The sequence below is a fragment of the Lineus longissimus genome, chromosome 18 (genome assembly GCF_910592395.1).
Source record: "Lineus longissimus chromosome 18, tnLinLong1.2, whole genome shotgun sequence".
Classification (NCBI taxonomy): domain Eukaryota; kingdom Metazoa; phylum Nemertea; class Pilidiophora; order Heteronemertea; family Lineidae; genus Lineus; species Lineus longissimus.
In genome coordinates this window covers 216,370-744,974 of record NC_088325.1, presented here as the reverse complement: position 1 = coordinate 744,974, position 528,605 = coordinate 216,370, and the positions used below count along the sequence as shown (strand labels likewise).

Below are 528,605 nucleotides of genomic sequence, written 5' to 3'. Positions count from 1 at the left end.
AACATCATGAAGGGGCCGTTTTATACATGTATACGGTTCATGGTGTAAAGTACATGTACATGTAGTATCAATCAGAAGCCTTCCTCTCCGGTCAGAATTATGTTGTACATGTATTTCACGGTTCAGCAATGGCAGAGACGAGAGGATGGAAGTTTCGGCCGGGTGAATTAACCGCTCCGAACCCTTCACATCTATCTAATTATCTTTACATTGATGAGGTCCAACGGTCTCGCGACCAACAGACGCCGACCAACGAGACATGGTGCCCGTGAGGTTAACACGATCTAAATTGTACACACACGGGTATAATATAATTATTCGTTTAGAATAAAGTATACCGGGTTTATTTAACATACATGGCTTTAGGCGGGGTCTCACGTGTCCTAGGCCATTGTTTCTCTTGAGAGAAGTGCTCGTATCGAATCCAAATTAAATGATCAAATAGTGTCGCGTGTCGCTAATGCATTTCGAAGTTATCATGTGTTCTCAATGAACACAGACCCCCTACTTGTAAAATTGAAATACGAAACCAAATTTGAAATTCTTGTTAAGTTAAGTTGTTTTCACAAGCGATGCTAAAATTCGTCGACCAATTACAAGTTTACCACATTTGTTGAGCTGTTCATTATGGTCTTTCATACAATGAGAAACTGTTTGAGGAGTCTAAATAATGTAAACAATGATTCTGTTCCTTTGACAAGGCTATTCAAGTCTCAAATGACCACGGCTAAATTGTTTCCTCGTTCAAGGGGACTTTGCATTGTTTAATATCTAATGAGAAGTGGTGAAGTTTCAAAGGTTGCGGCCACTCGACCCGCTGTGCCCGGGAACGGGATAACTCGACTCCCGGGCCAAACTCCCCGCGGGAGAGACGCGGGATTGGAGTAATGACATAAATATTGGATGAATATGACCTGGAGTCGAAAAAGACCAATCAATAAAATACAAAGACTTTTCAAGACCCTAATCATTCCTTTGAAACTGTCGCTTGAGTGAAGGATTTAAGTCATTCTTGGACAATGTCTTTTGGAAATGTAGCATTTGAGCTCAATGGGTGTTTGATAGACTTATTCTCCTGCTACATACAACCGTCCCACATACAAGTCCATCTGCCGCTAACAGGCCGAAGTGAGAGGCATTTTGGTTAAATCACACACAGGCCCATGCAGTATACCCGGTATACGATAAAAAAGGTACAGGAAAAAAAGGTACGGAAATGAAGGTACAGGAAATAAAAGTACTGGAAATAAAGGTACCGGAAAAAAAGGTAACGGAAAAAAAGGTACAAAAAATGGCATAAATAGGTAAAAAAGTACACAATTTTTTTACCCATCACATAACTAACCAAGGAGGTTCTAAAACTAAAGCAAACGATCTCTGGCAAGATATTGTCAAATAGTTGATTTTGCTTCCGAGTGCATTATGTCGTGAAATGTTCCAGTTGTGACATTCGCCTTGGGAATCAACCATTTGGATTTATTGACAATATCGATTAGCTATGACTTATAAACAGAGTCATCACAAAGGCATTGATTACTTCAATGGGAAACAACATTTGCGATCCCTGTATATGACGACACAACGATACAGGAGCATGAAAAGCGTTACACGAAGTCTTGTCTGCAAAGAATAGGCAAATGATGTATACTTTTATCAATGCCATCTACGCCAGCCAAGTGGTCAAAAAAGCAGCTCAGCGTGGTTTAATGGGAGGGTGGGGTGTAACTACCATCATCGCCATACCCAATTGACCCATTAGTCCCCATTTTATTGCAGCCCGCCAATCAATTCATAAATAAGTGTTTCACCATGTGAAATGAGCGCAACGTCGTCATTAAACACTTTCTTTTGAAACGTGTTGCACTTGTTCCGTTGGCCCAACCTTCTTTTTAAAAATTCGTTACTGCACAACAAAATAATTACCCAATGTCTTTGCTTATCGGAACAGGTGAGTTATCTCCCCAAGCTTTCAACAAAGGACTCAAGGAGGTGACATTACCACATATGTGACTAATTACTCATTATATGTGTATAGTAATTAGCGTGTGATTAATTAGTAAACATGCTGATTAACACAAGCTTAGTGGTGCTGTTGTGGGCGTTCGTTGCGGAACAAATGGCCAACATTACCCTGAATGTCAGAGATATTGGTCTCAAAACATGGACAACTATACTGTTTGTGTCATTTTTGCATCACACCAGAGGTATTCGTCATATAATGCTTTCAACAGTTAAACTGAATAAGTCATCACGATTTCACACCCTTCAAATAAACAACACGTTATGTCGAATCATGCATGTTTATTCTGCAATTTGAAAGTTGCAGAAAACGTGGTCAAAGTTCAAACAAAATGTTGGTGTAGCAGTCGGAAAATTCCCCCAGGGAGAGAGTGTCCGACCCTATTGTACTCTGACCAGAGTATTTTAATAAACCTTAAACTTTTTGAATGACTCTGCTCTGTCGTATCATGATATATGGTTGGGATAAAAACACGTAATGAATTCCACCGTTCCCTGAACATTCTATCCCTGGTTAGGACATTTAAACCTTTTACACCGGTTTGAAACATTTTGTTCAGTGTGTCCGAAGCTAAAAATGGCAATTTTGAATACTAACTTTAAAAAATAGAATGATATTGTATCATTACCTTATTTGTCCTTGTTTGCGACTAGATTAGTAATCCAATATAGATTGTTTATCCCGAATTGAATCTGAAGTAAGAAAGAGTAGAAAAACAATAAGACACGGCAGCAATAGATAACAGTAACAACTCATTGTTTGGTTGGTCTACAAAGGCGAGTGAAGAACAAGAAACAAAAGCGAAATGAAGTTGAAACGAAGTTGAAACGAAGTTGAAACGAAGTTGAAACGAAGTTGAAACGAAGTTGAAACGAAGTTGAAACGAAGTTGAAACGAAGTTGAAACGAAGTTGAAACGAAGTTGAAACGAAGTTGAAACGAAGTTGAAACGAAGTTGAAACGAAGTTGAATCGAAGTTGAAACGAAGTTGAAACGAAGTAAATCTGAAGTAAGAATGTGTTGTGTTAAAAAAGAAGTAAGCTTATTACTGACATAAATACAAACACACCTACATCCTTTGCCCACAAATTCGAAACCAGCACGTGTTTTTTTTCACATCACTGTCTCCTCCCGGAGAATAAGTACAAACAAATTAAAATGTTCCGCTGAATTAATGAAACCACAACTAAATATGAATAATTTGTGATGTTGAATAACACGGATTTAAACAAGCTTTTTAAACAACGCGCTGTAGCATGAATTGTTGTCAGTCAAAGGTACCAGAAATGTTAACAATTTCACCAAAACAAAAACACATAAACACGTATCGAACGGTAAATAATAAACTACTGTTTGGGTTTCCTTCATGGGTTAAAATTATGCGCACCTGACTTTTCTCCCAAATTTCCGAAATGCGAATCATGGTAAATCAACAAATCTCATTATATACATAAAACACGTGCTCATACTTTGACACGTACACTTGACAAGTTTTGAATGAGTTCGTAAATGACCAGCTGGCAGATTCAGATGTCGATTGGCTTGACTCAGTGTCACGTGCTCTTGTGACGTCATGGGTCATCCAAGTGTGGAGAGATCGAAACATATATCGAAATAGGGGCAATATCTTTTTTCCAGTCATTACTTTGTTTTGCCCTTCACCTCGCACTTAATAGAATTTAGGCCCAGCCCAATGCACAAAGCCCGCTCGAAGCTTGGCCTCATCAATTGGCTATCAGGGCAAATCTTGATAACATCGGCCCTACGAAATGGCTTTCATGGTGTTCGATAGGCTAAACCGGCCAGGGCAAAATACGTATTTATATTTGCAGAGACCAAGTGCCACTCCTTCAACAGCTCATCATGATCACCAAACTCTCGTCATGTTTGATGGGACTTCTATGAACTAGGTGGGCAGGTGCGATCAAAAGACGTTATTTTTGACTGTGGATGATTAGTTATTTGCGGATAGAGTTTAGGGACCAACAAAAAAGCGGCATTATTTTTAGGTTTATTGAAAGACTCCGGCTTAAGCCAGACACAGCAGGCCAGCTTTGTTGAGTTACCGTTGAGCTAGGGTATGTGTCGGGCTTTGCGAAGGGCTGGCGAGCGCGGCGTGGCAGGCATCTGCCCTAAACGGCGGGTTTGAGAAACATTCACGCAAATCGCAGATCTTAATTTCGCCCCCCCCCCCCCCCCCCCCGATAACGAAGTCGAACTAGGATGGGCGTTGACGTGGACGTCTCGAGGGATTTGCGAAAACTCCCTATTTGTATTAGTAGCGTTGACGAATTCCACGTACATATGCCTTGCTACCGTAGTCCGTGGTCTATATTCTCAGTCACAACAAAGTATATCCCAGGCCAAGCAATCCTACCGCCCACACCAACCCCCAACTGACTACGATTTATGAAAACAAAACCGCTGAATTAGCGCTGAAATAAGTTTTATTTATTTAGCTGTAATGCCTATGAACATAGTCATGCATTCCGTTGAGGTATATGAGTAATCCCTTCGTGACAGTAGGCCCGGGGGCGCTAAAAGGGTCATTTGGGTTCAAAGCATGCAAGGGTTTAAATTATAGTTAGTTATCAGCTTGCTAGGGGGCGATACCAAATCAAAAAATGCAAAATTGATTGGAGGACAGTGTTCTTCTTTTGCAAGAAAGAAAGGGATTAGGCGAAAATTCCGCAAAACTTTTGTCCATCAATATAAAATCAAACCGATTGGTAAACCTTGTGTTAAATTGATATCAAATCCTAAGACTCCACACCGGGAACCAGGACCGAGGAAGGGAGTTAGACGGGCCTGGCACCAACACTCTGTTCCTCGTCGTTCGATTTGTGATGGAGGTGTACTATTAAACATTACAAAACTTCCTAGGATTTGTTCAGGTCTGAATTGGGCTGTGCATGGCCTTCAGAACTTCCTCCACTGTAGTTTTGTCTCAACATTTTGGTCCTCTTGGCAGCTTGTTTCCCACTGACACGTTAAGATCAAAACTCCAGCCCAACTGACACCACACATAAAATAAAAGAGCCCATATCATGACGATGAGAGTTTACGAATCCAACACCGGACAAGGTACAAACTTGGGCAAGCACGCCACGAAAGTTCAAACTCATTCTGAACATCCAATGAGTAAAAGGAAGTTATTGTCAAAATGATGCCTTATCATGTCGACCTTACCTTGGATCGAAGATGACTTAAGTGAAATATTCCAGAGTAACTCCAAAATGTGAAAAACGTCAAACTATTCCTAAATTATTTCATGCGATCCAATCTGCAGAAGAAGAAGTCCAGTAAATGTTTAAGTATTCCAATATAACCAGTCACTGTGTTACCCTCGGCCATGTAGACCCCTCAAACCCTTTCCCTTAACTGATCCTATTAGCTCAAGCCGACGATAAGACCCTATGCCACAGCAAACCCTTGCTGGTCGGTAATTGGCCCCCTCCCCCTGGTCTTTTGTGATGCTTGTGTAAGCTCCTCCTTTTACGAGCTAGATGGAGAAGTGTGATGTACAGTTTAAGAACCTGTGATTGACCCCCGGATTGACCATGCTGGGAGAACGATTTTTCGCCAGTTGTGCAGGTACCACACCCTGTCTCCAGATGAGAGCATGGAGGTGTAATAAAAAGAGCGAGAGTAGAACTCTCACCTTCCCTTTGCTTACAAACTTGTTTCAAACACATACATGTACTATGAGAAGCCAGCCAATGGGCTTGAGATGAAAAGCGATGGCAGGCCATGCGCTGGAAATGGAAAGCAATCCTAGCCCTTGCACCGGAGATGAAAAGCGATGGCAGCCCAAGCGCTGGAAGGGAAAGCAATGCTAGCCCTTGCGCTGGAGATGACAATCAATGCCAGCCCATGCGCTGGAAATGGAAAGCAATGCTAGCCCTTGCGCTGGAGATGACAATCAATGCCAGCCCATGCGCTGGAAATGGAAAGCAATGCTAGCCCTTGCGCTGGAGATGACAATCAATGCCAGCCCATGCGCTGGAAATGGAAAGCAATCCTAGCCCTTGCACCGGAGATGACAATCAATGCCAGCCCATGCGCTGGAAATGGAAAGCAATGCTAGCCCTTGCACCGGAGATGACAATCAATGCCAGCCCATGCGCTGGAAATGGAAAGCAATGCTAGCCCTTGCACCGGAGATGACAATCAATGCCAGCCCATGCGCTGGAAATGGAAAGCAATGCTAGCCCTTGCGCTGGAGATGACAATCAATGCCAGCCCATGCACTGGAAATGGAAAGCAATGCTAGCCCTTGCACCGGAGATGACAATCAATGCCAGCCCATGCGCTGGGAATGGAAAGCAATGCTAGCCCTTGCACCGGAGATGACAATCAATGCCAGCCCATGCGCTGGGAATGGAAAGCAATGCTAGCCCTTGCACCGGAGATGACAATCAATGCCAGCCCATGCGCTGGGAATGGAAAGCAATGCTAGCCCTTGCGCTGGAGATGACAATCAATGCCAGCCCATGCGCTGGGAATGGAAAGCAATGCTAGCCCTTGCGCTGGAGATGACAATCAATGCCAGCCCATGCACTGGAAATGGAAAGCAATGCTAGCCCTTGCGCTGGAGATGACAATCAATGCCAGCCCATGCACTGGAAATGGAAAGCAATGCTAGCCCTTGCACCGGAGATGACAATCAATGCCAGCCCATGCACTGGAAATGGAAAGCAATCCTAGCCCTTGCACCGGAGATGACAATCAATGCCAGCCCATGCGCTGGAAATGGAAAGCAATGCTAGCCCTTGCGCTGGAGATGACAATCAATGCCAGCCCATGCGCTGGAAATGGAAAGCAATCCTAGCCCTTGCACCGGAGATGACAATCAATGCAAGCCCATGCGCTGGGAATGGAAAGCAATGCTAGCCCTTGCGCTGGAGATGACAATCAATGCCAGCCCATGCGCTGGGAATGGAAAGCAATCCTAGCCCTTGCACCGGAGATGAAAAGCGATGGCAGCCCATGCGCTGGAAATGGAAAGCAATCCTAGCCCTTGCACCGGAGATGACAATCAATGCCAGCCCATGCGCTGGGAATGGAAAGCAATCCTAGCCCTTGCACCGGAGATGAAAAGCAATGGCAGGCCATGCGCTGGGAATGGAAAGCAATGCTAGCCCTTGCGCTGGAGATGACATTCAATGCCAGCCCATGCGCTGGAAATGGAAAGCAATGCTAGCCCTTGCACCGGAGATGACAATCAATGGCAGGCCATGCGCTGGGAATGGAAAGCAATCCTAGCCCTTGCACCGGAGATGACAATCAATGCCAGCCCATGCGCTGGGAATGGAAAGCAATGCTAGCCCTTGCACCGGAGATGACAATCAATGCCAGCCCATGCGCTGGGAATGGAAAGCAATCCTAGCCCTTGCACCGGAGATGAAAAGCGATGGCAGCCCATGCGCTGGAAATGGAAAGCAATCCTAGCCCTTGCACCGGAGATGACAATCAATGCCAGCCCATGCGCTGGGAATGGAAAGCAATCCTAGCCCTTGCACCGGAGATGAAAAGCGATGGCAGCCCATGCGCTGGAAATGGAAAGCAATCCTAGCCCTTGCACCGGAGATGACAATCAATGCAAGCCCATGCGCTGGAAATGGAAAGCAATCCTAGCCCTTGCACCGGAGATGAAAAGCAATGGCAGGCCATGCGCTGGGAATGGAAAGCAATGCTAACCCTTGCGCTGGAGATGACAATCAATGCAAGCCCATGCGCTGGAAATGGAAAGCAATCCTAGCCCTTGCAGTGGAGATGAAAAGCAATGGCAGGCCATGCGCTGGAAATGGAAAGCGATGGGTATTACATATACACGAAGCAAATATGTCCCGATATTTCACAGTCCTTCAGCTGTTCAAAACTTTTCAATGAATTGAGACTCCCGCCGTACACATTGACATGATAACGACTTAGGTTCATTCAATACCAACGACACTATCACAACCACTGTATCATGGGCCAGGTCGGTCATGAGAGAGGTGTTCACTCACTCGAAGAAAGGACACTGACTTTGACTTGAAAGCACGTCCAGGGCGAACCATCCCGACACATCTGACCCTTCGAGGTAGAGCAGTGCATATGAGGGTGGACAAGGTCGAAAGAATTCGAACATAGGGCGGACAAGGTCTAAAGTTTTCAAACGTGGCCTAATTTAAAACCAATTAAACTCAAAGGCTTTTAATGACCCGAACATATGTTCTACTACATGTATATTTAAACTGACATGAAGATTGGGTCCATTCTGGTCCCTTCCTAAGTGCAGGAAACGACTGAAGGCTACAGAAAGGATGCCCTGGCACAGGCATACCGGTGTAAGGGTCGGGGCGGTGACTTGAAAGGACCAATCCTTTTAGGGACCAATTTTTAAGATGGTCAATTCAAAAGACACTTGCTGGAGATTAAATCTCTGTGATGAGTTCCTGAAAGGAATACTTGTAGTTTTAATTCGAGGTACTGGTGTGCATTGAATGAAACTCTATGGTGTACGTATTCAAGGAGGCACTTGAGATGTTTTTGGAGATTATGGACAAATGCTGAACTGGGTTTAATGGGCATTCAGCGCTGCGGGTTCATCTTGGTGTCGTGGATGCCCCAAAAGCCCAAAATCTTTGGCAGGCCCAGAAAACTGACTCAGCCCCTCCCGGGCCCCGACCCCCACTGGTCGCTACACACCTGTAAATTGTTTAATATTAGGACGTGCACTTTCTTGACGTTCTGTTCAATATCAGATACAGCGATAACACTGTAACAATGGGACCGGACACACTTTCCACGAGGCATCTGAAGCTGTTACACTGTTATTTAAATCGGATGTCTTACTTTTTGTAAACTGTATTCTTGTACGTTATAGGACTCAGAATGTATGTCGAGTATATTTTGGCAAATACTCGTCCCGTTTTTTCGCCTTTACATGTCCGCTCGTACACATTTGTTGACACCATTCAATGTCCATGTACCCGAAGAGTATACAAGGAGAGACTCATGCCTTCATTCCTGGATTTGAAGCCGAGCACTTTGCCCTGGCCTGGGGTTTGTTGATACCCTAATGCCAGTAACATGACGCCCTATCTCTCACCAGCGCCGAAATAACTTCTCATATTCTGATCCCCGAACCTACCCTCGGGATCCTGGCGAGGATTTCAACAAGAAAAACCGGGGGATATTTTTGTATGTGTTTTTGTAAAGTCCTGGACTTGAGTTTGTGTAAACAGAATCACAAGATGTGCGTCTAGGTTTTTCTTTCCTTCAAAGGGCAGGAGTAGGTGAACAAGAAAAAGGGTCATATTTTTTTCATTTCTAGAAGTTGTTTTGGAATACGAAGGGTTTTGTTTGGCCCTCAGGTCGTATCACAAACTAAAACGTTTGACACTGTTCTAGACTAATCGTTGTGTGTTTGTTTTCCTTTGCATGCTAGCTCATCCCACACCATGGCTCATATGAATAAAGTCTAGCAAATGCTTTTACTTCAATTTTGTACAGAAAGGCCTAGTGTAATTGTACATGGAGTTTTAGATAAAAGCATTTGCTGGTCTTTATTCATATCACCCATGAACTTTGAGGCAGGTCTACATCAAGAGGACCTCAGTGCCTACATCTTGAACCTCAATATGTATTCTAATCGTATTTCGGCTCGATTTTACTAGCTTCTTTTGTCCATTCGCTACCATGGTTCTTCCATTTCACTCTGAATGAAAGGACACACATTCGTTTGAGATACGCCTTCTTGAAATTTCTACTTCATCGGTTCATCAGTAAGAAGGATTAGCCGCCAAGATGATGGGGTTTGCAGTTGCATCAGTACCCTTCAGCTAGGCACTCTCCAGCCTGGGCGATTCTTCCTGCACCACTGACCATGCTATAGTTTGGGAATGACCACACCATTCCATCATAGCAACTGGATAAACCATCCCCTTAAAAGGTGCCGAACATTTCCTCAGAGGAATTGAATGCATTAGTTTTCTCAGCAATGAGGAAACGACCCTTTTTATCATAAACGCATTTATAATATTGCCATCCACCATCTTTGTTTTTCATGTCCAATATTCTTTCTGGTTGATTTCCCTGCGGGGCTGACCCAATCAGACGATTTCCGGTATGGCAGCCATGTTGACAAATTGTTGTTGGTATTGCATGCATTGTTTCCAAAGCTGTCTAAATTACCGTTGTTTGCTTTTACAAAGGATAAAGGCTACGGCCAATTTTCTCAAATGTATTTTTTAAACAATGTTTTGACAAGTTTTCAAAGTTTTACACCTTTTGGGAGTCTTTCTCACGGCTCTTGATTGAATATATTTTGTAATCTTCGGCTTTGCTCCCGTCGCTAAGCGTTTAGCGTTCGATGGAAAATATTATTTGAAATATGAACTTCTTGGTTTATAATTAAATAAGAAGTGTTGTAGCTAAGTTCACAGATCTGCCTTTTATTTCATAAGGAACTTTGAGGTGTTAATTAGTTAGGGTGCTGTTTGATTTGTTAGCCTTCTTCAAAGCTCACAGTCACCTATTTTTCTGATCGTTTTGGGTTCGATTTAAGAAAGACAAGTTGTCCTCTTGAGACCAATGGTGAATGTACAGTAATTGCCTATTTTTCAGAGAAAATCAACTCAGTGAAAGTCACTGGACCCAAATGGCACCGTGCTAGAACTCGACGTGTAACCAGGTCCGTAGGCCTAAAATACTAAGGCGAACCAGTAAGTTCATTCCTAGACTGAAACGCTGTGTTCCCATGAAGATAATGAAAATAACGACAAAGAAAAAGACGAAACGAAGAATTGAATTCGTAGAATTATGTCTGATTTCGATTTTAAGCTAGCCCAAGAAACCATTCAGTAGTGCTCAGTCATTGCAATAGCATATCATGCAACATGCTTGGCGGTAAAATGACCACGTACCTATTGGATTTTGTTTGACTGTTTCAAATGCGATTCATACCAGTAGGCCTTCTGATATTTTCATCGAAAAGGTGCGAATGCAGATGTGACCATCCGAAAAAGACACCGTTCTCACGAAACGATTCAGAAAAGACCAGGAGCTACCCGAAGGTGTTGTTACAGTTCTCACACAACCCCTTACTGATTCCAAACATCCCACACTCGGGATAAAACACAACTTAGAAAAAATGATTTGTATCTTCTAGATGAATTGGCCAGAAAAAAGACTAAAACGGATGACAACACGTAACATGTATTTATTTCTTCCGATCCGGTGCGCCCTTTAAGGGCTCAAGTGCGGCATTAAAGGAGATAAATGGATGAATTCCTCATCGTTTCCTCTCTAATTGCTTCAAGGACGCCTTGCAGGCAACTTGCTGGTAATGTCCGGCTAATGCTACAGTTTTCTTGGCATCTTTAAGTTAAACCTCCTCGTCAACAACCGAAACAAACATGGGATTTGGAGGTTTTTGCTCCGCTTTTTGCCTGGGGTCGGGCGGCGAATTTCACAACCCGAGCTGTTTTCCCAAGCGGTGTGGGAATCTAGTAAAAACGTTTAAATAGCAGTTATAACATTGTATTTGGTGTTTTGCCAGTTTTGGTGATGGCAGGCCAACGAACAACTTCAATTTGTATGATGACAGGGGTTAAGCTGATGTTGTACATACAGGCAGGCTCAGCAACAGCATGATCTGAGACCATATTTGTTTTAGTGTCGGAAGTTTAATTCAATTATGTAAACAAAGTAATGATATGACACATTTTTTTCAGCAGTTATTCAGCATGTTGGCATGCCAAAAAACAACTTCTTATGATGCAGTGATGACAGTATTTTAGGCGGCTTCGGCATAAACACACTGTCTTAGCAACAGAAAGTGTTATAGGCAATGTAACCAAAAATACCGCCAACCTTCTCTTAAGGGCCTACTGCGCTGGCTACCAGCAAAAGCAAGCTGCAGCAACTGTGATGTTCGAAATTACAACTGCAGTATCTGTATTGGATTCCAACATAAAACTGCAGTAACATCACTGTGAGCAATGCAATGCAGGAATGATGTATCTGCACTGATATACACAGCAATACTGTAGTATCTCTCAGTGTCTGCACTGCTTTCCAGAGCAAAACTGCAGTATCTGCACTGCTTTCAAAGCAGAACTGCAGTATCTGTCAGTGTCTGCGCTGCTTTCAAAGCAAAACTGCAGTAACTTAAGTGTTTTCAAAGCAAAACTGCAGTAACTTAAGTGTTTTCAAAGCAAAACTGCAGTAACTGCGTTGGGTTACAAGGCGATCTTTGCTGTCTTCCAAATCAAAACAACTACATGCAGCAGTCAGTCTGCTTTTATGCCTATACCGCAAGACTGTAATGACTTCAGTGACACCACAAGCAATGAATTGAGAGTTGTTGTCAACTTTCCACTGGGGGCCTATATACCTCCATTTTGAAGGCTTTGTGTTTCATTTAGATAGCGTGACATAGCTTCTAAATTCTACACGTCATGCTTTTCAATAATTAAGTATGGTCAAGTTTATCCATACCTAAGTCACCGAAACGCAAAATCAAACACAAATTTGTAGGGCTACAGCCATAGACCGTAATCATTTAGCTACAGTATGCATTAAACGATTCTTGCCCGAGGGTGCAACCCTTTAATTGACATTTAGAGATATCTTATTAATGGCTAGCTATTAATGTTAGCTTTGAGCTCGGGGTCTTAGTGCAATAGCCAATGCAGGGCTGGGGTAATAATTGATAGGTTTATTATTGCGGTTTGCATTTGATTTGCTTACCGCCTGTCGGATCTCATGGTCTGGCCCGAGGGGAGTGTAACCCAGGGTAGGAAGGCACCCTGTCAATAGGCTGGACTGTAAGGTGATCGATATGCAATCAGAAGAACTATAAACCACAATGTATTTGAAGATATTAGCGATGTTTAGCAACTTTCTGACTCCAACTCCGACTTGGACTACGAGATTATATCGCAGCCTTGATATAAACGATTTGGTCACTGTTAAAAGCGATTTTTTTGTGGAGAAAGAAGGCATCATACATCGGACATGCGCGTAACAGTCGGCTTTCATATCTGGAATAGAAGAAAACCTTTCGTAATGCAAGAAAAATGTAAGCGCCCAACGTGGGGCCCGAACCCACGACCCTGGGATTAAGAGTCCCATGCTCTACCGACTGAGCTAGCCGGGCAGATACAATCAGTGCCCAAATTGATTCGTAAAATCAAATTGATCTTGGCTATTGATTTTGAAAGAATGATGCTTTCTGGGGTATAGTTATTGGTATTGGTAAGGTCGCAGTGGCCCTGCGTGATCCTGGGGGAAATATCGACTCCAGAACTTTGTTAGACCGGGTGTGCATGCATTTTTGAAATCAATAAGCCTGAATAGGCCGTGATTAGCAGTGTTTAGATGACTTGTGCAAACTGACATTGTGCTCGGCAAACCTGCCATTGGCGTGACTGATTGGGCCGGAGCTGCCACGATCCCCGGGTAAAATATTGACTTTACAACCCGTGTGACTTCGGCGGCTTTACCGTTGTAGATTGCGTCATGGGAAGGAACAGTTGTTGAAGAACAACAGTAGGGGGTCGAGCCTGACAGTCTGGAGCCACAACAAGAAGCTAAGCCTTGCGAATACGATGATACTATATGAAGAAATGTGACATTATTGAAAACGTTTTTCGACATACTGTAGTTGCCATTAATATAATTCAGGATTTCTATGGCGCTCGTACTCGACTCACATTTGTTTCGTCTCACGAGTTGCCGCCATATTATCATCCTGGCTTTTGGCCTGTTAATTCTTATTCAAACTCAACTCCCTGCGGAATATACAGTCTAGCTGGTTTGAAATGAGCTCAACGCGACAGCAAAACAGAAGAACATACATAAATGTTGTTGACGAATAACCTTGTACATAACACACTGAAGTAAAACATGATCAGTTCCAATGATTGACTATATATCGCAAACGATAAACAAAGCTGTTGGGTTCTGGATCCAGATCCGCATTCAAATCTGTCTGTGTCATGTTAGTAAAAACAAAACATAATATCGTTGTTTTTGGGCATTGTCAAATTATATTGGCGGCTCGGGCCTAGATTGGGGAACAAAGGAAATTCGCGTTTCATGAAATTGGGAAATAACTAGCTTTCAAAAGATATCCATATTAAAATCAAACATGCCGTCTAACCTCACACTGTTGGTGGCTATCAGCGTTCTGTGGTTTTTTTCATGGTCATGTCATGTCGAGGTCGTTCTGCTGGCATTCTATGTGTTCATTATATGGTTCGTATTGGGTATGACATCCCATCCCTTTCACAGGACATATTTCAATATTCAAGACAGAGCCTGTTCTACTCGTGTGTCCGGTCGCACGCGTCCAAGCGCCAGGATGTGTCCCTAACCGACGCGGTCCACTCGCACGCAGCGGGAGAAGCATCCCCGACATAAAGGCGTCACCCACCAACGGTCGGGTAGGACAAATTTAGGACTAATAGGTCGCGCTGAAGAGGTGTAAGGTCGGAGAAGTTGTCCGTAATTTAATTGCCCTTGCTGATTGCATTGTGAGAACAGGACCCCTGGAGTTGGATGCAATCTGTCTGCAGTTGATCCACTTTGAGTCCCGTCATCGACGTTGTGTCAGAGCAATCACGAAGTCTAAAATCTAGCTGCTGATCTCTGTCCCGATGTGCAATGTTTTCAAGGGTGGCGTATATTAACGCCTGCCTTTCTTAGAAGGATTGTGGTAGATAATGATATAAATGACTATAATATGACGCTTGTCGTTCCTGCATTGGGATATTCTGGCCCGAGAGTAATGCAATGCAGGCTTCTCAAAAGGTGACGAGCACATTATTTCAAACGCGTTGACAAACTTTGGATGACAAATATTTGCATTCACTGCATTCTTCCTACTGAGTACTGGCATCTCCAGAAGGTAAAACATCAGCTGTATCCTATACCCCACAGTAAAGTGTTTTATTTACCAACAAAACATCATAAACCCGATTTTCTACACTACTATTTACAAACTAACGGTTCTCAACAAAACAGTTGTTAGCACAGTTGAGAAAAGCACCGGTCTTGAAGTGAGAGTCAAACAGACCTAGTTCATTTTAAGGTTTCTTTGGTATCGAAGTGTTGGCTTTACGTAATAACAACTGACACATTCCCCGGCTTAGCTACTTGACGAAGTGACTTTGGTGAAACTATTTGTTTTTGAATTGTCGTGTTGACTAGTTGCCATTTGTTGATTCTTCATCTGAACTGTCACACATTCATCAAGGTTTCATTATTCAAATGTCAATTATCAGTTACTTTTGTTTTGTAGAAGAGGGTCATTGTTGACACTTTTGATGCAAAGAAAAGGTGCTGTTGCGAAGATTGTCAATAAGAGCACAAGTTATTTCATGATGATGGTGGCATATCAGTCCAAAACATCCAACATTTGACATGTTTGAGAAGGTGTCGCATTCATCGTCACCCGCAATGGTGGAGATGCCGCACCGTGCGACAGAAAATGTACTGGATATGCTTGAATATATCAGTGTTTGCTTTTTAGCTCACCTCTTAGCAGAGGTGAGCTTATCCCATACCGTGGCGTCCGTCGTCCGTCGTCGTCGTCGTCGTCGTCGTCGTCGTCGTCGTCGTCGTCGTCGTCGTCGTCCGTCGTCGTCCGTCGTCCGTTAGCAGGGCACGTTTCGTAACTGTTAGAGCTATTGAGTTGAAACTTGGTACACATGTACCCTTATGTAATGACACCTTGGAGACCAAGTTTCGATCCGATTCGTTTCATGGTTTGGCCACCAGGGGGCCAAAGGTTAAAAGTGAAAATATGCAATATCTCCCTTAATAGTAGTCGGGAAATTTTGAAAAAAATATGGTAGGTACTTCTAGCAAAGGTGCATCATATATCCTCCGGGTTTTTGATTTGACCTCCTTTTCAAGGTCACAGAGGTCAAATGGTGTAAATTGGCCGATAGGATGTAACGATGGCACGTTTCTAAACTGCAATGACTATTGATACCAAATTTGGTACACATTTACCCCTTAGTCAGGTGATCTCAGGGACCGAAGTTTGGTCCAATATGATTCACCACTTGACCACCAGGGGGCAAAATCCAAAAACCTTAAAAATGTGATTATTCCTTAACTTCTTGCCCGATTGCCACCAATTTGATATCATGGGTACATCTAACCACCATACAGTATATGTCACACAGGTTTGTAATTTGACCTTCTTGTCAAGGTCACAGAGGTCAAATGGCGTAAATTCGCCGTCAGGCCGTAACTATGGCACGTTTCTTAACTGCAATGACTATTGATCACAAATTAAGTACACATGTACCCCTTGGTCAGGTGATCTTAGGTACCAAAGTTTGGTGCGATCTGATTTGCCGTTTGGCCTCCAGGGAGGGGGCCAAATCCTAAATTCTTCAAAATGCCATTATTCCTAGTAATGACTTGCCCGATTGGCACCAATTTTATATCATAGGTACATCTAATTCTAACAACCATTCAATGTGTCACCCGGGTCTTCTTTGATTTGACCTACTTTTCAAGGTCACAGAGGTCGAATGTACTGTAAATTGGCCATTTTGGGGAAATTGTAATTGCTTGGACCTACATCAAACCTAACACTACATGACACAATACCATGCTCTTTATCCATCTTTCCTCCACATGAGGTGAGCACAATGGCCCTGGCCATTTCATTTGATATTCCTGTCTCGTCGATGATGCCATTGCAATAGCATTCCGCGAAGATGAGGTCACTGCAGCTGCTGCCCTCTATTTCCCCATCGCTGAATTACAGGCAATGTCGGACAAACATGCGGTTTCGTAATGGATTCAGGCTTTCTAACTAGGGCAGTTAGATTCAATCTGGCACATGTCCGAGTGTTGGAAATACTACATAATTGTTGTGAATATTTCTCTCTCTGACTCTATGGTATCATTCATGCTAAAAACAATGCAGGGTCAAAGATAATTGACTTTGAAATAAGCTCAAATGCGTAGAAATAAGTTTCGATGTCCGACTGTCACGTGACTAAAACGTCATCAATATCTTATGCAAATGACCTTGTGAGCTATAAATAGTAACTTCGCGGAATGCTATTTGTTCGCAGAATGGTGCCTGCATTTTGACCACCAAGGTTTTTGCATCTTATCAAGATTTGAAATATACCCCGGAGTATAAGACTATGAGGTTCAGGATGCGATACCTGGAACTTCTGCAGAAGCGAGCCGGAATACGTTTCGCGTCTGCTGAGCATGTCTCCCACTTTTATTGTGTACTTCCGGTTAGCTGCCAACACGTGATGGATCACGGTGTAATTTTGCAGCATTGTGCGCAGCCGGAAGTGAACATGGGAAATGAAATGATAATTTCTCCCTCATGAGAAATGTCGGATATGAAAATGAGTGACAGTGAGTCCTGAATAATCTGTTGTTATTGGAAGTGCACGCGGTGGGTGGCAGTGTCGAACATGGGGACTTAACCCAAGGTCAAGACGAAGTCAGTAATTTGATTGGAAATTCTCGAATAAAATTAAACTTACACAATGAACTGTTCAGGAAAAGTCAATCAGTGACGTGTCGAGATTGTTTGATGAGCGAAATGTCTAGTTGTGCCGGCAGGTTCTGTGAATAGGCAATTATTTGCAAGCCTTCGAACATTGGCCTGTTTGTATCTGCCTGCTTGAATGCCCAATGGAACATTTGGGAGGCAAACTACAGTAGTATGGTTGATCTCATCATTAAATTAGACGTTTTGAAGCATGGTTTGCGTAGGATTCTTCGGTAGGGACAAATTGGATATTTCAGCTCTATTTGTCATCGCATTCGATTTGTTGCATAAGTGCAGTATCTTCGATCTTTGAGTAACCAGCCTGGTTACTCTAAGTTTCGATCAATTATCACACAATCCAATAATAAATCATTCTAATACCAAATCAGAGCGACGCAATCAATCAATGTAAAAATCAATATGGCCGCACCCAATGATACCCGGATGACGGTGCCGCCTTCTGGGTTAATTTGGTTCTGTTGGTCTCGATCTATTGATAAATTGATTACATGTCAAAATCTCTCGTGATATGTACGGTACATATAGATGAATATCGAGTTTGGAACATTGTGATTAACGAATTGACACGATCATCATCTTGAGGGAAGGAATTTGCGTCAATTTCGTGTGAGGAATATTTCATGTGCCATAGGGCCTAGTATTAAAGCAAATAGCATATTGGTTACGATATGTTTATAGCTTTTAACACTTTGAGTGCGAAAGTAAATAGAATAATTACTAAAGATAATATTCGATATATGATACTTTTGCCAGAGGGATGAATCATTTGTCTGCACTTTGAGTTATTTTGATAAGTCTGAGCAAATAATATGTATTATTTTGAGACATTGATTAGATCGTCTGCACTAGTACACTATGCAGAACAATGCATTTACACGTTAGGACTCTTCAGGGACATTGTCTCTCACAACATTCAGTGAAGTATGATTATCTCATGGGCTGACAGCTAGAACAACAAAAAACTAACCAAGCAAATCATGTTGAGATCTACTAAACCAGGCATATTATTCGCTCAGTTGGACGTACACACGCGTCCTGCTCTTGACAAAAACAATGTCTTTAATATGCCGGAAGAAAAAACAGCCGCTCCCGTTCATTCAAGTATCTACTTCATCGATATCGACTTGTCAATGTCTTTTTAATAATTTCCCAATATTTCTTCCACCAGACTTTGAACAAGGGTTAAAGTTTGGATATCAGCACCTGGTTACCAAAAAACATTTGCCGACCCTTCCTTCTGGGAATGTGCAACTCATAATCTTTAAAAACACACGTTTCGGCTCAAGAAAATAATAAAAAAGACCTACTAATTCTATTAAAACACACTTCAAGTGATTTAACTGAAATGATTGAAGAATGTTGAAGCACGTTTCCTTGTGAAAACACTGTGTATGTTGCCATTGTAATTGGGAATTCAAAGCATTTAGCAAAATGTAAAAGCTTGTAATTTGAACTTCAAATGTTTTAAGAGAAGCACTGTCGGGTTGGATTTCTCAAGAGAACTCTACAAGCTGTTCAGAGCCCTCAGCTAAAGTAAGGCTATGACATGACGCCAATCATGCATTGTACACTGAAAAAAACCTGATTGGACAGTGGCGGTATAAAGAGGGCTGGGGACCCCCATCTCCCTGTGTTACCCAAAACATTGGGTGTGATCTTTTTGGTACACTCTGTACATAGCTTCAGTAAATCCCATTGTTTTGCATTCCCTTAAATACCATTCTTCTGAATAAGGCAACCGAGCCCCAATTTAGCTAGCCCATCAGAATAGGAACCAACCAACCATTAGCAAGAGTCCCTTACCCTCTAATCAACATTTATCATTCCACGCGAATGATATTATCATAGCGCTTTATGGTATCAATATACGCACCTCTAATTGAATACTCCCAGGATCAGATTGCTAGAAGAGTCATCACCATCCCTATAATCTAAGGGACTTCAAATGGGTGGGTGTAATTAACACACATTCGATTGGTCAGCATCTTTGAAGGACAATCTCGCCCAGAGGAACAAAGGGGTGTCAATTTCAGAAAATTACGATGTGCTGATATGCGAAATGGATTTGGTGACAAAGAAGGTATTTAGTGATAGGTCTGCCTGAAGACCTCGTTAGGGTGGTTTATTACCCACGCCCTCCTGTCAATTTACTTTTGGAAAGATGACACTTATTTTGCTGACGAGAAAGATGAGATAAATAATTCACATGAGCAGTTAAAGGCATAAGTAATAAGTTAGGGCTGTTGACCGTAGTCAGAAGAAGTAAAAATTTGATCGCCCAACGTGGGGCTCGAACCCACGACCCTGGGATTAAGAGTCCCATGCTCTACCGACTGAGCTAGCCGGGCAGATGGTGACATAGCATCCGATTGCTATTTTGAAGATAAATGTTGTTTCGGAACCTATGTGGTTATTTTCTGTTTGAAAATGTAAAGTATCCGACAAAATGTAACGCAATTATATGTTGGAACAAGTGACCGTCACGGGAAATCATAAAATTCGAGACATTTCGATGGAACAACTCAACTTCGCCTACAAACTGGCCTTTTCTGCTTACTCACAGCGATAACTTATTCCAATCTCTACATTATATGACGCCCCTGATTTACAAGGAACGAGACGACCCAGTCAAGTAACTCGACTAAAAGGCTAAAAAGGTCTCGTGTTAAGAACATTGCCCATCATGATCATTGGGCAGAAATATCGTCCCTTCCCTTTCCGTTTCTGAACCAACGTTGTCAGATCGGACCCATCAAACTTGAAGACAACCCATGGATTTCGTAAAGTTCGTTCTCAACTTTAACATGACCATTGATAGGTCTTTGTGGTTCAATTGCTAAGAACAAAGTTTTTAAACGACTGAATGATTTAACCTGAAGAAAAAACGAGTTAGAAAGTCCCCCGGGTTGTTAAAATGACGACAAGCGCCTTGTCAATCCCTTTATCCGTTTGGAGATCAAGGCTAGATTGGTTTACCAACACAGTCCGCTGATTTGATTTTTAAGGAAGAAGTCAATTAGTGAGTTCACTTGATTGTGAAATTGTCTAGGAGTCATCATTTCCCACACTATTCTGCTTATCTAGGAAATCAAGGCGGTCATCACTAATGAAAGTCATCGCTTAGGAAATGGTAAATTAGATAGTCGACACGGTTGTGAAATTGCCACTTACTTTTCACACCCATCTTTGGGGATTGTGGTAAGAAGAGTAGCTTCCCTCGAATCGTCCAGCTGGGCGTAGGCCTACTTCGAATCGTCCAGCTGGGCGTAGGCCTACTTCGAATCGTCCAGCTGGACGTAGGCCTACTTCGAATCGTCCAGCTGAGCGTAGGCCTACTTGGTAGGTTATAGGATAAGCAGACTGAGGCGATCCGGTGTACCGTCTTAAGTAGCTAACCTGTCCACCATCACTCAGACAAAAAACAGCAGAGGAACATATCTTTGCATAGGTCCCATTTCTTGCATTTAGTGGCACTTAAAACAGTCATGACGGACAGGCACCATCTTGAAATCCTACAGCTATTAGAACTCTTCAAAACGAACGACGTGTATGGCAATTAGGTGGGTCTGTTCTTTTCTTTCCAGAGAACAGCCTCCCAGTTTCACTTTGGGCGATAACTTTGTTTTGAAGAGTTTTTATTGCTTTAGGTTTTCAAGTTCTAGCCGAAACGGTGGTGCCCATGGTCAACTCTTTATGAACTAGGTAATGTTGGGCTGATAAGGTAGAGCTTTCGTCCTAAAAAATGAATTCCTTCGACAGCTTGTCACGACTGAAAGTACGAAGAATTGCATTTTCGAGCTGTTTTTTACTAGTTTTGTTGGGCAATGCAACGCAAAATAGAAATAAACACTCGTAACAATCTATAATGGCGGGAGCACCCTTCACTCACAGTCAAATGAGGTCCAATTTCGTCTTCATTGATGCTCATCTACCATGTAGAAGTATGTTGTCAAATAGAAAGCAATGTTTTCTGGACAAATTGACCAATTAGACTGGAGAAAAAACACACCAGAAAATACATTCCTTGTTGAGTGTAAAGCCTATTTTGGAAAGTGGGCATGATTATGGTTGACACATCGGTAGAAAGGACATACACAACTCGGCAACGGGACGAACGTGACAAAAAATCCATGCGTACTCGCCTTATATATGTTTTGGCGTTACCCTCGTCTGATATCAGCTACACGATGATGCTAGGCTGACCAAAATATGCAGCTAACTCAAAACCTTCAAGGCATGGAATACATTTAGAGCAGATATGAACATAGACACCAGCAATATTCTTATAAAACCCGATGTAGTCATAGGTGTGTCATGTGTCTTAAGGCCGTATTGGCCTTCAAGGTCTGCAGACTAGATGTAGTCATAGGTGTTTCATGTGTCTTAAGGTCGTATTGGCCTTCAAGGTCTGCAGACTAAGAGATGTCAGGTCCTTTATCCAATGAAACATCAGACACGGTCCCAAGGGAGAGCAGAACAAGTCAGGGGCTTAGGTAGACTCCCACACCTCCTTGTGAAGGTTTTATCCGTAGGGAGATGCCCGAATAAAAGTAGAAGATTGACCCCACATTACTTAATTTCTCACACAATGCATAAAGCTAGCATAAGTGATAAGATATAACACTAAACAGGGCGTTTAGAGAGTCACAATGACACAAGGTGACATCAATGCAGCGCTTTGCACCTTCGAGGCGCCTAAAAGCCGCTTCAGACAGATCATGGATACTTTAGGGCAATTTGTGTCTCCTCATGTCGTCTCAGTCGGATCAGAACCCTATATTTAGAGCCCACGGACCCTCTCTCCGCCTCACTGAACCACAATTAGAAGCAGAAGTCATGCATTGCCTCTAATTGGCTAGATTTGTATGTCAAATGAAGGCCATATTGTTGGGCGTCAAAACAAGGTCTCCGACCTCGTTGTCGAAATAAGCCAATCAGAGTCAGTCAATAATCGTCTGCTTTGATGTTTGTAAACAGGTCCAAATATGTATACTTTGTTTTCCACTCAAGCGCCAACTGACGCTACTTTCGTTCTCACATTTATCATTCGGTTGAAAACAACAGTAGGCCTAGCTTTATGTTGATAGATATTTGATTCACGCGGCGCAGGCACGTTGTATGTCGTGTGTTCTCGACTTCCTGAACAACACACGTTCTTTGATCACCATTTTTTGAACAAACCCAAGCGGACCGCTGCCGTCAAAACGAGGCACACCAGCGGACGCATAGAGCATTATGCACTGCAACGTATGGTTTATTGTAATCAAGGTGGCTTAGTATTCCTGGCTTATTAAACGAGACTTTGATGTCTCTGTCAAGTAAGAATGCATTTTCTGTGTAACCAGTGTAAAATGAATAGACCTAGGAATGCAGGACCCCATACAATAGCCGTGTATTGTCAACGAATGTGGTAAATGGTTTGGTTAGGGTAAGCTACATAATCTTCAACAAAGGAACTCGGCGACTCTATTCACTTTCACAAAAGGACCGGACTTGGATTCCGGGGGACTTGCATTTCTTTTACACCGGTTCGAAGAATGTGTAACAAGAGTGCCTGTCATGTCTGTGCTTTGTCACTAAAAAGCTAAACAACGAGCTGTCTGTACAGCTATGAAGCTAACATAATGTTATGTTAGCTTCATGGTACAGCTAACCATATAATATTATACTGAAGGAAAAGGACTTCCTCCAACAGAAATTACTGGAATTCTTGTTTTTTCATGTGTAGTTGTATTTGTTTAGCCTGTGTTTACCCAATGTTTGCAGACAACCCAAGCCGAAAACATCGGCTTCAGGCTTAATTATCTCTCTGAATTTGGCGGGACAGTTTGAAGGCAGAAGAAGATGAAGTAGGTAGTTCTGAGGGACCCAGCATCTGTAAATCAGTGTCGGCGGTCGCGGCTTCGTACATCCCGTGTTTCCCCAATACAGCCGTGGGACATATCGGTAGACAGATACAGATTCAGATGAGACACGCCCTCAGCAGCACCCACTATTGTGCTATTACTCCCGGCGTCGTACCCAGCACGTTACCTCGAAGGTGTGGGAGGAATTAGGCTTGTTTCTGTTTGGACGCATCGAAAAATAATCAATTTGTCATTCAAAAAATGGATCAGAATTATCTGATCATCGAACCCCCAGGGTTAGTATTCTATGAACAAGCCTACACGTAATCCGCCAGAATCGACTGCACCAATCCTGTTGTATTTCGTTTCGTAAGAAAACATTTAAAGCATTAACCCACTGGCTTCCATACGACTGCAGGCGTGACATTCAACTACATGTATTGGCTGATCGACTGACTAAATCCTTTGTATCTGCAGGCCTCTACCTATACACCTTTCCAGAAATGGGGCGCTGAGTGTCCGAAATAGTGATGTCATAAGGGGAAACTAGGCCTTATGGTGGAGGGACAAAGGAGATAGTCATGGTTGACCAACACACTGAATGCCTTTAATGACGGACAAGGGGGAAAAAGTCTGTTCCAACGCTAGCCACCAATTTCGGGAAGCATGTATATGTAGTCGACTTCTCACCTCAAGATTCCGTTGGCAATCATGGTAATTTGTATACACAAGGAGCACAAACGTTTCAAGAACATCTCGCGATTTCCCCTGTCAGCATAGAATCATATACATGTATATCATCAACCTCATACAACCAATATTGCTGTTGTGTCACTGCCAGGATGAACTCTTCCATCCTCTTTCAAATCCATCTTCATCATTCACCGGAAATCGTCATCCCATAGGGCGCAGCCCTCATCTTGTTAATATCATGATATTTTTTCGCGGCGACTGATTATAGATCATCAGCCGATTATTTATTCATCATTTTGCCGAGGCAGCAACAACAACTAACTACTCACGACAATTGATGACATCTATAGGCCTACGTGGTTTCGTAGGCAATGGTATTATCAATGAAACATCGCCCACACAACTCAATATTTGATAGGTTCATTTCAGTGCAGATCTAACACGATTCATTTCGATAAGCAATTTACAAGTAAAGTAGTTTCGCTCGATACCTCATCGCAGCAGTTGATATGAGGGTGAATTCATCTGACCTATCACCCCACACATCTTTATGATGGTATGCGAACATTTACCATCTTCCCCTGGTTTCCTACACTTAATTATGTTGCTCTGCTTGGTACAAAACGTTGGTATTCCCGGAAAAAAACATGTTTCAGGGGGCTGTCTTCTTGAAACCTTTGACCCCGTAAAAAACATTGAATTTAATGAGACTGAAGAGCTTCCCGACACGGAAATAGTTATATATTAGGACACCTTCGGCAATTTCCGGCATGGCTCTACACATCTTCCGGTGCAGCATTCGGCCTGTTTCAGTTTAAATGGATTGCGGTGAAATACCCGAGAGGTTCCCAACAGTCGGCCTTTCAAAGGGGGTGGGGTCTCGTACCATCACAAGATGTGTCGCCATCCTCGCCAAAATAACGCCTGTGTATTTCTTTTTATCAAACGGAGCCGCAGTGTTGAACTTCGTTTTTATCTGCAACCCAACGGAAGAGGCGGCGCGGGAATTCGGCGCCTCACGTGCGAGTTCAGTGTCATGCAAACGTCTTTTCTCTTGCCTTTGAAATGATTGTCTATACAAAGAAATCTTCGATCCACGACCCAGCAGGCATAGCAGCCCGGCTAGCTCAGTCGGTAGAGCATGGGACTCTTAATCCCAGGGTCGTGGGTTCGAGCCCCACGTTGGGCGTATGATTTTAGTTAATTTTATTATAGGTTCTCTCTTAGACAGAAAATCACTTCCTTTGTGGGCATTTTTTTCGAACCTATCGCATGATTTTTTGATTCTTTAGTGGAGGGGCCACTTGTCTTACACAGCAAAATGCCATTTTGTCCAGACCTTTTTTTCGCACCTGTCCAAATATTTGAGCTGCTCAAACTCGGGCAAAATGATCTGGCATTCCTCGTCGGCGCCGAAACGCCTAAAAAAATGACACCGTCGGGTTTTGAATATCGTCGCTAGGCCTACATCCATTGTTATTCTTACGGCAGAAGTAGTGTCAAATTTCATTAATCGATTCTGTCAGGATTTGTTTGGATATATCCAGGTCTTTGAAATAAATTTATTCGAAAGACTCTGCATATATCAACGCACTCGTACGCTGACTTAGTCCCAAATGCAAATGGAACGTAGGAATTCCAGCTCATATGTGTATGCCTTTGTTGTGATGACGGTATCTGCTAGTAACTTGACTTTTAGGGCCAGGTAGGCCAGGTAAATTGGTGTATCAGGCATTTGTGTCACTCTGGAAAGTAGTGTCCTCTGTATACAATGAAGGATGGCTCATACATGTAGCTAACAAATTACCTTAGATCTTAGATACTGGTTACCAATGTATTTGTTTTTCTGCGCCTGCTCTTTCTAATGAATAGCATTTTTTCCACATTGGATAATCCGAACTAGAGCGAGGGCAGGTCTGACATCATGGAGATGGGGTCGAAACCTAAATGAAGGTTTGGTCTATTTCATTGCTTTATACCCCCACGCTTACCGCACTCAGTCCTCACAGCCTTTCACTCTAGTTATTTACATGCCTGCTCTGAAAATGTTATGATAGTTTTGATTCCAAGCAAAACGCCAATTAGCACGTATTTCCCGTAGATTTGACCCCGGAACCATTTTCACGAAAGCAAAACTCGCAAAGTATTGCATAAGTTTTTAGTATCAATGGTGAATTTTATCCTAGTTGCCTCATATGAGTTTTGATACCAAACAACCCTGGGGTACCTTGCGCGGCAAATGTTTTACCCTGTTAAGTCCTCCAGTCGAGTGAGAGAACCTTTTTTTCTTAGCTAATGAACCGCTATACTTTTGTATCGAAAGAGTTTTACAAGGCTTGCTGTCAATAGCACTATGCTTGAGCTACCTAAATTGTCATATTAAAAGGTTGCACCATTCTAGCGTTTGTCTACACTGGTTATTGATTGTCCTTACTATGAGGCGTTTACGTAATTGTCTCCTGTTATGGCCAGTGATAACTTTTGTAAGCTTACGTCACCTCTTCATGGCCAAGGGGCTGCATACCTATTGCCAATGCGACATTTTTGTTGAGAATTGTTTTGCTAAGGTTTTGCCCGGATTCGATATGTTCCCCCTATGCAATAAACTACCAAATTTATGCTTGGTAAGGAAGTACCTGCTACGGAAAATGACGGAGATGATGACGGGCCATCGGTACAGACTGACAGTGGCTGGTCTATATCACGTTTGAGGGGTTAGGTCGGTCCGGGTAAGAGGCAGGAATAAGATAGTTGGCCAGGGTCAGGTATAGCGCTACTGTCCGGGTCTGAGCGTCTTCCCAGCTCTCTCTCACCCCTGAATAGGTAGTGCATCAAAGTTTGTTGAAAAAGGTTTTCGAAGACCGAAACACTCCTTGGAACATTGGACCCGTGGCACGTTGGTACGCTCTTCTATTCATAGGATATCGATCTTGTTTTGAGGCCTGTCTATCATTTGGCCTCGTTAATTGTAACTCGAACCTCTTTTGGAGCAGAAAAACGTATATAATTGTCACTTGACGTCGAGTTCAAAAAGTCAAATGTCAGATTATGAAAGAGTTCCTCAAGAAATCAATTCTTTTGTAGAAAGAAAGATAGATATTGAATTTCAAGCGGTTGTCAGCCACTAATTGCATTTGTTCCGTGCCGTGCTATGGCATGCTAATCAAACTAAATAAAACAATACATGTCTGTAGATGGACATGTGCAGGCTGCTATGGAACGCATCTTGTAAGTACTTGACACACGCGTGTTGACTTTTTGCCCTGCAATTGTAGATTGTAACCCAACATCCTGGGGCTATCCCAGGGGGTCAGGCAGGGTTGAAATAGCCACACACGACAAGGGGCAGACGATTGAAGTGGATATCTACAACATCGCCACCCCTATTGTGTCCCTAATTGGGCAATTAGTGCCGCCTTATCGCGATATTGCACTGGATGTTGTTATTGTTGCGCTGTTGGGTCGATGGCGTCCAGACGCCAGGACCACTGGGAGATGCACGCGATAATGAAGGCCAACATCTCCAATTTGAATAGGCCCATGTCTTACTGTCTTCGGGCTTCAGCCTCCTGACTAAACATGCCCAGCGGCTCCCGCCGTAATGTCCCCAACTGCTTGATTGAGTAACGACGTTTCCCCCTCGTTTCTTCCATGTCTTTGATCACTATTCTCAGTTCTCAAGCAGACTTGAGTCTAAGCAAACAAGTTCTACCTGTCACATGGATAAGTTCAACCCCCAATCACTGCCGGTGGCTATGTGCTACTTATGAGAAGTACCCATCTATTAATGAAATCAAGACTATACCATGCCTTCGATCAACACTTTCTATTCTCAAGAAGGGCTCAGGAACAAGTTCTCTACCTGCTAATCTCAAGTTCAGCGCCCGTACTTTGCCTCTGGCTGTGTGCTTCTTATGAGGAAGTGTTCAGATTTGAAATTCAAAACGTTGTAGTTGCTCTTTACCATGTTGTTCAAGGCTGGGAGAAGGTTTTGCATGGGTAAGAGAGGAGCTTCAAGTCTGTGATGGCTTGATAGTTAACAATGACGGGAGAGGTTTTATCTCTTTTATGGCGTTGACAAGAACGTTACCAATTTCAACTCAGTTGATTTCTGTAGTGTTGTATGTACATTTGTCATTTTCATTTTACCAAAAAATCGGAATTTTGATTGCTAAGTTACAACCACCAAACGGAATTAGGTCATTTGAAAAGAACGTTATCAATACGTTCTAAAATAGCCAAAACAAGTCGCGGCAAGTATGTCCAGACTTGGTGATAGTTCATTGTCTCAAACAAAAAGCGTCTCAAATTACAAGTAGCGTCTGAAGGAGTCCTATTTGCAAAGTGATACAATAACACATAAGTAACATTACAACATCTCTCAAAATGATTGCCGCTTTGAAGAAAAAATCTAATCAAGAACCCTATTAGAGGTGACGTGATTTCTATTTGTAAACATTGTGAATGGACTTACAAAATGGTCATCCATCATTGTAAATGTTCTTTCATTATTGAAGCGAACATCATGAAACTGAAAAAGCTCTTCTTTGAATTTGACAAATATCTCGTCTTTACTCAAAACATGATCTCACCATGTCATTTAAATTTGCTGTAAGTTCGGAATGCATTCGTTCCTTTATAAATTATGCAACAGCCTGATACTTCAGACACCAATTGAACGAGCACGAGCGAACATGTATCGGCATGTTCTCAAGAGTAACTTTATAGGCCTACTTCGGTAGATGGGGGTTCGAGATCGCTTTTTTGTGAAGTCACGGCGGAAATTTGTGCTTGGCGCGTTTAGAGGTCCAGGCAAATAAGAAAGGGTATTAGGCTGCCATTGGGCCAGACTGCGACGAGAGGACACTTTATCCTCCCGGCCACGTAAATCACGCGCCCAACATGTGCGTTTAATAGTACAGGAACTAATACCATAAAAATGAAAACGTACCTTACCTTATCGAGACGAAACGTTCTATGACCTATTGTGGTAGCAAGGCGTTTCCAGTGTCATCTTCTGAGAGAGTAATCCTCATAAACACACAAGTAGAATTGCTATCCTGGTGACCTCGAGTACGAGTTCTACCCAATTGTTGTTGGTAACTCCACTTACCAGCCTGCGAAGTAAAATATCGATATAAGAAAAGGACTGGCATTAAGGATAAAGGATTATTATAATACCATACAATAATCAATGCAGTGTCATTAGATTTATGGAGAATATCAAATCGATCTCTCCTGCCTTCAAATCCGGAGACTCCTGGTACCGAAATCAAAAATTGCAGATGAGGAACAATCCTACTACCTCGTAAAACCTTGGTGAAAGCCATATGCTTTGCTCTGAAAGATCGCCTGGTGGCTTTCCAGTGATATTGGCGACCGTGCCACCTGTTGTATCGCGAGAGAAGTAGCTGAAAAATGAATGACTGAGGGTGGTCGCGTGTCCCGTGAAAGCTGATTCACTGGAACGTACCTCTTAAAATGTATTTTCTACCTTTGATCACACCATCATTGTCTTGCTTACTCCACGCATTCAGCTGACATTGCTGATGCGGTTGTATCATATATGCGTATCCTGCCGCATTCGGGAAATGAAATCCTACCTGACTGATCTCTCATATAGGTCGACAGCAAAGCGATACACCTGATGCAAAACTTAGACAGGATTTGTTGCTGTAATCCTCTCTCGCAGCTTCCAATGAGACAACCAGCCACCACACTAGTAAAATACGATCAGAAAGCCTCCCGACCCTTCAAGATCTATTCCCGTCGAGTATTTGAATATCAATTGCGATTATATCAAAACTTGTCACTGGGACTGGCGGTGCAGTATGGTCACAAAAGGGCTTAGGGTTCGCCGCACTCGCCATATATCACAGGTTGACAACATCTCACGTTATGGTCACTTGGAGGCCCGATTGGGCAGAGAAAGAATGGACGAGATTTTTGCTTTTATTGTTAGATAAGGTTGTGGAGGTTTGGACATTTGTCGGTTGAGTTCAAGCTCTGACTTGTTGATAGAGACACACTCTACATCGGCATGGCTACTTAGGAGTAAAGACGTTACAGCTTAGAGTAACTAGGTTGGTTACTCTAAGGTAACATCGACCTATCGTCTACGTCTTGGTTGGTTACTCTAAGGTAACATCGACCTATCGTCTACGTCTTGGTTGGTTACTCTAAGGTAACATCGACCTATCGTCTACGTGTTAGGACTCGTCACTGTGGCCCACGTGGGCACAGACAACGAATAGGAGTAAGAGGTACAGCAGAATGCCAGGCCGCAGTGCAGACACCAGTCCACGTCCTACAAGACTGTCCCCCGCATCAGGATTTACGACCGAAATTCTGGCCTGCTGACTCGAGGAAAAACTGGGGGAACACATTGAAGTTGAAATGGAACGGTTCATAAAACCGGTTGTATATGATAGAAAAAAAGCAGTACTTAAGATTAGGTTCCCGAACCCAACACGAGTTTTGGTCTTTAAAACCTTCTCAGCAATCTCTCATGTTTGGTCCTGGCAAGCAAGCATATAGCAACCGTCAACGAAACTCTTGAGGACGATGCATAAAAGCAAAATCACAAAGCCAAGTTTGCACAAGCTTGACCAAGAGGGCTTGAGCCAAGACTGATGAGGTTATAATCAGACATACCATGGACCATTCCAAGTCCGTTACATATCAATATTATCACACCAATTCATTTGATCAAGCAATACAAATTCCGACACGGTCTGTATTTTTAATTTTCACTTCCGTGGATTTTTTCAGATGAAACCAAGTTTACACATGCCCAGTCCTTTATGACTGCACTGTCTTGGTCAATTTGGCCTGGACTTCCCCTGAGCATAGTAACCGCCTGCATGTCTGGTCCAAAGTGGTCAAGAGGTGTATTGGTGGCGATAACAGGCCCTTGAGTCGGCACTTGTTTGGACAGCGTAAGGTTGATGTAATCAGGTGTGTGATGCGGCGGACATCCGTCTTCTCATGGTCCGGACGGAACCTGTTGCCAAGCGAATGTGATACTGGTGGCGGGGTACCTTTACTCGTTTAGTGGAATCAGGTGAATATTAAGACATATTAAGAAATATACACCTATCTCAATGTTTGATTTTGGTGATAGCTTTCTCCTAGCTAATAAGTCTAATCAATACATCCTGGCACCAGTGGTTTTCAATATACTCCGACTCGCGATATTTCCAACTTTAACTATATACAAGGTGTGTAAGTAATCGTAACAGCCGCCCTTCCCAGTGGATTTTACTGATTTTTCTCAGGGTTTGTATACGGGGTAGGAGTATCAAAAACCTGAATCTCAGGATGTATTGAAGGACGCTGCATTAAAGGCGATATCATTGCTTTTCCTTTACCATACCATACTTTTATCATACTAAAAAGCATTCTTTAAACCTTCGATTATCAAACATCTCAGTGATACAACAGTTCTTGCCATATATGTTCTAAAACTTGAAGGAAAACATACATTTATGGTAGAGAGAGTGCCATTATTTGTGCCAGTTACCTTGCTAATTCTCCGTTGAAACGAAAGGAGACACGACAGTTCACGTTGCGAATGACGATTCACCTATAGCAAGCTTAGAGCTGAAAATATGCTCAGAGCATAGAGATAGTAATCTTCGTATAATGACACGATTAATCACATGATACAATATAAAACAGTGTGCCTATGAATAAGTTGCCACGTTTAGTCCATCTCATTGTTATACTAACACAAGAGGTGTGAGCAAACATGTCCATATTGGCGGCCCTCTAGAACTTTTAGTTTCCAAGGGATCGCGGTCCCTTGTCGTTGAAGAGGCAGGGCTTGGATAAACCAAGTCCCGCCGATGCCCGATTGTGCGACCTCGGACGATTCGCTTTTGGGATCTGGCCTCAACTTGGCTACGTTGACGGTTGTTTGTATCCAGGGGGTTTTGGCCCATAACTCATTTGTGTGAGTGAGATCGGGAACGGGAACGGGATGACCAACTCGAGCCGTTGCCCTGTGGATTCTAAATATCATGGACAATTTCATCCTTTACTTGCTGGTTCATGGCTCGTTCATATCATTTCTTAAAGAGACAACGACGGTTCATTATATCAAGATGGCGGGCAACAATTGTCCGACACGATATTTTGCGTCCGAATACTTGGAGCGTCTAAAGCCAATCTCTATGACAACACGTTATGTCTAGTTAAAACGGTACGAAATATGATACCCACTCCATCAGAGAGACAAGACAGAAACGGCACAAGGGGATGACACCCTCTCCACATGATACTGGTAGCTAGTGGCCCGGGCGTGGTCGCTTGGCAGAGGGTGGGGTCCTTACAAAGGAGTCGTTTGTAGTTTCATGAATCGGGAGAGGAGAGAAGAGAATTTAAGTGCTTATTCTCACTCACGATGTCAAAGAACAATCACAACATACACCAGTATAACAAAATGTGAACCATTGTCTGCTGATGGTTTGACATTCAAAAGCAAATAGGGGCGTAAAGATATCGTAGGATGATTCAAAGATACTTCACATTGTGACAGGAATTATGCAGTCACAGCAACGAAAGGAGGGCCGAAACAGTGTCCCTCTCCATGTTCTAATTGTGATGACATGAGCTCGATTCGGCTGAGTACACCATATCAAGGGTTTGACATCTCTTCATTGATGGCTATTTTCAGATGCTGCGTTAGAAGTAGATAACATGCAGTTGCCTCGAAGGTTAGAATGGGATTATCAAGTTGGATGCCCACGGTAGCGTAACAGACAACGAAAGTGGGACTACTTCACGTGATTCTATGAAGTTACCACTCTCATATGTTACAGCGAGAATTATCTTTTACTACTTGTTGTCAGGTAGCTGTTTTGTCATGTTTGTAGGCCTTACGATAGTGGGAAACAAGAGGGAACATGGGAATCCCCCCCCCCCTTAATCAGAGCCGCGATGGCCTTATGGTTATCGCGTCCGCCTAACATGTTGCTGGTCCCGTGTTCGATCCAAGGCCATTTCTTGTTGTTTATCTGAGTGTCTACATGTTCAGCATGTCGAATCTAACTAATTGATCTGCACTGGAGTTTCGAACGGGAAATGAAACATGCATTTTCGTGGTCGGTGAAAAGGTTAAAGTAGGCTGATTGTGCGAGAGCCCCTTTTTACACATTTTTTCAAACAGTTTACTTTTCGCCTGTTGAAGACATTCTTGACAAAACCCATAAGATTTAGGTTGCTTTACAAAGAAAACGAACAAGATTTTTAGATTTTTATTACCTGTTTGAATTGGCAATAAGGACTGTGATTTGCTTAGAACCCCCATCGGGTTAATCAGGTTAAATTTATATCCAAGAAAAGAAACTGTCTTGAAAACTCAGGTTGAAATGAAATTATCTTTTGAATTGGAAAAATAACAAAAATTGGATCGAAATGGTTTACTTTAAGATGGCTGATTTGCCATTCATTTTGGATAGGTTACCGATGTTTTGATAGGGCCTATGGCACGCAGGGGGATTGGTGTACTCGTTTGTGTTAGGGATATTTCCCCTGGTCGACAGGTTTGGGGCCTGAGTGAGGGTTGAATGGATATTTAGGCCTCGTTTGTAGTAAACGTGAACAAAAGCACAGCGGGGAGGAGAAGTGCTTTGAGTAACAATACACTTCCAATAAAGTTCCCACCGTCTAATTTAGGTACCGTACATGTACGTGGGAATGTCGTTAACGAAATTTTGTTTTAGCAAAATATTAGGCAGGTTTTTGCAACACTCACGAAGGCGAAGTGCGATATACGAAATTCCTGTGCCAATTCATTTAACGCAGACTCGTTAATCGTCTTGTATACTTAGGTTTACGACAGCAGTTCGTCGATAATGTACATTTACGAGATGTACATGCATTGTACTTCCTACTTCGTCGTTAGTTAGTTCTTCTTCATTGATCTTTTGCGCCATAAGGAGAAGAGCGGGGGCGGGAAATTTGTCAAATAACGCAGCTAGCGCTGAAGGGGCTACCAAAATAAGCAGTAAGATGGCGGTCAATGTAATCGAACCTCGATACTCGAGGAGAAGCGATCCATTTTGTTGATAAGCAGGAGGCTCCACGAAGCGGTTGAAAGGCTAATTAGCGAAAACGACCATCTCTACCGACGCCATTCGCCAGACTTGGCCAGATCGATCGCTAATCATAACATTTGAATTATATATCAGTACGTTACAGATCTGACCACGTACAACGTAGTATTTATGCAGTATATTGACTTTATGATGCAAATGTGCACCTAAGGACCCATGAGCGAGATGAGGTGGTTGCTATTCTGGCTTAGCTGATCACCTTGTTTTTGACTGTAGAAGGGATGGAGATCTTACATTTTAATAGTCCTAACTAATTGTTCACTGAATTTAGCTTTCAGCAAGAGCGACTCTCGTTATATAGTGGAATCCCGGTAACACGACCACTCATGGGACCGAGTTTGAATGGTAGAAAAAAAACAAGTGAAAAAAAATACTTGGACTTGAAAAATGTTTTCATCTGTAGCATGACAAATTTGCCGCAATGAATTTCTTAACAGAAATCATGGCAGCATTCGTCTTTTCACGGCAATTAGGCCCTTGGTCGGGTTAGAGGGGGCCATGTAATGGTAATTAGAGAGGAAACCATTCGAGACCGGCGATTCCTGGTCGTCTTAGCAGGGTGGTCGTGTTACCGGGGTGGTCGCCAACCGGGGTTCCACTGTACCAGAAAGCCTCAGGTTATACTAAAATGGTAGAATAGGATGGTGTTATTGTTATGTAGGTTATCAATGCCCTCGAATCGCATAATATTGATATTGCAGATCACGAGGACAATCAAGCGGATGATTGGTTGAGGTTGCAGAACAAAATAATTTGGTCAATGGACTCTCCCTTCGGGATGTACAGCCGTGGTCGTTTGTAGACAGGACCTATAAATGTATGGGCCCAGATCAGAACTTGAACTTACCTCTAGGTACTGCAAGCCGATATTTTCACAGTGTTCCGTGCTACGTAATTTTTTTCTTCAAAAGGCGGGCCACCTTTTAGTGTGTAATCCAAAATGAACGTCGTTTTTTTCTGGTCAACGGTCTAATGCGTTGTTTCCTCAAATGTAATAGAAAATTGCCATCCTCATGATAATTTTGGTGATACGGATGTATATAAATATGGTGAGGTTACAGCGTAATTGATTACAATGTCTGCGTATTATGAATCGAATAGATCAAAGATATGCGGTGAAGTTAGTTTGTCGTCGAGATATGAATTGAAGACACTAGTAATCGCTATATTTGTCAGTTAATTATCCATCGTAAGAATCTGACCCCTCCAAGTCTATAGTGTTATCGTCCTTAGAATATATAAACGGATTCCTTCGTGTTAATCACAACATTGGTCTCCCAACTGTACCTAGATGCCGGTTAGATTCTCTGGAGCAGATGATCATAAGAACACAGCAGTTTATGTATTAATCCGGGCCGTGGACCCTTCGTTGAAATATCTAAATTATGATATGGAACTAATATAACACAAATCGTCGAAAAATGTCAAATGAAACTTCCGGTTATACAAATACTACTTCCGGTTCATCACACCTATCCGAGCGTCGATACCAGATGACTATCTGTACATCAGTCGCAGACTATGTTTAAGTTTGTTTTAGGTAGATGGGTTTGGTCGTAATCGACTGATAAAACAATAACTAGGCTACACAGCAATTTGTTGTCGAATGTCACTGACTCTACGATGTCACACGTTCACGATGATTTATTTTCCGGGAGGGTACGTCGATTCGTAAAGAAATATCAATGTCTTCGGTCCAACTGGACGTCGTTAGTTCTTTGTATAAATTTCGGAATGAGACATCAGGTTCACCATGGCCAAATCAAAAGAATACATCATACTAAAGAAATAGCAGTTAATGAGAAGGCAGACGATCCAAAAGCATTATAAGAAAAACGCCATAAGATGTGATGAAAATGTTCTCTTTTTAGAAAGTTTATCCGTTCCGAAGAACTTCGTCTATGAAATGAAACGTTGAACCAGTTGAAGCTCATTCAGGTAATTATGAAATGAAACGTTGAACCAGTTGAAGCTCATTCAGGTATAAACAGAGGAACAAAACTCTGAAGCATCCTGTATTTCCATTTATGAAACTACTATGTTCATGTACATCATAACGTACGTCTTCTGTTTTACTTTGCTCCGATCCTCGCCATGCCTTGAACGTTTTTAGCTTAATCAATTATTCACGCGGTTATCATGAATTATCAATGAAGAAATTCAATCATATCGTTAGTCCTATCAATCCTATTCAGCATCCTCTGTCATATTTCTGGCCAAATATCCTAAAATCCAATAATATAGTTTCCTCAAATCGTCAACAAATAATTTCAGTTTTCTTCCTATAACTATATATATCTCCGATCGTATCCGTCTTCCTCTGACATAGTTCGGTCCATATACATTTTATCCTTATAACCTAAATAAGATCGTTTCCTAAAATCGTCAAATTTCAAAGTTTACTTTCTATAATTTTCCTATACCTCCGTATCTGTCCTTCCGAACGTCGTCAACTTTCCGGGCGTCCTCCCTGGTCATACTTCCCACACTGATCCTACTCTTGTATCGTTCGGCTCTGCGTCTGCGGTATCGCCGGTGACCGCCCAGGCTTGTCACTCTCGATACCAATTACACGCTCTCAATACCCTCCAAGTAGGCCCGATATAAAAGTAAGTGGTTCCCGTTCAACTTTCACCTTGCTTGGAACTCCGATCCAAAAATAATACTTTTGATAATGCACTTAAATCTTGTGTTTAGTTCGGATTTCGCATTGAATAGCGAATAAAATGGCATTCACCCGTGATGATATTGGAAAGAACCGGGAAAAACATGAGCCCTGAAGAAGACACGGTAGCGTCACAAGCATAACCCCATGACATATACTTTGAAGAAATCATGATGGGTTTTCGATAGATGCAAGCGGCAAAGAGTTTCATTGAACAAGAGATGTCACACACAACATGATTAATGTGCGGCATTGAACTTCATATTTCCAACAAGATGACCTTCTATCCAGGTGAATTTGGAATGAGGAAAGGAAAAAGCTCCGTGTGTTTTCAGAATTTCTTGGACGGTGTTAAGATATTTACATTCGTGTGGCCTTACACCCGACCAAACACACTAATTGAAATTACTAGACAAATATTGACAGGAAGTGGACAAACAATGGCCGCCCTAAACCCCTCAGCTGGTTGTAACGACACTTTTGATTGGTTAATCGTGCCGTAATGTGTTCAGTGCATTTCAGTTTCACCTGCTTGGACTACCGAATACAGTTTTAGTAAGTAAATCGATGAATGTACTTGCAGTCTTGGGCTCTTAGGTGAAATGGATTAGGTACATTATCACTTGATGAGGAAACTAGACACACTAGCGTCGGAAATGATATTATCAAGTGTTACAGCAGAAAGGTTCCCTTTGAAGAAACATATATACGGCAACCAAAAAGAGGGTCTACAAAAATCGCAAAATAGGAGGAAAGTTGTATTGAAAGTGGGTTCCTTGTCCCGTTGTTTAACATTTCAGTAGTTTTTCGGAACCCAGTCAGGTCAAACGGGCACCAAGAGGTGTTCAGTGATGGGCCTATTCCTTATGTCACGAAAAATAGCACTGCACGCAAAACAAGCCTGAAATGACTGAGCATTTTTTTCAGAATTGCTCTTCAAATGACTCGTCTGGTACTTTCTCATGCTTTGAGCGATTTTGGAAAAGTCTGTATTTTTAGATACGCTTGACTTTGAAGTTTCAAGTGAAATTCAACATTGTGCTCGAATATTCATTTTCTGTGCGAAATCACAAAAAATCTGAGTGTCATTTTTTCATAATATGGAAGTAAAGGAAACACTTCCCCTATCGAAGAGTGATACGCTTCCTCGTGGAGCTTTCATGCACTTGAACTCATGCCAAGGCCTATGTACTTTGGCCCATTAGCCTTAAACCAATCTTCATTGTTCGCTCTTTATTTCCCACAACAAAACGGAAACCTTCATCGGTTATAAACAAAACTGTTTATATTGTTCTTGAAGTAGGCACTTTCCTATGTTTTGTTTTAGAATTATAGCCCTGTTTTAAGTGAATATCAACAAACCTGTCTTACAAGGCCTAGGCAATGTTGTCAGTAGCAAGGGATGACATAAAATGAGAACGGTCATTTTGATTGCATGACTTTCTTGGGGGTCAGACCGGTTTTTCTTTGAAGTTATGCAAATGTTTGTACGAAATGGCCAAATGGGTAATGAGTGAACATGTCCCGGATTCGGCGGGTCCTTGAAATGTTTGAATACACCTGAGAATGTTTGTAAAGTTATGGCAGGAAAATCTGACTTATGTACGAAAAGAATTGTCCCTACTCTTACTAGTGCGACGAAGGAAATGTAACTTTCGCTACAAGATGCCTCCTATGCATTATTGTAACAGGTGCAGTATTTCAGCGCACCTTGCTCAAAGCAAAAAGATCTATTAAACTGACCTCGTTGTATTCAAGAACCTATACAAACATGTAGAGGGGCTGAGAACAACCTTTCGGGTGTCATTTACTTCTATCTGACACCTTAGTCAGTCACTAGCCATAAGCTTCCCCTACCACCAAATGTAGAGGGGCCTGAGACCAACATTTCGGGTGTCATTTACTTCTCTCTGACACCTTAGTCAGTCACTGACCATAAGCTTCCCCTACCACCAATTGTAGAGGGGCCTGATACCAACATTTCGGGTGTCATTTACTTCTATCTGACACCTTAGTCAGTCACTGACCATAAGCTTCCCCTACCACCAATTGTAGAGGGGCCTGATACCAACATTTCGGGGTGTCATTTACTTCTCTCTGACACCTTAGTCAGTCACTGACCATAAGCTTCCCCTACCACCAAATGTAGAGGGGCCTGAGACCAACATTTCGGGTGTCATTTAGTCTATCTGACACCTTAGTCAGTCACTGACCATAAGCTTCCCCTACCACCAAATGTAGAGGGGCCTGAGACCAACATTTCGGGTGTCATTTAGTCTATCTGACACCTTAGTCAGTCACTGACCATAAGCTTCCCCTACCACCAAATGTAGAGGGGCCTGAGACCAACATTTCGGGTGTCATTTAGTCTATCTGACACCTTAGTCAGTCACTGACCATAAGCTTCCACTACCACCAAATCAAGGGTTTGAGATCAGTGGCTTTTCACGGTTCCTTGGATACCCATGTTCATATAATTCGTCCTTTTTCTTACATAGTTTTAACATTATACGAGTAAGGATCCCTGAGATGCCGCTGTTCTCAACCTCCCTACTGTCTGTCCGAGTGACTGAAGGTATTGCTCCAGGTCCATGAGTTACTAGGGCCACAAGAAAATTTCGAAAAAAATTGATCACGGCGTTCTAGAAATTCGTGGCCATCACGGGACTTAGAAATAAAAAAAAGGCCATCAACTAGATATCGAACGCTGAAGAAGAAGAAGAAGCTTCCTCCATCCGTTAAAAGTAGTGATATGGCTGCCCAATGCTCTTTCAAAGGAACTGTTGTTGTTTTTCTAAACTGTTCCAGGAAAGCGCCGACCTTGTCCCAAGCATTTCCTTTCGCACACTTCGGTTGACAATCTTCTCTCAATGTTTTCATTAGAAGACGCCAGAAATATGACTCAGACATTTGAAAGCCACATTTAGTTGGTAAATGTCCAATGTTTTTTGCTTTACATTTTGTTTATGAGTAGTGGGGCAGAACATATTCCTGTGTTACTTGGTGTTTCTAAAAACATGGTATTTGGTTTCTATCTTTATACTGAGCTGGGATTCATAGAAAGGACAGGCTTTTGTCAATAGATAAGTACGGAGCGGATTTGAGTGGAAATGATTTATTTACACTTTGTAGATTGAGATTTATATTTCTCTGCTCGATACAAACAGTATTCAAAGCGTTCAAGCAAACACGAGCTTCTAGATGGGAACAAACACCATTGGACCTCAGTCTGGCGGGCAAGTTCTCGTACTGAACTTTACTTACGCCTACACGAGCAAACGCCAGCCAACATTTGTTTGCTAGCATCTCCTCTTTGGGACATGCCGATCTACCGGCGTTGTGCGTATGTCCATTCTCCAGGAGGAGACTTTAGGACTGATGTTCACCGCCGGTAAGTCGTCGGGCATGGTTTAATTGGGTTGGACGTCCACACTATGAGCCAACTGCTTACTTTGCCAAGCAAATGACTCGTCATTTGGTCAAGATAGTCCATCACACGAGCAGCTCGTTTGCAAGCAAAAGCTTGGCCGAGTTCACCGCGTCCGAATGTAACTCACAACATCAACAAACCAATGCTTATACCCCAAATATCTTTGACTTAATACGATTTTAGACAAATCTTATTCCAATCTGTTCAATCAGTGCTTTAATCTTGTCAAGAACTGCTATTCTTGGACCCGGTAAATCATTTCTCTAACGAGGCATTGTTACTATTACAAATCGCATTTGCGGTAGGTCGGATTTGTCTCCAGACCTGTCGGAGGGTCCATTCTGGGGATAGGCGACACTTGATTGAGAGACGATCCCAGGGTCCTGCACCTGCCGTCAAACGCGTAATCCAGTTATAAATCCTTCCTAAAACACTGTGCAGCAACGTACCCTACCCTGCAGGTGTTCTCGCCATCATCGACAGTCTCAAACCCTTTGATTAAAAGTAAGAGACTGTGTGCAGGTTCCAGAAAGTGTGCTGGAACATACCGTTAGATTTCCGACAGAAATGACATTCCAGCGCACTGCGCCGGTAGAAGGTTCGTTGCAGACAGGGACGTGATATCCGGTCTAACAGTTTTCATCCGAGACCAGTAGGCCTTATCACACCCTAAATGTACAATGTATTCAATACAATAGTGGTCCAAAAGACATCTAGTACCAATTCTGGAACAAAGATGGCACTTGTGTTTAACTCTACTAGAAGCACCAAAGTAGTGAGTGCAAACTAGTCGGACAGGTTTGGGGTTCTGACGATGATTGCACTTCTATAGATCTGCTATTAACAACGTTTCTGGACTTGATCTATACAAATTGCCATATACAACATGTACCTGTTTTGATGCACATGCAGGCCTGGTCATTGTTTGTGTTATCTTTTCAACTGGTCGCCGCCAAACATACTCCATACTCCCGCACTGCGCACAACACAACACGGTGAGCTTCGACCATGGCCCCAGGGCTAAGATAACACAATGAATAGCATATTCCACCCGAAAAAATAATTTCACGAATTCGATTTGTGTCACGAATAATGAGGAATTAACCATAACAATATCTTCGGGGCATGGAATTCCGCAAATGATTTTAATTGTCGGTTCAGATTTTATGAATCCAGTTTTAATGAAAGTAGAGCGAATTTTTAAATTCTTTAAACGCATATTGTCTGTGATATGGGAGGATTTGGCGGTTAATTTAGCCTATGAAATGACACATTCGCTGCGGGCCTGAAATTAAGCCGCCATGTTTTTTTCCTGCAAATTGACGCACAATGAAGAAGAGCCGTGGGCTTGAAAACAAATTTACTGTTTTTATTTATTTGAAACTTGTGAGTTTGGTGGCTGGGTGATTCTCACGAGTATTTATGGATTTGTTTTACTGATAAAAGTAACACCAATTTAATGAAATATATCAATTTTAATTGAAAAAGTGGAATGGTTGTTTGAGTAAATCATAACATTTTTACCCGCCAACCATGCCGGGCTGAGAGCAGGGTTGCTTGAGGTGAAGGAAGACACTGAAAACCATATTTTTGCCTCAAAAGTACCAACATAGGGGATGGCTTCCCCTCCTCTACCAGAAAGCTAGCTACGGGCCTGCACTTGGATTACAGAAGTCTCTGCCTGCCCCCACGCACACACACCGTTAACACCCCACGACCACCTAATTTGTTTGACGGATAAATGGGCCGTAGAAACCAATGGCAATGTGTATGAAAACGTGTTGAAGAATCATTCCTGGTTATGTTTCTGGGAATGCATCACGAAGGCCAAGTCCCTCTGGGCTTGTCTATCGGGGTTCCCGGCAGTGACGCCAGTGCCTCGCAAGTCTCAAACCATTATCGTCCAAAGTCTCCTCCAGACATCATTAAGGGCGGCCCCAGGGTAGACCACCAAAGATCAACCATTTCATTGTCACCCATTAATGAGCGGGAAATTCGACTTTGATAAGACGAGGTCTTTGACTCGTATCTGGTTAGCCCGATGCGACACAAATGAGTTAGATAATAGGGTAGCACTTCAAAGGAGGCTGATCTGACAAGATGAACAACTTGTCTTCCCTGCGCTGGACTACACTCGGGACGCAGCAGTTTACCGGCCACGTCCCTCCCTTAGAGGAGGAACGAACAGGATGAGGAAATGCACTGGCCGGTAGTCTGCCCGCGACAGGCATTTCAAAGTCAACCCTCCTCGTGCCTTGGCTTACCCGCAGGTCATCGAGTACTCGCGTCACGGCCGCCGATCACACCGTGAGAAAACCACCTGTTGACGCAAGGTCTTAGCCAATCAGGCTTCACAATCTGTACCTACTTCAGCAGCTTATGGCCAATTGAATTACACGTTTGATAACTTGTGAAAATGTTCTGACCTTGTGGTGATTTGGGGATAAATCGAAGTTGTTGATTTGGGCCATTCCAACCGAAGTTTACTTGTTGATGTGTGTATTTTTCATTTGTTTTTGCCTTCGAAGCATAGAATGAGCTTTGTTTACAATAATATTCAGATAACAACGCAACAATTAGGATTAGTATATATCATTACTTATTTATTGGACGGAACGCTTACTGGTCAGAGCGCCGTCTTGCTGTAAAACCATGACAACAATCTCATATTATTTTGTGGACGAGTTGTGTAGTAAATATCGTTAGTTTCGTGATGACTGACCTCATTAATTACCATTAGCGTTTGGAAAGTATGCACGAACGGTTCGAAAGACATGTGTTTTCAAACGGGCTATGTACATGAGGACGACCCGCTATGCAGTCTAATGGTGAAAATGTACCACCGAAGTTGGTGTAAAAGTTGAAATTCACTCGAGTTGTTGCCATTAAAATGCTGGTGCAAAGCGGAGTCTCATCGAAGACGCACTGAATGAACTCACAATTAATAAGATTTACTTCAAAAGCGTACGGTATGACTCGAGGTCATGTACTGAGATATTTTGGAAAAGGGGTCTTTAACTTCATACTTTTCAAAAACATGTTTTCATAAACGAAATGACACTGCAGAAAGCAGGTGATAAATGTTAGGGATAAGCGGTGATTGAGGGGAAGAACACGCTCAACAGATTTAGAGTATAATCCAGTTCACGACCATCTTAATCTTTTATTCTGAAAATGGACTTAATTTTTGGAAAGAACTGCCACTAAATCTAAAATTAAGTCACCTCAAAAATGTACAGACCATATTGTGTACATTTTTGCATGCGGAATGTGCCCTTTAATCTGCCCACCTCTTCTGTAAGAGTACTAAACGGCTAGCCGCAGTTTAATAGGATTATCATCGCGCCATTGTGCGGAGGGATACTTTAAGTCGGGCAAAGTGGTATTGATGACGGCAGAATTTTGGAATTCAGTCTGTTACAATTGTTTGATATAAAGATGAGACGTATACCATTAGACCACCGCTTTAAGTTGATCTTCATATCGTATTGTTTCCATACAATATACAGCTAGAGCGGCCATCGCTTTTTAAAATGGTAAAAAAATGAATTCCCAAATGAGGGAAAACATTTCGCTTCGTGAATCGCTGGCGAGCGATCGAGGCGCCATCTGGTAACAGATAATGAAAAGAATTCACTCCATACACAGGATTTTTGAAGGGTGATTCTTGGTCTCGTCGTTTCTGAAGGAAGATTTTCATCCAAACGCCTTATTTGGGTCATCGGTGTTTGGGGGGGGGGGGGGGGGGGGGGCACTGGACATATGTGTAGGTAAGCCACTGCAAAGAAGTAACAACGACTCTTTAAGAAGCTATGAACGTTTAATAAGCAAAATAGGCCCTTGATGCTCTTTGTTAGTTCAAATGCACCATGGGTTTTTGGAAGTGACCTCGACACACACTTGAGCCGAAGCAATCAAATTTATAAGACGACTTACTCCCCAAATCGAAAGAGTAAACTTCGCTCATAAAGAACTTTATTTAAAGTGATCGCTCCTCTGAAGAGTGGAAACATCACACATGGAAGTATCCTACTTCAATGATGGTAATTATTCATTATCACCAAGGGGGAGATTGCTAGTATCTCATCCAAGCTTCGCCTATCATCTATACAGTCCGAGTCTCCCAAAGCGATCACCACTTATTTCTATACTCAGTATCGCATTGAGTAAACATATCAGCATCAGCCAATTTGATCCCCTAGTTCACACCAGCGTCCATTTACCTACAGTAGCCCTTTAATGTTTCATACAGGATACGTTTGTTATAGCCTATCGTTTACTCAAAGGTAGCCGCTGGCACCCAATTGAGCCACTTGAGAAATTCGGGGAACGAGATACGCCCGTTTCCATCACTATCAAGTGCCTTCAAAGCCTCTTCCACATTCACCGACTTGGCCTCCGTGCTCGCCAAGACTTGTCTGAACTCCTCGTGATCCAGCGTATGACTCCCGTCAGCATCAAATTTATTGAACAATTCCACAGCTTTCTTCAGGTAGAAATACCGGGTCTTGTCGTGTATTGTCTGAAATCTTTCTCCGCTACGTAACCAGGCTGCGAACTCATCAAATGTGACGTTTTTGTTGCCGTCCTTGTCGAGGACCAGGGCGTATGTTTTGGCCTGGTCCTCCGTGAGCCCAAAGTCGTCTTTCAGAAGGACTTTGAGCTCGTCAGCCCCGAGCCCTCCACTTCCATCCGTGTCGTACTTCATGAATAAGCTCTTCAGCACGATGTCTGGAGTGTTAGGATCAAAATACGACATACTTGGAGACTGAAAAGCGGAAAAATGATTAGCACAAGAGTGTATGGGGATGTGGACAGCAGTTTCTGTGCAAATACCAACTCTGAACGAAGTACATGACCTCCATGACGTAGCGTTGCCTACGACGTTAGATTTCAACACAGCGAATACGATGTCAGGCATTCACGTGAGGCATTCGCCTCGGCCTACAAAATGTGATTCTCGAACACCATAAGGGTCAGTTATCCCCTAGCATTAGCACAAAACCTCGCAATTTCCAGATGAAAGGCCCTAAAGCTCTGGGTGACCATCTTGACCATCAATGTATTGACATTGATCAGCTTCCAGACGACACAGGCGAGGGCTACGGAGGCAATGCCGCTGAAAGCCCGCTCAGTATGAGGATGGCATGAAGTAGACATGCAAAGGATTGACAGCGCAATTTACTTACCTTTACAAACTTGGTGAAGCCAAAAGCTCAACTAGTTTATATAGTGTAAGCCGACAACGCTGATTATATTCCCCAAACCACCAGCTATTTAAAGCTGTATGTAGTGTATGCTTCAACTCCTATCCGATCTGTGTTAATACTCGACAAGACAGGCCTGAATACTAAATAATTGACAATTGGAAAATCAATCAACGATCGCGATCAGGCAATGTAGTGGACGTGTGCATGGTCACACAGTGCAGGCCCACGTGCATACGATGCCCTGATTGTCAGTGGACGCAGACTGAGGCGAGAAACCTTTTGTATCAAGACAAGTCCGTCGACCTAGTTCCTCATTTCGACAACTCTCACTCTATTGAATAATGGTCTATTTAGGTCGCTGGTGTTTGCATCACAATGCCCGTCATAATCAGTAATAGAGAGTAGAATTGTGCCATATTATTTGCAATTCCTGTAATTGGCCTTCATTGATTGCCTAAGTGTTTGGGTCGACTGAAGTGTCTTTCACATCGACCGAAAGACAGTGGTGTTGCACAACGCCACATTATCCTTAGGGTAGGCCTAACCAATGCTCTCGTCATGATGTCTACTAAACACAGTCAACTATGACACCAGCAGCCCAGGGCGGCCAGTGTAACAATATACATGTATTACAGTTTATATTGGTGTGAAATTCATGTGGTGTGAAATAGCATTCCGCGAAGATGACGTCACTGCAGCTGCTGCCCTTTCCCCATCGCTGAATTACAGGCAATGTCGGACAAACATGCGGTTTCGTAATGGATTAAGGCTTTCTAACTAGGGCAGTTAGATTCAATCTGGCACATGTCCGAGTGTTGGAAATACTACATAATTGTTCTGAATATTTCTCTCTCTGACTCTATGGTATCATTCATGCTAAAAACAATGCAGGGTCAAAGATAATTGACTTTGAAATAAGCTCAAATGCGTAGAAATAAGTGTCGATGATGTCCGACTGTCACGTGACTAAAACGTCATCAATATCTTATGCAAATGACCTTGTGGGCTATAAATAGTAACTTCGCGGAATGCTATTCATACTTAATCGTGGCAAAAATAGCATGAAGTAGTCACCAAGTACCTTTGGCCAGATCTGTCAGAAAAACATTATCAGCACTCGAGTTGTACGTGAATGTCACGACTAGCAATCAAAGTGCAAAATCTACCCGGGTTTCCGAACTCAGCAAGCCGTAAAGCGGCACAGTTTAGTTACCATGGTGCTACCCCGCTCGACCAACCCTCACTGCTCCAACAAAGTCCGAGGGTTGGCCGGGTGGATTGCAAACCAATTCCAACTGAAGTGGATATCTCTACCAAAATAAGTTGCGAATTGTTTCTGGAAATGGTTGAGTTCTTTATGAACAATTTGATACGTATATAGTGGTTATGTTTAAGCACTTTTGTTGTGAGAACAACATAATATTGAAAATGCATGTCGGTACCCTTACGCTTCCCTTGATTCTCTCTTCGATTCAAAACCGTTAGAAGTGGGTGTGGGCGTTCAAACTTTGCGTCAACTTAATTGTGGCGTAACATCCCCGAGCCCTAGACTAAACACTTAGTACGTTGAAAAATGAAGTCAGGTCCACTTGCAGATAAATCCGCCCTTGCTACTCCTCGGGTGACCAATCGAAGTCGACCGAGGTGTCCAGTCGGCAAGTTGAATGACTACAATCGCTGCTGATCAATGACTAGGGTCGTGACCAGGATTCCCAACAGAGGAGGGGTTGACTGCACGAAAAGATTGAAGAATCTCTGCTGCTCTGCATCAACACGACGCAAAAATCGCATGTGGTGTGAAATTTATACTTAATCGCAACAAAAATAGCATGAAGTAGTCACCTACTTATAGAATTGGTCTGTTTTTAGTTGATACCCAACATTATAAAGTTAGAGTATCCTTGAAATTCATAGGGTTAGTTCGGGGGGAAATGTGAGACATTAAGTAAAAATGACAAAATTCGAGTTGTCAGACAGATTTATTTGGCTTCATGAAGAATACATAATTATCATAACCGGACGGTGTTGCGGAAGACTGGACCTCTGGTTTTCACTTCCACCACCCATCACTCATAATACCGAGAATTCTTAAAGAAGAATGAACAACTCGTTTTTTGGTGCACCTTGAAATTATGTATATTGACATTCCGTATATGTTGACCAATTACCTCACAACAATATAGTGTATGTTGACCAATTACCTCACAACAATATAGTGTATGTTGACCAATTACCTCACAACAATATAGTGTATGTTGACCAATTACCTCACAACAATATAGTGTATGTTGACCAATTACCTCACAACAATATAGTGTATGTTGACCAATTACCTCACAACAATATACAAGTATGTACATGTGTATTGATCACCCACCTCACAACAATAAAGTGTATGCTGACCCCATTATTAAAAAACTTAAATTTTTCGTAGGACAGTTTGGCAAATACTCATTAAATGTCACTTCAAAGTTGCAATTGTCAGTAGAAACTATTTAGAAATGTTTTGGTGAAAAAATACTTCTTATTTAAATTTTAACATCGAAACACTGGTACTTACAGACTGTTACCATTCGCTGGATAACCTGTCTTGCTGCAACTACAGCTTTCTTTTTCTCAGTGTATAAGGTTTTGAGACATGTTCCCTTTGCCGGGTGAGGTAAAATGGGTTCAATCACGAAATTATTAGTGATATTGACGGACAATGTGTCATCGTCTTTGCCTTTGGGTCTCATTGACATCGCTGACAAACTTTTCACGAAAGGAGTACTCGGTGTTTCATCAGGTGCATTCTTAGATTCATTCAGGACGCGGATCTGTTCTTCGACTTTGGACAGATCGTCCACTCTGTTCTTGTACTCTTGGTCGGCCCAATACTGTGCAACACAACAATGACAATGAACTGCGAGAATGTCCATGGATTGGCTGGGCGTCAGGCTCCTGTTACCACAACCTCCCGATGCCGTTGTCGAGAACGACGTAGAGTCGCTGCCGTTACCTGTGTGTGTAAAACGAATGTAGGTAATAAAGGCACTGGAAAAAAAGGCACTGGAAAAAAGGCACTGGAAAAAAAGGTACGGAAAAAAGGCACTGGAAAAAAAGGCACTAGGTAAAAAAGGCACTAGGAAAAAAAGGCACTAGGAAAAAAAGGCACTAGGAAAAAAAGGCACTAGGTAAAAAAGGCACTGGAAAAAAGGCACCAGGAAAAGCTTTGTTAATGGGCTACCAATCCACAAGGATACAAAGTCGTTATTTTGAAAGAAAAAAAGTCGTAATGACTAGAAACTTTATTTTTGGGTGGCACTTATAAATTGCTGCCAATGCACTCGCTGCAAAATCTTATCATTCAAAGATGGCACAGTCAGGGGAGAGCTCGATCGTATCATATCGTATTGATGTGTAATAAACAGCCTTACTTTCGACTTACCGGTCCGTCTGTAAGTGACGATAGGTGTTAATCGCCTTGTGTCGTTCCACAGCCTGCCTTGACAGTATTGTTGTGGTCTGGAGCTGACGAATGGAATGATCGTACAGTAGTATCCTCCACCCAACTCGGCGGGAATCTTATAATATTCAAAAGCGTTGCAGTTGTTTTCACCACAAAGTTTATAGCAGTCTTGAAAAGTGCAAACTGCTCTTGAGAATATGCCAGGAAAACGGAGGTAACAGTACGACGTCTCTTTGCATCTTCCTTGCCCGTGACTGAAACCAGGTATATCAACTGAAAAAGACGAGACGAACATGGCATCGTAATGTCTATTGTGACGTCATATCACGTGATCACGACCCATATTACTGCTCGCTATGGCCAATCAGAATCAGTCTACTGACAGCACCAGCGCTGAACACATCTCCACGTCTCACTGTCTGGTGCGCTCCTGTACACAAAAACACCAATAGACATGAAATATTGCAATACCTAGTATGGATTCTTCCTGTGTAGAATAAAATTTACAGAGCAGAACTTCCACAAATAAAAAAGACGTTTGGCGTGGCCAAAGTGCGGAAATAATGTCTCCGCTAAAATACACTACGAAATACACTAGGCAATGCACTACGCGATACACGGTAGAGATGCAGTTGAGTTTGTTATTGTTTTGACTTAGAAGCCCGCCCATATCATGATATATTCATGTATTCATGAAGTATGAACTCATTTCTGTCCCATACAACTCTAAGAACAGTCAATTTCTCCTTAAATCATCACCGAAACGGCGATATCCGCAGGAAGATTTCGTTCTAGTGTCCGAAAATGCATGATCTTACAGGGGCGCTAACTCGACAAATAGAGGGGATCTATGGGGATCTATGCGAGTTTTAGGTCCTACAGGTCTCGAACTTGTAAAATCTGTAAACATGCCTCCAAATCCCATTATGATAACTAGCATATACCCATGGAGCGGGCAAAGTTGAAATGTAATATACATTAGTTAAATGGGCACGATGATTTAGCTACATTAAATTTCTATTGGAGTACGCTATTTTGCACAATGCATTGAGACCAGTGACAGCAGGTCCTGTTCCAAATAAGGGCCTCACATATTAGGCATATCACCTACCCACTCCCGTACCCAATGCCACTGTCGGACCAAAGCCAGGCGCATGGAGAGATGCAGAACGCAATTCAAACTGACAACATCAATCAGTAAAGAATAAAACAAAGAGCAAGCGCTGGCCACTGTACATATTTTGTCCATCCTGGCATAACTGTTTATTGATACCCTGACTGCATGTTCCGGTAGGCCACTCTGCAGAATTTGCCTTATCACTCAGGTCAGTGATTCTCGAATAGAACTAAAATAGAACAGGCTAATCATTAATCTCCCTGCTAATACCCTGCACCATGAACCAGGTTGTATAGCACTACATACGTGCTGGAAGCTGATACTGATGTGGCAGGGAGAATATGCGTGAAGTTTGTGTATGCTTTTGAGAATGAGCGGAGCTCTCCAGTCGACGTGCTCTCTGAAAAGTTGTTATTTATTCTAAAACCACGAAGATATTCGAAGTTGTTATTTATTCTAAAACCACGAAGATATTCGACGTATGACACCCTCAGTGACACTCTTACGTATGATCCAGACCTCCGAAGCCAAAGGTTGCAAGAATTCGACGCATTTCCAAGGCCCAATTTTGAAACAAAAATTACCTCCTAAATAGCGGCCACAACGCGCATTATAGTATAGATGAAAAGATTGCCCCATATCTGGGAGACTGTTTTGAAACCATCGCTAATTTTGGAAGATCGGTGCCAGGTTATTTGGTTCTAAAAACCCTATTTTCCCCCATCAAAACAGCACTTTTCATTATTCAAATGATAACTTATTGTCTGAAGACTTATTTCATAGCAGAAAAGTACTAATAACTCTGATTTGATGCGAAAAATCTAACTTTATTTGATTTGGCCGTGGATCGAGTTTGTTTACAATATGCAGCGCCATCTTGGAAAAGCCGTGACGTCACCGCGGTATCCTCCTTGCGAGGCGCCGATAGACGAGACGAGGCAGAGTCCGGGGCGTCGGACTCGCGGCTTATCATCGCACCCTGCCCGGGCTGGGTCGTTTTCACATTTAATTTACTGCAGTCTTTTAGCAAATTGAGACAGCGTGATTACAGGCCGTACTAAGCTCCTAAACAGTGGTCGAAACACTGAAAACCGTGAAAAATTAAGTCATGACTGGATTTTGGTCGGGAATACAATCCCCAATTCTGTTATTCGATAACGGGAAAGGGAAAGGAAAGGTGAAAGGGAAATATCCTGGGCGAAAGGATCCTCCGACTGGGATTGCGTAAACTAGGCTTCAAATTTGGTTTCCGTCTGCATGGTAGTAATGGTTCAAACTTACCAACATTGCCACTTGACGTCGTCTGGTTTGCTGCTGGAATGCACAAGACACCTGATAAACCAAGAAGAATATTATTGGCATGCAGCATTTAGGCTGGTTTGTTTCACCGTTTGAGTCATAGAGAATTCTCACTCTCTATTCGCTGAGGACCTCTGGCAGAGGTTAAGGAGCGTTTGCCAGAGGTGTGCAAGGAGATTGTAAGGAATTGGTTGCCATATCCCTTTTGAATGGCGGGCCTTGTCTTCGTGAGAAGGTCATATAAATGGCAAACTTCGTGAAGATTTTCCTCTGACCAAATCAACAAAAAGTGGGATTTGGTTATGCATTGTATATGTAGCTTACCTATATTGAAAATGACGAAAGTTGAAAGCAATACAGACATTTTGACTGCCATGGTCGATCTGGATATCTCTGAGAACAAAATAGGACTCTCTTCGACTGGGGTTGGTTGGGATCGTCTTCTCTCAGCTGGTGACCAAGACAAAACAGAATGCTCATTTATACCAAATAAATGTATGCAATAAATACTTGTCAATACCAGTGGTTGTTATTGTAATAACTTTATCAAATCTTAATTAAAACTCATCCAATAAAATACGATTAATTTTTATGAAGTAAGGCAGCAGCTGGATTATATTGTTCTAAGTTTGAAATATTGTTTTTGTATCATATTTTGTCTATTTTTTACGGCTATGGTTATGGTTTTTACGGCTATGGTTGCGGACCCACTCATTCGAGATGTCAGAAATATCATGGATGGATTAAATCTAATCTATACCATAGACAGAATAAAATAATATGAGAGTCACACTTCCCAGTAGTATGCGCAGCAGATTCATCAAATCAGTTTGTAACATGATGAAGGGGGAAATCGGAGACCCCGGAGTATTCTTACGCTGTCAGAAAGGGTCACCCAGTCTTAAGAAGCCATCGGAAACGTCTTTCTTTCTTTACACAACGTAACTATAAAAGGTAAGGGGAGTTATCGAGAATGAGGACGTCCAGATATGAGGGGGGTCAGGCAATACGGTGTCTGCAGATTCCGACAGACTGTGGCTGTCCTCGTGAGTCCTTGGACCATGGATGTGCTATTGATCCAGATATGAGGGGTCAGACGACGGGTCCGGATATCAGAGGACAGACCCTTGCGAGGGGTATCGAGACGGAGGGGGGGGGGAGAATATCTTGAGAAACAAATTACATCCACCCGTTCTCTTCCCCATGGAATCATGAACACATCAAACGCACTCCTGCGTGCAACTTGACTTTGATTTAAAAAGAAGCAAGAACAATTGTTTTATTTACAGTTATATTATTTTGGAAGGTTTCATTTTATTACAAAAATGCATAGTGCCATGTCTCCACAAGCCACTTATTCACTTTGAGATATAGCTGACAGGTCTAAATCCTCCCAGGTGATCCCGAAGCTGTCACTCGAACTGAACCATGTACCTGCAGAGATGACCTCGTTTTCGGTTGTGCCCCGGGGATAGTGGCTGTATTCGGAAGAAGGTCATATTGCACGTTACGAACATTCCCGAGTGCTCGGCTTCGGCCTACGTGCGGGTATATATGACCTGTCAGCTTTACTACTATCAGTACAATACGGCGAACCGCCAAATTTGCGCGCGCTTGTTGTTTTGGCTAATTTCGCGAATAAGATCAATTTGGTAGTGCTTATAATGTCCAATTGGATTCTCAGCTCTAAACACAATACATGTACATGTACATGTACTTTGTTTTTGTAATCCCCCAAAATGAAGAAAAGTACTTTATTTTTTTTTTAAATTCGGCGAATCTCAAAAAAAGAGAGGTGCGAAAATGTGGTAGTTTACAGAATCAAATAATATCTTCAAAGGGACCGGTACTGCTATCCTTTTTTTATTATTTTGGTACCGCAAATGATGGAATTGATGCATTTATAACACATGGTCGAAGAAGGTCTTCATCGATACGTATGATGTAAAAAATGTTCGCAGACATACAAATATTACGACAGTGTAATTGACTTCCACAATGCGCCACCTTTTGTCAGGTCGACGGAACTAATTCAGCAAGTTACATCAACTCTTTGGCCTAGGCCGTTCATTTTAATAGAAATATTGATGTTGAGATTCATCAATTTTGTAAATTTCACCATTGCTGTATTGCACACCTATAAACACATACATAAGGATTAAGTCACGTTGACATGTTTTGTTAGTGTACGGCGGCGATGTTTATTTCTATTTGCTTGTGGCACATGGACGCGCAGTAAACACAAACGGCCCTTAAAGCTGAACTGGGCAGTAAATATGTCAGTCGCTCGGGGACTGGATCTGGATGTTCATCCGACACACTGACTTTCCTTGACGCAGTCGCCTCGGGCGGTTTTTCTCCGGCAGTTCAGCTTTAAGTCACGCTTACAAAGGATATGAGGTACTAGTCAACGCGAACGACCTAAGCTCTAGAAACAATGACATAAATTTTCATAAATTATGTACAATTTGTGAAGTGTCTCCACGCAAAGTTCATTGAACCTCGCTGTACATACACATCGTGCACGCTACTATAGGGTGTCACAAAAAAGATGGGGCAGGAAAGCTGAAAGTTCAAACTAGTGCTCGTGGAAGCAGTGAACATAGAGGAACAACATTGCAATACGTCCAAAGATTATGAATTTGATATGAAAACACTCATTTTTGAGACACCCTATAGTTTAAGGTATATTCTTGCAAACGAGTGTAAAATGTACTTTTATTACGTGTTCGCGCTACAAACGTAAGCAGTTTAAACAAATCTCTTGAATTTACACGAGTAATGGCACAACCGATGTTCTATTCGAGAAACATACGCCTACAGGGTGTCCCATTACTTCTTGTATAAAACCTGGCAAAGCTTTATGTCACTACTAGTATATGCAGCAGCTATTAACTAATCGATACCAGTCTTTCAATAAATTTATATTCCTTCTGTACAGAAGCACAGCTACTTTGCATTAGTTTCTCAAGCCGGTAAATATCGAGACCCCCCCCCCCCTAACACACACATAACAACGCTCCATTAAAAATAATTACGCCTTCCATTTTTTCTCTTTACCAGTACCTTCTTAACCCCCTTCCACTATACACACATCCCAAAGCAGGGCGATTTTGCCACTTCTACCGAATTAAGGTACATTTCCCATACCAGAAAATATTCCGGACATTGAAGGAGGAATTAGTCGCAGCAGATGATTTCTTGACAAAATGACTTCACGCCAACATGAAAATGTCATGACGTCACAACAAGAAATAATGATGAGTACATGGCCTCGTTGATCGAAACAAGTTTTGTTACAACTATGATGTTAACTTGACTTGGCATAAGGTCTAATGGACCTTACTGAGGGGGATAACGCCCAGTTCAGTTGACACCAGCGTTAGTGACTAAACCTGTTTTGAACAGCAATGCCCAGATGACGTCCAACGCAACTGTCATGATCGTCTGCCAGTGAGTTTGCAGCTTTGAACATAGCGCTGCTTAGAAAATAAAGCTCCGTTTATTTTGCTGCACGGGATATGAATGTTGATGGGGCGGAAAATAACCAGACACAAATATCTACAGAAGTTTACAAAGCTAACCAATTTTACTGTAAGTTGACAGCTCTTTGGAGTAAAAAACTCTAACGTTTATTGAAGTTTACTTAACAAGAAGATGTACAAAACCCCTAAAGAAATCTTCAAAGTTAATGCCCGTAGATTGAGCAATGTCCCGGTAATGATTCGCTCTCCCGTCCGAGAAACGCTCCACCGAGAATGGTTTCAGTTCCCATTCCCGTAATCGGAACTGTGAAAACGGGCATCAGCGACAGGGATCTTGTGCTTGCAACTGTCGGATGATTATGTTTCGAAGGCGCCTTTGACGTCGTCACCAAGTTATTTTGGTTTGCCAAACACCTATGTATTGTCTTAAGCTGACTTTACGTGAAAGAGTGAATTGAAAGCAATATTGTACTGAGGCCTGTTTAACGGATTCCTGTTCCGAGATCGAGAAAACATGCCCAAATACTGATGACGTTATACGCATAAGTGAGTCATTCTCAGTGGAGCGGTTCACAGATCGGGATAGCGGAAGCTCACTGTTGTGTTTTGTAACCGTCTAGTAGCACTAGCTTCGAAATACCCAGAATTATTGTTGACCGGTAAGGGTGTACAACCTTACTCAGATGTCTCGTCCAAAATAGCTCGTTAACCAGGCGCTATCTCCTTAAATTCAGCTCAGTAAACTGGACCCCATGTTAAAGATAACGCCAAGTTAGTTACCAAGTTGGTAAGAACAACTGTGGCCATGCCATACATCGAATACATGAATGAGTATGCAGGAACGGTGGACTTTCAAGAGAGTCGGCCATCTTGGTTGGATCGGGGGTATCCAACCTATCAAATCCCCAGCTACTAAGTACGTGTACTAACATCGCGAGGCATGTTTTACGTCGTGTATATTATCGCCGATATTTCATTGGAAATACGTCATGACATAAACGGCGGTGATACACGCACGACGTGGTGATATTATGTCTTCTAAATTTACATGCATCATGTATCTGAGTGAACATGATTCGCCTCTGTGGCAACTTCTTGGCAAGGCAATCCTCAATCAACCAATCGGAATTTTAAAAAGGTGCACGTGACAGTTTATGCAAATCAGGAAGAGTGCCATTGGTTATTGGTATGTACTAAGGCTAATACTGCTGCTATCGCAATTAATACCATAGAGGAACTAAATGTGGAGCCACTGTTTTTAATATGAACGCAGAGTTTAGCGTTGGAGCTGCATCCAGTCTTGGGAGTCGGTTTGTAGTTTTCACAACTCGGTCCCTGGCAGGTTTTCGTTTCTGAAAAGAAATGGAGGAGAATGAGGAAAACAGGCGAATGAGTTTTCAATTTCAGGTCTCTTGGCGCATTATCTAACCAGTATTCACTCCCCGAATACTCCGCATATTAGCTGTTGGAGGTATTCAATGCTAGTGGTCGGTTCCAATGCGTTTACAGTTCGTGATCCTCTGATTTTAAGCGCCATATTACCCAGCCTGGTTGTCTTGCCCTGACTGTGACCGAGAGGCGGGGGAAGGGATGAAATGAATTAGTGGGGGTCCAAGCTCAGATCAGTGTAAACAAATTCATCTCCTTTACATAGTCAGTGGGTTTAAATCTACAGATCTGTAGATGGACGTTGTTTTTGGACCACCCTTTATACTCACTCACCAAAAACAGTTATTCCATCGTCACCATTACCGAATCTATTTACAGCTTTGCAAGTATAATTTCCGTAATCCGAGTCCGATACATTGAGAATCTTCAGTATAAAATGTATTTGTTTTTCGCCTAGCAATGCCTCAATATTCGCTGTCGTAATCTCGTATTTTCCGGGAGTGTTTTTCACCTCCTTTAATCCGCTCTCCGTCTCGAAATGCCACGAGAGGACCGCTGCCGGATTGCCTGAAAATGGCAATAGAAAGGTTCGGATTGTGTTACGAGAACGAGAATGGTAGCATTTCAACGACACGAAAACGTTGCATTTCATATAAAACATGGATCTCGCAGGTATCTAAAACTACTCACTTTCCCAAGATCGGACATTATATCGCTGAAGAGCCCTTTGATACGAAATACTGGCCAATGTTCTCAGACATTTAACGTTTATTCAGTGCTGTGCCTTTTTCTCGTGAAATGGACTACAGGTCACGCTGACTGGTTATAGGAGTTCCCTCGCCAGTTGCTTTCAGCTTGGTCGAACGGCGAGAGGGATCTTTGAAAAATACAAAACGTACGTATGTATTCTATACATTTCAACTTACTTGCAACAGAACATCTGAGTTCTGACCATTTATTCTTCCCCGATACTTGGCCAACCTGAGAAGCTATGGCTTTAATTTCCGGTTTGAATAAGACTTTTACTGTCACCGTTGCCTGGGCGTTCGGTTTGACGCCATTTTGAGCGCTGCAGTAGTAGCCGCCGGCATCGGATCTGACGATGCCCATAATTGTATAAGGGTTTCCCTGAAAAGACAGCAGAGGTTAGGATCATTTGCAAAGAAAAAGGTATGTCTGTGCTGTCGGTAAAGCCAGGAAGTGGTGTTTTTTAACAATTAGTCAGTCACGCGATCAATGACAGACCTACTGTCTCTTGTTTCACTATTGGTCTTGAGCTATTAGGCATGTTTCGCCAGCCGATTAGTTCTTTGCATGCCGATTAATGTATAAGGTACTCCTAGTCAGAAGGTCCATTAAAATCACCCCTCACTTCGGAACTGAATAATAGAGGGACGTGTAATGTGATAATTTCTGTCGACATTCGTGAAAAGGCTACGAGTACCTCTGAATGACATTTGCATAACAACAGTGCAGCGTCACAGCCCACGTGCATGACCTCGTACCACGAACACCACATCAGTGGTTCCACCATGCTATAAAACATACCACGTAACCTATATACGAGGGTCGATAATGTGCAAAGCAAGAAGCGGACAAAAAGCGAACTAAAATGTCTAAAATATTATGTACAATAAAACTTAAATTTTTAAAATATTATATACAATTATTCTAAGAACTGAACGAAAAGAAAATACACCTTCAGCCATGTTGTTTTCGGGACCGTGCTGCATTCGTATTGGCCAATTGTGCACCGGAGACGCCACCATCACTCATAACCTGACCTCTACTGGCATTCACAGACACACAACATGCCCCGCGTCACTTTTGTTAAAACGAAAATCGGTCATGGCCGCCATTTAAATACATTGCATGCTTCCACTTCCTCCGCTTTCTAGGCGAAAAAGGAAGCACGCTTGTATGTTGAGCGGACTTCAAAATGGCGAACTGATCTTTCGTGCTGCCACCTTGTGGGTAGATGCAGTACTAATTATCAGGACTTCGGAGTTTCAGGTCAGATATCACTACCTTTACAACAAATCCAAATGCCACTTTGTCGTGAAAATGAACTGTAGACTTTGGCATTGTTGCCAATTTGTGAAGTATACTTCTGTGAGCGGGGTTTGCTGCTGTCACCATCGCAAGCAAAAATAGGATGCATGCAAAACGATTTAACGTAAATAAACGTATGTACAGGCACACCGAAAACAACAGCCGACCTCCGAGAGGTTTCATGTGACGAATATGTTTGACTCTATGAAACACAATCAAAAGAGATTTTCTTTGACTAGATGATCAACCCAGTTTTGATTTGAGAAAATGATGAAAAAAAGTTTGAGTGTGAATCTGATTATTGTGAGATAGCTTGTATATGCAGCAGGGTTAAGTCCTAACATCTAAAAAAAATTGTAAAAATATCCATTCCCGATTGCTACCTTATAAACTGCTGGTCGCTTTGGCTGTAAAAAATATCGACTATAATAAGTGTATGTCACAACAAATATTGGGCAAGTGAAAACACACGAGTCACTTTCCGTTAAGATAGAGTATATTATTATATATGTTTGATACATCGCTAACACATTGAAGCTCAATGAATACGGGCGACCGAATTGGCGCGATAGGTGGAGTGACTAGACTTTGCCATTGTCTGAAATTGGCGCCTTAAATGAGATTTGAGCCGCTCCGACTATCACCCGCGATTAAGTCGCCCGTGTGCACTGGGAGTACATCCCGACTGATACGATATATATGATTTCATCCAATGTTATCGAAATCGGTACAAATAGCTTTCTTATTTCCATCCCACAGGTGACTGGGAATGCAAAACGTGTTGTCTAGTTTTTTCGGTCATTCCAGCGCTGCAGTGTAATAGATCATGTGACAGAGTATGCATTGTAAGTCGTTCTGCCGCTGCGGAACACGTACAGTTGAATCCGGCCCTGTGAACTTGATTGCAGGGACTTCCAGTTGTCATTTCCCTCACTTTAACATCATCGTTACGCCTCTATAACAGGCACGGTCCAATTCCATGTGTTCCGACAGTACAGATCCAAGCGGAACAGCTTACAATGCGTAATATGTCAATGCATCACTACACTGGTTCTGCACACCTCATTTCCGCATACTCTAGCTTTCGGCATACTCTAGCTTTCGGCATACTCTAGCTTTCGGCATACTCTAGCTTTCGGATAGTGATTGAAAGGAACACTAGATGGAGTGACAACTGCTAAGCACAAACGTACAACACTTCATTCTGAAACACTTGTATCATCTAAGGTAGCCTAATCTAAGGGGAGGGGAGACTAGTTTCTACTACCTTTAGACTTAGCGGATCGAAGCTATTTTATGGCCTGCAGAGACGTTTCTCCGAACATTTGGCCACTACACCTAGCGGTCAACAAGAGAACTTCTGACCAGAGGAAATAACGCATAGCATCGGAAACGTCAATGTGCTAGGGTTGTACATGTGTGACAATAATTTTGGATATTTTGCATACAATGACCTTGAACTTTGTCTCTGTGATATTAAGGATTAGGGGGGCAAGATGACAATCCTACCTGAGAGACCATTGCTCCGGAATGTAGCGGTCTATATGTGTCATGTGACCACGTGATCTGCGGCCAGGGCGACCCCTGGATATTACAGTCCAAGGTCACGTTCTCGCCCTCCTCGGCTGTTACGATTGGGACGGTGGGAGTAACCTTGGGCGCCACTGGAATGGAAGTATTGGCAATGATGAAAACACTCGACATTGAGGCGCTCCCCGAAGAGACTGAACCATTCCCCGCCGTGACTGGGGCCTGACGACCATGATGACCCCTGAATCCATGGTATTTCAGCTGTTTATTTGCTATCAATCTGACTCCAGAGTTGCAAGACCTTGCTCAGTCCGTGACCCCTCATATCTGTACCCCAAGGTTTCTTCTACGAATTATGATTATAGCATTAGAAACACGAAGCAAAGGAACCCTCCCACAAATACCATCCAACACTTCATACATCATTCATTCCCAATATCATGATTGCGAGACTATGCCCGTGACCCCTTTCCCCCTGAAATCTCCTTATTCCCATAGCCGAAACTTTCTTATACGAATCATATGAGCATTAGAAACACAAAGTTACCATCTTGTTTATGTCTTCCGACACTTCATACCAATACAAATATCACGAATGCAACTGGAAACCATGTACGGGTTGTCTGGCCATCAGAGAAATAACCCTCGCGTTACATTCCAACCATACCGACCCCAGACTCCTAGTATTACCCACCCCACTACCCTTGATGGCACAGGAAATAGCATGGCCTTGGAACCCGTTGCCATGGATACCGTTTAATGCCTCAGTTTCAGCAACTCTGATCGACTATCTCTAATTTTTGGATGGTGTGTGTCGGATCATGGTTTCTCTGATATGGGTTTAGCGTGCAGCTGGACATCGTCTCGGGGAAGATATTGAGGAAAAATAACACAATTTGATATTGGAGAAATGTAAATGGGACTGCTGTGTATATTCAATTGAGCAATTATTGGGCATATTAGGATTTTGAAATGATAGGGTATATGCTCTCAATGGAATATCAAGGTAGTGTGCTTCTCGATGTCTTGGTGATAGAAATAGCAATACATCATACTCTTAAACAATTATTGTTGACCGGATGGGATATCTGTAAACCTTTCTAAAACATTAAAGACTCAGGATAACCGTTTTTGCGTGGCGCTACGGTTACGCCAACTGGGCCATTGACATCATACTTAAACCAGAGGAAACGCCCACCGAAAGCTACTGGCCAAGTGCATGATATGTAAAGTAAAGCGTCGAACCAAATCTATACTCACCTAAAACAAGCAACCGTCCACGGGCCCTGGGATATTCGAGGTGCGAAACATTTCGTACCATCAGCATACACTGGTACGAACCATTATCAAGCAGCTCAATATCCCTGATAACTAACGTATACGTCTCGAGATTTTTCGCCACGTCCTGTGTCGTCAGAATCTCGAACTTTTTTTGGTTGTTGCCTACATTCGGGTTTTTCCGTGTTGTGATTGTGCTGTCCATGCTGAGGGTTTTTGGTTGTGTTTTGTTATTGTTAGCGAGCTTCGACCAGACCAACTGGAAATGTAAAAAGCCGGATAATTATACAATAGATGGTTTGCAGGAAGCGTGAGTTTGCCATGACAGAAAAGTCATGTTTTGAATCAAATCATCACTGAAGGCATTCGAAATATCATGAACATTGGAAGACATGGGCAACTTCATGTACATTGCTTGAATAGGCTTGTCTGTTGTTACTTTTATGTCATGGTAAACATATACGTTGCCTGTGAAAGGCCTTTTCAAAATGGCCGAAATTTACTGAAAGTCGTTTCGTGGGGGTCGATACTGATAGAATTTGTTCTGATGACCCTCTGACTAGACTGTAGGACAATGGGAATTTAGGCCTAGGTGCGAACGGGGTTGGTGTAAGGACAATAGACCGAGTATTGGGCTAGGCCAGAACGCCTTTTACTACGAGGCAAGGGGCCAACTAACGGAGTACATGTATGTGCTTTTACTCACCCTTATTCCTGGTTCTTTGTTAGCTATTGTACAACTAAACTTGGCTGTCTGCTTCTTGTGCCTCATGGCCTCGGGGATATCAGTGTCTTTTGTTAATAAGGTCGAGGCTATGATACCTACAACGAGAACAGGAGAAGGTCCGTTACGGAAAATCCAATGAATATGTGTTCCCGGGCTTATTTTGGGGTCGGTTGGCAATATTTGCTACAGCCTGGACCGAGTTATCAAAAGCATGTTTTGTCACTACTTGGCGCAGAGCCTAAGCCCAGGGCTGAACTGAAAGAGATAACGCCATGTTAAGTTAACGCTAGCGTTAAGTGACCAAATTCGTTCTGAACAACCTGGATCTGGTCGACAGTAGCAAACACCTCCAAACATTTGATTGTAAGCATTACCAAACACTGCTATCGCTTATGATAAAGTTGGACGTCAACACTAAGAAACAAATGCTAACATATTTTGTGGCCTGACGTGAATATTCAGAAACTATCTTATATCGGCGAAGCTAGAGTGCATTGGCTATACTATAGATGTACTGTTCCCGTTATGCAAGACACTGCATGTACTCTTACCGTTACGAATTGTAATCTTAACAGTATCAGTGTCAGGAGTGCCTCCAGCAAAGTTATGAAATGAAATGGATAGCAAAACCACGACGAATCTTTGAAGATTTATGTGTAAACGCGTTTCCATGGCAATAGCCGTATACGCCATGTATGGGTAAATAGCGGAGTCTGTGTCGTGTGGGAAGATATAAAGCTTTGATGAGAAAATTGTGGGCGAACAATTCGCCAGAGACTTGACTTACGTTCAGAAACCTTTCAGTTCTAAGTCGATGCATTTTTTTGCTGGTGAACTTGGTTAAGTGATTGGCTTAGTTTTTATCGGAAGGATTCTGCTTTTTGGTCTCCGACAGAGGAATCTAAAATTGTTTAAATGTGGCGCATGGATTTATATAGGAAACATCGTCAAGGCATCTGACGAGAAAGATCACCGACATCGGCAACATCTCCCGTCTACGCTGCTTCGCATCCACCCTTTAGGAGCCGTTTTCCCCCGGGTCCAACTACTCCCTGGTTATGTGTTCCTCGGGTTGCCACGAGTTATATATTCCCCGGGTCCTCTCAGTATTCCCAGGTACCATGTTCCCCTAGTTCTATATTCCCCAGGTACTATCCCTGTGGTTCTATGTTCCCGATTATTGAAGGTGCTTTCCCCCGATTCTCTATTCCTCGGTTCCCTGGTTCTATGTTGCCCACGGGTACACATTCCCCGGGTGCTTTTTCCCGGGTTCCACATTCATCAGGTACTATTATAATGTTTCCCCGGTTCTGTCTTGCCACTATCTACCCGAGATGCTTTCCCCGGGTTTTGTGTTCCCAGGTCCTCAGTCTTTTCCCCATGTACTATCTTCCCCGAGTTCTATGTTCCCCGAGTTCTACGTTAACTGGGTTCTTCGTTTTCCAAATTCTAGGTTCTCACGGTCCAGTACCATCTCCACCCATTTGCATGGCTACTCTACTGCAGGTTATAGCGGCAAAACAGTCGCATCAGAATACGAATTGTCCACATTAACTCAGAGCAAGACTTCTATGTCTCCCTGAAGGATGATTCCCAGCATCTGATAGCTAGTTATGGAAACTACAAATTGGGCATCAGATGCGTTTTATAAGAGCTGATATTTCTTGTCGTGCCGTCTAACTTTGCGGTCGGACTATTCATCAAGAAAAAACTCTTATCTGTTCGACTTGCATCCATCCATCCTGATTGATGACGGCATGTATCCAGGGCAGTCTAAATAAGGTGGGGGACCAGAGGGTAGGATAACTCATCCGAAAGGTTTTCTCGTAATGTTCCATTAGATATCGTTGCTTTGAAAAGGTAAGCTTCTGACGTATGATTCGAACGTCGTTCAGTCACCCTCGCCCTCGCCCTTCGTAAACAAGCAAGGACTGGCGTCAACCGTTCTAAAACCAAGCTGCGAGAGAAAGATGTTAGCAAAAGTGCACCAGGGTGATATCCCTCAAAATCATAAAAAAACAACCAGTAGATGCCAGCAAGCTTTTTAAAGAATTGGCGCAAGATGATCGTCCTTCGGATAAAATCGACTCGTCTCGTCGTCGATGCAGTACCCAACCTTGGAATAATTGGGTAAAGTACAGTCAAAGGCGATTCCAAGACCGAATCAGCTAGACTGTGATAGCATCCAGTATCGATTGTACAATCCCACTGAAGTGATCTTCAAGAGGTTCGTCCTTGGATCGTGAGCGCTGCTCAATATCCGGACACCATGCTGATCGCCCTCGTGAATGTAACCGCGTCTGGCACTTGGCAATTGGCGCAAGATCATGGAACTGAAATGAAATCGACTCTTCACCTATAAGACATCTGAGTGGTATTGGTGTATTGGAGAAGGTACCGACGAATGCATGGTTCCGATTGAATTGGGATGTATCGGGAGTACCGATGATACAATCTTCGTGAAGTGCTCTTCAAGTGCTTTGTCCTTGGATCTTGTTGAATCTGGTTCCTTGTCGAGATAACTACAATCTGTTCCCTCGATTTTCTATTTGCTCTTGATCACGAGATGAAGTGTTTGGTTGTGATTGGTCTCTTTCCAGACTGTTGTTGACGTTGGTGTGACTAGACAATGGTCCAGAATGATGTGGTAATTGGCTATGCTTAGACCACGAACGGCATCCAATAGTGCAATCGTGGTGAGTTTATCTTCAAGAGGTTTATCCTTGGTGATACTGTTGCGTCTGCTACCGGAGTCTGGTTCATTGCTACGATTACTCAAATCTGTTACCTTGATTATCTCTTCGTTTTTGAGAGTCTTGGTCGGATTGGCCTCTATTCGGACCGTATCAGACGTTGATGTGATTCGACATCGGTATAGAATTTCGAGGTGCTTTGCTCTGTATACATGTACCATGAACGGCACCCAACGGCGCAGTCCAATTGAAGCGTATCCTCGAATACCAGAGTCAGTCGTATACTCCCATACTCGCACTCGGTCGTTGGTGCACTGAGGCTCAGGACGAGTGAAGGGTGCTTCAAGAGGTTCACCATTGGTTCCTGATAACACTTGTTCATCGCGAACAACACTGCTATCAGCTTCTGTGAGAAACAATTCTTCGGTGTACCAAGACAGTTTAATTATTAAACTTGAGACTATGTGTCCTTCAAGTAAGAGTATATTAAAAGAAAATCCTGATATTTTATTTTCATATTTAAGTTATTAATATGTATTAACTCGACATGATTAGTCAATGCTCGTGGCTTTTCCACAAGTCTTTCTCATCGATCTCTCTGTAGCTCAGTTGGTAGAGCGGAGGACTGTAGTGGGAAAAGCTTGCCATCCTTAGGTCACTGGTTCGAATCCGGTCGGAGAGAAACTTTTTTTTGTTTACTCGTACCAAAGATTCTTTTATTTCTGAAACCATGAGATAATGCGATGTTTGAGATTGAAAATCTGGGTTAAAATTTACAAACCTGATTCTTTATTTTAAAATATGTATCAATTAATCAATTTTTGTCAGCGCGATAAATTCAGTGAATGGTCTGGTCTTTTCCACTGGGATTGCTAACAAACTCTCTGTAGCTCAGTTGGTAGAGCGGAGGACTGTAGTGGGTAAAGCTGGCCATCCTTAGGTCACTGGTTCGAATCCGGTCGGAGAGACATTTTTTTAATATTTCATCTTTCTATAAGATTATAGTTGACCTGTTTCATGAAAGCGCGTCTGCTAGTAGAACCGAAGAAATGGCCTGATCTTTTATTTTTCAATTATTTTCATAGATTTTTTCAATTAGATACCTTACTTCGAAGTTGTACGCGAATTGTGTTGGGTCCCAAAATTAAATTGAAGATGATCCTAACTTGGAAAAAGTCAGTCCGATCTGTAATTCTCGTACAGCGGCCCAAAAGGACTGTGACATTTACTTATGAAGCCGACTGTCAGTATTTCTTATTCATATTACACATTACTTCTGTGTGTGTGTGTGGGGGGGGGGGGGCAATGTCGAAGACAGGGTAATATAAAACATGTTCAATGCCATGTCGGAACCCCCCCCCCCCCCCCAGATCAATACGATTTGGTGCCTGATGATATTGCATTTGTCCCTGACAGATGCCTTTAAGCTTGGAAGAGCTTATCATCCAATCTTATTCCGATCATCCAATATTGTTCGTTCTACAGAGTGATATCGCACTGAACGCATCAGTCCTGCTATATCGACTGTAAAGATGGACGAGGAAGTCTTGTGATAGACTGGTTCGCAATCGGTCGACTTGGTCTTATATCCTGTGGTTTCATCGGCAGATGATGAATGGAAACAACTGATTCGATTCATGCGCGCAAGGAGGTTTTATAGAACCTCCAAGATGCAAGCGGTTGTCCACAGTTTCAAGAACGAGTTTCTGGCCCTTGGCATGGGTGTAGCTAGCTTGGGTCTAGGAGGGGTGGCAGGGGGTTGAACCGCGGAGAGGGGGTTGACGTGACTTGCGCCGGAGGACAGAGCCCCTCTATTGTCATTCGTCGTCTACATATTGATTGTTTAATCAGCGCTTTTCAGTCCAGTAATAGTTTTCTTCCTGAAAACTCCGCAACCGCTGTGGTATTCCAAATGTCAGTTTGTTTACTTTGGTACAGGGAATCAGGATTGATCCGATGGCTGTAGGCCCCCGGTTGGATTGAATTTTTCGCGTCCTCGAATGAGGCATCTTTAAAGGAATAACGTTGGAGGATGTGATTACTCTGTCTTATTCCTGTGTCGCCACTGTCCGTCATAACAGCTGTCACAGTCATTTGATGGCAGCAAGCTGAAACGCAGCGCCATACCAAACAATGCATAAGCCAGGCCATCTCAAACATCCATGGCTCGTTGGTCTAGAGGTATGATTCTCGCTTCGGGTGCGAGAGGCCCCGGGTTCGATTCCCGGACGAGCCCTTTTTAATGTTGTTTTTATCACACCGTGGCTGCATTTTTATGTGAGGGCTGCAAATGATGAAGTATGAAGCATGATGATGCATTGAATCGACGTGTTTTTTTCCAATTTCCTCGATTCCTTATATAACCTCAAAGGTTTAAAAGATGACCTTTGAGTGTCACATAGATGAATAAAAACATGACTCAATGACACCACATCGCTGATCATTCTTCGTTGCTCGTAAGGGTTGCGAAACGTGCCTAGTATTTGATATACTACCGCCAAAATATGAGAAGCAGATCAGAGTCAATGTAGAATTATTCGGGTTATTAAATCACTCGTCTTCGGGATGCACTAATAAAACAATGAACTCGTTTCTCCACTGGGACGATGACAGGAAGGTCGTAATGGCATGAGTCAGCTCGGCGCCACTTGGTCGTCACGACCCCGCATGAACTCCTCATGGCCGCAATATGAAACTGGTCCTAACGAGGTTGAGCATTTTGCTGAACCTTATAGACAATGGATTAGCGAAAATAGAAATAGTCCAAACCGAGTGAGAGAGCCAATGATGGCCTCGACAAGACGCTGTCCACAGCCACTCAGGTTGAGCATTTTCCTTCGACTCGTTCAATTCCGTGTTTGCTAATCCTTGCTCAAGACAATGGTAGAACAAAGGATCAGGAAAATGTTGAAATGTCTAGCTACAATGACAGCAGGGACAGGTCACAATACATTGTACTTTCAGATCCATTGCTGTTGCAGTTCCCGTCGTAGTGTTTGCTGAGCTTAATCACTCTCATTGCGTGGGTTTGGGGGCTCACGCCTGCAAAGTTCAAGAGAGTTAATCTAAACAGACTGAGATGAAATATCAATAAGAACAGAACCTCCCCACAAGCTCATCGGGGACCGTGCAACCTGACATGCTTAATGAGACAATGTCCATCGACGCGACCGTCGTATCAGCTGTCAATGACAGCAAGCTGAAACGCAACCACACCCATCAATCCATGAACCATACGATCTCAGTCATCCAAGGCTCGTTGGTCTAGAGGTATGATTCTCGCTTCGGGTGCGAGAGGTCCCGGGTTCGATTCCCGGACGAGCCCTTTTTGCCGTGGAACGTCACCAGAATGAAATATGTATTTACAACACACATTTGTTTGGCAAAGTCATATCAAAAATTCATCGCTGGTCCTTTCCTTTTTGGTTATACATGTATCTTATCTAGATTCTACCGTACGGCAAATTCTTTGCCAATGTTTAACTCAGTACTTTCTTAAGTCCAAGTCCAAGATTTGTTCAAAAATCAAATCAATTTTTCGAGAGAAGAACAGGCCAGCTTCAACTGTTTCAGTATTCGTTTGAGAAGGTTGGGATGAATCATGAACCATTAATTAGAGGTATTTCATTGATGCCCCGACCCCGAACGTATTCGGTCTACATGTGAGTCATGGTATTAGGTTAACTATGGTACATATCCACTGACATGGTTTTCATATTTCCCTGTTGCCTTGTATAAATGTTGATGTTTGGTCAGGCATGTTGTTGATTATCTTCAATGTCTTCTCACCGGGTGCATCTCTATTAGCATTCATCACAGAAACGCATACCTTAGTAACCAGTTATTCCAGTGCTACAAGTTCTCAAGGTTGAATCCCACCTTTGGGCATTTAACTGGAATCTCTCAGGCGCCCATCGCGCGCGACTCCTCTCGATGGTCAAGGTTGCTGGTGAACGACACCCATGCAGTCCATTCTCGTGCGGCCAACCGCAGGAGTACCGCGGCCAAGTACTATCTCCGTCTTGAAATTTGATAAACCAGTCCTTGATTAGAGATGACAGATGGCTCTTGGCCACGCCATCTCCCTGGGGGCGCGTGGCGCGTCCGGGACAGGCCATAGGGACACCCTCACCTAACCTCATCATTAACTTCTGTCTGTGTTGATTGCAATGTGCATCCGGTGGAACATAGGTCACTTTCTAGTACCGATCTGATAGGCATTTCCGCACACTCCTAGTTTAAATGTCGGTTGCTTGTTGCAAGAATTCTCGGGTCTGTTACTGCTGATGTCATCTGTCACCATTGGCACACTCCTTTCACTGTTCACATTGACCTGTTAGACATACCGGTAAGATTCAAGTAGGTCATTTCGACACCAGCCTCTCAACCCTGCTAAATAGCGTTGACACATTGTCTTCTCATGTTTATTACCAAGTGTGGATTAATCTATACTTGTTATCACCAAGGTTATCCATGCGCTTTTATCGGCCATTGAACTGCAGCGCATGATTTATTCCCAGGTGACACTGTTCCTGTTTCACCAGTGTGTCAACACGAAGTCCCCTGAAATGGAAACGTTCAGCATGACTTGCTTATTACAAGAAGTCGTTCCATGAGGTGTACATACAATTGTAATGCATAAAGTGGACAAAGCATGCTTAGCGAGGTCCACTGACTGCATACAAAAGCTTGACTCACGCTACTGTGTCAATCCTAGGGGATAATGAACACTGACCACGTAAGGCCTGTGCAAGGATCGATGTTCTGTATAAAACTGCCTGGGCCTATTCCACTCTGAAAGATTTTAGTCTTGTAAACAAACATGGCGAATCCTTCAGAGGTGGACGGAAAAGTATCAACCGCAGTGGTCATATTTGGAATAGGGTTTCTGGTCGGGGCAGGCCTAGGTGTTGCATTGGGATACAGACTCGGTGGTCGCGAGCTGGACAAATCGAAGAGGGGACTTCACTACGGCATGGAGAAGAACAAACGAGACTGGCTAAAGAACGAACTCGAAAACTCGGAGAAAAAACTCGAATCAATGGATATTGGGATGTATGCCATATAACGCTTTCCACCATATTGACCACAAGTGCACGTTTTAAACAAAACCGTCGTTCCCGCACATTCCACCTCCGACTGCTTCCTGGCACTGCGATCAAAATGGCGAAGATTTCAGATCGCATGGCCATAGTTCTCGCCGGTCTCAGCTTTGCTGCCGGCGTGTTTGTCGGATATAAACTGTACGGATTACGGCTCAGATTCGGCAAGGGCAAGCGGGATCGATTAGCGAAGGAATATATGGCTGCACAAAAGAAGGTCGAGGCGATGTAAGAACCGATTTGACTCGAGATTTTGACCGAGAAACACTATAAAATGGTTCATCGATGTACTACATCATACACAGTGCTCAACCTAGTTAGTGATCCCGGTAACCAGCCTGCTTGCATTTCAATGACTGTTGACTGAAAGTATGTCATGAATGCATCAGGCTATACTATCCACTGTATCTACCGTGTGTTCCTTCGGTGTCTGGACCGGGGGCAATTCACATAGGAGGCCCAGTTCCAGTGACTAGGACCAGCTCAAAGTGCTCTTCTACAAGATGACAGGGACACACTTGGACTGAAACTAGCCAGCAGTTCAAGAAACATTAGCCCGGTGTGACAGCGGATATAGTCCCCCTGGAGTCATAGTCCGGTAACATTGTATTTGACCAATTAAGCAGCATGATCTATTGTACCGCTAACCCTAACCAAAACATTTGCAATGCGGGCTATTGTTACACGGACTATCAGCCCTAGGACTACTATCCCCGCCACACCGGCTTCTTCAATTCACTGGATTGCAATTCTAGTCAGTAGCTAGGTTTTGTTCCTAACGATTTTCTGTGTATTATGGATCTCTTGACTAAGAACTGATTGGGTCACCAAAGATATACTACGGTTCGTGTATTAGCTTGGAGAGATAAAGCATTGAGATCAGCCTATCGACATATTGACCGACCTGCACGCGTGTATGATGACATTTACACCACTCAGAGACACATTGGACTTTAGAGTATATGTTTCTTAAGTATTTTATGAACATGTTTGGTCCACCCAAACATTAGACCCCATTATACCAAGTTTGTTGTAGGTATCTACGATCCTTTGTGTTTGTTCGCCCTATTGTTAGAGCATATACTATCTCGGTCAACATGTGGCTTTGTTAGTATATGTAAAGTAGTGGTCGATCAACCGTCTCGTCTTTCGAATAATTGTTTGAAAGACTCTGGTGTAACATCAATAAAACATACTCGAAAAGAAGGTTCCTTTTTGTTGATTGTGTTTGACGCAGTCACAATTGGAAAAAATAACGTTAGCGGTGAAATAGCGTTCGTTTTCCTAACCTGAAATACGTTATTTCATACAATAACGTTAAAAAAGTGTTATCGTTATCGTGAGAGTGTTAGCGGAGCGATCGCTCATCTCTCGAATGGCGCATATTAGATTCCTTCGTTCCTACGTCAATTCGGTAAAAAATGACGTCACGAGAGGTTAATCGGCTACATATGCAACCCAGAAGGTTCATGCAAATTTCAAAATTCGATATGAAACCTCGCCTTTGATATTGAACCGTTAAGTTGCATTTCAAAGACTGAGTCATTTTCCAATAAGAATGCATCAAACGTATCAGACCAAGGTTGTTGTCGAATTGTGAATTTTTAATGAGCCTTGTGGGCTTTCGTACAGACCCGTTTGGGCCAACTACGTTGGCAAGGCGGTTGGGTCGGCATCGGCACGACGTTAGCTTTAAAAAGGACATGTACGATGACATGCTGATTTTGTTAGTGGATATTTATCTCATTCGTCACGCGATAGAAAAATACGCAAATGCACAAATGGGTATTATGATGTATGAGATCTATTATTTTCAAAATGTCGGAAGTTGAGAAAATAAAAACACGGTCCACTGCTGCCTGCATTTAGCCAATAAACGAGTCGTTTCAAACTGTCACAACGCATCTAGGCCAACCTATAAATAGACATGCGTCTGTGGCAACCGGGGCTGCCAGAACAAGCACAAGCAAGTGCTACCTGACATCGCATTAAACAACCGGAATAGTTGGCATCAGCGTTTTTATTTTTGCTGCATACCATTGCCAGTGCCTATGCCTGGGTGGTGTAGTTTTTGTGCCGATCAACATAACTTTAATTAGCACAGCATTAACCCTTCAAGTAAGGTACAAAGTCTAATGGACTTTGCTTTGACTTCGCATTTATAGCTTTTTGCTGGGACATCTGTACATCGGGATGTCCGAAAGTGTTTAAAACAAGACGGCACCTGGTTAGGGAAAGCAAGTTAACGATACTGACTATGCACTAATCATGATCATACCTCAACTAAAATGAGAGGAAAACACCAAATAACGCTGAAGTTAAGTCACGGATAAGTAGTTTCTGTGATCATCTAATGCACTCTTAAAAATAAGGGGTTTTGAGGTTTTGAAAAACTTTTATAGGTTTTTTCAGCCAACAAAAATATGCACCCCGTAACGGTTTTCCAAAGATGAAAAACCCACCTGGAGGTTTTTGAGCATGTCAAGATTCAAATCATTTCCCTGAAAGAGGTCTAAGGGGTGCATATTTCTAATGGCTGAAAAACCCTGAAAGTACTTTTGAACATCAAAATCCCTTATTTTCGCGAGTGTATTACGTTAGTAACGGCGTCTTGTTTTGACACCTCAGGCCATGGTGACCACCCTTGCCACTAGGTCAGAGAAGGGTCACGCTTTCTTTCTATCAGATTTTCTATGATCTACCATTTGTACAACTTGTATTATTTACTAGTTGCTTACAAAATTGTGTGTGCGACCTGTCTTTTCGATGGTCAAGGAACACCCTGTCGTTTATCCCCGACACGAAGTCCAAATAACTCAATAAAATAAGCTTTTAGGCATGCATTGATACTGTCACTCGACCACGCTATTTTCAACTCAAATACGTTTAGGTAAATCCCTGACACTTCTTCTTCAGCACGATCAAGTATTTTCAGAATTAAGTTTTAAAAAGACTCGAGAAACATGATTGTGTTGGTCCTATTCCTATAACTGCCCTTTACGAGGATAAAAACAGGATATTAAGCCAGCAGTCTGGTGAAGAGCTATTTACGGATTTAAAGATGGGGATTTTCACTATAAGTGGATATGCCATTTGATGTCAGAAGAATTGAGTTAATCTCGCACAGGCCCCCATGCATTGTGTGACTCTATATCTAATTAAGTTTATTATGTTCGGGTCTCGACGAAAAGTTATTGCAACTGTGGTGTAGATAAAATAAAGATCCTGGCGGGAAGAAGTCTTGATGACGTCAAAGATTTTAAAATGACGTCAGTCAAATCTGTTCAAATCTAATCACATTGCGGATGAGTTACAAATGTATATATATCTATATATATATAAATGATGCTTATATAGCGCAGTATCCAGACAATTGTCCGCTCAATGCGCTTTACAATGGAAACACCAACTCATCCAAAGGCCTCCCGAAAGAGGTGGGTTTTCAGAAGGACTCTGAATGAGCTAAGGTTGTCGCACAATCTCAGTCGTTCGGGTAGAGCATTCCAGAGCTGTAGGGCTGCGAGAGAGAAAGCCCGGTCACCGTATGATGGTACAACCGGCTTTGGACTCACCCGCAGCCTGACACACCCCCGCGATCGCAGGTCAAACGAGTGAGACTGCGCGACAATGAGCTCGGAAATATAAGATGGAACCAGTCCATAGATTGCTTTAAAAGCAAATATGAGAACCTTGTATTGAATTCGCTGTGTAGGTAGCTCTTCACAGTTTTCAATGATAAAATTAGATGATACACTCATAGGGTCTATAGTGGGTAGCCAGTTGATCTTAGGCTGGTTTTTCATTTGGAGAACGGAACAATCATTCTTTCATGACATATTTGCTATCCCAAGAACAGCAGTACAGTTCCCGAAGATTTAACACCTCCATGTTTGGTGTAAGAACTTATCGTATACTTCCACACGTGATCCCTACCTTTCTGGTTAACTGGTGCTATTTTGCTTACCTGGAACGAAAGACAAACGAAAATGTAGTATTATGTAGTTAGTATATGAGATCAATGCGGCAGCGGTAGCGCAGTGGAAGAGAGTCGGCCTCATGATCAGGAGGTCGTGGGTTCGACACTGGCCGAGTCACTGCTTAGTTCCCCTACTGGTTGAGTTCAAGTGAGCACCTTCTGGTTGCTCCTTGAAACCCCTGATTGATTTCTGTGGAGACCGGGGTAATAATATGATATCCCAAAGCGCTTTGAGCGAGAACTATAGTGTCACGGAATTGCGCTATATAAAAGACTCATTATTTTTATTATTATTATTATGGTTGCTTAAGTATTAAAGGACAAGTAGGTGATAAGATATGTTGTTTTTTTACCCGAAAATGGCTTCCAGCAGGACCGTGACTCTTCCAAACAGGATCATTGAAATACCGTCAATCTGTCAGTAACAGTCGACGTGCATACCCGGTAAAACAAATATAATTGGAGCTTCTGTCCTGTTAAGTTCTGATGACAATTACATGATTACCAAGCGTTAATACATTTAAAGGTTATTTTCATAATTCAATTTATTTCGTTGACAACTGGAATGGATGACCTCGAATTAACGAGTTAGTGTAATTACGCCACATTTGATCATAATTTTATTGTGTTCGATCATGGCCAGTTTGTTTTTAAATCTTCTGACACATATCTCTTAGCGAGGCTCTTAGTGAAAGCGTTTTAGCTGTGTAATTTCTATGCAACAAATGAATGTACATGTGTTAGTTTTATTATTGCCAAACGAACTGTGATGTATGTGTGTACTGTTTCTCCTGCAAAGGAGGTTTTAATAAATAAAAAGATTATCCATGTTTTGCCTTTGTGAATGCAAATGCCAAACGATCGCATAGGCAATACAGATACATATGTATTCTATGAGGCATAACGAAATGGAAATTGAATATTATAATCAAAATCATCACAAGTGGTGTCTCCTGAAGAAGAAAAAAAATTGATATGTCTCATCTTGAAGATGGAAGACATTTTCTCAAAAGACGCCCTTGTTCTTGGCCATATTTCACCTAAGACCCCCAAAAATGAATAACAAACGCCATTTTTTATTATTGAAAAATCGCCCATATTTGGAAAGCCCAAAAGCAGCTAATATCGGATGTTGTTCCAGACTGTCTGGTACCAAAATACACAAATAACTAAAAAGAGCACGCTTTATCAAGTCACTGATGTACGCCACTGCGTACATGAATGTAACGGGAGCTGCATCTCACACTCTAAGAACTAGCATTACGCAACATTGAAACATCGTTGCATAATTAGCGCTTATATAGCGATTTGTCACACTTAGATACTGATATCATCACGATTATGCAGAAAAACGCGACCCTGATGGTTTATCAGCCGCGTCTCGAAAACGTATTCCGTTCCACTAATTTCATTGCCTTACATCAGGGAGAAATAACGTTACTTCCTCTTTCTATATCCAACAGATAATATGATGACGCCGCAGCCTAATATTTCATTGTTATTGATGGTAATGTTTTTGTGAGCTATATATTATGACAGTTAGTTTTGTGTTGTTTCTCGCTATATTGGAATATTTGTCATAATGTATCGATGCAAGTAGCCCGATGTTAAGGTCTTGAAACCTGAATTTCAGTTTCGGATACTCTGGCTCGAGCAGTTCTCGGCAAATGCAAAGGATCCAAGTATAAATAACCTGGTTATACCGTTCATTTCAGGAGAGACTGACATGATTAATGACTTGAATTGCTACATCCGCCATTGGAAAGAAGAACGGCGTCTGCATACTTTTTAGGTAATATAAAAAGCAATGTCCATTTGACAGTATTGTACAATATTTTGACAGGTATAATGTACATATACATGCCATGCTCAATTATTAATAGTAACATTATTGCCACTAATTACATTGTATAGCATACACTAACAATAGTAACATAATATAATTGCACTGGTACAATAATGTAAACATCATTTCTTATTCATTAGCCCTGCCGCAATCAAATCAAGTAGAATTGTTTTGGTCCTCATATTGAAGCATTGACAGGGTGTAGCAAAGTTATTAGGCACAAATGGAAATTAGTTTGTTGCAACACGACAAGACAAGATACTGTTTCATCTCATTTAGATCCATCGGAAATACACTGCCATCATACATAGCACAGTTCATCATTCAAAGAAAGTCTCATTCAAAGGCCTGGTTTCAATTTTTATTATATTTTAAGTCGTTTAATCTGATATTATTAAGAATGTGGTCGGACATTTTATTCATACGATTCTGATGCAAGTCACGATTCAGCTGTTTTGGAAGGTGTTTTTTTAGGTCACGGCCGCTCCATGATTAAAAAGAGGAAATGGCGTAGTTTTATCTGCTCGTGCTTACATCGTTTGAACTTGCAACATTTCGAAATACTACACTGGCATATATCTTCGACCATAAATGCAACCCACCCACATTCAGACGCCATAAAATACCATAAAATTGAGCTATCATTTCATAAAACTAATTGAGTCTCCAGAGAAAATACCGTCTAGAACTATTAGAGATACGCTGGGTAATTTGAATGCTGTATCAGTATTTAGCCATAGCAATAAATCACTTGATCGATCGAAGTATTTCGTATTTCGTCGCCACGATTTACTGCCTCCGGATGCGGGCTATCATCACCTGTTATGTTTATGGTGCAGTGGGTGGATGTTATCCGCCTGATTATTGCGGGTTGTTCGATTGTATGTTGGATGAAGTTGAGATCGTAAATCTAGCAATGGTGACTTAGCGGAATCGGCGGAAACAGCCCATTGACAGTATGAGAATACCGATGTCAAATATGAAATATATCGCGATATTGGAACTTTTGCCACATTTGGTCTTCTCTCGACCACGGCAGATGGTCAAAGTGGTCCGAGAAGAACCAAGACCCGCCCCATCATATGTAGTTGTCCTGCCACCACAATTCGTTCCCAGCAGTTTCGTCCCTAAAGCACTATTTGTCACTCTTTTAGAGTATCGAGTATACAACCATGTACACGTGTAGTTTTGGAGCTTACTCCCACTTGACAACAATGCTTGATATTTAATCGTGCAGCCTGCATACAAATGAATTCTAAGCCATGCCGCGATCTACGTGGAAATTGAGGTTTGCAAACCCTTGACATTCCCCTTATTGGCAGCTGTCTGACTTTGAATACGTGTAAACGTGTTGTCTCCGTCTCGTACTATTAGACCGATACTCGAATACTATTTCAGTCGTAAGTAACTCCACTGACTGCTGCCCTACCCTGTCAATGGTCAATGACTCGATGCATCCATATAACAACTGATCACATTTATCAATGCCAGGACATTTTCTTCAGCGGACTGAATTCCCTTCTACACTGTACGTTGTAACGTCAGCTTGTGTGACTGACAACCTTCGACTTCTGAAGAAATGTCAGAAACACAATTTGTCACTGGATTGATATGAACCAGGCCGTTAGTCTCTTTATCCATGCACCTTAACACGCCACTGGACAATAGAGTGGGACTAATTCTCCTGCTGACTCAGTTTACGTTCACACTGACGTCCTGCCACGTGCCTGGGAACCGGCATATACTTGAATTGATAACCCTGATTCACACATACATAAGTACAATATGGCTTCCATTGTCGCGCATTGATCTGAGCAGGTGATGCGGTACGGATATGCTAAGTACCACCGGGAGTAAATATCAATGGGCACAATATACGACAGCATCACTTCAGGAAAATATCAATGAGGTACAACCTTTACAAACACTTCTGTATACGTGTACTCTAGTTTTGTTTCACATTATATACTATGGACATTTTGTACACCATACATGTGGCTTGGTGTGATTTGAGTAGTGTGAGGTGGTGTGATTTGAGTAGTGTGGGGTGCAGGTGTTGGGTATCAATAATTGATGAGTTTGATCAACATTTGGGGGCGGGGGAGATTCATGCATTCAGGTTGTGAAATGTTCACTGGGCGGTTTCTTAAACGCCACGTACTATTATGATAACTGGCTCGATAATACACCTTAATGCCAGCCTATCGGCGGTGAATATCAGTCCTAAAGTCGCCTCCTTTCGTGAAAGATGGATCGGCATGACCTTAAGCTTACAGGTTCGAGCTGTGATGGCCACTGACTCAACCAAGCTCCCTTCACTGGCAGTTTGACCACTGACCGACGAGAATATCCTGGCTTTGGCGAACCATGCAGGCCATTTTCACTACGTTTATTTGTCCTCGTCAGTTGAGACCTATACACCACCCTAAAAGACTTTTCGTGGCGGTCGATGTTGTTAAGATTGTCCTGTAGACCCTTTAACAAGGCTGTGGAACAATTGTAATGGCCTGGGAGCGAGTTGCCTTTGTTTGAAGACAATGATCGTGTACTGGGCTCAGCTCGAATTATCTTAACTGCGAGGTGAGGGGCAAAGTAACGTACATATACAGAACGATCATGTTGATCTGCCGGCGTTTGCGGATCATCATACAAGGACTGGTGTTCACCGCCAGAAAGCCGCCATGAGCTGGATCAAACCAAGCCTATATTCCTCCTAACGATTTTCGATTACTCGAGGATAACAATACATTGGCTGCTACACCGAGCCGCATATTCGTCACATCCCACGCAATGTCCCCAGGGATGCCGGCAGCCCGAGACATGCACACTGATCCTAATGAAACCATCAAGCCCCAGGCTCAATAGCGACGTCCTCAGCCGTCTGCGACCTACACGGAATCGCGATGACAGAATGAAGCACAAGACTTCAATATTGATCCGAGAAATCGCCTCATTGACTGACAGATGTTTATTGGGATTCCTTGTCTGCAGAAAAGATCCACTGGCTGCTATTGTCAGTGCAGAATCCAGAATACTCGTCATCTCAGTCGAGACAGAGATAGCAATGTAAATGGTGGATTAGCGTAGCTCGGGGCAGCACAGGAGGACCATGGATAGATTTCAACAAGGATTTCACCAGACAAAATCCTATCGCTAAGTTGATGTTATCAAGATTTGCCTTTGCTCTGACCACCCTCGGACAATACAGCAGAACATTGGAAATTCAGGCGGAGGTGCGAGCGGGCTTTGTCTGTAGAACAATGGTAATTCAGGCCGAGGTGCGAGCGGGCTTTGTCTGTAGAACAATGGTAATTCAGGCCGAGGTGCGAGCGGGCTTTGTCTGTAGAACAATGGTAATTCAGGCCGAGGTGCGAGCGGGCTTTGTCTGTAGAACAATGGTAATTCAGGCCGAGGTGCGAGCGGGCTTTGTCTGTAGAACAATGGGAATTCAGGCCGAGGTGCGAGCGGGCTTTGTCTAAAGAAAATATTGGGCTACGACTGAATTATTACAACTGCGAGGTAAAGGGGCAAATAAAACATAATGTTCTAGACTACCAACAATATTATTTTACACCCTGTACAGTTCACCGTAGCAAGGTTCGTCCCCAGGAGGTCATAGGCACCCATTGTATGTGTTGCCGCATACTATCATGCATTCAGTAACACTGACAAATCGATATCAGGTTAGGTATCTGGCATGTCTGGTCTTTCATTTTCTAGTCTGATAATCTGGTCATCAATCTCTCGCTGTTTGTTAAGGCTTCATGTCTGTCTGCCTACGGATTAGACACATTGGCTTGGCTCTAACGACCTGGCCACCATGACATCGGGTACCTTCGCATGTCCTAATTCATGCTCGGAAATTGTCGGGACGTAGGCAGAGTTGTAACCATGATAGGTGGTGCGTGATCTGCTTTCCCAGTCCATGTATATTGATCAGGTGATCTCACGATATCGGCAGTCTGCCCTGCCAGTTCTCGCCTGCTATGCATTCACTACTGCACGGATAAATCGATATATTTTGTTAGACAAGTTCTCGCCTGGCATCCTGTCTGCCTATGGATTATACCAAAAATTCATAAGGCGATCTGAACGGTACCCATTCAAGTACCATTCAGAGTACTAGCACACCGAGTTCATCATTATGGGCACAACATTAGCTCATCTCACTCTTCACGTCACTTCAATACATCAAGGACGCATTGACACATTTCACGTGTAGCAAATGCACAGCGAAAGAGCGTTGCCTTGGACTGAGTGCCAACACTCGAAAACATGGCAGTCATTATCAGCCTGGAGAACACTGTCAAAAACATGGCTGTCAACCTTTTTTCGAGAAAAAGTTATTCTCCAGTGGCTTCACCCAATTTCCAAAATGTTTATTCAATACAAACAGACGCATGCTTCTCGCAGTAATTAGCATTTGAATAGAACTAATGAGACAATTAGATCGTATGAAATATTGAAACACGTGGCTAAGACGCTATTTAGAGAGTTAGAATAATCCTGGTCGCGGCGTCCCCAGCTGCTCGATTTGTTATAAAGGTGCGGCGCGATGACTGCGATATTGTCACAATTAACCGTTCTCTGTCTGAGTGAGTGCGTAGCAAAGTATGAAATGCTCTCTTGGCAATGATATGCATTCGTGGTGCTGCTGACATTGATATGAGAATCAGGAGCCTTTCCTTTCGGTGCGCCGACAAAAGTGACGACACAAAAATCACACAGCCATATTTTGGAACCGCGATTGCACAACACGACAGATGAGTTCAACTCTCGTTTACGGTTCGACCGTGAATGAATGTGGAAACCGTTTCACCCCGGTTCCCCAAAATTAAACTCGGTCCTTGGTACATCAAGTCATTCAGGCCAGTAGATGCAGTGAGTTAATGCAAGAACCTCCTTGTTGATGGGAAGAAAGATCAGATTGCGGTTATGAGGCTGGCGCTGTATTTCATGTTTTTGCGGAATATAGTCAGAGAAAAGTATAGAGATGTAGCATATCTCGCGCATGAATATGCCCCTCCCCCCCCCCCCCCCCCGATATTCTCTTTCCGAATTATATGATAATGATGCCCCTTTGTTTCTCGCGTCTCATTTGCTGGACTGATGTGAATCCATAAAAACGTCTGTTTCCAAGAGCACAGTTGAGGCTTGTGTTTGATAAACTAATCATGATATTGCTCAGGGCAGGACAAGCGACGAGCAGATAAACCTTACAGAAACAAGAAAAACTTCCCCGACTCTTCGAATCGATGATCTTTGTCCGATGATTTGCAGGGTCTGGCGCCTGCACCAAAAAAGGACATCCACCGCCCATCGCGCAATGAATCAGAGAGCTTTTTACTTCCCCGACTCCTCGAAGCGATGACCTTTATCCGACGATTTGCAAGTCTGACGTCTGCATCACATGAAGGACTTGCCACGCGACCAAAGGATGGTGATTAGCCCGTCCCATTACGTCAGAGTAGGTTTGTCACATCCCTTTGTCTGTGTGCGGGTAACTGAGGACGCTTGCTGGACCTGGGAGTGCTGGTCGCCATCCAAGGACAAGAACTTATGGCTCTGGCACTCACATCCCGGAGAAGCAATGCCCCAGATGGCAGAGAATCAGGCAGGCCTTCCATTGCCAGTGCATATGATGTCATATTGTCCCTGTCACCAGATGGACACAGCTTCTGGAAAACGTACCAATGAGCACAAATTTTGGCTGGTTTTCTTGTGAGGCAACCATTCTCCAGGCCTCAAGAAGGACTATTCAGGGCAGGCTGCTCGGTAAGTTGGAAGGCCTGATGAGATTCTCGGGAGTCTTGGGAATGGATTTTCCAAGGTGACCCAGGGGACTTGTGTCGTATTTGGTATCACCAAGCTTGATCCAGCGCTTTGCGCGGATGGCTGTATTCTCCCACTTTGCCGGTCACCTCGTCCGCCATATTTCTGCACACCCTTGCTAAGCTGACTCCAGCATTTCGCAATACCGTGCCGGCGTTGGTGGACATCCCTTTGTTAGATGGAGAGTAACAATGAACACTTATCAAGATGATGCTGTAATTAATGAGAGTGTTTGATCCTGTATGAGCGGGGATTATTTGATGTAAAATGCCACAAATACACGCACATCTTAGTGTAGAAAGTCACCGTTAGAGTACACTTTTTCTTCTCAAAACTACATGGATACTTTGAAGCTAGTCATCACGATTCCCTAAGGAGAAATAAAAATGTCACAGCGCATCAACTCCAACCACCCTGCCACCTGCTACTTTCATCCTCCTGACCCGGTTTCTCCGTTTCCATGGTAACATCCTCAACATTGATTCAGCCGTGGTACATTAATATGTGTTCCGCGATTGTGTGCTTCCTAATGGCACTTCACCGGATTTATCTCACGTGGCTGTGCTTTACGATGTCGCAAAATGCAATCTTCATTGATACTCATTCGCGCTTTATCTTTCCGTTTAAAATGACATACAAGAAATAAATGGATTTCATCTTCAATTTAACATTCCTACCATTTCAACTTTTCATTACTCACAGCAGGGATGTTATAAAAATGACATTCAGCCCTTTGTCTACGAAATGCATATGACAAGGAAAGGTTCTGTATCCGTCACACCTGGCCCGGAATGCCTCTTGGTGGACTGTTCTGTTCAGCTCTGAACAAGGTCACACGTAAGGTCATTCAGTGCAATCTTTGTGGGCGTTTCAACAAGTAACGTATCGATATTGATAATCATAGGTCATATTGATGTCGACTGAATATACAGGGTATGTGCTGTGTCGGGTTGGCGTGATGATATTGAATGTTTCATCACAACAACAAAATTACCGTCAATCACATAGCAACCAGGAATATGATATGAAACTTGATGCATCTGCTTTTTAATATGCGGTATTTCTGAAGGAAGTGACTACTTGGCAAGCCCGGCTTACCAAACAGCGACTTTTTCTTGTCCTGAATGGAGAGCCGAACTCATTAATATTAAAGTAAAGTCTCCAGCTCGCCAAACAGGGTAGATTTGTTACCTGTTTGGCAAGCCCGGCTGGTCGAACAGGGTGGCTTTTTAGTCTGTTTGGCAAGCGGCTCTCCAAACAGGACAAAAAAAGATGCCTGTTCGGCGAGCGGCTTGCCAAATTGACCCGGCCATTTCTGAAACACTTTTATTTGTAATGAACTGCAGTTTACTGTCTGCAGTGTAAATGCACTGTGCGTCAACGAATCCTCATCTGAATTCAGCGCCCGTGACTGCTTGTATTGGGTTGGTGCACATGGAAGCCGTCAGAGAGCATTAAAAAACCATATCATTCGTTGTTTAAATTGAAATGTTTTAGAACAAAAATGTATCCTTCAGCAGTTTTATTATTTCACGGACTGGGAGGTTGATACGCCAAACTAGATACGTCAGGAACAGAAATAGGAAACAGAATTCTGATATAAATAGTAACATTCTGATAATGCTATTCAGACGTTTATTAATGCTTGTCAAACAGCGATATTGAAAGGGGAGCGTCGCCAATTCATAGCGTGATTATAATGGTTAGCGCGAAAACTGTGTCAGGCAACTGCATGTATTAATAATGCTTGGTTAGTTGATACCTCCCGGACAGTGGTCGCGTTCAGTCCGTCCGCGTATTTTTGCCATGATATACGAAATTGATTGGATAGGTAATGGATAACTCTTAGCCTTATACGACATAAAATACAAAAATAAGAGTAATTAGACATTTGTAGACTCATCTACCCAGGCTAGAAAACAGAAGGAATTGATAACTTTTATCAACATACTAATACGGAACACCTTTCTGAGAGAGTTTCAATGGAGACATTTATGCAGTTTACTCCTAACACTGCTCATATACGATCGACAAATACGGCTGACCGTTAAGGTTAAAGTTGACTGCATCAACAGAAACTTCAGAGCTCTATCGAATTCTATCTTTTTGTGAACTTAAAAGTTCATATTCCATTTTTTATTCACGTGTATCTAACATTTCGTCTTAATTCGCTCATAAACCTCTACTCCCCTCTCCCCGCCCGCATGTTAGTATCGAATTCTCTCTTTTCGATTACTTTAAGTTCATTTTCGCATCTATCATGTATTTCGCCTGTATTTACGCATACGCCCCTGTCTTAATGATGACTAGACGAGCACCAACCTCACACCAATAATCACTACTAACATTAATTTGAGTTTGAATGACTATTCAATATCTACCTGTCGCGTTCTGTCAAAGCTATGAAACAAATTAGTGCCGTGACAAACCATTAGACGCTCAAAGATGCAGGTCAAACAACACTAGGTACAGAAATAGTTTCGGGGCACAAGGGGAAGATTCACACACAGATACTTCGCGCACAATAGCAATTATTCCGAGCCATATAGGACATGTGAGGTGAGATCTGCTCAATATAGCAACCCCGAGGCAGAATAGGGGTCGAAATAGACCTTTGCTACATATTAGTGCCTCTGTGGAGACTTGAAGTGACTGTGTTCGTGAACTCGTAAGGACAAGTCAGAGTTTCATCGAGGGTAACGAACTCAGTGGAGCTCAAGCATGTTGGGGACGAACAGGGCAACTCACGAGTTTAAAGTGATCCTAACCCGGACTTTTAGTCGGGTTTTTCTCATCGGACGATTTGAATGAGTGGATATTTTTGTCAAACACAATCTTGGAATCTCTCCGCGTGCAACACTGTCACTGTCACTGTCATTTTATGTGTGTGTTTCCATCACAACGATATTTGCAAGGAACACTTGACATACGTCCAATGAAATGATTACATTCTTTAACCTTCCAGTCAAAACGATAACTCAGCTAAATTCAGCATCATTCGCGAGTGTGTCAGTGTTGCTAAGTTGTACCCGGGAGCTGTTTGGGGGCGAATGGAGTAACCTTTCGGTTAACATTATAAACAAACATTGCGGGGTGAAATGAAACTGTCAGGTTACATGTGCATGTATTTAACTCGGTGCCATCTCATCTTCCTGGTGCATCGAGTGGGTGATATGAATAAAGGCTAGCAAATGCTTTTACTTCAATTTTGTACAGAAAGACCAAGTGTAAATGTACATGGAGTTTTAGATAAAAGCATTTACTACTCTTTATTCATATCACCCAATGTCTCCAGCCAAAGCCATCACTCTCTACACGATGGGTGTCATGGTGATTTAGCAGCATGAGTCGGGTCTTGCATTCGACTTGCATTCCAGCAAATCCCATTTATTCGTACATGTTTAATTTCAATTACATTCATCTCACTTTTGATTAGCCCAATTTTCAGAACGTGCAGTCTAATTTTAAACAGTTAGCTCCATCATAACTTACTTTTATCTATCAATCAAAACATGAAATCATGAATTGCGAATCAACGGACTCTTTTAATACTGCTACAAGCATTTTTCGTTTTTACTCAGGTTTTGTTTCATTCGGCCTCGTTCAAGAGGCTTACGTTCGGTGTATTCTATTGCTGAAGACATGCAAAGACAATGCCTGGATCGAGGCTGGCTGCCCAGACAAGTAGGCCTACCAGACTGTTTCAGGGGTGTAATTTGAACAGCTCCGCCGCACTCGACCTGCGAGTTGATTTGTTGAAGACGGAACACAAGTAGATTATAGAGGTAAGTTATGCCGAAAACCATGTATCGTGACAAAACATACCACCAAACCTATTATCTATCAATTAGGCGTGTTTACCGTAGCTCTTAAGTGCAGACAGCTTGCCTGATAATTCAGTTCCTCACTGACAGATGATGAGCTATAAAGTATAACATCAACGTCTATCCCGGTTTGCATTCTAAAAGTGCTTTTCCTTGCTTGCAAATAAGCGAGAGTGATGCGGGGGGCCGACCTTTGAATCAATCTGTTCGCTTCCTGGAAAACATTATACTCCTCTGACCCCGCGAGACCGAAACGCTCCGATTGTTCTCAAGGCTTTCATAGTTTACTTTGACGCCAAACGAAAGCGAAGAGCACTTTCTACTCCTGTGCCTGGTTGTTCAAAGCAAGTCTGCCACTAACGCCGGCATTAACTTAACTGGGCGTAAGGTCTAAAGGACTTAGGAGATAACACCAAGCTATGTCAGAGTCTTTCAAATAAGTTATTTACTTGAAAGACTCTGGTTAAGTTAACGCCAGCGTTAGCGACGTGTTTCGGCCAACCAGACCCTTGACGTTTGGGCGGCTGCCCGCAAAGCACGGAGCACTAGCTCTTCACAGCTGCAACTCATCCGGAGTAAGTGTAGAAATGTCAAAAAACGCTTTAAGATTTCTTGTGTGTGTGTGTGGGGGGGGGGGGGGGGTTCAAATGCAGATTCCGTGGATGCCTGTGGGCGACCAAAAGCTGTTTTACCCTCAGGCCTGAGTGACAGGTTTATAAACTGTCTTCCATCAAGGCCAAGAATTCCACTCTCGTTGTTGACATCTAACTTTTTAGAGAATTGTTTGGACTCGCGAGAGGAAAGTGGTTTATACAGCTCCTGACCTGATAAACCATCTCTCATCGTGTCGAGGAGGCCATTAAAAGATCGGCTCCGTATATCAATGATTTCACACCACTTGCACAGCCGTGTGACGGTTTTTTTCTCGGCCTAGTTCTATAAATTACCAGTTTATGGATTAAACAGCATTGTAAGATTGAAAAAGGTTATAGATAGCAGTATAATAGGGCTCCAGTTCGCCTTGTAGTGCAGTGTGTGGGATGTGGGCGGACCGTTGAAATAGGGCGTTTACGTATTCTTGTACGTTCACATGCTTGTGTCCCAGTCAGTTGGGCCACCAAGGCACCATGGTTAACCCCGTGCCGATTCGCCAAGTCAGGTATCAGGCCCAATCAGAGGTTTTGATGGCTCGTGGTGGCCTTTCCTTGGACGAAGCCACTACGCATCTTTTCCCTTACCCGCAGTTAAAGGAATTCATGCAGGCCCAGCCCAATACACGGTCTGTTGTCTCTAAGCAAAGAGCGTACGCACCAAGGCCTTTATTTCCATCGTTCTACTGTTTTATCAAGGAGATATCCGGGGAAATCCTGATGACATCGACCCCCACGAAACGCGTTTTTATGGGAGTCGGTAGGCCCAAATCAACAATGGTAAATAATCGTAATGGCAATGGGTTTTTTTGTCTTCAATCAGAATCATGGCCAACAAGGAACATGCTAAGGCGCCGCGCAAACGAGTAATGTAAATCGCAACTACCTATGATTATAATCGCTGCTCTGTGCGACGATCTCTCGTCTGCGGGTGAAACCCTTTTATCACTCGGTTTGATACTGACCCGCAGATCGCTGCTATGACAACCACAAACGAGCGATTTTCGTCGCATGCGATTTAAATCGCAGGTCGGAGCGCTCTTGTTGCTTGTCTACGAGGCGTTTTAGTCTCCTGTTCAATGAGTACGCGTCTGTGTTAAGGCTTATTAAACGCCAATATCCATAAATGATGACAAATTATGAGATGAATTAGACAGAAAACTAATGGCGTTTTTCATAATTGCCTGAAGCTTGATGTGTAAAAATCAATCATGCTCCGCGCCTAATATGGCCGAAGTCGAGCTCACCTCATTCAACTATATAATTACAATGTATTATCGACAGAACGAAAAAGGAGAAAAAAAATCATAATTCTATGATATGTTAATGCTGTCTGGACGTCGCACCCGGGAACCTGGCTCCAGATGGTGTGATACAAAATATGAACGCAAGACGGAATAAAAACATATTGATTTTGTTTATCATGCGAATGGTCCCATTCTATGGTGATATAATGGTTTAACCCATCCATAGCATGTGGATAGTTTTGCTATGTGCTAGGCTATATTTACCCTCCCTGAACAAGTCCCAGCCCACCTTAGAGGGAGACTTAAGTCCGGAGCTAGGGGGTTCAAACTGGTCATCTTCTGGTGTCTAATATGCAGAGTTTCGAGACTTGGCGAGTTTCATTCGGCATCAAATAGCGAGTTTTCGCAAAACACCCGAAATGCAAACCTGAATGTCTACATGTATCACATTGTACGAGCTCGATGTTAAACAGAGTCTGGTGGACTGCTTTGAATCTGAAGAAGCCATGAAATGTTTGGACCAAGTGCCAAAGATACAGCGAGATACAGCACTCATTTGAAGTAATTCAGAGCGCTGCTCAAGGCCACAGCCTAAGTACTCTAACCCTGATAATAAGAATCTGGCATAATAAGAATCTGGCATCTTTCACCACTACCAGGATCATTTGAAGGCAGTACGAGATGGAAAATGTTTTGTGTTGCATTACGGAGGTAAACCGTTCGTGCACATTGATTTTATTGGTGGTACAGCAAAATAGGAAAAACTACTTTCGCTGTGCAGAAACGACGGTGGATAAAGGTACCAGTCTGCCAAAAATAAATACGTGCCAACATGTTTGGGAATGGGATTAAACTGGAGAATTCCTACGACGACCATTCCTGCGTCGTAAATAACTTACAAAATACGTTAATTTTTTATTAAACGGGATTTATTAGTGTTGGGGCCGTTCGATTATTTGAGTCTTAGTCATAGATTAGTATATTTTATGTAACAATGGTAACTGCATGCTGAGGAAAAAACGCTTCTTAGAGCTAACGCTGGCGTTCGTCTTTAACGCCGATTTGGCAACTGGGCCTGGCCTTGTCGTGAGCGCGGTGCATTAACTGAGGTTTATGGATCTCCGATCGCTTCTGGCGTGGTCCAAACTGAAGTGTGTTGACTCGTGACATCACTCGGCAGTGTTTTCTGCCTATCGTCTTTCGTGGCATCAAGTAATTTTGAGATGATCCCTTTGACACCTGGGCATATCATACAGTATACCAACAACTGTGAAAAGGCACCGCCAATTCAACTAGAACGTGTCTCTGAAAGAAGACGACTCGGCTGGCATATATCTGAGCCGCGCTGAAAAAAGTAACCTAAAACTATTGACACTTGGCAGTGGATTTGTCAGTTGAGGAATGCATGGGTTCTTTATGGAGTATTTTGACAAATATTCCATTATGAATATGAATAAGATAGGTCGTAACACGGACCTCCATGATCGTAAATACTAGTAGCCTGACGAGAGTAGGTCATGTCCTGATGTCAATGTATGTAGGGAAATGATTATTTCAAATAAAGCTGTTTTATGGCGTTTTCGTATACTAAAAGTATGAATACCTTTGGGGAGGATAGGCAATTTAGATATACATTACCACCAAATGATATGCTACGTGTGTAAAGGGGCGTGCATGTAGCTATAGCGAGGGGGGGGCAGGGGCTAATATCCACCAGAAGTCGCCAAAAATATTTTGGACCATGATGTTGGCCGAAAAATTGAAAAAGCGTAACCCCCCCCCCGAGCCTTGCTACGCTCCTGATGGGAGTTTGGGGGTTTGAGTTGAAGACACACACGTTCTCGTAAGGGCCGGAGACATCAGACGGCGGTTCTATTACACGATCATAATCTAAAGCATTCTCCACAAAGACGTGATACATTATAGGACCACACCACCACACTACTATTACGCGCGGAGTTCCATGAACAACGATTGAACAATAGGGTAGGACTTCTTCTCAAGGGAATTAAATGTTCTGTACACCGTCTCATGCAAACCATGCACAATCAGGCGCCGCACGTGCTATAGCGCTTCATTTTCACCTCTGCGTTCAAATTAACACGCATTGTATGTATATGAATATTTTGCCGCGAATTGTTGTGGCGCCAGGCTGGTGTGAAAAATGAGTTTGGATCAAGGTATAAAGCTTCATCATGTGAACGTGTACAGTGGGATTCAGACCACGTATTGACATATGAATAGCGATGTATACGCTGACATACGGTAACACAGCTTCGACAAATCGATTTTTTGAAGTTATTTACAGCAAACGTCAAGATAATATCGGGATATTGTTCGATTCCTGATGTTTTTCTCGCTGATATAATGATTCAAACAACAGCGATGATTTTACGTCTGTGAAAAGGTTGGATTTTTAGTCACCCTCCTCAAAAAACTGACCGAATGATTGCACTCACCAAATGAGGCTACTACGGTTTCACAGTGACCTTACCAATCCGTGTTGCCACTATCAATGCCATACCGTTTACCTTCCTCCATGTTAAACAATAGATTATAAGCAATCAAATTTTTAAAAAATGATATTTTTTGGAGACGGAGACAGATGTCAGTCAACCGCCTGGTTGACACCGACCGGCGTCTGCCAGCAGAGACGGGAGATGACGCGCCGATTCTGACAAGCAATGACAAGCTCGCCAAGAAAACGTGAATAAAGCACACAGCAGCAATTATAAAGCCTACTTACCTTCTATAGTTAAAGCCATGAACGCCAGCAAACATATCCAAAATATATTCCTCTCCATTTTAAGTGTCCATGGACTGATAATCCGAACTGGAATGATTTTACAAATAAATCCGCGCGTGTTTGCTCTCAGAACGCACCATGCGTCTTGCTCGACGGATTATACTGCGCATGTGTCGAGTTCCCGCGAAAACTCATCAATATTCCACCTCGCCGCCTGGTGCCATTTGCCACATCTATTTAGTAGAATGTGTATTTTCCAAAGCAATGTCACTGGTATTGATTTGTGCTGATGGTGAGGATGGTTATGCACCGCAGCTCCATCTCTGGTGAAAAACAATGACACACGGGGCGTCGGACATCTTCAACATGTTCGACTGTCGAACATGGCTGGAGTGTCTCTGTGCCCCGAAACTGACTACTCGGTGATCAGAGTCAACCTATGTACCGGTATCCGAAACATGATTATGCTAATAGACCACCGGTGGTATCCAAAACAATGCTTTGATTATCATGCACCTCACAAGAGCTAGCGGGTTGAGCGGCTGCGAAACACCGTTGTCGCCATCTGACGGGCAGAGGGGAACTGAACCTTCAACGGTTGAGACGATAACGCAGGTTGGCATAGGTCCCCGTGATTGATTGAGTAATTGATCGAATGATTGAATGATTAATTTGTTTATTTACTGATTGGTCTGACAACAGAAACAGGCTTGGCAGACCGAATGCGCGTGCGCATCACTGGTCTTGGGTCTCCCAGCCTGGAAGTGCGTTTTCAGTTCGTTGGGTCATGTCAAGAGGTGACACCTTCGCGTGCCCCTGCTTTACAATCCCCAGCCACGCTAACACCCGCTTGCTACAACTGTCTTGTACCCTACATGTATAAATCCGCAACGAAACGTGTATGGAAGCACAACCTTTAAGCACATCATTAAGTCGAAACGTTCGTCATACATGAAATAAGTGTGTGTCGTATCGTAGCGGGGTCTACACTCCAGCTATCTGTGAGATTTCAAACTTGTGAATGTAAAATTAGTCCAATAATTGTCCAACTGTTCTGTTGTCGGCTAAGTAACTGGCAGAAACTGGTGCTGTGGTTCAAATTCTGGCCATCGACTGAGCTGATCGACCACGAGTCGGAGCGTGTGACGGAAGCGGAAAGGCTCAACACACAACATGTCACTGCTTGGCTTGCAACATAACGTCATCCTGAGGAAATCAGAACGTAGGGCCCTTCATGTCCCTGTGATCCAGATAAATCAATTATACCAGGTGGAGCGTTGAGCTCAGTGTTTTCCCGCGCCTGTTATAAGCTGATAGCCATGACCTGCTGGTATGTAGACCTATTGGCCTACTGCATTACCATTCAGCACTTGATATGTCAGGGGTTATATAATTGGCATAGGCAAAGGTCTATACAATACACGTATGTACAGAACTTGGTGTTAGGCCTATACTCTCATGCCAGGTGTCTCGACCGCACATAGGCCAACACAGCCTTCGGCTGCCGTGATCTAAACCTGCGTTCCACTTCCACATACATCATCACCACGGATAGTTTGTCTTTGTTTCTCCTAGTGATTCCTACGTCAATCGAGATACCGGTATTGAAAACAACTGGTGCCAGGATGAGGATAGTCAGGTATGTCCCCATGCGTTTCAGTAGAGAGATAGCTAGGCTGCCTACTGGAACGTGGAAATGTGTGTTGTCAGTGGAAGGGATTGCTCTTCTTCTTACGTGCCTTTGAACCATGTCAGAGGGAGTTTTGGAAAAAGGAGAAGTACCAGTCTTCACTTGACTACGCGGCCGAGGGTTCACTCTCACTTCACGACAGGCACGTGTGACATTATTTTACGTTATGTTATTGTCAGCGGGGGAGGGGGGGGGGGGACGTGTGTGGGTGTGTGCCCGTGCGTGTGTTTGTCAGTCAATTGGGGGGGGGGGGGGTATTGAGCTCTTATTTCCACATGTCTGTGCCCTCACTACCCATCTGGACTCGGGTATGATTGACCAGATCTTACTGGGCGGGGGGGGGGGGGATCAGGCCTTCGATTGACAGATCATCTCTAGTGGAATGCGATCAATGATCTAGCAGACCCTGGCACACAATCGTCCCTCTAAAGTTCTATGGTCACAGGAGTGTAAATTAACAGACGGGGGTATGTAGGGTACCTGTGTGCACTCCCGCTCACCTAGTTTTTTAACTTGGTCCATGATGTCGGTCTATCTGGAATGAGGTCAATTTGACGACATCAACAACGTTTTTGCGGGTTTCACTCCAAAATGTTCCCAAACTTTATCGATTTTTAGGCGTAAGTGCTGAATTTATCGGCAAATTCATTGGGAAGTGTGATTAACGACCAATATTCATATAGTCGCCTCAATATTGCGCAGCAAGTCTACTACGTCTGGCTGTATTTTATGTTTCAATTGTGGTGGCATGTGAATGGGTACAGACAAAACGAGGAGTTCGCATGGGGCTGGCGAATGGCAACTTGCATATTTGGTGAAGGAGATGAATTTGCATTGTGTCTCCAGATCCGTGTCACGGGATTGTAACATCATGACATTACATCGAATGCTTGTGCCGTATTTGGTAGCATACCGTGTAGGATTCCAGCATAGATTGATAATGCGAGGTAAAACCGAAAGGAATTTCGGAGTTGATGAGTTTGTTCTGATTTATACGGTGGCCTGTTAGGAACACATGTATATTTGTATGTATTGTAGCCTACATTTGTAGTTGTGTTAGGGGAACTGCTCAAATGGACACTACGATGATTGACACTCTTTATTTTCCTTCTGCCTACTCTTCAGGGAGTTCCTAGGCTCACGTCCCAGGATCTACTGACTCTCTCTCTGAGGTTCTCTCTCAAGGGGAAAGAAATCCACTTTGATTTCTGGGTACGTTAGCTGGCCTGAATGCAATCACTGAATCAGTCAATCATGTCAGTGCTCTCCACAAGGCCATTTGTTGGGGCGTCGCATGACAACTTAGCACCCTACTTTGGAAGCAGTCACACTACCATGCTCTCAAATTTGGTAAAAAATGATTTCTAATGGCCACCTACCTTAAATTGCTGGCCACTCTACCTGTTGCACAGTGGCAAAGCTTCTTGAGTATCAAGGATACCACCCTACTTTGAGAAAATCCTGTGGAGAAAACTGCGTGTATGAATTTACACCTGTTGGTACAGTGTTCACTGAGTAAACACCAACATCCAGTGTGTAGGCCTAATGGCTGTTCTCTTTCTTCAGGTGCATCTCATGTTGAGAGTTACAGTAGGTCTTCATAGTGAATGATACTGGCCTGCCTCTCTTCCAAAATCAAGGTGAGTGACTCGTCTTTTCACCCACTCTTGTCATCGTGAGCTTCTACTGTGATCCTAAGACTGAGAGCAAAGTGTGTGACTGTCACATCTGCGTGTCTTATACATGTATATGCTTACAAATGTCACTAAGCTTAATGTTTATGATTTGGTCACCTGCACAGTCCTGGGAAACCTATGGCTACTCTACCAGGGGCATACGTTTTTGGTCGGGGGGGGGCAAGTCTCTCTCTGGTTGGGGGAGGCAAAATTACACTTTGTGAATTGTTTTCTTCCGGCCTGACAAATGCCGTCCTTAAAAGAGATGTGTCCTGATTACAGAGGTGAAATTGAATCAATGGAAACAACCAATATGGGAGCAAAACCAGTGTCCCTTATAGGGAGCTGTCCTGCTAATAGAGGTGTCCACTAAAGGAGGTTCTACTGTGCCTTACCCTCATAGCAGTTGTCTGCATAGTGCATGGCCCCATCGACATTGTGTGTGACCTGCCTGAAAGGTTCTGCAAATAAATCAACACTGACAAAGACTTAACTTGAAACTTTTAATCCTGTCTCAATAAAACTTCTTTATATGACTAAAATTTATTTAATTTACTTTTCCAAAATAACCCGCAGTTATTTTTATAGGCTTTTTAGCTCACCTTTCGGGAGCTTATACGATACCAGGGTGGTGTCGTCGTCCACCGTAATCTGTCCATGGAGCAGGCTTCTTTACCGCTGTGGCTAGATGGCTGAAACTAAGCATGATGGTATCTTACGGCAATATGCCCGGAGATACTTTTTGTTTCCACGATTTGACCTACTTCCTGCTCTCCAGGGACCATCTTGAAAATCAGTTTTTGTTCACAGCAAGTGACCCCTTTGAGTGACGGCATGCTCGTTTGAGTGACATCGCCTCAAAAAAGTCTATCTTTTACTTGCAGGGTTATTCTGACACAAGATGAATACCCGGGCGCTTCTCATCATTGCCAAGACGAATTGGGATGGAGCCCACTGCTACCTTAGCTACGATCCAATAGGTCACAGAATCCTCCGACCTGTCACCTTCGATCCTGGTGAGTCTCTCGCCAATGCAAGGACAAAGTCACTTCAGTGTGAAACGCCCTTGGAAATCGGACTTTGGTACAAATTCGCACTGAAGGAGTCTTTGCTTACCAGCGTCACAGATGCCGTCACTTTACTGCCGCACAAGAATGACGATAGATTTGTTGATACAAACATCGTGAGAGTAGATCGTCCGGACATATCCTGGATGCCGCAGAATTTCGATATCATGTATGAGACCCAGAATCGTTCGTCGCTTTTTACAATCCTGCTGACTCTGGCGAAATCGAGCATTGAGGAGATATTTCACCCGACCAAACTCATCGATTGTAAATACGTCAACAAAGGAACCGACTGTCCGTCTGTTGGTGTCCTTCAATGCTTCTTAGGGCAACTCGGAGCCTGTCCGGCGGTTTCGAAGGAAAGAAAACCCAAGATAGAAATCCATGACGAAATATCTGATAAGACTTACAGATTCCCATTCACTGCTCAGAACGCCGATGGATTTGCAAATTTTATAAATTCGAATAACCGCCCAGAGGAGCCCGTTTTGTTACTGTTCAGTACCGGTAGACCGTGGACGGGTTACAACGCTGATGAGCCTTATGATCCACCTCGTTGTTACGTCTTGTGTGTGGGTCTCGTTAGGAAGTATCTTCCACGTGCTTTCAATGCAGGAAGCGCTTCACAACCGCTGATGCATGGTGGGTATTCAGAGGATCCCGAGTTCCATCCTGGCTTGTTGCAACCGCTGCAGTATGGAGGGTTTGCCGATGACTTCCAATCTGGGGTTATGCAGCCTTTGCGGAGTGAAGGGTACCCTGAGGATTTCCAACCTGAAACGTTGCCACCACTACCGTCGGGAGGTTATCCTGGGGAATTTAACCCTGGCGCGTTGCAACCGCGACGAACCAGCGGATATCCTGGGGAGTTCAACCCTGGCGTGTTGCAATCTCTTCCCAGCGGAGGTTTTGAATATGATGTTGAGGAATTCTATCCGGATGTCCAGCCGAAACGTAAACCTACCCTACGTAGGACCTACCCCGGAGAGATGCCAGGTGATTTCCAGCCGAGACATAAACCTACCCTACGTAGGACCTACCCCGGAGAGATGCCAGGTGATTTCCAGGCGAAACATCAACATGAAGGGTCCATTCAGTTCAGTGTTCCCACAGAAACACCGGTGGGTAATGCCTTACAAGAGTTCCGCCGCCAACCCCGAGAACGTACCAAATCCATGCACGCACACAAATTCAGACGTGAATATCTGTCGCATCATTTTTACTCCGGTATGTCCATGCAAGAAAACCGACCAGGGCCTTTTATGCCGTCGTTTCGACATCACGAACGTCGGAACTCGATGCCTGAGCTTCATCCTTATCAAAGAAGGAGGGCCGAGTTCCATCAGCAGCAGTTTCTGCAAGATCGTGAGAGCGGCCAGTTCACGCAGCCATTTTATGACTATGATGATGAATGTTAGGACTTGCGAAAATTCTTGCAAAAATACTTGCGAAAAGTAACATTCCTGTAAACTTGGGATAGCTGCCATTTTTTTCGTTTTTTTGTATAATTTCACCTTGGTGTGCTTTTGATTTAACGACGACCTGTAACAGTCATTAGATTTATATCTTTTTTACTGCCAGATATTTTTGCATTTATAAATAAGGCCAAAACGTGAAAAAAAGGATGCAAACATCCCGGATTTTCACTCTGTTCTACTCAAAGCTGAATTAATCGCATTCATAAATAGCGCCCCCATTCTTGCAAGGACATACCCGGGCTTCAATAGAACAACATGTGAATTATTGTACCACCGGCTTTGATGTAATGGGTCTGATAATCCCAGGGATTATGCTGTGGTGAGTAGTCAATTCATATGCGACATGTCCATGGAGAGCTAATTAGTTCTAGGTCCATTTTATGAACAGTCAGTACTGCACGCCAACTTGCCAAAATTGGCAGTGTAAATTCTTTTGTGCTTTTTTTCAAATCATTTGTGCTTAGCCTTGCGCTGTCAAGTTTTGATTAAGCCAGTGTTTTAGATACTTCTGAGAGAACAGTGAGGTTTCGCAACCGCCCGGTTAGGCCCTTCGGCGACGTTTATCTATTGTTCAGGTAAACTCACACAACAGATGAACGTCGTCGTAGGGCCTAAACGGGTGGTTGCGAAACCTCACTAATATCTTTGTTCGACTGCGTTTTCTGTTTGAAATGGTCAAAATATTTAGCCGGTTGAAGGGCGTCTGTACAAAAGGCCTGTTTCACGTGTAATAGGCCTATGTGAAACAGACGCACCGAAACTGACTAAATACCGTCTACACAGTATATGTTTGTTGTGTCCTCGAATGGACTTATACAATGCATAGGTTAAAGTTTCATAAATATATATTTTAGATCAGAACGTACAAGATGAAGAGTACAATTTATGTTTTGATACTGGAATTTTACAGCTCCCAATAGGAGCCTCAGTGTTTCATCAAGTTTGAAAAATGGGTTTAAGTCTTTGCTTCCACTGTACTGTAGTTTCACTGATATAAGACCATTTCTGACATCTAATTCAAGCTTCATGTTCTATATGGTCGTTCAATGGTGTTCAGTATGTTCAGTTTGAATAGATAATGGGGTCGTCGACTTCCAGTTGTCGTATGGTTATGGTATCATCTTCTGGCTGGGCCCTTTGTTTCGATTTCGTTAGTATCAACTGGTCTTACATCAGTGAAGCTTGAGTATAAACGGTTCGAAGTTATTCAGAAGTATGTTTCGTTGGCGTATAGATTTACTGCTGAATTTTGATAATAAATACAATATAAATAATCGTTACTTTGCCTCCTTGTTTGATTTTGTTGATTTGAATGATAAAACTTGTGTTTATTTTAGTTCTTTGTTGTTGTCTCTTGTCCCCGAGGACGAGCGGGGTTCTGGTCAAGCGACAGATGTACCTCCTCCGAATGCGATGGGAAGACAATAGCCTGTAACGAAGTTCATGATGAAGCCATAATTCTAGTTCTATGACAAGACCATCATTCTGGTCCTATGACAAGACCATCATTCTAGTCCTATGACAAGACCATCATTCTGGTCCTATGACAAGACCATCATTCTAGTCTTATGACAAAACCATCATTCTGGTCCTATGACAAGACCATCATTCTAGTCCTATAACAAGACCATCATTCTGGTCCTATAACAAGACCATCATTCTGGTCCTATGACAAGACCATCATTCTGGTCCTATGACAAGACCATCATTCTAGTCCTATGACAAGACCATCATTCTAGTCCTATGACAAGACCATCATTCTAGTCCTAAGACAAGACCATCATTCTAGTCCTATGACAAGGCCGTCATTCTAGTCCTATGACAAGACCATCATTCTTGTCCTATGACAAGACCAAGTCGGTTCAGTTCTTTGATCGTCCTGAAGATGGCGATCGTGTCGTTTCTTGAATCAAGATTGCAAGTTCAGAGAAGCACTTACTACGCAACTCTTTTCCGGTTTCACTGTTTCCACTTCACCTTAAATGGGCTTCTGAGGACAAAGTCACAACCAAGGACGCCGGGAAGGGTCACTATCTGATCGAAAGATCAGCTGCACGAAGGTAGTGGGTGATATGAATAAAGACTAGTAAATGATTTTACTTCAGTTTTGTACAGAAAGGCCTAGTGTAAATGTACATGGAGTTTTCAGTAAAAGCAATTGCTAGTCTTTATTCCTATCACCCATTGTCTGTCAACCAGGCTTTGAACAACTGGTGTGATGTTTTTGAGTGTTTCCCCTCATTGTTTGGGAACGCTCATAAATAGATTGACGAGTTTTTCTGTGTATCCCCCCTATTGAAAAGTCATGGTCTCTCTAGCTGCCTATTGTTTGGAAACACTGAAACATGGGGTACAACCACAGATGTTACACCGGGCCTAGAAGGATAATGTGCCTATTCGCTTCCATGCACCTCCTCCTGTTGCAACAGCAGACTAATGTTGATCACTGATAATGTTGTGAGGTGGTTTGGGAAACGTCTTACAAGTTATACATAGGCTGACTAGGTATGGTTCTATAGAGATCTGTGAGATTGATAGCGCACCTTTCGTCTTCGGCGATTAAAGCGCATAATGGAGTCCTCTGTTCCCGGACATTCTGTATCCGAGGACATTTCAAACTTCTACACCGGTGTTGAAGTAGCAAATGCCCCTATGGAAAAGTGTCCGACCCTATTGTATTCTGACAGATGATGGTATCTGCTTCCTTGGAGGCCACATGGCCGTCAATGATTTAAGCCTGTTCGACATTTCAAAACTGTAAAAGGCGACGTTATCCATCACTAGTCCCATTAATTTTAACATTTCAATACCCATTTCACCAGCATATTGAATAAAAGATGCGGCCTCTCGATCAGGGAACTCATCTCCGCTTTATATCCAGACAAATAAGTCATTTTGTTGCAATACCGAAGTAATATGATTCCAGCATTATGTGCCGTCATCTCCTGTACATTTCACCAGTACCTTCTCTTTCAATGCATTGGCGAAAATCGCCAGGCGTGTGGGGCAGCCAGGCACGGAGACGGGCTAAAGTCATATTTCATTTTAAGTTGCATAATCGCTTCCTTGTACCAATGTACATTACACTTAATGCTAAAATATGCCAACTTAATTTGAATTAACCAGTGGTGTTGTCTTGAAAATTGTTTTTAGTCAGTTTTGTCATAGATGGTAATATGTCAATTCGTATGTTACCCTTGATGTTCATTTACATAACTCCGGGCGTTCCATTTGGGACCTGTCTCGCTCGGTATAACATTCGACTGGACGCTTGAGCGAGAACCACATAAACCGCTTGAAGATTTGATGCGTGCTCTGCTTGGCTTTACCAAGGTTGGCTTAGTCAAATTTGAGACGAGAAGGTAAGGTTTTTAGCTTTGTTTTCATTTCACATTACGCATACGGCATGTTAGTCTAGGATGTTCCCTATCAAAACACACTTACCACAACCCCCCCCCCCCCCCTCCCTCCCGATCTCGTTTATTCCCGGCCCGCCATTGCCATTTTTGAAACGAACAAATATGGCAAACTGGGTGCTTTCGGGGTGAGGTTGTTTATTGTAGCGACTGATGGTATGGCTTGTTAGTACAGGACCCTATCACCTCGCACAAACCACGACCCACCTGGATCGCGTTTTTTCCCGTCATGGTCATTTTAAAACGAACAAAGGCCAAACTGGGGTGTTTTCAGGGTGTGGCTGGGACTAAACGTCCTAGTTGTTTATTGTAGCGACTGGTATGGCATGCATATCACCTCGCACCAATCACGACTTCCCGGATCTCGCCACGGTCATTTTGAATGGGTAAGAAGTAGTCCGCGGATGAAGAGGTTGTAGTATCAGATTGTTTCATTCAACATCACCTGTGATTGGCCTACTCACAATTAAATTGACTAAGTGAGCCCCAAGGATGAGTTAGCGGAGCTTTGATCGCAGTTGTCCTCGATGTTGGTGATTTAATCATCTTTTATTGACTCATAATGTTTGGTTAATTAGATAACCTATGGGTGAATAAGCGTTTTTATGATCGTTTACCATCTAATGCGTATGTCGACATATGCCCTTTCTCTTAATTTAATGACATGCGCCTGGTAAACGGGTTTGAAACGTGTTTAATCAGTGTAAAGACCATCAACACTGGTCGGGTGAGGGGTAGGCAAGGATGGATGGGTTCAACCTAGTTTCTCCTACCCCGACTTTTTTTGGCTTTTTCGGCGTCCTGAATTTCAGACAAAAACATAATTTTCTCACTTGCTGCCAGGTTCCAGGATGTTTCCCCTTGCTCAAATGATGAGTCAGATAGTGCCCTTATCAAATATGAGGAGAAAGTTTGGGAGCACGATTTGCACACAGAACCCCCAGGACTATTCCGCAAAGCTCCGCAGGGCCGGCAATTCCATCTGCCCTCGTGAAAATAAGGGGTTTTGAGCTCTTGAAGACACAAATATTCACTGGTAGAGGGTTTTCAGGGATAGGAAAAACATTCGAGGTGATATATTGTGGTAGATTAGCATAGCGAGCCAACATAATTTGGCGTGTTTACCCGTTGAGCGCGACGGTAGTCGCCTAAAGGCCGCCTCACTGTCGGTAGGCGGAGCTATCATTTCGCACAAACTTCGGCCGGGCACCTCAGTTTCACCCGCCACTTGCCCTTCTCTATACATAATAATGATTTTCGCCGGTGTTGTGAATTTCAGGCAGGCCGATTGTTATGTCACATTGATCACTGCAGTTTGATTTTTTTCTGCTGTTCTGTTTGGAGAAGTCGCGGTCGTGCTGGAAGCCAATTCGGGATGAAACACCAACATATCTCATGCCCTATTCGTCCCTTTAATTGGCTCTTAGTTAATACAGAATCATTACAGGGTCGCCATCGGTATGACCTTGTCTAAAGTCACCTGGGATCCTAACTTATTTACTTCTCAGTACATTCCTAATAATACTGAATGGCATTACTCATTCTTCCACTAACTGCTTTTGCGAGCTTCATCATAATCAACTCTGGAGACTTACTGATGGAGCAAAGGGTTCCAATGACGAGTCCAGTGCTCTGAACTCGTCAGTCCAATTAAGCAATTATATATACATAAAGACTGACATCCATTTGCTGGTGATTGGCATGTACTAGGTGTCGCATAAAACACGATGCATTTATGGTTTTGAAAGGTGAGAAGCTATTGGCAACTTATACTCGCAGAACGGATTCCTGTCGGCGTTTGACTGAATGTGAGTGAGGCTTAAGAGCCTAAGTGGCCCACCTCCTTGTGACCCCCAGCGCCACCGACGGATCGACAGAAATCCAGGTCTATAAATCGCTCGGTATAACGTTTTTGAGCTTTTCCGTTTCTGAGTGTTTACTCTCATTATTTAGGGACGCTAAAATACACATTGACAAGTTTTCTGTGTTTCTTCCTATCAAAAGGTCATTGTCAGTCTGTATCTTGTATGAAAACCCTGAAATATTGGCCCGAAAACAACGGAAAAGCCGCTGTATACACCGTACCGAAATTGCTGAAACATGCTTCCGCTTTAACTCCCGAGAGCGATATGATTTACGCCTCTCAAAGTTGACACTGGCCTCTTCAAACCCACTCTCCACGCAAACAGGACACTCAAGCACTCTCTCTCTCTGCCAGTATCTGCTTCACTATTCACGACCTACTCGCAATGTCTGCTCAACAGGCGGCGCTGGTTTTTACGAAGGTATGCGTCAATATGACGCCAAAACTTGGTTGGGTGACGCCAGAGGCGGTGGGCACTTAAACTAAAATTGCCGAGGATCTGGTTCGTAAAAAACTTTGCTTCACACCGCCAACTTATTCTAGCAAGTGTCGAACTAGCTCCAACTCAGAATTTTGATACATGTATTCAAGTTAAGTGTTCTACCCTATCCACAATTCATCCATCACTGAGGCCTATTCCATTTGTTCAAAAATTTGAAAATAGACCTCGAATTTGAAAATGTCTAATGTGTAGATACGGACTGAATATGATTTTTAACGATGCCCGTTGAGAAGACAGACAGGCAAACACTATGAATACCAAATTTCATGGAATTTGCATGCATTATAACCATGATATTTGTACTTACAACAATGTGTACATAAACTTCTATTTTCACGATCCTCGAATAAACAAATGTACGACGGTGTACCCTTCATAATTCTCGGTAGGCTGCGAAGTGCTTTGCGCAATTAGTTAACAACTGAGCAGATAGGGAATTGCACTCAACTAATTCAAATAACATTGTGAAGAGTATTCTCAAATTAACGTAAGTGAGAAATATATCTATCGAATCATCCAAGGTCGTCGCCACTTTAATTACTGTTGAATCTGTGCTGTGACCTTGACATTTGATCTGCGCATGCGCAGAACTTACAATTCAAAGTACATGTACACGTGATGCTTCCATTGAAACGTGTAGTGTGCAATCGCCGGATGCCGAGTTGACCGAGCGTTCTGATTTGACATATGGAGTTCAATCCGTTCAAAGCTAAACAGTTTTCCGTTAAACTTCAAGTGGATTGTATATATCGCGTACACTTTGACATTTCAATGCATTAGATGTGTGTACACTCCATCAAGAGCAATGAACTCTGAAACAGTTACATGGGAATTCAGTTCGAGATGTTTTTGAGGAAGATGCTCCGATTATCTTCTCCGAACTGTTTTGATTTTTTGGAATTTATGTTTGTGAGATGATGAAGTCATGGGACCCAGTAAAGAAAGGTAGGTCACGTGATGTAAACACACCTCTGTATGGTGAATACTCCATTTTTTGCCAAATGAAATCTTGAAGGGTTTTTGATCAACTCAAATATGCACCCGGCAGAGGTTTTCCGGTTCGAAAACCCCATGATGGCTGTTGAGATTCTTATAAACCTACGGGGCGCTTATTTGTGTTGGTCAAAAACTATTTTTTTAAAATTCCAAACCTCAAAAACCTATACTTCTTAGAGTGTGATATTCCGATAGCTTCATCTCATTCGGCCAATCCAATATTTGTTAAAACCCGCCATTGATATATCCATTGAATGAAATGACAATTTCATGTCAAATGAAATGAAATTATAATCTTTATCCATTGGATATAAAATTAGCAAATATCCATTTGATGTAAAATAAGTAATCATCCATTTGATACACGAAAAATAGCCTGTAATGCATAGTTTATTCCGGTGTGACAGCGGATATAGTCCCCCTGGAGTCATAGTCCGGTAGCATTGTATTTGATCAATTAAGCAGCATGATCTATTGTACCGCTAACCCTAACCAAAACATTTAGCAATGCGGGCTGTTGTTACACGGACTATCAGCCCTAGGACTACTATCCCTTGCACACCGGTATGTACATGCTCTTCTTCTTCTTAAATAGTCACTTCTCTATACCTAAACACTCTTGAGGCTTTTGCACAACTTCCCACTGCAGTTCTTCTTAAAGGAATCATATCGCGAAATGTGTGGGGTCGGGGGGTGAACGGCCCGGTAAAAAACCTAAGGCGGGAATACTTTCAAGGGCAGTTTCAAGGACACCAGATGGTGACAGAGTAATCAGCAATTATATTTTTAGCACGGGAATTTCAACATCGTTTAGCATTATGCATGATGGATTGCATCGATGATGGGTTTTGACGGGGGAAGGATGCCGCCAAGATTCTGAAAAAGATGGAATGTTCCTGCAAAGCGCCTGCAGGTCTTAATTGCAGAGCATGCGATAAAATTACAGTTTGCCGTCGCAGCAGCGTAGGAGGGGGAGGTTTGCATTGAAAAATTGTAACAACATCTTCAGGTTATCTCCAAGTCCCTAAAAACCTCTGTTGCTGACACAAAACATAACGAAAACTTAGACTTTCGCAGGACACGCATCCTCATGTCGTAGTCACGGCAAAGACTCTTGACTAATAGAAATCGTCCCGAAAGATTTTTTCAAAGATATGTGCTTTGTAATTGACACTGACACCAAGGTCCTTCTTTCTAAGATGCAGTAATTGAAATCCCAATGGGTTCAAACACTTTTGATAAACCACATGCCTTATACCCTACAGCGGACCTACTCACTCAAATAATTTTATTAGAGAATAATGGAATCAACATGTTTAAAGTTTCGAGTTCTTTTTTGTGAATCATTCCATAGTGTCCTCTCTCTTGATGGATGATCAACAACTTTTTAGAAACAATTTCTTAACATAGTTAGAGGAATTATTGTGAATGGGAAACGACCTGGCTCAAGGAAAAACTCGGGGTATTAACCCTCTAGCTCCCAGTCTTGCGTATATGCACTAATTACTTTTATTTGTCCAGTCGATTTCGGCCCATCGACCACCACGAAAGTGTTTCGTGGGGGTCAGTGTTGTCAATATTTACACTGGTGACCCCTTGATAAGACTGTGGAACAATGGGAATTTAGGCCTAGGTGCGAGCGGGCTTTGTGTCGTGTATTGGTAGGCTGAATTCTAGGCCTGAATTCTTTTAACTCCAAGGTGTTGGGCGGAATAGCGTAATCCAGCGGCCGGCGGACCCGAATTAAGCGTTCCTATACTATTTTCAAGCGTCTTAAAGACAGCCTATAATTCTTTTGAGTCCGATTGGACTTAATAAGAGTGTGAGGAAAAACATCGCCGGCCATACTCTTGCGCTGACAACATCAGGTCACAAGGCATTGGTAGAAAACCTATTTTGATGTTTACCTTGGCGTGGTTTTGTAGCCTCAACTATTCTTTAACCGCCAGATCGCCTTTCGCCGTGCCATACCAAACCCAGTTACCTGCACGCTGCTTACGAACAGATCCCGCAGTTTCTTCCACTATGCATCGCATCGTCTTAGCGTACATTTATGCACTCCGGTCTCAGCTACACGCGCTCTGCTCCCGCAAGGCACTCTCCTTCTTTCTAAATTATACCAGCCTAGTGACATGTTCCCCTATGCTCGTCAACAGGTCTGAGAAACAGTTTGCCATGCCAATTTATCCGGCGTTATGCGTCAACGGGCCCTTAAGGGATACCTGTACCGACGGACAACGCCGACAGATATATATATAGGCATGCGGTCCGCTTTCAGTCCTTCCATCCGAGCGAAGTCATACACCCTCAACTACTCCACTCGCAGGGCTTCGTCCTCCGTGCCATACCTACCTGATCACACGCACTCCTCCTCTACCATGAGGTCAGTGAGAAGTCCTACCTGCTTGCCTGTCCTCCTATCGTTTTTAATCACATGAAAAAGCCTTCGTAATATAGGACTCATGGTTTGACCATAGGCACCACTATTTTGGCTAGAACTTGAAATCCCGAAGCAATTAAAACTCCTTCAATTGAAGCGAAAACGGAGAAGACGCCCACCCTTGAAATTGACATTCGCTTCGTTTTGAAGGAGTTCTAATTGTTGTAGGCTTTTAAGTTCCAACCAAAATGGTCGTGCCTGTGGTCAACCCTTAATTCTATGCTCAAATAACTGCAGGAGACAGTCCCGTCTTAGTAATTCAAGTATGTATCGGCATTTGTTTTGCTTCAAGTCGGTTACCTACCAAGACTGGCTAAAGTCAAAAAAGAGAACTACAACTGCTTGTACAACCACGACTGGCGTTGCCGCCAAGCCGGGATGTCGGGTCTTTGGGACCACACCTTAGAAGAAATGAAGATGAGGGGTTATCTCCAAAACGACGGCGTAGAATCGTCTGAAACGTATTATGATGAGGACTCTGGCTCATTCGTCTCGTATGAAGAAAGGGAACCGAGGGGTTTCGTCAATTATGTGGACTCGGAATCGACTATGACGTCAGACCAGCCGGAACGAGGCTGCAAAATAAACATCATTTCGCCAACAGCTTCGTCAGACTTCTCTGTGGAAAATGACTCCCCGCAGAGAGATCCACGCGTGGCGAGTGGGAAGCGATTGTTCAGACAAAACCCGGCGGCGAAGAAGTCTTACACATATTTTTACGGGGACATTAAAGGTACGGTAAATATATGTTTGTCCGTGAAAGCAGATTTTGATATGATATTCCGGACAGTCGGGCAAGTAAATGGTGAAAAGTAAACTGGTGGTTGACCACGGAATTTTTTTGGACAATCGACAAATTGGACAGACGTTGATATTTCCACTCTTTTCAGCCAACAGGCAGAAAAATCTCAAAACACGCCCCTATTGTCAAATTAGCAAAATTCATAATAAATTTTTTCATCAAATATTACCTTCTTCAAATATGCACTTGACAGTTATAAGCATACTCGCGTCTAATTGATAGGTCTTGAACCTCTAACCTATGAATATTCAATGGTGGTCTTGTTTCGGCGGTGAAACTGTTCTTGTTTCATGATCTATCAAGGCATTGCTCATCGTCTTTTATAAAAAGATATACTGTAGACTAGGTTGTTCTGTTTCCCACTAAAAAAGCCTTGCAACATAATCTTCCTGCATGGAGCAGTTGGCCATTCATTGGCGAAATTGCCAATTTAGTGGCAAAATACTTTCCCCGAAACCCATTAGGGCGAAACAATGTTGATAACGACATTAATCAAAGAAAATAAAAGAAATCGGAATTATCTCAGATGTGGCTTACTGAATTTTTAATGGACATCACATCAAAACTTCAGCGTTTTTGGCTTTCAGCTCTTAAATTCATTTGTTGCATAAAATAGTGGCGTAACTGCGATAGCTATGTATTCATACGCGCGGCGGATTACACTGTATTCATACGCGCGCGTGATTACACAGATATGAGGTTGCTTCCTCGATACACCCCCCCCCCCCCCCTCCACACACGCACACACACCAACCCCTCTCTCCAGCCCCGGCTCCCCCGGGGAGTTAGGGTGAGCAGGTTAGGGTTTGGGTTTGGGATAGCACTATATACTATAATGTAGGATGTAGATGATAAAACTGTGGCAGAGGCACTAGGGGAATTTCAGTAGGTGTGTATAAAAAGAGGCCCATTGCCAAAGACCGGGAGAGTGTATTTTGTCCGAACAAAACCTTTTCACCTGTGCCTGATCACAATTGCGTAGGGATGTGTAGAAAAATCCTAAAAAACGCGTAATAAAATGGCTAGAATAAAAATAAAATGAGTTGTCCCGATCATTTCCGAGCATAAATTAGGACACGCGAAGGTTGCCGAATGTCTCAGACTTTTGGCCTTTGGCTGAACTGAGTGCACCCTCCCCTCCCCTCTCTATATGGCTATGATGGCCCATAAGGGCGCTCGTCTCACCTCTTGAGAATGGGAAAGTTTAATGGTCACTTGTCGTGAAGATTGTTCGATAGTTAAACATCACGTGTCATTAATTTTTCAATGCATTGTTGTCACAATACATTTTGTACAGCGTGAAGCTTCAGTCAGTGTGAAACCGTGTGATGTATTGCACATGTACATAGTGTATACGTCGATGTGCATTCGTATGCATTCTGAACATGTCAAGCCTATTTCGTTCCAACGACTCGTATTTTAGATTATTTAGCAGTGCCGACTGTTTCATCGAACTAGTCTTCACTCTTAAAACGGTTATGGTGCTCATTAGCAGTCCATTGTAACTTGCATCTGATCAGCAGTGACATCGTTTTATCTTGGTCATCGGACATGCCTCATACTTCGTCAATGTACATGTAGTTAGGAAAATTGCTTTATTCGTAGGTGATTTATTGGATAGAAAAATCACACACCATGACTTGGGCGTACGGTAGGTCCGTTATATCTCACACTACATTAAACTTAGGGTCATTTTACCCGACATTTATAAGCCCCCCTCTTAGGAGGGGCTCTTAAGATACACGTGTGTGCGGGAGTATATAGTGAATGATTAGAAATAAAGAGAGTAACAATTGTATATCCTACAAACAATTTTTTTTGGTATTTTTCTGAATTAACTCCGTTGAGTTTACCGATTTCTCCGCGATCTTCCGGTGGTGGTTGCTATCCCATTGGTTGAAATTAAGTTAAATTAAATTTAAATCTTCATGGGAATTCGCTACATCATATGCCTAAGAAATATGCCAATTATATTAATATTTTTATTAGAGAAATATCCGTCCTAAATAATGACAGAAAAGGGTGGTTTATTTCAATTTTGTGTCGACATGGTCGAGGTCACGTGACATAAAAACAAAACAATCGCACACACCCGTCCAAAAAAGGCACTTTAAGAAAAATAAATACGTTTTTCCAGCTTAAAACCACACTGACGACTAAGTTATATTGGTCTACTGCCCAAATCTGAAGTATCAAAATGAATCACAAACTAGAACTAGCTCTATTTAGCTATAGTTGCGTGAAAATTTCGGGTGAGCGACGTACATTCTGTACCCTAGCGGCCAATAAATAAACTACTTTCAGCCGTCTGCTCCTGTCTCGTTAGGGAGTTTTTCCCAAATGTACGCGATGATGACGTGCCCCATTAACAGGACGTGACATCTATTTTAAAATGCGTTTCCAAAGTGATTGCATGAGGACAATCCATTTAAGTGTCGTATATCACTGGAAACGCCCGATTCCCGTGAATAAGGACAATCACAATGTATTACATTACCAAAACAAAAATGTGTCGGAAGGAACTATATGGATGGTCCCATCGCACCCCCCCCCCCCTCCAGCAGTATGACACAGAAGGGCTAGTTGACTGTCCACCGGGGGGGTTTGGGGGGAGCTTCCCCCCAACGCACTGGTAAAAACCTATGTCGACGGAGGGGGGTTTGGGGGGTGTCCCCCCATTGTAACAGATGTAGTTGTTAGAGCTTGCACTTAACATATGCTCGTAGGGGGGTTCGGGGGAGCTCCCCCGACCTAAAGGGGGGCTCACTAAGTCCTTGACTTTACATATTATGACAGTTATCATCGTACGCATTATGAAAGGAATGCCACGGCAGAGCAGGATGATATTAATTTGTTCATGTGCCTCGACCACGCCAACGCTTTAACCCTCCAGGGACCATCACAAAGTGCTGTCTGGGTAACAAATGAAAAAGTTGGTACTATTCCAAGAATGGAATAACATTATGTACTTTCAATCTGTTTGCTTACATCGTTCCCGGAATATCATGAGAACTTTAGCATTGTTTAGGTAAAAATACATCATGAAGTTCCATTTGTTTTCGTTATCACTTCTGTCTTCGAAGGGAAGAGGGCGATAGTTGTAACTGCAAGAAAACCATGACTTAAATGACAAAACTAAGTAGCGGTGTTAAAAAAATTGAAACACTTCTTGTCTGCCATCGACTGGCCCAGTTCATTGTTATTTTACCGGCCGTCGGAAACGTTTTAAAATGTTAATTTCAGACGATTCACTATCATTGCTTTTTCAAGTACCGCACTCGGTTCACGTACCGCGCATAAATTTGCCGCGAACCTGTCAAATTTGCTGCGAAACTGTCAAAATGGATGATTGTCGTAGATTTTTTCGCACAATAGTGAATCTAAACAATAGATAAACGTCGTCGAAGGGCCTAACCGGGCAATTGCGAAACCTCACTATTGTTTTTGTTGTATACGTTCATCTGTGTTGGTTCACGTGTTTCAAGCCCTTTCCTAAAATGACATACAAAGCTTCCATTGCATCGTTTTGTCAGAACAGAAGAACTCATCTAAAGTATTTGATTCTTCCTGAACGTAGAATTGGGTTTGGCTAACGGAAGTACGATGGTGCCAACATTGTCTTGATTTGATGAAGAGTTAGAACACGTCAGCTCTTTTCTGTAACTGCCAAAAATATATCTGTTATGTTGGCAAATTTCAATTCATCGAATGACTCCGCCCTTAGGTTCGATTCTCTTTCGCACGGACCTGTTTATGAATGAAGCAGCGTATTGTAAAATATTGGTCGGAGGTCTTCGTCATCGAGTAAAGCCATTGTCAATGATCTTTTTTGTGGCCCTGGAAAATTACGTCATCAAGGGGAATGCCGACTTATATGCTTTGGTGTCCTTTGCAGGGAGAATGACAACCTCGCTCCACCTGGGGACGTACCTCTAATATGGTGTCCTTTGCCGGTGGAATGGCAACCTGGCTCCACCTGGGGACGTACTTTTAATATGCTCTGGTGTCCTTTGCAGGGGGAATGGCGACTCGGCTTCACCAGGGGACCTTCTCCTGCCCCAACCTCAGGGAGGAGTCAAACGAGGAAAGCAATGATGGGCCATATGACCTTCCACCCAGCTACACCAGTCTGCCTCACCTTAGTGTAGAAAACCCACGGGGTAAGTAAGTTTTCATCTAGTACCGCCTTTTCTATATACAATTATAGTAGATCTCAATTAAGAACACCCGCGGGACTTACAAGTGCTGTCCCTATGAGAGAGGTGTCGTGATTAGAGAGGTCAAATTTAATGGAACTAACCACTTTGGGACGACAACTAAGTGTCCTTAATAGAGAGGTGTCCGCAAAGTGAGGCTCTACTGTAAAAAACACACGTCAGATTCCCCTCGGGGAACTATTTTCTGCCACCAGTGGGCATTTGGTACATTACGACTAAAGCTGACACGCATGCATAAAAACACGGCCAAGTTAGTAAACACAAACGCCTGATCACCAAACGACCAACTGCACTTGAAACATGATAGACACCCAGTGACTGGTCACACTTGACTGTACAAACAACGAGACGGGTCACAGAGACTCTCTGTGGAAGGAAAAAATGAAAAATATCTCCCGAGGGGCTTCGAACTCGGAGCCCTCCCCACATGATCCTTGCAGTCTTATCCACTATGCCACGAAGCCATTGTTGCAAATCGACAACCTATTCAGTATTTCCTTTTCACGTGCAAGCTTGACAGAATGGCGTCTTTTGTGCCATCTGTACCATTTTCAGTTTCAAAGTGGCCTTTAAAATTCGCCCTTTTACAATATTTGCAAAATGAATTCATAAGATACATAATCAGGAGATGAACATGACACCCTGTGATGATTATAGGAGCACGCAGCTATTTTCGAGTTTTAAAGGTGCAAAACAATTTCCCGCTTTGCTAGTATTAAAACCATGCATGTATTGAGGAACTGTCTGATGAGGTGGCATTCGATTTCAAACAATGGTCGCGCGAGGTCGCAATGGCCACCTATATAGAAAGATATATGAACTGATGCTCATATCTGTGCTCCACCTCCAGTGTTCTGTTGGTGAATACGGTAGCGCCACTGCGGCCTGTTGGTACTCTATCATCCCTGAAGCCTCTTTGAAACATGGCTGACCGGTCGTTCAAAACATGGCGGACGGGCGTTAGTGTTTTCCAACTTGGCCGTTAGGGTTTTTATGCATGTACATCAGCTTTAATTTGTCCCAGCCAGTTTCGACCTATCGACTGTCGTGGAAGCTGGTTCGTGGTGGTCGATGTTGTCAAGATCTGCCCTGAGAACTCTTTCATTAGATAGTAGAACAATGGCAATTTAGGCCTAGGAGCGAGCAGACAATAGACTGTGTTTTCGGCTGGGTCAGAATTCTTTTAAATGCGAGGTAAGAGCAAACAAAAACGTAATGTAATACCAAATTATCACATTTAATTTCCTTACATCATATGCCTTCTCTCTTATCATATCAGGAGATAAAGCCGAATTACTGTAAACACTAAATTTTTGGCGTGTTTTTTTCATTTTGCGGGATTTCGCAAATAACCTTTAACGCGAAATTAAAAACGAAATAAAAGTATAATCAAGAAATAAGAAAAGTGCTATGTGGAATTAGTGATTAATGTGAATAAAAAACAGTTATTCTGGCTTTATGGGAGATTTAATACATGACATCTGAAAAAAGTTTATTTCATAATGCGCCAAAAATAAATCCTGAAAAGTCATTTTTTCAGAAGTTTCCCGCGAATATTCACAGGTATACCTAAAGTAATTCGAGGATTTCTCATGATCTAATTGTATTTTCTGACACCAGGGGGAACTGCCCCGTGGATGGGACGGCGCCAGTCATATCTCTCGCAGAAGTTCATCCGAGAGCTCGAGATAAGAAAGCGCTCGAGCACCGGCAACGAGAACATGGCAGGTAGGCTTGGCCTACGAGGAGGTTGATTTCTCTTGTTCTTTTTACTTGTACAGGGTGGTCCAAAAAAAGGATGCAAATAGAAGTTGGCATAAATTACACTGAAATATTTTAATTTTGCCGGGATTTTTCTGCCAGGGGTTGTTGGGAAGTTTTACACCTTTTGGCTGAAAGAGCATTTTTTAAAGTCGGAATTACAGTATTCGTAGAAATAATGGCAAATTACACTTTTTTGTTGACCACTCTGTAATTTAACGGGATTACCTTTTTGATATTTGATAGCTAATTTTTCGTATTGAGCAAAAAATCATAACGTACATGGTGTGTGAAATTCGAAATCGATTACGGATCGCAGCATTTCTTCTTCAAAATGATGTATGTCCCTTTAAACTTATCATAATAAGCACATACTGTTATTTCAATGAGCACTTTTTTTGTTCCAGCCCTTCCACTTTTTTCTGACCATTTTTCAGTAATAACATAAGATATTATGCGTCATCAGCTTATTTTGCGCTGAATATTTTTTAAAGGGAGACTATAGGCAGGAGCAAGGTAGGTCAGATTAAGTCTAAAGTCGCCGATAGGGGTCTCTGCTATCTCATAGGACATCAAAACTAGTCACACTTGTATCATGATGAAAGCTCGCTGAATCAAACACTGCGAAGGCTCCTAACTGTGCGTAGTGGCCATCTAGAGACTAGCAATGTTACCCCTTGGCTCCTACCTATAGCCCCCTTTTAAACAACAATCTTATACTCTTTGATGAATTTTGTTTTATGAATTAATGCCTCTCATAATACATGTATATTATCTTAAATCAAACATTGATTTTTTCCTGACAAACTGATAGTCTTGCCGCATTGAATTTTCTATCGCGCTACAAGCATGACAAGTACCGCACATAACGAATGATGTTACTGCGGCATTTCTTTGGGTCACCCTGAATATATGTGAATCATTTTGCTCAACGAAACCACTTGAAAAGATACGAACTGACAAGAGCACTTACGTATACCTAATATCAGCAGCGTATTCACTTAACATTGTGCATGCTCACTGAAATAGACACCTACGTTCGTCGAATCTGACATTGAAATATCCATTGCTTCAACCGATCGTGGGAACGATGCTTAACTCTATTCCGGGGAAAGCAACATTGACTCACAGCAGGAAATCAGTTCGACATACATGCCATGAAACCTGTTCTTCAACCGAATTTAGCAGCTAACATGTGAGTCCGTCCGGTGCTTGAAGTGGTAAAGGCTTTGTCCAGACTGGGTGTGCCGTCATGATATGTTATTATCACCATTATGTTATGCCGTCTCTCACATCACCGGCAGATGAGTTCAGGCCTAGCCCAATACACGGTCTATTGTCTTTAGACAATTCAAAGTCCGTGCGCACCTCGGCCGCCTAAATTCCCATTCTTGTAACTGTCTTAAGCCCGCAGCACACTAGCCGCCAACTTTGGCGACAAGAAGCGTTCAGCTGACGCCTCTCGACGCCGAAGTTGGCGGCCAGTGGATCCCGGTCAGAGCACACCTGCCCAGAATCGGTCCAGTAGCGTCTTTTCCGCCACTTTAGGCTGCCATTTTGAAATCATGTGACATCAAGACGCATACTGATTGGCCATAGCCTCGTCGCCGACGCCAAGTCAGGCGGCCATCCGTAGCACACCTGACTTCTTCTTGCGTTCAAATGCGGCGACACGCGTAAAAAATCAAACATGTTAGATATTTGGCGTTTAGTTGCGGCAAGTGGCGGCAAGTCGCGTTCGCCGACGCCGTTCGTAGCAGACTAGGGATTTTTCAGGCGTTCAGGACTCTTGCGGCAAAAAACGCTTGTGAACGCCGAAGTTGGCGGCTAGTGTGCTACGGGCTTTATCAAAAAGTTATCAAGTCAAATCTTGACAGCGTCGACCCCACGATTCAGCTTTCATGATGGAGTGGCCTAAATCAGCAATGATAAATGAACGTACTGACCCCTTATTGAATGATGGTGTAACAAGCAATTAAAATCCGCCGATAAACAAATTTAAAAGGGTGTCATGTTGTTTTTAAAGTGCGTCCAAAACAATTGTTTCTGAATGTTTGACGTCAGACGGACGCATGTAACGTTACTCATGTCAAAATGATGAGCACACTCTACGATATCGACAGTTGCGTAATCTAATGCATTGTATGCAACAATACGCATTAAATGCTAACTGATCGATATGATGAGTGGCATTTGCAATTTTGATAGGCCTTATTAGTACTTGGTTGCCGGGAAAGTACTTTTAAAAACAATACCATGCCGTTGAAAGTCGGGAGTTGTAGTGTCAGATTCATATAAACATAATTACCAGCCACTCAACAGTTTTATTTTCTTCAGAGCATTGATAAACGTCCTTTTGAGAACACCAACTGGTTGTCAGGTGACTGTTTAGTTTCGAGCATGACATATGCATATTAGAAACACCATGAGGAATCGATCGAAACGGAAAGTGGAAAGATTTGAGTGGTTTAGTTTAGACCAGACGAGTTTTGAACGCATAACTGGTCACTGCCTGGCTCGACTGTAACATCAGACAGAAAGCTCATGAAACATTTACTGGAATCCTAAAACCTGTTTTGATCGCATTATACGGATTTCGATTCTGGCGTACGATGTTATGAGACGCTCTCTGAATTTTGAATGCGTTGAGGATTAATGGGGTTGTTTACTATTGGTGAGCATGGAGCCCCCGGGCGGTCATCAGTAGGGGGAAGAGGGAAGTACAGCATCGACATGAATGGTGGGCAGGATGCCTTGACGATGACGGGATGGAATCGACGCAATGACGACACCATTAAAGGTACATGTATAGGGTTGGTTTTCCTTAATCATTTCAGAAAGTGACTTTCTCCCGCAATGCAAATATCCATCAAGCGTACATTTTTAAGGGCTGTGCAATTGTACCTGCCGCTTCCTGTACAATAGGACTAGATGAGCATATTGTTACCCAATAGATTACCCTGACACAACTGCAATATACATGTACCACAGTTAATAGTTGATGATACACTATATGCGTCCATTGTGCCTCGTTTTCGCCGCAGTGGTTATGGTTAGGCACCATTGTGTTGGTTGTAAAATATAGAAAGAGATGAAATTGAATTTCTATGTTGAGTGTGTGGTGTTTTCGAAAAGAAATAGATTTTTAAATTTGCCAGTGACGTCATGATATTCAGAGCCATCTGTGTTCTGAACTAAAATGAGCGACAATAAATCTTTCGTGGAAAGTTTTTGAAATATATATTGATGGACGGTATCCGATCAATCTGTGGATGATCATCCGTTGGCCTAATTGGAACCAGCTGATTGGACCATCAGTCCTCACACTCACCTAAGTAATCATGTCTAACAAAATCAAAATAACGACATGTAAGTTCTTAAAAGTACATTGTATATAGCCCTTTTTAATGTACAACATTCTTAAAGCGATTTATATTTATTCAACGGTCTACCCGAATACTGGTAGATGTATGATGTAAGGCAATATGTGACGCGACCATACGTAAAATCGATACGGAAACGTTCTACGAGCGCGTAATACACCTCTACTGAAACTTCCTAACGATGTAACCAGTGACCTAAGGACTGATGATTATCAAAGAATAAAAGTCCCGACGACCGTTTTTGACACACTTTTTTCTCCCCACCATAAAATAGAGAGGAACGAAAAAGTATCGTTTTCCTGAGGACCAATTTCAACCATTTTGAAATTGTTTTGGGGTCCCCTTGTATGATCTGAGACTAGAATTGATAAAAAACAAGCATGTTTTTATTTTATTTCCCCTGCCCCACATAGATTTTCAGTCTGATTGAATTTTTTTTATTCTCGCCCCACGTAGGTTTTGAGATTGAAGAAAAAAATTTTTTTTTTAAATTCCCGTCCAACCCACATAGGTTTTGGATCTGAAGTTTCGTAATCCAACTTATTAAAAAAGTGTGGCCTGAGGTCGGTGAAAGAACCTTCGAACCAGCTGAAGGCAGGCCGATCCACTTCAGAGGGATATATATTTGTTCGATTATGATACAACCAACAGATTGATCCACCAATCAATGTCGAATCAATATAATATTTGAACAAACAAGTCTCTTCAGTGCATCCTTGGACAATGCATGCATGCCTGTGTATGCCTGTGTATGCCTGTGCATGCCTGTGCATGCCTGTGTACTGTGTGATGAGGCCAAGTCCAAACCCGCTTCTAGGATTACACATACCCATCAAATTTTCTTGGCAATCTATTTTTAAAATTGATTGTATTAGATAAAACTGAATAGAACCGATTCCGTTGGTTGAATCCGATCATGGAGTAAAGTTCAAAAGAATTGAAAAGCAAAAAAAATGGAAAGTTTGCGTTACATATGTTACTTCTAAATGTTCCTGCTTTTAACCTCTTTGAAATAATTTTTTCATATTATATTCATTCATCTTTTTCAAATCGCGCCCAAGCTTATCCCTAATATCGATTCTTTGTTCAAAGCAAAGTGACAGGGAGATGGAATCAATGAATTTGCAATTGGGGGTGTAAGGTTACCTTCCGATTTATTGTGAAGAGCTTATACAATGTTCTTGGTATTGATGTTGAATAATAGGCTCAAATACGCGTGGCTGATGGTGATATGCATAAAGAACACATGTGCAACAAGTAGGCCTACATAATGATTTTCACCCATTGAGATCAAGGACATCAACCAATATGTTAAGTTTTAGTGGCGAGTTCGACCCAATATTCCTTTTCGAAGAAATACCGTTTTTTCTCCGGCTTTAGGAAAGGCCAGGACCGCCGAAAACAGCGAGGAACTTTAGCCAAATACATAGACTGTAATGCATATTGGGTTGTAATTATCACCATATTGTTACAAGTATTTTAATTGTTACCATATTTCAATCCCTTCGAAGGGTCCTAAATAGAGAGAGTGTCCTTAATGGAGACGTCTCCGCTTAGGAAGGATCAAATTCATAAGCGTAGCACACTCGTAAGGTTGAACCACTCGCACGCAATGTTTGATTTTTAGAAGGATTTTGGCATCGTTTCAAACCATAAACTGTGCGATAAAAGTCAGAGAAATCACTTGAATAGTAGGGAAGTTAGAATATCGGATTTTATGACACCTAAGCGGTGAAGCGGGACATAAGGAGCACTAAGCGAAAGTGTGTTGTGCATTAACGTCTCCGTTGGGATCGGTGATGCTGGGAGTGCAATGGCACATGTCTAATCAATATGGAAGAGTACGGTAACAGATTTACATAATATCAAGATTGAAGGGAGACCAGGAACCAGGTAGGTTGGATTAAGTTACACAGCATCGCCGATACTGGTCTCTCCTGTCTTGGTCAAGACGTTTGTACAAGAAATATACATAGCGCGGAATCAAAAACAGGCCAGGTACCTCGATCTTCAGTGGGGGTTGATGTTATCGAGATTTATCCTGATTACCCTTTGATTAAACACAAGAACAGTAGGAATTTAGGCGAAGGTGTGAGCGGGCTTTGTTTGAAGACGCTTAAATAGACCGTGTATGGGGCAGACCTGCATTACTCGAGTTCCGCACGCCTAACGACCACTGTAGTAAGCCAGTGTATGTGTACATTTTGGTAGGCCCACGACGGGTGATTGACCAGCAGCGTCAATGGCAACAGTGGCTTGAATAGAAAGCCTAAAAATTATCCCATTACGGGCCTAGAAATGTGCACTACGTAAAGATCTGGCTGGACGTTAGAAATGAGAAACTGGAGCGTGTTGAGGGGCAAAATGTGTAATGTGTATAGATTCCTAGGTGCCATAGGCAAACGTGTATGAAAAATATTGATAAAATGTTGAGGGACACAGTGATTTAAGCGGCGTAAATACATGTAGCTTAGTGGTAAAACAGCTATTTCTCGCGTGAATTGATATTTTCCAGCAGTCGAATTATCAATCATGGCAAAAGAATGATTTGCAGAAGTCCTCAACGTTGAAGATGATTTGTCTTATTCCGCATCCGGACAGCAGAGGAAACACGAGAGGCATTAGCGTCGAGTATCTAACACTCAAGGGTGACATAAGGGTATAGATTGTCTTGATCACTTGTTCGTGTTAGCATCACTGAGCCCGCGTTTATGAGGAATCGCCGGCTAAAAGGCCATAAAGCCTAATTAAGTGCGGGATCAAACATTCAGTTATTCTTAGGATGAGCCCCAAAATGGAAAACTTGATTAATTTCTTTCCAAGAAATCTATACGTACATGCAAAGCAAGAAACCAAGCTGTGTCTTATGTCTTTCGCCCCAAGTCGCTCCTGCGATGCAGTTGCGGCTACAGCGGTATCAGAATCATTCGACCAGTTGCCTGGAGGTTCTAGATGTGACAATAAGATAAGCTCATGAAAAATGGATTCGAAATCTACGTGGTGCGGCGTGTTGCAGTTTTGAACATCATTGTCACTGGAATTCCAGAAGGCAGCAATTTGAAATATTTTCGTCTTGTCGGCCACGCTGAAGCCTTCAATCCAGATTCAGCTTGTCACGCAGTCTTTAGATTGGATGGATTAGAACGATGTACTCGTAAGACACCCTAGCTTTCCGGAGACGTGTGAATTACGCAGCTTGTGCATATTCAGACACCAGGCAGAAACAACGGATCTCGGAGACACTCACCGCCGCCAGAAACCTCATCTAAGACTCTCGCTAGGGGGCGCACGCGGACAGTTCTGTAGCGAGATTAGAGTGGGGTTGACCATAGGTATCACCATTTTGGCTAGAAATTGAAAAAGTAATTAGAACATTTTCAAGTGAATGCCAATTTGAAGCGTTGGAGGCTGTTCTTTGGATACCAAAGAACTGACCCCCACCCGTGAAATTAGCATACACTTCGTCTTGAAAGAGTTCTGGCACTGTTGCTTAAGGATTTTAAGTTCTATCCAAAATGGCGGTGCCAAAAGTCAACCATTAATTGGATTGAATGGATCGGAATCTGTCACGGTTAGATAAAGTCATTGGCAATGTTTTTATCTGATTTCGATAATTTCGATTGACGGGACTACTTGTCAATAAATACGCCAAAGAGTAAGTAGTTCTCGTTTTCATCGATTTTGGTGGCCTTTGAAGAGAGAAATATGAATCAACGAGGAAGTCGTTTGGACCTTCGAAAAGACAAGAATGATACGCTCAAACTTGAGGATTGCGAGCAAACTCTCGTGTTATTGCCACGTGATGCTGAGAAAGAGATCTCGCCATTGTCCCCCGGTAAGGAAATGGGGTCACATTTTGTTACGACGATCATTATTTACTTTCGTGTTTAAAGGGAAACTCCTACCATTGATTTCGTTATTTTTCTGCTTTGATATACTGTTCTGCACTTTTACACGTAAAACACGACTAGGTGTTTATATGATCAGTAACAGCAGATGGTGATCGTCGGCTGCGTCACTTACTCCGGCGTTTTCCCGTCCCCAGTTACGCTACCAATGTACGCATTTTACAAGACCACTTATTTTGAACACATAAGGATTTCTTTCGCTGGTCATATTATAATCATTTCTGTATCATTTATTCATGCGGAAATTCCACGTCTATGTCTCCTGAAGAAAGGCTGAAATCCACCGTGAAAGAAACTCCGCATTTAAAAATGTACAGAGGATTTTTTGCCACGACGATATCTCGTAACATCGAAAACTGATGTGACGTTGCCGACGGACACCACTTGCGGTAACTGAACCTCGTTGTTCAAAACAACGTGTGTCACTAACGCTGGCGTTATCCAAACTTGTCGTTATCTCCTTCAGTTAAGCCTTCGACTGAACACCAAGATAAGTTAACTCCAGCGTTAGTGACAAACCAAATTTTGAACAATCGGGCCATGTACTGTTGGCCCGAAAGCGTACCAAAGGGGTTTGCAAATTGAGGCAAGTGTTCTCGCGTGTTTTGGTGTGTGATGATCAAGGATAATTTGCACACACAGAAGCAGAGGTTTCCGTCATAGCGTGGCGGAGGATGATCATAGATAGATTATGATATCCGTCATAGATTCTGTGATGGAGAATGGAGCAACGTGGCCTTAACTACCATAAGCCCATCATAGATTCTCTAATGAATCCGTTATTGAATTTACGACTGGGCATCATGAATCCAGAATGATGTTAGAATACCGAAGGCCTTGCTCAGCTTCCAAACAACGCGCACAAACGGAGACTACATAAGCAATGTGTTCAGTAATACGTATTAATGCAATGATGTGATAACTGTTTTGAGCCGTCACCTATAATGATAACATTTTTGGCAATGAAAAGTGTGGGCCTGGTTTTTGAAAACAATTTTATCACTAGCGCTAACGTTAACTTTACTTAGCTTTATCTCCTTTAGTTAAGCCCTTAGACTTAACGTAAAGTTGAGTTAATGTCAACGTTAGTGACAAAAGTTGTTTTCAACAACCCGGGCCTGTTACTGTGTATCAAAGGGTGACGAGGATTGTCAATTTCCTATAGGCTTGTTGGTACATGAAACTTTTTTGTATGTGTGTCAACTCTTTTTCTGATGGTACTTGAGAAGCTATATTCAGATGGTACTTCAGAAGATATATTCAATACAAATTTGAACGCTATCGGCAACAGATGTGGTTCAACACCCGCATGTACTGAGTCGATATCATACCTATAGACGCGTACATTCAGAACCAGCAATCTGTTCAAAGCGCACAGACGCACATCAATCATAATGGGTTCGACTACTTTAGGAGGATTATATTACAATACCAGATTTTTGGATATTTTCCTGAGAAATCATTACTTATAAATCAGTGTCGGATTCAATCGTTAAATTCTTTGGGAGAATGTGTTACTTATTATCTTTATACAACGTAGAAAGGAGACCAGATGTTTTGACCATTTTCAGATAGCTTTTTGATGCGCCTAACACGCAGAGACATAAATAAATTGGACCAAAAGTTCGTTCGAAATTTGAATGAAGAGACTCCATGTATTTCTTCAACAGTGTGATTCTCGTGTTTGAGATTTTCTAAATTGTTGTGTGGTTACACGTGCGATCCTGTCCTATGAAATAAAACTGGATTTGTAATATCGCGACCTTCTGAAGGCATGAAAATGTCTACCGCGCCGTGGAATGACTACGCTTACATGAACGGGAACACTGCTGAAATGAATGGAGGTAGAGTGATCACATATTTGTGACTCGCTCTACCAAAACTAGGCGCTTGTCGCATCTGAACTTGACAGGTTGATACGGACTTGTTGTTCATTTCCCTATTGTAGACCTTTTGTGAAATCTATTACAAACTGATTTGGTCACATTTCACAAAAGGTCTACAATAGGGAAATGAACAACAAGTCCGTATCAACCTGTCAAGTTAAGATGCGACAAGCGCCTAGTTTTGGTAGAGCGAGTCATATTTGATGAAAAGCTTCACATGTTGTATTTCGATAAAAGTGAGAGGTTTCGGATCAACAAAAAGGTGGCTGTCATTTTTCGTGCTGGCTGTGAGGGAATAATGTGGACAATCAAAGGCTGCAGGGAATTACCTCCATTAGAGAAAAGTAACCTGCGCCTCTCATTATACGCTTAAGATTTTGTTTGACGGCTTGTGTGTCAAGAGGTTGAGTGTGTTTACCAATCGCATGGTGTAATGACGTCCACCACCTTGGTGCATATGTTGGGGTTGCCTGACAAAACTATTCTTGGCAATGAAAAAAAAAATTACATATCTTTTCATCTTATTTCAGCATAGGTTGACCTTTCTTTTCAGTTTAGATTTGAAAGCACAGTTTCGTTCCAAGGTGTATAATTTTCTATTAAACATTTGACATACTTGTACGCCGGATTGACCAATGTCTACATTACGTAAACACATGAAAATAATCATGATACCGTAAAGACATAATTATTTTATTTGCATAATCATTCCAGGCTACAAAAACCGGGCATTCGAAATCGAAAATGGAGATTGCGGAAAGGGTAATCGCGACAGCGTTGAGTACGGAAAGCGCCGGTCGTCGACCAGGACGGATGACACCAAGGCCGTGGAGACACCGGAAACCCTGGCGGAGAACTTCCTCGGATTTACACAGTATACGAGTTTCCATGGCGTACACTTCATGTGGGAACTCGGTACCACGTGGTTCCGAAGGTAGGGTTGTTCATTTATCCTGTTGGTTACCAAAACCTTTGCCTGCAAGGTCCTTTTCCAGACCTGTTGCAAACACAGTATATCTTGACGCTGGACCTCGCCCATTTGTCTTTCCATTGCTGGGCCTTTTTGACTGACTAACCTTCGATTCAATTCAGTCAAGTTTTCATTTCTGGGCTATTTTGACTTTCCATGTATTTGAAGTCAATAAATGTCCATTAACTCAATTTCCACTGCTTTAATTAGCCTAGTGGATTCACGTCAATTTCCATTAAACCTGCTTTCTCATTGCTTGTCCTTTTTACTTCCACTAAACCCACCACTTTCCATTAAAGCCATACATGTACATGTCCTTGTCGACCAGATAAATTTCAACTAAGGCCAGTTTTCTTTGCAGGGCCGTGTGGACTGAAGTACTCCATGAAGTCCACTTTTCTTTGCAGGGCCGTGCGCTCGTGGACTCACTCAATAAACCCACCTTCCATTGTTAGTCTTGTTGAAATCAGTACATTCCCATTAAACCAATTTTCCATGCAGGGCTTTTTGCCTCCAAAACCGACTGACGAAGTTGTTAGATATGAGACGAGTTATTCTTTTATTCAAATCTTTATAAGCCTTTTTGTGTCATGTGACCGTTCACTATATTCACCTTTAGTCAGGCGATATATCATCGCCACGTCGTGCATATTATCGCCATTTACGTCATGATTCTAATTCCAAATAAAAAAGTTACGATGATACGCACAACGATGAGGCGATGTGTCGATAAAACGTCGTCTGACGTCAGTATCTCTGGCAGGGTGATGTATTTCGACCCCTTTCGATACAAACTTGCTCTCTATTCCAGGGTCCTGTGGTTTCTTCTCTTCTTTGGTTCTCTGACCTTTCTGGTGATCCAGATTTGCAACCGCATCATCTACCTAGCATCAGCACCCGTCATGGCAAAGGTCGAGATCAACTTTAATAAAACCATCCGCTTCCCGTCCGTAGCCTTATGTAATCAAAATGCATACAGGTAAGCCCGTACCACTGCCAGTAAACCCGTACACTTCCTGTTTCAGAATGCTGTGGTGCCTTCTTTTCTTCGGCTCCTTGTCGTTCCTGCTGTTCCAAGTTAGTAATCGTATCGAGTTCTTGGCCTCTGCCCCAGTGATGGTCCAAGTCGAGGTGAACTTTAATAAAACCATCCGTTTTCCTGGTGTAGCGTTATGCAATCAGAACACCTATAGGTAGGTGCCCTAAAGGTTGGTTCTTACCTTTGACGCTAGGGCACGAAGTTTGGTGACGGTTGGCCATTTTGTAATTTTGATAAGGCAGAAGATGAATTAACTTTTTACCCAATTAAGTTTTCAAATTTTGCAGGTGTAATAAAACAATGGTGTGCGTCAGTTACCCAATTTTTCCTAAACTGATAATACCATTAGCGTTGATAAATTGCGCACCGTGTCCACAAAAATACCCTGCTATACAGACAGGATAACAGTCAAATGGTTACGACCTTTGTTATTTAGGGTGACCCTTTTTAATTGCCCATTTTGGTGCCACCGATGTCAAAAAAACCTGCCCGAATAGTATTGAATTACCCTAAATAACAATGAAGATGACCAATGGACTCTTCTCCTTGGGTGTATAGCGTGGTACGCTTCAACATGGCGATTAAGTTGAGGAATTAAGATCTCACCAGTGTTAAGACATGGCAAAACATTGATGACTGATCATGTTTTCGAAACAAGGCCCGAGCCAGGCATAGACGATACATTTCGTTTCATTATCATTCAGAGTTTTTCAATACAAATTTATTAAAAGTCTCTGATTTATTCTCGTTTTTACAAGCGTTTTATTGTTGGCGATGGTTTTGAAAAGTATTTGTCATGTTTAAATATTTTTAAACCCTTATCGCAAGCTGTTTTCTGCATCTGCATTCATTTAGGTGCAGCAACCAACTATTAATAGGTGGATACATTATTTGAGATTAGCCATCCTCCCCTCTGGTACGCTCGTGGTAAATTCATGTTATGAAAGATTTTCTATTGAATTCCTGGATTTCTAAGTATATAGAAGATGATTTACGAGTGTCGCCTAAATGAATTAGCGCAGGACTTGGTGGCATGACAGACCTCTTTGCTTAGTGCTTCATGTTACAGACGCCAAACCTGTCTAAAGATTAGTTCGCTCTGTTAGGCTTAGCGACCGCTAAGTTAGCGATACCGCAAGGGTTTTTCATGGGGTTTAGCCAAGTTAAGTAGCGGTCGCTAAAACTTAGCGGTTGCTAACTATTAACCAGGTTTTGGACAACCGGGCCCTGGTGTTTTCGGTGAAAGTTCACGCGAAGTTAGTGACATGATTTGTTTTGAACAATCGGGCCCGGATGCCAATCCAGGGAAAGGGTTTTTGTAGAAGCCACTTTCACTTCTGATTTCTGACACAGAAATGTTTGAAAAAATAGTGAAGGGAGAGAGCCGAGAATTTTCAATTGTCGGTCAAATTTGGCTGTACTCAAAGTGGATTCGGCGAATTTCACGGAAAATTCTATCTATTGTCAATAAAACCTTGTCTGGTCACGGGAAATACGGGAAATTCACGAACAATTTTTTTCAGCTGTCGGTAACACCTCGGCTAGTTACAGTGACTGTGAATTCGGAGAATTTCACGGTTAACTCATGGCCAATAGGGTGTTTTCGTAAAGCCCCCAAAACGTCCACGTGAACGCCTATTCCATTGTTCGACTCCGTTATCAGGAGGTCGAACAATGAGACAAACGTTCGTCTTGGCGACTCAAAGATTTGCGAAAAATCCCTATCGCCAAAATAATACGCAGGACGCGATGTCTTCTGACGTTATTAAGAGGTAGCTTCGCTATTCATTTTTCAGAAATATAACTGAATGACCTCATTCATTATATTTTTGATTCTGTTGGGTTTTTTTAGAATCACAAAAGCAGCGGCGGCGAAGAAGCTCGATCTAATAAAGGCTATTTATCAACCACACGAAGGGACGAAAGATGAATTAAATGTCACCTCCATTCTCAAGAACTTTAATGCGACCAATCTCACCGAGAAGGAATTATTAATAACAATGGGTCACACGAAGGAGGATATGATTGTGAGGTGAGTACGCATGCGTTGATGACGTCAGTGTTTTTTGTTATCATGTTAACGTGACACTTGAGGATGCAAATTACTACATGGCTATGTTTTACTAATATTTTACGGTGAGCCATTCGAAAGAATTCACATTTTCTGGTTGGAACGCATGTTTTGATGACGTCAGCTGTCGGCACTTGAATCGGAGAAACAAAAAGAGGAAATTGTAAATTTACAAACGATGTGATAAACGTGTGGAATGGGATGATACGACCATGTATGAATAACATCGAGTTTGAATAGAATATAGGACGGTGGTCGTATATCGGTGAAACTAGTGTATATTTCATATAACCAATCTTGTCTCTTTTCACTTTGGCAGCTGTAAATGGGAGGGTGTGGACTGTGGTCCACATAACTTCACTCTCGAGTTTACGGACCATGGCCTCTGTTATATTTTCAACATAAGAGCGAAAAATGCATTAGCAGATGCGCCGGATAATTCAAAAGTTACAAAAAATACGGGTGAGTACTACATTTTTGTCGTTTTTTATGTCGAGTATGTTTCAGCACTCTTCGAAATGAAGGTTTTTGAGCTCTTTGAAAAACATTTTGGGGGGTTTTCACTGGCAAAAATTTGCAGCCGAAGAGGTTATTCGGTAAAATGTCAAATCTGTAAATGGCTTTCGAGATTCGGAAAAACAGCGGAGGACTGCTGACACTAGACAAGCAGCCAACTTCTCTGCAGCAATTTTATCAACATCAGTTTAATTTTCAAACACACCGCTGCATTTCAGGGGGCGCTGCAGGCCTCAGCCTTCTAGTAAACGTCGAGTCGTATGAGTATATGGCAGGGCCCCACAAATCAGAGGGCGTCAAGTTCCTCTTGCACGACAACAGGGACATCCCGGCTATTGTTGAACTGGGGTCGGGGGTGAGTCCTGGGTATTACACTTTCATTGGCCTCAATCTGAAGACGGTGAGTCGGCCAATGATTTCAAGCCGGCCATACGAATCTTTAAATTTCTGATATCCAGGATTAATTATTTGCTTCAGCGGGTTGGTGATTTCAAATTTCGCCTTGTTATGCTTCGCTTAAAGCCACAATGGAGTTGATAATTGGTTAGGGTATATTCAAATCTATCCCCACTTGCGCCCGATAGACACCTGATTTTAAATTTTTTGATTTTTTTCCAGGTTTAAATGCTGGTCTTCGCCTGACATTAAATGCTGAGAATTACGAGGCTATGATAGGCCCTCACGATTCGGCTGGCTTAAAATTTCTCCTCTTCGATCGCAACGACATTGCCAGCGTCTTTGAAATGGGCCTCGGTATGCCAACCGGAAGTCATGCTTTTATTGGCCTCAGCGTCAACGTGGTAGGTGGATAAATACACTGTGTAGTAGTGACATGCACTATCCTGAAATTAGGCAAAAGAAAATAATTAGATGTTTCTTGTCCGCGCGCATGTATCGGGTTTTTCATTAAAAAGTCCTGAACCTGAAGGGATAATAACTTTCATTACTGGACAGCGATATTATGCACGTATTAAGATATGGATGATGATAACGCATGATAGAATCCTTTGTTCCCGGGACTTTCTCTTCTAGGACGTTTAAATCTGTTACACGGATCAAATAACGTGTCAATTCAGCTTATGGTTTTGTTGCAGCTTTTGGCCATTTTGTTAATTTTTTTGTATCATTTAAAATCACATGTACTTGATATTCGCAGTTTAAAAAAATGCAATATGTATATGCGTTAGTTGTTGTGATAAATTGGTCGCGGACATGCAATGAATATATTTATTGGTCGCGGACATGCAATGAATATATTTATTGGTCGCGGACATGTAATGAATATATTTATTGGTCGCGGACATGTAATGAATATATTCATTGGTCGCGGACATGTAATGAATATATTTATTGGTCGCGGACATGTGATGAATATATTTATTGGTCGCGGACCTGTAATGAATATATTTATTGGTCGCAGACATGTGATGAATATATTTATTGGTCGCGGACATGCAATGAATATATTTATTGGTCGCGGACCTGTAATGAATATATTTATTGGTCGCGGACCTGTAATGAATATATTTATTGGTCGCGGACATGTGATGAATATATTTATTGGTCGCGGACATGTGATGAATATATTTATTGGTCGCGGACATGTAATGAATATATTTATTGGTCGCGGACATGTAATGAATATATTTATTGGAAGGCACCAAAACTTCCGTTTTTGTTCCTTATAAATAATTCATATTTACTAAAAATGACACATTGTAACAAATGTGTTTTGGAACGAACGACGACGCACTGGTCGATGAAGAATATATAATTCAAGATTGATCAGAGGTAGAATACCGAGGGAATATAAACCAAACAAAACTTCATGTTATTATTTCTCATTCTGAATATAAATTCTGTAAATTCAAGGGGTTGGTTGGTACGAATTCATTTATTTATTTTATTCTATCCTTTGTTTATATTTTATTTCATTCTCCAAGCAGATCGAAGGATATTCTCTCTGCCAACACAGACTTTCATCACACCATGGCAACAGGCGCGTGAAGATACCAAAATCTAACAGTCAATTTTAACTAACGATCAGGTCCAATTAAACCTACAGAAAGCACACAATGACCTGGTCATGGAAGATGTAGGTTATTGTGCACCAGTCAATTCGGGGCTGATCGATTTGTACTCTGGTATCTTCACGCGCCTGTTGTTACTCCAAGATTCTCGGAGTAGAATTTCAGTCATGGCGGCCTGTGTTGACAGTGACAGTCACGGACGTCATCAATAAAGCCAGTTCCGGAGCTGCGCAGGAGTCTTCTTTCATTTCCTTTTGTTTAGCAGATGCTTTTTTGTTCTTCGTGTTTCACGGTAAATGTACTCGGAGTGCAGCACGATGTACATGTAAGTATCGATATGGTTGTAACATACACACGTTTAATTTTCAGTTCAGAGATTATTAAATCGTTTAAGAAAATGACATTTTGTGATTAAGTATCGGAAATAGCGTTGATGTAATGCGCACATGCATATAAAAACAATGCGTGCCAAGTTTCGTCACACTGCAGTGTTTAATTACTGCAATGATGCCACCTCTATATCTGATTAGCTGCGGGAATGTGCTGTGCTGTGCTGTGCTGACAATCGTATGTGAATTGTACATAATTATTGTTATCTACTCGATTGGAAATTTTCAAATTCAATAACAAATTTAAAAGGCCTTTAAAAGGCCTTTAAAAATGAATCTCTTCACATAATTCACTTATTGCTGTTATGTAGACAGCTATGAAAAGACTGTGGCTACCAAGTTTCAGCAAATTTGTATGCATAATACCTGCACTACGGCCTCGTGTATAACTGCATTCATAGCGAACCCCCAATCTCCCGGTCTTCGGTCCTAATGACGAATTTTACATACACCCGTTGAAATTCTCTCATAGTCCCTCTACAGCAGGTCGAGTGAGACTTGGCAGCGATGATCACCATTGACGACGCTTTCTTTATAGATGAAGCGAGTGGAGCCGCCTTACGGCAACTGCACGAAAACCAAAACGTTGAAGTACTTCACGTATTACACCCAGATGGCCTGTAGGAGAGAATGCTGGACCGATTTCTTCGTCAAGAATTGCGGCTGTACCCTTCCATATATGGAGGTGCCAGGTGAGTCGCGACCAATCAGATTGTTGCATTTAAGGTTATGAAAGAAGGGAACAACATTCTGCTGCGACGCCTTCGGGAATAAAATTAACTACTAAAATAAGTAGACAGTTCGCGTACAGATGTATTTGATAGCGACTTTTTTTATTTTAAAATTTGACTGAAAAATACTGTTTGACGACAGATTTGTATCACCTGTCGTCTTGTTTTTGACGTATGTCGATGTCCTTTGATTATTTGCCAGGCAAAGGCCTTTGGCCAGCGGATTATTCCAATAATATGTGACCCGTCACAGCAAAACCAGTCGCATGTCGCACATTAGATGAGCCTTAATGACACCAGGAGATAATAGAAGAAATTGATGTGCTCATATTTCACAAAAGGCAGACAACAGTGAAATGAACAAATAGTCCGTCTCGATCAACCTGTCAAGCTCAGAGCGATATGCGCCTGGTTTTGCTGTGACGGGTCACATATGCACGATTGATGTTCAGTTTAAGTCAGTAAAACATATGAGAAATTAGACTTGTATTCCTAAGGCCGCAGTTATATAAGGTTCACGCCGCACTCACTTGTCATGTTTCTGTTGTTACGAGTTGAAAATGGCTTGTTCGGTTTTTTTGTCACGCATGAAAAGTGAACAGTGACATGGGCACTCTGCCCAATCGCGGCCTCAAGGTGAAAAATATCATGAAAATGTTTAACTTTCGCCAAATTGATAGTGGTGTTTATGGCTCGTGATGTCACTTTGCATAAACAATAGGACTGGCGAACAAAATCGATTATCGGTTCCCTCATCAGTTTACCATTGTTTTGTTTTGTCAACAGGTGTCAAGGATTGCTTGAAAGACGTGGCCATGAGATGTGAGAATGAAACGAAGGGTTTGTAGAACTAATTCTGATACATTTTCCTCTGATTGTCGCCTGTCAGTGTTGCGGCCATTCGCCATTTCCTCAAGCAGAAATTGCGTAGGACTTCCTGTCAGGTGACAGGTTTTGACCAATCAAACATCCGTATCTGATCATAGCCGTGCTGTCTGAGCCCAACAAGAATGATAGCCGACAGCTGTGAAAGAGCGTTATTTTGCTAGGCCTATCCCAGAGTCTTTAATCTTGCCTATCCTACGGATAATCTGCACAACACCGCTATCTTTTGGTAATTATGATCTGGTTTGGCCAGCACGATATGAAAAAACCTATTAACATTTTTAAACACTGATATCAAAATTTCAATCCTATTCCAGGGGAATTCGAAAAGAATGTTGAGGCCTGTAGCTGCCAACCAGGTTGTGAAACATTCTTCTACCAGCCAAACCTGAGCTACTTAAAAAGTGCTAAAGCAGACGTCTACAAGCTGTTCCAAATTGCAAACAAGACGAAACTCCAAGAGAAGTTTAGCAAGGCTCGCGACACGGTCACTGCGACCAGGACGGAGCTCCTGGCCGAAGATGCGGGGATGATTAACAAGTTGGTCGGCAGGGCGGTTGAGCTGAGGAAGGTCCTGAATGACGAGCTGCCAAAGGCCTTGGACAGGATGCAGAAACACATCGAGGAACTCATCCGAGATGCGGAGGATGTCTTCAAGAAGATTAATGAGGTTTATGACTTTCAAAAGTGAGTACTATCTATTAAGATGGCTATCGCGGCCTACTATGCCCCCATCTTGTTATTTTCTTGTCCCAAACCGCCCAAGAATTGAAAACGGGCAGTATACCAGACAACGTATGAAAGGAATTGCCAGCTTTTTAGGGGTGAAAAATAACCTAGTGTCTTTTTCAATAACAGATTATGGTGTCTACTTCCGTAGCAACGGTCACCAGAATTAGCGACCGGTGTAGAAGTTTAAATGTCCTCGGATAGAATGCCCGGGAAACAAAGGATTCTATTATGCGCTTCAATCTCTGAGCTATTGACGGTCAGGGTCTCTATAGAACCATATTGCAGAATACAATAGGGCCGGACACATTTTCCAGGGGGGCATTTGTTACTGTTACACTGGCCTCTGGCTGAGCACAAGGACCATTGTTGTAAGGAAAGACATCAAAATCTTCGTTTTGTTGCACGTTCCTCGCAAACCGTCCTTAAGACAAAGCCACAACCAGAGTACAGTCGGATAGTTCACTTAAACCAGCATATTTTGCTTCAGGTTTGTCCTCGACTGGAACTTCTACCGACCAGTGGTCTCCAAATACACAAGCTACTTCAACCCTGTCACGCTCATGTACAGGGAACTCATCATCGACTCTTACAGAAAGTTTGAACGCATTACGGGCGAGAATGGCGCCGCGGCAGGGAAAGGAGACGTTGACCTGAAGCGGTCTCTCCAGGCCGTCTTGGACGACCGATTAGCTGCAAGAAGCACATTGAGCAGAGACGCAAAAGACGTGTTGCTACAAGTGAAATCTCACTACACCCAAGCTAAAGCGATGGATACGCAGAAATATAAGGCGGAGTACTCTGTCGAACAGCACGCTATGATCATTCCGAAGACCGTACTGAGTTCGGCCGTTACGCTGCCCAAGCAGGCGGCGCTGCTAAAGACCTGCGAGACCCTGTTGGTGTCGTTGAGGGATAGCTACACGAGAATGGGCAAGTTCCTTGTTGACGTCTTCTTCCACAAGGTGAGTGATCCTTTTCGCGCATGACAAGAACTGGAATTATCTGATGACGTCGTTCCATTCCTGCTTGTATGGGCTTTTAAAGGCCGGTACGCCACGTTTTACGCTGGGATCCCATCATAGATTCTATGAAGGCCAATGGTAGATCCATTGATGGGCCATGGACATTCAATTGATAGGAGTTCCATCATAGGCCCACTGACGTTTGGTCCCATAAGGATGAACGTATGCCTATGCAGCAGAGTACATACCGATTTGAGTAACATGATGGCCTGTCGAAAAAATTATAATGGATTCCATCCATTAATCAATGATGGGCTCATGATAGATACGACAATGGGTTCCATCGATGGATCTATGATAGAAATTTTCCATCACATATCCTCGGTGACCCATCGATGGAACGTTAATGATGATATCCCGTGATCGGTCCATGCATGGAGAGTTTCATCTCTGTTTACCGTTCATTTTAGGTGCCATATCGACGGGACCAGTTCCAGGCAAAATGGACGCTGCCTTATGAAAAGCAATGTACGAAATACGACACCAACCTCGGGATGGTGATGAGTGAGGTCTTCATGTATCCTCTGAACGAGGCTGCGAAAGTTATTTTGACCATCAAGTCGAATGAGATCGAAATAAGCAAAGTGAGTTTTCTTTTTCTTGATAAGTAATATTTTTAGTCTATATAATTCCACTTCAGCTGTTGACAACTCGAGCACGAGTAGGACTAATTCCACTTGCGCCGTGGATGGCCCGAACATGAGTCTACCATATAGGCCACTGAAACAAATGGGTTAAAACGTTATAAAATATTCATGAAGAGCTAAAGTTAAAGACGGAGAAAGAATCCACAAAGTACGCCCCCTGTATTCAAATGCACTGAACAATGTAAACGGACCCCTGTACATAAATGCACTGCACGATGTACAGGGAGCGAACGTCTGAAGTGGAACTTTGTTCTCTTTGAGACCTCTTTGATTTCTTGCTCCCTTTTCTACCTTAACCCTTTTGCAATTTTTTAACCCCTTACTGACACTTGATTTTGTAGATGGCCTGTTGCTCTACTCACATAATGAATAAATAACACATTGGGGGCGCTTTTGAAGATTTGTCACTGGCAGAAAGAGCGCCATTGCGCTGTTTGTTTATGTATTGTGTATGTGGATCGAAAACCGAGATTTCACCCGCATCATTCAACCTGCAAATGAGTGTTTTCAACACGTTCAGATTCAATGTCGGCCAAATCAAGCTATGACAGTACGACTGCTTCACCAAATATTACTGCGCAGAGTACTGAGTATGACCTACTTTCAGATTCTCAAAGAAATGAAAAGTACGGTCGCATCGGCCATGGTTGAACTCGAGGACATCCAACACATCTTTAAACTGGTCTTCACTACTGCGACTGGGGCCCTTGGCATAATCCAGGACGAGTCTCAAGGCAAGACTGCCGTCTCGAAAGCGTTCACGGCTCCAGACTTCGTGGTGAGGCTGAACAGGTAAGTGCGGTGGTGTGGCATCTCAGGAAGAAGTTTCCGTCTTAAGCTTGAAGAACACTGGACGCCAACTCCGTCGTCCGAGGGAGTTTTCGGCGGCAGTGCCTTAACGCTTTAGGCTACTCGCTGTCACTTAGGCTACCGCCAACTTTGGCTGGAAGCTGGAGGCCTTTTTGTATGAAAAACCAAGATATCTTTTTCCCAAGTTGTCCCTTTGTAAGGAGTAAAAACCAAAACTACACCTGAGCCGCATTTTTGTCAAATCATTACAGGTTACGCAACTTCTTCGAGAACACGAAGGGTAGAAATTCGGACATTCAGGATAAATACAATTCGTTGAAGACAGCTGAGCAGTCTCTTTCGAACCTGATTCTCTCGAATACGGATCTGAAACCGTATTTTACGAAATACGTCCCCGTGTTTAAGGATAAGGCGTCGCTAGACACAGCCCTCGGGTAAGTCAGGTCTATTTTCGTTCTCATATTTTCGTGAGAATTATGGCGTAGTTTTCTGTCAGAAGTTAGGAAAATGAGTTTCCGGAATTTCTGAAGTCTGATTGCAGAATTCCGAATACAGGGTGTTAAAACATCGCCTCATTGAAAGAGTTTGTTTACAAAACCATATGCTAATCAAAATGCTGGTCTGTCCTGGTTTAGTTTGGTCCCGTGTAAACGGCCCTATTGCCTCTCGTGCCAATATTTGGCGTCTTTCACTGTGAAGATATATTGTAGAGATGGTTTGTTTTCCCGACCCATGGTGGCAAAAGCGTTCCTGGCAAATGGCCTCTTATTCCTTTCTCCCATCCAGGTTCACAAAACTGGACGAGTACAAATCATTAGACGAGCTAAGCCCTGTTTATGGCAGGAATCACACCAGGTTTTTCGACGCCATGGACCTCGTCCAGACGGATATGAAAGCCTACTTAGACGGCAATAAGCTGGATGAAAAATACTATGCGTAAGTTGACGGCACCTGGTGGCAGAAAACGGAACCAACGTGGTAACGTTGATTTACAGGGTGACACAAAAAGATTAAACTTCTTTTAGTACTTGATAGTCACTCACTTACTCACAATGGCAACACGACTGTGCAAGGGTACGTCGCTAGTTTCTACGGTCGTTGGCAGCGGCTCAGTACGTCTTTCCCTGAATCTGCCGACTCGGAATCTCGCGTCACCACCTCCATCCATCTTGACCTGCGTCTTCCTTGAAATTCATCACATCGCTATATATTTCAGGGCAAACTTCATCAGCATGGACATCTTTTTCCGCGAATTGTATTACCAGGAGATCAGCCAACAACCGGCCTATACAGTCATTTCGTTACTCAGTAAGTTGATACAACACTCTGCCGCAAGAGTTGTGTGTTTGGTTGGAAAGTTTGACCATATTTCCCCTGTGCTGGTTCACCTGCACTGGCTACAAGACTGGTGCAGGATCCAGCACAAGATTCTGCTCTTGGTGTTCAAATGCCGGACTGGGGAGACTGATTGATTGATTGATAGAGTGAATTTATACCTGCATTCAGGGCCTGGTTGATGAAACAACTTTTGTCACTATTGCTGGTGTTCATTAAACATGACGTTATCTTTACTTTTCTCTGTTTACCTCATATCTTTTAAATTGCAATTCTGATTCGAAGGTTGTTCCTTCCTTCAGGTGACATCGGGGGCTCTATGGGCCTGTACATCGGCGCCAGTCTGCTTAGCATCTTCGAGATATTCGACATGCTCATCTTCTATTGTTATCGAAAAAATGCCATGAAGAAAGCCAAGAAAGCTGCAGAGGTAGAAAAGGCTGACAAGGAAAAGGCGAAGGAGATGGAGAGCTTTAATCCGCCGACGTATGACGGGCTAGTGGACAGGAGGCATCCCAAATCACACGAATCAACCTTAAGTCGCCCTCATCATCGGGACGACCGGTACTCTGAGCCGCCGCCGCTGGCACAGCGACCGAAACGGGACAGGGATTCGCCCAACCGCCATCACCGGCGAGACACGTCGCCCCGGGATAGAGACCGGGATCCCAGGGACGCGCATGACCGGCGCAAAAAGCATCGCCCGGATGGCCGCCGCAGCAAACCCCGGCGACCGGCTGACCAGCGGAAGTTGGTAGACGGGAGCTCTAGTTCGGCACATGTGCGGACCCCGACTCCAAAGAGCTCGAGGAGCCCGTTGGACCCTAGTGATATCGGCTTCGCTATTGATTCCCCATCACGCTCACCGTCTCGACACCGGTCCGTTTCTCCACCGCGGCGAGACTTTGACGAGTCGGACTCTCGGGATAGCTCTATACCAGACCCCTCCTCCAAACGGCCGGCGGGTCGGCGCGGTGGAGGGGAGCCCGACGGCCAGCCTGACAATACACCACACAGGCCGTACTATTCAAAAAGCAATAAAAACTCTCAGATTCATTCGCCTAATAATTCAGCTACAGACTCATTAGGAGGCGCCCAAGGACCTCCGCGGCATCACCGGACCCCAAGCGCGGCCAAACGATATCAAACGTATAATCCATTAGCATAACAGACGCTCTGTAATGACGTCATAAACTAATTCACATACTTTTTGACGCCAAGCAGGTTTCCATTAAGGCTTCAGGTGTGCCCGTCACTTGACTGCTATTGATATCAAAATCATTTTACTAAACCATAACAAAAGTGATGGGTTATTGCGCGACCCACGGCGGGATTAGAGACTTTTCGCAAAACCCCCCGAAACTTCAACGTAAACGCCTATCCCATTGTTCGACTTCGTCATCAGGAGGTATAACAATGTGGTACGTGTTCACGTTGGCGTTTCGGGGGGCTTTGTGAAAACTCTCCAATGATCCGCTGTTTCTTCACGTGATCTCCAACAATTTCAAACAGAATTTTGGGATGTGTACACTCTTCTATAACAATGTGCAGACCTTTAGCATTTCACCAAATAGGTTTGATGATGACGTCATGCGCTCATTGATATTGTTTACCTCATGCATGCTGAAAAAGTAGGTCCGCATCCCAAGCTCGTGGCGGCGAGGCGAATGTCATTAATTTAAGACCTGCCTGGTGTGATTTTATTATTGCCTGGTGATTATGAAGGATAATAACGTTAAAATACGGGAACTGTGAAAATGAGAAAGACTTCGAAAGGAATCCACTATAAACCGGTGTAGAAGTAAAACATGTCCCCCTGAAAAATTGTCCGGTCCTATATTCTGACGGATGATGGCATATGGTTCTGTAGAGGCCTCTACGCCAATAGCTCCGAGACTAAAGTGCACGATAGAATCCCCATTCATCCTATCCTTAGACATTTCAAACTTCCTCACCGGACTTTAAAAGTGTATTTAAGACATTGTGATTGTTCCTGTACCATTAACATACATGTATACTATAATATTTTTTGTGTGTGTGTAGGGTATAGCCTTATTCAAGGCCATGATGTATACGGGTATCACAGGTTCAACTTTGCATAACTTGGCCTGTTTGTCGTCTTTAGGTCACGCACCTGTATTATACCAGATCGCGGTTGTACGAAAATAGTTCAGTTTGAGCATGGAGGTATTAATGATACCTCCATGGTTTGAGACATATGCGTGGTGTTACCAGTTGAATGGTAATTTCCATTTTAAATACTGTTCTTCTTGAATTGTGAATTAAGTGACTGTGTTTGAAATTGGCTTACTTATGTGGTTGTGGGGCTCAAATTAACCCGTCGTGGTGAAAAAGCTGATTTGCGGATTAAAAGCCGTAAAAAAATCACCCCCCTTACTTCAGACCCCCCCCAAACCCTGAACTATTGCGTAACGGACAACGAAAATTACATGGTTTGGCAGGCTAGGATAGATCTGTTTGGCTGTGAAAGCGTTCCTCCCTGGGTACGTCTGGGAAAAAGTTATCAGCATATAGATTATATCGACTTAAGGGGAAAAAAACATTAAAACATTATTACAGGTGCTTGACCTAACTGATTCCTGTGAGACGTCGTAAAGTGGTCTAAATCTGGGCCAATATAACTTTACGACATCAATTTGGTGGTCATTTTCGACCAGTTTACCTCGAGAAGGGTTTCAGAAGTGGCTGTAGGCAGGGCCTAGTTTCACTGAGTAACTGAGCTGCGTCAGTGAGTTCATGTCCGAGCGTTTCCGTTAAACATTCGCGCAAATACTATCATCTGTATCAGAAGTACAAGTAGTGCAATTCAATGGTCTAAGAAAAGCAACTGCTAAAACATATATCTTGAAATCACCGAAAATCTAAACGTTGTCAAACATTCTACGAGGTGCTTTGGCAATGCATGTATTCTTACAACACTGTTCCACTTACTTTGCTATCGATTTCCATACTTTGTACTTCGGTATGGATTTCCAATCTGTAGTATATTAGTATTGGCCGGGTCTATTTGGCAAGCCGCTCGCCGAACAGGCATCTTTATTTGTCCTGTTTGGAGAGCCGCTTGCCAAACAGCACTAAAAAGCCACCCTGTTCGGCCAGCCGGGCTTGCCAAACAGGTAACAAATCTACCCTGTTTGGCTCTCCATTCAGGACAAGAAAAAGTCGCTGTTTGGTAAGCCGGGCTTGCCAAGTAGTCACTTCCATTAGTATTTCCCATAGTCTTTACATTTGCACCAGAGGGCACCTAATGTTATGCACCAATGTTTTGTTAAACTTATGTTTGCCCAGCGCCCAGTTGTTCAAAGCCTGGTTAGTTTAGCGACCGCTTAGTTTTAGTGACCGCTACTATACCTAGAGGAACCCTAAAGTGCCGCTAAAGCTTGACGGTTCCCCATGGCGGAGCCCTTGAGTATCCGCTAACTAACAGACGGCCAAACGGAGCAAACTTTGCGGCACGCTGAGATAACGGTGATTTAGCGCCCGCCAACCACCGTTAGCAGATAGCGGAGCTTCGAACAGCCGGTGTCAAAGTAAAAAGTGTCCCCCCTGGAAAAAGTGTCCGGCCCTATTGTATTCTGCAATATGGTTCTGTATTGGGTATAAATGTATATATTATCTAAATAAATACGATTATGTCTGAAACAAAGCCCTGGTTTGAAGTGGACAGCATCCCCAGGACAATATCAAGCCCATCTGCATCTCCGTGCTTTCCGCCGAAATAACCGACCTGGCAACTCAAGTGGCCTACTTGGAGTAGGGCCAGCTCATTACCTAGAACAACATCACGACCCGTCTCTCTTGTAGAGCGCACCATCTCCCTTGAATATAGACAAACCCTACCCAACCTTGGGTAGGGGTCCATACCCCAAAGGACAAATGAAACGAAGGCTAATAACATGGCAACTTTTATTTCGCAAGTCGTATATACAGGGTGGTCCAGAAAAACGCCACCGGATACTTCCACAACTAGGGGGGTTAACACCATTGACATAAGTGGATGGGGAATCTTTCTCTGAGAGGAATGATACCGATTGGTTCTAAGTTAAAGTTCTCCTTTAACGAATCCCTTTAGTCTCCATAAAAGTTGCGCCAACTATAGTTCACCTCTCAACCACTAGGGCTGCTAGACTCTTCCCGGATGTATATATAAAGCAGACTATGAATATATATAATTGACGGTGACCACCGCTTACGTCAGGAATCTCGACTACAATCATGACTATACCGTGCTAAAATGAACGAAATATATTACAAAATCACTCATTTGAAAAGACGTAAGGACGTTTTTGCTGCAATCATAATATAAGTATTTAGTTCACCCGTCATCTGTTCATCAAGGAAAATGTACTTATAGAAGAAAGGGATTAAATCCGTGAGAAAGAGATTATAAATGTACGGCGGAATGTTGTGGCCTTGACGGAGTCCTGTACCAATGAAAACCGGCGTGACGTAAACGACGGTCACAACCTTCCCTATATTATACCATACATCATGTATTACACAAGCGCTATGTACGTCGGTTTAGTCACAAAGCACATAAAATCACTTCGACATAGGTGTCCCTTTAACAGTTTTCTGATAGGGTAGCAGCAAAACCACCGCCGCCGCGACGAGGAATGCGTTAATAGGTCGATATTATAACCAGAACAAAGAAGTAAATGTTGTATCGGCTCGTGATCCCGACAACTATAAAGACAATCAATTAGGATTGAGTTATACCACTAAACATGCAGTTAAAAAAGACTACAAGAGAAAACTAGCTGTTGCTATAGATCAAGCGACACAAGGTTTGTGTCCATGACGTATCCCTTATTTGTGTTACACGACACTTATACATGTTCTGGGACTTTGGATAATTTAGGCAACGCATAGTGTATAGACTGTCGGAATGGTCGTGAACAAAGACAATGGGAACCAATGGGAACTGTCATCAAACTCAGACTGTAATTGAGCGACAAATCGGAAAAAGGCCTCGGCCCGGTTATTCAAAACAACATTTGTCACTAACGCTGGCGTTATCTCCTTCAGTTAAGTCCTTATCAATCCTCACCTAATTTTGTGTGTTAAGTATTGTAACCCTTTACCAATATCATGATAACATTTACAACATTCCAATACCAATTGCTATTTTCTTACATATATTCTCAAAAAGCATATTTCTGTGATAGCCTGACTCTGTAGATTTAGAATCAGCTATAGATTGAGAATCCACTTTGATCCCAGCCATGTATTTACCACAACTTGACCGTGATAAGCTCTATTTCACTGTGCAACTCTCCCCTTCTTTGATGAATACATGTCGCTGCCCAAAAATCATGACAGTTTTGTTAGTAATTCTTATTATACATGCATAACTAAATAAATGCGGTAAGCCTTCTAAACGATCCAACCTCGCCATCTCGGATACATGCAATCAACATACAAGTCCAAGCCTTCTATAAACAATCCAACCTCGCCATCTCGGATACATGCAATCCACATACAAGTCCGAGCCTTCTATAAACGATCCAACCTCGCCATCTCGGATACATGCAATCAACATACAAGTCCAAGCCTTCTATAAACGATCCAACCTTACCATCTCGGATACATGCAATCAACATACAAGTCCAAGCCTTCTATAAACGATCCAACCTTACCATCTCGGATACATGCAATCAACATACAAGTCCAAGCCTTCTATAAACGATCCAACCTCGTCATCTCGGATACATGCAATCAACATACAAGTCCGAGCCTTCTATAAACGATCCAACCATACCATCTCGGATACATGCAATCAACATACAAGTCCAAGCCTTCTATAAACGATCCAACCTTACCATCTCGGATACATGCAATCAACATACAAGTCCAAGCCTACTATAAACGATCCAACCTTACCATCTCGGATACATGCAATCAACATACAAGTCCAAGCCTTCTATAAACGATCCAACCTCGCCATCTAGGATACATGCAATCAACATACAAGTCCAAGCCTTCTATAAACGATCCAACCTCACCATCTCGGATACATGCAATCAACATACAAGTCCAAGCCTTCTATAAACGATCCAACCTTACCATCTCGGATACATGCAATCAACATACAAGTCCAAGCCTTCTATAAACGATCCAACCTTACCATCTCGGATACATGCAATCAACATACAAGTCCGAGCCTTCTATAAACGATCCAACCTCGCCATCTCGGATGCATGCAATCAACATACAAGTCTAAGTCTTCTTTAAACGATCCAACCTTACCATCTCGGATACATGCAATCAACATACAAGTCCCAATTGGTTGATCAAAAGTGGTCATCACCAAAATTTAAGGCAATGCCTAGCTTTTAACATCTTATTCTGAAACCGATATAGCATATTTACAAAGCTAATGAATAGAAGCTTATATTTTAGGAAGTGATACTTCACTGGAGGTATTGGTTCACATCCCCACCACTAGGGCTGCTAGACTCTTCCCGGGTGTATATATAATGCAGACTATGGATATATTTAACATCTACAACTGATAGGACCGAAGTGGTGGTGACCATCGCTTACGTCAGGAATCTCGACTACAATTATGACTATACCGTGTTAAAATGAACGAAATATATTACAAAATCACTCATTCGAAAAGAGTTAAGGACGTTTTTTCTGCAATCATAATATAAGAATTTAGTTCACCCGTCATCTGTTCATCAAGGAAAAGGTACTTATAGAAGAAAGGGATTAAATCCGTGAGAAAGAGATTATAAATGTAGGGCGGAATGTTGTGGCCTTGACGGAGTCCTGTACCAATGAAAACCGGCGTGACGTAAACGACGGTCACAACCTTCCCTACAGACTACGTTAACAATACAATGTATCATGTTATACACAGGCGCCACCTGTACGTCGGTTTTGTCACAAGCACATACAAACACCTCGACAGAGGTGTCCCTTTAAGAGTTTTCTGATCGGTCTTGATAGGGTACCAGCCATGGCCGCCGCGACGTGACTCTGACTGTCACTAGGGTATTTCGTTGGTGTGGCAGAGATGAGAATGTTGTCTGTTAGACGCACACAAAAGTTATAATCAGCGCCACCTATTGGGATGTTGATACCTATTATTCCGAACTTAGTTGTCTGAAGTCCAAGTACTCTCCATGCGTTACTGGCGCTACTGGATCTAAATGCGCGTATAGTGACCCTTGCTCGTTTCCCATATTGTCGTTCGAACGACTTGTAACCATCTCTTGGGCGCCATTCGAGCGACTAGGAGTCCGCTCATTAGACCCAATACCTTGTCTTGAACTGCTCTCTGCTGTACTTTGGTCAGGCTGCGCGTCCTTGTGGATTCTTAGTTCTTTCTGTGCGTCTGCTACGAGGATTGGTACGTCATTGTATGTATCTTCAGGCTCCTGTCCCTCCTGGTCGCTTATCGGATCGCTTAAGATATACTCCCCAGACTCATCGTCTGAGGAGCCATTAGCTTGTCTTGAACTGCTCTCTGCTGTACTTTGATCAGGCTGCGCGTCCTTGTGGATTCTTAGCTCTTTCTGTGCGTCTGTTACGAGGATTGGTAGGTCATTGTATGTACCTTCAGGCTCCTGTCCCTCCTGGTCGCTTATTGGATCGCTTAAGATATACTCCCCAGACTCATCGTCTGAGGAGCCATTAGCCTGTCTTGAACTGCTCTCTGCTGTACTTTGGTCAGGCGGCGCGTCCTTGTGGATTCTTAGCTCTTTCTGTGCGTCTGTTACGTGGATTGGTAGGTCATTGTATGTACCTTCAGGCTCCTGTCCCTCCTGGTCGCTTATTGGATCGCTTAAGATATACTCCCCAGACTCATCGTCTGAGGAGCCACACTCCGTTTGATTCTGCTGAGTTGCAGGAACTAGGCGTTGACCTGGAACACCCACGTCAGCGTCCACGTCATCGTCGGACTCCGCAGGCTCATTCCTACGGGCTCCGTGAACCGGAACGCGGTGCCCCGGAGGCAATGGCTGTGGGGTTTTTTGTCCATGCCAGCGTTCAGGGTCAAACACATCATTTACCTGATCTGTCTCAATGTTGGCGTAGGTGTGTACAGGGCGATTTCCGGCTGTTGTGAATTCAACCCTGGCATCATCATTTACGTGATCTGTCTCAATTTCGGCGTAAATCTGTTCCTGAGGATTTCCGGCTGTTGTGAATTCAACCCTGGTATCATCGTAATCAGCGTTGTCATTTGCCGGTTGATGACACTGCCTCTTTCTCCATCGCAGCAGACAACGTTTCCTACAGAAGTAAATACAATTTATTAGAGAGGCTAAGATCTGGAATTTGGGATTCTCGTCACTCTACGCGAATAGCGATCACTAGTGCATGGCAGGTTAATTTCAGATTGGTGGATGTATGTCAAATGACTTTCCTCAATGATTCATTACCCACCTCTATGAACCGTCAATGTTTGATAAAAATCTGAAAGATTATTTATCGAATATATATCATCAGCTAGCTTCATGTGTTGCTAGCTTCTGGGATATTAACTGTAGATCGTAATTATAGTGCGATCAAGAAACCAGTGTCGACAACTTTTTGCCCCCACCCCTCGCTTCAACTTCACCGAAATCTGTCGCCGTTTTACCAACAGACCTGCATCCGAAGTAGCTTACCTTAAAATAACAGCCAGAATGACGCCTGTTATCGCCACAATGCCGGCTCCAACAAGACCGCCAACAGCTGCTGTAAAGAAAAAACCTTTGGATGTTATCTTCATCAGACTCAGCCTTTTTAGCCAGACAGCGTGCAGTATATATGGATGAATAGATTATCAGGACATGTTGAAATAAGAATCGACGTTTCTATGTTCGATCCGTCGAGCTTTTATTTGTCCATATTCGGCTAAAGTCAACCTGACACACTTGGTCATCAACCTCATCATTGAAGACCCTGCTCCTGTATACAGCATCACCACCATCTTCGACCACCATATAATAATAATATTAATAATATGACTTATCGGCCTCTTGTTTAGGCACGGTGTGGGTCATGCAGTCGTCTGTGTCGGTCCGGCATTATCAGATCTTAAAGCTGAACTGCATGCACAAAACCAGAGCACCTCATGCGGCAATAGTAAGAAATTCAAACGACCGAAAGGCCCTTCTGAATACGGCCTGAAATATGATAGACCTCCAATGCGTCGATGCGCTTGATTTCACAAACCAGCAAGCCGTGGGACGATGCGGACCTTCGCAGAGAATTCTGGAAGGAAAAAAATAAAAAGGTCCTCTCAACGGGACTCGAACTTGAGACCTCTCGTTTTATTTGCCAACACTCTTATCCTCAAGGCCACTTGGCTGCTTGAAATGCCTGTCGTTTAATACGCCTTTATAGAATGTGCAAACATTTGTGTGTAATCTTTGTTCGACATCTTTGAGCGGCTTCCAGTGGGCAACTGAAGGGAGAAAGTCATTTTTTCTTTGCTGTGCGTGATTATGTATGCGGAGTCTACGTTTTCTCTTAGCAATGTTCACCTTTGTTTTGGTGTCTTCTTCTATTCCATGTACTTGAGAAAATTTCTGGTTCATCTCTCAAAAATAAAGCATAATCGCCATTCATATAAGATATATTTGCTGGCAGCAGTTCACAAGAAGGCCCCCTTGCTCAGACTGTTAGGGCGTTTGTATTCCGAGCCCTAGTTCCCGGGTTCGAATCCCTGCAGAAGATTTTGATTTTTTTCTCTTCAATAATTCTCCGAGACTGTCCGCATCGTCCTGTGGCTTGCTGGTTTGTGAAATCAAGCGCATCGAAGCATTGGAGTCTATCATGTTTCAGGCCGTATTCAGAAGGGCCTTTCGGTCGTTTGAATTTCTTACTATTGCCGCATGAGCTGCTCTGGTTTTGTGCATGCAGTTCAGCTTTAAGCCCTGTATATTTTCCAGTCACTCGTTCCCAGCCCACGGTTACTTTTTACCTATTCGATTCTTACCTATGAGGGACGTTTTGGGTTTCTCTGCAAATTTAAAAAACAAACATGTTTGAAGGAATGGTTTAAACATTGGCCATGCATATGATGAGGATATGGGCAGGTCTAACGGAGAAATGAAATTGCCTACTTGTGTGGTATGCCGCTGTTGACGGCATGTAACTTGGCGAAGTTGCGAAATCGAAATCAACCATACCCCTATCTCAATAGACGCCAAGGCGGTTGGACGCATCTCAGCTTCTTGTCCTATTCAAAGACCTGCCGTACTGCTGAGAGTAACGATTCATAGAAACCCATGACGTGCATCAGAGGTATTCCCCAAAAGGTAAATAACGCAGCTCAGGTGTGAACTAAACAACTGAAGAGATCGAATGTCTATAAAAGTCTCTAAAAGAGATCCACAAACCTAGTGTTTCCCAAGAAGCCACGTTGCTAAAGTTACTGGTGTGAGTCCCCGGGTGGGAGTTCCTGCTGCGCACCCGAAACATATACCAGACATTCGACTCAAGACCCATAATCTTATGATACACGGCTTTCTTGAGACCTGGATCAGTTATTCCTCCTTCGGGAACCTCGGGGGCAACATCCCAGTTGTCGGCAAACTTCTTGTATTGGACGTAAAATCTCTGCTCCAACCCGCCATTGATTTCTGAGATCCATTTGAGCGTCGCTGCTACGGCAGTTGAATTGACAACTTCGAGTTTGCTGGGTGCAGAAGGTGTACCTAAAATGAAGAAACAGTTGTGATATATAGTTATGAGATGAATGTGCAAATTTGGTCTTTCAACGTCTCAGTGTTGGAATCACGAACTACATGTACATAAGTTTGGAATTGACGTCACGATTTCCTGTGATGTCACTTTCTGACAGCATAGACACATATACAGCCTTAAAACACAACCACAGGTGAATGGTTCATGATGCGTTGTATTGACCTTCTAACATGTCCGAAGACCTTGGGGGGGGGGGGGGTTTTTACCCTAAAATGTCATTTGGCACCCAAACGGTTAACAGGGCAACGACCACGATTGTGTCGGATTTAAGGAATCAATACCGAGCTGGAGGTCCTTGGTTGTATAATTGCTTGTTTCATTCGAGTATCGAGTAGGTACTGAACGGTTGTGATTGATATTTAGTTGTTTGATACGCACTTCACTCGAAATTATGGATGGAATCAAAGAATTTTGCCCTCCGGTTTTTTTTATACACTACGAGATACATTATTACTGTAGACCTTCGTCTTCTGATTTTTTTATTGCCATTAACCTCTTCTGGGTCCTTAAATAAATCCTTCAGAGTTCCTAAAACCTCTCAGATTCCATATCTCGAAACATATTAAATAATCTTGTGTAATTGGTTTTGGGGGGTAATTTGACCTAAAAATGTTGGCTTCAAAATTAAAAGAATTCGGCGGAATTTTATACCTACTGTGGGAACCATTCGGACTCTGCAAGCACGTCTACACTGCTCCGCCCCCGAGCCGGACGCTCGTGTCACGCCTATCTGTACAATAGCTTGACCAATCATTACCTTTCTGACATCGTAATGTATTGTGATAGTTTTGTATCTGTCATGTTTTAGTTCAGTTCAAATAAAGTTATCTAGCACAGGGCAGATTGGCCTCGAACTCCTTCTCTCTCACTATTCGATACACGTAGTCACACTATTAGATTCTTCTGGAACCCCATTCCTACCAAGGGCTTCAGAATGTACTCTTGAGGTGGCCATTGAAATACACCCATCTCCGTAGGGAAACCACTAACAACAGATGATACAACTTACCTGGTTTGAAAAGCTTAAATTTGAAAACCTTCACTTGAAATCTGCTCGTTTTCACAGAGCACGAATAGTTCCCATAATCGGAGGATTTGACGTGTTCGATGACCAACTTGCTCGACGTCGGGCCGGATATGATTTCATATTCGGACGATGAGTTCGAAAGAATGTTGTCATCTTTGGACCAGGTGTAACCAGTTGTTGCCGGAGTCGGGTTGGCGATGATGAACAGTTCAAACGATGCCTCTTTGCCTATCTCACCCACCACGTCATACTTCATGTTGGCCTCTGGGTCTATTCTAGGAGAAACTGTGGGTGAAAAGGAAGTGTTCAGTGGCCAATGCATAATGCAGTGTGCACTGCATCGGGGAAAGATTTTGTAAACGGATAAAAACTGTTAAGTTCTTTTCAGTCCTTCGCCAGGACCTCTGTGAATTCCTTCTGCTCCTTCTCTGTAAACCCTTCACAGACATTATACTATGTTTCCACCTATTTAATTACAAAGCAATAATTTTAAATGATTTGTTGTCAGACAGATGAGCTAATGAATAGTTGTAACGGTATTCAAAGTGATCACAAATATATGGAAAGGAATTTCAGAAGGATTTTCAGTTTGGATTAGAAGATTCAGTTAAATATCTCAGTAGATATATCACAAAGAATGTAGAACCAAACTTACAATGCACAGTCAGGACTGCCGATGCCTGTCCCATCCCACCAAGATTCCAAGCCTTACACGAGTACGTCCCACTCCTGTCGTATGGTATGCGCACGAACTCGAAAAACTCCCCATTCTGCGTGCTGGTCTCGGAGTCTTGGATAACCTGTTCCACAGTGGAGCCGCTCTTCATCCAAAGCCACTGGTACCGCTCGATGCGCTTCGCGTAGCCTCCGCTGGTAGCACATTCAAACCGCACGGATTCATGTTCATTCACAGTTGTCTTACTGATTTTGACTTCAACATCAGGCGAAACTGAAAACAGAAGGTGTAACTGATTAATCTAAGGCAAAACCTAAGAGATTGGTGTAGCATGCTAAAACAAAGCTCTATAGAGTTGGTTTTAAATAGAAATCCAACCCATTTTGGCCAAATAATTAGGTATTCGAAGTTTGCATGGTGGAAGGCTATTTGGCAAAGATTGCACTTCAAAGAAGTGTTTATGAAACTGACCAGTGGTAATTACTACATGTATAGTCTGATATTTACAGGGAGATATTTGTAGTTGAAAATATGCCGGCTCATGATCGAGAGGTACACAGGCAGAATTGTCCATGCATGGATCATTGATGGGCCCATGGGTGGATGCACTGATGGCCCATGGACAACCTAATGTTGGAAATTCCATCATAGGCCCACTGCCGTTGGTTCCCCTAAAAATGACCATATGCAGTAAAGTATAAACCCATCGGAGTAGCAGTTCAGTCACCAAGTCTAACAGTGGATATATGATGGGGATTCTCCATCATCTATCCATGGTTGGGCCTATGGATGGAACCTAGATAATCAATCGCCATCATAGATCTATGGATGAACACTTTTTCCTGTGTAGTTGGTTTTCATTTGCAAAGTATCTGGTGCATCTAGAATTCAAGACAGATTACATTGTGTTTTGTATCACCCGATTCTTTTTCAACAAGTCGTGCCATATTAAACTTTAAACTCAACGACCCCCCCTGTAAATCTACAAGATCCCCCTCGAAATTAAAACTTGGATGGTGGCTTCTTTGAAGCTGTACCAACAGGCGCACCCTTGCTTCTTCCCACTGACAAGGCTTATTATAAACCGCGAGATGCGGAATGCGAAATCGCGAGATGCCAACCTCAGTTGGAGAACCACCCGCCACAGAATGTATTGCAAATATTAAACCTGAAAAGGCGAACATTCATGAGACCGAGGCTATAGCGGGGAGCTATCTCATCCATGGTAATCTGTCACAATCCAATTATGTTCTTGTCTGTTCTTTTCTGTTGATATTTAAGTGAGGTTCCATACTTGGCGTGAAGCTACTCTCTTAATTGAGTGCCTGAGATGTGTTTAGTCTGTCACGTGCAGACTCATGCATTACATTTGTGAGTTTGCCTCACGATTGGCTCATAGTGGCTACACACTGGCAACCAATCGGGAGCTAATTCGTAAGGGACAACGTATATTACAGAGTTAGTCGTCGATTTTTTATCATGAAATTTGTTATTGAAATAAGCAGCACGTGCATAACAAGAATCAAATTCGTGTAATTTATGAATGAAACAGAAAACTTATAGGACAAACTATTAACAGTTAGCATTTCTTTCGCATCGTATATAACATTTAAAACGTATGAATATATTCCTGTTGCGAATAACACAAATAAAATCGTTTAGAATTAGGCCCCCGGCATTGGCGCCACTGACGTTGGTTCCTAGTGGTATTAGACTAGGATGTGTTATGATTTTTACGGGTTTCAAAAAAAGGTGAACACATCGATTGAAAAAACATTGGAAATCCCGCGAGTGTGGCTTTACAAACAGCTTTTGGCCAATGTTCATACGATAAAGTAAAAAAACACCACTGAGTCATACCAAACAGCGTATGAAACAGCGTATGATTGTTATTAAGCTCTTGTACCAGCTCCTACTACATGCCATGCTCCCTCGCGGTAGAATGCAAGTGCAAGAAAATGATCCTAAATATGGCCTCTTCAAAATAGTTCAGGGATTATCACTAAATCCCCTGAAAGTCAGTCGTCTGCTTGGACATACATGTAGGTGCATGTAGCCTCTGTATTGTCTTCGGACACACTGCCATTGAATGTAGAATTTCATGGCACCAGACAAATGGTGATTGTTATGGTCCGGTGAAGTAGAAGATCTTGGGGCAGGCAGGAAAGTAATGATTACTCATCTCGCGATTTCTCAACAGATGTGGTCCTCCTGGTTTGACGTTAAAAATGTCTCGGCTTAATAAGGAACAATCCAAATTCCGAGATATTAACACTCTTCTCTTATAAGAGCGATTTTCAGTGCTGCATTGACTTTTTTAACATACTGAAAACATCAAACTGGTTAGTGGCCATCGCTCCATATAATAATAATAATAAAACGATATTTGTATGGCGCCGCTCATGTTTATATCGCGGCGCCTCACAGAGATGAAAATAAATAGGCCTAGATACATTACCTAAAAACGTTACGTAAAAGGTATTAATACATATCATAAAATGATTTGAAAAGCATCCAGCATCTTACCAAACATATAATCTCAACCTGGTTGCGGCCTTTCGTTACAACTTCCCTATTATATATTATATATCGTTCCGTCGTTTCACTATCTCCTTTAAGGAAGAATTGTGTTCTGCATTGATTTATGTATTTTTCAAACTTACCTAAAACATCCAAACTCAGCCTGCTTATGGCTACTTGTCCATCAGCCTCACACAACCAATTCCCCTGGTCCGAAAGTTGAACATTACTTAATTGAAAATTATAATTATTCGTATCACATTGAATGTTTGTTAATCTTGATTTTTTAGAGTTTGAAACAACAAAGCAATTGTCGGTAACAATTTCTTCATCCATGATAAAGTGCCACCACTTGACATCGCTGGCGGTTCCACTCGCAATGTTACAACTCAGCGTTATCGTTTCTTCGAGGCGTGGTCGTAAATTGCTGATGGTATTCGTTACCGCAGGATTAACTGAAACTGGAAAAGCAACACGATCTTTTGTCGAAGTATACACACGGGCCAACACAGTACAAAGTAGCTTTGAAACAACATGTTTACAAGGAGGAACTTTTAAGTGGAATAGAGGATTAATCCATCGAAAAAATGATGATACGAAGGCGATGTTTCGAGTGGCTTCGCAGCGCTCTGGTGATTTTGGTTGTACGTTTTTCTATTATGTCCTACACACGTCTGACCAGCACTCAACTGATGTGGTCCTCCTGGTTTGACGTCAGTAATCGCATAATAAGGAGCATTCCAAATTCCGAGATATTGACACTGTCTTCTCTTAGAAGGGCGATTATCAGTGCTGCATATCGAAAACATCAAACATGGTTTATGGCCATCACTCCAGCATCTCACCTACAAAAATCATCTCAACCTGGTTGCGGCCTTCTTAATGACAACTTCCCGTTATCGTTCTGTCGTTTCACTTTCCCTTTTAAGGATGAATTTGTGTTCTGCATTGATTTATGCGTTTTTTAAACTTACCTGAAACTAACAGGTAGCTTGGTTTCCAATGTATGTTAGCCTCACACCACCAAACCCCGCCGTCCAAAGGTTTAACATTACTTAATTGAAAATTATAATTATTCGTATCACATTGAATGTTTGTTACTCTTGATTTGTACCGCTTTGAAGCAACTAAGCAATCGTTGGTAACCTTTCCGATAGAAAAGAAGGAATTCGACCACCTTATATCGCTGGCGGTTCCACCCGCAATGTTACAACTCAGCGTTATCGTTTCTCCGATGCGTGGACTTGAATTGCTGGTGGTAGTCGTTATCTTTACCTCAGGAGTACCTAAGATTAGAAAATGAAGACACGATCTTTTGTCAATGCAAACAGACCAACACATTACGAAATAACATTGTAACAATGTTAACGAGGTGGATCAATAGTGGGAATAGAAGAATATTCGAATGAAAAAATTGTGATACGAAGCAAATGTTTTGAGTGACTTTTTTTTGAGTGAATTTTTTAATTTGAAGTTGGCCGCTGATTCCAGTTTTCTTGGTTTAGTTTTTAGGTTGGGACTGTTATGCTTATGGCTATTAGCTTTAGCTGTCGATTCGATTATAGTAAATTAGTGACTTCACAGGGCTGCCCAAGGGTAACCGACTTGATTAGCTTTACCCAAGGTTTTTTACCTTGCCCTTCCTTATAGTACCATAGCCGTGACAATCAGGAATGAATAGCCAACTCTGTTTTACTAATAACAATATTGCAGCAGTGAACAGCAATCACCGCAATAATAAAAATGTAAACTACGCAAAAATGACTTACCTCTGATCAAGAGTACTGAAAGTATCGAAAGTTGTAGAAGTTTCATCGCGATCAGAGTTGTAGTTGGCTGGGAAATTCGAGCATGGAGAGATTAGTTTACACTAATATCTAAAGTAACTCCATTTGAACGCGATAACTACTCTCGGCATCAAGAATGATGACTCAGGATCATGTGATGGTAAGGTATCAAATTTTGTGACCAGATGACGTTATGTTGGTCGATCTGACCTACTGGTCTGGTATTCCTTCCGATCGTTGACTTGGCAAACTATCAGATGTGTATATGGTCTCTAACTCAAACAACAGATTTTCCGTGACAAAAAAATAGCAAACAGAAGTTTGACAGGCGAATATAAAATATGATATAATTAGCAAAGAACAAAGAAGCATGATATACATTATACTCTCAACTCGTGGTCACTTATACCGTAAACTGATATCGGTCTGAAAATGTTAAGTCCATGAACTTTCCATTGATGACTGTCGCTACTTGGTCTAGATGAGCACATGGCGACTCTTGACCATGAGCAATATCGTCACTCAAGTGACTTGGAGCCAACTCTTGAGCGCCATCGGCTTGCCATGTGCAGCTCTCGGCCGTGTTTGACCGGGATGGTCGTGTTACAAGCAAACATGACAAAAGGTGACATCGCCCGATTAGGTCACCGTACTGAATAAGTGACAAAAATCAACTGATTAGGTGACATCGCCCGATTAAGTGACACAAATCAAAAAGTTATAGGTGACCGACGTACCAACGATTGAGGTGGATGACGAAACTAAGCATTGTAGTTTTAATCAATGACTTATCCAGTGACGAATTTAGGGGAATTATCCCAAAAGGTTGCATTTTCGAACGGTGCACACGAGAGTTACCAGTGTTAAAACCGCTTCCTCTCTGGTGTTCAGTTCGACTTCAGGCAAGTTTCAAACTATGGCCTTTGACAGACACCTCGAAAGATATTCTGGAGGTTCACATGACCTCAGGTAGATCACATGACCCAAATCCTATTTCTGATTGGCTGAAGAGTTTGCAACATTGTTACAACATGCAACAAAGAATTGCATTGCATTTAATTTGCAACATTTTTACAACAATTTTACAACATGTTGTAAGACGCGTTTTGCTCTGTACACACTATGCAACATTTTTGTAACATTTGTTGCAACCGCAAATGTTGTAAAAATGTTGCTAATATTTTGCTAGTGTTCACAGGCCTTAAAGTTCGATGGTTTGTTCATTAAATTGAAACAAAAGTTTTTGAAAGTATTTTTATTTTATTTGAAGACTACAGAAGTGTGCCATATGACCATCTCAAGAGAAATTCAAATAAATTGAGATGCCTTGCAAAATGGTCCTTGCAAAATATTTATAAATTTATTTCAACAAAATTTACTTCTGGCTGATCAAAACACAAGAAGACATGGAAGAAGGTTTGTGACATACGGCCATCATCGGGACATCATGCCCAACTGTGTTATTGACCTTGTGAGAGCGTGGTATCCCAATTCAGACAAGACCCCATACATGGGACACAAATGGGAATAATCTGTATCTATGTGTCAAATTGTTTTCGTAATGGAACTATCATTTAACTTTATGGGCAGGGTTTTTAATCCCCATTTTTTCTTAAAGCTGTATTGCTGTGCAAATTTACCAGAGGCTATGAAAGGGCTGTGATTTCAATGATTTCAATGTCAAAGGTTATAAACAATTAAAAAAATTATAAAACTTCGGAATATCAATTTATTTAGTATTTCAGACAGGATACACAAAATATATCTAAACCAATTCCCCAAAATCAAGAATTATCCTCCCCGAGGAAATCAACTGCTTGAGTTCACTAATTGATGCCGACAGCTTATCTAGCAAACTCAAGTACCCACTGTGATAACCTAAATAGCATGGCTTTGAAGTTTTCCTGGCAGCCAGCAAAATGTTGGAGTGCTCAGTGCAGCATCCTGATTCGTTCTAGGCTAGTGGAGGCGGGCTTATACGTTAGGCTAGTAGCTGTCACTCACATTCAAAATATTGAAAGGAAACCCCCTAATAATTGAATTTCCCTGCTATTGGCTGAAAGACAGGATTCGAGCTTTGAGTATGATGTTCATTAGATATTCATAGACATGACTGACACTTGTGAAGAGGTTCCACAGTCTATTGACAAAGTTATTTGGGATAATTTGATTATGACTGTTGGAGGCCTGGTAGCAACCTAGTTAGTTGGAGAACTGGGGTCGTGACAGATGATTAGCCTTTTATACCCAGACTCGGTCTTTAAGACATCACATAAAGTCTACGATCCAGACCAGGAAGATGTAATTGATATCAGTTCCCGCCTTATCTGATGGCGTCGGTTTGGTATCCTGAGTGGCATATCCGCTGCAAGCAGGTCAGACTCTAATTAGGACACGCTCAATATAGCCATAAACCATTTCCGGGATGGAGAGGCATCCGTGATTGACTGGATAGCAATCCAAAAGAAACAACCCCAAGCATGTTGTCTGTTGGACAACTATTAGTCTTTTAAGTTACTGTCGGGCGTCGGAGTTCAAAATTTAAAAAAAATTATTTTTTTTGTAAAATCGGTAATGTTCGAATCGGCGGATCCGAGACTGGCTAGATATAAAATTTTTATTTTTTTTCTTATTTCGGACATCGGGAGGTCGGCGGATCCGAGCACCAACAAATAAAAAAAGTCTCCCCTAACTAAACTTAGCTACTAGCTCATGCTGACCACATGGGCTCCATCCACCCATGGGTGAAAGATCGAAAAAATTCATAAATATTAAAAAACCTATGGGGCTATGCTAACTAATCTAAGTGGACATTTGGGATATATATATGATCAATATGGTATATGTAGTAGTTACTTCAAACTCTACAATGAACTAACTTAACAAATTGTGAAAATACCACTACGCCAACGCCTAACTGACGCATGCATTCTAGTGCAGGGTATACAGAATGTGCATCAAGGAAGTAGGTCATGTCCGGGATTTTTAACTCTGATTTGCAAAATGAGCACTAACAAAGTACTAACTTTGCATCATGTGTGGTATATTTCAGTTTAAGATGACTATATTTTGGTACCTTAGGACATTATGCACCCATGGATATCATACATCAACTGTCTTGAACTCTAAGCCTCACAGAACATGGCACCCAACATGTGTCTCTTAGCATGTTTGACCGCATCTATCAAGCCACTGTTCATTAGAAGATTTCTCAGAACTATTCATCAACAAGTCATCAGACCGCTTGCATCTGAAAGAAGGCATCATTATGTGCCAAAATGTGCATAGATACTGAGCTAATTGGCTGAGACCACGCTAAGACGACAGCTTTTTTCTGTTGATTGGCATTTTAGAACCCTGCCCCTCATGACTATAACCAATAATATAGCAGAGACCAGTTGAGATATGAAATCAACATTTTGCATACCATTAGTCAAGATATCAAGAGAGAGGCCTAGTGGATATTTCACCCTCAATGCCCTTTAAGCCTCCCAGAACACGCCCAAAAAGGGCAGCCACATCCTTCAGGATTATTTAGGATTATTAATCTGTCTACTGGAGCTAAATAGGATAATATGTTTGAGGATAAATATTATAAACAGTCAGTGAGTAACCTATTCTCCAATATCAGCAAGATTGAAACAGATGTGGGTAACTGTATGGTCACAGGGGACACTTTTAGTGGCACATAATCATTTGGCTACTCTCTATCAGACAGGTAGTACATTGCAGTACCAATGCACTATCATGCATTGGTACAAAAACGAGGCTGAGTTTTAGCAGATAAGGATATAATATGGCCTAGACTGCAGACTGATACCCGAGAAATCTTAGCGAGAAGTGGCTCGGATTCGTCTGTAACAACCCTGGTGAAAGCTCATTTGGTTTCGCTTTTAGGTGAACTGATTTGAAATCAAGTTGCACTTCAAGAACGGAAGAGCCTTCCGCCGTCCCTTTTATCACGATTTAGCCTTATTTATTTTGTACAAGTGATACTACTCACTCACACTCACCGCCCGCCCGTACCAGCTATGGCAGGCCTAGCACACTCTGTTTTGAATAGAGGGAGACTCCATCATTCCTATTGTTTGAGATTGGACAGGTGTGAATTAATCTGGCAATTAGCCTCCTGTGCATTGGTGCATGCAAACACTAAAATGTTTGGTTTTTGCTGATTTAGGGGCAAATTAATCAGCCAAAAGTTTTGAAAGCTTCACAAATGATTGTCGCAAGGATATACTTTATGATAGTTTGCGAAATTTTGATTAATTGTAGGTGGAAAGTAATATTTTTTGCATATTTGTTGGGAAAAAAATTGAAAATCCTCCAATTTTCAGCCCCCCTATGGACACTATGAATTTTTCTCCAATAAAGCTGAAATCTTGGGAATGTTATCCTAAGAGTTATATCAACCACGTCTGAAGTCGGGAGTTTGTATCAAATGTATAGTTTCGGAGCTAGCGCAGCTAGAAAAGCCCCCAAAACCCAATTTCTCAGGAATTTACACTACGGGCTACGAGTGAAGCATTACAGATTTACCAAAATTTTCAACCTATAGATGGACCCATCGAATTTCCATCCAAATCACTCCAAATTTTGCCAGTAAATACCTAGACATATATAGAATTGTGTCAGAAGTCGGGAGTTGGGATTATTTTAACAACCCGCCCAAAAAGCCAACTTTATTGATATTTCCTATGCATTTTCCATTAGGCTTGCCAGGACCAATTAAGCAGGTGCACCAATTGGCTTGATTGGCTAGGCCCGCAATAGCTGGTAATAGTAAGATATTATGACATGTAGTATGGCCAAATCGCTGTCCGCTGTTTAAGGTCCGATTCCACTGCGGCATTTCCTGCTGCGGCCTCTTAAGAAGCAAAACTACTTTTGGCCTCAGCGAATATTATTTTGATAAATCAGCTGCACAGCGCCGAAAAGGACAGTGACAATTACTTCGGAAGCCGACTATAGGTTTCGCTAAGGTCATTGCCTATCACCATCCGCACGTGACTGAGGGTTCTTCTTAATCCTCTGGGACAAGTCTATCAAATCCTAATCATCCACATCTCGTGTCGCGAGAATTTTTGATGGCATTTTCAAGGATAACACGATATTGGAACGTTTCCGCTTCCATACTCGCGCCAGGTGCAATTGGCATTGTTGCCTAGCCCTGATGACAGGTTACTATAGTCGGAATCTCGGGCTATCAATTTGCTTGAAACGAAAAATATGTCGGGGTAAACAACAATTATTCATGGCGTCCCACAGCCTTCGTTTCCTAATCAAATCGATTTATACCCGATGTACCGCATCCCTCGGTCACTAATCGATTTATTCAAAACAGGCCATGAATTTAAGACACAGGGTGCTGGACATTTCGGCAGCGGCTATCGATGGCTTCAAATCAAAATTGACCGTCTGGTTACTATGGCGACACGACGTTGCTTATTGCGGCCATTACGGTTCGCTCTGAGGAAGTGGCCCTCATGTGGGGCTAATCTAATTCAATGAGAGGAGGTATTAGGAGGGTCTGAGGCGCAATTGGTTCGTTTCCTCTGCTTCGGCTCGCTCTCTTTTGAGGCAAATCAATAGGTTACTTCCCGACGAAGCCGCAGACAAATAGTCCCTTAAGAATTCCTCGCTACTCATTGCATAGTTAGAAATGTAGCCATTCCCACGCTCAAAAGGTAACGCCAAAGCATACAGATGTCCTAATGACGTCACCGCACAGTGGCGGCTTCTTTTGATCGATTAATTACCTCGCAGATGAATAAGTCTGCTGAATTCCTTGCCACTAGTTTCATTCCGAAGTAGGATGGTTATCGTGGCAAATCTTAATAGTACCGACCCCCATGAAACAACTTTCTTGGAGGTCGATATACCTTAACCGGCATGGGAAAATAAACCAGAAGGAAAGAATCTGAGGAGAGAGACTGAGTCTATTGTGGTAAATATCAACAGGAGCTGATCAAAACACGGCTGCGAAAACGGTTTTCGATACTGTGCGTTGAAGCCGTTGGCGGTAATGGCATCGATCTCAATTCGCCAGAGACGATCATATATATACATCACTCCTTTATTTTCCCTATCATACCAGCGTCCTAATAAGCTACCAAAGTGTTACCACCGCGCTAATCTACTCTTGAGTACCTACTCTGTTATATTCATGGTGGTATAATGTGAGGACTGGACGTAATTTAGTCGACATCTCACAACCTAACGATATCAGATAATATGTGACCTTACAGACTGGTAGTTTTATCAAAGAAATATGTGGTAGATGTATTTTGGGCCAGAGAATGATTCCCCAATGGTCAACATATATAGTGGCGCCAAAACACCACGACTTATACGACTGATATTACGATATTCCGTTTTGTTTTGTGAAATGGCTTGATCAGGCAGGCCAACTGGTACCGTGCATTGTAGTCACGGTCCCGTTGAACTCGAACAATACAAACTGACATACACTGGTTCCAATCGAAGAGCGCTGGGTTCGAATCAACATATGGTCGTTGTCCTCTCGATCAACGGAGGTGTTGCAATAACTTAGACGTGTTGGGAGTCAGAGTTCCCCATTGGGGACCCATCATCTAAGAACCGCTTCGGGACATATCCATCCCAGTATGAATGATATAACTTTTGTAGTAAAGCAGTCATTATTATTAAAAGTGCACCATATTCTTCCAGTCCTACCGCAAATATCAAATCTTTCCGAGGCTAATTCACATCTCAGGAATGCCGCGTTGTCAATGGGTTTGATTAAGATTCCGAGTTTAAAAACAGCCTACTCTTTGATGCGTTTTTGTGTCACCTCGGCGTGCTAATCAGCGCCCGCGAGCTCTTGTCACTGTGGTAATTGCTCTCGACTAGCTACACCGTCACCCTAATGATAGTTTCTTGCTGGTGCTTATGCCGAAGAGCTAGCGACATCCAATTGGACTTCCAGCAGGTTACAAATGTGATGCTAGTTACGAATGACACTGAATAGGACTCACAGGAAGGTTTAAGTGAAGCGCTAGAACCGTATTGGATTTAATACGGACCAATTAGGCCCGTGGTTTCATGGTAACAAAGTTTTTAGTGAATAGCATGAGTACAACAACGACAGATAACTTCTACACTTCTAGAAATAAAGGTAGGTCTTTGAGCTTCTGAAAAGCCATTGAAGGTTATTCCCCCAAAGACGATATGCACCCCGTGGAGGTTTTTGAGTCGAATGAAAAACCACGTAAATATGTACGAAACAAATACGTACTAAATATTGCTTTGAAATCGCCCTTGTGTAGACATATACTATAAATACCAAGTTTCAGCAAATTCCTGTGCAACATACCTCCAGTACGGCATTGTGTATAACTGCATTTCTATTTTCCTGGACCACCAGTGAATACGAACGCCACGCCCCTTTAAACAGCGGGGGCCGATGGAGGCATCTATATGGCAGTATCCTTCACCGCTGGGTCATGTACCTCGATTAGCGGATGATACCGCAGAAGTACATCAAAGGATTAACTTGAGTGGGATGTAGAGTCTCCCGGCCTAAAATCACCGGGTTCATTTATGTCAGTTGTTTCGGCGAGGCGGATAGGCGCTGATAGTAAATGACAGACATGATACTGTTGTAAGAGGCGAGACATGTCGATAATGGTCAGATAACAAGCATATCTATATGAAGAGCTTAGATGCAAAACCCACCCCATTTCGGCAAAAATGAAGCCGAAATACGGACTTCATAGCTCCAGGTTTGAGTCATGGTCCTTCTTTCAGCACGCATTTACCTGCGCTATAGGCAACCACCTTCCATGTGGCTAAATAGCATTGTCGATAGATGTTCTGTGTAAATAGTTTCGGCCATGTTGTATTGACGTTCTCCACAGGCAGCTGGAGTTTACCGTTCCATTAAAGTAACAATGTACAAACCAATCTGCGTGTACCAGAAGCTGTTCACGTCCTGTTCAAGGCCCATGATATTCAATGATTTCCATGACTAATTGATTAAAAACATGACAAATTCACATTGCTCTAAAGTCTTTTCAAAGGGTCATCATTGCTAATTTTGATAACACCGACCCCCACTGTACACCTTTCAAGGTGGTCAATAGGCCTAAACAAGGGAATATAAATACACCGACATTTCTTTAAAGGAAACATCTAATTCAGGGGCCACACAGATATGACCGATATAAATATCGGCGAGAATGTCTAATAAAACAGAGTGGAGTAGGATTATACCACAAAAAAATATACAAGTGAGCTTACGTGTTGATATACGCTCGTTTACGAGTTCCATCAAAAGAATCATTTGGTATTTTCGGCTGGTGAGCGCCACCCAACGTCTGTTTTGATATACGCCCGCGTTCTTCGACGTCCTCTTTCACAAAAACATGTGAGGCAAGTTTGCGCGAGCGCCACCCAACGTCTGTTTTGATATACGACCGCGTTCTTCGACGTCCTCTTTCACAAAAACATGCAAGACAAGTTTGCGCGAGCGACGACCGCTTACAAAAACATGTACAGATTTTTTGCGGTTTTCACGGCCCATAGTGAGGGTCGTGTAGTACAGATACATGGCACAGACAATAAGACTATGCGTAAAGACACCCATAATCTCCATATCGAAAGTGCTCTTGGTTATCCAAGCCTATCTACTGATGTTGATGTGCATTAAACTAAACCACTTATCAGCATTATTTGAATAGTTTGGAGTACATTGGTAATAAACGAATCAACGAAATGCGATATGGAGATATTCGGTCCACATTAAGTTATGATTTAGAGGACATGGCAGAATGAAGAGTACAGAATGTCATGCTGCATGAGAAAAGGAAAGTGTTTGGCATATTTGATAATCTCTCCTCGTCAACTTGGGCCCATCCACGGCTCGACAGGCCGACTTATCGGCGGTGAATATCAGTCCTAAAGTCTCATCCTTTCACTGAAGGATGGATAGACGCACCACGACGATGGATCGGCATGCAGATAGAAGATGGCGAATCCCCATCATTGATTCATGGATGGAAACCTTAATACATTTTGTGACAGGCCATCAAAGAAGTCATATTAAACTTAGTGAACTACATGTATTCTTATTTGCGAGAATTCTGAAAACTGTTTTCAAACGGGTTTGTACTTTACTGCAGACGTTTAGTTTTATGGGACCCAACGGGCATACGTTGGAACTCCTGCATCAATGGATCGTCCATTGGCCATTATTGAATCTGAGATGAGATTCCTGTGTAAAGCGTACTCTGTGATAATCATAGATTATTGATCCATAGATGGACACTTTTACTTGGTAATATATAGCAACTCTATGAGATATCATAAAGCAAAACTGTCTAATATATTGTGAAACACGTAGTATACTCAAACATATATCATGACTGCTGTTGCCTAATTTCCCCCAGCGGAATAATGCAATCTATAGATATGCCTACGTTCTCTACAGAGAGTAGGTAAAATATGGCAACATATGAGAAGATATTATAAAGCAAAACTGTAAAATATTTTTCGAAACACGTAGTATATTCAAACAGAATTCGTGACTGCTGTTGGCATGTCCTCAGCGAATTACTAAATCATAAGCGCCGGTGTAAAACTAATCACAAACAACATTATTTCTAGATAAAACTCTTATCATGGCAATATTATGGCCCGGAGGTTGCAAATCATCTCCTGATTCCCGAAGTGATATTATGGCCAACGTCACATATATTGTAGGATATTCTCCAGTGATAAGGAAATGATATGTCAGTTAGTTGGTGCTGTGATAGCTGTACGGTTTCGGGGGAAAGTAAGACTTTGGTTACACTTTTGCCTCCATCTTGGATATCGGCATCTGTGATAATCCTACGTCATCTACTGCGTCACCAGTTCAGACAGTACATGTAAGTCTCGTTCAGGTCTACATTGTTATAAGTGCCAGTTTCTTTCATAAAAGAGTTTATTTTATCAATAAATAACAAAATATGATCTTTGTTAATAAAACCTGACACCTTTTGGTGGGTTGTCAGGTAATTTTATGGAGAACTATAAATGCAGCGTAGGGCAGCAATCATTTTCGCGGGCTACGTGGTGATGCGGTAGCCGGTGTGCGAATCGAGGGATAATTCTTTCCTTTTCCACATCCGCGGTACAATTTTTCAAGATGGTGGCAACTTACCAGTACCAGAGGCGTTGTAAGGAACGAAATCAGGGCCTCTAGTGTCAAGATTGCCTTCGCACGCCTAATTTATTTTTGGAAATGGTCTGAACATCTGATGCTTTGATCAAGCTACCTGTTGGCAGTGTCCTGATGAATTGATATTATAATATCCTGGCTAAATGGTACTATCTATTTTTGCAATGTCATCACAGTCGGCACATTCCGTGACAATTCTCCACGGTCACATTTACAAACATACATCAAAGCAAATGGCTAGAGCCTGCCGTGAACTCATCGAATGGGACCATCAGTGTCTAGCGACCCTTAATGAAAAACACAAATATGGTCGGATTTCATTCCAAATTGGTCAGTCAGGTTCGAAAAGGTAATTTTTCATGCTTTGACAATAATCTGTTATAAAAGTGCGAACGATCAAAACTATACTTAGCCGCACGTTGCCGCGTAATTATCTCTCTGTTAGGCCAGGGAAAAAGTTGTTGTTGATCGTCCCCGCCCGACCATACGAAAAACCCTCCACCTCAAAAAAGTTTTATTTTCTATTTTCGCCAAAGAAACGTGAAAAAGAAAATTGCCACTTAGTGCACTTTTAACAATATTTAGCATTCACATTTGGCGCCATGAGTATAATCCGCAAAGGTATTGTCTCTATGTCGCCAAATACGCTCGACCTAAACTTCGACTTGGCAAATTAGAGAATATAGCTATTGGAAGTTATTCAACATTAAAAGTATCTCACTCTTTTTTGTGTCGCCTAATACCTTCGTAGAAAAAACTTGCAAATTGTTGCCCGAAAAGATTTATTTCCTCTTGGGGTAATGATCCTCTTACACACGGAGAGGGATAATGGCTTTGCTAAAAGAGATGTTTTTCTACCTAAAAACTGAAAGACGCGATCGATATCTTTCATCGGTTTTGTATCTTGTATCCCGACGTAGAGACTTTTTAGGCGAACTGTAGCCTATTGAAATAGGCGCCGATCCACTGCACTGTGCATCAAGCCTATGTGCAGCCAGGAAGTCCAGTCGTACGCAATTTAGCCTTCTGCGCAGACGGAGGCCTCGACTCTGTATTGTATTTACCATGTATCGCAGGTTCGTGGAGCTATTTTTCAGGATAGCTGTTTGCAGGGGCCAGACTTTCCCAGCGCTATTTTTAGGGATGACCAGACGTTCACTAGGTGCATACCCTATGATATTTTCGATTGGCCAATGTGCGTATGGTGTGACTCCTGAAAATACATTTTGTAATTAATGCGATATAAGTATTTGTTTACGTTCGGCCTGGCGAATGAAACGCCACTATTCGAGGTCGATCTTCGTCCCTCTTGTGGCGGGTAGGCCAGCCCGGTACAGGCAAGCCATGCGTCAATTGTCTCAGTGTAACTTTTTCTGCTCGTGAACTAAATCACCAGTACGCAATGTGTCACAAAATTACTCATCTGAGGGGGTCTCGTGGTCATTTTAATAAATCACATAAATTTACTTTCTATTTTTTCGTCTGTCAAAGGTTCAAATCTATGTCTGCTGAAAAAAAGGGTTAAATCTATCGATATAAAGAATGTGCGTAAAAAGGTCCAGAGAGGAATTTTCGGTCCTGGCGGAGTCCTTTTGAGTTCTTTCGTGGACGAAAATCGGCATGAGGGAATCGCCGAAAACCATTAGGACCTGTTCAATCCTCTCTCTCTGCTGAATAGCTACTTTATGCTGCCGATTTCCTGTGTAATTAACATTAATAATTGTTAAATTTTCGTTCGTCGCTCTATGGGACTCGGCGCTCTATGGGACTCGGCGCTCTATATATGGGACTCGGCGCTCTATATATGGGACTCGGCGCTCTATATATGGGACTCGGCGCTCTATATATGGGACTCGGCGCTCTATATATGGGACTCGGCGCTCTATATATGGGACTCGGCGCTCTATATATGGGACTCGGCGCTCTATATATGGGACTCGCCGCTCTATATATGGGACTCGGCGCTCTATATATGGGACTCGGCGCTCTATATATGGGACTCGGCGCTCTATATATGGGACTCGGCGCTCTATATATGGGACTCGCCGCTCTATATATGGGACTCGGCGCTCTATATATGGGACTCGGCGCTCTATATATGGGACTCGCCGCTCTATATATGGGACTCGCCGCTCTATATATGGGACTCGCCGCTCTATATATGGGACTCGCCGCTCTATATATGGGACTCGCCGCTCTATATATGGGACTCGCCGCTCTATATATGGGACTCGCCGCTCTATATATGGGACTCGCCGCTCTATATATGGGACTCGCCGCTCTATATATGGGACTCGCCGCTCTATATATGGGACTCGCCGCTCTATATATGGGACTCGCCGCTCTATATATGGGACTCGCCGCTCTATATATGGGACTCGCCGCTCTATATATGGGACTCGCCGCTCTATATATGGGACTCGCCGCTCTATATATGGGACTCGCCGCTCTATATATGGGACTCGCCGCTCTATATATGGGGCTCGCCGCTCTATATATGGGCTCGCCGCTCTATATATGGGGCTCGCCGCTCTATGGGGCTCGCCGCTCTATGGGGCTCGCCGCTCTATGGGGCTCGCCGCTCTATGGGGCTCGCCGCTCTATGGGGCTCGGCGCTCTGGGGCTCGGCACTCCATGGGACTCGGCGCTTCATGGGACTCGGCGCTTCATGGGACTCGGCGCTCTATGGGACTAGGCACTAGGCACTCTATGGGACTAATGTTTCAGATTTATGGAATACAAAATGATTATATAAGTATGTGGTTAATGTTATTGATGTGATCACAATACAAACTCACCGCCTAATACTTTAAGAACAGCCTTCTCATTCATGATTAGCAAAAACCAAAAGCCCATCAATATATTGTTTCAGCTTCAAGGAAAACAAAGTGATGATAAGAACTTCACGTGATCGCAGTACAAAACAGCCCTCCCTGTCATGATTAGCAAAACCTAAACATATTTTTTTATTCTAATTTTTTGTCGAAGCTGCGTAAATTCTAACCAACACCTGACATGTTTTATCAGTGTATTTAGATCCTTCAGGAAGAGCAATTATGTACACGAGTGTTTCTTCTTGATGAGCGTAGCTCAGACAGCAAAAGAAATGCCACCTGTTTTGTTATGATATATAGGCCTTAGGGCAGCTTTTGTTTAAGGAACTGACAGCACACTGTCAGTGTTTTCTAAACACACGCGAGGGTGGCGCCACTCCCGATAGGTGTCAAATCAGACAACCAATACTGGCAGTGAGGTATGGATTTTTGTTCTAAAACACCTCGGATGCATCAGGCAATCAAGATATGTTGCTTACAAGTACAGTAGAACCTCTCTTAGTGGACACCTCTCTATTGAGGACACTAGTTTTGGGCCCAAATTGATTGTTTCCATTCGATTTGACCTCTCTAATCAGGACACCTCTCTATTAAGGACAGCACTTGTCAGTCCCGATGGTGTCCTTAATAGAGAGGTTCTACTGTATATCTATACAGTGCTGCACACGTAAACAAAATGTACATAAGCGGCACCTCTGTATATAAAAATAGGACACCCACTCTATGAGGACACTGATTTTTGTCCCAAACTTGTCTTTTTAATCAATCAGGAAGACGTCGACGATAAGTCGCTGACAATTTTGCAATGACAGACTAACTGCTGGTCGAGAGAGCTTGGCCAAAGCATTGCTAAGCCGGCAATTTACTCCCTGAAGTCCCGCTGCGCATTCGGGATGCAAACATGATTGACTATTCTGAGGGATGGCCATACCGAAATGTTGATTCCTAATTAGGCGCATATTCAAGATGATACAGGAATTTTACGATTGATAAATGCGTTCTCTCATGATATCAACGGTATTTATTCTGTGACGGGGATAAGTATGTGGTTGCTGAACAGGGTGGTCATTTTCCGGCCGACCTCTACAATTCGACCGCGTCTCTTCAAGGGGTACGCCATTGGTTGAAAAATTTATGAAAAATTATCTGCAATTTAGACAATGCGACACTATCAGGGCCTCGTACACGGTACTGAACCAAATCAGACACGACCAGATCACTTCGCTCACGACGTCATGAATAACGTAAGTTTCGTTATGAGGTATGTTCATCGTACCAGACCATATCACATTCATGTGCGTTTACACGGCAGACTAATCTAGACCAATCCGGATCGATCCAGATCGGTTTGGTCTCGTGTAGACGGCCTTCTGTGTCTTCTAAAGGTAGAATCCACGGTGCATTGCCTGGCTATTCCGCGCTCGAAGCAGCACACTCGCGGTTAGAACTCGAAGGAATTTCACGCAATAGTATCACCGTGCGACGCAGGTTCTTTGATATTGCAATAATTTCTAATTAGGTACCTTTCGAAACTCTCCGTTACGGAGAGGAAGGTGTAATTGAACCACTCTATTCTGATTGCCTCGTTGTTGCTGGTCCATTATAGTGGCGGCATCTCGCGGAAGAAATGGGAACGTAGTGCTTGGCGGTGGTGCGTGCCTGGTTTGCACCGGAGTATGGGGAAGTTCGGAGGGGAAACAATTAAATGAACACCTGGTGTGTGTGCTACGTGATGATTAAATTATTCGATATTTTAACAGAATTCAGTGCACGTCCAATAATGAGCAGAACATACTGCTTAAACTGATACTGTGGATTAAAGAAACTTCATATGAAATTAAGCAAGCATTAGGCTTCGTGATAGTAAGCATAAATTAAACTCAATCAATTCTGTATTTATTTTTTATGATAGTCACGGAAAGAAAGTATATGTGTCAGCTTTTCGTACATACGCATGGCTCTAGGATGGCCGATGGACGTTCCATCCACGGAGGTCCCTCCATGGATAGATAAAGTTGAGATTCTCCATCACCCATCCATGGATGGAGCGTTAGTGATTAATCACCGTCATAGATCCATGCATGAACCCTTTTGCCTGCAGAATAAAGCGTATTTCGTTCTGACTAGATCTGGTGTAGAAGTAAAAAGTGTCCCTCTGGAAATGTGTCCAGCTCAATTGCATTCTGACGGATATTGGCAATAAACAGGTATGGTTGTAAGAGGCCATGACTGGCAATACCAACGCGATTAGAACGCACAATATAAGCCTTTGTTCCCCAGGCAATCTATCCGAAGACATTTCAAGCGACTGCACCGGTTCAGTTAACTGATCCACAACGGCCTGTAAAATGGAGCCAATCAATAAAATTAAGGATAGACAGACAGTTCGTGCAAATTCAAATATTCTTCTCTTAAAGGAGTGGACGGGTGTGGATTTACTTCTCCTGTTGCGTAGTATTGTAACGTACTGTAACGTGCTGTAACGTACTGTAACGTGCTGTAACGTACTGTAACGTGCTGTAACGTACTGTAACGTACTGTAACGTACTGTAACGTACTGTAACGTACTGTAACTTACTGTAACGTTACTTTTGTTTGGATAAGGCAGTCATGTGTGGTCTTCCTCTACCTTATCCATTACATTGTATAACTCTTCACATAGAAAGAGCAACCCGTATTTAGATACATCTCAACATATTGTGGTATCGATATATACCATACAATGACATGTACCGTATCGACTGACAGATTATATACAGAGTGTAACAAAATCGATGCCTTGTTTTGCAGGCAACATATTACAGTGGAACCTCCCTTAGCTGACACCTCTCTACTAAGGACATCCTCTCTATTAAGGTCTACTTCTATATCAAGGACACTAGTTTTGGTCCTAAATTGGTTGTTTCCATTCAACTTGACCTATCTAATCAGGACAACTCTCTATTAAAGACAACACTTGTCAGTCTCGAGGGTGTCCTTAATAGAGAGGTTGTACTTGGTCTCAGTAGGGAGATGATTGGTTGATAAACGGATTTTGACCTGCATTTGGTGTCATGTGAAACAACTTGATTTTCTTGGTCAATATATCTGGTTCAGAAGCAACCATTTTTGTGGGAAGGTTTGTTTATGTCGAGGAAACACGTTATTAATCACGATGATAGCAATTTTACTCTTCCCCGAAATGTTGTCACGCCCTAATTGGACTGGGGGAATGTCTGCATACGGCTGACACGCCAACGATCCGCCGATGCTGTGACATCAAATGCGATAGCAGGGAGTTATGGCAGCACTTCAGGTAAGCCAAGTCACTGGTACTTGCTGCTGCTTCCCGGACACAATTTTTCAGATTCGAGTTCCATTTTCAAATTTTTGAATGACGGATAAACCTTTAAGGATGCGACACACACTTCATGTATCAAAGTCAATAACTTGCTTTACCTAGTTGAAACATCTGCCAGATAAACAGAATGACAACAACTACTTCAAACGCAGCCCCAGCAACGCAACGGAAGGTAAGCATGTCAACTTCAAATTATGTTTAGACAGGGACTGTCAACTAAGGTACTACATGTACATATATTTAACAGCATTTAAAGACCCGCGCTGTCCATTTCTCTTGTGACACAAGTAGATGAATAAACATTACCGCTGCACAGTATACCAGACACGTCGACACGATGAAAATTGGCGTACAGTTCAAACGCTATCGGTCCACAAGCAAATATTGAAATTTACATTCAATGTGTATTTGACATACATGTAATTGAAAAATCTCAAATTCAAATTTCAAATTTTCAGCGGGCGTCATAGTCCTTTAACTGTTTTAACGGAAAAGCCGAGTGTCCCAGTTTGTTCAGTCAATACCTCGACGCCGACAAACGCGATGTCATACGACTTAAAAGGCGCTTCAAATCTTTAGGGGGGCTCGACCAGTTTCATCAATAAATAAAGTACCACACTCCACATGCCGCTGTCGCTACTCGGCGCATATCAACGCATTTATTCTGCGAATGTGGACTGACGCAATGGTTTCGAGTTCTCCAAAAATCGATGGAAGTCTCTTCGATTAATTGACGTAACTGCAGTGCCACTTCAGTCAATCATAGTTGTCGGCAATGTTGTTTACGTTCTTTACTTTTTACGCTATTGGAAATGTTCAAATTCAATTACAAGTTTTAAATTTTTAACGAACGGCGCAGGCCTTTAACCGCCGGTTGCACTTCAGAAGCAGAATGGTATTCAGTTAAGGCAGTAGCCGGCCTTCCAGATAAGCAAAATGTTAAAGGGGAACTAAATGTAGGAGCCAGATCAGTAATGTAATGTCCGTATATTTAAAGCGCTACTCAGTTATAAACTGTTCAAGCGCTGCCTTAGAATTAGATGTTGAAAAGCCAGGTCTTAAGTCCTTTTCTGAATGACGAGGTGCCACCATTGTCTTTGAGGGCGGTCGGGAGACTTCAGCGGCAGCTGCATTAAAGCTGCCATCACCGAATCATGTCCTGGATCTGGGGACACGCCGTTTCTTCATTTGGTGGATTACCGAATCTCTTTCGGTTTTTTCGTGGTTTTTTAATTTCGCGAATTGCGGCTATTCACGAATCCGCAAAAATTGATCGACCTTCACATTGCTAGCATATGAGCCGTGCGCATATCAATGGAGTTATCGTATAATATTAGCTCAAGAATAAAAAGAACAGCGCTTTCTATTGATTGAGGCCAGCACACCGACGAGCGTAATGAATGCCATTGAAACCACCAGCGCCACTCGATGCGGAACAGCGGTTAATCACACATATATGCAGTCGTCATTCGATAGTTAGACTTGGCGATATCCACATCGTATGTCGAGCTGGATAAGCTATGTCGCGTAAGGATTAAATTAACCTTTGGATTATCGCAGGATTAAGAGGGATTAAATGCTTCATTGAGGAGAAATGGATAGAGATGTTACCTCAAAAAATAAGGTAGGTTACTTAATTATGATTGTTTAGATATGTATCAAGATCGTTTAAAGTTTTCGTTTCGTTGTTGTTCGCCCGGGCTGACCTAGTTTTGATGTGTCATCAATATCATTACGGTTTGTTGACACTTTGCAAAATGATGGGCAATGGGAGTTAACATTACGGTGTAATGAAGCAGAGTAAAATGATTGGCAATGGGAGTTAACATTACGGTGTAATGAGGCAGAGTAAAATGATGGGCAATGGGAGTTAACATTACGGTGTAATGATGTAGAGTAAAATGATGGGCAATGGGAGTTAACGTTACGGTGTAATGAAGCAGAGTAAAATGATGGGCAATGGGAGTTAACATTACAGTGTAATGAAGCACGGTGAAATGATTGACAATGGGAGTTAACGTTACGGTGTAATGATGTAGAGTAAAATGATTGGCAATGGGAGTTAACGTTACGGTGTAATGAAGCACGGTAAAATGATGCGCAATAGGAGTTACGTTACGGTGTAATGAGGCAAAGTAGACAATGTTGTTTTTACATTTTGATAATTACTGCCAGTAGTTGAGGTTGACCTGGGCAAAGTATAACTAGTTACCCAGGAAGTTCATGTCATTTAAGTGTCATTACCACGCTTTTGGCTGCTTAAATATTTACTTTTAAAGGAGAGTTATCTCAACAAGCGTATCAGGTTGATATTGCCGTGGTCAGGTTTAGCAAGCCTTAAGATCAAGAGCTACGAACAAAGTATTTAAATCCATTTTTATCAGCGATTCTTTTCTAAATGTCCGCGTTGTCTCCTTCAGACAATGACAAAAGAAGATGTACGATATTTGTCGCGTAAATTAAGTAGCCCAGGACTCCACAGACCGTCCTTATTCGTCCTTCGTGTGAATTGCGAAACCTCCCTAGTATTGCAATATCGATTTTAAGAGTTCAAATATTTCACTACTGTTGTTAATTTCTGTCTAATAAGTGTAGCAGTCCTGGCCGGGCTGAGCACATCTGGTGCCCTAGTTTCGAAGTGTCATCATCAATGCCATTTGCATCTCCCCCGGCTTGCGACACTTTGCAACATGCAAAATGTTGAGGGAGTTATAACAAGTGGTTAGATCAGTGTAGGCCAATCGTTTACAGTGAACATTGAGGGAGTTATAACAAGTGGTTAGATCAGTGTAGGCCAATCGTTTACAGTGAACATTGAGGGAGTTATAACAAGTGGTTAGATCAGTGTAGGCCAATCGTTTACAGTGAACAATGAGGGAGTTATAACAAGTGGTTAGATCAGTGTAGGCCAATCGTTTACAGTGAACATTGAGGGAGTTATAACAAGTGGTTAGATCAGTGTAGGCCAATCGTTTACAGTGAACATTGAGGGAGTTATAACAAGTGGTTAGATCAGAGTAGGCCAATCGTTTACAGTGAACAATGAGGGAGTTATAACAAGTGGTTAGATCAGTGTAGGCCAATCGTTTACAGTGAACATTGAGGGGGTTATAACAAGTGGTTAGATCAGAGTAGGCCAATCGTTTACAGTGAACATTGAGGGAGTTATAACAAGTGGTTAGATCAGTGTAGGCCAATCGTTTACAGTGAACATTGAGGGAGTTGTAACAAGTGGTTAGATCAGTGTAGGCCAATCGTTTATAGTGAACATTTAGGGGGTTATAACAAGTGGTTAGATCAGAGTAGGCCAATCGTTTACAGTGAACATTGAGGGAGTTGTAACAAGTGGTTAAATCAGTGTAGGCCAATCGTTTACAGTGAACATTGAGGGAGTTGTAACAAGTGGTTAGATCAGTGTAGGCCAATCGTTTACAGTGAACATTGAGGGGGTTGTAACAAGTGGTTAGATCAGTGTAGGCCAATCGTTTACAGTGAACATTGAGGGAGTTATAACAAGTGGTTAGATCAGTGTAGGCCAATCGTTTACAGTGAACATTGAGGGAGTTATAACAAGTGGTTAGATCAGTGTAGGCCAATCTTTACAGTGAACATTGGTGTATATAATATACGAGCTGTAGGCTTTATCATTTTCGTTGTATCCATTATATACATTTCAAAGTCAAGATCGTGTAGCTTCTTTATTTCATTCATTAGGCAGTGTGCCGCATCCAAAAAGCGACTAGCTTTTGAATTCGTGACAACATTTCCGAGCAGGGTAAAAGTGTTATTTCCGTGCTTACTTCACATCAAACAAACGTTCCCGCACAAAATATTCGCTCCTAGGGGCCAGTTGGTAAATTAAAATACCAACACAGCTTTGTGAAATGTTTTTGAATTTTTCTATATTTGATTGTCATTCATATCCATCGTTTGAATATTTATCAGCAAAAAACTAAGTTAGCCCACGTTTTTATGGCTTAATGTCGCCATTAAAGACATCAAAGATTGCCTCATTAGCATCCTACTGCCTGAGATGCGGCATCAAAGTCAGCCTCATGACTGAAGGAAATAACGTCATTCCTTTCATTGGCCTTTGACATCATTTTGTATCATCCCAGCGCAGATTATCAGAGACTATCACTTTACGTTATCTCATCGTCGTAATCTCAACTCGGGCTAAATTTTATGGAAATATACAGGGTGTTTGAAAAAAGATTCTATAGTCTGGTGAGTGTGGTGTTATTGTAGGATGGTACCGTATTGATAAGGCAGGTAAGATTTGCACTCGATTTCAAAATGAAGCTCTTTTGATAACAATAACCTACGTTGCGATTCATACATACGGTATGTGACATGTGTGGTTTGGAGGTAAATCAGTATGAAATTGTTCAATACTCTGAAAATACTGCTATTGGTTTGAGTCATGGTAATCAACCAATACCAATTACAGCAAAAGTGTTTTTGAAATTTAAAAAAGCAATCCTAGCAATCCAGCTACTTCGTCAGTAACCACAACCTGGCCACTTTCTCGTATTACGAGCAAAACCCATTCCATTTTTTACCGCTGAAATCGCTGTTAGTTCAGTACCACATCATTGATGATTCAATTTAACCTTGTCAAGAATGCCATTGCACTGGATTGACTTCGAGCCGATGAAAAACTGCTTACCAAAGAAAACAAACTGATTCCATGGTATCATCCATTTTTCCGATGATTGGCCATGATTAGAACTGAATGAGGTTCTGTAGCAGGCTACACGGATGGGTCTTTTAATGTGGTGGGCACTTGCAGTGATAAACCCGCATCATGCAAAGGTTTTCGTCGAAGAATGACAGAATCCCGTTGTAGAATCGATTATCGCAAATACATAGCGGGCGACCGGCCTCCTTAGCCCTGGTAGGGAACCCGTGAAGGGAAACTCTGATATAAAACCAGGGGCCTAAAGGCCGGTAAAAGTCCACTAAAATCGGCAGGGGACAGCCCTTGAGGCGTGGATAAAAATCGGACCCTACGCACAAACGACAAATGACAAAGCACGTTACTATCATAGAGCGTATGGACTATTAGATTGTACATAATCAGTATTGCACGTCTCCTAGTCTGTGTTTGCCTCAGCGTGAAATATAAGGAAGGGATCATACTTTGCTTCTCGATATCAACCAGATATGTTCACACTTAAGCAAAATGATAAGGTATCGGAGACACGTTAATCCCTTTTACTATAAGGCTTCCATGATGAAGCCAGGCTCCGACAGGAGGAAAGCAATGCTATCTCGGACTAATTTGAGACATGTTTAAAACGGCGCCACCTATCGGCTAACTCGTAAAAAACAACAACAACAACAACAAGAAATGTATATTTGGTTATTATCCCGAAATTTTTTTAAAGACCTTTTTAGCGCTTTTGTTTCATACAGTGCTCCCAAGTATCTCAAAAACCATTTAAAAAGCATTTAACGACCATAAAACTTTGAAAATACGACGATCGCGACTCCAAAGCATCGCTGACGCTATCATAGATCACAATGGCGGATACCTCGGAATAGGAATAGAACTTCCCAATGTGACAGCAGGGATAACAGGTGACGTCAATCCCACCCGCTGCGCCTCGCAGACAACCATTAGTGTTATGATGGCATCGTTTGAACCCCATTGTTTGAATTCTATTTGGCTTCGCCCACCTCCGTCTGCACTTTTGACTGATAATTACCCATTTACTTATTAAAACTCATTTCGGAGTCACGCCTCAGCTAAAAGTTACTGTTCCTTACCAGTAAAGGTTGCTAAAATATTAGTTGGAGCTAAGCGTCAACTGGAACAGTATCAGCTCTCAGTATTAGCTCTATAGACAATATTGGGCGATTGTAATGCAAGTAGGAGGAAACCGGAGGCCCCGGGGGAATCCTATGAAGTCGAAAAGAGTCGCACTCTCTTTCATATGAGTGTGCCGGGACCGACCGGGAATCGGACCCGGGAGCTCAGCGGTGACTGGCGCTGATATTTCCACTACTCCGACAGCACAAAGGTTGGTGTTTGAGTGTCGTCGCCGGCTGCACACAGTTTGAAGGTTAAATCTGGTCTACGCAAGGAATGTCAATGACCTAATCGCGCCTCTTCTTTGGTAACTGTCCTTACCAAACAATGTTTTTGCATCGCCACATTTCGATAACCTACCGACGTGTTATCTTGAAATGGCGCCTCAGTTGAGTGAAATCTTAACCTTCCTGGTCGTCATTGTCTTTTTCGATGCCCTTATGGAAACCACATGAAAAGGAAACGACAGTAAGCTGACTAGAGTCAAAGCTGATATATTAAGATGACCATCAAAGATGTCAGCGCAAAAGGTCATTTCCCTAATTTTAGGACATACATTGAATTTGGTTTACCTTCAAACGTGTTGGAAATGGCACCTCGCGACCTTAACCTCTTTGATCCTTATCGTCATCGATTCTGTAGTGTACAGGAACGAACCAAATATTTCAATTACAGCCCCCTCCCCCCCCCCCCCCCTTGTATTCTAAACTCCTTGTGACATGCTATTTTTGTTTATGAATATAAGTATCAGTACTTGAGTGTACCTAACCTCATCCACCGTCGATCTCTCATTGTCGTCTTTTGCAAAAACACGTTAAATGGCTGAGATTTCGACTGAATTTAGTTCGGATTGTATTACTTATTTCCGGAGAAGTTCCAAATCTCTAAAATAATTATTCACTGAATAAAGATTATTCGTCACATGCTTGCGCTGATCACACTCAGGAGGACGTTGTTATTGTCAAATCTCGTAATCTCTCGCGACAATAAAACGGACCCGTCCAATCGCTTGTGATAGATTAGACCACAGATGGCACCGACATCTCGATAGCAAGTTCATTTGGAACAAAGGTTGACTTTCTCGATTTGGACTTTTAGAAATCCTTCAGATGATTGGAAACATACAGACTGAAGCATGATCTGAATTAACATTTTGCATTGTTAAGGAAAGGTCGTATTCTTATACTCAACACAAATTTGGAATACAGTCAAATTACCGATTCGATGAAGGAGAAACTTCAGCTCACGTTGTCGAATGCGTTGAAACCTTTTCTAACTGAAATCAATTTAAGATGCCTTACTCGTGTGCATCGCTACAAAATATCGGAACATTTTTACATCACTGATTAACTGACGAAGAAAACTTATAAAGTCTTACCAATGTTGTTTTGATATGTCCCTTTTGGTTAATTAAAGCTTTTGCACTTGGTTATTGTTACACGCCAATATACTTTATCGAAGCAGAAAGCCTGGATCGTCAGTTATTCCATGGATTCTGTTGTTATTAATTTTAAGTAAGTTGATTAAGGTTATTGCAGTGAGCTTGTGATACAGTTGCGGCACTCATGTAATAACTGAGAAAATTCTTACAAACTTAATTAAAGATGCTATATTTTTGTCTGGCTTGCTACAACTAATTGGATCAGGCTCACGTGCCTGATGTATGACGGGGAAAATTCATTTCGTTCAAAAGTTCATCCTTCATTGATTTCTCCTTATTGTAATGACACATTTAGATTGACAGCCAAGCAACTGCTGCCGTGAAAAGGCAGAACTAACCTCTTAGCTCATATTTTCATCAAAATTGAATAGCATTCCGCGAAGATGAGGTCACTGCAGCTGCTGCCCTCTATTTCCCCATCGCTGAATTACAGGCAATGTCGGACAAACATGCGGTTTCGTAATGGATTCAGGCTTTCTAACAAGGGCAGTTAGATTCAATCTGGCACATGTCCGAGTCTTGGAAATACTACATAATTGTTCTGAATATTTCTCTCTCTGACTCTATGGTATCATTCATGCTAACCACAATGCAGGGTCAAAGATAATTGACTTTGAAATAAGCTCAAATGCGTAGAAATAAGTGTCGATGTCCGACTGTCACGTGACTAAAACGTCATCAATATCTTATGCAAATGACCTTGTGAGCTATAAATAGTAACTTCGCGGGATGCTATTAATACCAGTTGTGTAGTCACTAGGTTTCATGCTTCACGTCTACATGCATGCTATTGCAAATCAGTGTACCACTCATTTCTCGTGTAAGGCCATGCTAGGCCTAGTTGATCTCGCCTGGTAACTTTCCCATGCCAAAAGTTATAATCATTCCGAGAAACAAACGAACACTTCAGTTTTCTTTGTTTTTCTCCAAACTAAAGTTAAAGTGAGTAACTAGGCTCTGCTTAGACATGCCAGATCCTGATCTCCTGAAGCACAGAATTTATTACAGCATTGTATCTCAGCGTTGTCTTGCTTCGTTTACTTTCTCTGGTGCATCTTCTTTGTTAACTTCAGCATGAGATGTAGGGAGTGCCTGCTTTTATCAAATAAACAAACACTCAATGGCAACATTCACACTCGAAACCCACTATCTTGGTTCAGTAAGATTGAATCTTCCCTTGAACGGGCTTGTTTAAAAACCGGAGTTTTCCCCATTTTGAGAGAACAAAAGATATAAGTTTAAGATATAAAGTATCACACTTTTCAATAACATTTTGCTTCAAGCTCAAGTCAAGCTGAAAGGGTGGATGTCGTCCTGGGTGCCGACAAATGGTACCCAGGTTCGAGATCGACTGGACAATAAGCACCCTGGGTGCCATTACACTAGACAAACAGCAACCAGCTTCTTTTTGCCTGGCTTACGGATCTTAGGGACGAGGACGTTTCTTGCATTCTCGTTTTATCTCGCGCCGTGGTACTTGCGGCATTAGCAGTGCGCGAAATAAAAAGAACACATAAACAGAACAAAACGCGTTTAGGCCTATAGGTTCTTTATCTCTCTCCCCTTAGAGACGAATACCCCGTTTGAATAAGATGGAACTGATGAAAGAAAGGTTTTTAGAGCGCGGTTGGAAACACGGACGGTCGCCATCTTGCAAAGTGATGGTAATCGTGACACGTGACCTCCGTGAGCGTGGGGCCAACCTCGGTTGCAGGTATAGGAAAAGTGTAGAAGAAGAGGCTGGGTGCTGTTTGTCTAGTGTAATGGCACCCAGGGTGCTTATTGTCCAGTCGATCTCGAACCTGGGTACTATTTGTCGGCACCCAGGACGACATCCACCCGTTCAGCTCAAGTCAACGATAAGAGCGTTTTGTGCCAAGCGTTCTGTAGGGTTGAAGATCTCATTGCATTAACGTGCGTGTGGATTGTGGGAGGCTTGAGTGTATGTTAACCTGCTGAGGGTCGGGCTATTTCGAGGAGCTTAATTCCGCACCCTCCCCTTCTTCTGATTGGATTTTGTACTTGATAGCAAAGGTCAATCCTTGTTGACATCAAGAATAGAAAAGATCAATCCTTACTAGATAAAATGATTAAAAAATAAACACTTCTACAAAGATCTCTACTACCTCCCCACCTTTTCCTTTCAACTGCTAGGTCGCTTTGTAGAAGCAGTTCTTAACCTGACTTGTGTTGAAAAATACAAACCTTCAAAATTCCAAAACCCATTAACGTCACTTGCTAAAAATGGTATAGATTAACGAATGTGTCATTCAGGAAATTGCCAAATACCTCGGTGTCGGAAATGTCAGAAACAGGTCATGGCGTTTATAAATCAGATGAAAGTGATTTGACTTTCTCCAAAGCTGACAGATCTCTGGCATAACCTTTCTCGTCAGGCCTTTGTCGTGTGTGCAACTGGAAACACTCAAAGGTACATCAAAACTTTGTCATATTCAGGCAAATCTGAGGAAATGACTGGTAATTTGCAATACGCCGTTGGTACTGGGTGTCACAGAAAAGATAATCACTTTTGCGCTTTGAGCAAGAGCTAGGTTTCAGGAATTGCGCTGTATAAAAACTCACTATCGGAGTTATTCAGAGTCAAAAGCATATAATCTTTGTGTTCCCGTTCATTGACAGTTTCATTCTTGAAGGTTATGAGTGGAGCTTAAGGCGTCGTAACAGAATATACATGTATGTAAGAAGATAGTTGATTCAATCCAAATGTCACTTATTGTCAATTAGCTGTATGCCTTGCTGTAATCAGCCAATGCATAAATTCGAAGTGTCGCCTTCTTATAAAAGAGAGATTTTCTGCATAAGAATACGGGAAACTCGAGTAAACAATATGATGAAACATATCAGGGGTCTTGATTTCTCTGACAAAAACGGAGCAAACTTCCAAGTGACAGCAGCCTTAGAACATCCAAACAAATATGAGTGGATTAGTGGATTATTAGTGGATTAGTGGATTAGTGGATTATTAGTGGATTAGTGGATTATTAGTGGATTGGATTATTAGTGGTTTGAGAGTGTAAAAAAGTGAATATGTCTATCATTGCGCATTTGTTGATGCAAGTAGGCCAAGCAACCTAGAAACAAAGTACATAGATTTCAGCTACACGTGGCCAAAGGTTGATATTAAGGGACTTATTTATAGCTGAAGTTAAAATTGTACAATTTTTGTGTCCTCGTTTACTGATAGTCATACTCTTGAAGGTTATAAGTGGGGCTTAAGGCGTTGTGACGGAATAGGTGTATGAAGGTAACTGCGTGAATCCAAATGTATCTTATATTGTCAATTAGGTGTATGCCTTGCTTTAGCAGGTACATGTAAGCATCTTCCTCTGATAAAAGAATATGAGCTTTTCTGCACAGGCAAATATCAAGCTAATAATAATACGATAAAATAATAACGTGTCTTTCTTCGGGTACAAATATGCCGTTTTGTTTCTGGATACGTCAATACTTTATTGAAAGACACTGAAAGGAAATGCGTACGTCCTTAGGCGTTTGATCTTTGAGTTTAATCCTCAACTCATCTAACCTTTGACGGTTTCATTCTGACTTCGTCATACCTTTAAAGGCCAACGCCAGTCGTTAAAAATTTGAAATTTGTAAATGAATTTGAAAATTTCCAACTGCCTTAACACGTACTGTACATAAATTTCATCATTACCGTTGTGTAGGCAGATATACAAATACTATAAATACCAAGTTTCAGCAAATTTGCATGGATTATAACTGCTCTACGCCATTGTGTATAACTGCATTTCTATTTTCTGAGCTACTGGTAAGAACGAACGATGTACCACCTGCAGAGACACTCCGCTCTATATGTCCTTAAGTTGCGGAATGACCTCAGTCACATAACCTTGTGTTGGCATCTTTGATGGTAACTGGTAACCTTATTAGCTTGCTTAGCTATATTAGCTTATATTAGCTCCCAGTGTGCTATTGTTGGTACCTATTTATGTGGTTACCGTGAGGGGATTGGTAAAGTGGCACAGAAAGGTAATATCACCTCAGTGAATATCCTGATGTGGTAAGTTACCCTTTTGACGAGGTTTTTATCCTAAAACCCGAGTCAAAACTGCTATCCATTCACCCGAGTCAGGTGGAGATGAAGTAACCGATTGTCCGAGTTTTGAACAACCAATCCTATACCATGGACATTAAGCTATCCTTTCACCAAATCAATTCGCACCTTCCTAGCCTGCCGAAATCTCTAAACGCATGCATCAAATTCACGGTGATAGCACTATAAATCATTGAGGTGTTAGCGGTCTTGTATAATCACTGGTGGCAGATACGAAGTTCTGCTTTTGAATCCCTCCGCCCCCCCCCCCCCTTAGAATATCTCTATTTACAGCCATCTATCACTTACCCACACAGTAATCTTGCCCAATTAAAGAGACTCTCCTGGTAGCTGGGTAGGTAAGATAAAGTTATCCAAAGTCGCCAGTAGGGGTATGCGGGATATATTTAGTGGTGAATGACCTAGTGCCCTTACCGTGCATATTAGTCACCTGTAGATGGCCAATTAAACTGCAGCTCCTGCCTATAGCATCCCTTTAACGTACAACCGGGTACAAAATCTGGATTTTTTTCTCCCACTTTTGCAAGATCGTGGTGCAGATTCAAAGTCCTCAAAGGAATATTGCGAGGGATCTTTACTTCCAACTTAACCCAAGCTTTCATTTCAAGCTCCTTATTTGTAATTCCTGCAAAGGAACTCTGTCGGATAAGTGGTTTAACTGCGGGAAGTTCACAGTATTAATCATGACACGAATGAATAAAGACTATCTGGCTTATTACTTCTTTGTAATACAGTACTCGGAAAAGAAGTAGCCATTTGGTGTTTTTTAGATTCCATGATAAGGTTATAATTGACGTCAAGAGAAATGTCAGTAAATGTCAATTATATGACAGTCTGTTGTCTGCCATTGCATCTAATACATTTGAATAGCTTAAGGTGCAATTGTCCTATCGTATGGTTCGCCATAGTTTCTGGCATAACACCTTCAAAGGCGACTTTTCATCGAACAGCCACTGTTCGCCCTGTGGACGAGTTGCAGTGGTCGCAAGCACACAGTGCCACACAGACAGAAAGAGCAGTCACATGTCCTCATTCTTTGTTATTCAGGGTCGGAAAGTTCACATCTTATTACGACATGATTGCGTATATTTTGGTTACAGATTCTTTTCAATCTCTTTCTCTGTCTTTTCGCGACGTTTCGTACAGCAGTTTCCCTGTCAGTTTTCAAGTATGAAGTGATCTTAGCCTTGTGTTCAGTGGATCAGTGTTTTCATCTTCATCAAGCACCTGTGGTTGGATGTAACATTTTTCATTTCAGCATCGGTTTCAAGCTAGTTAGTATTTTCATCTCCATACGGAAAGACACGTATTATCTGATCATTTTTACAGAGATGCCCGTTGATGTTTGTGGAAGCGTAATGAAAGACGATAAAAGGGTTTGTCCATGGTATTGACAAGGCAAATATTATACGTTACCGATACCCAGTGGTCTTAAATATAGATTTATTGCACATCTGTAGGATATAGATAGTTGCTCATTACCTGATTGTGTCACGTCAAGGCGAGCACTAATTCCTTTCAATACTGTAAAATGGAAATAAAGGTTACCGATACCCACTGGTCTTAGACATTGATTTTTTTGCACATCTGTAGGACAACACTAGTTACTCGTCACCTGATTGTGTCAAGGCCAGCATTAATTTATTTCAATACTGTAAAATCCAAAATTTTCGCAGACCATTCTTTTGCGTTTCGCGACATTTCAGAACGATGTCAAAGATCTCCGCGATCATCAATGTCGGTTAAATATCAGAATTCACCGTATCGATAATGGTTAGTTTTTCCACACATTTATAATAAAGCGATTTCCTCAATCCATATTTCTGTACATCGGATTTAGCGTTACTTTGCAAGTCCAGCTACCAGTGACGTGTAATATGGTGTCCAATGATGGCAGAGGGAAGTTATGTCTGCGTGGAGAATGAAAGCGCAGGCAGAGTTAGTATCTTTGTGTACCAAAGGCAGTTTCAGAACTGACTAAACCACACACAGTGTTTGCATTCTTAAGCGCTTCGAGTTCTGGCAAAGAAAAGGCGTCTTATATACATGTATAAGAGTCTGCACAGTGGCATCGTTAAACGTGTATACATTTCGTTCTTTCTTGATTGGAAAGTCTCAAATTCAAGTTTGAACAAATGTTTGTGGACTCTGAAACAATCAGCAAGTCCTGGTTGTCATTCTTGGAAGCAGCCTGTGTGTATGGACCATTTATTGAACTCTCAGGATACATTTTATCGATTTCTCACAAAATATTTTATCTCCTCGATCAGTACATAGCAATATCATCGCATATCGATTACGCTTGTTATTCCAGACACCGGGTTGATGTTTTTAACAAAATATTGGTAAATTCCTTGTTCAGTTCAGTTGAGTGTCTTCATCAGACAAGGGTATTAAACTGTAGCGGCTCTTGCCTAACACGTTATTCATTCGCCTCGGGTTGGAACTTGTGGGTGTGCAAAGAGAATTCGTTCCGGGATGCAGGAAAGAGAATCTGCTTCGCCTAGGAACAGAGAAGACAGCCATGGTACCGCCTTGTTGAATGAGACGGGTCGCATGTCTGTGAGACATGATGATGATGATGATGATGATGATGAGTTCAAATATGGTAGAAGCAGTTGCTGCAAATGGTATTGAAACAAGTCGCTGCGTTCGATACTAAGGCCCCGCTATCTAAGTCGATATGTATTAGCATTGTGATGAAACTTCGTAAAAGCAATTGCTAGACTTTATTCATATCACCCATTGTCTGGGAACGCTGAAAGATAGATTAACGCGTTTTTCTGTGTTCCCTCTATTGAAAGGTCATGGTCTCTCCAGCTGAAATATTGGGAGGAGTCACAGGTGTTACACTCTGGCATGATGGGGGTTTTGACAGGCAACAATCAAAGACCAGGTACGGCAAAAGGTACAACCAGCCCTCTTTAAATGTCGATCCCAAACAAATTGCGCGGAGTCTCATGTCAAAAACATGTCTCGCAGCTTAGCAAGATTGGAACATGTCTCCTAATGCATCCTGATCCTCTTCTTCCCCAATGCCAGTACCATTGGCAAGACGCAAGGCATATCATGTTTCTTGTTAAAAGCACAGGTATTCGATCGGTACTAAGGAAAAATACTATAATGTTCATATTATGATATCTAATGAATGGCCAAAGGAATTCACTAGAACGATATCACTTTGACATTTTCAAATAAAAATTATGACAAAAGAATATTATTTGTTTAATCCATTAGTTCTCCATACTATATTTTTATCAAGGTGAACTCGTACAATTCGCTACCAGTGTTGTTGGTAAGACATTTTTCACCGGAACTTGCATCGTGCAACTCGCGCAAACAAGCAAAGGATTTTCTTTAATTCGTGGTTTTGTAGAAAAGTATATTATTTTTTGTTGACCAAGTGCCCGCTGCGCCGTCAGAAAATCAAATGGCAAAGGACCAAGTTTGGGCCACGAAGCTGATACTGGATGATGATGATGATGATGACGATGACGGTAATGATGATTAGACATCCAATCAAAATTCTCAATGCAATATCTGGCGTCCTTTTCTTACGATCGCCCCCTAAACCGATCGCCCCCTTAACCGATCGCCCCCTTAACCGATCGCCCCTTAACCGATCGCCCCCTTAACCGATCGCCCCCTTAACCGATCGCCCCCTTAACCGATCGCCCCCTTAATCGAGGCTGATGACCATCTTTGTGACCACTGCTGGAACTGCTTTAACCCCTTCAACCAAATTTCGAATGCATGTTATAATCAATCTTGGGCTTCCTTTCGGACGGTATCGTATTTTTATTGGCAGCCATGTTGGAGGGCAGAACAATGATTTGTTGTGCCTGACTTAACTGAATCAATGTTGTCATGGTCATTTGGACTTGCTCTCTTTTGTCCTTCCAGCATGGCAGGTGATGACGTCACGATAAACAACTCCACACTTCCATTTTGGTATCTTTCGCCTTACTCTCCCGTTAATCTGTGACAATAACGACATACTTATACATATATATCATACAGTAATTCCGTCCCAAGAAAATTTATTGAAGTCATATAACAGTATTCCTTATTCGATTTTGACTGTTTGAATAGTGTATGACCTGGTTCAGCTCGAACCTTTGTAATGCTTGGGGGCGAGATGATGTATCGCCCACACTACTGCGCTCAGGTACAAACAAAGCCGACTGCCCCAGGCAATTGATCGGGCCATTTCCACTGGAAATTGACCAAAGCGCTTGGCAATGCTCAAAGCTATAAAGGGTTAATAAGCACTTCCATTTCGACAGTTGGCTTTCAAAGTCATTCCAGTAAAAGCACCTTATCTGCCAGATACTCGTTGGTACACTGCTTAGTGTACACTGCCCCTGGGGTCGCTAAACTTTCTCAGAGTATTCCATATCGCTATTAAGTGGAACTCGGCCTTTTTCCTTCCATTGGCCAAACTAACCTCACTTATGTGACCTTCAGCATGTGCTAGATATATCCTAATGGGGACCGAGGTTGACTCCCTTGTCCATTGCGAAAGCAGATAGGTCAGAGGCATTGCAAAGTATTTACTAGCACGATTTCTTTCGGTGTATGATAATGTTACTCAAAAGAAAAATACGAAACTGCGGAGAGGCAAAGGTTTGTCTTCAAAAAGGAGCCAGTGTGGCCCTCAGCCAATTCACTGCTTTCTTGGCAGACAAGCTACCCACAGTGCAATAGTACACGGCAACAGATATCAAGTAATACTCCATCATAGCAACGTGACACCACTGATTTCTTCAAAAGTAAACAATGATCCGATCACGTGACTGAACCTGCGAGACATTGCTGGTAATCGCAGTCATGGGTAAACTGATTTCGGCGGCTCTGATTGGACGAAAGTATGCTTCGTGAAAGAAAAGTTTCGGAGCGCCGATGGTCAAATGGCGCTTAGTGTATTGTCCTGGGAAGGTCGCCAGATGTATTGTTCGCGCCGGTCACCGATCCAAAGGTTGACCGCGCTCAACGTTGCTTAACTTCCACTGTGGGGCCAACGCGCCAACCACTGGGCCATAAAGGAATTCCCTCATGGCCGGCGGGTTAAGCCGTGCCGTATACCTGGGGGTACTATACACTTAGAAATGTCAAAGAAATTTTTCCTAAGCGCAGGCCTTGGTGTGAAAGAGTTTTCTGTCTTCAGGATAATAATGTCCAAAAAAGGCACCAAGGACAATAATTCCATTTACACCCGAGTCAACTGCATGTACATGTGTACCAAAAACCGGCAAGAATTCGCCGGTGAAGAAAAATTGCAAAAACTACTTTTTGATTCGGATAATAAGAGAATCATGGTATGCATGATGGGACTCGTGTGGTTTGTGATTATCATCATAGATCCATCCATAATGTATATTTTCTTCTGAGATTATTCCCTAAAAAGCCACCCAAGGGTATCTAGATTAGTTTGCCGGGTCTTTGTAATAATACTCTGGCATATTCGCATAACAAAAGTTCGTGCATCAGACGCACAAAGGTGCAAGTATTGAGCAGTGTCGGAGCAATACAGTCTGCTCAGCTTCGTACACTCTTAAAAATAGAGGTTTTGCAACTTTTAGAAAACCTCTAATGGTTTTTGAGGTGACACAAAGAGATTTTTAAGGGATATGGAAACCATATGAGGCTGTTCACAAGCTCAAAAACATTGAGGGATTTTTCATTTCCCTGGCAAAATCTGTCTAGTTTGAAAAAACCCTATTTTATAAGGTTTTTGAAACGCCCAAAAGACTGTATTTCAAGAGTCCTGGTGAGATAAAGCTAGGCCAGGCAAATAGTTATGTTGTACGCACCCTGATCGTTGGGTTTTACATGTTTGTTCGAACTGGCACTGCCATATCCACTGTTTGTGGCCTTTCTACAGTAACTTGAGTAAGGGATCCTAATTACTGTACTACTGCACGCGAAACCGAGATCTTACTAGTCTCCATGTTATAGGATAGACAATATCACAGACCTGTTTTCCTTTGTCAACTGATATTCGCCCTCTAGAATAAGCAGTTTTATGGCCATTACAGCGTTCCCTGATTCTACCAGCTGCTTTTACCCAAGGGTGAGCTCATATTACTTACTCAGAAGGTCAATAACATTTGAGACAGAGACGGAGGATATTAGTTGTTGACTTATGATATTTTCGCGAAAATACTGGCTAAAGTCGTTGTTATTTCGCAGTCTGTCAAACTAAAAAATACAATTTTTTTATATTCTCGCGAATCGAAAAAAAAGACCTAAAAGTTTGATGGTACGCAGATTTTCCGCCCGTTTTTCCACCAGATCATGGGATTTAAAACACTACTTTGGCGAAGGACTGGCTTGATATTTCAGACACGTACCACCTAAATACTCTTCTATGGGATCCCTCAACCCGTATAAGTATGACTGACGTGATAGCTTTATCCAATCGACCAAGACTGTTTTCAACGCGAGAAATATTGTTAACAAAAAGACTGGGTTTGATCTGAAAACCCTTTTAGTGATCCCTCAACTCATAGGAGCCCCTTTGGTCCAGGGCTTGGGCTCCAGCGTTCAAGAGGTCCTTGGCTCGAACCCCAGAGTCGGTATGAGACTCCAGGCATGTATTTTTTAAAGTCTTACATGTCTTACTCAACTCAGATATATGAATGAGACCGGTTAGAAATGTTCACGTTGTAGAGCTGATTACGGAACTCAACTGAGTTCTACTTATCAGTCGAATTTGTTTAAGTCGGTGTACAAGTCGGATGATATCTTCTACCGTAGTCGATATCAAACTACAGTAGAACCTCCCTTAGTGGACACCTCTCTGTTAAGGACACCCTCTCTATTAAAGACACTAAATTTGGTCCCAAATTGGGTGTTTCCATTCAATTTGACCTCTCTAATCAGGACACCTCTCTATTGAGGACAGCACTTGTCAGTCCGAAGGGTGTCCTTTATAGAGAGGTTCTACTGTATAAGCTAAAAACCTTATACTTTAACTTTAAAAATCAAATAATAAGACAGGAAGTTTAGGGTGACCTCCTTGATCCTGCTCTTAACGTTAGCCCTTACAGCTGCAGGACATGGCTATGCTATCATCTCTTCAATATTGATTAAACTTTAAAAATTACCTTTTGCTTAAGGCTAACGATGTCATTGGCAACAGCATGGCATAAAGTACTAACATAAAAAGCCACAGACTCGAAAACCTTCCAACAAACCGCATAATTCCCATCTAATTAACAGATTCTATGACAACGATTAAAGATTCATGCTATTCAATAAGCTCTTCATTGGAGCAAACTTTTTCTATTGAACACATAATTCTTACAAGTATCTTCTGCAGAGAGTGAATTAGTTCGTTTCTATCTGAAAGGTAATTTGTATAATTAACAGTTTACATGGAGCAAATTCAGTTCCCCTTAATTAACAAGTTTTATCGCTACTACCAAAGGCACTTTCTACTCAGTAACAGCTTTTCAGTGGTACACGCTGGATGCTCCCCTGGTGATCATTTTACCCTCGGGTTTCCAAATGTCATGATCATCATTAACTTAGAAAGGTTCAGTCTCGAGTTTTTCAGTAAATCCGGATTATTAGTATTTTATTTAAAAAAGGTCACTGCAGCTCTTTAGATGTTCCCGACAGGTATAACACAATTTATTAAGAAAGGGTTAGAATCTCACATGACATGTATCACACGCTGTATCGAACTTGAAGCTGCCGGATTCAAAGTAATGACCTCATTACTTCGTGGCTTGGCAAAGCCTGGATTATCCCTTTCAGTGGCGACACATTCCTTTGGGTGGTAAGCGTCACTGTTTAGAAAGGCATCTACTATCGCAGTGAAGCAGTTCTCCCGACGAATCAACGTCCCACGTGTGTCAGATGCCAAACTTCTGGCTACCCTTATTCAAAGTATCACCGCCATTACATCGTGCTTTGGCATAGCCTCGGTGTACTCTTCCTTTATGCAAGTATCAATTCGTTTCTTGTACCCCCCTCCTCAAGGGTAGTTAAGCTATCACCACTAATCTTTGCCGATGCTTGAGTAGTATTTATTTTTCCTTTAGTGAAAATTTGGCGAAGCTGGAAAGAATAAGGATACTAATGTGTCGATGTCTTGTCGAACATACAGCCTTACCCAGTAAAATTAGTTCGGTTACTTTATATGACGGTGATAACTGATATATTGTTGATGGTGATGTCTTGACGAAAGAAAAAGTAGCATTGGTGAAAAAAGGGTGATGCTTGAGCCTTAAGATGTCGTTATAGGGTGATAAGGTGTCGTACCCTTGAGGAGGGGGGGTACAAGACACGAATTGATACTTGCATTAATGGAGACATGATTCTTGGGACGACATGCGTCACTAATTAAGAAAGGTATTGACTTTCACAGTGGTAGCAGACATTCAATTGCCCAGCGGATGAATCTGCATCACTAATACTCGTAACACCCAAACTTCAGGGTCAGTTAACTTTGTTGATTTGCCGGAGTTGATACAATTTGCTGGATTTTTTCTTCATCAATAGCATGAGTTGACGCCAAAGGCGGCCATATGTCCCAATTTCAAGTAAATGCTAAAGATACATCATCTTACATGGTGTCCCAAATGTATTTTTAGTTTAGAAGAGATTTATAGGATATAATTGAACTGCTCCATACCAGCGGTAGTTAAGACTGTCTATGTGTACATTTTTTAATATAACAATTTAAGATTGATAAACCTCATGGGTGAACAGTCTTTCATACTGACATCATTACGCGGCAGTAGATACAGTTCCATGCACATGTTAAGAATTACTTTTCTGAGCAGAACTGCTCTGGCTTCGAAGCAGTGATTGAAGTGCCACGAAAGCCTAATTTCACTTCATTTATTACCGACAAGACAATGAGATATTCTTGAGAGAAAGTCAGGAGATATCCAATCAATATCTCTCCCGTAGCGTCAAGGACACAGTAAGAGGTGTGATATCTGATGTTGATTGATGGCCCCGTTACCTTTCTGTCAAAGGAGCAAGTACCAAGGCATGTGAACTTCAATATTGTAATTTAGAGTGGGTCACATACACAGGAACAGACGAGAGGCAGGCACAGCCATAAGATTCATTACGAAGTAGATTAGTATATGCTCCAACACGATTTTGCCTAGTGCACCGGCATCCCAATAGGTGGCGGTTATTTTACTAGGTATGCGTCACGTCCACTACCCTAGTGACAGTCAGCGACACGTCGCGGCGGCCGTACTATTATCGATACTCCGGTAGTTATGGTGTTTAAGTCCCAGTGACAACACTTCAGAGTGGAATGGTTTTATTTTCATTTTTGCCTGACAACAATATCGAACCAACACTCTCCCCATCATTCCCGTCATGTCAAGGATCTTCTTGATAGGTTTGATGCTTGTTAATTGGCCTCGTTACTCCTCACCATCATCACCAAGAAGCATGTACATCAAAAACCGGAACAAATACACATATGTCCAAGTATTGTGTGTGTGTCTGGCCGTGGAGTCGTAATTTCCCTCAGGCGTGATATGTTTAAATGAGTGAGATGTGGTCCATATTCCATTACTGAAACTCAAACGTGATGTGTACAAATACATACATGTGTTGGAGAGTGTACATTGCATGGGTTGCTTGAAAAGGCTTTGACCTAATAGCATTCCGCGAAGTTACTATTTATAGCTCACAAGGTCATTTGCATAAGATATTGATGACGTTTTAGTCACGTGACAGTCGGACATCGACACTTATTTCTACGCATTTGAGCTTATTTCAAAGTCAATTATCTTTGACCCTGCATTGTTTTTAGCATGAATGATACCATAGAGTCTGAGAGAGAAATATTCAGACTATTATGTAGTATTTCCAACACTCGGACATGTGCCAGATTGAATCTGCCCTAGTTAGAAAGCCTGAATCCATTACGAAACCGCATGTTTGTCCGACATTGCCTGTAATTCAGCGATGGGGAAATAGAGGGCAGCAGCTGCAGTGACGTCATCTTCGCGGAATGCTATTACGGATACTAATTCGTCCATTTGTTTCAGAGAGAGACTTACCGAAGGGGAGGTCCTTCAACTTCAACAGCGAAGATGTGTTACTCGTCAGATTTCCTTAGATTGAAACATCTTATATATAATCAGTATATAGATTTATGAAAAGAGGTGCTTCAAAATGATGTTACCTACTCTCAATTCGGGAAATGATTGCCGGGCCGAAATTGGTGCATACTGTACTTCGATCGGTATTGCCTCCGTAGCCTCCGCCCATGCGAGCCTTGTCTGGAAGCTGGGTAATGTCAATACATTGAGGGTCAAGATGAAATTGGTGGTCAATCCTAATAACATTTCTGACATATAGGTTGGGCAATTATAAAATCTATGTCGTGTAAGATTTTCGTAAATACAGTAGAACCTCCCTTAGTGGACACCTCTCTGTTAAGGACACCCTCTCTATTAAAGACACTAAATTTGGTCCCAAATTGGGTGTTTCCATTCAATTTGACCTCTCTAATCAGGACACCTCTCTATTAAGGACAGCACTTGTCAGTCCGAAGGGTGTCCTTTATAGAGAGGTTCTACTGTATATGTTTGGCACATTCGCATAGCTTCGCTTCTATCTGGTACATCTGACTAATCCAAAGCTGTCGCGTTTCGAGACACCCCTGGGCTCCCCATTATGAAATTAATCATTTCCTCATATTTTGATTGGTAACATGGTTTAGAGGAAATACGATTTACCTAATGGTGTAAGTTTAGCCAGCCAAACATTTAGCCAGATTGGAAAGTTTCGCTGTCCATTCTACATGTTCAATGGAGGAACCATGTTCTTCAGAAACCTCAACCCATTAGCCGAATCGCCCTGGGAGCTCTGGTTTTTATGCAAGGTATTCTAATTGATGTAAATGGCCACCGAAATCCCGAAAATAATTTCTGCCAACAATGCAGCAAGAGATATTAAAGACCAGGTTCAGTGGCTGAATATTTGAAATTGAATTGGCGTCTTTCCAATGTCAATATGCATTGACGACAACAGTACTGTTGTGTACATCGATAAAGGAAACATGTCGATACTAAGTTTTATCACATTGATAGTATAATTACCATGCTATGTCCATATTTATTTCAAATGACCAGCAGGAATCGTGTGAGTTTGTGCCTTTAAGGTTTTTAGAAATTGTCAGGACAAAGACCGGCATCCAAATGAATGGCTTAGTTTCTTCAAATGAAGCCGTATTTTAGACTTGCATTGTTATATTCCGTGCAGGGAAATTAATATGAAAACTCATTAGTAGTCAATAACCTGGAGGTTGTTATTATTCTCTGCACTGTACCTAACGCACAGAATTCGATGAGTATTCAGTCCAGCCAACTAAATGGTCCCTTCATGCGATATTATGCTGAAATACCATGACTATATTCCATTCAGAGCCAAGAGTCTGCAGGGACGCTAGCGACTCAATGTGTTGTATGCGATGAAGTGAAATTCAGGAATATTCTCTCTCAGAATATCAATCAAAAATCATTAATGATTCATAATCTCTGGAATTACATTATTCTCAGTCTGATTACCGATTATCATATAATGTATAATATTACAATATTCGACGTTATTTACGCTGTAAACATGCTAAATTTTCGCGCCTATTGATTTTTGGAATTCGCCAAAAAAAATTTAATTAAAATTTAATTTTTTTTTAATGATTTTTTTTAATTTTCAGACAAATTTAAAATTTCACGATTTTCATCTTGGAAGATTACCAGTTTTCCATCAACAAATTAATTTTCACGATTTTTATTTTCGCGAGTCTATGTTAAAATGTGGTGTTACAGTTACCATTTACGATTTTTGCAAATATAGCAAATTTATAAATACTCCCATAGTGCAATATCGTAACTCTAAGTGGTTGTACTTAATTTACAGCTGAGCCATCGTATCGGGACACTATCATGACTGTAGGCTGATGCTTGGTTATGTAAACTTACAACATGCCGAAAACGGCATTCCGCCAGTTTCGACCGAACCCTTGCGCGTCTTCAAGTGGAAGTGTAATAACATGAACATTGCGTGGCATGGTTGAATTTCACTTCCTACTTGGACACAAGGCCTGTTTGAAATTGACCTAGGCCTAAAATAGTATCCAGGCCATGTGAGACATCAAGTCCATATCAAGCACTGACTGTACATTCGATAGACAGAATTCATTTATCAACAAGGGTATGGCGGTAGGGTCTTGAGTGGCAGTCTGACATGATTTTTACCAATTGAGCATAAACAGTTTAGAATACTCAGAGTAAACTATCACTACCAGAATAAGGAGAATCATTCCTAAGTGATCTTTAACCGAGTCTCAAAGGACTTTAATATACTCTGGACATTTCTCTGTATTGATCGTGGGACATCCAAATGGCCTTAACAAATTGAGAAATATTTTAAAATCCCAGCAGATTTGGAACGACGGTACTTACGGATGGTTAGATATGATTTAGTGATGTATGTTGTTGAGGGACATGACTTACTAAACAAATTGATTTTCACCGAGGTAGTACGGGACATTACATACGATACGGAGAGCGAAATCCTACAATCAGAATGAACGGATGAAGAGCGTCGTCTAGCAAAATTCCTGTCGGTTCGAAAGAACAGTAGTATAAGATTGGTTGAAATATGAATAAGAGCTAAGTGCCACATGGGGATAGCGGTTTCTTCAAGTGGGAGATTTACATCGTCGCTAGGATAGCGTGACATATTGAGCAAGAGTTAGTATGTCTTTGAGTGCCATTAGCATCTAATGCACGTTTTAAGTGGTTCATATGGCCGGTCACCATGTGATCGATGCAAGGATTGCATGACAAATTCAGGAATACGTTTTTACCTCACCCACGCGGGATTTAAAGGGTGACCAATTTCATGGGTGGAAGTGAATGCCAATTTCAAGGGTGGAAGTAAATGCCAATTTCATGGGTGGAAGTAAATGTCAATTTCATGGGTGGAAGTAAATGCCAATTTCATGGGTGGAAGTAAATGCCAATTTCAAGGGTGGAAGTGAATGCCAATTTCATGGGTGGAAGTAAATGCCAATTTCATGGGTGGAAGTAAATGCCAATTTCAAGGGTGGAAGTAAATGCCAATTTCAAGGGTGGAAGTCTGTTCTTTGTTTTCTCCGTTTTCCGGAGAACAATCTCCATGGTTTTAGTTGGGCATTTACTCCATTCTGAATGCTTTAGGATTTCAAGTTCTCGCTAAAGTGGTGATGCCTATGGTCAATATTGAAGTTGATACAATATTTGCCGAGATTGCACGACAGGTCTTGAAATGGTGTACCGAGTTGTACTGAGAGCGTGTTTCCCTCCCTGATGTGGAGATAAAATTGGAGTCGACATGGGAAATGACGATGTGTACAGCTTTCGACTTGTGAATTATTACTAAGTGTAACGGCTTTACCACATGTGATTCAGAGGAGCTGTATCGGAAATGTTTAGAAAGCAAGGCTACTCATAAAATCATGTAAGTTGGCAACTTACAATTCATGTCACACTTGGATGAAACGTTTTTGTGCTTTACCGACACAAATCTGCATCCCTCCAAGTTTTTTTTTGAAACTGAAAACAAGGTTTTTGCAATTCCGAAAAAAACCTGAATGTTTTTCAAATCCTCTTGAATGGTCGAAAAACCTTTGGTTTTTTTAAAGCCCAAAAACGATTATTTCCAAGAATGCAAAAGGTATATCGTGACAAATTCAATGCTCACTGCTTCGCGAGATTCTCCCATCTGATTCAGACGGATATGATGGAGTGGTTAAATTCAATTTGAGCTGAGCGTCGACCAGAGGGGATTATTTATTGATAGGTGAGTCCGGTGATTCTGGGTCGGGTTTCTAACCTCGGAAGTGTGCTCTCGGCTATGATTTGTCAGGGAATTTACGGCCGTATGCTTTGAGTTTCAATAAGTCATCTTTTAGGTGAAAACAAGAAGGATTCAATGAGTAGGAAAACTGGCATACGCGCTATTAATTTCAAGAGAAAAAACCAATTTGGCATTGAATACGTTCATTTAGACTAATTGAGATCTCGCGAGATGCACAAACGTGCCGAGATCTCGTGAAATCTGACAGACCCAATGATGGCCGCGGTCCCGATGGTCCTTGTGTTTAGGTAACGGAATCGCATTGTGGTGCGAATAAACTTATTCAATCAGGAGCAAATAAATTAATGTTAGAGTTCAGATAACATCACTCATTTTGGCTCACCTCGTGAGCCTATGCGATGACGAGGCGTCCGTCGTCGTCGCCGGTCCACTGGCGGCGTATGTTAGCGTGGCACGTTTCGTAACCACTTAAGGTCTGGACTTAAAACTTGGTACACATGTACCCTTGGGCCCTGAGGCGATTCACACCATATTTTCGTACCCAAATTATTCTTGGTTTGGTCACTAGGGGCAAAATGCAAAAAACACAAACATGAACTGACTGACCTGAACTGATTCTGAAAGATGAAAAAATGTCCAAGTCCAAATATTTTTTTCACCTGTTTTTTTCTGATCAAAATGAAGCAAAATCATCAGTCCCAAAACTTTTTCGGATTTGAAAATTTTTCAGAATTTTGAACTGACTGAAAGATGAAAAAATTTCACTTGTTTTTTTCTGCTCAAACCAGTAACAAAGTGGAGTTTGCAATGACCACTCGGTTATTTGCTTTCAAGGACACTGTTAAAGCCCTTAACAGTTCGTTCCGAGTAAAGCACCGTACATCACCATCTGTTGTATCTAGTGACCAAAAAGAGGCTAATTCCACCATATTGATATAGATATGATTCCATCCCAACTTGATTTGATTTCCATGACATTTTGACACGTACAACACTATGGAATGTACGCGTGGTCCTGGTGTCCTGGCAGAGGTGTATCACGTTAATTGAATTAAGTGTCATTAAAATTTTAACTTTAAGCACATGTACATTAGAAAGGGATTAAAATTCCAACACTGCATTTTCCCTCGTAGCGTTTTCATCAAATTTAAAAATATGATGCGATAAGATTACAGACCTATCTGAGGTATGTTGAATAAAACTGAATCTCCACTTACGGGTTAGCTAACCCACAGGGTGGCCGATTCTTGAGTTGTAGTTTAGGAAGTTTTCCTAAAAATAGATTCATTTGGCACCCTCGCGCCAATTTCACGTCAAAAATATATATACATCTTTTAGATCTGTAAGACCTAACTTATCGCTCATGTTAATTACCTCATAACCTGCATATACAGTCTCGATCAATTCGATCGGAAAGCGATCTTTCTAGAAGTTCACGTCCGTATCAATTCTATAACAAATTCTTTGATTGTGTGCATTTTTTAATGAGATTTCCTAACAAATATACGAGCCATGCATACACGTTTGGTAAAGTTGAATACGAACAGGGCCCAAAGGCCCTTACGTGTAACCTTACCTGGATATCTGATAGCTTTTATCGATTGTGGCTAAATGTATTTCAAGTTTTGCTGCCTTTTTGTTCCTGACTAATGGACTTATTTAAAGCTATTATGACAGTTTGAATAATGAATGGCTGAAGACATGTAGTGTCGTGCTCGTGCGAAGGCGATTCTCGTGCGAAGGCGTGCTCGTGCGAAGGCGTGCTCGTGCGAAGGCGTTTCTCGTGCGAAGGCGATTCACAGTGGAATCTCCCGATTCCACTGTGTTCCTTTAAGCTGAACTAAACGATGATCATACGTTTGTATTCTGTCACATGAATAAAACTATTAACCAATACTGCCCATTACAATCGTCATACACTTCCCCTTTTACGAATCTAAACTTCCGGTAACCAGATTATACTGACACCTTTCTAAACTCATGTCATTTCATAACTACAGCATCCTAACATAAAATGGTACCAGTCAGTTTTGAGGGTCCCAAAGGTGAACCTCGTCCGGTGATTCATCTTCAAAACCAACATAACATTTTTGAGCTTTTAAATAAAATAAATTATCTGGAGAGACATTAGGCTCCTCCATCATACTCAGAAAACCACATCGGGCACATCAGGCGAAGTTAAAAATAGATTTTGTTTAGCCTCCTCGCCCGCGAGGACTTACGATGTCACATGCTGTGACCCGGCCAGTCTGAATATTGACAGGTGAACAACAAGTTTTTCAAAGACAATGTTGAAATTATCGACATATATAAGTGGTATAGAAAAACATGCTCGGCAGGAGGCGGAACACCAATGTCCAGATTTTGCATCCGGATACGTAACCAAGGTAACGAAGCCGTAACCAAGGTGTAACTTATTCATGTTCATGCGTATTACCGGATGCAAAATTTGGACATTTTGTTTAAATCTTTGCCGACCGCGGCGCTGACTGTGAGTCTTCAAAGGAGGATTAGACGAAATTGTTTGACAAAAGTTTTATCTTGGTATTTGGAGCACGGATGACATTTTCGAATGAATTTATCTAAAATAAGCGAAACAACTTCAACTGACGTTTAGTCTGGCGGGTATTTCTCAAGACTATAGAGCATAAGACATGTTTAAAATGCATTCCTCGAGGCGATTTTAAAGTACAATGTACTAAATTTCAATGTAATGGTATAAGATTTTTTTAATTTGCAAATTCCAAAATATCAAACAACTATTTTTATTTGATAATTTAAAATTCCGATGTTTCAGAAATATTGCACCCTTCAGCCCTTGTAGTACAGCTATACAGCGCTATTTCTAGGCAGCCAGAACCATGTTGTAGATAAAAAATCTTTTTTCAGTACAAATAGTTATGCCCTGCGGCTATAAACTGAATTGTTTCCTGCAGAGGAATTGTGTTGAGAAATGTTAAATGAAAAATGTCTATACTCATAGACCCCTGCGGGTGCACGACACGATTATTACTAAGCGTCGTATGCGAGAATTGCCTTCCGGGCTTAAAGGGACAACTTGGGCGAGTGATTTAGCTGGCTAGGAGGATAATGTGCTTACTAGCCACCATGTGCCGCCACACGTATCGTCACATTAAAAGCTGGCCTCTGATAATTGATTTTGTGTATCATCTTGCCAGGGGGTTTGCGACATGGCTTGCGAATTTCAAGAAGGCCTGCGGTCACATTCCATTTGAGTGCACTGTTTATTGCAGTTAGAGTGTTTTTATGTTTCTGAGATTTTACACTCATTGTTTGGAAAAGCTCCAAAAAGAATATGGACACGTTTTTTTCTGTATTCATTAAAAAGTCATGGTCTCCCTAGCAGTCTATTGTAAGGATTACTTGAGTATGACGAACAACCACAGATATAGCGGCGGAGGGAGCTTCTTCGGGTAGGCCCCTCGGCACCTGTCATTGTTCCATCGGTATTCCATGAACAAGAACATGTTAAGGTTTAAAAAGCCGCTTACTAAAACTGTCAGACAAATAACATTGGATCAAAAACCAATGTTTCCAAGCTGAGTCGAAAAGGTTTATAGTCGGAGCTTTTCCAATATCGAGATCACCTGCGTGATTTTGCCCTTGCTAAACCATGTTCAACGAGGTTCGCCCTTTTTCAGAACGTCAAAACTTCTATATTTGCAACAAACGGATTATAAAGAGTCCTAGAAAACAATCCGCCCCTGGGGAGAGGATATTCTTCAGACGCTCTTAAGTTACCAGGGCTTTGACTTTTCTCACTGTGACCAATTCGTGCCTGTGTCACTTTACCGTCACTTTACCAAAGCGTCGGATCTGCAAAAGTCATGTACACAACTGCATCAGACGCCACAACAATAAGGATGTAAAGATCCTCTCACATTCCAGCTTTCGACGACAGAAACCATAATAGACATTATCCATACATGAGCTGACGGAGTCAAACCCATTTCATTGTTTTCGCCAGATCCGTATTTAAAGGATTACTCGTATAATCCGCCTCAGGTTTGGGTATACACTTTAGCTACAGTTCCTGGTTACTTATGCCAGGGGCAAACAAAAGACCCTCACCCAGTTAAAAACCGGGCCAAAAACCCAATCCCTTAACCGTCCCTGGAGAACCACCAAGTGCAGATCAAACGCTGAAAAAGACGAGTATTTCTCTCATACAATGTAAGGCAAGCGTGTCCATGCATGGGTCACTGATGGTCCCATGGATGCTTATGTGAACCACGTCTTACACTGGGATCTCATCATAGCTTCTATGTCCATGGTAGATCCACTGATGGCCCATGGACGAGCCATTGATGGGGGCCCAATGACGGTGGGTCGCATAAAAATGATCATACGCAGCAATGAACGCAACAATTTAAGTAAAAGCTCCCATCATGGACTTATGCATGGACCCTTTTACCTCTGTGTAATAGCCTTTCTGCATAGTAGCGTCTCGCCTTATCAGTGTTTCATCTTTCCTCAGTTAATTCATCAGGAACACTGGTGTTCGGTGCAGAATACAAAGCGTTAATCCTATTCTATTGGTTCCCCCTGGATATTCTGCCACATTGTCAAGGATTTTAGTATTTCGGTCTCAGCCACAACCAATAAATTCGCAACAAATGTAGCTTAGAGAGAGAATGTAGTCACCACAATGCTCTGCCTAAGCCGGCTGTGCAACTGGAAACACCTCGGGCAAACAGACGAGTCAACAGAAATTACTGAGAGCGAAAAAAAGATATTCGACTTGTCGCCTGTTTTCAGTATTTGCCGCAACATTACATAAACTTCTTCTTCATCAGCGTTCACTATGGTGATTTTCTCCACGGAGTATTCCTCCTCTAAGGCGGGATGAGTGTTTATGCGTGCCACTACGGTTAGGGGCCAACTGGGTTAATTGGCCTAGCGACTCCGACTTTGGCCAAGGGTTGAGTCCACACAAGCTACTCTTGTTTCTCACTTGGTGGGGTATTTAACCTACCCTGGCATAGACACCAGGTACATGTACAAGGAAACTTGGTTTTACGTCTTATTCTAAAGACTGTGAAGAGCCAGCAATTTTATTTTCTTGAAAGCTACGCCGATTTATCCAGAACAACAATCCTGGGTTCTCCCCGGGACCTGACACATGCCCTTTTAAGTTGTAGCCAGCAGTGTTAACCACTGGGCTATGAGGCTCCGCATAAGATAAACAAATCGAGTTAGACATCAACGGAATAAAAAACAATGGGAAGATATGCTCCAGAGGTATGACAAGAATATTGCGAAGATAAATAGCACGTTTTCATCAAGAAAAAGAACATCGTAACAACTGTTTTTGTGGCGGGAATTGTCAGATATTCAATTGTGTGCGTCGCTGTGTCGGATGAGAATCCCCTTGGCAAAATGTACAAACTATATCTTTGAGCTGGTTGATGTGGATCACCTATCCAGCTTTTACAACCAACCAACACGAATCAGCTCGGGCTGAATGAAAAAACCTTTGATGCCATTCAGAATCTCAAACATCGATAGAAGTTTTGCATTTTGCGAAAAACCTCTACGCGGTGCATAGATGTGTTGGCGAAAAAGCTTTCAGTATTTTTCCAAATCTCAGAAACCTTTATATCTTAGAGTTTAACCACACGTTTTGGTTTATGCACCTCTGTTAAGAAGGAAGAAAAAGAGTGCAGCCACTCCGGTCCCGCATTCACTTCTCAAGGGAAAGTTAGTCCGTTTCTTCTATAAGGTATAACACCACTGAAGGGTAAAAATGTTCTCACTCAGTTCCCATGGTGTTCCAAATCGTTTCACATCAGAGCTCGGCAGTTTTCTGCAACCCATGCCCCAGAGCGTCCCGTACCGTTAAGCCAGCAATATAGCAGGTTTATATGAGGATTTATAAGGTATTCCAACGGGGGGAAACATTAGCGTAAATATTCTAAATACTGCTACCAATCATGAGGGATTGAGGCTATTAGGATCTGATCAATACCCGGCCCGTTACTGCATCTCTCGGGGTGGGAGAGGCTTGGTCGGTAACCGACAGAGGGTAACGCCACTTTTCTGTGGAAAAGACGGTTTAGGTCTTTGATTCTGAGGAGTAGTTAGCTCTGAGATGAGGACGTGGATGCCTTGTGGCCGTACCTTTGTAAGTGTTGAGAAGCCTTATGAGTTACTTTAGCATATTGCTTCACCAGAGTGCACTACATTCTTATGCAAGGCTTAGTTATCAGAGGCCAGGGTCCAGATAACGGTTCCCCCACCAACAACCAAAATCCCAGCTATCTACTGCCCTGCAATGCGTGTTATTAGCTTACGAATCAGTCTAAGAACATCGGCGGGAAACCACCTAACTCTCCAAATGTATCAGCGTTCCAAACACTGCAGTTCAAACAGTAACTAGCAAAATATTCATCAGAGAGAGGGCTGGATAAAATATTCAAGGCACAGGAATAAGGAAGCAGGTAAAACACCGAAAACAGATAGAATAACTATTGGTAATCATGAGGGATGGGAAAGCGGCATTGATCAATACCTGACGCTCGTAATACTGCAAAAAAAACACTGTTAAAGAGTGTTTTTGTTGGCCAGAAAGTAAAAGCGCGTAACCCAGCGCCAAGGAGCAAATTATCATCATAAGTACGTTTTGACTAAATGTGAAATATCGATGAGTACTACGTGTAGACAAATGTAATCACTCTGAACTCTTTCGGCGCCATATCGTTGTAAGAGCATGCTTTGTCGGCGTAGATTAGACTTAGAATTCCATCACTTCGGAAACGCGATCTCCAAATCAAAAATCGATCAAACTAAATTAGCATTATTTCTTACAAACTTACTTTCTGACACTGGCGGTAAAGCTGCATTCGAATGAGACATTGAAACATTGAGTTTGAGAGCCGAGGTCGTTGTCAAATCTTAAGTGAAGTTTAAGGAAACTGGAGGTATGTCTAGCCTTTGCTGTAAAATAGAATCGCTTTCTCTGTTATACGCAGAAATAGACCGAAACATGTAACTGACGATGCCTAGTCCAAACTTTCACCAAGATTCTTACTGTTTATAATGCTATCCATCCATCACGATCTTGGTGCAACGGGAATTCAAATCAACATTTTTATCCGAAACTGTGCGGAATCACCTCGCTATTCATCTTCTGAAGAGAAATGAATAGCTGTTTTTCCGTTTGATGTGCAATTTATTCGAGGATGCGTCGATTTTACAATTTCGTGTAACAACGAAATATCGCCCACGCCAACACTTCTTTATTTAGATCTATCAGATTCTTTCAAATAAATTATTTGAAAGACTCTGATTCCATTTGGTTCTTGTTTTCTGTCAGTGAAGATGGTAGCACCTTGAAACAATAACCATTTTAATACCAGATTATGACAACCACGGCCTTGTTGCTGAAACAATAAAGTGGTCAATTGACGTCATCTGGCGAGCTGGGTGCGGGAAAGAAATCTTCATCAAAACCGACTCCAGCTACGCGAAGAAATACTCTCTTTGATCTCTCATCCAATCTTGTTAAGTATCAGTGGTTCTGCCACCGAACAAACATGATTTTATCACTTGGACAAGCGACGATCGAAACAAGGCGGCTGGCCGATCTGCCAAGGAAACTAAGCGGTCTGTCTTTAGTTCTTGGCGATATGCTTGATCATTTTTTCACCACTTCCCGCCGCGAGCTCGACAACTAACGACAATCTAGTGGAGCTTTCAATTCGCCAAAAACTTCGATCGGTTCTGGTTTCCATTTTAGTCAGGCAAACGTGTCCATGGATGGATCTGTGACTGGGATTAATCATCATCGCTCCATCCATGTATGGGCCCAATCATGGATAGATGATGGAGAATCCCCATCATTGAGATCCATGGATGGAACCCGTGGTCGTATCTACCCTGGGCCCATCGATCATAGATCCATGGATGGAATCCGTTTTAAATTTGTTTGACGGGCCAGCAAAGACTTTATATCAAAATTGGTGAACTGTTCTGACTTTCGAGAATTCTGAAACCGTTTCCTCAAATGGATTTGTACTTCGCTGCACAATATGTTCATTTTTATGAAAGCCACCGTCAGTGGGCCTACTATGATGCAACTCCCATGGACACTTTTGCCTGTTTCACCCCGTTTTGTGAGACGACCAACCACCAGTAAGTACCGAGTTCCTAAACCATTCATCTCACAGTCTTGCCTACATTTTGCATTCTGTGAGAGTGCTGATAGCTTAAATTGTCGAGAATCTCACGGAGTCTTCAGATTGCGCAATTTATTCTCTCAATAACATTAAATCATCTAAAATGGCACTGTGCCTAAATTGTGTTGTGGCATTAAAGTTATGGATGGGTTACACGGGGCAAATGAGATAATTAAAATGTTGTTGATAAGCAGTTTTATACTGGGCGATGCAAAAGAAGGTAATCTACTTTTGATTTTGATTAAAACCTTAAAAACATCAATCTTAAATTTACTAGCTTTTTGCCAGGTCTAACTGAAATCAACACTTCTTGCTGCGAACTTGTGAAATTTTATGTGTGTTAATTAGTTATCGCGTTATAGGCGTGCGACATGTTAATTACAGCGTATTTTTTATAGGTATCCTATTAGGCCGCGATTACGTCGAGTACATTTTCACACGTAACGTCCGTTTTGACATGACACGTGTCACTGTTCACTGTTAATGCGTGACACGAAGAACGAACAAGTCATTTCCAAAGAGCGGGCTACATACGATTCACGATGTCACTTGTCAACCTCACGTCGTGTTTTCAAGCCTAAGTCAGTTAACTCGTGACGAGTGAGACGCGAACAGTGACAACACGAACCAGACCCAGTCTTACGAGGAGACGCGGCCCTGCTGGAAGCCTTTTTAACTGAAACACATTGTCCGACTCTACTTGCCTATTTGCACCCCTAGGTGTAAAAGAGGCCAAGATAAACAAGGCACTTTATCATTTGTTGCTTGAGCACCATAGTGAGAGGTTCTCAAAGTGCATATGCCATGCATTATGGTACAATACACTTGAAGCTACCTGGATGAGTTGGCGTGTAACAAAATAGAGAGTTTTAGAATAGTTATGTTTGCTAAATGAAACTGTATTCTTAATCAATTCTTAGATGCAGACAGAGACTATTATTGCTTTCAATCTGAAAAAAGGATGTATTCCATCGTTCTATGACCAATTTAAGTCACGATATGCTTCCAACAAAAATCATGCAATTTACCCATTGAATTATTTTTCCAAATGCAGTGGGTATTTGAATTATATTTGTTATTCTTTCGAAGCTGCGCCTGGTATCAATCATGAAAGTTAAATGCTACTTTGGCATTAGTTACAAGTCATGTATATCCTCCTCATTCTCTATACTGGAATTGAGGACTAACCCGGAACGAGGATAACTAGAAGTTTGATTAGTTTGGTGGCATTAAAGTGGCTTTTTAAACTTTTATCATTCCAGCACCATGTTGATCATCAAGCCTGCTTTACAAACAAAACGAAAAATCTACATAAGCGATGCTCAGTGCATTTGCCATGGCGTTAACTAGATGCATAAATGCATAAATGCATTGAGCATTTTCTTTTTGTGACAATTGGGAGTTTGATCCTGATTGGGTTTTCTCAACTTGACAGCCAATCAGAGAGCTCGTTTGTTTCATCGGGGACCTTTCAATTCAAAATGGCCGCTGTGAATTGATTTACTTTTTTCTGCGTTATTTTAACTCCAGCCCTACTCTTTAAGGCTGGAGTTATATGGGATTCACGTCGTCACTTGTCAGGTTTCACTTCTCACGAGTTAACTAACACGACGTGAGGGTGAAGAGTGACACCGTGAATCGTATGTAGCCCGCTCTTTGGAAATAACTCGTTCGTTCTTCATGTCACGCATGGAAAGTGAATAGTGGCGTTACTTGTAAAAACGTGAACTCTTTCAATCGCGGCCTCACGGAAGTTCCCCTCCCCAAACTCGGGTATCGCCTCTTGGCGTAACTCAACAACGGCGCTGCCAACAACATCAATGTTATTGCCGACACAATCAGTGAAGGGTAAAAGGCCATGAACTGACAATGACTCTAAATCATTTGGGGTATGCGCTGATTAACTTAAAAATCTGCGCGGTTCCCCGAGCTGCCACGCCAGTTTGCAGATTACGGCGGGCGGAGAGCAACGGAGCATTTCCCGCTGATGAGGTCGTCAGTCGCGACGGGAAATGAAGGAATTTCTTTTGGGTGATCAATCATAGGTTGTTGGCTGCAAGTAAGGGGCAAGAAAGATGTGAGATCTTTTGGGATTGGTGGATGATATTCAAAATGCCCACCATGCTCCAGTTCTCGTTATACAACACGCACCGCTCTCTTATGCAAGGCAGGGTTTTTGAAATGGTTCGTGTTTTTCTGATGACTTTCTATCACATTCTGTGGTTGTATATTCGATTATTGCGTAGTTGTTTCCTTTTTCGCGGATATAAGTTGGAAAAGTCACGGTCCTTGCGGAAACGGTTTCCGAACGACAAAACCAACATAGCACGCGGCCTCATTTTAACTCCTCTAACCCAAGTGTCGTCATTCGGTTCATTCGGTATCTACAGCAGTCGTCTGCTGGATCTAACAATATCTTTTTAAATAAAATGAAGATCTGATATTGTTCCAATGATTCTTATGATCTACTTTTCTTCAAATTCTTCCTCAAACAAACGCCAGGTTTGGAGAAAATAGTGAGATAGAATATGTCGTCTGCTTTAGGGGTGGGTTGAACTGCCACCGAGGGTATCGCCTGCAGACATTAATTATTGATAACTGTCGTCTGCAACGATGTGGATGGAACGCCACTGAATGCATTTCGCGTGATCAGTTGCTGGTTGTAGCGAAACGGAATGGAGATTAGCGGGATATGAGCGCCGAATAGGACATCGGTGGCCCGACAAACAAAGCGAGTCTGGAGCAATTTGTGGAGAGCGATTTATACAGTGTTAGCCCCGTGTCAATAAATTGCAGACGATTCTTTGTGGACCATCGTATGGAATCGAAAGTGTTTCAGCTAAACGCATTGTTTGGGAAGACAAGCTTTGGAAGACAAGCGGCAAGTTATGTGTCTGAAGAGAAAAAAACTAAAGCTCATTACCAAGTCTACCCTTCACGGCAACAAGCAGTACAGAAAACAGCTTTAATCTTCAGTTTCATCAGAGGTGATTCTTTGCTGTTTACAGCACGGTGGCTTCTTGACTCACGACTTCAAGGCTCTGAGAATGCCATATCCGCCAGCTATACACTCTTAGAGTTGGTGTATATTCGCGACTGTGTCTGTCACGGAAGGTCGCCAGAACGCTGACAATACGTAGCATCTAAATCTATAAAGATTGACAGATTTATGTTGGTATGAAAACTTTTCAACTGAGACCTTTACACACAGACAGCAACTCACAGGCTCCAGGCGTATAAAAGTTCTAAAGGCCCCTTTTACTTTGTTAAGCAACATGTCTCACTCGTATTGATCAGCAAGGATAGGATATTTTGCTTAACAAAATTTCTGACAATATGCTAAAAACCGCGGTTGAAAGAGTGCACTGGTTTGTGAGATATTGTATGTAGGTGTTAACATTGATACGAAATTGAGTGTACGTTTTTATATGCCCACACAGATTTTATTGCCGCTATGACAGCAGCCTTTTGAATAATCACGAGAGGTTTTAGGCCATGCTTTTGATTGATATGTGATATGATCGGTTCTTTTGAATGATTTTGACATTGTGATAGACATACTGGCAAGTACTAGGTGTTTCAAAATATGCTTCCCAATGACCCAATTCACCCCTCTAACCCGACCAAAGTGCCTAATTGCCGTGAAAAGACGAATGCTGCCATTGCGGCAAATTTATCATGCTACAGATGAAAACATTTTTCAATTCCAAATGTTTTTTTCTGCTTGAAATGAAGAAACATCATCAGCCCAAAAAAATTTGGCTTCGAAAATTTTTCAGAATTTTGAACTTATGAACAAATCCAACCCTGAAGGATAAAAAAATTTCTGAGCCAAATAATGTTTTCACTTTTTTTCCGCTTAAAATGAAGAAACATCATCAGCCCCAAAATTTTGCATTTTGCATTTTGTCCCCAGATTTTCAATTTCAGTGTCGCGACCACCCCCGTTACGCGACCATTCAACCTCGGTCCCATGAGTGGTCGTGTTACCGAGGTTCCACTGTACTCATTATTTTTTTCTCTTCTCTTTTCATACTTAACTTGATGATAATAGGTAAGTGACATATTTCCTTGATATTTATCCGTGTTTTGGAACACCCAGTATAATAATCTATTAGCGAAATACAAGTCAACTATTCATGAAACACGTAGTAAAATCAAGGAAGACAACGGATTGCTTTGCTTTGTCAGAAGAGTGAAAAGCCTCGAACTAATGATTTCACTTTTAATTCAAGCACTGAAAAGTGATACCTATTCGTGTGGTGGGCACGTTTCCAATGTTAGGCTGGTTTCGCAATCCTTACGAAGAGCTACGAACGACGAAGTACGAAGTATATGTGATATACTTTAGAGACGACTTTTTTTGAAAATGTCCCCGATTCTGCTTACAACTAAGTACATAAGATAATTTACGAGTTTCGCGTAATGAAATTCACAATGGACTTGATGAGTCGACAGACCTTCTTAGTTCGTAGTTCGTGGTCCGTAGGACTTGCGAAACCTGTCAATCAAAGATGCCTTTGTGACAATTGTACGACTTTGTCCTTAAGCACATATTGCCTGCGCTTAATAGGTTGCACTGGCTCCCAGTAAAATCAACGATCCTCTTCAAAGTGTTGCTCATGGCAAACGAGATTTTGAACGGACCTGCACCAAAGTATTCCGATGGCATACTGCGACCAAAGGACACCCACAGCACAAGCGATCTTCAAACCTTGTCTAACTTTCAGTGAAGAAACATCGGATAGGTTTTGTAAATCGTCCTTTCTCATCCTGACCTCCTGTAGTGGGGAGCGGTCTCCCCAGCATGTGAAACCCCTCCAAACATTGACGCTATCAAAAGTCAACTCAAGGCCTGGTAGCTTCAGGACCACTCTGGTAGGTTATAGCGCCTTGGACAGGCTTTGGTAAGGTCATGTAAGCTATCGTGTATTATTATTATGTTATTATGTTCCTTTGTAGAAACGGTACAGTTCTATACAGAGAGAGAAAGGACAATTAATATGCTTGTCTGTCATGTTGGGTTATCAATAACAGTCGAGCAGGTTCTTGTATTGGCTATATTATGTGTACCTAACCCCTTATGACAACGAATAAGGCCTTTCTGTCTGTCTGCAAGTTACCCAGAAACTGGGGCTAAAAGGAGCAAACAATGAAAAAATCTGCCTCCACCGTGTAATACTCATCTTGCACTAGGTCTCAGCACCCTTTCAACGACGCTGCCTATGGCTGGCGATGACAACCCTGTGGGCGACATCTCTTAGCAAGTTTCGCGGATGTACTTTACAAAGCGAGGACCTCGGGGGAAAGAAAATGCTGGGAGATCGACCGCACCACTGTCATGACTGTATCATCTTGAGACAACTGGTGATCAAGGGAGCTCGTGGCGTTAAGCGTGAGCCGGATGCAATTGCAAGTTAACTGCACGCTCGCCTAATGGAATCATTAGCAGCAGATATGTCATTGATATATCAGGAGGATACACCAACAGGTTCCTCCGCGCGGTACATCTTGTATAAGATAGCGAAGGAGATCTGTTAGACAGAATGAGAAGCAGACTGAGGGCCAAGTCCTACGTACGGAGAAGTTGAACTGGCTGGCTCACAACCTGAGAAAGCCAATTTAGCAGATGCTTGAACAGAAGGTGGAAGGAGAGATGAATCAAGGGACATGTGGGAAGACGGAATCATGCAGGAGCAGACAGGGGTGCAGGTGTTATGGAGGTAGTTGAACTGTGGCACTGGTTCTGAGACACCCTTTACAAAGCTGTGCATGTATCTTGTGCTTTAGCTCTTTGACATAGATTTTTTTAAAGGAAGTTCCATTTATGCATCTCATAAAGGAATTGTTATTTTTTTAAATCTATTTTTATTTTTATAGATTCGACCAAGTATAGATTAGATCGTCTTTAATCCATACTTGATTTGATAAAGGTTCTTCGTACACGTATAGCTTAAAATAATCTTTAAAATCATAGTACATGAAAAAAAGTTTGAAATCGAAAGAGAATATATGAAAATTCAATTATTATAGAACGATGGAAAATCTTTATAGTAGATATAAAAAATCTATAAAGAATTAACGATTCTGTATTTAACATTTTTCATAGATTTTGGAAAGGTTTTCTGAATATATTTCATTCAAATGTTTGTCTGTTTACGGTCACGGAGTAATGGAATCTTTCATTTATCGCAAGCAAAAGCACCCCGGCCATCCGTCAATGTATGATACTTCTCCGATAGCTCCCGGCCCGCTACATCTCATAATGCTCGACATCAATAATGTCTTTGCGGCTAAACCTCCTAATATCTTAAATCAGTCAAAAATGTCAATTTTTTTTTCATTAGCATTGACTGTTGCAAATTCTAATAAAAGCCAACATGAAAAATGTCATTCCGTAAAACCGCAATGTCTTAAATCAAGAATACCGATACCACTGCATCAGCGCTGACTGCTGCATATGTTTGACTTTAAATATATCGCCATCACGCTATGCCAACAAATTGTTCAGTCTAGCAGCAAGTTTGGATAGAAGGTCACGTATTTGTCTCCGACAAGAAAGCAGCCACTTTGAATTAAGAATTTAGGAGTGATGATCATGTTGGGGTGTAAGCAAGATGTATCGACTCCCCAAGCAGACATAAAACTAGTATTCGACCATGTTCTCTTCGCCGGCATACGTAGTGAGCTTCAGAGTAGTGAAGTCACTGACGTGTACTTTATACATTGCCTTCTCGCAATGAATTGAACTGAAACCAGTCTTAGCTACATCTTGAGCCTCAATGTATTGACATTGCTCCGCTTCCAGACAACGCGGGTATGGGCGGAGGCTACGAGGCAATACCGCTGGAAGTTCAGTATGCCACGGCTAAAGATTCGTACTCGCTTCAGGATGAAATTATAACAAATACATGTCGTCTTTAACCTAAACGGTTTTCATGGACCTCCACGAGTCGTCAAGTTTCGCATCAAGATATGCATTAACGGTCTCACAATAACGAAATGATCGAATCTCCTCCAGTCGGAGGCAATGGCGGCCTATTCAAGCAGAGATAGAAAGACGTCATCAATAAAAGAGTTCTGGTCGTGCGCTAGGAGGATGTGACTATCTAGGGATACAAGAAGGTCAAAGCATAGAATCAAGGTACACATGTTGGAAGAGTGACTATATAGATTGGTGAGCCTGATTGTGCTTTTGTCTCGACCTTCGTTAATTGAGGACAAAGGGACATACAGCTTTCTGATCGAGCAGTCTCAAGACGTCAGGATGGACCCCACAGGACACCGGTCTATTATTTCATCATCAAGGATATCAAGTGGTGAAAAGGCGCCTAACATGTTCCAAGAAGGACAGAAGAAGGTGAACGCATTGAGACAAGACAAACATAAAGGACGCAGGGACTAGAGAGATTGATGACATCTGATTGTACATTTGTCTCGACCTTCGTTAATTGGGGACAAAGGGACATACAGCTCTCTGATTGAGTAATCTCAAGACGTCTACATGTTCCAGTAACAAAGCCCAAAGGACACTGGGGTGTTATTTCATCATATCAAGTGAAACAGTGCGAACATTATGGAAAGGTCGACTAGAGAGACTGCTTCGATCTGAATGGAAATTTGTCTCGACCTTCGAAAATTGAAGACAACCTGATGAAAAGGGGTCTAACGTGCTTCAAGATGGATCGTCGTGGAGATTAAAGCATCGATACATTGTGATCAAGATGGAAGTAATGATAAGGGAGATTGATGAGGTCCGATTGTTCGTTCGTTCCGACATTCGTGTATTGGAACGAATGAAACAGCTCTCGAAGGGCGGTCCTCGGAACAGACGTCCCCGTCACGAGCAGATTCTTTCCCAAATAAATTTACCAGGATCAGCCTTGATACTTGATGGACAGAATGACAGGACGAGAGGTTGATGGGGTCTGATTTTACATTTGTCTCGGAATTCGAATATTGACGACAAAAATGAGTATACAGCTCTGGTATTGGGGCTTGAATTTTCACACGTACTAAACGTTAGTTTTATATGTTGCATGGACAGTTTTCTGAATAAACACGCAAGGAGACAAGGGAACTGAACCCCGGCCTCAACCTACGCATCGTTCCAGAGAGACCAGAACAAAAGCCCCATTGCTCTTTGCAACTGGCGGATACTCTAGATGAGGGAACCCCGGATTCAGCCGTACAAGTTCACCAACCAAAACATCGAATATTTCAGATAATCATCGACATTTTGCCTGAATGCATACATGACATCAGATCAGATAAATACTTTCTACTACATGTAGTAGGCTAACCAGTTTTTACCAGCGCAACCATACCAGCACATTGCCCACTCAAAGGCAATTGCCATTTAGATCATGTCAACGATTGCATTCGGATGTTCAGGTCCATGACTGTAAAGTGGATGACAGTCCCCGGAGACTTATCCAGGCATTCTAAATTGTGGCTCGATATTATGATTTTTAAACAAGCGACTACTTTGCAAACATGGATAACCTCGACTCCAGTGTTCCTTCCGCTTTGTAGTAATCGTCACTACAAAGTGGAAGTAGTCTCCCGTGGCAGAGGTGAGAGTAGCACTCAATATCTTTAATGTCAGCGGCCACAGCAAAGGCCAACATAAACCACTTGCAATATGCACGTCACTCTGTTGCCCCTCATTATCGAGGAACTCAAGAAATAAGATGACGACGACGACGACGACGACGACGACGGCGGCGACGACGGCGACGACGACGACGACGACTCGACGACGGTGACTCGACGACAACGACGACGACGACGACGACGACGACGACGACGACGACGACGACGACGACGACGACGACGACGACGACGACGACGACGACAACTGCCGTCCTCAATCCGGTAATGATGTCGAAAAGATAGAATTCCTCATAGATTCGCAATTATAACAGCCCATAGCATGATCTATAGGCCGATATAAGATTCAAGTATCATTGATGTCACCCAAACGGCAAAGCGTGACAACCGTTTATTTTAGTGCAAACCGTAAATTACTGGTCAATTTACTCTGACCATGCGACTATAGTATTCTGGGGCCATTACCGGAAATTAATGATCCACTGCACAAAGACCAGTCCAACGCAATCTGCAAAAATGGCTTTAGATAAACAAGTGTGTTCAGAACACCAAATGATATATTACAATTCGTTTCCCCTATCGAATGATACTTCATCTAAAAGACGATGTTTTGGTGATGGACCATGTCACGTGGTTTTTGATGAGCTACGAAAAGAGCATCAAAAAGCACAGAAGCTGAAAGATCACGCAATGGCGACAAAGGTTATTTTCCGAGAAGCATCCAACCAGCTATATTACAGTTGGTTGTTACTGCAATGGTAAACGAGAACGCTTAGCATCCCATATGCTACATGAAATATACAACTGAATGTGGCTTCGTCTGCCAGCTGTTTCTGTGACAGCATGTTGCTTTCTTTACGACAAGAGTTGGTAAGAAACAAAAGCTTTCACTGACACCCAGATTTCGACACCATACTATTGTATTGTCATATGTACATGTATAGAGTGTTTTCATGGTCAGTCATATTTAGTGGACAGAACAATGATATCGTCCCGGACTTAACTGAAGATCAATAATGCGGTCACGGGCATTTGACCTCACTTTCTTTTGTCCGTCCCTCCAGCATGGCGTATGATGACGTCACGTGAGACACCTAAATTGTTAACCATTGGTCCCATAAAACACAGGCGCGCTGTTTTTCTCCCTTCTGTGAGAAGTTTGTACTTGTTGCTTTCTGTATATTCACTTTTACGGAATATTACACAAACTTCACGAAGACCCATTGAGTCTGTGTGTCGAGTGAAGCATTTCTGTAAATACTTGCGCGACCTACGTTAAGTGACATATGATCTTCCCCTGGGCAATTCATGTGTTGTTAGTTAATCATCATGCGTCCCTGCAGCCTCGTCTCAAATATTGAAATAGTTAACCAAGGACTCAAAAGTCTGCAAAGGAAATGCTGAGTTCTGACATTTTGCTGGCGTTTGCCTTGACGGTTTTTTTGCTGCTGGTAGCCGCGGAAACAGTATCAAAAAGCACCAAATTAAGCATATGATCTCCCTTTGCGACATAAGAAATAGAGTTCCCTCGGGTAGCAACCATCAATCATAGACAGTGGCCACGTATCAAAATCAACCACCAAATGGCTTGTAACATCCGCCCTGAAAACTCATGTTACAAAATACATTTGTATACACAATCGTATGACGCCAGTGTTTCATCTTGCGGACTTTGTTTTTAGCATGCCAAAACAAAACATGGCTAGAAAGATCATTATCAGCCAAAGTTATACGATCAGGCGGCAGTGTCATGGGATCTCACCCAGGAAATCCATCGCACAGGTACCTGACACTCTATTGGCGATATGTCGCACAAACACATGAAAAACTTGGCCAAATACTGTCGTAAACTTACACTCTCAGAAATAAAGTTCTTGTTGGGTTTTTTGGCGAACACAATATCCACCCGATAAAGCTTTTTAAGCGAAATAAAAAGCTCCAAAAGGTTTATCACAGTAGCCTTAAAGGTTTTTCATAATCTCAAATACCTTTAGCGGATTTTTCGTAGTGGATGCATATTTGTGCGTACCGAGAAACACTTAGAAGTTTCATCAAGCTTTTGAAACACCGGAGTGTGTATGCCTCCGATTAGAAGCCCGGTGGCTGAGGCCATCCGTCTTGGTTGGATATCAGATTAGTCTTCTACTATAAGTCTTGCGGCCAAGCCTGATTGAGTGGCATCCCCCGTGGGTTTTGCGTATTGGTTACGTCCGCCTCTGAACCAACCACTGATCAAGGCTGGGACAACTTTGGCATCAGATATGTTGGTTTTTCAAAAGGGCTTCCAGCTGGGCCGTAACTTCTCAGGATAACTGAAAAATCATTGAACTGCAATAGACACTGCACTAGAGAGGGGGTAACCATTGACTTGCCTGAACTTCACAAGCCCTGAACAATGCTGCCTTGCAACACTGGCGAAAGTTCTAATTAGAGATCAGTATTTGTGTGATACTACAGGTAGAGCCGCATGGTGGCCAGCAGGGGTATTATCCTCCTGGCCAGGTAACTACCACGCCCAGGTTTCCCTTTAAGATCTTTCCACCGACGAGAGGACAGACGATGGTTGACGAGCCCCATCCACGCAGAGAATCTTCAAATAACACCTTCCCCCACGCAAAGAAGATTGTGTATCTCAAACACGTTCTTCCAACCTTTGCCGATGGCAAGTTTTTTGTGGTGCTCCATAGCAAAAGCATCATCTGAAATAGCTGGAGATCACGCGACAGAAGATCCTTTCGAAGGTAGCCACTTCACGGCCATCTGGTGGTGTAAACATGATCCGTCACATAACGACAAAAAAGATAACCCTGCAGGCTGTCGGTTTTCTGCATCGTAGAGTTCCCAATAAAACCGTATGGGCAACGCTTAGCGGGTTAAAGGATAGGACAAAGTCTATGTGAGTTTCACTTTTCTTTGCCGATGAAATACCATGTACAGTGGAACCTCCCTTACCGGACACCTCTGTTAGCTGGACAACCTCTCTATTAAGGACACTGGTTTTGATTTTTGGTTCAGTAGGTCTCTTGAGAATAACTTATAGGGAGGCTTGTAATGCAAGAGGAGGGTCTAGTCAGTCAAAGAGTATCTCCTTCTAACTAGGCGACCAATATCCAAATTTGCCTGCAAGGCCTGGAAAGCAACCGTTCAGTCTATCTTCGAAGACATCCATGTTTGGGCCATAGAGGTATGTTGTCATGTCGTTAGAGGCACTTCATGTACATTTATATCACATCGGGTCCACCCCCCAGGAGATGTGCCTGCGCACTGGCTACCCCAGGGCCAAGGGTCTATTTGTATGTATCTACATGTACTTCTAAGGACTGACTGGTGAATGGTGCACTGATGGCGCAACAGCGTGGTTGATCCACCGGCTTGGGTGGAAGTTGGTTCTACTCTCGCTTACTAACAAACAAACAGACTTGACAGGACAAATGTATCTCAAGATTGCACGATCAAAATTGATCCTTCGTTGTCTTACCACGGCCAGACTGCACCAAACAAGTCCAGTTTTGGAGACATGCTCATGGATGTGAAAGAATCTAACAGCTCCACATGAATGGTGATATCGTGCTGTCTGTACTGTTCAGAGTTATTGAACAACTTGGTTGAAATGTTTTGTTTTTATTTATTCAGATAATGGCTTGTGTATAAGCCTCGCTTGACCAAAGAGAGATGGTGAGACAACTATAACCTCGTGTCAAATGTGCCAAAGGCAGAGTTTCGTTGGATTATGCTTAAAATATTAAAAGATATCACATTTGAGGTGTTTTATGGTAGAAATTGATACCGCAGTGTCGGTATTGGCTGCCTCATCTAACACTACTCGGATGGAGCTCCGATTTTTCCTAAATTCGCTTGTATTACGACTCAAATGTTTTTACATTGTAAGTTTTCAAATAGCACATTGAAGAGTCTAACTACAGTGTTTCAAGCCTAATCCAGATACCTTTCCGTCGACATACTGCGCTACACACCAACCCATTACAGGCTTTACCATAAAATCTCTCATAAATCCGATGTCTCATACATCCGCTGGCAAAAAGTCGATGCAAATGTGTCATTGAATAAGCTAGAATCATTGTAGTTCAAAAATGTCAAAGGAAATTTGTAATTGGACATTCAGAGAAGGCTACAGTACCTTTTTTGTCGCGCAACTATAAACCGTATTTTTTTCAATAGCTGTTAATCAGGCTATTGCAGCGTCTCAAAGAGCTTATAAGATTCCAACGACATCAAGGTTACAACCAGTGGGTAGCGATAGAGGATGATATCCTTTCATTTTGACTAGAACGTGGTAAGAAAAATATGTCCATCTCTACTCTTATAGATAACAAAGCAGGTGATGGTGTTTTATTTTTGAAATCTTGAAAATGTATTGTATTGTATCTTTTGTCGCACTCAAACCAATTGCAAGAATGCACTACCTTTGTTTTTATTTGAGAATCGTATACTGATTTAGGAAATGAATATTAAAAATGAAAATAGTATCTCCACAGGAATCAACCTATCTAGTCTTAGATAACACAAAATCTGCCTATTTTCGAAGGTGTTTTCTGGAAAGGGGTTCAAAGCAGTGAAGAGGCTGTCAACAAAGCCGTGATTTGCTGCACCATGTTCAAATGGTGACGGACTCGTGCCTGAGGGGTGATTCTGCACATCGTCAATTTCCCTCTGTAACAGTGAACATCGACAAACAAATTGATTATTTCCAGTCGTGGAAACTGTAGTAAGGGAGTTACTTTTTCAATGCCTGCTGATCATGTGGTTACGAAAATACATCATCAAAATATCGGAGCAACCACACCCCATGGATTTCAAAGTAGGAGAGCAAGTATGGTTTCGTATTATCGATAGAGGATCACTTGAGCATTGATTACATAAGAGAAAAGCGCTTTTGAAGTGGGATTGCTGACGGCATGCTCATTTGTATGCACCGAGAGTGCATTGCGCTGTGCATGTATGCACCGAGAGTGCATTGCGCTGTGCATGTATGCACCGAGGTATGCCCTGAAATATCAAAATACCCTTATTTTCAAAAGTGTAGGTTGGTAAAATGATTGTCAATTCACCTCATTCAACCTGTTGATTTCATTCTAAAGATGAAACATAGCCAGAAACTGTGAGATTTCAATCCAAAATTGTGATTTCTTTCGCTCAGTGATAATGATAGTCATTCCCTACCCCACATCTCACTAGAAAAGATAAGGCAAAAGCTGAGCCAGCGTATAATCCAAGTCAAACAGTCACGAGAGCACAACTGCAATTACTTAACCAGATATTTTTATTCGCAGTGAAAAGTGGGGTTACATGTTACGGATGTGTTGTTATCGTTAATGCTCAATTCAACACCGCATTAAACGCACTGATTGTTGATATCGAACCGGGCGTTTTAGATTCGCTTTGAATGTAGGATTTTAAGAGGTAAAGTAATGATAGTGGAACCTAAATTCAACGCCACATGAAACGCACTGATCGCTACTTTTGAATATAAATACAGTACTCCTTGTTTGAGTATTTTACAACAGACGGTTGAATTTGAACCTGGCGTTTTAGATCTGCTTTAGATATAGGATTTTAAGAGATAACAACCATGCCCTTCATGCTAAAGCGCTTCAGGGGGAACATGGTGTCATGTGGTGTCGAAACTGAAAAGAATACGTTTACATAATTGTTTGAATCAAATAACTATCAAAGGTACAGTAGAAACTAGTCTCTATTAAGGACACCCTCGGGACTGACAAGTGCTGTCCTTAATAGAGAGGTGTCCGCTACGGGAGGTTCTACTGCAATTTCAAATACGCTAATGGCTGTGGTGTTGTCACTTTCAACCTCTGCCTTCTCATTACAAATGAAACAAAATATGGCAATAAATGTGTATCGATTATGTCATGGTGATGTCACGTGCATCTGACATGTCTGATGCACTTGCAGTATTTTTCAACAAACACCGTAATTTTGATGCCATCCATTTTATACAGCCACCTATGACGTCACTATGAAGAAAAAAGTTCAATAGGGGCATTTTCTTCTTTTGGTCAGATTCATTTTTTCAAATATTTTATATGTTGTATGTGTTTACAGACGGCAAATTATATCGAAGACCCAAGCTGTGGTGTTCCAGCCCGGTGAATCACGCACCTTACTGCGAGATCTCGTGGTATCTGGGTGGTCGATCGATAGCTCCGTAAAGCAGATGGAGCTATTCCCACATAAGGCGATGCGTAGGGGCGGTGACGGGAACGAGGCTGGTTGTTTTCATTGTATATCTTGGCCAAAACTGAAATAAACATTGCCGTCGTACTGTCGTTACTATGCACGCAATTCGCTGAAACTTGGCATTTGGAGTATTTGTAGATCGGTGTGGATGCCGGCATTGCTGAAATTTACATTCAGCGCGTATTTAGAAAATTGTGAATATTCAAATTGAACTTTAATTTTCGAATTTTTGAACGATGAGTAGGCCTTTAGTAGAGTAGTATCGTCATTTCTGGTAGACTTTTTATGTGAATATTATAAGTTTGACTTAATTCCTACTTAGACCACGTTTAGAGATATCGCTACCACAATTGGAACATTTCGAACGTGTTTGAACTCGTAAAGCATTCCCTACGGTCCACCGTAGAAAAGCTTCAATCCAATTCGTATATCGGAAGGATCAGGCAACGTATCCATTCCTCTCGTTTGCACACAGGCAATCATTTTATCAGATTAGGAATTTTGAATTAGGGACCATCTCAGAACATACTTAAGCCAAAATATTTATTTGTTTAGTTTTATCAGGGGAGGGGGTTTTGGGTAGTCTTCATAACTTCTTTTGCTGTCCATTGACGATCAGTGATGCCAATGGGACACTATGGTTTGATGAGTTTTGGTATCAGCTAAGTCTGAGATGGTCCCTTATCCCATCACAGTTGGTGTAGTTTCGGTTTCCTATCTCATGGACATAACGGAAATATGATAGGCTATTCATCGGTCTGATGAGAAACGAGAACAGGGTCGTTCTCAAGCATGATTCCCAGATACAAAATAGCCAGGTTTTTATTTTCTCCAATACTGAAAAGACCGAACAGGTTTTGGCCGCAATGAAATCGGAGATTCACGAAAATAAAAATCAAGGAAAAAAATGTTGATCAGAAAAACCGAATGGAGTTTCGTAATCCGCCGAAATAAAAATCGTGATTTTTTTTATTCCATTTTTGTAAAAATTTTCACGAATTGTAAAAAATAAAGAGCCGCTGAAAATTGGTGGTATAGTCATGGAGTTCTGTTATTGTTGTTGGCATTTTTCAATTATAAACATGATAAATATACCTCTATTTCAACCCGAACCAATTTGCTGCCCAATTCCATGCTAATTGAAACAGCGGACATGAATAATTGATGCCATTGCTTAGAAATAAATCATTTTGTAATTCGTGATATATGTATTTCAATTTAACAAATGTAAGGTCTATGCATACTTTAATTTAGACTTTCATGCAAATAAATATCAGGTCTGATGAGTTGTCATCCGAGCTCGTTAGCTTACGAGGTAGCTTAGTCCGATTCAGAAGCATAAAAGTGACTACACTCCACGGTGGGTAAAGGTATGGATCAGCTTTGCAACAGAATAGAACAAGGCCTTCCCATTACAGTGTTGTAGGGGTACAATCGGATAAAAATAACAAATGCAGGCCTTACGCCCCTCAAGATGAACTAACCTTTTTTCCGTTTCTTTCGTGTCGTCATTTTCTCTCCCCTGAAGCTGGTAATCACGTATTTGTCTCAGGTAAACCGATACATTTAGCCATCGCGCACTGCTTCGAAAAAGTCTAAAGCGGCAGGGACAGTTGTCAGTGTTTCTCTTCAACAGGCTCGTACATGTACTTGGTCATGCACTTGGTCATGCCAAGGACTTGCCCGTAAGGTGGAGAACCTCATTCTGTACGCTAATAGAGTCTTTATATCGTTGTGATCAAAGTTACTTCGTTGAACTCGGGGATGTTACCAAATCACACTGACCAAAATAGAGTTGTGTTGCACAACACCAAAATATCCGTAGTAGGCCTAACAAATGGTAATTCACAGATGAAGCCGGTCAACTGTGACGCCGGTTGTCCAGGGCTGTGTAACATTACTATTTGTGATCACATTTCAATGTAGCACAATTCAGTGACAAGAGGTTTGTCAGAAAAACACTTTACCCGAGTATCGCGCGCTGTTGGCCAACTTACTATCCCTATTAAACTTTCAATAACACGAACTAAGTCACTGCCCTCTTCCATGCTAATAGAACAAGCGAATACATACCTTAGGGACATGAATATTTTAAAATGCAACCGCCTCGAAACAAATCAATTTAAACTATTTTTATTATCTTCTGATATAAAAAATGTTGCGTCTCGTCTTCCTAATTGTTGAAGCGTTTGTACAATAAATAGTGATGTGAATCTACATGAAATGAATTATATGTTATAGCTCTTGTGGAAATGCATTCTTAGTAATAAGATGTTAATATGTTTAATCAGCCAACACAATTTACAGCCAGTAGCGACCTTTTGATAAAATGAAAAATGAAATTCTATGGAAGATGCACATGAAATTGGTAGGCCAGCCGTGAGACTAGGAATACCTTTCGCGATACCTTCAAAACTTCCGCAGTTTCTCCTGAAAAGACAATTTGCACATTCTACCGACATCACCCAGGTCATTTTATACTTAAATTTCAAGACACCCAGAGGTATTGAAATATTTCAGATTAATGTACGAAGCACTTTTGCTAGATCAGCCGATCTATGCGACTCGGAATACTTTTAGCGGTAAGTACAGAGCTTGATTTCGAGACATCAATGATACGCGTCATTAAGGTCACGGCATGCCTGAAGCAATCGAATGATTGCTATCTTATTCAAACTCAGTGGTACAATGACTGTTATCCAGACTGCCAATAATACTGAAACGACTTTAATGCTTATTGATCTGCTATATTCTCGATATCAGAAAGATTGTTTAGTATCCGGACAATGACTGGTCTGACAATGCATGAAATGGCTGCAATGAACATTATGCTACTACAATGAAACCAATGACGAAAAAATCAGAAAAATGATTTTTATGCGAATATGTGCAACGGGTAACGTATAGTCAATGCATACGAACTAATAGCAAGGGTGTGGTAATACTATCGTCACTTCCCAGACACAATAATGCTATTCCCCAGTGTCAGACAACGGTCGTAGTTTTGCCGGTGTAGAAGTTTAAAATGTCCTTGGATAAAATGTCCGGGAACAAGGGATTCTATTATGCGCTGAGCTATTGACGGTCATTGCCTCTATAGAACCATATGCCATAATCTGTCAGAATACAATAGGCCCGGACACTTTTTCTAGGGGGGACACTTTTTACTTTTACGCCGGTACCCAATAATTCGCAGGGACTCCTGCGTCAGGAGCTTAAACAGCAACCGTGGACTTCTTAGAACCAACTTTTCCACCTTTTGTCGATTGCATCAGAAAGGCGCAACATATAGGCGTCAGGTTCGTCAGTCACGTGACTGATGTTTGGACAAACCTGACCCCCTTTACTCATTTTACAATGTTGTACACATGCGCATTTCCCCGTACTCGAAATAGATCTTAAAAACATCGTGCTCAAAGCTATTGAAGGTTTTTAAAATCGAAATCAACTAACAATATTTGTTTTAGATTTTAAGTTCTTGTGGGAGAAAGTGTGCTTTTGGCTGTCGAGATTTAAAATCAGTATATCGAATCACAAGAGAGGTAATGGGTTGTCACAGGTGCGCGAAGGTGAATATGCCTGCGATAAATTGCTTCCCAGTTTCTACACGAGACCTCTGACAGTTTATGCGGAGGCTTTGTTTCCAGAGTCTTTCAAATAATTCATTTCAAAGACCATGCAGTTTCATAACAAGTAAGCCGTTACATCCTCGCCATTAACTGGCCTGACAATGGCAGAAACAGCTGCCGGGAACATAATATGAATGCTACAATTAAAAACGTCAATCAAACGTAAAAAACACAGCAGTCAATTTTGGTCTCTGAGCAAATTAATGAAAAACATCACGTCTCGTACTGATCTGGTAAGTTATGCATTGTGTCTTTTTTCGCGCACCGTTGAGGGCTGGGTAGTTCAAAACTACACACTGATGATGATCTGGAGTCGTTAGTCTTAACGAGGGAATGAGAAAATTAGATGGGATGAGACATTGTTTACAATGTTCTAGACGTTTCATATTAAGCTGTTGTCATTCGAAGGATCCTTGGGTGAATGTGAATGATAAGACTAAATCGATAAAAAAATGTTTACAATAGACTTTTTATCAGCTGATGTCAATTGTCACAACCAACAAGGGGAAAGATCACGCAAACTCTGTGACACTCCTGGATTCTGTCAACGTTAATGGAGAGGCGATGCGTGGCAAAGAAACAGGACTGTCGCGCCCATGCCAAAGACCTAGAGTACGGGAGTTGGGGAAACCTAGGTAGACAATCCAGAAGGAAGGTACTCCAGTTGAAGCTGTCGACCACTTTAAACATCGACCACAATGAGAAATGGGCAACTGGAATTGATTACAAGGATTGGTAGGGCATGCAGCACCTTCGAAGGAGCAGCATATTTCCGAATTTATTGCATTTTTTCACTTTTTATGTTTGGCCCCCTGGTGGCCAAACCATGAATCATATGAGGTCGCGATTCGGCTTCTGAGTAGCAGTCACCAAGGGGTGCATGTGTACCAAGTTTGAAATCAGTAGCTTTGGCGGTAACGAAATGTGCCACTATGACTATCGACGACGGACGACGGACAACGGACGACGACGACGACAACAACAGACCCTGCGCTATGGAAAAGGTTCGCAGGTGAGCCAAACACACTCCATATCGGGCATTGATGATCTGGTATAAGTGATGTATTGTTACCTTTTTATGGTACGGAGTCTGCATGGCACATGGCCGCACATTGGACAACCTGGCGTCGCCAACCCATTGTCTATCGATATTGAGCAGTTTGAACGTTGAATGACAATGAGCGAGCATGTGTTTACTGTTCAGGTTGAATGGACTATTCACAACCAGACTTTGATTGATGACACCGGAGTCACTTTTTTACTACTGAAGCAGTTACTTAAAACACCTGCAGCCACGCAAAAACGACTAAAGAGCGAGTCACATATGCAAATATAAACCGCCAAATTTTCGCGCCTTTTTTATCTATGCAATTTTCAAAACTTTCCGAAAAAAGTTAAATTTCATAATTTTTCCGAAAAAAAGTAAAATTTCATGATTTTACATATTTTCATATTTTTGTATATTCCTATCAGAAAATAGCTTTTCGCTACTTTTAACTTCGAAAATCTAGGTTATTTACGAAATCAGAAGAAATGAAAATCCTGCGAAAATCTTTTGGTTTGCAGTACTTTTACACATGAAACGTTGCGCAATATTATATCGCCACTACTGCGATACAATATCGCGCAACCTTGGAAGTTGTTTAAGTACCTGTAAATGTCAGACCCATCAATTGACGTGATATATGCGACATGTCCATTTCGCAGTTTCGGAGTCAAGTCATCTATTCTACCGTCTCGCCTGAAAAGACACACATATATAGATATTGATTTAACCAGAAAACCACTTAAAACCATCTCTTGATTGCTTCCCGCCAATTCTAATTGTTCCCGCCAATTTCACGAAATGGGTTCACTTCTGCCGTTATTCTGAAATCTACTATTGTTATTTGTGAGCCTCTATTGTTATTTTACGCCAGGAATATTTCAAATAACAATTGCAGTTATTGAAAACACTCAGGAAATGGAATAATAGTCATTTGACGAATATGGTGGTATGGGTTCAATTTGAATCACACAAGGTATCCAGTTTGGCGCAATTAATTTCTCAAATGTCAGTCTAAATATGGGAGAAATTGACAATAGTATTTCAAAGGGCGTGACGATGATGATGTCCACACATTTCAGTCAAATGGAACGATTGAGCGGGATTGGGTCGGTCCGTCACTTATTCTGATTGAGATTCTGCAATGTCTGTTGGTGGTCATCGAGTTTGTAAATAGAGGATGTTAGAATTAGAACACAACTCTTTAAGAACTAAAGATTTTTTCAAAAGTTTTTTCGGCCAACACATATATGAAGTCCGTAGAGGTTTTTCGTGAAAATGAAAAACGAAAAATGGTTTTGGAGATTCATTTCGCTGAAAATATTTCGGCCGAAAACCATTTTAAAAATGTCAAAAGCTCAAAAACCTATATTTCTAAAAGTGTTCCCAATGCTGGTGTGAAATAACATCTTGTCCACCCCCGTACTGATGATATCATGTCGACTTGTTTTCACGCGAGGTCGGCATGATTCCTGTGGTAGAAGACTGGTGGAAGTCGCAAGCTCGGATGTGAACAACGTTAGTCCTGAGAAGCCATTGTGGACGATGGCGAAACTGTAGACAACCCCGAATCCAGATTGAACCTCATCGTGTAATCATGTTATTGTAAACCGCCTCGATGACTGAAAGTATACGCCAGTATTAATTCAGTTCGGTGACACAAATGTGAGTCTGCTCATCACTCATTTATCATGAACGCAGCTTATAGACCACAGTTAATGGCAGGAAATTACTTAGCTGTCAATTGCGTGAGTAAATGGCCACGGTTATTTCAAAGTCAGACGAGCCACTGACCTCATAGTGTCGCTATAAAAAAGGCGTCTAAACGACTAGTAGGGTCGGTCAACATTAAAATTGCTAAGTGTTTGTTCGGTGTCATCACCATCGTTATCATTAGCCGGCATTGCTCCAGGCCATTAGGCTCTGTCCCGAAAACACCAAGCGGTGTGTTAAAGGGGGACTGTGGGCAGTCATGGCAGAAGCTGGGGGAAAATTACCCTAGTAGGCCATCGTCAGGTGACTTATACGCACAGTTAGGACACTGGGTCATATCAGCTTCAGCACTGAATATATTCCTCGTACAATCGTGAATAACTAGACTTACTGTGAGATGAGAGAGACCCCTATCGGCGACTTTGTTTAACTTGATCTTGCATACCGAGCAGCTGCTTATACAGTTCCTTTATTACACGCGAGTTGATGCAGTATAAGAAATTCCCCAATTCACTTTATGGGTTTCGCTCAATACTGATCTGGTCATTAGCCAGTCTCAGCGCAATAGTCCAACTGCAGACTTCATTTAAATATCTTTAAAATAAACATGTAACATTAAATTACTTTTCCTGGCTTGGATACAAAAGTGACTTCCCAATATTCTCACCGTGGAATTGATAACAACACAGAACGCTTCCAGACACATGGTTCAAATACTGCTCGTCAGAAATATAATTGATATATTTTGAATGATATAAATTCCATTTCATGACATATGGCGTACAGTCGTTGCCAAAAGTAAATGGGCTCCTGCCAGAAAACGCAATTTTTGTGACCCGTAGCCATTTTGGTACAAATTTTTCTGATTTGTATGCGGAATATTGCCAATAACTATTTTCATTGGGATGTCCCTAAAGAATGTTGAGCCAGATTATTCAGGAAAATTCTGCAGGCATCAAACTGAAAATGCGACTGTTTTTCTCTCACAACGGGCCAAAACGTTGTGGATATTTACTCCGGAAGACGACAATAGATATGATAGTTAAACGCCGATCCGAATAGTGTCAATGGCTTATTGAAATGATTACACACGGCGGCGAAAGTGGCCTAGTTACATATTCATCTCCCCAGAATGGCCATGCCCCGTTTTTATGACTAAAAGGCTATTTCAATGGCATCATCAATGTTTATGTTATAATGCGTTCATGATCCACGAACGGGATCCGTCCCTAATGTTTTGTGTGAAATCCTTGCGGGAGAGATATGTAGAGATAGCTGCCATACAGATCAGGCACAGCCGAATTTAAAGGCAATTCGTCCGTGTACATTGTTAACACATGGCACGCTAGTAAGATGACACAGTTTTGTAACAGCTAAATATATAAAGCTAGCGCGACAAAACTTGGCATGTATGGTTTTTATGTTTGTGTACTCACAAGGCACTGATGAAATTGATATTCATTGCGTATTTACATCATTGGAAAACTCAAACTCAAATTTCAAATTTTGGCGACGCACCAGGCATTTAACATGTGAAATAGCACATCTCGTTTTCATAAGAATGGGAATGCGGTTTCGGCAGTCGCACGCTATTCCGCTGATGACTGCTAGTAAATTGCGCAGCTTATTTCACTCACCATGAAAAACCTATCTTTACTTCATCAGACTCAAAATCCGCGGATTAATGAGTGATAAAATGGCTTACAGCGGATTTTTGGCGTCAGATGATAGATTGCAGGAAGCAATATCTTCAACTCCCCGTAGGATTTTGTTATTTCGGTGAGTACGCTTCGATGGTTTTGGGATTTTTTCCCGGCAAGTTATTGCTGCCAATGTTCTACACGAAACTTGCTATGCATGCTGTAAGCGGGGTTGGAAAAGGCTGCTTTGTCATCGGAAACATTTGTGGGAATTTTAAGAGGGGACGATAATTGATTATCAACAAGGGTATGGCATAAACTTGGGGATACTATGCCACCGATAACAGCAAAACAGAACATTCTATTGATATCGGATTTTAAAAATCTGTGACATGATCTCCAAACTCCCTAAGGAATAGAAGTGAGAAAGACAGCATCATCGCCTTCTTGCTCAAAGGCCTCTCAATTTATGAAAGATTGTGAAACTAACTTTAAAGATGTTCCCATGCAATCACTTTCCTGCCATAGCGTGCTAAAATCCGCTTTGAATTCGTTGCACGAGTTTGCGTGATGTTGTATGAAGTATGTGTTGATACCAACGTCAGTATGAGCCTGGCAGTACATTCACTGCAGTGCAGCATGCGAAAAGTTGTGAATTATGACAGTCGTCACAATGTGCCAACACCAATGACGAGAGAAGCAACCCCCTCCGCCTTCCCTCATACCCGCCCAGACCCATCCCCGAGGTTGGCAGTTCATCGCCCTCCACGTGCAAATTGCACGCGAGTAGGCCTACATACAATAACACACAGGCCTACAGTACAACACATGTGCGCCGAGAAAATCCCCCGGACATTCCATCGGTTAACACTGAATATGCTTATCTAAAGGAACGCCATATCCACGCCAAAAAGCATCAGATTTCGACGCATTATATGTATACATTTGTATCCACCCGTGGGCTTGCAAACCTACCTTGTTTTCGTACGAATGTCGTGAAAAACAGGATGGTTTTTAAAAAAGGATTCGTATTCTTTTTTCTTCTGATGATTACATTCCGGACCGCTTCCGCATCGCGTCCGCGGTCGGCCTCGAAGACGTCTGGTACAAAAAGGTTGTTTTGTGCTGGGGTTTTTGATGAACGCATAATCTATCTAGGATTAGCTGTTACTCAGTCAGTGAAATTGGCTCAGTCCACATTCAATCACTCCGTCTCCCTCCTATCTTGGTGTCGCCCCAACAATCCATTCTGTGGAGGCATTTGAGTCTTCGGTACAGTTCAACTCTTGCCATTCCTGTCATAACAGTCTATTATCACCAAGCCACATTGCAGTGTGGCAATTCGCTAACGTTACATAGATCCCGTCTCGTCACATTGCAGGCCAAACGCCAGCATATTTGTTGTTTACTGCCGCAGACACAGATTAAAAGGCCATCAAGCTCAACAAACGACCTGATCAATGAAGAGTGACGCTATTATTGGTTGTGATACATTGCTGACGAGTTGGGTTATGCATATCACAGTTGTTGTCTGGCGTTGGTTCCGTGTTCTCGGCACCACTACAAAAAGGGAAGAACACCACTATTCATAATATCATTGTATGGTATCGCAATCCACCCCACCCCAACACCCGCACCCCCCCCCCCCCCTCACCACCACCACCACCACTACCCCCACCACCCTCACCACCTCAACCACCTAAACCACCATTACTAAAATTCTGCTTGTGGTACTGATTTTCCATTCGAACCACCGCTACCAAATATCACCTCTACCCCTCTTATAATTCTATTCACAAACAGGCCATTGTTTTTGTTTTGTTATGTATTAGCCTCGTTTTTACCACAGACGTGTTCGTGAGACAATCATAATTTCTAGGTTTGGTATAACGTCTGTCAAAATCGGATTCTCGTAGGATTATGCCTAAAGAATATCATGCGTGAGGTGTTTTAGAATAGAAATTGCTACCTCACTGCCGGTATTGGAAGTATGACCAAACGCCGCGAGATTGGGGCTGCCATTTTTAGCAAAGCCTCGGTGTTGGTCGACATTTAGCTCCACTCTCGCGGTGCTAGTGAGACAATCATAATACGTCCGGTTCGGTATCATTTCCTAACCCATGAGCCTCATCATATACTCTGCCCGTCTAAAGTTCAAGTTCAAAATTCGGAAAGATTATCAAAGGCAAAAAAGTTTAGGGACTGATGATGTTTCTTCATTTTGAGCGGAAAAACAAGTGAATCTTGGTCATACCGGGGTGGTCGCGTTACCGGGTTGGTCTCTGACCTGGATTCCACTGTATTCATACATCCCTGTCTTCCAATAACCCCCGAGGCGCGGCAAATTGCCGGATTAAGTGAGAAACTGCAGGGCACTGTACTCAAATGATAGTCCTTTTTTCCCTTCTATTGTGAGAGTCCTTGCTTTGCTTCCCTTATGCTCTGAGTTGCCTTTCATGTCAAACCATCCACTCTTTGAACAATATCGAATTCTTCTTGAAGAACTTCCAGCGGGAGATGAAAGTTTGGCCATGCCAATACGGACAGAGGCGTGCTATCTTTAGCTTATTGCACAGTAATCGTATTTCCTGGCCAATCATTCAGTAAAAACTGAGAAAAGGTTGCAAATATCATTGTCCCTTTCCAATTTCATCCGATATAATCAGGTCAGAGATATCAGAATGTCAGATGGGCGAGATGACTGGTCGCCTCTTTCTGTAATTTTTACGTATTTTTATGACTCCGAGCGAAATTTTGTCAAAAAATACGACAACTATGGCTGGGAGATGTGTAGTTTTTAACAAACTTGACATGCAAATAATAGTCCGGCTAGAAAACAGAAAGATTACCTCCAAATAAGGAGATTGCGTAGGGCATTCATCAAGGTTGACACACACTGACAATACCAACAGTTGTACATTACTTTATTTTCCCCTAATCGCAATTAAAGGAATTCAAGCCTTGCCCAATACACGGTCTATTGTCTTCAAACAAAGCCCGCTCGCACCTAGGCCTAAATTCTCATCGTTTAACTGTCTTATCAAAGATTAACAGGACAAGTATTGATAACATCGACCACCAGAAACAGCGTTCATGGGATCGATAGGGCCAAATAAACATGATGTAACCTTCGCTCTGGCAAAGTACATATCTTTCCTGGAAGCCTGTTATCGGATAACGATCGATTTTAACTTTCTTTTCGAGATCATTACACATTTGAGAAAATTATCTTTAGTTGCTGGTAAAGTGTCAAATAAAACATGACACTCAAGTTGATATCCATCTTATTGGCATTTGTTGCTAAATCAAAACACTCTAGACCCTAACATTTAATGAGTCTTTGGTTAAGTAAAATTAAAGAAATTTGTTTAAGAATTTAGAAATTTCGAGAAGACTTTTAACCCAACAGAATATTTTCCAGGACCACCAGTAATTACGATCGGCGTATATGTATAGTTATTGATATCAACCCACGAAGAATTGATAATTGATTATGCAGAGCCCCGATGACAATGAGGTGATATGTAGAGTTTATGAGATATCAATCGTTTCACAATGAAGGTAGGTTAAAAAGCATTTATTGGGAATTTTTCCAATGTTCAATACGATTATCTATTTACTGATAACTTTTTCAGCTGTTTTTTGTTATTTTTCTGGTTATCATAGCAATGTATTATTCAAGGGCCATTGCGCTAGACGTACATAAATATCATCGCCATATTCAGACTGTTAATTCAGTTAAGTTCAAGGATTTAAAGTAATTTTTAGTTTTTTACTCTCAACTGGGTGACCTCTTACAATAATTGATGAAAGTCCTTACATCAATGTTGTTAGCACGGCACTTTTTTAATCGCTGATCAAACTGCCCAAAAACATAACAAGCCTTACTCATCCATCCCCTCCCCTGACCATGAATATTCCTGATTTATTCGATTCTGATGGCCTCATTTCGTCCTTAAAAATCATTACACGAGATTTATAACAGTGCCAATTTACGTTCTGGCGATATTTTTCGATGTTCTGCGATTAACTGATTATGGAGCTTGAAAAGAATTCGTGCTATTCTTGTTGTTGATACAGATTTATTTTCTGCGGTAGTTCCGGCCAATGGTCGGCACTCACGGAATGAGATGGGTAATATTGCCATGTTTTGTTTTATTTTTTCTTTGACAGGTCATAACAAATGTTGCTGCAACTCATAATAGTGACGTCCCTCATGCTGAACTGCCCCGAAACATGATAAACTTCGCTCATCTCTGCATACTCTGGCCATAAAGAATCCAAATGTGTTAGTTTCTATCAAAGCTTTTTTCGTATCTGACTCAGCTGATATATGAAGAATTGGAATGCAAAAACTCTCCATCCATTAACTTTTTCACTGCCAAACGTTTTTGACCAAAAATTAGGGTAAGTGTAAGCAGAAAAAAAAGTGAAAATTTTGAAAAATTTTCAAAGTCCAAAAAATTTTAGGACTGATGATGTTGGTTCATTTTGAGCAGAAAACGAAAAACCAGTGAAAAATTTTTTCGACTTAGAACAAAACTTTAGGGACCTCAACCCCACCTAAACCCGACTACATAGGTATTTATAGGAAAGCTCTCATTTAGTGCTTTTCAATGAGTACCAATCCAACCTGGTTTAAAAGGTCAGATTTCAGATGTTGACGTTTTTCTGTCTTGAGCAAAATCGCCACTGGCAGTGAAAGGATTAAACATGAATACCAACAGTTTGGGTTTGATCATCACCGTGCAGGTCATCAAATTCAAGATGGCTGCCAAATAACCGCTTCGTTCTCGTCCAAGCGCGAGCAGTTCCGAATGACCTGTGAGATGAGAGACCCCATCGGCGACTTCATGTAACTTAATCTAACCATCCTTTCTCCTGTCTATAGTCTCCCTTTAAATCATATCTTCTAAAACTCTTTTTTCAGAATCCTTGAGTTCCTAACATGCTATAAAAAATAATGCAAAAATGAAGAACTTGGTGACTTTTTGTAAACTCTGAAACTGATGTGCTGCTCTTCTTTCTACTTGCAGGAAGCGATTGAAGTAGAATGGACTACAGCCAGAGCTTAAACCAGCGCATTTCACAACTCCTTCTACTAGTTACAGCTATGTGTCTCTCAGGTAACATTCAAACTCCTTCTACTAGTCAAAGCTATGCGTAGCTACGCAAGCTACTCGTCTTTCTCATTCAGTGGGGTGTTTTTCTCACCCTGATAGAGACAACTGAATATACAAGGAACCTCGGTTTCATTTGAAGGACCGTGAAGAGTTTTTGTATTTCCTTGAAACGAGCCACGCCGGTTCATCCAGACATACAATCCCAGGTGCTCTCCGAGACCGAACCCTGGCCATATTGCAATCCCAGGTGCTCTCCGAGACCGAACCCTGGCCCTATTGCAATCCCAGGTGCTCTCCGAGACCGAACCCTGGCCCTATTGCAATCCTAGGTGCTCTCCGAGACCGAACCCTGGCCATATTGCAATCCCAGGTGCTCTCCGAGACCGAACCCTGGCCCTATTGCAATCCCAGGTGCTCTCCGAGACCGAACCCTGGCCCTATTGCAATCCCAGGTACTCTCCGAGACCGAACCCTGGCCCTATTGCAATCCCAGGTACTCTCCGAGACCGAACCCTGGCCCTATTGCAATCCCAGGTGCTCTCCGAGACCGAACCCTGGCCCTATTGCAATCCCAGGTACTCTCCGAGACCGAACCCTGGCCCTATTGCAATCCCAGGTGCTCTCCGAGACCGAACCCTGGCCCTATTGCAATCCCAGGTGCTCTCCGAGACCGAACCCTGGCCCTATTGCAATCCCAGGTGCTCTCCGAGACCGAACCCTGGCCCTATTGCAATCCCAGGTGCTCTCCGAGACCGAACCCTGGCCCTATTGCAATCCCAGGTACTCTCCGAGACCGAACCCTGGCCCTATTGCAATCCCAGGTGCTCTCCGAGACCGAACCCTGGCCCTATTGCAATCCCAGGTGCTCTCCGAGACCGAACCCTGGCCCTATTGCAATCCCTGGTGCTCCCCGAGACCGAACCCTGGCCCTATTGCGTGGTTGCCAGCAGTATTAACCACGAGGCTAAAGGCTGCTCAACATTCCAATGTTTCTACATGTACTGCCCTACGATGGGTATCCCGTTTCAAATCCCAACTTCTTCTACCATGCCAACTAGTCGCAGCAGTGTATAACTTATTCAACTGGTCACAGATATCAGCGTCTCTTCAGGTGCGATCCCTGCAGCCCCGTATTTCGCATATGTCTATACGCCACTCTCAGTCATAACGAAGTTATGAACGTAAAGTGTAGCTAGTGTCTGGCAGTATCTCCCATGTGATCAATAAGGTTACGGTCTTTTCGACTGGGGACAGAACGTGTCGGAGTCGTTAGCTCCGTACACATCAACATCATAACTATTAAAGTGAGAGGGTTTGTATATGGAGGGCTATCCTTTGTGGCCCATATGGTTACGGGCTGAATACAGATATGTCTTACCAAATGGTAGCCCTCAAATAAGGTAGAACATATCACAGGGTCCAATGCGTCTCTGGGCGTTAAAGGGACATCTTCGGCGAGAGATTAAGTTGCCAGGATAATGCCCTGCCTGCTACCAGGCGCCACCGCATTAAGCACACCGAGGCACTAATGTATAGATGTATAGTGTATAATATATAGTCGGTTTTTAGCCATGGTTTGCGAATTCCAGGTAAGCTTACGGTTACGAAATTTTCAGTGATCCTGTTTAGAGTAGTCACGGTCCAACTTGAATCCAGTTTCGTATGAAAACCAACATAGCTCATGCCCAACTTATACCTTGAAAGCAAATTGATACCATAGACAAAACAGCCTGGCGGTACGTCTTGCAAGTAATAAAATGATTGTAATTCTCGCTGGATACTCTCTTGAAAACAATCCTGTCACATTTTTGTCTCCAACGCGCACAGCCGCCGCGACAGATAACGAAGTTATCACCGGAAGAAATCTTTAAAGCGCATCCATTAGGCCACTGATCGAGCCACACGCTACTTGGAAGAAATGTCGGGCCCCGCAGGCTTCCTTTACTCAATTTCCCCCACTACTGTCGCCTGATATCATTAGTCCCCGTGAGGTGGCGTATTGGCCACACGGGAGCCTAATTCGTCAATGGAAACTTGTACAACTTGTAGCCAAGGTGTTTAAGAATTTCTCGCCATTCCAGGAATCCGATGTCAAACGTATAGGAAAGCAGAAATAGTCTTCCCAAGCGGCAGCACGGCTCGTAACGGTACGTTGTTCAAAATCGAGTGTGATTTCACGCCGAACGTCTTCCCCAAGGTCGTCATCTTCCAGGCCAGGGACAAGAACGGAAACCCCTCAGTCGTGTTTTCCTACATCACACAGAAGAATGGCACAGTGGAGCAGAAGACGGCGGATAGCATGAAGGGTAGGGCGACACTGACGGCGACAAGGCAGAAGTTTCTGCTCGAGATCAACCCCGTGTTGCTGCAAGATGAGGGGAATTATGGCTGCAGGGTGTTCAGGGACTACTCCGATCAGATCGTCGCTTACCCGAAAAGACTCAATATAAACGGTGAGCGCCAAATTGACATTGGGCAGGTTCCGTAGTCTTACGAACGACGAACTACCAACGACGAAGGTCTTTCGTCATCAACATTAATGCGACACTCGTAATTTGTCTTCTGCACTTAGTCGTGCGATGAATTGAGGACATTTTCAAAACGAACGATAAAGTACATACTTTGTACTTCATCGTTCGTTGCTTTTTGTAAGGCTCTTTGCTAAACCTGCCTATTGACAGTAGGCAGGTTTCGCAACCCGACGGGTGATAAACTACGCCTGTGTGTATGTACAGCCATGTGTTTCTATGCTGTATGGTTATGTTGTACTAATTAGAGAAAAAGTTAAAATTTATCAACGCTCTTTATGGCAGCTATTCCATCCACTCCAATCCTACGAATCGCTGGCTCGGGAACTGCGCGCCTTGGGCTAAATATCCGACTCGTCTGCACAGCAAACATGGGGAGACCTGCCGGGAAACTCCACTGGTCAAGGAAATACAGGTAAAAAACAGGCCTATTGGTAAATAACCTATTTACAAGGTGGCAGGACAAATTAGTCATGCTTCTCTCGACCAATCAGCTTGCTCCATTTCCCGTCTACAAACCCAGGAAGTTTCGTTTTAGTTGGAACAAAATTTCCCATTGTAGATGGCGCCACATGCAGTTTTACAACTTTCAATGATTCCTCCGACTCGTCGTAATATTTGTAGCGATATCTTTATGGTTATTCCTTTATGATGCCATTGTGACAAACCTCACTTTTACAGACAGGACGGTGCCTTCCAGAAAATCTCCGGTAGTGGTGTATCCGCAACTCATATAAACGGGACCATTATAGAAATGGAAGACTTTGTTGTGAACCATTTGAGGGAAGCAGACGATCTGTCTATTTATAGATGCCAGGCCTACAACAGCGAGCTGATGTCGGATGAGGAGTGGCCGGCTGCATCCCTCACATTACGCGTAACCTGTAAGTTGGACCAACCTGCCTTAAAGGGACAACTTGGGCATGATCTTTACCTAGCCAGGAGGATAATACCCCTGCTTGCCACCATGCGCCGCCACCAGTAGTATTTCAAAAATGCTGATCTCAATTTTCACCAGTGTCAATGGATTGTCAATTTCATGCCGGCCTAAGGTAACAGCCTGTTCTTGTGCAGTGTTTATTAGAGATTTGCATAGATGTTATACTGCAAGTGACGGCACCTGGTGGCAAACACAAACATTATACGTATCCTCCTGGCCAGGTATATCCCACGCCAAAGTTCTCCCTCGAAGGCATCATGTTATTTCTTCTCTTCTTCTGTGTTCCCGTGGCTTGTCGTTTCCAGGTCATGCTGTGTTCCCGACAGTTTTCCCTCGACATTGGTGTCTGTAGGCCAGAATGTCTGTCGTAAATCAGGTGGTGCAGGGAACAGTCTCATGGGATGTGGACCGCTGTCTGCACTATTATTGGCATTCTGCTGTGTCCCTTGGCAATTTCAATATTAACTGAGCTCGCAATTAAGCATACTCGATTTCTTCGTCGTCTTTTGAATTAACCTTACCCATCTCATTCTCAAGAATAATAGACCTACTTAGTACCCGATAGGCTCTATAATTAGGACTCTAATTGACAACACGTTTCCTTTTCCAGATCCAGTTAGGGACATCTCCATTTTTCCCATCAGAGAAGAGTATAAGGCGGGTGACGTCATTCGTTGTGGGGCATTGGGGAACCCCGATCCAGAGATTAGGTCTGTTATCTTTCAATATTTTGATTAATTGGGAAATAACACGAGACTTACCAGTAAGTTGAAGTGTGATTGCAATTCTATCGAACTATCAATCACGGAGCGGGCTCACATGAGATACACGCGAGCGTTTTTCTATCTCGCAAATTTCGCGATTAATTATCGCGAAATCTCGTCTGATCTCGCAACATCTCGTGAGAGTATACGAGACTGGGACATTATATATCGTACGTACATGTATTTACTGTAAACTAAACCACGCGTTTTAGCCTTGCCAAGCTTTGTATGGTTTTCTGAACAATGTATCTTTAAAATCCAAATGAATTCTGTGACGAAATTAGAAGCTTAAATGTCGCCTTATACCAGGCAAAACGATAACTGTTTTGGTCGCTATGGCATCATATGACGACAGCTAATCCATCTTATACTTCGCGCTCAGCAGCAGTGTGCGTCTGACACTTATATCTTGACGACTGACAATAATAATGACATTTGCCAGTTGCCACATCTATGTTACAATATTCCGCGTCCCTTCCATCTGGAGCTCCAGCCTCCGGGTCGCATGTGACATAATTTATTGACAATTCCACATCTTCGGCATTCTTTCCATCTGGACCCGCAGCCTCTGGGTCATTCGGTTCACCAGATTACCATCAAATAGTAATGATCACAAACAACTCTTGTCAATGCTGGAACGGTAGTACTTAATATTAAGTAAATTGGCCATCCATCTCGGATGCGCGGCACTTCGTGTGAGAGTGCTCAGATTAGTAATTTGTCATGGTGGGTTTCATTGATGCGTCGGATTAGTTTACACTCATAAGAACAAGCAGGACAATCATGGCGTTATTGATGTTATATCATATGCTGATGATGTTTCTTCATTTGAGCAGAAAAAAAGTGAAAATAATAATTAGACTTGGTCATTGGGCCCGCCCAATCCAGTGGTCTAGGTCTGGGTACCGGGGTGGTCGTGTTACCGAGGGCCTGGTAACGGTAATTAGAGAGGAAACCATTCGGGACCGGCGATTCTTGGTCGTCTTTGCAGGGTGGTCGCCGACCGGGGTTCCACTGTACATGTACTCCGCCTCTCGATATTTCAAACCTGAATCTCCGCAGATTATGTTTTGAAAAGGATGACTGATACCGTGCCTCCTAGCGGCAGAAATGTGAATTACTGCTGTCCTCCATCGGACTTTGAAGACATTTTCCGCTTAAAAACAGTAACGAAGCTCGCCCCCCTCTTCCTAAACTCCTTTTTTTATAATTTTCCAGTTGGACAAAACACAATGGTACGGGGGATTTACTCGCCAAGGACGGGAGCTTGAGGGTCGAGGAAAGGTCTGTCGGTGGTCCCTACTCCTATACGTGCACTGCAACAAATTACGTTGATCATTATCCACATTCGGTGAAGAAGTCGATCGATTTCATCGTCAGAGGTACGTCGTTAATTATGATAACTTTTTCGCATATTTGCCTTCACATTCAGACATTACGTGAGAGGGTCACTTGATAAAGATTCCTCTTCGAAGGTCATAATGATTGGAGTTTATAGTGATTTACCGCTGCAAAATGTCGATTTAAAAAATGTGATGTTAGTCCGTTGTTGAACATGGCTACCCCCAACCTACATAAGACCGACTTCGTCCTCTCATTCGGTATAGATCCAGTTAGGATGACGCAATGAACTGCCCTGGTAGTCTACCCCCAACCCAACCATTCGAGGCGCCTGGTGGCTAGTTTTGAAACTAATTCAACTGGGTTTCAACGTAAGGACAAACTTATAACCCCCCCCCCCCCCCTCCCACAATCGCCAAAGGTTGTCCCAAATGGTTGGTAGCTGGTGGTGGTCTTTGTCTTTGACGACATTTTGCATAATGCAGTTGTCTCCACATTAGCGATGATTTCGTTAAACATGTTGTTATAGATACCTGCTTATTTTCATTTTCAGGATCTCCAGTGGTGCCCTCTGCAGTAAAATTCACTGACGTCACTGCCGTTTCGATAGCAATTTCCTGGACCTCCAGTTACAATGGCGGAGAAAATCAAACATTTTCCATAATGTGCAAACGTATAGGCCAAGATTGGCCAGATGGTGACACCTTTTATAACATTTCTGACCCTGGCGAGGGCGAAACCAGTGTATTTCGGATTTTAAATCTCCGGCCACAGACCATTTATCAATGTCGCGTTCGGGCGTGTAATCCGTTGTGTACACGTTATACGGATTATGTATCTATCGCAACGAAAGGTAAGGAATCACTCAACATGGAAAGATAGTCTCGGAAAGCAGAGGTGCCATCGTCATTCCTTCTGGTCACCCGATTATCTTTTCGTGGCGAGATTGAGCACAATATATTTTCATATACCAACAGAGGCTTTAACACTACTCCGTTTTGTCTCCTTGGCCTCTCGTTGGCGAGATTGAGCGCAAGATCAACTCTGACAGAACAAGAAATTGTTTGTTGTTCTCAATAGAAAAATTATTTTCTGTATTTTACTAAGTGGGTGCGAGTCTTCAATTACTGAGTAAACCAAAAGAACACGTAACCATGGTAACGTCGATAGCTTGATTTCGAGATTAACTTTTAAGTGGACGTCCAAATTAAAAACGGTCGCATCTATTTTGATTGGCACATCGCTTCATCATATCGCTAGATTTCCATCCATCTCAGAAATCCCGGAAAAAACACGAGATTTTGGCATGTGCATGCAGTGCGTAGTTGCATGATGAGATAATTCCCGCAAAAATTAACTTTGCGGTAATTTCTCGCGTGATTTTGCGTTACGGCAGTAATTTATTATTTGCCGTTTTTCAGCGGCTCCACACATCAACGTAGAAGACATCCAGACGATTCGTGCCGGAGAATTAGTCACCATTAGGTGGAAGCAGACCAATACCCGTGGCGCCTCCTATAAGATAAAATACTGCCTCGGTTTACCTGACAACTGTTTCTACCATTTTGTCGCTGATCACTCTGCCACATCGACGGCCATCTTGGTTGGCAAAGTGGAGAATGTTACCGTGTACCTGCACGTTTTGGTTGAGGGGGAGGTTCTCTATACGTCACCAGCGATAACGGTCAAAGAGCCAGGTAAGGCATATATCCACATCAACGTCTTTCGCTCGCATATCACGCACTTTGATCGGCCTTTTTGACACTGTTGTAAACTGTGCGGTTAGGGAAGGTCTACTTTAGGAGAACCAGTCTCATTACCCACCCTTTCTTTTTCAGTTGTCGAGGTATCCACCGCTGACAACTCAACGAGCCCGCTTACGGCGACTGCAGAGGGTGCGTAAATACATGGGCTCACGTTCTCTCTCAGAACACCCGAACCTCCTTCTTCTTCTTCCTCAGCGTTCGCTCTGCGCTTGGAGGGGCTATCCTCCAGAGAGTATTCCTCATCCAAGGCAGGATGAACGTTTTGCGTGCCACAACGCTTGTATCCGCCTTCGGCTAGACCGAGTGACTCAAGCTAAGGGCAGAGGTGGAGTCCACGCAAGCTACTCATATTTCCCACTTGGTGGGGTCTTTAACCTGAGACCAGATACAAGAAACCTCGGTTTTACGTCTCATTCGAAGGTCAGGGAACACCCGAACTTATATAGTTCCAAGCTCCGCAGCCCAAGCCCCGCGATTCCTGCAGGAGTTATAAGATGAGCGCTCCACTACGATCCTGAAGATTTCCCTCTGCATATTGCTAAATTTTAAACTCTCCAAAATCTGCTTTAGTACCCGAGTGTCACCACTTTATGGTGAGACGAGGCCAACAATCAGATCATTGAGCCCGAGGCGAACATTATGTTAGTTGTATTGCGCTGAAGCTTCTTTTGGTATCGTGACAGAAAACCAATATCGCAAATGCGGAAAACTTTGAAAACCTCCTGCGGCGAATTTCAAATGACAAAGGTCCTGTCGAACGAACTTATGCTCAAGGTGACCGCACCGAGGGTGTTGCCATATAGCAATAGGAACAACGAGTGTTAGGCCTATTGATATCAGGCACCTTCTTCAACGAAATCTTGAGAAAGTAATGATGCTTTAAAAGTGCATGTCGTGTTTCCCCTTGAAATATGTGAACAGACCGTTATGTACCTTTACCCTTAGATATGTACAATAGTAAGTAAATGTAGCCCTGGGTGTTTTCATTAAAGGGAGTCTATCCAGGCAACATCCAGGTTGGTAAGTTGCACGAAATCGCCAATAGGGGTCTCTCCCATCATGCAATATATTGAAACTGTTCACGCTTGCGGGAGGAATATATTCATCCCAAAATAAAACACGACACAGTCACCTAACTGTGCATATGAGTCACAGGAAGACCACTTGACCTCCAACTCCTGCTTATTGTCCCTTTAAACATTCAAATGAGGCATGTAGCTGACCTTGTGGCCTTGTGCTCTAAGGGACGAAATGCGTTTGACCTCACTCGATTCATGATTTGATAATCGTCTACGTCAGTGGACTCCAATAAAGAGCAACTGGGGAAAAAATCCATTATTATTGGCCAAGGGCAATCAGGTAATCTCGTTGATAAATATTGGTGGTCGTGCTATTCGGGGAGGGGTTTGGTATAAAGCATTCGACACAAGTACTATAAGGGTAATTTGAATTACCACTAAGTCCGAACGTTGTTTTGCCGCGGTGGCGAGAACGGGAAATACTTCAGTGGATTCGGGCCTACTGATAGAAGAACTCACAATCGTCAAATAAATAGGTCTCTCTCTTTCCAGGAGTGAAAGTTGTCAACGCTAACACCGGTATTATCGTAGCTACAGTCGTCGCCTTCTTCGCCATGATATCGATAGGTGTCGCTGTGGTTTGGTTTCTTCCGAAGTCAATGCGCAACAAGATGTTGGCGAGGCTGCGGCACATGCGCAGAAGAGACCAGGGGAGGGGACCACCACACGTCATCACCGTCAACTGTAAGTACATGTACATTGTATTTTGTTTTAGGACCAAGTTTTAAGTTGAAGACAAATCTATGTTCAGTGAAATGTTCGTAGCGTTTACATCATCATGACTTGGACCTGGGACTTGGCTAAATTTTGTCCATTGCTGAAGCTCATTGACCTCATCTTAGAGATATTAAAAAGGTTCCGAGTTTGACTCGTGGTCCATTGTTCTGCCCTCCAACATGGCTGACCATGAAAACACTTGAATGCTATATTTTTCTTTTTGTTATGTTGTTGCAGGTACGTCTGAGAGGCCAATTCCCACAATGCCCGCCAGCACAACCGTTAGCGACCACGGTGACGGCGACCGGAGCACATTAGAAATGGAACCCAGAGCGCCACACATCGGCAGAAATGATCACCACATCCCACTCCCTCCATATGACCTTCCGTCGAAAAACATAGGTGGTTTGAAGGACTGGAGAACCAGTGGCGAGCTGCAGTCGAAGAGTGAGGTGGACTCTTTGATGGGGAGTGATGAGCACGAGGAGACGGAGCCATGACTAAGGCTACACAGGCCCCTGCGGCCTGAGAGGACAACCAGCGTCTACACCGAGTGGTGGAAAAAGACCGGGCCCGAGTCGTGTTCGAATTTCTCGGCCTCGGGATATTCCGAGACGCAATGCTGACGTCACCAGACTCTCTGCGGAGAAGGCAGAGAATTGGTGGAAATGGGACAGTTTCCGTTACGAGGCCGGATGGAGTTGCTGATATTGAGAAAGAATACGCCGCAAGCGCCCTCTATGCATAGTAAGGGAAGTGAATGCATTGTATGATGTTGCTCATGGTGGGGCGAGTATTCAGTAAGTTGTAAGGTTGAGATGTCTGGGCGTCTAGTTGCGATGTGCTCCTTAATGCCAAGGGAACTCTGCAGTGTTCAGTGAACACTGTATCAAGGGGAGTATTACCAACGTTACACCGGTCAAAGTAGTTCGGTGGCGAAGTGAATTTTCTATTAAAGGTCATTTCTGGTTGGTGTGTCTGCCGCCAAAACCACTTTTATCTTCAAACTGATATAGAGAACTGCAATGACGCTGAATAATAATGGTGTACTACCTGACGGCTAACATGCCGATCTACCATCGTTGTGCTTGTGGAGACTCTGGGATTGACATTCACTGCGCATGGACGGCCAATAAAGGAACTAATCTGCTGAGTTTCGGTACAGTACATGTGCGAGAGGTGGCGCTCGGGCAGTGGCATGAGGAGCATAGTTTCTGCAGGGAGTAATTCAGGCAATATAGTCCAACTTCAGAATACGGTACTGCAAATGATGTGACTGCATGGTGATAGTATTGCATTATCGAATGATAGTCTGCGGGGTATGGTATTTCGGCGGCAGTGGGAATTGAATGCAGGGCATCCGCTGAGCAATTGCACGAGTGCATATGTGTCGATATTGTGGCTACCCTAGTGCAGATACGTGGTTGCATAGGTGAAGATACGTGGTTGCACAGAGCAATTACGCGGGTTTGAGCAAAATTCTTTACTAAATTAACTGGGTAACTTAACTGTTTACTATTAATGCAGTCATTGATGTAAATACGAAAGATTCTGTCGACCTGTGCGTAGTCTTTTGTCGTCTCCCAACCCGCGTTGCGTTCATAATCAGGATAGGTGGAATCGGGTTGATTGTGAACTTAACTTCAAACCTTATAGGTAAGGACCACGTGTATTACTTGGGGACGGGGTCGGGGACAACTTGCCAAGGTTGAACTAAACAGTTTGAAATACTTAGCAATACTCCTTCCCGTTACTCCTTTAAGGATATTTCCAGATGGTGCATCCGGTTGCGCATGCGCATGAATGAGTATCCTTTGGTTGCAGCTTGGTAACTTAGCAACATACCTGCATAACCGGATGCAAAATCTGGAAGAATTAGTTTCGACTTGTGCCGACCATGGTATACTGTTGATTCAAATGCCTTAAAGGAATATTCTAAATCGCTTCTGGTAGATAGTTTCTGGTCACAAGATGTCAACACTTTCGGGGGCTTCCTGACCATACTCTTACCTTGTGGGCGTTCCATATATTTCTCCAGTCCTCTATGCCAAAGTATCTATTCAAATGAACGTCGAGGCGTTATGTGCATTTCGATCACGATGTGTTTGCCTTTGTGCTCTCGTGTACGTTTGCGTTTACGTTGCATAATTTTGAAATCTCAACCTCTCTATTTTCTCGGGCTTCTTTACGAATCTAGTCGATCGGTATCAATTAGCTTTACAAACTCATAACTAGAACCATTTTCTACTCTGTATATATATCTATGGACTGTCTAAATCGCCTACAGGCCCTATAGAGAATTAGACAACGACACTAGCGACGCCTATACGCGTCATTTGTAACTGATGATTAGGACGTTCTCGCATGATTTGATTACGAAACGCTGGCCATTCTCCAGAGATGTATTTCTGCTTTTACGCCGTAACCTTCATAGTTAATGCTTAAGAGACGCGATCGCTGCGCGAAACGAATACTATTAGACTTTTTCCTACATATTTTGTAAAAAAACTGTAAATATTATCAAGAATAAATTATAAGTTACCTTTTTATTGTCGTCTCTCGCCTGTTGCTTGCGACCGTCTGCTTTGTCACAGCTCACTCTTAGAAATGTTATTTAACCTTTAACGGCCGACACAAATATGCACCCAGTAGAGTGAAAAACATCACATATATAGCCTGGGTTTTTTTAACGAAAGACCTCTATACGGAGTGCTTATCTGGTTGGTCGAAAGAAGGGCTTTTCAAAGCTAGAAAAAATAATTTTAAGTGCCGGATTGATAAAATACGAAAACACGAAGACAAATTTTACGAAATCCGTTTATCTCTTCAAGGGAGACGACAGACAAGAGCCAGGTGGATCTGATTAAGTAATACCCAAGGTCGCCGCAAGATGTCTCTCATAGCTGACAGTACACGACTCGGGCTTGTACAAGGATATATACTTTATGTTAGGTCAAACCGTGTTTCCTAACAATGGATATTGGCAGACTGGAGACCCCTCATCACCTGTAGACCCCCTTTAATGGGCTTATTTTACACAAACCTTAAGCACACAATAGGTATCGTAACTCCCGTGTTTCCGTCTGTGGCTCGACACCACGGGCACTGTTTTACTGCGATGTTAGTTTTTTATGTCGGCGAAGCTTCTAAGACCCGAACAGCCGGTGGCGACACAAAGCTAGACCGCTCGGATGGCGTGACCCTGCTCGACCGTGGCGAACCCTGGCGGCCAGATCGAGCAGACGTCTGCCTCTCCTGGTCTGGTTTCCTCACGCTGCTATGAAGTACCGCGATAGTCTCGCTTCCCGCGAGAGCATGATTGTTATAACGCGGTTTCACATCCGCAAATTTATTCGGATGAATCGGAGGAAGAGTCTCATCTTTTTTGTCCGAAATTTCTATCCTCCCGACGCGTCGTTTCAGCATTTTAGCACTACCCGCGGTAACAGCGCCTTTTCTGTCAAACTCCTGTACTTCTATATCCTCCGAAAACTTGACGGATTTCGAAGAAAGTCCTTTTTGCTCAAATCTAGCTTCACCTTGCTTCGAAGTTTCAAGAGGAGCTTTTGGAAGTTCCTCGGAATCTCGCCTGTAGAGCTGCGTCACAAAGACAGCCGATGAGGTGCATTTTGAGTCATCCTGGTCCTCCGACCTTCTGTTGTTGTCTGCGACCTCAAGTTGGACGTAATCGACCCCCTTCACCCGCCCAATCGCGCTTCTGATATCTCGTGGTAAATGATCCAAAGATTTCTCCCTGTTCACCTTTTGGGCCTCTTTGGCGCCCCTATCGGAAGCCTCCTGATGAAACGACCAACCACGATGCAGGACTTTCTTCTCGTCATCAGACAGACGACCTGCGGGGATGACACTATGAAAAACAGGGTGTTCCAACTTTTCCGGTGACGCGTCTTCCCAGGTGTTTTTCTTTCGTTTCTTTTTCACAACAAACATATCAATGGTGGGCAAAACAGACGGCGATTTGTAAGTGGACGCGGTATTTTTCATATATCGCGGACCTTCTCTACTCATCGCCGCCTCACCGTAATGATGGCGTAGTAACGTCTCAACAGATGGACCGCGCTCTACAATAATCGTGGGTTCGATCTTGTTCATTTCTCGCGAATCCAAGAATCTCTTCTTGTCGTTTTCTATGGCGCGTTGCGCCCGTTTAAAATATTTATCAATCTTTTCGATCCTACTGATTAACAGTCTGCTGTCATCACTATTGCGCAATATCTGATCACCAAATTTCGATCGAATGGGATTCTTGGCTATGTCCAGCGCCCTCTTGCGTTCAAGGAAGGTAGGCTTGTGGCCGGCCATTTTGACGGCGTCATGAGCATTGGTCAACGTCCGTCAATATGATGTGTTTTCTGAAAAGAGATTTGTAGAGTTGACAGCCAAGATTCACATCATACATTAGAACTGAATTAGTCGAGAAAGGAGACTTCATTATTCAAGCACATATCTGACTTGTTTTCAAGACCTAAGAGAATAAGTTGTGCTCGGTTCATAACCTTTAATAGATAAAACGTAGTTTTAGTTACAGCAGCTAAGGCCGGAATCGCGTAGCTTTCCACAGGCATCGTCATGGTCTCCGACCACGAACTTAACCTTCAGACGACTCTCTAATTCGCTCTCAAAGTTGAGGTCGAAATGGAAGACATACATGATACACAACCGCCAGGTCATGTAAAACATGTACATATCGATGTGTAACAGTGTTGTTGATCCGTACGCTAGAAAAGCGTTGTTTACAACCATAGTGTTGTTCAGTGGAGCAAAGGTACAAGGGGCTGTGCTGTCCATCTGTTATAACTACCCCGTCTAGGTGATTGGCAATTATCATTATGTGTCCGAAGTCAACCAGAATTGGTAATCAGGAGTGACGAATCTATAATCAGCCAACCGGCAAAGCTAACAGACCGCAACAACCCATCCAAAAAGAAATCTTTGGACCCGGTTGAATCATTGGTTAAGAACTGTTCCTATTGGTTAACCAAATTAGCTGAATTACACTTTAAGGTATTGACGCGTATATCCCGCGTCTTGTTGTCGTGAATCGGTATTGCTTCACACAAAGTATCAGTCAAGCGGAGCACACGGCCAGCGAATCGGAATGATGAACATGCAAAGCACAAGTATAGATTAGATTTAATCCACACTTGATTGTACAAACAGCATACGTGGCATTTCTTGCATAAAAAAGTGGTACATGTATTTCGCGCCTAACGCATCCAGGACGTATCCTGACAAAAAAGGTCTGAATGAGCTGACCTGAGAGAGGAGTGTGGCTATCCGGAACCTGTAGGGACGGAATAAAACAGACGACACCATTCGCCTACAGAACAAGAGAGATTATAAAGCACGCAGAAGAAGGAGAACCTGCACCACAAAAAGAATATGATTTTCAAAAAGGACAAAACGAGAAATCTAACCAACTTTGCACCTGTTAAACCTTTATGCGTGTTATTCCTTTATGATATTGCTTCATCATTATCATGATCGTATCATATACACCAATCTGTTTTACAAAACGTACACCCAAAAATGGAAATAAACCATGCTCGTTATCATAAAACAGAAATTGAGATAATCTGCCAATGTTTGCATTGTGATATAAACTTCACGGGAACTGTCATATCATTTTAATCGCATTTAAGTTATTCATTTAAGTTAGCCGCTCGTATTCTTGTTTTCTGTTCTCAAGTGAAAACGAGATGATAAGAGAACGCCCATTTGATGTGAACCTCATCCTAAGACCAAATTGTAGTGATTGAATACAACAAAATATTGAGGAATCCTCGCCGAGAAAAGGACAAGTTATTTGGTCACCAGTTTTAGTGGTAGGCCTATGCCGTCTTATTCGGTAAACTTGGCCTCCCAGCATAGCGGTATACTGATCAAATATTATGCTAATCGCCTGAACAGAAAGTGATATTGATAAACAGAGATTTATAGAACAGAGAACATGACAAAGAAAAACATGTGTATGACGATGTCGTGCTGGAGATTATGATGATCCTGTTAAAACTGAGCGACTGGGAGATTTTGTCAATTTGCCAGTTTGGTAACACTTGCCGATTATTAGGTGGGGTGCGACAATCCTAAAGTACAGTAGAACCTCTCTATGAAGGACACCCTCGGGACTGAAAAGTCCTGTCCTTAATAGAGAGGTGTCCTGATTAGCGAGGTCGAATTGAATGGAAACAACCTATATGTATTTTGGACCAAAACTAGAGTCCTTAATAGAGAGGGTGTCCATAGTAGAGAGGTGTCCGCTAAGGGAGGTTCTACTATATATACTGTTCAGGAGGAGGAGGAATACCGAGACACAACGCTAATAGATTGGCATGGTTTATGAATTTACAAGTTCGGTGAAACTGAGGGGCTGGGAGAGTTTTCATTCCTTCGCAACGAAATGAAGAGACGCAATGGAATGTTCGAACCCACGACTTTGGAACCCGACCCGGCCTTAAACCAGCGAAACGCATCTTGACCACCAAGATTTTTGCATCTTAAAACATTCAATAGTGCCTACTATGAAAAATATATAAGCGAGCCTTATATATTTTTGCTACAATCCAGAAATGGCGACAACGCGTACGTCTTTATACCGACGCAATATCCGGGCGAAAGAGATCGTTTACACTGTTACATAAACAAATATATCAAAACGGAAAAAAAGGCATGCGTGGTGTATGACGAGTTACTTACGTATTTTGAGAGATATATAGGATATGTGATCGCCCATATCATATGCTGATAGCCTCCGGGCTGCCAGTTCCATTACACGGTGTCCCATTAGCGTCCACACACTTGCACAACCTTGGCGCGTCTGTTTGCGCGGGAGATTGAGTACAAAATAATATTTGACAACTTTTTCTCTCAAATTTATGTGTACTTTATCCACTTAAAGACGCACTACGTAGTTTTCGAAACAGGGTACCAGTACTAGGTTAAAGACATAATTTGGCTCAATATTTGAATTTTGACGGACATTTTCTGAAGATGTACTAAACACATTTTTCTGTAATGTGGCGTGTTGTCTGATCGAAGATGCCAAGATAGTTTCAGAGTTTCAGCGCTATTGCATGCTTGACTTCATTACGACAATGAATCATTGGATTTGCCTCAGCCACGAAAAAACATATAACGCACACGAATGGTGTACGCCTTTAAAAAGTAACCTAACCAAAATGGGGTCATCGTTGATTTTTTTCATATGAGTTAAAACGACCGTGGTTTTATTAGTTTATTGAAAACATAAAAGTGGCATTAAAAATTTGAGATGAGACAAAATTTAAAAAAAATTTAAAAAAAATTCCGCACCTCTGCCGGGATTCGAACCCGGAATCTCTGGATTAGAAGTCCAGCGCCTTGTCCATTAGGCCACAGAGGCACCTGCTCAACCGGGTCGATTAGAATAGGCCTATTGTTAGGAAGAATTAAAGGCACGTTGCATCATCATAACCGTTTTATCAGAGCGTCCCGAGGATAAAGAATTCTATTATGTGCGGGTATTGAAAGCCATGCCCATGGGTCTCTATAGAAATATACCCCAATCTGAAAACTATAAACTTGATTACTTATAGGCCTAGGTTATAATAGCAGATGTCTCGATCTCGAATGGATAACCATTTGCGGTTGTACTTGATTGGGGAGAGTATTTACACAAACCAAAAGTTCAAGTTAAACTGTGACGTTTGAATTGTTTGTGACGTAATCACAAACACGGTTTGTTCTGTCACGATTGGGTGAGAATGTCCCATGTTGCCAACTGCATGGGAAAATATAATATTAGTTCAGTTGGTCGAGTTCTAGGCCTTAGGATCGCCTTATGATATTTGTATTCACAGCTGCCAATTAAAGCTCTTTTGAACAACATGTTTACACCAGGTCTGCCTGAAATGTTCGATTTGAATACATCTTATAGAAATGCAAATATGTTTCTTTACAGTACTTAACGAATTTAAACTTTTTAATGACGTAGGCCTTCTTGATATCATTCTGAACCCCATGATTTTATAGTCCCTTTCAATGCAAGCCTTTATGTACATTGATTGATGAGATATAAAACTTTGGCCAGTCCGCTCGGAGTACATGCCATGGAATTAGGTATTTACGAACAACGTCCAACCAGATGCCGGGATAAGGCCACTTTAATGGCTGATCTCAAAGTCTGAACGAGACCAAGCAGCGTGGGCCAGCTCGTGAAACAGATTTAACAGCGTTTGTTATGACGGACGGACGCATTAGTAACCTGTTACAATCCCAATTACCGCATGGCATGTTCGACGAATTAACTTTTTTGCTCTTTGATTTTGCCTACCGTACCAAAATCGTAAATTATGTTCATTTTGCAATTATAATGAATATGTATCGTCAGAAAAGAAAAGGCGTCGGTGTCGCGTATATAGCCTATATAAAGTCTTGTTGATTAATGATACTAATTACCACGGTATGGGACTTGTCTTAGAGTGCCTGTCGACCCCTTCACCATTTTCAATAGAAACGAGGCAGTTTGATCGCGTTCAACTATAAATCCATAGATCAATCTGTCACTTATTTCGTCAATTTGTTGATGAGCCTTTTCTGGCTGTCAGTGATCGGAAGTTGTAAGCTTGTTCCTTAATGTGAAATCCTGACTGTGGAAAAAAACATGAAATTATTGTCGACGGGACTTCGTTCACATCACCTGTGTGTGTGTGTGGGGGGGGGGGGGGGGGGGAGTACAGGGTTATACATTGACCGCTGCATAATCTCACCTTATAATTATGAGGTCCAGTATTAGGTAATGTCCCGTCAACATGAAATCGTCAACTCCATATCAGAAAGATTCCTGTAGGGAAATGTCATCCCAGGATGCCATCTTGTCCCTTCTGTTCTTCACAAATCTCATCTCAAAGAATGAAGAATGGCAGTTTTGAGTCGTGAAGGAAGGACTGTCCTGGTGTCTCACATTCCTGCCACAAGGCCTAGTCTCAGTTTACCATCTTTGCAGCGTTCATTTCCAAACTATTCGCATGATCGTCACTCTATGAATGTCCTCAAATTCCCCCAATCGACTGACCAGCCAATATATCATTATCGTCTGCTTCGGTTCCAACCTCCGTCCAGAGAACAACACTTCGCCTGGAGCATGATTAGTCAATCGATGGCAGAGACACCTTTCCTCTTCTAATCAAACTAAATACTGCACATTAGAGAGGTTGAGATTCCTGAACTTACGTTTATTCTGGCGCGCAGATATCGAAGTAAGCATGTCTTTGAACGGTTTAGTTGTGAAATTCTAATTTCCAGAAACATTACCTTTATGTGTCATTATCTCACAGGTGTCGCAGCTAGCCCTACACCAACACTCTGTTTTCAGCGTTCCCTAAAGAATGGGGAACTACTCAGGAATGCAGACACCGGTATAACGGTTTTGAGTGTTTCCTTTCTGAGTCTTTCCCTTCATTGTTTGGGACGCCGAAAGCAAGATTGACAGGCTCCTGTCTAGCCAGCTGTCCATTGTATGGAAACACATAAATATAGGGAACAACCACACAGATGTTACACAGGTTGTCAAAAGCAGCTGCTTATAAGAATAAACTACATTTAAAGGGAGTAAACTGAAAGACTGGGATGGAAGGTGTTTGGAAAAAAAGGATAAAAATGAGAAAAAGTAAGCCGCACTGCTGCACTTGCTGTGCCCCGTGTGAGGATCGAACTCACGACCTTCAGATTATGAGACTGACGCGCTGCCTACTGCGCTAACGAGGCGGCTGGAAGCGAGGTACGATTTGATATTATATGAATTACCATACGCCGCCTGGGGAATTCTCAATACGTCATCTAAAAGTCATGTGATTGGGGAAGACCTTTCTAAATGTTTTTAGAAGATTTTGATCTTGTGATCACCATTTAAGTTTGATTTGAGGCCATTTAACAATGTGATAATGGTCAGTTTGGCACCAGAGAGCAGTAGCAGACGAATGAGCACGGGTGTAAGTGATGGATTTGCTGACATAATGCGTGGAAACTGAAAATTTTGGAAGTTTTTGTTTCATATCTCAGTTTCCAGGTTTCCTCATTTCAAATTCAAAAAGAAACAATTTTTGGTTGCATGAAAGTGCAAGGACACAGTGCTCATTAAAAACCAAATCGTGTAGTAGGCCTAAGTGCTGACTGTGTTGCTGAAGAGTGAAGTGTTGTGGTGGTTTGTGTGAAATTTTCGCAGGTGGGTCATGAAACTGTACTGCCCTACTCGCTACTGGTATCGTAGAAAAAGTAGTTTAAAAACTGTTTCATTTATTACCGGGATTCACATTGTCTTATTCAAAGATAGAATGTGGCATTGTATATTGCAAGCTTGAAAAAAAAGCTTTTCCTTTTCAGGGCCACTTTTTCAATGCGGACTCCATCAACAACAGCTCAGAAGAGATGTTCTCAGAGTATACGACGTTGAACACGGAGGTTGAACCTCAGATCAGATCGATCAACACGCCATGGGCGATCGTGTTACAGTTGGGCGTCATCGTAAGTTGACCAATAGAGAGTCAGTCTTAATGGAGGTGACACTTCTTGGTCTGCAAATACCCAGCCCTGTACAACAATTCGCAGCAGCCAAAGCCATATGACTGTAAGATTGTGAATATTAATTTTGCACTTTTTGATTTCGCACATGAGTGTGTAATCGCGAAAGTAAAACAAACTTACTGTTACTGATGTCTGCAGTTAGGCTACTATGATAAACTCTTTTCTCATCTTTCAGCTGATGATGGAGATAGCTGTCTTCGTCGTCCCAGTGATTTGCCATCTCAGTTCATCGTCGGCCTGTATCATTGATGACTTCTCCATTCTCATTTACGTGCATGCTGGAGTTTGGATCATAAGTCTCGCCATCGACCGCTACGTCAGACGTCAACACTATTTTTCCCGCCGGAATGGCTACCTGGAGTTCTATAGAATCACACGGCATATTCGTCGGTCGGCGTTTGTTGTGCTGTCTGGAGGTTAGAGTATTTTGGAGTCTGGTAGTGCGATAAATGTTCCTGTTCAGTCAGACGATCTTAGGTGTGAACCCTGGCTGGACACTGCTTCCAGGTGAAGCTCTGGTGAAAGGCCGGTTTGACATTGACCTTGTATCCAGGCCATGTGAGACCATGAGTCAATATCAAGCATTGTGCACTACTTTTAATGTTTACCTGGAGACAAGAATTTGTTTATTAATGAGCATATCATCTTTAACTTGGGTATTCCTTGAACATAAATGTCATGGCTCAGTGATTCTATTTCAAGGATAACTTTGAACTTTGAACTTTCAGGTAATGTGGTTTTGACTGTTCTGATGGCAGCCATCCAGGATGCCTGTAAAGGGAAGTCGCCGTGCGAAGCCATCGGGATTGAGCGCTGCCATTACCTCCAAATACTCATCTCCTTAGAAACTGCCATCATTTTGCCTTTATATGCTATTTACCTTGGTAAGCTAAAGTCCTATGTCCTATAAGCCGGACTGTAACTTTTGGTTATTATGCTTTCTAAAAACACAACATGCAGTGTTCAAAAGTTTAAAACTTGTTTCTAACGACAGTACCTGCAAAGATGAATCTATAAAAACTAAAGCAAAATTTGTCTCTTATAATGTCACCACTAATGAAAGGGCCAGCCGGTTTTGGCTTATGAGACACTCTTTACTTCCAAACTCCTATCTCTAACGCCAGGCGCCTGATGAGAAGACAGTTTGTACCCTCCATCTAGCTGGCGGCTAACCAACCGGCCACATCGGAAAGAGGTTACCCGGGGGCCTCGAACCTTCGACCTTCTGTTCACAAGACGGACACCTTCACCACTAGGCCATCAGGATTGGATCTGTATGTCTATATTCTTCTTCCAATATTTCTGCCCACATCTGGAGTGACTTTATTTCTTTCCAGTGCGGACGTGTAAGTTCAATCGGATGAGAGCAGCGCCTGACGCATGTCAAGATGAAATAATGACCAGTTTCCTTGTGACGCAGTCTCATACCTCAGAGGTGGGCTTTAGGTAGGTAGTTCCATATTTGATATGCATCATCAAGTATACACGAGTTTCTGAATTGAACCTTTTAAACGGGAAATGAGAAGGTATTTTTCTTGGGCGTTGAATATGTCAAAAGTAGGCTAGATTGTTGGCCGTGCGAAAACCCCGTTAAACTCATTGATGAATCAGAATGTGACCTACAGTTGTGTTCTTGCCTTTCAGAGATGAGGATTACCTGGATGAGGTTTTAGAAAAGCAAGGCGACATGATACGCTATCTACGACAGCACAACGCAAACCTCGGCAAGAAAATCCTCAAACTTACGGCAGAAGTGAACAATCGGCCGAGATAGTGTGACGATGATGTGAAAGGATGGTGTCAATAAGCTCTGGGGTCTGCCCCAGGTACAGGGCCAGGGGTCGTGGATGATGGAATGGAGCAGTTGCAGCCTGAAAATAGAATGAGAATGATGATGTGGTCTGGTGGTCCCAGTATCAACCCTGACTGCAGATGATTTTGTGACCTTTACTATAGTAGGGCGCTTTCCTTGATATGTGAACTGGTGCTTATAGTATCTCCCCTTGAAAGCAGATGATCTGTATGACCTTTGGCAGGTCACTTTCCTAAATGTCATCGTGTGGTCGTAGTATCTGCTCCTAAAAGCAGATGATCTGTGTGACCTTTGGCAGGGTGCTTTCCTTGATGATGTGATCTTGTAATCATACTATCTATGCTAGAAATCAGGAATCAGTTAGCGAAGGCTAAGGTCTGTAAGACGAAAGAGAATGAATAGCTAGGCCTATGCGTATCCCAACCATAGCCTTCCAAGAAACGGAAATAGGTAACTGAGGTGAGTAGAATCGAGAATAAGGAACCAGAAACAAGTAGCCAACTTCAACTTGGTCTAAGCAATCAGATATTAGTTCCTATACTTAACACTGCATGGCAGCACCAGTGTCGGTCCGCTCGATGTAGGTCATGTCAGATATTAGTTCCTATACTTAACACTGCATGGCAGCACCAGTGTCGGTCCGCTCGATGTAGGTCATGTGGTGAAGCGATCAGATATTAGTTCCTATACTTAACACTGCATGGCAGCACCAGTGTCGGTCCGCTCGATGTAGGTCATGTGGTGAAGCGATCAGATATTAGTTCCTATACTTAACACTGCATGGCAGCACCAGTGTCGGTCTGCTTAATTGTTCGGGTCTGGGTATCAACATAGTGAATGGTCGTTCTGGTCAAGATGAAGGTGTAGGAAAAACCACCTGCGCTGATTGTTCAGTCATAGATTATTTTCTCCTCACAACTGATTTATTTAGTTTTGTACAAGATTTTTTTGTCGGCGATTTTAACGGTATGTTTTCTGATAAGCATTGCCCTGTAAGTTTGGTTTGTAATTGGTGTGGCGATTATAGGAATGAGCAAAATTTAGCTATAGAAAGTGATGAAGTCGTTCCAAAACCATGGTGTGATGAAAAAAAGGATGTCTTTATGCAACATTTAGACAGGAGGGTGATAGACGAAATAACCAAATGGACCCAGGATGTTGGTACTGGTGATTTAACTGTTGATCAGATTGACAATGTGCTAGAAAAATATCAGTCAGTACTGATTGGTAGTGCTGTTGAAACATTCGGTGTAAAAGGGAATAATAGGAGACATAGACCTGACATTTTAAAAAGGAAACCTTGGTATAATGAAGAGTGCAGATTACAGAAAAGTGCTTTTAATCGTGCCCGGAAGCGTTTTAGAAATGTTAAGTCGCATGCAAATAGGACCCAAATGAAAAACGAGAGAAAACAGTACAAGAAGTTACTAAAGACCAGTTTACATAGGTATAATCTGAGTAGAATAGAGGATCTGAAACAGTTGAAAGACCACGAGTCTCACAAATTTTGGAAGATGTTGAATGTTAGGGGAAATGAACAAGATAGAATACCTGATAATATGCTCGACACTTTACAAAATCATTTTAAAGAATTAAATGCTGGGAATGTGGCCGACGAAAGTTTCGAGATGACTACTGAGCAGATAAACAGGGGAGATGAAGTGTTGAATAGGCAGATAGAGAGGGGGGAAATTTTGACCCAAATAAGAAAATTGAAGCGGAGAAAGGCCAGTGGAGTTGACGGTATTACAAACGAACTTATCATTAACACCGGGGAGTATTTAATAGATTTTTATTATAATTTGTTTAACATAATTTTGGACAGTGGATGCATACCGACAAATTGGATTAATGGCATTATAAAACCAATCTATAAGAAAAAGGGTGATAGAACAAAGGGTGAGAATTACAGAGGTATTACTTTATTAAGCTGTTTAGGTAAATTGTTCACAGCTATTTTAAATAGCAGGTTAGACGAGTATGTGAATTTACACGAGGTATTAGGTGAAGAACAAACAGGTTTCAGATCAGGTTACTCTACCATGGACAATGTTTTTGTTCTGAAGTGTTTGATTGATTTGTATTTGAGTAAGGGCAAACGCTTATATGTGGTATTTATTGATTTCAAACAAGCTTTCGATAAAATATGGAGGTTAGGACTTTGGCGTAAACTTATTGGAAATGGTATAAACGGTAAAATATTGAATGTCATGGTAAATATGTATGATAAAGCGAAATCGTGTGTTCAGATTAACAATAATAGATCATATTATTTTCCGTGTTCCATAGGGGTTAGGCAGGGCGAAAATATGTCGCCACTCTTATTTGCGTTATATCTAAACGATTTTGAAATTTTTTTGAACGACCATGGTTTTAATGGTCCTTCTGATTTACATATCAATAGCCGATGTGAGTTTTTAGACAACTTGGAGATTTTTTTGAAGCTGGCAATATTATTGTATGCGGACGATATGATTCTTATGGCAGATGATCCTAACGAGTTACAAAACGCCCTGAACTTATTGCACGATTACTGTGAGGAGTGGCATCTGATCGTAAATATTAAGAAAACCAAGGCAATGATTTTTTCTCGGGGAAAGCTTAGAGTAAATATACCGGAATTTAGATATAATGGGGGTAGGGTCGAGTTGGTAGACCATTTCACATACTTAGGCGTAACATTCTCATATAATGGAAATTTTGCGAGGGCAATAAAAGATAGATATAATAAAGGTATGAAAGCCATGTTTGGTGTACTGAGAGCGTGTAGAAGACTTTCTCTTACGGTCGAATTGAGTCTAGACATATTTGACAAAGTAGTCACACCAGTTTTGCTATACGGTAGTGAGGTGTGGGGTAACCAAAACACCGAGTTGCTGGACCGTGTACAAGTTAAATTTTGCAAATATTTGCTACGATTACCGTTAAGAACTCCTACAGTAATGGTAATGGGAGAACTTGGGCGACACTCTTTGAAGATTCACATAGCCGTGCGAATGTTATCTTTTTGGAACAGACTCAGAATTGGAAAAACAGATAAATGGGCTTATATCTTTTATAACATAACTAGGGAGCATTTAGACAAGGGTTATTTAAACCAAGGCTGGTGTAAAAGTGTGAGAACTGTTCTAGACGGCTGTGGCCTCACTCAAATTTGGTATACTCCCGAGGTTTTGTCCCTACGAGAACTGAAAATTGTAGTTGAACAGATAATGAGAGACCAGTGTGAACAACTATGGAGAAACGAGGTAAATAACGATTTCAGATGTATAATTTATAGAATGTTTAAACAAAACCTGAATATGGAGCCCTATGTTAAAAAATTACCATTATATCAAACGGTCAGTATTTGTAAATTTCGTACTGGATCTATAAAATTCCCAGAAACAGTAACCAGAATGTATAGAAATGAAACTGCAGAAAATATTTGTGGTCTTTGTGACCAGGTTTGTGTAAGAGACGAACTTCATTATTTTATTACGTGTCCGTATTTCCGTCACATGCGAGTAAGGTTGTTTCCAAACTTAAAAGAATTACCTCAGGTTTTTTATCATGAATTTTTCCATCGCATTATGACTAAATGTTCCCGGGTAAACTTAGACAATATTCATAGTTTTTGTAAAGAATTCATCAGCTTGGTCCACCATATGTAAATGTTAAATCATGTAACCTCTTATACCCGAAAGGGTTTTTTGGAGAGAAATAAATTATGTTAATTATGTTATGTTAATGAATCACATGATACCAGATGACCCGTCCTGCACAGGCTCATTTTAACCCTTCAGGGTTCGGAGATCTGGGAGAAATAGAAATGATGGCTTGGTTGGATATGAAAAAATTAAAGTAACCTGTATCAAATCAATAATTTGGAGCTTTGCTTTTTAGCTATAAACAGTGAGCAAGTTTTGTAAAACTATCCATTTCGCCAAAAAATGGCTCGGTAAGGTTGTCAGTTTTTCGCTACGAATTGCTCGTCCTTGGTCATACTTTGTCGGAATCTGGAAAAGACACTTCAGACTTTGAGGTTTGAGATGAATATCATGTATAACACTTTGATCAACTGATACCACGTTCTGTGAAGTCAGTTAGTCACATGTGGCCAATTTTCAGCTAAATTTTAAATAAAAAATAAAATAGATTTTTGAAGTTAATTTTTCATGACTGTTACTGTTAGTTATGTTGAAAAATACCAGATGACCTACACAGCTCGTGTTTCCATTGTCTATAGTGTCATCTGCTGTTTTGTTGAGATTTATTGAATTTTAACCTTTTGGGGTTTAGGAAAATGAACATGTTATGGTGCCAGATGGTCTGTAAATTACCATCATGGTTTTGAAGGCAGGTCTGGATAGTATCAGTAATACTTGTTTTTTCTATCTTTATGCAATTGATAAAGTGTAATCTCTTTGAACATTTTTGGAAATTAAAATGTTGTCTGTCTGGAATATTAGCCAGGTTTGCCAACCCTTACGAAGAGCTAAGAGGTATGAATATGTACTTTATGGACGATGTTTTTTTGAAAATTGCCCCAGTCCCATGCAACTAAGTATAGAAGATGATTTAGAAGTGTCGCATCAGTGAATTAGCTCAGGAAGTCATGAGATGACAGTCCTTCGTAAATCATACTTTGTCATTCAAAGTGTTTGCAAGGGTTCCGCACATGAGAGATTGATGTGGGTACAGTTTCATTTCAATTCTGTTCAACAATTAGAACCATCACTGTCATTTTTTCATCACAACTGAATATCCTCACAAGGGGTGAATAAGCATAGAATTTCCCCTGGATTAGGCAAATGAAACCCATTAGCTCGGATGCTAATCTGGGGATTCCCTGTCCTTGGGGGTGGGGATGAGCCCTCGCCCATCTGTGGCTGAGGATTAGCATGAGATTGACCGCGGAGAGTCATGCACATGTTTAACATGTTGCATGTTTTGTATATTTATGTACAGTATATTCAGTATATAAGGGATCATCCATAAATGTCGTGTTTCATGTTTATGGACGATTCTTATGGTCTTATTCAATCTTAGTAGATTTTCGTGGGCATGGGATTTTCATGTTTCATAACTCATTTTAAAGAAAACTGGGTGAGAAACCTTCCCATACTAAAAATTATTTTCAAAGATTTTAGTACATGTGTTTAAATTAGCCAGAGTCTGCTGTGGGGTTGAAATGATTTATCTAAATATTTGCTAAATATGTTCGAAAAGTTGTGCAATTTGAGAGATGGGGTGTGATGGGTTGAAATAATTTATCTAAAAAACTACTGAATACCTTTTAAAAACTTGTACAGTTTGAGAGATTGTTCATAGAACTGTGTAATATAAGATTTGTAAAAGTGATGTAAATAAATTTGTTTTATAATTTCTATTGTAAATCCGCACCTTAGTGATTATGTCAATCTGTCTGTCTCAAGTCATTGCAATCTGGACCATTACAGGCTCTCTTGTGACTTATCAGAAAGTTATTGGTCACTATTTTGCATCAGAGTGGTTTAATGTCCTGCCAGATGTTGAGGTTTGTGAGAAGAAGTCTGTCCCCCCCCCTCCACACACACCATGCAGTGTCACAACCTACACACACGGTGATGAAGGGGACAGACACATACTGTGTAGACGGTATTTAGTCAGTTTTGGTGCGTCTGTTTCACATAGGCCTATTACACATAAGGCCTTGTGTTCAGGCATCTTTCAACCGGCTAAATAGCGTCTACACAGCATGTCACAATCTGCCACGGCTGAAGAACAACGATGTCACAACCTACCCTTGGCAATGGCGGACACTTATGTCACAATCTACCTCACTAATTAAAGACCCTAATGTCACAACCGGCCTTCAACCTTCCTCATCCAGAACATTAATGTCACAACCAACCCTAAACTTTGAAGGACTCCAATGTCACAACCAACCCTTGCTACTGAAGGACACCAATGTCACAACCAACCCTCTCTAATGAAGGACACCAATGTCACAACCAACCCACGCTTATGAAGGACACCAATGTCACAACCAACCCTCGCTAATGAAGGACACAAATGTCACAACCAACCCTCGCTATACCCTCGCTAAAATACCCTCGCTAATGAAGGACACTAATGTTACAACCAACCCTCACTAAACCTACCCTCGCTAATGAAGGACTCCCATGCCAAAACCAACCCTTGCTACTGAAGGACACCAATGTCACAACCAACCCTCGCTTGTGAAGGACACCAATGTCACAACGATCCCTCGCTTGTGAAGGACACCAATGTCACAACCAACCCTCGCTAATGAAGGACACCAATGTCACAATCAACCCTCGCTAATGAAGGACACCAATGTCACAATCAACCCTCGCTAATGAAGGACACCAATGTCACAATCAACCCTCGCTAATGAAGGACTCCAATGTCACAACCAACCCTCGCTAATGAAGGACTCCAATGTCACAACCAACCCTCGCCAATGAAGGACTCCAATGTCACAACCAACCCTCGCTAATAATGAAGGACTCCAATGTCACAACCAACCCTCGCTAAACCTACCCTCACTAATGAAGGACACCAATGTCACAACCAACCCTCACTAGCTAATGAAGGACACCAATGTCACAACCAACCCTCACTAGCTAATGAAGGACACCAATGTCACAACCAACCCTCACTAGCTAATGAAGGACACCAATGTCACAACCAACCCTCGCTAAACCTACCCTCACTAATGAAGGACACCAATGTCACAACCAACCCTCGCTAAACCTACCCTCACTAATGAAGGACACTAATGTCACAACCAACCCTCGTTTAACCAACCCTCACTAATGAAGGACACCAATGTCACAACCAACCCTCGCTAAACCTACCCTCACTAATGAAGGACACTAATGTCACAACCAACCCTCGCTAAACCTACCCTCACTAATGAAGGACACCAATGTCACAACCAACCCTCGCTAAACCTACCCTCACTAATGAAGGACACCAATGTCACAACCAACTCTCGCCAAACCTACCCTCACTAATGAAGGACACCAATGTCACAACCAACCCTCGTTAAACCTACCCTCACTAATGAAGGACACCAATGTCACAACCAACCCTCGCCAAACCTACCCTCACTAATGAAGGACACCAATGTCACAACCAACCCTCGCTAAACCTACCCTCACTAATGAAGGACACCAATGTCACAACCAACCCTCGCCAAACCTACCCTCACTAATGAAGGACACCAATGTCACAACCAACCCTCGCCAACCCTACCCTCACTAATGAAGGACACCAATGTCACAACCAACCCTCGCCAAACCTACCCTCACTAATGAAGGACACCAATGTCACAACCAACCCTCGCCAAACCTACCCTCACTAATGAAGGACACTAATGTCACAACCAACCCTCGCCAAACCTACCCTCAATAATGAAGGACACTAATGTCACAACCAACCCTCGCTAAACCTACCCTCACTAATGAAGGACACCAATGTCACAACCAACCCTCGCCAAACCTACCCTCACTAATGAAGGACACTAATGTCACAACCAACCCTCGCCAAACCTACCCTCACTAATGAAGGACACTAATGTCACAACCAACCCTCGCTAAACCTACCCTCACTAATGAAGGACACCAATGTCACAACCAACCCTCGCTAAACCTACCCTCACTAATGAAGGACACCAATGTCACAACCAACCCTCGCTAAACCTACCCTCACTAATGAAGGACACCAATGTCACAACCAACCCTCGCCAACCCTACCCTCACTAATGAAGGACACTAATGTCACAACCAACCCTCGCTAAACCTACCCTCACTAATGAAGGACACCAATGTCACAACCAACCCTCGCAATGTTACAACCAACCCTCGCAAATGAAGGATATCAATATTACAACCGACCCTCGCTTATGAAGGACACCAATGTCACAACCAACCCTCGCTAAACCTACCCTCACTAATGAAGGACACCAATGTCACAACCAACCCTCGCTAAACCTACCCTCACTAATGAAGGACACCAATGTCACAACCAACCCTCGCCAAACCTACCCTCACTAATGAAGGACACCAATGTCACAACCAACCCTCGCCAAACCTACCCTCACTAATGAAGGACACCAATGTCACAACCAACCCTCGCCAAACCTACCCTCACTAATGAAGGACACCAATGTCTCAACCAACCCTCGCTAAACCTACCCTCACTAATGAAGGACACCAATGTCACAACCAACCCTCGCCAACCCTACCCTCACTAATGAAGGACACCAATGTCTCAACCAACCCTCGCCAAACCTACCCTCACTAATGAAGGACACCAATGTCACAACCAACCCTCGCCAACCCTACCCTCACTAATGAAGGACACCAATGTCTCAACCAACCCTCGCTAATGAAGGACACTAATGTCACAACCAACCCTCGCTGAGCCTACCCTCACTAATGAAGGACACCAATGTCTCAACCAACCCTCGTTAAACCAACCCTCTCTAATGAAGGACACCAATGTCACAATCAACCCTCGCTAATGAAGGACACCAATGTCACGACCTTTCCCTGCAATGACGAACACACCCCAATTGATAAAGGACATCAAGCAATGTCACAACCAACCCTCGCTAATGAAGGACATCAATGTCACAACCTAGCACCCTTCCAGCTAGGCTATACCTAGACTCCCGGGGCAGTCCATTGCGTCATCCTAATTGGATCTCCTCATGGGGATCCACTGCACCTGGAGTGTAGGCTTCACCTGGCCATCCTGAGATTTAGGATATTCATATAAAATATCGAGAGGCATAGTATATTGAAGACCTGATACCACTTCCCTGCCGCAATCATTGTTTAGTTTATCCATCTACCACTTGGAGCGCATTCTGCCGTTCAGTGCATCACCAATCTTGACACTAGAGGCGCTGATTTTGTTCCTTACAACGCTGAAATTTTTTTATTTCGGCACTGGGGCGAGTTTGCAGCATCGGTCCACAATGAATTTCTTTTATTCTCTACTGCAGCCCCCCCCCCCACAGAATACAACCCACAGACGAGATATAATCATTCTTATGCTTGAGAGAGATGATCAGCCTTAATCTTTCCTGCTGTTGGCCTTGGCAATTAAATCAAACGAGTTTGGAAAAGATTCTGATATATACTGTAAAATCGACTAGGATCCGTTGCGACTCATGCGACCCGGGCCCATCTGCACCAGGAGCGCATGTACTATCACTCGGCACTTGACCGAGTTTACAGGTTATCATCACGGATAGAAGCGGGGAAGTCCCGATAAATTGGCTCAAGGGTAAAACCAACGTGACATATTTCTTCTGTTTTGTCCTTCCAAGTTCAAACAATGCATTACAATTTAATTTTGTCACCCACTACCCCCCTTTCCATGTAATATTAAAAATTACGAAAAAAACGTGATAAGTGGAAGACGCCAGGGAAACTACCTTTGCCGCGTCATTTGGGGATTCCGCGCGAAAGAAATGATTGACATCGCCATAGAAACAAACTACGCGTCAGTTGTTCAAATTCTTTGAAGAGAAATTCGGTAATCAACGTATCATGGATTTCCGCCATTTTGTCCCCGAGGATTACCGAAGTGGACCTGTACACAGTTTTCATCAGAATACACGTGATACATGCGGTTTAACCATCTGACATTTGGCAAGGATTAAGAATAAGGGATTCTCTAATAGTTTACTGTGTTAGATCAGGATTTTAATTGCTGACAAGGACGTATGGAGCCAAATTCCGAAGGAATTCAAATTGAATATTTCGCGCGCCATTTTTGTTGCTGGTCGGACAACCGAAATAGGGGTCATTCGAAACATACACGTAAACTTGGATTTTAACTTGTGGATAGCCGTTTAAACCGTCATCATTAGGTTCCGAAAGGATTACTCTGTTGAAGGTAGGTTTTGTTTTTAATGAGAAAATTCTGTGATTATTGGAAAATGGGTCGAAAGATTGTGTTTTGAATCCGAGTTCGGATCGCTCAGCTGTGGAGCCATCGTCAAGATCAGATGTACACAAAATCTTGCTCATGCACTAGAGTCACCTAGCAGCGGTTTTTAAACCTCGTAAACGGGCAGAATCCATGTGAAATCGCTCTATTTGAATCTCTAGTACTGTATTTTTGTGTCTCTTGTAACATTTTCACCAGTAATCGCGGAAAATAAAGCCAAAATGAATGTAAATAAACGGAACTGAACTGTTGACCCAGTTTTGGGAACGGGGCTTGCGGACGTGTGGTTTCGCCATGATCCGTTCGGAGTCCAATAACTCTCTCAACAAACCCCCAAATTTCCCCATGAAGATAAGCAAAAACCTATATAATGTTTATATTGTCAGACTCGGAGAGATCCATAGATTTCGCCAGTTAAGTTTTTGCGATTTAAAAATGTGTAAAAAGGGGCGGAGCTGTGGTTTAAAGATTGTTGACACGCTTTTCAGCATCATGGTTTTGTTTTGACCGCCATTTTGTAGAAGCCAGTTCGCATTGGGAAACACCCGAAAATAACCCCATTTTCCCTCTAAATCATAACAATTTGTATTGATTTCTCAATATAAAGTTATCAGTGTTCATTTATTAATGTGAATTTGACCCACTTCCCCACAATTAAACCACCCTTTGGTGTAAATTTTCATGTTGTTGCGCCGATCAGCTGTTTTTTCTGGAGCATTTGCCATTTAATTACCATTTACATCAAAGCAATTCTGTTGACGTAATGCACAGGTGACCTAAATTCAAAAGGCAGTGGAATTCCCCCTCTTTCCACGAAATCCCTGTCATTGACACATATGAGATATACATTTTGATAGATGAATACAATATTGAAAGTTAAATATGTAAAATATTTCCCGGAAATAGTTTTATCACATTCACAACCTCTCTTAAAGGATGTCCAGTGGAACCTCTCTTAAAGGACACCCTCGGGACTGACTTGAAGGTGCTGTCCTTCATAGAGAGGTATGCTGATCATTGGGAGGTCAAGTCGAATAGAGGCAACCAACTTTGAATAAAAAATAGCAGTTAATGTTTTTGTTAATAAAATATAGGCCTAAAATCAAAACTCGTATACTTTTTTGCAGAAAATGTACGCAGACATTCTGCCAAATACTGTTATTTCCGCCACTTTTTGGATGAACATGTATAAGTCATTCTCTGTTGTGTACTCTACATTATATTAGGTAGTTAGAATATAATATTGAAGTTAGGAATTATCTATAGAATGCCTTTTGCCTTTCCTTTTCAGCAAGCCTACATGTTTGCCTTGAGCACATTTAGTTTTATGATAGAAGGTATTTTTCCTCTCCACCAATTTGATGGCCGTACCATTTCTCACTATTTAAAATACTGACAACAAGCGGTCAGATAGATGATGAGTACCTATGATGACCAAGTGATGAGTACCTATTGTCATCAGTCTAAAAAATACATCAACATTTTCTGTTAAATAACACGTCAGTCGTCAGGCTGCACTGGATCAGCTGAGCAAGGTCCCTTGCACAATCCTCGCGCTTAATCACAAGCTTCGATTCATGATCACTCCACAGCGCAGTTCCTACTCTGATGACCGTTCGTGGATTCCTGGAATCGGTGACTCAATCAGGTCTGGCTGCACATTCATCACCACGACATTCGATACGATTATGCATGTCATGTGTGGTGTGAGACTGCTCGGCCAATATCAGTGGCCAAGTGGAGGTCTGCCAATTGTTTTGGCACATCGTCTGGTCCATCCCGTTGTTTCGGGACAATGTCTGGGGACAGCGGTATTGTTCGTAACGATCAGGCTATTCTCATGTACCTGCACCCTCTGCACTTTATGAGTTGACAATGATTGAGAGCGTAGTATTCTGATCTGAGTGAAAGTCGTTGGTCGTAGATACTTGGATCCTCATCTGGGTCGTTTACAAGTTGGGTGAAGTTTTCCAAGAAATATTGACTGCCTCTGAGTACTCGGATCAAAATATTAGTGTTTGTCCAGACATTTTTATCAAGAAAGAAACCACACCTTGCCGGCTTGTTGGTCTTCTGTTCAGAGGAAAGTACATGATACTGTTTATAGGTGGTGATGGCTTGTGAATTTTTGTTAGCTTCTATTTAGCTACTTGTTCAGGTTTGTCCTGTCCTATCACTAGAGTCGGCGTCGCATGACATGACCTTTGATCGGTATCAAAGATTTCTCCAATATATGTCCAAAATGTACCCACCTCAACAAGCTGGACTTCTGAGAAGAGGTCATGGACGGAATATTACTTTCTCAGGACCCTGTCTGACAAAAAATAGGTTTATGAGTTGGCCTCAGACATCTCCCTATAAAACTAACTGTTCAAATCATGAAAAATTCACCTGATCAATTCATTCAAGGACCCCCACTTGAAATGAGGCGCCTTTAGGTTGGGTTGGCCTGGTTAGATAGGAATGGGTCAACGTACTTTGTAGTTGCAGTGGTTCAGGCCTTGTCACATGCAGGCAAGTTGCATTGGTTATTTTGAGTTTTGAGTGAGGTTCAATTTCCTTCTTCAAGAACAGGAAATTGGGGTGTGTGTGTGTGTGCAGAGTCGGAGAAGCGACAAAACCCTGATTTCCTCAGGATGATGCTAACGAAAAAATGCATCATTGGTAAAATGGACACTACCGTCGTCGTGTTGGCCCAATTATCTTGCTCATGTTCAAAGACGCAACCACTTCCACGAGGCCTAGCGATGTCAGTGACCCGATGGCTGGTCAAGGCTATGGAAAAGTATGTCATGGATGGAACTGGAAGTGTAAAGTAGGCCCAATAATACCTTGGGCTCTGTTCATTATTCATTGACGCAACCACACCCACAAAGCCTAGTGATGTCAACATCCTGAACAAGGCTAGTTAGTCAATGCCAAAAGTACGTCATTGGTTGAAGTGGCACTCATGTACCACCATACCCACTCTCAGCCCGACTCTTGTTCAATGATGCAACCACACCCACAACAAAGCCTAGCGATCTCAACGACAGATTCCATCACTTTGAAAGACAATATGAAGGCTTAAATAACAACTCTCGTGTTCTCTCCCCTACCATTGACGTCATAATATGTCGCCTGCTATTTTTCCAATAAGTCAAGTTCACACAGTTGAGGGATAAGTATGTTTACATTTGCCGAGGGGAAGGAGTCTTTTTTCTCGGTCAGTGCTTTATGTGCCGTGCTTCATTCAGCTTTAAGATGACAATCGATGGTCGTTATGTAATATGTCACAAGAAATGTGAATCCGTTTGAAATTTATGATGAAAATCAACATGAAAATGCATTTAATCTATGTCATGATGATAAAAAAAATTTGGTGAAAATTATTTTTTTGCGCCTGCCCCAAAATCCTCAATCTATCTATGGCTGAAATTCCCCCAGAACTTATCCTTAATCTATGGCAGATAACTATTGGTATGAAGAGGTCTGAAAGAACTGCAAACTGCGACTTTCTCGCAAACTGTTGTTGCACACAGAGGGATCTGTTCAATTGTCAGCAAATCAGAGCTTTGTATGGGTGTGTGCCATATCAGTTTCTTACATTGTTACGTTGCCATGGTTACTGATGTAAACGCTAGGAGACAGGGTGGCAGTGTAGCCGGGGACGACACTTGTAAACGTAGTCGCAGCCTTGGACTCCTGTTTAGTTTGACAGCCGTAGGTCACATGGTCTTGATTGTGGACCTCGTGTCGAAATCCCTATCCTGAAAAGCAGAACAATTTTTTCCAAGTTTGCTTATTTTGTGAAAATGGCGCACTTCAAGTTCAATGCCATGTAAGTTTTCAAGGGCATTGGGGCAAAGACCTCTGATTGTACCAAGGTATTTGCCCTCATGTCCATGCTTTCTTAAAAGAGGGTGGGAAGGACACTGGATTGGAAAAGGCCTATGGCAAGTTATGTGTCTCTATTGTTTTCTCAGAATATCAGACTTGAAAATGCCTACTCTCATCGCGGTTGGCTCTGTTGCTTAGGCAACACACATATTTTAGTTTGTGTCAGTATCTTGTTGTCCTGAGGACATCTAGCTGAATTTACATCGGTTTCTCAGAAATGTTGTCATGATGAAGTCTCCATACGACATATGTATCTATATTTTCCGTGGAGGGCTTTAAAAAATACTTGGAAACATGCAAAAGTAAGTCCAAGTGTGACATAAACACTTTGGGCCAAATTCATAAAGGGCGTTTAGCTTAAAACAGCGTTTAACTACTGAATAGACATATTCAGGTCCTTCATGTAAATCTTCACAGAATATGAAATGAATAGGCCCTGAAACTGATCAGGGAGAAGTTACACACATCTAACCCTTAAACGCCCTTTATGAATTTGGCCCTTTGTAATCTCTGTCTGTGGCCTGTAAGTAGCTGCGCTTACACCACGAAATATTGGTGGACCAATTGCACTTACACCACCACATTGCCGCGACAAATTGGTTCGGCAATCCATTGCCGATACAAATTGCCGAGCGAATTTGTCCCACCAAGCTTGATGGTCCAAATTCGCCCGGCTTGTTAAAAGCTCGGCTTTGTCGTGGTGTAAGCGCAAATGGATCGGCAATTAGCTAGTTAGATGGTTCGGCTCCAGGCGGCGCTTTCGAAATGGCGCTTTCTGCCTAGGCTTTCTGCGTTCTGCTTATTGTTTGCGCGCCATCTGTAGCCGGATTTTATAACTAGCTACAGCGCTGGTGTAAGCGCTTGGTGGATTTTCGATGGTGCGGCATTGGTTCCCGAACCAAGATTGGTGGTCCATTTTCAGGTGGTGTAAGTGCGGCTAGTGTCACATACCGATGACAACATTGCAGTTAATCGTCATGTTGTCACATCTTTTTGCTAGTCGCAGCAACAAATATTGCCATCTAGATGCATCTGGATACAGTTGAACCTCTCTTTAACAAAATGATTGAGGGGCAAAAAGCTATTTTCTTGGACACTGACTGCACATCTGAGACCTTGGGTATCCAACTCAATCCCTGATGTTGATATTATTAATGTTCCTGTGACTGTGTTATTATTCCAATAATGTGTCGATTTTATGTAGAAAAGTACGACAATAATACGCACATTGACGTTATTCAAGTTCATAGCAATAAATCCCTCTTCACAATGTAACTTGTCGACGTAATCACTTCGTTTTATTTCCTCATCGAAAATGAGGCTCTGATGACCCATATCTTGTCAAGGAATGTATAAATATCCTGCCTTTTGTTACAGGGTCATTGATTGGCTGTTACGGTCTGTTCCCAGCAGACTGTCTGGGTATCAGCCAATCAGGCTTAGCCTAACAAAGGAATTCCAAATCAATTTTTTAGGGGTTTTAACTCACACTATTGAATTCAAATTCTTAATGTAAACTGCCAAAATCAACTTCTTCAAATCCAATATCAATTTGGTTGAATACAACGTATGGGATTGCCCACGGCACTTCAAACGTAACTGGCCTGTGCATAATTTATTCAGTTTAGCCATCAATAACGCAGTTTCTATTTTAGGAATGTCTGATACACATTGGAGCATATAGTGTTACCTGTGGTCGTGTATATTATGTGCCTGGCTGTTAAGGGTGGATCAACTTTAAGGAAATTAACTACGGAATTGGGATACAGTGGTTAAATTCACAATGTGTTGGATTGAGACGGCTAAACCTGGAGGATGAGTGTATGACGGAGATACAGGGTGTGTGTAGTTCATCTCTCAGCTGTGGCGCTGTGGATATTAATAGCCGTCTGTCTGGCTGTATTACGTTGTGTGCAATAACCCCGATGGTCTATTGAATGTGTGTTTATATGTTGCATATCTGTTCTGTGCAGCTCGTGCGAACGTGCTGCTGACATTCAAAATAACCCTGGGTTTTTTTGTTAGGATTTGATCCAACCCGCATGTCGCTGTATACATGCGTCGTTACACCTACCTGACATTTAGCTTGGCTGGGGGTGAGGCCTCGTTATGAAGAGTGACGTGACGATAATAATGTCAAAAAAAAGGAAAGATAAGTTTTAACTTCGAACGTGGATGAATAGATGAATAATGACATCTTTTAGAATTAGACTTGCTTTTCTATACTGTATTGCCTATTGGTCTGTAGTTTCTCTGATGACAGTGTCAGTAGTCTGAATAATAGCTGGAAATGCTCACCTCTGATAGTCATAAATAATGTATTGGTCCAAATGCCAAAATAATCAAGGGTCACCTTCTGCTGTGCAAGTGGTTTTAAAACATAGAACCAATAAAGTAGCATGAAGTTTTGAAATATTGACGGGCGGACTAATTTAGAAATATTGCTGTTGTAACACACTCGTCTCTTCATGTTGCACGCTGCACGATGACTGACGTGTGCAACGGGCTACGTGGTTTGTTGACGATGTGTGCAGGCCTCAAGTGGCATCGTATCGACCGCTTCACGAAAAAAATACTGGAATTTAAAAATCATAAGACAGCAATTGACTCCATAAGTACTTCTATCATGTCATGATGTCAACTCAAATAATTTTTAAAAAGTTATTCAGTTAGGCGTCTTGGGTCTGGGAAAAATTTACTTTGAATTGCTACTGCTAATTAGATCTTCATTGTTTATTGCTTGGGGCTATTGTTGAGTGTGGGGCTACCTGAAATTAGTCTTCATAGTCACAATGACAATGAGGTATTTTGTTGCAACTTCAAGAAAACTAAAAGTTTGAAATAATGTTCAACTTGGTTTATTCGGACTTCAAAGTATGATTGAGTTTTCAAAATCGGATCACTCAGTAGGAAATGGTATCACTTCGGTGGTCAATTCTGAATCTGAATACAAAAAATGAATAATAAGTTGAGAAGTTTGTTGACAAACATCTTCTGTTGAATATAGTAGTGCACGTTGACTTTGTTTTCCAGGGCAGAGGACGGCATAATTACATTCACATGTACCAGGATAAAGACCCGGAAGTAGGCCGGTTTTGAAAAGTGGTGCTATGCGGAACTTAAGACAATAAATGGCGCTATTTATAGCACGATAATCAACCCAGATTTCCCCGGTGTCAAATTGCTCAATCAGCTGTGCAATTTCTACAACTTGTGCAACTTTGCTGACGAATTTCTTGAACAGCATCAACATCAGCTGATCAGTTACAGTCATCACAAAAATATTCCGAAGCTCAAGGGTTTTTAAAAACAATACAGTGAATGGACGATGATGCCAAGTGCATTCCTTGAATTCTTTCCCCGATGAAAAAACAAAAGTGGCCTAATTTGAAACATTCTCTAATCAAACTGTAAGGCATTGCATTGTGTAAACTGGAGAAATCGGTGATTGCAAGATTTCATCTTGGTGTATGATCTCACGTGGTTAGTCAAACAAACAGCCTATTGTCAAACAAAATATTAGTGGATAAGTACCATTAGGAGTATAGCATGGAACATGGAGTATAGCATGGTACATGGAGTATAGCATGGAACATTGCAGAGTTTTGTCCTCGATTTAAAGAACTCAAACAAGTCGATATAACTTGTTGAATTGGCATTGAAAGCATTCCTGGTTCCCGCAATGACAACTAAATAAAGTTGTTTCGTTCAGACTTTGTGTGACTTTGGACCATTTTCTTGTCAAACAAACTGAATGGATTTAGTCGATTGCTAATCCAGGATACTGCCAAAAACATCTCATACGGATACAAAGTGAATTATTACGATTTTTACACCCGGATTCAACAGAACTTCTCAACTTTGTGTTGTGTTTACATTTCTCCCAGATTGGCATTGATGACCTTGACCTTCACGATTTCGTGACCTTGACCTTTTGTTGACGACCTTGACCTTGTCATGCTCAATTGTTTACAGTAGCTAGGAGTAGAAGATTATACATGAGAAAGGTGCTTCGCTAATCCAAATTTTACGCAATTTAGAAACTCCCGCTGTTGTATCTGATGATAAATTTGGCATTGACATTTTATTCTAGAGTATTTATAATCACTTGGAACAAACGGAAGCAGTTCTAACCGCATATATCTCGAAGACGCTCAGTGAAAAAATACTTTAGTCAAACTTTTATAGGATTGTACGGCAAGTGCAGGAAGTGATTCACATGACTCTCATTGATTCCTGCACCTGACTGTCAAACTTGGATATTCTTCACAAACTTCATGCAACATGGCTATGGGATTTAGGAAGATGGATACGTGCTGATAATGTGACTATGGATTCCTACGCCCGTGTCCGGATAATAGGATACGTGCCATAGCGCCACCTGTGAACTAGCATGTACATGTACGAACCACTCATGATTGAGAAGCTGCAATCAAGAGGTATGACTTACTTTCTCTCTTGTAGAAAATTTTATGCAGGGGGGGGGGATGGCTACTGGCAGAGCTGCATGGTGGGGGGGGTGGGGGGATGCCTAACTACGAGTAGTACGAGAGCCTAACATGGCAATGTGATTTGGCCCAGTTTAGGAGTTAACATTAATCATGGGTATTTTTTTCATCGGGGATGATTTGCGAGGCCGCATCATCTCCACCAATCAGCTGGTAGATGACCATTTATACATCTTCTTCCGCATTGATTTTGTGATGTAAACAGATTCGTGGGGTGATAAAATAGCGATATTATCTGCACCCTGATTCAAAGAAGGAAGTTTTTGTCAACAGGAACATGTAGCTGGATGTCGTTTCCAGGATGCAAAATGTACTTCCTGGTTCAGAGGTGGGTCCTAACATCTGAAAGGCCCGCTACCCTGTTTAATACTTTTAGTATTTTTGGCCAAAATGGCAGGGACTTGCAAATCTTGATCTGAGGTTACTGATGTTTAGTAGTTGTCCGCCTAGGCCTATTCCTTTCTCTTGAAAAAGGCAGTGTGTACACTTATTTAGACCCATACTATACGCCTATCAGCCACCATTCTGACCTTGAACCCTGGCATTCCTAACGGTTTCCGCAATTCGCCGCACCTAAAACAATGACAAATTAACGATGATGTTCTAATTAGGTCTTTGATCGAAACAAGGTCGTTAAATTGGGGCAGAATGATAGAGGAGTGCTGTGTCCTGAATAGGCCTACTTTGAGGAATGTTGGATGTCAAGATGTTTACTTGTTTAATTCCAGTGAGAGTATTATTTGAAGCGCTCGGCACATGCACAATTTTTGCATCCAGCAATCTTGATAACATGCAACAAAACCGCTCAAGTGCTTGTAGAAAGGACCGGCAGAACAGGGTTTGAACCCACACAGCCCTGGGCCTGGGCTGCTACGCCACAGCGCTGCACCACAAGGCTCAAGGCAGCTGGATAAGTCTTCCTAGCACTAGCAGCATGCCTGTCCTTATAGAACTATTCGCGCTCTTACCACTGTAGGGTTATTCCACTAAAAATGACAGTTTAGTAGTCTGAGGTTTTGACTCGCCACCAAATTGAAATCTGAAGTCTGTTCACCGAAAAGATTAACGGATCTCTCCGTTTTTAAAACATTTGGGTTTGAACACTAAAAATGTGAACCATTTGTTGTGTTTTGAGAAATGTGAAGCCGACCTTGACCTATTGAGAGCTTGCTTGAGTGCAATGCAGGGTGAAGTCACAGTTGATACAATGTAGCGATGCTGCTCACAACTGCATGCAAGCGGCATAGCACCTTCTGATACAATGTATAGGGAGTGGGAAATGAATGTCAGAGGCTGTTCCCAATTCCATGGCTTGGGGCAAAATGTTGCTTTTGTACTTGTATTTGACATCATATCATTACCGGCTCCTATCCACCTTTGCTGGGATCTTTGCCTTGGCATAGACACTCAGGTATAAAGGACCACAGCTTTGCCTTTAGTCACGTCCGACAGACCCTTGAGTATTTCATACGTTGTACGTGTTTTGAAAAGCCTGGAATTTTGGTTCCTTGAAAGCCACGCCGGTTCATCCAGACACGATCCTGGATTCTCCCTGGGATCGAACCCGGAATTGTTTATGGGCCACTCGATGAAAACTTGACACTTTTCTGTGGGATTCCCAGTGCTTGTATCGAAACATCACAACATGATCTCACGGTCGTGTGGGAATTCCCAACATTTGTCATAGGTCTGTCCGCTATACCAGAAGTATGTTGGACAAGGCCAAACATGTCTGATACGACACCTGTAACATGTACCACTTCCCGTGGGATTCCCCCACATGCCTCGTTAGTCGTTGGTCCTCTGGGGAATTACCCGGAACAAAATTGAGTTGTGGAACAGGAAGTGTATAGCGGTTCGTCAGCATGCATCTGATTTGTGAGTCAAATTGTTCCGTCACCCAAACTTTGATGATTTTCTCTGCATGTTTTTCAAGCCGGCTCCAGGCTGACATTTGGTCATCAAGTAATTTTACCTGGGTGGCTACCTTTGAAAGTTTGATGCGAGTTCTCCCCTGTCTGACATCATGGAATGGTTCACCTCGCACCCAGGTCTATTTGTGATGTGACATCTTTCCCGACTCACTTTCAGTCTGCAATGACGTCCTGAAAATCCCCTCTTGATTCGGACTGCATTATGGAAACCAAAACACAAAAAAGGTTGACATTTTTTGTGCTGCTGAAGTTAAAATGTTGAAGTACGTACTCCATAATGACTGTTGCTGCTAGTGCTAACTGCTCTAGATTTTAGACTACAGTTCATACATTTAGCATTTGATGGACTTCGAGGAGGCCCACTTGTTGAATCCCATGGACCAGTTTTAAACCTGCCAGAAGTGAAGTCGCGATCTTTTTGGGAACGTTTTGAATAAATCACGCATTTCACCCTGATCTGTGAAGTTTTGCGCTTGACAGAGACTCTTCATGTATTATTTTCGATGCCGCTTTTGGTTTTAAAAATTGATCAAGGCGTGCTTCCCAGGTGAAGTGTCATGAGTTGGCTAGAAGTGAGTGCGTGGAAAATTTGAGGTTACTGAACACTGTACTAACTTGTCATACTGATATACTTGGCATCAGAAAAACATTTGCAATTGAGTTCCCACGCGAAAAAGCAAGTAGTCTGGTGCTGAGAACAAGTGGTCGTCATTCGTGTGATGGCTCACTTTCTATGACTTGACTGTTACTCCAAGTGGAGCATAAATTGTTGACCTCCTTCTCCTGGGCACTTTCTCTGCACTAGGGCCTGTTCATCCCGTTCATCCTGGCTATCGTGCGATCCATCAGTTCTGTTCAGTCTGATGGCCCCACGGAAACCTCCTGTTCATCCTTGCTATTATGCTATCTGTAGGTTCTGTTCAGTCTGATGGCCCCCACGGAAACCTCCCGTTCATCCTGGCTATTATGCTATCTGTAGGTTCTGTTCAGTCTGATGGCCCCCACGGAAACCTCCGGTTCATCCTGGCTATCGTGCGATCTGTAGGTTCTGTTCAGTCTGATGGCCCCCACGGAAACCTCCCGTTCATCCTGGCTATCATGCGATCTGTAGGTTCTGTTCGGTCTGATGGCCCCACGGAAACCTCCAAGTGGCCTTTGCCTTAGTTTGTTGTCAGTGCCCCAGACCGTGGAGGAAGGATCTTTCTCAAATCTCATGTTGCCCTTTTAAAAGAATCGCAAACGAATGATGATTTGGCTGGATTTCCCTTTGCGCTTGTTTTAGATAGTACCGACCATGTTGTGTTTCAGGTCTGTCTTGTACTGTACCAAGTTGTTTTTATCTAAAGTGGAACTTGTCCTTGCAGGCCCACCTGTTTCAACAATATGGTGGGTGGTTGTATACTTACGCAGTCTTGATTGAGGTTTGGGTCTGGCTGAGGAAGTTGACTCGAGGGCATGGCAGGTGCCAGGTGGGGATGGGAGGGTCATTGGCCTTACTTGATGGATGTGGCAAGGTGATTGCCCGTTTAGGGCAAATCTGGTGCAGTCTTTGAGAGTGAGTAGAATGGATCAAAGGGTAGATGATATTGACTCCAGGCTTGGCAGGTTGCCTTGTGTGAAATCTGGGTTCATCAATTTCTTCCATTATCTCCTGGTGTCATTCAGGCTCTCATGTGACATGTGCCTCCTTTAGCCTTGTTGGGTCACAAATGCACCACTGACTATTAGACTATCCAGCGAGCCAGACCATGACCAGTGCATCACTGTGCTGTTATGCCCCAGTCCGGTTCAATTCCGCTTTCTGCATTTACAAAAAAATTCTTTCCTAGAAATCCGAGGGGTTTTCGTCTTCAGTCTAGACTCAAAATGCCCCAAAAATCACAACCATGCTATTTGTGCAGATCGATTCTAATCAGCTTCCGTGCTTGGTGACAAGAGTGGTGAATCAGCTACAGTCTGGGTTGCCCTTTTTATTTACGACACTTGAATGAGCGCGGATAAAGGTCTGCGAGCGCCCCAATGAGTGCTCTGAATGGTGGAGGGGCGGCCAGGAGAAATCAGGGCAGTTGTGAAAGAACCACCACGAAAACTCCTATGTTTCCCTGACAATGTCTGAACAATATCTGAGGTAAACCCTTCGTTTTACTTCACAATAACTGAGGTGTTATGGAACAATTTCAGGCTGGTAACAACTGAAAGTTATCGGTTGACAATTAAGCTTTATTGGCGGGTTAGCGAGGTAACTAGGAGGTATGACCCTGGGGATATTGTATGCCCTGTGTGCTTATGAGAAGTCGAGGTTATGTAAAGTTGGCAAATTCCTGCTGAGTTTTTCAATTGCTATGGTGACAATGGGCTAACCTCCTGTGTTGGTTTAGATTTCGAATTTTTGAAAATAACGTTAAATTTTGGATTTGGTGACCGATGTTTGGTTGGAGAAGCACATGTAATGTAGGTCTCTAGCAAGAGTTGTCTCTGAGCAAGTTTGATACCCACAAATTGCATGTCTGCGGGGCATTTGACTTTTTAGGCGCATTACTGGTCTTGGACAACAACATTGGAGGTGTCGCAGGAGTTTAAAACAACGTCAGTCTCATCTTCTGGTTGTTATTCAGAAAGTGATACTGACATGATGAATGATAGCTGAAATATAATCTGAATCTAATAGTCATTTTGAAAATACCGACTTGAAATTCTTCAGGCCTTTGTCTGTATTGTCAGACATCTCTGACTTCTAATGGCCCATGTTCATTTATTGATCTGGATATTGTGATTGGGGAATTCCTGGAAACACGGTTCTAGAAATGCTTGGGGCCATCTGGGCGCCAGCGTAATTATGCCAAATATGCGGGAGATCCGTACCCAGATATCAGAATACCCCTTTATAAAGACTATGAATAATCAACGTCTAACTTGTATTATAATATTAGAAATTGTTTTGCACTTATAATTAAAATTATATATTTCAGCCAGAAAGATTTTATTTCTGATAAAATTTCTTATTTTTTTGATGACCGGTGTTTGAACTTTTGTTTGCGTACAGCTACCCATGATTTGGGTTTGATAGCTTATAGGGAACATGTTTTTGACAAACTGCTTTATTTTAAAAGTGCTGCGCAGGCAAGCGATTTTCGTTGCAGTGATCTGCATTTTATAATTGCTGTTATTTGCAACAAAAAGATCTCTTGTCTGTGACCACTGATTCGTTTGTCGCAAGCACCAGGGATCACCATTGCAAACCTGCAAGTTTGGTCACATGCGATCATGATTACATGTTTGTAGCAGTTATTTGAATCACTAGTTTGCTGGGTGCTTTTAGATCAGGTCCAGATTTCACAGATCCGCAAAACTGAGAGTGAATTTCTGCATTGTAATGGTGAGAATGTAAACAAACAGTATGAAAGACTATCGTCCTAGGCCCAGTCTATAGAGTCATGTGCCGGATTAAATGCCCGTGAGAATAGATTAATCAATACTTGATACTTGTAAATAAATGTAAAAAATTAAAGAAAAATGTCCTAGGCACTTTGACCAATTATAAATCTTTGTAATTGTTGTCTAACACTTTGTTAATCTCAATTGGGCTCAAGTTCCACTGATTAAGACATGGGGACACGCTTACGGAAATATGGTGGCCGTCTTACTTTCAGAGGATTATAGGCCTGTTTATAAAGAGTGGGAAAATGTGACACTCATAGTGCACCAAATTGGCTCTAAAATTTGCTATAAAATGTGCTAGAAATTGATGATTTATGGTAAATTATGAGACAAATTTGGTGTCTGATGGCATTTTAAAGATATTTGCCTTGGTAGACTATTTGGCCATTTCATTTTCAACCCAAAAAATTGTTTTAGGAGGGTAAAACATAATTTAACCCCTTCCCCTAATTTGGGTACACTGACTGTTAACAATGTGTTTATGGTGTAAATGAGGAGGCTTTGTGACTCTTATCCGACCTTCCTGTCAACATCTCTGACTTAATGCAGTCACAACACGCCTAATTAACGCCTTGTTTTACATTCAGAGTATACAGCTTATGGAACAATGTCATTAGTGTGTTTTTGTCACCAGGGTACATACATTCATGTACAAACACAGAAAATACTTCATGCATGTGATTGCCATTTCTGACCGCTCACAATACACAATACCATAACCACCTAATTTGAAACAGCTTATAGCTTGCACTGTATACACAGCCATGTGTATCCATGTCCTGCTCGGCTAAAAATAGTCGCACCACATGACTACATTGTGAATCAGCTGATAATGTCTTAATGGCGGTTAAGAGTGGATATATTCAAATTGGAGGATTTCTAGCAATTTTTCAGTAATATTTCTTAATTTTATGGATATATGGTGAAACAGGACATCAAATGTAAGTGTTCGGATCAATATGGGAGAAGTTACGATTTTACTGATGTTTTTATGTGACGTTTTCCTTGTTTAGCAGTGGGAGGGTGAGTGTAGAAACACGGAACAGCTGGCTATGAGTCATTATGCATGTAAACAAATGCACAGTGCAATGAGTAAGACATAACTAATACATTCATGTACATCCAGACATACACGATACATCCGTCACTCGCATCGCAGTTGACTTGAAAAATATTTTGAAAATACCATGGTTGTGTATGATGAATTAAGAAATTTTCCTGGGCGTTTTTTGTTTATCCCACTTTTCAATTATCAATTGAAAGAGGTTGTTCAGAATATTTAAACATTGATGACTAATAGAATTTGAGTTGGTGTTGGTGGGGAGTTGACCTATCAGAGTGTTTTTTCTGGGTCGGCCATAATGGAGGGCAGAACAATGATTTGTCATGCCAGACTTAACTGAATCAAATGGTATCATGGTCATTTGGGGCTGCTTTCTTCTTATGTCCCTCCGATATGACTGATGATGACGTCACCTGAAACCACTCTCTATAGATGAATACCCATCCCTTAGGCCCAGGTTAAGACCACAAATTGTCATTTTATTAGTGATTCCATTTTGTCGATTTGAGAAACACCAGAACTTGTCCAAAATCCACAAAATTACAAAAGATCATAAATAAGAGGACATTGTCTTTGGTCTGCTTGGCCTCCAAACTATTATTTTGTCCATATTTTGGTGTTAGACAGAGTTCTGCGATCGGCAAACTAGAGTCACCATTTTATGTTTACCCATCTGCATTGTTGGGGTGTAATGATAGGAGTTATTATCACTTCATTTAGCCTTGATCTTCGAGTGTGATGATGTTTTTCTGTTTTGAGGTATGAAGGCCGTAGATATGATGTCACTACCTTGTACATGTTATTCCGTTTGTTGATTGTGGGGATGTAAAAGTCGGCGTCAAATTTGGATCGATCTCGTTCTGGTGTTGGTGTATATTGATTGAAATGTCGATTGCCCCATTAACCCCCCCCCCCCCCCCCCGCCTCCCTTCAACGCAGGGCTGAGGGCTGAGTTCATATGGACCATGATGGATGTCACTCTCCCAAATAGTTTTGGACATGATAAAATGTATGCGATTGCGACACTGAATGTTGACAAATTAGCTCTGATTTCAATTGACCACATTCGAAAGTCGGCCAGGGGGTCAAAACCAACATTTCTGTACATATCTTTCTTGGCAGTGCATTCCTTGCAAGCATGCTTCTCGAGCATTTGGTATCACCCACTGGCTGACTTGCGAATGTTGTCCATGTAACAGATCACAGATGAAAAGCCAGTAAAACTTGGCAACCGCATCCTGAACCTCATGGTATATCCCCTTGTAAAACCTTGGTGGTCAAGATGGGGTAACTTGCTTATGTCACTGCATTTCACTACGGTTTCCCGCTGCAGTGGAATCGGGCCTAAGGAAATGTTGTTTGAACTATATCGAGAACATCATATCCTCGGCCCTGACATACTCATCCTGTAAATCCCGATGTTGATCTCATTCTTGACCAGCTCCCTTCCTTCTTCAAGGGAGCCTTCCAAACTCTTTGATGTATCTTGCTAATTTCAGGTAAAAACTAAACAATCGCTGGGCCAGACTTTGTGGATCATAAACATGTGTAAACAGTGTGGGAGGCGATCGATAAACGATATGTAATGTGCGGAAGAAAACTGCATCCGATACCAATCGGAACAAAAAGAAGGACATCGAATTCTTCACAACTGTAAATTACTGTTTCAAAGCCAATTTGAAAGTGGACAGTGATTTCGAATCGATAAGCCGAATTTCGAAAATTCACACGGAAGCAAACTCTAATTCAAATTCCATTTCTAATTCAAGTTGGATGTGAGATGCGAATATTTGCTGTACACATGGAGCTCGCGTCTGCTTTGGATATAACTTGATTAGAACTTGACTTGATTTCACTCCCTCTATTGGAGTGCGTCGTAACAGCAATCTCATACCAGCTGTAAATAAACTCCAACTCTTTGCATTTGACGTTGTTCAAAAACTTACATCGGAATATCCTTTAAAAAAACTGGGATATTTCAAATTTTGAAACTTTGGATATTCAGCTCGGAATATTGGAAAATTCTGTCGGATTTGAAGAATTTATTGGGAAGTTAGTCGCATGGTTTACCAGCGAGAACACGTCAAAATGGACGGCCTTAAATTTGAAGAAGTGGTTTTGTCGCAACCACCGATCTGGCTCAAACACGAACAGTCATCGTACTCGCAGAAGGTCAAAATCAAACGTTAGTATTTGTTTACTTGTTCTAAGCATGATGCTCACGGCATTGCGCAATCCCACCATCCAAGTCACTGGTTCCTGGAGCTTTCGCTTCGTTTTTCGCTTCTTTGCTTCCGTGGCGATTTCAGATTTGTAAACTTGTGTATAGAGTGTGTTTTCTTTCCATGTTTTGCAGTATGATGTTGCTTTCGAAGTCCTTTTCGATTTCAGAGTTGTAAATGGTATTTAAATTTGTTGGGGGGGGGGGGGGTTATTGCAATCCTTTCTTGCTTCAATATGTTTGACTAAATCTTGGTTCCAAAACTTATGCCAAGGCGGCGCTACCGATCTCTGCGGTAAAGACCAACGGAGAGTGGTACTGGTAGCACCACCCTGTCATTTGGTGATGGAACCAGGCCGTGTTTTTACCTGTTGTCGGTGTGTATCATTCTCATATCATCAGACATCACCATCATCATCATAAATGACCGTCATTCAACGCGCCTATTTCCTGAACAGCGCCCCCTCCCAGCAGACTCGGCAAACATTGACGAGTTGCTGCGTCAGGCTTTGTTGAGACTGATGTCAGGTCACCATTTTCAGGGAAATTAAGTTGTTTTCGACAGAACCTGTCCCTGTTAGTTTGCAAAGTTTGGCCTTTCTATGGCTGATCAGGAAAGCTGGCTAATTGCATGCTCACTTTTATGGACTGACGATCAAGCTCCGAGCTCAGAACACCCCTTCTATGATCTATAAGCAGACTACCTGTATAAGTTTTTCTTGACCCCCAAAGTTTTCAAGAAGTCCTGTAATATTTCTAAATGACAAAATAACAGCGACTGAAAACCACCGAGTGTGCTTTGATGGTGAATGTCACTGAGTCAACAGAGGCACTTGTCTTGTGCCCCCCCCCCCCCCCGCCTTCTGCTGTCCTGCCCTTGAAATGTCTTCCTTACAATGGCAGCTTCTTTATTCATTTACATTTGAAGTTTCCCTTTTCTTAATAAATCAAGAGTGCCATTTTTCCCTAAAAGTTTGTGCCCTTATGAAAGGAGCTGTGAGTTCTGCTATTGCTGTTCACAAAGTGAAGTCATGTCTAGTCACCTCTGTTCCACTGGGATGGGACAGCTGGTGGCAGAATATTAATAATTGATCAAAAATATGATTATGAAATTGTAAGTGGAACGTCCGGGTAAAGTACATTTCATCCCGCAGATGTAGTCATGAATGCATCCTCATTGCACAGGAGCGGAACTCTTTTGTATTGATGATGTCGTTTATGTCCCTGCTTGAATTGGCCACCATTGCACCCGAATGGCCTCTAAGTCGAACCTAAAAAATAGAGAGAGGTAACCGTCAAGACATGCTCTACTGTAATTGATTGATTTTATCTGCACAATATGGCTAGCCGACATACAGTCCCAATGGTGCACAATTTTTATCTGCAGAATATCGACCCTTCTGCCACTTCAAATATATATTTCTGAGAATCGTGTTCAGTATTTGCATTGGAGCATCAACTGACACTACCTGAAGTCGATAAAATGATAAAATCAATGAATTGGTCGTGGGATGTTATCGCGTCTAAGCGATTTGATGAGACAATGCAGAAAATTGTTAATTTGGTGTTGGCTGCTGAAGGGTGAGGCAGGAGTTTGTTGGGTTTTTGCCCGAGGTATGGGGTCCTCTCAGGCTACTAGTATCCTAGCTGTCGGCCTATGTATAGGATCTTGACGTGCCCTGGCATAGACACTCGGGGACAAGGGACCACTATTCTCCAATATTCATACATTGTGCATGTGAAGAGCCAGGAATTTGAGTTCCTTGAAAGCCACGCTGGTTCATACAGACATACAATCCTGGGTTCTCCCCGGGAACAACCCGGGCCCTATTGCCTTGTATTGAGAAGTGTGACCACATCAACTGTTGTAGTTGTAAGACTTAGACACTGATACAATTCAAACATTGATAAGTTACAACAAAGTAAAGTCCTCCATGAGAGTGGGTCAGTGACCCATACAAAAAAGATCAATTTCTCTTTTGTTTTGGTGAGATTAACATACCTCTGCATTCACGAGGTATGTGCCATTGTCAGGAAAAGTACATTGTGTGAAGTCCATGTCCGCGAATCAAAGATCAATTGATTTATTTCTTTTTCCAATATCATAGCACTTGGCCTACTTATTCTTACCTACTGACCATGTGGGCTAGTTCACGTTGAAACATTGATCAGGAACCAATTGGTTCATGGCCTGAATTGATTAGTTCCCAATTGAGTGTATCTAGAAATGTCAAGACTAAAATCCTCCTGTGAATTAGTGATGGCCGTGGACCAGTAGGCCTACTTCTCATCACCGACTGATTCAGATTGGTTCAAGGTTTTGATGATGGCCTCGATTGATTTGTTTATAATCCAAAGGTCTTAGTTTTGTTGAATTTTGTGTGAGATGTTGACCTTGCACTCATTATATAGTTTGCACTCGAAGCCAAAGTTGCCGTGGCCGTCAGTTGTCATTTTGCCCTCCACTGATAGGTCGACTGACCAGTGAATTTTGATGCGTAAGTGAGAGGTATCACACATCATGTGCATGTGCAGCATGCTTGGACGATATGACGTGCACCAACATGAGGTCCTTTTCAGAAAAACGATGATAATGCATCATCCTCTCTCAATGACACCAGGTAGCAAGTGACATGAGGTACAATTTTCAGCAGTGTTTCAACAGCTAGCATCTCTCTGCCCTCCAAACTCATGTGTTGGCCATCTAGTATGACATTGACAACACTGCACTGCATGAGGTTAGGCAATGTTCAACGGTCATTCACCAATAACTCAATTCCACCTACTGAGGAAATGCGCTATTTTCATATCGGATGCTGTGAATTTAATCGTCAACAATGATTCTATCGATCACATCTTAATTGACTGTCCGAGAATGGGGCACATTATTGTATGATAATAACTGTTTACAATGTGAAATCAATTCTGTCCTATAATATAGAACGATTGACAGATTTCTATTGAATTGTAACACTTGGTTGTCAATGATGAACAAGGTCAGATCACAGCTCCACCCAACCAGGTTAGGACGTGACCTGAGATGAGTTGAGTTGGTCTTCCCGGTGACCAGGGACCGAATGACAGCTGCCTCAGCCTTGGTGGGCTATCTCTCTCGGCAGGTCTTCTCACCAGAGATGAGATGAGTTGGTCTTCCCGGTGACCAGGGACCGAATGACAGCTGCCTCAGCCTTGGTGGGCTGTCTTTCTCGACAGGTCTTCTCACCAGTGATGAGTCGAGTTACTTGATGTCTTCCCGGTGACCAGGGACCGAACGACAGCTGCCTCAGGCTTGGTGGCCTGCCTTTCTCGGCAGGTCTTCTCACCAGAATGAGAACTTCTTGCCGTGTTCCAGTACCTGAAACTTGAGGCCTCCTCGAGGTCACTTCAGGCCGCACATCCAGCTTGACTGTGGCCAGTCCTTTGCCTGGCAATGAGACGAGGCAAAAGATCTACCGATCAAAACTAAAAAAATCAATGCAGGTATTTAAAAAAAGTGATTTATCTGGATGCTGTATAGCGTTGCATCGAGTTTGTCCATTTTTCCTCTGGGCACACGATAGTTCCTCATCAGCTGATTTGCGCACCAGCCTAATCCTGACCTGATACCTGCTGCTGTTCGCTTTGCCTCGGGTAACAGACACCTATTTATAGTTTGCCAAGATTGTCTAGCTTGCAGACGGGCACCCAATGTGACCTCGTTGATCTAATCTTAGCCCAGGGTGGCATATATCAGGGTCGGACGCAGTTTCCAGGTTGCAGCACCAGTTATATTGGCAGTATGCGTACAGTAGATGGAAGCATTTTGTTGAAATTTAAAAAAAAATTTGTGGCTTGGTCAAATTCTACAGTTGAAAATGAAGTTTTGCCACTGATTTTGTCGCAAGAAGGTTTGAATAGTTTCCCTTCTAATTGAACCAGATCCCCACAGCTAGTTTTGGCCCTCATTCGAGTTGAGGCCTTGCACTCCACACGTAAATCTTTTCACCCCTGTGCAAGGTTTGTTATGGGTGCCTGGTTACATCAGACACACGCACCAGAAATAATCGGCTTTTATTCGGAATGCCATTCTCAATTTTTTTCATTCACAAAACAAGGGAAGTCAGTTGTTGGTGTGGTAATTATTCAGAACAGTATTTGTGTGAATGGGTGATTGCATAATTAGTGCTGAGAGTGGATTTGACATGGCATACATAGGCCTTTCAAGTTAGAATGTCTGTTGGATCAGGCCTATGCATTTGAATGAGTTTTCCACATGAACACAAAATCTTGTTTCCAAAGAATCGGTCATGCTGTTTGGATTTGAACACTGTCAGGCGATCTCTAATGGTGGCTAACTCAGTTCTGGGGGCTGACATTTATTTCCTGGAAAGCAAAAAACCGGGATATCTGTCTGCTGCAAAATGAACTTGTCCTATAAGTGTAGATGTACTTTGATTATCAATAGGGGGGCGAATTGAATTGCTTGGGCAGAATTAGCCCGACCTCGGCCATGGCCCATCCCTGGTTCAGAGGTCACCAGAGTATCACATTGACCCGACTTGGTTTGTGAAGTGGTTCTTCTGAGATCTTACCTGAATCACCATCGTAGGGCAAGACAAGTGCTGAACGTTAGCGGGTCTGCTTGGGGAAGATTGATGGACCTGGTCCCCTGAAGACAAACTGAAATACACACTGATTGCAGGCATTCGATGTAGGCCTTTGCAGAGGATGGTTCAAATCGGCGCGTGGTGAAATGAGGCTAGGCAAATTGCGATCATAAGGTGGCTCATAGCCTAGCGGTTAACACTGCTGGCTACCACGCAATAGGGCCCGGGTTCAGTCCCGGGGAGAACCCAGGATTGTACAGGAGCCTCATAGCCTAGTGGTTAACACTGCTGGCTACCACGCAATAGGGCCCGGGTTCAGTCCCGGGGAGAAGCCAGGATCGTAAGAGTTAAAGAGTAAAGGCAGTTCTGAAAAGTCGTGTTTATTTTGTTGAAATAGAAATCTAGTCTGCGTAGTATGATAGGGCAAGTTTACCTTTGGGCCTACCTATGAATACCTGCACAATCTATCTGAGTGCACTGACACACATAAACTTCATGTTGAGTAATGTAAATACAGAACAGCTGAGTCAGGCCATCTGACCTACCATAAACCCGGAACTGGTTGCAGTTGAATGCGCTCGATCATTCATGGAAAGTGTTGTGGCGAGCTCTGGCCAAATTGTTGTCCAAGACATCCTTTGAATCGTCGCCTAGGCCTACCTTGACAGCTTATCACCCTACCTTGGAAGAGCCACACTACCTTGGTAGCTTACCACCCTACCTTGGATGATACACCCTTTCTTGCCACTTGTCACCCTCCCTTTGAAAAGCCACACTACCTTGGCAGCTTACCACCCTACCTTGGAAGAGTCACCCTACCTTGGTAGCTTACCACCCTACCTTGGAAGAGTCACCCTACCTTGGTAGCTTACCACCCTACCTTGGAAGAGTCACCCTACCTTGGTAGCTTACCACCCTACCTTGGAAGAGACACCCTACCTTGGCAGCTTACCACCCTACCTTGGAAGAGACACCCTTCCTTGGTAGCTTACCACCCTACCTTGGAAGAGTCACCCTACCTTGCCTCAAATTCTGCAAAGGGTTTCTACAAGGCCACCCTGCTTCAAATTGCTTGCCATCCTCTCTGGTGTTGCACACAGTGGCAAACATCTTGATCAAGGGTTCCACCCTACATTGAGGAAACCCGGTAAAGAACCCCATCAGTAGACACGCAGCCTAGACCATGTGGTTGTTAAATAGTGGACACCCTATGGACAAACCATTAGTATGATAAAGTCATGAGAAATATGAAGGTGTCTTATTGATTAAATAAACATACTTGGATGAAAAAAACTGTTCACGCTCTGCTTGACTGAATGTCAATAAATGACATTTTATAATGTGTGTGTGTGTGATATTATGTTACATCGTAGGAGAAATCGAGGGTCCGTGGCTGTGATGGGAACACCTTTAAGATGGAAAAAAGTCCTGATTATACTGAACCTAGTCCATGTAGTCTGCAACTAGAAGGTTGATCCGTCAAAACCTTTCAATATCTTCTTGTCTTGAAATCCGGTCGGTACCACTGGATATTAAATGCAAAACTCGTAGCTCCAGACGTTGATGGTCTGCATGGCATCTTGACCTACAAGGCTCCAGGTTAGCGAAACCCTTGGTATGCTCCTTCAGACTTGTGACCTCAATCTCAATCACAGAGTTCTGAATCTGATTGCGCAGGTCATTGTTGTTTGAGAATGAGATGGTTGTGCCGAAGACCTCTGCCTGCAGTTATGTCCCAGATATTGATCTGGTGTCGTAATCTAAAATTAGATTTCTATTCCCCTCCGGTCTTGTCAAGGACTATATGCGGCGTGACTTGAAAATAACATGAAGAATATGTACGGAATATATCCGGTTGCAATAATGACCTTTGAAATTGTTTGATACCTTGATGAATGTGCGATGGTCAAAAGGAAAAACATTGAATATATTAAGGCCATTTTATGGTCTGGGAAGTGTAATATGCAAGGATGGTCATCCATTGCAGGTGTAACCAGTGGTGTAACCAGTTGTAACCAGTGGTGTTCCAGTTGTAACCAGTGGTGTTCCAGCTGTAACCAGTGGTGTTCCAGTTGCAACCAGTATAGTTCCAGTTGTAACCAGTGGTGTTCCAGTTGCAACCAGTGGTGTTCCAGTTGTAACCAGTGGTGTTCCAGTTGTAACCAGTGGTACCCCAGTTGTAACCAGTGGTGCTCCAGTTGTAACCAGTGGTGCTCCAGTTGTAACCAATGGTGTTCCAGTTGTAACCAGTGGTGTTCCAGTTGCAACCAGTGGTGTTCCAGTTGTAACCAGTGGTGTTCCAGTTGTAACCAGTGTTGTTCCAGTTGTAACCAGTGGTGTTCCAGTTGTAACCAGAACTTTCAAGTTCCACTTGAGCTGTCTCCACTTTGTAAACTGAGGCGTTCTCTTGTCCATTCGATACTTTCGTCCAACTTTGTGTGGCGGTCGAGCATCGTTGATATGCTTCATAACTTCCTCATCATGCATCAGGAAGATGATCGCCGATCGGTCGTGTCAGTTCAAGGCTATGGCGGAGATTAGCGCTGACCTTGAAGCTAGGATCTATGCGAGCCTCATTCTCTGCTGATCGATTGGCGAGTTGAGTCGATTTGCTATGATTTGATTGATATTCATTATCTCTCCCCGTCATCAGAAGACCATCTCTCATTGTCGTCGTAGCACGGAGATTCCCGGAGGAGATTAAAGCTGATGATGCAAGAGGAGGGTGCACTTTATACTGACAAGCCTTGCGGCGACCGGGTTCAGTCTGGTAATCTGGTCAGACAATCACCACCAGGACATGTCGTGACCTCACGCAATACTTGTTGTTGCCTGTGTTGGAAGTTGCCTGTGTTTATTGGTCCTGGATGACATAATTTGCAGCAAGACCTGTTCCATGCATAACCATGGGTTTGGTTTAAGTTCCTGAGATAAGATTGGCGTTATTCTTGAATGAGACGCAAGATTCATGTTCTACCTGGATGCTGAAAGGTTGATAACCATACCAATGAACTCTTAGAATACATTGAACCCCAGCTGAAACCTGAACGACTTGATCATGAATGTTTCCGGTACAAAAGAAGCAGTTGATATATGTATACCCTTCTCATCTTTCCTAGAAAAAATCGTAAGAACCCAAGAGGAGGTTTTACAGACCTCCATTGTTTTTTCCGCTCCTCTCTACGATATCTGTCGGCATGAATGGAGGAGGTGGAAGTCGCACCTGCCGCGGAATACCTGCAGTTAACGCAGACAACGACCTTCAGGCGTTTCGTTTCTTGTGGAATTTGCGGTTTTGTGGTGAAAAGAATCTTGGAGTTTGGAGGAGGAGGTCATCAGACCTGATACTTCATGTATCAAACCGGCGTTCTATAAACCCACCTTGCTGATCCAGCATCGAACTTCCGATTCCATCAATCGCGACATAAACCCATCGTCAGCCTTTTCTGCCAGAAGCAAAGCAACCCGTCCAAAATCCCAGGCAGACGTTGATCTCCCAGTCAGTGTGCCTGGGCCTAATTTATCACTAGCACAGACGATACCCGGGTCAGAATGGAGAATGAGCCATCCGCTCCTCCAGCAGCCGCAGCCGATCACATGACATTATAGATCCGTCTCATACCGCGCTTCGAGCGGTTCATACTCCCGTATATATTTACCCAGTCGAAATATTTTTTTCTTCCCGTCTAGACGCTGCTAGTTAAAGAAGCGGTCGGTAACCATGGTGACGTGGTTGGGGTATGTGAGTGGTCGATGTCATAGTGTCAAATATTGCTGGATCGTTGTTTGAGGTTTGGTTGCGACGCAGACGCTGGTTGTCTTGGATTGGCGATAACGCCGGCTAAGTTTGAGCTGTTTCCTGATTAGTCTAGTCTGGTCTGGTCTGGTGCTCAATGCCCATGTAGGACATCCAGGACCTGAATTATTTGTGGTACCCATATTAACCCCTTTATCAATATCAATACCAAAGATCCCTTTTTGATGGTTTTGACCCCTTAACCCCTTCCTTCATCAACACATCCTCATCTTCAGCGTTTGTCCTGCACTTGGAGGTGTTCCCTCCCTCAAGGCGGGATGAACACTCATTCACAAGTAACATCCCCTGATTTGTCAGCGTACTGTTACTTTAGAGAAGACAGAACTACCTGTTTTCACCACAGCGGCAAGTGTAGCTCAGCAGCTGTAAACTGACGACATCAGGGGCCTGTGATGCCACAGCGGAAAACTACAGTGGATTCAGGCCTTCAGGAGTCGGGACTTTGAAATCACTGCAACTTGAATGAATGAATATCAACGGTTATGAAATGATTTCACCTGCACATAGAATCCTATATCAGTGATGAATTTATAATTTATGAATTCATTTCAAATTTTATTGATGACGTCAACAATCACACCTTGTAAACCACTCCTGATTAATAAATGACAAACAATTGTGCGAGTATATATTTTGCGTGGTGGTAGATATTTTGGAATCATATCTGTTGTGGGTGGCCCGTAACATAAAAAAACAACATGTGTCTGGATGACGTACAAAATTGATCGGGATAATTATGTTCACCGACAATTATACTTGAACATTGTTAGGTAGAGATGGTGGTAGAGTTTCACTCGTGTAGATGTTGTCAAAATCTGACAGTGTGTGGGTGAAGACCACAGTTTCCCTCGCGGCTGTGTTGCTATTCCGATAATATCGGTAGAACACACAACATCCGCCTCGTGTTAAAGAAATATCGGGATTTTGAGCTGTGTCATCGGGTTGTGGGCTCTCATGACGAGAAGCATGTAGTTTTTTTAAGTGGAGGGAAATAGTGGGTATGGTAAGGGGAGGTTTGGATTGTGTGACCTGATTGAGAAACGTGGCCATTAAAGTTGGGGTAATAGGTGTGGTAAGGGTAGGGGACCTGATCCTGAGCTCGACAGAAACCAGCAGCAATCATTGGGATGACAGATGACACAACCTTGTGATGTTGTGTGCTGCTCCAGTCCCCACCTCGCGTGTTGACAGGGTCCATTTTCACCTTATGACGTTGTCTGTGTCCTCACATCATATTGACAACTCTGATCCTGTAAGCCAACCTTGTGGTGGTGTAACCCACTGCTAGCCTGTCCCCTCTTCACCTGTTGACAACGTCCATTCTCTCTTCATTATCTTGTTTGTCTCCTCATGACCTTATGTCGGCAATGACAATAGTTGCCCCGGGATTGACACCAACGAACCCCCAGGTGATTAGCGGATGTTTCTGACATAATTGACTGCTAGCACCCCTGATCAAGGGACCCTGGATGAGATAGCGGCAAAGGACGTCAGTCATCGTTGTTAGTAAACACCATGACTCAGCAATTCTTGAAAATCATGAGTTTGACGATTTGGCAATCAGATCTCAGTTCTGAAGACCACTAAATAGTGTCAAGGGATGATAATGTCATGTGACTAATAAACGATGTCATCCATTCTGTCTGTTATGAATGGGGGTTGATGAGTTGGAACGTTAAGAAAAGCCCACCAAAAATCACACAGTTTGAAGCTGACTCCTTTGATGGGAGAGTGCATGGTCACTGCCCTGGCAAGATCAGCTTCTTCCCTGCTAAGACTCCCAGGGCAGGCCAAACACAACTCACTCAACGATTGTGCACCCATACGACAAATGCTAATGCAGAATGCAGCCACAATTTGCGACCAATCCCCGCATTCTCCACAGTCTGGCCACCCCAGAATCCTACCCACTGCACATTCTCAAATCTCGCTGCCATCCCAAGACAAACGCCACCAAATCAATAATAACATTGCGTCTTAACGGACAACGAATGTATGCAGTCCACCTGTTGACTAGCCCATTGATTTATGGGTAATTTTTTCTGGTGCATCGTCCGCTGCAGCATAGAGACACAGGTAGTGTTACCGTAGGTACGGCGAAACATTGACAGCTCTGCAATCAATATTCGTGGGAGAGCGTGGGCGTACCGAAGACTAGGTGCGGAGCCTGACAATCGCCGTCAATCTTAAACTGCGTCGGCATGAATTGATTACCATGGCAACAGGCTCGCTGCTGCTGCTTCATAATGGCGATGAGCTGCTTTATCCGGGGAGATTCTCTTAATTTATATGCCGCCATTTTACTTAGACGAGGCATCCACTGGCACCCATGTGTACCGACGTCCTGTAGAATGTCCGTGTGAAAATATCTTGTGTTGATGTGCATAAATTATGATATTAAAAAATTGATTGTTTACGGGGAAGTTAAGTCATCTAGTCGTCCATTCGGATATTCATGACTTGACGATTAGTGTTTTTATCTCTTCGTCTTTTGATGCATTATGGGATGGGTAGTCTCGGCAGAAATCATGTCTGTAAATAATGAATATACTGTCAACAAAGCGATATTCACGACCATTGTATTTCTTAGTTTTGACCACCCCACAGCAGTATTATAAATTCAGTCAGATTTTCTTTTTCACTGCCAGATATTTTCGCGATTATCAGCAACAAACAGCGGTTTAGAGTGAAAAATGCTAGTCAGATAAAATATCTGAGTTTGTTCCCTCTGGCTATGGCTCAGTCTGACACCCCCCTTCCATCCCTTCCAGATACTTCTGCAAAGCACTCATCATATTTTGTATTCTCTCTCTTTTCATATTCAATTCGATGAAATAGGTAAGTGTTGTATTATTTTATTATCAATCTCTTGAGACCACTAGTAACGACTTTGTCTTCCGAGCTTAATAATGATCTTGGCATATCATCTTACCCAGTCAATGTCAAGAAGTTTTCATTTACCGCCATGACGCCAAGTCAAGCCAATTATTCCTGCTGCACTTGCTCTGTGCCACTGTGGATTGCCCCACAATACCCAACTTGCTCTTCATAGTCCCTCTTATCATTATCTCATCCTTGCCTCAAATCAACGACCATATTTGTTTTGAAGCCACAGCAATACAACTCGAGACATCACTCTGAACTGACGACCAAGAACATTTTCAAACACCTGTTCTCAATGATGCCCTCGAAATACCACACGATGCTTGACTTACTATTAGCCAATCAAAACATGGGATATTTGACTGTTTGTCGTGTGCATTGAGAGTCGAGACCAAGCATTATGCACTCAGTTCAGATGTGTGCCGCGTGCGTCAAACACCCCTGTTGCCTGATCTTCCACGATGAATATCTGGTGTAGGAATATTTGGCACTTGACCGAAGTGAACTTAAGGTGGAGTTAAAGGGGAGTTTTCGCTGTGGTGAAAACACACAACACACCCTCGGGATTGTCCTTAATAGAGAGGTGTCCTGATTAGAGAGGTGAAATTGAATGGAAACTTCCACATTGGGACCAAACCAGTGTCCTTAATAGAGAGGTGTCCACTGAGGGAGTTTCCATTGTGTCTCCAAAAGTGGCTTGCCCAAGATTACAAACAGTCTATCACAATCAGCTAGTGATTAGCCAATGTACTTTCGTGTTGCCTCAAATCGGCCTTCCATAATTATGTTCGGACTATGGCTGCCATGCTAACAGTCAGACGACATAGAGATAAAGACAGGCGCATACTTCGTTACCATGGTCCTCGCCAGTTTCAACAAGTTATGTGGCTGGTTGCCATGGCAACGTCGAGAGGCTGTGGTGCGATGGATGGACCTTTCCTGTTTTCGTATGGTAGTTGTCGGAACTTAACAATTGCGCAATTTGATTTGAGAATGTCATCAGGATGTTGTCGCTCTTTTCGAAGAAGCGTAAAAAACGAAGCATAAATAAAAAACTGATGAAAAAATATTCCAAGTGATAAGGTGCGCTATCCTCACACCAGTTTCCAGCTGTATTCCAGTGGAGCTGCGGTCATGCATGCCAGTGGTTCCATGGCAGTTCCAGTGGTAACAAGTGAACCTCCAGTAGTCCACTGGGATGTTATGAGCAAAACATTCACAGTGGTGTTTAAGGTCTCTGTATTGAACGGGAAAGAGGAGAGGAAACGCCTTCAGAATAAGTCGCCAGAGAAAAGTCTTGTTATGAATGTAAGCTGAATGTCTGCTGTCAGCTCACCCCCTCTCTGCCCTGGCTAGCTATGCCCCGCCCCCCTGTACTTCTGTCTAATCTGCCTGGACTAAACTATTGGTTCATAAATGTCACATACAACAGGTTTACAATACAAAAGAAGAAACGCCCAGTATTTACGATACATCTACTTTCCTCATCCCTGTCCGAGAAAATAGTCAATACTGTCTAGTCTCAGAATAACATAGAAGATCTTCCTCAGATTTATGAATGGGATATAAAAGAGCTTTCTCGTTTAAGCTGTAAGGCTATAGCAGGTCGAGAGGAAAAATCGACATGAAAAGCGTGTTGGTTCTGGATGTAGGACAAACTGCTAATGTATCATTGTAGCATGGTAACATCAATATTGGTTCTGCACAGGTTCTAATGTTACAATGCTGGAATCAGAACCTTTGTTTTGTTGTTAAACATTTGACTTGTCTGAAAACTGGTGGATATTTTCATCATCTTGTTTACACCCAGCTTGCTATGGGGTTGTCTCACAACTAAGGTGCTAACATGAATGTTCGACAGGCAGAAAGTTGGTAACCTCAGTGTTATCACAGAAGGACGAACGCCATTCTGAGTTGTGGCCTCCTTGTTGGGAGTCCATATCATTCTGTCTGACCCAGGTGAGGATCAGGACATCCCTGGTTTCTTATGCTGCAATGCATAGCTGGTTAACAGCTAATTGCTATGTGACATGGACCCATTCCTCATGAACTTCTCCAAGGTTAAAAGGTCATCATAAATCAACGATCAGTCAGTTAGCATCCAGGTAGATATCATATTTAATCAAGAAATTGATTTTTTTATCCATTCTGATTGAATGATCTGGTCCCTGCTGGGATTACAGAGCTAAATAGCATGGAACCACTATGATTATATGTAGCACTGAACATAATTACAAGTTCATCACGCGTAAAGTCTGTCATCGTGAGCCTCGCGTAGCTTTGACCTTCCCAACGACCCTGACTTTGGGGTGTTTGGCTGGATGAAGTACAATCTTGGCAAAGTGTGTCTCGTTCACAAGAGTGGAGGGTGCTTTTAATCTTACAATACCCTCGACTCTTGGACTAGTTTCGGTTTGCGGTTCCAGTGACTCAGTTGACTGTCCTAGAGAGTTCCTCCACAGAGATCCCCAGAGCTTTGTGGCCAGGGTGGTGTCCTTAGGCCAGTATTCCTCTCTATTCTTCATCAGGGAGCAGGTCTGAAGCCACAGAGCCCCAGAGCTTTGTGGACAGGGTGGTGTCCTTAGGCCAGTATTCCTCTCTATTCTTCATCAGGGAGCAGGTCTGAAGCCACAGAGCCCCAGAGCTTTGTGGACAGGGTGGTGTCCTTAGGCCAGTATTCCTCTCTATTCTTCATTAGGGAGCAGGTCTGAAGCCACAGAGCCCCAGAGCTTTGTGGCCAGGGTGGTGTCCTTTGGCCAGTATTCCTCTCTGACTCTGTTCTTCATCAGGGAGCAGGTCTGAAGCACATGAGCTGGGGCCCAGTCTCCAGCTCCACATTCACATCAAACCGATTCTCATAAACCCTTTCTGTGAAGGTGTTACCTGAGTCGGCAGGAGTCTTACTTTTAAATCTAGCCGCGTAATCGTGTGTGAATTCTCAAATTGTGACCAACCTTTGATATTTGATGATTAAGTTCAAGTTCTCCCCGCCCCGTTTAATCCTGACATCCGATGAAACTGCAGATACTCAGGCAGAACTCACAACTAACCTTGATGTCAAATGGCTATGAACCACGGTCATGACTTCAGAGTAAACCTTGAATTTTGTGTTCATTTATAGAAGTTCCTTGACATCACGAATCAAACGACTGTTTGATAAACTCGATATGAAATAAACAAACCAGTGAAAATGATATTTAGGGTGTGACTTTGTTTATGTTTTTAAAAATTATTCAAAAAAGGTGAAATTATAAAAATAATTTGTATAATTATATGATGTCACTTTGTTCTTCGTGGCTTCTGACGAGGTTTAGAGGTCATGTTCACGCATGATATCTATTTTTGACGGAAAAAAAATTGAGTTGAGAGCTGAGCGTCAACGAGGACGTTATTAGCTCTATAAACAATATCGGGGATTGTAATATAAGTAGGAGGAAACCGGAGACCCCGGAGGAAACCTACGCTGAGTCGCCCTTGAGTGTGCTGGGCCTGACTGGGAATCGAACCCCGGACCTCAGAGGTGAGAGGCGCGGGTGTGTCTACTGTGCCACTCCGACAGTCAAGTGTTATCATTGACCCTGCTAAAGTCGAAATGCCACAAGTCTGATACCGAAATGTGTTTTTTGATATTCCCTGTTCGACATTTGTTGATACCATCTTCGTGTATTACGAGTATCGCGTGGACACTAAGTCTGGCCCTGGGTAATCATTAAATATGAACTTGTTGACTTCATCGGAACATGTGTTGGAAACCCTCAGCCGTAATACGATTAATCTCAGCGTTGAAGCGCTATTGTTGTCTAAAATCTGGGCCTGACGCCCAGAAATCATCTCAGGACATAAACAAACCATGACTTCCATGTCATGATGATATCAGCGATATCATACAAAAAAAACCCATTGTTGACGATACCTTTGATGTTGGGACAGTGTGAGCTCCATTCATAAGTCCTGTGTGCTGATTTCATCCTTGTCTTGAAGAAGATATCCCTAAAACATTGACATTTGGAGTACAACATCCGTAGCCAAGTTACCTTGAAACACTCGAGCAATATTCTCACATGATGTTAGAGATGACACGGTCATACCTGTTACGACTGTCTAAAGTTTTTTCAGGGAACTTTTTGCAGGATTTTTCCCATCTTGTTTGCGTCAGTGCAACTTTTGATGTCATTGAGATGGTTTTGACGTTATGTAAGATCAGCATAACCTTTTGATGTTTTGAACTTGGTGGCATCTTGTGTTCGTCTCTTTTAACTCGTGCCGCATCTGGAAAACCAATTTGAGGTGAAGGTTTCCTCAGTAGGGAGAGTACAACTGATTGTTGTCTGTCCTCGTACAAGACACTTGATGTAACTGTCGCTCATCTCAGCCGAGGACAGAGTTTCCGCGTTTCAAAGTCCAACCCATTTCATCTTTGCCGCTTCCTTGTTCGTTCAGTGTTGTGTCGGAAACGCGTGATTGCAGCATGAAGTGCCGGGTAATTGACCTCACTGTTTCAAAAGAACCAGGAAAATGTGACTATCGGTCAATGAGTGCATGCGGTTGGCGATACCGATCAATAATTTTGTTTACATGCATTCCTTTGGCGGAGGAGTCTTATACGCATGTTTGGCAGACTTTGTGTATACACTTGTGGTCGACCCGCTCAGCGTAAATTCCTCCGATCCTTGAGCAGTCGAGTGGGCAACTTTGGCAGTTCTTCCTCTCCAAACGTTGGGGATCAGTGCCAAATCAATTGCAGAAATTTACGAAATGAAAAGTGAAGAAAATTTTCTGAATTCGTTGCTAAAAAAGTGTGATTTTCTGGCGATTATCAAGTTGAAGCGAATATCGTTTTCGAGTTGAAAATGGAAATAGAGGGCCTACAAGATCTGACAAGACTTGTTGAGCAAGAGGGAGCAAAGTCCCTGTAAAGTCTTTCTTCGTCGCTATATTGAAGTATCAACCACATCACCACATGATGATATTTGTGGAACAGTCGGGCAGGTGGCTGAGTGATTTGGCGAAGACCACTTTAAAAGAAGCCCAGTGCCAGTGGAGTCTCCTTCTCAAACCTTGGGATCTGAGTGTCGTGCTCTCCCGTATTAGTCTATGATCGATTCCAATGTTTTCCCTCATAAAAGGTCGCCCCAGCGATACAAATAAACGCTAATCAATTATTGAATTGCTGTCTTGAGTAACCAATTCAAACTAACCCTGAATCACTGAGTGTGAATGCTGTAATGCATTGTGTCCTGTTCTGGTCAAGGCTTGGCTCAGGTTGGGTCTGTTTCCTCGCATGAGAAGTCTTGGCCCTGGGTCGGTTTGTTATTTTGTGCAAGTGGGTCAATTTGGTGCATGAAGATTTTTTGTAAACACTGGTTGGTTATATGCAAGAAGGTCAATTTGGTGCGCAGTGTTTGTCTATGAACACTGGTTCGTTTTATGCAAGGAGGTCAACCAGTGCACAATGTTTGTAAACACTCTTTTGTTTTATGCAAGGAGGTCATCTGGTGCACAGTGTTTGTAAACACTCTTTTGTTTTATGCAAGGAGGTCATCTGGTGCACAGTGTTTGTAAACACTGCATTGACTGAATGACTGCCTTTAATCTCCCATTATCAAGGTCACCGCACCAGCAGTTGGGTGGCCAGCTTTGCTGAGCCATGGAGTCATGCTCTGTTGAAAAGGACATTATTCCTCAAAAAGGTGACTTTGATATCTCTTCAGCTAATGAAAGCTTTTATTACATCATGACTTTGTGCATGTTTCTGAGGCCACATGGCTTTGGGGCCACTTTATCTTGACAGGTATTATAGGATGTGGTCATCGAAATGTCATAGCCCAAGGTCCATCATAGTCTCCAATAAAATGAACTAACATTTCCGCTCGTGACATGTTCCAGCTGAGACATCCGCCCACCAGGATCTAAGCCCTACTAACCTGATCATTTCCGGCAACACACCACACGTAACCTGAACTCAAGGTCACCTACGTATGTTGTCATCCAGACTCACAGTGGAATGAGAAAAAACAAACCAACCTGGATGAGTTTTAAAATGAATTTGATATTGCCGAGAGCAGCACATTAGAGAGACAGCGTTCGGTGTGGGAGGTGAAAGCAGCCCCACCCATAGCTCGAGCAGCTGATCACCTTTAAGATGACCTGTCACCTGACTGTGGAATATGCTACTCTTGGAACCCGAGTCATTCGGGGGTGACTAGCAAAACAAAAACTGTCTATTTTTAAAAACATTGCAGTCATGTGGGTTTTGAATTGAATTCAATACGTTATGATCGATTTTGGTTTGTTGTCCTTAAAAGCTGTGAAACCAAAAGCTTTGTGAGTTTTTTAGATGTGGGCAACTGGGGTCTAGGTATCAGGTGTAGGTTCTCCTGTGGCAGTGACGACAGATGGATACTGCCTCATTGGACCTTATGTTATGATAGAACCTAAGTTATGGATATTTGGCCAAAATATGTCAGGGGAGACGTGAGTATTCACAGAGACTGACACTTCGACGGGGAAACGTCAATCTGACAGAAACACACAACAATGGAGACGTCCACATCTAGTTTTGCGTTTATGGGCTTCATTCAAAGGCTGACACAGCAACGTTACATGATCTGATGGAAACCCACTACCTAATCAATCAAAGTGGGATGACAATTGATCCTCACCCCAGGCTATTGTGCCACTTTAAATATTATCATCATAATCATCATCATCATTGTCATCATCATATAAGGTCGAAGGTGGAATTACATGAAAACTAACTTTCAAAAGTTCTATCTTTGTCAGTTGTCTTGATGATTTTCTGGTTAATTTCCACTAGCATAGTTGACTTTGACCTTTTCGATGTTGACTTAGGTGTTGACATCATTTCCAGACAGTAAACTAGCATTGATTTCTCAGTGAAATCAGTTTGTACAACTGTCTCTCTCCCTTTAATAATGAAAATGAATCATGGGCTGTGTGGACTGCCATCCAGATACGAGGCCACTTCGACTTGAGAAATTTCGTCGGCCAAATCTCTCTTGATCAGGAATCGAGTAACAGGCTTTCCTTCCGTCTGGGAAGCAATGTTACCTCCGGGTTTCAGCAGTCTCGGTGCGTGAACCCCGCATAACATTACCTAGCAGCGTTACAAGTCTGCGTGCCTCACATTCCCACATCTTAGCACGACCCGCATCAAGGAATGCGCAATCGGTTGGATGTATAATGTGGAAGAACAGGTATGCTAATCAGCAGTACAGTAGGCGTTGCGATATGTCTTATCAATTAATAAAAAGTGCAGATGTTATAAGAGTGTGTAGCGGCACAGGCACTGGGCTCAAAATACCTGGACGTCAGGGGCCATTTGACTAGATTTCCTTCTGATCGTTCCTAAAGTCATGCAGGTGGGGAGCGAACACAAGAGGTCTGTCTGATTGAAGATGGGAAGTCTTGTGATTCAACTAACGTATTGATTATCATGCCCTCAACAGAACCATGGTCCATCAGAATGTACCATTAAGCCAGACACTTTATCCGGGCTGACATTTCTCCTTCAACACCTACACAAAATGTGTGGGTGAGGGAAGGCCAAGTTGATCTGATCAGATATTCATATCGGCCAATATGTCACCACAAAATGTGTTGCCAACTCCGCAATGAAATTTCATACGAACCATCTGGTCTGAAAAAGGTGAGAAACATCGATATATGAGAGTGATCATAAATTGGAACGAGCAGGTGTAGACTAGTCTCGCAGATGATAAAACGAATCTTGTCTCCAGTCCTCATAAAGGTTCTGAATGTCACACGCCTACTCTACAAGCCGGGAGCTTCACTCTCAGTCATACCCTGGCCTACTTTTAAGCCAGTCAATATGATCTCCCTTGGGAAGCTGTCACTAATGTCATATGGAACTGGTAGTTCATTGACCACGATTATTTTGATCTGTAAAATGTAGGTCATGGCATTCTCTATATACAGGTCATGGCATTTTACAGTAGAACATGGCATTTTACATGTAGAACATGGCATTCTATATGTAGGTCATGGTATTTTCTAATCGGGTCAATAGCCCACATTAACTCTATTAACACCAGTCCGAGGGAAGATTGAGAAGCCAATCAATTGCATGATATTACAGAAAGAATATATAACTGTGTTGCAAAGGGTGACTCTCTTCGCTAGTGTATGTTTCCTCCTACAATACGAATCTCCGAGATATTGTCTAAAGAGACACGTCACATGCTCTCAACTCAATAGTCGAAAACGATCTGATCATGTCCTTGTTGCAAGGGAAGCGACCGGCTGTGAACCCTGTGGTATTGTGTACTGCCACAGACAGACAGACTCAAATCTGGTTATCGCCTCTCGGTCGTCCCATCCCATCGTATAATGCGTCATTGTGTATTCAAACCCTGTTCAGTATAATCTGGGCTCATCCAGACCCTACCGCAATCAGCTGGTATTCCCTGACCTTACTCTCAGCAATGCCAGAGGTCATGACCTGTCTACGGAAGGCGGGGCATTTGATTGACAGCTCAAGCAAACTGGCCAATTGGCAGAGACACCTGGTGAGAGAGTGTTGAACTACACATGTAAACATTAAATGGCCGTGCGTGCACTTTTAGAAACTGGGCCACAAGCTGTGAGAAGTAAAAGAAAGGTTTATTTCTGGATGCAAGCTGTTGAAGTAGTTGTGTCTAATAGAATAAAGTAAGACTGCCAATTATATACATTTCAAATGCTTGCCATAGACCTTGCAATCGATTGAGACATTCTAGATGACCGTGTTATATGCCCAACTTATTCGAAGTTGATGTACAGCACTTTTGTCCTTCAAATTAATTTCTTCCTGGTGTGTGGATCTGTCACTTGTTGTTCCTAACCAATAGATGACAGCACCTGCCTATTGGCTTCTCTCAACCTCTTTCATACCTAAATTTTGTCCAACAACAATGTGATGAAATAAAAATGTGAGTTCGAGTTCTAGGATGACTCGGCAGATTGCAGCAGATATATAGTTTGAAATGCAGGAAATAAAAACACATTGTCATGAGCAGTACGTGGTAGTGGGGATGAAAATCTGTGCTATATTGATTCAAAACTTGCTTCCTCATCCATTAGACCAAGGTTGATTCACTGATAAGATACCTGGGTGGAAAATAGATATTGCTCATGTGTGGCCCTTTCAACCCTGACTCCTCTTTATGAATCACTGGCCTTAGAATTGTTCAAAACAAAGACAAATTGGTGTAAGTCTTCAAAATGTCCGATCGACTGTGACTAATTTTTCAGGGCGGCTCAAATTTATGTTTAGTATGTACTTTCAAATTCATTTACAAATTTCAAATTTTTACAACGTAGGCCTATAAAGGTCACCATTCTTTATGTCACTGTTTGTTTTCGTTGTTTTTCACAAAAATTAACGAAATTTTCAAAATTAACGAATTTTTCCGTTTGTTTGATTGCAGGGCAGCTGAAGAGCAGGCATGTGCCCACACTGTACGGCCGCCAGCTGAAGCCGGATGATCTGGTCACCATGTCGACCGACCAACAGAATACCGAGATGGCTGCGATGCAGAATCGCATACCGGTCTCATTCCGTGATCCGACAAATGCACCATTACGCAAGCTCAGCGTCGATTTGATAAAGACTTACAAGCATATAAATGAGGTAGGCCTGGTTTTATTCGTCACGCCAATTCAATTTCAAGTACTTGGTGAATATGTGTCAAAATGTGTTGACCGAGTGTTTGTTTTCTGTAAAGAGGGGGTATAAGGTTTTCTGTAAAGAGGGGGTATAAGGTTCATGTTGACTGATGCATAACCCAAGCATCTTCAGCATGGTGGATTGTCAAGTTGTTGCATGTGCATGTATTTTGCTTTGACTCAGATTTCAGTGTTTAGGTGCCTGATGTAATCCAGTCAAGAAGTCAAGAACAGTCTCCTCGTTCAGGGAGGCCAGATTTCTCCTCATGGAGAATCAACGCTATACTATCATCAATAAAAAACCTGTATATAAAGCAGACTTTTCCTCTCAGACGTACTTGAGGAATCTCAAAGTCATTCATTCCTTCCTGGAAAAGTGATGTTTTGCACCTGAGCGTTGTTGAGGTGAAATGGCTAATTCCCCCACATCTGGTTCTTGAATGAATGAAGGGGGGCTGGCTGATTTACAACCTAAACATCTTCTAGGTTGCTCTGATTAGGTTCATGGAAGTGATGTTGAACTAGTATTCACCAGGAAGCTCTTGAGGGTATTTTGACCAGCCTCACTATTCTCCCTGGCTTTAGATTTGAACAAGGGGAGAAAGGGCCACAAACGGGTGGCTGTTTGCAGTTAAATGAGCACACGCCTGGTCGTGTAGTGTCCCTGTTTAAACTTCACATCTTACAAAACCCGCAACCGTCGAGATAAAGAAGGCCATCGAGTGCAGCCAATATTACCCCTGGGACCCGTCCCATCCTGTAAAACCAAGATGATTTGCCAATCCAGTCATTAGCTGGTCGTCTAAACGAGTCTGAGAACCAGGATCCTGCTAATGGCCGCCGCGTCATTCAGGACTTGTCGGATATTTATCCATCACTGGAGCAAACTACCATCAGGCGATCCCATCATTTCTTAATTTCATTTCTGCCGTATTGCGCTGCCATGCACTTAGATAGAAAGGTCACAGAAAACTAAGATTCGGGGAAAAAAAGTTGGAAATGTTTTTTAAACCAGCAGATCTTTCCATTATCGTAAAATCCATCATTTCAAAACTTTTCTTTTTCCTCCAAAAATAAATGCAAGAAGCATGGGAATTTTGGCTCCCGAGTATCTCGAACATCCCAATTAAACTAATATCATATCCACCACAAACGGAAATATAAAATTTCCATCGCATGTCGAAATGTTCAAATCATTGGACAAAGTTATCCTGCTTTAGAATCGTTGTGTCGTCTCAAATTGCAGTGTAATTCTTCTGAGCGTGAAATCATTGTGAAGAGTCACTTCACCTGTAGTTTGGAGGCTGACCACAGCATTGTCCGCGAGACAGCGACCCTTGTAATTGGTCGTCCCCGCGTCCTTATGGCCCGGGACCTGCGATGATCGCTCACCTGTGGATTCCACCGAACATCTGTCGTCTTTTTGGGAAGGCGGTATTTCGGCGGGGTGTTGTTGGAATCTGATCAGTCGAGATCTTAGAGGGGTGCGGTCTTGTGCCAAGGGAGTGTTTCAGACTCATGATCTGATCACTGGGTTCGGTGCCTGACGGACTTTTTGCTTGTGACCTTTGGGGAATTGCTTTACTTGTATTGCCTGGTGCCCTTGCCAGGATAGGTCGAGGACCCATTTGAGCAGAACAGCTTATTGAGCACTATTCTGCCTTCACTGATGATAAAGAAAGAAGTCGAACTCATCCAGTTGAACACAGATTGGTGCCAAATCATATTGGTAACAAGAAGCACCCAAATGCAGAGTTTAATCAAACATTCTGCAAAGTCATACTAAATTTTCAAAGCAGGTATTGAACCTACAACCTACAGATGCTGAAGCCTTTTGAGACCACTACTACCCCAGTGGTGGGTCATTCACAGATTGTAGCCATGTCGCTAGTGTCTCTAGTCTGATGTCACGGACCCGAGCAGACCACCGCCAGACATCTTTACCCATCGCGAGATTAGCAGTCGTAAATTCAATAAAGCATAGCGTATCATGATTCTGGCGTCGGTGTAGACGTCTCGAGGGGCGGTCACTGAAATACCAACATGTACTATAGGGGTTGATTAGTCTTCAAGTGGAGGGCTCATCACGTGGCAGGATTTGGCAGACCGTTTGGGGCAGACGTTGGTCTGGTTGTTGAGACGTGAGCTCGCTGTGAAACAGTTTGCTGGGTTGCATGGTAAAACAGCACAGAGTAATTGTCTGATCTGAGGGTAGGAGCTTTTAATTGGTCAGCGACGGAGGGTGCATCACGCTAATGTTGGCATTTGGGAGGCAGACGTTGGCAGAAGTTTGTTGATTGGTTGGAGATGAGCTGTTTGCGAAGACATCGTCATCAATCATGCTCTTGGAACTTATAATTTCTCATCAAAGTTTCTCAATTCTGTATCCTAAATGACCCTGTGTGGGAATTTCATTGAGAACTTTAAGGAGAAGTTTGTGTTCCGAGAGTCGGAAGGTCTGTGGAGTTGATAACATAAGTTGTGGTGGTCTGTTGTTGCACAGAGAACCTGATACTCCTGATAATAAGAGGATCATACGCGTTTGTTTGCAGTGCACGTTGGGTCTTTGAATCTTGAGATGTTGTATTCTCATGGCCAACAGTTTGTCTAACAAAAAACACCCTGGTTTCAAACTTAGCCCATTCCCATGCCTGTTTGCTCAAGAAAAAAGATACTGGCCATTTTAGTGCACCTGCCAAATTGAGAAAAATATCTGTTTGGCCTTGCCTCTGGTGGCTAAAAATAATACTCGGTCAGTGTCCGAAAGTTATTTTTATAAAAAGTTGGGTTGTTTCTCTGGACAAAGAATTTCACTATTTTTATCAACATTTTTTTGGATGACAGTCGCCACATGCCAAGATGAACTCTTTGAAGACGTTTTATTTTGGGTCAAAAATTCATCATAAAGTTTTTCTAAAAAAAGGTGTTTTTTCTTTGTCCCTTCTTGAGGCGGCGGTTAGGTCAGGGGTTCAACAGGAACGTTTTAATTTTGGAAAACATCCTTTTTGGATTGTCTGCGTATCAAATCATTTCACGACTGGTGTATTTTTGGTTGACGGTTTTGGCCGTTAAACCGTCACTTTTTTTGAATGGGGAGGACGACAACACGTCAAATGGAAGAATTTGAATTTTGTTGGCTTCAAGAAGTGGTATCTTTGGTCAAAACAATCCTAAATACTTTTTCTTGGCAGATGAGTTTTTGATATAGTTCAGATTGAAGAGAGACGGTAGATGTTACTGATTCCTCGAATTGGTCAGCTGAGTACTTGGTACAGTGGCCTCTTGTTAAAATTGAAAAAATCAAAATTTAGAAAATCTTCCGAGTCAGGAAGTGACGTAACAGCCAGGCACCTACCATCTCAGACAAACTGCTCTAAACCAATCAAAAGCCTCTCCTACCGTTTCAAAATCCTGAAAAATCAAAGTCATCCGCAACCCTTACCCAAGAAATCACAATTAATTCGCCACTTGAGTTAAACTGCCGCTCATTATCACGAACAGCACCTCGTCTGTGTCTCTGTCAAAATGACAAAAGGGTCTTGGGGTCCTTTCTGTCAGGGAGTGTGATCCCCGCAGCTGGGTTCAGTTACCTGCCCTAACTTTTGGCCCTTGCTTCGGGATCCTGTTTTGCGGAGTTCGTAACCAGATTTGAGGCCCGTGTTTGCCCGATGTCATGAGGTCAGGGACAATGGAGGCAGCTGAAGGGCGTGTGGTACGGCGAAGGGTGACACATTCTGGTGACTACATCTATCGGGTCGTCCTGATGATCACCTGAGTTGGAGTCTAGCAGCTTCAGTTAAAAGAAGGGCAACTTTGAATTTCAGGGGCCAAATTCCAATCTAAGGCTTCTATGACTTCCATATAGACATAGATTATAAGAAACTTTGGTTTGCCGATGTTCACTCATTTCTCTACTATAGCATTATAACTAAACTGACGGGTAGCTTCACATTCTGTCCAATATTCAGGCCAGGCCCAGGGGTCCAGACATCTTTTGATCATCCTCATCCACCCTGTATAACCCAGTGATTGTCTCCTCTTAGGACGGATTCTCTTTTGAAGGGTGAAAATGACTATCTCGCCCGAGGACATTCTTGTCTCAAAAAAGGGTATCATTCCTTTTGGTTGATTCTCTGGTGAAGTTGCACTGGCTGCATTCCATTGCCTGGCGTGGATTGTCCTGCCAGGAATTACACATTTGAAGCAGAGCATTTTTGCCAGAATGAATGGCATGATTGGATACCTCAAACATGCTCTTGCAATGGTGTACAGCCCTGGGTATTCAATGCAGTGATTACATAATCCCCATTCATTCATTCACTCACAATAGCTGCCCACACGGAACCAGTGATTTGTTTTCAATCAACGATCAGATCAGCAACAATAATCGGCAGTTTCTTATAAACTCTCGTTCACAATACAACTTCCCGCCAGGCAGCGAGTCTAGTTTTTACAAGTGCTGAACAAGGTGGGGGCCATCTCGGTGGGACTGGGCGGGGGAAAGTTGGAACGAAAATGTGACATCAATGTCAAGTCAGTCATGCGGTGGTTGGGTGTACCGTAGGCTTTGGGAGGGGAGAAATAAGTACTGCCACATTATTAAAGACAGAGGTAGCTTCTTTGTCTTCTGAAATATTAGAGTTTCAAAACAACAGGGAGGCTAGATGATGATCCACAACATCAGTATGGAAGTTGGCCTCTTCTTTGCAGAAAATTAGCTTCTTGAAAACTGGTGTTAAATCCCTCATTGATTTGGTTAGTTAGCCCAGGTGCATTCATGACCAGTCATTCCAACTATTCAAACCCTCCTAAACAATAGATAGATCCCTTTGAGGAGTGTTGGCCCTCCTTAAGGAGTATTTTGTGGATGTAGTGTAAGAATAACTGGTCTCTAATAGCGAGTGGAGATCGTCCCTGACCTATTAACAACCGAGAAGCGTCACCCAATTCTATTGATAGGTAAATAATGCCATGAAGCGGGAAATCAGAGCCAGTGTGTTTGTAAATCAACCACGTGTTGTGGACAAGTTTCTACAACATGGTTGTCCTCTTGTGCAGTTGAGATTCGGATATGGCAAAATGAAGTCGGAATATTTCCTCAAAAGGCTGCGGCTGTGTTTCGATTTTTCACCAGAGGTAGAGACCCAACTAATCAGTGGGATATTTGATGAGGTAGGTCGATGTTGTCATGGCGATATTTTGTGTTTATTTGGCGATTTTGGTGATGACTTCCTGCGTGTTTTATCTTGTGTTGACAATATTGATCAGCCACTACTTGGCACTTTGTCAACTTCCTGGTTTTTTGGACAAATTTCAACAAACTCCCGATGTCTTCTCACGCTTGGTGATATTCTGATGAGGTAGATTATTTTCGACACATTTCATCTGATTATTGGAGAGTAAGAATGTTTTGAGGATGTTTTTAAAATTTTGTCTCTTCCTGCCAGATTTCGATATTTGGCAAACAATCGAATTCCTGAACATCCTGTTTTCATCAGGAAACTTTTGGGACTTTAAAAAAAATGGATCATATTCCTTCTAATTCTTGTTCTTGTCTGGAATATTCATATTTTGTCAATTGCGGACACAATTTATTGACACAATGATGCATTTAGACAAGTATTTTGGACGTGCATCCTGGTTATGCCTCAACCCTGTTGATCAAGGCCTTCACCAATATGTGATGGACAGAATGAGAGGCCAAAAATGTTAGGAGGTTTCATTAAAAGAAAGACCTTAATTTGTGTGTTTTCATTTAAAACGCATTTTATTTGCTGACATTCAGATGGCTTGCAAGGCAACCTTCACGTAAACTTGAATTCCAATTTCAACCAAAAAATTGAAACCCTTGAATAGTCGCCAACTGATGACTATTATGTCTGGGCGTGAATCATTTGGCGAAAGAAGCCGTTGTCATGGAAACCAGTAAGCTTTCTGGCTAAAATCGATACGACTTTGACATTAAGCAATATTCCCCGGTCGCCGGTGAATTATTAATAATAAAAACAAGTTTTTAAATGCGCTTTAAAATGTTGTTTTGGGGCATTGTGGGAGCATCTTCGGATATTTTGCAGAAAACGAAACAAATTGGTTTACGTTATTCCTTTTAAAAGTTGACCTTGAAACATTTCTTCGATATTTGAATTTGAACTTTTTAAGTGCAAGTGGTTATATATTCTGTTTCAGCGCCTTGAAAACTTTAAATTGGATGACGACTGAAAAGTTTAAACATATTTAGTGTTTTGGTGAATTTGTAGTGAATTTGTACGCAAGTTGTTTCAAAAAATTTCTGATAATTTTTTTGGAATGAGTAAGGGTAATTTTAGTGTTCTTCAGAAGGGAGGAACAGAAAAATAAATCCTATCCGGTTGGAACCCTGAATATATTCGCAATTTTCGAGAGAGAGATTTGCAAACTGGATGTTTACAAACAGTTTTCACAAAAATACTGAGCCGTTTCATTTCAGAATTGTACGAAACGCCATCATACATGTCGTATGCTTCCCGCGTCTCGGTTTGTTTACAAACACAGAAATATAAAGAAATACCCACAATTCCTTGGACAATATAAATAATGTGAATTGAATGAGTGAAGATAACGCTGGATTGGCAGTTACGGTCTGATTCACCACTGATCTTATTCACATTATGAAATGTCAACATAGTTTTTTCCTCCGCACTATATACCATTATCATTGGGTTCTATCAATTGAGCGGTTTTAGAAATTAAGCGTTGTTCGGCTGTTGTAGAAGTTTTGGTGAATTTTTTTGCCATATTGCCGATAATTGTGTGGTATTTGATAATATGAAGCGAATCTGTTGAGAAAAAATGATTGCGCTGTCACATGATGTCTGAAAAGGATATCACTATTGTAAAATTGTTATATCTATATTGATGTGCCCCAAAACTGTGTCAGATTTTGTTTTTCTGGTCTATACTAGCTGATAGTATAAAAATCAACACTAAACACAGAATTTTCACATTTGAAACGAAAAAAAATTTCAAAAAATGCTCAAAACTTGTTTTCTCACTGATATCCTTTCTCAATCGTTACACTAACAGTTTGAAACTTTGAAGAAACCATATTTGATTCCAAATCTTAAACTTTAAACTTCCCTCCAAAATTCTGATTATGCGGCGAAAATATTTTTATCCTTTCTTAAAATGACAACGTGAATATTACGACACGGACAGATGCTAGATCAGTTCTTGACCAATCAAAGTCCCGATTTTCAAATTCTTATTGAGAAATATTTTGGCTCAAAATCCAAACCGACATGTCTGCGAAAGCCCTAAATAATATCTTTTGTGCCAAAAGACGAAGGGCCAAAAATACTACAAAAATCGTTTCCCTTGCGTAAGACGTCATTGTCGAGATTTGACAAGGTGCTGTTTTTGGCTCCAAGACATTTCAACGTTTTGTCCGCGAGTCAACTAAAAATTTCTGAAATTTCAAACGCCTGTGTTACGTAAGGGCGCTATTTTGAAGAGGTCTGCATCGAGTTATCATGTTTTATCGAGAGCCATCTAAAAATTGTTGAAATTTTGAGACCTGGTGTTATATAAGGTGGTTATTTTAGAGGTGCACTCAGGGTCCGGGATGTTTGGTCTAAAAAGGGAATGCAACCGTTTACCTTCTTGGTTGGGGTCTAAATTTGACCAGGGGCTTGAACTTTTGTCTGCTTTGAAAACTTTGCCCAGAACAAATATGATAACATGATTGTTTATATAAATATGATGTATGTTATCACTTCTCAAGTTCATATTCCATTTGTTTGAGCTTGAGGCATTCTCTACTGTCAAGATGGAGTCTCCAGATCTCTGATCTTGACAACGATTGATGAAATTGATTAATTGATTGATTCTTCTTCAGCATTTGCTCTACACTTCGAGGAGTTTCCCCCCTAGTCCCCCTGGCCACCTGCGATCATGTCGTGTGCCCCCCCTTCCACCCCCCCGAATCCATACATTCTAGATTTTGAAAATATCTCATCGAAATATCCTCTTTTTCTCTCATCGCCAGGTTTACTATGCAAAGAAGAAGCGTCGGGCCCAGCAAGCTCAGGGGGACGACACCAGCCATAAGAAGGAGAAACGGTTGTATAATGACGGCTATGATGACGACAACCATGACTACGTCGTCAAGCCTGGCGAGAAATGGATGGAGAGATACGAAATCGATTCTTTAATCGGCAAGGGCTCATTTGGTCAGGTACGGTGTCCTTATCTTTTCTTCCTCCACTTGATACTTCTTCATTCGAGAGATGAAATGAAGAAGTCCTGCGTTGTTATTTTGAGTGTCTGCCCATTCTGTTTAGTCTGCTGCCAGCTCGGGAGGAAGGCGCAGATGGGATCCGTGTGTAGATGTGGTCTGTGGTGATCATCATAGAGCCGTCTGTTGGCCCATCAATGATCAACACAAGGACACTCTTGCCTGTGTAGAATGCTGCCAGTTCTTAATCCTAATAGTTTCTCTCTTCTTGACAGGTTGTGAAGGCCTATGACCACACAGACCAGGAGCAAGTGGCCATCAAAATTATCAAAAATAAGAAACCGTTTTTAAATCAGGCTCAGATTGAGGTGCGCCTCTTGGAGCTGATGAATAAACATGATGCAGAGAGTAAATATTATATAGGTGAGTAGGTGGTGCCACCTTGATGGAGGAGGAGGTACTAGGCACTAGGCAGGACTGATCCTGTTGAGGTCTGGAGAATGGGGAACGGAGAAATTAAGAATGGTTGGTGATGTGGATGTCTTTCACAACAGCATCCAGACTCCCAACAAGACCATACTGGGCCAAGTTGTTCAAAGCAACATTTGCCACTAACACTTGCATTGACTTTACTTGGCATGCATCAAGTGGGGTGGGGGAACAATACTTTTTCCTCTCTTTCTTAATCTGATACGTCAATTCTAATGAATCCTTCCTTTCTTTCCAGTCAAACTGAAGAGACATTTCATGTTCCGGAACCACTTGTGCCTCGTTTTTGAACTTCTCTCGTACAACCTCTACGATTTATTACGGAACACGAACTTCCGCGGTGTCTCACTGAACTTAACGCGAAAATTCGCGCAACAATTGTGTACGGCGTTGTTATTTTTAGCGACGCCGGAATTGAATATTATTCACTGTGACTTAAAACCGGAGAATATATTACTGTGTAATCCCAAGCGAAGTGCGATAAAAATTGTGGACTTCGGGAGTTCTTGTCAGCTTGGACAGCGGGTAAGTTTTACTTGAACTTTTCTTGGAAATGAAACTTGTCAGTGACGATTCCCCCCGGCAGAGATGTCAAGGTACTGTGCTAAGAATGTCGCGAACAGATGAAACAAACCCATTGATATCACGTTGATATTTGAGATCAGATTAAAAAGGACTCTCCCGACTTTGAAACTTTTCTAATTGTTTGAATTCACTTCCAGATATACCAGTACATTCAGAGTCGGTTTTACCGGTCGCCGGAGGTCTTGCTTGGGATACCATACGACTTGGCAATAGACATGTGGAGTTTAGGGTGTATACTGGTCGAGATGCACACAGGGGAACCACTATTTGCCGGCTCAAATGAGGTATGGAGAAGACCTATAGTCTTTATAAGCTTTTGATGAGACGATTCAAGGCAATAAGTACAATGTAGTGCTTCTGCCTCCTTGGAGGACCAAAGTTATAGTGCTGATGGTCTGGAAAATTCGTTTCATTAGCGAATATTGTGTATTTGATCCTTGACACTGATCACATTTTGTGTGATCTTGGGCAAGTTTCTTTACTTGCCTCATCTATTACATTAGACGCTTAACCCAGATTTATCATAGCCCTACCTGATTCAAAAACACAGGTAGGGCCTTCTGTGCCAAACATTGAAGAGGGTACCGCACTTGTCAAGTCCCCGGATATCAGACAGGTTGGTTCATTTTGCGACAAGACCAAGTTTGTCTGAGTATTGACCCCATTTTGGCCCCCTTGACCTACTTTCTGTACTATTTTTAGCCTAAAGTGCAAAGCTCTATTTACGCAGCAGAGCTCCATGGTTACGTATCTTATGTGAAAAAAAGTTCCCTTTATCATTTCTGTCATTCAAAAATTCCGTTTGTGACGATAACAAAATAGCAATTTTTCTTACACATCTGTTTTATTTCAGTTTGACCAAATGATGAAAATAGTTGAGGTGTTAGGCATGCCACCATCACATATCCTGGACCTGGCGCCAAAAGCTCGGAAATACTTCGATAAACTCCCCGACGGATCATATATACCAAAGAAACCCAAGGATAGCAAAAAGGTAAGACAAATGGGAAAAAATGTTACCAGCAGACAACATCCATTGAAGGCCACATTTTCTACAAAACTAGAATTTGTTAGAAGTATTTGAAGGAAAGTTGATGAATCTGAATGAAGTTTGTTCAATTTGGTTTGAAAATTGTTTGGTAGGCTTCAGCAGACGGCTCAACTCAATAATCTGACTTGAGCAGACGACATCTGGTTGACCACGTTTTCTCAAAAACTATGATGTGGGTGGGAATATATTTGAAGAAAAGTTGATGATATCAACAAATTGAAACATCTTCTTCAATTTGGTTGGAAAATTGTTTGGCAGGTTTTAGCAGACGACACAACCCAAGAACCTGGCTTGATCGGTGTTGTCAGCATAAATTGTACTAGCATGACATTCATAGCTGTTTCAGGAAACAAGCATACGTTTCTGCAGAACATTTGTTGCTAATCTCTAGCGAACCATCTCTAGCGGATGCTAATTACCAAGGCTAATCTCGAGTGAATGCTAATTACCCAGGATGCCTCATTTAATTGCGACAAATAAGTCAACGGTCGCTGAACAAGTCTCTGGTAAATTTGATGCAGAGCAGTAGCACAGACCTAACATGAACTTGTCTAATCTCACAGCCTCGGCAATTATGTGTACACTGCGCGCCCAATTCCTGTGGGTACTGTATTTAGACCCCGGCGCGCCATTCTGACCGAAAAGTAGATTAAGGATGCGTGATAAGCAGTTTATGTAGGAATGGTAACAATTTAGATGTTTTTGTGATGGATGTTGAGTTGGATCGATGACGGTGTGGGATATAGCTAATTGATGATATGATGTACTCTTACATCCAATCCAACCTAAGTTGGTCCAGACCAGTTCTGTAGAGTCTAGATGGACATAGAGGTGGCTGTTTCCAACTTGATTGTAATGATTCTGTTAAGCTTTAATTAATATGGTTGTGAGCTCATGCTAATAGCATCGATCTCTCTCACTGATTAGACATAGGCGTAGCCTTAGGAAGTGGGGGGGGGGGGGAAGGGGGGAAACTAACCCCCTTATAGGACGGATGATGTTTGAAAGTGACCAGGAAATTCCCTCAAGTTGAAGTTCTAGTCGTCCATGGAGTATTGAACAGGCTATAGTTATGTATGACCTAGATACCTGTGCTGCCACCTGTCATCAGAATGTTGAACCAAGAATGTAAACAAGTTCTGAAAGATGTTCAGGACACCTTCTGCTGATTGATATAACTGGGGCAGAAATGATCTTAAATATCTCGTTTTATCTTCTTCAGTACAAAGCACCAGGAACACGGAAACTCCATGATATAATCGGTGCGGAGACGGGCGGGCCTGGTGGGCGCCGCGCCGGCGAGACCGGCCACTCGCTATCAGACTATCTTAAATTCAAGGATCTCATTCTACGGATGTTAGACTTCGATCCAAAGACACGGATTACACCGTATTACGCACTGCAACATAATTTCTTCAAACGGACGACGGATGAGAGTACGAATACTTCAAATAGTACGTCAACGAGTCCAGCTATGGAGCAGCAGAATGTCTCAAGTCCGACTCAAGGTTCGTATGCTGCTGGGCTCTCGCCCGCTCTTCTAAAAGTTACAGGCAACTATGAGATGAAACTTACCCATGGCTTGGTTAGCCTCCACCAACATTTATTCGTTGGCCATTCATCTTGAGTTCTTTGCCCTGATTGTGACATTTCTCTTTTTGCTATTGCAGGTCAGAGTTCTGGTCGTGCACGGTCCGATCCGACGCACCAGCACAATCACCACCACCTCCCCGCTCATCATCCTCACCCCATGCATCACAGTCACGGTGCCCAGTACGTGCCCACGTCAGCGATGGACTGTGAGTCGCCCAATTCACAACAACAACGCCTCCAACAGATGTATCACCACCAGCAGCAACATTGGATTACGAATATCGCTGCTGGGGATCCGCCGCCCGGACCACACTCGCGGCATAATAACGGTGCTACGGCGCCACCTCCGATTTCACATCCACACGCCCATTTACACCGGCCGACCCATTCTCATGCCGTGCCCCACTCATCGCCTCATCAAAGTCATAGTTCACAGACCGTTGGGACTGTCCTAGGCAGTGGTGATCATGTCACGTCGCGTCACGTGACGCAGCCGTCTTCCTCCATGGCGGTTGACATGTCGTCAATGCCACCTCAGCAGATGCAACCACACGGAATGTCCGCACATCTGCAGCATATGCATCAGTCGATAGACGCCACTCAGACTGGTTCCATGAACATGCAACTCCCCGCGTATCAACAGACTGGTTCCTATCCTCAGTACCCACAACCATTTATCGCGTCAGGACACACGTTTCCGTACACGTTAACCGCAACGACACAATCGAACTTAGTATCGCAATCAGATTCATCTTCTCAACAGCGGACTCGGACTGCCTCTGGTGAGGAGAGTCCTATGGTGGGGGTGTGCGTACAGCAGAGCCCGGTGGCAAGCCATTAATGATGATGATATTCTATAGGTTAATTGTGTAAATATGGCTCATGGATGACGTGATGACCCGTAGCGAGGCATGCTCGGACGTACTCCAGCAAAGATGTCACGCTGGCATATCAGTGATTGGTGCATTTCAACACACCGTAAACAAGTTGATGTTGACGTGTATTTCAATGCTGGGGTATGTTTGTGACATGTCGCGCACGGGTTAACACATGGATGTGTTCTTCCGTGTTGTAACACTTGTTTTCAATGTGTTTTCACGCGGATTACACGAGGAGGCCGGCCAAAAGATAGCGACTATGCAAGGAAAAGACTCCAGAGCCCCATTTGTGTGTCCTCGAGTGTACGTGCCTGTGAGGCCAAGGGTTGCCGACGGTTACTGTAGTGACAGTTTTAGTGTGTGCCTGTGATGTAAACAGCGTCTGCTGTGATGGAAGGTTACCGTGGTTGCGGAGTGTTAGGTTGTGGTGTACCGAGTCCTGGTGTGTTCGGGAGTTCTAGTTCTATTATGGCTGCCAGGTGGCGCAGTGCGCTAGTGGCATGGAGACCTTGGCATTACGTTGTTGTTTTCCCTAGTTAGTAAGTCAATGCCAAGGGCTGTCTCCCGACCCTGATAGAGTTGACTTCCACACAAGTTCGCCCCTGGTGGCAACGTCGGAACCAAAATTACCAAATCGCTAGAACTCTAATTAGAAACAGATATTTTCTCGCTCGATATCTTATGATTATACCATTCTGCTGGCACCGATATCCTGAAATGTGACTCCCTCTTCTGCTAATTCTGGATGTGAATTTGAACCATTCTAACTCAAATCTTCGCCTACTCCTAAACCGCAATGACGAAGTCCGACAACATTGGTTGAGAGCTATTCCTGAAAGATGATGCTTTGATTTGCCGGTGTTTTGCAGATGCCCTGGACGTGCGGTGTCCGAAATCTTGCTTCAAAACTCGGTGATTGTGCTTTCTTATCGGTACTCGCCTCTCTCTGACTCTCGCTAGACTTGTGGTAATTGTCGTATCCATGCTACTGAACATAGCGTCGGGAATGGACCCATAGTAGCATACGCGCTGCCGGTGGCGTTGAAATAACGTGGGATATTGTGAAAAACGTTGTGACGAAGTTATGTTCTATTTTAATCGGAATTCGCTAAGCGGTTAATTTTTCCAAAGATGCTACATTGTGGTTGATGTTTCCGCGGTGACCGAACATATAGGTTAACAGACTGGTTAGGCCTGAAATACATGCCATCACAGGCATCGGGATGAAGCAGGAGAGTAATATTCACAGGCAACAGGAGTGAGGAGGATTTCACATAGGTGATACACGGGGCTGCGGAGGCTTGTTAATCGTCTCTTGATAGAAATAAATGTAGCAAGTTATAGTGTGTGCCGTACAAGATAACCCAGCCGACTAGCGGATCGTTAATGAAATTATTTTTGACAATCAAGGGGTTAACGATAATGATAAAATTGTGCTTTTTTACTTTTATCGACAAACTTTGACTTCATGAAATGAAGTTGGCCATTTGCCACAGATATGTTTGTCCGATTATTGTCTTTTCTAGTTTTAACCTCGACATTCGATTGTAAACAGCGATCATGTGTTTCATTTAAGTATCTAATACTAGGTGTCTATGACAATAGGTATGGTTTTAAGCTTTTTAAAACGGTCAATGAATTTACAGCCTCAAAGCGCTTTTTAAATGGGATAGGCCTTCAGGTTTCATAATTAAAATGCAAAGATGTGTTTTTACAATGTAATGCTTGTGTTTTAATAATGGCGATAGTGTGTTTTTATGGGATTTTATGCGACGACAGAATATGTATTCTTGTACCAACTTTTTCGGGGTGATATTCCATGGTATGTTAACCCGTTTACACCGGTACGAACTCTCTCATTACATCAGCGATTATACGATGTTTACATTGGGGATCATTAGTAACAAGAATGTTTGTGTGTTGTTTTTTTTAGATATTAAAATAAACATAGCAATGTTTTATCCCGAGTATGCCAGATCAAAGCAGAAACTAGGAACACTGCAGGAATTCCTGGCATACTTGGATGTAAACATACTTTTAGTGTGTGCTAAGATCCGCTAGTTCGGCTGAGGATGGTGTTAAGTTAGATCCGATATGGCACATAGGTGGAGGTATGGCTTCACCTGTTATGGGTGAAAATAGCTGTTTTTTTGTGAAATGTACGCGTACTGCTCAAAAATCTGTATTTGTATTTCTTGGAACGGTACGATTAATCAGCGGGGTATTTAGATTAGTTTTATGATCATCAAGTTTCATCGATGGGTGAGGATCATCTGTGACTGGTGTGAGCCTACACGAGTTCTTGATTTCTGACATCCGATTCAACTCTGTCAATATCTTCACAGATTTCGTTCACTCTAAAAAAAGTGGACCAATAATTGCCTCCTGAATCGGCTGTTTCACGGAATTATAAACCCAGAATTTTGAGCAGACGCATTTGTATAAATGATGCAAACTACTTGTAAATAGACAGCTATCATCGTGTGTTCTTATTTATTTGAAAGATGGAGTTGGCATTGTTTCATGCTTTATCTACCAATCGTGAGTGGTGACGTATGCTTGGCACGGCGCCGTCTGCTCATTTGGTCATGTGTAGGAAGGGGCGTTCAAATGTGGATGCCATATTGACGTTGTTTACATTCTGCAAACCTGGCTTTCAAACTTGTTTAATTCATTTGTAAACTTGCTCCATAGGAAATTTCAGTCCATATCCAAAATTGTATGATCAAAAATCCTGAAAATTTGTCCAAAGTTTACTTAGAAGAGAGAAAATTTCTGTTGTTTTTTTCAACTTTTTGGTCAATAGGCAATCTTAGTTAAAAATTCATACTTTCAAATACAAAAAGGAAGGTTACTTTCAGAAATAAGCTTTCTATATGAAAATGTTTTCGGATAAATTTTGTCTTTGTCTCCGAATCATCCTGTAGACGTCGTCTGGCATATCAAGTGTCTTCCATTCTTACAAATGACCATCGAGCAGTCGCGAACGCGGCCGAACTTACGTCACCGCTTACAACACTAAGTCACTATAGAAGAAGTCCATGTACAAAATCACTATTGTTATTATCGCGGCATGTGGTGGGCACGATCATGTGACTTCTGCGTTCTACAAGATAGGATACCGAGATTCTAAACAAACTGTTGTCGTAAGGATTTTTGGCGCAGGTTTGATCAAATCTATTAGTTGTTTTGATGGGGGATTTATTAGTGATTCGGGGGAGATGTTTGAATTTGAAGTGTATCCTAGATTTGACCTATCCGGTATGGAACAGCCTAACTTCAGCTTGAAAATACTGTTACTGGGTCAGTCCATTTGGTGTTGAAAGGGGGTGCAGGTTTCATCTTTCCACTTTTCCTCTCCTCCAGTAAACTATCAAAAAGTTAATTGCTTAACGAATCTTGGCTAGCAATGCCCTCTATACCCTGCTACTGTAACTATAAGCTAACTAGCTTTGTATATAGCTAGCTACTATGTAAAAATACCGAATCCGAATATTTATTATGAATATCCATATATGCTCCGATAATACTGTATTTCGCTCTCCTCATTCCAAGGAAAACCTCGGCGTAGGTGTGTGTCTGTTTCTGCTGTTATCTCGTGCCCAGGTGATCATATAGTGTAGGACTCTATAAGCCATGTGTAGGAATACTGTTGGGAGCGAGGTTTTTAACTTGGGAAATTTGTAAACATTGCTGAACTTTTCAAATATTGCATTAAGAGAAATTGACTTTGTCTTGTTAGTGGATGAAATATTCCGAGATGAAAAATTTTCTGAGAATTTCAGAGTCATTGTACTTTGGAATTGGTGTTTGCAAGTAGGATGACTTGTTGCCCACATGTTAATTTAATTGGAAGTCACATGATCGTGTCTGACACATGTCAATCAAGCATGTAGATATCAATACAAATTGTGTGTGTTAATTGTTGGGGTCTTAGCTCTCCGGCCTGCTGTGCGTCAAAAATGAACAAACTTGAGTTGAAGTGTTTATCAATAGGGGGCGTTACATAATTAAGAGATTAATAGACATTTTTGAAATGATTATTTCAAATGATACCAAAACTGTTATAAATCTAATGTGCACAACTTGGAAGTTGGCACTTTACTACCCTTGCTGATAATGATATTGATTCCGTTGATATGCAGCGCCCCCTTTATAAACTGGTGATGAAAATGTTGAATATTGCTGTGATTCCGATACCAAAGATACGTTAAGCGCAAGAAAAATGCGTCAAATTCTTGTGAATTTTTACGTGCTAGCAGGTCGGAGCACGGACCCAAAAGGCCAGATGTGGAATGATATGTTTGATACCTGCCACCCTGACTAGAATAGTTGTACATTTTCGTGTGCAGGCACCAGTTTGGACTCAAGTGACGTGGAACTTGGTAACTTTCATATCAACCTGATAATAAACCTGTAAAGTGTTTTTATGTGTACAGAAAATTCGATTTTAGTCAGGGTGGCGTTTGTACTTGGTTTTCTTTGATCGAGGGTCACTTGGGTAAAATATAGTCACATTCACTTCGGTTTAGCTGGTTCTCTGGCTTGTTCAGATGTCAGTTTCAAGAACTTTTACGCCCCGATTATGATACGATTTAAAATCAAGTCTTAGCTGCCTCCATTTTATCTACAATCGCATTAAAGTCACGCCCCCTGTCTGTAGCCAGGGGGCAGAAAATTACCCAGGTTGCCCTTGTAGTCGAAGATTTAAACTGGTCGTATCCAAAAGTACCATACAGGGTTTGGCCCTTTTCTAATCTGCAGTCTTGAAGGAGTTGGTCACAAACAAAATAACAGTGATGTCACTAACCTGATTACTATATGAAGCTAACAATTTTTACGAGAGGCCGTTTTGCTTCTAACAATGTTTATGAGAAGCCATTTTGCTTTTAACCCGGATGATCTACCGATGACCTCTGATACAAGGTGCAGTTGGGAAAATGATAGAACTCGTCTGGTACCTTTTGGTGTGCGGCTGGTTTGAAAGATTTCTTTGGTATTTTGTCAGAATTTTCCGCAGAAATATACACGTGTCGCATAAAAATAGTGATGAAGAATTTCATATCATTTATGATCAGTAAAGATATCGATTATCTTGGATATGTTTGATCTAATACAGTCTGCAGAATATTTTGACCATGCCGAAGTAATCTAACCAAGCTTTTGTTTTCATTTTTTAGTTGAATCAGTATTATTGTAAATAGCTAGCAGGTTTTATTTGTCTTTTCATCACCATAGCTACCCATTTCTATGTCGCTCTCTTCCAGTATTTCAACGGAATTTGATCTTTCAGCTTTGAACTCTGCAGTGGTCTGCGATTCGGAAAAAAGTTACAGGGGCAGAAAATTTTGAAATTGTTGACCTATCTCTGAAGACCAATTAAGAATATTCAATTTTCATGATAGATAAGGTTGTACAATTATAGCATCTGTGTACATTGATGTGTACATCTGCCAGGTGTATTCTACATTTGTACCATTAAAATACTTAGAAGCATTTTGGACAGAAATTTCCTGCAGGTCGAACCATTTTTTATGCTTGGGGCTTTTCTTACGGAGCAAAAATTAAAGAGGAGCACACTGTTTGGGAGAGTTAAGAATTTTAGAAGCCACAATGGTAGTTTGCATTGTTGGAATCATTCAATTTCCAACAATGTGAACTGCTGATGCAGCGGTTTGAATGTTCACCAAAAGGAGGTCTATATGAATATGTATCAATGTCATCGCTATGGCAACAGTGTTTTTCATAACAATGTGAACCCTCATTAGCTGTGTGACGGTAACATCACCTCGCAAAAAACACTGTTAACCTGTTTATTTTCCCTTTAACACAAGGCAGCGCTCCCTTAGACTTTCAATAAAGTTCATTCCGGCAAGACTTAATTCGCCTGTACATATTTGTGCAGTTTCCCATGTATTTTGCACAGGCGAAGCTGGTCATCTCAGCTTGGAATCAACTGAACCCAACGTTAACCCCTTGAAATCCATGAACATGTATCGATTTGCTACTTGCTCAAAACTCGTCAAACAAAATGGCGGAGAAATGACAAGTTTTTAAACCCATAATGCACTGTCCATGTTGTAAAAGATTTGTCATTTTTACCACCATTATTTTTGGGAGTTTGAGGGAGGGCTGCTGTGAGATATTGAAAATATCGCATTTCATTTCAAGGTCATTGTAACCTTTAGTGTGTTAGTCTCATCTTGACTGGTTCAGTCCAGCAAAGACCCCAACATTTCAACGTCCGCAACTTCTGAGGGCTCACTCAAAATACGTTCCACCATCTGTCCTTGATCGGCGCGATTTATGTCAGTTCATCACCCAACTTGTTTATCTTTTCATACCTATGACAACAATTATGTTTCCATGGCAACACCACTTTCCATTTTGTTTGGATCTTTGGGTAACTTTTAAAAGTTGCCATTTTGTTGAAATAATTTTGTGCCTTGGTCACAAATTTCTCAATTTCCAATGATTTGTCCTGAAATGAACGTTTGCATCTCTGAAGGCGTTAGGATCTTGCATAAACCCAGATGACAATCATGAAATTCTTCATGAAGTTACAATTGATTCTCTTAAGGCGTTTGGACCTTAATTAAGAAGAGATCTTAATTAATAATGAACTAATATCTTGGGTCTAAAAATGACCAGAATAATTTGATGAATTTTCTAATAAATCTTTTTTGCAGCAAAATTATCAGTTTGATGGTGATCAGAGTGTGGCAAGTCGTCCAACGACTCGAAATCTTTTAAAATTTAAATAACTGAATGGATTTTACTTGAGAAGTTCACGTTTGTTTTGATGCCAGAAACAAATCTTTGATAAAAGACACAGCAAATTGATCACCCTCATTCTGTGTTGAAATGTTTTATGCAAATAACGACAAAAATTCTCCATTTCAGGCTACTTAAAATAAGTAAATAATTATGATTTTAATTAAACTTAATGATTAATGGAATATATCACTTTACTTTGCCATGGACAAATTAAAAATCGTTTATTCACTTTTAACTCATTTTTGTAAACTACGCCTCTTTTCGGTTATTACTATTTTGTCTATCGTAGTTTGCAAATATTTGAGGAACGGCATAAGGCCGCTTCAACAATATCGGTGTCGGTTTGCTTAATCCTGATTGTAATCGCATCTCGCCCGAAAAATCCTAAATTATTCTTAATGAGGTGAAACTTGCATTGAGTTTCTTCCACCATTTCTCAAGCCCTTAGACGTGCAATTTTTGTTGCTGTGACCTGCAATCATGATTGCTGCAACAAACATCGGTGATTGCTGCAATCTGCAATCAATATCAGACTCGGCCAGGATGAGTGTTACCTGCCGAGTGATCATTTCATCCAGTCATCGCAGCGACAATTGTCGCAGGTCACCGCAACAAAAATTGCTGGTGTGCGGGCACTTTTGATAGACAGGAACTCACTGATATCAAACATCACCTCTTGGGTCAGGCCCCTGGTCTTTGTTGGTACTCTGCAGGCTCCGACCCAGAGCTGATCAAAACAAATCACAAATATCCGCAGACGTTAAAAGTAATCTCCGTTATCTGCAGATGTTAAAGGTAATCTCCATTATCTGCAGATGTTTCTCATTCACCCACAAATTGTATGATTATTTCCATCTCTGAAATCTATATTTCGTTTTATGAACATTTTATCATTTTTGTTGCCATTGTTTTTATTTAAATGACAAACCAGACGGTTTCAAGTAGGAGGTTGCCACGGTTACGGTCCTGATATTTTGTGAATATTTTCTCCACTTTGATTGGTCAAACATATCTCGAAATAGTTATAATTTTACTCAGGTCATTTCAAAACGTCAGGTTATCTTTTCCGACCAAAAAGTTTGTGAAAATGTCCTTCGCAGTATTTTGAGATTTCTCAGGAGCATAAGATATATTTGGAACTTTTCAGGATATTTGTTCTCAGGAATATCTGAATTACGCCAAAAATACCAGAAAAAAATCAGGAAAATTTGTGAAGATCTGATGATATCTTGCAATTTATCTTTGACATTTGAATTGCCTGTAAATTCTTATATGAAAAAGATGAGTTTTGAATGCCTTATGACAGCTACCTCCGAGTGGAATTGGATAACTTGGGAGTTGTTCAGAAGTGTGGTTGAAATATGAATTTAGTTTATGCAACTTTTTACTTTGATTCTTATTCCAAGAGTTAGAAATTATTTTTCTGAAACTTCATGTTTTAACTTTCCTCTGATTTTCTCTAAATGGAAATCTTCACTTGTTCTTCATCCAATGAAAAATGGCTTTTAAGATGCCTGGTACCACTTGCATTGGACACGGAACAAGTCTAGACAGGACCTGAACTGGTGGTGACCCCTACTGGCTGTCTCACAAGTGCCTTGTACCGCACCGATCCATCATCCATGTTTTCCACCATCTTTTTGTCTCAGTCTCACATCTGGCCAGATGTAGCTAATAACAATTCTTTGTAAACAGTAATAATATGAAAGAAAAACAAAAAACTTCATAATGTATATGTAAACAATGTCTTTGTGTTATTATTTGTGCAGTGGTCAATGTGAAACCTGTACCCCCCCCCCCCCCCCCCCATGTTCAGGTGACATGTGGTACCGAACACTCTGCACACACTGGAATCGGCCTTGTCCCTCGAGTCCTATCGTAATATTACCAAATGAGATGCCTCGGGAGCCCATACAACAGCTATTGCATACCCTGCACATGAGTGGCGAATGTAAAACAATGTCTGGCTAAAAATTTTGCGAATTCAATTTGAATTGCCATGATGTGGCGAGAGAGCAATAGTGTTGTGCGAAAATTGATCAAAGTCTATCAAAAAGATCTACTTCGACACCAAATGCACCAAGGAACGATCGTTGGCCAGTCAATCTTTATCGTTTTCATATTTGCGGGCGGCCGCGCTATCAGTATCACACGTGGTTACACTATGGTCTGCATTGTAGTTCTACCCGTTGCCGCTACAGTGATTTTGGGGGCGCTGCTGATCGCCTTGCGCAACATTATTAGTTCTGCCCGTTGCCGCTACAGTGATTTTGGTGGCGCTGCTGATCGCCTTGCGCATACATTATTAGTTCTGCCCGTTGCCGCTAGTGATATTGGTGGCGCTGCTGATCGCCTTACGGATACATCATTAGTTCTACCCATTGCCGCTAAAGTGATTTTGGTGGCGCTGCTGGTCGCCTTACGCATACATTATTAGTTCTGCCCGTTGCCGCTACAGTGATATTGGTGGCGCTGCTGCCTTACGGATACATCATTAGTTCTACCCATTGCCGCTACAGTAATTTTGGTGGCGCCGCTGGTCGCCTTAAGCATACATTATCGGCTAGTTTCCCGCTTGCTTCGTTGCCATGGAGTCCACATGTGCAGGGTCTTCAAGTTGAGACAAATCAATGTAGGCCTACTGTCCTATCTGATCAACGTAAAGAGCCCAAGTGACCCAGGAATCAAACCTGGGACCTACTGTTTGCTAAAGAAGGGCATGATAACCTGGAGGCCATCGCTGCTTCTTTGGGGGGGAGGGGGCGAGGGGGCAAGAATTTAAGAAGATTTGTTGCAATAAATAACCTGTTTTAATGGACGTAAATGACTGAAGGTCTTCTATATAAAAATAGATTGTGCCACAAAAAAATAAGTTCGGTTCGAAGACAAAAATATCAATCTTTGAATGGACGGAAAGTTCATTTCTCTAGCTTGCAAGATACTTGCAGGATATACATACAAAACTACACTTCATACCAGACAGTTCTCTCAATAAACAACGAATTCAACCACCACTCTACTTCACACTATGACTAGACTCGATGTCTCTTGTTGTCTTACACCACAGCATTTATGGACGGAGACTGACTTCAGTATGTTCCCTTACTCTATATCATCTATGGACGGAGACTGACATCTGTACATTCCCTTAATCTATATCATCTATGGACGGAGACTGACATCTGTACATTCCCTTACTCTATATCATCTATGGACGGAGACTGACATCTGTACATTCCCTTACTCTATATCATCTATGGACGGAGACTGATTTGTAGACAAGAACCAACACGTTTATAATATGGCCACCATGGACACTATCCCAGCTCAATATTTCGGAATGGCCACCCTCACGGAGCGGCTCCACCACTGTCATCTCCAGGTTTTGGTTTCTTTAGCAGTGTCCTCCTGCAAATTAGAAAGTGTTGATGGTGTGACATGAGCCATTGAAATGATACAACAGCACGGGTTTCAAGGAATTCCCTGCCCTTGACAGTCCTTAAAGAAAGGTTCTCTGTAACTGAGTGCCTAATGCCATGGCAGGCTAAAGACCCCACACAAAGGGAGTAAATCTGTGACCTAAAGTGGACTAAATCATGTGGCAAAGATCTGAAAATGGACCAAGAAGCCTATGACAATGATAATGATGACGACTGTCAAGCTCAGTAAAAGACAGTCAGAAATGGAATGGTCAAGCATGAATTGGAAACCATTTGATTCAGGGCACGGAAGTCCAGCTGCTGGTTTCCACTTTTTGAAGTAGTTCCACGAAGGGACAATGAATAACTCGACATCATTGTGGCATGGTTCAACCCACACGCCCTTGAGCACAATTCACCCCAACTGCCAACTTACATCAACTGATTAGCCTGCTGTAGTTCAAACAGCTTCTTCTCAGTCTCTTCCATCCACTGCCTGTACTTATCACCCCACTGCTGCTTCAACTGGAAAAGAACAAGTTCCAATTCTTGATTGAAGAATGTTCCCATTCATTCATTGTTCCCTGCCGGACATACTCAGGCCATTTCTCTCCATACATACTTACTCCCTGACGGAAACATGCAAAAGGAGGACTCATGCTGTAGACCTTGAGGTTGCAGAGTGGTAAGGCCAATGTTTGAAAATCCACCCCCCCTTGGTAGTCATGGGTTAGTTCCCGTCCCAGGACAAGCCTTCATGTGATAGAGACGGCAACACTGACAGTGTAGGTTTCCTCCAACACTCTAGTTTTCTCTTACATCATGTTACAAATTGCCTAATAAAAGGTCTTAATGTACCCGTTGATGTTCAACTCTGAACTCAATATCATTATCATGTCACATCCAAGCTCATCGGGCCACCCTGTGTAGTAACCATACCTTTTGATTCAACTCTTCCTCCTTCTCACACCAGTTTGCCTCTTTCAGACTCAGCTCCGTCAACAAACCAGCAACACTCTTCGTCAGGTCCTCATTCTCGAGGAGTAACGCGGCCCGGTCGCCTTCAAGACCGTTTATCTCATATTTCAACTGGGTGATCAATTCCTCATGGTTGCACGATGTTTGCTTGACCTGGGAAGGAAATGATGAGGAAAATGTTCATCAGTAGGAGTTAAATACCGGTTTACAAAATGGTACTAGAAGATTATTTTTTGGATAGACCCGATAAATGGCTACCAACCTTTTGCACTTCCCTTGGTTTGTTCATATGGTTACTAAGCTCCTTCTCAAGACCTTTAGCCTTCCTTTCCGACTCTGCCAACTGCTTCTCAAGTTCTGAATGGTCGCAGTCACTTGATAAGGATCTTCCACTCTCCCTAGAAAGACGAAGGAATAGCATCAGTTTCAACTGAGTTGAAAAGTATATTTATAAGTGGTTTGCTGCACGCTGCTGATGAGTTGACATGGTCTTTTCATTGATCTTCCCGATTCTGTCTTCGTGCCACAAGAGAAAAACAGGAGAAAATTAAACAGAGAGTGCCTAGCCCTGGTGACTGTGCAGCCAAGCTGGTATTTACTTGACAGCCCTCGGGAGATCAAACACCCGACCTCTCATTGTCATTACCATCAGAGCCTGAAGTCGGGGACTAAACTGACCTCCTTCCAAGGCCAGGTCCGCTCACATTTACTATCTCCCTTTCTCGCTTCAGTATAGTTGTGTTCTTGGCTTTCCTGAGTTCATCTAGTCTCTGCTTACAATGGCCGACCTCTGACTCAAGCTGAAACAGAACATGGCATGTTTAAAGGGAGACTACAGGCAGGAGTGAGGTGGGCCGATTAGTTAACAAACTCGCCACTTGGTGTCTTTACTGTCTCTCAATTTGGCACTATTCACAAAGTTAACTAAAATAGCAGACATCGTGCCTGTCAGAGTTGGTTGTTCAGAGCCAATCAAACCTCAATATAGGCACAACAAAGAAAAGTATGTAGTATTTATAAAATAATCACCTCTTTAACCCTTGTCTTCAACAAAGCGTTTTCAGCTCTGTAATCAGTCATTTTAGGCTTCGCACCCGACCCGGCTGATCCTTGTTTTGTTGCCATGGCGACGTAATGTCCAGAGCTGAGCACTGAAATAATGAAAACACACAATCATTTCACAGGGAAAAGAAAAGGAGGACATACAAGTTGGCCTCTGATTACTAGGTGACTTCCATTCCCAGTTGATCGAAGCAACATCAACAGCATGGATGACACGGTCACTACTCCCATACTGACATTGATGATGCTCTCACATTAGCATTCATGAATGATCAGGATGATGATTATGATGATGCATGGATGGATGTTACTTTACTGTTTTATAAAGATTGATGAAGATAGTTGACAGTCATGACTGAGTGTCGTCCAAAAATAGATCTGTTTAGGCCTACACACAAATGGCAATGCATTGCAGGTACACGTCAACGGGTCATTGTCGGACGTCGTCAGTTCGCCAAGAAAACCAAAGGAATCGAAGGATTTATTGAACTCATCAACACATCATTAGTTTTCAGTGAAGTTCAATTGTATTCCTAGGTAAATCACTTTGGTATATAGAGAGTAAGATTACAATTAACTCACGTTAAAATTTGAGTTCCGGGGAGGTAGCGTTGTCAGTACGTTGGTTTAGGGGCGCAATAACATAGCTTATAGCGAGTACTTAGTACACTAAGATTTCAGTGATTAACATAATAGTTGCAAGTATTTGGCATTTCAGACTCATATTTCGTGCTATAATAACTACGTTGTAAACATAATGCTCAAAATTGATTCATGAAAAAGTTGTTAGGGCAATATCAAGCAAGCAGTAGCCTAATGGAAAAAAGTGTAATTCCATTAACTGAATATTGTTTATAGACACTATAACATTTTAGGCCTACTTTTCCGTAAACCACGAGAACAATGTATATGAAAAAAACAACACATATAAGTGAGGCGCCGAGTATACAGTAATTGTAAGGTAAAGAAAAGCTCGGTCTCTAAAGTCTGGAGGTCCGGAGTCCGTAACCGTGACGGTCACGAGAGTGGCTTGTCCTTACGGATAGATCTAGAGGGCGGTCTGGGGTTCCGCCGACGGTGCTCGCATGCATTGGTCGTATCCCCGAAACCTTTACAACGACAACAAAGCTGGTGGCATCCATGACGGTATAGGAATTGACGGTTAAGTTACAAAAAATCTGGTGGCATCCAATGACGGTATAGGAATTGACGGTGAAGGATCTCGTGGCATATCGGATGCGCATCCGAAGACGGTAAGGGAATTGACGGTGAAGGATCTCGTGGCATATCGGATGCGCATCCGAAGACGGTGAAGGATCTCGTGGCATATCGGATGCGCATCCGATTACGGTAAAGGAATTGACGGTGAAGGATCTCTGGCATATCGGATGCGCATCCGAAGACGGTAAAGGAATTGACGGTGAAGGATCTCGTGGCATATCGGATGCGCATCACGGTAAAGGAATTGACGGTGAAGGATCTCTGGCATATCGGATGCGCATCCGAAGACGGTAAAGGAATTGACGGTGAAGGATCTCGTGGCATATCAGATGCGCATCCGAAGACGGTAAAGGAATTGACGGTGAAGGATCTCGTGGCATATCAGATGACGGTTATATGTCTTCTTGTTTAAACATGTACAGTTCCATCTGCCCCCTCTAAGGCTTACGATGGTAACTAATAATTGACTGCGGAAAGACGCTGAGGTGGTTGGAGATGCTTCTAGTCTAAAGTTTGTCATAGGGCCTCTGATCCTCCGATTTACGGGCATAAGGACCTAGCATGAGTATGCTACTTGGTGTGCTGCAGATTTTGGGAGCCCATCAGCGGGCACCGTGCATTACTGGCTGGAATCAAGTACTCAACATCAAAATTCACATTGTGATTGTCTAACCGGACGATATGCCTTTTTAAAATGATTAATATACAAATAGTGGATGTTTGGGAGTCCGATATGGAATTTTGATGGACGAAGAAATGTCATGGCGGACGAAGCTTTGCGAGTCCGCCATGACATCGCAAATAACTTTTAGGATCCGTTACGACATTTTTTTGGATCCGTTATTGCTTTTTTGGATCCGATACGATGTGATGACTTGAAATCACATGATGTGAATCGAGTTACGCTATTGGCCAAGAACATCTGGTAGCATAATATAAGGAAATATTGATCTTGACTTGAGTCATTTCAGCGGTGACGTACCATGAGGCCGGCCTATGAGATGTGGTAGCGAGAATGGTTGGTGTCAGTCTGCACAAGGACGAGGACGCGCGCAGGTGTCAAGTTCATCCTTGATTGAATGACACGTGACAAGTTTGACTACATTCAAATATCTTTCAAACTAATTAATATTCATATTCATCAATATTGCGACCAGAAATAAATTGGTGAAATTATTTTGAGAGGTGTTCAGAAAATTCGTGATATTTCTTTAACTATTAAAATTATCGATTGTTTGTTGAAATATTCATAATCTTTGTATTACCCTTCACATAACAAACTAAATCTATTATTCAAAAAATGTTTTTAAAATATCTTAATTTGCCTTTGAAGTTGGTCTGTTTTTTCTTATTTAGAATTCTAAGAATTACAGACTTTTATTTCTTCAAAATCAAGGTACTAAAATTTAATTTTTGTCAAAAATTTCTTTCTGAGCATATGCGGAAACCGTTTCTGGCCTAATATCACTTTAGATTTCATGAAAATCTCCACTAATAAAGAAGTGAGAGCCAAAAAATGAGGTCTGCAAAGTCTTTGGTCTGTAGAATAGGCCCTGCCAGTTTTCACTCCAGTTGAGTTCTTATTTTAGCTGCAATCTTTAACCTTGACCCAGGTTGACCCCTGAAATGTTGAATTTTCACAACTTCTTCATTTTTCCAATTGCTGAATTGATGTAAAGATTGATTTCATATCTTATGTGTTGCTTTAGACAGCTTGCATTGGTCTATTTTCGTCTGCAAACGAAATAATCTGAGTTTAAATCTCGTTCCCTCATTAGCATACACGACAGCCATATTGGACATTGTGTAGGTAAGTCTGATCTTTCGAATTAAATCCGATGTCATCCTCCCAAATGAAATAAGTAAATAAAAAACTACCATTACTATTCCAAAGTGTTGTGTTTTATCTTTTGCCTCTGTAAATTGTGACTTGTAACATTGCTGACTTCTATTGAAAATAGTAACGAAATCAAAGGGGTTTTTCAGTCGGCTCAGTGAATGGATTCATTGTACACCGAAATGCATTGATTGAACACTAATGCACAGTGCACAGAGTGAAAGAAACAAAACAATTGAAAACAGACGCCGTATAACATGATTCCCCATCAAATACCGACCACTCATGCCTGTAGTGTCTGATGGAAGTCCAATGGTTTGTTTGTTCTCTGCTCGTTGAATTCTGGAACGTTCCAAAATATAATCCAAGAAAAAAAGAGTGGTGAAGTGAAAGTAAAGACTGTCGGAAGTGTATCATACACGGCTTATTCCGTACATGAATGTACATAACATCATACTTCCCATGGTTTAAGCCGCTATACATCACTTGAGCCGAAAAGGGGATCTTTTTGTGTTTCTTCTTTTGCAACAATTGCATTCTGATGCGCCCCTTCCTGATCCTGTACAGAAATGTTACTTGTCGATCGCGGTGCCGTGTGGTAATTTCGAGCGCAAACGTCGTGAAACGATCCAATGAATCCATAGACAATTTCCACAAAATGAAGTTTGTCTGGGCACTGACTACGTATGCCGTGACCAGTATTTGGAGTATAGGCATTTTCAACAAAGTCAAAGACGAATCGGCTAAAACCATGGGAAGTGTGATGTTATGTACATATGTACGGAATAAGCCGATTAAGAAACACGTCTCCCAGTTTTGGCCGCTACACTTGACTTGACCCGACGACTCGGAGCCAAAATAAATCCAATGTGCACACTCGCAACCTTAAGGCTAAGGCGACTTCAGATAATGCCACTTTGACCCTTTGTTCGCGGTGAAACGCATGATGGTCAATGCCCCCAGAAACTTCTTCAAAAGGGTCAATGAGTGATACGTTTCTCTTGGAACAAAGGGTCAAAGTGAAGTCGGCTATAGTAAGGCCTCTTGACATGTTTTGAAGAAAAAGAATCAGAGTGCCACAATTGATGTCTTAATGTGCTCCAATGATGATATTGTGACCAGTTCTGCTACTGAACAACATGATTGAGAAATCATTCACACTGAGGAACATTTAAGATAACTGCATATGTGGGCATTACTTGCTATGATTTTATCGGTGGTAGTTGACCCAGAATGACGCATGAAAAAATGACCTACTTCGTTAGAAGAATGAAATGAAAATAATGTTCGTACATATTAACAGAATGTCTCATGTTGCTCACACTGGTACCAGCAGTAGAAGTGCCTTAATGGATCTTATAAACTGCATTTTGATGTCTAATGGAGGATATTGTTTGTAATGCAATCTTGTTTTCATGATTTGTGATGCAAACTTTGGCCATTTGGATTGGAGCCAGTTGGATAAAAAAAAACCGCCACGACAGGTCACTGAATTATACTTATTTAAGAAGCGAAACATTTTTTACTGAAAACATTTTGAGTCAACTCACCACACACCCACCAACCCCAGCACACTAGCTTTGATTCGGACAGAATCCCTGTTGACACAATCCTTTTATTTCGTTGCAGATGTTCTTGTTTATCTAGCGTATCAGCTGCGTTTCAAGACATTATTGCCTGACTATTATTTTGATGCGTGCCACCATGGCGACCAAAGTCGAGCAGAATTCGACCAACAATCACCAACAGGGTCAGCTCAAACCTGGACTTGTCAAGTAAGTCGAAAAATTATTGTCGTAGTTGCCTGTTTAATCTATATTAACTATATTTTCAATTTGCTTACTGGTACAAATCTCCCAAAAACCGTTTGGAATGAATCATCAAATCCTCGAGTATAAAAGGGAAGCACGCTATCCAGCGGTCTTCTGATCACCACAATCGGAAGATTTTATGTATGGAAGAAGTTTTCGTGATATTTCTTGATTGCGAAGTCCATTATATCTTGTCAACTTATTGGTTAGAACTGTTGTTCTGTGACTGATGAGCCAATTCGGCCTTTCCTTTCAGAAATTCTGAGCCTCCGTCTGGAGAAGGATGGAAGTCGCAGTTAAAGCTGCCTGAAAGGGACAACAGAATCAAAACCTCCGTAAGTAATTGCGCCAACTTAGAACACTTTAAGTTCTCATGGAGGTGACACCACAATACACAAGTGTGAGACTTAAACCTTAAGAGCACAGGACCTCAACCTGCGGGTGTGAAGGCAGAACGTGCAAGTGTGAGCCCTCAAACAAACCGTCCATGAGGTATTGAAGTTGTAATGAGGAAATAGTGATTTGTTCTGCTTATTTGTATGATGTCCAGTGATTTTATATCACAGCGCTCTGAGCAACTTCTTTACTGAACGACTGAAAACGAAACGAAAAGTATTTACTGCACTGAAGCAGGCTTGCGAACAGGAAGAAACAGATACCAGTCCAAAGTCATCCAAATAAGTTTACTTGGGTTAGACTGATGAGCCATTTGGGAACGAATTTAGAATCCCCGATCACACCCCAAAAAAAGGTCATCGGTTGACTAACCAAGCACCACTGTTCAATGGATTTATAGTTGAATGCGATCAAACTACATCATTTCCGATCGGGGATTCTAAAGTTTAGCCGCCATTTGTTGATTGTAGGATGTGACGGATACTCAAGGAAATGAGTTTGAAGATTACTGCCTGAAGCGCCCACTATTGATGGGGATATTTGAGAAAGGATGGGAGCGCCCTTCACCGATCCAGGAAGCGAGTATACCCATTGCCCTCTCAGGACGCGACATTATTGCCCGTGCTAAAAACGGCACTGGAAAAACTGGTGCTTATGCTGTGCCGATCATAGAAAGATGCGACCCTTCAAAGTTTGATGCCAAAACACAAAATGGACACCCACAAGGTAAGTTCAGTTTTAGAAAATCAGAACTAATTTGAGTTGTATACCTTGTTTACTGTGTACTGGTGTATGTTTGGCCGTGGTTTGCCTGCATACAAGCATTTTTTACAGAGTTAAGGGTGGTCAGTCATTCTGGTCCTAGATTCATTGGTCTGCATGGTTGATGGAGACTTCACATTCTGCCTGCAGACCTAACTGACAACTCTCTTCAATTCAAATGGTTGTTGCTTCCTCTTCAGCTTTGGTGATTGTCCCGACGCGAGAGTTAGCTCTCCAGACCAGCCAGATCTGTAAAGAACTTGGCAAGCACGTACACTGCGATGTTATGGTCACCACTGGTGGTACAAATCTTAAAGATGATATTCTCCGATTGGACAATCCAGGTTAGTTTTCAGGTGAACAAGTACAAATTGGTAGGGTCTGTTGAGATAAAACTGGTTTGGCTCTTTGTAATCCCTGTGATTTGAGAGACAACGTTTTAGCTAACGGAGAAGAAATTGTCTGCTAGCTATGTTGCATCATACGCATCATGAGGTATTGAAGTTGCAATGAGGAAATAGTGATTTGTTCTGCTTATTTTATGATGTTCAGTGATTTTATATCACAGCGCTCTGAGTAACTTCATGCCATACCGCAGGTTTAAAAATGGTCCAGAACTTTCATTATGCTTGTTATCTCGTAGTCTGTGTTCTCCAATGAATTTGGTCAGTTGGTGCATGATTTTGAGTCTTCAGCTTTACCAAGATTCCGTTTCAATATCTTTCCAGTTCACATTCTTATTGCCACGCCCGGTCGAGTATTAGACTTGATGAAGAAAAGGCTGGTGCAGGGTTCCAAGTGCAGCATGCTCGTCCTTGATGAGGCAGACAAACTCCTCTCACAAGATTTCAAAAATATGCTGGACGAGATTATCAGCTTTCTGCCGGACGATCGCCAGATTCTTCTCTATTCAGCCACGTTTCCGACCACTGTTGAGAAGTTTGTGGTAAGATATAATATTCTCAATGCTATTGACTTTCGTAGAGGTACAGTTAGGCTGAGAGTGTCAAGTATCCGGCTCAGAAATATTAGCTCATGGCTTCGACTCACTGGAGGATCGCTAGTGTTTTATCTCTGTGTCCTTGAGCAGGACACCTACTGTGTCCTTGAGCGACACCTACCCTAAACTACTTCGACTTTCAGAAGGATCACCACTGTCTAGGTTCCTGGTAGCTAGTGCCCATGCCAGGGCAAACCAAGGCCATCCAAGTTGAGAGTAGCTTAAGATGGACTCCTGTTGCTGGTCACAGACAGAGTCATTAGGCCTATAACCCCAATTGGAACTGGATCATTGGGACACTCGCACATGTCAACTCATCATCTTCACAAGGTACAAAAGTTGCAATGAGGAAATAGTGATTTGTTCTGCTTATTTGTATGAATGTCCAGTGATTTTATATCACAGCGCTCTGAGCAACCTTTGTACCGAAGCCACTCGTGAACATTTTGGGTTTTTTCATGGCCGGTCAATTTTCTCGAAATATAATGCCAGATAATGTCATAAAATTGGTAGTCTGTTTGGACGTGTCATATGGGTCCGTTGGTAGGAGGTGTTGAAGTGCATTGCCTTTGTCAAAAATTCCTTCCTATTTCTGTGTGTTTTATGTTCCGGGCAAATAGCAGCTATATCTCCTAATCATCTTGCGTTTTCGATTACAGCGGAGGTATTTAAAAAATGCCTACGAGATCAACTTGATGGACGAACTGACGTTGAAGGGCGTCTCACAATATTACGCATTCGTGCAGGAGAAACAAAAAGTGCACTGCCTTAACACACTCTTCTCAAAAGTAAGTCCTTTCTTCTTTAGTGTTTGGATGTTTAAGATGCACGCTTGAGAGTCAGTCCATTTATGGTTACAAAGTTGGCTGTCCCAGAGAGTTCTGCCACAGACTTCCAGAGCTTTGTGGTAAGGGTGGTGTCCAATGGCCAGTATTCCTCCCTATCCTTAATTTAGGGAGCAGTCGCATCCACTCGATTCCCTTCTGGCCAAGTTCAAGTAAGGACTCTAGCTTGGGGAAATCTTGCATTCCACACATGACTGGGCAGGTGTCTTTGTCTAACTTGCCTCGCCCACCCATGTGTAGGGAACCCGTCAAAAGGTGCTGTAGTGTTGGATCAGGTATGAAGCTGTTGCTATAAATGTTGATTTCTGGTTTCTCTTCGTTTCTCAGCTGCAGATCAACCAGTCGATAATCTTCTGTAATTCAGTGCAGAGGGTTGAACTTCTTGCCAAGAAGATCACTGAGCTTGGCTACTCGTGTTTCTACATACATGCTAAGATGATGCAGCAACACCGGAACAGGGTATTCCATGACTTCAGGCACGGTGACTGTAGGAACTTGGTTTGCTCAGGTAGGCTGCATCAATAGGGTTATACCTCTCTAGTAAGGACAGCACTTGTCAGTCCCATGGGTGTCCTTTAAGAGAGGTTCTACTGTAGTTTGTTCCGATGATGATACTGTGACCAGTTCTGCTACTGAGCAACTTGATTGAGAAATCTTTCACACTGAGGAACAAATGACAGTTTAAATTTGTTTGCAAGATTTGATTATTGATGAGCAAGGCATCTATTGCAGTGAATGGTTGCTGAGATAAAATGTTGATCACTGCCTGGATTTGAATTCAAAATTGTCTTGATTAGGCCACTATTGCAGCCTGGAGTGGTTTGTGACACTATGGAACGACGTTTACATAACTGACTCGATGTTTCCTTTCAGACTTATTCACTCGAGGTATTGACATTCAAGCCGTAAATGTCGTCATCAATTTTGATTTCCCCAAACACGCTGAGACGTACCTTCACCGCATCGGTAGATCGGGACGTTTCGGTCATCTTGGCCTCGCCATCAATCTCATCACATACAATGACAGGTAAGGAGACGACTTTGATTTCAAGTCAGAAAATGTGTTGTTGACGAATGTGATCACAAGTAGCTGGTGTCATAGTTGACTGGCTTTAGTTGAAACCACAGAACAGCATTGGTTAGGCCTACTCTAAGGATATTCTGGTGTTGGGCAACACCACTATATGTGATCTGGTCATATTCTTGAGTACCTTTGGCCAGAATGATATGAGAAGCGCTTTACCAAGAGTAGTTCCGATGATGATATTGTGACCAGTTCTGCTACTGAGCAACTTGATTGAGAAATCTTTCACACTGAGGAACACTTTGCCTAATTTCTATGTAAATATATTGACCAATGGCCTGGTGGTAATGGCGTCCACTTTGTCAAGTCATGATTTCAAGTTCGACATTTGAATTCTGCATTTTCAGGTTCGCTCTTCACCGAATCGAGCAGGAACTTGGAACAGAAATCAAACCTATCCCCAAGGAAATCGACAAGAGTCTCTACGTTGCCGAGTTCGGCCAGGCAGAGGAGGAGCCTCTGGGATAGATCGCAAAAACGCAAACGAAATAAACTTGTTCCTGTCTTTGAGTCAATGCATTGAAATCATACTTCATCTCACGCCATCTAGTGTTAGGGGACTGAATCAACTGTGCGTATGGTCACGTGGAGTCGAAAAACGGACAGTCATTACGCTATTTATAGCAGACAATATGTTGAAGGTGAAAGGTTACGGACGCTCTTTTTCTGAGTGCTGTTGGATCAAGAATGACGTGAAATAATGTGCTTGCAAACTTGTCGGGGGTCGGGTCATGAAAAATGTTCTCATATCGGGAGAATCCGATGAAAGTACTCGTTGAAAATTTTAGCCGGATAGGCTCATGGATATTATTTTTTGATCCGATCTGATTGGTTGGTCATTTGCAGCATTGTTAGACTCCAATCCAGTGTTGTTTTTCGGGGTACGGTCGAAACGAGGTCATTTGATCACGGGGATTGAATTTCGTAAAGCTGGCGTGTGGCTCTTTTGGGAAATTGTGAAACCACTTAGACAATTCAAATATAAAGTGATGAGAATGTTTTCTGTGCAAGAGAGTCCAGCCTGGCAAAATTAAATGAAGAAATTCTTTCCCTGTGGAAAGTCGGCTCTGTTGATTGAAGGGGTGGAGTCGCGATACGCGCACTACTTTCAGTAAGAAGGAGTGGGAGCTGTTTGTTGCCTTGTTGTGGGAAGACAAGATACGGAATGTGCAGCACCGTTTTGTGCTAAATTCTGAACAGAAAGACTCGGGTGCTGGAGAAGTTCCGACCGCTTTCAGGAAATGCCGAGTTTTTGCCGTGCCCCGAAGTTGCTGCTTGAAGAGCGGCAGTGTCTGTGAAGTCACTTCAGAGGCAGCTCAGCCCCTTTTACTAATATGATTTGCCGCAAATTTTTGTCGTATTTGCTAAATTTGTGACTTGAGAGATTGGTTGGTGACGCTGAGAAACTGTCAAATCAGTTGAAATGTACGAATCGATGATGAAAAAATTTGAAAAAAACTTCACTTTCAACAAGGTTTGGCGGTTATTTAGCAAAGTCTGGTATTGATAATAATGTGCCTTCTAACCATTGTACAAATGCCATTAGGTTTGGCGGAGTTCTGGTATTAAGCTCGGCCTTCAAAAGACTGAGGTCGTGTGAAGAGAATTTGGAGTCGAAACAGATTTGTCAGAATTAGAATAGACTTACCAAAAATAGAAAGATTTGGAATATGAAGAGTTCCACTATGGCTGCCATCAAGTGTTTAGTGTTTTGAACAAACTTTTAAAAACTAGCCTCTGGTGTGGTACCTGGGACCCTGAGCCCTTTGAAGGTTGAGCTACCATGATCCACGAGTGTATGGACGTGAATAATCGTAAATTATTTTTGTTTATAGAATGCTGTACAGTAAGAAACATTCCTGTGAGGGCGTGCCGAAATATTAGCGTCCTAGCAGAAATGATATTATGTTGTGCAGTTGCGTCGAAAGCAAGTTTACAAGTACTACAGAAGTTTGGGCAAATGTCAGCGATTCATTTATCGTCATTTCATTATTTTGTAATAACCTCATATCCAAGGTCATGTGACTGCCGATGTCCCGATGCGGACGCCATGATACAGTGTGGTCCGAAAATGCGTTGTTTAAATTCTGCCTAGAAAGAGTTGGGTTTGAGATTGGATAGCAGGGAGCATATTCAGAAATTCAAAATAAAATGATAATGGTTCTGTTGATAAAAAGCTGAGGTGTCTTTAAACTGGGCAGAGATGACAAAAACAACCAATCAAATTGATCGTGCCTGCCGGTACAGTAACCAGGAAAAAAGGCGTGCGAAATTGTAGCCCCAGCAAAAAAATTCTCGCTCCTTCGCTCTTTCAGGTAAGTTTAGGCCGTGCATTTTTCTTGGGCCACCCTGTGTAACTTTGAAGGTAACGACATATCACATTTAGGTGGAAACTTACTCGGCACCATTTCATTTCATTCAAGCCTTTAGTATTGTGTGATATCGTTGCACGTTAAAAATCTGAAAATGGAACACTTGTAAGGTTATCTAACTTCCAGTTGTCTGTCAGACTATTGGCAACATGTTCTCGCGAGCTGTAGACACCCCAGAATGGAACCAGCTATTTGAGAGATGTCCTAAGTCTCTTTTTGAAAATATTAGATATGTACACTTGTTCGCGTGATAATTTCTGGTTTGATGAAATTTGTAAATTGTTTCAATTCAAATGGCATATTCGAGAGCGTCTCTTGTTTAAAATGACGCAGAGATACCTGAATTGTCTGCCAATTACCCTCCGTGAGTAGAAAAGAAAAGTTTGCTGAATTCAGATCTGCTTGTAACTTTCAGTTGCCGGTCTTTAGAACTCAATGGTTTGGATAAAGCAGGCAAAAAAACAGGGTTGGCAAAAGTGAAATACAAAAATTCACTGAGACGACTTCTGATAAACATTTCTCTGAGCTTGGACAGAATATTCTCCGATCATATAAAGACTTCCTCGGTAATAGTTGGTTCTCTTCGATGGTGTTCCAATTCTTCCATCAACGCGTAGCAAGTCGGCATAGAATGTCTCATCACCAAACCACACGTCTGGATGCATTTTCATACGGGGGTCACGGGAGGGACACATTTTGTGAGCAGGTTTTTGAACGCTTTTCTAATAAAATAAACGATAAAAACCATGCGGCCGTTGACAGTCTTATCAGTGATATCCAATGTGATGACGACGAACCTGTCCAGAACATTTCCCGGACAAAAGACTCGGCACATGAAACAAAGCTTCATCAGGACATTTTGTACATATATATTGGGAATATTTTTGCTTTTTGTACTTGGGTGGGTGGGGGGTCATTTTAGACGTGCTATGCCCTTGTTACCTGTTGCTGCAAAAATTCACTTCATATTTCCATGATGTTCTTTTGTGTATTCTAAAACTCGAGTGAATAAGGCTGTAATTATGTCGGCTGGCGATAGGCCCGTCATGCATTTCAACGTCCGCTTCATTCGGGCTTGTAGGTTTCTTCCCCCATTGCTTGGGCTAATTGAGGAACACAAATCGACATATCCTTTTGTAAAAAGGGTGAATGGCATTAGTGGTAAAAGTTGTCTGTGTCGCAACGATCTCTTAGTGGTGTACCAACACCCTGATTGGGGGCGCCATGGTGTAAATAAATCCTCGACTTGGGAAATGCTTGTCAAGAACTTTCTAAAGAAGAGTCAAATTTCAAACTTGATAGAATACAAGAACATTTGAGGCTATTCTTTAAAAACTTCTCGAACCCACGAATCACAACAGATAATTTGTCAAATACTTAAGATGACACTTAGGGAATTTTTTTCTTGTGATTATTTCTGGACCAATTGTGAGGTGGTTATAAAATGGCTGCATTTCTGCATGCAAAAATGTGTCTTGGACTGAAACATGAAGCCGTTGTCATACGTGGTTGATCAGAATATTTGGAAGTCAAGTTTCAGTTACATATGTAACAGGGTTGTAAATTTGTGAACCTGTACCTGGTCAGAACTGCGACAGACTTGTACCTTTCCAAAATGTTACGTGTGAGAAATAGTCGCACAGCTCTTGGGACTATCTTGGGACTTGAGATTATTTTTCTAAAGCGTAATTGTCATCATCGTCGCCAAAAATATATAAGCGAGTCTTATAAATTTTTGTCGACGCTCCATGTCAGACAGGCTCTGCATTCTTGGACCATTTATGGTTGTCACCACACTGAAACAGTCTCCGGCATTGGCAGAGTAATTCTCGAATTTTCCTGGTATCATATGGAGAGATCGGATGCAAAAGCTGCGAAAACTGATTTCGGTAAAATAATGAGATTATGGTAAAAGGTAACTGACAGTACCACACTTCGCAACGCATCGTACTCACTCATTTCAGTGCGAAACATGCTTGACTCTATCGTAAATCGTGTCAAATGAAACACTTCGTACAGCAAAAGAATATAAGCCTCGAAGCAGAAAGATGTGTTCACTCGAAAAGGCCTCTGGTGGCTTTAGTATCTTTTGCATCTGAAGTCTTCCTATGTCTTCTGTTGCATGTTGAGGTTGGAGATGCAGTGAGCAGGTTTTTAAACTGACAGAAAAGACTCGCCGTATCTATGTGTGCTTCCAAAGTAAAATGCTTCTCCTTCTTTATGGCCTCAGATTGAAACATGTTTTATGGACGGTAAAACAATGATGGGACGTCAGTGCAACAATCTTGAAGTGTAATTAAAATTGACGCTATGCCGTTTGGTGTATTTCAACACTGAGGAAAATACTGTTGAATATAAACTTTGTAACGTGGTTTCATTATTTTGCTGTCCATGACGTCATGTTTGCTGTCCAGTATAATGGCGATGATGTCATCTACAGAGTCTGTTTGGTATTGGGCAAATCACCAATGGCGGAGAAGAGGGCCAAACCGCTTTCCTGAGGGAAGGATGTGGTGCTCTTCTCGCATGCTTGGTACCAATTTTGATGAGTTGTAAATATGTATTGTGATGTTTTATGTTCACACGCACTGCCATGGTGTGGTGCGAGATTGGTAAACAAATGGTGTCAATGAGGTGCCCCGTAGGTCACTTTCTAAAATTGCCTATTTTTGGTTGAAAAAGTAAGTCGCACTCAGCTACAAAAGATAAGACAGATTTTTTGAGCGGTAAAAGAAGCAATGTCGCATGAACAAATAGTTATGAAGTTTGATTCCCCAAAACTGTCCCATGTCCGACCAACTGTGAATAGATGCCCCTCACTCCACTGAGTTCCTGGGATATTTAAGAAGAGGGTACTTTATTATCAAGGTTTATAGACAATTCTGATGGAACGTTGGCAAATTCTATAGGCTGTTTGTTCATCAAGAAAGAAAGTACAGTGTGTCACAAAAAACTCCATTTGTAATATAATTGTAAAAAATTTTGTTGATAGGCAAGGTATTTAAAAGTGGTGATTACAGTTCCTGTGATGGGAACTTGGTGCGACATTCACTTCATTCAAATTATTTCCGCGCTTGTTTGCCCGTCCAACTCTCTTCCAACAATGTGGTAATAAAATAAGGGCTACTCTTGATCAAATGGAGCCGGCTTAAGGTGTTGTAACGGAATGATTTCAGAGAAAAGTTGGAAGGAATGGTCGCACAATTAGTATTCATTCCTTCAAAAAGATTAAACCTACTTTGAAGAGTTCGTTATACGGCTGTGTGAAGAAGCACTGTTAGTTCAATCAAGCGTCAGATAGTTTGAATGAAGTGCATCAGCTCTGCCAAGGTTTTCCATTGCAGGTTTAATTCGGTGTATTCCTTTATGATTCCAGTCCAGGTGTATTTATTTGGCTTAAAGTCTTGTCTGGGCGCTGAACTTCCAATGTGAAAACTTCGCCAGAATTTCCTTTGGGGAAGTTGAAAAGACAGAAGCCGACGGTGTGAAATTACTTTCTGATTTTCAATCGTCCGCACAAATCTTGAAGTTGATCATCTCCTAATTAGTTGCAAATAATCCCAAAGCAATTAGCAACAAAAATCTGTTACCTTATCAATTCATTTAGTTCAGAAATGATTCTGCAACAAAATATAGACCATAAATGAAAATGCAGCAAGAATGAATTTCATTGCTTAGTCACTGAGCGGTTATTTCGACTAATTTTGTGATGATCCCTAGCGATTGTGTAAAAATGCTGACAACACTGTAATAGATTGAGATATGAAATGATGAATGTTACCATCAGTGTTTTAAGCATTGAAGAGATGGCAAACAGTGTCGGATTGAACTATTTCCTGTAAAATCCCAGTTTGAATACGGACAGCGCTATTTGAAATTGTCGATTCAGAAGTTTTAGTATAGGTGGCGATGTTATGGGTGTATTTCTAGTACCACCAAGAGAACGTGCTGGAAAATTTTAAAATTGTTAAAACCCACAATATTGTTATCTATTTTGAATCTGTTCGAGTCGTCTTTCCAATAGTTCTCTTCATTCTCAAGGTGGTAGTTTCCAGTGAAATCTTTCACACTTTTTCAACTCTCCTCTGTACTTTAGAATCAGTTTGCCAACTTACTGAGGTTCAGAGTGGTTTTCCAACTTACCGAGATTCAGGGTGGCGATAGGTGGTACATGTAATTTGAGTACAACTACAGGAACATGTGTATCATCGAGTGTGTAAGGAGAGGTGAGTGTGCACAGATGTATTGTGCATGCTTAGTCATGATTGTTGACGAGGGAGACAGAGTTACGATTTATGAATGTGCTCTGATTGAATCATTGAGAGATTCGAAGGATCTTTAGGGATCACAGATTCTGCCGAAGAGGCAAATCCAATGAAAGTATTGGACTGAAGTATTGTATACCAAGTCCCTTTCTTTCATTTAAACTCGAGCCCTGATTCCAATTTATTGACTTCAGGGTTCTGAGTTTTAAGTTTGTTCCAAAACAAATCTTTTTCCTTGTCCTCTGCTGGGTTATTTCTGCAGCTCTGATGTGGTCTGAAAATTGCCCATCGTGGATCAAGGAAGAAATTAACTTGGACAGCTTTATTGAGCTAATTAGCTGATTGTCGTACTTGTCAACTAATTAAGCTCAAATAACTGTTTGCTTGCCTGTCGCAGAGGAAGTCACGATTATTTATGATGATGTGCACGAGATATCCCAAGGAACATCAATGCCATATTTTCCAGGGCGTTTTATATCGGCCGATTTTGAAAAAAAAGATTTGCAAAAAATTAAAAATTTGTGAAAAATATTTCTTTAAAAAAATTCAAGAAAAAATCGGTAATTTGTCAAAAATGAAAATCTTTGAAAAAAAATTTTTTTTGAAATTTTCATGAATCGCCATTAAAATAGCAGCGCAATCATTTGTTGATTTACAGACTGACAAAACTAAAATGGCAATATCGTATATTGATCAAAAAATGTGGATGTTCCCAAAGTGCAATGTTTATATGGTTCTGGCCCTCGTGACAAAGTAAGCAACAGTTTATGGTCAAACTTATCTTTGATGACGTGAAAGTGACATCTCTTTTCATGGTCATTGGTGACATGATTGACCATCAAATGGCCCAGAGATGTCAGGGTCTTTATCTGTGTTGGTGTAGGGGCACAAGGTGTGAACTAGTTCTCCATCGTGTGTTGATGGATGGGTCAGATTGCAGGCTGGAAATCATCCTAATACGAAGTCATAAAACACTTCCTCAATTTGAGTTTTGATGAGAAGGTGATGCGTATTAATCGCCAAAGCAATGTCCTGTTTACTCTCAAATTTGTGTGGATTGGGCGCCTCGTAAGAAGTAGTTCCCAGATGAGAGTTGTTGCCGTGACCAACTGCTCTGCCTGGAAGTGAAAAGTCTTGCCTGCTTTCTAATCCGTCCATCTTTCAACACTTCCACAGCTCAGGGGACAATCCATGTCTCAACTACTGGAATGTTTCCCTTTAAACCGGTGAGGTCTGGTCAGAACTGGTTAAGAACCATCGTCTAGTCCTGCCTGTTTTATTGGCAATTGCAGAATCAATTTGTACACAATTTCAAAATTCACACAAACTGATTTGTTCTTTTCTCCACAATAATTTTTGAAAGGCCCCATGTTGGCAGTCAGCATAAAGAAATCGAGTGTTTGATTTGGACTTCTGGAATTGTCGAAAAAAGTAACTTTATAAAATGACGACTTTTCGGTTCTGCAATTGCCAGGCTTATGACATCACAAAGGACTTTATTGTGCCTAATGTATGTTACACTTCCAAGCTGCCAATTTCTCCCATTTTGACCCGAAATAGTTTTGAACTCAAGTCTGTCAGCTCGAGTATATTCTGGTGTCAACTCTAGTATATTCTGGTGTCAGCTCTAGTATATTCTGGTGTCAACTCTAGTATATTCTAGTGTCAACTCTAGTATATTCTGGGGTCAACTCTAGTATATTCTGGTGTCAGCTCTAGTATATTCTGGTGTCAACTCTAGTATATTCTGGTGTCAACTCTAGTATATTCTGGTGTCGGCTCTAGTATATTCTGGTGTCAACTCTAGTATATTCTGGTGTCAGCTCTAGTATATTTTGGTGTCAGCCTTGGCCAATATGCCCGAGGCGGTGTTCCATCGGTGCCTTACTTTTAGAGACAGCACTGCTTGAGTTGACCTCTAAGATTTTTCAAGCAGCAGAGAAAGACTGTCAACCAACAAAGGTACTGATCTTAAAATCATATGAACACGCCTCGTCCTGTACACATGGCTACGTCAAGTTAAATCAGTTTGAAACAAAAGCATATGTTTTGACTGGCAGATGTCTGCAAGATCACATAACGCACAAGGGTGGAGAAATTGGCAACTGCTTTAGGTGAACCTATTGTCCTGGTTAAGAAGTGTCTATTTCTTTTCGAGGACACCAGGAGTGATTTCAGTCTGAATCATTCCAGCAACAAAGTGCACATACCCTCCTCCCAATTCATCAAGTGCTGGGGGTATCATCATCTTATAAATAAAATCTTTTAAGTTTGATAGAAACCACGGTGGCTAAAGGTATCAGTTTGCCTAAGACAAATACGTGTCTACCTGGAGAGGAAATGACAACACAAAAGAAACAAACAAAAGATTTGTTCACTTTGAGTGGCGGTAGGCCCGCATTTATTATTATTATCCGATTGTACCCCTCCAACACTGTAATGGGAGGGCCTTGTTTCTATTGTGTTATAAAGCTTAACCAATACCTTAATCCACCCTGGAAACTGAATGAAATGAAAATTGAACCCTCAGCCACGGAGGGTATTTGCACAAAGTTTTTGCATAATCATTTATGCAAGGGGACCAAGGCGTCGCTGGTAAAACATGGTCTCCAAAAACCAAACCAAAAAAATACTTTGAATATCTGAATACATTGTGAAAATGATTTCATGCTGTTTGTGGGGGGAGACGGGAATCCAGATTCGTGATGGACCAAAATTACTGGTGGAGAGGAACATAGAAAGTTCATTGTGAAAACTTTGAAACTTTAAGAGTGTTAAATTTTAAAAAATCAAATCATCAAGATTTGAAATTGGTTTTGGGAGCGGTTTCTGTTCCCATTTAGAATAACGAGGACACCCTTCTTCACCATGAGATGACTTTCACGAAAACAATTCAGATGTTCAAAGTGATAAAGTTTTTTGAAGATGTTTATTTATTTTTAAGCAATTGTTGGTATAAAATAAAGAAATAACAAACAAAACATAAGAACATTCTCCCAACGAACCTCAGGTGGTATCCTATTGTACCAACTTTTTGTTGCCATGGTAACTGGTGTCTGTTTACCATCTACTAGTGTACATGATGCCATCTCGAAGCCTGAATAACGATCTCCCGAGATGGTTAAGTTGCCATGGTTTCAGTCAAAATTATCCTGTGGTTCAAAATAAAACATGGCAGTCATTTAAAGAACAAAAGTTTGGAATGATTTTGAAGATTTTTGTGTTTATATGTAACTTGTCAAAGAGTTGTGAATCGTTTTCCAATTCATATAATCTGTATTCCATTCTGAATGACTTTGGCCTACTTTCTGTGTCACAGTCTCATGAGTTCAGAGCCATACAGTGCCTAGAAAGGCGATGTGTTTTGTCACCAGTGGCTCAACTATTTTCCAATTACCATTTCCCACTAGAGCACCTTGATTTTCAGTGGGCTTTTGTCGCCATAAAACTCTTCCTGTTGCTTACAGTTGAATGCAAGAAAGGTTACTGTTCTCAGTGAAATCTTCACGAGTGTTTTGTCAATGCAAAAAATAGCACTTAAAAAACATGAATATTTCAGCTCTTCTGGATTAACATAGTTAAAGGTGAATTGGAAATAAGCTAATTCACCACTTTTTAGCTTCGTTAACAAACTTTTAAAAAGTCTTCACAACTCTTTGATGAGAAAACAATTGACATAATTGCGATATCCCGATTTTGGTGTGCACTGCCATTTTGTTGAAAACTGGTTCTGTTTCATTACTTATGCTCATTGTATCAGTTTCTTCTCAATGATATTATCTTCTTCTGTTTGGCAGCAAACATTTTTTTTGTTGCAAAAACTATTTCAATTCCGAGTTTGTTTGATTGAAAGGACACAACTATTGTATTTCTGTCTAAAAAAATGTCCTAGTTCTATGAATTAAAAAAAGTGATTTCATTACTGTAAAATTGGTCAGGTGCCATGCTGACTTTCAAGATGACAACACTATTCTTGTGATGATGTACATTATTCAATTGCAACAAAGGTGCAACCATCTTGGTGGCCCTGATGGCACCTGACTGATTTAACAGCATAAACTGTCAATCCATGGATTTTTGCATGCAAAGTCATCTTTCCCTTGTTTTCTGAGCATTTGTAATGTAATGGATAAAACGAAAATAAAAACTTTCCATCCAATAATACTGATGCATTTGAGTTGCTATTTTCTTCAGATTGTCGACTAAACACAAGGCTTATTTCCACGACAGCATCTTGATAAAGGCCTTTGGAACAGGACAGATTCCTAGATGTGACAGAGGGATGAGTGGATATGGCAATTTGATGCGACATATTGAAAGCTAACAGAATGATGACAATTGAAATCCATCCGAAATTGGGATTGGACCCAATTCCTATTTGTGATCTTATCATTGGTTGTTCACATTGGTGGAACATCTTACCAACCTATCCGTGTATTTGAATAGTCGAGGACACCAATCCAGGTTTTTGGGACAACCTGTAAGAAGTATAGTGCTGCCACCTCGTCGCAACAAATGGAACGTAGTCGCGCATGCGCACTAGCCATCATAAACACGTGGATTCGATTTTGAGCAGAAAACATGGGAAGACCAGGTATAAAATGATAAAAAACAATGAAAAATATTGATGGCAGAGTCATCAGAATCATTGAAGTGATTGCTAATAATTGCTGGAAACCACAGAAAGTCTAAAAGACCTTGTTTCGTTGTGATGTGTTGCTGAAAAGTGCGATTGTTTTGGGTCGATTTTTGAGAAATTTCATTGGCATGCACGCGCGCACTCGTGCACTGCACACTACATGCACGCCGAATCATTCATGGTCCATTATGCCTAGTCTTAGTTCATGAGTTTGTCCAGTTCCTGTCGTTACCAGTTAAAGGACAATGTCAAACTACTGTGCATACGTCTTGAAATGTAGTCAGGACCGAGTTTTGCCAAAAAAAGGTTGTGTAATGAATTTATAGTTGCGATCATCGGATCATCTAGCCTACTACTTGTACCTCCTCCTGCAACATTCCGGAGGACGCTGAATGGATGATATTTGTTGTTCCAACTTTTTTTGCTTTTCTCTAGGTTTTACACCAAGAGGGGACCGGGGCGGTCGAGGGGGATTTGGCGGCGGACGTGGAGGAGGTCGCGGGGGATTTGGTGATAGAGGAGGACGCGGAGGTGGACGAGGTAAGACACCTTAAACTTCATCCTATAGAAACCCTTTCAATACCAAGTGTTGTGCTCGCTACAAGATTACAAAGTCTTGGGTCACTAAGATTATACAAAGAAGTAGGCCTAATGTCGTAATTTATTTTTGCAATTTTGTTTTCATACTTAATCTGTGAACGTGTTTGTTTTGAGGTGGATTCCGAGGAGGTAGAGGTGGTGACCGAGGGGGTGGACGCGGCCGAGGAGGGGGGCGTGGTGGTGGCCGAGGGGGTATGAGAGGTGGCCGCACAACCGTCATTGAACCCCACAGGCACGAGGGTGTCTTCATCGCCAGAGGCAAGGAGGATGCATTAGTAACGAAGAATATGGTGCCCGGTGATGCTGTATATGGAGAGAAGAAAATCAGTGTAGAGGTACGAGACAATGCCAAGTCACATCAACAGTTCAAGTCGTAAAATACATATTTCTCATTCTTAAGTCAATACTTAAGACTCATATTTTTCTCTCCTCTTTCAGACAGGAGATATCAAAATTGAGTACAGGGCGTGGAATCCTTTCCGATCAAAGTTAGCAGCGGCCATCTTGGGTGGTGTTGACAAGATTCACATGAAGCCAGGAAGTAAGGTGTTGTATTTGGGAGCTGCGTCAGGAACGACCGTCAGTCACGTCTCAGATATTGTTGGACCGGTACGTATGGTGTCCTAGCCAAGTGCAAGGTTTATATCACTAAGTGAGGAGCATGGTGCCATTGTGGTTAGAGTGCCAGGCTTGTGACCAAGGGGTCATGGGTTCAAATCCCTTCTGAGGCACTTTGTTTTAAGGCTCAAATCATATCTGTTCCGATGATGATATTGTGACCAGTTCTGCTACTGAGCAACTTGATTGAGAAATCTTTCACACTGAGGAACACAACTGACCTATATTTGGTACCTGATTAGAACTCTGAATAAAATGGCTTCAAGAAAAACATTCCACTCTCTTCTGTTACAGGAAGGACTTGTTTATGCTGTTGAATTCTCACACAGAAGCGGACGAGATCTTATAAATGTTGCTAAGAAGAGGACGAATATCATTCCGATCATCGAGGACGCCAGGCATCCACATAAATACAGAATGTTAGTCGGTGAGTTGAGAAGTTTTACAGTTGCCAGTTATGTCCTTCTCTTCTTCTTAAATTGGAAAAGGGCAACATCAAATTCTCAGATGTGTTCACGTGTTGAAGTTGACTGACTTGTTAGGGTTTTCCTCCAGCCAAGTCAGTTTGCACATGGCTTCAGAAGTCTTGAAATCATATCTTGTCAATTAAACCCAATCTTCAGAAGAGTCAGCTCAAAGTAAAGTGCAGGTATGATTTCAAGTCGACCCGAGCTGAAGATGACAGAAAAGTCATTTTTGTGTTCCGATGATGATATTGTGACCAGTTCTGCTACTGAGCAACTTGATTGAGAAATCTTTCACACTGAGGAACAAATAAATACTTAAACGTTAACTGGAAACTGTCCAAATGTGCCAGGTGACTGCAATATTATTTACTCTTTCTGCTGGTCATCTTTCCAGGTATGGTCGACACGATATTCGCCGACGTAGCGCAACCTGACCAGGCACGTATCGTTGCCATCAATGCGCACCACTTCCTCAAGAACTCCGGACACATCGTTATATCAATCAAGGTAGGCATTGGGCATCTTTTTAGATGTCATCAGTAGGTGTTGGCTTAGTGGCAGAGATAGCCCTGTCCAATTCCAAACTAGTGCAGTCTCTGTTCTGACGTGGCCAGTTCAAAGTCAGATTTAGATGACCAGATCTCTTCTGTTCCAGCCCATCAAGGAGAGCTATGGAATACTGATAGTCATTCTGTTCCGGTGATGATATTGTGACCAGTTCTGCTACTGAGCAACTTGATTGAGAAATCTTTCACACTGAGGAACAAATACATTCTGTATTTTAGTATATCGATCCTTCCCTGACTTAGTCCCAACCATCTTATTTAGGTCAACATTTCCATTTTAGGCCAACTGCATCGATTCCACGGCCGCACCAGAAGCTGTTTTTGCCGGTGAAGTGAATAAGCTCAAGGCGGAGAAAATCAAACCCCAGGAACAGTTAACGTTAGAACCGTATGAGAGGGACCATGCTGTTGTTGTGGGAGTATACAGGTATGACTTGGCTAACAGATGATTTCTTCTGATGGCGGAAGAGTACAATTAGGTGATGCCAGATTGGATTCACTCAGGGCTTCTTTTTGGGAGGGTCCCTCGTGTAGTTTGGGAAAAGTTTTATAATTACCAGGGTAAGAAACCTGTGGTGACCCCTTTATGGTGAAGACATTTTGTTCCGATGATGATATTGTGACCAGTTCTGCTACTGAGCAACTTGATTGAGAAATCATTCACACTGAGGAACTGAGTCATGAGGTGTCATCGCATGGGAGGAAGGCTGCACGATTTGGTCTTCTTTGAAACTGCTGTCAATTTGACTGTTGTGAAAAGATTCTGATTTTGACCTTAGTGTGTTTTGTTTTTCAGACCCCCACCAAAGAAGTGAAGATAGGACGCAAACACGAAGGACTATTGTGTGTTCATGCAAAAGACTTTGAAAGAGACTGAATAGAATAGTGTTTGAATTTGACGTCAACTCTGAATGAAACTATGACTTGGAAGTTGCCGTCTTTTGTCTCTAAATCATACTCGGACATGTCATCTTTTATTTCCTCCTTGGACATGAGTCGCAATATACTGCAAATGAGAAAGTTATAGTGCTGAAATAAGTTTTCAGTTCCTGCTGTGGAGAGGCTTAGGGGCGTGTTTGATTTGGGGGTGGGGAAGTTTGTCCATAGCAATCATGTATTTATGAATTTTCTCAAGTGGGTACTAGCATACATTGCTAATGTCACTTTTTGATTTCTGTAAATTTGAACCTTTCATTTGCCGACATTGAGTCTTTTGACTTGGGTATTCTGTTCAAAGATTATGACAATACTGGGTTCTTATAAGCCTTACATTTTTTTTCTGATCCTTGGGCAGTTCTGAAGTCAGCATCATGCCTCGGAATGTTATTTTACAGAGGATGAACGGTTTTGTAAAATTTCGTATTCTAGTTTTATGGAAAAGCTTTGGGCCACAGAGTTTATTGTCGGATATTGTTCCGATAGTAAAGGATGTTCACAAAAAGTCTAAATGAATGGGCGATGACTATTTTGAGATCTGTGAAAATGGTTGCTTTCTGCCTCAAGACCTTCTTTATCAAAATATTTTAATTCATATACTGCCAGTTCTTAGTCAATAGTTGATTGTGTTCAATGGTAATTTTGAGATCAGAATCAAAACTTTCTGATGTGTGTGAATTCATGCCCTTGGGTAATGAAGGTTTTGATTGTAATGGCTGGTATGAGCATTTTATATACTGTAAAATTTATGTCCAGAATAAATTTTATCACACCAAGTATCACTCGTTTTTGATGCTGTGTTGTACCCTCCACGGTGCCAGCTGGGAAGATTTAATGGCTCGTGTGGAATCTCCCTTGGCGGACATGTCTTCCCAGTCGACAACCTCTCGCGTAAGGACACTGATTTTGGTCCCTGGTTGTGCTTTCCTGGCTGTGTCCTTGAACTGATGCTGGTCTAGGATGAGCAGGAACCGTACTGACGCTGATAATGGCCAAGATGTCGCCCCCAATTTAAGGCGGACAGATGGGCATGGTGTCCCCCTGGAGATTGAAGCATACAGTTATTCACTACAGTACTCCCCTTAATGTGCAAGTGGCTGTCCCAATGTGCTCGTGCAATCCAAAGTGTCAGAATGACCGAGGCGGTCATTATGGCCTGTAAAAGTCGAGACGGCTCCTGATAATGATCGAGTTTTACAGTAAAATAAGCAGTGCCATAAAGTGTCATCAGATGGCGCGTCGGTTGTTTTTCACGGACTGGGGGCGAAAGGCTCCTGATATGATCGAAATAAGCAGTGCCATCAAATGTCATCAGATGGCGCGTCGGTTGTTTTTCACGGACTGGGGCGAAAGGATCCTGATAATGATCGAGTTTTAGGTCTCATTAGGGACTTTTCTTGTATTCATGCGCGGCCAAGCCCTAACCGTAGTTCCTAAAATCATTGACTTCTCGATCCTCACAATAAGTCAGTGTTGATTAAGCAGTTGTTTTGGCAAAGACATGTTTTTGTGGAGTTTCTGAAACCTAGAGCACTACTCAATTGGCGGCTAACAAGAAACTACGCATTTACTGTTGTTGCCGACGTATGTGTACACTGAACTTGGAATGTGCGTCGGCCCCGTGTTGAAATGCCGTCCAGTGCCAGTTAGTGCGTTTTTCGCTGATTTGTGCAAAATTCAACATATCTCAAAAGTTCAATATGGTTGACCTTCGATTTTTTGTGTAGCGTAAGCAACTGTCTTTCATGGGAGAATGGTCACTGTTAGAATTATTCGGGAAGAAATGTATAATATACTGGGTTTTTTTCGTGATCGGGCGTTTCCAGTGATATACGACACAAATGGGTTGTCCTCATGCATTCACTTTGGAAAAGCATTTTTAAATAGATGTTACGTCCTGTTAATGGGACACGTCATCATCGCGTACATTTGGGAAAAACTCCCTAACGAGACCTTACTGTGAAATAAGCAGTTCAAAAGAGTGTCATCAGATGGCGCGTCGGTTGTTTTTCACGGACGGGCGAAAGGCTCCTGATATTGATCGAGTTTTACAGTGAAATAAGCAGTTCTAGAAAGTGTCATCAGATGGCGCGTCGGTTGTTTTTCACGGACTGGGGGCGAAAACGTCAGGGACCGAAACGACCGGATACCGTTTGACCTTGCTGGCTTCAAAATGGCGCAGGCAGCACAAAAACTTGTTGGGGTCGGCGCTAAATTGGCCAATTCTCTCGCTACAAAAGGCCCAGCTACCGCGCAAAGTAAGAAAATATATGAAGAGTAACACACCCTGCACGGTTCACTTATTATTGAGTCCTGGCTGGACCGCTAATATCACCAAATTGACAATCGAAAATGCATGTAGGCCTACTTGACGTGCAGTGCAGCTGAAATGCATTGATTGAATGTGCACATCAAGCATGCACATGATGCATAACATGCTACCTGCATGCACTTTGAATGCGATATAGAGAATGAGAGGTGATGCACAGACAGTGCCACAGTATAAGAGGATTGGGAACGAGTTTACAATCCCCGATCACACCCCAAAAAAAGGTCATCGGTTGACTAACCAAGCACCACTGTTCAATGGATTTATAGTTGAATGCGATCGAACTAGGCCTACGTCATTTCCGATCGGGGATTCGGAACGAGTTTACAATCCCCAATCACACCCCAAAAAAAGGTCATCGGTTGACTAACCAAGCACCACTGTTCAATGGATTTATAGTTGAATGCGATCAAACTACGTCATTTCCGATCGGGGATTCTAAAGTTTAGCCGGGGATTCTAAAGTTTAGCCGAGGATTGCAACAGCAGTGGACATTGTTAAACTATAGTGTAAGGCACTACATGACTTATTGACTATCAATAAGTCAAGTGTTGGGTAACACAACACTCGTCAACACTGAGAACAGGCTGAATCAGAAGAGGCTCAAACATTTATCTTACATGTTGATTTTGCAAAGACAGATGAGTGTTTCAATTTTCTTCTTCTTCATCTCCAGAAATTGTTGCGTTCGGCCAGCCACGGTTGATGACCTTTTGGAAGTATGCCAAAGTTGAGATGATGCCACCGATGCCATCGGAATTCCCGGCAGTCCAGCAAGGATTCATGAATCTGATCAAATCCGCTCAGAAGGGAAAATGGATGACAGTCACCATGAAGGTAAAGAACTTTTAACGGCTTCTTTGCTAATGACAGAATTCATATCTTTTCAGAACAGTGCACCAAATGTGGAACGCCTTTGTCGAACTTGACCAAGTTATGAGAACAAGACACCTTGAAAATGACATAATTTTTCCCAAATTGTAGCCTTCCTGACCTCAAGCTTCTTCCTCTTCTGTTCCAGGAGGCAGCCATCAACACGGCAATCACTGCAGAGATAGCATTCTGGTTCTTTGTCGGCGAGCAGATCGGCCGTGGTAGCGTAGTTGGGTATTACATCCCAGGAGCCGTCCATTACGACCCTGGTATCTAATGTGAGGCACTTTTAGGAAATTAGACAGTTTGTAAATATATCGCGAACAGATTTGAGAAGTAGATAATTACGTTGGACTGGAACTGTGCTGGTTGGACTAAAAGTTCTGTGCTGCAATTCCATTTGACATCCTTTGGAAATGCTTCCTGTGGACTCCTTACTGAACTATTTATTGTCGAAACTAACTCAAGACTTCAGGGCAACTTTTTGGAATCACAGACATGTCTGTTCTTCGGGATTCTTTTAACTTTGCCATGAAGTTTCTGTGAATTGTTTCAATGTCAGTGCATGAAAAAATCTTGAGTTGAAACTGTTTCTGCAGAAAATTTTACACCTTAAAATTCCAGTTCTTATCTTGTACTATCTTGGACTTGGACTTTCTGCCAAAGATTTAGAATTCAATGTTTCGTGAAATGGGAGTCCAAAAGTCTTGACCAGAGAAACCAAAGGTGAAGGGACTCTCATTCAGATTAACTTAAGACCAAGGATAAACAATCTGTATCGGTGGACCATATCGAAGTCAGCTAGAAGAATGAAGTGTTTTAGAATTTTGTGATTAAACTATCTAACCATGTTTCATTGTTTTGTTGATTTTTATGTTGTGCGAGTGTTTTTCTGGTTGAGTGTCATTGACTGCTCTCATCGTTTGATTGATGTCAGAGGCATATTAGAATTGGCTGATGCCCTGATCCACCTACATCACATTGTGAGCAATGTCAAGCTTGTCGCTTTACTGATATCATTCGGGAGACGTTGCCATTATCAGGCAGGCTATCAGAATCGCCAGATTGGCTCAATTGCTCCATGAACACAACTAACTGTCGATCACATGACAAAGCATGGACACAGCTGAATGAGTCGAGGGCTGAGACTGTGAACTTTTGATTGTGGGCGATCACAGTTGCACTCATGATTATTGAACCTCGCATCCTAGCATGACGCTGCGAGGTTGGTGCTAAATTCTAGCCCAAAACCAAGGTGTAGCCAAGGTTTGGGCAAAATATCGGCTCCACAAGAGATGTGTTTGGCGAGAGTCATCAGATACTGACAGTCATCAATAAGAGTTCTAAAGATTCAAGTCCATCCATCCTTTGAGGACTACTGATCCTGACACTTGAGGACTACTGATCCTGACACTTGAGGACTACTGATCCTGACACTTGAGGACTACTGATCCTCACACTTGAGGACTACTGATCCTCACACTGACTAAGTCCTCCATATGGAATGGAACAGGCTATAGCCTCATTCACAGTCGCCCTCTATCTTTAGATATCACAACTATCTCTTAATATCACCTCAGTTGCATAACCTGTCTGGTCTTAAAACAGATCTTTTGTTATTGATAAAGATTAGATTTACTGAGGGACGCCTGGTGCGTGGTGGGTATTTGCATCTGAATTAACCCGTCGTTCATTATTCAGGAGAAAAAAGATTTTCTGGCTATTTTGAGGTGGTGAACATAACCAGCTATCATGCATTGTGCTGATATGTATGGGTATGCTACATTTACATGTATGATGTGGGTATGCTACATGATTTACATGAATGATGTGGGTAGGCCTATGCTACATTTACATGAATGATGTGCCTGTGGGTTGCTACATTAGTACATGTTGTGACCATTGGGCTCATCATGGTGACTTCGACTATTAGTTCGATGTTAAAGATTTGAGACAATGGTCAACAGGTCACCTTAGAGGAGGAAGGGGCAGGATATTCCCATCTTGATATGGTAGACTGACTCCAGGCCTCTCAGTTAGACCAGAGCGGCCAAATAACGGAGGGTCAACAGTTACTAAGTAAGGTTTAGGGCCAGGGAACCTGCTATTTTGAGCTGATTCATGTAATTCATCAATGCCAAGTTGTTTTTTTCCAACCAGGCAATGGAATGTCCAAACCTCATTATTGACCTCATGAATTAATCTAGCAAAACTAAATATCCCCCCCCCCCCCCCACCCCCACTGGCATGACTGGTGAATTTGGCTGTAGGATCCAAGGTTTGAGAAGGACAAATATGCTTAAAGTTAGATTATGTTATTTTTAGAGTTAGTTCAGGCCAATGTCAACAAATTGTTCTTTTCCAATAATCGCCACGAAGCATTTTCATTATTGTTCAACTCCCCCCCCCCCCCCCCCCGGCCGATCATCAATAATTTTTGAATCATAGCAATATTATAATGATGTTACTCATGTGAGCAGCAAAAATGAAAAAGGTATGTCATCTGACTAAAAAATTAAAAAGCTATAATGTCATCCGTTAAACGGCATTGAAAATATTTACAGCATTGGCCTAACTAACAAGTGCAAAACAAACCATTTTGTACAAATGTTATCATCATGCTGTTTCTAACGCTTGGCCATAGTAACTAATAACTCTGGCCTAGGTAAATATAACACTAATTCAAGGTCCAGACAACCGTTACCAAACTTTTCACCGTCAGACCATACGGGTATAGCTCGAGCAGATGGCTAATCATTCAAAGACCACGTGGACCCAGTGAACTCTCATATCTGACCATATATGCCGACCAATAGGCCTAGATCAAATACAGCTGATCATATTTTGATATTTCTGCTTTATATGGCATAAGTTGACCTGCGGGCTTGAAACTTTTTGGACAGGCTGTTGTCTATCAATTGGATTTTTGACACCTTTATTTGTGAATTCTTAGCTTTTGGTAAGTAAAACCTATTTCAGTGTAGATCATTCATGAAAAAGGCAATATCTACAGATTAGAGGTTTTTCAACAAGTTTTTTGCTTCGTTCCTTTGTAACAAATATTAAACTGTCAAACAATGGTAGGCCTATCTATTGGCTTTCAGATGCAAAATGATTTTTTGTCAAGAGTCTGTCAGAAATATTTGGAGTTCTGGTGAATAATTTGTCCTAACTTCTTCCAGAATTGGTCAACCTATATTTAAAAACTTGCCACATGCCAACCAATAACAAGTCATAAATAGTAATAAACATTTCCGAGAATTTGAAATAATCCTTATGATATTACTTTTGTCAACAGATCAGTTATTTCAACCCTAAACCATAACGGCACGTTATAGCCTAGTTGAAGGATAACATTACTGATCCCTTAAAACGAGGGATTACTTTTCAACCTGTTACCATGTTTATCCCCTATGTGGAATAACACTTATAGAAAAAATCTGAACTTGTTTTAGTAATCAAACGGGTGTCATGTTTTAAGGCTTAGTGAAAATCAGTGTTTCTATTGAAAAGATTTGTTTGAAATGTTCCGAAGTCATAATTAACAGGCGTTGTAGTGTGATGTTTGGACAGAATCACTCATTTATGAAGACATAGGGGATTCTTTGTACCAGTCATCATGATATATTATTAATGTTTATTATTTATTTATCTGTTGAAGTTTCTTGCCTCTGTCTCCTGAAGAAAGGGTCTATATTCACTGAGAAAGAAATTCTGATGTAAAAATGTGCAGAGGAAGTTTGCAGCGTGACGGCGTCTCATACCCTCATAAACTAGGAGGACATAGCTGACAGTCTCTACGTAGATGCGGCCTAAAGGACCTAATATGCCAAGGTCCTTATCAGGGCCTCAAGTGTACCGCAATCTTTTATTTGCTATCAGTGACACACGGAGACCAAACTATTTTACCCCAAATAACTTAACATTCTCTCATCATCCACAGATCCAACAACTCTGACCCACCGCCATCCACAATGGACATCGTCCTCAACCTTGTCGACCATCACTTCTTCACTCCATACGTCTACCCGCCGACCTGGCCAGAAGATGACCCCTACAGGCAGCTTATCACACTATTCATCATCGTCAACATGGGAGGATACTTCCTCTATCTCGCCACAGCTGCACTCAGTTATTTCTTCTTATACGATCGCACGCTCATGCGACATCCATTGTATATTCCAGTAAGTAGGTTTTAAGTTGCCCTTGGGCAAGACACTTTTACTCCAGCAGCCTTTAGTACTTGTACCAACGAGTTTTCAATAGTGAATTCCAGGAGCGTAAGTAGCTCTTTGGTCTTGGCGGGGGCAAAAGCAAAATGTCACTTCTTAACATTTTTCGGCCAAAATCATGGTCAAAAACATCTTTTTGTTGACCTCTAGGGGGCATTGATGTCTTTCCTACCAAGGCCCCTGGGTTCTGTCTTCTCATGTCTAAAATCTCTTCCAGAATCAAGTGTCTAAAGAGATCACCTACGCATGCTGCTCCATCCCGTTGATGAGCGTGCCAACGAACCTCCTCTTCTTCCTGGAAGTCAGGGGATACGGAAAACTCTACGATAATATTGAGGAATCAAAATGGGGTAAGTTTGCGCTGAAGTATATTTCGCTGCTTTCTTGATCAGCGCCCCTAGTGTTGGAGCTCAGTTCCAGGGACAAAATGACTGACTAATGGGGTCAGCTGTTGATCATGGTCATACCCAAGAGCGGTGGGGGGAATTTTTAGAGTGTATAGTTTGGCACTGGCCAGACTTCCATGCATACAAAGAACTTTGCTCCCAGTGGTTTAAAATATCATATACTACCAGTATATCTGCCGCTGTGTAATATCTGTACGAGGTAGTGCCTCTCGTTTCAAAAAAATAGTTGATAACATATCACAAAATCCACATGTTGGACTTTCCCCTGATCTGACCCACTTGCTTTGTTTTTCATAACCTTTCACTGAGTCATAATAAAGCATCAGAAACATTATTACATTGGATAGACTGGCTTATCATGGTGCCACATCTATTCTCATTATCTGATTCTGAAGTTTGGCCTTCCAGTAACTCACGGCTGTTTATTTTCAGGCTGGTCCGGTGTCATATTTAGCTGTATCACATTCATCCTTTTCACGGATGCTCTGATTTATTGGATTCATCGCTTCCTCCATCATAAGACTATCTACAAGTACATCCACAAGGATCATCACCGATGGAAGGTAAGAATGGTCTCCAGGCTGGTGGGAGATTTTTGCTTGCCTTTGGGGAGCAAACACAGGTTTTTCCTTGATGCGAAAATATGGCATGAAAGAGAGGCTGTTAGATAAGACTTCAGCCAGGTTTATTAGAGACATAGGCCTGGTTCTCAAGCACAGCCATAAAAAGATAATCGAACGCTAAGAAGTAGAGGACATGAGACTTCAGCTGACCTTGAGGTTTCCATGAAGCGATGACATGTGAATGCGTCTCCCGATTAAATGGATTTTGAAGTCGATGGCGAATCAGGGAGATAAAATGTCAAAGGACCAGTATCATTATTATTGTGATCAACTGCAGGTGAAGATTCACTAACTTTAATGCCATTTCTCTTCCAGGTACCAACACCGTTTGCCAGCCACGCCTTCCATCCCGTGGATGGTTTCCTCCAGAGCTGTCCATACCATATCTACGCCTTCCTCTTCCCACTCCACAAGTTCACCTATCTCATCCTATTCGTCTTCGTCAACATGTGGACCGTCTCCATCCATGATGGGAACTACCACGTCCCGGAGCCGCTCAAACCGGTCGTGAACGGCTCAGCCCACCATATGGACCACCACTTGTTCTATAATTACAACTACGGCCAGTTCTTTACCCTGTGGGACCGCATCGGGGGGTCGTTTAGACATCCGAGTTCATTCGAGGGCCAGGGCCCTGCCGAGGAAGTTTTACGGAAAGAAGCGGAAAAAGCAAAACTGCAGAACGGACACAGCGCGTCGAATGGGACACGCGCATCGAATGGGAACTCTTTGTCAAACGGGAAGAAGTTTGAATAGATGCAATAGGCCTACTATTATTGAGAACAATGCCAAACTTGAGACTGGCTACAGCACGTCTAAAGGAAAACATGTGTCAAATGGGATCTCAACGGTGGACTGTTGGCTTGGTGGTTGTCACTCGCACTCAGTCAAAAGTTAGAATGTGAAAAGTTTGATTTGACCCTCTCTGGGGCAGCCGCAGGACTGACAAAGGCTGTCTTTGATAAAGATGTCCTGATCACAAATGATGTTAAATGATTTAGAAAAACAAATGTGCTATTGTTTGTAATTTAAGTTTTGTATTTGCGTGTGTAGGTTTGTTTTGAAGAGCGTATGAACCCATCATCTTATCGCTCGTTTAAGCGGGGGGGGGGGGGGGGGGGGCAGGGGGATCTCATTTGCGCATGTGATATGAGAAACACTTGTTATGGGTGTTATGATATTTCTGTATGTGATAATTTATTAGATGAGTTGCCATAGTAACCAGGTGCTAAAAGTGATGGCAGATTGCGAGTGTCAGATTTGATGCTTTATATACATATTTGTTTTGGTTGTCAGATCTTAAAGGCCTACGCCACCCGTAAAAATTTGAAATTGAATTTGAAAATTTCAAATTATGTAACTATGACCTGAATATCAATGTTAGCATTGCTGTTTCATTAGTTTTATGACAAGGTTTTATGAACCAAAAATAGTATCAATTATGCAGGTTTCTTGGCTATCTAAAACATGATTGACTGATGTCAGCGTTATTTGCTTTATAAATGTCTATTTCATTCTGACTAAACTGGAATTATGATAGTTGATTACATAATTGCTGTGGGTTTCTTCCTAGCTCAGATATAGTACCATTGAATCATTGTTACGCGAGGATTGGCTGGTTATGTCTGACGTGGTTAGTGTCTTTACTGAAGTTGACTTGCCCACATTTCACGTAGGGAAATGACAGGACGGTGACAGAAGATGACAGAGGACATTTAGATATGACTTGTGGCATAGGGAGGTGACAGAAGACAGTAGAGGACATTCACATTCAGTGGCGATGGAAGATGTTCAGTGATGTCCTGAGGTAATGATGTTTTGTGCCATTTCTAAATGCGAATATCCTCTGGTTCCGGCCTTCTCTTAAACCTCCAGTCTCATCTGAATATCTTCTTCTGTCGCCTCTGAATGTGAATGTCCACCACTATCTTCTGTCACCTCCCAACAAGCCATTACAAAATGTCCTCTGTCGCCTCTGAATGTGAATGTCCACCACTGTCTTCTGTCACCTCCCAACAAGCCATTACAAAATGTCCTCTGTCGCCTCTGAATGTGAATGTCCACCACTATCTTCTGTCACCTCCCAACAAGTCATTACAAAATGTCCTCTGTCGCCTCTGAATGTGAATGTCCACCACTATCTTCTGTCACCTCCCAACAAGTCATTACAAAATGTCCTCTGTCGCCTCTGAATGTGAATGTCCACCACTATCTTCTGTCACCTCCCAACAAGCCATTACAAAATGTCCTCTGTCGCCTCTGAATGTGAATGTCCACCACTATCTTCTGTCACCTCCCAACAAGTCATTACAAAATGTCCTCTGTCGCCTCTGAATGTGAATGTCCACCACTATCTTCTGTCACCTCCCAACAAGTCATTACAAAATGTCCTCTGTCGCCTCTGAATGTGAATGTCCACCACTATCTTCTGTCACCTCCCAACAAGCCATTACAAAATGTCCTCTGTCGCCTCTGAATGTGAATGTCCACCACTGTCTTCTGTCACCTCCCAACAAGTCATTACAAAATGTCCTCTGTCGCCTCTGAATGTGAATGTCCACCACTGTCTTCTGTCACCTCCCAACAAGTCATTACAAAATGTCCTCTGTCGCCTCTGAATGTGAATGTCCACCACTGTCTTCTGTCACCTCCCAACAAGTCATTACAAAATGTCCTCTGTCGCCTCTGAATGTGAATGTCCACCACTATCTTCTGTCACCTCCCAACAAGCCATTACAAAATGTCCTCTGTCGCCTCTGAATGTGAATGTCCACCACTGTCTTCTGTCACCTCCCAACAAGCCATTACAAAATGTCCTCTGTCGCCTCTGAATGTGAATGTCCACCACTGTCTTCTGTCACCTCCCAACAAGTCATTACAAAATGTCCTCTGTCGCCTCTGAATGTGAATGTCCACCACTGTCTTCTGTCACCTCCCAACAAGTCATTACAAAATGTCCTCTGTCGCCTCTGAATGTGAATGTCCACCACTGTCTTCTGTCACCTCCCAACAAGTCATTACAAAATGTCCTCTGTCCCCTCTGAATGTGAATGTCCACCACTATCTTCTGTCACCTCCCAACAAGCCATTACAAAATGTCCTCTGTCGCCTCTGAATGTCCTGTCCTGTCTTCTGTCACCTCCCAACAAGCCATTACAAAATGTCCTCTGTCGCCTCTGAATGTCCTGTCCCGTCTTCTGTCACCTCCCAACGTCTCAAGCCATCACAGAAAGTCTCCTGTCGCCTCTGAATGTCCTGTCCCGTCTTCTGTGACCTCCCAACGTCTCAAGCCGTCACCAAATGTCTTCTGTCACCTCTGAATGTCCTGTCCCGTCTTCTGTCACCTCCCAACGTCTCAAGCCATCACCAAATGTCTTCTGTCGCCTCTGAATGTCCTGTCCCGTCTTCTGTCACCTCCCAACGTCTCAAGCCATCACAGAAAGTCTCCTGTCGCCTCTGAATGTCCTGTCCCGTCTTCTGTCACCTCCCAACGTCTCAAGCCATCACAGAAAGTCTTCTGTCACCTCCCAACGTCTCAAGCCATCACAGAAAGTCTTCTGTCACCTCCCAACGTCTCAAGCCATCACAGAAAGTCTTCTGTCGCCTCTGAATGTCCTGTCCCGTCTTCTGTCACCTCCCAACGTCTCAAGTAATCACCAAATGTCTTCTGTCGCCTCTGAATGTCCTGTCCCGTCTTCTGTCACCTCCCAACGTCTCAAGCCATCACAGAAAGTCTTCTGTCACCTCCCTACGTCTCAAGCCATCACAGAAAGTCTTCTGTCGCCTCTGAATGTCCTGTCCCGTCTTCTGTCACCACCCAACATCTCAAGACATCACAGAAAGTCTTCTGTCACCTCCCTACGTCTCAAGCCATCACAGAAAGTCTTCTGTCACCTCCCTACGTCTCAAGCCATCACAGAAAGTCTTCTGTCGCCTCTGAATGTCCTGTCCCGTCTTCTGTCACCTCCCAACGTCTAAGGCCATCACAGAAAGTCTCCTGTCGCCTCTGAATGTCCTGTCCCGTCTTCTGTCACCTCCCAACATCTCAAGCCATCACAGAAAGTCTTCTGTCGCCTCTGAATGTCCTGTCCCGTCTTCTGTCACCTCCCAACATCTCAAGCCATCACCAAATGTCTTCTGTCGCCTCTGAATGTCCTGTCCCGTCTTCTGTCACCTCCCAACATCTCAAGCCGTCACCAAATGTCTTCTGTCGCCTCTGAATGTTCTGTCCCGTCTTCTGTCACCTCCCAACGTCTCAAGCCATCACAGAAAGTCTCCTGTCGCCTCTGAATGTCCTGTCCCGTCTTCTGTCACCTCCCAACGTCTCAAGCCATCACAGAAAGTCTTCTGTCACCTCTGAATGTCCTGTCCCGTCTTCTGTCACCTCCCAACGTCTCAAGCCATCACAGAAAGTCTTCTGTCACCTCTGAATGTCCTGTCCCGTCTTCTGTCACCTCCCAACGTCTCAAGCCATCACAGAAAGTCTTCTGTCGCCTCTTAATGTCCTGTCCCGTCTTCTGTCACCTCCCAACGTCTCAAGCCATCACAGAAAGTCTCCTGTCGCCTCTGAATGTCCTGTCCCGTCTTCTGTCACCTCCCAACGTCTCAAGCCATCACAGAAAGTCTTCTGTCACCTCTGAATGTCCTGTCCCGTCTTCTGTCACCTCCCAACGTCTCAAGCCATCACAGAAAGTCTTCTGTCGCCTCTTAATGTCCTGTCCCGTCTTCTGTCACCTCCCAACGTCTCAAGCCATCACAGAAAGTCTCCTGTCGCCTCTGAATGTCCTGTCCCGTCTTCTGTCACCTCCCAACGTCTCAAGCCATCACAGAAAGTCTCCTGTCGCCTCTGAATGTCCTGTCCCGTCTTCTGTCACCTCCCGACATCTCAAGACATCACCAAACGTCTTCTGTCGCCTCTGAATGTCCTGTCCCGTCTCCTGTCACCTCCCAACATCTCAAGCCATCACCAAACGTCTTCTGTCGCCTCTGAATGTCCTGTCCCGTCTTCTGTCACCTCCCAACATCTCAAGCCATCACCAAACGTCTTCTGTCGCCTCTGAATGTCCTGTCCCGTCTTCTGTCACCTCCCAACATCTCAAGCCATCACAGAAAGTCTCCTGTCGCCTCTGAATGTTCTGTCCCGTCTTCTGTCACCTCCCAACGTCTCAAGCCATCACAGAAAGTCTCCTGTCGCCTCTGAATGTTCTGTCCCGTCTTCTGTCACCTCCCAACGTCTCAAGCCATCACAGAAAGTCTTCTGTCGCCTCTGAATGTCCTGTCCCGTCTTCTGTCACCTCCCAACGTCTCAAGCCATCACAGAACGTCTTCTGTCACCTCCCTACGTCTCAAGCCATCACAGAAAGTCTCCTGTCGCCTCTGAATGTTCTGTCCCGTCTTCTGTCACCTCCCAACGTCTCAAGCCATCACAGAAAGTCTTCTGTCACCTCCCAACGTCTCAAGCCATCACAGAAAGTCTTCTGTCACCTCCCAACGTCTCAAGCCATCACAGAAAGTCTCCTGTCGCCTCTGAATGTTCTGTCCCGTCTTCTGTCACCTCCCAACATCTCAAGCCATCACAGAAAGTCTTCTGTCACCTCCCAACGTCTCAAGCCATCACAGAAAGTCTTCTGTCGCCTCTGAATGTCCTGTCCCGTCTTCTGTCACCTCCCGACATCTCAAGACATCACCAAATGTCTTCTGTCGCCTCTGAATGTCCTGTCCCGTCTTCTGTCACCTCCCAACGTCTCAAGCCATCACAGAAAGTCTTCTGTCACCTCTGAATGTCCTGTCCCGTCTTCTGTCACCTCCCAACATCTCAAGCCATCACAGAAAGTCTCCTGTCGCCTCTGAATGTCCTGTCCCGTCTTCTGTCACCTCCCAACATCTCAAGCCATCACAGAAAGTCTTCTGTCGCCTCTGAATGTCCTGTCCCGTCTTCTGTCACCTCCCAACATCTCAAGCCATCACAGAAAGTCTTCTGTCACCTCTGAATGTCCTGTCCCGTCTTCTGTCACCTCCCAACGTCTCAAGCCATCACAGAACGTCTCCTGTCGCCTCTGAATGTCCTGTCCCGTCTTCTGTCACCTCCCAACGTCTCAAGCCATCACAGAAAGTCTCCTGTCGCCTCTGAATGTCCTGTCCCGTCTTCTGTCACCTCCCAACGTCTCAAGCCATCACAGAAAGTCTTCTGTCACCTCTGAATGTCCTGTCCCGTCTTCTGTCACCTCCCAACATCTCAAGACATCTCAAGAGTATGGCCTCTCCTCTACTTTGTAATGTTACTGTCCAGCATTTCAAGGCCCTAAAACTTATCCTGTTGTCCTTAATGTCCTCTGCTATATTATGTCACCTCCTTATTGTGGTTGATGAAAACGGAGAAACTGTTTTGAATGGGCAAGCCTGTCTTTCAGGTTGTGCGTGTCTGTCTTGACGACAGGCACAACCTGACCTGGAGACAACTCAAGAGGCCTTCTTGTACCTGTGATGTGTCTGGCACAACCTGTCTGTCGTGTACCAGTTGTATTTTGAAGACAGGCCCAATTTGACCATTGAGACATTCTTAATTAGCTCTTATGTAATTCTGTAGGCAATTCTGCTGTATTTGTTAAAAATAAAGACAAAAACAAGCTGTCTGAACTGTCATGTGTGTGTTCTGTTCATCGGTGATCCCTTCTCAATGCAGCATCCTCCTCCTTAATTAGAAGCAGGACATTCTTCATCCATAAAGATGTGACAAAGGAACGTACTTTTAAAGTACAATTGATAGACAACGATTCCACACAGAGGGGGTTAATTTTGAGAGAGAAAGGGTGTATCTATTTCATAAGGGAGAAAATTTGCAAAAACAAAATGTTCCCACGGTCAGAGCCAAACGGGATGAGAGGGTTAATGGAAACCTTGTTCCTAGGAAAAAGTTAAAAATTTCTTCATGCATTACACATACAATAATAATTTTTTGATCCTGGGTACAAGGTTGTATATTAACCCTTGCGACCCGTTTGGCTTGGACCGTGGGAATATTTTTTTTTCTCGGAATTTTCATCGTTTGGGAGAATGTTTCACTGTAATGATGATATTAACCCCATCTGGGCTGGTGGTCTCTACTATACTGTCTGTCAAGAAGTGCTGTATTGAGTGATGCAGCAGCCTCCTCCTTAATTAGAAGCAGGACATTCTGCCTCCATTTGCTTCTGTGCTCCAAAGATGTGACAAAGGAACGTGCTTTTAAAGTACAATTGATAGACAACGATTCCACACAGAGGGGGTTAATTTTGAGAGAGAAAGGGTGTATCTATTTCATAAGGGAGAAAATTTGCAAAAACAAAATGTTCCCACGGTCAAAGCCAAACGGGATGAGAGGGTTAATGGAAACCTTGTTCCTAGGAAAAAGTTAAAAATTTCTTCATACATTACACCTACAATAATAATTTTTTGATCCTGGGTACAAGGTTGTATATTAACCCTTGCGACCCGTTTGGCTTGGACCGTGGGAATATTTTTTTTTCTCGGAATTTTCATCGTTTGGGAGAATGTTTCACTGTTATGATGATATTAACCCCATCTGGGCTGGTGGTCTCTACTATACTGTCTGTCAAGAAGTGCTGTATTGAGTGATGCAGCATCCTCCTCCTTAATTAGAAGCAGGACATTCTTCATCCATAAAGATGTGACAAAGGAACGTACTTTTAAAGTACAATTGATAGACAACGATTCCACACAGAGGGGGTTAATTTTAAGAGAGAAAGGGTGTATCCATTTCATAAGGGAGAAAATTTGCAAAAACAAAATGTTCCCACGGTCAGAGCCAAACGGGATGAGAGGGTTAATGGAAACCTTGTTCCTAGGAAAAAGTTAAAAATTTCTTCATACATTACACATACAATAATTATTTTTTGATCCTGGGTACAAGGTTGTATATTAACCCTTGCGACCCGTTTGGCTTGGACCGTGGGAATATTTTTTTTTCTCGGAATTTTCATCGTTTGGGAGAATGTTTCACTTTTATGATGATATTAACCCCATCTGGGCTGGTGGTCTCTACTATACTGTCTGTCAAGAAATGCTGTATTGAGTGACGCAGCATCCTCCTCCAGCTGGTGGACACAGAACATCTCCAGCCTGCCTGAATGTCCTCTACCGTCTTCTGTCACCTCCTAACATCTCAAGCTGGTCATAAGGTGTATGGCTTCTCTCGCCTGTAAATGCAAATGTCCTCTGCCACCTTCTGTCACCTCCCTACACATCAAGTCACACCTGAACGTCCTGTGTCTGTGAATGATGACTACTGTCTACTGTCTTCTGTCACCTCCTACCATCTCAAGTCATCACAGAACGTCTTCTGTCTCTGTCGCCTCTTAATGCAAGTGACTGTCTTTTCTCACTTCCTAACATCACAAGTCATCTCTGAATGTCTTCTCTCACATGTGGATGCGAGTGTCCTCCACTGTCTTCTGTCACCTCCCAACATCTCAAACCATCCCTGGACGTCTTCTATCACCCCTGAATGCTAGTGTCCTCCACTGTCTTCTGTCGACTGCCTTCTCCTGTCACCTCCCAACGTCTCAAGCCATCACAGAAAGTCTCCTGTCGCCTCTTAATGTCCTGTCCCGTCTCCTGTCACCTCCCAACGTCTCAAGCCATCACAGAAAGTCTCCTGTCGCCTCTGAATGTCCTGTCCCGTCTTCTGTCACCTCCCAACATCTCAAGCCATCACCAAATGTCTTCTGTCGCCTCTGAATGTCCTGTCCCGTCTTCTGTCACCTCCCAACATCTCAAGCCGTCACCAAATGTCTCCTGTCGCCTCTGAATGTCCTGTCCCGTCTTCTGTCACCTCCCAACATCTCAAGCCATCACCAAATGTCTTCTGTCGCCTCTGAATGTCCTGTCCCGTCTTCTGTCACCTCCCAACATCTCAAGCCGTCACCAAATGTCTCCTGTCGCCTCTGAATGTCCTGTCCCGTCTTCTGTCACCTCCCAACGTCTCAAGCCATCACAGAAAGTCTTCTGTCGCCTCTGAATGTCCTGTCCCGTCTTCTGTCACCTCCCAACATCTCAAGCCATCACAGAACGTCTCCTGTCGCCCCTAAATGCGAATGTCTACTGTCCTCGCTACCGTTTTCTGTCACCTCCCAACATCTCAAGTAATCTATGAAAACATTGGCTAGAGGTGACAGCAGATGACATTCACATTCAGATGCGACAAAAGGTGTATGGAGATGGCATTGGACGTTGTTAGGTGACAGAAAGCATTGGCATTCGTATTCAGAGGTGACAGAAGATGTTTAGTGATAACTTGTTTGGAGGTGACAGAAGACAGTAGAGGACATTTGCATTTAGAGGTGACAGACGATGTGCATAACATCTAGCAAACACTCTGTCAAATGTCATACAACAGCTGGTCCCTTTAACCTCTGGTAGAACTGCAATCTCACTGCGGTGAAATTGATTCAACAAGGCGTGTCTCAACTTGCTCAGGCTCTCCACATACCATTGGTTTGACAAATCTAACACTGTTATTTCGTTTATCTGATTCGACCTAGATGGAGGAACTAGAAAACATTGGGGACACCTTATTAGGGTATTGATTTGTCCCCATTATAAGGCTTGAAAACACCAAAATCGATAGATCTAATTGTGGACAAAGTAAGCTAAGGAGAAGAGACACTCGGACGTAGTGGAGTGACCTTGTCCTCGAGCTCTGCAGACCAAGGACAAGAGGAGTTTGAAGACATTTGTCTTGGAGAAGACGAAATACGGGATGGCGGATGACATTGGTGATGAGGTAAGGCCTATCAAATCATTGATGACATCATCTCAAGGACACCTTAACATTTGTCTTAAAGGTTGAGTAGTATGGTGTGTAGTTCACATGCCCATTTTGCACATTCACTGGGTGAAAGATGGATGAGCTCTGGAATAAGGTTGTGCTTGGCAAAAAGGGACAAAATTTGTTTTCGGTTGTGACAATACATCCCGTGCTCTGTGGAACAGTGGGACAAGGTTGTCCCTATGTCTGGATGTCACAAAGCTTAATTTTGGGTTGAAATTGCTTCTTTTAGGGTGTTTTCAATTCTGCTTTTCGAGAGGACTCAACCCTTATTATAAGGTGGGCACGCTGACCACTATGTTACTGATTAGACTAAATCTATGTCCAAAACTTTCATCCTAGGAATGCAGCGGCACTTACACCAGCCTGGTGCCTCCACTCACCTCATACTGCCAAGATATTGTCGACCAACACAGCTGCTCAAAATGTGAGTCTCCATCAGCCGCGTTCCTCTGCTGTAACGAGGAATGCTCTGTGGTCCTTTGCAATGACTGTGCGGACAAACACGAACATGGTGAACTGATCGATGTCAGGAAATCAGTCGGGCATATGAGGATGTTTATAGCAAACAACGGCCGCAGCATCAAGGAACAGTTAGGAAAGACATTGAGCAGGCATGCGGAGCTCGATTTTGAAAAGACACTAAAATTAGAATCGACTGCAGCAGTGAAAGCCGAGGTAAACCAGTGGGCGAAACGATTGCATGATCTCATTAATCAGGAGCATCAGAAACTGGTCACAGAGATTGAAACAACAGAACAGGAGTATAAAGAGATCATGGAAGAGACGGATAAGAAACTGAAAGACTTTGAGATCAAGTTGAAGGAGATGTATCAAGGCTTTACAGACTTCCAATGTGACAAGCTACAGGTTGAGGACGTCTGGATGCTATTCTCAGACTTATCTGATCCAGAGTTTCCTAATACTCTGAGAAATATTGCAGGGAATACAAAAGCCCCGCGTTGGGACCTGCGGACTATCGCGTTTAAGAAGAATGAAAAGGTCTTGAAGTATCTTGAGATGACCCCTGTTCTTTTAGGGGAGGTGTCCAAGGTGACCCAAATCTGTTGCAATATACCAAGTGATCAGTTCCCGAGCAGTATGGCCTCGATAGCGCTCATTGATGATGATAAGTTAGTCGGTGTCATCGATCGCGCAAACCGAGGCATCAAATGTTTCCCGCATCCGTCCCATGTGACGCTGGCGGGAAGGGAGACCAAGATGAAGATGTTTACCGGGGACGGTGAATTCAAACTGCAAGGCCCTGAGGCCATTTGTCACAACCCGGGTCAAAGGTCAGCAATGATTGTGTCAGACGTGCGCGAGAACTGCCTCATTGGTTTCAACACAGATGGTCAGGGCCTTTGGAAGCTGGAAGTCGATGACCCAAAGTGCCTGTGCATATCGGGGAAGAAATTATACGTAGGTTCGAACCGGAGGGTGTACGTGTTCAACCGGAGCGACCAATTGAAACGCTCGGATATCAAGAAGCTACGCCATTCACCGATTTCGTTAGCCGTGGCCCGAAATGGCAACGTGGGCACCTGCGACAAGGAGGGGAAATTCCATCTCCTGAATCATGATTTTAAAGAACTGCAAACCATCGAGGGGGAATTTGACGGTGGGGTGTTGGCCTGTCGTCGTGTTTGTGTTACAAAGGAGGGCGACAGGTTCTTAGCTTACGACGAGAATTCAAAACGAATCGTTGAGATTTCCGCCAACGGGCAGCTCCTTCGGACGGCTGCCCGAGAAGGTGACCCGGGCATGGACGTCTGCCCGTCCGAGTTCACCGTCACAAAAAAGGGACACATTCTAGGAGGATGTAAACAACTGGTTAAGAATTACCCCCTGTCAAAGTTACCCTCGCCAAGTGGCGTTTTGCGTTCTATTAAAAATTAGATAATACGTCATAGGCCTACAAGATGAGCCCAGATCAAACACGATTATCTGCAATCTCAAAAACGGCAGGCAAACATTTCTGCCGTTACAGATTACTGACTACAATATAAAACCATTGATACTCAAGTTTCACTGCTCTAAGACTGCTTTATTACTCATGACAAGGTCAACAACAACGTCAAGCTGAATATGACGTCATGACAATCAGACTGCTTGGTGTCGCCACCCAATTGTCTATCCAAATTGAACGGCATCGAATGACGATGAGTTCACTTTGAGGCTCGACTTAAATATTCAGAAAGAGTCTTATATCAGTAAAACTAGAGTATTTCCAACCTTTCAATTTTCATTCTTGCAATAAACTGTCATGAAAACTGGATATGACAGGAGACCAGAACACAACCTGCAAACTGCAGCAAATGAACATTAACCAGAAGTGTGAATGGATGGGTCACTCAAGAAATCAAGTTATTAAAGGGCTACAAGTCCAAAGACAAAATCAAATGTACGGTATTCACATGATTCTCAAAATAAAATAAATTTATACAATAGTATTTATCATCCAAGTTTATTTACATCTATAAATTAGATATTTAGACCACAACCCGGAATGTTTTTACAAAAGAAAACTGAGCTTCAGTGAGCTACTCATGGGTCGATGATTGGCTTGGTGGTCCCAGCAAGATGTGGCAGACCACAACCGGTACCCCCACTCCCTGGTCTTCAAAACAAGGGAGCTGGCTTGTCGGTCCCAGCAAGATGTGGCAGACCACAACCGGTACCCCCACTCCCTGGTCTTCAAAACAAGGGAGCTGGTTTCTCCTAGACACTCAAGAGACTCGTAGCTCAGGATAATGAGATGCTTGGAGCCTGGACTTGTAATGTAGGAGTCTGAGACCTACAGCAGCATTTTGCCGTCGCACAAACTGACCGGCATGATCTACCGTCTCATTAAACCAGAAACTAGCAGACGCTGAACTAATCCAACATGAATCCACCAACCATCCAATCTAAATGCAATATACCCATCCTTGGCAAAATGCAGCATCCGCTCAGAAAATAAACTGCAGGTGCGCCATCTTTCCAAGGATAGACGAAAATAGTTTTTGAAAAAACGAAAAAATATTCCAGATCTATTTGGCAATACAAGAGTCAACCTGGTAAAAAACCATTACAAACAAGTACAGAAATATTCAATACCTAGGCACAGGTTGAGCAGTGTATCCACATACATGTAACCTCATCCCCAGGGCTTTAATCATATCACCAATGTTTTTGACCATATTTTCAGGATTCAGTTGTTGTGCCAGATTGGTGGAAAGATTCCGAGCTAGACTCTGTTAACCACAAAGCAGGCATGTGACCTCATACACAGCCACCCAGTCTTACCTGATCAGTTGATTTCTAAAATCAAACCCATGGGAACGAGGTTACATCAACAAGGTAGTTTTGGCGGTAAAAAACTAAGAAGATTAATGTCATTGTCTCGCTGACATTCTCGTATAACAATAAGTTTGATTACTAATGTTTACAATGTAATATAGATAGCTATTGATAGTTACTTAAACTGATTTTACTCATACTGGCCGCATTAACCCTTTTAATAGATTACAATGTTCCCCACGAAAAAATACTCAGAAGACTAAAACACTAAATATGTTATCTGTGAATACATGTTTATACGATATAGTTATATAAATGTAGTCTTCCCCAAAATCTATATTCATCTAATAACCAAATTTCATAGTTGCACATAAATCAAAATCTTATCAATTAAACATCATATTGATACACCGTCCAAAGTTGGGTAATATGAATGTACATTAGGCACGTGAACTGTAACTAAGTGGGGTCACTCTAATTATAGAGTACTATGCCTTTAATAAGAGCATGCAGACTTCAACAAGTTATTTTCATGGAAAATAAAACAAATTGAGCAAATTATGATGTCAAAACGTGCCGACATATTTTGCTAAGAGAACTAATGCATTCGAATGAATAGCAAAAAATATCAACATATTCAATAATAACAGGTGAACTTAAGATTGATTTCTAATAAAACAGCTGGCAAAACGATTGATTTCTAATAAAATTCTGAACTGAAAATGACACTTAAATGAAACGGCCAGGGGCCATTGTGCTCACCGTATACATCTTTTAGTAGGCAGGATCATGCTTAGTTTAGAGGTGAATATGGTGAACACAATCAGGCATGAAGACTTTTTTTAGATGTGTATTGATGTCAAGTAATAAGACAGGGCAGTATATATAAGTTTATGATCCAACCAATAATTGTCTATGACATCAACAAGATCAATATCGTGTGATTGCTAAGAGTCCCTGCAATAAAAAATTCATCGAAAAAAAGTCATTAATAAGCGAGATATTGCATGTCCTACTTTTTCAGTTTTGACTCCCTGGTGGCCAAATCAAGAATCAGATCAGGCCAAAATTCGGTGTCAGAGATTATCTGATGTAGGGGGTTACATGTACCAACTTTCAAGTTCATAGCTTCAGCAGTTAAGAAACGTGCCATAGTTACACTCTAATGGCCAATTTACGCCATTTGACCTCTGTGACCTAGAAAAGTAGGTCAAATCCAAAAATCGTAGGACATGTGGTGTATCCTTGCTAGAAGTCCCTGCCATAAAAATTTTATCGAAAACAATTCACTCAAATAAGCAAGATATTGCACTTCTTCCTTTTTCCATTATGGCCCCCTGGTGGCCGAATAAAGAATCAGATCAGGCCAAAATTCGGCATCAAAGGTTATCTGATGTAGGGGGTTATATGCACCAAGTTTCAAGTTCATAGCTTTACTGGTTAAGAAACGTGCCATAGTTTACACTCTAACGGCCAATTTACGCCATATGACCTCTGTGACCTTGAAAAGTAGGTCAAATTGAAAACCCGTAAGACATGTGATGTATTCTTCCTAAGAGTACCTACCATAAAAATTTTATCGAAAACAAGTCACTTATAAGCGAGATATCACACTTTTCAGATATCCACTTTTGGCCCCCTGGTGGCAAAGTTGAGAATCAGATCAAACTGAAATTCAGCACCAGAGGCTATGTGATATAGGGGGTTATATGTACCAAGTTTCAAGTTCATAGCTTTAGTGGTTAAGAAACGTGCCATAGTTTACACTCTAACGGCCAATTTACGCCATATGACCTCTGTGACCTTGAAAAGTAGGTCAAATTGAAAACCCGTAAGATATGTGATGTATTCTTCCTAAGAGTACCTACCATAAAAATTTTATCGAAAACAAGTCACTTATAAGCGAGATATCACACTTTTTAGATATCCACTTTTGGCCCCCTGGTGGCAAAGTGGAGAATCAGATCAAACCAAAATTCAGCACCAGAGGCTATGTGATATAGGGGGTTATATGTACTAAGTTTCAAGTTCATAGCTTTAGTGGTTAAGAAACGTGCCATAGTTTACACTCTAATGGCCGATTTACGCCATATGACCTCTGTGACCTTGAAAACAAGGTCAAATTAAAAACCCGTATAATATAAAATGTATATTTGCTATGAGTACCTACAACAAAAGTTTTATCGAAAACAAGTCACTAATAAGCGAGATATCACACTTTTTAGATATCGACATTTGGCCCCCTGGTGGCCAAACAGAGAATCAGATCGGACCGAAAATCAGTGTCAGAGGTCAGCTGACCTAGGGCATTCTGTGTACAAAGTTTCAAGTTCATAGCCCTAGCAGTTAAGAAACGTGCCACTGTTAGGATACGACGACGACGACGACGACGACGACGACGACGACGACGACGACGACGACGACGACGACGACGACGACGACGGACACAGCGCTATCGTATAGACTCCCCTTACGGTGAGCCAAACACCGGCACCATATATTTTCAGCATTCATGTATGAATACTCTACAGGGTGAACAAAAATACAAAAAAACTTACCTACATGTATTTAGCAGTTCAAAATTAAACACCCATTTTCAAAATGAGGTTTAATTTTAAAATTGCATCACCCTGTAGCAAACTGCTCTTAGATTACAATCAGAACATTAGTTACTATGACAACAACAGGTATAACAACGACAACAACAACACAAGGATTTTAAACCGTCCGCACAAACGATGCAAGACATGATGGAATGTACACCTGAGAAATGAATTAGACAAGATTGAAACAGTCGACATTCGAAAACATCCTTAAATTACATTTTTATTGACATTCTAAAACACCTTGGTTACAATGTGGTATCTTTGTATATTACACAGTGCCTCATTTTAGCTGCAGCGGTTACGCTGTCAGAATCATCACCACCTGGGTTGCTACAGAATATGTTGAGTTTTAGGTGTTTTAGAATAGAAGTTGATACCTGACTGCTGGCATTGGATGTCTCAGGAAACACCGCTTGAGTGGGGCTGCCATTTCACCCTGGTCTCCACCAACATTCAGCTCCACCCTCACTGTCTTCAACAAGACAGCCAGCACCAGCAGTCAGATGTCATTAAACCTTCATCCACACTCCGTGCACAGATATCCAGGCCATTTTCTACAAACAGAGACACCCTATGATCACGTTGTCAGGCCGCAAGAATAGCGCCATGCTCAATATCAAGATACAGCTAATGCACCTTGCTAACTTGGAGTTGGTCTACATCTCTTGAGAAATGCCACATAACATGTATAAATGCCATTAAAATACATGATTGAACACTCTTATCACGATTGACATCAAGCAATACTCTTTAATACTTAGTTGTACATCATACATGCACTAGAACACAAATGCTGTTAACCCCTTCATTTCACACAACGCCTCTTATCAGATCAGTGACCACTCGGTCTCAATATCAAGGACAATAAGTCCTGGTAACTGGAAACTTGCACTAGCTAGCATACCTACTAGCGACTCTAGATGTGCTAGTCTTATCATAGTTGTGACAGCTTCAATTAACCAAGACTTATCATAAATCGGGAAGTATCATACAGTTTATAACACACAGCATCGCTCAATGCACCAATCAGAGGGGATGCTTGGTTGTGTAAGTGATTCAGGTGTGGTCAGTGACCAAATGTCATTCTGTCAATTCTAAATCTGTGCCTCATTATAGTGGCAGCGTCTTGCATAGAATGAGAGTGATGTGTTTGGCAGTGGTGGGAGGACAAGCAAGAAGTGCTTGTGAAAATAAAGTGGGTAACAGCAATCGTTACACTCAGATCTTTACAAATAGTTTCCTTAAGAGGAGCTGGGATTATAAAACAGAACAGACTTCTACGTTTCATTGAACAAGTAACACCTATAACATCTAAAACTCTTCTATATGAGATACCAAAATGTATCTGAAGATTTGTCACAACTATGTCGCAGCTGTAAGACTAGAAAATGCTCGCCCGAAGAATGATGGCACTAATATATCCTTGAGCAAACCACTTGTAAATCTATATAGATATTCCATACTATCATAGCGATTTGCTATTGCAAATACCACTTTCAGTCAGATGTTGGTTTGTTTTGATTTTACAGTATACAACCCGGCCAAGGGCAAGAGTTTTGACTTTACAGTATTCAACTGGGCCAGAGTTTTCTTTCTAAACAGATCGGTGCACAGATAAAAATAGATGATGTCACAATGTCACACCCCCCAGGTTGTTGCTAGGTAACGTCAAGATGCGTCCACTGACGGATGTTAGAATTGAAACTGATGCCAATGACGTAAACACAAATCAAAGATGGCGTCTTTGACGCAAGAAAAAGCTGCTGGGCCATGCTAATTCAAGGTCTGTGGTCCCTTGTCAGGTGCCACTGACCTCTTCTTCTTTGTCTTATCTTAGTGCCAGCCATGAAATACAGATAAATCTTTCATTCTGACAATTGAACCCATAACCTAATATAATCAGTGATTGCTTTCACAACGATTCAGTCTTAAAGATTAAGTTGCCACCTATTGATAGATTCCGTACTAACCTGAACCAGTGAACCTCTGCACCTCATGTAGACACACCATAGTGGTCCCTCATCAAGTTGCCATGAAAAAATAATTTACCAAAAATCATACAGAATATGTTCGAAAATAAAAACTATCACAGCATTCGAATATCAAAATAATTCCGAGACCAGGCATCTTCCATTGATGACAGACCTAAGTATAGAGGGCAGCAGCATTCTCCCAAATGTTCCTGCGATCAACCCATTTCCGACGCAAGATTTAACTTAAGTAACTTTTCGATGAATATGTGTCGGACGTCCACTTCTTCCCGTAGGCTGTGACGCTCCTGGACCAAGTCCACCAGCTTGGAAGAAATGGCTGAAAGAGACAACATCACAATGAAACTTTTATCACAAATATTAGCATATAAACAGTAGAATTATTATCACAAAAGATCTGCCATTCACACACGGTAGCAGATACTGACAGAAGCACTTGTGGTCCGAGACCCAATGCCTCTGTTTGTGGGCAAATTACTAAGACCAAAATAGCTCTAAAATGGGTGACCTTATATTTTTTGAATTCAAGGCCAGCATATGTGAGAGATATTTATTTTGTCCCAGCATGCAGGCCAATGACATTCTGAACATCAGAGACGCTAAAACTAAAATAACTTGAACGACAAATGTATTCATATCCTATTTTGAAATAAACAATTTCTGTCAACATTGCACTTGTTTCTTACCGTGTATGCGTTTCGACAGCTCCAGCGATAGTGCGTGCAGTTCATCTTTGGTCATTGATACCACTGAAACAGATGGAAGAGACTAAAGTATTTATCATTCCTAGCAGTCGAGCTACAAGACAGAGGCAAATCAATTTCACTTTCATAAGCAGGGTTTCTGTAATTGGGTGCAGAGGACACACCAGAATATACCCGACACAGTGATCTACACAGGGTTATCTCAAGGTAGGCTAGTACCTTTGACAAATAGAAGTTTTGCCACCCAGTGTTGTGGCCAGTAATTTAAGGTCGGGTTGCCCTTTACAAGATTCTAGATCAAGGTAGGTCTGAGGGTGGGCTGCCCTTTACAAGATTCTGGAGCAAGGTAGGTCTGGGGTTGGGCTTCCCTTTACAAGATTCTAGATCAAGGTAGGTCTGAGGGTGGGCTGCCCTTTACAAGATTCTAGAGCAAGGTAGGTCTGAGGGAGGGCTGCCCTTTACAAGATTCTAGATCAAGGTAGGTCTGAGGGTGGGCTGCCCTTTACAAGATTCTGGAGCAAGGTAGGTCTGGGGTTGGGCTTCCCTTTACAAGATTCTAGAGCAAGGTAGGTCTGAGGGTGGGCTGCCCTTTACAAGATTCTAGAGCAAGGTAGGTCTGAGGTTGGGCTGTCCTGGCCTGTTGACTGTAGCGCTGCATAACCGCCAAATATTGTAATGTAGGTAGCATGTGGTCTGAAGTGTTACTTAAGATCAACTTGTCTCGTATCGAAAATATGATTGATTGAAAACATGTACATGTTCATAGGCCATCTTGTATCTCACCTGCTTTCACACAATTGCAAGCATTTAGGAAGTTCGGTTTTCACGCAGTGTTCACTGGTGTTGACTTGACTGGCAGTCACCCCTAATTGGCTTGGTACTAGTTACCGCATCCTTTATTTCGATAGCTTAGTTCTACAGTTGAATTACACCAATCATTTTGCTAAATGAATAAGTACTGTAAAATCCATTTATTTGGGAGCCAAATATTTTCACAAGATGGGGTACAATCGCGAATATTAGCAGCGAAAAATGTAAACTTACATTCAGTTTTTGTGTAAGTGGGGAATTTCTTTGCATTCTCCTCTTCCTCAATACTCGACGTTGACAATGTTTTGCCACATTTCGTCATCTGCGTATCCTGTTCCTTGGAATGTGCGTTCTGGAATGTCAACATCGCGCCGTCTTTTCCCGCCAAGTCCTTGGGCGAATATTCTACGATATCTTTAAAGTCGATATCACCATCGGTGACTGTGATAACAATATTACGTTTTTTTGTCGGTTTCAGACGGTTCCAAGAATCGGTACGCTTCAGCACTTCATGGGAGGTCTCGTCTCCTGAAGAATCTTCTCTCCCTATATTAATTTTCGAACCAACTTTCCCAACAGTCCCCTCAGATTTACGTCTCTTGAACTTCGATTGATTTTTCTTTAGATCAGCACCGTCGATTTTTCTGCAAATTCTAGATTCGGTAAGATCAGCGTTCAGATTTGTCATCGATGCAGACAACCTGGAACAATCCGAGAATTCTTTCCGTCCCCACTGCGGTGACATTGACGACCTCTCAGGACCTGTGATCGTACGACTCTGGCATCGCGTTGGCGAACAATGTCGACGAAAAATCCACAAAATATTTTCCGCAACCTTTGCTTGGACCTCTGTTGCCAAATCAGAAATATTTTCTGCAAGGCTTTTGTGAGGAATGTTAGGACTCAACGTCAGATTAGACCCTGCACTCGAATGAGACTCGAGAAAAATACTCCCCGCTAGAATTTCATGTGATTTTTTAAAACATTGTTCATGGCCTTTTTGGCCTGTGTGTATCACCTCCGGAATTTCATTAAATCCAGTCGTAGCAGAATCGAAGTATGGCTTAAGGCAGATTTCGCAAGGTCGGATTGGTTGGCCTGTGTCCTGTTGGCAGATGTCACACGCGTCAACGTCTTCACCAAGGGATACGCTCTCAAAGCCATCGTCTTTAATCACCGGAGGAGATCCCGAGCACATCCTCCCCTACCTGAATGAAACAGAAAAACAGAATTTTAATTAGCTTTTTTGAATCAGGTCACCCAACTCGGTTCACTGACTAGTGTTTATAGCATCAAGCAGCATCTATTTTTTATGGAAACCCGCGGAGAACCAGGTAATTCTATGTAATACTATCTAAAGCTTGGTACTCATGAGGATCTATGGGGTGTAGGCCAGATGGGTACTGCCTCAAACAAACTGCAGATATCACAGTGTACTCATCACCTCTTTTAAAACTGTTTAAAACATATCAATGAAACAGCCAAACTCGTTTTGAACAAAGTTTTCACATACAACGTTGTACAAAGATAACGCGACTCAAACTTTACTCCCACTTGACAATTTACAAACTTCAAAAGACAATTTCAAAGCACAACTCCACGTCCAAATACCGAACTTAACAAGTCTACTAAACTACACGCAAAAGATGTCAGACCGCTATCATACTTGATTTCTACCCAAGAAACACAGTCATAGTTGCAAAAGGAATCATGAAAACCTGTTGCAGGTCCAGTCAATTTGCTGGCAGACACTTACTAATTGGCCCATTCTTGGTACTGTTTGGCACTGGTCTTGCTATTGGCGAATAAATTCAAATTTATTTAGATGCAATTGTACCAAGAGATACAAAGAACAGTTCTTAAAAACTTTAATAAACAGAGAATAGCCTATAATAGGACGACAAGGTTGCAGTGAAAGTTTTCTATCAAAGTGACGTGTGAAAAGATATCTAATAGTGAGGAAATTGTGTACACAACAATGGTGAATTTCAAGGATTTTCTCCTTGGATTTCTCCAGATCTAAAACGGGATGTGGAGTGAATTGGGAAACAGCTAACTTGCTATTGAACTGTGTTGTACATGTTGTGACAAGAGCCACATCTTTTTCATTTTTCGTGACAACTATTAGGCCATGTGAAACAGATTCACAGTGTCTCATCAGCGACACAGGTATTTGAAAATTGGTGGGGTTTCATTGAAATTTTGAAAAGTTCTGATGAGAAACTGGAATATTTTAATCTGGCCTGATTATTCTTACATCAGTGACAAGTTGCAGAAGAATAGGCTGAAACACACAAACAGCAACATTTCACAACCAATTAAATGACTAATTACTGTCTGTGAAAGTCTGTCGAATCAAGTCAAATCAATCTGAAACAAAGATGATAAGATGAAAGTAAGGAATTTGATGTCAACTTATTGTTAAACACTCGGACGCCACTTTCTCCCGATCTGGAAGTCAAACAGAACGCCTGGCTTCACAGCAAAACGTATTGATTTTTCAATAATACGCAATTTCAGTGTCTCCTTACTAGTAAATACTTGTGTTAAGTTCTCCAACCAATTTATTCTGTTCTCTAATTATCACTGAATACCTGTAACATCAACATATTGTCCAATACAATACATTTGATAAAAAAATCGGCATTAAATGAAACAAAACTTTAGCTGACGAAAACAATTCAGAGCCATCACCGATCATGTGAATTGTGATGTCTGCAGTCCGAAATGTTGGTCCTCATGAATTGATAATAGATTGATGCAGGTATTGGATATGGGCACGGCGAGGATTGGCCTGCAGTGCACACTTGATTGCAAATGGCGATCAGTCTGCTCGTCCGCTAAAAATATATTTCGCTTAATAAAAAAATGTCAATTTTCTTCCACAAACAAGGTAAAGATTCTGACACTTTTGGGATGTTACACGTACATTGTGATGAATATACAACACGATAAGCAGTGGAAATGCTTAAGCCAGTCAAGCCAGGTCCACGACAATGGAGAGTGATTCATTGAATCATTGTAATGCAATGCCAGGCATGGTCCAGGATCGGACCCCGTACTTTTTGGTAGGAAAAAAGCTCTTTTCTCTCAAAATAAAACATTCTATACACCAACTTACATGATTGAAAGGTTGCTTGAATTTTTGGTATCATGATAATCTTTTCAAATTTTCAAAATATGGGTAGAAATTGCGAGAAATAATTGATTTTTTCTAGAAAATTTGCTAATAAATTTTTACGTGTCAACCACCATTTTGTTACAATCACGTGACTACCATGTGATATGTGAACTGCGGTGGTTTCACTCCATTACGTTTTCGCCCCCAGTCGTTTCGCTCCTCGGGACTTCTGGTTTCGCACTTGCAGCTTCGAATCGATTCCTTTTTGGTCAAGATGAACATGCAGTTGCATTTAGCCTTTGCATTGCCTTCGGCCCTACTATCATTGAATGGAGAAGTGGACAGCAGCATCAGAAATGGTGATTGTCATTGTCCAGGGAAGTAGAAAATCTTGTGGCAGAAAATAATGATTACTCATCTCGCGGTTTATAATAAGCCTGGCAAGATTTGAATCACTCATTTTTCTCACCAACTTTTACTCAGGAGACAGGAGTGTTTAATGGACAACCCATTAAGTGACGACCGGATCAAGTTTGATATCATGCTGTCAAAGTTGGCAATTGTATTTTGTTTCGAATGATTGCAGGTTTCAAAACTGAGCGCCCTGCGAACGACGAACTACAATTTACAAAGTACGAATGTCTGTCGAGTCATCAAGTCCTCTATCTGCTAATTGATTTACACGACACTGAACCCTATTTTATACTTGGTTGTAGGAGGAATTGGGGAAATGATTTTTAAAAAATCGTCGATAAAATGCATTTACATCGTCTTTTGGCTTACGGAACCTGCCTAATGCCTTTCAATAGCTCAGCAAAAATACATGTACATCAATCTGTGACTGGAGGCACGAGGATGTTCGCTTCTCCGGCCCTAAAAGCGAATATTAACCCCTGATTTCCTCAGGAGGGGGAGTTTATCGGCGGTGAAGGATGGATATACGCACCACGACGGTGGATCGGCATGTCCAGCAGATGAATAAATGAGATTGAAAAGTGACTTGTTCAAGGTTACTTGATGACCAATCAACTAGATATCCGATCGAGTGACTTGTCTTAGGTTACACTGTAGATCATCCTGGGGAAATCAGGGGTTAATGTATGTTCGGTTGAAGTAGTTATTTTGGGCTTTTTTATTTGAAATAATATCAACAATAACAGAATTCAGGTCGATTTTGAATTAGAAACTCCTCTCCGATATTCTCTCACAGGCAGGATACACGGCCCCTCATGACAATATGTCAAATTCTGACCGACGAATGATAAAGAATGAAAGACAAGTGACCTGCCAAAGATCACACAGCAGATGACCAAACGATTCCTTCTTTGTAGATTTGACAACCCTAGAAAGCACATCTACTTTGCCATTTGTACTTTCCCGGGGGACTTTCTCAATCCCCAACAAAAAGTCCCAAGGAGTGAAACGACTGGGGGCGAAAAGGTCAGGGCGCGCAACAACCGCAATTCATAAATTTAATTTTCGCAAATTAATTACAAAAAAGATGATTTTAATATTCTAATGTAACTTATCATTATACATTATGAATATATATTCACAATTGATAGGGGAAAATATAAGATATTAGGAACAATAAGCGCACCTGCTCGCGAGAGTTCCCGTCGCTTGGTAACGTGAAGCTGTTGTGTCACCATTTTGCATTGTTTTGCACAGCGAACACTCAAGTCTAAACGACCCGCTCTGTTATTTCCCGTATTTCAATCGAAAAGGCTGCCAAAATGTCCGATATCGGTTCTGATGAATTCGAAGAAGAGCAGGGGCCATACTTAGGAGTAGGTTGATATAGTTTTCATTGATCAATTGTGAAGTAAAATTGTGAAATATCAAATAGAGTGATGACTCTGACAGTTCATTTTTATATGTGCACACTGCTGCATGTCTCTGGCAGGCTGCTCAGACTGCACACAGGCTGAATGCACTGGCCACTGCATGCATACATGCCTGTATCCTAATCTTGCCACTCACAACGTTCACTAGCAGCACTACTGCTTGCCAAAGTCACTGATGTCAGTTGTCACCACGATCATTCAAGGGTGCCGACATTCAAGATTGGCAAACAGCAAAAGTCATCGACCTTTTGATTAGTTGCCGCGCTGACTGCCTTTGCCTTGGCGCCATGGCGGCTTTGGTACCCTGTACTGGCTACTGCCTCTACCGTTACCGGTACCCGTACTGACATCATTTCAATGAAGAGTATGCCTATCTTGGAGTTGGCGTGGATCTGTTGTCGATCTTTTTATCTAGGCCCAAAATCATCTCATTTTCAATCCTTTTTTACGTCTAATCTAGTAATCATATCATTCATCAATTGTGTTTCTCATAAATTTCAGGAGTACGAAGGTGAAAGGAATGAACGCGATGAACGCCATGGTTACGGTAAAGCCACACTCCCAAATGGTGACACATATGAAGGTCTTTATGAAAATGGAAAGAGAAATGGACAAGGAACTTACAGGTACAGATGTTGGGTAGTGCCGCCTGGGTACAGATGTTGGGTAGATTGGTACAGATGTTGGATAGATTGGTACAGATGTTGGGTAGATTGGTACAGATGTTGGGTAGCGCCACCTGGGTACACTTCTTTTCGGGTAGCGCTGTTGCTGTTCATTACAATTAATATTCTGTGTTTATTTCAGATTCAAAAATGGAGCTCGGTACATAGGGGAATATACAAAAAATAAGAAGCATGGCCAGGGCTTATTCATCTACCCAGATGGATCAAAATACGAGGGTAAGAATTCGAAGGATGATTTTTAAGCTGTCACAAAAGTCAGCTGTTTCTTCCTGAAAATGTTTCTGGTACCTAGTCTCAAAATAACATATTCAGTTGTACAGTACCTTTTCATTGTTCAGTGAAAGTAAGCAGTAGTATTCTTCTCTGAACAACACCATTCAATCATCTGGGCCAAGGTAGCTTGTCCGTCGAGTCATGAGAAATCAAAAACCTACTTTCTCCAAGAAGGATAAACTTAGTCTACTTGACAGTAGCTTCTCAACAACATCCACCAAATGCACAATCCAATGTTTGGGTCTTTTTTGGAGTTGCTGCATTGATAAAGTGATAGGTATCTCTTCTAGCTTATCATTTTATGCCTGACATTTGCAGGAAGCTGGGTGGATGACCAGAGGTGTGGCAGCGGTAAATACTACTACGTCAACGGTGACGTTTATGACGGAGAATGGCAGAACCACGTCCGAAACGGCCAGGGAATGTATTTCTACGCCGAGACGGGGACAAAGTACGTCGGAACGTGGAAGGAGGGCCGACGGGAAGGAGCTGGTGAACTCATCCACGCCAACCACAAATATGTCGGTTCCTTCAAGGAAGACAGGGTACGTGATTGGATTTGCAGTTTCAAAAGATTTGGTTTAAAAGTGCTTTTATTCCTGTTTATATCTCCTTTCAAACTTCAAATCGTTTGTCAGTTATTCCAATATTAATATAAGTAAATAAAATTTGATATAATACATAACATAAACATTTCACTTTCAGATGGAGGGCAAAGGCAAATACGTATTTGATATTGGTTGTCAGCAGCATGGAGAATATATCCCAGTTGAACAGGTAACAATTAAACAATCAATCTCAAAGATTCTGTTTTTTCGAGAGGACAAACCCATGTCCTGCTCTGAGCTGCATATTTGAAAATCATCAAATTAGTATGATCTTGACTTTTGATTAACTTAAAGTGTGTTTCATGACTTTGACTTTGGACACCGTGGTCCTTTTGAATTGACCAGTTAAAGAAGAAAAAAACAGCAGAAAACTTTTGCTTTGCTATCATGATATTGGAGCAACAAATGATTATATTTGTCGACAGTTACATGTACCGCAGTTGAATTTATGTCTTTCTCTAAAACTGGCCATGGACGAACTTGAGAGGAAAAGGAGGCAGGCTTTAAAACGGAAAGAAGCAAGGAAAAACAAACAGAAACAAAGCCAAACAAACCCTGTTGCTGTAAGAATTGGTTGCTAGGGTGATGCATGCTTCCCTAGCAACAATGCATGTTTCCTTAGCAACATAACACATACTTTTATTTTGGATGTTGTTGAAATTTTATGTTCGAGCCAAATTCTTTTGTCACATATTTTTTAGAATCAAACGATAACTTACAGTTTCACACGGCGTAAATTAAGTTCCTGGACACTATTTCAAAATGTTTAATACATGTATCACGCTTTTACCAAATACTTTAAATTGGCACCAGTTTTCATAACATACAGTTACAATCTTTGTCACTACTCGACCAGGTTTACAATAACTGGCTTCAGGTGAAGAGGTTCATCTCAAAATGAACCAGACGGCTCCAAAAGGTGAAAAGTAACTGAAAATACATTCAAAGATTTTGGGCATTTTTGACCTTAACTTTCATTGTTGGCCGGAGGGTCGAGGGGCCTGGCCAGTGCCAATCAGTACCTTCAACTGGCTTGAAATCCTTGAGGGAAGTGCAATGTGTGCACTCCTGGTTTAGGTTGGACTTGTTTGTGTAAGGTACTTGTAGCCGGATTGTGACCTCACCAAGATATTGTCAATTTATCAAAAACTTCTCGTTTCTTTTCAAGCCTCATGACGACAAGGCTGACGAAGAAGAACAAGCCACTGTCGTCATCCCAAAATGGAAGGCGGGAAAAGTATCCGAGATCACAGTCGATGAGCCAGAGCCAGAGGAGGTGGCCGCAGTTGGTTCACCGATACCCGAGGGTGAGGAGGGGCCTGCTGGGTCCCCTGCTGGTGAAGAGGCCCAGGAAGGTGAGCCACCTGCTGGGACGCCGCCGGCTGAGGGTGAACAAGGTGTGTGATCTCTTCTTACGTTCAAATTTGTAGATTCTTGAGTTAAACATTAACCCTCTAATGACAATGACAAAGACCCTTATCAGTAATGTTTTATCCTTTTGATGAGGCAAAAGTACATGTAGTTTGATAGATTTGAATTTCATCATTTCTAAAAATAATTTTACTTAACCTTTTAACGTTATTTGTAACACAACTTCACTATTTTTTAACCCAAAATACCAGGGTATGATTTGTGAGTGACCAAGTATCCAGATATTATCAATAATGTCATATCTAGGATTGACTTTGTCCCTCTTGTCACACCCTGGTACCACCTTGTCTTACTTCCATTTTGACCAATACCTGAAGACCTCAGTCAATAGGTGTAAGCAGTAAAAATTGTCTGCGTTTGCCAGAGTCTATTTCGTCCTCGAGGTCTTCTTCTTTCTCCCTTTAATTTCTCATCAAAACTCACAAAAATATAACCTGTTTTAATTCTAGATTAAAGCGTAGGTGAGTTGGTTAACAGATCCAAATGCTTTTAAAATGATTTTCAGCATGATGTCTCTACTGTCCTGTGTCGCCTGATAGTATACCTGTACAGTTACGCAGATAAACTTTACGGCATGTTTTGTTTTGCAATTTCCATGTATTACTGCTATACGTTACAATTGGCTCATGTCATTTTGTGGAACTACCTGTGCCAGGGTCTAATCTTTGCTACAGTCCTTGGAAACAGAGAACATAAAAATCCCTCTGCTTGCTCTTGGATACTGAAACTTAGAACCTTGCTTCCCTTCTGCTTTTGTCCTTGTGACCCCCTGCTGTCCAAAACTGCACCTTTCTTGATGTATTTGTACTGCACAAATCTTGGAAACTCCTGCCAAAACTTGGCCCAGTGCTGGCAGTGGTCCAGGGTTGGCAACTGCATGCTAATGGGTGATATGAATAAAGACTAGCAAATGCTTTTGTCTAAAACTCCATGTACATTTACACTACACCTTTCTGTACAAAATTGAAGTAAAAGCATTTGCTAGACTTTATTCATATCACCCTGTCTGTTACTTCTCTGTAAATGTTGTAAAGTTATCTTTGTACATACATACACTACATGTATCAGTTTATGATCGAGGGCTTCTTTGTGTTGCAAGTAATATTGTGGTAGATTTGTCTGTCTTGTCTCCATGATAGCTTGAGGTCATCGGACATTTCAGTTGGATGCATGCAGTTTATAGTCAAGTGTTTTGTAGTGTTCCGATGCATGCGGTTTATAGTAGAGTCTCTTATACTATTCTGTTTATGCATGACTTTTCATTAGCGGATATATTAGTTACTGAGTTTAGTGTAGATTTATACAGAATCCATTAGATTAGAATCGTTGATGATTGATTGATGATTGAGGTTGACTGGTGCAGACTGTAGAAGCATCCGTCCGATTAAAAACACTGATAAAGGCTGGGACTTTCCATCTGTCGTTTTCAATCTGAGTGATAATGCCAGAACTAGTTTGACTAGGCAGATGTTACACGAGCAGGAATGTAGATATTGATCAGGTATGAAGATCAGACAATATGAGTGACTAAGTAAAGTAGGACTGATGAGTTGGTCTACAGTCTCAGCGCAGATGATGGAAAATCTGACTTTGTTGTCATGGTGAAGTGCCGTATGGTGACGTCTGCTGCGATGTGCATCCACACTTCTCAACATGTTTCTGTTCTATACTATTAAATCAATCTGTTCGATTTCCAGCCGAAAAACCAACAACACCAGCTGAAGAACAAGCAGAGGGGGGAGAACCACCTTCACAAGAGCCAGCAGAGGGAGGTGAACAGGAACAGCCTGTAGCAGAGGTGGAGGAGACTCAAGGGGAGGCACCTGCCGAGGATGCCCCTGTGGAGGAGGGTGGCGAGGTGCCACCTGCAGGGGACGTGGACACAGGAGATCAGGAGGAGAGTTAGACATCAGTGCACAAAAACATTTTTAAAGACAATTTTTATCGATGGAAAAACCTTGCTTTTCTGGTTTTTCTTGGCAACAAGATCGCTGTGGTTGGTTTGCAGAAACTTTCTACTGTTCATGGAAAGAAGTCGCGTTTGTAAAACCAATATGGATTCAAAATAGTCAACTGGTTGTCAAACCTTAGTATTCTCAGAAGTGTGTAGTGTTGAGAAAGAGAATGGCATAGGCTGACATCGTAGCAACCTCTCACCTTCATCTTGTTGCCAAGTTTCAGTGGAATAAACAAGGTTTTTTTCATCGACTGACAAAATGGACTTCTATAAAAGGCACTTACGAAATGGATATCATACACCGCGGAACTTCTAATGGCATCTTGTGGCATTCTACTAACGACGGCTGAAGCTGTACCTCACTCGTATGTTAATTGCTCCCACGGCAAATTATCAGGGTTTTAGTATTTTTATAAGACATCATCGCATAATTCTGGAGTAAGTTATGTCCTGTCCTTCCACATGTACTTATTAAGGCCAGTTAGGTCTATCAGTCATCAATGTATTGTTATGTGATTGTTGTCGTTTTATTTGTACTATTTTTCAGTGTAGCAATAACTCAACCACATCCAATCACAAAGTTGTAATATTCAGTTATTGCAGTCATGATTTTGTGGTGAAAATTCAAAGTTTCAAAATACACCATCATTTTGAGATTGACAGATGGCTTGGTTACTCCTAGCCCTATCATGAACTCGTAAACAAACTTCTTGTTTATTTTAGTTGCAAAAATGAATAAATCCAACAACACTGATTTTGTGTGTCAATAGAAGTACCGCTCAGGACCTTCCTCATCAGTTTCCACTTTCTCTGCTCCAAGTATGTAAATAATTATCGAGATTATCTAATTTATTGAGTACAATTTGACTCCATGACTCCAGTTGACTGCATGTTTGTTGAATGTCCATTTTGTATATTATTCCACATAATAAAGTATTCGTTTAAAAACTATCTTTACTTGTGTTCTTGTTAAGGGGATGGTCTTTGTCGAGACACCCTGTCTCTCACCCCTTTCCCCACTTCTGATCTATCTGGAGGTGAATTATCAACACCATATACCCTTTGGTGGAGAAGCAAGTTGAGTAGAGTGCCTTGCTGAAGGACAAAGATGAATTGGTGATCCTTCCCATGAGTCAAACTCGCATTACAAGGCTGTTGGTCGGACCATGCCTCTGATCTTCCCACACAGGTATGTCTGGACTCTGAAATATTCTCATTACAGACTCAATAAGAAGAAAGATTCCTTGCATAATCCTTTTATTTCTCACCATCACAAGTGAGGAAGCAAATCACATACTTGTCTATTGATGACCACACAAAATATACTGCATGTTCAACTTGTTTTCATGTGGCAAAACACTTGAAGAGAAAACTTAAAAGTCGTAAAAGATTTACAATTTCAAATCTTTCCATTGAATCACAGGTAAAGAAAGGTGGTACAATTACAGTGTTCATGTGCAGTGATGCACACTGTGAGCTGTTTTCTACACTTGAGGGGCTTGAATTACACCTGGGTCTGGTTGGCCCGAATGCTGGCATTCACTCTAAAACTTTTTGTTATCTTTTCAGGGCCCAGTTGTGAAAAACAAGTGTTGTCACTGACGCTGGCGTTTTCTCACTCAGGTGACACCATTAGTCTTAACACCAGCATTGGTAACAAAACTTATTTTGCACAAATGGGCCCATGACCGTAATTGTACCACTCTACCTTATGTTATAGATTGTCTTTCAAGAGTCAACGACCCCATAAAAACGACACATATTCATAAATGCACTCTCTATCTGGCTGTACCATGACTTAGGCCCTTCACCTCCTCAATTATAATTAGGAGGGATTTTTCTCACCCTGTCCATAACTGCATGAATAACATCCTGGTGGCAAAAAGGAACTATTTTCACTAATTCGTTCATTATTCAGTGGTGAAGTGAATTGATTTTCAAGCCACCTTTTCAATTATAATATGGTGGTCAAAGTAACACTCAACTTGCCACCAATTTCAATTATAGGTTTTGGTGGCAAAATTGATTAATTTTGAAATCACCTCTTCAATAATGATAATAAAACTAATACAAACCAGCTTTTCAATTATAATGTGCCAGTAAACTTAAATGATTGTCACCTCTTTTGAAATTATAATTGAATGACAAAATGACTTATTTCCTTATCACTTCTGGTAGGATGATAATATCGTTATCACCTCAGTGACAAAAATTAATGACTCACCATGATTCTTAAATTAAAATTTTAAAATTTTTTAAATCAAGATCTGTTCTTGGAACACAAGTTACGCATTGAGCTTGATAATGTGAATGTGGAGAAATTTCATTGATTGGAAATCTCTCTTTCAACCAGTTCGTTGGATGACTCTTACACCAGGGAGTATGGTACGTCAAAACCCATGTGAATCCCAAATCGTGGATACAGAAGGTCGCGGTCAACAGGTCCCCTCATCATTTCCTGCTTGAGCACCACAGTGAGAGGTTCTCATAGTACATGTGTCAAGCATTGTGATGCTATGCACTAGAAGTTACTCAGATGAGTCATCACTTGAACCCAGGGTTTGCGAGATGGGGTTTAAGTGTAAGCAAGTGTGGAAGAAATGAAAATGTGCAGCCATTTTCAAACAGCATCCAGCCAAAACAACTCGGCATTACAATACACAGCACAACTATTCTCAGCAGTTAAAACCGCAAAAAACGGAATACAACCTGTACGTCAAGTTAGAAGAGGAATTGTTTATGAGCTGCTACCTGTCGGTAGAGCCTTCCCACAGCACGAGTTACAACGTTTTCACCATTGGATTCCTGAGGTTGTCAGGCTGACAGAGCAGATAGGCCTACCACTACCAGTCAGGCAGAGATGCTCGATGCACCGATCGTAGCCAGATAAAGCCATGCAGATAGGCCTACCACTACCAGTCAGGCAGAGATGCTCGATGCACCGATCGTAGCCAGATGAAGCCATACAGATAGGCCTACCACTACCAGTCAGGCAGAGATGCTCGATGCACAAATCGTAGCCAGATAAAGCCATACATATAGGCCTACCACTACCAGTCAGGCAGAGATGCTCGATGCACCGATCGTAGCCAGATAAAGCCATACATATAGGCCTACCACTACCAGTCAGGCAGAGATGCTCGATGCACCGATCGTAGCCAGATAAAGCCATACATATAGGCCTACCACTACCAGTCAGGCAGAGATGCTCGATGCACAAATCGTAGCCAGATAAAGCCATACAACAACATTAAAGGTGATTTCGCACGGCTAGCGATATAGACCACTCTTTTGATCTTCTCGGGCGCTAAAAATGAATCTTTGAGCCAGTCAATTTGGAGCTTTGAGTGATGACTGGCAATTGCCAGAGTAGAGACTGATGCAGGTAATAGCTTGTTTGGGCTACCATCGGTCCATCGAGGAACTTGGCAATTACCAGAGTAGAGACTGCTGCAGGTAATAGCTTGTTTGGGCTACGATCGGTCCATCGAGGAACTCTGCCTGAGAGATAACATCAACATCAAGCCCATCTTGTATTTCAGACTTGCCAAGGCAGAGGAGAATCAGGTTACAAACAATGTTGATATAACCCATTCACCTGGATCTGCTGGTAAGCAATGCATTAACCCTCTCAGTGCCAGCGCTGGCAGTGAACCAAATGTGGCATGTCAACACCATCTCAAAATCTGAAGTTTTGAAGCGTGGTACATGTACCAATCACCTGTCTGATCAAAACATCCAGAGATAAGGCCTAGCCATGATCGGAGTGGTACATGTACCAATCACCTGTCTGATCAAAACATCCAGAGATAAGGCCTAGCCATGATCGGAGTGGTACATGTACCAATCACCTGTCTGATCAAAACATCCAGAGATAAGGCCTAGCCATGATCGGAGTGGTACATGTACCAATCACCTGTCTGATCAAAACATCCAGAGATAAGGCCTAGCCATGATCGGAGTGTTAACTCCAGAATGAAAGCTTATGACTACTCCAGAACAAGTGTGGTACATGTACCAATCACCTGTCTGATCAAAACATCCAGAGATAAGGCCTAGCCATGATCGGAGTGGTACATGTACCAATCACCTGTCTGATCAAAACATCCAGAGATAAGGCCTAGCCATGATCGGAGTGTTAACTCCAGAATGAAAGCTTATGACTACTCCAGAACAAGTGTGGTACATGTACCAATCACCTGTCTGATCAAAACATCCAGAGATAAGGCCTAGCCATGATCGGAGTGGTACATGTACCAATCACCTGTCTGATCAAAACATCCAGAGATAAGGCCTAGCCATGATCGGAGTGTTAACTCCAGAATGAAATCTTATGGCTACTCCAGAATAAGTGCTAATTGTAACTCCACAATGAGTGCTGATTTAAATCAGGACACCTCTCAATTAAGGACACCCTTAGGACTGGCAAGTGCTGTCCTTTATTATAGAGAGGTGTCCTGATTAAAGTGGTCAAATTCAATGGGAATGACCAACTTGGGGCCAAATGCAGTGTCCTTAGTAGAGAAGTGTCCTTAGTAGAGAGGTGTCTGCTAAGGGAGGTTTTACTGTAATTCCTGTCCAAGTGCCAATTGCAACTTGACAACAAGTGCCAATTGCAACTTGACAACAAGTGCCAATAGCAACTCCAGAGTGTGTGCCAATAATAACTCATGAATCGTGTGTGTGCGCCTGACCATGCAGATACACTCAAGTAACTTACATACCGGCAATGATACTATCAAACGTGACATGTAAAACATTCATTTCAAACTCTATATTTCCAATTGTCCGAACATCTTTATATACTGCTCCTTTTTTTGTTTTTGTTTTTTTTCTGCATCATCCTCTGAACTGATTTCGGACTTTTTGCCAATGGTGACATTGTTGGTGTCTTGTTTTTCAACAGTAGTTGAAGCTGCTTCGCGCGTAACATCTGTTTCGGAGTGACCGCTGGTGATTTCAGGATACTGTTTTCCGGCCTTTTGTCTGGGACGAACGGTGGTACCGGACTGACGTTGAGACTGTCCTTGAAATCTGGAAAATAAATCATTTTTTTTAAAGAACAACAGTGATAGGATGAGCTTGATAAGGTATGTCAATCCCAATAACACCTCAGCTCTGTTGACCAAGGTGTCACAAGCATTCTCCTTTCCATCTATATTCTACTTGCGCCCATTTGGTAAAATTGCTCCGGAAAATAAAAAGGCCTCTTTTCCCGATAATCTCTTTCGAACGAACCTTGTTCCATGTTTCTTGCCATTATGAAGCTGACTCTCTTTGATTTCTTCTTCTTCTCCGAGGATGTGGCACTTTTTGGAGACTTTTTCTTCGGTGTCTGAAATGTAAACAACTCAACAATGAAAAGTCGGTTAAAGGTATAACACGACAAGGGTGACTGTGCTGACTGGTTCAAACTTTGGAAGGCCATCTTCGACTTCTTTTTCTCCCAGGAGGTGGCAGCACCGTTTAGCGTGACTCAACAATGAAAAGAAGGTGAAATCAGTAGGATTCACTCGTCTTTTTATTGTAGCAATTTGCAAAGATTTCTATATAAAAAATTCATTTTTATAATTTTTTAATTTTAATTAAAAAAAATTCATTATTTTTAATTTTTATAAAAAAAAATCATTATTTTTAATTTGCGATATTTGTTAAATTTGTTAAATTTGTTAAATTTGCGATATTCGTTAAATTTGCGATATTTGTTAAATATGCAATATTTTTTAAATTTGCAATATTTTTTAAATTTTCGATATGCGGGCACCATGCAGGATGTTTTGTTAATCTCAAGGCATCGTAGGTGTTGATATGTTGAAATAGGGGATTCCTATCCATTGCCTTGAGAAGACATTACATGGAAATACATCCACTTTACAACCAGGTCACTTCATGCTTGGAATACCTCCGACTAAAATAAACACCACGGAACCTCCCTTATCCGACACATCTCTATTACCTACACCCTCTCTATTAAGAACATCTGTGTCTGGTCCCAAATTGGTTGTCTTCACTGACATGACCTCTGTAATCCGGACACCTCTCTATTAAGGACAGCACTTGTCTGTCACAAGGGTGTCCTTAATAGAGAGGTTCTACTGTATAACACATGGTAAGCCAAGCATGTAGTCTTATTTTAAATCTTACAGAGAAGAGATTATTGTTCCCGTTTGTCCTTAGGGGGAGAGATTTTTTATGGTGGCTTTTCATCTTAAATTAAGTTTAATAATTTATTTCAATTTTTATGAAGAATTCCCATTTCTCACTTTAGTTGTCCTACAAACTCTGAATTTGGGAACTCCCTTAGGATTAAACACGCCCACAGCTGTTGCGCTTCTTAACCATTGCTTTTATGTAAGTTTGCTTAGCATTTAGGCGACAACCCATTCATGGTTAAGAGACATCCTTTATTCTGGGATTAACGCTATGTGGACAAATCACCTTGTAATTTGTGCCACCCTTGTCTTATAATTAATTGGTAAGCCATCTGTCCTAGCTTGTTGCTGTAATTATGTCATTAAGTTTTCTGTGTTGTTAGAAACCAATTTTCTTGGTGAATCTATATTTTATGTGTGGGCATTCAGGTCCTGGACTCCAGCCTGAGAAGAACACTACCGGTTTTGGACTTCCAAACTGTGAAACTGTGTGACCTATGATTGTGTAGATGTGTATATGGTGAAGGAACAATATAGTTTAGTAAGTTATTCATGTCTTCAAGTTTTATTTGAACTCTGACCAGCTAGTACCCCCACCCGAACCAGCAACATAATATATTCATTGATTTTCTATATGTCTCTCTACTTTGGCGATACGGGATATCGTAGACATTTTTTTGATCACCCTGTATTAGTTCAACCAGTACTTAATGGAGGCAGCATCAGCTAGTGATTGGACCTAATACTGATGCAGAGTGGGAATTCCCCGTAATGGATTCCCGGCATGGAGACTTCATGGCAATACTTATACTTTACATCCAGGCCAAGCAGTGGGTGTAACCTTAACCATCTGTTCAGATAAAGGCCCAAATTGATGGTATTGGGGAGCGTGAAAATGTGCTTTTATTGATTTCATACCAGTATCTTTGATAACAGTGTAGGATACCAGACAGTTTTTCAATCGGAGAGAAGACTTCAAGGGGAACATCCACCAAGTCAGTTCAGAAGATGAGATGGACAAGTTTTAAGGATTTTACTAATGAGAATGCTGTGAAAGTGGAAATTCCCCTCACAGATAAAAAAGGTTTCATGGAGTGAAAATTTCATGGCAATGTCTCTGCTTTATTCAGGCTTATCTCGGGCACAGGACCTTCCAGCATTCGATGCACTTCTACTGTTCACATAAAGAAGAAAGTCAGTGGTAAGCTCCCAGCATGAATATTTATGGAGATTTTTACTTTTAAGCACTTTCGTGTGATGTATACACCTTTCCAGAAATGGGGCGCTGAGTGTCCGAAATAGTGATGTCATAAGGGGAAACTAGGCCTTATGGTGGAGGGACAAAGGAGATAGTCATGGTTGACCAACACACTTGAATGCCTTTAATGACATACAAGGGGGAAAAAGTTAGTTCCAATGCAAGCCACCAATTTCGGGAAGCATGTATAAATGCAGGCTGCATGTATAACACAGAGAACACTTCACAAGAGGGAGGGTAGGGTGGCCCTGTAGAAACTATTGACAAGATTCTAGAGCAAGGTTGGGTGGCTGCTCCAAGGTAGGGTGGGACAAACTGACAAATGGCCTTGTGGAGAACACGCGTGATTATGAGGCGTTTTGTGTCATAATCTGAATTTTCCGACTTTACCATAGATGGCTCACTTTCCTGATCTTGTTTTGATGACAGATAATGGATGAACTTGGGGGAAGCACCCGTCCACCAAGGAAGCATGATGCATCGTCAGTACTGCCAGCCCAGCAAACTTCATGCAGGACTGAAGATCCAGATCAACCACCTTTGGCGGAGCCCTCCACTAGTGGTTGTACCCCACCAAAGAGGGGTACAAGGAAGCATGATGCATCGTCAGTACTGCCAGCCCAGCAAACTTCATGCAGGACTGAAGATCCACATCAACCACCTTTGGCGGAGCCCTCCACTAGTGGTTGTACCCCACCGAAGAGGTTGAAAGGTAATTAGAAACATAGTACTGGGTGACACAAAAAAAGTTGACATTCTATTGATATTGAATAACTCCAAAACATACATCAGATTTGGAGAAAATCTGCTAGTTTTGATACTAAATGGCCCGTAATATTGACAAACTAACCTTGACCTTGACCTGATGACCCTTCAAGGGCAATCAAGACCTCACAGCCTTTCTCCTTGGATTGTCATAACATTTATTCTATTTTTCAGTCACGGAGGACGCTGGCACCAGCGCAAGATATACTGCGAGGGTGGATGGACATGGCTGTGCTCCGCAGGGTCCGTCGGCTGAGGACGGAGCCGACAGCCGAGAAAAGGGATTCGACGATCGTAGATTGATGGACGCAATAGAAGGACATGCCTTGATCATCGCCATTGAGAAAGAACAAGCTGATGTTGTAGAACAGCTTTTAGAACAGGGTGCAAATGTTGAAACAAAGGGAAACAAAAACTGGTCTCTGCTTCATTTGGCATCACAAAGTGGACATGGTCGTATTGTGAGCCAACTGCTGACTAAAGGAGCTGATATTGAGGCCAAGACAAACCTTGGTCTTTCTCCTCTTACAATAGCCTCAAAACACGGACATGAGGTGGTGGTTGGTCTTTTGTTAGATCAGGGTGGAGATATTTCAGCAAAGGAAAAGCGAGATTGGTCTCCGATTCACTTTGCATCACAAAACGGACATGAGAACGTCATCAAACTTTTACTGGACGGAGGTGCAGATATTGAGACAAAGACAAATGAGCAACGCTCTCCACTTTTATTAGCATCGCGATATGGACACGAGACGATTGTTCAACTTCTATTAGATAGAGGTGCAGACATTGAGGCCTACTCGTACCGGGGGGACACACCTCTATCCATGGCAGCGCATCATGGGCATGAGAATGTCGTTAGACTTTTATTAGACAGAGGTGCAAAGATCGACACCCAACAAGTCCAGGGTTTCAGTCCTCTTGCAATGGCGGCTGTCAACGGACACGTAAACGTTGTCAAACTTCTACTAGATAGAGGTGCGCAGATCGAGTCTAAGAACGTTACAGAATGGACCCCAATTCATGGTGCCGCATACTTTGGAAAGTTAGATGTGATGCGTATATTACTTGAGCGGGGGGCCGACATCGAGAGTAAGAACGACCGGGGGCAATCTCCCTTAAACCACACGGCTACTTTAGGCAAAGTCGATGTTTTTGAATTCTTGATCCAAAATGGTGCAGACTGCCACAGCAACGACGTGGATGGGTTTTCACCGTTGGAAAATAGTATCATACACGGCCAGGTGGACCTCGTCAAATATTTACTGACAAGCATCACTGATGAAGACCAGGTCAGAAATCTGATGGGCAAATTGACATTTGCTGCAAAATATGGCAAAAAAGATGTTATCACCTTTATGGCGGGATTGTTCAAACGATTTCAATCGTTTCAGGAGGAACTTCTGTCTTCCATGGCAGCAGCTATTTCTCACGGACATTTTGAATGTGTCAGATTGCTTCACTCATTAGGGGCAACACCCCACTCCATAGGACGTGACAGACTCATGAACTGTCTCACAGAATGTGGATCAGTGGATATTCACCTGTATCTCTTGGTTGCAGGGGTGGACCTAGATGCGGTGGACACCAGCGGTTACAAGGCACATGACTATCTATATTGTAGTAGCAGAATTGATTGGGACATCTTCAAGAATGCTCTTTCACCTCGAGTACAAACTTCAGTGACTGCAAACAGAGAGAAGATCCCAACCACAAGTTTGGTTGACTTCCCTGGCCTCGGCTCCATTCGAAGTCTACCGCTTGATATACGAAGCAACTTGAAGCGAACAATTCTTGACAACGTGACGAGGATTACAGAAAAAACAAAGGAACGCTACTTGATGACAACGAAGGAAATAGGAAGTATGGCGGAATCAACGAAAGTGGGATTCCCTGATGAATTTGATATCATATTACAAGATACTGAGACTTTTGCCCCAGACGGACTTGTTGATGTTGGGCATGGTTACAAAAGGTACGACAGTGACAAATGTCACATGAATAGTAGTAAGACTTTCCACACCGATACCTGGGTGTACCTTAAACCTAAAGATGACACGCTGACCTCAATGCCGACAGGTGTAGCTGGTGATGGTGCTGCTTGCACTTGCATCAAAATGCGATACCAGGATGAAGAAAATAGACGGCAGGGCCTAATGGTGTCCGTCGACCTCGTCCCAGTACTTCATTTCGCTGACTGGCCGAGCAATGCGATTCAAAGCACCTGGATGATGAATTCAGAAGAGTTGAAAGCACATGGGTACCAGCTTGTAGCCAGGCCTCCACACAAGAATAGCTCGTTTGGTCAAAGCTTTCATGGAGCCGAACGCGAGCGACTGTATCGGATCACATTCTCCCTACTTGAGGTAAAGCACTTCAAGGGTCTTGAGGACAGGGTCAAGGATGCCTACATCTTGACGAAATGTCTCCGGAGCCCAGTGGTGTGTCAGGTGGTGGTCAGAGACGAAGGTGTGGTACACTTTGTCGGTGAATTTATCACCAGTTACTTCCTCAAGACCGTCTTCATGCACAATGTGGAGGACTTCCGCAACCATGAGCGACCACTTGTTGAGATGGCGTACATTCTGTACTCTCATCTGGAGTACTATCTGTCTCATGGGTTCATCCCGATGTTTTGGATGCCCAAGATCAACCTCCTCGAAGGGGTCGATATCAATGCAGTCAAATGTCACAAGGTGGCAGCACATATGAAGGCTCATGTTGGTGAACGCTATCGAGAGGAACTCCAAAGGGAACCCCCTGAAGATGTGAATGATAATGTAGTGATTCCATCAGACTTCCCAGTCATAGACTTGGCTGAAGCATCAGGAACAGACATTTTACCATTACCCTTGAGGAGCCTCATAGCCTAGTAGTTACAAGCTTGCTGGCTACCATGCCTCCATGGCCTCTAACCCAGGAATGTATGTCTGGATGAACTGGGTGACTTCCCAGGAACTAAAATTCCTGGCTCTTCAAAGTCCTTTGAATGAGACATAGAACAGAGATTCGTACCTGGTCCGAGAAAAACACCCACCAAGTGAGAAACATGAGTAGCTTGCATTGGGCTCTCCCTCTGGCCAAAGACAGAGTCATAAGGTCAATAAACCCAATTGGCACCTAACCATAGTGGCACGTTAAAACCCTCATTCAGACTATTCCGATTGATGCCCCAATGAGCTGTTATAGTACGGTAGTTGGAACGCCCTGTGTTTGGGTAATCTTGAGTTGATCAATAATATCAACACATGCTGTAAAGCTAAAAATGGACTTTTCAAATCTTAATAAGTTATGTAACAATCATGATTAAAATCAATTTAGAAAGGTACCTTCCCTTCTTTACCGTTATTGAGCCACAAAAGACTATGGTAATGAAACAGGAGAAGAACAAACATATTGAAGCAATAATCTGCCTACTCCTTTAAAACAATATTAAAGGAACACTCACCTCATTCTGCTTGGCCTTGGGCGTGACCTTGGGTGTCACCTTGGTTACAGCTTTCTTCACAAACACGGCAGGTGGAGTCTTGACCTTCTCAAACGCAGCAAACAAATTCTTCTCAATCTTCGCCGACGCTGGCTCCGGATTTTCTTCCGCAATATTCGTCAGTTGAGTTTTCCCTTTCTTACTACTAGATGGCCCCACTGGTGTCCCGGTCAATTTCTTCTTCTTTCCACTGTTGGTAGGCGTCAAGAAGTCAAATTCATGCACCGGGCTTGTTTTCTTCTGTTTCTTTTTCAGACTCGCAGATCTAGCAGGCGTATCCAGTCTTGTTTTCTCCCATTTCTTTGAGGACTTTGGAACAGGAGTCAATACGTCAGCCTTCACAGACGGACTGGACATTGCCGGACTTTTCGGACTCGAAGGAATAGGTGTTTTGCATTCAGAATCAAAGTTTACATGCTTTCGATTTTTGTTCATACCACTAGATGGCGTATCCGATACCAGTTCCTCACGACGCTTTTCCATCATCTTAGCATACGCACTCACTTGTGCAGAACTCTTTTTCGAACTTCCAGGTGTCACGACCTTGACCTTTGAACTCCCAGGGCTTGCGACCTTGACCTTCAAGGCAGCATCAGACTGTCCACCACTCAGCCTTTTCTTAATCTTTGAATACACAGGCTCATTTGCATCCGGAGCAGACGACTCGGCCGTCTTGGACATTTCAGACATCAGTGAACCCAAACTTCTCCGTTTTTTTGACTTAGCCTTCAAGGAAACTTTCTCTACTTCAGTATGATCACCAATGTCATTCCCAGTTTCATCTTGACCCACAAGATCACCATCATTTTTCTCTTTCTTACTCAGAATCAAAGTACCCAGCGCATCCCCGCAAGACTTACGTCGTTTTTTCTTCAACTTTCCAGCTTTCTCAGTACCACTCCTCTCCTCCGATAATTGCGCAACTTTTTGTTCAAATTGATTGAACTCCGCATTTAAAGCTTTCTTTTCTCCGACAGTAAACTGATGCGGAACAATCGCTTGATTCACCTCACCAGAATTCTCCTTATTTTTCTTCTTCTTCTTAACAGAATCTTTCCCACGTATCTCATCAGTTTTTGACATCACCCCTTCTCCTCCCTTCAAACTTTTACCGCCCACAACTTGTGTGGAATCCTCTCCTTCCTTAGATTTTCCCTCTTGACCGTCTGCTCCTCTCTTACCCTTTCTTTTCAATGTTGTATCCCCTTTGGATTCCAAACCTTTCTTTCCCTTGTTTTTCTTACTTTGCTTTGAATTTGAATCTTGTTTTTGCGACATATCATCAACATCGAGATCATTTCCCGTATTTTCCTTCAAATTTTCAAACTTAGGTTGATTCGACTTTCCTTTCTTTTTCTTTCTAGGCGGGGCAGCAACTTGTTCATCACTCTCATCACTGAATGCAGCATCCTCATCACTGTCATCACTGTCATCAGATTCTGCAATCAAAACAAATCAAAATATTTTTAACTTGATGAAACAGCTCTTAGAATCATATTTTGATGAGACGTGGTGCATTGGACCGCTGACTCCTGCTGCCTTCTGGTTTTTAAATAAGGTTGCTTACTATCAACCAAGACCACCAGCCAGGCATGAAATCTTGTGTCACTTTGGCAGAGTGACTCAAGTCTTTAGGCCGGCTGTCAAGAGGGGCCTCATTCAATCCCACAGTCGGGATGAGACTTTGACTGACATGCCACGCCCCACCCAGGTGTATAAATGGATACAAGTCAAAAATGCTCAGATTGTATTGCTGATTGAGCAGCTCCTCCGAGTTCTACTGAATGGTTTCAGGTTAGACCAGAGTTAAAGTGTGAATAACGTGCAAATTCGGTGGATGCCATTGTTGACATCAGACTATACACCCTCAATTTATACCACTCTCATCAACTCATACCTTGTCGCTTTCTCTTCCTCTTCTTCTCCCTGGGCTTCTCCATGGCCATCAGCTGAGCCACGGCCTTGTTGATGTCGTCCCTAGTGATGGAGTCATCAGAGTCATCCGCTATTCTGTCCCGCGGGAAAATACCCTCGGCCAAGTTACGGAATCTGAAAATTAGACAGAAGTCAATGATGTAGGTGTTTGTAAGATGAAGATAGACAGTATTTCAATTTTCTCCTGAACTGGGCTATAGTACATGCAGTTCAATATCCCCAGTTCATGAGTTCCTGATCATGTGATCGCTGGTAATGACAAAACAATGTTTCCATTTCATGATTTCCTGGTCATGTGACCGCTGGTAATGACAAAACAATGTTTCCATTTCACGATTTCCTGGTCATGTGACCACTGATCATGTGATCGCTGGTAATGACAAAACAATGTTTCTGTTTCATGATTTCCTGGTCATGTGACCACTGGTTATGTGATGGCTGGTAATGACAAAACAATGTTTCCATTTCATGATTTCCTGGTCATGTGACCACTGGTCATGTGATCGCTGGTAATGACAAAACAATGTTTCCATTTCATGATTTCCTGGTCATGTGACCGCTGGTCATGTGATGGCCTGACAAAACAATGACAACATGTCCCAGGTAATGTCTCACAGGATTAACCAATTTAATGGATTTATTTGAGAAACACAGAATGTGCTCTTACTTTTTCACAATGCCATACATATTGTCTCTATTTGCCTTCCTGCACACACCGGAGCTCGCCACTTCAAACAAACGATCGGCCATTTTGGAATAGTCGATATTCAGCCTCGGTGGTTCATCTTGGCGCTTCTCCGCCCTCGCTTCGGACAAGCCAACATCGGAGTCGATGATGATCTCCATGAAGAAACGATTCATTTGCTTTTTACTGAAAGAATGGAGCAGAATTTTCTACATTTTGGAAGACATGAAGTCCATATCCAAAGAGGCCTGCCTCACCCAGGTTGTGTGTGAGAAATTGTATCAGTTTACAGATAAGAGAAAGACATTCTCGAACGAGTGGAAGATTTTGAGAACAATTTTAAACATGTTAAAGCTCCAGTTAACTTCCGACCTCTTTTGAATGAGGTACAGGATTGTTTTTCCGCCTTCATTTGCTCATATCTCACTGGAATTAGATCAACTTGAATCCCAGACAATGTCTAAAGTCCTAAAAGAAAACTGGACCAATTTCAAATAGAGTCTACTCACTTTTTACCCTTGGCATAGAGTTGGATGAACGGTTCAAAGAAGGTCAACACTTGGTCGGAAGAGAGCTGGAGAATAAGAGCATTTCATGAAAATATAAATAAACTGTATCCACTTAAAAAGCGCCTGGTGATTCAAAACAGCAAATTCTCTGTCTTGGTGGTGAGTCTGTAACATTAGAAACTTTGGCATATGGAACATGGGAGCCTCTCCCTAAGTAGACTTTATCTTTCAGAGGAAAAATTTCGAAAATCACTTTTTGCCCCCAACACAATTCACTTTATGTAGCTTATACAGCATTAAATGTGCAGTAGAACCTCTCTATTATGGATACTCTTGGAACTGACAAATGTTGTCCTTAATAGAGAGGTGTCCTGAATGCAGAGGTCAAATTGTATTAGAAATGGCGCATTTGGAACTCAGTCAGTGTCCCTAATGGAGAGTCCGGACTACAGAGGTGTCCGGTTTCACTGTATATTGCCATACCTCATCTGAGGCTACTCGAGTCAGCTCCGTGTAGAAGACATCGATGAGATGTGTCCGCACACCGATGGGAGCATTTCCGTCGGCTGAGATCAAATCCTTCGATAGAAGCTCCAAAAGTCGCGTAACCAGATTCTTGCTCCATTTACTCTTCTTCAGTACCACCAATGTTTGCCGGAACATTCGTCTAATCAGCTGAAATTAAAAGTTCCTTTTAACCGGCACAGTAGAACCTCTCTAGTAAGGACATCCTCAGGACTGACAAGTGCTGTCCTTGATAGAGAGGTGTTCTGATTAGAGATCAAACTGAATCGAAACAACCAATTTGGGTTTTTGAAATTAATGTCCTTAACAGAGAGGTTGTCTTTGGTAGGGAGATGTTCGCTGAGGGAGATTCATCTGTACTTATGAAACCCAAAGACCCTGGGGGAAATCCTTAGAAATATCTGATAGTCAAATACTCTGAACTCGCACTTAACAAGTATAAGGGGTCATCCCAACTTCCGTATCGGAATTCTCTAGTGGTATCTTTGTCTTTAGTGCTCTCTAGAGTGGAAGCTGAAGGGCCTACTTGAGAATGGTCATTCTAACTTACCATCATAAACTTATCGATCCGTAATCTGTCGATCCCATACCACTCCCTACACTCGGTCTCGAAAAACGTCTCCAGGAACATGAATGCAGCATCTGGCGTCTTGAGGTTGTGGATAAGGGACGATATGAGCTCGGCCAGATCTTCCTGAACCAAGGGTTTGTCCGACATCCACATGCAGTAGTGGAGACCCTTCCAGATCTTGACCAAGTCGTCTCTGCTGAACCCATCTGAAAAGGATTGTAAAATTCTTTACAGAACACTACTTCTACTGTGAATGTCTACAGAAGTCTACGATGTCAATGAATATGTGAGGGAAGGACAGGGTATTTGGTGTCTTGACTTCAGGAAGTGAATAAGGCAAATAATCCATCTGGCTCTCAAAAGTATAGTGAGAGGGGTTACATGAAAAATTGAAAAGCACCGACATGTTCGAGTACAATGCTACAATGTAGACCCCTATACTCTACACACACAAATGTACATGCAACACGTGCAAAATGTACAGCGAGAAAGCTGGGACGTGGAATTTGGGGGTGAAAAAAAGTGTGATTTCTGAAGATTAGGAGTAATCCCGTACTTTTCTGTGATTGTGAACGGGCCTCTAGATATTTCCTCAACTTTTTCACGCCTCTATCGCGAACGGTCCTGTCGTTACAAGCGAGTTTTTGAGCTAGTTTTTGCTCAAAATCCATGCTTTCACTGGGCGCAGCCATGTTGATTTTCCTCGGATCCAGGACATTACAAATTTACAGTGTACATTCAGACATAACACAATGCACGCCAAAGATTTTCATTGACCTGGATACGAGGTCAAAACTATAATCGTACAAGTAGTGACATCTGGTGATAGAGAACGCAACCTGTCTTCTATAAATACAGCGTGTCTCAAAAAACAGCTAGTCAAATATTCTCACAACTCGATTTCCGTACCATAAATTCTCTGTTCCTACTCGAATCATGATGGTCACTTGTCTCCAGTAGAATATGTGGGTATCACCCATGGGCAAGTTTACATATTATACTTCCGTGGGGAGTTATGGTGGGCTAATGCTGACAGGCATATTAAGACAGTAGTCTACAGACACTCAAGCTGCTTGGAGAGGGATTAGGAGACAATCTGAGACATCATGGTATTTTCAGTTGATCAATGAAACGTCACGAACATTGCTGCTTCACCCATGTAGGGACAAGTCATCCTGGTCTCAACCGATGCTCCAAGGATTGGCCTCAATTGACATATTCACAGGATTCAGACAAGGTGTCCTGGTTCAGCCCTCAAAGGACAGGCATGTTGCTTCTCTAATGCAGAGAACTCATATTACTGTTACAGGTCCATACTTGAATAGTGACGTCACATCTTTTCCTTAAAGACACAACAATGAAGACACAAATTTTCTAGTTACATTATTTATTTCCTTGCTCATTTTTTGTATAATGTATTTATTTACAAAATGTCCTCATCACATCAAGGAGCATAACACCCCTGTACATTTCATGCCAGGCGCCCGACCGCCCCACTGCAGCCTGTCTGTTAAGGCGTGAATTGATTTGAAAGTTAGTTGACTGCAGTAAGGCGCGAGTCGGTACCTGGTTACGTACAGCTACGTACCACTCACTGAATCCTCTCACCATGTTATTATCTTTTCCTCAAAGCTACGAGAACTGAAAGGGTCATTGTCGCCATAAAATATTTGCTCCAGAGAAAAAAGATTACAGCAAAACTTTTTGGGGGCAGTCCCCGAGTATTCAGATATCGAGGAAACTTGGGGACAAGAGAGGTTCTCAGTTCAATTCCAGTTAATGTCCGTCAGTTTAATCTGCGGGTTCATCTTAAGGATCCACTCGACATTTTCTTGAAGCAGCGTCATCTTGTAATGGCGTGAAATATTCCGAAACGTCATCACGTTTTGTGCAAAGTTATTGATGGGTAGGGTCGTCGTAAAATCACCGGCACATTTACAGTAGCGGGCCATGTTCGCCTCCTTGATCTGGAAAGACAAGAGTATAGGGAGACTGACCATACCACAGGCAGACGAGATTACAAATGTATGTTAACTTTTGAAAACAGCAGACGTCACCACATGTACTCCTTCTTCTTGGTGTTTAACCCTGCTTTGTATTGGCCACCAGAAACACAGGCAGACGAGATTACAAATGTATGTTTACTTTTGAAAACAGCAGACGTCACCACATGTACTCCTTCTTCTTGGCGCTTAACCCTGCTTTGTATTGGCCACCAGAAACACAGGCAGCAGATGTGATATTGTAATAACACTCACCCCATGGCATTTCATACACTTGAGATCCTGCAGCAGATAAGCCATGGACTTCCTCTGCACTGCGTCGATTAGCTGTCGTTCAATGTCGTCCACATTGTACTCAGACTTGCACTGAATGCATGACCACACTGACCTGAAACACACAAGACTGTTCACGTGTTGTACTGAATGCATGACCACACTGACCTGAAACACACAAGACTGTTCACGTGTTGTACTGAATGCATGACCACACTGACCTGAAACACACAAGACTGTTCACGTGTTGTACTGAATGCATGACCACACTGACCTGAAACACACAAGACTGTTCACGTGTTGTACTGAATGCATGACCACACTGACCTGAAACACACAAGACTGGTCACGTGTTGTACTGAATGCATGACCACACTGACCTGAAACACACAAGACTGTTCACGTGTTGTACTGAATGCATGACCACACTGACCTGAAACACACAAGACTGTTCACGTGTTGCACTGAATGCATGACCACACTGACCTGAAACACACAAGACTGTTCACGTGTTGCACTGAATGCATGACCACACTGACCTGAAACACACAAGACTGTTCACGTGTTGTACTGAATGCATGACCACACTGACCTGAAACACACAAGACTGTTCACGTGTTGTACTGAATGCATGACCACACTGACCTGAAACACACAAGACTGTTCACGTGTTGCACTGAATGCATGACCACACTGACCTGAAACACACAAGACTGTTCACGTGTTGTACAACACAAAGGAAGCATTCATGGTAGAGTAGCTAGTGTTTATCCTAACACAAATGTCATACAACCTTATTGAGAGAGTACCTGGTACATGTCCCTGGCCGATTGGAATTAACCGAGATGGTTCATGGATTCTTCTTTATAACGTTACGAAAGCAGAATATAGAAAGGAGCATTAGAATGCCTGAGATTGGCCCTTGCCCTTTCTGGAGGGAAAAACACACGGGGATGAAAGATGTGGCCCCCTTATTCTTAGATCAGAGACAGAGGCAGTGATCTCACAGAACATATACTCACATGTTAGCCCCATCCTGCAGCAGATACGGATCACGGCACAGATCCAGATTGCGCACGTTGTTGCAGTGTTTACAGATCACCTCTGGCAGGATGTACGACAGACACGGGTCCTGGAACTCGGCCGTGTTTGAGAACTCACCAACTCCTATCAGACGGAGGAGATCTCGTTTCATTTTGTCCACCTGGATGGTGATGTTGAGATCTAACGATAACACCTGAAAATATACATATTTTCCAGGATTCTTTGCGACATCTTCATGGAATATTAGCAACAACCCCTCCACCTTGCAGAGGCTAACCACCTCTACGAGGGTTGACCACCTCTCTGAGGGTTGACCACCTCTCCCGAGTTAATCCAACCTCAGATTCAAGGCTACTTCTAAACTAGGCCCTTGAGAACCAAAGCATACATCACAAATGTTTTTAATTCTCGCGTATGAGTTGGTATGCATCCCAGCCCCGATTCTTCTGCCTCCCCCATTTTGGAACTTAATAGGTTGATCCTTTCCTCACCTTACAAACAGCTTTGATGAATTCAAGCGCTGGGTTGGTCAGGGGCAGATGTGATCCGGGGAGTTGGGGAAACTCGGCTGCCAGGTCGGCGCCACCTACACGACCGCCTGATAACTTCTTCTGAACCTTCTGAGTGATCCTGCAGAACAAGTTGGACTGAATTATTATCTTCAATACTCCTTTGCCGGTTGTCAACTCAGTTCCCGGCTTTTAGGAATTTTAGAATAATTTTTAGGAATTTCTCCATCTATTTTAGGAGATTTTTAGGAAGTTTTAATTCATTTTTTGGACTTATTCAAGATACATATGTACAGTACTGGTACTTATCTCCATGGAGATATTGATCAGGAAACAAAGACTCGCAAAAATGTCACAATCTTACGTAAACATCTGTTGCGTCATTTCATTCTTGATCAATTCTTGTGAGAACTCAACCGCTGCAGGCGTTGTTGAACTATCAGTTGGTTTCTGCGTCTGTGATTGGCTGTCCCCTCTTCGCCTGACGGGCGTATTCCCGGGCGTTAACCCACCGTGCTCGTCTTGCAGGTGGTTGTAGACAGATAGCACGTAACCGGCGATCACCATCTGGAATAGAATTTCAGGTCAGGATCTGTCAAACATCAAAGATCTATCTTACCGGCAAATCTAAAACCCCGTACACAGGGTTCAGCCTAAGAGCTGCAGCTAGAAAGGTCCTCATTTCAGTTTAGCTACATGTATGGGAATAAAGTCATGACCAGACAAGGGTTTGATCAGGACCCTTGGACTCTGGGTCTTTCTCAGATCTCACAGACGGCCAATAACGCACCGTGAAGTTCGTCTGACAAGCTCCCGCCTGCGGTAAATAATGCGCCAGATTCCAGTTCATCTCAATATCCGGCTCATCTGATTGGCCGACTTGGTCATCTGCCTGTTCGTTATCCGACTCATCGTCATCACTGCCACGTTTCTGTTTCTGAGAGGCACCATCCTCGTCTATCTCCTGTGAGAGGGAGTTTGGGAGTTTACCTTTGACCCCACCATGGTTAGCCTATAACGAGAAAGAAAAGAGAGGCCTCTCAATTACATCCTTGGGACACCCTGCTTTCAATAAATACCAAAATAATTTTGACTCCCCTAATTTGAGCGTACACACCGGTCAACTGTATGAGGCATTCTGTAAGGTTTGAGCAGACGACAGCTTGCAACAATGACTTACGTTATCCAGCCACATCAAGAACTCCCAACACTGTGAATACGTGATATCAATACTATGATACAGTTCTCGCGCACGGATGCTGTTTGTGATGTACTCGACGTAAGCAATCGCGTCCGAGATATTCCTCTTCTTTGTACACAGAATGAGCCGGTTGAAGTTTGCGTAGACGACAGTGGAGCCGAGACGTTGGAACTCTGCGATGAGCTGCATGAACAGCTTCTTCATCAGGTTGTGTAGAGTTTTACGGAGGGCAGGTTCATAGAGGAGAGAGCTTGGTGTGCGCAGCCAGCGGTAGAAATGGATGATCTGGTGGTCGGCGAAGGCGTTGTGGTAGGTCGTGACGTCACGGATCCAACCGTGGACCATGCTTTTGAGGATCCTGTAAAGAACGAGAGAACGATCGAAATATGGTGGAGGTATTTCACGCACCTGTGCCTACTCAACGAATCACTGAGTAGCGGATCCAAAATGGTGGCCTGAGTTGGCAGTCACAGAATGACATAGTTATGTTGACTTCGTCTATTCCACTTCTGACAAATGTCATACGTCTAAACTGGGCTGGCATGGATGAGCCTGTGTCTCTCTCCATATCACAACTGACCCCAGCCTCCCTCTCACCTGAATGCTACTGTGCAGAGTGCCGTCTCATCATAGCTTGTCAAAGATGTCGCTGCCCCCTGTCCTGACATCATCTCCTCGACGGACTGCTGTGGCATGATGTCAAAACTCATCGTAGAAGCACCTTCGAATTCGTTAACCTTGGCAGACTAGAAGAGGAATTTTGAACTAAGTGTTATAAATGTTGACAAAACATTTTGGTTTTTATCAATAGTTTTAAAATCCAGGTCATGCTTAGGGGAACTTGATAATGATAAACACTTTAGCACCAGAAGACCTGTCAGTGCACATTCAGTTTCCATCCCAACACCACCAAAATGTAGATCCCATATCAAGCTCCGTACAGCTATAGGATAACATACCTCAAGTAGTGTATTGATTGGCAGACTGGCCATATCAAGCTCCGTACAGCTATAGGATTACCTACCTCAAGTAGTGTATTGATTGGCAGACTGGCCATATCAAGCTCCGTACAGCTATAGGATTACCTACCTCAAGTAGTGTATTGATTGGCAGACTGGCCATATCAAGCTCCGTACAGCTATAGGATTACCTACCTCAAGTAGTGTATTGATTGGCAAACTGGCCATATCAAGCTCCACACAGATAGTCGGGTAGGCTCCAGACTTGTTCACCTCCACAATGTTGCTCTCTTCTGGCTCCGTCACGAGTCGGTTATCGTCTGCTTCCTTCCCGCCTAAATCTGGCCGATCGGTCGGCGAACACCACATGACGTGATTGTGCTTTTGAAGATGGCGCGCGAAGAATAAATCGCAGCCGAATAGCGTGGAATCTTTAGGAAGGTTTCCGACGGGGATGTGAAAGTAGCGAGATTGTTCAATCATGGCTTGTAGGGTGAGGTTGGCGTTGAGGTAGTGTTGGATCATGCGGCGTACTCCGTGACGTTGCCAGTCTAGCACGTTGTAGAGGCTAGAGCTGGAACAGACGGTAAGATCTTATGGAACCGGGTTCAGGCAGACGGCGTCCAGGAGGACCACATGGCCACCACTGACAGGAGGCTGGACCCAAGTTGAGAGAACGGCCCAGGTCAGGAGGAAGTGGAGATATGTTGTTGGTGACCTATGCTCACTTGGAGTAACAGGGTCTAAGTCAAGTGAGTAAGCGAGGGTTCATTCGGCATTAAAGGTACAGACCCAAAGACAATTTTATGTCATAAACTTGCTGTGGGCCAGAAGTTGTGAACAGGCCAGTCAATACTGGACCTGAGAATAATATGATTGAAAAAGGGTAGTTTTTAGTAAGAGAATTTGGCCCAAAAGGGTTGAGATGATCAAGTTGAAGTATCTCCCACAAACCTACCTATCGGTGACGTGGATCGGCACAAGTGGAAAGTCTGATAATCCCGGCATGCTCGTCGACAGGCGGGACACATCTGAAATAAAACACACTGGTATAATATTATCTGGAACTCTCTACGATGACGAAATACTTGACAAGTTCTTGACTGGCAAAGCTCTATGATATTACCATCACCTACCGTAGCATGATTGCACAGCGATGTAAGCAGCCCCCCTGCTCTCCTTACATTGGGAGAGTATTTTCTGGACCGCCCTGTAAGCACTCCTGTTGTCCTTCTCGACGTACACCTCGAATGTGTGGCCGGCAGGAGGCAGGAGATCCTCGTTACCGAGTTTGCTCAATCTGTGAAAAGAAATGATTCAATTATTGCAACTTTCATACAATTCTTGATCCAGTGAACTTGGGTGTATCTACCATGGACCCATCATAGATTCTTTGATGGAATGTCACTTACTGGGAGTACACAGACTCTAGTTCTCACCGCCTCATAAGAAGATGAAATCTCAACTTACTTGGCGCTGTGTTCAGCATTATACGCAGCAGTCAGGTTCGACATCTGGTTGGCCTTATCGACGACGACCACGGAGCCCTTCCTCTGATCCGGGAGACAGATACCGAACATAGTCTTGCCCGCACTGACATGGTGGTACAGGTAGATGTAGTTGATCGTATCGGGCTCGAGGTACGAGTATTGGGCGAGCGTCTTAAACTCCAGGTTGTCCATGTCGAAGGTGTCGGCATCCTGGAAGAGATGAGAGATTTACACGTAAAAAACACATGTCATTGTGAGCATTCAGTGTTCTGCTTCTGCTTGGTTAGCGGGGGTTGGAAGAATCCAAACTCAATGACGCTGCATTCTTGGTCAAGTAGTTTTGATAACTCATATCTGACCGGTGTATAGTGTTGTATGTTACATTCGCCTGCTCTCAACATCCCTGGCTGTTAAAAACATTAGTCACACGTTGACATGAGTGAAAGAAATAGACAACACGATGATTTCAATGACAGAATAAAACGATAACTTCATGCATGGCAGATACTTTTCCCAATTCAAATCAATCAATTTAGTTTCTCCCTAACTAAATATGTCAATCATTCTTACCCTTCCGACGGCCATCCTGGCGTGCTCCCGACTGACGGTACAGATACACCCCAGTCGCACCATACAACGGAAGATGAGAGGGACCTGTGTCTCGTAGACTCCCTCGATGTCAGGTGAGGAGAGGTCAGCGCTGATCTCACTGGAAGTTCATTCAATGTTTACAATAGGTTAAACTGAAGTGCAGTGGAAGAGAGGAGCGTCTGACTAGTGATCTTGGGGTCTTTGCTTGTCCCGGCATAGACACCAGATACAAGGTTTCAGTTTCAAAGGACAACACATGGTAGGGTGGCCATCAACTTAAGGTTGGGTGGGCACATAAAGGAACCCTTTACAAAATTCTAGACCAAGGAAGGGTGATAAGCTGCCAAAGTAGGGTGGGCTGCCCTGACAAATGGCCTTGTGGAGAAAGGGTCACTCACTTGATGTGTTCCTGATAGACATCCTCTGGTACCGTGTACTCGTACAGATGCATTGTGGGATGCGACCGCGGCAGACACTTGGATGTCTTACGCCACATCTCACCAGAGTCGCCCTCTTTTGGTGACTTCTGATTGACGTAGAATATCCTTGGCACGTTCAGATTCATGGAGTGTAGCTCTGAGCCAATCAGAGCCCAGAGACGATATTGACCAGGTTGATTCGTCTCGGCAAGCTACATGAAAAAGAAACAAAAATCTTAAAGGTGAAACATGATTTTGTCAAGTTTCAAGTCAATATTGCTCCAGTGGTCACAAGACGTTCCACCATCGGCCAATGACGCTATTTGACCTCTGTGACCTTGTGAGAGAGATATGTATTGTAATTGAACACTGAGCTATGAGAGATTCGATCATCTTAAGAATGTTTGCGGCAGCTCTCACCTGTATAATCTGCCACGGCATGTTAAACACCGTCTGAGCCGTCTTCCGCAGGAAATTCCCAAGACCAGTATTCGGACCGCTCCTGATTGCAGTGCCGCCCCCTATGTTATTGTTCTTTGAATCGTCGACTTTCCGCCTCTTAGCAGTGCCGCGTCGCTGTTGACGCTGGAGAGCCCACTTTTTCTTCTGATAGACGACCCATTCTTTTCTTTCTTCCTAAACATTAAATTTGACCGTTCAATGTAGATAATTTTCAGATGAAGGTTGTTTTCATACTTTTTATTCATAAATTTTGTTAGAAGGATTATCTTTTGGTTTTTCCAATAAAAATTTTTTTTCATAATTTATTTTGAAAATCAGTTATTTGCAAAAAATTCAAAAATTTTTTTGCAAAAATTCTAAGAATTTTGTTGGAAGGATTATCTTTTGGTTTTTCCAATGAAATTATTTTGGTAATTTTGCCCAAAAAAACGCCCACGAAAATCAGGCGTTTTACAGTAGATAGGTAGATAGATACCTTGGTCTTTCCCAACGGAGGTGGTGGGCCCAGGACCTCCCTCCAAGACATCGTCATATCAGCATCCGTGAAATCATCATCAGCCTTCGATCGTTTGCGCTTTGTACTTATTGATATAGGTGTCGCCACGCTCTGCCGAGACACACCGAAATCTTCCATGTCCGCAACCGACGGCCCAGCATCCTCCTGAGGCGGTCCGGGTGGTAAGATGGATTTCACCGAACGCACCGATGACGTGAACATCTCACTGATGCGTTTCTGTTTGAACACGTCATTTTTCTCCAGGAGTTTTTTGTGCAGCCAATCAGGATGGGCGACCCTGGGCACCGGGTTGGCAACTTGCTGCAGCGCTGCGGGTATCGTGATGATTTTTGCGATCGTGCCGCCGAGACGCTCAATGTAGTAATCCCAGTCCAGAACCTGGAAATAACCAATCAGAAGATTGAATTAGAGTCATGTACAATTTGTTTATCATAGCATCACCACTAAGGGCCAGCTAGCTTTGGCCTACGAGATGCTCTTCATTTCCAAACTCCTATCCCTAAAGCCAGGCAGATTGTACCCTATATTAAACTAGCTGATGGCTAACCAACCGGTTGCATCAGAAAGAGGATACCAGCCTCGAACTTTAAGATGTCCAAAAGTTACAAAACACAAACACCAAACTTACAGCGCGGATATCAAAATCACTCCTGCCGGGATCCTTCAACCACTTTCTCAAGTAGTGCTTCTTAACGCTCGGCTCTGCCTGGAAAATAGCCAGAGGAATGGCACGTTCTGTAACAGGGGCGCCATCTGGCTTCTTGGAGATAATGAATCGACAACTGAGACCAGCATCCTTCACCATCTGATCACCGAGGAATTCAGCCAAGCGTTTCGCGGTGCTGATGGACGTCGATTTCTGTTCGCCGTAGTCTTCCAGTTTTCGTGACATGCTGCGATTCTCGGCGATCAGTTCGAAGAGTTCTGAGTCGGGCATGTTGGCAGCCTGCCAGAGAAACAAAAGAACATCACCTTAGAATAATAAGTGCCAGGTGCAACAAGTACCAGTATGGTAACGATATTACAGGACGCCCAAACTTTCTTCAAACACAGGTAAAACCTTGGACCCTTTTATTTTAAACACTTACTGCCAAAACGACGGAAAACTTTTTTCTTCTGGTAATATTTTTTAAAAAGCAAAATTTTCATAATTTTTGGGGCGATGACCAAATTTTCTTTGTTTTTTCCAATGAAAAAAAAATTCCGAAAAAATTCCGAAAAATACAATTTTTTTCTGAAATCTTATTTCTCGCAAAAATTCACAAAAAATAAAATACCAGCGCAGATTTAGCGGTTAAGAGTTTGTTTATTTCATACCTTGCTATACAAGACATCGAGCCAGTAATCAGCCACCTTCGCCACGGCAGCGTACGTCTCCTCCAGTGTCGCCCCCTTCAGGAAAGCCTCAAAGACGGACGACTGGAAGATCTTGATGAGCTGGAGCTCACCTCGTCTTTTGACTTCAAATCCCTGAAAACATGTTATGATATCAATCTCTTTACTTTAAATCCCTGAAAACATGTTATGATATCAATCTCTTTACTTTAAATCCCTGAAAAAGATGCGACAATATAGGAGAGAGAAAACCCTAATACAAAACTGGGGTAACCCCCCGTCAAAAGTCCACCCGAGTTGCTAGGGACAGGCCCTTGTGGCGTTGCTAAATATCGAGACCAGTGCGGGCTTTATTGCAAGAATGGCCAGCCAAACCAACACACATGGACCCATAGCAGACATATTCAACCTTGGTTTCTGGGTCGTTTGAATGACCAGCTAAAGAGGCGCCGATCCAACAACTGAAGAAAGATCAACAAACCTTGAGCTCAGCCAACGAACCATCAAAATTGAAGACAGCGTATCTTTTCTTCAGCTTCTTTCCCTCTTCTTTAGATGCTGGCAGGATCATGGCCAGGTACGGCCCATCCACCTCAAAAAATATCGAGTTCTCACTGCGCATTGTGTATTTCAACTTGTCGGGGTCTTCTAGCTCGTGGTACTGATGGTTGGTGAAGGAATCCTAAAGGGAATGAAAATCCTGTTAGGGGATGTTGGTTTGGTTGCACAAAGCAGCAGGTTAGTGAGAGTCATCAAACGGGGGGAAACAAGCCGATAACATCACTCCACCAGACTTCTCAAACAGAACATGCAACTCTACAGAAATCGTTTCGGGTGAAATTTTGCAGTCCTGTAGACCAACCAACCTCGACAATGTGTATTACACTGAAGCTTACCTTCACCATCACATTGAGCATAGCACCTGGGTACGAGATTGTTGTTTTGGGTTTCTTTGGGTACGTGGACTTGATGACGTAGTTCTCTGGAAACGTAGCCGGCATGACGCACCAGATGCCATCGGTGTCTAACTCCAGGGGGCGACCTATCTGTTCAACGATCTCCCGAGCCTGGGTGATGATACTGGCTCCGGTGTAGCAGACGATACCTGCCATCTCCATGCAGTACCACCGCGCGCTGAAAATGGAATTTCACCATATTTTTACAACTATTTGCCCCAACTCGCAAAATATGTGTCTGAAACAATAATTTTTGGTCTGAATTTTGAAAATTCCAGGTTCTATAAAGAGCTGGGCACAGATCTTTCTGTTTCTGTTGTGAAATTTACACCCATTCAAGTGGAAAAGACATGAAAATCCTCAAAAAATGTGAAAACTTGAGAACAATTAGAAAGCTCCGACTGATTTCTGTTGAACCTTGGTAAGAATATGATATCCCCAAATCGCTTTGAACAGGGAAACATAGAGAAGCGCTAATAAAAACTCCATATTATTTGATTATTTATGGAAGACATACCCTTTCCTCATGACATATCCATAGAAGGAGTTGAGGATGCACTTGTGAGCGAGCTGGAGTGAGTCGTACAGGATGGCCATACCATTGGCCTTCTTGGTCTCCACGGCATCTTTCCTCTCTTCAGCCTCAGCCAGCTTCCGCTTCCAAACCTGAAATCAGATCGATCAATCAATCAATCAATCAATCAATCAATCAATCAATCAATCAATCAATCAATCAATCAGATCAATCAATCAATCAATCAATCAATCAATCAATCAGATCAATCAATCAATCAATCAATCAATCAATCAATCAATCAATCAATCAATCAGATCAATCAATCAATCAATCAATCAATCAATCAATCGAAATGATTGAGATGACAGATCAGAAATAATATGGTCAATTCTGCGGTATGGTTACCTCCAAAATATTGGAAGAGGCGCATATCATGATATTGTAATAAAACTCTCCAACTCTACCTTTGTGAGGCCTTTAAACTCATACCGTCGGTCCCTGAAGGCCCTCACGGTGTCAACATAGAATGAATTCTCCCGCTGACAGATGGTCGAGAACCTCTCCTCCACCTTTGTCGATTTCACCTTCCTGTAGGCCTTCTTGCAATATTCCGACAGACGTTTCTTCTCCAACGTCGCCTGTTCCTCTTTTGTCAACTGATGAAATGCGCGTGGTTGCCCGCCAGGGAACACGGATGGGAATTTCTCATTTTCCAATTGCTGCTGGATGCGGTGATATTCACTCCGCGACGCTGGCATCATATCACCGCGCCACATCCACTTCATCTTACGCTGGCACTCGGAGCCAGGTTTGTTAAAATCACATGCGGCGCACGACTCCTCATCAACTAAAGCAGACGGCTGCAGTCGATTGGTTAGAATGATATTCGGGTACATTGCACCGACGTCCAAATGATATATGATGGGGTTTTCAAGTCTGTTTGGACAGTCTCGTAACTTTGATAACTTCTCTATGATATCTGTGCAAACTTCATCAAAGTTTGTGACCGTGTCGAATGGAATCTTTTCCTCATTCTCGATCGCATGTCTCATCGTTCTTTCCACTTTGTCGATCAGATTTTGAAAAGCTTCCGGTACCTGGCGCGAGAAAATGCATTATGTTTATTTTTGGCCAATGGGGGGGGGGGGGGGTCAATGTTTGATAAGCCAGTAGGACAATGGGAATTGAGGCCTAGGTGCGAGTGGGCTGCTTTGTATGAAGACAATAAACTGATGTATTAGGCTAGGTCTGAATTCTTTCAACTGCAAGACAATTTCAGACTCTTTTCACAACAATGTGAGATGTTTGCTCAAAGCACTTTGTCATCCTTGAGTTTTCAATCGTGAGCACCTACAGAGTTTTCACCTAAAACTAACAGGAAAGAACTAAGTACCTCGGAAGGGATTTGAACCCAGGATCTCTAGGTCTAGAGTCCGGTACTCCAGTAACTACGTCACCAGTTAAACGAGGCTTACCATTCTAAACCTGCAGGGAATATCGGCCCTGAACACCCCCGACTCGATCGCCTCCACATGACCTCCGATGTACGTCTCGTTATCGAGAATGTGTCCATCATCCGTCATCTTATTGAAGACCTGCTCCTGTTTATTGGGGAAGATGATGTTGGCGTGGAACGCTTGCACCATGAGGAGAGCCTCACAGAGGGTACCAGAACCCTTACGCAGAACCTGCAAAGAATAGAGTGACATTTTCGATTTGAGTATCATATTATATCAGGAGGTTGATCTGCTTTCAGTAGACTCAATGACCTGTGTGTGCTGCAATGCCCCACACTCACTGCAGTGTCATCAAGTCTGCATGTGACATGGACAATTTATTATCTAAAGTTCCCGAGATTGGAGTTGATTTCGGACTATAAAACCAATGATTTTATTTTGGTTACTCAACAAAATGAGCAAAACCACTATTTAATGAAGTGATGGCTGCCAGCTATGCAAATAGTCCTACCTCATCCGGCTCCATTGGAATAATGGTCCCCAGGGCGAAGATGAATGGATGGACATACTTCAGGTACAAGTAATAGGTGGCGACAGCATCTGAGACAGAATATGTGGCCATCACTTGCGGTTCCTCGGCAGCCATCCGACACATCTGTTCAGGGTCCAACTCGACCGGGTCATAGCGCAGCTTGGCTTTGGCGACGGCCTTCAAGTTCTGACTACCAACAGGGAGATAACTATCACGCTTCACCCATCTGAAAGAAGTCATTATGAGAGCTAATTGGTACATCACTTGATAATGGACTGATCCTTGACCACTGAAAATGATGACAATCAGGGATCAGTAGGCCTACAACTCAACATGTCTTGACTGAACTGACCTAAAAGCATCCATATGTATACATGGTCTTGACTGAACTCACCTAAAAGCATCCATATGTATACATGGTCTTGACTGAACTCACCTAAAAGCATCCATATGTATACAGGGTCTTGACTAAACTCACCTAAAAGCATCCATATGTATACATGGTCTTGACTGAACTCACCTAAAAGCATCCATATGTTTACAGGGTCTTGACTAAACTCACCTAAAAGCATCCATATGTATACATGGTCTTGACTGAACTCACCTAAAAGCATCCATATGTATACATGGTCTTGACTGAACTCACCTAAAAGCATCCATATGTATACATGGTCTTGACTGAACTCACCTAAAAGCATCCATATGTATACATGGTCTTGACTGAACTCACCTAAAAGCATCCATATGTATACAGGGTCTTGACTAAACTCACCTAAAAGCATCCATATGTATACATGGTCTTGACTGAACTCACCTAAAAGCATCCATATGTATACAGGGTCTTGACTGAACTCACCTAAAAGCATCCATATGTATACATGGTCTCGACTGAACTCACCTAAAAGCATCCATATGTATACAGGGTCTTGACTGAACTCACCTAAAAGCATCCATATGTATACATGGTCTTGACTGAACTCACCTAAAAGCATCCATATGTATACATGGTCTCGACTGAACTCACCTAAAAGCATCCATATGTATACAGGGTCTTGACTGAACTCACCTAAAAGCATCCATATGTATACATGGTCTTGACTGAACTCACCTAAAAGCATCCATATGTATACAGGGTCTTGACTGAACTCACCTAAAAGCATCCATATGTATACATGGTCTCGACTGAACTCACCTAAAAGCATCCATATGTATACAGGGTCTTGACTGAACTCACCTAAAAGCATCCATATGTATACATGGTCTTGACTGAACTCACCTAAAAGCATCCATATGTATACATGGTCTCGACTGAACTCACCTAAAAGCATCCATATGTATACAGGGTCTTGACTGAACTCACCTAAAAGCATCCATATGTATACATGGTCTCGACTGAACTCACCTAAAAGCATCCATATGTATACATGGTCTCGACTGAACTCACCTAAAAGCATCCATATGTATACATGGTCTCGACTGAACTCACCTAAAAGCATCCATATGTATACATGGTCTCGACTGAACTCACCTAAAAGCATCCATATGTATACATGGTCTCGACTGAACTCACCTAAAAGCATCCATATGTATACATGGTCTCGACTGAACTCACCTAAAAGCATCCATATGTATACAGGGTCTTGACTTGTATTCTCCCATACTGTCCTTTTGAAAACCAATCTCTTTGAAGATATCAATCTGATGAAAGGCAGCTCTATTCTCAACGAACGGCCTACAGTAAAGTTGAAAAGAGAATGAGTTATGTTCAAATAAACAACAGAATACAACATGTAGATTGCTAAAACTGACAGATGGAATTCGTCGACATGCAGTATATTTCGGTGACAAATCGAAACTCTCCAGATTCCAGCTTACCAATCAAACATGTCACCGTTGTACGTCACGAATATATTCGGTTTGGTTTCCAGGATGTGTTCAATGAATCTCTGGATCGTAGAGATCTCATCTGGTTCATTGTAAACAATGAATGGACCTTCAAACTCCGGCCGAGGTGTGTATTCAAAGTCTTCAACATCGTGTGAAATGATTTCTCTGGAATGAAGCAGAAAATTGTTTCGAAAAATCTACAGATTCAAGCAACTCAAAGGATTTGAAGAACTGTTTGCTGACCAGAGGTATGATAGTAAGAGCGTTAGTTTGTGATGCTTGATGGGCACCAATTGGCACCGAGAGCGTCAGACAGCGCTGGTCATACCTTTGCGTACAGCGATGCTCTAGGAGTGAACAATAGCCGACATAAAGATGCACACTGTGTTCTTCGTCAGGGTTGGTGAAACGGAGTATGGGTCTGTGTAGCAGGGTTCAAAACTAGGGTGAAGGTCGTTTGTTGAAGTGAGTAATGATACTGATTTACAGGCCTAGTTTGACCAATACGCACAACTGGTAATAGTGCTCTCTCACTCACCTATTACAGATGAGGTAGCCTTGTCCGTCAATCATGTATGATATCATCATGATCTGGTCGAAGGCAGCGTCCGGGAATTTCAGCGGTGATTTGGTTGTCTCGATGTCGTACGCAAGTACAACAGGGTCCTGACGGGAAAATGATGAAAACAATATTGAGGTGAGAGCTGAGCGTCAACTTGAGGATATCATAAGCTCCATAAATAGAAAGTGAAACTTCTTCCGGGTTTCCTCGGCACTTAGAGGTACTCTCCTCCAGAGGGAGGTGCTATCCTCAACGGAGTATTCCTCCTCCAAGGCAGGATGAGCGGTTTTGTGCCACTACAGTTAGGTACTAATTGGGTTTGTTGGCCTAGTGACGCCGTCCTCTGCTGGTGTGTACTTTAAGGTTTATAAAACGTTTTTAACACCACTCACCGGTTGTTCCACTAAGTCTTCCCTGTGGCGTATCTCAGGCGTGTGACCATGACCTTTACACGCATACCAGTGGCCGACGTTAATCTTCAGATCAATGGACACACGGACATGATACGGGACGTCGTGTTCACGGATGTCGATTATGTTCTCCATCTGGTCGGAGATTTTCTTCGAGGAGGATTGAACGGTTTCTTCTCCGGCAAGATGTCTGAAAGGCAATATTAGAAGATGAGGGAAACTGCATCTTTTGGGATTTCAGTTTAAAATGTAAATGCATTTGTATCATTGACAATTTGCATTATGAAAATGGTTAAAAAGCTTGATATCTTACGCAGTAAGCATGGTCGTGTAAAAGTCAGAGTTTTTCTCTCGTTCTTTATTCTTCCGAACAGCGGGGTTGATTTCTTTCTTCACTTTCATGAGGTCGTCGACATTTAGGAAGGAGAGCTTGAGGTAGGTCCTCTTCAAGCCAACTAAATGGTTATGCTGGAATAGATATTAACAATTCACACAAGATTCAGGTTAAGAATAATGAACTGCAAGCAGAGTTTTAACTAGGACATTATCAGCCCTGTATATTGGACGATTAGTAAGATAAAGTAGGAGGAAACTGGAGACCCCAAAAGAAGCTTACACTGTCTAAGCGAATCGGCCTCACTTTGATTGGTTTCACCGTACTTCTGTCAACCCAATTTGTTTTTTCTGGCATAAAACAGGACTAATGACCCCTGAATGTGTGACTACGCCCCCTTGTGGATCCGTTGTGCTACTACGCCACAGAAATGGTCAATGCCACTTTCGTGAAACTCACAAGATCAAGATCCTCTTTCGCAACAAGTTCCACCTTCTCCAACTTGCTGGCGTATTTCTTCTGTAAGAACGATGCAACTTCACGTTCGCAGTCCTTCTTAGCGGCAACGTAGAAGTATGGGCGATACGGCATCGATATTTTAAACCTGGCGCCGTCATCTTCTAAGAAATAGTAATCGACAGCACTGATCAACCGTTTGTCTTCGTCCAGGATGTCCGTCTAAAAGTCATAAAAGTTGTTCGTTAAAACTTATTGATGGACTCTTTTTCTGATAAGAATAACACAGCAGTGATAAAGATGATTGTAATGGCTCTTTAGTACAACAATAGTCATTGCGCTCAGCAGCTGGGCCTTAGCAATATCACTCGCAGCCAATGAAAATGCACAAAACTGTTTGCCTCCGCTGTGTCAGTCAAATGTCATGACATCCCACAGCTGCGATCAGTCCTTACTCACCGGATGCATGTTAATGAGCCATCCTACTTTCTCTTGAGGCTCCTTGTATCTTTCAAAACCAAACTTGCCATCAATTTCATCATTAACGAGGGTCCTCTGATACTTCTTTTCACTCGCATCTTCACGACTGTCAAAGAAAATAAACAACAATCTTCATTGTCCTTGGCATTGCTGGTGTCACGGATGTCACAAGGCTACAGACTGCTCATTGGGTGTAGAGCCAGTACATTTTGTGTCAGAGACAGAGTGAGGGGCCCATGAGGCTTTTACGGTATGTAAACAACAACAACAACCACAACTAAAAGCACACAAAATAAATATTTTTTCACCCAAAATATGTTTACTGAGAGATAAATAAAGACATTAACCTTGATTCTCCTCCTTGCCATTCTGTATCTTTGTCAGATCTATATTTTCCACTGTTCTGTAACACCATCCTGATTTATTTGAAGCAGAAAAATGAGATTTTGTCAGTGAAAAACTGTAATATTTTCTACACGTCCACCATCTTTTTCATCTTTGGCGCGAAATATGGGTCATACTAAAGAGCGTCCACCAGCGTCCACCAGGTTTAAAAGCATATTTAAAGTCATCAAAATAACATCTAATGGTCATTAACGAAATAAGCAGAACATTTTTCAAATTTTCTGATCGTTTCATGACATTTGTGTGCTAGATTAGCGAGTTGTTGTCTAAAATGTACCAGCGTCCACGACCTTGTCAGCGGCCATGTTGGATTTGACCTGGAGGAGAAGGGCTTCCCAATACAACAGGATCTAGGAGCCAAATATCATGAAATTTTCAGGAAATATGTTTCATGGTGTACTTATTACGTTTATGGCTACTAAATTTTAATTTGATTATTATACCTGACTTTTGATGACTAAACCTTGCGGACGCTGGTGGGCGCTGGTTGAAGCTGTTTAGGATGACCGCGAAATTTTTACTGCGGAGAAAATAAATCACGACTGCAAGGCAAAAAGAAAAACTTTATATAATCACATACGATAGTTGATGAAATGATGAGGAATTATGTCTCGAATATTGGACAAATTTGTTTTGGTCAATTTTCAAAAAATATTTTTTATATATTGACGAATCAGCTCGAGCGATTCCGACCACTACGTCACAGTCAAATAGACAGCATGGCGTCCAACCTGATTTGCCGGATTCATCCCCTTGTTTTATTCAGTATTGTAGACTCATTCGAGCGCCGAAATGAAGATGCTAAGCGAGTCATCGGGACTTTGTTAGGTACTCTTCGGAAAATACCAGAAATACGAATCGATTCTCCTGTAGTTCTTCGAGAATTCATGTGTGAAAACCGGCATGTTTTCCATATGTCAGTAATCTCATAATGTGTACAAAATGTACAGTGACCGTGTACATATTCTAGACTACTGTCGTGCATATTCTACAATGTACACCTACACAGTCGTGTACATCATCGACAAAGTTCATTTGGATGCTGACCAGTCATGAGTTTCAAAGGGTCCATCCAAATGACGTTTTGTAATACTCCAATCCAAGGATTGAAGGAAGGGTTTGTTAACAAAATTATCTGTTTTAGACTTGATGATGATATTGATGTAAAACGGCAAAAAATCACAAAATGTTGAGAACATTTGTTCACATGATCTGATGTGCCATGAGCCAAGTGACCAAATATTCTCAACTTTTTGTGATCATTTTTCTCCTTATTCAGAGTCTAAAACAGGTAAATTTGAACTGTTGCTAGGCATATGGTTAAAACATGAGTTATTGTCTGGTGTCTTTTACCATGAAGATCTATTGTTAAGACGGTTTGTTGGTCCAACCCTAGGTGGTACCGGCATATCTGTCAAGGGGCCTATGAACAAAAATGAGGTAGCATCTGACATATGAATGTTTTCTGTCTTCTTCAGGTGTCCTCGATAAAGGTTCTGTCGAGGTGACCAACTGTTTCACGGTGCCGCATAATGAATCTGAGGATGAAGTCGCCATTGATATCGAGTTTGCCCGCAACATGTTTGAACTTCATAAGAAGGTTAACCCATCGGAGGTCATTGTGGGATGGTGAGTATAAAATGTCGAGAAACTGGAATATTTGGATGCAGTTTCCGTCAAATTTTAGTATACGGGGCTTTCAAACTACTAAACAAAGCCTGTTCGGGCATCAAATTGAACCTGGAGGTGCCAGAAATCCACCAGGCTGTCTTGGGGGGGGGGGATGTCAGTGTGGCCCAATAGAGTAGGAGGTAGGGTGGTGAGCTGTCACGGTAGGCCGCCCTGACAAATGGCCTGGTGGAGAACACTTGAATTCCATCTTCTCCTATTTCAGGTACTCAACAAGTTGTGAAGTAACAGAGCACTCTGTTCTCATCCACGAGTACTACTCGCGAGAAACCAAGAACCCTGTCCTGATGACGTTAGACACGTCGTTGAAAGGTGCCAAGATGGGGATGAAGACTTACGTCAGCACAAAGATGGGTGTCCCTGGTAAAACAGTCGGAACAATGTTTACACCAATTCCTTTAGAAATCACGACGTATGAGCCAGAGAAGGTTGGGTGTAAGTACACGGCATGTACCTTGATCAACAGCAGGAATCGCTATATGCTTGTGGTTGGATAATCAAAACCATGTAGGAAGATGATATTTAATGATGTGCAATTTGATGATGGCAACTGCTAACTACTGTGTCTTGGCAGCGGAAAGTTTGGGAATAATGCCTTTCATAACTCTGTTGGCTTTTAATATTCAAACTTGATAGAAAGAAGTCAAGGCTGAAGTGTGGTTGTGATGATTTCTTGATAAATGCTCTGATATGTTGTTTTCTTTGTCCAGTGGAGTGGCTCCAGCACGGTAAACACAACCCTAAGAGGATCACCAACTTGTCCACAGATCTTCAGCAAGTGGCTGGTGCATGTGCTAAACTTCAACAAAAGTTGGACCTCGTCTTGAAATATGTTGATGACGTGCTGGTAGGTGTAAAGTGTTAGACTATTAAGAGTACTGCAATTATAGAATCATTCTGGAGACAAACATGGATTAAAGTGTTCCCATCCTGACCTCCAAGTTGTGTCCTGAAATTCAACAAGACCGATATGGTCTGTGTAACTGTAGTCATTGTCTCACTGTGTACTAACTTTTCATTGCTTCAACATTACAGAGTGGTAAAGTGCAGGCAGACAGCAATGTGGGTCGTGAGCTCATGGAAATGATCAACAGCGTCCCGCAGATTAACAGAGAAGATTTCGAAGAGATGTTGAACTCGAACCTGAAGGTTAGTAAGCCTACCTCCAGTGTTTTCCACAAGGCCATCTGTCAGGGCATCCCACCCTACCTTGGCAGCTTACCATCTTACCTTGGTCTAGAATCTTGTAAAGGGTTTCTATGGGGTCACCCTACCTTACATTGCTGGCCACCCTTCCAAGTGTCGACCCCTTGCAGATATTCATGTATAGCTCACAAACTTTTGTTGAGTCATGAAAGAATGCCCGCATGAACCTCAACTGATCCTTGCATTTTGTGTTCACTTTAGCCGCTTCCCTCGTCTAATTCATTTCCTTCCTTACTATTTCAGGACTTACTGATGGTAGTGTATCTTTCCAACCTGACCCGAACCCAACTAGCAATAAATGAGAAACTAAGCCTTGGAAGTTAATGAGAAGCAGGACCTCGTTTTCATCAGAATTTCTTGTTAAGAGAAGTTTTTGGACATTTTCTATTCAACGTGTAAATTCTATATAAAGCCATTGCTGTCTTGACTTGATGAGAAATAATAAATGGAAAATATATCGAACACATTATTTTCTGAGTATTTTGGAGAAACATGGACAGTTTTGAAGGCAACTTGTTGAACTTCTATCAACAGGACAGCCTGCTGGTCAATGGTAGGTGTTGTTGGGGGCTTGGGGTAAAGTCACACCAGTTTTCCCTGGTTGAGACTAAAACAACATGTTGTTGGTCTAATGCCATATCTGGTTGTGACTATTGTCCTCCCTGATGGAGACTGAAGCTCTGTCCGTTTGATGACCAAAACTGGTTGTGACTATCGTCTTCCATCGTTCAGGCGGAGACATCAAGTCGATGTGATGTCCCAACTGGTTGTGACCATTGTCTTCCCTCGTTCAGAGGGACACATCAAGTCTGTGTGATGTCCTAGACTGGTTGTGACCATTGTCTTCCATCGTTCAGAGGGACACATCAAGTCGGTGTGATAGTCCTAGACTGGTTGTGACCATTGTCTTCCATTCCAATTTCTTAGCTTAGATGGCGGTACCTGACAGTGACGAATGATGTGCCGTGTTTCTAATATTATACTATTGGTGGGTGTGCCATATGCTGCAGGGTGTGCCATGTTTCTACTCGATGTGCCTTGTCAATGCAGTGTGATATGTAGCTACAGAGTGTACTATGTCTCTGTTCGATGTGCCATCTCTGCTGGGCGTGATATGTCTCTACTGGATGTGTCATGTCTATCCAGGGTGTGATATGGCGCTGCAGGGTTGCACTATGTCTCGTTCAGATGTACTTCCTGTCGACATGGTGTATCGTCTCTGCTGGATGTGCCTTGTCTCTAGCGGATGTGCTCTTTCTCTTCTCGATGAGCCATCCCCAGACACCAGTGCACCATGTTTCTGTACAAGGTGTGCATCTACAGGGTGTTACATGTCTCCTCCTGATGTGCCTTCTCGCCACGCAGGTTGTTCCATATCTACGCCAAGTCTCTAGATGGTGTCATGCCTCTTCTCGGCGTGTTCGGCCTGATTTGGATGTGACCTCTCTCCCTATGAGTATAGTCGCGATACGGTGATGTTGGTGATGCAGTCACATCGGCTCTCACATCGTGTGGGCAAGACGGCAGTGCAGCCAGGTCCCATTCGGCTTGTGGTTCTGACTGTCTCGCATGATCTCTTACCGTGTCGGCAAGACGGTGGAGCTGCAATGACCGATGGATTTAGTCTGGTTGTGACTATCTCAATATGCACACTGTGCCGGCAATACGGCGAAGCTGCCAAGGCCGACTCAGTCTTGTTATGACTTTCTCTTGTCTCCTACCTTCTTTGAAAGACGGAGAAGCTATTCCTCCCTCGCTCCCCTGCCGTGGACCAGCAGTACTACATGAAACGTATACAAGACGTCCCGATGGGAACAATGCAGCAAGAAACTGACGGGTATATAAACAACTTGATAGGTATAGTATAACTAAGATAAACCGCATGATTAAACCAGGTTCATATTTGCTTTGACTCAATGAATGACGGATCTGCGGGAGCTGGTTCAGGGGTTCCAGCTGTAAATCGTCCCCCGCCCTAAAAACGGGCGATATTTTTCATTTTACGCAAATGCCTAGTTCCAATTTCTTAGTATAGATGGCGGTACCTGACAGTTACGAAGACTTGTAAAGATATGACACATATGGATTTACCGTGGCTCTATGTTGTTTATCTGCTGGGGAGAACCATGTTCTTCAGAAATGGCTTTTGCCAATGAGACAGTAGACCGGCCTGGCCCTTCCCTCTAATGGATGTTCCTTTTCGCTACTTGGTGCGCCTTGTCCCCAATTGTATCAGGTTCTACGTGGTGCCCCATGTCTCTTCTGGATGTGCCCTCCCCCTTCATAGCGCACCATGGCAGTGTTGCTACATAGTGTACCAAGTCCATAACCCTTTACTAGGCGTACTCTGTCTGAAAATTTTGCAAAATTTTGCTTGCTTTCAAAGTCCATTTTTAGGCTACTTTTACCGAATGACAACTTGTAATTTTGATGAATATCTAAAGCGTTGATGATAAACTTCACAAAAAAGTGAGAGCCAAATAACGAGGTCTGTAAAGTCTTTGGTCTGTAGAATAGATCCTGCCACCATACCTGACGAGATTGCAGATTGGTGGTTTGTCTTCAGGGCAGGCAATTCTAAGATTTGTCTCTGGCTCAGGTAGAGACGAAGGCAATGAGACTTCTACTAGAAAACCAGCTGATGGATGTCTCCAGGGCAGTCAGACACAGGTCTCTAGGTCACTCAGAGCTTGACTGATGTTTTCAGGGCCGAAAGAGGTGGAGGCTTCCAGGGCCCATCCAATGGATTCTCCAGCCAAGTCAGTGACCAAGTTGGAACTGTACATCTCCATGCAGGGTTGGACTCTTTGTCAATTTCTGAATCAGAGGAGGTTGCCAGTACGGAGGTCAAGTGTTAGCATCTTATGGTGGTTTTTCCTCAAATGGGCCTAGAAATACGTCGCGGGACGTTGTTACCATTGTGTAAACACGAGTACCACGTGACACATAGCCCCAAGACTCTCATAACATCTGGACAAATATCGTTTCTCACGAAGTTATTTTCTTACAAAGGTGATAAATGATTCACAAATACCATAACTGGCGGACATTTCTCGCTCCTGTGAAAAACAAACATATTCGGATGGGCCTACTTCCCCTGAGGCCCCGAGGGAGCATTTCTTCGACATTCTCCAACCAATTTAAGTTAGAACAAATAGTTTACTAATGTCCATAAGAATATCATGAGTAATCTATTACGGATGGTTATTTGATGAGTTTTGTAAATATTGTTAATTTTATGATGGAACTTAGTCTAAATTCAGTTTGGAGGCATACCCGCCAAAAAAAACTGCTGGGCCAAGCCTATTTTTCTCGTGGCCGCAACTGAAGTAGGAAAGCTCTCACTCGCTGAATTAGGTCAATTAAAACACCTTCGATCGGACTAGAGGTTGAGTCCACTGCGACACCGCGACTTAAGCAAATTTCGTCTCATTTTCGTCAAATAATCAAATAAACCTTACGAACCTTGTTAACTTTCTTATCACCACAAAACGAATTCAATTTCTGATGCGACATTCTTTTAAGTGAATTTCTCCCCAATTTACTCAATCTAAAAAGCGATTGAAAAGCGATGGGACTGTGGCCTCCTGCATCTTCACTACAGGTTTTCCGGCTGAAGAATGTCATCCCACAGAGTGAAATAGTGACGGCCGACGAATATTACCCCTGCCAGCTGGTTATCGAATGGTGTCTCCGCCAGCTTGTTGTCGAGTCATGAAGGCTTCGATGCTCGACTCCAGGCAAAACATGCTTGTAATGAAGGGTTAGCTAATCGAGCTAATATGCTGATGTCTGACAATGTTATGAGAGGTGCGTGGGAACCTAAAAGACATTAGCAAGCAAAATAAGGCAATTCCTTTTGTCTATCTCTATTTTCACCCCGTATTTCTCTCGTAATAACATTGTTGTTGGCTATGATTGCCCTTGGGTATAAGAGGTTCTGAAATCATGCGCGTTGTTTTATTGTCATGATCATCACGCAATCTTCAACTGCGCATGTGCAAATGATATCATGGTAGTCGAGAATTCTCCTCCGTTGGCGCCCTATTATAAACGCATAAAGTGATAATGTGATTTCTCACTGGTTTTCTCTGCACAAAAGATGCAAGTATGGTGACTTCGCATCGTTTCCTGAACGTCGCAATGTACACTGCGAAGGCCTAATTCCACAAAGGAAATTTCCCGCTTGCATGCTGTCGCCGTCGCGGCAAACTACTTACGGTCTCAGCGGTCATTCAGTTGTTCGATTTCCCCGCTAGGCGGTGGTTTGTTTGAAGCTTAAACATAAAAAGATCCCTATCACATCAGCCGACATTTTGACGGCCAAATAACAATAGGGGCTGAGCTCGAGCCCAGCGAGTATCACCCGCCAGCGCGGAATTGGCGAAAAGAAGTACATGTTTCACGAGAAGACGTCGCACCAGTGGGTAATGTTGATGACCAAACTACTTCGGGGGGGGGGGGGGGGCGAGTGTAGCGACCTTGTGGGAAAATGACCTTGATGGAACTGGGAACAAGGGGCAAAGATTCCTAAATATGATATTGAATTCAAAAGCCAAGAGCTTGCTCCGGCAGCACAAATCATCGACCTGCGTCTCTTTGAAGAGAGTAACTTACTAGCCGTCAAGGGAAGTATAAGATGGCGGCAGCCACTGACCACGTGACCACGTGACCACGTGATAACAAATGGATTAGCTGTTTGTGAGTGGATTATCGTTGGCTTACTGTCTCGGCCGTTGTATCACAGTTGACGTTCAGTCGTTCTGTATCGGTGAGATGCAGTCTTCTGTAAACTGTAGACGTTGTCGTATATGGGGCCGTTTTTACTGGGGGCGGAGCAGCGGTGTGAGATCTTACCGATATTTGTGAAAGTAACATCCATGTCTAGAAAGGGTTAATTTAATAACTTACTTATGGTACTTCCAGTTGACGTAGCCTTGATTCATAAAGTTTAACTTTAGGATATTATGCTACAACCCATTTTAATTACGCATTCATGTTCAAGGAAAAAACACCGCGGGCGCAGCTCAGCGACACTGATTGAACACGGGGATGCATTTTGAAGAGATGTGACACAGTTAGAGAACAAGAATATTACAGGTTCGTAAGTCGAACATATTAGACAGCTTTCGCAAACCTCATAACTCCGATCAATAACAGTTGATGGTCGAAGTACGAAAACAAGTCCTTAGTTTGCGACGTGTGTCGTCGGTAAAATCATTACAAACAATGTCAGGTCATTCGTAGCTCTCCGGAATGATTGCCAAACCTGCCCATGTTAAAGGAAGACTCTTAGTAGGAGCCAAGTGGGACAGATAGTCAGTTCACAAAGCGAAGACTATGATGAAGGGCTGCAAGGCAAGCCACCTATAATTCCTATGGATTAATTTCATGACATAAGTCTTTTTGCTATGCTGCTCTTCATGTGTGTCCTATCGGCTCTACACTGCGTGTCACACTATTATGCATTGCCTATATTTTGCGAATTCCTGCAATTGATTGGGATTATATTTTAACAATGCATACCATATGATTCATTGACCATATACATTCATTATTCATGCCATAAAATGCTCCTTGGATAATAACCACAATAGAAATTGAGGAAAGATTGTATAATGGATGTGCCCCCACTATTATGCAAGTAAGGGCTCAGGGACATTTGGCAGTGTATACTGGCCATTTACTAAGTCTAGGCCTCACTATGGGTAGGAAAAGGGACCTAGACAGTACAGAGAAGGCGAAAATTGTCAAGTGTTTGGCGGAAGGATGCTCTTCACTCGAAATTTCCAAGATTATTCATCGTGACCATAGGGCAGTGAAAAAGTTCGTGAATGACAGCCAACATGTCCGAACAAGAGTCAATAAACCATCCAGGAGGGTGTTGTCTGGTGGTGACTTGGCAGCTGTGAAGAGAGAAATGTCCAGAAAGCCAATTAGTACAAGCACTCAAATATTTCAAGCGGCTAGACTGCCACATGTTTCAAGGTCAACAAGGTGTCGTGCCCTCAGGATCTTCGGAAAAGTGGTGAAAGTGAAAACGAGGCGCCCTCTGAACAAGAGACACAAGGAAAAACGCATTGAGTGGTGTAAAAAGTACCTGAAACAGGATTTTAGCAAGGTGATCTGGTCCGACGAGATGCGCGCAACCCTTGATGGACCTGATAGCTGGGCCAGAGGCTGGCTGATGGAAGGTGAAGCTGCCCCGGTGAGGTTCAAACGCCAGCAAGGAGGAGGAGGCATCATGATATGGGCTGCTCTTCAAAAGGATCGCTTGATTGGACCCTTCAAGGTCGATGATGGTGTGAAGATGAATTCGCAGAATTATTGTGAATTTCTCAATCGGCATTTTCTTCCATGTATCAAGCGACAACCTGCTGCAACCAGAAAAAAGCTGATGTTCATGCAAGATAATGCACCGTCACACGCGTCCAAGTACTCGGTGGGCTGGCTAGCTGCTCAGGGGTTCAAAGACGGCACTTTGATGGACTGGCCTGCGTCCTCACCAGACCTCAATCCGATAGAAAACTTCTGGTCGCCACTGAAAAGAAGGTTATATGCAAATGGCAGGCAATATTCATCGAAAGAGACTCTCTGGAAGGATCTTCAAGAAGCAGCGAAGAGCTTTTCGTCAGCTGAGATAGAAAAAGTCACTTCTGGAATGGATGATAGGCTGATCTCTGTAATTAGTAAGAAAGGTGGTTATATCAATCAATAGGATCAGACAAAATGACGGATGTACTGCATCTAGCTCTTTCTCTTGCTCTTGTAGTTGGTTTCTGTCAGGTAATTGCCATTGAAACACCTTTAATAAGATTATTTGATATCATTACCTTACCATGCATAATAGTGTGGCACACCCAAATTTCAATGTTTCCTCAATTTCTACACAGGAAATTTTGAGAGGAGCATTTTATGGCATGGATAGTGAATGTATATGGTCAGTGAATCATATGGTATGCAAATGTAAAAATATAATCCTAATCAATTGCAGGAACTCGCAAAATATAGGCAATGCATAATAGTGCGAGGACATATAGTCTGCCAACCCAAAGAAGTCCCAGATCTCGTTCCTGCGTTCCCCAGGTCGTTCTACCTATCAGGCCCCCTTTAAAGAACTACGTGTATATACAATGTATATCAAAGATATAATTTTCCATGGTTTGTAGGGAATTAATGGACGACTGTCATCAATTAAACAGTAAACCAAACACGAAACACAAAACGAAACGAAAGATGTCACATGGCGCCATCGCGGCATATGATTGGTTAATCACCGATGAGCGGCTAAAAGCTGCTATCCAGATGTTCTTGGCGACGCACGCTTGTTGCTGGTTGAACCGCGTGTGACTCTGTTGCTCTGCGCTAACGGACCGTGGAACTAGTGACACTTGTCATAAATCACATCATAATGGCTTTTTTATTGATGTAGAAATAAAACGTCGTCTTGGCATGAAATAATTTACATTTTCATAACATGGAATAGTTTTCGAGGCCAAGGAAGTTACTTTTATATTGACGCAAAGACAGACAACTTGCAATTAAAAGTGATCGACGGGCGCTGTGTCAATTTCAGTGTATCTTTATTATATAACGGATCAGCAAGTCATAAGCAAAAGTAACAGAATACGAATCCATCTCGCAATCAACTCCCAAACTTATATTGCGTTTGGTCCTGGAGGATATTTTTACTGTCGATTCTGGATTCCTAATTTTTTATGGATGGCTAGGATTTGTGCGGTTCTGTGCTGATGGAATGGTGATTATCTTGCTTTACGTCGACTAGGATTATCTCGTTAGACTAATAAACGGATTAACGGATAATAATGGAAATGTACAGCAGTGATGGTAAGCTTTTTACAATACTTTTTTAGAGTGCTTTTAAAGAGTAGATGATTTGATACAGATTATCCGCGTCTTTCTGTTCCACTGCCTTGAGCCGGTTTGGGAGGGGCGGTATATGGTCGACTGTCCCGCATCCATCCGGTTCTCCGCCAATATGGACGGAACCTCTCCTATATGGATGGTGTCCAAACGTACATGTCGTTTTGTGCCATCGTAACCGGCTTCGACCTTCTCCATGGAGTTTGCGCTCAGAGGCGTGGAATCTATTCCTGGCGTGCGGCTGGATTTAGAGTCAAAGAATGTTAAATATCTATAGCACGGAATCTTGAAATCTCGGCTCTGACTTCCTGGCACCGTCCTAACTCTAGTTGAAGTGCCTCACGATCTCCGTGCGTCAAAGAACATTGCACTACTTCTCACAGAAGAAGAAATAAGTGTTTCTAATGAATTAAACTACGGTAAATACTCCCGTGTATCGGATTTAATGATGGATGAGACTCGTGTAGTATACGTGATTCCTTAAGAATCAGCCGGCGGCATCTGAAGAATGCGGCATCTTTTCCGAGTCGGTCTTGTCGGAGAGAGCATACCTGCGGGATTAGCTCATGTCGCCTGTGGCGAGGTTACTTTGAGCGGTTTCTGTAAAGTGTGCGAGGAAACATTCTATCAATGGACTCAAAACGGGTTTGGTGTCCAGCCAATGATCTTGCGACTGACACTATGCGCTATACTCTCCGATCTGGCTCAATGCAACCGTTTTATACTCTTTTAACTTCCAATAGATAATCTTATTCCACTGAAATCAGACTTCAATATCAGCCTGACAGCGTCTCAGTCGCTTTTCACTTTGAAATGAAAGTTTGCTTCGTTTTGTAAATCTATATATATTGAACACCTTTGAATAAGGTTTCTCTAAGTTTTACACCTGTCGGCCTATCTTATGAAATATCACTCTTTATGACGTTATGTGAATTCAAATAAATTATCTGATGTCCATTAAAAAAATTGGTCCACTGAGTTCATTATAACTCGTCTTCATACTTCATAAGTTTCGATAATCAACACTGCATTCTTGCTATCTGTAAAGATGTGATTTTTAAACGCCTATGGGCGGATGACTCTAAAGCAGATATTCGTAACCTCTTGACACACTATCGATGTATAGATATTCCGAATTCGGCGATTAATAAAAACATATATAACCAATGACAGCATAATAATAGTTGTGTATAAAGGTGAGCTTTTTGTGTCTTCCCACTTTCGACCTACTCTGATCTATTTTTGATGATAACATTATTATCTGATTCCATTAAAAACATTGGTCCACTGAGTTCATTATAACCGCGTCTTCATACTTCATAACTTTCGATATTCAACACTGCACTCTTGCTATAAGTAAAGATGTGATTTTTAAAGGCCTATGGGCGGATGACTCTAAAGCAGACATTCGTAACCTCTTGACACACTATCGAATACTGGGATTAAAAAATACATGTATAACCAATGACAGCATAATAATAGTGGTGTACAAAGGTTACCTTTTTGTGTCTTCTCACTTGCGAGCTACTCTGATCTATTTTTGATGATAACAGTATACCATTATACCATATCATACGGACGCACTCAACAGGACTTCACGGGCGTCTCTCCCCTCCAGAGACGACCCAAAGAACAATCTATAGGGCACACCAGCGTCTTGGTTCCGTGAAAGCAGCAGCAAAACGTCTCTTATGCATTATTCCCTTTGAGTTTCTCGCATTTTAACCACAAAGAAATACTGTCTCTCTTTTATTCATGTTCAAAATGCAATTCCCTGAGTTCAGAAAATTGCAGCGAGCAAACTCATATTGTGCAGTATACAGTATACAGTATCTCAGGTAGTCATCTTCAACATGCAATATTTTTGTAAGTTATCAGAACCTTCGACCTTACCGTGAAGTAGGCCTCATTTGACTCATTTGCAATATTATGCAATGACTAAATTATCAGAAAAAAAACCAAAAGGCATGCAACGTACTGTGAAGTACAAGCATTTCACGTGAGCTGGGCAGAAACTCCTATTATGGGCCAGCATCGTTGATTCTGGAATCAATTTAGATAGTTAGAGTAATGGGAATTCTTTCTGGTCAAGGAAATTGTTGCGACATGTCATGGTTTAAATCATTTTCTGTTCAACGAGAAAGACAACTCAGTCAATACTCGAAAGTAAATCACAAACGCCTCGTGGTATCAAAACCATCTACCTTCGACAGAACAAGTATCGAGTTTTGGAACACACCCATTTCTGCGTAGAATTCATGATTTTGAATCTCAACCCATACTTCACAGGTATTTCGTTCACGAAACTTTTCTTTCAAACACTACAAGCATAAGGTTACTCTCCCAATGACAGATACCTTTAACTCTAAAATACAAAGTAGATCTTAAGATTTGAAATCCTTTCAAGTTCTTATCTGAAGAGCACCAGTTAGTTATCGCATGGTGAGGTTTGAAATCGGAATCGTTTTGTACTTCGTATCGGTATGTGATGAAAAGTACAGGAAACTTTAAGATTTGTAAAAGATATTTTGCTGAAAATCACGTTCTTTGGCAAGTTAGATTTCAAGGCATAAACACGCAAAGGATTTTTAAAAATATTTGATTGAAGAAAACATTGAATCGAAACTCCATATACTTGCTGTTCTAAATCTGTGCCAAACTGAGTGGGGTTATAATTGTACCATCTTACCTTGCCTTATATCTGAAATAAACGGAACGTTATACAAATCACGTATTGTTCTCATGATATGGCGTCTCTGTACCCAACGCCGTTAATCCCATTTCTTGCCAGCTCACATTTATAGAACTAAAGCAGTATAATGTATTCGTCGTGGTCTTGTTCTCGATGACAGTGTTTACTTCTATAGGTAAACAATATAATGGTTGCAGAAGGTCACATAGACAATGGAAGCGGTAAAATAACAACAAAAACACCAGACGAAAACAAGCAATTTGCATCAGTTTCAGCGGTCGATTTTTTACTTGTTCTATGAGAGAAACAGGCTCAACATCCAAATGTCGTCAGAAAAGAACAACATTTTCCTCGTTAAATCTTGTATCGTCCAATATTCTGTAAAGCTGAAATATGTTCGTTTCCTTTATTACCAATGAGAAATTTTTCAAATGAGATGCTACCAAAAACCCACTGAAAATTACCCCCCCCACGTTAATACTAGCACGACTTGACGTCACACATGAGGATGTCTATGGCGATGGCGATGATGGTTGTCCAACATGCACTCAACGTCGGTAGCCCATTCATCTACTCAACTTATTTCGAACCCCCCGCACCCCTCAGCTCGTATCAGACTGATCTATGAGACGATGACCAGTTCATGAATTTGAAACATCAAGGAAACCTTTCCCTCCACGGCGATATTTTCAATTTTATGGAGACAAATACACTCAGCTAAGCATATTCATTATCAACAACGCTTCATGCACTGCACGGAACTTTGTAACTTGTACTTGTTAGTTCGAAATAATCATATATTCTCTGCATCCCTAAAACCTGCATCCTCGAATTTCAAATCACCCACATCAGCCACTCATTACCATGGCAAATGGCGATACGACATAAAAGCGAAGATGATGAATATTAAACACCCCCATACACCTTTCGATATATACTTGTCAACTTCGAAAAACTTGTTTTGAAATGCTTGGCTGTGAGATTATGAACCGTCATCCGCAATTTGCATATTTTCTTTACACAGCACTCACTTTACACTAGACGGCGTCTAAACTCGGTTGTCAGCCCAGGGACGCAAGCATAAATCATCTAAAGGTGTGACGATCTCGCTTAGACAACAGGTGCTCGCACCCAATACCGGATCTGCTCGATTGACCTCTTAATATTTCACCAGACACAGTTCCTACCTTCACCGAACCCACCATTCTAATCTGCTCAATTCCAATGAAAAATATCGAAAAACGATTGAAATCTCCGTCCATGTAAATAAATGATGAAGATGTTCAAGTTTTCTCTCGGATCGATCCTTGTATCTTTGTTTAGCTATCCTAAGATCACACCGCGCTATGACTACTTCTGACAAGGACATGATGTTCTTGAAGTATGTTGAGTCAAGAAATAAACAAATATCGTTTTCAACCTTCATAGTTGGGTTAGCTTATTAGGGTTAGGATTAAGGTCATCAGTTCAAAATCCTGAAAAATTTTCAAAGTAAAAAAGTGAAAAAAATATTTGGACTCAGAAATTTTTTCGTTCAAAATTCGGAAAAATTTTCAGGGCCAACATTTTTTGGGGGCTGATGATGTTTCTTCATTTTGAGCAGAAAAAAAACAAGTGAAAAAATATTTGGACTTATAGTTTTTTTCATCCTTCAGAGTTGAATTTTTTCATAAGTTCAAAATTCTGAAAAATTTTCAAAGACAAATTTTTGTGGGCTTTTTTGCATCGGCAAATCTGTTTGAAGAAGTTTATCACAGAATCAAACCAAAGCAAAGTCCCTGACAATTATAGCTGCATTGAGGCCACCAGTTTCGACTATACACCCAAGGCTCCTACCACTATTCCACCGTATGTATTTGGCAGTGATCCCAACTCATGGGGCTGTATGAACAATAACGTTTATTTTCCGCTAGAAACAAGTTCGTACCAAAATTACTGAACATACTTATGGTCTACTAGTTAAATATGACCAAAGTATCAAACTCATCATCTCCCAGAATATCTGTTGACAAAACAGATTTGGTGTTTACACCCATAGCTTTTAATTGCAAGATCACTTCAACTATTCTCCAATTAAATCATAACGGTCTGCATCATTCTTTAGTAAAAACCGAAGTAATGAAGGAAATTGTCAGTGTAGCCGAAGGGAACATGGCGATAAAAGTTATTAATGTAACAACTATTTTTTTACCAACCAAATTATTACATTTTCTTACAACTTTGGTGTTGATGAAACTATTTAGATCCTGCCAATATTGTTCCCTGCGTTTAATTAAATGCTGGAGGGAAATAATTAAGTTGCCTCTCGGTGACAAAGTTGCCGATAACTTGATAAGATTCTGTGCAATAACGTGCGGTTGCTGTCTCGTTAAAGCAAGATTATCTCAAAATATTTATAAGTATGAAATATGAAAAAGGATTTGAGTCCTGAAATCACTTGCTTGAGTTGCCAACTCGCGATCAGTTCTCAAACCTTCTTCAATACTTGTTGTCAGATTCTGGCGCCACGATATCCCTCCCTTTCTTCTCAACTAAATATCCCGCCGTTATGGCTTCAACATTTCCATTGTTGACATTTCCAAAAGTATGACAGAAGAAAGAAAAACATGCCTCGCACGCGATCTTATAATACTTGATTAACGAAATCCATTTTTGATAAAAACATGAAACCACAGCGTGATCTAAATCGATCTCAGTTTCAGATGTTATAATTAACTGACGTTTGTTCCATTGATCCCGCACGTTCGTTTTTCTGTGTTACTTTGGTGGACGTCTGCTTTGATAGTTTTTCTTGATTGTTTACCCATGTGAGTACCAAGGATGGTCGGAGTGACTCTACATTCGTTGACAATACACAGCTATTGTATGGGGTCTTGCATTCCTAGGACGTCCATTCCTTTTACACCGGTCAGTTCCTCTCGGTACTTTTAAATGGCCCAAGCGGGGTTTGATATGCCGTTTGTATCCAGCCGCACCAACAACGGACTAACGACTATTTCGGCTCGCTTAGGTGCTATTAATGAATAAGGGAGTAGTTGCTGAGACGCGCGGAGCAAACTATCACTTGCTACACTACACGCGCCACAAAGGACAAAGGAAAAGGAAGCGCCATCACAATGACTTTGTCAAACAAACCCCAGAAGACATCGATCAAAATGGCGCTAACGAATCGAGAGCTCTCCGCCATTTTGAAGTAGAGGTGGGAATGTATCTCTTTCTGTGTGGAGCAATTCTCATGGGATGGCTATAGTCTCATCGCTCCTGACGAGAGCAGATTGACACTCTACTTCTAGAAACTAAATAACATCCATTAGACTCAGTTCGACTGTACAATATCTCGCTCTAGTTACAGTGGAAGGTGTCTTAGATTCATCAGCCGAGGCTATTGTTGTCTCGTCGGCTAATGTACTCACGGAGGACGCGCATGTCATCGAAAAGATGGGACCAATTGTTTGTTGTCCATTTAGTTAATCTGTTGATCAGACACTCGATGACTGCGCTGGAGGCTGGACAGTAATGGCTTGGGTAATATTCAGTAGATTAATGCATTTATACAAGAACATTGTAACTTCTTTAACAGTCAGACTCTTCATGAAGATAAACAAAAGGCGAACGACAAAATAAGAACAATGACTAACGCAGAATACTAAATGATGGTGATCATCATCATAATCTCTAACATGTCTAAAGCGCCACAAAAAGCGATACATTCTATCATCTGATAACATGTTTATAAACCCTGGTCTTATTTCCTCGGCGATGTTTCTGCAATAGCTGTCTCTTCTCCAAAATGATTTCGAACATTACTCATATCAAATGCTCGTGGACCGAGACCGGTCATAGTGCTAACTGAAGTGATCATTTCCCTGGACACAGCACGCATCAAGTTCAATTATAATTGGATTATTTAGCAACTGTGAGGGGATGTGTGGAATATGATCTTCATCCTCCTCCTCTAGCCATGCCAATTGTGTTCGGCGATGAGTACTGCGGTGTTTTCAATCGTATCTGAATCTCCTCTCGTGCAGAGTATCTCTTCATTTCAATGTCCAAATCGAGCCTTTCTGCTCATCCAGTCGTCTGCCCGACTGTACCAGTTCATTACTGCCAATAGCTACCTAATCACTCCCTCTGGGAAAATATCCTCTTGTCCCAATCTTGTTAACCGAGTCGAGTCCTAGTAACTGTAGTACTGCTCTAACTAAGTGAAATCATTAGCAAGTCCACAGGACACGGAACGGCCAGCTGGTTTCACTTGGGACTTGAGAAGATCAGGTGATGAGTTGGGCTATCTAACCTTTCTGGTACATTCACGGTTATTTTGACAGTCATGACAGTGTAGTCTGACCAAGCTTAGTCTAAGTCATAAGTCTAATAGACTTCAAGTTACTAGCAATTAAAGCCAGCGTTTGCAAGAAAACTTGTTTTGATATACCAGGCCCTGACAAAATCTCAGTAGAACTTGAAAAACAAGTTGTGGACGCTTTGATGGTAAACGTACCCAGAGCGTTTACCTGACTCCCCGACGCAACTTGAAGCACTGTTCGATTGAAGAGAACAAGAAATCTTAGCCGGCCTTTATCCTGTGTTCTCGGACTGGACGAGCAGATCAAAGATGAGAGTCGATTAGAGCTGCCATGGAGAAATCTGATGTGCTACTGCAGAAAGCGAATCCACTGATCGGGGTTGAAGAGTGTTACCTGGGCGTGACATCGATAATCCCATCTCACGTTTCACCTGAAGTAACTTGAGGGGAACTGGACATTCTGTCATCATAGGCCGAGAGAAGAAGAAGAAGAAGAAGAGATATCGACGGAAGCTTGCCCAGGCGATCTGTACCCTTCGATCTCTACCAGAGATACCAGTGAGTGGTCCCCCATAATGGTCGATTAAGCAAGCCATATACCACGCCAATCGACATAAACCAGGAGATCAGTTGTCCTCGCGTTTTTCCATTAGAAAGGAACATCGATGGTTATTACAGCGGCAAATGATCAGCCGCCTCTTTTTTTCACCAATCATACTGTCATGGTGAAGACATGACCAAATGAGCCGCCCTGGATATGATTTTTGTTGGATATCTGTCATGTTCATTGGTTAATAGGAATCCTGTTTGTTAAAGGCAGTGCAGAATCGCATTTGGCAAAGGCTATAAAAAAGAGTTAGTGATGGAGTGATTCTTCTGCTTTCCAGGGAACAGATCATCTAGGGCAAGCTCCCGACGATCTCTAACCTTGGTACAGATCAACTAGTGCAAGCTCCCGACGATCTCTAACCTGGGTACAGATCAACTAGTGCAAGCTCCCGACGATCTCTAACCTGGGTACAGATCAACTAGTGCAAGCTCCTGACTATCTCTAACCTGGGTACAGATCAACTAGTGCAAGCTCCTGACTATCTCTAACCTGGGTACAGATCAACTAGTGCAAGCTCCTGACTATCTCTAACCTGGGTACAGATCAACTAGTGCAAGCTCCTGACTATCTCTAACCTTGGTACAGATCAACTAGTGCAAGCTCCTGACGATCTCTAACCTGGGTACAGATCAACTAGTGCAAGCTCCTGACGATCTCTAACCTGGGTACAGATCAACTAGTGCAAGCTCCTGACGATCTCTAACCTTGGTACAGATCAACTAGTGCAAGCTCCCGACGATCTCTAACCTGGGTACAGATCAACTAGTGCAAGCTCCTGACTATCTGGAAGGAATGTTCATGTATATATGCAATTGATCAACTGATAACGAAATTTGTCCCTGAACACAGAATGCTTGCAAGTCATTCACACTGATGATACAGAAAGACTCTCTGCGATTGCATCGAAATTCTTTCATCGATTGATATTTCCCTAATCTATAGATCAAAAGCATTCCTCATGCGATAAAACACAATAGATTTAATTAAATTCCTTAGAGATGGGATGTTGTAATAATCATTTTGGTTCCCCATCGTTCAGCAAGGGATGTTCATGTGTAGATGCCAGTTGAAGCAATGATATTGGAACCGAAAAGATTTTAACCAAAGAAACAAAAATTTAAGACCATAACTTCTCCTTGATGAAATGGTCAATATGTTATAGTGGTGAGGAACGCAAAATACTTCGATGTCTTGCAAAGTCGAACATGTCAAAAGTCCGACCAACAGTTGCTTAATGTTCCCAGGGACAAGTGTAAGAGGCCTGTCTAGCTGTCCGGTCAGAAGGGACCAATCACTTTTTGCCCAGTGACCTTTCAGTGTCATCATCTGCTGTGACCATGTCCGACAGAACAAAACAAAAAACAAAAGAAAAGACACTGAAATTCGCTTACCCGCTTGTGTTGTTGGTGTCTTCTGACATGTCTGATGATACGTTTGTTTCCGGGTCCAATTGCGCAAGAGGCTCATTCAAATTACCACATACCCACTGGAACCGAGCTTTCTCGCGCCGGCAGCCTCAGCGGTAAACACAGTGTGGGAGTCGTGCCTGATTGTAGCTCAGCATCAACATCTAACGGGCTTCGATAACACTGACGTAGTGTGTCTTCTGGATTTCCCAGATTCTTGGAGTTTGCCCGGGATGATCCAGCGACCGATTGATCCCCAGAATTGAAAATACAGTGGAACCCCGGTAACGCGACCACCCCGGTAACGCGACCACCCCGGTAACGAAGTCCAATTTTTTTCCCACTATTTTTGGCTCAAAATGAAGAAACATCATCAGCCCCCCAAATTTTTCAGAATTTTGAACTGATGAAAAAATTTCAACTAAAACTTTAATTAAAAATTGTCAACTGCTTTCGCCAGATTTGAGGAGGAGAGGCCGAAGAGGAGAGAACTTTATCGAGAGTGTAACAGCTCGACCCATTGTCTTTCTGACTCTGGCATCTTACCAACCAATCAGTGTACGTCTACTCCAAGTATACCCTTGATGCCATAAATCTTAAAGTGAAAGCCTTAGCCGCGATCCCTCATGAGGAGACGCGAAATTTAACGAGTGTGCAAATCTTAAACCAATTCAGGGCGAATTCTCAAGTTTACGATGTATCTTCTAAAATGTGTAAAACAAATATATTATTTGCGCTTTGCGCTTGGGGAAATATCCGCGTCGTTTTAAGTGAATGCATTTTCTAAAATTTCATTAGTGGTTCCACTCCCTCCGATCAGCCCTCTATGGGAATGGTTACTGCAACTGGTTGAGAGAAAAGTTGCTAAAAGACTTAAGTGATTTATATTGTACTGAAATCATTCGGGACATGTCCGCGTCTGTTATAATCGACTGCATCTTTTGAAATTTAGATAGTGGTTTCAATAAGCCGTCGATGGCCATGGTTACTACCATTGGTTGAGAGAGAACCGTGGATAAGAAGACTCAAGTGATGTATTGAAAGCAATATTCGATTGTGGACATCATCATAGTTGGCTGAGTTCTTGACTTTGACTTTCCCCGTGGCATATGTGGGCCGCACCATCAGCGTATTCGGCCACGGCTTGGTCGGAGCCTACAGAGAAAAAGGGGGCTAATGGTTGGTGTCAATTTCTCCTAAATTTACAAGTGTCGAGTGTATCTCATAATGATTGTGTCTAGACAGATAATCACTGTCCACTAAGAAAAAAAAACGATACTAATACTAATAATCGCAGTATAATACTTGCTATAAAAAAACATATTTATTTGGCGTTAAGTACATGAGCTAGAAACAAAAACAGCTTTCGCTTATTAACCAAATTCTCAAGTGTCGATCGAGTGAGCATTCTGAATGTGCCGGGTTAGCGTCGAACCTGTTAACGAAAGGGGTTGAATATCGCTAGGGAGTCGTACTAACAGGGACTCACACCATTTAGACAACGCGGCTGATGGATGGGTGTGGAGTTACCAATTGTACGTGGGATAAGCTGAAGTACTCGGGTGTCTCACTGGATCGTGATGAGTGGTTGTGAACTGAATAATCAACAGCTTTACATTGGACGTGTTTAAGTTGTCATTTATCATAAAGCTTAAACATAGACGAGGCCGGAAAAAAACCTGGTTAACCCATCATGATGACCATCATCACGCAGCAGGCGGTCACAAGCTTCCTCCAGCAACCCGTTTTCAATTTGACTAGGCCTGGGTGAGCAGTCTTTCTCCATCGCCTAGCAGTGAGTAAGTGTAAAAACTCTACTAAAGTAGTTTGAATCGACAAAATACACCACTGTGTCACTTAAGTTCACAGGTCAAGAGGGGTAGAGGTTTACTCAGAAAGCTTTGTAATTGATAACTTGGAAGAATCTGTCTGAAAAACCATAAAAATCACGCGACAGACAGTTTGAGGAGTTGAGATGAATGTATCAAATAATTTGATGCGAGCCGATGTTCTCGGGCAAGCGTCCCTATTGAATCATTGAAGATGTATGGCTGTGGCTAGACGAATTAACAACTTTAGATGGAACGTTTTTGAGTTGTTGGTTATCTTGAAAATAGACGTGGTGCTGGAAGAAATAGTGATGGATAATGGAGGTTTATCCACTCATCACAACCGAAGCTATTTGACTCGAGAGGGAAGTGTGTACGATACGCACGTTAGTTACCGCTTCTAAGAGCACTTCTAAATAAACCTTAAACATCAATGCCAAAACAATAAAACACAGAGTACAATACTGCAGTGAGTTGAGTATGAGTCTCATAGATATGTGATACTGCTTTCGTAAAACACTCTGCCGCGAAATATGGCTGTCCAGCTCAGCATCAAAATCCGCCTGGGCATATACATGACCAAGTATATGACTAATAGACGCCGTAATGGCCTGTATCGTATCTCCTCTATATCTTCTATTATCTATCATCATCACTGGAATAATACCACCATTATCTCTGGCTCACACGACCTGCCAGATAGTCCTGAGCTCTCCATCCCCCTCAAATTTCTCCTCACGTTCAATTACAATATGGGCTCCGTGTCTCTGCGTAAGGAACGAGCATCGTTAATGAAAACAACGACCACAATCTGCTCATCAAAATATCATGAATCAAATCGACGGCTGTATCATGACGCTTTATTCAGTTTCAGTGCAGACATTGTGTGGATTTCTATAAACAAAATCTATTGGGACGGGCGTTTAATCCCGCAGTTAATGGTTTTGACCTCGACCTTGTTCATAAGTATCGTCTGCCATGTTTTGGATCATCGTTGACGATGACCAATCACTGTCTAATTGGAGTTTTATCCCGTCCATGGTTGGGGGCTGATGAAAAAGGTTGATCCTGTGCATCTCATCAAAGCATAACAGCACGTCAGAAGCACTTTTTCATCATACAATTCCAGCTTATGATTTGAAAATCTAAAATTGAAATGTAACTCATCAAAATATGATGCATCAAATAGATGACATCTGATTGTGATGAAGAGCTTTGAACCCACACAGGCACTGCAACTTTCTAGTGCAGCACCTGAGTGCATGTATAGGGCATATCTTCCATTCAGTCGATCGGGGGACGGGGTTAAATCCAATTTTCAACACCAATTACGACGTAATTGGAATTTCATATCATTATCATGTTTAGATGACAAAAAGTCGACTCAGACAAAACCACTGAAACCCCGCTGAGGCTCGTATGGCGCAGGCCTGTCTCAAAAGAAAAGCACAAATATCCCAATTATCACAGCACTTTGATATGATGTTTGAGGATATGCCAGACAAACTGGTCTCTTGGACCAAAAAACAAAAACAAGTGAGAAAAGTTTTTCTGATTCAATAACTTCAACATCTGCGCAACCAAATCGTTAGCTGTCTTGTCAACATATTCTCATTTGAACTCCACACCTAGCTTCTCAGCTCATTTCTTTTATAAATAAAGTATGTTACCCTCTGTTCAATATTATACTTGACACCACAAGAAACTGTATATCCTGAAGATTCTTCTGCTGAATAGAGAAGATCGAATGGAATAGCGGGGTGTCCTCCGAAACAGGCCAAGCTGGCATGAAAAAAACCCATCAAACCGCACACTTTTTTCCTGTTCATGTTTTTCCAGCGCATGACCTCAAAGATATTCAATAATTCATACTTTCATGTCAATCCAACTTCCTGCCGATTCATTTCAAATCTCAGCAGTTGGTTATTAAGTATTCAAAACCTGCAATGCACTTCTTCAGTCGTTTGAGATAGAAATCATGATATTTGACAATAATAATTGAAATTCGGCTTCAACAAATTGAAAAGGCTTGTAGATTGGTTATCAATAGCTGTATACACAGCTATTGAATAAGTCTGGGGAAATTGTAACTTCAGAAAACAAGATGAGCATTGATAGATATGTGAATCCTGGTTGAGGCATGTCAAGAAGAAAATAACATTTCTTGAGGAGAGGTTTTAATATTGCCCTCCGCTGCATCAGATCACTCCAAGTCGACATTACTTTACCGAGCTAAGAAAGTTACCGGAAACTGGTTCGAGGAAGGCTTGCAGTTAAAGTAACACGCTGGTTCATGCACAAGTGTTGACCCGAACTTTCTAAAAGAGAAGGCACACTTTGCATGACTCGTACACAAAATGACCAATACTTTTTGACGATATCATGTCCGGCATGTCTGAGAAAGACGAGGCTTCGCATAAAACGTTCACCTTTTCTAGCAAATGACTCCCACTCCCTTCCCCAGTACGTGAAAGTGAAACCTGGTATATTTGTCCAAGTAGTCAGTGTTGACATACACTGTGTCCGCAACCAATAATGCGAGACCCATCTCTAGGAGATTGCAAACACCAATTTGGTCCTGACAAGGCTAATAATCCGTCTCGCATTCTCGTCCAAGGATGGACCATAATAGTTATAATCACATTGCTCTGAAGACCAAGGTAAACCTGTGGTATTTGACACCTGCATGGATGGCCAGGGTGTACTGGTTATCACAACTAAAACGTTAATCACAGATTAGAAGAACTTCACATTGATATAACAGTCCTACTGAGTCACATCATATAAAGAGTAAGCTGCTGCTGTGCAGTCGTTTGCGGTTTTAAACACGCCAGTGTGTATCTCATGGCCTTAGAAATAATTTTCAAGCAAATAAGATCGTTTCCGTTAGGAAAAAGATTCCGGCAGTCTGGGAAGCACAAGTTGATACAGTTCTACTGAACGGCGGCTCTTGTTTGTCTTTACCTAAGACCTAACACTTCCGTATCTTCAGAACTATTTGTTTTTGGCTTTCTTTGAAAGGCAGCACCAAAGGAACTTCGTTGAGTTGTCAGTGGCATAGAACTTAAATGGTTAAATTCCATCACCCAGACCATAATAGATTTATCACTCCAATACTTCATGTTTGTATTGGATGTAAATTGGAGTATTTTCCTCTAGAATCTGTTAGCCACAAGGACACTGTCTTAATGGGCTTGATTCTTCAATCAGGGCCCTTGAACTCAGATGAATGGGGTTTAAATTAGGCCCTCGTCTATAATAAGGATTTTAATATAGAGATAGCTCGACAAGACGCCAGCTTCCGCCCCCATTCACGATTTACGTTGGAGATTTGTGGCTGGGTTGGGGTAATTCATTCAACCATGTCAATAGCTGCATTTCCCCACGTCGGTACAAAGACTATTCGGCGAGTCATAAAGACCTTTTTCCCATCGAAACTACTTCTCCATCTGAATCTAATATCCATGAATGATGCCTGCAGTTATTTTCTCAAACGTACGTTACTTGGCTTCATAGATGGTACCATCTGTTATCCTCAACATCATAGTACTATTAATGATGCATGATACAATAAATATTTTTCAGAATTGCCTCACTACTATCATAGATAAACTAAACGGCAGATATACTTTCCAGAGCCAAATAATGTTTTAACCCTTACATTCCATCAAAGGTTCTAACTCTTGTCAGCTAGCCTGTTACTGCATCCGAATCTTTCAGCAGGAGTAACATTTCATAATCACTGCAGCCAAACTGAAAGGAAGCAGTATAGCGGAATAACCAGTGGGGAAAGTTTTGGGTCGGTTGGATACGAGATTCCATTCATTCAACCGAACCAAAAGCAAAACCATTCTATCGAATATCTTAATGTACGTTTATTTCGTCATCGAATATTGAGGTGGGACACTTTCTCCAGGAGCGCTCTTTCCTGTTACACGGATTCGTTTCACGATAGGCTTATGATTCTCAGTCACGATTACGTCACGTGGCAAGTCTCTCTGCTGAAGAAACCCGACCTGTCACCAATAATAACAACCACAATTGTCTAAATTTAAAAAGTCAAAATCATACCAATTATCTAAACATTATTTTTCAGATATCATTATTTTCAACTTTTATTACATTAGGAACGTCTTTTGTCCTCGTTTATTTATTCCCGGCAGTAATTACGGTGTATGATATTCGCTGTTTGATGATACAGAGATAACTGATATCATGATTGCTACATCTCCGAAAAGTAGTTCGGAAATAAAATTTTAAAGCTGGCCAAAGACTTCTTCCCGTAATCGAATATTTCATTATGCTTGTGGTTAAAGTCCTTTTTTCAATCCTAATCGCCTGACACCCCAACTTGTTTTACAGTCATTGGCCTGTTGGATAGTTCGAAATAGATGTAGCTGTTTTGTGAGGCGCGTTTTAATTTCTTTGGTCGTCACCTCATGTTGAGTGCTTTGTTCTAAAAAAGAGCTCTTACGAACACTACTCTCCGGGAAATAATGAGAACATCAGCGGCAACAGCCATCCCTGTCAAACACAGGGTACAGCCATCCCTGTCAAACACAGGGTACACCCACTGCAAGAAGGTAATTACTGTAGTCCAGACAATTCAGTAAAAGCTATCATTACATCATGCCTCATTAACAACCATATGAAAAGGCGGATCAAGTGAGAAGGTCTCAATCCGTAGAATTTGGCGATTCCTTTTAAATGCGATCGATCGAGTGCCACCGCCACCAACAGCCATCTCCGAGAACAAGTTAGAACAAACACTACCTCTTCAGCACATTTAATTGCAGATACATATACATAAATTGTAGATTAAATGTGAATGCCAGTAGAATCAATCTCCTTGTCAAATTCGAAAGAATGCAGCCGCTCTTAGAAATTAATAGATATCTATGAATAATACTATCGTTTGGCTGTACATTTCATCGAAACAGTTTAATCAACCATTGTCTAGATAAAACATGGTTTTGTAGAGCAACTAGAGCGACTTCCGCTCGTTGAGATGCTTAATGGCTTCTCTCTTGTTTTGATTTGAAGATGCTGATGATTGGAGCTGATATCAGTGTAATCATCTCAAAGTGCGACGATCTCTTTAAACGGTCTCCAGTAATCATTATGATAAACATGCACTGGAGCAGGAGATGTTGAAGGATTTCTTCAATGAAGATCTCACCTTGTAGAGCAGTGATGTCGTCAATGACCAAAACGTTAATTTTGTTAATTTGCCCTCGCCAGTTTAGGCCCTTATCTACCCCGATGAGAGCTGTCTCGGTGCGAGCGGGCTTTTTAAAGACAATAGGCCGTGTTTATGGCTCGGTGCGAGCGGACTTTTTAAAGACAATAGGCCGTGTGTTTTGGGCTCGGTGCGAGCGGGCTTTTTAAAGACAATAGGCCGTGTTTAGGGCTCGGTGCGAGCGGGCTTTTTAAAGACAATAGGCTGTGTGTTTTGGGCTCGGTGCGAGCGGGCTTTTTAAAGACAATAGGCCGTGTGTTTTGGGCTCGGTGCGAGCGGGCTTTTTAAAGACAATAGGCCGTGTTTATGGCTCGGTGCGAGCGGACTTTTTAAAGACAATAGGCCGTGTGTTTTGGGCTCGGTGCGAGCGGGCTTTTTAAAGACAATAGGCCGTGTTTAGGGCTCGGTGCGAGCGGGCTTTTTAAAGACAATAGGCTGTGTGTTTTGGGCTCGGTGCGAGCGGGCTTTTTAAAGACAATAGGCCGTGTTTAGGGCTCGGCTCGGTTCGGCTAAAATGATATCACCCTGGTATGTAATGACCGCATTTGATTGGAAGAACTTGACATTGAGAAGGCGAACAGGCCAGAAGTTCTTCTTGTACTTGCCTTTAGAACTACATTCAATATTTAAAGTTTTATGTCTCAATCAGACCAGAGTTGTATGGCTACACCAGAATCTCGGTAGGAACGTAAATACACGCGACCCGTTTATCGACAACTGCGTGTCATTACATGAAGCACCGCGTGCTCCCATTACAACTGATAGCGACGTAACGGAAAGAAATTGAGAGCCAGTAATTTACAGTAATTTGATATAAAAACCATGAATTATTCACTGATGCAAAACATCGTTACAAATATTGATGCAGTAAATCTTACGATAATGAGACATCTTGATGATGTACAGGGACAATTATACAAGATAATGAACACAGTACATCGACTCGTTAGATATACACGTTTTCACGTCTAATCATATCACCATTTTCAATTTTTCAATTTTTGTTTCTATGGCCAAAACACTTTGAGTTTATTTCTAACTCAAGTCAAAAACTGAAATGCATTCGCCGAGTTAACGTGCTTTTCGCAACACATTTGAACTAAGACCCCTCTTATTTGCATCTATGCCATAAAAAATCAAGCGATTGCTTACCTATAGTTTCATGATTGGTAGAAAATGATATATGGGCACCGATCAATCGGGATAATCGATAAATGAGACACCGCCACATAGCCTGCTAAATTTCAGTGCCGATTCCAGCTCTTCACAAATCAATGTAGCACCCTACTGTACTCACGAGCCCACAAATCAATGTAGCACCCTACTGTAATCACGAGCCCGCTAACAAAAAGGTGATAAAAGAATCCAAAATGCGAACATGATGTTGTAAATGCACCGGGGAGCTAAATTGAAAGGCCAATTGAATTAAGGTAGACAGAAGGAGATTGAGTTAAGAGAAGCTGTGGGAGTTGACATGTTGCGCTATTAAACAAGCAGGGTCCCATGATTACGGCTGGCGCATGATGAAACTAACAACTCATTCCTGCAGAGGAATTTAATCAATTTGTTCTTGTATTAAGAAGACTTCTTACCAGAACATCGCCAATTTGCTTAGACGTGTTGATCTGAAGCTGGATCCGCCTAATATCGTTAGGTAATGTTGGAGATGAGGCGGGGAGAATGCTGGGGAGGACAAAGGGAGACGGGCCATGAGACTGGCAATAACACGACGTATTATGCCCTTACGTCGCAGTTAAAAGAATTCAGGCCTAGCCCAAGACACTGCCTATTTTCTTCAAACGAAGCCCTCTCGCATCTAGGCCTAAATTCGTACTGTTCTTCTGTCAAGCACCGGCCTATCTTTCAAGAGATAACACAACCCCCCCCCCCCACAAGGACAAGTCGATTCTCTAACATTCATATTTGAGTGTGGGCTGTGTATACAGTCATGTATATCATTGTTATTGAAGGCCCAACTCAGCAAAAAGGGGTCTAAGAGACTGTCCTATATATTGACCAAAAACATTTACAATAACTCCAGCAACATTAGATCGATAGCCTAAGTATTGTACCAATGATAAGCTCTCGTCAACCATTATAACCAAATAACATTCAACAAAAAGTGAGTTGGCAGAGATATCGAGGTTTTTATATCTACAAGAAGAAACCAGTAAGCGATAGCCTTGATAATTCATCAGAAAAATTAATCCTTCAAGAATTTAAGGTAGTCTTTTAGACATAAGCATATCTTGTAGCATTTTTCTAACTAAAAACACCCTACAAAAAACGATATGCTGCGCTTGGCAAGCAGTTTCTGGCTTAAAGATGTTCAAGCAAAAAAAATATATACTGGGTTCGAAAAACCCGATGCAAACGCGATATTCATAATCAAAACTTCCTAAAAACATGCTGAATTTTTAATGAAATTCGTTTTCACACTGTCTAAACCAGGACAGGCAGTTCATCTGATGCAACTCTAAAGAAAATTGCCTAAAGAAAAGTTCAGCTTCAACGGAAAATAGGAATGCGTGCTGGAATAAATTCCAAGTTATTTCTTTATTTTCTATACATCTCTTTACATCCGAGAACGCGGAGGCAAATAAAGAATATGAATTTCTAAACATTAATAATCCCCCTCTCGCATTTGCCATAGCAACCGATCTTGAAATCTTCGTTAGTTGAAAAAAATCAACCTTGCACCGACAAGTCTGATGGACTATTAGACACGCAGGGTTGGTGTGGCTAATTAGGAAAGTGTTCCAATGATAGAAATATCCAATAAGAGCCACAGCTGATTATGTAAAGACAGAGATGGCATGGCTCTGCATGGCGCTGCCTGGCGCTTCCTGGCGCTGCCTGGCGCTGCCTGGCTCTGCCTGGCGCTGCCTGGCGCTGCCTGGCGCTGCATGGCGCTCTCTGGCGCTGCCTGGCGCTGCCTGGCGCTGCCTGGCGATGCCTGGCGCTGCCTGGCGCTGCCTCGCGCTGCCCCGCACTGCCTGGCGCTGCCTGGCGCTGCCTGGCGCTGCCTGGCGCTGCAATGCGCTGCATGGCGCTGCCTGGCGCTGCCTGGCGCTGCCTGGCGCTGCCTGGCGCTGCCTGGCGCTGCCTGGCGCTGCCTGGCGCTGCCTGGCGCTGCCTGGCGCTGCATGGCGCTGGATGGCGCTGCCCCGCACTGCCTGGCGCTGCCTGGCGCTGCCTGGCGCTGCCTGGCGCTGCCTGGCGCTGCCTGGCGCTGCCTGGCGCTGCCTGGCGCTGCCTGGCGCTGCCTGGCGCTGCCTGGCGCTGCCTGGCGCTGCCTGGCGCTGCCTGGCGCTGCCTGGCGCTGCATGGCGCTGCATGGCGCTGCCTGGCGCTGCCTGGCGCTGCAAGGCAAGATAACGATAGGGTGATACACAGTGGGTCGTCTGCTCACAGGCACCTCTCTCAAAAGAACACCACCTTCACAGGAAGAGGCCCCAATGGACCATTCTGTTCTCTAAGGTTCATCAGCGAAAAGGCACTTGAGCGTTTGCCAATTTTATCAACATGCAGTGTCCTTTCGTCTGGCAACTAGAAACACCAACGGATGGAGATCTAAAAAGCGTAACGAGCGTTACTGCCACAAACCACGACCCGGCATGCAATCTCAAGTGCTAACATTTTTACAGAATCAATTATTTCAATTCCAAATTAGTGCCAGAGACCATTCGGGCACATAAGTCGGATTAGACGAATTACGGATGCAGTCCCGAAATTCGAATTTCTTTTTCTCCATGATTTTGGTAGCTGCCATATTTTACGCGCGGATACCAGAGCTGAGTGAACACATCCGCATCATATCGCTGGAGAATACCGGGTGCCCAGCTTCGTTCCAAGTCATTGCGCTTCCGCCAATTCATGTTGGATCGTTGCTACCTTTTCAATTGACCGGAGCGATCGACCACCCAAATATCACGAATTCTCGCAGGGAGGGGAGTGGGTTTACCAGACTGAGTTCCGATTGAAAAATAAATTGATTTCTGCAGTGTATCTTAATGACACATCATACCGATGCCAAACATCCATTTCGTCCATTAGCTGGTAAGAAAGTAAATTATCCATCAAAAATAGAGGCATCGTTTTGTGTTAATCTGCCATTACCGTTCTACTGGAGGTTCACAGGGGGTAAAAACAGTTGTAGCGATGCATTTGGTCACCGAGCTGTAGTTTTTCTAAATCAACCTGTAATGTCTCCAGGAGACCTTAAGGTCGAACATTGCCAAAAATTCAGTTTTTTTATGAAAGTGTCGACAACCTGTAAGGTTTCCCAGGTGACGTAAAAAACTCACGATTGCTGATGTTAAGTGTTACTGGCATTGTGACTGACATTCAATCAATTGGGATGGAGTCATAATACTAAACCTCTGGTCAGAAAAAGACCATAAGAAAAAACTAACAGGCTACAGATCAATTGAGACACGAGCCCTGTCTGAACAAAGACAATGGCCTTCATACCAACAACTTACGATCATGTCATTGACTATAAGCATTCAGCCATCCTGTGTATATGTCAATTACTAATCTCTTCATTGTGTCACACAACACTAGTATATTGTATATTCAGATGACTATGAATTATTTAGACACTTGACAATGCATGGTTTGACAGAGTGGAGACTGTCCAAAACGTCGTGAATAGTAATGATAAGCTCCACTGAGAGGTGGAGGCATTACATCGTGTTGCGCAATCATCAAAGCTCTAGATGACTTTGAAGTCCTCTACTGAGACCTGCTCAGTGAAATCACAGGACTGGGCCATTCGTTAAGACTGTCTTTACCACGAAGATTCAAACCGTAATACAGTTCGACTTTCTTTGTCTGCCTTGCATGACATGGAATCTGATTGAAAATTAGGAAAGATACCTGCATACATGTACAGTAAATTATGAGCTTGAACTGACTACGAGGTAACGGGCTTTGAGGGAATGCATGTTGGTTGATTCGCCTCGTGTTGTGCCGTGTCTGTCATTAAATAGACTTTAGGTAGGCGGTCAGATTAAGAAGGAAGAATATGCCAGTGAATTTGTAATGCTTAGGACACCGGATGAAATCACCTGATATTACTGAGGACATATCGCCCTGGGCAAAAGTGTAGGATGATAGAGCCATTTCCTTCTGATGCCTCCAACCCCGAGACACCAGGAGCATTTGCGTAATCATCTCCTATACAAAATGTCTTTCTTCCCGTTATAAACGTGAAATGCGATAAGAAACAAAGAAGATATTCAGCGCTTCCCAGTGTTACTATTTCATACTGTTTGTCCCATGGTCATCATGATGGTATACACGCATGTATGGTCAATGCACAACCATTTTTTGTAAGATAGAACGAGTTCACTTCTTTGTGAAAGGAAAAACCAGCAACTTTTCCCGTTACAGTGATGTAAGCTGCTATCCACATTTCAAAGTGTTCCCACTTTTCCAAAAGGGACATTCAGCTCCCACTCCTGATGTGGAGGCGTGGTGTTTTTGCCAGCACGGAGTCTGACACATAACCGATGACGGAGAGGCCTGGTATGCTAAATCTGTCCAGCCGATAGGAAAAACTTATCACAGGCCCAACAGTATCAACTCACTCAAAAGCTCTAGTGAACACTAGGAGGATTCTTAGCTAGCGTTCTTTCCGCTTACCTACCTAACGCAACGCAATACCATTGTGTTCGCTTCGTAAGGGGACACCGATCCGAGCACCCAGCACCTTTGAGAAATCGAGTAGAGGGGAAGGTGTGAAAAATGACAATTTGCCTTCCTTATCTACTGATATTAAGTCAAGCCCAGTTTGAAGTGCATTACCACTTAAATTTGGTCTTAGATTTCAAGGAAGCGATATTCAACATTTGTATGTTCCGCGATGTCATGAGAATAACGTAAATTTCGTTCACGCAGTGCTGTCTACACATAGTGTAGATGTACAAAACACGCACCTTCCCATGTCCTCTTTGAGCACCATAGGGGGAGGTTCTCGCAGTACATTATGCAATGCATTACCATGTTATGCACTATCAAGCCACCTAAATCAGTCATCGTGAACCGAGCGGGTCAGTTTTCTCCTCTTAAGTTAAACTGATCCGTGGATAAGTTTTTGATAACAAACCATCAGACCAAGGTCACACAAATCCCTGGCCGACTGGATCATATTGAAAACCGATATCCTTATCTATCACACAAATCTCCACCATCTCCAGAAAAAATCCACCTGATAATTGATAATATGTTACCGCGAGGAGAGATTGTTCATCGCAGCCAGAGTCATTCCGGATACGAGTTGTCATTATGTCACAAAGATAATGAAACCTTATCAATTTCCAATCTCTCTCCCCGTTGTTCCACGTCGCCAGTTCCCCTTAGTGAGGTCACATGACGACTCTGGAGGAGTTTTGCACCCACACAAACACACAAGGTTTTGAGCTTCTAAAAGACCTCAGAGATATTTACATGAAAACCTTGGGGCAGCATACACGTTAGGTAGTGTCAGGAGCATACACGTTAGGTAGTGTCAGGAGCATACACGTTAGGTAGGGTCAGGAGCATACACGTTAGGTAGGGTCAGGAGCATACACGTTAGGTAGTGTTAGGAGCATACACGTTAGGTAGTGTCAGGAGCATACACGTTAGGTAGGGTCAGGAGCATACACGTTAGGTAGTGTTAGGAGCATACACGTTAGGTAGTGTCAGGAGCATACACGTTAGGTAGTGTCAGGAGCATACACGTTAGGTAGTGTCAGGAGCATACACGTTAGGTAGTGTCAGGAGCATACACGTTAGGTAGTGTCAGGAGCATACACGTTAGGTAGTGTCAGGAGCATACACGTTAGGTAGGGTCAGGAGCATACACGTTAGGTAGTGTTAGGAGCATACACGTTAGGTAGTGTCAGGAGCATACACGTTAGGTAGTGTCAGGAGCATACACGTTAGGTAGTGTCAGGAGCATACACGTTAGGTAGTGTCAGGAGCATACACGTTAGGTAGTGTTAGGGTTTGCCTGGCTAGAACCCCTTAAATGTTCATGCAAGGTGTTTAGGGGACCTTTGGGCGACTTTACAAAAAGCTGTCTGATCAGTTGGGCTTTTTAAGCCTTAATCCAATAGGTATCTGTCAACGCGCTCACTTTAGATGTGTGTTTGTCGACTGCTGGACTAAAATACTGTGACAGACTCGTTTGATATTGATATACTGTACGTAAGTTCTTTACTGTGCCAGAGACAAGACTGTAGCTAGCTTTGAACTGAGTTTAAAGTTACTTTCAATTTCCGCACCCAGCATGACTCATCCAGGTCAATCAGACCGTGTCTCCGCGAGGTCGGCGAGGGTCGTAAATCATTGATTATCAACCAACTGGCAATGTGTCGCAATATATTTAAGATAAGATGATATATGTATTGCATTTTTTGTCATACAATGGTTAAAGGTTAATTTATGACTGTGATATATAAGGTATACCTTTTTAAAATATATATATATATAAGGTATACCTAAACCGCTACTTTACACTCGCTTTTTGTGTACCAGCGATGGCTAACGGCTCTACCTGGTGAATTAACAGCCAAATGAAAAGATGGTTTGGAGTAACAATCCCTGAGCTCGAATCGAAATATAGACACAACGTGTTTGCGGAATCAGTGCCAAACTTTGAAGCGCAGAATATCAAAAAGAAACTTTGGTCCTTTCTTACATGCCAAGTGTTCTCTTCATGGCCACACTTGAATATGATCGAGTCAAAAATTCCATCCCACATATCGATGGTTCGTTCATGAAATTTGCAAAGACACCACGCTTAGTAGAGGAAAATGTATCGATATTCAAAACCACGATTAGAATTTCCGACATACCGTCCCGTTTCCGTTATTCAAGGCCCGGGGCTGAATCCATCGCGATGCAGCCCCAACACGCTGTGTGGACATTGCGCGACCCGCTGGCTTCCTTTATTGGACATTTATTTGCTTACTTCACTGGTAGTTCCATCATCGACTCGTTACCAACTTGGAAAATAGAAAATACAAAAATAGGTAGGACGTGATCACAATACATCACTTGGTCCGTAGAAACGGTTAACCGCCGCCATGATTATGGTAGAGGTCGACTTTCGGAAGGAATGCAATGCAGCATATATCACTTAATGAACCAAAGACTACGTTGGGAAGGAGTAATGTGTCTGAACGCTCACGTGAATGATCAAGTTATCAAAGGAGAGGAGCCAGACAATAAGCTGCTGATAAGGAAGATGACAGCTCCGAACCTGAAGTTGACAATATCATCAACCACAATAGATTTCACCGATTTTTTGGATGTTTTTTGAGACAAATCAGTACAATTTTACCTTCTTGTCGCTCGTCATCAACACCAAGGCATAATATGAGCAAGCTCGTCTGTGACCGAGACAACAATGGTTAACATCTACCCCGACAACAAATAGAGAAATACCGTTAAACGCCACGACAATGTAACGATTACGGCTATCGAGCGCGGTTTCCGTGCCTTCCTTCTCAAATATCACAAACACACAAAATCCATCAGACAAAACACCGGTCAGAGACCCCACTTTAGACAAACCCGCTATCATGTCACGTGGCTTCTTTCATGTTCTTTGGTCGTCACGTGCTTGAGTCCGACCCTAATTTCATTGGTTGACCAATGGTCAGCGGTGTTTGATCATGGATGCGTGCCACAAGATAAGAGGCAGGATTGATTGCCTTGACCATCTGCAACTTGACGCTGTAACGTAGCGTGGGGGGACAGCAGCTGTCGCCGCTACACGGGCATGACGTGGTTGAATGGGATGGTGTTCGTCGGTCTTTGGAGGACATTGCGACGTCAGGGAATAGAAAGCGTGTACGACGTAAAGGCTAATATGATTATACATCTACTCACCATTCACTTAAGTTAAGACTAGCATGATGGCAAGTAGCTACACACGAGACGGGGGTCAGGAAAGTCCATATGACGCAAAAAGAACAATTGAAGGATTGACAAAGAGATCGAGCACTTTCCCGAATCCATCTGCTCCGTATCAGTGAAGCATAGCACGACATACAGCTGTTGTGCCACTAGCCGTATGATAGTGTTGCTTACAGTAATGTGCTAGTCAACACCCTCGATCGTATGGTGTAGTGCGGGGTTTTCAGCGCTCTCAAAGGAATATTGTAACATTCTAGTAACTCATACCTTCTCTTGGTAGGCCGCGTAACAAAAAGCAACGTTACCAGCAGAACTCATGAACCTGCATAGCTCGATGGTACAGTAGCTGCCGCGCTGCACGCACATGATAGGATGGACAAGAAGGTCATCACTCTGTAACCATGGCCCAGCAGCAGGAACAGCTATCACCAACTGTCCAAGGAGAATTAGACTCAAGAATGATTGTGCTTGCCAAGAGTTCAAGCGAGCCCGTCGACTTCGTACCTGCATCACAAAAAGGTCCTTGGGTAGTGACTAAAGGCTTTCGTATTGGGATAGCAAGGTGTTTCGCGGTCGACGAAGACAGGTGATATCAAGATTATGGAAGTATCGAAAACCAGGTGTAGCATTGAACATGGCACCAATAAACAACCAGGCTCTTCCTGCTATCGAATGGTACCTAGACTTGCAAACAAGAAACGTCATACTAGCACAGGGCAAAACAGGATCAGCGGGCACACTTTCTCAACCATTATCGAGTGATTCTGAAATGGAAACTCTCTGCCTCATGATCTTTCTTTTGATGGCTTAAGTTTCAAAGGGGATGTCTTTTTTTAAAAGTCGGAAAAAAGTGTGTATCAACTTACCTTTGGGTTTAGAGACAAATACTCAATGATCTTTTATTGGCTGGATGCCACTTCAAAGTCGCATGGTTTCTTTTGAAACTCAGAAAAAACTGGTGTCGGTTTACCTTGTACATGATCATTAGTCACGACTAGGAGACAAGCTGGCTGGCGAGGCAGAAAAAACACATCCGACCAAAGTGTCATCGAGAAAAAACTCTGTGCGGCGACCGGAATCCTAACAGTAAAGAGATGGGCAACCTGCATGACTCTACTTTATTATGTATAAAGGACCGCAGAATGCAGACTTGCCTGACCCAATCTGTCGAGCAAAATAGAACTATTCCCTCTTCATATGCACATGATATAGTTCAATATGAGCAACGATTCCGGTGTAAAAGTTTGAAATGCTATAGGATAGAATGTCCAGGGATTGAAGAATTATATCATGCGCTTCAACCTCCGAGCTCATGGTCATGGATATAGCAATCCGTCAGAATACGATAGGACCGGACATATTTTCCACGGGGACATTTTCCACTCTGTGCACCGGCCATTAAAGATAGACTTGTTCCATGCCATTTGTACCTGCTGAGTAGAGTGTCAAATTGCAAGGTGCGTGTTGCGAGTTTCAAATTCCACGGCCAATTTAAGTTCAATTTACACGTAGCGTGTCCTCCGACAGCAGCCAATAAAGATAGGGAATACTGTTAGATTTCTGCTGTTAGTCATCTGAGTAATAGCCATTACTGCGGTTGAACAAATTGTAGAAAGGAAGTAGAACGAAAGCCTGCAGTCATGTTAACTGAAGTCAGAAACCAAAACCATCGAGAAGCATCATGTGTCAGGTGATGAAAGGCCAGACATAAAGGAAGCCGGAGATCATGGTTCCCCTCATTTGTATCCCTTGTGCATCTTTCCCTAGACGGGAGCTTGGCAACTGGGGTTGCTTTGCTTCTCACCCGAAGAGATGAACGTTCGAACCTGAGGGGAATCATGCAACAGTTCGAAAGTGCGGTAACATGTCGAGAAATGTGTTTATATTGACACCGTTAAGATGCTGTGGCTTTATCTTTGTGCGTGATTGCGGGTTACTTGTTAGAAGTTTGGGGTGTCTGAGATTTTCAAATAAGCTTCGCGTTTTCCTGATTAATTTAATTGAAATGTTAACTGTTGACTAGCAATGAGGTTCTAGATAACGTGGCAAACAAGTGCATCATTCCATTATGTCTTTTTAACGGGCACACTGGGCTCATCTTGTTCAATATGACACCTCCCATTCGTACTTGAGAACTCGCAACTGACAAGGAAAAAGCGCTAATTGAACCATTGCGTGTTCGCCCATCAGAAGGAGAGTAATTACCTGTCACAGACTTATCCATCATCGCCAGGACTTGTAAGAATATAACGAAAATTAATTAGATTTATCAAAATTAGCTTAATTAATCCCAAGAAGTGATGCAGTGCGGGGCTAGGAAAGTCGTCGGTTGTAATTTCGACCAACTTTTTCTTTATAAGATATGACAAATCAGTCTCTCAATCAACAAACCAATGCAAATTGGTGCTTTGTGATGTTAGCAAAAGTATTGGCAGATCTCTGCACCAAGGAAAGGGAAATCATGTTACCATTCCAAGCAAAATATCACAACTTTAAAAAGCATGCATTTTCAAGGCATGTTCGCATAATGCAATGACTGCAACTATAATGATGACGTCTCTATGTATCCGACCTCTCGGGTGGACAAAGCCGGCAGAAAGATTTTCACAAAGTAATGTAATAGCTGTGACATTAGTTATTAGTGCGAGTAACTCGATACCTTAGGACTCTAGCAAACATGTGATGCATCTTTTGGGCAGTGATACTGTTTTCCCGACTGGCTGCACAAAGCTTTGGTTTACTGGAGATGATGTCAGGCCGGAGAAGGTGCACTGTTTCAAATGGCTCCCTCCAGTTTGACAACATCTCATCCCAGATGGTCAGATTTCGCCGATAAAGTGGCGTTTCATATTTCGCAAATTTTCCCTTAGCAGTTGAAATGTTATCATGCGCGTTATCGTTTGTTCATGAAACCATTTGATTCAAACATTAGAGTTTAAGTGTAAGAGTTCCAGCAAACTGATATACAAGTAATTGCTCCCGTGTGACATGTAGGGTAGGCCAAAAGGACATGACACTGCTTTAGAGCAACGAGAGATATGCTAAATATGTGGCCATTCTATTCGAAAAAACAACCTGGGATTCAAAAGATCCACGCACAGAGTGACGGTTACATGTACAGTGGAACCCCGGTAACACAACCACACATGGGACCGAGGTTAAATGGTCGCGTTACCGCGGTGGTCGCGTTAGTGAAGTTGAAAATCCGGGGACAAAATGTATGATTAGGTTTTCTCCCCAAAGTTGTTGAACTTATTCACAAGTTCAAAATTCTGAAAAATTTTCAAAGCCAAAATTTGTTTGGGGCTGATAATGTTTCTTCATTTTGAGCAGAAAAAAAACAAGTGAAAAAAATGATTGGACGGGGTTCCATTTGCTTGTTCAGTAATTACCACCAGCAAGTATAGATTTATTGCCATCGGTTATCCTGTTCTTATTTAGGACATGATGTCGGTTATCCTGTTCTTATTTAGGATATGATGTCGGTTGTCCTGTTCTTATTTAGGATATGATGTCGGTTATCCTGTTCTTATTTAGGACATGATGTCGGTTATCCTGTTCTTATTTAGGAGATGATGTCGGTTATCCTGTTCTTATTTAGGAGATGATGTCGGTTATCCTGTTCTTATTTAGGAGATGATGTCGGTTATCCTGTTCTTATTTAGGAGATGATGTCGGTTATCCTGTTCTTATTTAGGATATGATGTCGGTTATCCTGTTCTTATTTAGGACATGATGCCAAAACGCTGTTGGTCTTTCAAGTTTATTGACACACCCTGCACACGGTCCTCGAGTACCTCCAAGCATTCCCTGCGCATGCGCACCTATACACATTCCTTGTCATGCTCTACTCTACCAATATTGTATTATATTCAATTTACATTTCTTTGGCTTCTGAAACCTTGTAATAGTCAAATTAAGAATTTTTCAACGGCAAGGAGCGGTTTACGTATTTTCCTTTGGGTTCGCTTGAAATGATAAAAAAAACATGTGCATGAGATGAGGAGCGCTCGTGGCGATCTCATGTCAATATAAACAAGTTGGTTGGAAAAAACTTACCCGCCCAACCCTTATCCTAGTAGTAATGTTGTGTGACAGACGCCAACCTACAGTGGGAAACTGCTTAATCGTCTGATACATTAGGAACGCCCTGTGCCAACACAATAGTTAACTGTCTCTAGATGCGCTGTAAACATCTAGCTAGTTTCATGCTAGTTTCATTCAAGTGTTACCAGAACAATCGAGCTCTCTCAGCTGTAAACATCTAGCTAGTTTCATGCTAGTTTCATTCAAGTGTTACCAGAACAATCGAGCTCTCTCAGAGTCAGCCTGCGACCACAGATCTCCGTGATAATTAGGTTCTAATATGAATCCCTTGACGCTACCCGCCCGCTCATTGTTGTTATCAGAACCTAATTATCGGCACAGAATCCCCTGCTACAGCCTCGCTCCTCTGCTGCACGCTAACACCCAAATACAAAACTGACGACTGATAATCCATGTCAATGACTAAAAATAATCTAGCTTATTTTGGCGAAACAAAAGTGATGTTATCCAACAGGCAAAGCTATCTTCAACTTCAATGTACAGGGCTGTAAAAGTCCCGACACCTTTTTACCTACCTTCAGGAAATGCTGAATGTTACGATAAAGACGATGGAGAAACACATTTGTTTGTATGAATGCCCCAAAGGAATACTTATGATATTTCTTCAAAACTGGTCGGTCTCGACTGTTAGATTAAAATGGTCAATACCGTGGGAAATGTAGATGAAATGAACAGGGAACGTGCTAACAGTACAAGATACAACGCAGCCCGTAGCCCTGCTAGTTGAGAAGTACTCTGTGGTGTGTATGAGAAGAACCCATAGTGCATGAGCTTTACATCAAGTGTGTCGTGTTCTTCCCTATTCTATGTGTGTAACGTCTTCATGCATCGGAAGCATTAATACTGAATGTTCGGTTAGCACGGATCTGATATTCAGAGACGTTTGCTATCATTTCAACTTTAGTCTTTCAACATGTCACCTCTTGGCGAAGAATGGTGTAACCTTTTTTCGTACAATACCTTTATATTGGGTCTTACGGTTTTTGATGACAGCCAACAGATCTGATGTCGAAATGCTGAAAAAACAGTTCAATCTCTTCTTTGAAATTATTTTGAGAAGTATTTTCTTTTAGGCGTAGGTCTTATTAGTATAAGATTACCACAGTCAGATCGGATTTCAAAAGAACAACACGTTGTCAACATGTCTTCAATTTATCCATTATCAAAAAAGAATAATAACACGACATTGAATATATCATTACTGGTAACTTTCTTTTTAAGATATAAGGTCTTATTGGTATAAGGTTACTGCAAGAACATCTGATTTCAAAAGATGTCAGAATACCCTGTAAACATATCCTCATATAACTGTTGCTATACTCTCAAAAAAACTTCATCGACATTGAGATATCTAAAAAGGATTCTTTGATAATGTCATGGCTCTTTTTTCAAAGTATGGAATGGTTTCACCCATACCACGCCTGATGCAGAGAGAATGTTAGATATTGAAGACACATATTGAAACACCTTGGCTCTTTTTTCGATGCATTGCTTTCAAACAAGGATATGTGCCGCAGACAGAACGTGAGACATTGCTAACACAATTCCAAATAATCTATTGACGTGATTTTTGAAATAATGAAAGCCACGTTTCCAGTGAAATATTTGATTCCAAAGAATACGTGAATTTGGATATGTTCTCCATCAATATCTTTAAAAGATGATCTCCGTTATTGTGTAAGTCACCGTGGCTAAGTGCGGTAGTGGAACATCCATTTGTTTGCTCGGATTTCACGCTCTTGCCTTTTGAATATTGGAAATATCATGTTGAATTCGTGTCTCGCATTCGTGAAACGATTGATGCACCAGATTCCGATGAAGAGTAACAACTACGGACGATAAAACATACTGCAACCTTAACCCTCCAGTTACCAATCTTGCTACAGCACATTTCAGACAAGAGGGGACCAGATCGCTCTTCCCATTCAGCCTGACAGCGTACTACACTCTCAAACAGTGCTATTGCTGATATACTAAACTCACAGGAAGGAGTTCAGACGGTTTAAAAAGTATACTTTAAAAGCTCCCAGCCTGGCAGAGTCTGACATTCAAGCCACCTTTTCCATAAACACATCAATGCCTTTCACAATGACAATACATTTTCTAATATCAAGCTAATTCAGAACTTGGAATCTGATCCTCGTCACCATCTCACGGGGAAGCTCAAGGAAGATCGTAAACAAAAGTGCTAGTGTTTTTTGGGGTAGTGAATTTTCAAAATAGATTTCAAGTTTCATTAAGAACACTGATATGTATACTACACTACTTTCCCTCTGGAGCAGTCCTCTTAATGACGATGGGACGTCTATAACGCTGAAACCATTGCGGTTTAATCTCGCCCAAAGCGCTTCTCACATTATCAGCCTAGCTTTTGGTCTGTCCAGTATGATATGTCTGATCTGGCCATCTCTGCTAGCTTAAAGGTACCTATTTACCGTCACGTTAACTCCTAGATGGAGGGAAGTAAGAAGGATAGGTGATTGTTGAAGGACACAAAGACAAAACTGGGTTGGTTTCTCCAAGAGTCGAACACACGACCTCCAATAATCTCCTTCTCGATAATAAAGCTCACGCAAGTCTTTCCTTCTTCATGCTACACAACCAAATGTATACATTAGTTTCAAAAGTAGTCACTAATCATTCAAATGTGAAATCTCACGGCGACCAGATCTATTTCTTTAATGGACCAAGATCCTGTAGCACCAGACATCGGGCCACCCTCAGCAACAATATATTTTGTGTTAATACTATAAAACTAATTGGAACTTGATCGGGGACTGGGGAGCTCTGTAACAAGGAGCTCGAGGGAGGAAGGGATCATTAGCGATATGAACATTTTCAAATTGACTTCGTGAGGCATCAAAGGCGAATATGACTGGCTTACTCGAGTCATGACATTTCAATTGAATTGATTATGTCTTAAGCATTTCATGTTTAAAGTATTTCTTGAGGCAAAACATACTTGCAGTTTGTATGAGATATTCCAGGTCTTGAAATGGTTTATCATTTCGCATTCGATGCTTTTAAAATGATGTACTTATTCTTGGTCATGGTGAGATGGAAACAAGCCATAAAAAGGATGTTGTGCCTTCGTCTCAAGTCAGCCCTTAGAGACAAAGTCACAACCAAAATGCCAAGCCAATATAAAGAGTACTTCAACAAGCATTGTTGCTCGGATCAAATCAAAGTTGGTAGAAACAAACTGTAAATGACAGATAAAAGATAAACTTCAAAGAGAACACACCGTCCTTCGCTACAGTTGTTGTAGCACTGCAGGAAAAAATAGGAAGATACACACGGCGTAAGATCGTACATCGTAGAGACATTGAGCAGACGCAATGACAGGGGTTATCTGCTTGCCTCTGACTCTCTGCATTAAAGGTCGAACACCAGCGACTCTTTGTCAAGTTCCCCTCCTCTCACCCTTTATATCCACCCACGGCACTTGCCGAACAAAAGTTATCTGTGATGTGCGCGTATCTCACAGAGTAGACAGTTTTCCGGGCGCGCCCTGAACGAGTTTAAATGTGGTTGAAGTGGCTCCTTCGCGGCAGATTGTAATGACAGGCCTGTCATACCAGCTGTAGCCCCAGGCCCAACCAAACAGGAGCCTTTACTCGTATTTCAGGTTCTAGTAATCTAGATACGGCGAGAACAAGTAATGATGTTGAGGTGAAGCGTTCTGACACCAGGCCTAGAAAAATGAAACCTGTTCATGTAGACTGACGCATAATTCTATTACTTCCTTATTCTTTCACTCTAGATCTAGAAGACTCGTGCATAAATATTTTAAGGTTCCATCATAAAAAGCCACATCACCAGTTCCCTCTTTCGCAAATCCTGTATGCACTTTAACCTCTAAGCTATCGACGGTTATGGCCTCTTTTGAACCACGTACAATTATCCGTCAGAATACAATAGGACCGGATACTTTTTCCAGGGGATTTTTTCCACTTCTACACCAGAATGAAGAGAAACCGCTATCAAAACTCGGTCCAATGTGCAAATCGTAAGATCCACTGCTATTTTCGCCTTCATTCTTCGACGGGTTCCAACATTGAGCGTATTGCCGATATCGCCACAGGTCACAGACTAGAGTTCAAACGTTTAACATGTTCAATGGTCCCCGTACCTCTCCAAAGGATTCAGAAACCATTTCTTCTCCGTCATGTCGCGGTGGTTGCAGGGAAAATAGGGACTGGTGAATGTGATCAGCCTGCGGCAAACCGACGATTCAAAGGTTCATGATATTGAAGTGTTTCAAGAGTTATATCTGCCTTGGATGCCTTGGGTTACAATTATGCCAAGTGATAAGAGGCATTACAAGTATTTTATCATTCACCGGAACAGAGGGAGGCAGTGCTGTTGATCGGTCCCCAAGTATTTCTCTAATCATAACTGCTGCATGAGCCAGCATTCCTGTGTTAGGCACAAACATTGGACAACGTTTGAGATTTTCCCGTGTACACGTCACAAGTTTCCGACTGACTTTTTTTCAAGGATAACGCCTTTGAAACTCGGACAATCTACAGAAAATGTAATTTAATACGGCACAATATCGCTCATGGGATGAACATAATTGGTTTTTTTCTGCTCAAAATGAAGAAACATCATCTGTCACAAAACAATCTTTGCTTTGAAAATTTTTCATAATTTTTCACTTATGAAAAAATTCAAGTTTGAAAAAAATTTTAAGTCAAAATATTTTTTTCACTTTTTTTTTTCTGATCAAAATGAAGAAACATCATCAGTCCCAAAACTTTGTTTGCTTTGAAAAGTTTTCATAATTTTTAACTTGTGAAAAAATTCAACTCTGAAGGATGAAGCCTGGCCACAACTTGATATTATGCAGAAGGTCGCCCGAGGCCATCCTACATGTTCAATAGGGACTGATTAGACGACGGATGGACGAAACCATGTTGTTCGACTGTACATCAAAGCCTGGTTTATATATGGGCGAGAATTAATAAATTAGTCTTAGATCCGTAAAACTAACCTCTAGTCCTGAACCGGAGCTCATTGTGCTGTGACTCTCTTTAAACCTTTGAATGTGTCTCATGCCAACGAAGGTTGCCCTGAAGACTTTAACATGCTAGGGCGCTAAATTAATAGAGTGATTAAACGAGAGTAAATAAAATGAATTAAGTTAATTGGATCTCGGGGACCTGACACGTCTTGCTATTAAACAGCCATGCCCCGTGATTACACTCGGCGCATGATCAAACTATCAAGTCGTTCTTAGTGATATTGATTAGGTTACATCAGATAATCATATATACCATTATGGTTTTTGTCTTTTCCGGTTCGGCCTATCAACCCTGACGAAATCTGTTTCATGGGGGTCGATGTTAGGAAGATTTCCCGTGATAACCCGTTGTTCAAACAGCAGAACGATGGAACTTTAGGCCTAGGCACGATATTGGACTTAGTTTAAAGATAATAGACTATGTATTGGGCTAGCCTTGAGTTCTTTTAACTGCCAGGTAAGGGGCACAAATAACGTAATGGAACGATTTTCCCGATCATTATTCTGGTTTTCTAGCTAATGACACTATAACATGTCTTCATCAGTACTAACAAAAAACCGACAAAAAGAATGTTTCCACTTGTTTCCTTTTATTGCTATGGAACCGTTGTGAGCTAAACTTGCTTGAAAAACATTGGCAACATTCGCTGCCCGGGCCGACTACGAATATACCTCTAGCGTCCGATAAAAAACAAATTATAAATCTTAACATCAAGTTGGGCAAACTTTAGACTAATCATTTATGCTATAAACAACCATTTCATTTGATTCCCCACAGTCCTAGTTTCTGCATCAATCAAGATTTACCGTCTCTCCATTTATATTGTCTAAATGGTTTCAACGTCTTAAGGGACATCGTACTAATGGTGATTTTGACTTTCTCAGATCGGACTACTGACTTGGATTATGAATTATAGATGAACTTGGCGTATGCCGGAACTAGTATATTATACTTAGTATCAAAACCGGGATAATTTGATGGGGTTTATGTGAAATTTACATCTGTGCACTTGAGCAGTTTTATAAATTGATGGACATTTATGGGAAACTTACAAAATATATAGGATCGACTGATTCCAGATGACGAAGTAAGCATACTTTCGCATCGGGCCGGTTTTTGGTGGTCCTAGGAGATGTGATATCATCGGGCCGGTTTTTGGTGGTCCTAGGAGATGTGATATCATCGGCCCGTTTTTGGTGGTCCTAGGAGATGTGATATCATCGGCCCGTTTTTGGTGATCCTAGGAGATGTGATATCATCGGGCCGGTTTTTGGTGGTCCTAGGAGATGTGATATCATCGGGCCGGTTTTTGGTGGTCCTAGGAGATGTGATATCATCGGCCCGTTTTTGGTGGTCCTAGGAGATGTGATATCATCGGCCCGTTTTTGGTGGTCCTAGGAGATGTGATATCATCGGGCCGGTTTTTGGTGGTCCGAGGAGATGTGATATCATCGGCCCGTTTTTGGTGGTCCTAGGAGATGTGATATCATCGGCCCGTTTTTGGTGGTCCTAGGAGATGTGATATCATCGGCTCGTTTTTGGTGGTCCTAGGAGATGTGATATCATCGGGCCGGTTTTTGGTGGTCCTTGGAGATGTGATATCATCGGGCCGGTTTTTGGTGGTCCTTGGAGATGTGATGTCATCGGGCCGGTTTTTGGTGGTCCTAGGAGATGTGATATCATCGGGCCGGTTTTTGGTGGTCCTAGGAGATGTGATATCATCGGCCCGTTTTTGGTGGTCCTAGGAGATGTGATATCATCGGCCCGTTTTTGGTGATCCTAGGAGATGTGATATCATCGGGCCGGTTTTTGGTGGTCCTAGGAGATGTGATATCATCGGGCCGGTTTTTGGTGGTCCTAGGAGATGTGATATCATCGGCCCGTTTTTGGTGGTCCTAGGAGATGTGATATCATCGGCCCGTTTTTGGTGGTCCTAGGAGATGTGATATCATCGGGCCGGTTTTTGGTGGTCCGAGGAGATGTGATATCATCGGCCCGTTTTTGGTGGTCCTAGGAGATGTGATATCATCGGCCCGTTTTTGGTGGTCCTAGGAGATGTGATATCATCGGCTCGTTTTTGGTGGTCCTAGGAGATGTGATATCATCGGGCCGGTTTTTGGTGGTCCTTGGAGATGTGATGTCATCGGGCCGGTTTTTGGTGGTCCTAGGAGATGTGATGTCATCGGGCCGGTTTTTGGTGGTCCTAGGAGATGTGATATCATTTCACAGACTGATTTCGCTCGAGAAAAAGAGGCCAAATCGAGCTGATCACGAAACCAGGCCATACCTATGCAAAGATGGACACGAAGGAGCAATACATCAGATAAAAAGCAATAAAAATGAATTGGTTTAATTCACATCAAAACCTATTTATTTTATTGATGTACGTGTAGTCCCAAGTGAAATACGAACATTAGTAAAGAAATTTACTCTTCGTCCAGAGGAATAACACTGAAGAGAAAAAAAGCTTCATCGTCTCATAAATAAAATACTTTTATTGTCATAAGGTAACTTAAGATCAGACTGTTTAAGCCTCGTTTCCGTGACAAGACGGATTGTCTTGAGACAATCTCATCCAGAAATCAGAATATGTCAGTATGTTTGTGACTCCTGCTAACTGTGTTCAGGTGTGGGGAGAGTCATCTTGACCTCAATGTATTGACATTGCTCTGTGTGTTTGTGACTCCTGCTAGCTGTGTTCAGGTGTGGGGAGAAACATCTTGACCTCAATGTATTGACATTGCTCTGTATGTTTGTGACTCCTGCTAACTGTGTTCAGGTGTGGGGAGAGTCATCTTGACCTCAATGTATTGACATTGCTCTGTGTGTTTGTGACTCCTGCTAACTGTGTTCAGGTGTGGGGAGAGTCATCTTGACCTCAATGTATTGACATGGCTCTGTATGTTTGTGACTCCTGCTAACTGTGTTCAGGTGTGGGGAGAGTCATCTTGACCTCAATGTATTGACATGGCTCTGTGTGTTTGTGACTCCTGCTAGCTGTGTTCAGGTGTGGGGAGAGTCATCTTGACCTCAATGTATTGACATTGCTCTGCTTCAAGCCGGCAGAGAGGGACAAAGATACTTCTGTCTGGCTGATGTTGTTTTGATTATCTAGAGGTTTTTGAACAGACTGCGTGGACCTTGTCCTAACCCGATCAAGTTCAAAGGCAGGTAACTGTTAATTACCAGTTACTCACATCAATTTTCATCGCCAGGAGGAACCCTGAAGAACAAACCAACTCATATCACTCCCCAAGGAGGGTCGCCGCGAATAGCTGCGTTCCGAAACACTGATCCGGTTACCGGTTATCGGTGGCCACTGGGAACGGGGCAAAGGATGGCTATAACGCATTCCATGCTCATGGACTATTTATTCTCAGATATGGTCATATCAACTGCACCTATACCAGTGATCTTATTAAGTAGAATGGCAAATACTAGAACTCGTGCAGACAGAGTGGACATCGAGATGGCTTGGTGATGACAAGGTTTAACTGAAGTTAGCCTGGACAGGCCTTTTTCGACATGCACAGATGGCACTAAAGATCCGAATAGAGTGGCTGATGTAAGTGGAAGCAAGTATAGATTAATCCATACTTGGTTGTAGTTAGTTAGCAAGGACAGCACGTCGACACATTTCGGGTGGGGACTTGATCGGTCATCTTCTTCAACTAGAACAAAATACATGTAGTACTGAACAAAGTTTCATGACCCATTTTATCAAATCGTCTCCTGCCTTCTATCTGTAGCTGGGAAGTAACAAGTTGTTTTCCCACCAGTCATTAAACTGAGAGAGGGTGTGTACACAATGCTATGGTCACTTTCTTCCCTATTGATCATCTTATATCAGAGATGAACGTTCACCCCAGTTGCCGGGCTTGAATTGATGACCTCAAGACACTCTGACAAGCAGATTTAACTTTCATAGAAAAATCGAAGTTACGGCAAGTCATGGTTTGGCAGAAAGAGTTAGCTTCTCTATGAAGGTTGACAGGGCCTTGACTGTGTCTATGAATAGGTAGTTTTAATTACGCTGATGATATTGATAGATCCATCCGAGCGAGCCATGCGCTGATCTGTTTCGACGGCGGTACTCTTGTAGCGTCTGCCCCTTCGGGATGGAACATGATCGCAGTAGTTCATCACCGCCTGATAACATCTAGTGTATCGGCAATGCCGAGCGTGAATCATTCTCATAAATCACACAGTTGCTCCATAACGTGATCGGGAGGTGGATAACGGAGGAATATTCGTCGCCCGGAGTTTTTCTACAAAGAACCAAGTTGGACGCGAAGCAGAAACAAAGTCAGTTTTTGTACAGCTTTTAGAATGCCGCAGCGGTCGACCTCTACTTGTTCAGAATCATCATCTATGTGGTCTACCAACATTACATACGGAGGAGCAGTAGCTTAGATGACACTGTGAACAAACTCTGTAACTCTTGTTGAAATAAGTGAGAATAAGGTATGGCATGGCGAAACTGCTAATGAGCACACGTGACGACTGGACGTCGATATCGTTTGCATAATCACTTGAGAAATAAAAGTCTGTACATTTTGCTTTGCCTCTGTCGAGGTACAGTGGTGAAACTCTTCCTCACAGGTTTCGAGAGCTTGTTCAAGTACAATACTTTGATTCCCCTTTTTATTACATTTAGTAGCAGCATACCCTTTTGGAAACGTCTTAAATCCGTACACTTCCGGTAGCTCTTCACCATTCCAGAATCAAACGGCCGATAATGTGTATTCTCACCACTAATCCCTTTGACATGCATATCACTATCATCGGTTGACGTTCTCGCGATAAACTGAATTCCGTGACAAGCGGACTAAATATGAAGTGTCACAGTTTCTCAATCTCATTAACAGTTGATGAGGTACTTGTATGGGATATATTATAATCGTTAAATTGCGCGCCTTGGTACTGCAGAGGCGCGATGGCGGGGAGTCTAGCTTTGTTAGAATGCACGCCTGGGTACTGAAGAGGCGTGAACGCGGTGAGACCCGACTTGTTTGGGTGCTCGCCTGGGAACTGCAGAGGCACGAGCGCAGGGAGCCCAGCCTTGTTGGGATGCACGCCTGGGTACTGCAGAGGCTTGAGCGCGGGGTGTCCAGCCTTGTTGGGATGCACGCCTGGGTACTGCAGAGGCTTGAGCGCGGGGTGTCCAGCCTTGTTGGGATGCACGCCTGGGTACTGAAGAGGCGTGAACGCGGTGAGACCCGACTTGTTGGGTTGCCCGCCTGGGAACTGCAGAGGCTTGAGCGCGGGGTATCCGGCCTTGTTGGGATGCACGCGTGGGTACTGCAGGGGACGCGAGGGCGGGAGACCAGCCTGGGATGCGCGCCTGGGTACTGTCCCACCTTCGCATGGGTACTGCGTGAGGGCGGGGAGTCCAGCCTTGCTTAAATGCACGCCTTGGTACTGCCAGGAAGGCGTGAGTGCGGGGACTCTAGCTCTGTTAGAATTCATGCCTTGCTACAGCAGAGGTGCAAGGAAGGGGGGGGGGGCCTGTTATGCTTAGAGACAGGTATTTCTGAAAGTGGAGTTTTCTTTATAAGACTAATGTTCTACTTTCTTTTGCTTCCAGGTGCTACGCAATGCTGTCGTCTGGTGAAAATAAATCCGACATGCGGATTGGTCGTCAAAACGTTTTTCCTGATTCTAATGTCTTCACATCATGGTAGGTAGATGCAGGTGCATGACCCCAAGGAATTAAACCAGGACCAAGACCCCCTGCACCACTATGACTTGTTGTAACCAAACCATATGGTGGAACGACGATTACCCAGAAAAAGTAATATCTGTTGCAGACGCGAGACTGAAATACAACTGTCAATATTGTGTGGAAGGTTTAAAATGGTCATGGTTTTATCATTTCGCCCACCCTGGCAGATCAGCACTCCATATTCCACGCATGGTGAATATCATCCTGGATTATGGATGTCACTTCAAATCCCGATACAAAACTCAACCTCCATAGTCCCGTATCAACACTATAAACAGGGGATCAGATTGAAGTCAGAGTTGTCGACGGATGATGACTTAATCCCCATGGTTGGTCGAATGACATACAGGATCAAAACGTCATCTTTGTCAGCACACTTATGTAAATACAATACGAGTTATCATCACTTACATTGCTTTCACATGAAAAAATGCTCACTGGGCTCCGGAAGAGTATGTATAGAGTTTCTTTCGGGATAAGATTTCAGTCAGAGTTATTAAGAGATGAAGGCTTAATGCCTCAACCTCTCTAAAATTAATGAAAATAACTATATCATAGTACATTGTACTTTGGTAGTTATTATTGCACCGACTTTGAAATTGGTTATTTTAACTACTAGACTGCCCTGGTAGATATACTCAAAGTTTCGATTGCATCTCTGTCTCTGTAGAATATATATGTGAGTTCTCAGTTTTCAAGAAAAAACTGTAGTGGAAACTTCGGCTTTGTGCCTTTATCCGAGAATTCCGACACATCACATAACATCACCCGAAACTCGATTCCTCTTTTGAACTTTTTCTGCTGTATTTGCCAGGGTTTGAAATTTGAAATATTTGGGTGGCTTTTAGTAAACGATTGGATAGCGTCGGGTTCACGTTGAACTGAAAGTCTATCAGATATCTTTGAAAGCCTCATTTTGATATGATATAGGAAATGACATTTCAAATTGGTTTCTATGGAAATACCTAAAGTCAATTGCAACCACACTGCCACTGAAGAACAAATAAAACATGCTTACATGTAACTCACTCAGAGACAACATGTTTCTATCTGTTGGTAATACATTTATATAGTCTATATCCAACCTTTCAAGATTTACGTGTACATTGATGCTTGTGCTCCTGTAAAGAGCTCCATTCGTGGTCCAATGATGAAGTCATTAATAAACATTCTAACCCCTCTATCTCCTACACTCACCACTGGAAAAAACTTAAGAATTGGGTTTCTATGGTCAGGTAGGCGTACTCTATCCCTCAACACTTCCAAATCATTTGTAGCTAGCATGCCAAATAAAAGTCGCTCAGCTCCCGGACTATATCCTTACCGGATTAAAGTTCAGCACTCCAGTTATTCGAAAGTTTCAAACTTGGTCACGAGGTTTGGAGGTCTATAGCCAGGACCGCCATTTTGATATCGAAGCCAATTTGGTGACTTGAGTGTGACGAGCAACTTATCATTTTTCTTTTGTCTTTTCAGTTCACGCCACTTTGACGAGTGCGGTGCTTACCATCCTCCCAAACTCGACGGTATTGAACAACACCGAGGTCCACTTCGACTGCGACTACGAACCAACTGACGAAACCATCAAAGCGTTAGTCTATTTAGAGAATAATGCTCAAATTTATGCGTATGAAAAGAGCACTTCAAAGAATGAGTCACTTGGAGTATTCATGGGTAGGGCTCAACTATTCTTACTCAGCCCTGGGAAGTTTCGGATGACTGTAGATCAGGTCAGCACGAAAGACCAGCTAGCTGTGCAGTGCCAGGTGTATGGACAGTCCATCACGAATAGTAAGCTTTCAGCGGAAGTGAACTTACACGTAAATGGTAGGTAAAAGGTTAATAATGTATCTAGTCAAGTTAATCTGCAAGTTGATCTTTTTCATAAACAGTTTAAAATGACATTCAATATGCGTTTCGACTGTCTATCTTAACCACTAGAAATGAAAAGATGTTTGTATCTCATTGATCTCGTCACTTAACGCGTACTGGCCGCGGGAACTCGTTCATACTGGGAGGGCTCTATGGGTAATGACTATGCCCTACTTACTTGATCAACCACTATGACAGGCCCGCCGCTGCTCGACTGATCTCCGGCGATGGGGACCGATCCATACACTGCCCGGGCTTTATGATATGAGGGGAAGGGCTACCTCCATACCGTACCTGTATTCAACGACGATGACTTGGAGGCACATCAACGCCCGACTATATCTCCGACGCTGAGGACTCGCACAATGATCGCTGATTTAAAACTACTCATGCGCCCATTTATCATGTTTATCGTTGATTACTGGCGACAAACGTAGATGTGCAGCAGGCAAATGTGGACCAGGCCTGCACTTGCTCGCCTGTAGCAAAATAAATCATTGGTCTTCAGGCGATATTACGATGCTTGCGACAGAGAACGCTCATCATGATCGCACACGACAAAAATCGGTGGTCATGGCAACTACCTTTGACAAGGATCGGTGATTTTACTCGCTGATCAGATGATGAGTGATCTTTGTATCGCTCATCGCAGCGAGCGATCCTTTTTGTCGCCCATCTGTCGCCTGTTTCCGAGGCCCTCAAACCTCAAGTTAGTCTCAGTCGCAAGCATGTCCAGTGGGGCCGCTTTTCCACAAATGATCAAGAAGACGACAGGACTTTCTTCAATCAATATAAGGAGGATTTGTAAGTTGATACTATTCTAATTAATTGCAGCCATCCCGCAGATGCTATCCTTCACAGCCTCGCCGGTGATGCCAACTGTCGAGAATAGCACCGTCAACCTCACCTGCGAGGCAAACCTCGGAAGGCCGGATGGTACGATCAAGTGGAAAAAGGACGTGGGAGGTATGGGCATTTCGAAGAATTCATATAAAAGTTATTTATATCCAAGTGAATATTAGGACCAAACCGATCTGGATCAATCCGGATTGGTCTAGATTAGTCTGCCGTGTAAACGGCGGATGACTGTGATCTGGTCTGGTACGATGTACGCACTAACGTCATTCCGAGACTTACGTCAGTACACATTTTTTTCCACTTTTTTTTCTGCTCAAAATGAACCAAAATCATCAGTCCCAAAACTTTTTTGACTCTGAAAATGTTTCCAAATTTTGAACGTATGAAAGAAAGCATTAGGGTTCGACAAGTTTTTTAAGTACAATTTTTTTCCACTTTTTTTTCCTGCTCAAAATGAACCAAAATCATCAGTCGCAAAACCTTTTTGACTCTGAAAATTTTTCAAAATTTTGAACGTATGAAAGCATCAGGGTAAGAAAAATGTTCTAAGTAAGACACTCGCGGTGTCTACGTCAGTATCAGATTAGTTTTGATGTGAGGGAAGGTTGATCATGGATGCCATTCTCTCGTTACTGATATTTTGACAGTCCAAGGAGAGGATTATCATCATTACTCATTTTTCAATGATGCACACAAGTGTACACTCGCTTTCTATTTACAAACCCTCCGCACTACTCGGTAGTTCAAGTACGTCAATCTACAAGCTTTTTATCATGATATCAATCTAGCTCCACTTGATTCGTCATCTTTTCGCGTATTACTCCATCCTTTGAAATGTCGGATATCAGACCAATGATCCTTTATAATGTGATCCTTGATTCATGAAGTGGTCTTTATCTAAATTGTCATGTTAGAGTCGCAGACAGACAACCAAATAAGGACAAGACGAACGATTTTCTGGCGTAATTGTCCAACTGATTCGCTTCACAGCAACAGCACTGTTCGTTAAAAAAATGAAATTGAATTTGAAAGTTTCCAATTGCTTAAATAGGTAACAAATATAAATGTCAGTATTGGACAAAGTACCTCAGATCTGTCCAAATATCAGTCACGTGACAAGCGAACATGCAGACACAATGTTTAGTTTACAGAGTAAACATTCATGAAATTTGTTTTTCCTACATGAAGCCACATATCAATCAATGCAGATCATTGCCAATTCAGATGAACAGTATCATCGGTCGATGTCATTCGGAATAATTTTCTCATTTTGTCGCGGGCTTCTGAAGCCTTTACGAATGTCCCCCGGGGGAGGTGAATTATCATCCTTCCGGAAGATGCTATAAACTGAATTCAAACTTGAGTGAACTTAAAGTCTGGTCTCTGGTATCTTTTAATAGCTGGTTGATTTCTCGGAGCAATGTTACTTGCTTCTCCCGTGAGAGTTTATTTGTCATTCTCTAAAGAGGTATCTTCCCTTGGTATATTCCTAACTTATGAAATATATTCACAAGGAAGCCTGGTTGCAAAAAACACCTAACGCATTTAAAAGGATTTCTATACCACATGTTCTGTAAACGACAGATCATCGATGCCCAAGTCGGCATGACTTCCAAACCTCTAAATAAAAATCATAAAGTTACCCAACCTTGGCTCGTTGGTCTAGAGGTGTGATTCTCGCTTCGGGTGCGAGAGGCCCCGGGTTCGATTCCCGGACGAACCCTAATTGTTCGAGGTACACTTCTCCACATCATTTTTCTCAATTTCATTTTAGACCTTTAAGGATTATGACGACAGCTTTGCCCCCTGGCTGACGCTCCTAGCAAATTGGGGCTAGCGTATTTTCATTATAATGATTGGTATGTTTAAATCTACGGCCCAAAAATATACTTCCGACACAAGACCAGTGGTATTGGGTAATTACACTGGGACTTCTTTAATTTCAGAGGGAAAATATAGGGCAAGTGCAAGTGGGCAAGGTCACCCACTATCTCCAAGGCTCGCCATTGGTTATGATTACTGCGTGATACTGGCACCGTTTGCTGACTATAGCGTCCTTTTGCCACGGAGCAAATACTAGCTGTCCTCTCATTGGGAGATTGGGTCACCCTGAGTGTTACGATGATACGTTCGGTGAAGTTTACATGTCAAACGAATTATTCAAACGACATTTTTAATTCTGCCTCTGGTTTTACAGGCAATGTCACAGACCTCACAGGCACACAAGTCAGTGAGACTGACAATGGAGATAACACGAAAACGAGATCTGAGAAATACCAGATCACGAATGCGAAACCGGAAGAAAATGGCTCCATCTACACTTGTGAGGTCAACAACACAGCAATCACGGCTGGGCCAGTTCCGTCGGCCGATATCAACTTGATTGTACAATGTAAGTAAAAATTGAAAATGCCAGTGCAAAAGGGACAAGGCATTTACCAAAGCGAGTCTTATGGAAAGTTCATTATAGGACAGCTGAGTTCGATGCTTCAACCGTCAGTGTATTCTTACAAGAATGATAGAAGGCAGCTTATAATACATGTACAGTAGAAGTTCTATTAGCGGACACCTCTCTATTAAGGACAGCACTTGTCAGTCCCGAGAGTGTCCTTATTTAGAGAGGTTCTACTGTTTTGTAAAGTTACTGACTCAGTTTATGCAAAAATGATCACCATCTTGCACTAACATTTTCAATAGGTACATGTTCAAATAACACATAAGTCCCCTTCAATAGAAAATTTACCAAAGTTCGAAAACGCTTGCTCAAAAAGTCACATCACCACTCGAAAAATAATAACATGATATGTCAAGTCACATGGTGAATACTGCAAACACGGAGATATCACTAGGATTAGATGAGAGATTGCACAGGTAAACTGAATATCAGCAAGTATAGGATTTAATCCACAATACTTGACAACAAGAATATGCATCCCCTACGTGTTTCCATCTCATTTGTTTCGATGACGGATTATAGTTCATTGTTATGATATAGACTTGTATAGACCCCGGTATAGACCTATGACCTTAAAATTGTAAAATAGAATCTCAGGTTGCGCAGACTCTTTTTTCAGTTGCCGATAGAAGTTCTCATCACATCGACACGCCGATGGTAGCTTCTTAATAGGTGTCAGCAGTAGTTACAACCATAATCCATGTGTTTGCTGTTAGGAGAGCATATCTTCTATCATGTCACTCTGACTGTTGATGAACAACTAGAGACAACACAAAAACAACATACAACTTTTATTAATTTCATTATTTTTGCTATAATGTTATCTTTTAGATACCACCCGAAATCTAAGCATCTCGCACTCAGGAGACACCGTAGTGACACCCTTGGACATCACGTGCTCAGCGAGGGGTAACCCCACCCCAGAGATGTCTTGGGTCAAGGTCTCAGGAGAGGACCTCAAGCACACAGCTGGCGTCCTACACGTCCCTGCATCCACGTACAACGGCACGTACGTGTACGAATGCTTTGCCAATAACAGTGTGTCAGGAGTTCCTACGGTTCTTCAAGAGACGAAGGAATTTTCAGGTAAGTCAACTCTGATCATTTCTGTGGGCGGTCCTCCCTCAAACCCTTAAGAAATCGTGAATGGGAGGCTTTGGTACCAAAACGATGTACATAATGATTACCATTATTAACAGTATTAATGGTCCACAATCGAAATGTGTGAAGGCATTGTTTTTTGGCTATTTTGGAAATATCTGAGGAGTCTGAAGCCTTCTGTCCTAAAGCTCCTTGCAACATGCCACTGGCTATCATCCTCCACTGATGGACGGATGTAATAGCATATAATAGGTCGTTTTCTGCCCATCAATGTTAATCAAGACTTGTTAGTGTCATCAAGAAGACTCGGAGACTTTGAGATATTGGTCATAAGTGTAGCATAGAGTAACGGGCGGACAGTAATCACTTGATGACATATCAAAACAAGTCAAAACGAAGTTGGAGATGTATTGAACTGTTTGAGGGATTTCTTTCATTCTGTGGAACCTTACACGGGTTAATTGGTAGGACAGGTGTTATAAATGACTATAATTATGAAATGTTAACCACTCCAGTTTATTGTGTAACTTGTGAAACTTGCTTCTTGTTGGTGTGTTTGCAATAATAAAATCACTTCTGAGGTCAAATTCACGCTGTCCACTTTGTTCCTACAATCGTATTGGTTTTAATGACAATTTCCATTTCCTTTGTACGAGAGTTAAGTATTGGGTCGGCTGTTGTCTGTTCGGACTTCCTTATCCAACTCACGTCAGGAACAAGTGAGATGAACGTGAATACATGTAAAATTTGTTTTTAGCATCGCCAACACCGAAAACCTGGTAGGAAAGTGATGGCCTTAATGGCATAGAACTTTCCTACTACAGTACCTGACTTCATGAACCTATTAACCCACCCTCTATGAAATACACCAAAGCATACCACAATTATCAGGAACAAAAACATTCTTTTGAGACCTGCAAGGCAAGCTGATTATAACTGTCCAACTACATTTGCCCTGAAAGCCAAAAGCAATAAAACATAAAGGTGGTCATGAGAACCTCAGCAGACGGAACCTATCGGGAAAGACAACATGTTGGGAACCAGTGACCATAGCCTCAGTGTTCCTGAAGGGGACGACCAAGTTGACACACTGATCATATTTTTGCTCCGTGTCCAACAAGGCTTTTCCATTTACTCGATATTCCCTGAAGATCTTTTACCGCTCGCTGGCTTCAGCATCCCGTGTTTTCTTGACATCGGGTTCAAGGTCACATGGTGACTTTAAACATGCAAGGAAGTTGTACCATGTTCTTTTGTAGTTCTGAATTCATGTTAACTCAACCTTGGGTGGTCACGATATCGTCAATCACTGACTCAATTCAAAAGTACTATGCTTATCACGGACTATCCTACCCTCCATTTGTATGTGCTGATCAAATTACATTTGCTTAGATAATATACTTATACAAATTTCCAAACATCCTCCATACCATGTAGACTTCGTAACAAACATTTCTTTTATAGATATTTCATCGGAATTTTTTGCCTGTGTCATGCAGACGATGCCATTTATATCCTTGTATTTTTTTCTACATGTATGAAAAGGAAATAACTCGATTCTTAAAAAAACAACCAATTCATTTGTCTTGTACTTTTCAGTTTTCGGATACTGTCACATCACCACGGAAACGCAAAAGGTTTACGTCACGGAAAACTCCACTACAAGCATCATGTGTAGAATAAACGGGACTGAACGACCAACCTGGTCGAAAGAGGGCGCTACCAAGACCTTTGACTGCGAATCTCGAGATCCCAAGTACAGCATAGCCTGCGTCAAGCAAAAATATTATAATTTGACTTTTACAGCAGATTGGTCGTATAGAGGAAGCTATAGCTGTGAATGCTTCTTGGAGAAGAAAATAGTAGAAGTCGTAGTCAATGGTAGGTTCCTGAATGGACAGACATTTGGTTGATTGTACCAAGCCTATACCATGTTCAACGAGACTGGGATGATTGCCTGTTTTTCGCCCAGTAGTGTCATATGCTTTGTGTGCAAGACACTAACCTGTCCCAAGAATGTTAAGACTTGTAAACGCTTCATTAACTCTTTCGCGGTACTATAAGACCAGCAGTGTCATCTGCTACAGGTGCAAGACACGAAAAGACGAACTGTCACGACCAATATGCAGCACACACATTTTGTTGGGAACGCAGTTCTCTCGTGGTACTAGTGTTCTTCTGAATCGTACCTTACGATTTCCTTAACAGTTGCTCCAGTAAAATAGCAAGCTAAGAGCAAAACGTATGTTTTCACCAAGTGGATATAACTCTTCTAGAAGGAACACAAGGTATAACCTTCTCAGACAGAGTTTAATTCATTTAGGTAGTACGCTTGAAATCTCCCGGACTTTAGGTAGTACGCTTGAAATCTCCCGGACTTTAGGTAGTACGCTTGAAATCTCCCGGACTTTAGGTAGTACGCTTGAAATCTCTCGGACTTTAGGTAGTACGCTTGAAATCTCCCGGACTTTAGGTAGTACGCTTGAAATCTCCCGGACTTTCAGTGTTCCGTTCTCTTTCAGTATCTCCACGCAGCATCAACACCTCGTGTAAGATTCACGCAGGCAAAGATACAGAGAAGAATTGTATAGACACACAAATCGGTGACAACGATGAATTGACCATTACAACTGAGGTCAGCTGTGCTCATCCGGTGCCTTCTATCACATGGAAGAATGGTCAAGTATGTATCATTACTGTGGATTGACAGGACTCCATGTTTAAAGTGTTTTTCATATCTGGCCAAAGGTGCTAATCACATTTACCAAAGGATAGTGGTGTAGATTATCCTTATGGTAGGCCTGACCAATGCTCTTTCACGGTGTCAACTGAAGCTCGTCGACTATGGCACTGGCTGCCCGGGGCTGTGTAACATTACTAATTGTGATCACACTATTATAGTTTCGTGGCAAGAGATCAGCCAAGTACCTTTGGCCAGATCTACCTGAAAAAAACACTTCACCTGAAAAAGACCTTTGCAGTCTCCTGTCAAATCATACCCACAATGGATTAAAACATAGTCCATTGAAGTAATTTGAACATCTCTTCAGAGGAGTACCGCCACAGTGGCTAAAAACGTCAATACCACCATGTAAAGGCTTTGGCCACTCCATGGAGGGATTTTGATTGTATCTCAATTTTTTTCCGGCAATTGAAAAAGACAAACACATTATTCGGCCTTCGCGGGGCAGGTTGAGAAATTCAATACTGAAACGACATCGACCCCATACTTGTTTCCTTTCAGGACGCTATCAATATTAGCACCTTTAACCCCGTGACCTTACAGACGGCATGCAGTCACGGCGCCTTCAAAGGCCAGACCAGCGTATCTCAAGTCTTCCACGCCAAATGGATTGAGTTGGGTCGTGCAATGGTACTGACCCTGAACGTCACCAATGATGCTATTTCTACCAAAATACAACTTAAAATATCTGGTAAGTAGGATGGAAAATCGCACCAAGTTCTGCCAAGAGATTTTTGCTTTGCCTTACGATGTCATATTCATTGCAGTTCTCATACCAACAAGGATGACGCAGTAGGCCTACTTCGTGCAAAACACATGAAATCAGTACCCTCAAACAGTAAGATAAGGGCGTTCCTTTATATACTTTCAGGCGGTCTCAAAGTTGTGGACACTACTATCCTGGACCCGGGTGAACCGGACACGTCCAAGGAATCGTGGTTTCATGGCCTAAAGTTAACTATTAAGTGGTGCTTATTACTTCTCCAAGGTAGAAGAGGTTTAACCTTTATTGGTGTAGTGGTTTACGTGTCTTCCCGTCAGTATATAGGAGAACAATCCCAACTTAGATGATTTTCGTATCCACTCGTATACCCATAAAAAGTTATAGCTAATTTTTCTTTATTGTTTGTCTTAACATATTTTACTGCAATTGTTATTGCTACGATATCTTTCAAGCTAAGATGCGGTCATCAATTTAAGAACCGCAGGTGCTGGATCCTTCCAGAGTGTATAAACTAATGTATACTGTGGATATGCTATAGGGCGCGTGAGCAAAATGCCTATTTGTCATGGGGCCGAGATGGACCCTGTGTGCAATCAGATCCCCCTTAATTTGGCACTTGATCTTTGATGGGACCCCTAGGAGAGTATTTTTTAAATAAGGTAGACATTTCAGATGTGGTCCAATTAGGGTGAATTCAAGATGGCCGCCGTTTCATTGAATCCAGTATAACTCCCTAAATGATATTTGAAGCAGAAACACCCAAACAAGCTAGAGAGCGTTTACATATGATATCATACAGCCAGAGTTTCACTTGGTCACAACTTTGAAAATGAAGACACCTCAAAAATGCATGCAACCTACTTCATGTCGCTGTGACTAACACTTCCTTTCATTTCTCTGTTTTTGTTTCCATTTTGTGTCCATTTTATAAGAATGTTTGTTTCTCATATTGAGTTTCCTTGCAGTTGACGACCTACAATCCCACCAGACCGAACACGACTAGAATACCGACGCATAGTATCAATTAAACACTGTTACTGATGAGTTGAGGCAAAACTAAGAGCGTGCCTTCGCATCTATCGCCAATTCTAATTGACTATTCTCCAGTTCGGTAGACCTTTCAGCAAGAGCATTATACGTGTCCTAAATATGCGGACTTCAGTTGGATTTAGGACGCGCGAGGTGTCGAATTCACCGCATTTCCCTTTCGAGTCATGCTTATGTTTTTCTTTCAGAAAAAACCTTGACAACCGCAATGATCGGTATGATAGCTGGTATTGCCGTCGGTGTGATAGTGGTCGTTGGGATCATAATTACAGTGGTCATCGTCAAAACCAAGGGCAAATGTGTAGCGGCGACCTCATCGAAGGTAAAACAACTTAAATGAGTAATAGGCATGCGCATGGCGGTCAGATGAGATATGCTACTTTGATGCATCGCATGTGTCCCTTACTCTACCCTTTGCTTGACAGTGAATAATTAGCTTTTGTTTGCATGTTGCCATGTACTGAATTGAGTGCTGCTTTTTAACGTGTCCATGGTACATGTTTTGTCATGTCGACCTGGATGTTTTATCAAATTGTTTGCTTGTGTTTTTTTTTATAGTGACTGCAGATTAAACATTTTGACTATTTCATAGGCTAAAGCATCAATGTTCAAAACTCTGCTAGGTCAGGGTAAATCTCGATAAAACATTAATATTTTATACACCGATAATGTTATCTACTCAAAGTTCTTGCGTCTTCGAAATGTAATGTGTTTGGTCCTTGAAAACAGGAACGAATAGTGTACCTGAATAGCAGAAAAAAGTCAAGTTTGGATTATCATCAGTTACAAAATCAACAAAATGATGTATTCAGCAACCAAGGTGATGTCAATTACTTTCGTTAATCGAATTCAGATTACTTTCAAGTTCAATCAAGGTCACGTTAAAGTACACACTGATTTCAACTCTTCTGGAGTTCTTTTTGCGAAAGAACAAAACTTTCATGATTTACCATTTGCCATTTTAGGTTTTGCCATGTTCAAGAGTTCATACTCATTAAAGTTATTCTAATGGATTAACTGAGGGTAACATTCCTAATTTACTCCACTCACAACTCACTTTCAAATCAACTTAACACTAAAACTGCTCCTCTTTAGCTAGACTCACAAAATAAGTCCATAAACCAAGCTATCGCTTTCGTAGATTCTACTTTTCCTGATAGACCGCATTCACTCGGTCACATTTTAACAGTAGTAAACAAACTTCAAGCATGCTGTGTTACTGGGGCCAAGGTTGCATGTATCCTGTATGTCACGTGTGCATGGCTAATTTTCATCTACTCTCCTCGTATATGAAATAATACGTTATTCGTTTTTCAATCTTGACAAGTTCTGCGAAATACAGTAAATATATAACTTGAAGATTTCTGCAGGGTCTAACATTCACTGAAAATTTGCAACGAAAATCACTGATTGGACATGGTAGGATCAGAGTCTTTCAAATAAATTTATTTGAAAAACACTGGTAGGATGAACGATGGTGACATAATCTGACAATTAACTGACTATTCGTAGATGTGTAAATAATGATTCTAATACAAATGTTGATGTACTTGTGATGCACGTGTTGTCAAAAGTTAACAGTGTCCTGGTAGGCTTTATAGACACGTCTAGAATATGCTTAATATATTTTGATAGATATTTTGATGACAAAAAGTAAAAACGAAAGCCTAAGATAAATCGAATCATGTTCATATGTTTAGTAAACAAACATTCCATTTTATCCTTACTGTAAAGGAACTGACCATACTTCATCATCATACAGGAATGTATATTTTCTGTTATGAGATGATTAAGGCACGATTGTTGCACCGATGTGTGCACCGGTTTTAGCAAAATGTATTAGGGTCCTTATGAATTTATCGTATTAGATATGATAGATGATATGGATTAGATTAGATATCGGAATAACAATGCATATGACCAGAACGTAGTTTTAATACATTTTATTACATTCAAGATACCAATGGCCAATTTTCTTGTGACATCATCCCATGAACTGTTGATGAACAACTTTCGGATACTGATCGATGACAAATTTATTAACTGACTTTTTTTAATGACTCTTTTGTTGGCAATAGTTTATGAATATTGAATGACTCTAAGACATTTATTTTGCATCGTTGTTCTCTCAGGACAAAAACGGAGTAAGAAGTACTCTCATTACAGAAAATAAGGTAAAACATTGTGTTGTAACCAGTCGCCAGTCACCAGTGAAACAACTCTCTCCACTGAAGTTGAATATGATATCTGTTGAGTTTGTCCTGATCTTTTTTGTGAGTCTGTCTTATTTCGATCATTGATGCTACATACTTAGGCTTTTTTTGCACCGAACCCTCCTTAGTGCCCAAGTGGACATGTATTTGAAAAACACGAAATGGATACAGCGAGCACGCTTGTTGATTTCATTGTTTATTTCGTGAAAATTCCCCAAAATAAAAATCGATATGGCGGGAGTATCGTCTAAGTGGTGATGATGAAGGATGCATTAACAATGACCTGTAAGGAGATCAGCTTGGCTGTGAGGCCATGACTATATCGACCAATGTGTATTACTTCACGCGAGACCAACCTCGTCGCAGGAATACAACATCTACCTCTGTATAGTGAGGTTAACTTAAGTGTCCTGTTGCAGGACAGCCAGAGTATAGTTTTGGTGTACTAATGATGCATTAACCCTTTCAGCGGCTCAGCTTGCATGCAGTTTATGATTTTTTATTTTTATGAAAGTACACCAAGGAGGGTTAAACTAACGTTACTGGTGATATGTGTTTTGTATCTTTAGTGTTAAGGTGTTACTTTGATTTGGATGTTTAGTGTTAAGGTGTTACTTCGATTTGTATGTTTAGTGTTAAGGTGTTACTTTGATTTGTATGTTTAGTGTTAAGGTGTTACTTTGATTTGGATGTTTAGTGTTAAGGTGTTACTTTGATTTGGATGTTTAGTGTTAAGGTGTTACTTTGTTTTGCATGATGTGTATTATTTTCTCTCTGCTACGCTTTTCCAGGTGGAAGCATGAAGAAGAGACACAAATGGTAAATGTTATCGACTGAGTTTATTTACTTAGAAAATGAGGTCTTTGGTTGAAACTTCTTGCAGAGCAGAAGTTTTACAGCTTCCTCGCGGTAATACGGCAATGTACAGCCGTAGACAATGAAATTAATACAGTAGTTCAGCACGCAGACTAGGGTAAGAAACTTTATGATGAGGTAGATGAAGAGAGCGTCCTCTGGTGGGAGGTTGTTCTGCTCATCGGCAAGATATGTGAAAGAAGTGTTCAATGGCATTACGAGGATTATAAAGAGTGTTGAGACCAAGAGCAGAGACACGAGCAACTTTCCTTCATGTGTTGTTCTCTGAGTCTGCCGCCCGAGGCCTCTCGCAGCACGAGATTTGAATATTGCAATTAGAATGAGGAGATTTGTGAGAGATATTAAGGCACATGGTGCATAACTATACAACACTGTGTCTAAATGCCACAGGACGTCCGCAAGTGTTGGTTCAACATTGTAATAACATAACACTGGGGTTCCAGGGAATGTGTCTAACAAAAAATGGCGACCACCTATTACAGCTGCAGTAAGCCATGTCGAGCAAATAACTTTCAGTCGAAATCTTGATGATATTTTTGCTCGGTTGAAAGGGAACCAGACCACGTATGCGCGCTCGATAGAAAAGGTTACAATTGTCCATGCCGAGACGCACATACAGCATTGCAACATGAAATGCTGCAATCTGCATGTGAGACCACTCTGCGTCATCAAATTGAATGATATTTTGCCATCAGTGAGATATTTCAGTCCAAACGCGATCCATTCTGTCAAGCCCAGAAGTAGAATCACCCCATTGTCCGAGACAGCGAGGCAACTGAGGTATTGGACGCAAGCATCTTCCCGATTCCTGAGTCTGAAAAATATCACAAGTGATAGCGTGTTGCCGAATAATCCAATGAGGATTACTCCCGGCATGATGTAACTCTGTGTGAAGTCTAAGATCCACTGCATGAGAGCCAGTGGCAGAGTGAGTGGAAATGGTCCACCAGTGAAGTCTGCCATGGACCACGATGCCAGCCGTGTAGTCACGTGTTGCACCATTGTAATACACACGCGACGGACCAGGTGGATTTGTCCACACACGGTCCTATTACAAGTAATGTCCGTGGGCCACAGGACAACACATTATGGCCGCAATTGGTCCTGCTCACAATGGGGAGGTGGGGATTACCACATCGATCCTTCGTGCCGATTATGAAACCAAAGTCATTGTTCAGACAGAGGGCTTAAGATCTCTACCTAAAACCTCTGCCAAATGCTCTTTGATGACCTTTGTAAGCACGGGCGAAGAATGCCCTCGAAATGTAACTGGAGAACCGTCGGTTGAGTTGCTGCCTTAAGCCGCGACAAACCGTAGGTTACACCACGATCATTTAAAGGCACAGTACATCCCCTGAATCTTTGTTAACATTTACATCTACCGGCCATAAAATGCGTTCCTCTGTCAGCCGGCGAACTGACCGCTGGTTGCCTTCATGCAGTGTTGAACAGATCCGGCGAATTGACCGCTGGTTGCCTTCATGCAGTGTTGAACAGATCCTGCTTCCGTTCTCAACCGGCGAACTGACCGCTGGTTGCCTTCATGCAGTGTTGAACAGATCCTGCTTCCGTTCTCAACCGGCGAACTGACCGCTGGTTGCCTTCATGCAGTGTTGAACAGATCCTGCTTCGGTTTCAACCGGCGAACTGACCGCTGGTTGCCTTCATGCAGTGTTGAACAGATCCGGCGAATTGACCGCTGGTTGCCTTCATGCAGTGTTGAACAGATCCTGCTTCCGTTCTCAACCGGCGAACTGACCGCTGGTTGCCTTCATGCAGTGTTGAACAGATCCTGCTTCCGTTCTCAACCGGCGAACTGACCGCTGGTTGCCTTCATGCAGTGTTGATCAGATCCTGCTTCCGTTCTCAACCGGCGAACTGACCGCTGGTTGCCTTCATGCAGTGTTGATCAGATCCTGCTTCCGTTCTCAACCGGCGAACTGACCGCTGGTTGCCTTCATGCAGTGTTGATCAGATCCTGCTTCCGTTCTCAACCGGCGAACTGACCGCTGGTTGCCTTCATGCAGTGTTGAACAGATCTTGCTTCCGTTCTCAACCGGCGAACTGACCGCTGGTTGCCTTCATGCAGTGTTGAACAGATCTTGCTTCCGTTCTCAACCGGCGAACTGACCGCTGGTTGCCTTCATGCAGTGTTGAACAGATCCTGCTTCCGTTCTCAACCGGCGAACTGACCGCTGGTTGCCTTCATGCAGTGTTGAACAGATCTTGCTTCCGTTCTCAACCGGCGAACTGACCGCTGGTTGCCTTCATGCAGTGTTGAACAGATCTTGCTTCCGTTCTCAACCGGCGAACTGACCGCTGGTTGCCTTCATGCAGTGTTGAACAGATCCTGCTTCCGTTCTCAAACGAAGACTACCAGCTGGAGACAGTCATGTCTGTCAGCAAAAGCGTAGGCAATGAACAAAATAATTCCGTCTCAAAAATGGCCGATCTGCATGACTGTATTGCTTCTCATTGCGTTTCAAGTTGTTATCAATCATGCCCATAGACAGAAATAACACGTCCTCCTCAAACATGCTAAATTAAACTCTTCCATACGTTAACATACTCGTTTTGTATCCATGAAGGTATAATAAGAATTATAATTTTAGCTCAAACGTGTCCTTGCCGATATCAGCAGTCATACACTGCTGGCGTTAGCCAAGCGGCCTTGTCACGTGAGGCTTTGACTTGTTTGTCGCATCATGGATGACTTACATGTATCATAGTTGGTAGTTCAAACCATAGTTGGTAGTTCAAACCATAGTTGGTAGTTCAAAAAAACGTTTTGAAATGTTAACCTGACTAAGCATAGAGTATATGACACATACTGAAAAACAGTTTTCCTGGACCAGATTAACAAACAGGGATTCTGGAACAATCCAGCGAGTCTTAACGATTCAGCTGTAGCATTTCAGTGAACATATCACACCTACCATGCTCTTCACACTGCATGCTGGCATTCATAATTCTGTTCAAGACTTCGTTTTCACTGCATGGTTTCTCAAGTAATGTTCTCTCCTCTCTCTTCAAGGGATCCAGCACCTTCGAAACCTTTAAGTCCGATCATAAAGTCGCCAACAATAAGAACATGGTAGATATAATCAGGAAGCCTTATCCAGAACCTGTCTTCGAAAAAAACCCACCATCACCAGACGAGGAGTCGGAAAAGTATGAAATGAGCCCGTTAACTCATCCGGAATGATGCCTTCAAAAATGATATCTGTATCTTTGCGTTTGGTTCATATGTTCTCCTTTAATCAGGTCTTGGTTATTAAAGGTGACATGCATGAATAAAAACCCTAACGGCCAAGTTAGAAAACACGAACACCCGACCACCAAACGACCAACTGCACTTGAAACATGATAGACACCCAGTGACTGGTCTCACTTGACTGTACAAACAATGAGTTCATTGACGAGACAGGTCACAGAGACGCTCTCCTGTATAGCAAAAATGAAAAATGTTCCTCGAACGGGTTCGAATACGGAACCCTCGCCACTTGATCCTTACCGTCTTACCGACTATGCCATGAAGACGCTGTTGTAGATGAACATATTTTTCAGTTTTTTGTATTTCACGTACAAGCTTGACAGAATGGCGTCTTTTGTGCCATCTGTACCATTCTCAGTTTTAAAGTGACCTTTAAAATTGTACCCTTTTACAATATTGGCAAAGTGAATTCATAAGATACATAATCAGGAGATGAACATGACACCCTGTGATGATTATAAGAGCACGCAGCTATTTTTCGAGTTTTAAAGATGCAAAACAATTTCCCGCTTTGCTAGTATTAAAACCATCCGTGTATTGAAGAACTGTCTGATGAGGTGGCATTCGATTTCAAACAATGGTCGCAATGGCCACTTATAGTACTGATGCTCGTACTGGGCCACATCCAGTGCTCTGTTGGTGGAGACGGTAGCGCCACTGCGGCCTCTTGGTAGTCTATCATATCTGAGAGCGATTGAAACATGGCTGAACGGCGGTTCAAAACATGGCGGACGGGCGTTAGTGTTTTCTCACTAGGCCGTTAGGGTTTTATGTGTGCATGTCAGCTTTCAGTTTGGTCATGGTCACTTGGTCTTATCGTGAGCAAGTTGCCTCAGGTGTAGAGCTGTACTACAGGGGCCAGGCATGTATATACGTACACGTATATGTAAAAAACTCACGAACAATAACGAAGTCGGGGAATATAAGAATGGAATGAAATTTGCCACATGCCTCATTAAAATGAAACACGAAAACCGAGTTTGTTTGGGTTTCTGTGGTAGTTGGGATGTTATATCCACTGGAATATCACGGAAACCACCACACACCGTATTCATGAAGTCTTTGACCGTGACCTTGATGACAATGACCTTGATGTTTCTATTCAAAGATGACTTCGGGTAAAAACTGAAACGATGTTAACATTGCTTTTGTATAGTTATAAATTTATGCTTGAAGTTATTACGATTATACTACTCTAGTTTCTACATTGTCTGGTCACTCCAGAGAAAATTCAGGTACCTCCCAGATATGAATTATTTGGTCAGTCAATAACTACAAGTCTCAATTGATTGGACTGAAAAAGTTGTTCATTTCAAACGAGGAAGTGCTAGTTAAACTGATCAATTCCATCAACATAGCGGCCTATTACCACAGGTTAGATCGTCATTTTCACCTTAACCTTTTTGTGTTCAAAGGGTGTACGTTTTTCGGTAGGGTAATTGCCACACTTTCACTGCTTCAACAAAGCTCCACATGGCTACAGAACCATTACCAAGATGTCTGCGAGGCTACCATGTTGAGGAGAAGGTACTTGGATATAGGTCTCCGTTAGAGGGGAGAGTTGCTACAATAGAAGTACGCGGATCACTACCGAATCCCAGTCCACACAATACGAAAATGCAAATAAAAGTGGTAGCTGTCATTCGGGTCACCTGGTCCGTGGTGGGAGATGCCTGCCTCTTCTCTCGAGTGACCAGACAATGGAGGAAAGAGAGTGGTATATGAATATTACATAACATTTTCTATAATGGATTGTAAATACATGTATCCGAGGTAACATAACGGTTATAATAAACAAGATGCATGTATTAATTGTTTTATTTATTGCGATGTTTCTAAAACAAATGTGAATTCTGCACGTAGGAAATAAATGTTTGGAACTTTTATGGTTGAAGTTAGGAACGGCGTTTGTTTCACCACTATTAAGGGAAAATCCTAGTAAATAGTAATAATATCTAGGAAATTGGGCCCATAACTTTCTACTACATGCACATAGTATGATGGACAGCCGGATACATTTTGTATGTCCTATCGTTTTGTAAGCCACCAACAGGCGGGTCGTTTTAGCTTTACAAAGTAGCTATTCTTACGGAACCGTAACAATAGAATTTCAGCGATTTTAGGGATTAAACTGGGGATTAGGGGACAAAGATTAGTGTTAAGAAAGGGTTAGGGTTAGTGTTAGGAGTATGGGTCAAGGTCAAGCTTAGGTTTGGGGTAGGAGTAAGGCTCAAAAGTGAAAATGACCGCCGTAAGAATAGCGAGTTGTTCGCATGTAAAATGCATCAGAGACTGCTGTAAAACAGCCAAGCCTTGCTTTAAGTGCTCTTGATAGTTTTTATATATGAAGCATTGTATTTGTATGTTAAAGGACTGGTGATATTCAATATTGTTACACTTCATTTTGATTAGGGAATTGGTAGCTCACTGGAGGTATTAGTAGTCTCCCCCAAGACCGCGAGGACGGAGCAAATATGTAGGCGAATACCGAGGCGGCTTCCGCGGTTTTGGGCGAAATTACAGCACCACCAGGTAATTGAGTATCATCAGCTGAGAGTTGCTAAGGGTGATAGGCTGGTTGCTATGGTCGCATGAGAGATTGGTGTATGCTATGTGGGTTGCTATGATCGCATGCTTGTAGCGATGGCCACTCACGGGATGCCATAGATGACAGTCGGGGATGGCAGGTGGGAAACGGATTGCCCCCACCTGGTTTGCTATGGCCGTACGCGGGGTTGCTATGGCCGCACGCGGGGTTGCTATGGCCGCAGGCGGGGTTGCTATCACGCGGTTTGTTATGGCCTCAGTCACGCGGGGTTGCTATGGCCGCAGGCGGGGTTGCTATCACGCGGTTTGCTATGGCCTCAGTCACGCGGGGTTGCTATGGCCGCACGCGGGGTTGCTATCACGCGGTTTGTCATGGCCTCAGTCACGCGGGGTTGCTATGGCCGCAGGCGGGGTTGCTATCACGCGGTTTGCTATGGCCTCAGTCACGCGGGGTTGCTATGGCCGCACGCGGGGTTGCTATCACGCGGTTTGTCATGGCCTCAGTCACGCGGGGTTGCTATGGCCGCACGCGGGGTTGCTATCACGCGGTTTGTCATGGCCTCAGTCACGCGGGGTTGCTATGGCCGCAGGCGGGGTTGCTATCACGCGGTTTGTTATGGCCTCAGTCACGCGGGGTTGCTATGGCCGCAGGCGGGGTTGCTATCACGCGGTTTGCTATGGCCTCAGTCACGCGCGGTTGCTATGGCCGCACGCGGGGTTGCTATCACGCGGTTTGTTATGGCCTCAGTCACGCGGGGTTGCTATGGCCGCACGCGGGGTTGCTATGGCCGCACGCGGGGTTGCTATCACGCGGTTTGCTATGGCCTCAGTCACGCGGGGTTGCTATGGCCGCAGGCGGGGTTGCTATCACGCGGTTTGCTATGGCCACAGTCACGCGGGGTTGCTATGGCCGCACGCGGGGTTGCTATCACGCGGTTTGCTATGGCCTCAGTCACTCGGGGTTGCTATGGCCGCACGCGGGGTTGCTATCACGCGGTTTGTTATGGCCTCAGTCACTCGGGGTTGCTATGGCCGCACGCGGGGTTGCTATCACGCGGTTTGCTATGGCCTCAGTCACTCGGGGTTGCTATGGCCGCAAGCGGGGTTGCCATGGGTGAGAGGCGGTCAAAAAGACGGCCATTTACACACAGCTATTACCCTATTGAGAGCTCTGGGAACTAAATGAAAATAATTCATATTTGTATACAGCAAGAACAACTCTGAACAATGTTACATGTTAGTGTTATCAGCAGGTATGCTGGTGTGTTGAAATATGTGCTAGTATTGGTGTATTATGCAACATGTTACGCAGAAGGTTGATGCTAAGTGTAACAACGCCGTCCTACGTGCATTTCATGTCAATAAATGATAGATATTGAAACACGTTTGTAGTTTGCCTTTTTCCATGTAGTTGATATTTCAATGTTTTTGTTCCCACAGCCTCCGCCATAAACGGGTTTGAGAAAACGGTTTTTGGACCGTCAGCATTCTCCAAGATGCGGTTCACATGGACCTATCAGGTGACCTTCCTTAGAACACTTGAATTGTATTTCCTACTCGGAGACTTAGGGATGGAATGAAGATAATGACATGAATTAATATGATCCACCCATTATCATTAGAACATGATGGAATCCTATCGAACCTGGGGTGGTCCAGCCCCGAGAAAATGATACTGACATTGAATTATCTTGGTCTAACTGCATGGCATTGCTGGTTGCACTTTCTCTCTCATAAAACTTGATATTCGCCAGTTGTCTTTGCTGATAGGTTTCATGAATTATCAAGTCATCTCTCTCGACGTATGTAGGCCTGAACGAGAACCATGTCAATGGCAAAACGAGGTTAGATGGGCTAAAGATGCTTATCTACTAGATTGGTCAGTCCTGAAGAAGGTAATGCCGCAAGCTCGACTCATTAAAATCGAAATTGATCGAAAAAAATGATGTCATGTTCCTCATTCCAATTACGTGTAATCCTGATTGGTCAGTGGTCGTGCGTTATGCATTTTCTCGGTCACAATCAGTGGTCGGACTGCGCACCCAAACTCAGCGCGGCTGGTATCTCCATAGTCCTCGTGATGTCCGGCATCAACGGATCCAAACAACATCCTTGGATTGTTGGAAATCGCCTGAAAGCTTGTTGTGCGAACGAAAGTACTGGCCTGAATCAGTGTGGCCCAGACGTGCAGGGTGTATCAAGAGCAGTTTTCGGAATGATTTGATTCTCTCTGCAGTTTTGATGCTTGAGAACACCCAGTATGTGCAAGGTACAAGACACACCCCTTTCCAACCATTAAAACGGGTGAAATGGTTCACATAGCAAAAGATATACAGCGATGAAACGATGGGTATGTTGTTTGGGCGTATCTCAACAGATTAACCGGTATATCTGAGTGCAGAGATCCAACCGTGGAAACCCGTCTGCTGACATATGATAACTGGCCTACCTCGAACTCGCGAAGACCGAAGGAACTGGCCGAAGCTGTTTTTTTCTATACCGGTGATTTTCACTAATTCATGACAAATGACTGTCACCTGTGGCCTGTGGCCAAAACTAAGGTCATAAACTGACACTTCATGTGGCATATTGTAGATGCGCAGTAAATCAATATTTGACATGAAATGTCCCGGATGTTGTCATTGCCATTTCCTGAGGAAAGATGCTTATGATGTCTTCTTGGTTTGTTGTTGAAATATGCCCAGGAAGAAGAGTTGTACTTTCACTATAGACCACGTCCTGGCTTCTGGTCCTAATCATGCATCATATTACCGACTGTGGCCGATTCAGCGCCCCCTGTGGGACCTAATGGTACTAGGCTACGTGGCTGTGCGATATATTTTTCTGCTACTGGTTGTCAACCTAACGGTTCTTCGATGATTGGCAAACACATAGTTGTTTCATAATAAGCTGTCAGTGTGCCTCACATCGTAAATCTGGAGAAAAGAATAGTTCCAGTGGGTTTGCCAGAAGACTACAGTACGCCCGGTATTGGGGAATTGTCCATAGTAATTACTTAGGAAATACCGGCGACCAATTCTGAGCCAAATAAAACTAACATTCTCTTCTTTACCACCAAGGACTTTTCACTGGATTTAAACTGAGTTCTTCTATTATAAAGCCTCTCAATCGCTACATCACTGTGGACGCAGTAGACCATCTTGACCCTCAAGCCTAGGATGAATGACCTTGACTGGTGTCGTCTGCAACAGCGGTAAGTATACCCGAGAGCTACGTTAGCAAAAATCCGGGGAAAACCCGCCCAATGCATACGCAGCCACACGTGTACAAAATTCGAGCAAAGTCATCTCGCGCCGAAAACTTACGGGTTTTCTCCGTGCTATAGGCGCGCGCGCGTATATGTTAGTGTTAGACAAGTGTCCATTGATGTATGGGTCGTTGTCATTCTTCTCAGTGTAGGTTTGTCTTTCTGGTGACAAATAGCATCTTCGGTAAGTGTCATTTCTATTTTCACCTTTGACGGTGTTATTATCTTTGACTCCGAGTGCAAAATATCTAAATAATGCAGCTCCACTCATCTGCCGGGTTCTTTCTTCAGAAATGGAGTGAAATCTTGATTTGAAAAAAAGCAATTTATCTTGGGAAATGTTTACTTTGTACCCTAATCCCTCTGTCTCGTCTTGAGTGCAAAGATGAATACTCCCTTGCGCCCCAAATATGATCAGTGCATGCAAAGTTCGATGGGGACATAAAGTTGCGTAATAGTTGCGTAATAGTACGAACGCGAGCCGGGACGGGAGAAGTTATTTTACTCATTATTGGTTCCGCGGCTGAATGGGATTGGTCGGGGTCAGTTATTGATTGGTTTATGCTTCGTTGTATTTGAGACACGTGTGAATAAATGTCTGAAGATTAGTATATGTTACTGTGAGTTTTGTTTGTAACTCTTGTGGACTGGAAACATTCTGATAATCTTGTAAAATGGAGATGTCGTGACGAGCTATTCATCTTTCAAAGGAGAACTTATTTTCAGTGGAGAACCTTTTGTTTGTTACTCTTGTGGACTGGAGACATTCTGATAATCTTGTGAAATGGAGATGTCGTGACGAACTGTTCATCTTTCAAAGGAGAACTTATTTTCAGTGGAGAACCTTTTGTTTGTAACTCTTGTGGACTGGAAACATTCTGATAATCTTGTGAAATGGAGATGTCGTGACGAACTGTTCATCATTCAAAGGAGAACTTATTTTCAGTGGAGAACCTTTTGTTTGTTACTCTTGTGGACTGGAGACATTCTGATAATCTTGTGAAATGGAGATGTCGTGACGAACTGTTCATCATTCAAAGGAGAACTTATTTTCAGTAGAGAACCGTTTGTTTCTAACTCTTGTGGACTGGAGACATTCTGATAATCTTGTGAAATGGAGATGTCGTGACGAACTGTTCATCTTTCAAAGGAGAACTTATTTTCAACTTGCGTATAAAACTTACTCTTGCGGAAGAGAGAACAGACAGGGTTTTTTGTCAACTGAATTCAAACCTGTGGGATGAATAACGAATTTTAAAGGAGGACTTTGACGAACCTCGTGGCATGGACAAGAGTCAAGGCAAGAATAAGTGAGTAGTTTCATTCTTCTTTTCGGGACATTTCATCAGTTCTCGTCATTGAAATCGCACGTCCGTCTTTTGTATTTCAGACCGTGGAATGTCCCTTGTGTATTTTTAAATCGACCCTCTCTCACACCAGGCTCCTCGCATGTGCGGATCGAGAGTGTCCTTAACATGTTATTCTATTGTTTGGCTCCAGAATGGACGGGAAAACATGGCAGTTCCATCTTTTTTCCCGCCGTACTTGAATAATTTGTATCAATATCAGAGTCCTATAACATGATTAAGTTTAAACAGATGGCTGATTTTGAGTTAGAAAATGATCATAATTTGCTCTTTGTGCCAAATGTGGCGCTGGGAACCTTGGTGTGACCGGGCCTACATCCATCCCCTTCACGTAGGCTTATCAAAGGGAAGGCATTATTTACACCTGCACTCCGCGTTGTGATGTGCCATCTTCTCATCTTGACCCTTTTATATTGTATTGTATTGTAAATATAAATGTATTGCATTCTTGATATTTGACATTGGGCGTCGTGGAGCGTCTCCCTCGTGATCGAGAGGTCGATGGTTCGAATCCCGACCCAAGTCACTGTTAAGTTCTCCTGCTAAAGGGATGACTAGCATGACTGGTCGAGTTCAATGAGTACTTTGTAGTTGCTCTTTGAATCCCCAGGAACTTTTCTGGGAGACTGGGATAATCCCGAAAAGTTTATTTTTGTTTTTGTTTTTTATCCTATCATTATTGTTCTTATCAAATTATGTATGTTACTTTGTACTTTGAATTGTATAAAATGATATTGACTATGGGGATGGAAATGCCTTCCCTTTTCATAAAAACGTGCGCAATCATAACAGTTTGACCGCAGTACCAAATTCCCGAAAGGGGGGGGGGAGTAGGCCGTTTTCTCTGCACATCCCAGCACACCAGGGGCGGATTCAGAGCATGGATTACTCGGGGACTGTTTTGCATTTGGCTTATACGCCATCAAGTCAGAATACACGACAGTTGGTTGCACATTGGAAAACGACCGAAAGGCCCTTCTGAATACGGCCTGAAACATGATAGACCTCCAATGCTTCGATGCGCTTGATTTCACAAAGCAGCAAGCCGTGGGACGATGCGGACATTCGCAGAGAATTCTGGAAGGAAAAAAAAAGTCCTCTCATCGGGACTCGAACTTGAGACCTCTCGTTTTATTTGTCAACACTCTTATCCTCGAGGCCACTGGGCTGCTTGAAATGCCTGTCCTTTTATACGCCTTTATAGAACGTGCAAACATTGTGTGTATTCTTTGTTCAACATCTTTGAGCGGCTTCCAGTGGGCAACTGAAGGAAGAAAGTCATTTTTTTCTTTGCTGTGCGTGATTATGTATGCGGAGTCTACGTTTTCTCTTAGCAATGTTCACCTTTGTCTTGGTAACTTCTTCTGTTACATGTACTTGAGAAAATTTCTGGTTCATCTCACAAAAATAAAGCATAATCGCCATTCATATAAGATATATTTACTGGCAGCAGTTCTCAAGAAAGCCCCCCTAGCTCAGACGGTTAGAGCGGTCGTATTCTTAGCCCGAAATCCCGGGTTCGAATCCCTGGAGAAGATTTTGATTTTTTTCTCTTCCATAATTCTCCGAGACTGTCCGCATCGTCCTGTGGCTTGCTGGTTTGTGAAATCAAGCGCATCGAAGCATTGGAGGTCTATCATGTTTCAGGACGAATTCAGAAGGACCTTTCGATCGTTTGAATTTCTTACTATTGCCGCATGGGACGCTCTGCTTTTGTGCATGCAGTTCAGCTTTAATTCGGGAAGATTGTTCGCCCCCTGTAGCAGAGTCATCAGTCGTGTGAGAGTGATCGGTGACCACGGATTTTAATTGACACCAAAGAAGAATTCGATTCATTAAAATAGATCTTTTCCGCCTCTGGACCCGCACATCTGTTTTTCAAGGCTGAGTAAAATATTTCATTTTGAAAATCATACATGTTCCTCCCAAGTTCAGGGTGGGTGGGGAAATATTTAGCGCAGCCTTGCTCACTGTTGTATTATAATGTGAATGATGTGATTGTGTTTTTGAGTGGAAGATCTCAAATGAGGAGCCATGCCTTAGGAGGCTGCTTGCAGAAACCAGTGGTAGACACATTGGCATATAACGGTACACAAGCCAAGTCAACTGCGTAACGGTCATAAGTATACAGGGTGATTCTAAAATTATGGACCAGAGACAGTGCTGCCGATGAAATCTTTTAAAACACATAACAATTTAATTCGGGGGGGGGGGGGTGGGGTCGGGGGGGGGGGGGGGGCGGTAATAATAAAAGTATTGCGATTGAAAGAAATTGATGGATAAAATGTTTTCGATAGTGTTGTGAGTTTGCAAATAGTCTCTGCCTCATCCACACATCTGGGAGCTTCCACTAGTATTACTTTTCTACGTTTCACCATAGAGGGTTTGTATAAAACATTGGTGTAGACTATGACACCAAGGATTTGTACAGACCCTTTATGGTGAAATGGGTCACGTGGCGCTGGTTGCATGGCGGCTGGTGATGAAGGAAGGAAGGAAGGATGTCACGACATATGGAATCATTGCTAAATATCTGATGAATCGGATGGGTTCAATCGCACAAGTAAAACACCATTTCCACATCTCTTGATCTGTACAAAGCTAAACATTCCAGTTTTATCATAGGCACAGACAATAAACGAATCAAATCACGAGTGACTGGTCTCGATTCACCGATTACAGCTGTTTTGAAATGATCAGATATTTAGCAGTGTATAGTGTAAGTATTAAACCAGCGCCTTGTGATCAGCAGAATCTAGTTCTGGGCTGTCATTTCGTGAATCTGACATCACAGAATTAGGTTCTGCTTCTTTTAAAGGAGGAGTAGCGAGGGATTATGCCGGGCTGTCAATAAAGTAGTAACACCGTTCTTGTATAGGGGGCAGTTTTGCGATGTGTCAGAAATGGTAAGGTCTATGTTTGCTTTTGCAATGTGTATCTGTAGCAGCCTCTATTGAGAAACTTAGATTCGTATTGGCCCGGCATTAGCTCCAGCTACCTCTCCTTTAATTTCAGGTAGGCAAGGACTCCACCTTCCCAAGGAAAAGACCACAGGTGCTGGAACCAGCAGCAACCACACGAGGGAAGAGGCGGACCAGGATTACTTTCAACCTTGGTCATAGCCTCTATGTCACGTGAGGAACGAGTCTTATCAGGAATGAACCTGTGACTCGCCTCTATGTCACGTGAGGAACGAGTCTTATCAGGAATGAACCTGTGACTCGCCTCTATATCACGTGAGGAATGAGTCTTATCAGGAATGAACCTGTGACTCACCTCATATCACGTGAGGAATGAGTCTTATCAGGAATGAACCTGTGACTCACCTCTATATCACGTGAGGATTGCCGAGTCTTATCAGGAATGAACCTGTGACTCGCCTCTATATCACTTAAGGACTGAGTCTTATCAGGAATGAACCTGTGACTCGCCTCTATATCACTTAAGGACTGAGTCTTATCAGGAGTGAACCTGTGACTCGCCTCTATATCACTTAAGGACTGAGTCTGATCAGGAGTAAACCCAACTCACTGACTATGTGGGTTGGGAGCAGGTACATCCAACATTTTTTATTACCGTTTCAGGCTACAATTATCAAGGATTTCCTGTGATTAATGTACATAAGGGTTGGTGTATTTCACCATGATCTACTAGATGTTCTTTATGATTCAAAGTAACTATGCGCACATCCTTTTTCCTGGGGAATTAGGGTCATATACTGATGACGAGGTCTCCTCAGAATCTTCTGGAGAGCCACCTTTTGATAAACATATGAAGTGTTCCCTTGGGTTCTCATATCACATGCTTTTGGGAGGAGCAAAGTGTGGTAAAAGATCCCGAGGGAGTCCTTCTCTATTGTCTTATGTAGAGAGCTGCGACTCATCGTCGAGTTCGTTCGGAGCAATTGTGACGAATTCGTCATGTGGTTCGTGATGTGGTTTGCTTAACATCGCCATGAAATTATTTCAAGTCAACAACTAGTATTTTAACTAAGAATTCTCCAATACTATCATGCGAGTACCATAATTCTAGGTCCGTACAATGGTAGTGTACACCAGGTAGTGCGTGGCTAAGCTAGCCATGACATTATCAACTACATGTATTTTAACTGATGAGCCAACATTACAATCATGTTTGTACCATACGACTACTATATCAACAACTTGGTTTTTTATCCTGTTATCAATACTACTTATGTTAATTACTTTGTCTCTTAATTTTTGAACGTCCTTCCACGCCTACTTAAGTCCGAGAAACTGTAAGTGTCATAAATTACACTATAACTGGCCAACAAATTAATCCACTGTAGGTAAGGTGTGTCTCTCACAACTCGACACCATCCAGGATGTTGTGCCCTCACAACTCGATGTCCAGACAGTGGGGATGGGTGTCCGGAAGATATATATCACTTGGTATCACAAACATCCTCTAAATTACTGTTCCCGGATGTACCCCAAATGTGAGATTGGAGAACACATAAGTCCGAACGGGATAAAAACCCACAACCCAGAGGTTGATACGACCTGAACCCTACTGATCAGTGAGCTGAAGAGAAGTTCACTACAAGCTCTGGCTTGTAATAGTGTGCCATTTTCACCATCCACATTATTTGCTCCAATATCTTCAGAGAGTACTGCTGCAGTGACATGATAACTGGCGCTCTCGCAAAATGTGAATGTACTACTATGCTTCATCCTCATATAAATGTTATGATAGGTTCAGCACGACTCATTAAAACTTTAGGTAAACCATTGCCGCCCATGCGATAATCAAGAGGTAAGATCCTTGAATCTGGACTCCACTGTTGCTTCTTAATTCGAAGAGGCAGTTGGCACCCTGGCATGTTGGTGTGTCTGGAAGAAAAACAGTTCAAATCATAAAATGTTGTGATCTGGAAAGATAAATGCAGAGAAGAATAGTTGATATCAATGTCTTCTCTTCCGTTGATCTCAAACGTAGTGTGCCACGGAGTTGGGAAACCCATCACTTTCGTTTTTCGCAGACCACAAACATAGAATGTGCATGAGGTCGAGATTTCTAAAAGAATGGAGATTTGAATTACTTTTGCGGGACATATAAAATTATTTCATTAGCCATCATAACTTTCACCGTCTCATTCTGGATAAGGGATGACCAAACTTCATCGAGGTATGGAGTCAGCCTGTAGATTTTGACCTCGCGACTCACTTGATGTTTGTAAGGCTGACCCCAGAAGACAGCCAGAACTCGATCACCAGGGGCGCTCATCCTGTAAGAGGGGCATTGACTTACAAAATAGTGTAATGGTGGTCGCCTTTTTTCCATAGATGTTTTCTGCCATGCATGTGTAGTTGCCATAGTCGCCAGACTGCACATTGTTGATCCTCATGCTGGTCATGTAGTTGCCTTTAGTGGTCATGATCCCGGTGGGGAAGTCAAACTTCTGAACCTCGTGTTTGTTGTCATCTAAGATGCGCTTGGTGCCTTCTTGCCACCAAGACAGCTCGGGCTTGGGGTCGGCTGGAACAAGAGGAGATATAGCATGTAATTGCCGACACTGGTTATGATGCCAGTTGTAGGAACTTCATCTTTGTTGTCATAGGATGACCTGGGTGTCATCTTTCCACCCTGACATGCCGGGTTTAGGCTTCGCTGAAACAGAATGAGATATCTTGTTCTATATCAAGTAGCAGCTGATCACAGGCGAGGAATTGTCGTAGCAACCCCAGTGCACATGATGAGGCGGCTGTGCATTCCCCTTCTCCTGGTTGTGACGCTTACCAACTAACCGCAGACTATCACGACCCTGCCGCAGCGAGAATGCTCTCATATAACCTTATGTCTACCAACCTTTTACGATACAGGACAACTCCACCTGGTAATTTTTATCAGGTGCCTGTCCAACAGCTTTCCTGAAGGGGTTAATTTGGGGTCGGTGGAAAACACGGACCGGGATATCTAACCAGCTGGGCGGTCGTACATTATTATCTGCCTTGCATCGGTAGAGTCCCGTCTGTTTTTCCGTGATGTTGTCGAGTCTCAGCGTGTCACCCTGAAATTTAAAAGAATATTGTACAGGAACGATGGCCGGCTGTGGTTGATCTTGCTTGAAGGGGAGGGCAGCTGCGCCTAGATGCAGTTATGCTCTCATCTAATAGATGTCCGGAAAACGAATATCCGAAACCTCTGTATTGTCCAAGAGTGACATTTGAAATACGTTCCCTCAAATTCTTATCTCTCAGTTCAATCTGATCCTTTCCATTGCTCTTTAATACGGTGGGCGTAGCCTCTGTGATACGAAATGGCGGCCACCGACGATGCTCTTCACCCCTTGTGGGATTTTAGAGAACCAACATGTTAATTTAGAAAGTAAGAATCAGAGGCGATGGGTTTCTTTTTGACCTAGCTACAGTGACTAGACTCCCATATTTGTCTGACTCCGATCGAGTGGAGGCTTCGTCGTCGTTCAAGTGTTATGCGTTCGTCAAAGTTGGACATTGCGCCCTCTATCAAGCGGTCCGAAGATTATACCTCTCGCCGCCAGATTGATCAACTGTGATTGGCTATTGTAGGTCTGTTCGAAATTCGAAGCTTATTGGACGAGCTTAACCTACGTGAACCTTGGTCTTTCCACGTAGGTGGTTTATTTGCAGGTCTTGTAGATTCACCTGAGGTCTGAGAATTAAGCGGCCTAACCAGCTCAGTCTTCTCCTTTTAGTAGGTTGAAGCCATGTTTCTAGAGAGCTATGTCTTCTTGCTGTCTATCTATTCAATATCTCCTGTAGTCATCTGATTCCAAGCAGCTTTCTTAGCTGGGAGTGTTGGAAGGCATCAAGTTCTTTTCGTTTGTCAGCTGTCTTTTAGTTCGAGTTCGCCTTACCATATCATCTGTGGTCATCAGCGTCCCAGCAGTTTTCTTTGTAGGGTTCGTTGGAAGGAATCAATTGCTTTTTCTTTTATCAGTTAGACCCACGGCTCAGTTTAGGCCGATATGTCTTCTGATTGTTCTCCTGTGGTCATCTGATTCCCACCAATGGCAATGTACTTCATCAATACTTACATGTAATGTCAGTCCACCGCCAGGCAGCGCCACTCCGTTCGGTCGTGACCAGGAAATTGATGGAACCGGATTCCCGGTGGCCTTACAGTGGAGTATGGCGTCACGTCCTTCGATTGCGTCAATCTGCATTGTTGAGACGGATTTGTCGAGTAGTGGTGGGGCTACGAAAAGAAGGGTATGAGAATTAGCTAATGAAGAAATCTCATGACGACCTTAATTAGCTTTTCAATGCACTTCGATAGATTTTTTTGCTGTTGCGCCAAAAGAAACAGATATGCATATGTTCTTGGCCTACGGTTCCTCGTAACAGATCCGTGAACTAATACAATCATTGGAAACATAACTTTATCATTGAGCATTACAATGAATGGCGCTATACAATGCACACAGCACTTATCACTATACTCAATACAATCTTGCTCGTTCACAAAGCTTCGCACTGTACAAGAGCATGTAGTCGTTTCGTTACAGGCCCTGCGTTAGGTTTGCCGAGATTGCGTTCGCTGCAATTGGTGACATCTGGCTTTCTCAAAGGCTAACTTGGCGGGCTACGACATGGTCTGTCAATGCCTTTGTTCTCCCTTTAAATAGGCAAAATGAAATTCCATTTACATTGCACGACAAGGAGTCCATCTTGGAAAGGAAATCTGTTGTGGTCGACCCCATCGATCAACAGTAAGCACCGATACTCGCCGGCGTCGTCACTCGTCAGAGCCCTGATCACCAGGGTAAAAGTCCAACCCTTTTGCTCAGCCCTGCTCAGTAAGATCTCATATTTCATCTTCCCGTTGTCTAACTGCCGGTTTCGTTTTACTATCTTCTCATCGATAGAGTACATGACGGGTGACTCAACGCCGTTGACCTTTTCGAGTTTTTGCCAAACGAGCTGAAAAAAGATGAGATGTCCAACTTCAGTAAATCATCCGAAAGTGTTGCGTGGAGCATTCGACACGGGACATTGCAGTATACATGCTTCCCAAAATTGGTGGCTTGCATTGGAACTGACTTTTTCCCCTTGTCCGTCATTAAAGGCATTTAAGGTGTTGGTCAACCATGACTATCTCCATTGTCCCTCCACCACAAGGCCTAGTTTCTCCTTATGACATCACTATTTCGGACACTCAGCGACCCATTTCTCGAAAGGTGTATACGTCCAAGGGTTCTGACCTGGAAATGATTCAAGGGGTCGAACCAAGGAATGATCCAAGGGGTCGAACGTGGAACTTCGGTTTTTGGCAGTATCTCATTGGGAAATATGTGGGCTAATATCGTCATATAAGTGTTAATTCCTTAGTCATAATGGTCTAGGTTTTGAAAAAGACCATAAGAAGGGGTTATGATCTCTCTGACCTAGCTGGCAGTTGTGGTGTGAAATGCTGAGTTCCATGATTCCTTGATAATGAGCAGTCTAACAAAGTATTTCAGTAATCATTGAAAGACTCGGTCTAGACCAATTCTTTCTCTCCTCTTATGGGGTGACATATAATACACAGTACACCAAGAGCCTTGACCTCATTACACCAAGAGCCTTGACCCCATTGAATTGTGAGCATTTTAGCTCGCATGTGGGGAGATTAAACGATACTGAGGCGTGGCGTCAGTCGTCCGTTAGCGGAGCACGTTTCATTATGGCTGAAACTTGGCATGATGGTAGCTTTGGGCTTTATGCCCATTTACGTTTGTTTGCGATTTTGACCTACTTTCCGTTCTCCAGTTAACCATCTTGTGAATCAGTACCCATACGCTAAGTTTCAGCCTGATCCAACTTGAAATGTGTCCGAATACGAACGAAGCACACATCCATTCGATGTTTCAAAATGGCGGGAATGACCAGGTACCAAACATCATGGTTGCCTACCTGAGCCCGAGACCTGCTCAGCAAGGTACAGTTCAGCATGCCGGTAGAACCCGCTGGTTTTGACTCAGTGTCGATCTTGCTAGCGATCTTGGAGGCATCACCTGAAAATAAGGTGGGAACGATTCTCTTATAACGTTATTGAATTGTTCAGAGATGACCTACAATCCACAGTCTGAGGCTGCACCGATTCGCTCCAAGAGGGGGTTGGCCGTGGCTCGGAGATTTTCAGATACAAATACTAGGTTGTTTCTAGATTTTAATGCCGCTTAACATAGTACCGCCAAAAAGGATTGCTTTAAAGAACTCACTAATATTCAATATCGAGTGTCTTTTGTCCTGGAGCTTTTTAATGACAATGGAAAGATGGTGCATTTGTCAAAATGGCCAAAAATCGGTGATTTTTGGACGATTTCTCAACCATTCATCCGAGGACTAAGAGTGTATACTAGAACTCAGACACTTAACCTACTAGCAAATATGCTACGCGTCTGTTAATTTTAAACAGCTCTTTAAAATTATAAAACCTGGACGTTTCCAATGATTTATCAAGGGAACACTAAGACATAAACATAAAACATAAGACATAAACACCAAAAAGGAATTCTGATACATTGTGCTAATATTGTATAAATGTTAGCACAGAGGTCAGCTTTCTATGTCAGCTGTCCCGGCCTTAACCGCGTTAAAATGATCTATGAACAAGCAAACACTGAAAAAGGTGATAAATTTTTTGCAATCCCATAAATTTTATTCGCTTTGGTTTAAATGTGCAAGATTTATAACGAGATCCATTGAGGTTATGTTCGCTTCGGTGAAAAGTTTGATTTTTTGGTACTTTTAGGGTGATTGCGTACAATTCAACCAATGTCTTCGCTTAGTATTCTTTATTAAGTCAAACATACAAAAACATAAAGAGCAAAACTGTCATGGCGTAGGCACGAAGCATTTGTTACCCTGCTTACAAAACAAAAAATAGTCCAAGAATATTCAGAAATGGTACGCACTTTAACAAGAATGCAAGTTAAGGAAAAACAACCAGAATTGAAATATGTAGTTTAAAGAATGAGTCACGGTTCGGAGACAGCATGATTGACGATGTCCTGACGCTGGTGAAGTGTTTTTCAGATAGATCTGGCGAAAGGTACTTGGCTGACCTCTTGTCACCATTATGTGATAGTGTGATCACAACCAGTAATGTTATACGCAGCCCTGGGCAGCCGGTGTCATAGTTGACAGGCTTTAGTTGACACCGTGAATGAGTAATACTCTTTACCATTGGTTAGGCCTACCCTAAGGTTAATCTTGTGTTGTGCAACAGGTTATCATGTGTAAAATGTGATCTGGTCACATTCCTGAGTTCAACTAACCTTTGAACGATATGAAAAACACTTTAGTGTAATTTAAATTTACTAAAAGGGGATAGTTCTTAGTTAAAGCTGAACTGCATGCACAAAACCAGAGCGTCCCATGCGGCAATAGTAAGAAATTCAAACGACCGAAAGGCCCTTCTGAATACGGCCTGAAACATGATAGACTCCAATGCTTCGATGCGCTTGATTTCACAAACCAGCAAGCCACAGGACGATGCGGACAGTCTCGGAGAATTATGGAAGAGAAAAAAAACAAAAACTTCTGCAGGGATTCGAACCCGGGAACTCGGGCTCAGAAAACGAATGCTCTAACCGTCTGAGCTAGGGAAGCTTTCTTGTGATCTGCTGCCAGCAAATATATCTTATATGAATGGCGATTATGCTTTATTTTTGAGAGATGAACCAGAAATTTTCTCTAGCACATGTAATGAGGAAGATACCAAGACAAAGGTGAACATTGCTAAGAGAAAACGTAGACTCCGCCTATATACATAATCACGCACAGCAAAGAAAAAATGCCTTTCTTCCTGCAGTTGCCCACTGGAAGCCGCTCAAAGATGTTGAACAAAGATTACACACAATGTTTGCACATTCTATAAAGGAAAATAAAACGACAGGTATTTCAGGCAGCCTAGTGGCCTTGAGGATAAGAGTGTTGGCAAATAAAACCCGAGGTCTCGAGTTCGAGTCCGATGAGAGAACCATTTAATTTTTTTCCTTCCAGAATTCTCTGCGAATGTCCGCATCGTCCTGTGGCTTGCTGGTTTGTGAAATCAAGTGCATCGAAGCATTGGAGGTCTATCATGTTTCAGGCCGTATTCAGAAGGACCTTTCCGTCGTTTGAATTTCTTACTATTGCCGCATGGGGTGCTCTGGTTTTGTGCATGCAGTTCAGCTTTAAGCTGGTACTGGTGATTGAGAAAGTGGGCCTCGGTGTACAAATGGCCAATTCAGAACATGACGTTCAGACCATCGGACAACTTGGTGTCACCAGCCCCTTGTCAATCAGTATTCTGCATGGTGTCGAGCGAACAAGTGTATTATACGTCTAGCTTAAATTGAGCTCAAGAACCGCTCTTAGATCATCCTGAATCTCATGGTCTTACACATGTACTTCATATAAACACATCCTTGGTGGTCAAGATGGTCCAGATGCTCTCAGCTCGGTTAACTGATGAATCGAGTTACTAATTTTGGAACTTTTTACATACCTTGCTGGAGATTTCCAAAAATCATCGCTCCAAAGAGAATGTAACATGCATACTTAATCCTATTAATCATATCGATTTCAATTCGGTTCGAAGAGAGTAGGCCTTTACTAATCACAGATATAATCGTCACTTTTTGTATCAGTTTTCAGCGTAAATCGCATTAATTGCTTAAAGGAAAAACACCAAATGCGATGTATGTCCTGCTAAGGCGAGCGTTTTCAAACCACTTTAACAACTTAAAAGGTTTTTTCTAAGCAGATGATGATGGACACAGACATTCAAGACACAATTTCACCCAACAGAGTGTGCATGATCCTTTTTTCCTAAGAAAGAATTAATAGGTCTTTTTTGATCTCGCCAGAATTTTTTTCGCTCCTCGTGGAATTCCTTTTGAAAAATTTTTTTTCTCTCTTGAACACTTTGCGGGGTCAAATTGTTTAGTCCAACCCTGTCATACCTGTATCGATAGTGAGTTTAACCGATTGAAAAACTCATTCTTCATCATATATGGAACGAGTAATTCATTGACACTTTGCCATAAAAGTTGAATGTGGAAAACAGGATATTCCGGTGCACTTAATTTGAAAGTTTATCACTGACTGATCTTTAATCCAATTGTAACGAAACCATCCAAAATCAAAACGTCTTCTGCGAGTTCAAGTGTGACGACTTCTTTGCGTGGTGCACCCGGAGTGCGTGACCGTGAGCACTGTGCGGCTATGGCCTGCGCGTAAATGGACCGTCGGTTCTCAAATGTGGAATCCCTTTCGGGGTCAAATTTGAATAATCGGTGATTTATGCATCATTTCTTTATCCAAGCGAGTCTTCGTCAGCTTAATTTATTATGTATCATTTCAATTTGAATGTCATGACAAATGCAATTAATAAATGCGCTGCACATCCGTTTGTGAATAAGCTTTCTCTAACATGTGAACCTGGCATCACATCATGTCCAGTCCTGACTATGCCTTTTTCCAACTGTTCCCACAGCGACTTTATTTGAATTGTTGAGGACATTATGCAGGGTTGCAACATGGTCGTGCGATTAAAGGGAACCTGTCGCGAAATGATTACAAAAATTTGGCGTTTTTAACGGCCCAGTAAAAGCCAAACGCGGGATTAGGTTCTCCTTCAGGAATGAGCAGGTTCGATCGAGGACCTCGGGAAGTGGGAGCACTGCTCAACATCATTTTACCCCATGATTAGCCTCACTCACTTAACATTTTCAACATGCGTCGTACCAAATAATCTACTACGATTATGGCTTGTGTCAAACATTCCATAGAACCGGAACTCGTAACATAACATTTCGTTCATAGAAATGGTAACATTCCTTTGTCTGCCTTAGAATATGTTCGCTTTAACTGGCGATAACAAATAAGAGAATATGCAATGTTATATCGTTACGACATCAGATTAAAATTTTTATCGTTTTGATTACGTTTGAAATTGGGGGCTTTTTAAGATAAAATGCATGGACTGACCTATATTCATGGCATGTAAACTTGCGCAACTTGGCAGTACCATTTTGAGTTGGGTACCTACCTCGGCATGGTTGTTCAAAACAGTTGCTTTCCCACTAATGATGGCGTTAACTTAAAGCTGACATGCACACATAAAACCCTAAAGGCCTAGTTAGAAAACACTAACGCCCGTCCGCGATGTTTCAAACGCCCTCAGATATGTTAGAGTACCGACAGGCCGCAGTGGCGCTACCGTATTCACAAACAGAGCTCTGGATGTGAAGCACAGATATGAGTTCATATAATTTTACTCTAAGTGGCCATTGCGACTTCCATCGGCTATCGTTCGAAATCGAATGCCACCTCATCAGACAGTTCCTCAATATACGCATGGTTTTAATACTAGCAAAGCGGGAAATTGTTTTGCATCTTTAAAACTAGAAAAATAGCTGCATGCTCCTATAATCATCACAGGGTGTCATGTTCATCTCCTGATTATGTATCTTATGAATTCACTTTGCCAATATTGTAAAAGGGCAATTTTTAAAGGCCACTTTGAAACTGAAAATGGTACAGATGGCACAATAGCCGCCATTCCGTCAATCTTATACCTGAAATTATGTTCATTCCCAACAACGGCTTCATGGCATAGTGGATAAGACGGTAAGGATCAGGTGGCGAGGGTGCCGAGTTCGAACCCGATCGAGGTATTTTTTTCTTCTGTACACGAGAAAGTCTCTGTGACCCGTCTGGTCATTGAACTTGTTGTTTGTGCTGGTCAAGTGAGACCAGTCGCACTTGACTAGCTAGCTGGAACTCATGAACTGAAGACGTGTTTTTGTAGCCAATTCTTGGTTCCAGAGTCTTCAAAGGAAACTCTTCCAAAACGAAGGCTACAGACTTGCAACTTAGAATGCGTGACCCCCTTGGTCAGTTGACTTTCGTCGGAATGACCGAATGTAAACAACAATGTTAACTTTCTATATGCTAATTTGGTTGACCATATTTCATGAGTTGATTATTAGCGTCATAAACGAAATATGATTTGCATATCACCTATTGCGTCACCGTTATATTTGACTAGGGATAGAAACGGGAAAGAATGCCGTAATGCCGTGATGCCATGCATATCATGACCATTGCCCCTGTGACTTGAGGTGGCCGCATTTCATCCAGATTATGAAACCATTGCTCAAGTTCTAGGTGGATAAGTATTATTTTAAAAACACAACGAAGGATTGCTTACGAAAAGTTATTAGTTATCGCCTGATTTATCACCTTGCCATCTCGACAACTGATGCCTATAGCCATGGTGTGAACCTCGTCACCGCAACTTGTTCTCTGTCCTTTAGGTTAGTATCAGAGAGTCTGTCTACTCCCTTGGCATCAGGCGTCTTCAGTTTAGCGACGCCGGCACCTACCAGTGCATGCTCATGATGCCCGGCATCGAGGTCGACACATACCCAAAACAGAACGGAATACTCACCGTACAGTGTACGTAGAGACATGAGTTGTGTATGGTCCTTTCTCATATTGCCCACTGATCTATTGAAACCGTGTCAGATGTTGCTTCTTGAGTGCAAACCCGTGCAATCTTGGCTTGAGGCACCATCGGTTATGCTCAGGGGGGACTTCCCAAGCTGACAATTAAGGCCCTGCCCGGGATGGTAGATGTGCTACTCCGTGGTAACAGGAGCAAAAGTGTACGCTCGTAATCTAAGGTTGAGGTCTATGGTACGCAGATTTAGCTTCCCTAACAACCGACGAAGTACGAAGTACGATGGTCTGTGGTGTCAAAACCTGTGCGAGTTCATCTACGCGACACTCGTAGCGCGAGGAATCATTTCAGGGAACTCTTCAAACCGTCATCGATAAGTACCTTTACACACTTCGTCGTTCGCAGCTCTTCGTAAAGATTGCGAAACCAGCCAAACATTTTCTTCCAACGCCGGTTTCACTGTGGTCCAAGAGTTCTGTCTCGTCGGTACGAGGCGAACACTGCTGACATCTACCATAGTGTGAACAAAGTTATTTTTGGTCTTCATGCGTCTGAGTTTTTGGTTTCCAACATTTCCTTCAGTGGCGCCCTGGATTGACTACGCCAACACCGTCACCTTCAACCAAGCAATCGAGGGCGGGGAAGCAAAGCTTACCTGCGCCGCACACGGTGAACCTAAACCTTTCATCTCATGGTCGAGGGCTAATGGAAAGGCCATGCCGTCTGGTCAACTGACATTCTTTGTAAGTAACAGGAACTCACAAGTCCCCTTCGCTAACTTAGGCCTAGCCATTGCTGATCGAGTGATGTTGCAAGGTTTACCTCCACCCACGGTGGACCTATGGTCGACGGCTCACGGAAAAGCTATGTCTTCTGGTCAACTCACGGTCTTCGTAAGTAATCAGAACGCCCCTGCCCCTTCGCTAATCTCCTGTGGAACGTGAAGAAACTTCACGCTCTACTGGCACACCAGTTTGGTCCGTGTCCGACTCTCAGTGTCTCCCTGTGGAGACCTTTATAACTAGTGACAGTTGTTATCAAGGGTTTTGAAATAGACCAAGGTCAGTGTATAATGGCCATATTTTTATATCTTTATTTGTTTCAATCGCCTTCTAGGGCAACGAACTGAACATCAAGAATGTTGACACAACATACAACGGCATCTACCGATGCAAGGCTGACAATAGCGTGAGGCCTCCTGCCTCTACTGACATCACTTTACAGGTCCGAACCCAACCGGTGGCCAGACCCTTCAGGCCAGCCTACGGACAAGCCCCAGACAGGAACTTCCAAGTTGAGATGGCCTGTATAATATCTGGTAATGTCTTTAGCCGTGAAGCTCTAGAGCGCTCAGCTTATGACAACCCAAATCTGACAACTACTGGCCACCTTTTTAAGATTCGAGCAGTGCTCCAGCTGGTATTGTCGCCTCAGCACGTGTCTCGGCTGTCGTTCCTCTCAAACAGTCGAGAGACCGGTTTTTTTCCATGATTGAGCTAAGTAACGTAAATAGTCATTACACTGCATGTGTATTGACACCCCCTACCCCTACCCCCAGTACGTATACATGTTGCTCTAATCCGGGCCTCTAATATTCCAGGTGACCCTGAGCCAGAGTTATTCTGGTACCGTAAAGAGGGCGACACTCTCACAGCCATCACTGATGACCACAAACACGAGATACATAAAATAGGAGGCCACCCTGGATACAATATGTAAGTCAAGGGCTGTAGAATGTCTATACCATTCTCCAAACCGGACATGATATCCGAGCATATTCTCTCTGCCGGTATTGGCCTCCTTTGCACTTTGTTCAAGTCTGCACAATCTCGAGATTTAAGCCTTCTCCGCAGATCCAAGCCAATAATTCCGCCATTCTGTTGAATCAAATCTAAATCACACGCCATTCCTTTGAACGAGTAGTCCTCTATCATCTACCCTCAGCCTGATTCTGCATCTACCTCATTGTAGTAAGCTACCGGCTCTGGGTTACCCGTGTATCCATCCGGCAGGTCCTCTGAGACATCTGTATGTTTCCTGGTGGTTGGCCTGGCTGTGACTAGTTCCTGAAATGACACAAGGTTGCAAAGCCACTACGAATACCAAAACAAAAGTAGGTCAATTTCATCCCAAGAAGTACGCGCTGCTCACCGCCTCTTTACATTGACGAAGATACAGAAGAAAATGTATTGTGATGTTGGACTACATTCCATAGAAGGATGAGACTGAGACCGTCGGGCGATGACAGAATAAGTTTAACTGTATAACGACAGCAACACCAGCTGTCTGATGTCCCCCATTTTCGAGTTCGGGTTGATAGGCACGATCTTTGTTAACGACACTACTATTCAAGGGTAAAGAGTGCGTCGATTTGAATCGAGCACTGGCTGACTTCAATATCGCTTTGAAGTTAAAGAGCGAAGGAGGCGTACTAATAGACTTGGTTCATGAGCTGAAGGCATACACCAGGGGAATACTATACTCACGTCCTGTGTTCGTGCCGGTCTCCCCTCGGGCCAATTGGAAGATTCCTGACTGCTAGCTGCATCCCCCGTGCGGTCTGCCCTCACCAGTCGAGGGAGGTAGATCTTCCTTCCTGCCCTTTTAGATTTCCTCTTCCTTTCCGCTTCTCGGCGCTGGTTCTTTCTATCTTCACAAACCAAGATGGCACCAATGGTCATTATGATTAATCCTACCAGAAGTAGTCCAATACCGACGATCCCAAGTACACTGTTAGGAAAGAGAAGGAAATTCTAAGTAGGTGTCATTGATGTCTAATCAGGATAGGATGATGACTGACAACAAGAATCGATGTGCTGATCTGGACGGCTGCGCCGGGTGGACGGGCCTGGCCGGAAAGGCTGGTAGCAGTGAAGAAAATAATGAGCCGAGCAGAGACCTGAGCGTCAACTAGGACATCTGCCTCATCATTTCTATCAACAATATTGGGCGATTTGTATTAGAGCAGGAGGAAACCAGACACTCCTGGCGGCGTCCAATGCAGAACTTTGATGGAAGTCTAAATTTCTCCATCCTCATGACATGTCCAGCAAGTTCCATCATTCGTTTCACTTGGGTGACAGTGTTGCATGTTGGTCCCTCTGGCAGCCTCCTCGTTTGTGATGTTCCGTTGTCAGCGAATGCTCAGGATGCGACCCAGACAGTTGTCTATATACTTACTCCCATAGGTGGCTCTCCGCAATGCTGATGATTAGAATGCTAATTTTCTAGAGCAAATCTTACCTGATATTTAGAGAATCACCGACACGTGCGATGCCAAAACCGGTCATCACAGCACCGCCGAATATGAAGAAGAAACAGATCGTGAAGAGAAATACGGCGCATACACAGTGGAACCCGCAGCCCCAGACGACAACCAGTCGCGTGGCCGTCTGTGGTTTACCTCCTTCTGACATGACACCTCCTGTTTGCTATCTGCAAGAAAACAGCGAACATAAGAGGTCGTGATTTGAGATGGACGAGGCTTTGTGTCCATATCTCCATGTATATGCCTTATAAACTGACTAACTAGTACATTGAACGTCCTTTTCTTCCCTAAACCACTAGGACACCGTGCAGAACGAACACTTGTCGGGTAAGATTCCCACGGGTACTACACCAAATACTATATATAGGGACGTAATTGAAGGTTAGAAAGTTAATCGAAAGTGTTATCTTGTTTGGTATAAGGGACTCGGCATCAAAACGGGAACACCCAATCCATTCCACATTTCCACCTACCATTGGTTTAAAGCCTTGTCATCGACGACTTCCATCAGTTTAATAGCAATTGGTGAAGCTATCTTGCAGTTCGTCCTCTCAGAATAATTGGAAAAAGACACTGGCTGTTCCTCGACGCAGTCAAATCATCGATTGGCTTGAAGACATGCTTCGTTAGAGGGCCTATTTTAAGGTGTACAGATAGTCTGTGTACGCATGTACATATAGCTATTGAAGTAATAACTACGTAGGCATCTTTGACATTGCATGAAGCGTGTAATTGCCTTAAATGAGCATAACATCGTTACCATACCATTTCGCAACTTTCCACTTCCATGTGTGACGTTTCACTCTAAGCCGCACAAAGCGGATCGGACACGGATGATTTCAGTGTATGAGTGGGTACTGTGGTCGCCCATAGAAGTCGCTAGGGTCGTTGTCGCTGTCACCAAAGGGGGTCGGTGTTATAGTCACAGCAGGACACTCTTTCCGTGCGAGGCATATAGATGGTTACACACAGTTTCATATGTGATGTACACCAGTTTATGCACACGCTACAAAAATAGTGCACATAGCATCCCAAAAAACCAGTCCGACAGTAACGTAGACAGTTGGCGCTTTTTCCGAGCAAACAGCTCCCAATGCCACATTGGGCCTTCAAAAATAAAGCGCTGGTCGGTGCAGTTGCAAGTATATCCAAATTTATCACTGGTAGCCAACGATTTACTTAGCATCATTTTTTTAGGAAGGACAGTGGTCAGTGGTCAACGCTTCAGATCCTGCAGCTCCAATCGGGAGACTTTGGTGACTACATGTGTGTGGGGAGGAACCAGTTTGGTAACGGCAGCGCCGTCATCACACTGTACTGTAAGTAGCCGCTAGGTGGCACTGGAGGTGGTGGTTTGGATTCTAGGCTCAAGACTCGCGAGGTTCCTTGTTCGAACAGTTACATCGGTATACGATAATCGAGAAAATTCGATTCAACATTGCACGTCACTTGCAGAATTGAAATCATTTTCTTTTCACTTTAAGTCGGAGTATAACCTCTTCAAATGGTCCTAACCTCCCTATTATGTCTAATCATCATTGAGAATGTCAGCCGGCCATTTCAACTAAATCATGATTTCACCTGGGTCATTCCAGTTCAAAAACTCCCATGTTGCTTCGCTATCATTGAGAATGTCAGCCGGCCATTTCAACTAAATGTGCGATTACGATTCGAAAACCCTCGGAGCATCTAGTCTTGTTGTTTCTATGACAACGCTACTAACAACAATGATGGCGGCTGCATTTATCACAGGGAAAAACTCAAGATGAGACAGATGTTTCAATGGGGAAGCGGGGAAGCGAGGTTCGAATCGAGTTAACGCTCTGTTTATTTGAGGTGCAGGAAACTTCAACTACCAATTGCCCAGATGGTTAATATATGGGAAGTCTGTGTTTGTGCATATGTATTCTTTTTGATGTGATGGATTCTACAACGGTGGTGTGAAATACAACAATTTTGTGATAAAGGCACTTATAATCCCACTACAGTGGAACCACGGTCGGCGACCACCCTGGTATTGCGAGCACCCCGCTATGACGACCAAGAATCGCCGGTCCCGAATGGTTTCCTCTCTAATTACCATTACAAGGCCCCCAGTTACATGACCACCCCGGTACCCGGACCACGATCACTGGATTGGGCGGTCCCAATGACCAAATTCAAGTTGAGCTGGAGAGATGTGCCGCAAAAATACAAAATGAACGAAACGGGTTTCAGAATAGTACGTACATTTAATGCCTATTAAATTTATAAAAACACACAAAGCTATACCTGTACATTATTCATCATACACTCTTGTGTTATGAATGTGCTTTTACGTGATGGCACATATGGAATCTTTCAAACAGAAAAAGAAAACTTTACCTCATTTTGGTCTTTACGACAAATCAGACATTAAAAGTTCAATGACATCGGGTCAGGTCAAGTCTTGGGGTTCGGAAAGTGTTAGGTGTTGGTGTTGGTATAGGAGGCCTACCCCAACTCCCAACACGAAGCTCGGGTTGGACACCGGGTCAGGTCAATGAGTCTTGGGGTTCGGAAAGTGTTAGGTGTTGGTGTTGGTATAGGAGGCCTACCCCAACTCCCAACCCGGAGCTCGGGTTGGACACTGGGTCAGGTCAAGTCTTAGGGTTCGGAAAGTGTTAGGTGTTGGTGTTGGTGTAGGAGGCCTACCCCAACTCCCAACACGTAGCTCGGGTTGGACACTGGGTCAGGTCAAGTCTTGGGGTTCGGAAAGTGTTAGGTGTTGGTGTTGGTGTAGGAGGCCTACCCCAACTCCCAACACGGAGCTCGGGTTGGACACCGGGGTAACACTTCGGCAACACCAGGGTGACACCTGACCAATCCTCACATTTTGGCCCATTGTCTAATCAAAATTGAGCTAGGCTACATTTTGGATGGAATTTGAAACGAAATATTCTGTCGAGTTTTCGTCCGTTAAATATCTCAAAAGAATAACAATAAGAATAATAATAGCCTATGATATGGTGCTACTGGAATGTTGAAGTTTAACAACACAAGATGGAGGGACGACGCGACGTGATTGGTCGACATACTAATTAGGTATGAAAACAGAAAATGCATACAACGTTTTTCTGGTTATTTTAACATCTTCTGAACGGAGTTGCACTTTTCAGGACGGTATTACTTAAAGTTTGATGGACACTGGACATGTAACTTCGGTACTTAATGAATACAAATATACATATGGTCTCAATGAAAATACTACATGTAAGTTCTAGAGTAAACTGCTTTACCTAGCCTTGTAAATATAATCAATAAAGCTATTTACATTTTCTTCGAAATATATTTGACATACCCATCATACTCTGTTCTCCACTATTACCTCAAGCAGGAAGCTGGTACTACGATCAGGTATTGACCAATCAGAAGACATGTCTCATCCTTCTTCGGCTGAGACAGCAAGGGTCATGCAGCTTACAGCGCGTCTAATTGGCCAATACCTGAGCAGAAGAAAGTGGTGAATTTGGGAGTATCTATGTCGTCACCTAGTCTTTAAAGCAAGTCTACTGATTTATATTACTGGTGTAACGTTCTCGATGTTCCCCATACCAAGTGTTTACATACAATACAATAAACAGCTGGAGTGAGCAACGGGGCAATACAGAGAAACACGAAATTTTTTTTTTCTGACTTTCCCAAATCACTGGGCAAACACTCAGAGATGAAAAACACCCAAAACATCACAGCGCCTGTGTAGTTGTACTGTTTTTACAAAAGGCAAAGCATTGAATTCAATATGAAAATCACGACGTCGTGGAAATATATCAAAAATTATGTTCTCGTGATCACAAATCCTTGCCACGCATTCGAGATGAGTCTGAAGACAAAATCATATGTTCTTGCCGTCTGTGTTTTATTATCTGTTGTTTTTCGCTGTCAAAAACGCCGTTACCATGCTTACGAGGAGCAACACCAGGGAGACAGAAATGCTGGCGGCCCCGAGTCCACCTGACTGGTATTGACAGAGGGGGCCCTGGCAGGTTGGCGTTGCTGAAAAAAAATGATGATAACGATCAGATTGAAGGAATCCTCAACCTGTCCCGACGTCGTGGGCCATGTCCAAAGTTCGGCCAAATCCCAAATCGTGCTAAAGGGCAATTTTTCATAACAAAATATGCATTAAATTTCGTATTTTCTGGGTTGACATTGACCAAGTGTCGGGAAAATGAAATTGTGCCTTAGAGATCATTTGAAAAAAAACTAAGACTTGAAACTGAACATCTCACTGCATTCAAATAATCAGCGTTTTGGTCATCTCGATGTGAGATACATGTATATGTAGTCAATTGAAAATCTGCAAACTCTGTTTCCATACGGCACCATTCCTTCATTCTTAACAGGGTTCCGGGCCATCAGGCCAACTCAACTCATTCTTGTTATGTCAGTGTATTTGACCAGGGAGTTGAAACTGATCCTTGTTACAACCCTAGGTTGGACGCATGCCCACTCTGACAATGGGCACTTCTTTCATCAGCATCAGTGTATTGGTTCCTGCTCTGATTTTGGATTCATCAAAACTTACCGTATAGAGTCATGACCGCTGATCCGTTCCCAAACTCGTTCTTGCCCATGCACATATAAGTCCCGTAATCATCAGACTGAACTTGCAGAATGCGCAATGTCAGCCATTGGTCCGTCTCGCGCCTGAATTAAGAAACATAAATGACCGATCTCCCAATGAGAGGACAGCTAGCATTTGCTCCGAAGCAAAAGTATGCTTCGTAAACGGTGCTATTATCACTGAGCAACCGTTGCTAATGGCGAGACTTGGAGTTTGAGAAATGACGTCGAAAAGAGCACTTAGAGTTCTGCGAACTCGCTGTGCCGTAAACGTGGAGTACACACTGAGAGTGAGCCCTTTTCGGTTTATATAAAATAGAGACAGCTAGCTAGGCCTAGATGAGTAGGCTTTTCAAACTCATTCAATCACTGACTCACAAGCGCCTGTGATCCGATCGATACCTTCGCGGAATATGTCTTCCACTTTGCTCTGGGAACAACAGGAGCATCTCATTGTAATAGACATGTTGCTTGCCCAATATGAGTAACCGAAATACACTCTCCAAGCAGATCGAAGACTCTCCAAGCAGATCGAAGACTTTTCTCTCTGCCAACACAGTCGTCCATTACACCTTATGGTCACCGGCGCGTGAAGATACCAAAGTCAAGCAATCACTTAACAATCGACCAGGCAGGCCGCACAAATCAACAGAAAAGACTGACAAGTATGATATCATTCAGGTTGTCTATATGAGTTTATTCGCGGCCGACTGATCGCCATGACTTTGGTATCTTCACATTCTTGTGATCTCCCCCCATGGGGCTGCGCAGGCGTCTCACTAACCTGTTGTGTCCTGGATACATGGGAATCTTGTTAACCTCGTGTTTAGGGCCGTCAGTCAGAGCCCTCATCGACATGCTCTTCTTATCTTTGATGTGGAACCAAAACAAGTCTGGCGTCGGCTCACCTGTTGCCGATCATAAAAGTGATTTGATTACGTTTTAAAGCGCCGCGTCAATTATGATCACTGCTTTGCAAGACAAAATAATCGCTCGTCTGTGGCTGAAATCGTTTGGTTTGATATTCGTTTGAAGGAATATCGATATGTACTTTCTGAGTGTGTTTCTCCTATTGGAGAATCATGGTCTCTCTATATAGTTGTCTATTGTATAGAGACTCTGAAATATGATGAACAAGCACAGATATTACACCGGTAGGAGTCAAAGGTATGTCACGTGACCATCTCAATCTCTCACAACATCAAGTGACGTCAGACCTCTGTGACGTTGATTGATACTCTACCTGATATGATACACGCGAGCTCAACCTCCAAGTTCAAGTCACGTGCTTGGCCGTACGCAGGCCGGAAAGGAGTCGCAACCGGTTTGGTCCGGACGAGAAGCGTGACGTCAATGGTTGCGGGGGGTCGGACATTGTTGTCAGCTTTACACCTATACACGCCGCCATCAACTGTAGTGACATTCTTGAGAATGAGTTCGGTGCCCTTTATTGAATGAATAAGACGAATAGATTATCATTCTATGAAGTTGGATGTTAGGATATATATATTTCCATTCTTCATGATTGTAAAATATGTTACATCTATCTTCAATCATTAAAATATAGCATAATGTCACTCTGAGGGTACGAAATCGCTGATTCTGATCTACCTTCAGTGTGTAGCCAATTCATTCTTCCGCTGGTTAATGTTGGCAGTAAGGCCTTTTCTGTGTTTGCCTCCAAGTTCTGGAATGACTTGGACATTGAAACTAAGAGCTCAGACAGCGAGGCAGTCGAAGACGAGTTATCATGTTATACAGTGGAACCCTGGTCGGCGACCACCCCGGTAACGGGACCACACCGCTATGACGACCAAGAATCGCCGGTCCCAAATGGTTTCCACTCTATTCACCATTAAAAGGCTCCCGGTAACACGACCATCCCGGTACCCAGACCACAGCCACTGGATTGGGAAGTCCCAATGACCAAATTCACCCCTCTTACCCGACCAAAAGGGCCTAATTGCCGTAGAAAGACGAATGCTGCCATTATTTCAGTTAAGATGTTGTATTGATTGTGGCAAATTTCTCATGCTGCAGATGGAAAAAAAATTTCAGTCAAAATATTTTTTTCACTTGTTTTTTTCCGCTCAAAATAAAGAAACATCATCAGTCCAAAAGAATGTTGGGCTTTGAAAATTTTTTCAGAATTTTTGAACTAATGAAAAAATTCAACTCTGAAGGATGAATAAATTTCTGAGTCCAAATATTTTTTTTCACTTATTTTTTTGCTGCTCAAAATGAAGAAACATCATCAGTCCCCAAACATTTTGGCTTTGAATTTTTTTTACAATTTTGGCGGGAAAACTTAATCATTCATTTTGTCCCCGGATTTTTTTTTCCTTGTATCTGGTGTCTATTCCAGAGCAAGTAAAAGACCCCATCCAAGTGGACTGTAGCTTGTGGTGGACTACCCCTCCTCAACTTGTGGTGTCTATGCCACGAAGCCGAAGTCGGAGTCACTAGGCCAATAAACCCAATTGACGCTAAACCGTAGTGGCACGCATTACCGCTCATCCCGCCTTGGAGGGGAAATACTCCCAGGAGAATGACCCCTCCAGAGGCAGAGCGAACGCGAAGAAGAAGAAGAAGAAGTCCCCGGATTTTCAACTTCACTTACGCGACCACCCCGGTAACGCGACCATTCAACCTCGGTTCCATGAGTGGTCGTGATACCGGGGTTCCACTGTATGTCCAATGTCATCAGTATCTCTGTTGGAACGAGAGCTATACAAGACTTATTCATTGTCATATTGTTATAGAATTTGTTATTTGGAGCAGTCGAAGCATTTTATCTCTTTTTGTTATAGCGTTACAGTCGTTTGTGTTGATAATCTCAGGCATGTGTTCTTCATTAGTCGACTTCTACACAAGTTCGTGGTCGTGGCGATAGCCTATAGCGTGCAACAAACATGGCTAAAGCGCGGCTGAAATCACTATCTGCGCCAACTTACATAAATGGTCTGCATGCCATTCGGCAGAGACCTGCCGTTGGCCCTAGACCATGATATAATCGGTGGTGGCTCACCACTGGCGTCGCAAGTGAGTTTGGCGTCCGTTCCTTCGCCAGTTTGCTGGAAAGGTGTTGTATCGCTGTCGCTAATGCTAGGTGGCACTGGAGAAGAAGAGGGATTGATATGGACTGGGGATGGATGCAAACCTGGGGTGGGGTGGGGTGGGGTGGTGTGGGACTTGTTTTTTGGCCCAGGGTTGAGGCCTGGTTTGGGGTACAAGGGTCGCCCTGAAGAATAAGGGGAATCGAAGTGCATTTCAAGAACGGCTGGCACTCCAAGCAAAAAAGAAAAGTTTCGAAAAAAAACAGGAAGATAGGGCAGTGTTTTGCTTCAAACTACATGTGAAGAACGTTGAACGTCGTCAGATTTTGGTAAATTGGTAATTTGTTTTTAGATACCTCAGATGTGAAGGTTGTTCGAATCCGCTATACGGGGCGCAGTCACTCGTGTAACCTTTCAGGACCTCATTGGCGAGAAACTGGCTTGTTTCACGTAACGACGTAGTTGGTGTTGTCGTCGCGTTGGCCGCTCAGGCGGTGAAAAGGTACATGCCTAACTGCGCCACCCACAAGGAATCATGTTCACTACCGCATTAGAGTGCCGTCTTCTCGTGAAATGAACTGATATATACGGATTGGGCCGGGTAGGCTAGGACACGGGGGCTTGACGTTACTTACAAATACAGTTTGCATGCCATTTGACATGGACTTCCCGTTAGCCCGCGACCATGATATTGTCGGTGGTGGAACACCGCTGGCGTCACATGTGAGGAGTGCGTCGGTACCCTCGTGCGCTAGTTTCATTGGTGTGGTGTCACTGTCGCTAATAGCAGGAGGGACTGAAGAAAGACTTACATAAGCGCCACACAAACTGGCCATTTTTGTCGCTTCGACCTACGATCATAATCGCTGCTTTGTGCGACAAAATATCACTCGTCTGCGGTAAAATCGGTAGTTGCTTGGGTTGGTAGTGTTAGCCGGCCACTACGATCACCGTCGCACGCAAGCAGTGACCACCGCAAACGACCGAGCCGTTTAAGATATCGCAGGTTGCAGCGACAAACATACGCTCGTTGCGGGGCGCTTTGAATACAATCTGTTTTGTCACATCTTTATGAAAAGTTTACCGGAAAATGCTTTTGATATTTTGCGTAGAGTATCCACCTTTCGCATGGAGAGGGCAAAATAATTAAACCTCTTTTAAAGGGACAACTTGGACAGGAGATATGTTGGTTTTTCATGAAAATGGCTTCCAGTAGGGCCGTGGACAAACATTCGGCACTTGCGCGAACTTTGCGCAGCACCGTGGTGCAGAATATAACCATGATGATCGTTGAAAAGTTTTTTTGAAATAAATAAATTATTTATTTTGGTCGGGGTGTTTCGTCTGGGCGGGTGGGACGATCAACAACCTTTTTATGGGGCCTTATAGCGAGGGGCCTTATACATGTAGAGAGATAGACTTACGCTGCACCACCAACACTCCAACCGCTTTAGGCGTATCCTTGGCAGAATTCCCGGGGAGATATATTTCACACGTATACTCCCCGCTATCATCCGAAGTTAGCCGTCGATTCACTAAAGTGTAAATCTGCGTCTGTGCCGTCAAGTACGTCACGATGATCTCAAATTTCTTCTGGCCCAAAGGCCCGAGCGGGTTCTTCCTCACAATCTGTTGGTTGCGTGATATTGGCTTGGCGGATGGCATCTTCTTGGACCAGAGGACTGAACCTTGTGCCGCAGCGAGGCCTGAGACGGTGCAGTTGAGCAGGCCAGTCGCGCCGGCTGTCTTTGTCTCCTGGTCTATCGCTTTGGAAATTTGTGCGTTTGATTGAGCATTGGCTGAAAGAGAAACTAGAATCAGTCACTTTTATTCCCCATTAAAAAAGTAACATACTAACATTTGTTCCTTAGGGCTGATATAGGAGATATGGACCGTAAGAGGCCGTTCCTTTAATCCCATTCTCCAAAGTAGACATGATATTCACTACAACCTAATCACTGCACCGGAGTTTGATTTAGTCCGTACTCAGTTTTCGGCCGTTTTAGTCCTCCGGCCTCGTTGTTGTGGACGTAAAACTGAACGAACTGGAAACTCTTTCGTTTCATCAACCGGTGTTTACTGCTCTGAGGCCTACCCCACTTAAAAATCGTTTAGTGACTCCAATAAGGTTAATGAAAAGTATCTTATCCCGGTGTAACAGTCTAAATGTCACCCTAGAAAAGTGTCCTTTTAAAAAAGTGTCCTTTCCTATTATATGGTGACGGATTAAGCTATGGTTCAAAGAGACCCAGGACCTTTAATGCTTTGGAGGTCAAAAGCGCATAATGGAATCCTTTGTCTCCGGGACACTCAATCGTAAGATATTCAAGCATGCTACAAGGCATTCTGATTGTGACTTTGTCCTCAAAAGACTGACTTTGTGACGACTGGAAATGACACATACACCACGACCTCATTTGTACACCACAGTCGTTGTTATACAGGCCCGAGACATTTTCGAGTCGGGTGTGGATGGAGCTGTCCTTTTGAAGTACTTGGCCAATAACTGTAAATTCGGTCAATGGCCTCGCATTTTGCGCTATATTTTGAAATCTCTGTCGGATATATTGAGATGTTGTTTACAATCCGCTTCTTGATGCATTCTTCTCGAAATTATGAAAACATGTTTTCATTGTCAACTAGGTCACGGGCAATGGTGTGCCGCACCCGTTAGTTCTAGTACATTCATGTACTTTTTATGTATTCGGGGTGTATAGCATAAAAACAAGTATTTTGGTACTTTCTGCTTAAAATCAGCAGTATCATACGATCCCCCAAAAATCCCTCCAAATGGCGTTTCTTCATGAGAATGAAATTTGGTGCGATAGTGTCTTTGGAAGTGGAAATCGGGAAACTACCCAAACCTCGAAATCTAGTCTCGGCCAGAGAAGTGGTTGATTTCAGGCCCAGACTAGCAGGCCAGTGCTCAGCTGACCAGAGGTTTTTTAGTCGATCAGTACCTCCCTTTTCCTACGCGATATTCGGGATATCAACTAAAGACAAGTGGTCAAGATAATCAACGATCATAAATAATTTTAATTATACAAATGAAATAGGTTAGACAATAAAGTATAATTTGCATTCTTTATAGAATTTTTTCATTGATTTTACGTCAGTCGTAAAAGTCAGTCGTAAAATTAAACGTTTACGATAAAAAAATGCACTGGCCATGCGCATGTGGGCGCATGCACCCTCTGTAGATAGCACAATCCAACTGAGACCGAAGTTTGACAATTTATTCTCGAGATGACATGGGACATCCCCCTCCAGGGCACTAGGGACATTTCAACCCTCCAATCAGTCACTGAAAATGGTCGTGTTCTTCATGCAGACCTTTGTCTTAATTTGCATACAGAAAAAAGGTAGTACATCGCAGGAAGCACATTTGCAAGTTTTCAATGCGAAAATTGCATGAGCATGCGCATGCCGTGTCTGTGTGATTTAAAAGTTCTTACACAAAATACCTCTCAGATAACCAAAGGCTTGTGGTCTTTAAACTCGATCCTGATATGGATTTAAATCTTCAAAGTGACCTTTGATAATTAGCATCGACGGTAATCAAAAGGTCGATATACATTTGAGTTTTGACCTGGTTGTCCCCTGTGCCCGGTTTTTTTTATCAATTGAGTGGTGTCAGGTCATAGACCAATTAAAAGTACATTCTAACGAAAATAAAGGGAGAATAAAGTACATCTTCTTCCTTTTCATTTCTTCGTCTACTTCTCAATATCACTGATAGATGGACAGACCTGTGACGAATGCTCTAGCTAATTGTCGTAATTCGTCCTTTTCACCCACAATACGGGTTCCAGGCGGCAGGAATGCCTCCGTCCCTTATTATATGCTCATCAAGATAGCGCAAGAGCTCAATGCGACATGAAACAACCAGATGCCAGGCGTATTATTGTAGCCAGTGTTCTTGAGATAAAATCTATCACGGGGACACTCTGATGAAGACAACATCGGCCAAAAATCCCTAGCATACTGGCACTGCTATACATGCTTCCCGAAATTGGTGGCTTGCATTGGAACTAACTTTTTCCCCCTTGTCCGTCATTAAAGGCATTCAAGTGTGTTAGTCAACCATGACTATCTCCATTGTCCCTCCACCATAAGGCCCAGTTTACCCTTATGACATCACTATTTCGGACACTCAGCGCCCCATTTCTGGAAAGGTGTATAAAACATGGTGTTTCTGCTTCTGCCTCTGTCAAGTACTCGGCAGGCCGTCTCTATTGACCTATTTGGCCAAGGTGGTGGTGTGAGCTGCGCGGCTTTCAATAGCTGGCTTTTGGCAGGCAAGCTTTGAAGGTCAGGACTGACGAACAGTCCAGGATGGATGACTTTAAAGGCGGGTCGCTTGGAAACTGATCTTTCATAAGTTCATTTACATACTCTCATCTTGAAATATATGACAATATGTACGATCCAGTCCTTAATAGTGCGAGAGGAGAACGATTGCCTGTACATGTACTGCTCTGTGTTGGTTTGGCTTTGTCTCAGCCTTTCTCTTAGAATCTTGCCACGGTATTGTATTGGATGTCATGATGTACAAGGGCATAGATGAATCAGCCCAGAACGTGCATATGACACTGCTGACCATATGACACTGCTGACCATATGACACTGCTGACCATATGAAACTGCATTAATACTTAGCTAGTCATTAGTACGGATTGCAAAACCTTCCTATTATTCAAGTGTTGGTATATGTGCATATTGATTGATCGAATACTTTAGAAGAATACAACAGCTGGTCAAAGGCGTGTTATTTAACAACATCAATATGTGTCCATGGTTACGTGTAGGGTGGGAGAAACATGTGTGGCGAAAAATAATTGCTATCGTAACAACCAGGGTATGAGCCCCTAGAATTACCTATATCAGGTAGATAGACAGGTCTCGTTTTGGGACCAGAACAAGACGAACAGACATATCCTGGACCAATTTTCTGCCTCAATTATAAAATAACCCTAACTGTAGATTCTAAATACCCTGCTGCATCTCAATTGTATCAAGTGGGTAGCCCTAAATGGCGCACTAATCCACCCCTCTATTTTCAATATATCAACGGCCGCCATTTTAAGTCGAAGCAGTTTGATAATATTGCAGGTAAACTAGGTCAAGCATACACCGTTCTAAGATAAGCTTACCTTGTGAAACATAGAGGGTTAAAACCCCCAAGAATACACAAATATACAAATTCATCATTTTGGGGTGATTTTAGTCCAAATTACATTATTCCTTCGTGACGGAAATCGAGGTTTTGTAGCCTGTTGTTTACTAGATTTACCGGACTCAAGATGAGCTTGTTTAGAATAATGGGTGTCGCCGGAGCGAGTGACAACAATTCGATGGAACCAATGACTCACGTGATTTAAATAAACTGACATGAACATAAACCTCGAGACGCAGATAAAAATTTAAAAATACAGCTTGCAGTGCTTCGATTTTCATTATCTAATCGCGAAGTATGATGACATTTGACATATCAATATTCGGGAGTTGAGCCTAACTGTCGGATTTGCGGTGGGGGTGAAAAGGAATAGCTTCAGGTGATCGAGCGCTTTCTATTCAATGGTAATGCGCCTTCATTTCAATATCAATGAATATCACTGCGTTGTGCGCATTTTCAAAACATTCCTCAGTGAATTCATGATCATTGGCCGTGACCGAAATTATAATAAGTTCTGTTTTGGCGGATGTTCCAGTCATAGTGAGTGTGCTGTGCCAGACCACTGTCACGGCAATGCACGAGTTCTCGTCGGCTTGAGATTGCAAAATTCCATTCGGCAGCCTTCGTGTATCCTATAATGTATGTCCGGAAGTGGTCGGGATCGATCATGCTGTCTGCAGGCATGGTGATGCCAATTCTTGGGTATTCATCAGGGCCTCCTCCCCCTTCAAAATGAGTAAATATGTATCGAGTGAAATTGGCCTGATACGTCAGGATGGTAGTGAGTCAGAGTGATTTGCTAAATTCAAGAATACAGTTTTGCTGTCTCGCAAAGTTCTTGGGAACCCACAAACATTCAGCTGTTTTAAAATAGGCACAATCTAATGGAAAGTATATCCCACTCGGTTTGGTCATATTTCGTGCAGAGTATCATTTAGAAACACAACTACTGCGTCTATTTATGGAGCATGTACAAATAAAAACGGTACATGTATGATTTGAGAATACGTCACGAGTGGGGCGTGGGTAGAGGTTTTGACCAATCATCATCCAGGTCAGGCGCTGGGTCAAGCACAGATTCGCCATCAGAAGGCCGGGCTAAGATCACTCATATTGGCGAATTTCTATGTTGACGTTGATTCCATCAAAAGTGTTCATTTCTCCTCAGAATATCCGCCATATTGTTACTAACGTTGCCATGGTGATTGCATACAGTTTCGTAGCAACCACAGATCCAGCAGAATTTCTGTCAGACGTTTCAAAACCGCATGCTGGCCCCTGACACGTTGGGGTATCTGAAAAATGAAGTGGACAATTTTGAGCATTCTCCACGCAGATTAGAAGTACCTTGGTATAATCTCTCTGCCAATACAGAATATCATTATATCATAAGTTCCCGGATGCGTCACAGGCGATGACGATATCAGTATCAATAGATCATAGCAATCAATCAACCACCTTTAAACATTCTGAAAAAACTCACATCAACCATGGCCGTAAAAGAGTAATACATGTACATGTCCATGTACAAGGATTTGAAGTTTTTAGGTTGTGTCCATCAGTTATTCTGGTCTGATCGATCGCCATGATTCCGGTATCTTCAAGCACCTGTTATCTACTCCAAGAATCGGGGAGTCGCGGATCCAAAAGGCCGCCCATGTTTGTATGAAAATCGACACACAACGCGGTGAATACGTTTTCTCTACGATATTTTCTTGTTAAGCACTCGCTAGGTGGCCAGGTTTTGTGGGTGTGGTTGCAGAATCACGGGCCGAGAGTGCAAGAGGGTGGCGGTGCGACTTTTCAGAATGGAACCACTTCTTTGAAACTTTCATTGCATACTTACGGAAGAGTGTCACTATGTCACTGCCCCTCCCGTAAATGTTCTCGCCCGCGCATGTGTAGTTGCCGTAATCATCCTGCTGAAGCTGCATAATCCTCAAGGTCATCCAGAGGTCACCCTCTTTCCTGAATTATCGCAAGAAAAAACATATCAATTATTGTTTACTTGTTGACACTGATGTCACTATGGTTACTATAGGTGATCTTAAAGGGGAACTATAGGCAGGAGTAAGGTGGTCGAATCGGTGGTGTTTGTGTAACGGAATTGCACAGTTAGGGGACGGACGTATCTGAATCAGTAAACATGCACTCCCTGTGCAATCGTGAATCCTATATAGCTGGCTTCACACAATTGATTTCTTTGCTATGTGTAATCGCTATGTAATCTCTATGTTATCTCTATGTAAACCCAGCCTTACCTATTATGTCCAGGATAAACTGCAATCTTGTTGACTTCATGTTTAAAATCATCGTTTATTCGCTTCAAGGTCTCGCCGTTATTTTTGAACCACATTATGTCAGGGGTTGGATCACCTAAACACAGAAGAACAAGATACATGTTGGTGTAAATGGGCGGGAGAGGTCACGCCAAAAGTAGGACTTAAAGGTCGATGGGGGTTGCCAAACTGATTCGGCTAAAACTAGTCATGTTTTGTTCTGACATTCCTCTCCAGATGTCAGCACTGCTTCGGTTCTTGTAATCTACCAAAGCATGTCTTTTCGCCCCTGAAAAAATGGTACAACGAAGATTCCGCCTTGAAAGGCGTTTTCCGCTGGAGCAGAGCGTAGTAATAATGGGCACGTTTAACCAGGTCATCCTTTAAAAGACAGTTGCAGTGACTTCAAATGCCACAATGGCGCCCAGGGCCAGGTTGTTCAAACCAAATTGGTCAGTAACGTTGGCGTTATCTTAGCTCAGCGTTATCTCCTTCAGTTAAGCCTTCAGATTCAACGTCAAGTTAGGTTAACGCCAGCGTTAGTGATAACATTTATTTCGAACAACCGGGTCCAGGGCCTGATTTTACAATAGAACTATTTTCACCAATCATCGCAAGAATTCTGACGTCGCTAGTTTTTGTTGGAGAAAAAGATGGTCGCTCCAAAGTTGCTGACTGTTAAAAACCAATTAGCGACTGCGGGCCACCTAGAACAGAGGTTGTATATGTCCCTACCTGATATAATGCAAGCCAACTCAACCTCATAATTCCTATCCGCGGCTTGTCCATATGACTTCCTGAATGCCTTTGCCACAGGTTTTGTGTTGACTTGGAGGGTGATATCTATGGTGGCCGGGGGCCGCACGTTGTTATCCGCCTTGCATCGGTAGACCCCACCTTTCGTTGTGTCCACCATAGGGATAATCAATTCCGTGCCCTGGAGAAAAAATAACCATTACGATATTGTGCCCCTCTCCTCACAGTTGAAAGAATTCAGGTCTGGCCTAAAAGGGAAGAATATTTTTTCCAAGGGGGGTCGTTTCAGACTGCTACAATAGTAATACACTGGCCCTACCTCTACGCCTTCCCTAACACTTCTAATCCTCCGCTTAATCCCTAAAATTACTTAGTACATCTTTATTGTTACAGTTTCGTAAGAATAACCACTTTGTTTCAGAAGAGACCAATCGTAACTAGCCCATTCCAATAGGCTCCGGGGTGGGCTTGTTAATCTAGTTTGTAACTTACAAAGACGGTTTGAAAACCGCCCGGTAGGAGGCCCCCGTTGGCCTTGGACCATGACAGTACTGGCTTGGGGACTCCTGATGCGTCACACGTCAGCCTGGCGGTGTCACCCTCGACCACGCGCACGAACGTGCTCGTGTCGGAGTCACTCAGTCTCGGTGGTACTGGAAGAGAAATAAAACTATTAAGGACTTTGAACACGCTGGAAAAATGCTGTTGATGAAAGCAGACAGACAGTGTCGACCATTTTGGTCAACCTAGCTGTATTCGACTCCGAGTTCTCGAACTAAGAACGATACTATGTTCTTCGACGAATCCAGAGAGGTTCTTCTGTATCTATACTTTGACATTCACCTCAAGAGCATTGACCTCAAGAGCATTGACCTCAAGAGCATTGACCTCAAGAGCATTGACCTCAAGAGCATTGACCTCAACAGCATTGACCTCAAGAGCATTGACCTCAAGAGCATTGACCTCAAGAGCATTGACCTCAAGAGCATTGACCTCAACAGCATTGACCTCAAGAGCATTGACCTCAAGAGCATTGACCTCAAGAGCATTGACCTCAAGATTTATGTACAATAAATCCCTTAAAATACATTCAACATTCAACAAGAGACCTGAGTGACCATTCCCTTGAATGGTATTCGTAATGTATTCGTAATGTATGCCTGGGTTTGGACAATTTTACAATGGAATTTATTTCCACTTTATAAAATGTTTAAGTGTGCCAAAAGTGGCTTTAACATGGTTAAACAAGTGTGAACTAACCACCAATGGGTCAAAGAGTGAATAGATAGATCTTCT

At 42.5% G+C, this 528,605-nt stretch overlaps 26 protein-coding genes and 9 non-coding genes across 56 annotated transcripts; 20 read left to right on the top strand and 15 right to left on the bottom strand.

Moving 5' to 3' along the window:
* Positions 1 to 13,095: 13,095 nt before the first annotated feature.
* Positions 13,096 to 13,168, bottom strand: Trnak-cuu (transfer RNA lysine (anticodon CUU)). Its single transcript has one exon. It is a non-coding gene; the product is annotated as a tRNA-Lys (tRNA).
* Positions 13,169 to 19,847: 6,679 nt separating this feature from the next.
* Trnak-cuu (transfer RNA lysine (anticodon CUU)) lies at positions 19,848 to 19,920 on the bottom strand. Its single transcript has one exon. It is a non-coding gene; the product is annotated as a tRNA-Lys (tRNA).
* A 5,307-nt stretch (positions 19,921 to 25,227) lies between these two features.
* On the top strand, positions 25,228 to 25,300 carry Trnak-cuu (transfer RNA lysine (anticodon CUU)). The gene has a single exon. It is a non-coding gene; the product is annotated as a tRNA-Lys (tRNA).
* An 18,825-nt stretch (positions 25,301 to 44,125) lies between these two features.
* Positions 44,126 to 45,841, bottom strand: LOC135502397 (squidulin-like). The gene is made up of 2 exons (XM_064795203.1): positions 45,514 to 45,841; positions 44,126 to 45,092 (listed from the first exon to the last, which is right to left on the bottom strand). The coding sequence occupies exon 2, from the start codon at positions 45,081 to 45,083 to the stop codon at positions 44,601 to 44,603; it is 483 nt and encodes a 160-aa protein (XP_064651273.1). The 5' UTR covers positions 45,084 to 45,092; positions 45,514 to 45,841; the 3' UTR covers positions 44,126 to 44,600.
* Positions 45,842 to 52,692: 6,851 nt separating this feature from the next.
* Positions 52,693 to 89,932, bottom strand: LOC135502062 (protein amalgam-like). Of its 2 annotated transcripts, XM_064794545.1 has the most exons (8): positions 89,776 to 89,932; positions 61,839 to 61,954; positions 61,115 to 61,391; positions 59,834 to 59,988; positions 58,708 to 58,731; positions 57,199 to 57,400; positions 56,606 to 56,839; positions 52,693 to 56,235 (listed from the first exon to the last, which is right to left on the bottom strand). In XM_064794545.1, exons 1-8 carry the CDS (start codon positions 89,831 to 89,833, stop codon positions 56,045 to 56,047), a joined length of 1,257 nt encoding a protein of 418 aa, XP_064650615.1. In that variant the 5' UTR covers positions 89,834 to 89,932; the 3' UTR covers positions 52,693 to 56,044. The 2 variants fall into 2 exon arrangements, with proteins under 2 accessions (XP_064650615.1, XP_064650616.1); XM_064794546.1 differs by lacking the exon at positions 58,708 to 58,731.
* Trnay-gua (transfer RNA tyrosine (anticodon GUA)) lies at positions 65,147 to 65,234 on the top strand. Its single transcript is given in 2 exon segments — positions 65,147 to 65,183; positions 65,199 to 65,234. It is a non-coding gene; the product is annotated as a tRNA-Tyr (tRNA).
* Trnay-gua (transfer RNA tyrosine (anticodon GUA)) lies at positions 65,433 to 65,520 on the top strand. Its single transcript is given in 2 exon segments — positions 65,433 to 65,469; positions 65,485 to 65,520. It is a non-coding gene; the product is annotated as a tRNA-Tyr (tRNA).
* Trnap-cgg (transfer RNA proline (anticodon CGG)) lies at positions 66,717 to 66,788 on the top strand. Its single transcript has one exon. It is a non-coding gene; the product is annotated as a tRNA-Pro (tRNA).
* Positions 67,806 to 67,877, top strand: Trnap-cgg (transfer RNA proline (anticodon CGG)). The gene has a single exon. It is a non-coding gene; the product is annotated as a tRNA-Pro (tRNA).
* Positions 89,933 to 91,211: 1,279 nt separating the features above from the next.
* Positions 91,212 to 96,966, top strand: LOC135502061 (uncharacterized). Of its 2 annotated transcripts, XM_064794543.1 has the most exons (4): positions 91,212 to 91,414; positions 92,591 to 92,677; positions 93,032 to 93,105; positions 94,026 to 96,966. In XM_064794543.1, the coding sequence occupies exon 4, from the start codon at positions 94,043 to 94,045 to the stop codon at positions 95,624 to 95,626; it is 1,584 nt and encodes a 527-aa protein (XP_064650613.1). In that variant the 5' UTR covers positions 91,212 to 91,414; positions 92,591 to 92,677; positions 93,032 to 93,105; positions 94,026 to 94,042; the 3' UTR covers positions 95,627 to 96,966. The 2 variants fall into 2 exon arrangements, with proteins under 2 accessions (XP_064650613.1, XP_064650614.1); XM_064794544.1 differs by lacking the exon at positions 92,591 to 92,677.
* A 5,363-nt stretch (positions 96,967 to 102,329) lies between these two features.
* On the top strand, positions 102,330 to 135,206 carry LOC135502580 (degenerin-like protein del-10). Its single transcript, XM_064795530.1, has 17 exons — positions 102,330 to 102,413; positions 109,723 to 109,866; positions 121,576 to 121,795; positions 122,643 to 122,810; positions 124,723 to 124,902; positions 125,261 to 125,403; positions 126,076 to 126,257; positions 128,415 to 128,568; positions 129,394 to 129,447; positions 129,810 to 130,179; positions 130,712 to 131,186; positions 131,657 to 131,830; positions 132,501 to 132,685; positions 132,955 to 133,137; positions 133,490 to 133,639; positions 133,920 to 134,011; positions 134,341 to 135,206. The coding sequence occupies exons 1-17, from the start codon at positions 102,383 to 102,385 to the stop codon at positions 135,204 to 135,206; spliced, it is 3,771 nt and encodes a 1,256-aa protein (XP_064651600.1). The 5' UTR covers positions 102,330 to 102,382.
* A 27,501-nt stretch (positions 135,207 to 162,707) lies between these two features.
* LOC135502579 (uncharacterized) lies at positions 162,708 to 163,664 on the top strand. The gene has a single exon (XM_064795529.1). It carries the CDS (start codon positions 162,708 to 162,710, stop codon positions 163,662 to 163,664), a length of 957 nt encoding a protein of 318 aa, XP_064651599.1.
* Positions 163,665 to 168,623: 4,959 nt separating this feature from the next.
* LOC135502356 (uncharacterized) lies at positions 168,624 to 240,201 on the top strand. 4 transcript variants are annotated; one of them, XM_064795141.1, is made up of 13 exons: positions 168,624 to 168,760; positions 226,896 to 226,957; positions 228,433 to 228,522; positions 230,601 to 230,972; positions 231,333 to 231,462; positions 231,729 to 231,931; positions 232,598 to 232,697; positions 233,970 to 234,133; positions 234,646 to 234,945; positions 235,514 to 235,789; positions 235,931 to 235,987; positions 237,430 to 237,621; positions 237,892 to 240,201. In XM_064795141.1, exons 3-13 carry the CDS (start codon positions 228,450 to 228,452, stop codon positions 238,152 to 238,154), a joined length of 2,130 nt encoding a protein of 709 aa, XP_064651211.1. In that variant the 5' UTR covers positions 168,624 to 168,760; positions 226,896 to 226,957; positions 228,433 to 228,449; the 3' UTR covers positions 238,155 to 240,201. The 4 variants fall into 4 exon arrangements, with proteins under 4 accessions (XP_064651211.1, XP_064651209.1, XP_064651212.1 ...); XM_064795139.1 differs by lacking the exon at positions 226,896 to 226,957; XM_064795140.1 differs by lacking the exons at positions 168,624 to 168,760; positions 226,896 to 226,957 and adding an exon at positions 223,342 to 223,535.
* Positions 240,202 to 240,457: 256 nt separating this feature from the next.
* Positions 240,458 to 246,691, bottom strand: LOC135502416 (uncharacterized). Of its 2 annotated transcripts, none has more exons than XM_064795233.1 (2): positions 246,423 to 246,691; positions 240,458 to 242,027 (listed from the first exon to the last, which is right to left on the bottom strand). In XM_064795233.1, exon 2 carries the CDS (start codon positions 241,975 to 241,977, stop codon positions 240,784 to 240,786), a length of 1,194 nt encoding a protein of 397 aa, XP_064651303.1. In that variant the 5' UTR covers positions 241,978 to 242,027; positions 246,423 to 246,691; the 3' UTR covers positions 240,458 to 240,783. The 2 variants fall into 2 exon arrangements, with proteins under 2 accessions (XP_064651303.1, XP_064651304.1); XM_064795234.1 differs by lacking the exon at positions 246,423 to 246,691 and adding an exon at positions 244,372 to 244,471.
* Trnar-ucu (transfer RNA arginine (anticodon UCU)) lies at positions 244,984 to 245,056 on the bottom strand. Its single transcript has one exon. It is a non-coding gene; the product is annotated as a tRNA-Arg (tRNA).
* Positions 246,692 to 247,346: 655 nt separating the features above from the next.
* Positions 247,347 to 247,419, bottom strand: Trnam-cau (transfer RNA methionine (anticodon CAU)). Its single transcript has one exon. It is a non-coding gene; the product is annotated as a tRNA-Met (tRNA).
* Positions 247,420 to 247,510: 91 nt separating this feature from the next.
* On the top strand, positions 247,511 to 254,194 carry LOC135502323 (transmembrane protein 192-like). Its single transcript, XM_064795059.1, has 6 exons — positions 247,511 to 247,643; positions 248,035 to 248,175; positions 248,411 to 248,651; positions 248,964 to 249,119; positions 249,573 to 249,681; positions 249,880 to 254,194. The coding sequence occupies exons 1-6, from the start codon at positions 247,596 to 247,598 to the stop codon at positions 250,007 to 250,009; spliced, it is 825 nt and encodes a 274-aa protein (XP_064651129.1). The 5' UTR covers positions 247,511 to 247,595; the 3' UTR covers positions 250,010 to 254,194.
* A 5,421-nt stretch (positions 254,195 to 259,615) lies between these two features.
* On the top strand, positions 259,616 to 319,341 carry LOC135502542 (dual specificity tyrosine-phosphorylation-regulated kinase 1A-like). 6 transcript variants are annotated; one of them, XM_064795486.1, is made up of 11 exons: positions 265,555 to 265,720; positions 266,915 to 268,320; positions 276,324 to 277,009; positions 297,781 to 297,983; positions 306,042 to 306,230; positions 306,506 to 306,653; positions 306,958 to 307,244; positions 307,442 to 307,588; positions 308,158 to 308,298; positions 309,578 to 309,863; positions 310,026 to 319,341. In XM_064795486.1, exons 3-11 carry the CDS (start codon positions 276,886 to 276,888, stop codon positions 310,787 to 310,789), a joined length of 2,289 nt encoding a protein of 762 aa, XP_064651556.1. In that variant the 5' UTR covers positions 265,555 to 265,720; positions 266,915 to 268,320; positions 276,324 to 276,885; the 3' UTR covers positions 310,790 to 319,341. The 6 variants fall into 6 exon arrangements, with proteins under 6 accessions (XP_064651558.1, XP_064651561.1, XP_064651556.1 ...); XM_064795488.1 differs by lacking the exons at positions 265,555 to 265,720; positions 266,915 to 268,320 and adding an exon at positions 259,616 to 259,948; XM_064795489.1 differs by lacking the exon at positions 276,324 to 277,009.
* A 1,055-nt stretch (positions 319,342 to 320,396) lies between these two features.
* LOC135502412 (myosin-2 heavy chain, non muscle-like) lies at positions 320,397 to 323,698 on the bottom strand. 2 transcript variants are annotated; one of them, XM_064795226.1, is made up of 7 exons: positions 323,645 to 323,698; positions 323,030 to 323,151; positions 322,679 to 322,800; positions 322,263 to 322,398; positions 321,962 to 322,153; positions 321,459 to 321,547; positions 320,397 to 321,011 (listed from the first exon to the last, which is right to left on the bottom strand). In XM_064795226.1, the coding sequence occupies exons 2-7, from the start codon at positions 323,123 to 323,125 to the stop codon at positions 320,954 to 320,956; spliced, it is 693 nt and encodes a 230-aa protein (XP_064651296.1). In that variant the 5' UTR covers positions 323,126 to 323,151; positions 323,645 to 323,698; the 3' UTR covers positions 320,397 to 320,953. The 2 variants fall into 2 exon arrangements, with proteins under 2 accessions (XP_064651296.1, XP_064651297.1); XM_064795227.1 differs by having other exon boundaries at positions 321,962 to 322,147.
* Positions 323,699 to 326,067: 2,369 nt separating this feature from the next.
* On the top strand, positions 326,068 to 342,819 carry LOC135502507 (probable ATP-dependent RNA helicase ddx6). 2 transcript variants are annotated; one of them, XM_064795415.1, is made up of 10 exons: positions 326,068 to 326,089; positions 327,750 to 327,895; positions 328,188 to 328,266; positions 328,798 to 329,053; positions 329,290 to 329,433; positions 329,818 to 330,035; positions 330,749 to 330,877; positions 331,262 to 331,442; positions 331,808 to 331,961; positions 332,366 to 342,819. In XM_064795415.1, exons 2-10 carry the CDS (start codon positions 327,813 to 327,815, stop codon positions 332,484 to 332,486), a joined length of 1,365 nt encoding a protein of 454 aa, XP_064651485.1. In that variant the 5' UTR covers positions 326,068 to 326,089; positions 327,750 to 327,812; the 3' UTR covers positions 332,487 to 342,819. The 2 variants fall into 2 exon arrangements, with proteins under 2 accessions (XP_064651485.1, XP_064651484.1); XM_064795414.1 differs by having other exon boundaries at positions 326,068 to 326,093.
* Positions 342,820 to 343,180: 361 nt separating this feature from the next.
* LOC135502299 (rRNA 2'-O-methyltransferase fibrillarin-like) lies at positions 343,181 to 347,249 on the top strand. Its single transcript, XM_064795010.1, has 8 exons — positions 343,181 to 343,249; positions 343,730 to 343,834; positions 344,009 to 344,229; positions 344,333 to 344,503; positions 344,807 to 344,939; positions 345,374 to 345,486; positions 345,827 to 345,972; positions 346,342 to 347,249. Exons 1-8 carry the CDS (start codon positions 343,237 to 343,239, stop codon positions 346,358 to 346,360), a joined length of 921 nt encoding a protein of 306 aa, XP_064651080.1. The 5' UTR covers positions 343,181 to 343,236; the 3' UTR covers positions 346,361 to 347,249.
* A 1,387-nt stretch (positions 347,250 to 348,636) lies between these two features.
* LOC135502381 (ATP synthase subunit g, mitochondrial-like) lies at positions 348,637 to 350,534 on the top strand. Its single transcript, XM_064795173.1, has 3 exons — positions 348,637 to 348,739; positions 349,487 to 349,647; positions 349,832 to 350,534. Exons 1-3 carry the CDS (start codon positions 348,655 to 348,657, stop codon positions 349,958 to 349,960), a joined length of 375 nt encoding a protein of 124 aa, XP_064651243.1. The 5' UTR covers positions 348,637 to 348,654; the 3' UTR covers positions 349,961 to 350,534.
* Positions 350,535 to 351,042: 508 nt separating this feature from the next.
* LOC135502380 (lathosterol oxidase-like) lies at positions 351,043 to 356,487 on the top strand. Of its 3 annotated transcripts, none has more exons than XM_064795172.1 (5): positions 351,043 to 351,335; positions 353,627 to 353,867; positions 354,133 to 354,265; positions 354,755 to 354,885; positions 355,261 to 356,487. In XM_064795172.1, the coding sequence occupies exons 2-5, from the start codon at positions 353,658 to 353,660 to the stop codon at positions 355,699 to 355,701; spliced, it is 915 nt and encodes a 304-aa protein (XP_064651242.1). In that variant the 5' UTR covers positions 351,043 to 351,335; positions 353,627 to 353,657; the 3' UTR covers positions 355,702 to 356,487. The 3 variants fall into 3 exon arrangements, with proteins under 3 accessions (XP_064651242.1, XP_064651240.1, XP_064651241.1); XM_064795170.1 differs by having other exon boundaries at positions 351,044 to 351,342; XM_064795171.1 differs by lacking the exon at positions 351,043 to 351,335 and adding an exon at positions 352,220 to 352,642.
* Positions 356,488 to 364,606: 8,119 nt separating this feature from the next.
* On the top strand, positions 364,607 to 367,191 carry LOC135502257 (uncharacterized). Its single transcript, XM_064794925.1, has 2 exons — positions 364,607 to 364,726; positions 365,114 to 367,191. Exons 1-2 carry the CDS (start codon positions 364,703 to 364,705, stop codon positions 366,668 to 366,670), a joined length of 1,581 nt encoding a protein of 526 aa, XP_064650995.1. The 5' UTR covers positions 364,607 to 364,702; the 3' UTR covers positions 366,671 to 367,191.
* A 33-nt stretch (positions 367,192 to 367,224) lies between these two features.
* Positions 367,225 to 377,416, bottom strand: LOC135502258 (uncharacterized). 2 transcript variants are annotated; one of them, XM_064794928.1, is made up of 5 exons: positions 377,286 to 377,416; positions 376,499 to 376,534; positions 374,399 to 375,372; positions 373,337 to 373,399; positions 367,225 to 372,969 (listed from the first exon to the last, which is right to left on the bottom strand). In XM_064794928.1, exons 3-5 carry the CDS (start codon positions 375,360 to 375,362, stop codon positions 372,848 to 372,850), a joined length of 1,149 nt encoding a protein of 382 aa, XP_064650998.1. In that variant the 5' UTR covers positions 375,363 to 375,372; positions 376,499 to 376,534; positions 377,286 to 377,416; the 3' UTR covers positions 367,225 to 372,847. The 2 variants fall into 2 exon arrangements, with proteins under 2 accessions (XP_064650998.1, XP_064650997.1); XM_064794927.1 differs by lacking the exon at positions 376,499 to 376,534.
* Positions 377,417 to 378,923: 1,507 nt separating this feature from the next.
* LOC135502426 (radial spoke head 1 homolog) lies at positions 378,924 to 385,038 on the top strand. Of its 2 annotated transcripts, XM_064795252.1 has the most exons (8): positions 378,924 to 379,075; positions 379,634 to 379,758; positions 379,940 to 380,034; positions 380,410 to 380,636; positions 380,797 to 380,868; positions 381,868 to 382,096; positions 382,580 to 382,591; positions 383,828 to 383,967. In XM_064795252.1, exons 1-7 carry the CDS (start codon positions 379,022 to 379,024, stop codon positions 382,582 to 382,584), a joined length of 807 nt encoding a protein of 268 aa, XP_064651322.1. In that variant the 5' UTR covers positions 378,924 to 379,021; the 3' UTR covers positions 382,585 to 382,591; positions 383,828 to 383,967. The 2 variants fall into 2 exon arrangements, with proteins under 2 accessions (XP_064651322.1, XP_064651321.1); XM_064795251.1 differs by lacking the exon at positions 382,580 to 382,591 and having other exon boundaries at positions 383,828 to 385,038.
* Positions 385,039 to 385,335: 297 nt separating this feature from the next.
* On the bottom strand, positions 385,336 to 400,663 carry LOC135502437 (ribosomal RNA processing protein 1 homolog B-like). Its single transcript, XM_064795273.1, has 9 exons — positions 400,531 to 400,663; positions 399,954 to 400,180; positions 399,362 to 399,553; positions 398,879 to 398,943; positions 398,352 to 398,555; positions 397,647 to 397,798; positions 395,711 to 397,188; positions 389,326 to 389,422; positions 385,336 to 389,121 (listed from the first exon to the last, which is right to left on the bottom strand). Exons 1-9 carry the CDS (start codon positions 400,643 to 400,645, stop codon positions 388,886 to 388,888), a joined length of 2,766 nt encoding a protein of 921 aa, XP_064651343.1. The 5' UTR covers positions 400,646 to 400,663; the 3' UTR covers positions 385,336 to 388,885.
* On the top strand, positions 391,374 to 395,578 carry LOC135502387 (ankyrin-3-like). Its single transcript, XM_064795179.1, has 3 exons — positions 391,374 to 391,440; positions 391,927 to 392,209; positions 392,437 to 395,578. Exons 2-3 carry the CDS (start codon positions 391,930 to 391,932, stop codon positions 395,133 to 395,135), a joined length of 2,979 nt encoding a protein of 992 aa, XP_064651249.1. The 5' UTR covers positions 391,374 to 391,440; positions 391,927 to 391,929; the 3' UTR covers positions 395,136 to 395,578.
* Positions 400,664 to 401,435: 772 nt separating the features above from the next.
* Positions 401,436 to 418,807, bottom strand: LOC135502415 (DNA polymerase epsilon catalytic subunit A-like). The gene is made up of 32 exons (XM_064795232.1): positions 418,716 to 418,807; positions 418,348 to 418,474; positions 417,892 to 418,110; positions 417,412 to 417,566; positions 417,081 to 417,288; positions 416,665 to 416,792; positions 416,115 to 416,291; positions 415,852 to 415,971; positions 414,219 to 414,465; positions 413,726 to 413,938; positions 412,715 to 413,347; positions 412,251 to 412,399; positions 411,674 to 411,911; positions 411,259 to 411,459; positions 410,760 to 410,912; positions 410,071 to 410,388; positions 409,401 to 409,820; positions 408,884 to 409,099; positions 408,443 to 408,675; positions 408,024 to 408,162; positions 407,434 to 407,663; positions 407,100 to 407,263; positions 406,922 to 406,994; positions 406,159 to 406,537; positions 405,602 to 405,750; positions 404,984 to 405,362; positions 404,594 to 404,815; positions 404,168 to 404,370; positions 403,786 to 403,924; positions 403,273 to 403,487; positions 402,233 to 402,365; positions 401,436 to 401,941 (listed from the first exon to the last, which is right to left on the bottom strand). The coding sequence occupies exons 1-32, from the start codon at positions 418,781 to 418,783 to the stop codon at positions 401,741 to 401,743; spliced, it is 6,849 nt and encodes a 2,282-aa protein (XP_064651302.1). The 5' UTR covers positions 418,784 to 418,807; the 3' UTR covers positions 401,436 to 401,740.
* A 677-nt stretch (positions 418,808 to 419,484) lies between these two features.
* Positions 419,485 to 422,130, top strand: LOC135502398 (eukaryotic translation initiation factor 3 subunit F-like). Its single transcript, XM_064795204.1, has 6 exons — positions 419,485 to 419,601; positions 420,252 to 420,402; positions 420,668 to 420,897; positions 421,173 to 421,309; positions 421,498 to 421,611; positions 421,912 to 422,130. The coding sequence occupies exons 1-6, from the start codon at positions 419,493 to 419,495 to the stop codon at positions 421,990 to 421,992; spliced, it is 822 nt and encodes a 273-aa protein (XP_064651274.1). The 5' UTR covers positions 419,485 to 419,492; the 3' UTR covers positions 421,993 to 422,130.
* A 6,854-nt stretch (positions 422,131 to 428,984) lies between these two features.
* Positions 428,985 to 490,491, top strand: LOC135502033 (hemicentin-1-like). Of its 4 annotated transcripts, XR_010449726.1 has the most exons (13): positions 428,985 to 429,516; positions 469,269 to 469,361; positions 470,883 to 471,233; positions 472,113 to 472,244; positions 474,334 to 474,528; positions 475,423 to 475,677; positions 477,292 to 477,573; positions 478,215 to 478,375; positions 478,937 to 479,126; positions 480,395 to 480,528; positions 481,172 to 481,229; positions 483,211 to 483,238; positions 486,330 to 486,467. XR_010449726.1 is itself a non-coding variant. In XM_064794482.1 (12 exons), exons 1-12 carry the CDS (start codon positions 429,495 to 429,497, stop codon positions 486,498 to 486,500), a joined length of 2,028 nt encoding a protein of 675 aa, XP_064650552.1. In that variant the 5' UTR covers positions 428,985 to 429,494; the 3' UTR covers positions 486,501 to 490,491. The 4 variants fall into 4 exon arrangements, 3 of the variants coding, with proteins under 3 accessions (XP_064650552.1, XP_064650554.1, XP_064650553.1); XM_064794482.1 differs by lacking the exons at positions 481,172 to 481,229; positions 483,211 to 483,238 and adding an exon at positions 482,339 to 482,380 and having other exon boundaries at positions 486,330 to 490,491; XM_064794484.1 differs by lacking the exon at positions 481,172 to 481,229.
* Positions 490,492 to 497,316: 6,825 nt separating this feature from the next.
* LOC135502291 (lachesin-like) lies at positions 497,317 to 505,972 on the bottom strand. Its single transcript, XM_064794999.1, has 7 exons — positions 505,230 to 505,972; positions 502,649 to 502,749; positions 501,403 to 501,676; positions 500,791 to 500,951; positions 499,581 to 499,782; positions 499,023 to 499,250; positions 497,317 to 498,604 (listed from the first exon to the last, which is right to left on the bottom strand). Exons 1-7 carry the CDS (start codon positions 505,297 to 505,299, stop codon positions 498,483 to 498,485), a joined length of 1,158 nt encoding a protein of 385 aa, XP_064651069.1. The 5' UTR covers positions 505,300 to 505,972; the 3' UTR covers positions 497,317 to 498,482.
* Positions 505,973 to 510,130: 4,158 nt separating this feature from the next.
* On the bottom strand, positions 510,131 to 511,553 carry LOC135502550 (uncharacterized). The gene is made up of 3 exons (XM_064795500.1): positions 511,434 to 511,553; positions 510,677 to 510,920; positions 510,131 to 510,256 (listed from the first exon to the last, which is right to left on the bottom strand). Exons 1-3 carry the CDS (start codon positions 511,478 to 511,480, stop codon positions 510,131 to 510,133), a joined length of 417 nt encoding a protein of 138 aa, XP_064651570.1. The 5' UTR covers positions 511,481 to 511,553.
* A 2,116-nt stretch (positions 511,554 to 513,669) lies between these two features.
* LOC135502254 (lachesin-like) lies at positions 513,670 to 524,451 on the bottom strand. Of its 2 annotated transcripts, none has more exons than XM_064794918.1 (7): positions 524,252 to 524,451; positions 520,523 to 520,897; positions 519,734 to 519,894; positions 517,286 to 517,487; positions 516,827 to 516,950; positions 516,005 to 516,126; positions 513,670 to 515,472 (listed from the first exon to the last, which is right to left on the bottom strand). In XM_064794918.1, the coding sequence occupies exons 1-7, from the start codon at positions 524,307 to 524,309 to the stop codon at positions 515,339 to 515,341; spliced, it is 1,176 nt and encodes a 391-aa protein (XP_064650988.1). In that variant the 5' UTR covers positions 524,310 to 524,451; the 3' UTR covers positions 513,670 to 515,338. The 2 variants fall into 2 exon arrangements, with proteins under 2 accessions (XP_064650988.1, XP_064650986.1); XM_064794916.1 differs by lacking the exon at positions 519,734 to 519,894 and adding an exon at positions 518,997 to 519,157 and having other exon boundaries at positions 524,252 to 524,449.
* Positions 524,452 to 525,032: 581 nt separating this feature from the next.
* LOC135502022 (uncharacterized) lies at positions 525,033 to 526,638 on the bottom strand. The gene is made up of 3 exons (XM_064794461.1): positions 526,536 to 526,638; positions 526,121 to 526,242; positions 525,033 to 525,569 (listed from the first exon to the last, which is right to left on the bottom strand). Exons 1-3 carry the CDS (start codon positions 526,628 to 526,630, stop codon positions 525,439 to 525,441), a joined length of 348 nt encoding a protein of 115 aa, XP_064650531.1. The 5' UTR covers positions 526,631 to 526,638; the 3' UTR covers positions 525,033 to 525,438.
* Positions 526,639 to 528,605: the final 1,967 nt, after the last annotated feature.

What these genes read in the sequence shown, in the direction of transcription:
- LOC135502397 (XM_064795203.1), bottom strand. Translation starts at nt 45,083, where the DNA reads ATGTCGTATTTTGATCCTAACACTCCAGACATCGTGCTGAAGAGCTTA.
- LOC135502062 (XM_064794545.1), bottom strand. Translation starts at nt 89,833, where the DNA reads ATGGAGAGGAATATATTTTGGATATGTTTGCTGGCGTTCATGGCTTTA. An exon ending in CATGGCTTTAACTATAGAAG is followed by an intron (nt 61,955 to 89,775) that starts GTAAGTAGGCTT and finishes TTCTCGTTGTAG; the next exon opens with GTATCATAGCCTCGACCTTA. An exon ending in AGCGACCAGCAGTTTATAAG is followed by an intron (nt 57,401 to 58,707) that starts GTAGCAATCGGG and finishes CTGTCTTTTCAG; the next exon opens with GGAAACCCTTATACAATTAT.
- LOC135502061 (XM_064794544.1), top strand. Translation starts at nt 94,043, where the DNA reads ATGAATACCCGGGCGCTTCTCATCATTGCCAAGACGAATTGGGATGGA.
- LOC135502580 (XM_064795530.1), top strand. Translation starts at nt 102,383, where the DNA reads ATGATGAAGTCATGGGACCCAGTAAAGAAAG. An exon ending in AAAAGTTACAAAAAATACGG is followed by an intron (nt 125,404 to 126,075) that starts GTGAGTACTACA and finishes ATTTTTTTCCAG; the next exon opens with GTTTAAATGCTGGTCTTCGC. An exon ending in TCGCTAGACACAGCCCTCGG is followed by an intron (nt 133,138 to 133,489) that starts GTAAGTCAGGTC and finishes TCTCCCATCCAG; the next exon opens with GTTCACAAAACTGGACGAGT.
- LOC135502579 (XM_064795529.1), top strand. Translation starts at nt 162,708, where the DNA reads ATGGGACTCGGCGCTCTATGGGACTCGGCGCTCTATATATGGGACTCG.
- LOC135502356 (XM_064795139.1), top strand. Translation starts at nt 228,450, where the DNA reads ATGGACTACAGCCAGAGCTTAAACCAGCGCATTTCACAACTCCTTCTA. An exon ending in TGTATCTATCGCAACGAAAG is followed by an intron (nt 234,946 to 235,513) that starts GTAAGGAATCAC and finishes GCCGTTTTTCAG; the next exon opens with CGGCTCCACACATCAACGTA. An exon ending in GCTTACGGCGACTGCAGAGG is followed by an intron (nt 235,988 to 237,429) that starts GTGCGTAAATAC and finishes CTCTCTTTCCAG; the next exon opens with GAGTGAAAGTTGTCAACGCT.
- LOC135502416 (XM_064795233.1), bottom strand. Translation starts at nt 241,977, where the DNA reads ATGGCCGGCCACAAGCCTACCTTCCTTGAACGCAAGAGGGCGCTGGAC.
- LOC135502323 (XM_064795059.1), top strand. Translation starts at nt 247,596, where the DNA reads ATGGTCAGTTTGGCACCAGAGAGCAGTAGCAGACGAATGAGCACGGGT. An exon ending in TTTATATGCTATTTACCTTG is followed by an intron (nt 249,120 to 249,572) that starts GTAAGCTAAAGT and finishes ATTTCTTTCCAG; the next exon opens with TGCGGACGTGTAAGTTCAAT. An exon ending in ACCTCAGAGGTGGGCTTTAG is followed by an intron (nt 249,682 to 249,879) that starts GTAGGTAGTTCC and finishes CTTGCCTTTCAG; the next exon opens with AGATGAGGATTACCTGGATG.
- LOC135502542 (XM_064795488.1), top strand. Translation starts at nt 276,886, where the DNA reads ATGGTTTACCAGCGAGAACACGTCAAAATGGACGGCCTTAAATTTGAA. An exon ending in GCAAGGGCTCATTTGGTCAG is followed by an intron (nt 306,231 to 306,505) that starts GTACGGTGTCCT and finishes TCTTCTTGACAG; the next exon opens with GTTGTGAAGGCCTATGACCA. An exon ending in TATTTGCCGGCTCAAATGAG is followed by an intron (nt 307,589 to 308,157) that starts GTATGGAGAAGA and finishes GTTTTATTTCAG; the next exon opens with TTTGACCAAATGATGAAAAT.
- LOC135502412 (XM_064795226.1), bottom strand. Translation starts at nt 323,125, where the DNA reads ATGGCAACAAAACAAGGATCAGCCGGGTCGGGTGCGAAGCCTAAAATG. An exon ending in AACCAAGGGAAGTGCAAAAG is followed by an intron (nt 322,154 to 322,262) that starts GTTGGTAGCCAT and finishes TTTCCTTCCCAG; the next exon opens with GTCAAGCAAACATCGTGCAA. An exon ending in AGGAAGAGTTGAATCAAAAG is followed by an intron (nt 321,548 to 321,961) that starts GTATGGTTACTA and finishes GTTCTTTTCCAG; the next exon opens with TTGAAGCAGCAGTGGGGTGA.
- LOC135502507 (XM_064795415.1), top strand. Translation starts at nt 327,813, where the DNA reads ATGCGTGCCACCATGGCGACCAAAGTCGAGCAGAATTCGACCAACAAT. An exon ending in CTCAAACCTGGACTTGTCAA is followed by an intron (nt 327,896 to 328,187) that starts GTAAGTCGAAAA and finishes CTTTCCTTTCAG; the next exon opens with AAATTCTGAGCCTCCGTCTG. An exon ending in CCACTGTTGAGAAGTTTGTG is followed by an intron (nt 330,036 to 330,748) that starts GTAAGATATAAT and finishes TTTCGATTACAG; the next exon opens with CGGAGGTATTTAAAAAATGC.
- LOC135502299 (XM_064795010.1), top strand. An exon ending in AGAAGAAAATCAGTGTAGAG is followed by an intron (nt 344,230 to 344,332) that starts GTACGAGACAAT and finishes CTCCTCTTTCAG; the next exon opens with ACAGGAGATATCAAAATTGA. An exon ending in TAAATACAGAATGTTAGTCG is followed by an intron (nt 344,940 to 345,373) that starts GTGAGTTGAGAA and finishes TCATCTTTCCAG; the next exon opens with GTATGGTCGACACGATATTC.
- LOC135502381 (XM_064795173.1), top strand. Translation starts at nt 348,655, where the DNA reads ATGGCGCAGGCAGCACAAAAACTTGTTGGGGTCGGCGCTAAATTGGCC. An exon ending in AGGCCCAGCTACCGCGCAAA is followed by an intron (nt 348,740 to 349,486) that starts GTAAGAAAATAT and finishes CTTCATCTCCAG; the next exon opens with AAATTGTTGCGTTCGGCCAG. An exon ending in GGATGACAGTCACCATGAAG is followed by an intron (nt 349,648 to 349,831) that starts GTAAAGAACTTT and finishes CTTCTGTTCCAG; the next exon opens with GAGGCAGCCATCAACACGGC.
- LOC135502380 (XM_064795172.1), top strand. Translation starts at nt 353,658, where the DNA reads ATGGACATCGTCCTCAACCTTGTCGACCATCACTTCTTCACTCCATAC. An exon ending in TATTGAGGAATCAAAATGGG is followed by an intron (nt 354,266 to 354,754) that starts GTAAGTTTGCGC and finishes GTTTATTTTCAG; the next exon opens with GCTGGTCCGGTGTCATATTT. An exon ending in AGGATCATCACCGATGGAAG is followed by an intron (nt 354,886 to 355,260) that starts GTAAGAATGGTC and finishes TTTCTCTTCCAG; the next exon opens with GTACCAACACCGTTTGCCAG.
- LOC135502257 (XM_064794925.1), top strand. Translation starts at nt 364,703, where the DNA reads ATGGCGGATGACATTGGTGATGAG. An exon ending in CGGATGACATTGGTGATGAG is followed by an intron (nt 364,727 to 365,113) that starts GTAAGGCCTATC and finishes CTTTCATCCTAG; the next exon opens with GAATGCAGCGGCACTTACAC.
- LOC135502258 (XM_064794928.1), bottom strand. Translation starts at nt 375,362, where the DNA reads ATGTGCTCGGGATCTCCTCCGGTGATTAAAGACGATGGCTTTGAGAGC. An exon ending in CACTTACACAAAAACTGAAT is followed by an intron (nt 373,400 to 374,398) that starts GTAAGTTTACAT and finishes CATCTGTTTCAG; the next exon opens with TGGTATCAATGACCAAAGAT. An exon ending in GCTGTCGAAACGCATACACG is followed by an intron (nt 372,970 to 373,336) that starts GTAAGAAACAAG and finishes TGTCTCTTTCAG; the next exon opens with CCATTTCTTCCAAGCTGGTG.
- LOC135502426 (XM_064795251.1), top strand. Translation starts at nt 379,022, where the DNA reads ATGTCCGATATCGGTTCTGATGAATTCGAAGAAGAGCAGGGGCCATAC. An exon ending in AGATGGATCAAAATACGAGG is followed by an intron (nt 380,035 to 380,409) that starts GTAAGAATTCGA and finishes TGACATTTGCAG; the next exon opens with GAAGCTGGGTGGATGACCAG. An exon ending in GTTCCTTCAAGGAAGACAGG is followed by an intron (nt 380,637 to 380,796) that starts GTACGTGATTGG and finishes TTTCACTTTCAG; the next exon opens with ATGGAGGGCAAAGGCAAATA.
- LOC135502387 (XM_064795179.1), top strand. Translation starts at nt 391,930, where the DNA reads ATGGATGAACTTGGGGGAAGCACCCGTCCACCAAGGAAGCATGATGCA. An exon ending in CCCACCGAAGAGGTTGAAAG is followed by an intron (nt 392,210 to 392,436) that starts GTAATTAGAAAC and finishes TCTATTTTTCAG; the next exon opens with TCACGGAGGACGCTGGCACC.
- LOC135502437 (XM_064795273.1), bottom strand. Translation starts at nt 400,645, where the DNA reads ATGGATTTTGAGCAAAAACTAGCTCAAAAACTCGCTTGTAACGACAGG. An exon ending in ATGTATGGCATTGTGAAAAA is followed by an intron (nt 397,799 to 398,351) that starts GTAAGAGCACAT and finishes TCTAATTTTCAG; the next exon opens with ATTCCGTAACTTGGCCGAGG. An exon ending in GGCAAGAAACATGGAACAAG is followed by an intron (nt 389,122 to 389,325) that starts GTTCGTTCGAAA and finishes TTTATTTTCCAG; the next exon opens with ATTTCAAGGACAGTCTCAAC.
- LOC135502415 (XM_064795232.1), bottom strand. Translation starts at nt 418,783, where the DNA reads ATGGTGTTACAGAACAGTGGAAAATATAGATCTGACAAAGATACAGAA. An exon ending in GTGATTTTGATATCCGCGCT is followed by an intron (nt 409,821 to 410,070) that starts GTAAGTTTGGTG and finishes GGTTATTTCCAG; the next exon opens with GTTCTGGACTGGGATTACTA. An exon ending in CTCTGCACAGTAGCATTCAG is followed by an intron (nt 405,363 to 405,601) that starts GTGAGAGGGAGG and finishes CGTTCTTTACAG; the next exon opens with GATCCTCAAAAGCATGGTCC.
- LOC135502398 (XM_064795204.1), top strand. Translation starts at nt 419,493, where the DNA reads ATGGCGTCCAACCTGATTTGCCGGATTCATCCCCTTGTTTTATTCAGT. An exon ending in AGTCATCGGGACTTTGTTAG is followed by an intron (nt 419,602 to 420,251) that starts GTACTCTTCGGA and finishes TGTCTTCTTCAG; the next exon opens with GTGTCCTCGATAAAGGTTCT. An exon ending in TGTTGAACTCGAACCTGAAG is followed by an intron (nt 421,612 to 421,911) that starts GTTAGTAAGCCT and finishes TTACTATTTCAG; the next exon opens with GACTTACTGATGGTAGTGTA.
- LOC135502033 (XM_064794482.1), top strand. Translation starts at nt 429,495, where the DNA reads ATGGAAATGTACAGCAGTGATG. An exon ending in GTGGAAAAAGGACGTGGGAG is followed by an intron (nt 472,245 to 474,333) that starts GTATGGGCATTT and finishes CTGGTTTTACAG; the next exon opens with GCAATGTCACAGACCTCACA. An exon ending in AGTAGAAGTCGTAGTCAATG is followed by an intron (nt 477,574 to 478,214) that starts GTAGGTTCCTGA and finishes GTTCTCTTTCAG; the next exon opens with TATCTCCACGCAGCATCAAC.
- LOC135502291 (XM_064794999.1), bottom strand. Translation starts at nt 505,299, where the DNA reads ATGATTAATAGGATTAAGTATGCATGTTACATTCTCTTTGGAGCGATG. An exon ending in GCGGTGGACTGACATTACAT is followed by an intron (nt 499,783 to 500,790) that starts GTAAGTATTGAT and finishes TTTAAATTTCAG; the next exon opens with GGTGACACGCTGAGACTCGA. An exon ending in GACCACCATTACACTATTTT is followed by an intron (nt 498,605 to 499,022) that starts GTAAGTCAATGC and finishes TTTTTCTTCCAG; the next exon opens with ACACACCAACATGCCAGGGT.
- LOC135502550 (XM_064795500.1), bottom strand. Translation starts at nt 511,480, where the DNA reads ATGACCGGTTTTGGCATCGCACGTGTCGGTGATTCTCTAAATATCAG. An exon ending in GGTGATTCTCTAAATATCAG is followed by an intron (nt 510,921 to 511,433) that starts GTAAGATTTGCT and finishes CTTTCCTAACAG; the next exon opens with TGTACTTGGGATCGTCGGTA. An exon ending in GACCGGCACGAACACAGGAC is followed by an intron (nt 510,257 to 510,676) that starts GTGAGTATAGTA and finishes GTGTCATTTCAG; the next exon opens with GAACTAGTCACAGCCAGGCC.
- LOC135502254 (XM_064794918.1), bottom strand. Translation starts at nt 524,309, where the DNA reads ATGATGAATTTGTATATTTGTGTATTCTTGGGGGTTTTAACCCTCTAT. An exon ending in AACCCTCTATGTTTCACAAG is followed by an intron (nt 520,898 to 524,251) that starts GTAAGCTTATCT and finishes TTTCTCTTTCAG; the next exon opens with CCAATGCTCAATCAAACGCA. An exon ending in ATGGCATGCAAACTGTATTT is followed by an intron (nt 517,488 to 519,733) that starts GTAAGTAACGTC and finishes CATTCAATAAAG; the next exon opens with GGCACCGAACTCATTCTCAA.
- LOC135502022 (XM_064794461.1), bottom strand. Translation starts at nt 526,630, where the DNA reads ATGTGGTTCAAAAATAACGGCGAGACCTTGAAGCGAATAAACGATGAT. An exon ending in GTTTATCCTGGACATAATAG is followed by an intron (nt 526,243 to 526,535) that starts GTAAGGCTGGGT and finishes GCGATAATTCAG; the next exon opens with GAAAGAGGGTGACCTCTGGA. An exon ending in TGACATAGTGACACTCTTCC is followed by an intron (nt 525,570 to 526,120) that starts GTAAGTATGCAA and finishes TTCATTTTTCAG; the next exon opens with ATACCCCAACGTGTCAGGGG.